The sequence below is a fragment of the Ranitomeya imitator genome, chromosome 1 (assembly GCF_032444005.1).
Source record: "Ranitomeya imitator isolate aRanImi1 chromosome 1, aRanImi1.pri, whole genome shotgun sequence".
Lineage (NCBI taxonomy): Eukaryota > Metazoa > Chordata > Amphibia > Anura > Dendrobatidae > Ranitomeya > Ranitomeya imitator.
The window spans coordinates 724,399,329-724,911,602 of record NC_091282.1 but is presented as its reverse complement, the minus strand read 5'-3'; the positions used below and the strand labels follow the sequence as shown (position 1 = coordinate 724,911,602).

General features: G+C 44.4%; 4 protein-coding genes across 4 annotated transcripts in view; 3 read left to right on the top strand and 1 right to left on the bottom strand.

Moving 5' to 3' along the window:
- The window catches only part of LOC138644220 (transmembrane protein 151B), a 114,141-nt gene extending 82,627 nt beyond the window's left edge, over positions 1-31,514 (top strand). The window contains exon 2 of the mRNA XM_069732536.1: positions 29,201-31,514. Coding sequence (XP_069588637.1) covers positions 29,201-30,634 — 1,434 coding nt within the window. The 3' untranslated portion in view covers positions 30,635-31,514. The remainder of the gene's footprint in view (positions 1-29,200) is intronic.
- A 75,600-nt stretch (positions 31,515-107,114) lies between these two features.
- On the top strand, positions 107,115-394,520 carry TYRO3 (TYRO3 protein tyrosine kinase). The gene is made up of 19 exons (XM_069732534.1): positions 107,115-107,738; positions 193,318-193,513; positions 199,293-199,393; positions 202,325-202,498; positions 233,762-233,848; positions 266,981-267,096; positions 275,752-275,929; positions 312,749-312,891; positions 317,018-317,162; positions 329,411-329,540; positions 331,170-331,270; positions 338,671-338,766; positions 338,928-339,008; positions 340,942-341,034; positions 356,258-356,379; positions 357,483-357,592; positions 380,078-380,237; positions 382,003-382,139; positions 390,110-394,520. Exons 1-19 carry the CDS (start codon positions 107,669-107,671, stop codon positions 390,516-390,518), a joined length of 2,649 nt encoding a protein of 882 aa, XP_069588635.1. The 5' UTR covers positions 107,115-107,668; the 3' UTR covers positions 390,519-394,520.
- Positions 290,115-292,246, top strand: LOC138657531 (uncharacterized). Its single transcript, XM_069745304.1, has 3 exons — positions 290,115-291,171; positions 291,303-292,001; positions 292,207-292,246. The coding sequence occupies exons 1-3, from the start codon at positions 290,825-290,827 to the stop codon at positions 292,244-292,246; spliced, it is 1,086 nt and encodes a 361-aa protein (XP_069601405.1). The 5' UTR covers positions 290,115-290,824.
- On the bottom strand, positions 376,158-378,475 carry LOC138644204 (uncharacterized). The gene is made up of 6 exons (XM_069732535.1): positions 378,388-378,475; positions 378,232-378,321; positions 377,953-378,036; positions 377,663-377,873; positions 377,426-377,582; positions 376,158-377,310 (listed from the first exon to the last, which is right to left on the bottom strand). The coding sequence occupies exons 1-6, from the start codon at positions 378,430-378,432 to the stop codon at positions 376,167-376,169; spliced, it is 1,731 nt and encodes a 576-aa protein (XP_069588636.1). The 5' UTR covers positions 378,433-378,475; the 3' UTR covers positions 376,158-376,166.
- Positions 394,521-512,274: the final 117,754 nt, after the last annotated feature.

The window sequence follows — 512,274 nt, the reverse complement described above, 5'->3', positions numbered from 1 at the left end:
AAGGGTCATATTCGCCCGTCGTCGTCGCCATTGGGAGCAGGGTTCCTTTTTGTGGCCAAGAAGGATGGTTCGCTGAGACCTTGTATTGATTACCGCCTTCTAAATAAAATCACGGTCAAATTTCAGTACCCCTTGCCGCTGCTGTCTGATTTGTTTGCTCGGATTAAGGGGCTAGTTGGTTCACCAAGATAGATCTTCGTGGTGCGTATAATCTTGTGCGTGTTAAACAGGGCGATGAATGGAAAACAGCATTTAATACGCCCGAGGGCCATTTTGAGTACCTGGTTATGCCATTCGGGCTTTCTAATGCTCCATCAGTGTTTTAGTCCTTTATGCATGACATCTTCCGAGAGTACCTGGATAAATTCCTGATTGTATACTTGGATGATATTTTGGTCTTCTTGGGAGTCTCACGTGAAGCAGGTCAGAATGGTGTTCCAGGTCCTGCGTGCAAATTCTTTGTTTGTGAAGGGGTCAAAGTGTCTCTTTGGTGTTCAGAAGGTTTCATTTTTGGGTTTCATTTTTTCCCCTTCTACTATCGAGATGGACCCTGTTAAAGTTCAGGCCATTTATGATTGGACTCAGCCGACATCTCTGAAGAGTCTGCAAAAGTTCCTGGGCTTTGCTAATTTTTATCGTCGCTTCATCAATAATTTTTCTAGTATTGCTAAACCGTTGACTGATTTAACCAAGAAGGGTGCTGTCGTTTTTCTTCTGCCCCTGTGTTGTGCCAACCAGATGTTTCGCTCCCGTTCCAGGTCGAGGTTGATGCTTCTGAGATTGGAGCAGGGGCTGTTTTGTCGCAAAGAAGTTCTGATGGCTCGGTGATGAAACCATGCGCCTTCTTTTCCAGGAAGTTTTCGCCTGCTGAGCGTAATTATGATGTTGGCAATCGAGAGTTGCTGGCCATGAAGTGGGCATTCGAGGAGTGGCGTCATTGGCTTGAGGGAGCTAAGCATCGCGTGGTGGTCTTGACTGATCACAAGAACTTGACTTATCTCGAGTCTGCCAAACTGTTGAATCCTAGACAGGCTCGTTGGTCGCTGTTTTTCTCCCGTTTTGACTTTGTGGTTTCGTACCTTCCGGGCTCTAAAAATGTGAAGGCGGATGCCCTGTCTAGGAGTTTTGTGCTCGACTCTCCGGGTTTGTCTGAGCCGGCGGGTATTCTCAAAGAGGGGGTAATTTTGTCTGCCATCTCCCCTGATTTGCGGCCAGATGCTGCAAAAATTTCAGGCTAATAGACCTGACCGTTGCCCAGCGGAGAAACTGTTTGTCCCTGATAAATGGACGAGTAGAGTTATCTCTGAGGTTCATTGTTCGGTGTTGGCTGGTCATCCTGGAATCTTTGGTACCAGAGATTTGGTGGCTAGATCCTTTTGGTGGCCGTCTCTGTCACGGGATGTGCGTTCGTTTGTGCAGTCCTGTGGGATTTGTGCTCGGGCTAAGCCCTGCTGTTCTCGTGCCAGTGGGTTGCTTTTGCCCTTGCCAGTCCCGAAGAGGCAGTGGACACATATCTCTATGGATTTTATTTCGGATCTCCCCGTCTCTCAAAAAATGTCGGTCATTTGGGTTGTTTGTGATCGCTTCTCTAAGATGGTCCATTTGGTACCCTTGTCTAAATTGCCTTCCTCCTCTGATTTGGTGCCATTGTTCTTCCAGCATGTGGTTCGTTTACATGGCATTCCGGAGAACATCGTTTCTGACAGAGGTTCCCAGTTTGTTTCGAGGTTTTGGCGAGCCTTTTGTGCTAGGATGGGCATTGATTTGTCTTTTTCCTCGGCTTTCCATCCTCAGACAAATGGCCAGACTGAACGAACCAATCAGACCTTGGAAACATATCTGAGATGTTTTGTTTCTGCCGATCAGGATGATTGGGTGTCCTTTTTGCCTTTGGCTGAGTTCGCCCTTAATAATCAGGCCAGCTTGGCTACTTTGGTTTCGCCGTTTTTCTGCAATTCTGGTTTCCATCCTCGTTTCTCTTCAGGGCAGGTTGAGTCTTCTGACTGTCCTGGTGTGGATACTGTGGTGGATAGGTTGCAGCAGATTTGGACTCATGTGGTGGACAATTTGACATTGTCTCAGGAGAAGGCTCAACGTTTCGCTAACCGCAGGCGTTGTGTGGGTCCCCGACTTCATGTTGGAGATTTGGTTTGGTTGTCATCTCGTTATATTCCTATGAAAGTTTCCTCTCCTAAGTTTAAGCCTCGTTTCATTGGTCCATATAGGATTTCTGAGGTTCTTAATCCTGTTTCTTTTCGTTTGACCCTTCCAGCTTCTTTTTCGATCCATTACGTATTCCATAGGTCATTGTTGCGGAGATACGTGGCACCTGTGGTTCCATCCGTTGATCCTACTGCCCCGGCTTTGGTTGAGGGGGAGTTGGAGTATATAGTGGAGAAGATTTTGGATTCTCGTATTTCGAGACGGAAACTCCAGTACCTGGTTAAGTGGAAGGGTTATGGTCAGGAAGATAATTCCTGGGTCTTTGCCTCTGATGTTCATGCTGCCGATCTGGTTCGTGCCTTTCATTTGGCTCATCCTGGTCGGCCTGGGGGCTCTGGTGAGGGTTCGGTGACCCCTCCTCAAGGGGGGGGTACTGTTGTGAATTCTGTGGTCAAGCTCCCTCCTGTGGTCATGAGTGGTACTTCGGCTGGTTCTGTCTATGAGCTTCCTCTGGTGGATGTGAGTGGGGCTGCGGCTTCTGAGTTTCCTTCCTCAGGTGACGAGGTTAAGTCGTTAGGTGCTGCTCTATTTAACTCCACCTAGTTCTTTGTTCCTGGCCTCCAGTCTATGTTCCAGTATTGGTCTTGCTCTCTCCTGGATCGTTCTTGTGGCCTGTCTGCCCTGCATAAGCTAAGTTTTGCTTGTGTTACTTTTGTTTGCTATATTTTCTGTCCAGCTTGCTATATTGGTTTTTCTTGCTTGCTGGAAGCTCTGAGACGCAGAGGGAGCACCTCCGTACCGTTAGTCGGTGCGGAGGGTCTTTTTGCCCCCTCTGCGTGGTTGTTTGTAGGTTTTTGTGCTGACCGCAAAGCTATCTTTCCTATCCTCGGTCTATTCAGTAAGTCGGGCCTCACTTTGCTAAAATCTATTTCATCTCTGTGTTTGTATTTTCATCTTAACTCACAGTCATTATATGTGGGGGGCTGCCTTTTCCTTTGGGAAATTTCTCTGAGGCAAGGTAGGCTTATTTTTCTATCTTCAGGCAGTTTCTCAGGCTGTGCCGAGTTGCATAGGAGCGTTAGGCGCAATCCACGGCTACCTCTAGTGTGGTATGATAGGATTAGGGATTGCGGTCAGCAGAGTTCCCACGTCTCAGAGCTCGTCCTATGTTAGTAACTATCAGGTCACTTTGTGTGCTCTTAACCACTAGGTCCATTGTGGTTCTGAATCACCTGTTCATAACAGGCGGCTTCATAAGAAGATGGGAGGCGCCGGACCCGGAGCTGTGACACTCATCAGACCGGATCGCCCCCGGGTGAGTATAATAAAACTTTGCCTTTAGCGGGGCATTCCCGGGGGCAGACAAGTCGCAGCTGCATTGGGCCCAGAAGTGGAGTGCGGCCACTGACACCAGCGAATATTTCAGCTCGATCTGCATCCTTGGACGCACATTCAGCTGAAATATATTGCAGTACCGGTGATCCGCCAGTTCCGCTGCAGTAAACGCCGCTGACCAATTTGTATCCAGCATCTGACCTTGGTGTGTCCATGACTGGGCAGTGGCAGTGACGACAAGTCAGCTGGCGGCTCTTGCGCCGGTTGCAGAAGAGGACGCCGTGTGGCATGGGAGCGGAGAAAGGTGAGTAGAATCAAGTTTTTTTTCCATGTGTTGCAGAAGAACAAGACAAATTCAGAAAGGGGCATGTAGCGCTATGCCTGAAATGGTCTCCCCTCCTCCCTCTATGCAGGGACACCAGCTTACTCACCGGCCCATGGCACTGTCTCCAGCATGCTCCTACCTTCTACCTCCACTATGCATGCTGCACTGTGTCCCAATGGCGTGCCTAGATTGCATCTGTGCGCACTCCCCTGTTCTAAAAGGGGCAGCACGTACACATGGTAAATGCTCAGCTGGGAGGCATTTAGTTAAATGTGTGTTCACTTGCAACGTGTCTCCCAGCCAAAAGCGTGGAGACATCTTGTATAAAAAGCACCCTCCTCAATAGGGAGGTGCCTGAGCAATCCCAGTATATATTACAGTATGTTAGATAGTTGGTGTGTATGCAACTGTATGTTGCCAGGTCCCCCATCCCTAGTCTGATATAGTATCCCATATCCCATACCCTGTGTACTGTTATTAGTGCTCGCTTCCTGTGACTGCTTCGGCGGTGACCGTATCCTGAAATCGCATCTGCGGTATCGGTACCCTCCCGTCCCTTATTACGTAACATCCTCTCTATTTATGTATGGTGCCGTCCTTTATTATATAGCGTCTAGTGATGAGCGAATATACTCGTTTCTCGAGATTTCTCGAGCATGCTCGGGGGTCCTCCGAGTATTTTTTAGTGCTCGGAGATTTAGTTTTCTTTGCCACAGCTGAATGTTTTACATCTGTTAGCCAGCATAAGTACATGTGGGGGTTGCCTGGTTGCTAGGGAATCCCCACATGTACTTATGCTGGCTAACAGATGTAAATCATTCAGCTGCGGCAAGAAAAAGTAAATCTCCGAGCACTAAAAAATACTCGGAGGTCACCCGAGCGTGCTTGAGAAATCTCGAGTAACGAGTATATTCGCTCATCACTAATAGCGTCCTGTTATGTGGAGCGCCGTCCATTATTACCCAGTATCATCTCTTGTCATCTACAGCACCGTCCCTTACATTGAGTATTCTCATTATTTTTGTTATTCACAGCGTCGTCTCTTTATTGCATGGTGTCCTCTCCTGTAAAATGTAAAATCACTGCTGAGAGAGCAGCTTCTGACCAGAAGACCAGTCCATCAGCTGCATCCTTCACAAAATAAGCTTTCCCATGCTCCATCAGCCATCATTTCAGTTTATATCTAACAGGAGTGGATGATATGATATGTAATAAAGAACAGGGAGGTATAAATAACAAAAATAATGAGAATCTGATATGTAAGGGACGGTGCTGTACATAACAAGAGGGAACTATATGATACGGGACGGTGTTATACATAAAGAGAGAGCACTGTGTAATAAGGGCGGCAATATATATGAGAGGAGACTGTAAAAAAAAATGTATATCTGTACCTTGGTCGCGATGAAAGGAGGGGGGCCCAGATACACTTCTTGCACAAGGGCCCTAAGCTGTCTGTGTCCGCCCCTGAACAACGCGGTCATATTCTGAGATTCCACTATTCACAATTAGAGTGCGCAACCGTAGTTGTAATCATAATCAGGGTTAGCTGGTTAGGGGCCCACTCAGTTGTTTCGCCCCCCCTAAGTTGAAACCTTAGCTACGCCTCTGGCTGCTGGTGACTGTACCCACGTTGGAATAAGGACCCTCCAGTTAGGACCGCCCTGGACTGATAAGTTACAAGAACATTCGTTAACCGTTTTGATTCCGCTTAACTGTTTACTGTTTGCTTTATCTTTATTAACCCCCTGTTTACTCCCTGCGAGGAGAATCTTACTCCTGTTAATAAATTCCCCTCAACAGTTGGTCTGTCTGTTCCGTGGTGACATACTCAACCCTGCACTCTTATTACACTTGGCGTAGTCAGCAGGATGTCACATGGTAGTGCGGAAAGGGCAGACCAATCAGTTGGGGGGAGGCCCCAGGTCTAGCATCTCCCTGGGAGCCATGTTAGTTAACAGCGGTAGGTAAGTATTTAGTGTTTTTTTTTTTTTACTTTTACGCTGGTAACCAGGGTAAACATCGGGTTACTAAGCGCGGCCCTGCGCTTAGTAACCCGATGTTTACCCTGGTTACCCGGGGACTTCGTGTGACAGCTCTCCAGCGACCAAACAGCGACGCTGCAGCAATCCGGATCGTTGTTGGTATCGCTGCAGCGTCGCTTAATGTGAAGGGGCCTTTAAACCGCGATCTTGCTTCAGTTCAATTTGTTCCTCTTGCTCCTTTAAAGTCATGTCCTTTCCAGCAACGGATAATGAGCTGTATGGGTCCCTAACCCCGGAGGTGTATCTAGGTTTTCTGGCACCCGGGGCAAGAATTCAGTTTGGCGCCCCCCCCACCCCCCACGTGATTTGTACACTTAGTCACGCGCCAATGAGCTGCTCTCCCTAATTCTCTGAATGTTCAGTGAAAATCTGTGAGAAGCAGGAAGAACACCTCATTGTCACATGACAGCAAATATGAAAATCACATATGAGTGAAGTGGCCATGTGATGGTTGCTGGAACCTGAGAGCAGAGCTTAATCCTGACAGTTAGGATATTACACGTTGTTTGGACTGGCTACAGGGCTTCATTTTATAATTAAACTAGATGGCAGCCCGATTCTAAAGAATCGGGAGTCTAGAATCCATATATACTTTATTTATTCAAATGTAAGAATAATACAATTAATAAATAATAGTAAGAAAGAACAAAAATAATAGGCAGTATATGGAGAAAACACCAAACAAAAGTTCAAAATTGGTGTGAAAATGTCACTGATCCACTTCACAACTAAATATATATAGTTTTGGTAAATGGTATTATCATTTTTTTGACGAAATTCGGCAGGAGCTTGAAGAGCAACGTCACTGGGCCCGCCTCCACGCAGTAGAAACTTGCTGTGAGGTAAAAATTCAAAAATCACACCAAAATGGCGGGCGGAGTGTGTCACAGTACGGCACGTTTCTGATTGGTCGCTCGCAGCAGGCGGCAACCAATCAGACACTGGACACTGTTGACGTCACTTATCTCCGGACATTAGCTCCGGACATTAGCTCCGGACATTAGCTCCGGACATTATCTCCGCACATTAGCTCTGGACATTAGCTCCGGACAAAGCCACGGAAGTTGGCACAAATTGCAGGAAGTAGTATTCTAGGCAATTAATCTCCGGACATTAGCTCCGGACATTAGCTCCGGACATTAGCTCCGGACAAAGCCACGGAAGTTGGCACAAATTGCAGGAAGTAGTATTCTAGGCAATTATATATTAGATGGTGCGTCCAGGTTTGAGATGAAAGTCTGCAGTCATTCTATGTGACTGCAGGCTTCTGAATTCTCACAGCGCAAGCACTGCACACTTTTAGGATTCTCCCTTGCCGGTGGCCAGAGTGGACGGTCATGACAGCACAAGTATGTGATTTGGATACTTCTGGCCACATTCTAACTAGACGTGTCCGGCCTCAGTCAATTCATTTTCATTGAATGAGGCCACACATGTCTAGTCAGCACGTGACCGCATGTATGTAAATCACCAACATCAGAGAATGATGATAGCAGTGTGCACTGTGAGAATTCATAAGTCTGCAGTCACATAGTATGACTGCAGACTCATCACAACCTTGGACATCCCCTTTAATGTTCCTAACATAAATAAAAATATGAGAATTAGTATCACAAAAAAAACACATTTACATCCAGGTACCTGATAGATGACGTTGTTTGTGGAGTCACCTCTTTCTTTTCATCTTCACCTTGTCCAGATGCCATGATGACTCTTCTCATCCACCAGCAGAGCTCGTTTCTGCAGACTTCCATCTTCTCCTGTCTTCTGCAGCACATCCCGACACAACACCCTTAAAGATAGCAGTGTTATTATAATGCTCCGGAATAAAAATATCTGCTCTAGGCTGAGCCCCTGAGTAAATAATTGCCCCTCACTTTATTCCCAGCACATAATATGACCCTCACTATCCCTCTTATGGGACATGCCATCCACACTGCCCTCTCTCTTTTCTATACTTCACACTGCCTTCTCATACTGTGTTCCTCATAGAGAGCCCAGTCTCTCTACTGTGCCCCTTCATTACACTCCTGTTTGGCATACTGTCTCCTCCTGGCTGTTACCCTCACACTACTCAGTATCTATTCTGTATCCACTCACACTTTCATCCCCCCATACTGTCTGCACACATTTCTAATAGCCTCCTCATGTACATCCCCCCCTGCTAACATACCCCTTTGCTCTCTCCATATTTCCTCCTCACACATTCCCCCCTCACACATTCCCCCTCACACATTCCCCCGACTCCCCATACTGTCCTCACACATCCCATCACCGTTGCTCCCAATACTGTGTCAGCACACATTTTTCCCCTCGCTACTGTGTCCACCCCCATCTCCCCACTCACCCCCACAGAATAAATCCATCCCCTTCCACACAGAATAAATGCACCCTGCCCCACACATGCTAAATAAATTCCAGCCCCCCCACGTACACACTGAATAAATCCCACACACTGAATAAATCCCCCCCAAACACACTGAATAAATCTCCCCCACACACACTGAATAAATCCCCCCCACACACACTGAATAAATCCCCCACACACACACTGAATAAACCCCCCCCACACACACTGAATAAACCCCCCACACACACACTGAATAAACCCCCCACACACACACTGAATAAACCCCCACACACACACTGAATAAATCTCTCCCACACACACTGAATAAATCTCTCCCACACACACTGAATAAATCCCCCCCCACACACTGAATAAATCCCCCCCACACACACTGAATAAATCCCCCCCACACACACTGAATAAATCCCCCCCACACACACTGAATAAATCCCTCCACACACACTGAATAAATCCCCCCACATACTGAATAAATCCCCTCACACACACTGAATAAATCCCCACACACACTGAATAAATCCCCCCACACACTTAATAAATCCCCCCACACACTTAATAAATCCCCCCACACTCTGAATAAATCCCCCCCACACACTTAATAAATCCCCCCACACTCTGAATAAATCCCCCCACACACTTAATAAATCCCCCCCACACTCTGAATAAATCCCCCCACACTTAATAAATCCCCCCCACACTTAATAAATCCCCCCACACACACTGAATAAATCCCCCCACACACTTAATAAATCCCCCCACACACTTAATAAATCCCCCCACACACTTAATAAATCCCCCCCACACTCTGAATAAATCCCCCTACACACTTAATAAATTACCCCCACACTTAATAAATCCCCCCACACTCAGTGAATAAATCCCCACACACACACTGAATCTCCACAACACACTTAATAAATCCCCCCACACACACTGAATCTCCCCAACACACACTGAATAAATCCCACACACATTTAATAAATACCCCCACACACACTGAATAAATCCCCCCCACTGAATAAATCCCCCCCCAGCGGTCAGAGCCTCATTTGTACTCGCAGCTGGTAGATGTCTGTGAGCCGGTGCGCTGCAGCTTCTCTGTGCCGGCTGTCAGCTTGACAGTCGGCACAGAGAACAGCTGACTCCCAGTGCGGGGGCGGCAGAATGCAGCCGCCGGGGGAGACACTTTGGACTGCCACATTAGGCGGCCCAACTGCGCCCCCCTGCCGGCTGCGCCCGGGGCACATGCCCCGGCTGCCCCCCCCTAGATACGCCACGAACGTTCCCCGCGGCACACCAGACCATGTGTCGCGGCACACTAGTGTGCCGCGGAACACTGGTTGAAAATCACTGAGTTAACCTGCCAAAATTCTCGGGGAGCAGTGTCAAGTTGTGGAGTTGGACGGAGCACATCCGAGGGATGATGCAGATGCATCCTATGACGCCGGCTCTGCGGAAATAGCTGTGATGGCCCTAGAGTGGGATGCACGGGACTCTGTTATGCTCAGACTCCCCAGGCGAGAGATACCCTGGACAAAGTATTACGTATGCTTGAGGAGACGCATGGGGACCCCACTGATGTAGGGGAGCTGCGCATGCGACATGCGACTGTTTCGCCAGGTACAAAGAGGGGGAGACCGTGACGCAATATATAAATGCCCTGCAGGAGTTTCATACTGCCATCATACGGAAGGACAGCGTAGGTGTGGGGGCAATTGACGTTGTGCTGTGAGACCAACTGGTGACAGGCTTGCAAGATGTGGTGATGAAACAGGCCCTGGGAGAGTACATGCGCGTAAAGCCAGATATGACTTTCTCTGAGGTCGGGAGTGAGGCACACACGTGCGAGCAACAGCAAGGGGTGGTAGTGCCAGTGGGGAAGGTATGGAGCGGGGAGGTAACAGCCCCTCAATGGGTAGAAGACTTAAAGGAGGTTAAGCGGGTCCGTGAGGAAGTGGCTGAATTTAAGAAGACCCCTGTTGCGGAGTACAGTCCTCCGGTGCGAGAGAGACCGCCTCCCAAAGTGAGACTAGTGCCGCTCGGCGAAGAAGACTGCCGACATGCTACAATTGCGGAGCACCGAGTCAGAATGAAGAGGAGATGACATGGACCCGGGATTCCCGGTTGAAGATAAGAAGAATCTGGGGAAAGCCCTGACTGCCATTTTTGGGACCAGCAGCATATCCCGAGGTAATGTGCGGAAGCAGCCAGAAAGAGATAGCGGAGAGGTGCGTAGCATGAAGAAGGCTTCAGTGGTGGCCCCAGAGTGTAACTCCATATCCTGGGGTGAAGAGCATCTGCAGATGAGAGATGTCTCCCGCCGAGGTCGACGATCCAGACTAAAGCTCCCTCCAGACAGACGCAGACGTGAGTGCTGGTCGTGCAGAAGGGTGGGACACATGTCCAGAAATTGCCCTACCCGAGGAGAGCGGTGGCAGAGATCCGCTCACCCCTCTGTGGGTCCTGCTAACTGGAGGGAACGTCGCCCCTAGAGAGAGTGGTATGACAGGAAAAGAGCCCCACCTAGAGCAAGACAGTACCACAATGTTGGTTGCCCAGGAGAAGGGGAAAAAGTGCCAAGTGTTCCTGCGACGCTCGTTTTCAAGGTCCTAGTCAATGAGAAGGAGGAAACACTGATGTCGCCCCCTGAGGTAAAGAGTGTGCTGGCTGTCAGCTCACAAGATCCTGATCGGACAGAGGAAATGGAACTGCTGTGTGAGACAGGGCGTGTGGCTGAGAGGCCCTGGGAAGTGATGCCTGCAGAGCCTGATGCAGATGACGAAGAGTCCGGCCTGCATGGTCTTAATCCATCTGATTCTAGTTTAGACAAGAATGCTCCTGTCAAAGAGAGGGGGAGCTATGGAGAAGAATTACTTGTACTATGCCCCCAGACTGAGGAGCCTGGGCAAGAAGTCCCTAAAGTTTCCGATAACGACAAGGAAAAGGACGAATCGTCTATGCAAACATCTGCTAGCTGCAAAGCCAAAAAGAAGAAGAAAAAGAAGAAGAGGACAGTGGATGCCGTTGGAAAATTTAATGTGACAACACAAAATTTGTCTGAGGAATTTTCTTCTATGGCTGCCAACAAGGTAGAGGAAGAATATCTCAACCTGACTGATGAACAACTCCTAGACCATTTAGTTTGGCAGTATGTGAAATAAGAAAGGCAGAAGGAGATGCGAGAATTGCAGGTATCTGACTCCCCTCAAAAGAACAAAGAGAAGTACGAAGAGTCCTCGCCCGTGGAATGGTGAGCTTCAAGAGGGGGAATGTAAGGAGGTTGCTTTCCCTGCTCCTTACCTGGAACCACTTAGTCAGACAGCTGGATTGTAGGGGAGAAGACTTTCTGCCCTGGACAGAAGGGACCATGTGACTGCTGGGGGCAGAGAGGAAGAGAGAGGAGTGTGGTCAAAAAAGAGCGGGAGAGCAGAGCGCGCGAGACAGAGGGGACAGGGTGCCAGAGGGAGAGCAGGCTGCAGCACCGTGCTCCCTGAAAGAGAGTGCTCCCGTGAGGGCACTGAGGCTGAGATACCAACCTTAGTGAAGAGACTCCCAGCAGAGTGGCTGTGTTACATCCTGCTTCCAGCTTCACTGGGAGAAAAGACTTCAAAGACTTAACCCCGGAGTCTCCAGTTCCCAGGAGACAGAGGAGAGACTTCAGGATCTTCAAGTGCTGCTGGTGACTGTACCCGCGTTGGAATAAGGACCCTTCAGTCAGGACCGCCCTGGACTGATAAGTTACAAGAACCGTTTCGATTCCGCTTAACTGTTTACTGTTTGCTTTATCTCTATTACTCCCGTTTACTCCCTGCGAGGAGAATCTTATTCCTGTTAATAAATTCCCCTCAACAGTTGGACTGTCTGTTCCGTGGTGACATACTCAACCCTGCACTTTATTACACCACCATGAAACAATCAGTGTCTCCTCACAAATAATTGCACAGAGAGAATTTTAAATTGCTAAATTCTGCACACCTACTGCTGACTGATGAAATGACTGATGAAAACATTGAGACAGATTACTGGGGCATTATACAAACAGAGCTTCAGTCACTCCTCCAAAGAAGTATAAACCTGTTTTTTTTGCAAAAATTTGGTTGAAATTACATAAGACAGATTTATCAGTCATATCAAGTACTATATTATTATGTGAAATTGTTTTCACCGAACAACCCATTTATCACCTTTACATTGGATAGGCTATAACTCATTGATTGGTGGTGGTCTCACTATTGGGAACCGCATTTATTGAAAGAACATTGCACTTTTAACCCCGTTCGACCACTACCACTTCTCTATTCTTGGGCTGACAATTACTGTGCTCAACTTTTTCTGGCAATCTGCCATGCGCCTGGGTTTGAACCCTTGAACCTGTGCTTTGTTGTTGGCTTCTCTGTCCTCCGCAGATACACCTTTTCTCTGGGTGTTTAGTTTCTGTTATCCTTGCTTTAGTGTTTTTATGGTAAGGGGTGTTTTAATTTACTCATTTATCTGCCCTATCGCCTTTTGGGTGTGGCTTTATATTCTTTCCCCCTGCTGGTATTTCCTGCTGGTAAAAGTCTCATTTGGATGTCCAGCCATACTATAGTTTAAGTCAATCAGTGAAAGACCATCTAGGGTTTATCCCTCTGCTGTTTATGTACTTTATCCTGCACCTATCTTCTCTTTCTTTTTAGGAAGTAGGCGGCATATTCTAGAACATGCTTAATCCTTTATTCCATATTTCAAGGTTTGTTTTACACACTCTATGATCTTTTTCTATTTCAACACATTTTCCTTTCCGTAGGCGATTGCACTCTTCTTTGCCCTCTAGTTCTTTAGGAGGAACATGAATCTCTCGACGGCCTTTCAAGTAGCATAGGTCCATGTTGTCATAATCTAGTGTTTGTTTAGGGCAATTTCAGCTCACGCAGGAACCACTAGGAACTGTGGGGTCAGGATTTCTAGCTTGTACAGGCACCGGCAGGATCAGTTGCAGTTTTTAGTCTGTTACCTATTTTCCCGCATGAGTTGCTACACTATCATAATACAGTCCCATAGAGGATGAATAGCATGACAATCTGGTATCCTACCTGCCACTCCATTTTCTAACAAGGGTTAAAGTTCCCAGTCTGGGATGAAAATTCTCTTATCTGCCGTTTACCATGGGTCCCAATGGTTGGACACCCACTTATCCGTAAGTCCTGGAGGTAATTGATAACCTGTCTTGCTCAGTTAAAATAAGTTAAGTAATTCCTAAGCGGCTGCAAAGACGTTGCTTCAAGGGCTGGGGCAAGATCAGACAACATTGATCTAGTGCTATCAACCTTTGTATCACCACTGAGACCAGTGATTGCCTGCAGAGGTTACATGTTGCCTCTGCAGTAGCAGTGGTGAGGCTCCACTGGAGTAACAAAGGCTTCAACAGATAAGTAATGTTTTTTTATCTTACATTATCAACTACCTAAGCCCAAATCTTGTTTAATGTCAAACAACCCCGTTAGTAACACAAACCCTTATCCACAGGTAACCCACTGATAATCTGACCAATGGAGGTCCCACTTCTGGAATTCCCAGTTGTCATCACAAGAGGAAGCATGCCAGTATGCAAGGGCAGGACCTAGTCCCTAATGATTTCCCATTTTGGCTCATAGAGGGCCTGACATGGAGCTTCCCAATTTATCATGTCTACATGAAGTTTTTATGACACATCCCTTTCACTTTAAATCATATGTCCATATAGGATATATTATTGCCTCTGCTATTTATAGAGATTTTTTTTTCCATCTGACAACATGGCTGCCCACGCTCTGATTTATAAATGCACTTATGAATTGAGTGCATCTGTTTAACTGTCTATTTAGGGAAATAAGAGGATCCTTAAATTAGCTTTCATTCTTCAATGTGTGTTATTTTGATGAAATGGAACATTATTCTTCAAGGTATTGCTTACTGCTAATTATATACTGTATGACATTAGAGCAGAATAAAATGGTGTAAAATGCTAGAAATTCTGCTCATAGCTGATGTGATTGCTGTAAGAATTACACGATATCGTACCGTTTAGTGCGCCGCTCACATGGTTTTTAGTGATGTTATAGATAAGTGAAGGGGAAAGGTCAGCGTGCAAATAATGGATTCCCCTGCTATTGTCAGCCACTAGTGATGAGCGAGTATACTCCTTACTCAAGATTTCCCGATCACGCTCGGGTGGTCTCCAAGTATTTTGATGTGCTCGGAGATTTAGTTTGTCGACACACCTGCATGATTTGTGGCTGCTAGACAACTTGAATACATGTGTGGATTGCCTAACAAACTTCCCTAAGGTTTAGATTGTCATCCTTGTTATTTGATAAATGTATTACAATCTTAAACAAATACAGAATTTTCTAAATTATAGTGCGAGCTTTATTTTTTGAACTGGGTCCTCTCTTCAGGGTGTTCTTAAAGGGAATCTAGTTGCAGGTTTTTACCATGTAATCTGAAAGCAGCTTGATGTAGAGGCAGAGACACTGATTCCAGTGATGTATCACCTAGTAGGCTGTGTTTCTGTCATGCTGCTGCAATGCAGGTAGTTGCAGGTTACACTAGATGGAAGTAGAGTGGAAGCAGGACTGCACCTTTACAGAGCTGTCCTGCAGTGTAGCAGTGAGGCTACCACAGGTGGCAGCAGAATAGTCAAAACAAGCCAGGTCAAATCCTAGACTGTAGCGCAGTACCAAAGGAATAAGCAAACTCACGGTCAGAGACAAGCCAAGGAGTCAGTAATGGTCAGGAGCAGATAAGACAAAAGACAGAAGCAGGTCAGGATACAAGCCAAGTCAAAACCAGGGAGTCAGCACACTATCGGGAAACACGGAGTCAAGACAGGAATAGGGGAAAACAGAGACACGGGTTCAGACCGCAATGCAGCAGGACAAATCAGACCAATCAGAGTCAGCTACAGCAGTACTAGGCAAAAACTATAACTGTCATCGCCTGCAGGAAGCAGCAGAGATAAAAAGCCAACCTGAACCCAGACAGAGGCTGAGAAAGGTTAATTTAACTGTTGACATGACCAGACCGGGAAAAAAGGACTCAAAACCCGGTCTGTATCATGACAGTTTCTGTTTCAATCAATTCCAGTGTTTTGGTTTTTTTTACTAGGAGTATTACAGGACTAGATGTCTTGTGCCTCCTAGTCCAACCATGCACCCACCACTGATCAGCAGCTTTCTGTCAATGTACAGTGTACACAGAAAGCTGCCAACCAGTGGTGTGGGCGGGGTTATACAAGGATCAGCATTTAGAGCTCTACTAAATCTGCAGCAGAGAAAACAGGGATTTTATCAAAATGGAAGCCCCATCACTTATCCCAGCACTTTGTTGGTACGACAGCAGCATGAATGATATTCAAGTATGTGCAGGGAGGAAGATAACAAGTCATCCCACTTCCTCTCCTCCCTGGACAAGCTGGTTTATCAATCACACTGACACTGCTCCTGGATTAGACTGGGTACAGGAGAACCAAAATTAAATATCGGTTTTGCGGTAACTACATAAATAATAATAATGTAGGATAACAACATGACTACAAATGTTATTAGGAGGCTGATACAGCACTCCTGACAATATGGGGGTAATTTATGCTGTTAAGTTCCCTTTAAAGCCTTTAGTTTGAACAGTACAATCTACAGGAACTCTGAAGTGGTGACTTAAACCATTACAGTTTTCAGGCGGTTACACCCCTAATCACCAGAGTTATAGTTAGGATTCATGCAGACGTCTCTTTGAGCAGAGGCCGCAATGTAGTCTGTCCGTTGATCTCCCAACCTGAAGTCGGCAGCCTCCTAGGTATATGCAAGAACGGCCTGCGCATTGCCGTCCGTGCTTGGCCCAAGTTTCACGGACATCTGCATGAGCCCTTATGTGTATCTCTCTCAGATCTCACTCTGCACGAGGCAGGTAGACCCCGAACCCATCTCACCAGCCTCATGATCACTGTGTAAGGACACCTACTCTCCACCTACCCAGGTGTCCCAGTGCAGGGAGTCTCTGCCACCACTGTGGTCAGGCTGATCGTGTTCCAATGGAAGCTTTTGTGATGTCTCTGCCTCACCTCACCAAGAGGGCGTGACATTACAATGTACATGCTCACACCCAACTCCATAAACATGCCAAAATACTCCCCCTTTATATAGATACAAAAATCATCCCCTGTGTTCTAACCGTAAGCTTTTGTATCATGGTATCATTTCACTCCATGTGTCCTACCAAAAAGAGGACCCATGACATGATCACCCATGGAAGAGCACCCTTGACCTCCAACATTACTTCATTGAGGCACCATGTCAGATTTACACAAATATATACGTTATATTGCATTATATGGGTGAGCAAGCTCTCGAAAGTTCAAATCAAATTGAAAGTTAAAATCACTTTAAAAAAAAAAGTATTTTTCAACCCTTTATACACTGCTCAAAAAAATAAAGTGAAGACTTAAAGAACAGAATATAACTCCAAGTAAATCAAACTTCTGTGAAATCAAACTGTCCACGTGGCGCCCTAGGGTCCTGGTCGTCACAGTAAGCATTGCTTTCCTCACGGGGAGAGTGATGTTACACTTGAAGGCAAGAAGGGATAACTGTAACCAGGTACCACAAACATTCAACACATTCACACTCCAGGCCACCAGGGGGAGCTTTTGATCCTATTTACTAGGTGACTCCCCATATAGTAACATAGTAAGGCCGAAAAAAGACATTTGTCCATCCAGTTCAGCCTATATTCCGTCATAATAATAATCCCCAGATCTACGTCCTTCTACAGAACCTAATAATTGTATGATACAATAATAGTAACATATATATATATATATATAATTGGTAGTCTGTAGGGAGAGTTAGTCAGTTTTCCAGAGGGTTCCTGCCAGGAAGCAGACAGGAGCCATCTGAAGGAGGCGAAGGTTTTACGGAGCTGTGTAACCCCAGTGCAGCAGTTCCTGGAAAGAGACATTCAGAAAGCCGAATTGATTGCAGAGAGCGTGCAGGAGAGCAAAGCACAGGAGCCGATATCAGAGGGAGACCAGCCCCGAGCAGGCTGCCTCCTTCTGAGGCACAGGACCGGTAGCCGGAACACTGAGGATCGTAAGGCACTCTATGACTTACATCAGAGACCGGAGGACAGCTCCAAGTTACCTGTCCGACCTAACACCCAGGAGGCACAGTGGCACCCCTTAGAGGCCGGGGCATGCTAGAGTCCCTATAAACAGCCTCAAGCCACCAGTCATACGGGTTATGTCCTATCCTACCTGGGGGACAGAGAGACAACATCTGTGAGGACCTTATGTGAGCTTTTAGCAGTAAGGGACTATGACACTACAGCGCTAAAGGAAGGCTTTTGATTTCCACCTGGGTAAGGGGACTCCTAACTTGCCTTCAAGCCGGCCAGACCCTGCCTGCCCTGTGATCTGGTGCTCTGGACTGTGGATGCTGAAGTCTTCAGTAAACCAAGGTAAAGAGACTGCCACCCTGTGTCCTCATTCTTTACTGCACTCCTCACCATCTTCCATCTACACACCGGGAACCCTGGGGATACACTTCATCTGTGGGAAGTCATAATAATAATAATAATAATCTTTATTTTTATATAGCGCTAACATATTCCGCAGCGCTTTACAGTTTGCACACATTATCATCACTGTCCCCAATTGGGCTCACAATCTAGAATTCCTATCAGTATGTCTTTGGAATGTGGGAGGAAACCGGAGTGCCCGGAGGAAACCCACGCAAACACGGAGAGAACATACAAAACTCTTTGCAGATGTTGTCCTGGGTGGGATTAGAACCCAGGACCCCAGCGCTGCAAGGCTGTAGTGCTAACCACTGCGCCACCGTGCTGCCCATCTAGTCATACCATCTAGCTGCCATAACATCACCCCAGAGGACCCTTTAAAGCGGCGTCGGTCCCCAGTGACTGAATACCACAGGTGGCATCACGAACACAAACTTTATTCCCTTAAAAGACCTTTCCCCTTTTACATGGACGCTCCAGAGGCACAAACCGGGTCGCCGCCGTGACATCCCAGTGTGAACTCAGGACCCGGTACCGAGTACCCCGAAGCCCTTTAGGGGCAATCCATCCACTTAGGAAGCAACACTGTTTGACAATCAATTTCACATGCTGTTGTGCAAATGGAATAGACAACAGATGGAAATTATTGGCAATTTTCAAGACACAAAGGAGTGGTTCTACAGGTGGGGACCACACACCACATCTCAGGATCAATGCTTTATGGCTGATGTTTTGGTTACTTTTGAATGTTGGTTGTGCTTTCACACTCGTGGTAGCAGGAGACGGACTCTACAACCTACACAAGTGGCTCAGGTAGTGCAGCTCATCCAGGATGGCACATCAATGTGAGCTGTGGCAAGGTTTGCTGTGTCTGTCAGCGTAGTGTTCAGAGGCTGGATGCGCTACCAGGAGACAGGCCAGTACACCAGGAGACGTGGAGGGGGCCAAAGGAGGGCAACAACCCAGCAGCAGGACCACTACATCAGCCTTTGTGCAAGAAGGAACAGGAGGAGCACCCTGCAAAATGACCTCCAGCAGGCCATAAATGTGCATGTGTCTGCACAAACGGTTAGAAACTGACTCCATGAGGATGGTCTGAGTGCCCGACGTCAACAGATGGGGGTTGTGCTCACAGCCCAACACCATGCAGGACGCTTGGCATTTGCCATAGAACACCAGGATGGGCAAATTCGCCACTGGTGCCCTGTGCTCTTCACAGATGAAAGCAGGTTCACACTGAGCATATGTGACAGATGTGACAGAGTCAGGAGACACCGTGGAGAGCAATCTGCTGCTTGCGACATCCTTCAGCATGACTGGTTTGGCAGTGGGTCAGTAATGGTGTGGGGTGGCATTTCTTTGGAGGGCCGCACAGCCCTCCATGTGCTCGCCAGAGGTAGCCTGACTGCCATTAGGTACCGAGATGAGATCCTCAGACTCCTTGTGAGACCATATGCTGGTGCAGTTCGCCCTGGGTTCCTCCTAATGCAGGACAATGCCAGACCTCATGTGGCTGGAGTATGTCAGCAGTTCCAGCAAGATGAAGGCATTGAAGCTATGGACTGGCCCGCCCATTCCCCAGACCTGAATCCGATTTAACACATCCGGGACATCATGTCTTGCACCATCCACCAACGTCACGTTGCACCACAGACTGTCCAGGAGTTGGCGAATGCTTTAGTCCAGGTCTGGGAGGAGATCCCTCAGGAGACCATCCGCCGCCTCATCAGTAGCATGTCCAGGCGTTGTAGGGAGGTCATACAGGCACGTGGAGGCCACACACAGTGCTGAGCATTATTTCCTTGTCTTGAGACATTTCCACTGAAGTTGGATCAGCCTGTAACTTAATTTTCCACTTTGATTTTGAGCATCATTCCAACTCCAGACCTCCGTGGGATATTAGTTGTGATTTACGTTGATAATTTTTAGGTTTTATTGTTCTCAACATATTCCACTATGTAATGAATAAAGATTTACATCTGGAATATATCATTCAGTGATATCTAGGATGTGGTATTTTAGTGTTCTCTTTATTTTTTTGAGCAGTGTATATACCCCAAAATGGTGCAATTAAAATCACAACTTGTCAAGCAGAAAACAAGTCTTCATATACCAACATCAACAGAAAAATAGAACATGGTAATAAAAAAAGCAAAATAAATCTGTGTCATCAAGATCCAAAATAGCTCCAGACTAAAAGGGTGATTGTAAAAAAATAAATAAAAATACATACTATATATATATATAGTATGTATATATATATATATATATATATATATATATATATATATATATACTCTTTAAACCCAGATTTCTGCAGATGAACCCTGCGTTGGGTGGAGAGGACCTTTATGATACTGTCTCATCTACGTAACATAGCGTACATCGAGATGCCAGGTATTATGTAAGTGGTATAGTGAATTCCGGATTTTTCCCAAGGAGATTGATAAGTCAGCAATAGCCAGTGTGCCAGCTGCTCAACACCTGCAAGCACTGTCCGCTGTGCGTGTTCTGTCAGCAATAGCTGCAGCCCTGTCAGCATTAGCTATGCCACTGTGACAAAATTAATGCTGTCCGCTAGCTGTTAGGCGTACACAGTGTCACTTTAGTTTATGAACAGATCTCATAAAATCATATTGTGGTGTCCAATATTTTCACATATAAAGCTTCTAAAAGGAATATCAATTCTTCTGCAACTCATGCATTACAGATAAAGAAGAAGTCTGGTGAATGCTCACCTGTATGGCCATGATTCTGATATATCAGAATTAGGCTGCTTTCCCAAGATGAGTTTTTGGTGAGGTTTTTATGCTGCATAAAATTTTTAAAATGCATGAAACCTATTTTACTTAAAAGTTGCAGAAATGGTGCAACATCAAAAACTCACCAAAAGCTAATCTTGGGAATGTTAGCCTTAGGATTTGACGTTACTAATAGGCTGGTCTGCTCCGAAACCCATCTGAAAGAGGATGAACATGTGCATTTCTATGTAAAAGCAACTCACTGTTTATATGTTCAGGGATTTACCGTATTTTTTGGACTATAAGATGCACTCTTTTTCCCAAAATTTTGGAGGAAAATGGGGGGGGGGGGTGTTTTATAGTCAGAATGTAGCGGCGGGTGGGGCAGCAGCAGTGGAGCGGGGTCACAGGAGGCAGGAGCAGAGTTGCCGTTGCAGGATGCCGCGGCGGAGGAGTGGGGCTATGCTGCAAGCCTTGGGCTGGAAGGAAGGGGTGTCCCGGTAATGTGAGGCCGGAGTGGAGTCCCCACTGTGCACATTGACCTCACGGTGGGCTTCTGGGAAATGGCGCCAGTGTTCGCGCACGACCAGATTTAGTTTTCGGCTCAATGACAAGCTGAAATCTCAGGGACAGGGAAGGAGCCTCTGGTCCTGGGACACCCGACAACAGAGGCGTGACATCCGGGCTGTAAACATATATCATGAATAATCTTAATGACTCATTATGAGTTTCCAATGCGGCCATAAAAAAGTTGTCTGTCACTGATTTTTTTTTTTTTTCTAGTTGTCCAGGAAAAAAAAAAAACTGGAAAAAAAATGTGGAGTTTTGTTGTTACCATTGACACGAGTCATCAGCCTCCGCTGTGCTAATTTCTGACCCTTGTATCTGTGACTCTTCTGCATTGTTCTCACTGTTTGGAATTATCTATAACGTTATAATTGGGTATCCAGCACTGACAGATACAAACAATCCTTTCTTTATCCCACAACATTAGGGGAAATCATAGGAACGCCAGAAGGCACCATAAAAAGTTAAAAACTGTAATATCTAGATACCACACTATTTTAAAAATTATTCTATGTTTTGTGTAACCCAACAAAGAAATATTTAATTAAGTATTTAAAAGGGGTTGACCATTTTTTCTTGCTTTCCTCAAAAACTGACAAACACTGTCTATGATGGTGGAGGAGCAGGTGACCAGATCTGTCCATCAACATCCTCCAATAGAAAAGCAGTTTTACAATTGGAGGAGGCTGATGGACAGGTCCGGTCTTTTGCTCCTCCCGTGGTCGTATATCTGCCATGAGGCAGCAATCTGCACTCCTTGCTGCAATACACAGTGACCAACTGCTCCAAACACACTTCAGTAACAGACTGACTCCCCAAAGCCCATCTGCCATGAGGTCAGGTGGACTTTAAAATAATCTCCACCTCCTCACACGCCTACTCCTTAGTACAGTTTTCCTGGCATCTTTCTCAGTGAGCTGTCCAAGCACTGTTAAAACCTTTTGCCAGATTATTGATAGGACTGTGCAGCAATACCTAGCTCATGGGATTATGCCTTCCTGACATTGATCTGTCTGATCAGTACAGGGCAGGAGAGAATGCACATTATTCAGCTTCTTCCTTACAAAAGTTTCTGTTCTACACCTGCTGAGGACACAGGGCTTCCCCTGCTCCAGTTCTATGCTCCTAAATACATAGGGTCCGGTTCATCATTGCATTTGCACCTGCCTTTCATTGGGTTTTTGGTGTTTGGAGCCTTTTTTGTTTGACCCAAATTCATCTTTCCGTTTGTGCCTTTTTTGAAGCCTATTAAGAAAAAGTATTTGTTTTTTTAGTTTGCCAAAGCGAGCGAGGTTCAGGATTTCCAGAGATTTTCGCCTGATTCATCATTTGTAAAATTTGTTACAAATATTCCTCAGCTTATTATTTAATGAAGCTGCTAAAACAGAGCACTTTCTGGCTTAGAGAAAATTCTCCTCCGAGCCTGGTTAGCATTAGAAATAGCTCAAAATAACAACAGTTCTCTAAGGGATTTACCGTATGGACACCTCTTTGAAATCCACACTCATATCCCAGCCATCACACCCCATCTTCTCTGCACTGATTTCCACATGGAAAAAACTATCGAAACCATGTAGGGGCTATAATAGATCCCACTTGCTGGGTAATTTTTCTTTATCTTTAATAGCATCTTACTACAAGTTTGCCATTCCAGGGAAATGGACCCATTCAGGTATTAGGAAAATTAGAGACATATGTATTTAGAGAGCTCAAGAACAAATTCAATTTGCTTTCTTCAGATTTCATGTTCTTTCTAATTCTAAAGGATCACTCCCAAAAATTCATTATTAATAACACATTTAAATCAGAAATATCTTACTTCTTAACAATGTGGATCATAAGACTCTTTGGAGTACGAAATACATCGATAGTCACTTTAGTAAGGACAACAACTTAAGGACTTTTGGTTATATGCCTAGATGGGAGTCAGATTTAGATGTTTCAAAAGATATGGAACAATGGGAAAGGGCGACTAAAAATTCATATAACTCACATTTCCATGAGTCTTCATGAATCCTATTATAAAATACTTGTTAGGTGGTACTATACCCCTTCAAGACTCTCACACTTCAACCATGGACTCTCACCGTTATGTTGGAGGGATTGCTGACTACCTGGGAACTTGCTACACATCTTCTGGAGCTGCCCAAAGATCAAACCTCTCTGGAGAAGGGTCTCACAGATCTTAAGTAAGCTCCTCAATAAAAACTGTGTGCTTACTCCACAAATTACACTACTTTCCATCGGATTGGAGGATATAGACCCATCTATGAGACATGTTTTTATACACACCTTATAGGTAGTTAAAAACTCTATAGCTTCTTTCTGGAAGAAACCAAATACTCTGAAACTCTCTGATGTGATGGGAAAACTCTATTTACATAATTCCTTAGATCTTGGGTTTGATGGCTTGTGACTATCCATCATCCTCTTGATTACATTCCAGAGGTTTTCAATGGGGTTCAGGTCTGGAGATGGGGCTGCCAATGACAGGGTTTTGATGTGGTGGTCTTTTAATTTTTGCCAGAGCTGTATGTACTGTATCATGACACAGCTGTTGGGTGACCTGGGACCGAGGGCTCCTTCCCTGTCCCTAACACTAGGGGGAACCCTATCTTGCTCTACTCCCCGGGATACTTCAGTTGGCGAAGATGGCGGGGCCTCCGCCCTTGCTTTATCTCCTAAGTTAGACCTTCGTCTGTTCTCTTCCCCCACCCAGGGAAGAGGCGGTGCTACCTGTGCACCGTATTATAACAACCCAGCAAACAAGGTAGCACAGACAAGGGTTAACAAAAATCCAGGCATACAAAATATTCATTCACATGTAACAGAGGAATGAACCAGGGTGTGAAGGTAGGGGAATAAACTAAAACAGAGAAAGATAGGGAATTACCACACATACAAACCAAACAACAGTCACTAATAACTCCTTCAACTCTCCTCATTACAATTCCTTTCCCTCCGTTAGCAATAAAGCAGCAATAAAGCTAGCTCTGACAAGGATGAGCAACAGAGCCCAGATTATAAAGGGGATGGGAGTAGCTAACCGAGCAGAGCTGTTAACAATGGGATTCCTAATATGGTCGATTAACCCCTGTTCTGCCAGAAGAAATAAACCCATTTAAAATTAAGGTGTGCTTCTTCTCAGCGTCGGAGTAAGCGCAATCAGGCTCTGCAGTCTTCTGGCTCCACACTGTCGTGGTAAAACCGTGACAATATGTGGTCCAGTATAATCACTGCTGATATACATTTGTGTGTGTGGTATAGTCACTTATGGTATATATTTGTGTGTATGGTATAGTCACTGCTTGTATATATTTATGTGTGCAGTACAGTCATTGCTGGTTTACATTTATGTGTGTAGTATAGTCATTACTGGTATACATTTACTGTATGTGTGCGGTATAGTCACTGATTATATATATATTTCTGTGTATGGTTTAGTCACTGCTTGTATATGTTTATGTGTGCAGTATAGTCACTGCTTGAATATATTTAGGTGTGCAGCATAGTAATTACTGGTGTACATTTATGTGTGCGGTATAGTCACTGCTAGTATACATATATGTGTGTGGTATAGTCACTGATGGTATATATTTGTGTGTACGGTACAGTCACTGCTTGAATATATTTATGTGTGCAGTATATTCACTTCTGGTATACATTTATTTGTGCAATATATTCACTGCAGTGCTCCCTGGCTTGTCATTGAGGGGAGTCTATAGCGCGGACCTTGCAGCTGCTATGGAGCTCCTGAGTGGAGGAGAACCTGGCTCCACCATCTGGATTTCAACAGTATGTGAGCAATCATGTGACCACCAATCAAATCCTAACATTAAACATCCAAAAAGGCGAAAAAGAAGCAGTGTGGCCATAAAATAATCAAATTTTATTATAACACAAATAAATACAGAATATTAAAGTTCATAAAAGGTGGTGCAGAAAAAATATGCAAAAGAAATTATAGTCACCATTAAGGTAAATAATGCTGTAAATGCCAATAATATGGTACAGAAAAGAGTAGGTTGAATAAATCTATTCAAGTATAGTAGTTTATGCGCAGTATAAGGCAAAAAGTATATTAAATAGAATCACAATTAAACTACTAAAATAGAATAGTATTGGATATGAGTGTGGCGTATACTGTGCATAAAAAGAGATGGCAAACAGGCATGCTAAATAGTTCTACCAAACATTGCCCTCATAAAACATATAGAGCGTAATAGAAAAATATAGAGATCCTCCAAAGTAGACCATAATTGGATAAATAAAGTGCTGCAAATAGAACCCTATATACTAGGAATATAATCCTTAGCAACGTGAAACCAGTCTCATTATGGATAATAGTATTCCGATGGTTTATTCTGCAGCAGCAGCCATACTCGCAAGAAAGTGCATGCAGTGCCAGATCCGTATTTATAGAGAGACCAGATAACAAAAAGGTGTGCACAGCTAGACGGAAACAATGGGGATCAGATAAGAGACAAAAAATCTATCTCAATAAAACTCATATATGTTGACACATCTACCCCCGGACGAAGCTATACGCGAAACGCGCGTCGGGTTGCTGTCTCCACCATTAGGTAACTCACTTGGCTGCTATCTTCTTATTTGCGATACCCTGCACTTTCAACATATATGAGTTTTATTGAGATAGATTTTTTGTTTCTCGTTATTAAGTGACCGTGACATAAGCTGTCATAGATCCCTTCTCTGTGTGATTCTGTGTTGAGGGTTGGCATCACAAGTTCTGGCTGTGCTGGTGATCAGGACACGTAACAGTTACACAAATATATTCACAGGTTTCAGCCACAAAGGGGAGAGTTTATATCAGCAGGTCTTACAGAACAATAAAGTGATGTTTATTAAGAATTAACTCCCTGCTTTATACTCTTATCAGTAGTGATGAGCGAACGTGCCTCTGTAATCCCTGCATGTGTTGCAGATATCTAACAGCCACGAGACATGCAGCCACGGGGACCAAAAAAACACATTATTCGAGCACGCCAAAGTCACTCTGCTAGCACCTAAGCATGCTCAGATAACACCTTATCCCAGCCCGTTCTCTCATCAATAGTTATCAGCTACTTGCTTCTTGCGAATAATATTTAATATTATTCACACAAAATATTTAGAGATGTCTGATGAAGGCTCCCCCCTTCTACATGACCACATAGTCCTAGAATGAAATGTCATAACATTATAGGATGGGTACACCCCAAAGACCACTTGGGAGCAAGTTTGTATTTTTTTTCTGAACAGAGAGATCTGAAAAATAGCTGCACTTTCCATTTTATCAGATACTGGTCTGGAGCATAGTATTTATTTGCAGACCAATCATGTAAAACATTCATTTTCACAAAAGGATATTTTACAAATCTTAGGGAACCATCCATAAATGACTTTTTATTGAAAAAAAAGATATAACATTACAATAATGAATGTAATAACGAAATACCATAAGTTTTATGCAGAGGAAAATAAATTAGCAGAATTTAATAGGTTATTCACAAAAAACCCAAAAAGATATTCTCTGTCCATTGCATTGGATCTGAGATCTGGGCTCTGGTAGTCCGATAATGGGGCTCTGCAGTAGTCCCATACAAAATGAATGGAGCAGAGGATGAACATGTGAAACTACACTCAATATGAGACTGGACTGCAGAGCACTGCTCTCAGGATCAGTATGTTATCAGAGACCATGGATAGGGAATAACTTGATTTTTTCAAAAATAACCCTTTAACCCCTGGACCAAAGTTGAGCCCATCCCAGATGCCGGCTTTGTTACACAGCCATATTCTGCCTGTGAACACAGTAAATACAGAAGGGTCTTGCTTTGCAGAATTTAAGCTGCAGAACAATATTGTATCATACAATTATTAGGTTCTGTAGAAGGACGTAGATCTGGGGATTTATTATGATGGAATATAGGCTGAACTGGATGGACAAATGTCTTTTTTCGGCCTTACTAACTATGTTACTATGTTACTATGTTACTATGTATTCACACTTACATTTTGACATTAAGTTTGTCTGTTTTCCTGAAGTAATGTAAAAAAACAAATCCATTGCACAACAGATGCAAATGAAAGCAGGAAGACCCCACTGATTAGGGTCAGCCTGGGTTCCATTATGTGTCAGAATTGAGAATTTAATCAATTGGGAGCACACTGCTTCCATTGGTATAACCTATGCAATAAATCTGTTTTTTTTTTTACATTAAATTAATTTGTGCCTAAAAATGGAGCAAGCAGAATGACAAAATGTATGTGTGAGCGTAGCTTTAATTGCAATTACTTAAATGGAATCTGTCAATAGGATCGATCCTCCTAAGCAGTCTATATGAGCATGTAATAATACCCAAAAAGATAATGGACACCAGAGCTATAAAAAGTAACAATTTTATTAAGAGACAAGTTTCTAAAATATTACACAAAAATGTTAAAAAAGTACAAAAAATGATGCAATGGAAAAGAGAGGGGTAAACCTAGTACCACGCACGGGTATGGTTAAAAATAATGGAGCAAATCAAAAGTGCTGAGTAAGCAAATTGTACATATGCATAAGAAAATCAACTCCCAGGCATGATAAATCTAGCTACGGATATCAAACACCAGATAGAAACTCAAAAAATATATATGGTGTAAATAATAACAAATAAGTAACTATGCCGGGGGGAAGAAAAAGGACTCCAAGCTAAGTAATATAGCAAGCGCGCCCCCCGAAGAAGCCACATTGCGAAACGCGCGTCGGGGCCTCTTGTCCACGCACGGCAGCAGCGGCAGCAGGTTGGTACATGGTCATCTAGTATACCGGTTACTTATGTTACCTATATCCCCTCCAGCCATTTGGCAGGTATAGGGCTTGGCACTGCTTCTATTTACTTCTCTATCATAGGGGATTCATTCTGACTAATTCCTCAGTGTATCTCTGTACCACCTTGCTGTCTGCTATATTACTTAGCTTGGAGTCCTTTTTCTTCCCCCCGACATAGTTACTTATTTGTTATTATTTACACCATATATATTTTTTGAGTTTCTATCTGGTGTTTGATATCCGTAGCTAGATTTATCATGCCTGGGAGTTGATTTTCTTATGCATATGTACAATTTGCTTACTCAGCACTTTTGATTTGCTCCATTATTTTTAACCATACCCGTGCGTGGTACTAGGTTTACCCCTCTCTTTTCCATTGCATCATTTTTTGTACTTTTTTATGTAATATTTTAGAAACTTGTCTCTTAATAAAATTGTTACTTTTATAGCTCTGGTGTCCATTATCTTTTTGGGTATTATTATATGTAATATGGCGGAGCATATACGCTATTTGCTCTCTGTATAGGTTTACTATATGAGCATGTAGTTCATAGAAAGCTGAATAAAATGATACCTTGATATCCGTTATCTGATGTTTTATTCCAAAGAAATCAAAGTTTTTCTTATATGTTAATGAGCTGTCGAACTATGGGCTGGGCATAGATCTCCCTGAGAATCTGCCTCCAGAGCTTATTTAACATGAAAGGGGCATCACCAGTGTGAGACATGTAATGACTGACAGTCTGCTCTCTTGATTACATATCTCACACATAATCATTTGATAAATTCTCTAGAGGCAGATTCACAGGGAGATCCATGTTCTGCCCGTAGATCTTAACAGCTCATTTACATATTAAGAAAAACATAAATTTCACTGGAATAAAACATCGGATCGCAGATATCAAGGTATCATTTTATTCAACTTTCAACATGTCTATACAGACAGCTTAGAATGGTTGATCCCACCGACACATTCCCTTTTAATTTACGCGCATAATGCCCTTTCTGCTAGAATGGCCTATTGATAGATATCGGAAGTCAACAAATAGTAACAGGTGGTAAGGAAAAGGAGTTGCAGCACTTCCATGTCAAGTCATGATTATCAGCAGGACTGGCACCCACATACAATGTAAAATTATAATACCTATTTTAAGTAATGGATGGTAGGAACCATTTCTCTAAGAACGTTTAGACTGTTTACGCTAATATATATATTTTTGTACCTGTATACTATTGTATTTATACTTCAATGATCTATTCTCATTTGTCCCTCTCCTCTCTTTTTTTGTTTCTTTTTACCACTTACAGCAACGTCCTGAGAAGCAGTCATTGAGCGCCTCCATGTGTCGGGACTCCCACTGGAAATGTCTCCTTCTGTCCATCCTTATGCTTGTTTGCCTTTGTGCTGTCACCTGGTGCCAGGTCACAAGTGTTACTAAACTCAGTTTCGACAGCTCACTAAAGGGAAGGTCCATGATCTACCATGGTAGTCCTTGCTCAGATGGATATGTTTATATTCCCTTGGCCTTCCTAGCAATGCTCTATGTGGTCTACCTGGTGGAATGTTGGCACTGTCACGCCAGAAGTGAACTTCAACATAAAGCTGATGTTAGTAGTGTGCATGATCAGATACAGCGTATGCGCCAAGCCACACCATGCATCTGGTGGAAAGCCATTAGCTACCACTTTGTTAGACGCACTAGACAAGTCACACGCTACCGCCATGGTGATGCCTATACAACTACTCAGGTCTACCACGAGCGGGTTAACACTCATGTGGCCGAAGCAGAGTTTGAATACACACACTGTGGGATAAAAGACATTTCCAAAGAGTTGTTAGATCTGGATCGCCATCCAGCCACCAAATTAAAGTTCACCAAGTGCTTCAGCTTTGCCAACCTGGAGTCAGAAAACTCATATCTCACGCAACGTGCCAGGTTCTTCACCGAGATTGAAGGCCTAGATGACTATATGGAAGCAAGGGAAGGAATGCAATTAAAAAATGTGGATTTTAAAGAGTTGGTCATTGCCTACGTCAACCTAGAACAACTACCATGGTACATCTCGCACTATGCTTTCTGGGCAGCTGCCTTGCTCATGTTATCATGGCCATTAAGGGTTTTTATTGAATATAGGACTGCTCATGTTCATTATCACATTGAGAAACTCTTAGGGATGGAGTACACACCACAAGCCGTGCCAGAGGAGCCTATATACAGATTCAGAATGCCACGGGTCAGTACCCTGGACAGTACAGAACTGGAATGGCACATTTGCACCAACCGTCAACTGATTCCAAGCTACTCCGAGGCGGTGCTGATGGACCTCACAGATGCGTCACTATGCAATGGCTTCTCTGCTTGCGGTTACAGTGGTGTTTTGCGTGGGTGTGAAGACTGCAATAGGGCATCCAGCAGTTCATCAATCTTCTCTCGCCATGCTATGCACAGTTGCAGTGGAGGCCGATCTCACCTATCTCTCAGCACCAGCCGCTTCTCTCTGTGCCAGCTACATGGATCTCACAGGACAGGACTTTGGAGGAGCCGTAGCAGTAGTTTAGCAGAGCGTGTTTGTCAAGATGATCGTTGCTACTCTTATTCTAGCCAACTGGCAGTTAACGAAAATCCACCCACTTACCACGATGCCCGGTTTTTCCCTGTGCTCATTGTACATCGTCAGGAAGGATGTAGAACCAGAAACCTCTGTATACATCGCTCTTCTTGCATGGAAACCTCCTTGTGAAAGTATCTGCAAGGGTTTTAGAGTAGTCATACACATTAGGCTGTCAAACCTAATGATGTTCTCTAAATAAGGGTCCCCAACCTGTTGCTCGGGAGCCAATGTGGCTCACAGCTATCTGCCAGCTTGGTACATTAGCACCAGGTCTAGCAAATAGCTATAAAGACATGGTCTCCAGATGGTGACATTTCTGAGTGGTCCTGCATTGAAGAGAAAATCTGGATGCACATAGCCTATTACTCCCATGCCATGTATAACATTTTAAGGTGTAGAAAGGATAATGCCAGTTAGAGAGTTGTTCAAAGCTAGATGTGACGGTATTCTTGCATCAAGCACTCCCTCCGCACTGAGCAGGGCAAGGTGGGAACCCCTAGATATGAGAATACTGCCTGTAAGGGAGGAGAGCATATTGTCTCTGAGTGATTTCTACTGGTAATCTGTAATTGTCATTATACTAGTAATGGCGGGCACTCGGTAACACTACTGTGGGTGAGGGGGACAGGATGTCACTGCTTAGAGGGCTCTAGATGTGGCTTGCAACCATCTCTCAGAGCTGAATGTGGCACTTAATGTTAGAAAGGTTTGGGACCACTGCCGTAGATCATCAGACGATTGAGCATTTCATGTTTGTTCAGACTATACAGGGAAAAAATGGATTGGGCATGTTGAAATTTAACATGCCCTATCCTTTTTTATGCCTGCATGGACAAATAAAGCATTAAGGTGTATGGCGAGGTCTGAAAGAATAGCTTGATCAGCTGACAGGTACTGAATGTGTTTGTGCACTTTTAAGGGTGCCCTAGACATGAGATTGTTGCCTATTTAATGGGTATGGGTGGTGGGGGGGAAGGAGTCCTGACCATGATAGGAGGTGTCTGACATCTTGATCGCTTGTTCAGCCGAAAGCTACGGTCACACACAATAGATGGCTACTAGATGGCTGTCAGCCGAATGATCGTTTGGCGGACCGCCATCTCAGCTGACTCCCCCAAACACATAAACGCTCGTTCAGCCGAGTGCTCCTGTGTTTCCTATGAGAAACACGCCAAATTACATCGACTGGTGGCTTATCTCATGGAGAACAATGCAATCGACAGTCCGAAATCGGACATGTCTGATCGATATCTCTCCCAACCATCAGTCGGCCGGAATCCCCATCTCAAATACATATTAGTCCATCGGCTGAACCAGTCGATATTAGCCCGTCAGGCAAACATAAGTCTAAAGTGTTTAACCAACTTAAGTGTATAGTGAGCATACTTTTTTTTTATTTTGTTTCATTAAATTCATGTCTTTGGGACCAAAATTAATTTGGGTAATTAATATCTTCATAAATTTTGCACCATTTGGCTTTTATAGGTGCTTTGTTGTCCCGCATATTCAAGTTCATGTAGTCTGTGGCTGTAAATCACCTGGGAGGAGCTCATAAAAGACAGATAAGGATGTTAGAAACTCTCCCATTGAATCCTTAGAAGGATCTCCACTGATGGATACTCTATTAACCCATTCTGCAGCCAGCAATACAGTGCAATACTGAGGCTATACAAGGCAAACAATGCAAAAATTAGTTTTAGATCCCCAAAGGTAGACATTAGCTTATCTGTAGATCCTTTTAAAGGTTTCCAGACATATTAGGCTAATGTTGGTTGAACCCGTTGATATCAACAAGTTTGGCGGACAGTCTAATGTGTATGGTGGCACCGGATGACTGATGGTCAGGAGATATGTTGATCACACATGTCCAGTTTTGGACTGCCGATTACATTGTTCTCCATGAGATAACCCGCCAGCTGATGTGCCAATCAGTGTCTTATCTGCAGGAGTACCAGCCAAACAAGCGCTTCTGTGTACGGGACAGTCAGCTTAGATCATTCAGCCGAAACATCATTCAGCCAACAGCCAAACAGCCATCACCAGTGTATGGCCGGCTTTAATGTGGTTAGATCATTTGATAATCTCATGTCCGTAGTAGCAGGCACAACAGCAGATGGTATGAAAATAAGCCATGTCTGCCGGTCGTCTGCACGTAAATATCTCATGTTTCTGGCCAACTTTACTGGTTAAATTCCATAAATGGACCTTTAAATATATGGTGAAAATATGTTCACAATTATTTGTAGAATGTGCAACATTATACAAAAAGTACACGGAAAGCATTAAGTAAAGGAGGGCCTAAACTAAGAAGGATATACACTTCACCAAAATTCTTGAACATGGGCAGATGATTGTCTTGGATGATTGTCATTATATATCTTTAGGAAGAACATATTACATTGTATCACATTATTTTCATACTTTTTTAGCCTCTAAAATACACAAAATGCAATAATTATGAGTTGATGTTAGAGAATTAGCAAACCGCAAATATTACCAAGGAATTTCTGAGAGGAAGAGCAATCTGGGATATAGTTTCATAATGTGTTTTGAAAGTTCCGAGAGAATCCAGATAGAAGAGCACAAGATGTGGCTTGATAAACATTTTGGCTACTAATTTTACTGGAATAGATTATTCAAAATTACGTATTGTATAAAATTGGATTTCCAAAATTTATGGCACACAACAAGACCTAAATACCTGAGTAGATAAGGAAACTTGTGTCCTTACTTGTAAAAAAATGAAAGATTTCTGAAGGATGTGAAAAATACACAGAAGAGAAGTGAATGTTGACTACTTGATCATTGGCTACTAATAGCTATAAAGTTGCTTGCCTTACAAAGTTTCAGAAAAAAATATACTTTGTATACAGTATAGATTTGGCCAGCTTTTCCCAGCACCACTCTAGGTAATTGATGGATCGTTCCCTATATATACACATGTAAAAGACCTGTCAATCCTCTAGAGTGGGGAGAAGCCCTGAGCTAGTCTCTTCTCTCCCGATCATCTCTGTTTGAATCTTTAAACTCTGAAATTCCGAAACATTTGAGAGAAAAACATACCTGGTTGCAATTGTGCTATCAGGCTCTAGTTTATGCTGCCCTTGGTATCATGAAATTACTTATTAGGTTCCTTGTTAGATTTTAAAATAAATATTGCCTTCTGATTGTATATTTACAAATTGTTGTATATTTACATTTGTTCCAAAACCATTGGCTTCCATTATGTATAGGATGAGAAAATATAACTATACTACTCTATACATATTGGCCCCAATTTATCAAGATTGACGTTTTGCATGCCCATCTTGTGGAAAGATGTGGTAGCGCACGATGTGCCAAATTTTTCATGTTGAACTGGACACAGGATGTAATAGTGGCTGCAGAGCGGACTTACATTTTTTTTCCTTTTTTACTGTTGCTTTTCTGTTGAGTTAACTTTTTTTTTTTTAAGTTCAAGCAGTTGTTATCAGACTGTTTTCACTTTTGTTATGTACTTCTTCTCCCTGTATGATGCTGATCTATCATGAGCAGACAGTGAGATCCAATGGAAAGAACATGCCCCCACTATAGCTTAGGGCAAGTTTCTCAATGTGTGAGATTTAAGGATACAGCTGTGACCTTTTTCATTACTCATTGCGAGGAGGGGGGAGTGGAAGTGCAGGTGAGTTTAGTTGTGTCACATTACAAACCTGTCTATCAACTCTCTTCCTCTCATAGCACGGTTGTCTTTGCTGTTCTGCGCCTCCTTCCATACAGCCTGCCTGCCTTTTCTCTGTTGTGCTTAATTTGTAATCAGTAGTGAGATGAGGGTGGTTATGACATCTCACACAGGAGCAATCCATAATAGGCAGGCTTCTCCTGTAATGACAGATCTGATCTCACTGCAGACCGATTACAAGTTGTTTGAGTACAGCAGACATAAGTGTAATGACTTACATACTCAGTGATCATGAGAACTGATAGAAGGTTTTGTAAAGTGACACAACTAAAATCAGCTGTGCTTCATTCTCCCCCCCCCCCCCCTCACTGACTCATGCAGCATGTTAGACCAGGAAATCATGGCTGTATCCTTACAACTCACACACTGAGAAATCTGCCCTAAGTTATGGTGGGGAGGGGTGTCCTTCTTTCCTTTGCATATTGCTGCCTACTAATGATTGGTGAGCATCATACAGGGAGAAGCACACCTCCCAGAGTAAATTATCTGATAATACCCATTTGAACTTAAAAAAAAATAACTTATTACGTGGCAATTACTTTGATTGCTAATATCTTTGCAAAAGTGAGGCAGCATTAAAATATATTATTCTGCTGTGCAGACAACATTACATTGGGTTTGTAGTTCAAAATAAAAAAAATTGACGAACGGCCCTTTTTAAAAGGCATCAGACTACTTGAAGCATCTTTCAGCTGCTCTGTACCACAAGAAATGTACTTTAGTCACACTTTGGAGTATCAGACTTTACGTCACTGTTAGAAGAGAAATAGGGGGGCAATACAAGTGCAATGGGGGCCTTATCCAATGAATAATAGGGTATAAGAATTAAGGAAACTGCTCAATTTGTGAGGTTGTGCAACCCGCAACAAAGAATAAGGGTTTAAAGATCAATAATTCCAGCTGCTGCAACACAAACAGGTTGGAGGCTCCAATGTGGTTATCAAGTGGTAGGACGAAGATTGTGATCTGCGCTGCTGGTGCTGTAATTCCAGAAAGACTGTGGAGGATGGTCAGTCTGGTTTTTAATCTCAATGCGTTTCGAAGTTAGCAAGCTTCTTTCCCAGTAGAACCACAGTCACAGAGGAAGACGTTTGCTATCTTCGAAATGCATTGAGATTAAAAATCACACTGACCATCCTCTTCACCAGTGTTCCCCAAGTCCGGTCCTCAAGAGCCACCAACAGGTCATGTTTTCAGGATTTCCTTAGTATTGCACAGGTGATGGAATTATTGCCTGTGCAGGTGATGCAATCATCACCTGTGCAATACTAAGGAAATACTGAAAACATGACCTGTTGGTGGCTCTTGAGGACCGGACTTGGGGAACACTGATCTACACCGTCTTCTAGATTTTTATTGAAATTACAGCACCAGCAACACAGATCAACAGCTTCCTTCTACCACTTTTGTGATTTAAGTTATGATGAATTAGTTAGACTGCGCCCATCCCGGCTAAGCTCCCACATCCCCAAAAATTGGTGGAGCTGGTGAAGACTAACATAAAAATGCAAAATGTTGCATGTCTTCTCAACTACAAATGGTGCAAGAAAAATGTAACATTTCAAACAGTTTTACTCTAGAATTCTGGTGACCAGAGATTTTAGGAGGGCTAGAGATGAATCATCTTGAAAACAGATATAGCAAACGTACATACAAGACCTCTCACATAATGCGTCTTAAAAGAAATTGCCTCAATGCAAGTTGTTTCCGGATTTGGTCAAAGCTTTGTAGGGACAGTATCATGCCTCTGTTATATGAGTAATCACCAATGCATATGAATAGGTGCTAAGTTAAAATATTAATTAGTTTATGCAAATTTTATGTGAACTCCATTTCACAACTATAATCACCTCATTTTCATATATAATTTGCCATATAATGTAGAAAAGGTGATGGTGCATCTTACTGTTCATTACAGACCTCAGAATTTGAAGCCAATACTCAATAAGACTCAATAAGAGAAGCAAATATATCAAAATATATATTCAAATCTCTCGTACGTGGCAACTCTCTGCACTTTTGTAAGTGGTTTGGTTATATTCTAGTTCTGTGGATCTTTTTTGATTAGAGGACGGCTATGACTGTATTGTCAGCTTTGCCTGTTTTTATATAATATAGTAAAAGATATAATAAAATAAAAAGTTATGAAAACAGCCGAACAAACACAGTCATTGTCCACAGAAGCGTTTTTCCCAAAGTTGGGACCTGCACCTATGCTATTAATGTCCAAGTTGAAAATAACACTTCACTCAACAGTCTCTAGGGTGGATTTTTCCCACTGATTTAGGGTATGTGCACACGCTGCGGAAAACGCAGTTTCCCATAAGTTTACAGTTCAATGTAAACCTATGGGAAACAAAAAACGCTGTGAACATGCTGCGGAAAAAAACGAGCGGAAACACAGCGGTTTACATTCCGCAGCATGTCACTTCTTTTTGCGGATTCCGCAGCGGTTTTACTGCTGCTCCAATAGAAAACCACAGTTGTAAAACCGCAGTGAAAACCGCAGAAAAACCGCGGTAAATCCGCAGCGGTTTTGCATTGCGGATTTATCAAATCCGCTGTGGAAAAATCCACAGTGGACCAGAATACATGTGCACATAGCCTTATAGTCCAATGCTTTAGGTTAAGTTCCCAAATTCAGTTTGACTCTGCGTTTTTTTTTACTGCACAAAACGCAGCGTCATACAGTTCCAATAAAATGTGTGGGATTTCTAGAAATAAACTGATCTGCGATGCAAGTTTCAAATCTGCAACATGTCATCCGAGTGCTGTCCAATGTTTTCCAGGCACTCACTGACTTGCTTGGCTGATCTAAATATCAGATCAAACTCAGACATGCAGTGACTTCTTCTTTGGACAGTCTCTGAAGAAATCAGACATGTGCACGGCCTCATAGAATAACATTGGTCTGGGTGTAATCTGATGTTTTTTTGGATCAAACTTGGACCAAAAATACCCTTCCCATGGTAACCAGGGCCTAATATCCTGAGATTTAGCACAGTAGTCTCCTGGAGAACAGGTGTGTAGAGTCAAAGCCCATTTTGGGCTGAAAGAGATGTAGACTTTTACTTACACCCGTAAATGCTGTTGGCAGCTCCTCTAGGGAGGTATGTAGATTTACAGATTGCTTTACATGCCCAATTCAGTGACGAATTATTGTGAGAATCTGCTGAGATTTGTTTTTATACAATATATGGTATTCCGAGTACTCAATAAATGCAGATCGGTTCATTTTGACACAGAGAAGTATGAAGGGCTGCAAGGAAGTAATCTATAGTATGATGGCGAAGACTTGTATATAACGTACACTATAGCTATGCAGAGGACGGTCACGGCATGGACTCGTATGTCGGAAATATTTTGTCATCTGGTCCAGTGGTAGCTTCTTGTTACTGTATCCAGATAGATTGTGAACAATCAGACTTTATTTTTCTATAGCAATGTTAGAGTATATGGTGCTGTTGTTATATGTTAGAATATACTGATATATTGCTACTTCTGGCAAGATAATGCCACACAATTGCATGCTGTCGCCTATGGCTTTCTAAATGCTCTCGTACAATTTTTGAGATTTCCAAACATGTACATGGGGGCTTCAAAGAAAGAAAGAGAAATCTGCTGAATGCCATAATGAATGATGATCTTGAGTAATAGAAGCATGGAATAATACGCTCAGCTGCACGGTCAAGAAAAATGGACTATAGCTGTATCCATCAATAAGGAAAGTATGACGGGCAAACAGAACTGGGTTTACTTACTGGTCAACGCCTATCGGTAAATCTGGTCCTGTGTCTATTCCATGTGGAGTTAGCATGTCTGTGATTGTATGTTATGTTGTATATTACAGAATAGTTTCTTATGGCTTTGACTGTTGCAACATAAAGTACATTTTTTAATTATTTGTCTTGTGAGTTTTGTTTTTTTGTTTTTATTAAAAATCATGTATACAAAGGTTTCAATCCTTAAAGCAATATCATGGTGGTTCCACTCAGTAACATGAGCTGGATGGTAAGAAAAACAGACTTATAAGTGGGGAAAAGGAGAACCTATACAGTTCAAAATTCATACAACCCATAGGAAAGGCTAGTCAAAGGAATTGTCAACTTTTGGGGACGCTTTTTTTTTTAATTGAATGCATGTACAGTGGGGCAAAAAAGTATTTAGTCAGTCAGCAATAGTGCAAGTTCCACCACTTAAAAAGATGAGAGGCGTCTGTAATTTACATCATAGGTAAATCTCAACTATGGGAGACAAACTGAGAAAAAAAATCCAGAAAATCACATTGTCTGTTTTTTTTATCATTTTTTTTTGCATATTATGGTGGAAAATAAGTATTTGGTCAGAAACAAACAATCAAGATTTCTGGCTCTCACAGACCTGTAACTTCTTCTTTAAGAGTCTCCTCTTTCCTCCACTCATTACCTGTAGTAATGGCACCTGTTTAAACTTGTTATCAGTATAAATGGACACCTGTGCACACCCTCAAACAGTCTGACTCCAAACTCCACTATGGTGAAGACCAAAGAGCTGTCAAAGGACACCAGAAACAAAATTGTAGCCCTGCACCAGGCTGGGAAGACTGAATCTGCAATAGCCAACAAGCTTGGAGTGAAGAAATCAACAGTGGGAGCAATAATTAGAAAATGGAAGACATACAAGACCACTGATAATCTCCCTCGATCTGGGGCTCCACGCAAAATCCCACCCCGTGGGGTCAGAATGATCACAAGAACGGTGAGCAAAAATCCCAGAACCACGCGGGGGGACCTAGTGAATGAACTGCAGAGAGCTGGGACCAATGTAACAAGGCCTACCATAAGTAACACACTACGCCAACATGGACTCAGATCCTGCAGTGCCAGACGTGTCCCACTGCTTAAGCCAGTACATGTCCGGGCCCGTCTGAAGTTTGCTAGAGAGCATTTGGATGATCCAGAGGAGTTTTGGGAGAATGTCCTATGGTCTGATGAAACCAAACTGGAACTGTTTGGTAGAAACACAACTTGTCGTGTTTGGAGGAAAAAGAATACTGAGTTGCATCCATCAAACACCATACCTACTGTAAAGCATGGTGGTGGAAACATCATGCTTTTGGGCTGTTTCTCTGCAAAGGGGCCAGGACGACTGATCCGGGTACATGAAAGAATGATTGGGGCCATGTATCGTGAGATTTTGAGTGCAAACCTCCTTCCATCAGCAAGGGCATTGAAGATGAAACGTGGCTGGGTCTTTCAACATGATAAAGATCCAAAGCACACCGCCAGGGCAACGAAGGAGTGGCATTGTAAGAAGCATTTCAAGGTCCTGGAGTGGCCTAGCCAGTCTCCAGATCTCAACCCTATAGAAAACATTTGGAGGGAGTTGAAAGTCCGTGTTGCCAAGCGAAAAGCCAAAAACATCACTGCTCTAGAGGAGATCTGCATGGAGGAATGGGCCAACATACCAACAACAGTGTGTGGCAACCTTGTGAAGACTTACAGAAAACGTTTGACCTCTGTCATTGCCAACAAAGGATATATTACAAAGTATTGAGATGAAATTTTGTTTCTGACCAAATACTTATTTTCCACCATAATATGCAAATAAAATGTTAAAAAAACAGACAATGTGATTTTCTGGATTTTTTTTTCTCAGTTTGTCTCCCATAGTTGAGGTCTACCTATGATGTAAATTACAGACGCCTCTCATCTTTTTAAGTAGTGGAACTTGCACTATTGCTGACTGACTAAATACTTTTTTGCCCCACTGTATTTGAGCTAAAATATTTTTTGAAGTTGGGTTTCCTTAAATGGTTTATCCAAGACTATTTTTTTTACTATGGGCTTAAAAACTGCTAACACAGGCAATTAATTGTCTGTTCTACCAGACTCCGGAACAGAGTTGTCACCGACCGACCACTCCTGCTGGCAGTTCAACTGCTTCACATCAACAGAGCAGCTATTCTTTTTCTGCTCTGCTCTTTTGACGGTACGTGACTGGCAACATCATTCTGATTGGCAGCTGGCTCCCCACAGTGAGGTAACGGGGGACCAGCTGTCAATCAGAATGATGTCGACCATCACGATCTGTTAGAGCAGAGCGGAAGAAAAGCCGCTGCTCTGCCTAAGTGATGTCACCTAAAGCCGCAGGAGCGATGTGTGACTGACCTGTGCCAGCAGAGATCAGATTAGCAACTATCTGCCTGTTAGTTTGTATGACCCTATTAAAAAAAGATCCTGGCTAACCCCTTTAAAAATGATGCACAATTAGCCTCCTATAGCCCCTAAGTTGTACTGTCTGTTGCTGGCTACACAGGCCCGGATTTAGGGGTGGGCCCAAGGGGCCCGGGCCCTAGGGCACCCACCAAGGAGGGGCCTCCCACCAATATAGGGATAAATATCTCAAAACATGTAAAATACACGTCTCTTTGCTGTGAACTGTTTCTAATGATAAAGAACATTTAACAAAAGAGAAACTATTGTAAGTGTAGGGACCTGGCTATGGTCCTACATCTCAGTGGCTGGTGCACAGCGGCAGAGTCATGGCACCTGACCTGCGTCAGCATCCACTGACCTGGCTAGCCTAGCCAGACTTCCTTAGTACCCTCCCTGTACCTAATGCTTAGCTTATGGCATATGGCAGCCTTCTCTGATCCCAACAGAAGCTTCTAGGCGCTACCTATTCTAGGCGCTATATGATCACTCCCTCGGGTTAGATCAGATGAGATGTTCAGCTACCTTCGAGGAAGGAGACGGAGCCACGATGTCGGCGTGAGAAGAGGTTTCTCCACCGCGGAGCGCGGCAGGACTTCACTCTGGATCTTCAGTCACTGTGGATCCAGAGGTGAAGTGGGTCCGTCTTCACAGTGTCGCGGTGGGTGAGTATGATCTCTGTCTGTGTGTGTGTGTCTGTCTGTCTGTGTATCTTTCTTGCAGCTCCTGTCCTACACAGTACCTTACTGTATATACAAGTCCACACTATATCCTGCATTACGGTGTGTCGAGTATACTGTATGTATATAATGTGGACCTGTTTACAGTATAGTGCTGTGTATACACTTTGTACAGCCCCTCAGCCTCTATTCTATATACAGCCAGCACAGCAACAGCCTCCGATATATACAGCTCAGTAGCAGCCCCTCATATATACGGCCCAACAGAAACCTCTCATACATATACAGCCCAGCAGAAGCCTCTCATACATATTCAGCCCAGCAGAAGCCTCTGACATATAGAGCCCAGCAGCAATCTTTGATATAGACAGCCCAAATTTCTACAATATACATACATACATATGTACATATTTAAACCTTTAACGCCCTTTCAGGACTTCAAGAGTTGACAAGGTCAGATATACTGCGTGAATTGGACTTTAGTGACATCATTAGTGATTTTGCAGAACACAAATCAAGGAAAGTGCCCGGATTGTAAAAAATGAATGATTTTACTTAAATGACTCTGCATAAATGATTTTTGTAAATAAACTTGCGTTCGTTTCATTTTGTGTTTTTGCATTACATATTGCAGCACCTTGAAAAATGGGCCTCCCTCCAAAATGGGCCCCGGGCCACCCACTTCTTAAATCCGGCCCTGTGGCTACAGGATGAGTTAACAGCGAATCCATCAGCGAGGTCATTCTGACAGTGTTAAGGGACAGTTTTATGGAACCTTTTATCTGATTTATGACCATACACCACATCAAAGTTGTATGTGCAGGGAAAAAAAGGAGTCATTAAGGGTAAAACGCTACAACAATTTTTATGAAACCTAATGGCAACAATTATTTCTAACCACAAATACATGTATTAAAGCAAAGAGAAATGTCCCCCAAAGTTAAACAACCCTATTACAGCATGACCCTCATATAATGGGCCCAAAAGCAACTGCATGTGCCACATTTATTATACACCATTGGATTTCAGCTTGTAAAATGAGCTCCCTGCTATGAGCTGCCAGGAACATCAAAGGTAAAGTATGTTCACAGATACAAAACAATCTTCCCACACTATGATCTGATGGATGGAAAATACTTACCGTAACTATTTATTGGGGGGAAAGTGAGTATTGAAGTTGAGCCCCATATACAGTGGGGAAAAAAGTATTTAGTCAGCCACCAATTGTGCAAGTTCTCCCACATAAAAAGATGAGAGAGGCCTGTAATTGACATCATAGGTAGACCACATCTATGTGAGTCAAAACGAGAAAACAAATCCAGAAAATCACCTTGTCTGATTTTGCAAGATTTATTTTGCAAATTATGGTGGAAAATAAGTATTCGGTCACCTAAAAACATGCAAGACTTCTGGCTCTCACAGACCTGTAACTTCTTCTTTAAGAGGCTCATCTGTCCTCCATTCATTACCTGTAGTAATGGCACCTGTTTGAACCTGTTATCAGTATAAAAGATACCTGTCCACAAACTCAAACAGTCACACTCCAAACTCCACTATGGTAAAGATCAAAGAGCTGTCGAAGGACGCAAGAAACAAAATTGTAGCCCTGCACCAGGATGGGAAGACTGAATCTGCAATAGGCAAGCAGCTTGGTGTGATGAAATCAACTTTGGGAGCAAAAGTAAAAAAATGGAACACATACAAGACCACTGATAATCTCCCTCGATCTGGGGCTCCACGCAAGATCTCACCCCATGGGGACAAAATGATCACAAGAACAGTGAGCAAAAATCCCAGAATCACATGGGGGGACCTAGTGAATGATCTGCATAGAGCTGGGACCACCGTAACAAAGGCTACCATCAGTAACACACTACGCCGCCAGAGACTCAGATCCTGCAGTGCTAAACGTGTCCCCCTGCTTAAATCAGTACATGTCCGGGCCCATCGGAAGTTTGGTAGAGAGCATTTGCATTATCCAGAAGAGTATTGGGAGAATGTCATATGGTCTAATGAAACCAAAGTAGAACTGGTAGAAACAAAACTTGTCATGTTTGGAGGAGACAGAATGCTGAGTTGAATCCAAAGAATACCATACCTACTGTGAAGCATGGGGGTGGCAACATCATGCTTTGGGGCTGTTTTTCTGCAAAGGGACCAGGGCGACTGATCCGTGTACATGAAAGAATGAATGGGGTCATGTATCGAGAGATTTTGAGTGCAAACCTCCTTCCATCAGCAAGGGCATTGAAGATGAAACATGGATGGGTCTTTCAGCATGATAATGATCTAAAGCACGCCGTCAGGGCAACGAAGGAGTGGCTTCGTAAGAAGCATATGAAGGTCCTGGAGAGGCCTAGCAAGTCTCCAGATCTCAACCCCATAGAAAACCTTTGAAGGGAGTTGAAAGTCCGTGTTGCCCAGCAACAGGCCCAAAACATCACTGCTCTAGAGGAGATCTGCATGGAGGAATGGGTCAACATACCACAACAGTGTGTGGCAACCTTGTGAAGACTTACAGAAAACGTTTGACCTCTGTCATTGCCAACAAAGGATATATAGCAAAATATTGAGATGAACTTTTGTTAATGACCAAATGCTTATTTTCCACCATAATTTGCAAAATAAATATTACCAAATCAGACAAGGTGATTTTCTGGATTTGTTTTCTCATTTTGACTCTCATAGTTGTGGTCTACCTATCATGTCAATTACAGACCTCTCTCATCTTTTTAAGTGGGAGAACTTGCACAACTGGTGGCTGACTAAATACTTTTTTCCCCACAGTACCAACTGATAACAATTCATCAACATTTTCATCAATGTTCTTAATTTAAAAGCCCATGTGATACTAATTTCAATCAATTGACTTTCTTTCTTACTATCACACAGTCCTGGAAGTCGAAATCAAGGTATTGCTTCCATAGGCATATTCTTATTTTGCAGTTAGTGGGAACGCCAGTGTGTTCATTGCAGCGATTTGCTATACACCAAGTGGTCTTATTCTTTATGACTGCTTTCAAAATAAACAAATATATGTGAATTATTTTTAAGTAATATGTAAAAGTGTATATATACAATGCTTTGCAAAAGTATTCGGCTCCCTGGAACTTTTCAACTTTTTCCCACATATCATGCTTCAAACATAAAGATACCAAAATGTAAATTTTTGGTGAAGAATCAACAACAAGTGGAACACAGTTGTGAAGTTGAACGAAATTTATTGGTTATTTTAAATTTTTGTAGAAATTCAAAAACTGAAAAGTGGGGCGTGCAATATTATTCGGCCCCGTTAACTTAACACTTTATTGCGGCACCTTTTGTTGCGATTACAGCTGCAAGTCTCCTGAGGTATGCCTCTATCAGTTTTGTACATCGAGAGACTGAAATTCTTGCCCATTCTTCCTTGGCAAACAGCTCGAGCTCAGTGAGGTTTGATGGAGATCGTTTGTGAACAGCAGTTTTCAGCTCTTTCCACAGATTCTCGATTGGATTGAGGTCTAGACTTTGACTTGGCCATTCTAACACCTGGATACGTTTATTTGTGAACCATTCCATTGTAGACTTTGCTTTATGATTGGAATCATTGTCTTGTTGGAAGACAAATCTCCATCCCAGTCTCAGGTCTTTTGCAGACTCAAACAGGTTTTCTTCAAGAATGGTCCTGTATTTGGCTCCATCCATCTTTCCATCAATTTTAACCATCTTCCCTGTCCCTGCTGAAGAAAAGCAGGCCCAAACCATGATGCTGCCACCACCATGTTTGACAGTGGGGATGGTGTGTTCAGGGTGATGATCTGTGTTGCCTTAACACCAAACATGGTTTGGCATTGTTGCCAAAAAGTTCGATTCTGGTTTCATCTGACCAGAGCACCTTCTTCCACATGTTTGGTGTGTCTCCCAGGTGGCTTGTTGCAAACTTTAAATTACACTTTTTATGGATATCTTTGAGAAATGGCTTTCTTCTTGCCACTCTTCCATAAAGGCCAGATTTGTGCAGTGTACGACTGATTATTGTCCCATGGACAGACTATCCCACCTCAGCTGTAAATCTCTGCAGTTCATCCAGAGTGATCATGGGCCTCTTGGCTGCATCTCTGATCAGTCTTCTTGTCTGAGATGAAAGGTTAGAATGACGGCCGGTTCTTGTTAGATTTGCAGTGGTATGATACTCCTTCCATTTCAATATGATGGCTTGCACAGTGCTCCTTGGGATGTTTAAAGTTTTGGAAATCATTTTGTATCCAAATCCGGCATTAAACTTCTCCACAACAGTATCACGGACCTGCCTGTTGTGTTCCTTGGTCTTCATGATGCTCTCTGTGCTTCAAACAGAACCCTGAGACTATCATAGAGCAGGTGCATTTATACGGAGAATTGATTACACACAGGTGAATTATATTTATCATCATTAGGAATTTAGGACAACATTGGATCATTCAGAGATCCACAATGAACTTCTGGAGTGAGTTTGCTGCACTGAAAGTAAAGGGGCCGAATAATATTGCATGCCCCACTTTTCAGTTTTTGAATTTCCACAAAAATTTTAAATAACCAATACATTTCATTCAACTTCAGAATTGTGTTCCACTTGTTGTTGATACTTCACCAAAAATTAACATTTGGTATCTTTAAGTTTGAAGCATGATATGTGGGAAAAGGTTGAAAAGTTCCAGGGGGCCGAATACTTTCGCAAGGCACTGTATATACATATACACATACACTGGGTGAAATAAGTATTGAACACATCACCAGTTTCCTAAGTAAATTTATTACTAAAGGTGCTATTGACATGAAGTTCTCACCAGATGTATGGAACAACCCATCCAATCCACACAAGCAAAGAAATCAAGTCATAGATGTCTATAAATTAAATTACGTGTAATAATGAGAAATTACACAGGAAGAAAGTATTGAACATATGAAGAAAGAGGAGTGCAAAAAGACATGAAAAGTAATGACACCAGCTGAAATCTATCAGTAATTAGCAATCCTGGTACTTAGTGACAAATAACATCAGCTTTTTCCAATGATGGCCTATAAAGAGTTGTCTCATTACTAAGGGGACACACAAGAAACATCTCATGATGGATAAAGCCAGTGAGCTGTCTCAAGACCTTTGCAACTTTATTGTTACAAAACATTCTGATGGCATTGATTACAGAAGAATTTCTAAACTACTGAAGCTTATTGTGAGCACTGTTGGGGCCATAATCTTGAAGTGGAAAAAACATAATTTCACCATAAACTGGCCATAACCAGGTGCTCCCTGCAAGATTTCAGACAGAGGAGTGAAAAAGTTATCAGAAGAGTTGTCAAAGAGCCAAGGAGCACCTCTGGAGAATTACAGAAAGATCTGGAATCAGCAGGTACAAATGTTTCAGAGAAAACTGTAATTATGCACTCAACCTCCATGGCCTGTATGCACGTTCACCACGCAAGACTCCATTGCTGATCTCAATGATGAGCCGAGATCTAAATCTGTGCATGTGCTGCCTCCGGCCGGTGGCCGTTTTCATGAAGACCACCACCAGGAAATCAATGTACAGAGCAGGGACACTGACACTGCCTCAACGACGACGTTTTGTTGAAGTCCAGGGACCACCGCCCCACACTGCCAGGATGACCCTTCCTCATAACTCAGGACCCACAGCATTGCCCCAGTCCTGCCACCGCCGGCTTCCTCCAGCAATGAGCCTGCCTCCTGTGACCCCGCTCAACCACTGCTGCCTTCGCTGATTAGCTACATTCGGACAATACGAAGCACCCCCATTTTCTTCCCAAATTTTTGGGGAAAAGTGCGTCTTATAGTCCAAAAAATACGATATTTAGATAATTGGTGAGGTGTTCAATACTGATTTCACCAGCTGTATGTGTACACTCCTCAACATTGAAATGGCTACACAAAGAAGGAAAAGTCATGTTGGAAATCACAGGATGGATATACTTGTTACTGATCTGCAAACAATGAAAAATGGAAAAAATTTCCAAACATCTTGATGAGCACCACTTTCAGAAATTCCAGCACTTATAGCCTGGGCTGCTATCACTGAGGTTATTAACCCCTTTCTGACATCTAACGTAATATTCCGTCCATGTGCCCTGGGCCTACTTGACATGGGTCAGATTATTACGTCATCGCGATCGCCTGCTCACACGGGTGGTGCATGAGCGATCACTGCCGGGTGTCAGCTGATTCTGACAGCTGGCACTCGGCACTAAGTGCCAGAAGTGGTAACACACCGCTCCCGCCACTTTAATCCCCTGAATGCTGTGATCGAACACGATCGCAGCATTGCGGGAGCCGGCAGAGGGCTGACAGCCCCTCTGCCTTTGGATCGGAGACCCCGTTGCGTGACGCGGGGTCCCGATCACTGCCATGGTGACCCGATATTGTCATGACAACATCCAGGTCACCAGAGCTAAGGAAAGTTGCTTGATCACGTGCAGTGCATGATGAACAAGTTTGTCAGTGCAGAGCTGACAGTTTGTACAGCATGGAGATGCTACAGCATCCCCATACTATACACCATGTTCCAAATTATTATGCAAATTATATTTTCCTCAGATTTTCCTAAATGGTCGGTGCAAATGACAGTCAGTCTAATAAAAGTCATCACCCGTTAGAGTATACATCGAATTTTATTGAAGAAACCTCCCAATGATAACAGTATAATCTCCAAAATGAATAAAAACTCAAAATGCACTGTTCCAAATAGGCACAGTAGAATTTCTGAGCATTTGATATGTTTTAAAGAACTGAAAATGCTCATTTGTGGAATTTGCAGCATTAGGAGATCACATTCACTGAACAAAAAAGCTATTTAGCTCCAAAACCTCCTAACAGGCCAAGTTACATGTTAACATAGGACCCCTTCTTTGATATCACCTTCACAATTCTTGCATCCATTGAAATTGTGAGTTTTTGGAGAGTTTCTGCTTGTATTTCTTTGCATGAAGTCAGAATAGCCTCCCAGAGCCGCTGTTTTGATGTGAACTGCCTCCCACCCTCATAGATCTTTTGATGATACTCCAAAGCAGGGCCGGACTGGGACTAAAATTCAGCCCTGGCATTTGAAGTTACACAGGCCCACTTGTCACATGGTGACTGTATAATATTTTTGTACACTTGTAGGGTACAAGAAGTGAGGGGAGTGTAACACGACTATATAACATACTAGATGGTGGCCCGATTCTAACGCATTGGGTATTGTAGAATATGCATGTCCACGTAATATATTGCCCAGCGACGTAGTATATTGCCCAGTCACGTAGTATATTGCCCAGTCACGTAGTATATTGCCCAGCGACGAAGTATATTGCCCAGCGATGTAGTATATTGCCCAGTCACGTAGTATATTGCCCAGCAACGTAGTATATTGGCCAGTCACGTAGTATATTGCCCAGTCACGTAGTATATTGCCCAGCGACGTAGTATATTGCCCAGCGATGTAGTATATTGCCCAGTCACGTAGTATATTGCCCAGCCACGTAGTATATTGGCCAGTTACGTAGTATATTGGCCAGTCACGTAGTATATTGCCCAGCGACGTAGTATATTGCCCAGCGATGTAGTATATTGCCCAGTCACGTAGTATATTGCCCAGCCACGTAGTATATTGGCCAGTCACGTAGTATATTGCCCAGCCACGTAGTATATTGCCCAGCCACGTAGTATATTGCCCAGCCACGTAGTATATTGCCCAGTCACGTAATATATTGCCCAGCCACGTAGTGTATTGCCCAGCAACGTAGTGTATTGCCCAGTCACGTAGTATATTGGCCAGCCACGTAGTATATTGCCCAGCCACGTAGTATATTGCCCAGTCACGTAGTATATTGCCTAGCCACGTAGTATATTGCCCAGCCACGTAGTATATTGCCCAGTCACGTAGTATATTGCCCAGCCACGTAGTATATTGCCCAGTCACGTAGTATATTGCCCAGCCACGTAGTATATTGCCCAGCCACGTAGTATATTGCCCAGCCACATAGTATATTACCCAGTCACGTAGTATATTGCACAGCCCACGTAGTATATTGCCCAGCGACGTAGTATATTGCCCAGTCACGTAGTATGTTGCACAGCCCACGTAGTATATTGCCCAGCGACGTAGTATATTGCCCAGGCACGTAGTATATTGCCCAGCCACGTAGTATATTGCCCAGCCACGTAGTATACTGCCCAGCCACGTAGTATATTGCCCAGTCACGTAGTATATTGCCCAGCCACGTAGTATATTGCCCAGTCACGTAGTATATTGCACAGCGATGGAGTATATTGCACAGCGACGGAGTATATTGTCCAGCCACATAGTATATTGCCCAGGCACGTAGTATATTGCCCAGCCACATAGTATATTGCACAGCGACGGAGTATACAGCACAGAGCCACATAGTATAGAGACTTAAAAAAAAATAAACATATACTCACCTTCCGAAGGCCAGTTGAAGTCCTGCTATACTCACCATCTGCCGCCTTTCCTGCTCCTCAGGACGCTCCCGGGATCGCTCCATTGAAAGCGTCAGCTTCCAGTCCCAGGTGTTATGACCTGGTGGTTAAGAGGCCACACTGATATGACCTGGTGGCTAAAACGCAACCTGGAGCGAGCTCTGAGAAGGTGGTATCTCTACTGACCGCAGTCCCTAATCCTAACAACAACACTAGAAATAGCCGTGGGATGTTCCTGACTCTCCCTGGACACCTCTTCACAGCCTAAGAAATAACTACCCCTAAAGAAGGAAATAGAAAGCTATCTTGCCTCAGAGAAATCCCCCAAAAGGAAAGATAGCCCCCCACAAATATTGACTGTGAATGGAGAGGGAAATTACGTACTCAGAAATGAAATCAGAATTCAGCAAAGGAGGCCAATACTAAACTAGATAGACAGAGAGAAAAGGATACTGTGCGGTCAGTATAAAAAACTACAAAATCCACGCAGAGTTTACAAAAATGAACTCCACACCGACTCACGGTGTGAAGGGGCAAATCTGCTTTCCCAGAGCTTCCAGCTAGCCTGAATAAGACATAGGGACAAGCTGGACAAAAAGAGACATATTTGCAAAGCAATAGAGTCCAAATAAATGGACAAACAAAAACTAGCAAAAACTTATCTTTTGCAGACAAGGACTGGCCATATGAAAATTCCAAGGAGAGAACCAAATCCAACCAAGAACATTGACAGCAGGCAAGGACTAAAGCCCAGAGCAGGTTTAAATAACAAACCCAGGCAAGGCGATTAGTGAAGGCAGCTGCTACAGCTACCTAAAGGAGCAGCAGTACCACTCGAAACCACCAGAGGGAGCCCAAGGGCAGAACTCACAAAAATACCATTAGCAACCACAGGAGGGAGTTCCAGAACGGAATTCACAACACCCAGGGCTGGTATGAGCAGTGCCTGTGATGACGTCACGGTCACATGACCGCAGCGGTAACGGAGTGCGTTACACCACGGTCCGTTACCGCTGCCATTAACCCTGTGTGAGCGGTGAGTGGAGGGGATTACGGAGCGGGTGCCAGGCAGTGACTGCAAGGGAGTAGGGGAGGGACTAATCGGACTGTGCCCGTCACTGATTGGTCGCGGCAGCCATGACAGGCAGCTGCCGAGACCAATCAGCGAATGAATAACCGTGACAGAAGGACAGACAGACAAACGGAAGTGACCCTTAGACAATTATATAGTAGATAATTACAGCTGTATCCAGCATTACAGCTCAGTCCTATTTATTGCTTTTAGTTGCAGTACCAAGAAAAGCTGCTACTTTACCTACATAGCAGGATCTCGTAGATAATGAAGGGATTGAGATGACCAAAGGCTATGGAACCTCATTCTGATGCTCCATAAACGTTGCCTACAGCCACTTTTGGTTCTGCTGCGCAGCACGAGACCCGGTGACTCTGAAAAGCGGTGACATCAGTAATGTCACCACTCTTCAGATATTCCGGGCCATGCGCTGAGCTCGGCGACTGTGAAGAGCGGTATTGTTACTACCGTCACCGCTCTTCAGAGTCGCTGGGTCTTGCCAGGTCTGGGCTAGTAGTGGGGGTGTCTGATAGAGACCTCTCCATTACTTACACCAGGGATTGATGGCAGCTGACATTATGCAGCTGACATCAACCCTAAAAATCATTACAAATACCAGAATTAAATGCTTTGGTGGCTGGGAAAAGCAGTAGAGTTAGCGCTATTCCCAGGCGGCGGGTGCTAACTACAACTGTCATCATCCTTGCCTGGTCTCCCTGTGAAGCATTTCTGCTATATTTACATGCGCTGATCTCAGGCCGCTAAACGAGTGTGATCGACAATACTGAAGTCGTTCGCTTGTTTCCCGGCCTCTTTACACCAACTAAGAATGAAGGGAACAGAACAATCACAATTGGATCAATCTGTCCCCATATAGTATCATGTTATCAGCAGAACATCTACAGTTTACACAGGCGATGTGCTGCTGAGAACAAGGATTTCTGTTCCCACATAAACAATCCAATCACTCGATGAATAGGCAGCATTTTGCTTGTTTAATATAATACACCCCATAGTCCTCCATATATTATAATGTGCCCCTCTGTCCTCCATATAGTTATAATACACTCCTCAGTCCTCCATATAGCATAATACATTCCCCATAGTCCTCCATATAGTATAATACTCTTCTCATAGTCCTCCATATATTAAAATACACTCCTCAGTCCTCTATATAGTATAATACACTCCTCAGTCCTCCATATAGTATAATACACTCCTCAGTCCTCCAAATAGTATAATAGATTCCTCATAGTGCTCCATGTAGTATAATGCATCGCCGTTGTCATCCATGTAGTACAATTCACTTCCCATAGTATAATGCACCCCATAGTTCTTCATATAGTATAATGTATTCCACATAGTCCTCAATACAGTATAATGCAGCCCACATATAGTATAATGATGCCACCCCAGAGTATAATGCAGCCACCCCACAGAATATATTGTAGCCCCCTGAGTATAATGTAACCCCCCAGAGAATATATTGCAGCACCCTCATATAGTATAATGCAGCCCCTGCATATATAATATATGGTAGCCCCCTCATAGAGCATAATGCAGCCCCCCATAAAATATAATGTAGCCCCTCCATAGAATGTAATACAGCCCCCATAGAATGTAATACAGCCCACATCCCCATAGAATATAATACAGCCCCCACAAAATATAATGTAGCCCCCATAGAATGTTATACAGCCCCCATAGAATGTAATACAGCCCTCCCCCATAGAGTGTAATGCAGCCAGCCCCCATAGAACGTAATACAGCCAGCCCCATAGAATGTAATCTAGCACATCCCCCACAGAATGTAATGCAGCACAGCCCCCATAGAATGTAATGCAGCACAGCCCCCATAGAATGTAATGCAGCCAGCCCCCATAGAATAGAATGTAATATATCCCCCCATAGAATGTAATGCAGCTCCCCAATAGCCCCACAATCCAGTTATCACTCATTGATATATTAAAAACAAAACAAAACACTCTCCTCACCTCTCCTCATGCCCGCACTGCTCCCGGCTCCGGTCTCAGCACCTGCAGTCTGCCCGGCCACACAGCAGGTGCGCGATGATATGACATCATCGTGCACCTGGATTGTCAGTGCGAGGCAGAGCGGGGAAAGATGGGAGAGGGAGCGACAGCAGACGCTCTCTCCTCCATCATTGCATTCAACTGTACCAGCGTCATAGACGCCGGTATAGTTGAATGCGGCGGCGCTGGCGGGGGGGAGAGTCAGGGGCAGGGGAGGAGTCGGCACTGGCGAGCGGCCCACGATGGCAAGTCCGGCCCTGCTCCAAAGGTTCTCTATAGGGTTGAAGTCAGGGGAAGATGGTGGCCACACCATGAGTTTATCTCCTTTTATGCCCATAGCAGCCAATGACACAGAGGTATTCTTTGCAGCATGAGATGGGGCATTGTCAGCATGAAGATGATTTTGCTCCTGAAGGCACGTTTCTGCTTTTTATACCATGGAAGAAAGTTGTCAGTCAGAAATTCTACATATATACTTTGCAGAGGTCATTTTCGCACCTTCAGGACCCTTAAAGGGCCCTACCAGCTGTTTCCCTATGATTATTATTATTATTATTTATTTATATAGCACCATTGATTCCATGGTGCTGTACATGAGAAGGGGTTACATACAAGTTACAAACATCACATACAGTAAACAAACTAACAATGACGGACTGATACAGAGGGGCGAGGACCCTGCCCTTGCGGGCTTACATTCTACAGGATTATGGGGAAGGAGACAGTAGGTTGAGGGTTGCAGGAGCTCCGGTGTTGGTGAGGCGGTAGCTCCGGTGTTGGTGAGGCCCAAAACATAACTCCTCCACCTCCTTGCTGACGTCGCAGCCTTGTTGTCTAATGTTTTCATCCCTTGACCAAGGCATTGCACTATTTGATGCTTTTAAGCAGCAGAGAGATCCTTTTTCTTTCCCATGTTACTTGAAAATGGTGGCCTGCCTAATAATGTGGAACATCTTTTTTAAGTAGTTTTCCTTTAATTAGAATCACCTGGAAAACAAATTATCACATGTGTTTAAGATTGGTTTCATTGTTCCATTGAGCCCGGAGACACAATACCATCCATGAGTTTATTTGAAAAACAAAACAATTAAATATATAATAATGATAAAAAGATATTGCATCTATAAATAAATATTTGTATGAAAAAAAATTAAAACATTAAAAATCCACATATTTGGTATCACTGCATCAATGACGACCCGACCTATAAAACTGCCCCACTAGTTAACCCCTTCAGTTAACACCATAAAAAATAAATAATAACAAGACAAAAACAATGCTTTATCATCATACCGCTGGCCAAAAAGTGGAATAAAACTTGATAAAAAAAGAGGAATATAAATAAACATGGTACCGCTGAAAACGTCATCTTGTCCCACAACAATCAAGCCACCATACAGCTCCATCAGCAGAAAAATAAAAAAGTTATAGCTCTCAGAATAAAGTGATGAAAAAATAATTACTTTTTCTGTTAAATAGTTTTTATTGTGTAAAGGCACCAAAACATAAAAAAATGAAGTACTGCTATATTCGTACTGTCCCGAAGAATAAAACTGCCTTATCAATTTTACCACACACGGAACAGCATAACCTTCCCCCCCACCCCCAAAAAAAAAAAATCATGAATTGCTGGTTTTTGTTCATTCTGCCTCCCAAAAATCATAATAGAAAGCGATAAAAAAATGTCATGTGCCGAATATTGCACCAATAATAACTTCAACTCATAGATTCCCTATAATGGGGCAGATGTAGGCACTGTGGATGCCATCTGACCTGGGATCCGGTGGTGTCCATCTTTTTAGGATTGTATAAAAGTGCCGTCGGCCACAGTTTTGTGCACTTCTGAAAAGAAGGACACCGCTGAACAGAGGCCAGACGGAGTCCCTAGTAACTCTGCTGCCTCATTATAGTGAATGGATCCCTCGGGATCTGTCAGGTCTCTTGCACCATCTTTAAACCTCTCCTAAACACCTGCACCCCCACATACAATGATGTCACGTTTTGTAAGGGATTAAAAATTATGCATCTATAAGGAACAGGTGAGTTCTGCTATTCTTTTTATTCTTGATTGCCATATGAACTGTTTCTAAGCATGGGCACCACTCTGAAGAGATCATTCAAGGAGTTACAAGAAAGGTGTTTTTCAAGTAGACACAATATTGCTTATTGCTACAATTGGTGCCTAAAAACTCTTTCCATATTGAGTATTTATACAAAGGTCAGCATTCAGACAACTGGTAGATCTGCAGCAGAGAAAACAGAGATCTTATCAAAAGCCCAGTAAGTGACACATCACTGGCATCAGGGTCTCTGCCCCTGCATCATGCTGCTCTCAGATGGGGGAGCAAAAACCTGGTGACAGATTCCCTTTGAACAAAATTATCACCTTATTTTACGTAGTGCTTCTTACGGCCGTTATTGGTTTGTGGAAACTTGCACCAAGCGACCACATGAAACAGAAGTATTTGCTTTTTTTTTGGCAATGCCACCGCCTTTATATCACAGAACTGCTGACCTGCAGTGCACTGCCACCTGCTGGAAGCAAGACAAACTACCAGAGGTGTCATGGGCAGAAAACGTGGAGTTTGTTTCTGTGGAAATTAAAAAGTTCATACACATGTGTGTGACAGTTGGCACTAAGAAAAATTAATGACATTTTATTGCTTTCATAGGCTGACACAGCAGAAGCCCCTATGTCAATTTTAATAATAAGGCAAATAACGCAGCTTCCCAGATGGATTGTGAATACAGCTATCAAATGCTAATAATGCAGAGAGCAGAACTCATCCTCAGATGCCATCCACCTTGGCACAGTCACCTAGATTACTCAATGGCAGCCATTCAGTGCCGTGTACAGTAATATCACACTGACAGGTTAGAATAGAAAAGATAAAATAAATGTCTACACTCAGTATAGGTAGATATACTGTATATATGTACGTATATATATATATATATATATATATATATATATAGTGAGTCAGTGAGACATATCTACTATATAATTGTCTAAGGGTCACTTCCGTCTTTTTTTCTTTCTGTCACGGATATTCATTGGTCGCGGCATCTGTCTGTCAAGGAAATCCAAGTCGCTGATTGGTCGCGGCAAAACAGCCACGACCAATCAGCGACCGACACAGTCCAGAAGAAAATAGCCGCTCCTTACTCCCCGCAGTCACTGCCCAGCGCCCGCATACTCCCCTCCCGGTCACCGCTAACACAGGGTTAATGCCGGCGGTAACGGACCGCGTTATGCCGCGGGTAACGCACTCCGTTACCACCGCTATTAACCCTGTGTGTCCCCAACTTTTTACTATTGATGCTGCCTATGCGGCATCAATAGTAAAAAATGTAATGTTAAAAATAATTAAAAAAAACAAACCTGCTATACTCACCCTCCGTTGTCTGCAGAGCCGTCCGCCATCTTCCTTTCCCGGCGATGCATTGCGAAATTACCCAGAAGACTTAGCGGCCTCGTGAGACCGCTAAATCTGGGTAATTTCGCAATGCATCCTGGGAACGGAAGATGGCGGCAGCCGCGCGCTACAAGTGGCCCTCGGATCCGAAGGTTAGTATGTTTATTTTTTATTTTTTAACCTGTGACATATGTGGCTAGGCAATATACTACGTGGCTCTGTGCTGTATACTACGTCGCTGTGCAATATATTACATGGCTGGGCAATATACTACGTCACTGGGCAATATACTACGTAGCTGGGCAATATACTACGTGACTGGGCAATATACTACGTCACTGGGCAATATACTACGTCGCTGGGCAATATACTATGTGGCTGGGCAATATACTACGTGGCTCTGTGCTGTATACTACGTCGCTGTGCAATATACTACGTAGCTGGGCAATATATTACATGGCTGGGCAATATACTACGTCACTGGGCAATATACTACGTAGCTGGGCAATATACTACGTGACTGGGCAATATACTACGTCACTGGGCAATATACTACGTAGCTGGGCAATATACTATGTGGCTGGGCAATATACTACGTGGCTCTGTGCTGTATACTACGTCGCTGTGCAATATACTACGTAGCTGGGCAATATACTACGTGACTGGGCAATATACTACGTCACTGGGCAATATACTACGTGGCTCTGTGCTGTATACTATGTCGCTGTGCAATATACTATGTAGCTGGGCAATATACTACGTGGCTGGGCAATATACTACGTCACTGGGCAATATACTACGTCACTGGGCAATATACTACATGGCTGGGCAATATACTACATCTCTGGGCAATATACTATGTGGTTGGGCAATATACTACGTGACTGGGCAATATGCTACGTGACTCTGTGCTGTATACTACGTCACTGGGCAATATACTACGTGACTGGGCAATATACTACGTCACTGGGCAATATACTACGTAGCTGGGCAATATACTACATGGCTGGGCAATATACTACATCACTGGGCAATATACTATGTGGCTGGGCAATATACTACGTGACTGGGCAATATACTACGTGGCTGGGCAATATGCTATGTGGCTCTGTGCTGTATACTACGTCACTGGGTAATATACTACGTGACGGGGCAATATACTACGTGGCTGGGCAATATACTATGTGGCTGTGCAATATACTACGTCACTGGGCAATATACTACGTGGCTGGGCAATATACTACATCACTGGGCAATATACTATGTGGCTGGACAATATACTACGTGGCTCTGTGCTGTATACTACGTCGCTGTGCAATATACTACGTCACTGGGCAATATACTACGTGGCTGGGCAATATATTACGTCACTGGACAATGTACTACGTGGCTGGGCAATATACTACGTAGCTGGGCAATATACTACGTGGCTCTGTGCTGTATACTATGTCGCTGTGCAATATACTACGTCACTGGACAATATACTATGTCACTGGGCAATATACTACGTGGCTGGGCAATATACTACGTGGACATGCATATTCTAGAATACCCGATGCGTTAGAATAGGGCCACCATCTAGTATATATATATTTATATTTAATACAGCGCTAGAAGGCAGAAAAGCCGGTAATTTAATTGCCGGCTTTTGCTATCTCCTTATCAAGCCTGACAGGACATGAGACGTGGTTTACATACAGTAAACCATTTCATATCCCTTCTTTTTTTTTACATATTCCTCATTACTACTGTAAGAAGTGTCTGTGTGTAAGTGTCTGTGTGTGGGCTCTAGGTATTAAAATAAAGGGTTAATTCAAGGAAAAAATTGGCGTGGGCTCCCGCTCAATTTTCTCTGCCAGAGTAGTAAAGCCAGTGACTGAGGGCAGATATCAATAGCCTAGAGAGAGACCATGGTTATAGGACCCCCCCACCCCCCGGCTAAAAACATCTGCCCCCAGCCACCCAAGAAAAGGCACATCTGTACGATGCGCCTATTCTGGCACTTGGCCACTCTCTTCCCACTCCCCTGTAGTGGTGGGATGTGGGGTAATAAAGGGTTAATGTCACCTTGCCATTGTAAGGTGACATTAACCCTGGTTAATAATGGAGAGGTGTCAATAAGACACCTATCCATTATTAGTCCTATGTTCATAAAGGGTTAATAATACACACACACACATTAGGTAAAATGTATTTTAATGAAATAAAGACACAGGGTGTTGTAATAGTTTATTATACGCTCAATCCAAATGATGACCCTTGTCACCTGAAAAAAAGTTAAAATAAAAAGAAACAATATCCCATACCTTTCCGATGCTCAGTCATGTCCGACGATGTAAATCCATCTGAAGGGGTTAAATAATTTTACAGCCAGAAGCTCTGCTAATGCAGCCGCCCCTGGCTGTAAAAACTGGGGAATGAATGGACTGCAGGGGAACGTAGCATCGTAGACTTGCGGTGCTGCGCCCCCTGCTGGCATAACCTCTTATGAACTGTAGCGTGAGAAAATATTCAGAAAAATTCCCACGCTCGAGTTCATATGAGGTTATGCCGGCAGGGGCGCAGCACCGCAAGTCTAGGTAGCTACGTTCCCCTGCAGTCCATTCATTCCCCAGTTTTTACAGGCTTGTAAAATTATTTAACCCCATCAGATGGATTTACATCGTGGTACTTGACTGTAACGCCAGAAAGGTATGGTATATTGTTGTTTTTTATTTTAACTTTGTTTCAGGTGACAAGGGTCTTGAATTGGATTGAGCGTATAATAAACTATTTGGCGATGTGCACACGTTGCAGATTAGGTTTAGGAATTTCTGGTGTGGATTCTACCTCTCCTTTAAATCAATTGCGGATCTGCAGCATTTCTGCACTGCAAAAAACGCTGCGGATCCGCAGAGAATCCACAACGTGTGCACATACCCTTTCAACACCATGTGTATTTATTTCATTAAAATACTTTTTTCCTAATGTGTGTGTTTCTTTTAACCCTTTATTAGTAGTGGATTAATAATGGATAGGTATCTTATTGACGCCTCTCCATTATTAACCTGGCTTAATGTCACCTTACAATAGCAAGGTGACATTAACCCTTTATTACCGCATATCCCACTGCTACACGGGTGTGGGAAGAGCGTGGCCCAGTGCCAGAATAGGCGCATCTTCCAGATGTGCCTTTTCTGGGGTGGCTGGGGCAGATGTTTTTAGCCAGGGGGGGCCAATAACCATGGACCCTCTCTAGGCTATTAATATCTGCCCTCAGTCACTGGCTTTCCCACTCTGGCGGAGAAAATTGCACGGGAGCCCACGCCAATTTTTTCCATGATTTAACCCTTTATTTTAACAGCTAGAGCCCCCAAATTTTACACACAGACACTTGTTACATTAGTAGTGAGGAATATGTAAAAAAATAAGGGATATGAAATGGTTTACTGTATGTAATCCATGTCTCGTATCCTGTCGGGTTTGATAAGGAGATAGCAAAAGCCGGCAATTGAATTACCGTCTTTTCTGCTATCTATCTCTGTATTAAATAAATAAATATATATATATGTATATATATATATATATATATATATATATATGTGTGTGTGTGTGTGTGTGTGTGTGTGTGTGTGTGTGTGTGTGTGTGTGTGTGTGTGTGTGTGTGTGTGTGTCTTACTGACATATATATATATAAATATATATGTGTGCTTTGAAGAATATTTCATTGTAAAACAATGTGTAAATGTCAGAGAATTGCTGTATGTAAAAGCTCATGTTAAAATCACATTGCACACGGATTGCATACGGATGTAATACGGATGTCATACGGATGGTGCGATAAAAAAAAATTGCATGACACTCGCATGATTTACCTCCGTTTCTTCGGTCTGTAAATCGGACTGTTTTTTTTCTCTCAAGTGGAAATGAGCCTTAGGATAGGTCATCAATGTCTGATTGGTTGGGGTCCGACACCCGGCTTCCCTGATGGTCAGCGGTCGTTGTGTGCAGCAAATACTTGCGGAGTTGGCCGTCTTCTGATAATGGCCACTGCAGGGTACTTGTTAGCCGGAGTATTACCACAGCAGCGCGTGTTACTTCATATAAGCAGCAGAATCCAACGTAAGGCAAACTGTGTTTAATATATGCAGCTTGAACTGGAACAAAATAAGAAAGCTTTGACAGTAACTACCGATATAATCTAGTCCATGTAACACATGTCTCTCTGTGAAGGAAACAGCAGCAGAATGATGCAATCAGTGAGAGTCCTCTGACCTTTTTGTACAAACTTTAACAATCACAGCATAGCTGACAAATGAACACTCATAGACATTCAATGCAGACTACAACAGGAATGGAGTTGTTGCATTTAAACTTATTCCAACACCCCCACTCAACAACTGCTTATCCTGTTAGTCCCATTGCAGTTCTGAATTCTTCAAACTTGGCTCTTGACAATGGCTTTGTCAAAACATCTGCTAACATCTTGTCAGATTCACAGTAAACAAACTTTAGAACTTCACGCTCTACTAAGTCACGCAAGTGATGATGTTTAACATCAATGTGCTTTGTTCTTGCACTTATCCTTTCACTGCTGGCGAGCTTGATACATCCTTGGTTGTCCTCATAGATAACAGTTGGTTCAGCTAGTGGTTTGCCGAATTCTTCCAAAAGTTGCTTCAACCAAATTAACTCTTGACTTGCATGAGCAGCTGATGTATATTCTGCTTCTGTAGAAGACAATGCAACTGACACTTGTTTTCTACTGGACCATGAGATTGAAGTGTGTCCTAACTTGAACAAGTAACCACTTGTTGATCTTCGATCACTTGAGTCTCCAGCCCAATCTGCATCTACATATCCTCTGAGAATTAGATCTCCTGATGCAGAAATCTTTAGACTTAACTCTTGGGTTGCCTTAAGATACTGAAGAAGTCTCTTAATTGCATTCCAATCTCTTTGGCGTGGCTTGCTTACACGTCGGCAGAGAATTCCCACTGTGGCTGAGATATCTGGACGGGTTGTGGTTGCTATGTATAGAAGTGCCCCCACTGCTTGTCTGTAACTGTCATTTGTGGGTAGCAGATCTTCTTCTCCTTCCAATTTTAGGTAAGATGGATCCATTGGAGTTGATATGCCTTTGGCTTCTGACATTCCAAACTGGTTTAGAACTGTGGAGATTTTAGAATTTTGATTAAGAAGAAAACTTCCATCTTCCTCTCTCTGGATTTGGATTCCCAAATAGTATGTCACATCTCCAAGGTCCTTGGTCTCGAAATGCTTGTTCAGAATTTGACCTAGTTTTGAAATTTCTCTCTCTTCTTGATGCGCTATTATTACATCATCCACATATAGAATAACATACATCCAATCTTGTGATACACCTTTTGTATACAAACATGGATCCGCTTGAGACCTTTTAAATCCTTCGTCGATTAACACTTTGTTCATCTTAGTGTTCCATGCTCTTGCTGATTGCTTAAGGCCGTAGAGAGATTTTTGCATTCTGCAAACAAGGTTCTCTTTACCCCTTTTAACATAGCCTTCTGGTTGAGTCATGTACAGCTCTTCTTCAATGTCTCCATGTAGAAAGGCTGTTTTGATGTCAAAATGTCTTACTTTCATCTGCTGAACAGCAGCTATGGATAATAAAGTTCTGAATGTAGTTTGCTTGGCAACTGGAGCAAAAGTAGCATCATAATCTTCACCATATTTTTGTGAATATCCTTTTGCGACCAATCTTGCTTTAAAACGGTGAACATTACCTTCGGAGTCATATTTGTTCTTAAAGACCCACTTACATCCAATTGCTTTCTTGCCTTGAGGTAGCTCTGTGAGCTCCCATGTTTTGAGCTTATGAAGGGATTCCATTTCTTCATCAGCAGCTTTTATCCATTTTTGCTTCTTATGAATAGGCAGTTTTTGCATTTCCTGCCATGACTGTGGCTCTTCTTCTGGAATTGATCTGACCATATAAGAAAGGCGTTTAGCTGGAATTCCTTTATTTGATCTTTCTGATCTTCTGATCTCCTGAGGTTGGCTTGGTTCTTCTGTTTCTTTTTCAGTACTTTCAGAGCATATCCAGACTTCAGTATTTTCTTTGAGATTCTCTTCAATGTCTGGAATCACTGACTGAAATTCTTGTTCCTTAGGTTGAATTATTTGCGTAACCTCATGAAATTTGAGCGATACTGAGTTTTCATCAATCACTACATCTCTGCTGATTGTTACTGTGTTGGTCTGTGGGTGCAGGATTCTGTATCCTTTCTGAGTTTCACTGTACCCCACAAGAACTCCTTCCTTTGCATGAGATTCCCACTTAGAACGTTTTTCTTTGGGAACATGCACAAAAGTTTTGCTTCCGAATATCCTGAGATGCTTCAGGTTGGGCTTCTCACAGTTCCATAGCTCATATGGAGTTTTACTTGTAGCTTTACTTGGCAGTCGATTTTGAAGATAGGTAGCAGTCATGATGGCTTCTCCCCAATATGTTGTAGGTAGGTTTCCATCAAATAGCATACTTCTTCCACTTTCACAAAGAGTTCGGTTCTTTCTCTCTGCTGTGCCATTCTGCTCTGGGTTGTATGGAACGGTTGTCTGGAACACGATTCCATTCTTTTTCAGGATGGTTTGCACTTTACCACTTGTATATTCAGTTCCATTATCTGCTCGCAGTACCTTTGGTATTCTTCCAAATTTGTTAAGAACTGCAGCAAGATATTCTTCAAGTTTCTGTGGAACTTCATCTTTACTTTGAAGTAGGTAAGTAACAGTATATCTGGAATAATCATCAATGAATGTGAGAAAATATCTCTTCTTGCTGGGAGTAAGAACACTCATTGGACCACACACATCTGTATGTATCAAATCCAGTATCTGTGCAGATTTAGTAGTGCTTACTTTAGGAAACGATTTTCTGGACATTTTCCCTTTTAGGCAACTTGTGCACTTCATTGTTTGATTACACTGGTTGATTGCAATACCATTTGCAAGTTGAGCTAGTTTCTTTACTGCTTCTGGATCTCTGTGGCCTAGGCGTCTGTGCCACACATGAATACAGTCCTTATGAAAATCTTGTCTAGCACTGTAAACAGTTTCATTGCATTTCAGCTGATAAAGTTCATCTTTAATTTTTCCTTCGGCAAGGGTATGACCCTTCTTTGAAATGATGCATCTGTCATCCTTAAATGTAACTATATTTCCCTGTTGTGCAAGCTTCTTTACAGATAAAAGGTTACTTTCAAGTTTGGGAACATACAGCACGTCTTTAACTGGGATTTTTCTGACTTGTGCTGAGGATTGAACTTGACAATGGAGATAACCATCTCCTATTCCTTCTGATGTCATATAGTGACCATTAGCTAAAATTACCTTTTCAGACTTGCTTTCATCTAGATTAATGAAGAAATCTTTATCACGTGTCATGTGAGCAGTCGCTCCAGAGTCAATACACCAAACATGGTTTGCATATGGGCTTGTGCTGACCCCAAATGCAGTCGCAATACATGCATCTTCCTTCTTTACAGCTGTTTTAACCTTTTGATGACTGTCCTGCTTTTTAAACTGATTCATTCTTGCTTTCCACACTCTGCAGTCTGCTTTAAGGTGACCAGGCTTTTTACAGACAAAACATTCACGAGTTTCCTTTAAATGACTCTGAGCTTTAGAAAAGTACTGTGTCTTTAATGCTGCTTCTGCTTTGCATATATTATTGCTAATAGTCTCTGACTTTCTCTTGTATTCATCTGCAAGTTTCCCTTTCACATATTCTAGTGTGAGTTCATCATCTGGTCTGGCATCTAATGCAGTCACAAGCGTGTCATAACTTTCTGGAAGACCACTTAATAGTAATGCAGCAACATGAAAATCTTTAATTTCTTCACCAATACCCCTTAGGCGCTCCACAATCTCTAGGGTGTTTCTGATATAGTCCTGCATATGCTGGCCATCACTTAATTTAGACTGATACAGCTTTCTCATAAGATATAGCTTATTGCTGAGATTTGACCTTTCATGCACTTTCTGTAATTCTTCCCACATTTTCTTTGCAGTATCACATTTGCATACATGTACAATCTGGTTATCATCTATGCTGAGGGAAATAGTGCTTTGTGCTTTCTGATCAGTCTCTAGCCAATCACCCGGTACTGGGTCAGGCACAGGCTGTTCAATACATTTCCATGTACCCTCTCTTATAAGTAACATCTTTACCTTGAATTTCCAGGAGCTGTAATTGTGATTTGTGAGACTTGGCACTGTGTACTTCACTGCATTCCTTTCTGTAGACATTCTTGTCTCTTGTACCTTTTTTTTTTTTTTGTTTGTTACTGGCCCTTTAAGCTGCGCTGTCCGGTGCTCTGTACACTGCGGTACCTTTGCGTTCCGGTGTCCTTGTATTCCGGGGGTTCCTCTGTGCTGTCTGCGCTTGGCTCGCTGCTTATTCCGGTGACTGGGCTTTTTACCATTTACTTTCCGGTGGCTGGGCCCATAACCTGTTAGCCGGAGTATTACCACAGCAGCGCGTGTTACTTCATATAAGCAGCAGAATCCAACGTAAGGCAAACTGTGTTTAATATATGCAGCTTGAACTGGAACAAAATAAGAAAGCTTTGACAGTAACTACCGATATAATCTAGTCCATGTAACACATGTCTCTCTGTGAAGGAAACAGCAGCAGAATGATGCAATCAGTGAGAGTCCTCTGACCTTTTTGTACAAACTTTAACAATCACAGCATAGCTGACAAATGAACACTCATAGACATTCAATGCAGACTACAACAGGAATGGAGTTGTTGCATTTAAACTTATTCCAACAGTACTGCACATCTGCCCCCTATTGATTTGAATAGGAGGCGGATGTGTAGTACCAAGCCACGACCACAATAAGGGTATGTGCAAGGATATGTGCACATGTTTCAAATTTTGCTGCGGATCTGCAGCAGTTTTCCATGAGTTTACAGTACCATGTAAACCTATGGAAAACAAAATCCGCAGTGCACATGGAAAAGTAGCATTGTTTATTCCGCAGCATGTCAATTCTTTGTGCGGATTCCTCAGCGGTTTACACCTGCTCCATAATAGGAATCCGTAGGTGTAAAACCGCAGGTGGAATCCGCACGAAAGCCAAAGGAAATCCGCAGTGTGGTTTACCTGACGATTTACCAAAATCAGTCCGGAAAAAAACACAGAGTAATCTGCAGCGTGTGCACATACCCTAAGTAGACGGGGCAACTCTGCTAGTAAGTACTTCTGTCTGGCGGCTGCCGCTGCCAACACTAACAACAGCTGATCGCCAGGGGTTGAGCCCCGTCGACCAGGAGTTATTGACCTATTCTAAGGCTAGGTCATTAATGCTAAAGTAGTGGACAACCCCTTTAAGGGTATAGTGTTTTATGTGAATTTTGGAGCAGATTCTGGTGTAAAATCCACATATAAACACTTGGAAGACACTGTAAACAATCTTGCTATGTAGGAAAACACACCTATAATGTACATGAAAAAAACATGCAACTTGTCAATTTTTCTGCTTTACAAATTGCCCCAGATTTGACCATGAAGGCCATGTTCACACAAAGAGTAAGGCTGCATGTTCATGATCAGGGTGGCCGGCGGTATCGTCGGAGCGGCTTTGCCGCTCTGTGGTAAGCCCCGCCCCCTTCTGGGACGCGATGATGCCGGATGTGTTCACAGCACACATCCGGCATCATCGCACCCATCGCATAGGGCCCTGTGCTATATCTTGTGGCGACGCAGCGTCGCCGCAAGATATACGGACATGCTGCGATCTGAAAAGACGCGCAGCATGTCCGGAGTCGCAGGGCCGCCGCGTGCGTGTTACCACGCATAGTGGAGACGGGATTTCATTAAATCCCCTCCACGATGCTGTAACATCTGGACGCTGCGTGTCTGACGCTGCGGCTCTATGCAGCGTCAGACACGCAGCGTTTCCTGCACGTGGAAACATACCCTAAATTCTGCCTTTTCTGCTGCTTTTATCTGAATATTTTCTGCAGGTGTCCATTAAAAATAATATTAATTGGATCTGATTATTGCTTTTTTTCCCCTTTATTCGGTCCAAATTTGAAGCAACATTTTTTAATAATTTTTTAGTACATAAAAGTTTGATTCCACACTTAAAAATACAACTGCATTTATTACATGCGTTTTTTCAGGCTTCTCATAGAAGTGTATAATGAGAAAATGCATGAAAAACGCACAGTTCATCAGCGTCTTTAAACACACAGGGGGCAAGAGTTTTCATGAAATCACATTTACTTCATGCGGACAGAAAATCGCAGCAGATTTTCTGCACACAAAAAAAAATGCAGCGGAAAAAATGCAATATTTACAGTATGTGGAAACATAGCCTAAGGGCATGTTCACACTGAGGTTGTTTGACACTTTTTTGCAACAATTTTTCCATTTTTTTTAGAAGCGTGCCTATAGTCCACAAGCTGCATTTCATCCCATGCTTTTTTACATGAGTAGAAAAGAGAAAATCAATATGTCAATTCTTTGATGTGTTTTCAGGGCACAAATTACAGCAAAAATAGCAATTTTTATCATTTTTATCACAGTTTTAAAAAAAAAATTTTTCTGGAAACACGACAAAAAACAAACCCCTTGGCTACATACTTTATTATAATTAAGAATGTAACAAAAAAAAACTGCATGAAAACAATGTGGAAAAATAAAACGTCTGTTCTTAAAGTATGTGCACATCACATCTGTTTCAGGGAGTTCCGCTCTATAACCTGCCTGAAAAAGGGCACTAGTTTTTAGTGGCACAGTGAGGTAAGGTGAAATATCAGTGCATGATACGGGAAGATGAGAATTGGGAGACAAAAAAACTGTTTATTGGATCCTGTTCTAGTAGTAGGAGGATGTGATGCCTTTTTTTTCCGACCATGATAGTGTACTATTTCTGTGTGCCTGCAAGAAGAGAAGATAATTGCTTTACTTCCATTACCTTCTGTAACTCATGGTACAATAATTGTTTCCAGTTCTTCCCTTTGACATCGATCCCTTCCTGGATCCTTGTATTTATACTTCATGTAACTGAATGTAGGGATTTATATCAACTCCATCTCTCTCTACAGCCGCTGCCCTTTTGCTGATAGTCGATGCGTTTGTACAAAGTATCACCCAACACTCACATAATGTTGCAGATTCAGTTAAAATATGTACAACAAAATACAGAAAATGTTTAAAGATAACCTGTAACGATGTACATGCATCCTATCCAAGGGCAGAAGGAGGTGACTGATAAATGAGAGCTGGAATCCAAATTATTCAACCACCATTGTAAACTATGTTTCTTAGCAAAATTTACAAACTTTCTTCTGTTTGCAATAAACCAATAAAAAAAGAACAAATTAGATAGCTCAACACAAAATGACACCTTTAATAACTTTTGCAGTCTCCAAATTATTCTGTACCCTGAATAGAATGTAATCAGGGCACACATTTGCAAGTCAGGTCTCAAAAATCAAGAACTTCATTAGTTTTGTCAGGTGGGCTAGAGAAGACACAAATCAAATACCTGGACTTGGTAGGGTTTTGTTGACTGTGGCATTTGACTGCATGTCAGAAATATGAATGAAGTCCCCCACCTTACACATTTAGTTTATGGAACATCAAAGCCATCGCATGTCCTTAATGTTTGATTAATCATGGCATCCTAGTTATCTAATCTTAGTTTTTGTCCATATAACACTGTAATGTGTTGATTTTGTTTTGTTTTTTTTAACAACATACTCTGTTTCCTTTTAGCTTCCTTGCCACTGGCCTATCATATGCGGCACTGCATTTAGAGTTTTTACTGGGCAAATCAACAATTTCTGGAATTATGCGGGATACATGCACGGAAATCTGTAGACGACTCCATCAAGAGGTGATGCCTGAGCCCAAAATGGCAGACTGGTTACGTATTGCACAAGGATTTCAGGACACCTGCCAGTTTCCGCACTGTATTGGGGCTCTGGACGGAAAGCACATCCGTGTGCGTAAGCCGCCGAGATCAGTGACCCAATTCTATAATTATAAACAGTTTTTCTCTGTAGTGCTGTTGGCCCTAGTTGACCGCAACTACAGGTTTATAATTGTAGATATTGGGGCCTATGGTAGAACTGGAGACTCTAGAGTCTTCAGTTCTTCCATTATGGGTCGGCGGCTGCGCAACAATGATTTGGATCTCCCACCCCCAAGTCACATACCAGGGGCTAATTTGGATGCGGTGCCTTACATGATGGTAGCAGATGAGGCGTTTCAATTATCAAGGAACGTCATGAGGCCCTATCCACGGAGAGGCCTGGACTACCGAATATTTAATTTGCGTCTTTCCCGTGCCTGCCGTCTGGTAGAGTGTTCATTCGGCATTCTCACTGCAAAATGGCGGGTACTTCAGTCCGCAATTCAACTAAGTGAAGGCAATGCCAATGGCGTCATCAAAGCATGTGTTGTTCTTCACAACTTTAAAAGATATCGTGATTGCCCATCATCTGCTGTTGATGAAGTTGATTATGCAAATACTGTCTTGTCAACTACACGTGTTCTTCCTTCACGTCGTCAGCCCTCAGGCCTAAAAGTTTGTGATGTGTTAACAAATTATTTTGTGTCACCAGACAAGACAATGCTGTTTTGCTTTAATCTTTTGTTATATTGTAACTTAATAAATAGCATAATGTTCCTGTTTGAATTGTGTAGTATGTTTGTCCTTAAAAAATACTTATTTGGTTAAGTTGTCACATCATGTATGTAGTCAGAACAATACATAACACTCATATTTGTTAAACCATTTTTACTGCTCAAAGCATATATCTAGTAGCCAAAAACATATTCACATCATATGTAATTGTAGGCATAATAACCTGAGCAAACAAGAAAGCATAACATGCCAAGGGCGCAAATAACTTAACACATAAAACAGCATAAATGACAGGCCAAAAACTGGTTTGGAGAAATTACAGGTTCTGGTAGGTTGGGGGTGGTGATGGTGATGGCGGGTGTCCAGCATGTGCGGAACTTGGCCTAGCTGGATGACCAACCAGACTGTCAACCTGTGGTATGCCAGATATATATGGAGGGTGTTGTTGCAAGGATCTATCCTGTGTCTGAGGTAAAACTTGATATTGAGGGTAGAAGTGCATCAAGTCCTGTGTACTGGATTGTCCCATTTGGTCATACCCCCCAATATGGCCATGTCGAGCAGACACATGTTGGGACCAGCCTCCAAACGTGTGCCTGTTCAAGTGGTCAGATTGGGCAGTTGCTGATAATCATAAAGTGGCCTAAGTTGTGGTTGTTGGTTGCTTTGGCCAGGCTGTTGTTGTGGAGCTATATGTGGCGGGGGTGGTGCTGCGTTTGTGTCTGTTCCGGTGGAAGGTCTTGCACCGCGAGAAGGTTTGTAGATGACATTTGCCACTGTTCGAGGTAGTTAAACACATGAGTCGGGTAGTTTGGGGGTGTTGCCGCATCTATAACAATTTGGATACAACCTCTGGTCCGCAACCTGAGCGAGCGCGGAATCGGACGTAAATAGCGGGCAAGACTGCGGAAGTACGCTTCCTCCCCATCGTCATGGGCAGCCCTGGCCAAATAGTTCAACACCCCTGTATCCACTTGCCTCCTGGTGGCAGTGGTAGAAGCCACCCTTCTGCGCCGACCACGGTTTGGTCTTGTATTAGGCTGTGGTGATGTATCCAGAGCCAAGGTTGGACTGCTGCTCTGGGCTCCTTCCTCCACCTCTGGATTGGCCTCCTGTGTGGCAGAAGACGCTGCTGCTGGTGGTGGTGGTGGTTAGTTACTGCTTGTTGGTTGGCCAGATGGTCCAGCCATTTCGGCACCTTCACCAACAGGGTCAATCACCAACTCAGATAAGTAAATAAGGCAGCACACTGCAGCGCTAGAACATACAAACTTGAAATACGAAATTTGAACTGCATTACTGCACTAGAAATATGAAAAATGAGAGCGTTTAGCGCATAAAAATGGCCAATTTTATGTGTACCTGGTAGCCCCTTTACGGCATCTCTCTTATACCAGGTCCTACGCTTGCCTTACATCGCTGAGAATAAACGTCTCCATCTGAATGGGTATATTTGAAACCTCTTCCTAGACTAGAATTCTCTCTCTCTGTGGAGGGGTATTGGACCTGCTGTAATTAAAACACCTGTAGGCTAGAAGGCGGAGTGCACGATCAAAAGGCTAGAGAATACATTTCAAAAACCTGTCCTGCACATCCAAACAGACTCAGTGTGAACAGGTGCTGAACCTAGAGTCGCCAACTCGTATATAGTTAAGTAAATAAGGCAGCACACTGCAGCGCTAGAACATACAAACTTGAAATACGAAATTTGAACTGCATTACTGCACTAGAAATATGAAAAATGAGAGCGTTTAGCGCATAAAAATGGCCAATTTTATGTGTACCTGGTAGCCCCTTTACGGCATCTCTCTTATACCAGGTCCTACGCTTGCCTTACCTCGCTGAGAATAAACGTCTCCATCTGAATGGGTATATGTGAGACCTCTTCCTAGACTAGAATTCTCTCTATCTGTGGAGGGGTATTGGACCTGCTGTAATTAAAACACCTGTAGGCTAGAAGGCGGAGTGCACGATCAGAAGGCTAGAGAATACATTTCAAAAACCTGACCTGCACATCCAAACAGACTCAGTGTGAACAGGTGCTGAACCTAGAGTCGCCAACTCGTATATAGTTAAGTAAATAAGGCAGCACACTGCAGCGCTAGAACATACAAACTTGAAATACGAAATTTGAACTGCATTACTGCACTAGAAATATGAAAAATGAGAGCGTTTAGCGCATAAAAATGGCCAATTTTATGTGTACCTGGTAGCCCCTTTACGGCATCTCTCTTATACCAGGTCCTACGCTTGCCTTACCTCGCTGAGAATAAACGTCTCCATCTGAATGGGTATATGTGAAACCTCTTCCTAGACTAGAATTCTCTCTCTCTGTGGAGGGGTATTGGACCTGCTGTAATTAAAACAATTAAATCTTGCACCGCCAGAAGGTTTGTAGATGACATTTGCCACTGTTCGAGGTAGTTAAACACATGAGTCGGGTTGTTTGGGGGTGTTGCCGCATCTATAACAATTTGGATACAACCTCTGGTCCGCAGCCTGAGCGAGCGCGGAATCGGACGTAAATAGCAGGCAAGACTGCGGAAGTACGCTTCCTCCCCATCGTCATGGGCAGCCCTGGCCAAATAGTTCAACACCCCTGTATCCACTTGCCTCCTGGTGGCAGTGGTAGAAGCCACCCTTCTGCGCCGACCACGGTTTGGTCTTGTATTAGGCTATGGTGATGTATCCAGAGCCAAGGTTGGACTGCTGCTCTGGGCTCCTTCCTCCACCTCTGGATTGGCCTCCTGTGTGGCAGAAGACGCTGCTGCTGGTGGTGGTGGTGGTTGGTTACTGCTTGTTGGTTGGCCAGATGGTCCAGCCATTTCGGCACCTTCACCAACGGGGTCAATCACCAACTCAGAGTCAGATGCAGTCTCCCTTTCTGTCAGATTTGACTCTGTTCTGGATTTCAAAAAAGAGTTTAAAAAAAAAAATTAAAAACATATTCACGTTATAAGATGTGTTAAAAATTTTGTGACATGTATGCACTTACGGTCTGAGCTCCATCACCGGTGCAAGAAAATTAAGCCGATTAAAATATATATATTTTCTTTTTTTGGGTGCTGCATCACCACTCCGCCCAGAAAGTTGACGTTCACGCCAGTATTGGTCCTGGCAACTCCGTATGGTATCTGTACAGCAAGATTTTCTCGCTGGCTTGCAAAATGGACATAGAATGGATCTATGGGCTGAAATACATACAGTACAGACCAAAAGTTTGGACACACCTCATTTAAAGATTTTTCTGTATTTTCATGACTATGAAAATTGTAAATTCACACTGAAGGCATCAAAACTATGAATTAACACGTGGAATTATATACTTAACAAAAAAGTGTGAGGCAACTGAAAATATGTCTTCTATTCTAGGTTCTTCAAAGTAGCCACCTTTTGCTTTGATGACTGCTTTGCACACTCTTGGCATTCTCTTGATGAGCTTCAAGAGGTAGTCACTAGGGTTGAGCGACTTTTACTTTTTTAGGGTCGAGTCGGGTTTCGCAAAACTCGACTATCTCAAAAGTCGAGTCGAGTGAAATCGGCCGATTATGGCGAGAAGTCGGGGATCGACCGAAACACGAAACCCAGTGCAAAGTCAATGGGAAATCAACCTCTTCCTCTTCCTCTCTCTCTCTCTCTCTCCCCTCCGTCCCTGAACAGAAAATCTGGTGTTACACATTGCAAATTGCTACAGTGCACAAGCGAGAAGATGGCGATAGGCGTCCACGCCCCTAAGACCTATGTCATCACTCTGCCCACGCTCCTTCATTGGCTGAAAAAATGGCACCAAACGCGTCATACGAAACGCGACTTTGGCGCGAAGATCGCCGACCGCATGGCCGATCCCACACTAGGATCAGGTCGGGTTTCATGAAACCCAACTTTGCCAAAAGTCGGCGACTTTTGAATTTGTCCGATCCGTTTTGCTCAAGCTAATAGTAGTCACCAGAAATGGTTTTCACTTCACAGGTGTGCCCTGTCAGGTTTAATAAGTGGGATTTCTTGCCTTATAAATGGGGTTGGGACCATCAGTTGTGTTGTGCAGAAGTTTGGTGGATACACAGCTGATAGTCCTACTGAATAGACTGTTAGAATTTGTATTATGGCATGAAAAAAGCAGCTAAGTAAAGAAAAAAGAATGGCCATCATTACTTTAAGAAATGAAGGTCAGTCAGTCTGAAAATTGGTTAAACTTTGAAAGTGTCCTCAAGTGCAGTTGCAAAAACCATCAAGCACTACAAAGAAACTGGCTCACATGAGGACCGCCCCAGGAAAGGAAGACCAAGAGTCACCCCTGCTTCTGAGGATAAGTTTATCCGAGTCACCAGCCTCAGAAATTGCAGGTTAACAGCAGCTCAGATTAGAGACCAGGTCAATGCCACACAGAGTTCTAGCAGCAGACACATCTCTACAACTGTTAAACTATGTGCACACGTAGAATGGTCCTCTGCGGATTTTTCCGCAGCGGATTTGATAAATCCGCAGGGCAAAAACACTGCGTTTTTCCTGCGGATTTATAGCGGATTTACTGCGGTTTTTGTGCGGATTCCACTGCGGTTTTACACCTGCAGTTTTCTATTCTGGAGCAGGTGTAAAACCGCTGCGGATTCTGCACAAAGAATTGACATGCTGCAGAATGTAAACCACTGCGTTTCCGCGCGTTTTTTTCCGCAGCATGGGCACAGCGTTTTCGGTTACCCATAGATTTACATTGTACTGTAAACTCATGGGAAACTGCTGCAGACCCACAGCTGCAGATTCGCTGCGGATCCGCAGCAAAATCCGCATCGTGGGCACATAGCCTTAAGAGGAGACTTTGTGCAGCAGGCCTTCATGATAAAATAGTTGCTAGGAAACCACTGCTAAGGACAGGCAACAAGCAGAAGAGACTTGTTTGGGCTAAAGAACACAAGGAATGGATATTAGACCAGCAGAAATCTGTGCTTTTTTCTGATGAGTCCAAATTTGAGATCTTTGGTTCCAACCACCGTGTCTTTGTGCGACGCAGAAAAAGGGAATGGATGGACTCTACATGCCTGGTTCCCACCATGAAGCATGGAAGAGGAGATCTGATGGTGTGGGGGTGCTTTGCTGGTGACACTGTTGGGGATTTATTCAAAATTGAAGGCATACTGAACCAGCATGGCTACCACAACATCTTGCAGCGGCATGCTATTCCATCCAGTTTGCGTATAGTTGGACCATCATTTATTTTTCAACAGGACAATGACCCCAAACACACCTCCAGGCTGTGTAAGGGCTATTTGACCAAGCAGGAGAGTGATGGGGTGCTAAGCCAGATGACCTGGCCTCCACAGTCACCAGACCTGAACCCAATATAGATGGTTTGGGTTGAGCTGGAACGCAGAGTGAAGGCAAAAGGGCCAACAAGTGCTAAGCATCTCTGGGAACTCCTTCAAGATTGTTGGAAGACCATTTCCGGTGACTACCTCTTGAAGCTCATCAAGAGAATGCCAAGAGTGTGCAAAGCACTCATCAAAGCAAAAGGTGGCTACTTTGAAGAACCTAGAATATAAGACATATTTTCAGTTGCTTCACACTTTTTGTTAAGTATATAATTCCACGGGCCTGACACTGGAAAAGGGGTTTTATAAAAAAAGAGGGAAAATCGAAATGTTCAATAAAATGTGGTCTCCGTGGATTGCTATGGGATAGGGGTATTATAGAGGGAGAGTTAATTAAGGTTACTAATTAATGGTAATGTTAAATGTGGCTTATATTATTGGCCGAGGGATTAGATAGTATATTGGTCTAATGATGGAAGTGCTAAGCAAGGTGAGCTGCTTTGTTGGGTGGAGTTGGGGGGTGGTGGGATTGAAGGGGAATGTTTGAAGGGGGGTAAAAAGCTTTGTATTGAAAATGAGAATGTAACATGTCATTTATCTTGTTATTCTTAATAAAAATTTATTTGAATCAAAAAAAGTATATAATTCCACATGTGTTAATTCATAGTTGTGATGCCTTCAGTGTGAATTTACAATTTCATAGTCCTGAAAATACAGAAAAATCTTTAAATCAGAAGGTGTGTCCAGACTTTTACAGTCTATATATATATATATATACACATACATGTTAGGAGTCGAGTCTCCACCGCTGCACAGTGGGAATCTCGAACCATGTCTGCTGCGGTCTCCCATACTGCATCGGCCGCAGTGGAGCTTGCTCAGCAGAGACGTCGGTCCCAGCGTCTCACTGAATCTGATACTGTGCAAAGGGTTACTGCTGCCTCTCCAGGCTCTACTATTGTACCCTGCACTGGTCTGCGGCGAGCAGGCTTTTCTGGGACTAAGCCCTGCTTTGCACACACTGAGCATGCCCAGGGTAAGATCTCTCAGTGGAGATCAAGGGTCACATGCTCAGGTACTGCAGCAACTTCCATTGGTCTTCCAGGAAGGTCCTGTACCTAATCAAGTTCTGTGGCAGCCTTCCATTGGTCCTTTTTGGAAGGTCCTGTAGGTGCTACAGCTATAAAAGGTTCTCATGACCGCATGGCCATGCGCTAGTATCAAATATGTATGAGCTCAGCGCCAGTGTGGTCAGGGACCCTGCTGAAATAAGCTCCTAGAATGCTGGCACCTCCGGCGAGGAGTTTTGTGTATGCAGTCAGGGACCTGGCTGAAATAAGCCATTAGAATTCCAGCTCCACCGGAGAGGAGCTGCGTGTTGGTTGGACTGCATGACCACTGTCAGCTCTACACAGTAGCTGTGTCCCCTGTGAGCTAAACAGGGCACAGCGTTCTCTGTGAAGTTAAAGAGTTCGTTTGTACTAATTTGCTTCGCCGCCTTGCTTAGCAGCAGGTTCTTTCCTGCACGGTGGATCCCGTGTTGCGAACACACCTATCTCAGCTAATAAATATATTCGGTGCGTTCCGCCAACCCTAACAATATATATATATATATGTGTATATATATATATGTATATATATATATATATATATATATACACATATATATATATATATATATATATATATATGTCAGTGATACACATATATCTATATATATTTATATTTAATACAGAGCTAGATAGCAGAAAAGCCGGAAATTCAATTGCCGGCTTTTGCTATCTCCTTATCAAACCCGACAGGATATGAGACATGGCTTACATACAGTAAACCATTTTATATCCCTTATATTTCTACATATTCCTCACTAATAATGTTAGAAGTGTCTGTGTGTAAAATTTGGAAGCTCAAGGTGTTAAAATAAAGGGTTAAATCACGGAAAAAACTGGCGTGGCCTCCCTCTCAATTTTCTCCGCCAGAGTGGGAAAGTCAGTGTTTATTTATTTCATTAAAATACTTTATTCATAACGTGTGTGTTTATTTAACCCTTTATTACTATTGGATTAATAATGGATAGGTGTCTTATTGACATCTCTCCATTATTAACCATGCTTAATGTCACCTTACAATAGCAAGGTGACATTAATCCCTTATTACCCCATATCCCACCACTACAGGGGAGTGGGAAGAGAGAGGCTAAGTGCCAGAATAGGTGCATCTTACAGATGTGCCTTTTAGGGCTTGTTTCCACTTGCGAGAAACACATCCGTGTCTCGCATGTGAAAACCAAGCTGTGGCGCAGGCACTCCAGAGCGGAGCGTGCGGCCGCATAGCAACACATGGAGCCGCACGCTCCACTCCCAAGTGCCGGCGCCAAAGCTTGGTTTTCACATGCGAGACACGGACGTGTTTCTCGCAAATGGAAAGGAGCCCTTATGGGGTGGCTGGGGGCAGATGTTTTTACCCGGGGGGGCCCAATAACCATGGTCCCTCTGTAGGCTATTAATATCTGCCCTCAGTCACTGGCTTTCCCACTCTGGTGGAGAAAGTTGCATGGGAACCCTATATGTGTGTGTCAATAACATCTATATACCTATTCTATGTGTAGACATTTATTTTAGCTATTCTATTCTAACCTGTCAGTGTGATTTTACTGTACACCGCACTGAATTACCGGCTTTTCTATGAAACACCGGTGCGTATTTCTTGCAAATCACATGCATGGTCCGTGTGTAATCCGTATTTTTCTCGCTCCCATAGCCTTTCATTGGCGTATTTCTGGAGGAGTACACTGACAATCGCAGCATGCTGCGATTTTCTCAGCCCGTAAAATATGGCCGAGAAATATACGGCTGATGGCAGTTGCCCCATAGAGAAACATTGGTCCGTGTGCAATGCGTTGTTTTTGCGCCTCTCCCTCGTCCGTATTCCTCTCTAGTGTGACGCCAGCCTAACTCTGGACTCCATCTGACCTCAGTTCAGTGTTCTCCTTCTTTTCAGAGGTGCACAAAACTCATTATAGGGAGTCTTCCACTGGAGGTTCTGTCTGAATCACGTATTTTAGAAATTTACACGGAAACCCTGGTGTAAACGCTCAGCGTAGAGTGCAGGATATATGTGAGCTGAGCTTTACTGCGATCTTTGATAGGCGGAATGAATACATTTACAGCAGGTAAAGAATTTGTTTTATTTATTTTTTATGCTGTTCCTCGTGTGGTATAAGTGGTTAGATGACGTTATTCTTCAACTAAAGATTTATAGTTTTTTTTGTTTGTCTGCTGTCACACACTGAGGGTATGTGCACACGTTCAGGATTTTTTGTGTTTTTTCAAGTTTTTTCGCTATAAAAACACGATAAAACACATTAAAAAACGCATACATATGCATCCTATCATTTAAAATACATTCTGCAATTTTTGTGCACATGATGCGCTTTTTTCCGCGTAAAAAATGCATCGCAGTAAAAAAAAAAAAAGCAGCATGTTCATTAATTTTGCGGACTTTTCGCGTTTTTCTTGCTATTTAATGCATTGGGAAAAACGCAAAAAAACACACGCAAAAAAGCTTAAAAAAACACATAAAAACGCGAAAAAAAACGCATGCGGATTTCTGGCAGAAACGTCTGGTTTTTGTCAGGAAATTTCTGAAAGAAATCCTGAACGTGTGCACATTGCCTAAAAGACGCTTTTTATTGCCAAAACAAGTCTTTCACATCTCCATATTTTGAGAACTATAATTCTTCCATATTTCTGCCAATAGAGTCATGCGATAACTTGTTTTTTTTTTGTGGGATGAATTGACGTTTTTATCGGTACCATTTTCAGGCACATGACAATGTTTGCTCACTTTCTATTTCGATTTTTGGGAGGCAGAATGAACAAAAACCAGCAATTTAGAACATTTTTTGGGAGGGTTATGCCATTCCGCGTGTGGTCAAATTGATAATGCAGCTTTATCAGAGGGCACAGAAGACTCCCTTCTAAATACTTCTAACGATATCGATTGCAGCATTTAGGGAGTTAAAGTGCTGAGTGGTGTGGGCATTGCTCCTAGCACTGAATTCCGGTTGTCAGCTGTCAGAATCAGCTGACACCATGCGGCGATCGGGAAAGCTCAGCCCTGTGTGCACAAAATCACCTGGACGTATCCATATGTCCAAGGTCAGTAAGCACCTACTGACCTGGACGTAAAGGGGTTAATGTCTGCTGAACCCACCAATGTCTACGGGTTTGGCCAACGGTCTAATGTGTATGGGGTTGCCAGCCAACTGATGGGAGAAATGTCGATTTTGGACTGCCAATAGCATTGCGCTCCTTTCTAATAAAGAACACAGAAGCGCTCAGCTATGTGAGCACTCCTGTGTATGGGAGAGTCAGCTGAGATGGCTGTTAGCCGCACAATCAGTCAAAGCAACTTTTGGCCGACAGCCATCTAAGTTGTATGGCCAGACTAAGGTTGCTTTCACACTGCATTTTGGCACCAAACAGCTGTTTCTTTTTTAATCCTTACTCTAATGCAATCTATAATATTGATGAAGGGCAGATGAGAGCAAAATGTTTTATATTTACTTTGGATTGCCTTCACACAAAAATATAAATTGCATAATTTGCTTGAGTGCTAATTTTTTGCATTGCATATTATGGAACAGAATCCTACTTGGTCACCTAATTAGAAGATATCAGGAGTTACGTGTTTGTTATTTTTGAAGCTTGCACAGTAATACGCATACTAAACACTGAAAGTATCCATGCCCAAACACCAAGATCTACGAATCCACTGACCCAAAAACCAAAAGAGAAGGTGGCTTCAATATACGTAATACCATATAAATAATTCACAGAATTTCTGGATTCTGTTCTGTGGAGAAATATGAAAAAAATATATATTTCAGATCTATAGATCAGAGGTATGTCTGGAGAAGGAAGAATGAAGCATACACTGAAAAGAAAACCCTGCTTATGGTGTAGTGTGACAGTGGCTCAGTGATGCCTGCAATCAAGTAAGGTACAAAAACCCACAGAGAGGTCAAAAATACTCTGTTGTAAAAAAAGTCACAGTAAATAAAGTGCTAGTCAAAAAATTAAAAAAATACAGGGTATTTAGTTAATACGTTTTTTTGCAAAAAAATGTATGTTAAGCTGCTCCACCAATCGCCAAGGTATACCCATAATAGAGCAGTCCTATCTAATGTATATAATCCCTATCTGATGTATTTAAAAACCCTGATCATCTGTATAGTACCTGTATAAGCAGGGTTCAGAGAGAAAAAATATACATGTGGACATGCAGGATGGAACAGCTACAATGCAAAAAAACGTATTAACTAAATACCCTGTATTTTTTTCATTTTTTGACTAGCACTTGCTTATTTACTGTGACTTTTTTACAACAGAGTATTTTTGACCTCTCTGTGCGTTTTTGTGTGTTCAAGTTCTTTGGTGGTGTGAACAGGTTTCTACAGACTTGTTCACTATGCAAGTAGCCCATGTGTTTTTGGTTCTATAATTGTTCTCTTGTTTCTACAAGACTGGGGAGTCCACCACTCCTCTGTGGGTCATTTGCATTGTAGCTGTTCCATCCTGCATGTCCACATGTATATTTTTTCTCTCTGAACCCTGCTTATACAGGTACTATACAGATGATCAGGTTTTTAAATACATAAGATAGGGATTATATACATTAGAGAGGACTGCTCTATTATGGGTATACCTTGGCGATTGGTGGAGCGGCTTAACATACATTTTTTTGCAAAAAAAACGTATTAACTAAATACCCTGTATTTTTTTCATTTTTTTACTATCACTTGCTTATTTACTGTGACTTTTTTTTACAACAGAGTATTTTTGACCTCTCTGTGCGTTTTTGTGGCTTCAAGTTCTTTGGTGGTGTGAACAGGTTTCTACAGACTTGTTCACTATGCAAGTAGCCCATGTGTTTTTGGTTCTAATCAAGCAAGGTAGTGGCTTGTTGATGCCTAAAGAGAAGCATGGTGGTGGCTTGGTGATGCCTACAGTGAAGCATGGTGGTGGCTTGTTGATGCCCACAGAGAAGCATTGTGGCTGCTTGGTGATGCCTAGAGGGAAGGATGGCGGGATCTTGGTAATGTCTACAGTCAAGTATAGTGGTGGCTTGGTGATACATACAATTAAGCATGGTGACAGCTCGTTGATGCCTGCAGAGAAGCATGGTGGTGGCTTGGTGCTGCCTACAGAGAAGCATGGCGGGGACTCGATGCCTACAGAGAAACATGGCGATGCTTAGAGTGAAGCATGGTAGTGGCTCAATTATGCTTACAACGAAGCATGGTGGTGGCTCAGTGATGTCTATAGTGAAGCATGGCAAGGGCTTAGTGATGCCTGCCATGAAGAATGGCGGTGGTTCAGTGATGCTTGTCTGCCGTGTTGACATCTCTTAGACAGCATTGCAGCCAATCACTGATCTCTGGTTATATATTGAGATACCCAACTCCCTAGAGAGTGAAATTCCATTAATCTGCCATCCAGTGTTCAAAATAATCTTATAACATGGCATTTTCCACTGAAAAAAACATGCAGATCAGAAAATACCTGGTTAATATTTGCTCTCTTTGTTTTCCTAGAGCTCAAACCCCAGATGTAAGTTGTGAAGACTTCTTATTGATTTTCCAGTGCTAGTAATATACACGGAGTATTTCTTTATTATATGTGATTACTTTGAATGAAATGAGACTGGTCTTCTGGGAGATTGGATCACTGAGACATCTGTGTGTGTAATCACTTAGCAAACCATAACAGCATTGCCTTAAGTGATGGAGTAACGAGGAATTTCTCTGGGATTGAACAGGCGACTTCAGCTGACCACAAAAAAACATTTCAGGACTATTAGTGAGACCTCTAAAATTGATGCAAAGCAGTTGGTTGCTTTTCCTTTGCATCGGTTTACATAAAGCACCTCTTTTGTGCCGGAGAACTTACCCACATATACATTTAGGGTATGTGCACACGATGCGGATTTTGCTGCAGATCCGCAGCAGTTTCCCATGAATTTACAGTACAATGTAAACCTATGGGAAACAAAAAACGTTGTGCCGGAAACGAAGCATTTTATTTTCCGCAGCATGTCAATTCTTTTTGCAAAATCCGCAGCGTTTTTACATCTGCTCCAATAGAAAACTACAGATGTAAATCCGCAGCGGAATCCGCAATAGAAAATGCGATAAATCCGCAGTAAAAACCGCAGCGGATTTTCAATGCGGATTTATCAAATCCTTTGCGGCAAAATCTGCAGTGGACCATTCTACGTGTGCACATACATTTATGTGCTGCAAACTACACATTTACAGATCATGCAGCAGACTCTGGGCCGAGGGGAAGTAATTTATCACAAGAGAAATTTTTTAAGTCACTTTTTGTTGTGGCTGTGTTGTCATTTGCGCCAAGTTTTTTATCCTAGTGATGTGCAATGTTTGTTAAATTTGGCACATATCCAGATGTAAGACTTCTTTCCAGAACTGATTTTCCTGTCCGACTGGAGTTATTTTGTGACTTTTTTAAATACCATATATACTTGAGTACAAGCGGACCCAAGTATAAGCTGAGGCATGTACTTTTTCCACGGAAAACTGGGTAAGCTTATTCACTCGAGTATAAGCCGGGTATGTATTGTCTCCTCATCCCTGTCCTGCTATGTGTGGCTCCCCCTATCCTGCTATGCGTGGCTCCCCTTTTCCTGTCCTGGTATGTTGGTATGTGGCTCCCCCATCCTGTCCTGGTATGTGGCTCCCCCATCCTGTCCTGGTATCTGGCTCCCCTTGTCCTGGTATGTGGCTCCCCCATCCTGTCCTGGTATGTGGCTCCCCCATCCTGTCCTGGTATGTGGCTGCCCCATCCTGTCCTGGTTTGTGGCTCCCCCGTCCTGTCCTTGTATGTGGCTCCCCCATCCTGTCCTGGTATGTGGCTCCCCGTCTTGTCCTGGTATGTGGCTTCCCCTGTTCTGGTATGTGGCTCCCCCTGTCCTGGTATGTGGCTGCCCCGTCCTGTCCTGGTATGTGTCTCCCCCATTCTGTCCTGGTATGTGGCTCCCCCGTCCTGTCCTGGTATTTGGGCTTCTCCGTCCTATCCTGGTATGTGGCTTCCCCTGTCCTTTCCTAGTATGTGGCTCCCCCATCCTGTCCTGGTATGTGGCTCCCCCTGTCCTGGTATGTGGCTCCCCCATCCTGTCCTAGTATGTGGCTCCCCCATCCTGTCCTGGAATGTGGCTCCCCCATCCTGTCATAGTATGTGGCTCCCCATCCTGTCCTGGTATGTGGCTCCCCCTGTCCAGTCCTGGTATGTGGCTCGTCCTGTCCTGGTATGTGGCTCACCCTGTCCTGGTATGTGGCTCCCCCATCCTATCCTGGTATGTGGCTCCCCCTGTTGTATGTGCATGGCTCCCCTGGGCCGCATTGCTCAACTCCCCCGGTCCGCATTGCTCAGCTCCCCCAGTCCACATTGTTCAGCTCCCCAGGTCCCACTTGCTCAGCTCCCCCCGTCCATATGGATCGGCTCTCCCGTCACCCATGGCTCAGCTCCTCCGTGCCATGGTTATATGCATGGCTCACATTGCCCCCCTCCCCTCATACTCACCCTCCTCGCACCTGCATCTCTGTTTTCCCAACGCCGGCGGCTCTCCACTCCTCTGTTCATGTGGTACCACTCATTAAGGTAATGAATATGCGCTCCATGCCTATGGGAGTGGAGACGCATCCATATTCATTACCTTAATGTGCGGTACCATGTGACCGCTCAGCACAGGAGAGGAGAGGCGCCGGGACAACAGAGATGCAGGGACGGAGATGCAGCGACGGAGGGTGAGTATGATCTCTTCTGTTAGCCGGTGGCCGCAGCTGCAGCTGTCACTGTGACACAGCCGCCGGCTCCTGTCACCCGCTACTCCGCCGGCTTTTTGGACCGTGACTCTTATATAAGCCGGTGGGGCGTTTTCAGCACAAAAAAAAATTGTGCTGAAAATCTCGGCTTATACACGAGTATATATGGTAAGTTGGCTAAAACTATGAACATGTCGGGCAACTTTGATGAACTCAAAATAAAAATGCTTTAAAAACTGCTACAACTTTTATAAATGTGTCTAACAACTAAAAATAACACAAAATATGCCTAAGATCTGCAAAAAAAGTGATAAATTCCCTCTTATAAGTTGGGTTTTCTGGCGTGGATCATTGACATCATCTCCCTAGAACTATTTAAAGGGAACCTGTCCCCCCAAAATCGCAGTTGAGCTAAGCCCACCAGCATCAGTGGCTTATCTACAGCATTCTGTAATGCTGTAGATAAGCCCCCGATGTATCCTGAAAGATGAGAAAAAGAGGTTAGATTATACTCACCCAGGGGCGGTCCTGCTGCGGTGGGCATCACGGTCCAGTCTGGGGCCTCCCATCTTCTTACGATGACGTCCTCTTCTTGTCTTTACACTGCAGCTCCGGCTCCGGCGTACTTTGTCTGCCCTGTTGGGGCCTCTCTGACCTTTTCCGGCGCCTCCCTACTGCAGTACTTTGCTCTGCCCTCAACAGGGCAAGTAGTGGCATATTGGGGGGGGGGGTTAGCCGGGGCATGTGCCCCGGGCGCAGCTGCCAGGATGGCGCCAGCGGGCCGCCTGATGCGGCGATCCAAGGAGGAGGCATTCTGCCGCCCCCACACAGATTCTCCTTTTTTCTGAGCCTTGTTATATTTCTAAGCCCTGACCACTGCCGGCACTTCCGCATCAGTGAAGCGCCAGCAGCGTGATCAGGTCACATGATCACGCTGCTGACGTCACTCGCCGGCTCTTCACAGACACACACACAGGGCTCAGGCAGCGTTGGTGGTAAGTGCTCCAGCTCCAAATGGCGGGGTAATGGAGCTGAAGACACCAAAGATTAAGGTTTGAAATTTAAGGGGGCTAGAAAGGGCTGGTTGGGGTCGGCTATATGGAGCCTACAGACACAGGGGCAGAAAACTGAGGCCATTATAGGGGTTTAGAAATCTGAGGACATTATTGGGGGCAGAAAACTGAGGCCATTATAGGGGGCAGAAATCTGAGGACATTATGGGGGCAGAAATCTGAGGACATTACGAGGGCAGAAATCGTATGTATGAGGAAACAGTACTGTGGAATGGGGGGCATGTATGAGGAAACAGTACAGAGGAATGGGGGGCATGTATGAGGAAACAGTACTGTGGAATGGGGGCATGTAGGAGGAAACAGTACTGGGGAATGGGGGCATGTAGGAGAAAACAGTACAGGGAAATGGGAGGCATGTATGAGGAAACAGTATGGGAGAATGGGGGGCATATCTGAGGAAACAGTATGGGGGAATGGGGGGCATATAGTATGAGGAGCGAATGGGGTTATGTATGCAGGCACAGTATGAGTAGCGATGTGAAAAATGTATGTAGACAGAGTACGGGGAGTGAGGGTGATGGGATGTGTGCAAACACAGTATGGGGAGTCAGGTGAGCAGACAGTATAAAAAGTGAGGGGGTAAATATATGAGAAAGTATGGTGAACAGGAGGGATGTGAGAGGAGACAGTGTGAGGAGGGAGGGGAATAGTGTGAGGAGACAGTATGGGGGGAGAAAAGTGAGTGGGCACAGAATAGAAACTGAGTAGTGGGGGCGTAGCATGGAGGGACAGTGTAAGGGCACAGCCAGGAGGGAACAGTATACCAAGGAGGGGGAGTGTGATGAGAGAGTACAGTATAAATACTGGGCCCTATAGGGGGGACACAGCGTGAGAGGATAGTGTGAACAGGGGGCCGGTATGGAAAGGAGAGGTCAGTGTAAAGAGCATGTAGACATAAGAGGAACAATGTGGGGTCATATTTTGTGCAGACAATATAGTGAGGGGCAATTTTTTATTCAGGAGCATTATAATGACACTTCTATCTTTAAGGGCATCGTGTGGAGATTTTCTGCAAAAGAGCAGAGAAGATGGAAGTCTGCAGAGACGGCTATGGATGAGAAGCTCATCATTGGGTCTGGACAAGATGAAGAAAAGAAGGCGAACGACTCCAGAGACGACGTCATCTATAAGGTACCTGGATGTAAATGTTATTTGTGATACTAACTAATTCTCATGTTTTCATTTATGTTAGGAGCATTAAAGGGGTTGTCCAGGTTTGTAATGAGTCTGCAGTCATTCTTTGTGACTGCAGACTTCTGAATTCTCACAGTGCGCACTGTCAGGATTCTCTTGTGCTCGCGAATTACATACATTCATGCGCTGACTAGACATGTGTGGCCTGAGTCAATGAAAATGAACTGAATGAGGCCAGGCACGTCTAGTCGGAATGTGGTCAGAAGTATACAAATCACATGCTTGTGCTGACATGACCGTCCACCGGCAAGGGAGAATCCTAAAAGTGTGCAGTGCATTAGTTGTGTGAATTCAGTAGCTGCGATGTCAGGATTCAGCTCTGCAGGTTCCAGTAGTCGTCACACGGACACTTCATTCATATGCGACTTTCATACTTGTGGTCCTGTGACAACGAGCTTCTCTTCTGCTTCTCTCAGTTTTTCACTGAATATTGAGAGCATTAGAGAGAGCGGCTCGTCGGTACATGACTAAAGGTACCTTCACACTCAGCGACGCTGCAGCGATACCGACAACGATGTCGATCGCTGCAGCGTCGCTGTTTGGTCGCTGGAGAGCTGTCACACAGACAGTTCTCCAGCGACCAACGATCCCGAAGTCCCCGGGTAACCAGGGTAAATATCGGGTTACTAAGCACTGCCCACAGTAGTATACAGCACTGCCCACAGTAGTATACAGCAGAGCCCACAGTAGTATACAGCCGAGCCCACAGTAGTATACAGCAGAGCCCAGTAGTATACAGCAGAGCCCACAGTAGTATATAGCACAGCCCACAGTAGTATATAGCACAGCCCACAGTAGTATACAGCACAGCTCACATCCCCCCTTCCCTCCCCGCCTCTCTCCTCCCGAGAAAGGCCGCACAGTCCAGTAAAAAAAACAAAAAAAACACAAGCTCCTTACCTCTCCCCGAGCCCGCGCTGCTCCCTGCTCCTGTGTTGGCAGCTGCCGCCGCACTGCCTGGGTCACAGTGAGTGCGTGCGCACCCGCTGTGTCAGAGGCAGAGCAGGGAATGATGGGAGAGGGAGCGTCAGGTGACGCTCTCTCCTCCATCATTGCTTTGAACTGTACCGGCAGACGCCGGTATAGTTCAATGCGACGGGGGAGTCGGCGCTGCCTCACAGGGGCCCCATAGCGGCTGCGTGACTTGCCGCTTGCTGGGGGCCCCTGGGGGAGTGGGGGCCCCTGGGGGAGTGGGGGCCCCAGGCAGCTGCCTGGTCTGCCTGCCCCTAAAGCCGGCCCTGCCCGCAAGCATCAAAAATGGGCAGCACGGTGGCTCAGTGGTTAGCATTGCAGCCTTGCAGCGCTGGGGTCCTGGGTTCTAATCCCACCTTGGACAACGTCTGCAAAGAGTTTGTATGTTCTCTCCGTGTTTGCGTGGGTTTCATCCGGGCACTCCGGTTTCCTCCCACATTCCAAAGACATACTGATAGGGAATTTAGATTGTGAGCCCCATCGGGGACAGTGATGATAATGTGTGCAAACTGTAAAGCGCTGCGCAGAGGCATAGCTAGAGCTTTTGCCGCCCGGGGCTGTTCCCGAGTTTGGCGCGAGTTTTGACTTAATACCACCACACCATGAAAAGACCACATAGTGACCGAATAATACTACACATAAGGGACAAATACCACCGCACCATTTCCAGACCACATATTACCACCACATAGTGACTGAATACTACAATACTGATCAGTAATAAAAAAACAAAACCCAATACTATCACCATAAGTGCCAGTATTCACAGGAGATCTGTACTTAGTATGCAGTGTCTGTGTAGAGGTAATACAGAGATCACTGGTGGTATTATACACAGGAACTCTGTATATAATGTATAGATAATACAGTGATCACTGGTGACATTGTACACAGGACCGCTGTATATAGTATACAGTGTATAGTGTCAGTGTATAGGTAACACTGACTCACCAGTGACGTCTCTAGGTGAAGTCCTTCATCTTTCATCCAGCACAGACCGCCATCATTCCTTCCAGCCAGGACTCGTTTCTGCAGGAAATAACACAGTTATCTCGAGCTCCGCTTGCAGAACACATTACTTAATTTTTCACAACTTCTACATTACACCACATGAAGAAAAAAAGGTGACATAGTGTCACTCTGCACAGTAACAGGACCGCCCCCTCATTTAAAACAGTATACTCAAAAAATAAAATAAATACATCACTGCAGTAATAATATCCCTTAATTACCCCCTATGGTAATAATATTCCCCACCCTGGCCCCGTTTATCTCATTCCTGGCTCCAGCCATATGTTCTCGCATCCTGCCCTCATGAGTATCCATTCTACCCCATATGATCTCCCCATCCTGCCCCACCAGCCTCCATCGTATCCGTCCTGCCCCATGATCCAATCCTGCCCCATGATCCAATCCTGCCCCGTGTCTCCAATCATGCCCCGTATCTACATTCTGCCCATGCCTCAAGTCCTGCCCCCAGTGTGTCCAGCATATTACCCCCATGTTGTCCAGCATTGCCCCAGTGTGTCCAGCATATTACCCCCAGTGTGTCCAGCAATCTGCCCCAGTGTCCAGCATTGCCCCAGTGTGTCCAGAAATCTGCCCCAGGGTCTCCAGCATTGCCCCAGTGTGCACAGCAATCTGCCCCAGTGTGCACAGCAATCTGCCCCAGTGTGCACAGCAATCTGCCACAGTGTGCACAGCAATCTGCCACAGTGTCCAGCATTGCCCCAGCGTGTCCAGCAATCTGCCCCAGTGTCCAGTATTGCCCCAGTGTCCAGAAATCTGCCCCAGGGTCTCCAGCATTACCCCAGTATATCCAGAAATCTGCCCCAGTGTGTCCAGAAATCTGCCCCAGGGTCTCCAGCATTGCCTCAATGTGTCCAGAAATCTGCCCCAGGGTCTCCAGTATTGCCCCAGTGTGTCCAGCATTGCCCCCAGTGTGTCCAGCAATCTGCCCCAGTGTCCAGCATTGCCCCAGTGTGTCCAGAAATCTGCCCCAGGGTCTCCAGCATTGCCCCCAGTGTGTCCAGCATTGCCCCCAGTGTGCACAGCAATCTGCCCCAGAGTGCACAGCAATCTGCCCCAGAGTGCACAGCAATCTGCCCCAGCGTGCACAGCAATCTGCCCCTGCGTGCACAGCAATCTGCCCCAGCGTGCACAGCATTGCCCCAGCGTGTCCAGCAATCTGCCCCAGTGTCCAGAAATCTGCCCCAGGGTCTCCAGCATTGCCCCAGTATGTCCAGAAATCTGCCCCAGTGTGTCCAGAAGTCTGCCCCAGGGTCTCCAGCATTGCCTCAATGTGTCCAGAAATCTGCCCCAGGGTCTCCAGTATTGCCCCAGTGTGTCCAGCAATCTGCCCCATGGTCTCCTGTATTGCCCCAGTGTGTCCAGCATTCTGCCCCATGGTCTCCTGTATTGCCCCAGTGTGTCCAGCATTCTGCCCCATGGTCTCCAGTATTGCCCCAGTGTGTCCAGCATTCTGCCCCATGGTCTTCAGTATTGCCCCAGTGTGTCCAGCATTCTGCCCCATGGTCTCCAGTATTGCCCCAGTGTGTCCAGCAATCTGCCCCATGGTCTCCAGTATTGCCCCGGTGTGTCCAGCAATCTGCCCCATGGTCTCCAGTATTGCCCCAGTGTCTCCAGCATTGCCCCCAGAGTCAGACATAGAGAAAAAAAAAATAAACCTCACCTCTCCCGTTCCTAGCGCAGGTCCGGTGCAGCCAGTCAGCGTCTCTCCGGCTCTGCAACGCTCAGGACAGAGAGGCTGAGCGGCGCGCACAGTGATGACGTCATCGCGCCCTCTGCCCTGAGACGTCGCAGAGTCAGAGGGCGCTGAAGACGCTGCAGCTGCCGCAGGAACCAGGAGAGGTGAGTATTAGAGCGGGGGCCGGGGGCCGGGGGGAGCCTGGTCTTGGCGGCAGACGGCGCCGCCCGAAGATTTAAAGTGCCCGCGTCTTTTTTTTTTTTTTTTTCCTTCCTCCTCCTGCAGCGCCCGCCCCCCCCCCCGCACCCCCCTTCCTACGCCACTGGCGCTGCGGAATATGTTAGCGCTATATAAAAATAAAGATTATTATTATTAAAACAGATAGGGTATGATTTGCTAAGCAAAATATGCCAGAACTTAGTCTTACTTTGAGGAAGAAAAAAAAAACCATCTTAAATGCCCTGTAACTCAGTTATGATGTGTTTTAGATCCAATTTTTCAACAAGGTTGCATGGCTTGCTGGAAAATAGGCATTACACACTTCCCAGGGATCCCAGGCTGTGCTTTCTTCACCTCGATCCGCTGCCCTCTGCTGTTCTGCACATTGGGGTTTGCAAGTTGCCCAGTACGGCTCAGTGCCGTCATCTCCCTAATCCTCTTTATGGTCCATTAGGTGACAAACCTGGTTTTAGGATTTTAGACTCTATTGCTCCATCTTTGGGTTGCTTCATTACCCGTACTTGCTGTGTTTTCAACTTGCATCTGTCCCTGCTGGGTTCCACTCCATCTGTCTGACTGCTCTTCAGATTCTAGATAGTCCAAGATCTAAATTCTATGTGTCCCATGGAAACCTGCACCAGCAGCGAAGTACGTGTGCTGTCCCCCGGACCAGAGACTTAGCTGATCCACCTCACCAGATGAGCCTTACAGAAGGCAAGAGAAAGGGACATGATCTAAATTGTGATCCTAAGCACCAAAATTATGCCAAGTAAGGCTACGTTCACATTAGCGTTGCGCACCGCTGCGTCGGCGACGCAACGCACGACGCACAAAAAAACGCGCGCAAACGCACGCAAAAACGCTGCGCTTTGCGACGCATGCGTCGTTTTTTGACGAAAATCGGACGCACGAAAAATGCACGCACGTGTCGGAAAACGCAACATAAAAAACGCACGCGTCCCCCATGTTAAACATAGGGGCGCGTCGCCGCTGCGTCGCCGACGCAACAGCGACGCACATTAGCGGAACGCTAATGTGAACGTAGCCTAACATAGTACCGTATACCAAAGTAAACCAACTACTTTTTAACCATAAATAACTTTTTAAAACTCTCCTGCGGTAGATATAGGAATTCTGCTGCAAAGTATGCAGATGGAAATCTTGCCTTGCGCAGGCGTGTACTACGGAGGACAGAGAATGAACTTCAATCCAATATTTCGGCCAGAATGCAGCCAGCGGGTAAGGAAAGGGTGAATCAAACACCCGAAAACTCCGCAAACCCTCGATCTAACTGCTATGTCCAGCTATCGCCCAATATCGCTGCTCCCATTCGCTTCCAAACTTCTGGAGCAGCACGTCCAGACTGAACTTTCCTCCCACCTCTCATCTAACTTGCACTTTGACAATCTACCATCTGGTTTCCACCCCATCACTCAACTGAGACAGCCCTGACCAAAATTACTAACGACCTACTTACAGCCAAAGCTAACGGACAATACTCTGTACTCCTCCTTCTAGACCTGTCCTCTCCTTTCGACACAGTTGACCACTGCCTCCTACTACAGATCCTCTCCTCCTTTTGGCATCAAAGCCCTATCCTGGATCTCATACTTTCCAACCGCACATTCAGCGTCTCCCACTCCCACACTACCTCCTCATCCCACCCGCTCTCTGTTGGAGTCCCCCAAGGCTCTGTTCTAGGACCCCTACTTTTCTCAATCTATATACTTGGCCTGGGACAACTCATTAAGTCGCATGGATTCCAGTAGCACCTTTATGCTGATGACACTCAGATCTACCTTTCTGGCCCAGACATCACCTCTCCGCTGTCCAGAATCCTGGAGTGTCTATAAGCCATATCCTCCTCCTTCTTCTCTCGCTTCCTCAAACTCAATGTGGACAAATCTGAACTCATCATCTTTCCTCCATCTCATAGATCTTCCATACCTGACCTATCTATCGCAATTAACGACATCACGCTTTCCCCCGTACCGGAAGTCCGCTGCCTCGGAGTAACCCTTTGTCACGGATCCCTTCTCCGTGGTGTCACATATTCATCACGTGCCTGCTCTCACACGTGACTTGGGGTTGTGCCTGCACGGGTTAATCTATCTCTCCTCTCTGTCCAGCATTCAACCTGTGTCCTATGCTGTAATTGGAGCATAAATCGCACACCGACCCAGGCCACACACCCGCTCATACACGCTGCCACCACTCATCGAATACACGGGCGATGAATCCCGGATCTAACAATACTAATAAAAATATGTCTATCACTCATAAGGCTCACATATCTTAGGCTATGGATTCTTTTAGAACATTCAAGGTTCAACTTGTTAAAGTTTTATACTTTAATAACAAAAGGGTCAATGCTTACAATAAGAAAAAGGTATTAAAATATGATAATAAAAAGACATACAACTTATGCAAAACAGTGTCAAAATAAAAAGGAGAAACTTACAGAAATTATCTAACTGGTAGTTGCTTTTTGCTCCCTGAGGGTAGGACGATGTAGATTGCATCACACCAGCTTCTCAGGCTGCCCCCATCATGTGAACACAATTCTCTGTCTGCAGCCTAAATTTATAACTTTAGTCTGAGGTCAGGTTTCTAGACCAGCCCCCAGGTTAATATCATAATTGTGGTCTGTTTTATTGGACACGGCCGCTCTACTAATGAATATATATTATTTTCCTCTGGAGACACTTGTGAGATGGTTCCCAGGAATAGCTAACCCTCAGGCCGCAATTAGCATCGCCCCTCCAAGCACTAGGGGGTGTCAAGTGTTCCTTTCTTCTTGGCCTTAGCTAGACCTCCTGGTGAGATATGGAGACAATTTCTACTGCAGCGCCCCAGAGTCCTGGTCATTGCAGTAATGTTGTTCTTCCACCAGAGGGAGTGATGTTACGTGTGAGGGCAATGAAGGAGATCTTCTGTCCAGGTATCACAACCACAATACACACTTCACACTCCAGGCCGCCAGGGGGAGCCATTCTTCTATCTATTAGGGCACTCCTCACAATTAGGTAAAACTGGTAGTCTGGGCAGAACGTTAGAAGGAGGAGAGGAGAGCAGACGGAAGGTCTGTGGCAGAACGAGGGTTCACGGAGCTGCGCCTGCCCCACCTGCGGCAGCATCCAAAGAAAGAGACATTGAAAGGAATTGTGTTGCAGTGAGTGAGAAATAAAGTCATAGCAAAAGGAGAGGAACATCAGGGGGAGACCAGCTAGAAGCAGGCTGCCTCCTTCTGAAGCGCAGTACCGGTAGCCAGAACTCTGAGGGAGTAAGGATCTTTATGCTTTACTTCAGAGACTGGCAGGACAGTTGATTCCACGTTGGCTGCCCGACCATATACCCAGGAGGCACGGTGGCAACTTGTGGGGGCCGGGGTGTCTCTAGGGTCCCTATAAAAAGCCTCAGGCCATCAGTCATACGGGTTTGTCCTATTCGTCAGGGGGACAGAGAGAAAGAGACTTAACACCTACGATAGTTGTGAGGACCTCCCCGATGAGCTCAGCAGCGAGGTACTACAATACTCAGGCGCTAGAGGAAGGCTACTGATTTCCACCTGGATAAGGGGACTCTGGATTTGCTGTGGTCCCTACCCTGGGCTGTGGATGCTGACACCAAGGTACGATGCATCTTCGACTATAATTCTCGTAGCCATGAGGTGTTTAAGATCCTACAAAGACATTGGTCGATTCTTGCACTTGATAGTACTCTCTCCCGATTTATTGGGGAGGGTCCTTTGGTAACCTATAGAAGAGCACGCAATCTTCGTGATCAGTTGGTACATAGTTACCATAGGGGAGACACACCCAAATTCATCTTTGGCTCAAAAGGCCCTACATGGGGCTGTCACCCTTGCAGTAAATGTGTTGCATGCAAAAATGTGGAGAAATCCAATGAATTTGTTAATTCAGATTCATCCAAGAAATATGTGATCACTCATAATATCAACTGCACCACCAAAGCCGTTGTATATCATGCCACCTGTTCATGCGGCCTGATTTACGTCGGAATGACGACACGGGAGCTCCGAAGGCGTGTCCGGGAGCATATCCGTGACATTGAAGGAGCTGCCAATGTGGAAGATACTCAGTTACTGAAATCTATCCCACGCCATTTCAAGACGGTACATAACTGCGATCCGACGGGATTGAAGTTCAAGGGCATTGACAGGGTTTTCATCGGTCCACGTGGGGGAAATTGGAAGCGCTTATTAGCGCAGAAAGAAACAAAATGGATTTTTAAACTTAATACCATTGGATTGAATGAATACAACAGTTTTCAGCCTTTTTTATAACCATTTACATCATATGTGCCACATTGGTGATTATATCTTCTCCCTCCTCTCCTCTCTCCCATAGTCTTGGTTGTTTTTATAGTTTTTAATCTTGTTTGTCTGAGCTGTTGTGTGTCGTTGGTTTTTAATATGTTATTTGTATTTTTCTGTATTCAGGCTGTGGATTATTCTATGTTATCTTACATGGCACTTCTTCACTTTATGGAGTCTTTGGACTACGGACTAAAGCATCTTCTCTCGGCACATTGTTCACTTTATGGAGTTTTTTATCACATGTTATTTATGGTCCTCGGTCTATGAGCCTATTCAACTTACCTTGAGGATTACCATGGTATTAAAGTGTTCTCCGTGTCTTTTAACGTTGTTTTATCATGTTGTATTTATTATTTATCATTATATTGATCACATATATTTTTTTATGGTGTTACACACCTTCTCACATATATATGTCGGCGTCTGTTTATTTGTCTTGCCATGCTGCTCTTACACCATACAGTGTGTTTACTTTTGTGCAATAATTATACAAACAATTTTCTCCACAGGTTCTTCTTTTTTACTTATCGTTTACTTTTCCGGTCATGCCTTCACTAACTTCACTGCTCACAGTCGGCGTCTGTTGCTTGGTTACCAATTGTCAACAGCGCGCACTCATCTTGCATTCCCGGCACTTCCGGTCATCGGCTTCGTCACTCCTACGTCACATCCGCGGCGTGTGTGCTGGATGTGTTCCCTGACAGGCACATCACGATACCGCGGACTTCGTCAACCGCGTTTTGCACCTACTTTGGCACTTTGTGCCGACGGGTCCACGTCTCCCCAAGCTTGTGTGTGGGGACTTTTTTTGTTTTATTTTTTAGTTTTGTCAACATCCATTTGGTTGTTTGCGCATTGCCATGGCAGCGGTCGCCGCTATATGTCGTCACTTCCGGTTCAGTGTCCGCGTCTTTTTCACAGCTGTCTGTTGTTATGTTCTTTATAAAAAGGTACCTCACCAGTGTTCCAACACCCCTGGACGAAGCAACTCCTTGCGAAACGCGCGTCGGGTGTGGTGGACGCTTGGCAATTGAGCCCACTGGGTAATTATGAGCTGATGCAATACTGTATGTGTTAGGCTGACATTGTATTTTGTGCCTTTACAATTGTGGCGTTTTTGCCCCTCTATGGAAATATATGTCGGAGATGTGTAACACCATACTATAGCCAATTTCTTATGCCATAGTCTCTAGGCTTATTCATTAAGTATTCACAGATGTACTCCAATATATTTCATCAGCCACGTTTTTAGGATTTTTTCCTTTAATATTATTGCCAGGTGTCCCCCATTTTTTGTTCTGTATGTGTTGTGTCTCACTTGCTGCCCAATGTGGGCTATTTCCAACTATGATTGGTTTTTAGGATATCTAATAAAGCATTTTTTCATATCATCTATGCGTGGTGCCTTCTTGTAGGTATATATGAATTATTTGTGGCTTGCCACTTTGGGTAACATTATTGGTGTTGGGAGTCTTCAGTAAAGGTAAAGAGACTGCAACCTTGTGTCCTCGTTATTCACTGTGCCTTACATCATCCACCATCTACACTCTGGGAAGCCCTGGGGACATACTTCACCTGTGGGAAGGTATACAATCTAGCTGCCATAACATCACCCCAGCGGACCCCTAAGCAGCATCGTTCACCCTGACCGAATACCACAGGTGGTGTCACGAACATTATCCCTTTAAAGACCTTTCCCCAATTTACAACGGACGTTCCCCTAGGGCCACGGACCGGGTAAGCCACCGTGACATCCCCACTGAGAACCGAAGGACCCGGTACCGAGTACCCCATAGCCCTACTGGGGGCGATCCACTTCTAGTCCCAAGGAAGTACCTATTAACACCTAGGTGCGACTTGCCTTCAGGACAGATGTTACATTATCACTAGTCACACATATAACCCTAGACATATGTCACTACACACATATAGATATATATATATACACATATTTCACCACACATTATCACTAGTCACACATATAACCCTAGACATATGTCACTCCACACATATAGATATATATACACATATTTCACCACACCCTTGACTCTGTCCTGTCCTTCAAACCGCACTTCAAAGCTCTTTCCACTTCCTGTCGCCTCCAGCTCAAAAATATCTCTAGAATCCATCCTTTCCACAACAGTCAATCTACTAAAATGCTTGTGCATGCCCTCATCATCTCCCGCCTTGACTACTGCAACATCCTTTTCTGTGGCCTCTCTACTAACACCCTTGCACCTCTCCAGTCCATCCTTAACTCTGCTGCCTAATTCATCTCTCTCCCCTCGCTACTCCTCTGCTTCCCCCCCTCTGCAAATCTCTTCACTGGCTCCCATTCCCTCAGCATATACAGTTCAAATTACTTATACTAGCCTACAAAACCATCCATAACCTGTCTCCTCATTCTTATCTGCTCCTCACCCAACCGCCTCCAAGACTTCTCCTGAATATCCCCCAACCTCTGGAATTCTCTGCCCAACACGTCCGACTATCAACCACATTCGGATCCTTCAGACGGAACCTGAAAACCCACCTCTTCAGGTAAGCCTACAGCCTGCACTGACCCCACTGCCTCCTCACCACTACCGAAGCTACCGCCTCACCAACACCGGAGCTCCTGCAACCCTCAATCTATTGTCTCCATCCCCACCATCATGTAGAATGTAAGCCAGCAAGGGCAGGGTCCTCGCCCCTCTGTATCAGTCTGTGATTGTTAGTTTGCTTACTGTAAGTCAGGGCTGTATATAGAGTTTCTGCTGCCCTAGGCACTTTTTGCGCTGCCCCCCCCTTTGGTGAGTATGACACTAACGGCAGTGACATTCGGCAAAAATTGCTGATGTGAAAATAGGCTTTTGCAGCAGATTCGGCAGTTTTTCCACATCTGCCGTGTAACGGATCACTTACAGCAACACTGTGTTTGGCCTCATTCATTCCCTATTGGATTTGCGGACATTTGTGGCACTTGCTGTGATCCGGCAAATGTGGTACCATACCTCCCAACTTTTGAAGGAGGTGAAAGAGGGTTAAAGTTTGCAGAGCGCTACGTGCACCGCGGCAAATTTTAGGCCACTCTTCTCACCACACCCATTTCAAAACTAGTCACACCCATATTCACGTCACAACCACACCCATTTAGCACTGCTGATCACACTGTTTCATAAACAATAATTATAAATAAATAAAAATATGGCCACACAGTGCTCCATACTGTATAATGGCCACACATGATTCTCCATACTTTATAATGGCCACACATGATGCCCCATACTGTATAATGGCCACACAGTGCTGTATACTGTATAATGGCCACACATGATGCTCAATACTGTACAATGGCCCCACATCGGTAGGGAGGTGACCCCGGACTTTAATTTAAAAAAAAAAAAAAAACAGAAAAAAAACTTGCTCACGTGCCCTCAAGTGCCTAGTGGCAAATACGGCCCTTACATTACAGTGTAAATGATATCTGTAATTTGTATGTAACCCCTTCTCATGTACAGCACCACGGAATCAATGGTGCTATATACAGTGGGGCAAAAAAGTATTTAGTCAGTCAGCAATAGTGCAAGTTCCACCACTTAAAAAGATGAGAGGCGTCTGTAATTTACATCATAGGTAGACCTCAACTATGGGAGACAAACTTAGAATTAAAAAATCCAGAAAATCACATTGTCTGTTTTTTTAACATTTTATTTGCATATTATGGTGGAAAATAAGTATTTGGTCAGAAACAAAATTTCATCTCAATACTTTGTAATATATCCTTTGTTGGCAATGACAGAGGTCAAATGTTTTCTGTAAGTCTTCACAAGGTTGCCACACACTGTTGTTGGTATGTTGGCCCATTCCTCCATGCAGATCTCCTCTAGAGCAGTGATGTTTTTGGCTTTTCGCTTGGCAACACGGACTTTCAACTCCCTCCAAAGGTTTTCTATAGGGTTGAGATCTGGAGACTGGCTAGGCCACTCCAGGACCTTGAAATGCTTCTTACGAAGCCACTCCTTCGTTGCCCTGGCGGTGTGCTTTGGATCATTGTCATGTTGAAAGACCCAGCCACGTTTCATCTTCAATGCCCTTGCTGATGGAAGGAGGTTTGCACTCAAAATCTCACGATACATGGCCCCATTCATTCTTTCATGTACCCGGACCAGTCGTCCTGGCCCCTTTGCAGAGAAACAGCCCCAAAGCATGATGTTTCCACCACCATGCATTACAGTAGGTATGGTGTTTGATGGATGCAACTCAGTATTCATTTTCCTCCAAACACAACAAGTTGTGTTTCTACCAAACAGTTCCAGTTTGGTTTCATCAGACCATAGGACATTCTCCCAAAACTCCTCTGGATCATCCAAATGCTCTCCAGCAAACTTCAGACGGGCCCGGACATGTACTGGCTTAAGCAGTGGGACACGTCTGGCACTGCAGGATCTGAGTCCATGGTGGCATAGTGTGTTACTTATGGTAGGCCTTGTTACATTGGTCCCAGCTCTCTGCAGTTCATTCACTAGGTCCCCCCGCGTGGTTCTGGGATTTTTGCTCACCGTTCTTGTGATCATTCTGACCCCACGGGGTGGGATTTTGCGTGGAGCCCCAGATCGAGGGAGATTATCAGTGGTCTTGTATGTCTTCCATTTTCTAATTATTGCTCCCACTGTTGATTTCTTCACTCCAAGCTGGTTGGCTATTGCAGATTCAGTCTTCCCAGCCTGGTGCAGGGCTACAATTTTGTTTCTGGTGTCCTTTGACAGCTCCTTGGTCTTCACCATAGTGGAGTTTGGAGTCAGACTGTTTGAGGGTGTGCACAGGTGTCTTTTTATACTGATAACAAGTTTAAACAGGTGCCATTACTACAGGTAATGAGTGGAGGAAAGAGGAGACTCTTAAAGAAGAAGTTACAGGTCTGTGAGAGCCAGAAATCTTGATTGTTTGTTTCTGACCAAATACTTATTTTCCACCATAATATGCAAATAAAATGTTAAAAAAAACAGACAATGTGATTTTCTGGATTTTTTTTTCTCAGTTTGTCTCCCATAGTTGAGGTCTACCTATGATGTAAATTACAGACGCCTTTCATCTTTTTAAGTTGTGGAACTTGCACTATTGCTGACTGACTAAATACTTTTTTGCCCCACTGGAAATAAATAATAATATAATACAGCAGTTTTATCAATATTATGATATCCTCAACATGAAAACAAGGCAGTGGAAGAATTTCCATCAACGCTTGAAATTGGCTACATCATCACTGGGCTGGAGTGTGTCATGTCATGTCACCTCTCTACTCCAGATAAGTAAAAAAAAAAAAACACACGCTTTTTGATGTGTCTAGTAGGGTTGAGCGACCTTTACTTTTATAGGATCGGGTCGGGTTTCACGAAACCCGACTTTTGAAAAAGTCGGGTCGAGTGAAATCGGGCGATCCTATAAAAAAGTCGGGGTCGGGGTCGGACGAAACCCGAAACCCAATGCAGTGCATTGGGTTTCCATGGTTCCCAGGGTCTGAAGGAGCGGAAACTCTCCTTCAGGCCCTGCGATCCATATTTTAGTGTAAAATAAAGAATTAAAATAAAAAATATCGCAATACTTACCCTCTGACGCGCCCTGGTACTAACCGGGAACCTTCCTTCCTTAGAATCAGCCTTCCAGGACCCTGCGGTGACGTTGCGGTGACGTCGCGGCTTGTGATTGGCCGCGCGGCCGCCCATGTGACCGCTCACGCGGCCAATCACAAGCCGCGACGTCACCCGCGACGTCACCGAAGGTCCTGGAAGGGCTGATTCTTAGGAAGGAAGGCTGCCGGAAAGAAGCAGGGCGCGTCCGAGGGTGAGTATATACTTAATAGGAATATACTCACCCTCGGACGCGCCCTGCTTCTTTCCGGCAGCCTTCCTTCCTAAGAATCAGCCCTTCCAGGACCTTCGGTGACGTCGTGGGTGACGTCGCGGCTTGTGATTGGCCGCGCGAGCGGTCACATGGGCGGCCGCGCGGCCAATCACAAGCCGCGACGTCACCGCAGGGTCCTGGAAGGCTGATTCTAAGGAAGGAAGGTTCCCGGTTAGTACCAGGGCGCGTCAGAGGGTAAGTATTGCGATATTTTTTATTTTAATTCATTATTTTACACTTAAATCTGAATTCCGATACCAATTCCCAATATCTTAAACATATCGGGAATCGGTATCGGAATTCCGATTCTAGATTCAAAAGATCGCCGACTTCATGGCCGACCCCACACTGGGGTCGGGTCGGGTTTCATGAAACCCGACCTTGCCAAAAGTCAGCGACTTTTGAAAAATTTCGACCCGTTTCGCTCAACCCTAGTGTCTAGAAATGCAATTTAAAACATTGTAAGTACCACTAGATGGCGCTGTGTCATCTATGAAAAAAAATGGGGCCACTGAAATGCATTTTGATGATTGCAGAGTATTTTTAGATCTCCTTCATTTGCAATTTACATTTTGTTGTATTTAAATGTGGAAATAATTTCATTTATTGTCTCTACTTGATTTTTTTTTGTAAACTTCTTTCTTAGTATAAGTCATTTTAATTGCTAAATCAGGAAGCTAATGTAGGAAATGTAATTTGCCAACATTATTGGATAAAAACTTTAGTGGAAGATTTTATTTTTTTGTTACAGCCACTAAATAATAAAAGACCAAAGTTAAAATTCATCTGCTTTATGCTTACTTCATTATGGCTTGTCATTCTTTAAGTCCTTCATGAAATGGCGATTTTTGCACGTTTTTTTTTTTACCTACTGTAGGAACCTTTTATTTTATTTTTTCATCAGCCCAGCCTTATGTGGGCTTCTTTTTATGCTAGGCATGTTATAGTTTCGGAGTCTGATCAGAGTGTGATCCGATTTTCTTGGCAAAAAAAAAAATGTCTCCATCTTCTACATTCTGTCACTTTGTGAAAATTGGACTGCACTCAGATGTCATCCGAGGACGGTCAAATGATTTCCATGGACTCATTGACTTGCCTGGCTGATTCGATTATCGGATGCAAATCATGCATGCTGTGATTCTTTCCTCTGACCGAGGAAAAAAATGGGACATGTACTCTGTGCCATAGAAAAACATTGGTATGACTGTGAGCCGATGTTTTGTCACATCGCACTAGGACAGAGCACATGGTCTCCTAAACATGATCACTTTCATTGAGACAGGTGAAATGATGTCAGATCGAGGTCCATGATCTCAAACCCGCACAGATCACTACTATGTCCTATTCTGCCAGCTGTGTAGCTATTAAACCTTCATAGGAGGAGATGCCAGATACTTTCTCACTGATGTCACCACTAACCTAATTCTTGGTTTTAAAGCTGCCATAAAATAACAGACCTTCCTCTAGATACTGGGGCACGGGCATCGTAAGTGCTGCCAACAATACAAATTAATGACGTGATTATTGCTGATTTGTGCTCCCAGAAGCCACACAAGACTCAAGTCCGTGACGTTCCTTGACTATGAAATTACATGGCAGCCTTCTGATCATCGGGACATTTTCTGCATTTGGAATAACAATCACTTGTGTTGCAAGACATACAACTAACGTGACACATAACTTTCTTGCAACATATAGGGGAGGGGGAAAAAAGAATTGACTTAGTGCATAATTATCTTTCCAAAGCCTTTGTAAATCTATCTTGAAAAGAATCTGTCAGTAGGATCAACCCTCATCAGCCGTCTATATGGGCATGCAGGTCATAGAAAGCTGAATAAAATGATATCTTGATATCCGCAATCCGACGTCTTATTCCAGAGAAATCCATATTTTTCGTAATATGTAAATGAGCTGTTAAGATCTATGGGCGGGACATATGGAGTGCCCGCCAGGACGGTGGGGTACTCGGGCCGGTTCCAGCGGTACTTAAAAGGGTGGTCACAGTGGCAGTGACCCAGCCCGTGGCCCTGGGCATCCAGTTAAAGAGGGTGAATGAAAGTGAAGAATAAAGTCTATAAAGGATAATTCGTGATGCCACCTGTGGTATTCGGCCAGGGGTGGCCGGCGCTGCTTAAAGGGGACCACTGGGGCTGATGGAGTTGCAGCAGAGTTGGTATAGCTCCCCACAGGTAGAGCTGAGTCCCCAGGGCTCCCGGTGTAGTTGGTAAGAGGGATGATTGATGGTGGGGTGCAGGACTAAGGGTGCAGGAATTAATTGCAGGACACAGAGATAGAAGTTTCCTTTACCTTTTACTGATGAAATGCAGGTACAGTCCAGGGTACAGGTAACAGGTGATGGTGGGGTCCGGGCAGCCTGGAAACAGCTTGGGATCCACTTATCCAGGTGGGTTCGGAAGCCTTCCCTCTGCGCTGTATATCTGACCCTTGCTGCCTGATGCTCTGTACAAGGTCTCTCAGTGTATGTATTCTCAACCTGTATGGCTGACAGCTTGAACCTTTCATGTGCACTGTCCTTTCTCCAGCAGCCCCAGGCTCCTCACTTGCTGTGGTACCTGCAGGTGTTGGATGTGACAGGAGACTTGCAATCTCCTGCCCTCCATGTTCAGTGTCTGGGTGTGCAATTCCCACACCACCACGGACCCCGGTGTCTGGTCTCTTGGTGCTTTCTTCTGGGGTGAGCCCATTCGCAGCTCCAGACCCCAGGCTCTCTCCTCGCATGCTTCCTTCCCCTTCAATGTCTCACACTAAACTCACTAACCCTGCCTCCAGCCAGAACTTATAGCGAAGCTACCCTGAAACGGGGCTTAGAGCTCCCCCTTCTGGTCTGGAGTTAGGAAGGTATTGTATGCTTGTGTTACCTGATTAGGGAATCCCTCCTTGCATCCAGACATGACATCACCCCCTTTCCCCCCCATGAGGAAGGCAATGCCATTGTGGCAACCGGACTCCTGTGGTGCCATACATAGATCTCCCTGAGAATCAACTTCCTCATTTTAAATAAAAGAAGGAGTTACCAGTGTGAGACATGTAAGTACTGACAGTCTGCTCTCCTGATATACATGTCTCACACTGGTAATGTCTCCTTTTCATTTATGTTAAGCTCTAGAGGCAGATTCTCAGGGAGATCTATGTCTGGCCCATAGATCTTAACAGCTCATTTACATAGTAAGAAAAATATGGATTTCTCTGGAAAAGGATATTGGTTGTAAGTTCTGCAGTAAATATTTTCCATGTGAATGTACATTTTTCTTTTTTTAAAATGCATGTATTTTAGGCTGAAAAGGGTTTATAGGGGTTAGCTAGCACCTTCCACATCAAAGGTGAGGGGTCTCAATGATGCAACTACTCGACACACCGGCAAAGGCAACATGTGCCATCAACAGGTATCATGGGTGCATCTCAGTGGGCGTGTGGGCTCGTAACATTATGGCAAGCATTCACTTCTAATGTCAAAGTTAGTGGTGACAGCCCCTTATAAAGGGTTTAACAGGTTTAAGAATGGTGGCCTATCCTTTTGAGAAGTCATCAATATCAGATCGATAGGGTCCAGCAACAATGAGTTGTTTTCAGTAGTAGCAGGCCACTGTATGTTCAGAGTGTACAGAATGGATGGACCCAGAATAACACAGCGCTGCATACTGTCTAGTGGCCATTCTTAGGTACTGCAGCTCACCTACTATTCATTTAAATGGGAGCTGAGCTGCTGAATTTGTGACTAGCCATTACAAAGTTTACTGAGCTGTGCTTTTCTATGTCGGTTCACTGTTAAGGACAGTTCCTCAATTTCTAAAGCCTTTTACAGCTTGTGTGTATCACGGTACATAGCCGCCTGCAGAACGCTATCCTCTGTGAAATCTGGAGGAGAGTTTATCTGATAGCTCAGATCTGTAACTTATATTTTTCTACTCTTGGAAAGATCTTAGCTGATTTGCGTATGACCAAATCAATGGTTTTTTTTTTTCATTTATTTGGTTAGAAATCAGCTTTGAAGATCATCCTGGAGAAGAAAGATAAGGGTTACAGACCCAAGGTGTTGGAGAAACTCCCTGACTGATTTTACTGTGAATAGCATTCTGCGTCTAAGTACTTGTGTCCACCCCTGACAAGAAAGAGTAGTAGACTACAGGTAGTACACCTAGAGAGCAGTAAATTAAAGGAATTTCGAGTAACAATTACCCATAGAATGACATTTATAAATCAAAATTATCATACCATGAAATCATTGCGACCATAACAAGCACATCAGTGCCTTAGAGAATGGCATTATCATTTGACAGCAGTCCGTCCTGTTATACTAATGTTTGCCAGCAGAGGGAGTATCAGGTAGCAATAGAAGCCAGCGTGGGAGCTGCACATACACTGGTAGCGCTGCGCTCAGCCTCCTCTGGTGATGGGCATAGCTGGTTACTAGTGGGGTAAAAGTCCTGCACCATCTACCCTCTAGGATACAGCTTGCCTAATCTATATCCTAGAGGTAAACGGACAATGATTTTATTTGGTTTAGCCTTCTTTGTAATTTTATGTTTCTAAACTGGGAACTTAAATATGCAAATATCCTCTTCAGAAAGGAAGAGACCATGAACTCTAGTGCCACCCATTGGAAGTAGTAATCCTAAAAGTAAAAATATTGACCCTTTAACGAGCCTTGCCACATGACAGTTTAAAAGCCAAACCAGAATCTCAATTTGCAGACACGTGTTTCGGGGTGTTGCCCCTCATCAGGGTGAATTGTGAGATCTGGTTTGGCTAGATGAGAAGCTTAAGGTTGGAGTAACGTTTCTCCTTGTGGACTGTAACAAGCCACGCCTGGCATGTTAGAGTGAGGAGACTAGTACACCTTGAATGCTCCTCGGGGAAATTAAACATGCAAACGCCGTGTCTCCACAAGGAGGAGCATTAACCATTAAAGGGAACCTGTCACCTGAATTTGGCGGGACTGGTTTTGGGTCATGTGGGCGGAGTTTTCAGGTGTTTGATTCACCCTTTCCTTACCCGCTGGCTGCATGCTGGCTGCAATATTGGATTGAAGTTCATTCTCTGTCCTCCATAGTACACGCCTGCGCAAGGCAAGATTGCCCGCAGCCAGCGGGTAAGGAAAGGGTGAATCAAACACCCGAAAACTCCGCCCATATGACCCAAAACCAGTCCCGCCAAATTCAGGTGACAGAGTCCCTTTAAGTCCTAGACAGAGAAGTAAAATGTATTTCTGTATAAGGCTACTTTCACACTAGCGTTTTCTGCAATCCGTCACAATGCGTCGTTTTGCAGAAAAAACGCATCCTGCAAAAGTGCTTGCAGGATGCGTTTTTTCCCCATAGACTTGTATTGACGACGCATTTGCGACGGATTGCCACACGTCGCATCCGTCGAGCGACGGATGCGTCGTGCTTTTGCGGACCGTCGGGAGCAAAAAACGCTACATGTAACGTTTTTTGCTCCTGACGGACCGCTTTTTCCGACCGCGCATGCGCGGCCGGAACTCCACCCCCACCTCCCCGCACCTTACAATGGGGCAGCGGATGCACCGGAGAAATGCATCCGCTGCCTCCATTGTGCAATGCGTTAAACGCTAGCGTCGGAATCTCTCCCCGACGCATTGCGACGGGGAGATTCCGACGCTAGTGTGAAAGTAGCCTTAGGACATTCAAACATGTTTCAACTCAAAAAGTGGGGCAGCACAGTGGCTCAGTGGTTAGCACTACAGCCTTGCAGCGCCGGGGTCCTGGGTTCTAATCCCACCTTGGACAACATCTGTAAGGAGTCTGTATGTTCTCCCCGTGTTTGCGTCAGTTTCCTCCGGGTTCTCCGGTTTCCTCCCACATTCCAAACACATACTGATAGGGAATGTAGATTGTGAACCCCATCGGGGACAGTGATGATAATGTGTGCAAACTGTAAAGCGCTGCGGAATATGTCAGCGCTATATAAAAATAAAGATTATTATAAAAAGTACCTAAAGTAAATATATGTTTCCTGCATTATTCTACTTGTTTCTAAAGAACAAACTATTTATATTACTGTGCCCTAGCTGCTGCAGTACATCATAACTAGGCAACTTATCTGCTGCAGATCATAATACACAACTCAGCTGCTGCTCAATAACATAATATACACCTCAGCTTCTGCAGAACATCTCAATGCAAACCTCAGCTACTGCAGAACATCATTATACACTCCTCAGCTACTACAGAACATCATAATACACACCTCAGCTGCTGCAGAACATCATAACACTTATCTCAGTTGCTCAATAATATAACACACACCTCAGCTGCTGCAGAACATCATAATACACACCTCAGCTACTGCAGAACATCATAATACACACTTCAGCTGCTGCAAAACATCATAATACTCAGCTGCTGCAAAACATCATAATACTCAGCTGCTGCAGAACATCTTAATACACACCTCATCTGCTGCAGAACATCATAATACACATCTCAGCTGCTGCAGATCATAATGCACCCCTCAGCTGCTGCAGGACCTCATAATACATACCTCCCCCGCTCCAAAACAGCATCATACACACCTCAGCTGCTGCAGAACCTCATAATACACACTTTCGCTGCTGCAGAACTCGTGGAGTAAAAAAAAAGGTGATTAATATTAACCCAAGCCTCCCTGGGCTCAGATGTGATAACCCTGTCAGTGCCAAAAGAACACCACTTGGCCATGTTGTGATTGTGAATTCACCTCTGCAGCCATGTGAGCGAAGACAGGGGCAATGATGGAGCGGCAGGGCTGGGAAGGCAGGGGTGTAATAGAGATGATTTTGTTATTTTTTTTAACAGAGCATGCTCATGGAGAACAAAGAAAAAAATGGGCAACCCATTTTAAACTGTGTGCTTTATTGAAGAACTGTTCTACTTTAAAAGTCTGGAATAATGTTTAACCCCATCTTCTCTCATAGTCTGTATTACCTGTATTTCTGGAAGCCATGAATAACATTAGCCCCCCCCCAGTGTGCACAGCAGAGAGAGCCCCTATTGTAATGGTAACCCTCTGAGCACCAATGCTTTATCACTGACCTGGTATAACTTGTCATGCACTGGCAGCTAAAGAGTTAGTCCTGGCATGCAGGATTGGGGGCTGACAATGCACCCTGAGCAGATACACCTGCAGGTAGTGGCCATGGTGGAAGCACAACCACAGCTGCTATACACTTGCACGAACCTGTATTTTCATTTAAGGTTATGTGCTCCCCGTGTTTGCGTGGGTTTCCTCCGGGCACTCCGGTTTCCTCCCACATTCCAAAGACATACTGATAGGGAGTTTAGATTGTGAGCCCCATCGGGGACAGCGATGATAATGTGTTCAAACTGTAAAGCGCTGCGGAATATGTTAGTGCTATATAAAAATAAAGATTATTATTATTACATTCACTTGTAGGTAATTTGTTGCACAATGTTTTATGACCGTCTGGTTCATCCGGAAGGTGATGTTAGAAATCCATGCATCTGCCACAGAAACAATATTATTCAGGTTCATAGAACGGATTTTCAGTCGAAGAAATTTCTGCGACAGATCTGCAGCTTGCGGCGGACGCAGAAATAAGGGCCGCTGTGCAAGAACAGTATATGGGTCCTTTGCAGTCCTGTGAGAGAAGCTGCTGCTTTGGAGGTGTCGGTGGGACCCCTAACTCTTGGACATCTGTGTGGCGGCACTGATAACGAGTAGCCCCAGAATCAGTTCACAACAAGTGAGGCTGGTGAATTCCAACAGCACGAATCAGACTTGTATGAAGTCCTCCCAGCTCTTACTCCTCCAGCACACTGGGGCTGACTACTCCTCCTGGTCACGTGGCTGCTCACATCACATCTCCATAGGTCCTTCAGCATCTACCTCGTACAGACAGCACTTTGTATTGCTCAGGAAAAGGAGGAGACATTGGAGTTCTCTGTGGCAGGAGCTGGTTGTGTGTCTCATGGGCGCCTGCTGGTGTGGATTATCTACATACAGAATAGACAGAGCAGGGGGATTCGTTTGCAGCCTGGACTGTAGAAGGATTGGAGATTATTGGATTAAGGTGTGGGATCCTAGATAGGAGGTGAATTATAGGGTCGATTCCCTTGCAGTAGATAAAACATGGGTGCCTGGTAGCTGGCGTGTACGGTTGCCATGCATATATTCCAAGCCTCATCATCTGTTGCTTTAGCGTAGATTCTAGATCCACAACCCATAGAGACCCATCCGTCAATGAGGTTGCACGACCACAGGTTGCCTTCATGACCACCCTCCATGGTCATTAGTAGGACTTATTGATCAGCCGGAGAAGTTCATGGCTAGGTGCTGACCTGGAGTTCAAGGGTTAGGAGAACCTTCCAGCACTTAGAGTAATTCTTATTAAATAGACTTTACCGGACACGGTGAAGCCCAAAAAGGAGGATGGATGGATGGTGAAGAAGCATGATCTACCCCGGCTCGGATAGCCTCATCAAGGGGCTCCTTCTGGCCACTGTGGCGCTAGGATTGGCAGGTAAGATGGGGATGAGGCTCAAATTCTGGGAGGAGAAGCGACGTTCTTACATTGATACTTTATGGCTTGCTAGAATATCACACAATTCTGGAAATACTTTAGGTCACAGCGTTGGCTTCTACCAAGTCGTTACATTTATGCGAGCGGCATCAATAAATAATAATTGATATTTAAATGCACCTTATTTTTTTACCTTTTAAGCCAGGTTTTACACATGTGGACGACTGCTTTAGAAACTCCGTCCCTGCTGTTTACTTACAGCGACTTACTGAGCAATAAAGATAATTCTGTGCGTTCGTCGGCCGTGCCATCAGTTATTGTTACAAAGAAAACTATTGCGACATTTCACGAGTTTGACCAAGTACAAGGTCCTCCTATGCTCCATTGGTACGGAGCTAGTTACTAGTAGTCGGTTAAAGATGGCCGGCGCTCACCTGCATGGTATGCGTTTTACACAGAGCACGTACCCATTATGGTCTAGGAGGCTGTTCACATGTCGCTTTTATTTATATATTGTGCATGGATCAAACTCTCCACTGCAAGTTTTCAAAGACTCACACTGCTCACTGACTGTATCCTTGTTGCGTCATTCTGTAGCCTGTAATTTGCCGACTGTTCGCTAGGTGAAGCATGAGAAACCTCCATCAGTCTTATTTTTTGGCTGATGGTAAAAACTGAGACACACTCTGATCAGGACATGGAAGGAAACCATCCTTTTTTTTTTTTCACATACAAAAAAAAAAATGGACAATTGAAACCTGTCGTACATAGTTATCAGCCCAAAGTGGGTGGCTCAAGGTTACTTTCTGTTGGTGAAAATTTGGTAACAAAGGCTTCCATATCCGGAGAAATAGTACAGTGATTGCTAAGAGAAATTTTGACTTATGGGCTAATGGCTAAACACAAAGCTCCGACTCGGATGGGTGAATTTGGAGACTGCAGGGTACAGACTGCGTTTGTGCCCAATTTCGAGCTCAATGGGCACAGTCAGAATGGATGCAGAGGCCTCTGTTCAACATAGGGGCCCATTTAAAAAAAAAAAAAAAAAAAAAAAGTTCCGCATGCTATTTTTTCCATTGCGATGTCTGTCTTTGTAGGGATGTGGCATGTATTGCGCTTTCCTATAGAGTAAAACGGTCGAAAGCCAAAAGAACACACTTTTGGCCTCCATGTGATGGATGGGGGCTATGGGAATGGTAAAGTACCGTATATATCAGAAAAAGCTCCCAGCAAAAACTGAAGGCTAAGTCACGGATCCAGTGACTATTTAGTCTTACGTCTCTTTCAGATATCTGTAATCATGGGTCAGATCTCAGACCACAATGCATGGACTGGCCACCCATCTCTTGACCCGAAGCGTCACTGTTTCATATATTTCTAAGAGGCTGTCATGCTCAGGTCAGGAGACGTGCAGGCAGTCCATGCTTATGATACGAGATCTTTCAGACGTCCGCGATCATGGGTCAGAACGCTTAGGGTATGTTTCCATGGGGTGTATTCCTTCAGTATTTGCTGCAGATTGGCCACTGCGTACATCCGCAGCGGCCAATCCGCAGCGGCCAATCCGCAGCATCCTGATGTTACAGTATAGTTGAGGGGATTTTATGCGTACAAAAGGGGACAGCGCTTTGGGCGGAGCGGGGTATCCACTGCATACAAAGCGCTGGGATTCCGGACCATGGACACATGCACTTACAGTGTATGTACAGTCTAGGATTTACCCCTAGATGGTAATAGGAGTGCTTTATCAGCCTCCTCATACCCCTTTAATGCTGTAAATGCTAAATGTAACGTAGTGTTTAAAAAATACCGGAAGTTTGTCTCTGTTCTGGACTAGTGCGGGATCGCTGTCAATCAAAGCCACTGCGCACTGGGAGCATGCCCACAGCCATGTCGCTGACATCCCGACATGTGCAAAGTGGGAAAGAAGAAGGATGGCTTCTGCTCCCTGCTGTCCCTGCACATGTCGGGATGTCAGTGACACTGCTGTGGGCATGCTCCCAGTGCGCAGTGGCTTTGATTGACAGCGATCCTGGACTAGTCCAGAACAGAGACAATTAAATTTAGTTTTTAAACACATACTTTGCATTTAGGGCTAATAGAGACATCGTGAAAATGGCATTAGGGGGCTAATAAAGCACTCCTAATACCTTCAAGGGGTAAGTCTTGATGCCAGGTCACCTTTGGGCACAGTCAGACGGCCGAGATTAGACCGCAGTGCTGGACTGGCCGGTGGCTCTCCCCACCCCAATGTGACAGCTTCATATATTTCTAGGCAGCCAGCTGTCACTCTCTGATCAGGTGAGCCGCCGGCCAGTCCGTGCATTGTGTTCCGATTTTATACGGTCGTCTGACTGCGCCCTTTTAAGGGAGTGTCATAACATTTCAGTAAACTACATAAGAACTTGGAAGTTGAGGATCCCTATCTTTGAGGTCGATTTTGATCTTTCTTGTCTATATATTTTCCCAGCTTTGTTAGCCAGGCTTTATCTTCTAGTGTTTGTTACTTCATTGGTTTCTGGTAATTTGGTCTATAAGGCCATCTACATAAGTAGGCTACTTCAGTATTTTTTAAGCCAAAAACTACATTCTGTCAACAGTAATATGGGTATGTTTTAGCATCTGTATTATTACCGCAAGTCCTGGCCTGATTGTGAGGCTACCAACCCAGATTGGCATTAATTATACCATTTATTATTAACCATTATTTATCCAATTATACTGATCATGGAGTTCAAAAGCCTGCGGTCGGGCCAGGAATTGTAGCCTTCATATGATTACTAAAATGTGCCAGCATTATGACCACCTGAATGAGGACAAAACAGATGAGGTGTAAATCTTCCATTACAGTTTTTCTATGTGTAGATTCCATTCTGGGATTTGACTTACAAATCTTGATGCAATATTCTGCCCACCATACTGAAATGTGAACATGGCTTAGGGTTAAGTGGCAGATTTTTGCACACATTATTCCATAACTGTAAATATACGGTTTGGAAAAATCCATTCACATGCTGCTGAAACTAAAGCCTTCTCAGGTATAGAACAGATTTTAATGGGGATGTCCAAAGTTGGGGATTTAGGTTAACAATCCCTCTTTGACTGCAGACTTGTGAATCCTCATATCATGCACACTGCACGTTCTTCCGGCCACATTCCAACTAGACTTTTGTCTGACCTCACTCAATACACTTGCATTGAGTGAGGCCAGCTTGTCTAGTTGGCATGTAACATAGTAACATAGTAACATAGTTAGTAAGGCCGAAAAAAGACATTTGTCCATCCAGTTCAGCCTATATTCCATCATAATAAATACCCAGATCTACGTCCTTCTACAGAACCTAATAATTGTATGATACAATATTGTTCTGCTCCAGGAAGACATCCAGGCCTCTCTTGAACCCCTCGACTGAGTTTGCCATCACCACCTCCTCAGGCAAGCAATTCCAGATTCTCACTGCCCTAACAGTAAAGAATCCTCTTCTATGTTGGTGGAAAAACCTTCTCTCCTCCAGACGCAAAGAATGCCCCCTTGTGCCCGTCACCTTCCTTGGTATAAACAGATCCTCAGCGAGATATTTGTATTGTCCCCTTATATACTTATACATGGTTATTAGATCGCCCCTCAGTCGTCTTTTTTCTAGACTAAATAATCCTAATTTCGCTAATCTATCTGGGTATTGTAGTTCTCCCATTCCCTTTATTAATTTTGTTGCCCTCCTTTGTACTCTCTCTAGTTCCATTATATCCTTCCTGAGCACCGGTGCCCAAAACTGGACACAGTACTCCATGTGCGGTCTAACTAGGGATTTGTACAGAGGCAGTATAATGCTCTCATCATGTGTATCCAGACCTCTTTTAATGCACCCCATGATCCTGTTTGCCTTGGCAGCTGCTGCCTGGCACTGGCTGCTCCAGGTAAGTTTATCATTAACTAGGATCCCCAAGTCCTTCTCCCTGTCAGATTTACCCAGTGGTTTCCCGTTCAGTGTGTAATGGTGATATTGATTCCCTCTTCCCATGTGTATAACCTGACATTTATCATTGTTAAACCTCATCTGCCACCTTTCAGCCCAAGTTTCCAACTTATCCAGATCCATCTGTAGCAGAATACTATCTTCTCTTGTATTAACTGCTTTACATAGTTTTGTATCATCTGCAAATATCGATATTTTACTGTGTAAACCTTCTACCAGATCATTAATGAATATGTTGAAGAGAACAGGTCCCAATACTGACCCCTGCGGTACCCCACTGGTCACAGCGACCCAGTTAGAGGCTATACCATTTATAACCACCCTCTGCTTTCTATCACTTAGCCAGTTACTAACCCATTTACACACATTTTCCCCCAGACCAAGCATTCTCATTTTGTGTACCAACCTCTTGTGCGGCACGGTATCAAACGCTTTGGAAAAATCGAGATATACCACGTCCAATGACTCACCGTGGTCCAGCCTATAGCTTACCTCTTCATAAAAACTGATTAGATTGGTTTGACAGGAGCGATTTCTCATAAACCCATGCTGATATGGAGTTAAACAGTTATTCTCATTGAGATAATCCAGAATAACATCCCTCAGAAACCCTTCAAATATTTTACCAACAATAGAGGTTAGACTTACTGGCCTATAATTTCCAGGTTCACTTTTAGAGCCCTTTTTGAATATTGGCACCACATTTGCTATGCGCCAGTCCTGCGGAACAGACCCTGTCGCTATAGAGTCACTAAAAATAAGAAATAATGGTTTATCTATTACATTACTTAGTTCTCTTAGTACTCGTGGGTGTATGCCATCCGGACCCGGAGATTTATCTATTTTAATCTTATTTAGCCGGTTTCGCACCTCTTCTTGGGTTAGATTGGTGACCCTTAATATAGGGTTTTCATTGTTTCTTGGGATTTCACCTAGCATTTCATTTTCCACCGTGAATACCGTGGAGAAGAAGGTGTTTAATATGTTAGCTTTTTCCTCGTCATCTACAACCATTCTTTCCTCACTGTTTTTTAAGGGGCCTACATTTTCAGTTTTTATTCTTTTACTATTGATATAGTTGAAGAACAGTTTGGGATTAGTTTTACTCTCCTTAGCAATGTGCTTCTCTGTTTCCTTTTTGGCAGCTTTAATTAGTTTTTTAGATAAAGTATTTTTCTCCCTATAGTTTTTTAGAGCTTCAATGGTGCCATCCTGCTTTAGTAGTGCAAATGCTTTCTTTTTACTGTTAATTGCCTGTCTTACTTCTTTGTTTAGCCACATTGGGTTTTTCCTATTTCTAGTCCTTTTATTCCCACAAGGTATAAACCGCTTACACTGCCTATTTAGGATGTTCTTAAACATTTTCCATTTATTATCTGTATTCTTATTTCTGAAGATATTGTCCCAGTCTACCAGATTAAGGGCATCTCTAAGCTGGTCAAACTTTGCCTTCCTAAAGTTCAGTGTTTTTGTGACTCCCTGACAAGTCCCCTTAGTGAAAGACAGGTGAAACTGCACAATATTGTGGTCGCTATTTCCTAAATGCCCAACCACCTGCAGATTTGTTATTCTGTCAGGTCTATTAGATAGTATTAGGTCTAAAAGTGCTGCTCCTCTGGTTGGATTCTGCACCAATTGTGAAAGATAATTTTTCTTGGTTATTAGCAGAAACCTGTTGCCTTTATGGGTTTCACAGGTTTCTGTTTCCCAGTTAATATCCGGGTAGTTAAAGTCCCCCATAACCAGGACCTCATTATGGGTTGCAGCTTCATCTATCTGCTTTAGAAGTAGACTTTCCATGCTTTCTGTTATATTTGGGGGTTTGTAACAGACCCCAATGAGAATTTTGTTACCATTTTTCCCTCCATGAATTTCAACCCATATGGACTCGACATCCTCATTCCCTTCGCTAATATCCTCCCTTAAAGTGGACTTTAGACAAGACTTTACATAGAGACAAACCCCTCCTCCTCTCCGATTTTTACGATCCTTTCTAAACAGACTGTAACCCTGTAAGTTAACTGCCCAGTCATAGCTTTCATCTAACCATGTCTCGGTTATTCCCACTATGTCAAAGTTACCTGTAGATATTTCTGCTTCTAGTTCTTCCATCTTGTTTGTCAGGCTTCTGGCGTTTGCGAGCATGCAGTTTAGAGGATTTTGTTTTGTTCCAATCTCCTCACTGTGGATTGTTTTAGAAATGTTCTTACCTCCTTTCTGAGTATGTTTTCCTGGGTCGTCTTTGTTCGAGTCTAATGTTTTTCTTCCCGTCCCCTCTTCTTCTAGTTTAACGCCCTCCTGATGAGTGTAGCGAGTCTTCTGGCGAATGTGTGTTTCCCAGGTTTGTTGAGGTGTACGCATGCATGCAAATCGCATACTTGAATCCACCAGCTCACAGCCTAGGAGAATCCTGCACACAGGATTCACAAGTGTGCACTCACATAGTGTGACTGCAGACTTGCAACCCAAGTCTGGACAGCCCGTTTAATTTTGAGAGATTTCTACAACATATCTGCTCTGTGTGAACAAACTCTAAAACAGCACAGCTTTTTTACATCCCTGTAATCATAAATGGGTACTCAGAAGTGTGGGAGTTGTTGCCTATCCATAGGATAGGTAATAACTTCCTGACAGCTGGGACCCCACTGGTCCTGCGAACTGGAGCTCTGAATCGTGGTCCATTCATTCTTAATGTGACCGCAGGAGATAGCTGAGTGCTGCAATCCCAGCCGTCAACACCCCATCAATCAGAAATGTATCCCTTACCCCATGCATAGGGGATAATTTCCAAACTTGAGAATACCCCTTTAAGGCTATCTTAGATCATCACACCCTGAGTTATGTGAAACATGTTTGCTAAAAATCTCATCAGAATAGCAGATGGGTCACTGACACACCGGTTATGACCTGGTTAGGAGTGTGCATACCCTGATGTAGGTCTATGTAGTATAGATATACAAGTAGAAGGAAAATCCTTTGGAGGAGGTTGAGTAATGGTGTTGTGAAATGCATCAATTTAGAAATGTCACATAGACACTTCTCTGCACGTGACATGGGGTGTGCCTGCAGGGGTTAACTTATCTCCTCTCATTCCATCTTGTACTCAACCTCTGTTACAAGCTGCAAAATGAGCATGAATTATACCCCGATACAGTCCACACACCCCGGATACACAAAAGGCTGCTACCATTCACCACACACGGGGTGATGAGCCCCCAAAATATACTCTACTGTCCAACCGTCAAAAGACCACACACTCTCCGAAAGGCTAAGGATTCTTTAGAGCACACAAGAACCAAACTTATTAAAGTTTTAATCTTTAATATAAAAGTGCTTACAAGAAAAAGTTTAAAAAGAGAAAAATAGTGACACAAATAAGCAAAACAAAAAAAAAAAAGTGAGAAACAACAGACAGAAATACCTAAACATTTCCATCTAACGTTATTCTTCTGTTCCCCTGGGGGAAGGAGAAATGAATTCTTTATCACATTCAGCTGAAGCTGACCCCACAAGTGAGCACCTTTCCATTGTCTCACCCTTCTTTTATATGCTCGATCCTGGGCTCAAGTTTCCAGGACGGTCTAGATTGTAATATTGAAATCGCTGCTCTGTAACTGGACCATGGGCTAATTAAGGGCGAGCACCGTATATATTAAATACCTTTTTTCTTCCAACTACCCCTTCTCTATGGTAAATAGAAAATGTCCAGTCTGGCCAAGCTTCTTCTCCCAGGCTGAGGTGTCAGGAATGACACCCTTTGTTGTCTCTGGGATACCCCTTGGTTCTGAGTCCTGTAATAAGAGTACGGTACTTAGAGGTTATGTCCTATATGTAGTGACAATCATATGAATGTCAGACTTAAACCAATGTTATTTGGCTGATGTTATCATTTCCCTTAAAACCTACTTTATGCCACATTTATTATTATAGTAGTAATATATTTATTTCTGCAATTGATATTGAAAAGTTGGTGCTACATGCCAGGCATGTCGGAGACCTTTTATCTCCTTAAAAAAAAAAAAACCTCATGGCTGGCATGTTTTTTTTTTTTTTTATCAATTATATATTATTTTTTGTGTATCTTTAATGCATTTTATGGCTCTTTTTAAGAAACTGAGAAGCATTAAAAAAAAGATATGCTCAATTATTATGCACATTTTGCAACAGTCTTGGCACCATTCCACCTAGTGTGTCCTAAATCGGCACAATACATAGCAGGCCCTTATTGCTATGCAACCAGACTAGAAATCTTACAAGTAGAAATGGCTGAATCAAAACACAGGATACTTAGAAATAAATTTGCTCCGACCACATGGGACTGTGTTTCAGGTATCATTGATACAAATGATGTACTAAAACAAACATTTGTTCGGAACCTCAAGAAAAGAGCAAACGTTTATTCTGATTTTGCTTTAATTGGTGACATAAATAAATACTTAGGGCATTTATAGGTGCATGGTCCTTTTTGGATGAGGTATTGGTGTGTTGGGCAGCAAGGTCTCGCTGTCGCATTGGTTACGTAGCTGCTGGCTAATGATAGCAATATGATAAAATATTAAATATCTCTCTCCTTGGTTAATGCTATGAGTCATCCTCATGCTGCGCCTCTGTTGTCAATACTGTATAAAAAAAAAATGCTCGGCTTCCTAGGTGAGTGATTTGGGCAGTCGAGAGAGGAATAAAACTACTTTCTGACCTTTCCGCCATGCGTCCGATACATCAAGTCAAGTGCTGCCCTTTCTGGAATAAGAAATCTTGAGGTCTGACAATGAAAATTCTTCATTTCCATGGCAATAGAATGTCAGCAATAGATCTGTGATTTAGATCCAAAGTATTGATTTGTGCTACATAGTTTAGGATAAGCTACGTGTGTTCAGAAATCTAAAGGCTAGCCCCTAGTCACGGGTGCGTCAATGGATCCAGCGCTGTCTACACATCAGATGATGGGCATGACGTTAGAAGCCCCCTTCCTTTTTGCTTCTTCTCATGTATGCCACAGTTAGTATTGATCACACCACACAGGGCGAAACAGCAGAGATCAGAAGTTTCTCTGATCTCTGCTGTCGGACTGGGAGTTCGGCAATGATTGGCAGCCGCATTCCCTCTATTACTCACATGGGCAATATCTGCCCACGCAACCTGAGTGATGTGCTAATACATTACCGGGCGCTAAGGTCCTCCCATTGGTCATGGAATATCAATCACAGCAATGTTCTTTTACGTTATACTATTCTTCTTTTGCAATGTTTGGAGCTTAGTGACAACCATCATTGGAATGTCCTTACGGAGTTGTCAGCCGGCTTCCTAAAGCGTAGAAATCTGCATTGTTATTGAGTCTCTCCCTCCTACTATCTGATATGGCATTTTTCAGTTGAACGGAATGACAGAACTAAATGTCCTATCCGAATATTTCATGTGAAATAGTGCAGTGTATAAGATGAGACATTGTAACAACGTACAAAATACATAAAAATACAAAATCATTATTAAACACTTAGAATACTGTGTACAGTTCTGGTCTCCGGTGTATAAGAAAGACATAACTGAACTGGAGCGGGTGCAGAGAAGAGCGACCAAGGTTATTAGAGGACTGGGGGGTCTGCAATACCAAGATAGGTGTCAAATTTAGGGTTACTCAGTTTGGTAAAAATCAAAGTCTGGAGCTATGTGCCCCGATCAGGAGATAACGTTTGATCTCTCTACCACATGATGTTGTAATGGCTGATTAACTACTAAAATTACCGTCTACCCCATTGGGATTTTGCCTTCCACTGGGTCAACATGTTAGGTTATATGTTGAAATCGATGGACTTAAGTCTACGTCAACCTTAAAATCTCTGAAACTCTTATATTATCTGATCTATATACATGTCATGAGCCATACAAGCAAAATAAAATTTGTACCTGTGCTTACACACAAAATTTGTGGAAAGGAATTATTTTGCTGCTCTATTTCGTGCACAACAAATTAAAACTTTTAAAGCACAAACCTGTCCAATATGTAGAAATTTTCCTGATTCTCATGCTCATTAATTTGCTAGCCACACTGTTTGTTTGAGCAGTTCTGCTCCATCAGCTTTCTGCCAGCACTACTGGTACCGGAAATTGCTTACCCTCACTTCCCAGCATGTAGTTCTCCAACCTTTGTCCAACTGTTTGCCTACACTAAACTGCAAATTGTCTCTTCAGAGAGGAAGAGGACTAGAACTCTAGTGCCACCTATTGGAAGTAGCAATCCTAACAGTCACTGTCGACTCTTTAGGCCTCTTTCACACTTCAGTCTTTTGGCGTCAGTCACTACCGACATAGTGACGGATTGACGGATCCGTCACAATTGTTGCGAAAACGGTTCTAACGGATCCGTTTTTTTGACGGATCAGTTACTTGGGGGTTGTCTGGGAGAAGTATCTACTTTTTGGAGCATGTGCAATTGAAAAAACGGATTGGGGCGACGGATCCGCCGAAAAAACGGTTGCGGCGGATCCGTCGCCCATAGGCGCCCATTCTATGGAATGGCGGACGCGACGGATCCGTCGCGATCCGCCATTTCGGCGTTGACAAAAAACGTTCCAATGTCCGTCTATTTTCAGAAAACGTCCGCCAAATGTCGACGGATCCGTCGCATGGCGGATGGAACGGACGACCATCCGTCACAATCCGTCACTAATGCAAGTCTATGGGAAAATAATGGATCCGTCAAAAAAAATGACGGATCCGTTATTTGAGGAAAATGGCGGTTTTAGACTGACGCCAAATAACTGAAGTGTGAAAGAGGCCTTAACGAGCCTTGTCACATGACTTAGGATAATAGCCAAACCAGAATCTCAATTTGCGGCTTTAAGTCTCCTCACCTCGACATGCTTATCATGTCACTCTTCGCAAGGAGAAACAATAATTCTTGGATCCCGGTCAGACGCCTCTCAATGAGCCAAAGCAGATCTCCACTTTGCACTGACGAGGGGCAGTACCCCGAAACACAGTGTCTGCAAATTGAGATTCTGGTTTGGCTATTATCCTAAGTCATGTGACAAGGCTCGTTAAAGAGTCGACATTGACTGTTAGGATTGCTACTTCCAATAGGTGGCACTAGAGTACTAGTCCTCTTCCTCTCTGAAGAGACAATTTGCATATTTCCCAGAGGAGCATTGTGGCTTTAAGTCTCCTCCCCTCGACATGCTTATCATGTCACTCTCCGCAAGGAGAAACGATACTTCTTGGATCCCTACACTAAACTGAAACCCCACATCTCTATTATGGTTGTATGCACTTTGATACAGAAGAGCAGGAGCAGAGACACATAGATCCAGGCCTGGACTGGTCAACAGGGGAATTCCGCGGTGGGCCCCTCTTGCAAGAACGGGCCACTTACCTCCTTATATGAGCACTACATGGCACAATATACTTAGAAGCACCATCTCATCGTTCATTTAACAAACTACTCAGTGTATTATATATTAGTGAGTGAGGGTAATGCTGGGGCGGACATATCAATGATGCAACCTGTGCGGCCTCACCGGGGCCCAAGAGACCACTGGGCCCATTTCCACCTCCAAAGGAAGTGGAGCTGTACTTTATGATGACCATTTGGGCTACAAAGGGTCCTTCCATTGTTCTTGCATAGGGGCCTCTACTCTGTGTCCACCAGTGGAGTAATGCAACATTTTCACGTAGGAGAACAGTAGACCCCCCAGAGTCATTGTTACTGGTGGACCCTTAGCACTCCAGTCTGACACTCCATAGACTGACCATTTCCTGTAATCTGTCTCTGCCTGTCTGCAGCTGGAAACAGATTACACTTCACAACAGGATGTAGAAAAAAAGTTAAGGCAGAAGGGAGGCGACAAATGGCCAGTGCAGGGATTTTGGCAGTAAGTAATTTAGTCATTTTATCAATAAGATAAAGTTGTCTGAAAGTGACCAATTAAATCAAATTAAAGTTGCTGACGAACTATTTACATCCATTACTAATCAGAAAGAAAAGCTTTATTGTGTAAAAATCAGTGATATTACTGTGTGCACAATTTTATTTGCCATCACTAGCCATGATGAAAGTGACCTTGCAATTGGCTAACAATCCTATTGTTCTTGGCCTGTGTGGTTTTCCATTTTCCCCTACTGTTATCCAAGAAGTATCGTTTCTCTTTGCGGAGATCGACATGCTAAGCAAGCCAAAATGAGGAGACTTAAAACCGCAATGCTCCTCTGGGTAATATGCTAATTATGCAAATTGTCTCTTCAGAGAGGAGGAGAGCTAGAACTCTAGTGCCACCTATTGGAAGTAGCAATCCTTCAAATCAATGTTGACCCTCTAACAAGCCTTGTCACATGACTTAGGATAATAGCCAAACAACATTGACTTGTAGGATTGCTACCTTCCAATAGGTGGCACTAGAGTTCTAGCTCTCTTCCTCTCTGAAGAGACAATTTGCATAATTAGCATCCTTACTGTTATGACATGCCTGGTGTCATGGATACAAAGTAGGAAGGGTCCATAATCACAGGGCTGGAGTTCATAGTGCACATACTAGTCTAATATGTCTAGGAATTGTCCTGGTTCTCATGCTCTCTAACTCGCCAGCCACAATCTATTAATGAGCATTTCTGCTTCATCAGCATTCTGCCAGTACTATTGGTACTGGAACTTCCTTTCCCTCACTTCCCAGCATGTATTTCTCCTACCTTTATCCAAAATGTTTCCATGCACTACAATTTCATAATAACTAAAATGCGTGAAACCTGCGGCACAAAATATTCCTTTGATCCAACTCTGACAGTAATTATATATAGTACTTTGTTTTTTTTCTTTCTGATTTAAAGGTGTTATCCGATCTAAACTTACAAGCCTGCAGTCACTGTGTGGTCTTCATATCACATGCACTGCATGCTTTGAAGATTTTCCAGTGCCGGCGTCAGGAGTGACGGTCAACTGAACACAAGTATGTGCTATGCATATTTGCGGCCACATTCCGACTAGACTGTTTCTGGCCTTGCTCAATATAGTTACATTGAACGAGGCCGCACACGTCTAGTCAGAATGTGGCCGCGAATATGCATAGCGCATACTTGTGTTCAGGTGACCGTCACTCCTGATACTGCCACTGGAGAATCTTGCAGTGCTTGTGATGTGAAGATCACATATATTGACTGCAGACTTGTAGCTTTAGATCAAACAACCCCTTTAAGCCCTTCAATACTGAATTAAAGGGAATGTGTCAGGACAATTATTTTTTTCTTACTATTGAAACCAGTGTTATGGCTGTATAGTTCCTGGCACAATAATAAAAATAACTATCATGTAGCAATCCAAATCAAGCTTTAAAGTCATATGCAAATTAACTAGGAAGTGCATAGGGGGCGTGTCAGTATGCCCCCAAGGTGCATCCAGACTAATTACCATGTGTGGCTTCAAAGCTCAGTTTCTTAGCATCAGCGCATCCGATTCCTACAAGGAAGGTATCATTTTTATTGTTGTATTAAATAACACTGGAATCAGTAGTAGAATGGTTCCCTTTTATATTACTACTAGATGGTGGACCGATTCTAACGTATCGGGTATTCTAGAGTACGGTATGTATGTATGTATGTATGTATGTACGTCACGCTTAGCACAGCCACGTAGTATATAGCACAGCCCATGTAACACAAACAGCCACGTAATATATAGCACAGCCACATAGTATATAGCACAGCCCACGTAACACAAACAGCCACGTAGTATATAGCACAGCCACGTAGTATATAGCACAGCCACGTAACACAGACAGCCACGTAGTATATAGCCCAGCCACGTAGTATATAGCACAGCCACATAGTATATAGCACAGCCCACGTAACACAGACAGCCACGTAGTATATAGCACAGCCACGTAGTATATAGCACAGTGCATCACTGGGAACGGAAGCTGGTGTTAAGGCTAGCGGAACGCACCGAGTAAATATAGATGTTTATTATTATTGATGTGTTCGCAGCCCGGGGTCCACCGTGCAGGAGAACCTGCTGCTAGTAGATGGTGGCACTATTTGGCGGTCTAGACTAGCTCTGTTACTTCACAGAGCAGCCGTGAAAGGAGAGCACTGCGCCCTGTTAGACTTCACAGGAGCACAGGCTAACTGTCCAACAGAGAGCAGTCAGTGGTCATGCACGCACACAATCTCCTCACCGGAGGTGCTGGTATTCTAGGGGCTTATTTCAGCCGGGTCCCTGAATACGATCTCACATGACCACACTGGCGCAAAGCACATAACTCAGAAAGATACTAGCGCATGGCCATGCGGACATGCGCACCTTATATAGCTGCAGCAACTACAGGACCTTCCAAAAAAGGACCAATGGGAAACTGCCACAGAACTTGAACAACTTCAGGACCTTCCTAGAGGACCAATGGGAATAGCTGCAGTACCTGAGCATGTGACCCTTGATCTCCAATGAGAGATCTTACCTTGGGCATGCTCAGAAGGGGAAAAGTAGGACTTGGTCCCAAAGATGTCTGCTCGCTGCTGCCCAGTACTGGCTACAATGGCAGAAGCTGGAAGGACAGCAGTAACCCTTCGCACAGTGTCAGACACAGTGTTCAGTGACACTGAAACGCTGGGACCGATTCCTCCGCTGAGCAGGCTTCACTGTGGCTGAAGAAGAATGGTAGACCGCAGTGGAGATGGCTCGAGATTCCCCCTGTGCAGAGGCAGGAATTCGACCCCTAACAGCTGGCGGCAGCATCGCGCGCATCGGGGGACATCAGAAGGTGAGCACAAATTTTTTAAATTATTTTTAATATTATATCTTTTTACTATTGATGCCGCATAGGCAGCATCAATAATAAGGGTATGTGTCCACGTTCAGGATTTGGTCAGGATTTTACGCAGGTAAAATCCTGACCAAATCTGCACCTGAGGTCACTGGCAGGTCACCTGCGTTGTTCTTGCATTGTTTCAGCATTGTAAGGACATGCTGCGTTCTGAAAAGACGCGCCGCATGTCCGTTTCCGTGGGTATGCACAGTGGAGACGGGATTTCATGAAATCCCCTCTACTATGCTGCAACATCTGGACGCTGCAGGTTTGACACTGCGGCTCAACGCAGCGTCAAACACGCAGAGGTTCCTGAACGTGGAAACATACCTTAAAAAGTTTGTCCGGGATTGGGCGACACACTGGCACTGACTGGAGGGGAGCAGGGAGGGGCCAATTCGCAGCCGGACTAAGCCTTTCGCTGATTGGTTGCGGCCGGCATGCCGAGACCAATCAGTGACGCGGGATTTCCGTGACAGACAGACAGATAGAAGTACCCCTTAGACGATTATATAGATAGATTTTATAATGGCTGTATTTTTTTATTTATGTTTTTGTTACCCTCAAGCCAATTAGCCTGTTGCTAGATTTTTATTTATTTATTTAATATATTTCTCTACTATTAATCATTACATACCGGTAGCCACGTTACCGACACATGTAGAAAGTGCTTATACCGCAGTGTTCGCAGGATTTTTTTTTTCTCCCAGGTATTTCATTTTTTTTTCAGGCTGCCAAACAGGAAATGAGATACAGATCCTCTCTCTTATATCTCCGGGGAAACATTGTAGCTTCTCGTGTTGCAAAACATCTCTGTACAGTGACATCACTAATGTGTTTTTCTCAGTTTCCTTTTTTTGTTTGTTTGCTTTTTTTTTTCTGAATTCATGAGTCAGACCAGCTCATAGATCCACTAAATCTGCAAGCGTCTGTATGCCACAAAGAAAAATCAAGGTCTGGCTGCAGTGATTTACTGAAAGGAAAAGCAAAGGAGGGAAATATAAAAAAAAAAAATCTCAGGAGAAGAAAATTCTCAATATGTAATTGGAAATTCGATCAGGGCAGTGTTTGTCTTCTAATTAAAGTTACACATAATAACATTTACCTTACGATTTTTTATAAAGTATTTAGAAAATGGTAATTCAAATTTAAGCCAGATTGGGGAGTAATTTCCAAAAAGTCAAATTTAAAGGGGTTGTCCGGTCAAATAAGAAAGCCTTGCTGTCACTCTGTGACTGAGACTATTGAAATGTGACCGCAATGTACGCTGTCACGATTCCTCTGTATTTTACATTCTGCTTATTCATTCGATCACATACCTACTAGACTCCCGTGCTTCACTTAATTTTCTTTTATTGAGAGCACCTGGGTGAGACTAGTCTGCATGTGACCACAAATTTCATACTTGCATACTTGTGATCGCACACCTTCAAGGGTGGACTTTAATTCTCACGATGGAAAACGCCTTTAGTCAGCGGCCTGGCATAACATTGATCGCACTCTCATTAGCATAATCCGACCGATTTTCTTGGAAGACTGAAAATATGGCGACTCAAGCCTATATAACATTCATCCACTCAAATGTTTCAAGTAGAAGCAGAAGAGGAGGGTAGGACACCACATTCCTGCAGGGTTTCAGGGTTAACCCATTAATATTTTTTTCTCCTTAGATTTTACTGATAGTCTTGTTCTGTCTTGTCTGGTAATGGGAGTTCTGTATGGACTCTGTTGGTGCTGCTAGGCTAGTAAGGCCTGATGTAAGGGAGTTATTCTACTGTATGAGTTGCCTGTTACACAATTTTGGAGACATGATTCACATTTTGTGCTATTTTCAAAAAGTAACTATTTCCGTGAAAGAATTGTGATTACTTTATAGCCCCCCCTCCCCCGAAGCTTAAGGGTGGTGTAGGTGTTCCAAGCCGCATCTTTTGTGTTTTTACATTCATTGCATCAGAAATAAAGCCCCCATACACCATAGATGTGCGGCAGCTGAACGATTTTTCGTGGACAACTCTCCCAAGTGATCCCGGTCCGTCTAGGCGGTATTTTTGAATCCTTATGGGACCGCTGCTCCCTGGAACGAGACCGCTACTGCCTGGCCACCCACAAACCAAACATTTAGGACATATCACATTCGCATGCTCCAAGTTCTTACTATCATTTCCACAAGCTTTGCGTAAATTAATAGTACAAAAAAGACAATTTCTAATATTTCTTATCTGCAAAATATGCTTCTTTCCACCCTTATGAGCCACCTTTTTTTTCCTCCTCCCTGCTGTCTGATCCCCTTAGTAAAACATATTAAATCCATCTAAAGGTACCTTCACACTAAACGATATCGCTAGCGATCCGTGACGTTGCAGCGTCCTGGCTAGCGATATCGTTCAGTTTGACACGCAGCAGCGATCAAAATCCTGCTGTGATGTCGTTGGTCGGGGCTAGAGGGCCAGAATTTTATTTGGTCGCTGGATCTCCCGCTGACATCGCTGAATCGGTGTGTGTGACGCCGATTCAGCGATGTCTTCGCTGGCAACCAGGGTAAACATCGGGTTACTAAGCGCAGGGCCGCGCTTAGTAACCCGATGTTTACCCTGGTTACCATCCTAAAAGTAAAAAAACCAAACACTTCATACTTACCTTCCGCTGTCTGTCCCCGGCGCTGTGCTTTCCTGCACTCACTGTGAGCACAGCGGCCGGAAAGCACAGCGGTGACGTCACCGCTCTGCTTTCCGGCCGCTGTGCTCACAGCCAGTACAGAGAAGCACAGCGCCGGGGACAGACAGCGGAAGGTAAGTATGAAGCGTTTGTTTTTTTTACTTTTAGGATGGTAACCAGGGTAAACATCGGGTTACTAAGCGCGGCCCTGCGCTTAGTAACCCGATGTTTACCCTGGTTACCGGCATCGTTGGTCGCTGGAGAGCGGTCTGTGTGACAGCTCTCCAGCGACCAAACAGCGACGCTGCAGCGATCCGGATCGTTGTCTGGATCGCTGCAGCGTCGTTTAGTGTGAAGGTATCCACAAATGGAGTCGGCATCCTCCAACCTAAAGGAGCTAACAGCAGTAAGTAAAGGCAAGATCACTGAGGGATCAAGTTACAAAGCCTATTAAACTCTATGAAGGAGTTTCCTCCTCCGTGCTAACTAATCGCATGATCCTCTTAGTAAAACATCTCAAATCCATCTCGGTAAAGGCAAGATCACTGAGTGATCAGGTTACATAGCTTATTAAACTCTGTGAAGGAATTTCCTAGTTCCTGCTGTACAATCGCATGATTCCCTTAGTACATCATCTCACATCCATCTAGGTAAAGGCAAGGTCACTGAGGGATCAGGTTACAGAGCCTATTAATCTCTGAAGAATTTAGGAGCATTCAGCACAGTGAAAGATCAAGCACATTATTCTGCTACCTCCAGCAAGATTTTTTTTTTACATCTGCGGTATTCAGTCACACCACTTACTGATGTTTCATGTCCTCCAGGCTGTTAAGTCTGCCTGTGTGCTACAGACAAAAAAGAGCAATAATTAGTGATGAGGGAGTATACTCCTTGCTCGGGTCTCCGAGTATTTGTTAGAGCTCAGAGATTTAGTTTTCCTTGCCTCAGCTGCATGATTTACAGCTGATAGACAACTTGAATACATGTGGTGATTCCCTAGCAACCAGGCAACCCCCACATGTGCTCAGGCTGGCTAGCAGCCGTAAATCATGCAGCTGCGTCAACAAAAACTAAATCTCTGAGCAGTCACAAATACTCAGAGATCACCCGAGCGTGCTCGAGAAAACCTGAGCTACAAGTATATTCACTCATCACTAGCAATAATCCATCTCTGCGTGCTGTGTATGGGAGACATCATAGCAGCTTGTCTCCACCTACCAGCTCAGGGACAACTGAAAATAAGGGAGAGCCTGCGGAAAGGAATAATGCAGGCTACAAAGCATGCAATTGCCATAAATAGTGCTATTTCACATGTACAAACACATTGCAGCTCATTCTGAAACGTCATCTGAATTTACAGATTTGCTTTATATGCTTGAGGTGCTCAGAGATGACCAGAAAAACATTTTGAGGCTGTCATTGTTGCCAAAGGTTGTATATAAAAAAATAAAGGGTGCCTTTTTAAACCTGTCCTTGTCATATACCAAGTTTCTTCTTATTTCTTTATTTTTCAAAGACTGCATGTATGGTGACAGGTCCACCTTTTTGTTGAAAATTTTTGCACATGCTATAGAAAATATTCTAATGATACAACGTTAGTCCATATCCACTTATGGCTGAAGATAGTGTTTTTTTTTTTTTTAATAAGTAGCCAATAATGTTGACCGCAACTTTACAAGCATTAGATAATTCTAACTTATGTAACACATTACCTATGACTACACGGTGGCACACCCAGGCAAACTGCAGAATCACAGCCTTATATAATTACTACTGTATGCATGCTCTTATTATTTCACATAGGGGTTTTATTAAGGCAGTGAGGGAGATGAGAAATCACAGGGTTCTCGTAAATGAGCTACTTGCCCTTATAAATTGCTACTGTATCATTAACCTTCGTGCTGTTTGCTCTCTTACATACTTGGCAGGATGAATTTTTTCTACCACTTACAGATTAAAGGGTGTTTGCCAGCCCAATCCAATAGTATAAACTGAGCCCACGGTCTTGTAGGGGTTATAGCCCCTAAAAAAAAAAAATCCCACCTTAAGTGATCGAATTGCTTCCTACAATCCGTAGAAATGGAAGTATGATCAAATATGCTAATTAGGGTGCTCGGTGCACTGTACCGCCCAATGGTTTACATGTACTGCATTCACTGGCTTGCCTGAGCCTTCTCTTCAGTGGTTACTCCAGGCAAGCCAGTGCTGTCAATCACCAGTTAGGGAGGCGTGGGCCTTCAGAACAGTGCTGCACAGAGGGTGCACCGAGCCTACTAATTAGCATATTTCATTAAACGGTAGTTTTTGCTGAACAGTCAATAATTAGAGCCTTACAGAAGTTGTCCACTACTAGTACACCTCCTTCTCCCGGGGACAGAGAGTGCCGACACCGCGGGAACAGCGCCAGCACGGGAGGGGAGTATAGGCTTTTTTTAGTTTATCGGGGCCAAACATTTAGATAAAAAAGGGGTTGTCTACGTAGTGGTTAAAGGGAACCTGTCACCCCCAAAATCGAAGGTGAAATAAGCCCAACAGCATCAGGAGCTTATCTACAGCATTCTGGAATGTTGTAGATAAGCCCCTGATGTATCCTGAAAGAGGAGAAAAAGGTTAGATTATACTCACCCAGGGGCGGTCCCGCTCCGGTCCGGCGCCTCCCATCTTCATCAGATGACGTCCTATTCTTGTCTTCCTGCCGCGGCGCAGGCGTACCTTATCTGTCCTGTTGAGGGCAGCGTAAAGTACTGCAGTGGGCCTCTTTGACCTTTCCCGGCTCCTGCGCACTGCAGTACTTTGCTCTGCCCTCAACAGGACAGATAAGGTACGCCTGTGCCGGAGCCGCGGCAGGAAGACAAGAAGAGGACGATGATGAAGATGGGAGGCCCCAGACCGCAACGCCCATCGGATTGGACCGCCCGCCCAGATGAGTATAATCTAACCTCTTTTTCTCATCTTTTACGTTACATCGGGGGCTTATCTACAGCATTCCAGAATGCTGTAGATAAGCCCCTGATGCCGGTGGGCTTAGCTCACCGTTGATTTTCGGGGTGACAGGTTCCCTTTAACCCCTTTAAGGTGGGATTTGGATTTTTATAAAGGCTTTTAAAAAAGATTAATTTTATTTACTTTTTTAAGAGAATGACCCGATATTGAGAATTCAAAAGTCTTCTCTTGTAACATTTGTTCCTCCTCATATTCTGTTTAGAGAATAATTACAAGAAATTTTGGCATAGAATACGATTTGCTTCTCGGCAATTAAAAGTTTTGTCAACTCCTGTTCAGTCTCATTAGTGGAAGTAGTGGCTGTAAACTATGCAGCGAACTTATGTAAGCCTCTGTTCACAATAGGCAGCATAACGTGATTGTGTCTCCGACAATGCGACCATATCACTCACCCCGTGCACTTTTTCATTGCCACAGGAGAAGGTCAGGGGAAAACCGCCTGGTTTTATTCACTTATGGAACCTAAACCATATTTTTTGTTAGCAGGTCACAGAAATACAAAATTGGGAGAGATTAAAAAAACAAACAAACAAAAACAAACGCAATTAAGGTTTTATTCAGACATCACTGATTTTTTTTTTTTTTTTTATGCTGATACAGACCTTTATTCACCAGTGTTTTGGATCTGATTTAATCTGTGTTTTGTCAGTTTTTACCATCAGGGATTCATCAGTGTTTTTTTTTTTTTTGTTTGTTTTTTTCCAATTTGGAAAAAATAATTTACTAAGCTTCTCTTATATATATCAATGTTATAAACTGACAGCACAGGGATTCTACACAAATGGTATTGTGCACGGTCAGTGATTTTCATGGACTCGGGTCTGTGCACACATTACTGTTTTGTCACATTTTTTTGTGCGCAGTTTTGTCACAAAACCTGAAGGGTTTCCTAATATCAGCAAAGTGAATGAGAATCCTGAAGTATGTTGCTTATTTTTTTCTTGCAGATTTATATCTGCAGCATGAACTTTCTACCAGTGTTTTTGCTGCAGATTTCACCCATACTAATGAATGGGGAAAAATCTGCACCAAAACCACAAGTAAAAAACGCATGGGTTTAACCCCTTAACCTGAAGCCTATTTTCACCTTAATGACCGGGCCAATTTTTGCAATTCTGACCACTGTCACTTTGAGGTTATAACTCTGAAACGCTTCAATGGATCCCACTGATTCTGAGAGTGTTTTCTTGTGACACATTGTACTTCATGTTAGTGTGCTTAGTAACCCGATGTTTACCCTGGTTACCCGGGAACTTCGGCATCGTTGGTCGCTGGAGAGCTGTCTGTGTGACCAAACAGCGACGCTGCAGCGATCGACATCGTTGACGGTATCGCTGCAGGGTCGCTTAGTGTGACAGTACCTTTAGATTTAGTCAGGCAATGGTAATCTCCTGCTGATAAAACACTGATTGTACAGCTTAATAAGTGACACATCCCTAGAATCAGGCTCTCTTGCTTTATATTATGCTGCTCGCAGATTAAATAGCAAAAAAAAAAACTGACAACAGATCCCTTTAAGAACCTGAATTGACAGCACGGACTTGTAACTTCACTATAGGAACACAAATGTGCCCAAATACGCTCATCTGAAATCTTCCAGTTGTAGCTGTAAGTGAAAAATGCTCCTGGTAATCTGTAATCAAAAATACATAATGTGTCACTGGGCTACAACATGGAGTACTTGCACAAAGAAAAGTGTTAAAAAAAACTTTTGACAATGATAAAAACATAATATATCTATATCTACACTGTTTGCATTGGAGACCAAGCATTCCTGAACCACTTTTATTTTTTTTGCTGTAGCAAAAAAACCCATGAAAATATGCAAATGAATGCCACTTCTTTCTCAGCCAGATTTCCCCCAAGACTGTTTCCTTCTTCATTCTTATATTTCGTGTTCCTTTAATTCCACTTTCATATGCAAAAGAAATAAATTTTGGTGATTTGCTAACTTTTGTCTCCTGCATTTAATTATCTTCTTAGAAATGTTTTTTTTCTGGAAGCTTCCTTTAAAATTGTGAATCGACAAAAAAGGAGAAATGATTAGAAGGAGACATAAAAGGGCTGCAGCAGAAAGGCAAACAATGAATGAGACCTATAAATCCTTCTTTGTAGGGTGGAGATAATCTGTTTATAGGACCAGTATCAGCGGACACGTCGAATGCAAATTCATAATTTACCACCAGATACATTTGCAGCTTTTGTTCTTTTCAGTTCGTACCAAAATCCATGTAAAATCCTTTCTAGGGGCTCAAAGCAGAACCCTGTAGGCTTCGCTCACATTACGGAAAAGTGAGACTTTCCATTGTCCATCCGCTCCACCCCACAGAAAAGAAAAGGAATATAGCACTAGCCTTATCATTTGTACTTTTTATGGATATTGGGCAAATAACCCTAATTTTTGCAAAAAAAAATACGTGAGACAGATCATATTTTAAGAGAACCATTATTGAGGAACATGAGCAGTGTCAGACTGAAGAACATTGGGCCCACCGGAGGATTTGATTCGGAGAGTCCACCTTTCTCCCCCAATAAAGAGCCCCATAGCAAGGTTTGCACTATGAACTCTCCTGAAGGAGAAGCCAGGGCCCACCGGAGGATTCTCCAGTTCTCTGGTTGGCCAGTCCAACCCTGACATGAGTAACATAACCATATATACAGTTTGGGGGATGGATCATGCTGACAGATTCCCTTTAAAGATCTTTCTCGTGTCCATCATACTTATTCTTATTTTATGTGATGACTCTTTACGTAGCTACAGATTTCATGCGAGTTCAACAAAATGACACAAATCTTAATTATAAGGGACGGGCCTCAGCTGGTGACTGTTACCATCATTTCAGTGGAGCGACATGAGTGCAATCATTTGGAAAGAGGTAGCCCCATTCTATATCAAAGCTCATTCACATGTCCGTTATTCACATTTTTTTTCATGACCGTCCCATGGGGCTGTTCACATGTCCAATTATTTTCCATGGACCAAACGGTTCATGCAAAATCGTGGAGACGCGTCCATTAGTGACCTTTGAAGTGACGGATCAAAATCGACAATGTAAGTCCATTGACCACACTGTCCATTTTTCATTGACTAACAAATAGGAAAAGACAGTGAAAGAAAAATTTAATTTCTGATGAAACTTGGGACGTTTTTCTCGTATCTCAAAAAACCTGATGGCTGAATAAGTCCTAAAGCTAGTAACACATGTCCTAGTTTCCAGAGATCTCTTCACCGGCCACAGGTTATCAGAACTGAACTCAATAGCTTCATAGAAATATATGAGGCTATTAAATTCAGGTCTGGATACCCGTGGCCAGCCTGGATATTTAGGTTCGTACATGGATGTGAAACCTGCCCAAGGGCTCATGATTGTATTTTCATTTTGAGTGCTATCTGTTGAAAAAAAAAAAAAACGGATTGCATTCAGACCAATCATATTCAATGAGGCAGAGCAGATGAACCATTTTTTTTTGACTGACCAAATCGGCATGTGGAAAAAAATTGCAGCATGCTAACATCGGATGAGATTCGCCCATTCAAGTCTATTGGGGAAGTGGGATCCAATTCATGGAGTGGGAAGGTGATAGTCTTATTTTACGCAATGGAGATATCATCATAACTTGCAGTTTGTAAAGTTGCGAAATTCCAAGCGATGCTTTTGACTATGATTTTATCAGCTATGACCGTCTTTTTTTTGTTTTTAGAACATATAAACAATAGGTGTTTAATGGGGTATTTTCGTGTTAAACATTTATGGCTTTTTGCCAGGGTAGGCCGTAACATTTAGATAGTCAGGGTGGGGTAATGTTCAAGAATAAAGGGACTCTTGTCCCTTTTGGCTTTTCTCCAGCAAATCTCCTGTTGACTCGTTGTCCAGAGATCTGCAACACAACTTCATTCTTCTGAACTCGCCAACCTCACATATGTGATTGAGGCTGTTGGGTTTGGGTCAGGAGACCCGCTGCCGGTCTGGACAGCATGGTCCGTACTTGGGTCATGAATGTCAGCAGATGCTAGATGGTAATGACCCCAACTTCTCTATGAAGTGCTTGCAGAAGCCTTTGTAGACTGAAAGATAAATATGTGCATGTTTTGTGTTTTTTTTTTTTTTAAGTTCATTTCAAGATTTTTTTTTTTCTTTTAATCCAGTGTTTTCCTTTGTAATCATAGCTCTGAAACTATTGCAGATGTTAGAGACAGTGAGTGAGTAATAAGCCTCCTGTTGTGTAAGTCAGGTTGCCATTCTTAACATATTCCCTGAGAAACGCATTAGGCATCAGTCATCATCTCCACTTGTCAATGCATGGCAAGAGGCTGAGGAGATACAGCCATGGTGCCCAGCTGTAAACTGTAGGTAGGTGCATTCTTCATTCAGTCCGCCCACAACATAAATGCATCGGTCTTCTGTCATGTAAATGGAGGTGGATGGGATCCCAGGCCTCTGTTTTTCGAATATTCTAACAAGCTACTTTTCAGTTTGAAGTGATGGCAGAAACCCAACAAAGTCAAACGGCAGCACTCAGCATGATGTTACACAATGTGCTCCTACATATAATCTGTACAAGAGAAAGTGTTCAGGGTATAATTACAAGAAGAATAACATGTAAAGAAATTCTCAACAATTATTTCTAGTCCGTTATGAATATTCTCACATCTGTTCTCAACCTTTTACTAGTGCAGAATGGAAGGTTTAGTGCTTGTGGAACCACAATTTTGAACTTTGTCGTTACTTACCAGTGCCAGGATATGCTTTCTCCTTCCCCCTACAGTCAGCACCCTCTGTGCTACTATGCATCGGATTTCTATCATGGCATCAGAGGTGCACTCTGAGTTATCACCCAAGTCCTTTTTAAAGGGAATCTGTCACCCCAAAATTGGCCTATAAGCTGCGGCCACCGCCATCACACTGTGTAGTATTTTGCTCTGCCCTCAACAGGGCAGGCAAAGTACGCCTGCGCAGGAGCTGCGGCAAGAAGACGTGATCGTATGAAGATGGGAGGCGCCGGACCCAGACCGCGACGCCCATTGGACCTGGATCATATCAGGGCCGCCCCTGGGTGAGTATAATATAACCTGTTTTTCTTATCTTTCAGCTGACATTGGGGGCTTATCTACAGCATTACAGAATGCTGTAGATAAGCCCCTGATGCCGGTGGCCTTAGCATATAGGCCAATTTTGGGGTGACAGATTCCCTTTAAGGTCTGCTCAGGTGACTTCATGCTGCCTTAGTATTCAGGTATTAGTGCACACTGCTACCAAGTGCTTTCCAGGAGTCTAGCCATACTCCCTACTTGAATCTGCTAGAGATGGGTGTCTCATCTACTCAGCTGTTCCTAAATTATATCTATTTCCTATTTCCAATTCTGCTCTGCTGTTCACATCTTCACCTCTGCTGAATCAAAGTACCTGCCAGTCTATTTGTTTCTGCTATTCCAATATACTGTTTGCACACTAAGTTCTGTGGAATCAAGGTACCTGTCTGCATACTCATCTCTACTATTCCAATTCACTGCCAGCCTACTTGACTTTGCTGTATCAAGACACCTGTCTGCACTCATCTGCTGATTCGAGGTGCTGTCCACATTCCCGACTCTGCTGCTTGAAAATACTTGCCTGTCTGCTCATCTAAACCAATCCTAGCTGTGTCTCCACACTGAAATCTGATTTATTATTATTTATTATTATAGCGCCATTTATTCCATGGCGCTTCACATGTGAGGAGGGGTATACATAAGAAAAACAGGTACAATAATCTTGAACAATACAAGTCACTCACAACTGGTACAGGAAGAGAGAGGACCCTGCCCGCGTATGCATCTTTGCTGATCCACAAGCTGTACCTAATATACAGCTCTACTGCTCCTTGCTGTCCCAGGTGCCATCTGGCTGATCCAGCTCCTCTGGTACATGCTGCTCACTCTGGCCTACGAATGCACTGCGTTAGGTGAGCCCATAGCCAATAACATTTGTATTTCCGATAAACACTCCAGAAAAGTGTCACTTCCTTTCCATCTCTTAACTAGTGCATGTGCAAAGTCCATTGTACTGTAACTAAGAACGTTCGGTCACTTACTGAGGTGAAAGAAAAATTATGTCCCAAAACCTGATTAAGCCAATTCCAATTATGCTGAACAATAAAACTGACAAAAACTGGAGTTTACAAAGATTGGCAATGTCCCTTCATCATATATCTTATTTCGGAGCCATCATTTTCAGATCTGTCTCTTTCCCTCTAAAAACCCTCTGTCAGTTGACTTGTGCTCTGTCCCTCCCTATCGGTAATTATTAGTCAAATGGAAAAAAGGGACCCGCAATATTCCTTTAAAGTGGATTGTCTGAGATTATAAAAATGTGTTGTTTCCTTTCCCACATTATTATTATTATTATTATTATTTATTTCTATAGCACCATTGACTCCATGGTGCTGTACATGAGAAGGGGTTACATACAAGTTACAGATATCATTTACAGTAAACAAACTAACAATGACGGACTGATACAGAGGGGTGAGGACCCTGCCCTTGCGGGCTTACATTCTACAGGATGGTGGGGAAGGAGACAGTAGGTTGGGGGTATGAGGATGACTCTTGTCCATGGACTGTGTGATGCAGATCAGCCCCGGTTTCCTTGCTAGGCAATATAGTTTCATAACACATTCAAGTCTACAGGATTTAGATTTTTGGGTTGGTGTGAATTCTCACTAGAGATTCTTAGCTGATGTATGGAGACTTACAGGCAATGCTCTATGGTCTAAATAATATGAAGATTGTCTCTCGTCCAGAAGGAGAAACTCTAGTAGCTGAACCAGACAGCCATATACAGACAACAATTTTCCTCATCTCTACAGAGCAGAATCGGGTTGGCTGGATGAGATGCCTTTGACAGAGCTGCAGGACGGTAGAGACTCAGCTGGTGTATGGAGACTTTCTTGCCTATAAGTCTCCATGCACAATCTTGGCCTCCATAAGGCCCTGTATCCAGATCTTCTTCAAACACATCTCATCCAGTCAAGCAGTACCCTGCTCTGTATGAAGGCAAAAACCCAGAAACCGATCTGTCTACAGATGGCTCCCCTGCTTTTAATCCTTCTAGAGGAGAACTATTGTTCACCACACCGTGGTGTTAACATGATGATGTGAACAGTTACCTGGAGTACTCCTGTGAACAGTAGCCCAGATGGATTAAAAATATCCCATCTGGTTAATACAGACGGATCAGAAAAAATTGTTCTACAGATGGGATTTTTATAAGGAAGCCCAGATTAAAAAAAAAAAAAAAAAAAAGGGAAATAAATGTCCATCCAAAATATTGAAAGCTGATTTTCAATGTACAAAAAAAGAACCAGATAGAAGAGTGCTTGAATATGGCAAAGATGAAAAGACAATTTTAGAATAAAAAGTTGTTGGATAAGAAAATTTTAAATATAGTTTCATAATTACCCTTGATACTACGACGGGCAGGGCTGTATTTGCCACTAGGCACTTGAGGACATGTGCCTAGGGTGGGGACAGGCGAGGGGGCGGCACCTCAGTAAGGTTTTTTCTTTTTTTTCCTTTTTTTTTTTTTAAATACTAGTCCTGTGCGTCCCTTCCTGAAGAGTAGACAGGGGGCGGCAGAGCGGCAGCCAGAACACATGCTGGTGCCAACTCTCCCTACTTCCCCTGCTGAGACAGTGACCCCCTGCTCACAGCCTCACTGGTGCCCGGCAGAATGTGACTGCAGAGGTGGAGCAGCGGCGCCCTGTGTCCTGACCCTGGGTCCTGTCCTGGACTCACATTGCTGGCCTGGAGAACTCGCAGTAGAGCAGTACTTATAGTGTACTGTCTCTGTAATGATCTCCCTCCTAGCTCCTGCCCGCACGCTGCCTGCTGCAATGCACGGCTCTGTCTGTGACTCACCTCACGGTCCTCCGACGGGATTGATTGAATCAGGGGAATTATCTAAGTATTAGACAATTCTGGTGAATGATCCTATCCTTTCAGGAAATATAATAATAAAAACACTAACTGTTTTTCGTAGAAATAGGAATCTTAAGAATCATGTTGCATCTAACAAATCAGAAGGACAATACACACACTTCCATCAGATCTTTCTTTGGTGAGGGGGGACAAAATGTTTCAGTTGTAATATGATTTTTTCGCTTTGTAAGACGCTCCGGATTATAAGACGCACCCCAAATTTTTAGGAGAAAAATAGGAAAAAAACTTTTTTTTAATAAATTGGTGGTGCTTCTTATAATCCATGCATCTTATTGCTTACCGGGGGTGGTGGCTGCGGTCCCAGGGTCGCTGCTGGAGGAGGCAGGAGTGGAGCATTGCTGCAGGTTGGGATGAGGGGGTGTGCAGGTGTCCTGTGTTGCAGGGGGGTGTCCGGTGCTGTGGGGGTCTCTGCCAACATCTTGTGAAGGTCAGAGCCCCCCGGCAGTTCGTCCATGCTTTCCTGTGCGGTGGACTTCGGGAAAATAGCCGCCGGGAGGCGGTGCATGCGCAGATGGAGATCTTGGGATCAAGATCTTGAGAGATGAGATCTCAGCACTGAAATCTCATCTCCTGAGATTCCGGTGGCCATTTTCCCGAAGTTCGTCACACAGGAAAGCATGGACAAACTGCCGGGGGCTCTGGCCTTTCACAAAATGTCAACAGCGCCCCCCGCAGCACCGGAGACTCCACTAAAACATTCTCAGACAATGCAAATTTCTCTATTGATCAAGTTTTTTAAACACCAATTGTGATTTATTGGTTGCAATGTGACTGCAATCTCCAGTATGTCGGTTATACGACATGAATAATAGATTATGCTGTGAGGCAGTGACCGGTGTCATATGTGAGGGTCGCTATGTGTCCACCCAGGATGCGCACGGAGGCGTATTGAGGCCATGGGAGTGCATTGCAGGCACAGGCATAGCTGTGATTGCAATACAAAATGAAAGTAAGTCTTGGTCTTGGGCGAGCTATTTGTAGAAGGCAGATTTAAGAAAATCTGCTCTGGGCTTTTATTTTTTAAACGTACCTCAGGATGGTAGTGGGGCGGTCCGTTTCCTTCCCAGCCAAGTTTTCCATGTGACCTGCGGCCACAGGTTCCTTGTAAAAACCCTGAAGCAGAGGGTTGGTTGGGTCAGTTTGGTCTTGCAAGCGAGCAGAGCAGAAGGCTCTGTAGAGCTCCACCTGGGTGAGGCAACACCGGCAAGCAGAGCCAAAAGGCCTGGCACACACAGCGTACACGGCGGTGCAGTTGCACATGGCAACCGGTCTCTAATGTGGATTGTTATGTTTCCCAGCTGCGATCAGGAGGATATCGTATGCTGTGTATTTCTGTGAGTTGGACAATAAAACACGTTTTGCTTTTAACTTTTCTGGGTCACTGTCTCATCACTGCACAGTGTGGATACGGATACTGTTGCTACAATACGGAATGGTATTATTACATATAGCTTGTCCAAGCATTTTCACCCGTTATTAACATTGTATTTACATTTTAAGGCTGAGGTCACACTATCAGTATGTGGTCAGTATTTTACATCAGTATTTGTAAGCCAAAACCAGGAGTGGAACAGAGGGGAAAGCTATAAAAGAAACACGTCACCAAGTCTGTGTTTTTTGACCCACTCCTGGTTTTGGCTAACAAATACTGATGTGAAATACTGACCAAATACTGATAGTGTGACGGCAGCCTTACACATATAAACTAATGTGATTGCAGGCTATCCAATCATTAAGGTTGTGATGTCACTATGGATGGTATAAAAGACAACATGTATTACACAGTTTGTATTGGCATGATGAAGCGCTGGACCGACTCCGTAACACATAGCTTATTAACAATTATTAAATAAGAAAAGTGCTCCCTGTATCTTTGGCGGCACTTTTTGGAAGCCTATTATTTAAATTAAGTTTTTATCCCGTATATAGTAAATGAATATTTCCATTATTAAAAGCGGTCACCTATCCAAAATATAGGTCAGAGTTTGAGGATAGGTTATGGGATCCCCACCACTCCCAGGAGCTGGGGCTTACAGTCGCCCCACCGAATGGAGTGGTGGCCGTGCACGCATCCAGATCCATTCATTATCTACAGATGCTCAATTCATTATCTATGGGACTTATAGAAAAAGCATAAACCTGTACTTGCTATTTTCTGATAGTTGCATAGAAAAGAGAGCAGTGCTCGCTTCCAACAGGGCACTTCCTAGTGATCGTTCTCAGGATTATTGGGGTCTCATGTTGGACCCCATCAATCATCAAATTATCACCTATACTTCGGATCACTGATGGCTTTTAATGATAGGACTAACCCTTTTAAAGGGGTTGTATGGCCTTGGAGTATAAATCTATAGACACTCTATGTGACTGCAGACTTATAAATCCTCACCGTACACGCCTTAGATCAGGGGTCCCCAACTCCAGTCCTCAAGGCCCACCAACATGTCATGTTTTCAGGATTTCCTTAGTCTTGCCCAGGTAATAATTGCATCACCTGTGCAATGCAAAGGAAATCCTGAAAACATGACCTGTTGGTGGGCCTTGAGGACTGGAGTTGGGGACCCCTGCCTTAGATGACGTAATCAAGTGGGCTTGTAAATGTAAGTGTGCACTATGCATACTTCCAGGCCACATTCCAACTAGTTGTGTCCGGCCTCTCTCGATTCACTTGTATAGAGCGAGGCTGTGCATGTCTAGTCAGCATGTTACTGTATATATGCAAATCGCATACTTGCGGTCACGCTACTGGCACTGGCAAATCCTGACAGTGCACACATTGCGCTCTGCGAGGATTCACAAGTCTGCAGTCACATAGGGTACAAGTCTGCAGTCCCTCTAAGGTCAGACAACCCCTTAAAGTGCAAAAGCTGAACAGATGTTTTACCTTGTGTCTAATGATTGCTTGGAGTATGTTTACTAATAATGCAGCTAATTGACTTTGTAGATGTGCCGATTCTTGATCTTTCTGATGCTGCATAACATCATTAGCCTTTGGAGATGTCCAGCTGTACATACAATACTCAGGAGTGGACATTATTTGCGAAGTCACCTTATTTTTCTATTGATACAATAAAATGGTCATTTTTGTTTATAGATATCATCCGTGACTCACCCGGACCTGCTGAGGCAGGGCTTACATTTGCATTCAGTGACTTGTCCTGAAATCACCCTTAGTGCACAGCCACTTCGTGCAGGCTCATTGTTGGAAAACCTGCAGCGGCAGAACTGCTGCTCGTGCTTACATTTGGGAAAAGGACTGGCATTGTGTAGAGACCTCAATTTATTTATTATGGTTTACTCATAGAGCGCTATCTTATTCCACATCACTTTACAGACATTATCATCACTGTCCCCGATGGGGCTCACAATCTAGATTCCCTATCAGTATGTCTTTGGAATGTGGGAGGAAACCAGAGAACCCAGAGGAAACCCATGCAAACACGGAGAGAACATACAAACTCTTTACAGATGTTGTCCCTGGTGGGATTTGAATCCAGGACCCCAGCGCCGCGGTGCTAACCACTGAGCCACCATACAGTACTAACCACTGAGCCACCATACAGTACCAACCACTGAGCCACCGTGCTGCCTTTCAATATGCTTAGTTATCCAGATTAGTTAGTAATAGTTTCTTGTGGTGATAGTTGGTATTTGTAAATCATTCCCATATAGCAATTTCAGATGCAAACTTTTAAGTCTCAGGAAAAAGTTATGTTGTCCGACTTTTCCATACTTCATTTTAGGCTGCATTCACACATCAGTTTATGTTTGTATGCCCATCCCATACACATACGGGCCATTTTTCACTCGTGTCCTTGGATTTGACTCTGTTTTGCACCTGTTTTTTTTTTTTTCACTGAAGCAGGTACTGTCTGAACTCGTATTTTTCCAGCGACTTAACAATGGATCAGTGAAAAATGGAAGAAAACTGAAGTAAAAAGCATGTCATATGTTTTTCATCAATTTTTAGAGGATGACCAAAGGCTTTAATAGCTGAGTCTGGTTGGCAACACGGGTGTCAATAGGACAGGCTCTGAGTCTCAAAGATTGAACACACTGATTCATTTTAAAACTGATGTGTATGGATCAAAGAAACTCTATGGGTCCATGTGCTGTCCGAGAAAAATTGGATATCGCATGGACATGTACAATTGCAGTGTGAATGTAGCCTTAAGAGCGGTGTTGTAATAGCAGGTCCAAGACAGACTCTCTTGAGGCCTAAGGCAGGAATTGCCAACTGCACCAATCCGTACCAGTCTCTTAAAGGCTACCTGTCAATAGATTCATTGCTGCCTAAACCATGGGCAGCATGAATCAATGCCTGGCTGCACAAAAGACTGAAAATCTGTGCCGGGGGGAATATAGGGAGAGGCCTAACTAGTCCGATGACCTACCCAACTGACTAAGCTCTAGTTGATTGACAGGTCTTTCCCTGTCAACTGGATGTCATTGGACTAGACAGGTCTCTCCACATAGTTCTTGAATGGCCTTTCAAACTGTTTTCTTTGAAATGTTGTGTTTGTCAATGATGGTGGCCATTCAAATTTGACACCTGTTGGCCAAAGACCTAAAGGATCTCAAGTCCCCCCCATATACTGGTATGGTGGGCTTTACAAAGGTGTATGTGTTTTCTATGCGTGGAGTAGAGTAAGCTGCTGTTGCACATCTCTGACAGTGGTCTATATCCAGGGAGAACAATATTATTGGACATTTAAATTCAACATGCCCCATTTTTCTTTTGCTGTTCACTATATGGACAAAAGAGTTGTTCCTCCTCCACCACACTACACCTACAGGAGGTTTTATGGCTTTCTACTTCCATGGACATTAATATGGAGTTTGTACCTTTGCAGTTATAACAGTTCACACTGAAGGATTTCTACAAGATTTAAAAATGTGGCTGCCCTTTTATCCTGAAGAGCATTTGTGAGGGCTGACACTGATGTTGAATGAGAAGTTCGGGCCCACAATCTCCATTCTAATTCAACCCAACAGTGTTGGCTAGAGTTGAGCTTCAGGCTCTGTGCAGCCGCTCATGTTCTGCCAAACCAAACTCCCATAGCCATTCCTTTATGTGACTTCATGAACTTTGCTCTATTGCATCCCCAAAATGTTCCCCCAATGCTGGAAGCTACAAATGTCGTCTTGTGTGCTGAAGCATTAAGATTTCCCTTCACTGGAACTAAGAGACCAGAAAATCAAACCCCATGGCATTATCCCTCCTCCACCATACTTTACGGCTAGCACAATGCAGTCAGGCTGCTAATGTTCTCCTGGCAGTCACCAAACCCAGACTTATCAGCCAGATGCCAGACACAGAAGTGTGATCCATCACTCCACAAAACACATTTCCACTGCTACAGTGTCCAGTAGCTTCTACTTTACACCGCTCCATCCGACCCTTTGTAATGTGCCTAGTGATGTAAGGCTGCACACAACTGCTTGGCCATGGAAACCAATGCCATGAAGCTCCTAGAGCAGTTTTAATGTAGATGTTCCTGCTAGAAGAAGTTTTGGCTCTGCAGTGATGGAGTTGGTTGACCATTGCTGACTTTAATACGTAGGGCATCTCCATACTCTGACCCTGCTCTATAGCTTTACATGGTATCCTGTTATTGGCTGAATTACTGTAGTTCCTAAATGTTTCCACTTTTCAGTAATATCACTCACAGGCGATGGTGGAATATTTAGAAGGGAAGAAATTTCATAAACTGACCTGTGGCTCCTATTAGAGTACTAGTACAAATTCAGTGGCCTTGGTCTTCTGACCCTTCTGAAATCGGCAAGTTTGGCAATCCATCTTATGTGGATCTCATCATACCTTACCAACTGTACATTTAGCGTTTCCTACTCCCACGCTACCTACTCATCTCTCCTCTCTCTGTTGGTGTTCCTCAAGACTCTGTCCTAGGACCCATTCTCTTCTCAATAGATACCCTTGGCCTGGGACGAGTCATAAAGTGATATGGCTTCCATTACTATCTAAATGCTGATGACACTCAGATCTACCTCTCAGGCCCAGATGTCACCTCTGCTGTCCAGAATCCCAGAGTGTCTATCAGCCATATCCTCCTTCTCCTCTCACTTCCTCAAGCTCAGTGTGGACAAATCTGAACTAATTACCTTTCCTTCCATCTCACTTATCTTCCCTTCCCACTATCTATCACAATAAATGAAATCACACTTTCCCTTGTCGCAGAAATCCTCTGCCTCGGAGTAACCCTCGACTTCGCCCTGTCGTTCAAACCGCACATCCAAGCTCTCACCACCTCCTGTCGCCTCCAGCTCAAAAATATTTCAAGGGTCCGTCCTTACTCAACCCTCACTTTACCAAAATGCTTGTGCATGCCCTAATCATCTCCTGCCTCGAATACTGCATTCCCTCACGTAATCTCCAGTCCTCCCAAGACCACCTTCTCTCCCCCACACTTATTCGCTCCTCACCTAATCGTCTCCAAGACTTCTCCTGAATATCCCCCATACACTGGAATTCTGTGCCCTAACACATCCAGTTATCCACCACATTTGGATCCTTCAGAGGGAACCTGAAAACCCATCTCTTCAAAAAAGCCTACAACCTGTAATGACCGCGTGGCCACCTCGACAGCATCGGAGCTACAGCAACCCCCAACCTATTGTCTCCTTCCCCACAATCCTGTAGAATGTAAGCCTGCAAGGGCAGGGTCCTCTCCCCTCTGTATCAGTCTGTCATTGTTTACTGTAAATGATATTTGTATTTTGATGTAACCCCTTCTCATGTACAGCACCATGGAATCAATGGTGCTATATAAATAAATAATAATAATAGTGTTATGCAGGGCTGCCACTAGAAATTTCGGGGCCCCATACTGGCAAAATTTTCGGGGCCCCCTTGAAACTCCGCCCAGGCTCCACCCCAGCCCCGCCTCCAGGCTCCACCCCACGAACTGTCCACAGTCCCACCACTCTCTCTTGGAAAATCTCCACTTCTCACCTATCGCACATTAACAGTTCCCATCACCAGATCACACATATAGCCGGCAGCTTTTGTTTTGGCCAAAAGATTTTTTAAGCCGCCACCACAACACAGTAGACACTTTTGGCCGGGCCCTACTCTACTGTAACCTACTAAATATTTGTTAAAATATGCAATACAATTTAGGTATATTTTTATTTATTTTTCAATTTTTAAAATGACCTATAATACTACATACAAGGAACAAATACCACAACACTATGACCAGATGACATATTACCACCACAGTGATCGAATAATATAAAATACAAGGAACAAATACCGCTACACCATGACCAGACCACATATTACCTCCACATCATGACCAGACCACATATTACCAACAATGACTGAATACTACAATACTGATCAGTAATACAAAAAAAACCCACAATACTATCACCATCAGTGCCATTATGCACAGGAGATCTGTAATTAGTAAGCAGTGTCTGTGTACAGGTAATACAGTGATCACTGGTGACATTACACACAGGAGCTCTGTATATAATGTATAGATAATACAGTGATCACTGGTAACATTGTACACAGGACCTCTGTATATAGTATACAGTGTATAGTGTAAGTGTATAGGTAACACTGACTCACCAGTGACGTCTCTAGGTGAAGTCCTTCATCTTTCATCCAGCACAGACCGCCATCACTTTATCCAGCCAGGACTCGTCTCTGCAGGAAATAAAACAGTTATCTCGAGTTCCGCTTGTAGAACACATTACTTAATTTTCCCAACTTCTACATTACACCACATGAAGAAGGCAACATAGTATCACTCTACACAGTAACAGGACCGCCCCCCCTTTTAAAACAGTATACTCAAAAAATAAAATAAATACATCGCTGCAATAATAATATCCCTTAATTAGCCCCTATGGTAATATTCGCCATCCTGGCCACCGTGTGTCTCATTTCAGGCTCCAGCCATATGTTCTCTCATCCTGCCCTCATGAGTATCCATTCTACCCCATATGATCTCCCCATCCTGCCCCATCTGTCTCCATCGTATCCATCCTGCCCCATCTGTTTCCAATCCTGCACCATCTCTGTCCAGCACTCTGCCCCATCTCTGTCCAGCACTCTGCCCCATCTCTGTCCAGCACTCTGCCCCATCTCTGTCCAGCACTCTGCCCCATCTCTGTCCAGCACTCTGCCCCATCTCTGTCCAGCACTCTGCCCCATCTCTGTCCAGCACTCTGCCCCATCTCTGTCCAGCACTCTGCCCAGCACTCTGCCCCATCTCTGTCCAGCACTCTGCCCCATCTCTGTCCAGCACTCTGCCCCATCTCTGTCCAGCACTCTGCCCAGCACTCTGCCCCATCTCTGTCCAGCACTCTGCCCCATCTCTGTCCAGCACTCTGCCCCATCTCTGTCCAGCACTCTGCCCCATCTCTGTCCAGCACTCTGCCCCGTGTCCAGCTTTCTGCCCCCCATGTGTCCAGCTTTCTGCCCCCCATGTGTCCAGCTTTCTGCCCCCCCTGTGTCCAGCTTTCTGCCCCGCCCCCCCCTGTCCAGCTTTCTGCCCCCCCTGTGTCCAGCTTTCTGCCCCCCCCCGTGTCCAGCTTTCTGCCCCCCCGTGTCCAGCTTTACTGCCCCCTCTGTGTCCAGCTTTACTGCCCCCTCTGTGTCCAGCTTTACTGCCCCCTCTGTGTCCAGCTTTACTGCCCCCTCTGTGTCCAGCTTTACTGCCCCCTCTGTGTCCAGATTTACTGCCCCCTCTGTGTCCAGATTTACTGCCCCCTCTGTGTCCAGATTTACTGCCCCCTCTGTGTCCAGATTTACTGCCCCCTCTGTGTCCAGCTTTACTGCCCCCTGTGTCCAGCTTAACTGCCCCCCCCTGTGTCCAGCCTTCTGCCCCCCCTGTGTCCAGCTTTACTGCCCCCCTGTGTCCAGCTTTCTGCCCCCCCGTGTCCAGCTTTACTGCCCTTCTGTGTCCAGCGGCCTTCTGCCCCCCCCCCCCCCCCGTGTCCAGCTTTACTGCCCCCCGGGGTCCAGCGGCCTTCTGCCCCTTCTGTGTCCAGCTGCCTTCTGCCCCCTCTGTGTCCAGCTGCCTTCTGCCCCCGTGTCCAGCTGCCTTCTGCCCCCGTGTCCAGCTGCCTTCTGCCCCCTCTGTGTCCAGCTGCCTTCTGCCCCCTCTGTGTCCAGCTGCCTTCTGCCCCCCTGTGTCCAGCGGCCTTCTGCCCCCGTGTCCAGCTGCCTTGTGCCCCCTCTGTGTCCAGCTGCCTTCTGCCCCCTCTGTGTCCAGCTTTACTGCCCCCCTGTGTCCAGCGGCCTTCTGCCCCCCTGTGTCCAGAGGCCTTCTGCCCCCGTGTCCAGAGGCCTTCTGCCCCCGTGTCCAGCGGCCTTCTGCCCCCGTGTCCAGCTGCCTTCTGCCCCCTCTGTGTCCAGCTGCCTTCTGCCCCCTCTGTGTCCAGCTGCCTTCTGCCCCCCTGTGTCCAGCTGCCTTCTGCCCCCCTGTGTCCAGCTGCCTTCTGCCCCCCTGTGTCCAGCTGCCTTCTGCCCCTCTGTGTCCAGCTGCCTTCTGCCCCCCTGTGTCCAGCTGCCTTCTGCCCCCTCTGTGTCCAGCTGCCTTCTGCCCCCCTGTGTCCAGCTGCCTTCTGCCCCCTGTGTCCAGCTGCCTTCTGCCCCCTCTGTGTCCAGCTGCCTTCTGCCCCCCTGTGTCCAGCTTTACTGCCCCCCTGTGTCCAGCTGCCTTCTGCCCCCTCTGTGTCCAGCTGCCTTCTGCCCCCCCTGTGTCCAGCTGCCTTCTGCCCCCCTGTGTCCAGCTGCCTTCTGCCCCCTCTGTGTCCAGCTGCCTTCTGCCCCATCTGTGTCCAGCTGCCTTCTGCCCCCCTGTGTCCAGCTGCCTTCTGCCCCCCTGTGTCCAGCTGCCTTCTGCCCCTCTGTGTCCAGCTGCCTTCTGCCCCCTCTGTGTCCAGCTGCCTTCTGCCCCCCTGTGTCCAGCTTTATTGCCCCCCTGTGTCCAGCTGCCTTCTGCCCCCTCTGTGTCCAGCTGCCTTCTGCCCCCCTGTGTCCAGCTGCCTTCTGCCCCCTCTGTGTCCAGCTTTACTGCCCCCCTGTGTCCAGCTGCCTTCTGCCCCCTCTGTGTCCAGCCTTCTGCCCAAACCCCCCCCCCCCCGATCTCCGCTCTCCGCTCTCCGCTCTTAATAGAAAAAAAAAAAGTTCTACTTACCTGCCGCGCTCCTGATCTCTCCACGCAGCTGCACTGTGCACTCGCCGGCGACTGACAATGACGTCAGACGCCAGCGACCTGCACGCTGCGGCTGGCGGCTGTTAACTATTGACGTGCGGGCGCGGGCCCGCATGTCAATAGCGTACAGCTGCAGCGCCGGCCGCCGCTAAGGGCCCGGTTCAGCCTGCGGCTGCCGGTAGGGGCCCAGTGAGCAGGTAAGAGGGGGCCCGATGCGGGCCCCCTCTGCTCACCGGGCCCCTTACGCCAGTCACGGCTGTAATGCCCTGATGGCGGCCCTGGTGTTATGTATTGTATGGTGGGCCTTAGGCAGCTTCCTATTCATGGCAAACTAAATGCTGCCCAAGAATCATTGATTTCATGGCCCAACCTGAAGCGCATTGATGCTTTCCATGATTAGATAGTACAAGTCTGGTTAATAAAAGTGTTTTTTGTGTCTTACAATGGGATTTGCAGAGCACAGACACAAGGCAGAAGCAGTCATACCCAGTTGACGTCAGTTACTCATAGCCCAAAGCCCCCATACACATTGGACAAATGTTGGCCAAACCCAAAGATAGCAGGTTCAGCTGACACACCAATGAGTATGGGGTCGCTTTCCATCTGATCGTCAGGGGCTATGTTTGATTTCAGACTGCCAATCGCTTTTTTTCTTCTGGAGATAAGCCACCAACAGAGATGTCTGTCGACAGATTTCTCATAGAGGATCCAGGAGCACTCCTGTGTATGGGAAAAACTGCTGACATGGCTGTTGGCCAATCGACCAAAGCATCCTTGAGCCAACTGCCATCTAATATTTTATGAGGACCTTAAGATTGTTCTACTCTTTATTGCCCAGTGCTTTGAGATGATAGTGTGTTATGAAGACCTCCATCAATACCGTACATTGGTGTGCATTAAGAGATTTTCCACTGTTAAGCCGTATTTTTCACCAATCAGTTTATTACCAAGATAAAGCATTTAGCAGATTTCTGGTCATTTGGATCTGTCTAGAACAAAACAAATAGAGGCAGTGAAATGATGACAGATTTTTCCTGTTCTCATAAAGGGCTATATACAGATGCTGGCTGTCAGTTTAGCGTTGACAGCGTGATGCTGAGCATGAATCTTTTGCATGCTAATCCACGCATTCTGCTCTCGATACTGATATAAATCCTGGAAATAAACCTATAACAGCAATGAACTAGGAAGAAACTGTTGTGTTTAAAGGGAACCTGTCACCCCGTTTTTTGAGATTGAGCTATAAATACTGTTAAATAGGGCCTGCGCTGTGTGTTCCTATAGTGTATGTAGTGTACCCCGATTCCCCATGTATGCTGAGAAATAACTTACCAAAGTCGCCGTTTTCGCCTGTCAATCAGGCTGGTCAGGTCGGGAGGGCGTGGTGACATCGGTGGTTCTTCCTCAGCTTTACGTTGGTGGCGTAGTGGCGTAGTGGTGAACAAGCAGCGCGCGATCTGCGCTGTAATCCCTTGCATCGGTGGGGGCGGCCATCTTCCTGGGGCCGCGCGTGCGCAGATCGAGTGCTCTGCTGCACGGGGCTTCAGGAAAATGGCCGCGGGATGCCGCGCGTGCGCATTAGAGATCGCGGCGGCCATTTTCCCAAAGCCGAGATGCAAACTCGGCTTTGGGAAAATGGCCGCCGCGATCTCTAATGCGCACGCGCGGCATCCCGCGGCCATTTTCCTGAAGCCCCGTGCAGCAGAGCACTCGATCTGCGCACGCGCGGCCCCAGGAAGATGGCCGCCCCCACCGATGCAAGGGATTACAGCGCAGATCGCGCGCTGCTTGTTCACCACTACGCCACTACGCCACCAACGTAAAGCTGAGGAAGAACCACCGATGTCACCACGCCCTCCCGACCTGACCAGCCTGATTGACAGGCGAAAACGGCGACTTTGGTAAGTTATTTCTCAGCATACATGGGGAATCGGGGTACACTACATACACTATAGGAACACACAGCGCAGGCCCTATTTAACAGTATTTATAGCTCAATCTCAAAAAACGGGGTGACAGGTTCCCTTTAAGTGGTAACAATGTAGCCAAAATATCTAGATGTTGTCCCTTTCGTATGTATGCCTCTGTAGGGCCCTGCTGGAAGGCAACATGGAAAGCAAAAAATCTCTTGCTTCGGATCTTTTATTTATAGAGAGCCAATTTATTCTGTTGTAAGGGAATAATCTCCATAAAACATGCAGAATCCATGGTGCAGGGGTAGTACGCACTGGTACAATAGGTCCTGTGGTTGGACACTTGGGATTGAAACACCCCGACTCCATTGTCCGGCATCATGTCCCCTGGTCCCATCCAACCATTAATAAAGTAGTGCTGAAAGATATGATTCTTATCATGGATCTGAGGATGGGCGCTGAAAATCGAATCAATATTTCAAGAATGGTGGCACTCCAAGGCTACATTAAGGACCATACACTCAAGGGAGTTAAATGTGCATTGCAAGTGCACAGATTCAGTAAAAATCAATGTACTGCACTGTATCGTTGTTAACTGCTTACCTGCCATGCCTTGTGCCGTCTGTGTTAAAAATTCTTGCTTCTGACAATCACGACCATTGTGGATTAAAGAGCCTTGGGTCCAACAGAGGAAATGATCTATACACCCCAGATAATGTATGTACAGAATATAGGATCAATCAGGTCTTAAAGGTCAATTTATTATTCAACCCAGAAGTAACAGGCTGAAAGTTAACCCATAATAGGATTGTGTTTTTGCTAGACCTTCAGGGTCAAATCCTGGATCCTCAGTTAGATGATTAGACAGTAGGGCCGCTCAGTTTTTAAAAGTATAGTTTATAGTGATGAGTGAATGTGTTTTTTGCTATAGGGACATGAGGTATGGAGGAGGGTCGTGTCCGATCCAAAACTAATACTTATTAGAAATTAGTTGTTGTTGTATGAAAATAATATGTATAGTTTTACCTGTCCCAGTGCAAACACTGATTTCCTTCTCCTATGACTGTCTTAATCTAATTCACGTTGGGTTTCTCAGGCAATCCGTCAAACTCCTTTGGCATCATTAGCCTAGACCTTTTAAAGATGGCTCTGGTAGCTGGTATGAAGTAGCATTGTTCATAGTTGCCTTACGGTACCTTCACACTCAGCGACGCTGCAGCGATACCGACAACGATGTCGATCGCTGCAGCGTCGCTGTTTGGTCGCTGGAGAGCTGTCAGACAGCTCTCCAGCGACCAACGATGCCGGTAACCAGGGTAAACATTGGGTTCCTAAGCGCAGGGCCGCGCTTAGTAACCCGATGTTTACCCTGGTTACCATCGTAAAAGTAAAAAAAACAAACACTACATACTTACCTTCCGCTGTCTGTCCCGGGCGCTGTGCTTTCCTGTACTGACTGTGAGCACAGCGGCCGGAAAGCAGAGCGGTGACGTCACCGCTGTGCTTTCCGGCTGGCCGGCGCTCACAGTCAGTGCAGGAAAGCAGAGCGCCGGGGACAGACAGCGGAAGGTAAGTATGTAGTGTTTGTTTTTTTTTTACTTTTACGATGGTAACCAGGGTAAACATCGGGTTACTAAGCGCGGCCCTGCGCTTAGTAACCTGATGTTTACCCTGGTTACCAGTGAAGACATCGCTGAATCGGCGTCACACACGCCGATTCAGCGATGTCTGCAGGGAGTCCAGCGATGAAATAAAGTTCTGGACTTTCTGCAGCGACCAACGACATCACAGCAGGATCCTGATCGCTGCTGTGTGTCAAACTGAACAATATCGCTAGCCAGGAGGCTGCAACGTCACGGATCGCTAGCGATATCGTTCAGTGTGACAGTACCTTTAAACTGGTTAAGGAGATTTTGGCTATTTCACTTGGCTGAGCTCCAGCCAGGTGTCTATTATTAGATATTCTACTTCTGACTTCCACCATGCTACAACCAGCATTATTTCCATACTCAGCCCAGCTTACTATGTATTGTCCACACAAGCCTTCAAAACTCAGTCCAACATACTAGATATAGTCCACACAAGCCTTCCATACTTGGCCGAACTTACTATGCGCTGTCCACACCAGCCTTCTTTACTCTGTCCAACTACTAAGTATTGTCTACAATACATTAACCTTATCTAAGCAGACAAGTTGCTAACTTTTCCAAATGTTCTCAGTACTGTTCATACCTTGCATCTGCAATCAAGGTAATGAATCTCTTCAAGCATGCCGTTTACTTTTCTGTTACATCGCTGCTATTAACCATTGTCCTGCTGGAAGATACCAGACTGTGTTTACTTGGCTGCTATTAACCACTGCAATGCTGGTAGATATTAAACTGCATTTATTTCTCGGTTACTCCTGTGTTTAACCACTGCTCTGTCTGAAAATACCAAATAAGCCCTGACCTGATCAAATTCACTCATCTCTAATTCTGCATACTGTGCTGTTCTGGTCCTTGCTGATCCTCATATCAGCCATCAAGACCTTCTCTGCTGTACCGCCACCTTTGGTCCATGCTGCTTACCCAGACCTATGGCTTAAAGAAGCTACCTAACCATGTGAGCCCCTAATTCAAAGCAGGACACAAAACAAATATTTTTTTCTGCTAGAATAACATCTTGATAAGGTGTAGTAGTATATAAAACCAATAAACATTGTTAGCCATTAAAAACAGTCTTTTTCGTGCATATTGCCCCAGAATTCTGGTACATTTAGTTTAATAAATCTCTATTTACACATAAAAATGTCCTCTGTAATTTTTTTAGTACATTTTGGGTACGTGAGTTGCCTGATTTAAGGCAATCCATTTTCTTAGATGGGTACCTTGACTATAACTTGACCACAGGTTGGGGAACCTGCCTTTGTCACCTTTTATTCATGTCACTGATGAATATTCTTGCAGTGCCATCACAGGGGAAATGAAGTATTACATGGTGCTTACTGAAATGGATGACAAACTTTTCTTGTAATGGCCTTCACTTTAGCTAACCGATAAGGGCCCCAAATGGGATTTCCCCCCCCCCCCCCCCCCACACACCACACCACACCACACCACACCATTAACTGAAAGATTCCCTAATAGGGTATTTTAAAACTTTTCTTTTAAATTCTGCAACCCATTTAATCTTGACTTTACTCCCACTTCCTACCACCCCCATAGATTTCTCTAATGCAAAGAAGTGTTTGGTCTTAGAAAAAAAATTTGACTTGGTGACCCTTTAAGATGACCCTTTAAGTAAGCCTATCACATTAATTCACATAATACAGGAAAATGAGTTGCATGTCTGATCTCTCTGGGTGTGATCAGATTTGTACAGTGTTTTCCTGCATGGGCAGAAACCACAATATGATTCATTGAATACTCAAATAAGACATAGTAATACGATTACTGCAGTTCTCGTTCTGAAGACAACACAAGTTTTTCTCCATGTATGCAGCCATCCACAGCTGCCACATAAATGGTCTCAGATAACATTGCCCAGAAATTACCAAGTAATTTTCTGTCATTTAGCTACAGAAGATGTTTGGAAACAATTAGTCAAGTTGTATCATTTCTTTTACTGGAAAGTATTTGGAAACCTCAAGACCTCTATTAAATATAAACATAAGGAAAAATAACATGTAATTGCATTTTTCGAGCCCCTGGAACAAACCTGTAACTCCATTTTCCCTTCCCCATGACAGCACTTATACAGAGAGATTGTCCCAGCCCACAGGAACAGGAAACCTGCAGTGGAGATAAAAGACGGGGGCGGCACCTCTCTCCTCAGTTTGGTTTCCTGTTCCTGTGGGGAGCCTGTGATGCCAGTCCAGAAGGATCTCTTTGGCCGCGCCGGTCTGGAGACCGAGGTCCACTGCGGGAGCAGCTGGCGGCGTGCGTGGCCGCACTACTTACGAACCCAGAGCTGTATCGGTGGCGTCCTTCCCGCTGTTGGCTCCCCGGCGTCCGCTCCTGGCCGGAGGCTGGGCCGGGGTAGGGGCGTGACCATCACTAAGTTGGCGCTGAGGTGAATGGGAGGACGTCGCACGCCGAGGGGAGCGGTGTGCTGACACTCCCGGGAGGGAGAAAGTCAGGGGCGCTCACACCACTCTCCTCCTTATACCATTTAAAGAGGCAGAGCGCAAAACAGCGGCAATAGCCTCTCTGACATGGCAGACCCGACTACAGAATCGCCGATTCTGGTGGACATCCCACAGACTCCCATGGTACTGAGGTTTCGGTGGCTTAGTGCCTTTGTAAGGCAAAAAACACAACAGTAACAGAGTTTTCTGTATCATATTATGCAGGGAAAGAAAGCTATGGCCAAACAGAAAAATAAAGTGTGTGCACTCTGTGATAAAGCTCTCCCTAAAACCTATGAGAAGTGGATTTGCCGGTCATGTATAGATAAAACCGTGGCCGAAGAGTCCTCATCATTGCTCCAAAATATAAAGGCTATCGTTAGGGATGAAGTCAAAATCACAGTAAAGGAGCAGATGAAACAGCATGGGTTACATAGCTATGAAAATCCACCTCCTAGACCTGCCCAAACCTCTGACTTGGAATCAGAAGGCGAGGGGGAATTGCCACGTGATGATGACTCAGACTTAGACTCTTCAGATGAAGAGTGTGGTTGGCCGTATGTACTATCTGAGGATGTGGGAAAACTGCTTAAGCTAGTCAGATCGACTTTAGGGGTCGAAACACCAAAAGAGCATAAATCAACCCAAGACTCTGTTTAGCAACCTAGAGGGGAAAAAATGGAGAGTTTTTCCTTTCCACGAGAATGTATTAAATTTAATTAAAAGAGAGTGGGAAAAAAACAAAAGTCAGTCCCTCAGGCCCTTAAGCGTAAATATCCGTTTGATGACAAAATCTGTAACAAATGGGTTAAAAGCACCAAAACTAGACTCCGCAATTGCGAGCACCTCCAGGGGCATAGCACTACCCTTCGAGGTCATGGGAGCTTTAAAAGATCCTCTTGACAAAAAGGCGGATGCCTTCTTAAAGTCGGCATGGGAAGCATCGACATGGGCATTTAAACGAGGGGTGGCCACCACTTGTACGGCTCGGGCCACGATAAAATGGTTAGAGGAACTGAGCGAGCAAATAAGAGACAAATGTCCAAGGGACAGACTCTTAGAAGTAATACCCTCACTACAAAATGCGGCAGGTTTCCTGGCGGATGCCGCCATTGGCTCAGTACGGTTTTCTGCCCGTGCATGTGCTCTCTCTAACTCTGGTAGAAGAGCATTGTGGTTGAAAAATTGGACTGCTGACTCAGTCAAAGGTCAAATTGTGTGCAGTCCCTTGTGAGGGGCAATATTTATTCGGGAAAGCGCTAGATGAAATTCTAGAAATAGCGGCAGATAAGAAAAAACACTTCCCGCCGCCCCCCTTCTCAAGACGCCGTTGGAATGATAACAGACATTCCTTTTGGGGTTCAGGAAAAGCAGGCCGGGGTCGGCCAGGGGATTAGTCCACACGAGGGAAGCCCTGGAATGAGAGAAGAGAAAGATGATATCTTTTTAATAAACCCCCTCAAAAACCAGACCCCAAACAACAATGACGCCGACATCCGGGTGGGGGGAAGGCTTCGGTTCTTTGTCCATCAGTGGGAAAAGTTACAAACCTCACAATGGGTAATCACCCTATTACCCGAAGGCCTACGGCTGAATTTCACCTCCCTCCCTCCTCATCGAGTAAAAATCACCCATGTGGCAAAAAGAAACCAGGTGACGTTAGAAAGGGAGGTTCATCTCCTCATGGAAAAACAAGTCCTTATAAAAGTACCTGCACAAGAGATAGAAAATACACATACCACTGATGCATATCAATGCAACCTATTCGTAGGGGTACACTCTATAATGGACATAAGGAATAACAGGGTAAAACTCCTATCTGAGATTGATCCTACAGAGAAACTATGGAGTATCAATAAACCCAAAAAGCGTAACAGGCTAAAAAAGCGTAACAGATTTTATTAGATATCATATAAAATAACAGACATGACATACAAGGGACACGTATAGTACATGTACGGCAGACAGCAACCACTGCAAATAGCACCTAGGGCATAGAGAGGACAATAGCAACAATGGCTTATGGGAGCATATCAATCCATCATAGATACATAAAGTGCATAGTGCTCTTGAGGAACATGCAAATCCCTAATACCACCATATATGTTAATACTACTCCAACCTGAGAATAGGTAATGGTGATAAAGCTTTGCCAATCTTACCCAACAAAATGTGATGGTGCCAGTGTGTGTCCGGCGGCCCCGACGCACGTTTCGCGTAAGCTTCCTCGGGGAAGAGATAGAGAAGGTGTTTTACAGTACCCTGTTTCTCACACCAAAGCCGGATGGTTCACTAAGAACTATCTTCAACTTAAAATCCCTGAATCAATATATCCGAGCAGAAAAATTCAAAATGGAAACTTTAAAAACTACAGTAAAACTGCTCTATCCAGGCTGTTACATGGCAGTAATAGACCTCACAGATGCCTACTATCATGTTCCCATTTGTGTAGAACATCAACAATTTTTAAGGTTGGTAGTAGAAATAAATGAAATTCCCACTCATCTACAGTACCAGTGTCTTCCTTTCGGAGTATCGGTAGCCCCCCGAATTTTTACAAAAATTATGAGATGGCATCGTTGGTAAGGAAGGAAAACCTCTTATTGGTACCCTATCTAGACGATTTTCTCCTTTATAGCAGACAGCCAGGAAGACTGCATAGAGGCAGTCACAAAAGTACGGAACCTACTGTCCAAACTAGGATGGTTAATAAATTTTAAAAAATAAAAAATGTTTCCAGTCCAGATACAGGAATTCCTGGGAATTCAGCTGGACTCAATCAAACATGTTTGTGTCCTTCCGAACAGGAAAATTGAAGCCATAAAACAATAAATAAAACAAACCCAATCGGCCCGGTCCATCTCGATAAGAGAAGCCATGTCCCTTCTAGGGATGTTGACAGCCACAATTCTGGAGGTTCAATGGGCTCAACTGCATTCAAGAGAGTTACAGTGGCAATCCCTACAATATAAATCGGATAATCGCCCTATGGCCACAAGTTCAGGACTCTTTAAATTGGTGGCTAAAATTAGAGAATTTAAAAAAGGGGGTGCCATGGTCGGTCCCCAATCCGGTGGTACTAACCACGGATGCGAGCCCTCTCGGCTGAGGGGTCCACTGAAAAGATCAGATTCTGCAAGGCAGATGGGATCCACAAATGGAGTCGGCATCCTCCAACCTAAGGGGACTAACAGCAGTAAGGCGAGCCGTTCTGCAAATAGAAGGGACTATCAAAGGAAAACACCTAGTGGTCTTATCCGACAACAGCACAGCAGTCTCTTACATAAATCGACAAGGGGGAACAAGGTTGAGGTCTCTGTTAGAAGAAGCCAAAATACTATTTTCTTGGGCAGAAAATCACCTCCTATCCTTGACAAGCACACACCTAAAAGGGTAAAAGGGACAGACAACCTTGTTGCAGACTTCTTAAGTAGGCACGTGTTACACCAGAACGAATGGTCCCTAAATCAGGAAATATTGGGGGAAATTTGCACTGGTTGGGGTATTCCACAGGTAGATCTCTTTGCCACAAAACAAAACCGGAAGGTAGAAAGATTCTATTCCCTGAACCCAGGAGAGAACCCAGAAGGAGTGGATGTGCTGTTGCACCAATGGAAGTTCCAACTTGCCTAAGCATTTCCCCCGATTCCGTTAATACCAACAGTGTTGAAAAAATTCAGAGAGGACAGGACACGAATACTGATCGCACCCTTCTGGCCGAAGAGGGCATGGTTCACCTGGCTCAGACGTATGTCCATATCGGACCCATGGATCCTTCCAGATGTTACAAATCTACTACACCAGGGTCCAGTATCCCATCCTCAAGTACACAGCCTACATCTCACCGCCTGGAACTTGAGAGGGGGCTTCTGCTAGCAATGGGAATTTCAGCTACGTTAATTGCTACTCTTCTATCCAGCAGGAAAAAAATTACATCCGATAAATATCAGAAAATCTGGGAAAAATTTCTAGAGTTTTTCAGGACGGCGCCTGGCAAGTACCACTCAGAAAGTCCCAATTAGTGAAGTCTTGGAGTTCCTCCAAAAAGGGTTGGAACGGAGGTGATCTATCAGCACCCTAAAGGTGCAAGTTTCAGCGCTTGGTGCCTTATTTGATCAAAAAGTGGCTGATCAGTTCATCCGAGTCTCCTTCACAGCCAGACCATTTAAACCTCGGCCAAAGGTAGCTCCCTGGGATCTAAATTTAGTGCTCCAGGCTTTAACTTCTCCTCCTTTTGAGCCTAACTCCATCTCAGAAAAAACTCTAACCTTAAAAACGGTTCTCCTGGTTGCCCTTAAGTCGGCTTGACACATTAGTGAAATTCAAGCTATCTCTATTGATCCTCCATACAGGGCCGCCATCAGGGCATGACAGCCGTGACTGGCTTATGGGGCCCGGTGAGCAGAGGGGGCCCACATCGGGCCCCGTCTCATCTGGTCACCGGGCCCCCCCTGTAGGCGCTGCGGCAGCGGCACACTATTGACGTGCGGGCCCGCACCCGCACGTCAATAGTTAACAGCCGCCAGCCAGTCTGAGGCTGGCAGCTGAATAGGGCCGCAGTGCGCACTCGCCGGCGTCTGACGTCATTGTCAGCCGCCGGGCCCGGCGAGTGCGTCTGTGTGGAGCCTGGGGGGATCTTCGCCCGGCGTAGGATCATGGCCAGGTAAGAAGTCGTGGTTTTTTTTTTCTTTGAGAGCTGCGATCCAGGGGGGCCCGGGGGGCAGGATGATGGACACACAGGGGCAGAAATGCTGGACACAGTGGGGCAGAAATGCTGGACACAGTGGGGCAGAAATGCTGGACACAGTGGGGCAGAAATGCTGGACACAGTGGGGCAGAAATGCTGGACACAGTGGGGCAGAAATGCTGGACACAGTGGGGCAGAAATGCTGGACACAGTGGGGCAGAAATGCTGGACACAGTGGGGCAGAAATGCTGGACACAGTGGGGCAGAAATGCTGGACACAGTGGGGCAGAAATGCTGGACACAGTGGGGCAGAAATGCTGGACACAGGGGGGCAGAAATGCTGGACACAGTGGGGCAGAAATGCTGGACACAGTGGGGCAGAAATGCTGGACACAGTGGGGCAGAAATGCTGGACACAGTGGGGCAGAAATGCTGGACACAGTGGGACAGAATGGTGGACACACAGGGGCAGAAATGCTGGACACAGTGGGACAGAATGCTGGACACAGTGGGGCAGAAATGCTGGACACAGTGGGGCAGAAATGCTGGACACAGTGGGACAGAATGGTGGACACAGTGGGGCAGAAATGCTGGACACAGTGGGGCAGAAATGCTGGACACGGTGGGGCAGAATGGTGGACACACAGGGGCAGAAATGCTGGACACAGTGGGGCAGAAATGCTGGACACACAGTGGGGCAGAAATGCTGGACACACAGTGGGGCAGAAATGCTGGACACACAGTGGGGCAGAATGCTGGACACACAGTGGGGCAGAATGCTGGACACACAGTGGGGCAGAATGCTGGACACACAGTGGGGCAGAATGCTGGACACACAGTGGGGCAGAATGCTGGACACACAGTGGGGCAGAATGCTGGACACACAGTGGGGCAGAATGCTGGACACACAGTGGGGCAGAATGCTGGACACACAGTGGGGCAGAATGCTGGACACACAGTGGGGCAGAATGCTGGACACACAGTGGGGCAGAATGCTGGACACACAGTGGGGCAGAATGCTGGACACACAGTGGGGCAGAATGCTGGACACACAGTGGGGCAGAAATGCTGGACACAGTGGGGCAGAAATGCTGGACACAGTGGGGCAGAAATGCTGGACACAGTGACAGGGGCAGAATGCTGGACACAGGGGCAGACTGTGAGACACAGGGGCAGAATGCTGGACACACAGTGGGGCAGAAATGCTGGACACACAGTGGGGCAGAATGCTGGACACACAGTGGGGCAGAATGCTGGACACACAGTGGGGCAGAATGCTGGACACACAGTGGGGCAGAATGCTGGACACACAGTGGGGCAGAATGCTGGACACACAGTGGGGCAGAATGCTGGACACACAGTGGGGCAGAATGCTGGACACACAGTGGGGCAGAATGCTGGACACACAGTGGGGCAGAATGCTGGACACACAGTGGGGCAGAATGCTGGACACACAGTGGGGCAGAATGCTGGACACACAGTGGGGCAGAATGCTGGACACACAGTGGGGCAGAATGCTGGACACACAGTGGGGCAGAATGCTGGACACACAGTGGGGCAGAAATGCTGGACACAGTGGGGCAGAAATGCTGGACACAGTGGGGCAGAAATGCTGGACACAGTGACAGGGGCAGAATGCTGGACACAGGGGCAGACTGTGAGACACAGGGGCAGAATGCTGGACATTGGGGCAGAATGCGAGACACGGGGCAGAATGGAGATACGGGGCATGATTGGAGACACGGGGCAGGATGAAAGACATGGGGGCATGACTGGAGACAGATGGGGCAGGATTGGAGACAGATGGGGCAGAATGGAGACACAGGGGGCATGATTGGAGACATAGGGGGCAGAATGGAGACATGGGGCATGATTGGAGACACTGGGGGCAGAATTGGAGACAGATCGTGCAGGATCATGGGGCAGGATGTATATGATGGAGACAGATGGGGCAGGATGGAGAGATCACATGGGGTGATCATATGGGGCAGGATGGGGAGATCATATGGGGCAGAATGGATACTCATGAGGGCAGGATGGGAGAACATCTGGCTGACGCCAGGAATGAGACACACGGGGCCAGGCTTGGGGATATTATTAATACCATAGGGGCTAATTTAGGGATATTTTTACTGCAGTGATGTATTTATTTTATTTTTTGAGTATACTGTTTTAAATGGGGGGCGGTCCTGTTACTGTATAGAGTGATACTATGTCGCCTTCTTCATGTGGTGTAATGTAGAAGTTGTGAAAAATTAAGTAATGTGTTCTGCAAGCGGAGCTCGAGATAACTGTGTTATTTCCTGCAGAGAGAAGTCCTGGCTGGATGAAATGATGGCGGTCTGTGCTGGATGAAAGATGAAGGACTTCACCTAGAGACGTCACTGGTGAGTCAGTGTGTTACCTATACACTGACACTATACACTGTATACAGAGCTCCTGTGTATAATTTCACTAGTGATCACTATATTATCTGTACACAGACACTGCATACTAAGTACAGATCTCCTGTGTATAATGGCACTTATGGTGATAGTATGGTGCTTTTTTTTAAATTACTGATCAGAATTGTAGTCACTATGTGGTGGTAATATGTGGTCTGGACATGGTGTTGTGGTATTTGTTCCTTGTATGTGATATTATTCGATCACTGTGGTGGTAATATGTCATCTGGTCATGGTGTTGTGGTATTTGTTCCTTCTATGTGATATTATTCGATCACTGTGGTGGTAATATGTCATCTGGTCATGGTGTTGTGGTATTTGTTCCTTCTATGTGATATTATTGGTCATTTTAAAAATTGAAAAATAAATAAAAATATACCTAAATTGTATTGCATAATTTAACAAATATTTAATAGGTTACAGTAGAGTAGGGCCTGGCCAAAAGTGTCTACCGTGTTATGGTGGCGGCTTAAAAAATCTTTTGGCCAAAACAAAAGCTGCCTGCTATGTATGTGATCTGGTGATGGGAACTGTTAATGTGTGATAGGTGAGAAGTGGAGTTTTTCCAAGAGAGAGCGGTGGGACTGTGGACAGTTCGAGGGGTGGAGCCTGGGGGCTGGGGTGGAGCCTGGGCGGAGTCTCAAGGGGGCCCCGAAAATTTTGCCAGTATGGGGCCCCGAAATTTCTAGTGGCAGCCCTGCCTCCATACACTACCTTTTTGGAGGACAGAGTAATAATCAAAACTGACCCGGCCTTCTTACCAAAGGTCAATTCTAAATTCCATAGGGACCAGGCGATAGTTTTACCCTCTTTTTGTGCCAACCCAAAATCCCAGGGAGAACAAACCTTTCATTGCCTTGATGTCAGACGATGCCTAATTTAATACCTAGAAGTGACAAAACTATGGCGACAGTCTTCGGCCCTTTTTGTCTCCTTTCAGGGAGCAAACAGAGAGAAAAAAGGCCACAAAATCTATTGCACCGTGGTTCTGCATGGCTATTGCACTCTCCTACTCCTCTTCAAGGCAATGCCCTCCACTAGGGGTAATGGCACACTCCACAAGAGCTATCGCCACATCTTGGGCGGAAAGGGCAAATGTGTCTATAGAGCAAATTTGTAATGCGGCAGTATGGTCTTCACCCTCTACCTTCTTTGGCCACTATAGATTGAACCTGGGGCTTTCAAGTCTTGCCTTTGGGAGGAAACTCTTATCGGCTATTGTCCCACACTAGGAGTTCTTTCTATTTCTTCCTCACATGTATCGGTGCTGTCATGGGGAAGGGAAAAAATGATAATTACTTACCGGTAATTTTATTTTCCAGATCCATGACAGCACCGCACTAATTCCTGCCCTATCTTGGTGATGGTTGTGTGTTGCACAAAAAAATGTGTGTGTATATTAGAATATATATATATAAAAAAAAAAAAAAAAACTGATGGGGATATGTAACTATATCAAGTGACAACCTATAGAAATAAATGTAATATACATAAAACCCGAACTAGCAAAGCGGTTACCTTGCATACTCTGTAAACAAACTGAGGAGAGAGGTGTCGCCCCCATCTTTTATCTCCGTTGCAGGTTTCCTGTTCCTGGGGGCTGGGACCATCTCTCTCTGCATAGATTCTGTCATGGATCTGGAAAATCAAATTACCGGTAAGTAATTATCATTTTTTCTGTTAATACTTGAAAATCATATTGGAAATTATAGCTGACATTGAGCCTAAAGGAGACCCAGTAACTGAATATTCCCAGATAAATCTGTTTTTAAATTAAATATTTTTTTTATACAGTAAATGAATGTTCCAATAATGGAGATTCGACAAACAAAAAAACTCTTCTGGTTATAATTACATGTAAAATGGAGTTGTATGGTATAATTTTTATAGTTTTGTTCCACTATTTTACAAAAATAGTGTCACAATCAGGGGCGGATTATCAGAGGGTCAATCTGGGCGGTAGCCCAGGGCCCAGTGGTGTGGGGGGGCCCTGGGCTTCCGCACAGATTGCCCGCCGGCCGCCGCCATCATCATATACTACACAGTGTGGTATACTGGAGTCTGGCACCCACCAGCCGCCTGCACCGGTCAGACTGGTGGTGCCGGCGCCGCGGCGTTATTATCTCCTGTCCTGATTTATGTGCGGCCGTGCCCCTGCCGTGCCATCACTGCCGTGCCGGGAGCCCCCCCCCCGGACCCGGTGGGCAGAGAGAGGGGGCCCGCATCGGGCCCCGTCTCATCTGCTCACCGAGCCCCTACCGGCGCTGCCTGCGGCGGTTTCCTATTGCCGTGCGGGCGCGCCCGCACGGCAATAGTTAACAGCCTCCAGCCAATTGGAGGCTGGCGGCCGAAGTCGGCCGCAGGCGCCGCGCAGCGCACACGTCGCCGGCGTCTGACGTCATCAGTCGCTGGCGAGTGCGCGCTGCTTGGAGAGAGCTCATCGCCTGGATCGCTGGTAAGGTGAGGAGAATTTTTTTTTTTTTTTTTATAACCTAACGGTACCGTGGAGATGGAGCGGAGGAGTCGGACACTGGGGCAGGCTGGGGGGCAGATTGCTGTACACACTGGGGGCAATGCTGGGCCTAGGAGCAGGACACAGTCTCTGGGGGCCTGGGCAGTCTGATTTCTGGACAGTGGACACACTGGGGCAGGGGCAATGATGCTGGAAGAGGACACAGTCTGGGGACTGGGGGGGACTGGGGCAAATGATTGCATTTGCTGGACACACTGGGGCAATGCAGGAGACACTGGGGGGGGGGGGGGGCAATGCTGGGGGACACAGTCTGTGTACACACTGGGGGCAATGCTGGGCCCGGGAGCAGGACACAGTCTCTGGGGCAGTCTGATTTCTGGACACACTGGGGCAATGATGCTGGAGGAGGACACAGTCTGGGGACTGTCTGGGGCAAATGATTGCATTTGCTGGACACACTGGGGAAATGCAGGAGACACTGGGGGGGGGCAATGCTGGAGGACACAGTCTGGGGACTGGGGCAGATGATTGCTGGACACACTGGGGCAATGCTGGAGGACACAGTCTGGGGACTGGGGCAGATGATTCCTGGACACACTGGGGCAATGCTGGAGGACACAGTCTGGGGCAGATGATTGCTGGACACACTGGGGCAGATTGCTGGACAAACTGTGGGCAATGCTGGACAATTGGACATACTGGGGCATATTGCTGGACAGGACACACTGGGGGCAATGCCTGGACATACTGGGGCAGATTGCTGGATACACTGTGTGGAGGCAATATGCTGGACACACTGGGGGTAATATGCTGGCCACACTGGGACAGATTGTTGAACACCCTGTCATGGGACAGGATGGAGACAGATGTGGCAGGATGGGGAAATCATATGGGGTAGAATGGATACTCATGAGGGCAGGATGCGAGAACATATTGCAGGAGCTAGGAATGAGATAAACGGGGGCCAGGATGGGGAATATTATTTCCGTAGGGGCTAATTAAGGGATATTATTACTGCAGTGATGTATTTATTTTATTTTTTGAGTATACTGTTTTAATTGGGGGGGTGGTCCTGTTACTGTGCAGAGTGACACTTTATCGTCTTTTTTTCTTCATGTGGTGTAATGTTGAAATTGGGAAAAATTAAGTAATGTGTTCTGCAAGCGGAGCTCGAGATAACTGTGTTATTTCCTGCAGAAACAACAAACAAGCCCTGGCTGGAATAAATGATGGCGGTCTGTGCTTCATGACAGATGAAGGACTTCACCTAGAGACGTCACTGGTGAGTCAGTGTTATCTATACTGACACTATACACTGTAAACCAGGGGTGTCAAACTGCATTCCTTGAGGGCCTCCGCTCAGACCATGAGTGTTTTCAAGATATCCTTTGTATTACACAAGGTGCTGGAATTATTCTGTGCAGGTGATTAAATTATCACCTGTGCAATACAAGGAAATCCTGAAAACATGACCTGTTTGCAGCCCTCGAGGAATGCAGTTTGACACCCCTGCTGTAAACCATATACAGCGGTCCTGTGTATAATGTCGCCAGTGATCGCTGTATTACCTCTACACAGACACTGCATACCAATTACATATCTCCTGTGAATACTGGCACTTATGGTGATTGTATTTTGTTGTTTTATTTTTTTATTACTGATCAGTATTGTGGTACTCAGTCACTATGTGGTGGTGGTAAAATGTGGTCTGGAAATGGTGTTGTGGTATTTGTCCCTTATATGTGCTATTTGGTCACCAAGTGGTTGTAATTTGTGGTCTGGTCATGGTGCGGTGTTCCTTGTATGTGATATTATTTGATCACTGTGGTTGTAATTTGTGGTCTGGTCATGGTGTGGTGGTATTTGTTCCTTGTATGTGATATTATTGGTCAAAATACACCTAAATTGTATTGCAGATTTTAACAAATATTTAATAGGTTACAGTAGAGTAGGGCCCGGCCATTTTTCTGGAGTAATCTGGTTCGGGTATATCATGACCCCCGTCACATGACCCCCGTCACATGACCCCCGTCACATGACCCCCGTCACATGACCCCCGTCACATGACCCCCGTCACATGACCCCCGTCACATGACCGGGGGGGCCCACAGTGTCTGAACAGCCCGGGGCCCTGGCTACCCTTAATCCACCCCTGGTCACAATTGCAGTTTTTATGTAACCACTGAATGTTTGCTGCAGTTTTTGCAAAGATCAGGGTGAAAAGGAAATAAAGCCAAAACGTGTGGCGTCATCCTTTCATCAGAGGTCCTCCAGATCTATGGATCTAAAGTTTAGTTCCTGCATAATGAAAGGTATGACATTCCCATATAACATTTTAAAGATCTCTTCGGTCATTGAATAGAAATGTTTTCTGTACATCCAGATGCTGGAAACTCCTACAGACTAGGATACTGGCAGCTTAGGCTACTTTCACACTAGCGTCGGAATCTCCCCGTCGCAATGCGTCGGGCAGAGATTCCGACTCTAGCGTTTAACGCACTGCACAACGGGTGCAGTGGATGCATTTCTCCGGCGCATCCGCTGCCCCATTGGGAGGTAGGGGAGGAGTTCCGGTCGGCATTGCGCAGTCGGAAAAAGTGGTCCGTCAGGAGCAAAAAACGTTACATGTAACGTTTTTTGCTCCCGGCGGTCCGCCACAACACGGCGCAACCGTCGCACGACGGTTGCGACGTGTGGCAAAGCGTCGCAATGCGCCGCTAATGTTAATCTATGGGGCAAAAACGCATCCTGCAAACAACTTTGCAGGATGCGCTTTTTTTGCCATAAACGACGCATTGCGACGTCTGGCAAAAACGCCAGTGTGAAAGTAGCCTTAATGTTTGCGGTCACTGTATCCAGTCTGGGCAATACTGTGTGAATGTAGCAGACACATTCTGCAACACTGACACTATGTGGATTGTAGAATATTCAGCAACAGCTTGGATACATTGAAGCATCCCTTCATGTATAAGAAGTATCATCTGGTAGCCATGGGCATGGCACTTTTAGGCTATGTTCACACATCGTGTTTTTGCTGCGTCTTTTTCCACTGGCAAAACCTGCTCTCTTGGTAGTAAAGAAGCTGCTTACAAAAAGCTGTTTTTGCTGCTGGGTTTTTGCTGCTGTTTTTTCTATGAAATCACATAGACTTACCTGGTACTGTAAAACGCAGCGTAAAATTATCATAAAAAAGCAGCAAGAAAACGCTGCAGAAACACAGCGTGTGAACATAGCCTTAGAGTCTGATGGGGTCCAGATCATAAACCGTCAACAGAAAAAATGACCTTTCAAAAATACTATTTCTTTATACCGTCTTCAGTATCACGATTATATGGCTCTTTACTGTTTCAAAACTACACAAATAGGAAGCATTAGTTCTCTTTATATAACTTCTTTCTTTTATTTGAAAAAATGGCACATCCATTTTCATAATTCAGAGATCAAACTTAAATGCAGGATAAAGGCCGCAATGAATAATTCCAAGCATAGCACATTATAGACAAGTGGACATTTCATTCCGAATTGATCCAGCGCCTGTCTTTCTCGATCGCTCACACCTGAGCTCAGCAGGTTAGCACTGTATGGTGGCTCAGTGGTTAGCACTGTTACTTTGTAGTACTGGGGTCCTGGGTTAAAATCCCACCAAGGACAACATCTACAAGGAGTTTGTATGTTCTCCCCGTGTTTGCGAGGGTTTACGCTGGGTTCTCCGGTTTCTCCCACACTCCTAAGACACAGTGGTAGGGAATCTGGATTGTGAGTCCAACATCACATTGATGTCTGTAAAGCGCTGCGGAATTAATGGTGCAATGTAAGTGGGTAAACTAAATAAATTAAATCAATCATGGTTTCCGCCCCAACTTTATGGCGCTGCAAACACTACTGATGGATTCTCTTTAAAGTTAAACTATCAGCAGATTTTTGCAAATCCACAACATGTTATAGGGGCAGAGAACCTGATTCCAGTAATGTCACTTACCGGGCTGCTTGCTGCAGTTTTTTTTAATAAAATTCTAGTTTTCTCTGCTGCAGATCTAGCAGTTCTCTAAATGCTGAGATGTGTATAGCCCCACCCACATCACTGATTGGCAGCCTCCTGTGAAGGTGGGGTTATACAGAGCTCATAAATATGGTGGACTATATGACAGCAGGTTTACTAGTCCTCAAGTGATAATCTCCTGCTGATAAAACAATGATGTTATCAAAACTACAGCAAGTAGTCATTAAAGGGAATCTGTCAAAGTTCTTGCTGTAGTTTTAATACAATCCATGCTTTATCAGCTGGAGATTGTCACTGCAGGACTAGGTCTCAGGTGCACAGCAGTCCAGCTAATCTGTGTAACTCCACAACTGATTGGTAGTTGCTGACAGTGTACACAGGAAGCTGCCAATCAGTGGTGTGGGCGGGGTTATGCACAGCTCAGCATGCAGAGCAATTTTTTAATTAAATGTCATTTACCATTTTCAACTTATGCAAAAACTTTGCCTATACACATCGTAAAAGTGCAAGTGACGTAAGTGACATGCTTCTGTAGTTTGTTCTGAACATGTTGCGACGCAAAGTGATGTATGCCATTTATAGTGAAGAAGGGAATTATAAAGGTAGATTTTCTGCTTGTCGCCCTGACACAGGTTACATTCCCCCTTGTATTAAGGATTTACATTGACTTTACATATTTGAAGCGTCTGACATGCGCCGCCAGTCCTCGGAGAATCTGTGACTAACTTTCCCACTTTATGTGCGGCCGACTTCCTGATGTGCCATGCTCCATGTACATAGTGATTTTTTTTTTTTTTTTTTTTAGTAAACTGAAGGGATTTTCTGGTCTAAAAAAAAAATAAAAATAATAATAATAATTTTCCAGTTAATGGTGTGCAGTCCCCATAAAAAAGCCAAAGAGGGTCCCTGTAAAGCGTGCCCCTTACTTTGGAGGAATCAGAAATGTTTAGACATTGATTATAAAGGGGTATTCCAGTAAGAATAAGCTATCATTTATTCACAGGATAGGTGATAACTTCTGGATTCCTGGGGGTCCGACTGAATGAGACTTCTGTATTATGAATAGGGTGGAGGTGAGCGTACCCTACAGGCACTCCATCAATACTCTATGGGACTGCTGGAGATGGCCAAGTACAGCTGTTTGTGGGGGTCTCAGTGATCGGACTCCCACTGATACAGACATTACCCTTTAATTTGAGAGAGAGTGACTCTATGGGGGTATTCTGCTTCCTTTAGCAGCCATCTAGCCTTTAATATGACCATTTTCGGCTATGTGCACACGTTCAGGAATGTCAGCCGAATTTTCCTGAACAAAACCGGACTTTTTCTGCAGGAAGTCCGCTCGCTTTTTTTTTGCACCTTTTTTTGCGGATTTTTTGCGTTTTTTTCCGGAGCTTCCCAATGTAATAATATAGCGGCAAAAAATGTGAAAAATCTGCAAAATTGCTGCATGCCGCAAAAAAAAAACGTAGCATGTGCACAAAAATTGCGGAATGCATTAAAATGATGGGATGCTTAATGTAAGCATTTTTTAGCGTTTTTTTTTTTCGTGGAAAACGGCTGGAAAAACGCGAAAAAAATACGAAAAATCCTGAACGTGTGCACATAGCATTACAGCGCCACAGTTCGGGTCCCTATTGACTTCTATAGGGTTCAGGTTCAAATTCGGGTACAGTTCTGGTATAAAAAGCGAACTTTGGGCTAAAGTTAGGTCGAACCTGACAAAGCTGACCATCGACTGGTCCATTCATTGCTAAAGAGGACCTGTCACCAGGTCAAAAGTCTCCCATTATTGCTCTTATTTGATCCTCACTGCTTCCCAGAATATTTTATTATTATTTTTTAAAGAGAATTTGTCATCAAGATTTTATGTGCATGTGGCTCTTTCAAAGAAGAGTCCAGCAATACCGTTCCATGGCCAGCCTGTTCGTCTGTTACCGAGAAATCAGAGTTTGATTTTCTATGCAAATGAGGCTGAAGTGCTATGGTAAATCTGAAGCCTCTGTCGCTCCAGGACCTTTTACTGCCGCCGGTTCACTGACTGCTCCTTTGCTGTTGGTCAATAGAATCAGTACCTTGCTACAGTCTATGGGAATGTTCACACGTCAATGTATTTTTGCCCCAAAACACGGAGACTTGTCCAAGTTTAATGCAAATCACTGATCAAACTTGCCAATGGGTCAATGAAAAAAATTGGGTAGCACTCATATGCCATTTGTGAGCTGTCCGTTTTTCACCCACTGTTTTAATCCCTTATCCCCCAGGCCATTTTCCGTTTTTGTATTTTTGCTTTTAGCTCCCCTTCTTCCCAGGACCATAACTTTATTTTTCCGTCAATATGGCCATGTGAGGGCTTGTTTTTTGCAAGACAAGTTGCACTTTTGAACGACACCATTGGTTTTTCCATGTCGTGTACTGGAAAATGGGAAAAAATTTCCAAGTGTGGTGAAATAGCAAAAAAGTGTAATTCCATAGTTGTTGTTTTTTATTTATTTTTTGGTTGTTTTTTTAACCATGTTCTCTAAATGCTAAAACTGACCTGCCGTTTATGATTCTCCAGGTCATCAGGAATTCATAGACAAAAAACATGTATAGGTTCTTTTTTTATTAAAGTGGTGAAAAAAACCCAAATTTTGTTAAAAAAAATAAAATAAAATAAAAAAAAAAGGTGCCATTTTCCGAGACCTGTAGCTTCTCCATTTTTTGTGATACAAAGTTTTGATCGCCTGTTATTGGATTGTATAGCGATGTCGCTGCGATGAAGAAACATAATTCTGTTTTTTTTCTTTATATATTGATTGGTCGATTTTGAGCGTGGCTGTACCAAATATGTGTGTATTTGGTTTTTTATTGTTTTATTTTGAATGGGGTAAAAGGGGGGTAATTTGAAATATATATTTGAAAAAAAAAAAAAAAAAAAAAAAAATATATATATATATATATATATATATATATATATATATATATATATATATATATATATATATATATATATATATATATATATATATATATATATATATATATATATATACACACAGTGGGGCAAAAAAGTATTTAGTCAGTCAGCAATAGTGCAAGTTCCACCACTTAAAAAGATGAGTGGCGTCTGTAATTTACATCATAGGTAGACCTCAACTATGGAAGACAAACTGAGAAAAAAAAATCCAGAAAATCACATTGTCTGTTTTTTTATAATTTTTTTTGCATTTTATGGTGGAAAATAAGTATTTGGTCAGAAACAAACAATCAAGATTTCTGGCTCTCACAGACCAGTAACTTCTTCTTTAAGAGTCTCCTCTTTCCTCCACTCATTACCTGTAGTAATGGCACCTGTTTAAACTTGTTATCAGTATAAAAAGACACCTGTGCACACCCTCAAACAGTCTGACTCCAAACTCCAGTATGGTGAAGACCAAAGAGCTGTCAAAGGACACCAGAAACAAAATTGTAGCCCTGCACCAGGCTGGGAAGACTGAATCTGCAATAGCCAACCAGCTTGGAGTGAAGAAATCAACAGTGGGAGCAATAATTAGAAAATGGAAGACATACAAGACCACTGATAATCTCCCTCAATCTGGGGCTCCACGCAAAATCCCACCCCGTGGGGTCAGAATGATCACAAGAACGGTGAGCAAAAATCCCAGAACCATGCGGGGGGACCTAGTGAATGAACTGCAGAGAGCTGGGACCAATGTAACAAGGCCTACCATAAGTAACACACTACGCCACCATGGACTCAGATCCTGCAGTGCCAGACGTGTCCCACTGCTTAAGCCAGTACATGTCCGGGCCCGTCTGAAGTTTGCTAGAGAGCATTTGGATGATCCAGAGGAGTTTTGGGAGAATGTCCTATGGTCTGATGAAACCAAACTGGAACTGTTTGGTAGAAACACAACTTGTCGTGTTTGGAGGAAAAAGAATACTGAGTTGCATCCATCAAACACCATACCTACTGTAAAGCATGGTGGTGGAAACATCATGCTTTGGGGCTGTTTCTCTGCAAAGGGGCCAGGACGACTGATCCGGGTACATGAAAGAATGAATGGGGCCATGTATCGTGAGATTTTGAGTGCAAACCTCCTTCCATCAGCAAGGGCATTGAAGATGAAACGTGGCTGGGTCTTTCAACTTGACAATGATCCAAAGCACACCGCCAGGGCAGCGAAGGAGTGGCTTCGTAAGAAGCATTTCAAGGTCCTGGAGTGGCCTAACCAGTCTCCAGATCTCAACCCTATAGAAAACCTTTGGAGGGAGTTGAAAGTCCGTGTTGCCAAGCGAAAAGCCAAAAACATCACTGCTCTAGAGGAGATCTGCATGGAGGAATGGGCCAACATACCAACAAGAGTGTGTGGCAATATTGTGAAGACTTACAGAAAACGTTTGACCTCTGTCATTGCCAACAAACGATATATTACAAAGTATTGAGATTAAATTTTGTTTCTGACCAAATACTTATTTTCCACCATAATATGCAAATAAAATGTTAAAAAAACAGACAATGTGATTTTCTGGATTTTTTTTTCTCAGTTTGTCTCCCATAGTTGAGGTCTACCTATGATGTAAATTACAGTCGCCTCTCATCTTTTTAAGTGGTGGAACTTGCACTATTGCTGACTGACTAAATACTTTTTTGCCCCACTGTATATATATATATAAATATATATATATATATATATATATATATATATATATATATATATATATATATATATATATATATATATATATATATGTGTGTGTGTGTGTTTCAAAACCTTTTTTTTTTTTTAAATTACTTTTTCCATGCTTCAATAGTCTCCATCAGATGCTAAATACTGATGAAAATCTGATCCAAAGCACTAATGAAACTTGGATAATTCCTCACATCTGAATGAGCCCTAAGAACTAAGCTTCCATTAGAGAAGTCTAGAAAGGCCGTACTGGGGGCCCACGGCACGTAAAGGGAGGCCGCCATGACGGGGTTACGTGGGACCTGGGGAGCTGGAGCAGTTAGAAGGGATACGGTGGTAAGGGGTTAACTGGGAACTTGAGGGGTGGCTTTAGGGGCATTTTTTGAAAATAAGGGGTGGAACTAGGGGACTGTGGGGAGGGGGCACATAAAAAGGGGCACGCTCCTCACGCAGGCATCCATTTTAGGTGCCTGCGTGACAAGTGAGGAATCTCTGTCACACTTACCAGAATGGACGTTGAAGCGATCCTCCAGCGTCTCCGGACGGCAGCCAGCTCCCAGGGGACAGATTGGCTGAATGCATCCGTTAACAGCCTTCTCCAGGGGACCACCATCGCAGGCACCGCAGGACGGGCGCCGGCCGCGGAGGACTAGGCCTCCGGCGCGCCTAAGCCCGGACATCATCCCCAGGGCCCGGCGCCGAAATAGGAGCCCCTCTGCGGACCCTCCGGTAAGCAGCGCTGTTCCCTCCACCTCACAGCGCGGCGCCGGGAGGAATCCTCCAGTGCGGCGGGGCCTACAACGGGGGGTGGATCCTTCCTCCCCTCCTTCAGTGTCCGGGCGACGTGGGGCGGCAGGAGCAGGAGCCGGTACGGCGGCCGCCAGCATGCCCGCTGGCGCCGCTCAGCGTGGGAGGCAGCGACAGCCGAGGAGACGGGGGTCAGGTGCGGTGGCCCCTCAGCGCCGAGGATTATGCGGGCGGCAGTCGGCTGGCCCTGGCATCAGCGTGCGGCCTTCTGCAGTGCACAGCTCTGGAGTCTTCAACGCAGCAGCGCCCTCTGCTGGTGGTGGCCTGGATATTGCAAGTTCTGCGCCCTCTGCTGGTGTTGGCCGGGATTTTCCTGCAGCTGCGCCCTCTGCTGGTGAAGGCCGGGATTTTCCTGGATCTGCGCCCTCTGCTGGTGATGGCCGGAACTTTCCTGGATCTGCGTCCTCTGCTGGTGGTGGCGGAAATTTTCCGGATTCCGGCAGGCGACATTCCGTCGCTTCGGTACGCAGTGCCGGGGACGTATCCGTGGCAAGGAGCCGCACATCTTCCATCGGGCGGCAGGATGCTGGCTCGGCCTTTTCCCTTTCCGCAGCACCAGGGCAGTCGACGGCATCACCGAGTCGCCAGGACACGGATACGGCCGCCAGGAGTTCGGCGGGCAACATCGCGGATCAAGCCGGTCGGGATGCAGGACACCTTCGGCTGGGAGCTGGATCTTCGGCTGCTGGGCTCACAGCACCCAGGCAGCTAGGTGAGAACATTTTCCCTATCTTTAATTTGCCAGGCATAGTTTCCCCTGAAGCTAGGAATAGTGACATTACTTCGGGAGTTGCTAGTGGGGGTATGGGTTTAATCCTTAGAGGTTTAGGGGAGCTAGCGGGCTTGTGGGGGTCCGGTCTTAGCAGGGGGTCTTTGCCGTCAGCTGCTTGGTTGGGAAATATGGGGTCGTTTGAGGGGTCTAGACAGTTGTCTGAAGTTACGGGTACATCCAGCAGTGCGAGTCCTGCGGCAGACACGGGGAGCTCATCAAGGGAGAAGGACGGAACAGCACCAGGGCCTGGGTCAGGAATTGATGCACCAGGTGAGGGAGCTTTGCAGGATAAGGAAAAGGAGGATGTACCGCAACTAGACGATGCGGCTAGGGGGGAGGTCTATGTCTGCTTCGAGGGCCCGTTAGGGGCACATTTAAAACAAGAGGTTAGGGAAAAAATCTGGAAAGGGGAGTACATAGAAATATTTTCTCTTTTACCCCTAGATAGATTTAATTTGGATAGACCTAGAAGGGAGGACTCTAAAAAAGAAGATGAGGAGAAACGGAGATATAGGCTGATTCCCAGATCATTTTCAAATTGGCTGCAAGCTTTCGCTATTATGGCTAGCGTAATCGGGGAGAAGGCCCCGGAAAATTGCTCGGCATTATTTTGTTACTTAGATGCCATAGGGGAGGCTTACAGGACCTATGGGGGACAGGGTTGGTTACGCTATGACGAACAGTTTCGTCAGCGTAAGGCTTTTAGGCCAAGTATCAGGTGGGATCACAAGGACATAGCGTTGTGGATGAGAGTTATGGTCCCGTCCCGTTTAGGTCAGACTAGCCAGCCTTTTCACGGGGGCGCCGGGAGTTCAGGGCAGTCAGGACACTCGGCGGCTTTGCAGAAGGGACTGTGTTTCGCCTTCAATGATGGCATATGCAGATTCGGGAGCAAGTGTAAATATAGGCACGAGTGTTCAACCTGCGGGGGGGTGCATAGCGCTTCAAAATGTTTCAGGGGTAACAGGCAAAAAGTTGGAGATTCAGCTGACAAAAGGGGTGACTCCGGTGCAGTGGGTCGTGATGGAGGCCTTTCTAAGTAGATACCCTGATAGGTCAGCTGCAGTTTTATTGCGCGACGGTTTTAAGGAGGGTTTCAAAATCCCTTATGTTGAGCAGGATGTTAGTTTAAAAAGAAAAAATTTGAAATCGGCGTTACAATTCCCGGAGGTCGTGTCGGAGAAGTTGAATAAGGAAGTTGCTCTGGGAAGAATGGCAGGCCCGTTTGTCGCCCCTCCGATTGCAAATCTGAGGGTGTCACCTCTTGGCGTGGTCCCTAAGAAAGAACCTAATAAATTTAGGTTAATCCATCACCTGTCATTTCCGAAGGGATCTTCGGTTAATGATGGTATTGATCCCGAGTTGAGTTCGGTGTCGTACTTATCATTCGATTCAGCGATGGAGTGGGTTAGAGCATGTGGAAAGGGGGCTAAGCTGGCTAAGACCGACATCGAAGCGGCCTTTCGTTTGTTGCCAGTTCATCCTGACAGTTTGCATTTATTGGGTTGTTTTTGGGATGGCGGCTTCTTTGTTGATCGTTGTCTTCCCATGGGTTGCTCGATTTCATGTGCTTACTTTGAGGCCTTCAGCACGTTCCTAGAATGGGTGGTGAAAGATGTGTCTGGGATACGCTCATGTTCGCACTATCTGGATGACTTTCTGTTTATAGGGCCAGCGGAATCAGCAGATTGTTCGATTTTGTTGCATACAATGGAGAGTGTGAAAAAAAACTTCGGGGTGCCTTTGGCGGAGGATAAAACAGTTGGTCCGGTGACAGTGTTGAGCTTCCTAGGCATTGAAATCGACACGGTAGCAATGGAATGTAGGCTACCTGCAGACAAGGTTACCGCGTTGCGCCAAGATGTGGTTAATACGATTGGTTTGAAGAAGATAAATTTGCGCAGTTTGCAATCGTTGTTAGGGAAACTGAACTTTGCATGTAGGATCATGCCGATGGGTCGAGCGTTCTGCCGCCGCCTATCCTTGGCAACAGTAGGGGTAAAGTCCCCTTTGCATTTCATCAGGATAAAGAAAGAGTTTCGGGACGATTTGAAGATGTGGGCGGATTTTCTGGACGAGTACAATGGCAGATCTCTGTGGATTCAGCCGGTGGCAGATGCTACCTCCTTGGGCATTTTGGTGCATGTCGTTGAAATGAGTGGCTTTGGTCTTTTCTTTCATGGTAGCTGGTCAGCAGCGGCTTGGCCGGAAGAATGGAAGGAGGAGGGGTTAACAAACAACCGGCTACTGTTGCATTTGTTCCCCAGGGTAGTTGCGTTGGCCCTGTGGGGTGACAAATTGAGGAATTTGAAGATTTCTTTTCATTGTGAGCATGTTGGAACGGTGACGGCGGTAAACTCGTTGTCAGCGGCTACGCCTGCAGTAGTGAAGGTCTTGCAGCACTTGGTTTTCCTGGGTCTTAAGTTTAACTTATGGATTGTATCTGAAGTTAGCTTGTCAGCGCCTGATCCAATAGTTGTTGCTCTTTCTCAATTTCAGTGGCAGCTTTTCCGGGATTTGGCACCACAGGCGGAGAGCGCGGGCCGGGATTGTCCAGTGGAGTTGTGGAACCTGCCGCGAGGGCCGTAACAGAGTTATTTACCAAATCGCTCGCGGATTCATCTTGGTCTCATTATAATCAGGCTTGGAGCTTGTGGGAATCCTGGATGTCAAGTATGGACCAGGATATGGAGGAGTATGGTTTGTTGTTGTTCTTAGGTCATCATTGGGAGGCAGGTTGGTCTGTGACACGTTTGAATAAGTTTCTGGCGGGGCTAGCCTTCAACCTTAAATGGAGGGGGGGTAAGGATATAACGAAATCCTTCTTGGTTCGGCAAGTTGTTCGGGGTTGGAAGAAAGGCTGGAAGGCTTCGGACGGTCGCCGACCCGTATCTTATGAGGTGCTCTCAGCCATTGAGCGGAAGTTGCAAGAGGTGTGTTTTTCCGAATGGGAAGTGGTTCTGTTCTGTGCAGCCTTTTCTTTGGCCTTCTTTGGGGCATTTCGGTTAGGTGAGTTGGTTAGCCCGTCCGTTAACAAAATACCTTTTTTACTAAGAGAAAACGTGGATGTCGAAGGGAATAAGGTGGTAGTGTTTATTAAGGCTTCCAAAACGGACGTGTATGGGAAAGGGTGCAAAGTGGTGTTGTTCAATGTTGAAGGATCCCCGGTGTGCCCGGAGGCATCCGTGAAGAAGTACATGGCAAAGGGCGGGGTGTTAGACGAGCCATTCTTGGTGCACGAAAATGGGTCTTTCTTGTCCCGTTTTCAGTTTATTTCTGTTTTTAGGAAATGTTTGGCAGCAGCGGGCTTACCTGCAACACAATATAGTGGTCACTCCTTCAGGATCGGGGCAGCGACTGAGGCCGCTAGGTGGGGCCTTGGTGAGGATGTGGTTCAGAGAATTGGGAGGTGGGAATCTTCAAGATTCCAGTCGTATGTTCGCCCAAACCTATTGTGAGTTAGAAGCTGTGTTAAGTTAATTGTTTGTTGCCTTTCTTTCTGTGTTGCAGGGCCTGATCCGATGCTCGTCTGGATCATGGGGCATTCGTATGTTGTATGGGCTGCGTTGCGTGCTGCGGTTCGTCCGGACGGTCGTCAGTTGGGTCTTTCTCGAGAGACAGTGACTTTACGATGGATCGGTAAAAGGGGGATGGTGTGGAAGGAATGGTTACCTGAATTTCATCGTTTTGTTAGACTGGATAGAGTGCCGGAGATCGTGGTGATACATTTAGGGGGGAATGATTTGGCTAAACGGTCTTGTAGGGAGCTGATTAAGGATATCAAATTCGATATCCTGAGGTTCTGGGTCATGTTTCCAAAAGTGTTGTTGGTGTGGTCCGACATCATTCCCCGTAAAAGATGGAGAGGTGCTAGATCACACGAGGGGGTGAACAGGGCCCGGATTAAAATAAACAGGGCCATATCTCGGTTTATGGTGAGGAATGGCGCGTTGGCCGTGAGACATGTGGACTTGGAATCGGGTCAAGGAGCTTACTGGAGAGCTGATGGCGTGCACCTGAACGCGGTGGGTAATGATATGTGGTGTTTGGCTATCCGTAGTGGCATTGAATTAAGCTTGAAGGTGTGGAGGGACATGAATGGCTAAGGTGTCAGGCCATTCGTGTTCGTGGCGGGGGTGGAGGTCCTCGAAGTCGGTGGAAATGGTAAATCGTGGTTCAATGGGGTGGGGATCTTGAGAGGTCCTGGACACCCCATGAGAGAATTTAACAAGGCGCGGTACGGTTATTCCGCGTGAGGTGGATTTATGGACCCCTGGCATGGGGGTGGGTTCGGTGGACCAGGATTGGTTGTTATCTATCCCTGAGCTGGTGCTTTACGGCTGGGGGTAAGACTCATCCTGGGCTGAACATTGTGGAGTTTTTGGGATACTGAGTTTTTTATAACTTTGGGGCTTCGAGGACCGCCCCTCCTATTCTGGGTTGTCATAAAAGTTCTGTTATCTTTTATTTAATAAAATGGCTGCTGTGGCCAATTAAATCCAACATATGTCTCCGTCTGCTGTTTTGAGTACGTTAGAAGTTTATTCTTTAGATTGTTAAGAGATCTGTTTTAGGGGGTTGGGGTAAATTTTTCCAGGTCACGGAACTCACGTATACCCTATGTCAAGAAAGGCCGTACTGGGGGCCCACGGCACGTAAAGGGAGGCCGCCATGACGGGGTTACGTGGGACCTGGGGAGCTGGAGCAGTTAGAAGGGATACGGTGGTAAGGGGTTAACTGGGAACTTGAGGGGTGGCTTTAGGGGCATTTTTTGAAAATAAGGGGTGGAACTAGGGGACTGTGGGGAGGGGGCACATAAAAAGGGGCACGCTCCTCACGCAGGCATCCATTTTAGGTGCCTGCGTGACAAGTGAGGAATCTCCCGCCCACCCTCCCTTTTTTGGTTAGGGTAATGGGGGGGGTGAAGTCGGCATATGTGGGCTTTTGGAGTATTGTTTTAAGAGGCGTCTAAATGTATTTATTTTGTTATGTGAATGCTGTCAGGGTATTGTCACGGCAGTTGGCGGGGGTGGAGGTCCTCGAAGTCGGTGGAAATGGTAAATCGTGGTTCAATGGGGTGGGGATCTTGAGAGGTCCTGGACACCCCATGAGAGAATTTAACAAGGTGCGGTACGGTTATTCCGCGTGAGGTGGATTTATGGACCCCTGGCATGGGGGTGGGTTCGGTGGACCAGGATTGGTTGTTATCTATCCCTGAGCTGGTGCTTTACGGCTGGGGGTAAGACTCATCCTGGGCTGAACATTGTGGAGTTTTTGGGATACTGAGTTTTTTATAACTTTGGGGCTTCGAGGACCGCCCCTCCTATTCTGGGTTGTCATAAAAGTTCTGTTATCTTTTATTTAATAAAATGGCTGCTGTGGCCAATTAAATCCAACATATGTCTCCGTCTGCTGTTTTGAGTACGTTAGAAGTTTATTCTTTAGATTGTTAAGAGATCTGTTTTAGGGGGTTGGGGTAAATTTTTCCAGGTCACGGAACTCACGTATACCCTATGTCATGCAGTGACTCTCTCAAAGAGCACACAGGAGCGTTCGACCGAGTGCGTGGAGGAGAGAGCTGCCAGCCAAACCATTGTGAGGCCAACAGCTAGCTAAAGTGTATTGGGAGGGTGAGAGAAGGGGTTTTAGGTTGTGTTCAGACAAGTGTTTTTTTTTTTTTTGTTTGTGTGCTTCTAAAACCTCCTAATAAAGGGAGCATTTCCTGAAACCCTTTCTAACTGAAAAACTTATTTATTTATTTTTTTCTGTGCAGTTTTAAGGAGTCTTTGAAGCGTTGTTTTTTTTTTTGTTTTGTTTTTTACAGCCTTTTGCCTTAAGGTGTGAAATTTGGATTGAATTTCATGAGGACGTGAACGTCTTCAGTCTTTTGAGCTTTTTTTCCTGCTCTTCAGGTTTTGAAAAATACTTGGTGGGAAAAAGAGACTATAAACAGTAAAGTGGACTAACAGCGCAACAAGTGGGAAGAGTCTTACAAGATTCTCTAAGGAATTTTTGGGAGCTGATCCTCCATTGCGTGATCTTAGCCCAACATAATGATATCTGTTCGCATCTTGTTGGGGAGGACACCACATTCATAAACTGGAGTTGTCTTCATCAGACATCCCTGAGATTTTAAAAACTTTCTCTCAGTCACAATTGTGCACCTCTTACATAGTAATTGCTGCCCAAAACGGTCATCATGTAATTTACAAGGTAATATGGCACTTTAGCACATTTTTCTTTAACATGTTCATTTACTAAACGTGTCAGAGAGAAACTGAGGAGAAATACCTCATTATTCAGATGAGCGTAACGAGCCGGTGAGATGCCGTGAATGTGCGTGATTACACTGAGAATACTAATACATTCATTAAATAGGAGATGCTGGAAGGGGCTGTGTACCGACTTGTCCTCATCACATGGGAGCATACAGATATCATAAATGTACTTTTGTGCTTGTTACGTAGTTATGAGACTGTGAAAGAGCATGTTGCCACCTATTCAGAAGTCTGTTTTGTTTTCTTTCTTTTTTTTTGGGAGGGGGGGGTTGCTTTACATTTGCGATAGATTGTTTGAGTTGGGACCTCCTGGGTCATCATGTCCAACCCCCTGCTCAATGCAGGATTCAATAAACCATCTCGGACAGCTGTCTGTCCAGCCTCTGTTTGAAGACTTCCATTGAAGGAGAACTCACCACCTCACATGGCAGCCTGTTCCACTCATTGATCACCCTAATTGTAAAAAAGTTTTTTCTAATATTTAATCTGTATCTTCTCCTTTTCGGTTTTGGTCCATTGCTTCTCATGTTTCCATGTGCAAATGAGAATAATGATGATCCTTCTACACTGTGACAGCCCTTCAGATATTTGTAGACAGCTATTAAGTCTCCCCTTAGCCTTCCTTTTTTGCAAGCTAAACATTCTCAGTTCCTTTAATCATTTCTCGTAGGACATACCGGTACTTTGCAGTCCACTACCCATCCTGGTAGCTGTTCTCTGAACTCGCCCCAGCTTTTCGATTCTTTTTTTTAAAAACGTGGTGCCTAGAACTGAACACAGTATTCCAGATGAGGCCTGATCAGTCTGTGATCTATTAGTATTCCCAGGTCTTTTTCACACGTGCTGTTGCTTAGTTCTTTTCCTCCTATTCAGTAGATATAATTTTAGTTTTTCATGCCCAGTTATAGAAACTTGCATTTCTCCCTGTTAAATACCATTCTGCTGCCCATTGTTCAAGCTTATCTATATCCTTCTGAATCCTTTCTCTGTTTTCTCTAGTGTTACATAGATCAAATTGCTTTTGTCAGTGTGTTGGATCCAAATTTGATCCGCTATTGAGCCGTGTGTACTTCTAACATCAGTATGGCACTCGTTTTTTTTTAAGACCTCATTCAGACGTCCGATTTTTGCGTACGAGTGCTATCTGTGGTCTAGTACCAATAGATCTGCAGAAAATCGGGGAGACGGAGGATAAAAATTGACACTGCAAGTCTATGGCTCTTTGAAAAACTTTGACTGTATGACATCCAAGCACGGTTCTATTTTTCAAGGACTGTCAGAATGGAGAAGGGGGAGGAATTTTTTTTTTTTTACGTTTCTTCACGTGCGAGAAAATCTGATGACTCTCAGACCACACTCTGAAAAGAATTATCTGTCCGTTTTTCTCATATGTTGAAAAATCAGATGTCTGAATGAGTGCTAATGTAAAGAAAAAAATTTCAAGGTTCTCCTATTTTTTTTTTTGTTTAAACAGTAAAGATTGATTACACTCAGATTACACACCGCATCCATGTGCTGTCTGTGTTTTATTTTTCACAAACTTACTGATTTTACTGGTAAGTTTGATCCGTGACTTAAACCAAAAAAATAGACATTTGGACACGGTATGGTTTCTTCCCTGAGAAACATGAATAGAATATATATGTGAAAAATGGACATCAGAATAGGTCATACCACATGAGTTATGTGCCCACACTAGCTGACTCCATACATCCATTCAGTTCTGTGATAACGTGATAACTCAATTTCGCTGTATATCCATAAATGGCTGGTTAGTCCATATAATTATTTTAATATTTTGGATTATTGGGCGTTTATTATATATTTACATGATTAGAAAATCCAGTAATTCGTCAGTAATTTGGCTCCTATAATGTATTCTCACCATGTGTTACTGCGGGATGTCTATAATGTATGGAAAATGCCATTAAACCTTGCCTTGGAGAAGTGTCCATAGATTGCTGCCAGACCTCACATTCACTATTCTTTAGCATTAGCGATTAGCATTAGATCAGTGTGTCCAGCCTTAATGACTTTGCTATTTTCCTGTAGCTACTTTGTTTCGTAGCCTCGTCACACTTAGATTTGGTACATTGTGCCAACAAACACGTCCGCACTTGCCAACTTGAGAAAACAATATCTCGGCTGCACAAGATTTCACTAAAAGCAACATTAGCAGCAGGGATTTTAGTATGAAGCTGTGGATCACATAGTGTAAGTGTTCATGAATGGACATGGACGTGATCATTATATAACACGCGACATTTTTGTTTTATATCCGCTAAAGCAGTTGCAGAATGTGCGGATCACAAATATCCTGTCTATTACTAGCTGTAGAATGAGTTAACAGAGAATCTGTCAGTGAGCTCATTTTTGACAATCCAGTGGGAGAGTTTCTCATTCTCACGTCGGTCTTTTTCTGAGCTCCTCCGCCTCTCAGCTGATTTATGACCACAGACCACATCAAAGTTGAATGAGCAGGGATATAAAGATTCTGGAAAAACCAACAGTGCATATTTTTTAATGAAACATTAAATTGAAGTAAAAAAAAATTTAAAAAATCACACTTTCTCTTTCAGGTAATATAATGTGGAACCGTGAGCTATCTGCACACTTATCACACACAGATCAGCGTAAACCAATACACTTAATCTAGTCTCCTCTACTTTACTGACGTTCCAGTGCTTAGTTGGATAGGCCAACTCCTGTATCTGTCTGCCATGTGCAGGCAAGGCTAGCCCAAAAAAGGCAAAACTAGTACAAGCGAAAATCTAGTAGGCATGAATTGCCTATTAATTGGTTTGCTGTATCATACTGCAGACCCCTCTACCAGAAGCAAATTTGGTGGTTACACTAGTAGTACCCTAAAGTCCAACCTTATTGGGAAACTCAAAATTGGTAGATTCATCAAAGTGTAATATTGGCGCTACAACTGCTACACCATCTGTCTGTCCAGGTATTGTATCTGGCATTGCAGTTCAAACCCAAAAGTAGCTCTCCAAACATCCCCAGCACTACTCCCTTACACTCAATTCCATGCAAACAGGCATACTCCTTGATATCGATGTTTCTCACAATTCAAAGTAGACAGATTCCAAGTATCACGTTCCAAAGAAAGAAGTGGCACTCACGAACATTTCTGTTCCTTATTGTCTAGATAACCGGCATACAAAGAAAAACATCAAAGGGACAGGAGGTGAAAAAATTGCGATCTTTTTGCACCTTCTGTTCTTCTGAATTTTATACGCTGAATGTTTAGAGAAGTCACTGAAACGTTGGTGAGTAGGGTTGAGCGAAACGGAACGGACAAATTCAAAAATCGCCGACTTTCGGCTACCCGATCCTAGTGTGGAGTCAGCCATGAGGTTGGCGATCAGCGTGCAAAAATCGAGTTTCGTATGACGTTTTTAGCGCCATTTTTCAGCCAATGAAGGAGGACGCAGAGTGTGGGCAGCGTGATGACATAGGTCTTGGTCCTCACCATCTTAGAGAAGGGCATGACAGTGATTGGCTTGCTTTCTGCGGCGTCACATGGGCTATAAAGGGGCGTTCCCGCCGACCGCCATCTTATTTCTGCCGATCGTAACATAGGGAGAGGTTGCTGCAGCTGCATCAGAAGAAGGGATATAGTTAGGGAGGGAAGATTAACCCCAAACTGCTTGTGCTGTAGCGATTTCCACTGTCCAACACCACCATTTGTTTGCAGGAACAGTGGAGGCTATATTTTTGTGCATCAGCTCTGCAGCTTATTAGGCTGCCTTATAAGGCTCCCTGATAGCTGCATTGCTGTGTGTACGCTGCTGTGCAAACCAACTGCTTTTTTAAAAGCAAAAATCCTGTTGCTCCTTTCTGCACAATTCTCTTGTTTATTTGTCCACACTTTTGTGTGCAGCAGTCCTTTTTACTGCTGCCATACTTGTCCTGAAATCATTGTAGGGAGATTGAAATTGTACTACAGTCCTTGTATTTTTTCATATATTCCAGCCACTTTCTGCCACTTACATTGTGTAGTGTTATACACTGGGCCTGAGTTTTGGTTCAGACTCCCCCAAAAAAAGGGAGTTTCAAATTCTCACAAAGTGGATATACTTCAGTCCTGTTAGTTTGTCGTATATCAGCCAGCCACTTTCTGCCACTTAGATTGCGTTGTTTTATGCACAGGGCCTGAGTTTTGGTTCAGTCTCCCCCCCCCCCCAAAAAAAAGGGAGATTTAAATTCTCAACAAGTTTATATACACCTTAAGCCTTGTTTTACAGTACCATATAACGGTTGTTATTTTGGTTAGATTTTCCAAAAAATGAGGAAGTCAGGTGGAAGAGCCCGTGGGCGGTGGTTGCCAGCTGGTACTGATGGTGGTGGTGCATCTGGTGGTAGTGGCAAAAGCACAAAGCTGGAGGTGTTGAGCCAGCGTTCGAGTGCCGTTTGCCTGGACAGGTGGGTGCTCCCACTCTTGGGCGACGGCACTGGCACAGGGTCCCTCATAGTACAATGAAGTGTCTCTGACGGTGGTGGTGCACAACCAACGTCGGACACACCGTCGTAATATGAGGGGCCCTGCGCCAGTACCGCCGCCCACGAGAGAGTGTTCCCCCCAGCTCGAACAGTGCTCTACCACTTGCAATACTTACCTCTCCCTGCTCCACCACTGTTTAGTCTGTGCTGTTAAATCCTTCAATGGCACTGCCAATACAAATTTTTTGAAATGATAGATGATAGTTAAAATATACAGGGGCCCTGGCCTCCATTTAGACCAGTTAATACTTTGCGCCTACTACCACTGTCTGCTACTCAGCAGAGGAGCCCACCCCTGTACCTAGCTATGCCACCTGTTTAGTCCTGTGACCAATTTTGAACTGCAGTTAGCCTACTTTTTTTTATTGTGGGCCTCTCATTACAGTTTTTTTTTTTTACTGTGTCAGCCTCTCATTACAGTTGTCCTCCACTGAACAAAGCTATGCCGCCTGTTTAGTCCTGTTACCAATTTTGAACTGCATTTAGCCTACTTTATTATTTGGGCCTACTAACTGTGTCTGCCACTCATTACAGTTGTCCTCCACTGAACAAAGCTATGCCGCCTGTTTAGTCCTGTTGCCAATTTTGAACTGCATTTAGCCCACTTTATTATTTGGGCCTATATCTGTGTTTCCTCCTCATCCTGCCCATTGCCCAGCCACTGCTAGATGAGTCTGCTGGTACATTGACCCAGACCACTACTTTCCACTTGCACTCTACACAGCCTGAATCTGACCCTAATGAAAGTCAGGTTCCCCTTCCCGCACATTATACCACCTTACACGGGGACAAAGAGGAAGGTGCAGATGAAAGTGCAGGTTCCTTCATCAGGTGGGGGGGGCATACTCGTTGGCGATGTCACTGGCACAGGGCCCCTCATAGTATGCAAAAGTGTCTCTGGCAGTGGGAGGCGCCTCCCGCCATCAAACACACCGCCGTACTATGAGGGGCCCTGTGCTAGTGCCAACGAGTGGGCCCCCCCCTGCTTGCTCAGGATCACAGCACTTGCAAAGTTGAAATACTTACCTCTCCCTGCTCCACCGCTGTGACGTATTCCGCGTTTCCTGGGCCCACGAAAATCTTGAGCCAGCCCTACCCCCCATAACTTTAGCCAAATGACCCCCAGTTTTCAATGCCCAACTATTATTATAAAGTAAATTAAGATTGACAAGCTTAAGAAATAAGAATTGATGTTTTTGGCATTAAAATGGGCACTGTAGGTGTTTTCCTGTCCTCCACTCACTGCCGACTTTGATTCCCCATTGACTTGCATTGGGTTGCGTGTTTCAGTCGGCCATCGACTTTTCGCAATAATCGGCCGATTTCACCCCACCCGACTTTTGACAAAGTCGGGTTTCGCGAAAAAAGTAAAAGTAATTTCTTTGAAATGAAATACTTGGAATCTGTCCACTTTAAGTGTGAAAAACACAGATATAAAAAAAAAAAAAGGTTCTCTCGCCAACATTTCAGTGCTTTACTCTCTAGATATTCAGTATACAAAGAAGAAGTTCAGTGGGACAGTAGGTGCAAAAAACGTGTATTTTCTGCAGCTCTTGTTCTGCTGAACTTTTTAATTGCATGCTGAAAGTTTAGAGAATAGAGCATAGAAAAGTTGGCGAGTGCCGCTTCTTTCTTTGGAATGTGATAGCAAAACCGTCTGTTTTTTTGTTTAGAGAATTAAGCAGTGAAACATTGGTGCATGCCACTACTTTCTTTGAAATGTGATATTTGGAATCTGTGTACATTGAAGTGTGAAAAACAACGATATCAAGAAGTGGCACTCACCAACGTTTTAGTGCTTTCATCTCAAGATATTCAATATGCGAAGAATAAAGTTCAGTGGGGCAGTAAGTGCAAAAAATTGCCATCTTTCAGGTTATCCTGTTCTGCTGAATCTTTTGAATGGATGTCGACTGTTTAGTGAATAAAGCACTGGTGAGTGCCGCTTCTTTCTTTGGAATGTGATATCAAAAGTGTTTCTGTAATAATAAGCAAACTCTTCTAATTTTGGTCAACCCCTTTAACTGTTGATGTGGTCTGTGACTGACGGCACTGGATCACATACATTGCAAAAGTGCCATTTTTCTTTATTTAGCGTGCCTTGATGTGCAGTTACGACCGAGGAAGGTTTAATTTATATCCAGATCTGTACAGAGAGACAACATACAATGGATGAAGAGGACATGACCAACAATATTTACAGTCCGCTTTTCCTCTTTTTTCCAATTGCTACGTGAGACTAACGCCCCATATTGAGTTAGCGGGGCTCATGTGTTTGTGGAAGAAGAGAATAATGTGACTCTGAGCAGAACCTGGAAATGTTTTTGAACATGAAGGCAGGTTGTTCAGCCCACAGACGGGATGCTGCTGTCATTGTGACTGCAGGCGGTGAATCTTCAAGTGCGCAGGAGTGGAATTTAGTATGAATGATCAACATGGAAGAGACTGCGGAGAACTTGGCAGATGGATCTGGAGGGCAATTGTGAAAAATGCAGTTTTATATTTTGCTTGTGCGTAGCTGGGAATGAGAACTGGTATGTTTTTTTTCTTATTCACTAAGTATATACTACAAGGTTCTGCGGGTTGGCTGCAAACATGACTATACAAGCATGTAGTATTAAAAGGGCACGCTCACAAGAATCGTTACGTAGCGCCTGGACTTTTTCCTCAAATTTGTGTAGTAAATCTGCATGTGGATTTTTCCAGTGAATTAACGTGGATTTCACTAATTTCTTTGCGAGGGGTGAAATGTGCTATAAAAATCTGAAAGAATTGACATACAATGGATTTAAAAAAATAAACGCGTAGTTGTAGTTTGTGTACTTATTTCTTCTGCAGCATGTGGATGAGTTTTCTAAAATCTATTCTTTGCTGCTAGTTAAAGAGTGGCCACTACTTTTTTTTTTTTTTTTATATTGATGGCCTATCCTTAAGATAAGCCACGAATATCTGATTGATGTGGGGACGACACTCGGCACCCAGTCGCCAAGCTGTACTGTAATGACTGGAAGTTCTCAAATGATGCCGAAATCCAGCAGCTCTGTGATTTATATGGTGGCTGGGTGCTGGCGATATACCGCCTACTTAAATTACTAGGGGTGGATCTGTAGTACACGGCCGCGACTACTATAGTTTTGACGGATTTACTGTGTGCCTCCAGCATCAAAGATCTGACCACCGCCACCTATAACAACTGATCGAAACGGGTGCTGCAAGGGGCCATCAATGAAAAAACTAGTGACTAACCTGGGACTTTTTCTATTAGCCCAACTACATAATATAGTCTTCCTCACTGGCAGACTTGGTGGCAGATTTAGTGCGGGTACTGCTAGTGGCAGACACACACAGAAGAGGCCCCTCTGCAAGAAATATATATGGGCCCTTTGCAGTTCACTTGCTTTGGCCTCCTAACTTTTTGGGCACCATTGCAACTACACAGGTTGCACCAATGGTATGTCCGTCCCCAGCTACTACACGGGAAATGTTTGGCCAAACTAATCTACAAGAGGACATTCAGGAGCCGAGACTTCAGGACGGCTGATTTTTTACAAGGATTGGCTGCCATTGTTGTTCCCATTAAACATTTTAGAAGGCTTTTAGTCTGATGTCTGGTCTAGAACTGACTACAATACCACTGCGTAACTAGACATATGTATTATATAGGTCTGGGGAAAATCAGATGAGAATTGGTTGCTAAAGGGGTTATCCGGCCATACTTTCCTGTCTGATTTGTCAATTTCACTCTTAGGCGTGTAGTTGCAGAACTATCTGAAGCCCAGAAAGTATTATGCAGGGGTACAGGTAATTGGAATAACACCCATGCATAATATTATCTGGGAATTGTATGTTTGCTAAGTTCAACAACTATTTTGCCAAGTTGGAGCTTTTTGTGCACAACCCCTTCAACCATATTTTCTGTGAATCGATAGGAATCATGGGACACGGCTGAATAAAATGTTTCCTCACTAGACACAAGAGAACATTCTGCGATAGATAGATAGATAGATAGATAGATAGATAGATAGATAGATAGATAGATAGATAGATAGATAGATTATACACTTACATACCGTGGGTGAAATAAGTATTGAATACATCACCGGCTTTCTAAGCAAATTTATTTCTAAAGGTGCTATTGACATGAAATTCTCACCAGATGTCAGTAACAAACGATCCGATCTACATGCGCAAATAAAACTAAACCTTAGATTTCCATAAATTAAGATGTGTAATAAAGAGAAGTAACTCAGGTAGAAAGTATTGAATACATGAAGAATGAGAGGTGCAAAAAGCCATAACACAAGCTGAAATCTATCAGAAATTAGAAAGCAATCCTGCAACATAGCGATAAATAATATCAGCTGGTTCAGTTGATGGCCTATGGAAAGGTGTCTCATTATCATGGTGCCACAAAAGAAACCTCTCATGATGGGTAAAATCAGTGAGCTGCCTCAAGACCTTTGCAACCTTATTGTTGCAAAACTTACTGATGGCATTGGTTACAGAAGAATTTCTAAACTACTGAAGCTTCCAGTAAGCTTGTTGGGGCCATAATCTGGAAGGGGAAGGAACATTATTTCACCATAAACCGTCCATGACCAGGTGCTCCCCACAAGATTTCAGACAGAGGAGTGAAAAGAATTATCAGAAGAGTTGTCTAATAGCCAAGTTCTTGGGTTGTTACCAATAACTGGTAAGAATGTCATGCCAATAGCCCCTTGAAAAAAATATATACTTAGAGAATTGGTGATGAATCGCCCCCACGTAAGGGCAATGGGGTACTCGGTACCGGGTCCTTCAGTTCCCTTAGCGAGGATGTCACGGTGGCCCGACCCGGACTGTGGCCCTATGAGGGGCGCCCAATAAAAGGCAAAGTTCGTAGATAACGGTAGTGTTCGTGACGCCACGTGTGGTATTCGGTCAGAGTGACCGACGCTGCTTAGGGGTCCGCTGGGGTGATGGAATGGCAGCTAGATGGTATACCTTCGCACAGGTGAAGTAGAACCCTAGGGCTTCCCAGGAGTGTAGATGATGATGGTGGATGGTGCAAGGCGCAGTGAATAGCGAGGAAACAATGGGTGCAGTCTCTTTACCTTTACTGAAGGCTTCAGCATCCACAGTCCAGGGTCCCGGATGACAGGGTAGGCAGAGTCCGGCCGGTCTGATGGCAATTCCAGAGTCCCCTTATCCAGGTGGAAATCAGTAGCCTTCCCCTTGCGCACAGTAACGTAGTAGGTCCCTACTTGCATTAGGTACCATAAGGTCCTCACTGTTGTTACTTCTCTCTCTCTGTCCCCCAGATGGATAGGACAAACCCGTATGACGGTGGTGGCCTGAGGCTATTTTATAGGGACCCTAGTGACGCCCCTCCTCCGCGATTGCCACCGTGTCTGCTTAGGTGTTTAGGTCGGACAGCCAACTTGGAATAGACTGCCCTGCCGGATTCTGAAGTAAAGCGTAGAGTCTATTACTCCCTCGGTGTTCCAGCCACCGGATCTGCGCTTCAGATGGAGGCAGCCTGCTTCTAGCTGGTCTCCCACTGATGTTTCACTCCTGTTGCTATGACTTCTGTGCTCACTCACTACAGCACAATTCCTTTCTTAGGATGCTGCCACGTGGGTTGCAGGCGCAGCTCCGTGTCCTTCTTTCTTACTGAGCCGCTGATGTTCTTCCTTTTTCCTCTGTCTGACTGACAGGAATTTCCTGGGCCAAGCCCAGTCTGCTTCTCTCCCTCTCCTTCCGACTCCTGACTCACTCTCCCTTCAACTGCCTGACTTCCTAACCAACCCACCAGTTTTACCCTATGTGAGTGGCCTAGTAGATAGAACCCTTAACTCCCCCTGGTGGACTGGAGTGTGAAGTGTGTGTGTGGCTGTGATACCTGGCAGGGTGAACTCCTTTGGTGCCATCAGACGTAACATCACTCTCCCTGGATGAAGAACGACATAACTGCAACGACCAGGACTCTGGGGCGCTGCAGTGACATGTTCAATACTTATATATAGAGATTTTAATGCTCAGAAGCAGCATCCATAAGTATCTCTTCCCTGCCTTAAGAATATTGTCAGATATCTTGAGCCTCATAATTGTTTTTTGCTTCTTATTTTTCTTTTTTCATTTATCCCAGTCTCTCCGGTTTGTCTTGGTGACGTCTTTTCTGGCTTTTGCTGTTAATTTGTATGAGTGACATCATTAAGAGCTGTGACAGAAATAATAATCCAAAAATATGCAATGACTAACGGAATCCTCTGTATCCCACCTCCTACTTCTCCCCCCAGTAATGACAGTGTTGTAGAGCACAGAGAGGGGAAGACTGTAATAAGCAGATCAACATGCAAATAATTACTGACTGAGCCTGGATTCTGCGTTCTCATTTACATGCAAAATTGCAAAGTACTATTTAAAATATGATTAAAAGTTCAGTATTTCAAACTGTTAATGGTTTTGTTTCTGAAGAGCTACAAGCAGATCTGTGCAATGTGCCGCCGTCATTAAACTGACACTACAGGGAATTTTATATGTTGACCTGCAAGGGGAATATTAGGTAACTGCATTCTTGGCAACTTTTGAAAAGTGGCATGCAGAATGCCATATTGAATTTTTTTTATGGCATCCGTCCCCCACCTAAGCCATTGGAATGGTACAAATGACCCCCTTCATAACGAAAAAGGAATAAAGACCACAACAAATTCCCTAAATCTACACAGTCACCAAAATTACATTCACATTCCCCTACCCAGGAGTGTAACGACAAAAGGTGCATGGGTTACAGTCGCACCCAGGCTCTGGAGACTAAAGGTACTGTCACACATAACGATATCGTTAACGATATCGTTGCTTTTTGTGACGTAGCAACGATATCGTTAAGGAAATCGTTATGTGTGACCCTGCTGGGAGATCGTTGGTCGCTGAGGAAAGTCCAGAACTTTATTTCGTCGCTGGACTTCCCGCTGACATCGCTGAATCGGCGTGTGTGACACCGATCCAGCGATGTCTTCACTGGTAACCAGGGTAAACATCGAGTTACTAAGCGCCGGGCCGCGCTTAGTAACCCGATGTTTACCCTGGTTACCAGCGTAAACGTTAAAAAAACAAACACTACATACTTACCTTCAGCTGTCTGTCCCCGGCGCTGTGCTTCTCTGCACTCCTCCTGCATCCTGTGTCAGTGCCGGCCAGCCAGAAAGCACAGCGGTGATGTCACCGCTCTGCTTTCCGGCTGACCGGCGCTGACAGTGCAGAGGAAAGCAGAGCGCCGGAGGACAGACAGCTGAAGGTAAGTATGTAGTGTTTGTTTTTTTAACGTTTATGCTGGTAACCAGGGTAAACATCGGGTTACTAAGCGCGGCCCTGCGCTTAGTAACCCAATGTTTACCCTGGTTACCGGGGACCTCGGGATCGTTGGTCGCTGGAGAGCTGTCTGTGTGACAGCTCTCCAGCGACCAAACAGCGACGCTGCAGCGATCGACATCGTTGTCGGTATCGCTGCAGCGTCGCTAAGTGTGACGGTACCTTAAGGGGCCCAAAAATGTCTCTTTGGCCTATATGAAAAGCACAATAGTATTAAAAACCTGCAATAATTGGGGCCCCATTGGCGCACTTGCATTGGGGCCCATGAGCTTCAAGTTACAACACTGCCCCTAACCTTTCCCAAATTAACACAGACAGAATGTATGCGTGATTGACTGCTCCACTCAACTGGTGGCGTATATTGGTATACCACTTTAAAGGGGTTGTCCAGCATTGCAGTCACCCAGCATGCATTGTGGCTGGTGCCAGGTGCAGTGACTACAATGTGAGATTTGCATACATGTGGTCACATGCTGACTAGACCTAGACTCAATACAAGTGAAGCGAGGTTAAACACATCTAGACGGATTGTGGACATAAATGTGCAAATCTCATATTTGTGGTCACATGACCGTTCGCTCCTGGCACCAGAGAATCCTCAAAACGTACAGAATGAGCGCTATGAGAAATCACAGGTCTGCAGTTGGAGTGCCCCCAGACGCAGGGCCGCGGGTTACTTGGTACCGGTCCTCTCTGTCTCAGTTCTGGGGTTGTCACGGTGGCTGGACCCGGTCCGTGACCCTGCTAAGGGGCGTCCAATGAAAGGTGATACGAGTCTGTCAAGGTTTTGTGAAGCCACCTGTGGTATTCGGTCAGGGTGACCGACGCTGCTTGGGGCCCACTGGGGTGAGGTGATGGCAACTAGATGGTATACCTTCCCACAGGTGAAGTATGTCCCCAGGGCTTCCCAGTAAGGTGGATAGTGATGGTGTGAGGTGCAGACAATAACGAGGACACAGAGTTGCCCCGTTGTGGCCAAAGAGGAGCTGGTAGAACCTGATACTGGATTTACAGGTGGATGGCCCGATCCAGTTTCCGATGGAAGAAGACCTTCTTTCACAAGGACCAATCCGTCTCCTAGATGCTCACAAATGGAATCTGGCGGCATGGCTACTGAGGCCAGGTGTTGAGAGCCAAAGGACTTGCAGAACCAGTGGTTTCCACACTTCAAAAATCCAGGAAACCAGTAACCAATGCTATATACAATAAAGCCTGGAAGAAATTCTCATCATTTTGTCTTCCCGAAATACCAGATCCCTTCAATCCGAATTTATCACAAATTATAGACTTTCTGCAAAGAGGCTTAGAAATAGGCCTCAGTCCTAGCACCCTAAAAGTCCAAGTTTCTGCCCTCAGTTCAATATTTGAATCATCGCTGGATTAAGAGGTTCTGGTGACTGGTGACTTCAGGATCCTCAATCCAGAGCACAGTTAACAGGGCTGTCTGAGACCGGCCGGTCCGAAGGCACATCCAGAGTTCCCTTTGCAGGTGGAAATCGTTGCCTACCACTAGCGCCTGTGTGTTGTAGTGCTTCCCTGCTGAGCATTCGGGATAGTCCTCACAACTTCTGTTCTGTTTCTTTCTCGTTCTTTCTATTCTCTGTCCCCCAGGTTTGTTATGGCTAGGACGCACCCTTTTGACGGGAAGGCTCGGAGCTCTTCCGGGACCCTAGAGATGCCCCTCTCCATGCATTGCCTATGTCTGCTTAGGTGATGTACGGTAGACAGCCAACCTATAATCAACTGTCCTGCGGTATTTGAAGTAAGGCATAAAGTCAGTTACTTCCTCGGTGTTCTGGGCACCGGCTACGCGCCTCAGTAGGATGTTGCCGTTCTCCGGGCACGACTCCTACTGGCTCTCCTTTGTGCTTGATCTCGTTTCTCACTGTCCACAATATCCTTCGCTTCGTGTCCTTTCTAAGGATACCGCCGCAAGGTAGTGCAGGTGCGGCTCCGTAACGTTCTATCCTTGTCGCTAGGTGTCTGCCAGGTTCCCACGCCTGACAGGGACTCCCCTGAATCTTCCCCCGCAACACCCCCTGCCACGGGATGTTGCCTGAACAAAACCCAGTCAGCTTCTAACTAACTTCCTATCCAACCCCTAGTTTTACCAGTGTGAGTAGTGGCCTAATAAATAAAACCCTTTGCTCCCCCTAGTGGCCGGAGTGTGAAGTGTAATGTGTGCTGGTGGTACCTGGTCAGGAGAATTCCTTTAGTGCCATCAGACGTACCATCACTCCCCTTAGTGGCAGAGCGATACTATTGCAACGACCAGGTCTCTGGGGCGCTGCACAGTCACTTAGTACTCAAAGGCAAAGCTACCCCTTTAAGGATCTATAGTGTAGAGCACACCTTGGAAATATGCATTTCAGGGATCACAGTAAATGAATTAATGACAATGGTTTGTTGACCCTTGTAACCAATTTTTTATGTAATAAATTGGACTTGTATTGATTTTTAATAAGCAAAGTTTAAAGGGATTGTCTTAAAGTAGTTTTTTGCTATCTAATCCTAGAGCAGCAAAATATAGAGCCTGATTCCAGTTATGCGTCACTGCTTGGTGTAGTTTTGATAGAATCTCTGTTTTCTTTGTTGCAGAGCTCAAATGCTGAGCTGTCTATAACTCCACCCACACCCCTGATTGGCAGCTTCCTGTGTACATAGTCCGCAAGCTGCCAATCAGTGGTGAGGGCTGGGTTACACAGATCATCCGGACTACCTGGCATGTGAGACCTAGTCAGGCAGTGATAATCTCTTGCTGATAAAACACTGATTGAATTAAAACTACAACACACAGCCAAATAAGTGATACATCACTGGAATCAGGCTCACTTGCTTTATATTGGATGAAATAGCAAAAATCTGCTGACAGATTCCCTTTTAGGAGACATTTGCCTATGTGGAGAGACACTAACAAGATCTAGATTTTCACTTAATTTTATTCCGCTTTGATCTCATCTATTCAGGAAACTCCTCTGGACTGCAGTTTATAGGTCGTGGGTACAACCTAACCGTTTCTCAAGGACATGAAGCCAAGCTGAACTGCAGTTTATTGGGCATGGAGCTGCCAGAGATCCAGTGGTTGAAGGATGGCGTTGCCGTGCAGAGTGCCGACCAAATGTACATCCCTGTGATTGAAGACCATTGGATCAGCTTCCTCAGGTGCAGTATCTGGCCCTGGCATCTGGAAATAATGGCCTGCTTATTATTACCAGACATAAGCAGATGATACAAATGTCTCCTTATTTAGGCAGTGGCGTACCCGCACCAGGATAAATATGCAGCTGCCCCACATGGCATGCACAGGGTATTCTTAGAATAGATGGAAATATTGCAGAGGTCGGTTATACTGTGGGCAGCCTTTGATCTCCACAGAAAGGTTTTTCTTGGGCCCATATACGGCCAATCTGTGTGATTTGTGTGCTAGCAGAGACCCCAGATCCTGTCCAACCCTGGTCACATACAGCTTTCTGTCTTGATGTCTATGTCTAATTTATTAATTCCCAGAATAATGAAAGCGATCGGGGATGATAGTGTATTCTAATTTATTTTTTTTAATGGGGAACATGTAGGCATGGGGCAATGGAATTTGTTAAATATCTGTAAAAGCAAAACACAGTTCTTCTCCAAGCGAGGATCAGCCAGCTCAGTGTTAACAAAGTCAACAGTTCAGGTCCTTTAACACAGGCACAAACACTTTTCTAGAGTGTTCCTCACCAGACACTGAACAACTACTGCCTCTGGAGCTCAGCTATTTATGCCCCAGACCACCCCCTGGGGTGGAGATAAGGTGGACATCCTCCCACCCACTCTATGGGAATCCATTAAAAACCAAGCCTTTTATTCAAATTGTCCACTACCTCCTTGCAACACTTAGTGTGCTGAAGGAAAAATGTATGTTTTTCTAGATCACTGAAGCCATGAACCTCAGTGAAACATATCTTCCCTCCAGCAACTTGCCACTGACTTTGTCACACCATCAACATGCTTCTTACACCTCTCAACTGGTATTTCGGAGTACTCTTCTTTTGCAAACTGATCCAGGTCTCTCCTATTCGAAGGTGCCTTCTCCCAGCAGCAATGTTAATATCTCTCCAGAGGTGTTCAATGGGATTTAGATCCAAACTCATTGTTGTCCACTTCAGAACTCTCCAGCGCTTTGTTTCCAACCATTTCTGGGTGCTTCTTGAAATATGTTTGGGGTCTGCTGGAAGGCCCATGACCTAGGATGCAAACCCAGCTTACTGACACTGGGCACAATATTGTGACCTAAAATCCTTTGATAATCTTCAGATTTCATGGTGTCTTGCACACAGTGAAGGCACTCAGTGCCAGAGGCTGCAAGACAACCACAAAATATGATAAGACTCTGTGTAGGAGGGAGGAGCTAGAGGCAGAGCTCCTCCCTCTTACTTTCCCCTCCCCTGTACATAGAATCTTATCAGTACCAACTGTCATCTCCTATCTCAGTAATGGGAAAGTCTGTCTTCACAGATTGTACCCCGTAATTGAGAATTTAAAAAATGTATGAACAGTTCTGGCAGAGAAAGATGCAGATATCTGATACAAAATGTTATAAAGTTTATTATTTTCACATATACTATTGATTTATAGAATAAAAATTAAAACGCTGGTTACGCTTTAAGGAGAACATAAATCCGGTTAAGGCAGACCCTCCAATGTCTTAATGGCGTCTTTTCTGTTTGGTGTAGATGCGGTGACTACCGGGTTTACTTGCATCCTTGTCCATTCAGAGATTTAGAATGAAAGATTAGAAGTTTTAGATTCTTTTCTAAAATTGAATTATTTTAAGATAAAAACTGCATTGGGAGAATGTCAATGGAACTGTAACTACATGCATGGTAACTGTCTATTAAAGGGTAGAAAACCTATTTCAACTACCCTATAATGGCATTCTGCATTAATCGAGGGGGGTCCTCATTCAGGACCTCCATTTACACACTGCGACAGAGTGGCTACAAAAGAGCATCTCTCATACTGGAGGACCTGCTCTACACACACACCGGATTGGTGCCATGTTTCATTTTACGTGTCATTGCACTGCAGGGGGATTAAAGAGATTGTCTGCAGTGGTAACGTCCCATCTACAGCAGCCAATCACTGGTCTTGTCGGTAATGCCAATTTTTGACGGTACAAGCCCTCTGAGACCAATCCTTGGCTGCAGAAGCCAAATATTGTAGACTGATATAACTGCTGCAAGCTTATCAACAAAGACCAGCAGGTAACGCTTGGTTTGTCATTTTACAGTATTACCCACCTGTGCCCCATAGAAACAAAATACAAAACAGTAAAATACTTGAGCCGAGTTCCCCCATGGATTATGACACACATGGTCACATGATTGGGGGTCATCGGTGCATCGGCATGACAACCAGAGGTCTCACTTGAGACCTCTATGGTTGTTGACCCTGGATTGCTATGAGCTCCACCCTGTGGTCAGCGCTCATAGCAATGCAGTAATTCTGCTACATAGGGGCTATCTGAGCATCGCCTCTATGTAGCAGAGCAAATCAAGTTGTGCCAGCTTCTAGTCTCCCATAGAGGCTATTGAAGCATGGCAAAGGTAAAAAAACAAAGTTTTTAAAAATATGAAAAAAAATCTATATATATAATTGCCTAAGGGTTTTTCCGTCTGTCTGTCTGTCTGTCTGTCTGTCCTGGAAATCCCGCGTCTCTGATTGGTCGAGGCCGCCAGGCCTCGACCAATCAGCAACGGGCACAGCGACGATGATGTCATAAAGGACATAGACATCTCACGTTTCTGATTCAGCGACGGGCACAGTATCGACGTAGATGTCATAATGGTTACCATGGCGACGATGATGTCATAAAGGTTGCCTCGACCAATCAGCGAAGGGCACAGTCTGCCGCGAATTCTGGAATCATCATTGTCCATATACTACGGGGACATGCATATTCTAGAATACCCGATGCGTTAGAATCGGGCCACAATCTAGTATACAGTGCCTACAAGTAGTATTCAACCCCTTGCAGATTTAGCAGGTTTACACATTTGGAATTAACTTGGCATTTTGACATTTGGACTGTAGATCAGCCTGGAAGTGTGAAATGCACTGCAGCAAAAAAGAATGTTATTTCTTTGTTTATTTTTTTTTTTAATTGTGAAAAGTCTTTTCAGAGGGTCATTTATTATTCAACCCCTCAACCCACCCGAATTCTGTTTGGTTCCCCTAAAGTATTAAGAAGTAGTTCAGGCACAAAGAACAATGAGCTTCACATGTTTGGATTAATTATCTCTTTTTCCAGCCTTTTCTGACTATTTAAGACCCTCCCCAAACTTGTGAACAGCACTCATACATGGTCAACATGGGAAAGACAAAGGAGCATTCCAAGGCCATCAGAGACAAGATCGTGGAGGGTCACAAGGCTGGCAAGGGGTACAAAACCCTTTCCAAGGAGTTGGGCCTACCTGTCTCCACTGTTGGGAGCATTATCCGGAAGTGGAAGGCTTATGGAACTACTGTTAGCCTTCCACGGCCTGGACAGCCTTTGAAAGTTTCCTCCCGTGCCGAGGCCAGGCTTGTCGGAAGAGTCAAGGCTAACCCAAGGACAACAAGGAAGGAGCTCCGGGAAGATCTCATGGCAGTGGGGACATTGGTTTCAGTCAATACCATAGGTAACGTACTCCACCGCAATGGTCTCCGTTCCAGACGAGCCCGTAAGGTACCTTTACTTTCAAAGCGTCATGTCAAGGCTCGTCTACAGTTTGCTCATGATCAGTTGGAGGACTCTGAGACTGACTGGTTCAAGGTTCTCTGGTCTGATGAGACCAAGATCAAGATCTTTGGTGCCAACCACACACGTGACGTTTGGAGACTGGATGGCACTGCATACGACCCCAAGAATACCATCCCTACAGTCAAGCATGGTTGTGGCAGCATCATGCTGTGGGGCTGTTTCTCAGCCAAGGGGCCTGGCCATCTGGTCCGCATCCATGGGAAGATGGATAGCACGGCCTACCTGGAGATTTTGGCCAAGAACCTCCGCTTCTCCATCAAGGATCTTAAGATGGGTCGTCATTTCATCTTCCAAAAAGACAACGACCCAAAGCACACAGCCAAGAAAACCAAGGCCTAGTTCAAGAGGCAAAAAATCAAGGTGTTGCAGTGGCCTAGTCAGTCTCCTGACCTTAACCCAATTGAAAACTTGTGGAAGGAGCTCAAGATTAAAGTCCACATGAGACACCCAAAGAACCTAAATAACTTGGAGAAGATCTGCATGGAGGAGTGGGCCAAGATGACTCCAGAGACCTGTGCCGGCCTGATCAGGTCTTATAAAAGACGATTATTAGCTGTAATTGCAAACAAATGTTATTCCACAAAATATTAAACCTAGGGGTTGAATAATAATTGACCCACGCTTTTATGTTTAAAATTTATAAAAATTTAACTGAGCAACAAAACTTTTTGGTTTGTAAGATTTATGCATCTGTTAATAAATCCTGCTCTTGTTTGAAGTTTGAAGGCTCTAACTTATTTGCATCTTATTAAACCTGCTAAATCTGCAGGGGGTTGAATACTACTTGTAGGCACTGTATATATAAAAGTTCAAATCACAATCCTTTTGCCCCATTCAAAATAAAAGATAAAAAAAATCAAACCTACACATATTTGGTATCGCAGTGTTCAGAATCACTTGATCAATAAAAAAAAAAAAGGATTAACCTGATCGCTAAAAGGCATAGCGATAAAAAAAAAAAAATCAGAATTCCGTTTTTTTGGATCACCGTGACATTACATTAAAATGCAATAACAGGCGATCAAAAGAACGTATCTGCACCAAAAAGGTATCAGTTAAAACATCAGCTCAGTACACAAAAAATAAGCCCTCACCCAACCCCAGATTATGAAAAATGGAGATGCTACGGGTATCGGAAAATTGTGCAATTTTTTTTTAGCATAGTTTGGAATTTTTTTTCACCTCTTACATAAAAAATAAACCTAGACATGTTTGGTGTCTATGAACTCGTAATGACCTGGAGAATCATAATGGCAGGTCAGTTTTATCATTTAGTGAACCTGACAAAAAAGCCAAAAAAAAAACCAAGTGTGGGATTGAGCTTTATTTGCAATGTCACCGCACTTAGAATTTTTTCCCCTTTTTCTAGTACACAACTCGTCCCGCAATAAAAGAAGCCCTCGCATGGCCATATTGACGGAATAATAAAAAAGTTATGGCTGTGGGAAGGAGGGGAGTGAAAAACAAAAACGAAAATACCCCGGGTCATGAAGGGGTTAATTTGGCTCACCATGGATGTGTCTGTGTACCTTCATATGAAAAGATAGTGATGCCCTCCTAAGTGTTTTTTAAGACATGCTTAAGTTGTACTAAATGCAAGCAGGGTCATGATGTAGAAGAAATCATAGATTGGATTCAGTGTTGTCAGCAGGTTTAGTAAGTGGCTTGCTTCTCTCAACCGATAATAGGTTGTAGCACTCTGAATTGTTGTATGATATTGATAATGATTTGTGGCTTAAGCATTTGAACAGATTTTCAATCTATCTATTGACCGGTCATCCAACACGCGGAGGCTGAATGTAGAACTGTCCATCCATAAGGCACAGAACCTCCACAGGTACATATTTCGTACAATAAAGCCCATTATAAAGGGATTGTTCATTGAGAGATACATTGAGCCTCCGCACAGGGTTGATACATTCTATCCTATTGAACGTCTTTCATTCATGTGCAGCTTCCGGCATCTCATATGAGCATTCTCATATGTCGTTTAGTTTAGAAAGAAACATTATCTTTGCACGCCAAGCCATGAAAATGGCAATGAAAACCCTGAGCGGCTGAATCCATTGCTGATATTTTATATAGTGAAATGCAGATCCTGATCTACGCTATTCTGTAAGTGGAGCACAATTAACACAGATATATTAATGCACTTTGCAGCTTAAAAAACGTTGAGCGTCCGGATGCTGGAAAGTACTGGTGCGAAGCTGAGAACAACGGACTGAAAGCCATGTCAGAGGCCATCTGGATCATGGTGGAAGGTACGCATTAAATGGTGACCAGCATTTTATCACATTTACCATAACGCTGCATTGTGATATAATTTCTGCTGTTTGTTTAGTGATCAATAGATCATGGAATGTCAGATACACATATATGTATATACAATATATATATATATATATATATATATATATATATATATTTTATAGAATATATATTATATATAGTTATATAGTAACATCCGGACCCTCTTCTGACGCATACAGTGACATCCAGCCCCTCTCTTTCAGCGTATACAGTACCATCCGGATTCTGTTCTCCACCATACACAGTAACATCCGGACCCTCTATTCCGGCGTATACGGTAACATCCAGCCCCTCTCCTCCGGCATATAAAGGGACATCCAAGCCCTCTACTCCGGCGTACACAGTGACATCCGGACCCTCTCCTCCGGCGTATACAGTGATATCCGGCCCCTCTCCTCCAGCACATACAGAAACATCCAGCCCCTCTCTTCTGGCGCCTACAGTACCATCCAGCCCCTCTCCTCCATCGTATACAGTAACAACTGGCTCCACTGGTGTATTTAAGTGGCCTTTATCCTCCATAAGTAAAACATCCGGCCTCTCTCCTCCGATGTATTTAATTGGCCTTTATCCTCCATGTGTATAACCTTTGGCCCCACAGCACCCGCCCCCGGCGTATAACATCCGGCTCCTGCCATGCTGTCTGGCTTTACAAACGTGTGATAAAACGGCCGGTGGTGCAGATCTCCTGATACCAGCGCAGTCCTCTAATAGGAGCCACCAGGATAACAAGTCCGATCATGGCATTTCTTTCCTCCTAAACATTCCCGCATTACCTGTGAGTGATATTATTGAGAAGTGGAAGAAACCCCAGGGGTCACCAAGTCCAAACCTCCTCTGGTAGCTTCATTACATGAGTGTCCATGCATTCAACCTTACATCACTAAGCACAATGCCAAGAATTGGATGCAGTGGTGTAAAGAAAATCAAATCACCAGCATAGACATTTTCTGTGCAGTAAATGATCACACTTCGCTATCTGGCGTATGATGAACGAGTCTTGGTTTGGTGAATGCCCAGAGAACTTAACCCGCCTGACTGCATTGTCCCAGCTGTAAAGTTTGGTGGACTAAGGATAATGCTATGGGCTCGTTCTTCAGGTTTGTCCTCGTCCCTTATTTCCAGTGAAAGGAAATCTTAATGCTTAAGCATACAAGAGATGTTGGACAATTATAGTTTCCAACTTTGTGGGAACAATTTGGGTAAAGCAGTTTTTTTGGTCTACATGACTGTGCCAAGTGCACAAGGTCCATACAGATACGGTTGTGGAAGCATTTAACTGGCTGCACAGACCCAGGACGTCAACCCCATCCAACTAAAGTTTACAAGCTTGTCCTCTCGTCCAACATCAGTGTCAGTCCTCATAAATGTCCTTCTGGATGAATGGGCAAAAATTCCCACAGATACATCCAAAATCTTGTCAAAAAACCTTCAGAAAAGTGAAGAATGGATTTTTGGATTTTATCTTGTAACACACATAGTGGCTCTTTCTGAATACTGCTGTTGGTGGGCATCATGGTAGATCATGCAACTTTAAACAGGATCCATCAGTGGCATAATCGATGGGAAAACCAAGTTATTAATTTTGGATTTGGGTAGATGATTCTTGTTGCCACCATTCCTTATTGCCCCCATTCCTCCATTGGCATCAATATTCAGCAAGTCTGAGAAGAACATGAAGATCACCGCAATGATGCCTGGATCCCCGTTATCAAGTCCACAATGAATTTTCTGAAACGTCTCTGAGCTGATGACAAGGATCTCACTTTTCAAGTATTGCACTTCCCAGAGCTTCAGTTAGAAACTATTCTGGAAATGGATTCCGTGTTCACCTTTGTGCCGTCGTTTCCTCGTTGGAGCAAGGGCATATGTGCAGACTTATTACCTATGAGTCAGACCTGCGTCCCGGGAATCCATTCAATTTTTGCGACCTTCCTATAGCTTTCCAAACAACTGCAACTCTCAAAAATGCATGCCGTCCCTAGAGCCCAGTCATATCAATCCGCTCAATCACGCACACTTTCAGCATGGTCCCTCACCATGTGTTATCATCATCTTCCTCCATTTATCTCACCTCTCTCCTGCTGACTCCATCCATCTTTTTTCCTCCCACACAACATACTGCTTTATATACCTTTCCTTTAACCCTATCATCCACTTTGCAGTCTTTACCTAGCGCTTCAGGGGCTGGTGTGTAAGGCTTTAGTGATGCCATATCCATCTCAAAGACGGATGATTTGGGGTTATTGCTGCTGGAAGCACTTTTTTTTTTTTTTTTTCATTGTGCAGGCACATAATGGATAATGAAGGCCTGGCCTACTTTTTTTCTTTTCATTAAATGTGATGTAAACCTTTTGTGTCCACAAGCTTGGATTCAACCATTGACTACATGTAGCTGAGCGGGTAGCATTGCGTGCGACAATATGGCCATCTGGGTAGTAATTTTTAATAACTATTTCCCATAATTATTTGAAAAGCTAAAAATATCAGTTTTGCATCAGTTTTAAAATTGAGTAAGCCTCAATTACATCTCCTAGTGTTGCCTTTCGGCTGGAGAGTTTATCAATGAATATGGAAAGAGCAGCAGCCTGGAAAGATGTATGACCTTTATCTGACTTCACTTTTAATGTTGGAAATAATCCTTTATCACTGACCTTAAAAATGGGGCTCTGAAATACTCTACCGGAATTTCATGGTGGCTACATATGCACACTATTAGCATTATGCGTGCCCACTGCACCATTCTTGCAGGGCATTTCAGAGCATGATTTTTTGGATCAAGGGGGGATCCGTAATAAATGGTTATTCCTTACATTAAAAATGATCACCGAACCTGCCAGATTGTGAACAACTGTGTCTGATCTTTATTTTTTTTTTCCTAGGTGTCCCATATTTCACTATGGAGCCAAAAGACATGGCGGTGCTAAGAAATGCCTCTTTTAACATTTCTTGTGCAGCAGTAGGACCACCAGAGCCTCTGACTATAATATGGTGGATGGGCGATTCCCCAGTTAAAAGAAAGCCCGAGGGCTCTCCATCTGTCCTATCAGTACCAGGTAGGTCCCTCAATTTGTGCCTTGGCTTGTGATTTTAAAGGAAGATTTTGTGATACATAGTATCCAGTTCTTTCTCCTTAACTTCCCAGAATTTGCCTCTTACTTAAGTAAGACTTATCTGACACCCCTTCCCCTCTCCCTGAATTCTGAACTTGTCATCCATCTGAAAAAAAAAACAGTTCACGTCCATCTGACTGCAGGCTTACTGCCCATTAGTCTATTTGGAGAGAAATGGAGGAATGAGGAGCATGGAGAGAAAACAAGCTGAGGAAGAAATAAAAAGATTGTGCTGAGCTTTCTAACAAGTCATTGACCTCACCCCAAAGCTAGTTCACATCCAGATAGCTCAGTTTTGTAGAATTTCCTTGATGCTGCTGCAGTTTTTCTCTATATGCAAACAATGATGAAGAGCAGGAATCCCTCTTTGTGTGGCGTACTGTGTATGGCAGACACATCATCTTGTTTCCTCCTGAAGCTCAGAGTGGATTGAAAACTAGAGCGTGCAGAGGGGGAAAACTGGTGAAAATGCAGGATATAAGTGATATAATGGCCAGAACTACTGTTATGCCACATGTGCACACACAGGGCAACATATTCTGAAAACTTACTTGAAATTATGGTTACTCTTTAACCCCTTCATGACCCAGCCTATTTTGACTTTAATGACCTGGCCATTTTTTGCGATTCTGACCAGTGTCTCTTTATAAGGTAATAACTCAGGAACGCTTAAACGGATCCTAGCGATTCTGAGATTGTTTTTTTGTGACATATTGGGCTTCATGTTAATGGTAAATTTAGGTCCATAATTTCTGCGTTTATTTGTGAAAAAAATGGAAATTTGGTGAAAATTTTGCAATTTTCACATTTTGAATTTTTATTCTGTTAAACCAGAAGGTTTTGTGACACAAAATAGTTAATAAATAAAATTTCCCACATGTCTACTTTACATCAGCACAATTTTGGAAACAAAAATTTTTTTTGCTAGGAAGTTATAAGGGTAAAAATTTGACCAGTGATTTCTTATTTTTACAACAAAATTTACAAAACCATTTTTTTTAGGCACCACCTCACATTTGAAGTCAGTTTGAGGGTTCTATATGGCTGAAAATACCCCAAAGTGACACCATTCTAAAAACTACACCCCTCAAGGTGCTCAAAAACACATTCAAGAAGTTTATTAACCCTTCAGGTGTTTCACAGCAGCAGAAGCAACATGGAAGGAAAAAATGAACATCTAACTTTTTAGTCACAAAAATGATCTTTTAGCAACAATTTTTTTATTTTTCCAAGGGTTAAAGGAGAAACTGGACCACGAAAGTTGTTGTCCAATTTGTCCTGAGTGCGCTGATACCTCATATGTGGGGGTAAATTACTGTTTGGGCGCACGGCAGGGCTTGGAAGGGAAGGAGCGCCATTTGACTTTTTTAATGAAAAATTGGCTCTAATCTTTAGCGGACACCATGCCGCGTTTGGAGAGCCCCCATGTGCCTAAACATTAGAGCTCCCCCACAAGTGACCCCATTTTGGAAACTAGACGCCCCAAGCAACTTATCTAGATGTATAGTGAGCGCTTTAAACCCCCAGGTGCTTCACAAATTGATCTGTAAAAATTAAAAAGTACTTTTTTTCACAAAAAAATGTCTTTTATCCACAATTTTTTCATTTTCACATGGGTAACAGGATAAAATGGATCCTCAAATTTATTGGGCAATTTCTCCTGAGTACGCCGATACCTCAAATGTGGGGGTAAACCACTGTTTGGGCGCACGGCAGGGATTGGAAGGGAAGGCATGCCATTTGGCTTTTTGAATGAAAAATTAGCTCCAATCATTAGCGGACACCATGTCATCTTTGGAGAGCCCCTGTGTGCCTAAACATTGGAGCTCCCCCACAAGTGACCCCTTTTTGAAAACTAGACCTCCCAAGGAACTAATCTAGATGTGTGGTGAGCACTTTAAACCCCCAAGTGCTTCACAGAAGTTTATAACGCATAGGCATGAAAATAAAAAAAATAATTTTTCTTTTCTCAAAAATGATTTTTTTAGCCCACAATTTTTTATTTTCCCAAGGGTAACAGGAGAAATTTGACCTAAAGAGTTGTTGTCCAGATTCTCCTGAGTACACTGATACCCCATATGTGGGGGTAAACCACTGTTTGGGCACACGTCGGGGCTCGGAAGGGAGAGAGCACCATTTGACTTTTTCAACGCAAGATTGGCTGGAATCAATGGTGGCGCCATGTCGCGTTTGGAGACCCCCTGATGTGCCTAAACAGTGGAAACCCCTCAATTCTAACTCCAACACTAACCCCAACACACCCCTAACCCTAATCCCAACCCTAACCGCAACCCTAGCCCCAACACACCCCTAACCCTAGTCTTAACCCTAATTCCAACCCTAACTCTAATTCCAGCCCTAACCCTAAGGCTATGTGCCCACGTTGCGGATTTTTGTGCGGATTTTTCTGCACCGTCTTTGAAAAATCTGCAGGTAAAACGCACTGCGCTTTACCTGCGGATTTCGAGTGTTTTTTGTGTGGATTTCACCTGCGGATTCCTATTATGGAGCAGGTGTAAAACGCTGCAGAATCCGCACAAAGAATTGACATGCTGTGGAAAATACAACGCAGCGTTTCCGCGCTGTATTTTCCGCACCATGGGCACAGCGGATTTGGTTTTCCATAGTTTTACGTGGTACTGTAAACATGATGGAAAACTGCTACGAATCCACAGCGACCAATCCGCTGCGGATCCACAGCCAAATCCGCACTGTGTGCACATAGCCTAATTCTAACCCTAATTCTAACCCTAGCCCTAATTCTAACCCTAACTGTTATGTTTGCTAATGACAGGTGTTATGAAGGCAATCCAGAAACACAGTGTGCTTAGCGATCAGAGCGCACACAGTGATCTGACAAATACCCAAAAATACAAGAACGAGCTCTGAGACGTGGAAACTCTGTAGACTGCACACCTGATCCTATCCTAAACACAACTAAAAGCGGCTGTGGATTGCGCCTAACAACTACCTAGGCAACTCGGCACAGCCTAAGAAACTAGCTAGCCTGAAGATAGAAAAATAGGCCTGACTTGCCCCAGAGAAATTCCCCAAAGGAAAAGGCAGCCCCCCACATATAATGACTGTGAGTAAGATGAAAAGACAAAACGTAGGGATGAAATAGATTCAGCAAAGTGGGGCCCGATATTCTAGGACAGAGCGAGGACAGTAAAGCGAACTTTGCAGTCTACAAAAAACCCTAAAGCAAAACCACGCAAAGGGGGCAAAAAAAACCCACCGTGCCGAACTAACGGCACGGCGGTACACCCTTTGCGTCTCAGAGCTTCCAGCAAAACAAAAGACAAGCTGGACAGAAAAAAAGCAACAAAAAAGCAAAAAGCACTTAGCTATACAGAGCAGCAGGTCACAGGAACAATCAGGAGAAGCTCAGATCCAACACTGAAACATTGACAAGGAGCAAGGATAGCAGCATCAGGCGGAGTTAAGTAATGAAGCAGTCAACGAGCCCACCAGAACACCTGAGGGAGGAAGCTCAGAAGCTGCAGTACCACTTGTGACCACAGGAGTGAATTCAGCCACAGAATTCACAATAGTACCCCCCCCTTGAGGAGGGGTCACCGAACCCTCACCAGAGCCCCCAGGCCGACCAGGATGAGCCGCATGAAAGGCACGAACAAGATCGGAAGCATGAACATCAGAGGCAAAAACCCAGGAATTATCTTCCTGAGCATAACCCTTCCATTTAACCAGATACTGGAGTTTCCGTCTAGAAACACGAGAATCCAAAATCTTCTCCACAATATACTCCAATTCCCCCTCCACCAAAACCGGGGCAGGAGGCTCAACAGATGGAACCATAGGTGCCACGTATCTCCGCAACAACGACCTATGGAATACATTATGTATGGAAAAGGAGTCTGGGAGGGTCAAACGAAAAGACACAGGATTGAGAACCTCAGAAATCCTATACGGACCAATAAAACGAGGTTTAAATTTAGGAGAGGAAACCTTCATAGGAATATGACGAGAAGATAACCAAACCAGATCCCCAACACGAAGTCGGGGACCCACACGGCGTCTGCGATTAGCGAAAAGTTGAGCTTTCTCCTGGGACAAGATTAAATTGTCCACTACCTGAGTCCAGATCTGCTGCAACCTATCCACCACAGAATCCACACCAGGACAGTCCGAAGACTCAACCTGTCCTGAAGAGAAACGAGGATGGAACCCAGAATTGCAAAAAAATGGAGAAACCAAGGTAGCCGAGCTGGCCCGATTATTAAGGGCGAACTCAGCCAACGGCAAAAAGGACACCCAATCATCCTGGTCTGCAGAAACAAAACATCTCAAATATGTTTCCAAGGTCTGATTGGTTCGTTCGGTCTGGCCATTAGTCTGAGGATGGAAAGCCGAGGAAAAGGATAGGTCAATGCCCATCCTACCACAAAAGGCTCGCCAAAACCTTGAAACAAACTGGGAACCTCTGTCAGAAACAATATTCTCAGGAATGCCATGCAACCGAACCACATGCTGAAAGAACAAAGGTACCAAATCAGAGGAGGAAGGCAATTTAGCCAAGGGCACCAGATGGACCATTTTAGAAAAGCAATCACAGACCACCCAAATGACTGACATCTTTTGAGAAACGGGAAGGTCAGAAATGAAATCCATCGAAATATGTGTCCAAGGCCTCTTTGGGAACGGCAAGGGCAAAAGCAACCCACTGGCACGAGAACAGCAGGGCTTAGCCCTAGCACAAATCCCACAGGACTGCACAAAAGTACGTACATCCCGTGACAGAGATGGCCACCAGAAGGATCTAGCCACTAACTCTCTGGTACCAAAGATTCCAGGATGACCAGCCAACACCGAACAATGAAGTTCAGAGATAAGTTTATTAGTCCACCTATCAGGGACGAACAGTTTCTCTGCTGGACAACGATCAGGTTTATTCGCCTGAAATTTTTGCAGCACCCGCCGCAAATCAGGGGAGATGGCAGACACAATGACTCCTTCCTTGAGGATACCCGCTGGCTCAGATAAACCCGGAGAATCGGGCACAAAACTCCTAGAGAGAGCATCCGCCTTCACATTTTTAGAGCCCGGAAGGTACGAAATCACAAAGTCGAAGCGGGCAAAAAATAACGACCAACGGGCCTGTCTAGGATTCAAGCGCTTGGCAGACTCGAGATAAGTCAAGTTCTTATGATCAGTCAATACCACCACGCGATGCTTAGCTCCTTCAAGCCAATGACGCCACTCCTCGAATGCCCACTTCATGGCCAGCAACTCTCGATTGCCCACATCATAATTACGCTCAGCAGGCGAAAACTTCCTGGAAAAGAAAGCACATGGTTTCATCACTGAGCAATCAGAACCTCTCTGTGACAAAACCGCCCCTGCTCCAATCTCAGAAGCATCAACCTCGACCTGGAACGGAAGAGAAACATCTGGCTGACACAACACAGGGGCAGAACAAAAACGACGCTTCAACTCCTGAAAAGCTTCCACAGCAGCAGAAGACCAATTAACCAAATCAGCACCCTTCTTGGTCAAATCGGTCAATGGTTTGGCAATGCTAGAAAAATTACAGATGAAGCGACGATAAAAATTAGCAAAGCCCAGGAACTTTTGCAGACTTTTCAGAGATGTCGGCTGAATCCAATCCTGGATGGCTTGGACCTTAACTGGATCCATCTCGATAGTAGAAGGGGTAAAGATGAACCCCAAAAATGAAACTTTCTGCACACCGAAGAGACACTTTGATCCCTTCACAAACAAAGAGTTAGCACGCAGGACCTGAAAAACCATTCTGACCTGCTTCACATGAGACTCCCAATCATCTGAGAAGATCAAAATGTCATCCAAGTAAACAATCAGGAATTTATCCAGATACTCACGGAAGATGTCATGCATAAAAGACTGAAACACAGATGGAGCATTGGCAAGTCCGAACGGCATCACTAGATACTCAAAATGACCCTCGGGCGTATTGAATGCAGTTTTCCATTCATCTCCTTGCCTGATTCTCACCAGATTATACGCACCACGAAGATCTATCTTAGTGAACCAACTAGCCCCCTTAATCCGAGCAAACAAGTCAGATAACAATGGCAAGGGATACTGAAATTTAACAGTGATCTTATTAAGAAGGCGGTAATCAATACACGGTCTCAGCGAACCATCCTTCTTGGCTACAAAGAAGAACCCTGCTCCCAGTGGTGATGACGATGGGCGAATATGTCCCTTCTCCAGGGATTCCTTCACATAACTGCGCATAGCGGCGTGTTCGGGCACGGATAAATTAAATAATCGACCTTTAGGGAATTTACTACCAGGAATCAAATTGATGGCACAATCACAATCCCTATGCGGAGGTAGAGCATCGGACTTGGGCTCTTCAAATACATCCTGATAATCAGACAAGAACTCTGGGACCTCAGAAGGGGTGGATGACGAAATCGACAAAAATGGAACATCACCATGTACCCCCTGACAACCCCAGCTGGATACCGACATAGAATTCCAATCCAATACTGGATTATGGGTTTGTAGCCATGGCAACCCCAACACGACCACATCATGCAGATTATGCAACACCAGAAAGCGAATAACTTCCTGATGTGCAGGAGCCATGCACATGGTCAGCTGGGCCCAGTATTGAGGTTTATTCTTGGCCAAAGGTGTAGCATCAATTACTGTTGTGAATTCTGTGGCTGAATTCACTCCTGTGGTCACAAGTGGTACTGCAGCTTCTGAGCTTCCTCCCTCAGGTGTTCTGGTGGGCTCCTTGTACTGTTATGTTTGCTAATGACAGGTGTTATGAAGGCAATCCAGAAACACAGTGTGCTTAGCGATCAGAGCGCACACAGTGATCTGACAAATACCCAAAAATACAAGAACGAGCTCTGAGACGTGGAAACTCTGTAGACTGCACACCTGATCCTATCCTAAACACAACTAAAAGCGGCTGTGGATTGCGCCTAACAACTACCTAGGCAACTCGGCACAGCCTAAGAAACTAGCTAGCCTGAAGATAGAAAAATAGGCCTGACTTGCCCCAGAGAAATTCCCCAAAGGAAAAGGCAGCCCCCCACATATAATGACTGTGAGTAAGATGAAAAGACAAAACGTAGGGATGAAATAGATTCAGCAAAGTGGGGCCCGATATTCTAGGACAGAGCGAGGACAGTAAAGCGAACTTTGCAGTCTACAAAAAACCCTAAAGCAAAACCACGCAAAGGGGGCAAAAAAAACCCACCGTGCCGAACTAACGGCACGGCGGTACACCCTTTGCGTCTCAGAGCTTCCAGCAAAACAAAAGACAAGCTGGACAGAAAAAAAGCAACAAAAAAGCAAAAAGCACTTAGCTATACAGAGCAGCAGGTCACAGGAACAATCAGGAGAAGCTCAGATCCAACACTGAAACATTGACAAGGAGCAAGGATAGCAGCATCAGGCGGAGTTAAGTAATGAAGCAGTCAACGAGCCCACCAGAACACCTGAGGGAGGAAGCTCAGAAGCTGCAGTACCACTTGTGACCACAGGAGTGAATTCAGCCACAGAATTCACAACACCTAACCCTAATTGCAACCCTAACCCTAATTCTAACCCTAAGTGCAACCCTGGCCCTAAGTGCAACCCTGGCCCTAAGTGCAACCCTGGCCCTAAGTGCAACCCTAACCCTACCGGAAAAACAAAAATAAATATATTTTCTGTATTTTATTATTTTCCCTACCTATGGGGGGGATAAAGGCAGGGGTTGTTTACTATTTTTTTTTATTTGGATCGCTGTGACACAGCGATCAAAATGTACAGGGAACGAATCTGCCGGCTGGCAGATTCGGCGAGCGCACTGCGCATGCGCCCGCCATTTTCCAAGATGGCGGCGCCCATGCGAGGAGACCGAGGACACCGGGAGGGACACCGGGACTAGGTAAGTATGGCGGGGTGCGATGGGACAGCGGGAGGGGAGGACAGGGGAGGGTCGGAGGAAAGAGGAAGGTGCTTAGGACAGGACGGAGGGGTACGGAACACTGACGGCGGCTGCAGATCGCTGCCGTCAGTCGGTGGGGGGGCCAGATCGGGGTCTCCAGCCATGGCCGATGCTATTGCAGCATCGGCCATGGCTGGATTGTAATATTTCACCAATTTTCATAGGTGAAATATTACAGATTGCCCTGATTGGCTGTTTCACTTTCAACAGCCAATCAGAGCGATCGTAGCCACGGGGGGGCGAAGCCACCGCCCTGGGCTGTAGTACCACTCCCCCTGTCCCTGCAGGTCGGGTGAAACTGGAGTTAACCCTTTCACCCGATCTGCAGGGACGCGATCCCTCCATGACGCCACATAGGCGTCACAGGTCGGATTGGCACCGACTTTCATGACGTCTACGTGGTGTCAAAGGTCGGGAAGGGGTTAAAGTCAATGTATAAAGGCTAAGCAACAAAACTCCAACCAGTGGCCCTCTTCTACTCCCAGGGTGTCCTACTGCAACAGCATGAGCTGTACAATTTTCCGATAGTGTGCTACAATGTATCAGTTTGGAGACCAAGCAGTTTAGCTCCCAGACTGGATACAATTGTATCCACTAGTCAGGTAAAATCAGGACTAGACCTATAGAGGTCTGCAGCATCTGAATGCAAAAAAAAAAAAAAATGTTTTCATTCACTGGCTGCAAACCTTTTAAAAATGGAGAGAAATCAAGTCACAAAGTATACAAGAAAATGTCATACCTTCTCATTTAACCAGTGATTTAAGGGGTTTGTCCTGGTTTGACACAATCACTCTGTGACTGCAGTCTTCTGAATTTAAATGCCGGACTCGCGGTCTCCATTGACGGCCATGACTTAGGCGCAGGAAAAATATGTTGCTCAATTCCTTGCACCCTAAAACGTAATTACACGACTACTTACTACTTGCACGTAGAAATAAAAATGTTTTTGCACTACTGAAATAAGAGTGTGACGTGAAATTCATATCTATGTCTTCTGAATCATGACAGTGTACAGTGCTCACACTGTCAGTATTGCCGGAAAGCGAGCCAGGGGTCATGTCACTGCACGTATGCAATTTGGATACCTGCGGTCTTGCACCGACTAGACTTATCCAGCTTCCCTCAATGTGTCGCATCGGCAATTTGGGGAATCATGCCCGTGTGCACATTGCATACGGTCATGATTCAAAAGTCTGCAGTCACATAGATTGACTGTACACTTTTGTGTAAAGTCTGGACAACAACCTTAAATCCCTCTTTTCCTTCTTGTTCCACTCTTTTCCTTCTTGTTCCCTTCTCTTTTCCTTCTTGTTCCCCCTTTCCCTTGCTCTTTCATCATGTTCTCTCCCCTCTTTCCTTCTATCCACCCTTATCTACCTTGATTCCGATTGACACTTTAATAAAATTGGTTCAAGATTTAGACCAATAGTACATGCAGATAGTTGACCCCTTAAAGGGTTTGTCCAGGCTTGGGGCTCAAGTCTGCAGTCACTCTGTGACTGCAGATATGTGAATCCTTACAGCGTGCACAATGCGTGCTGTCAGGATTCTTAGTAGGCGGGAGCAGGAGGTCATGTGACCGCAAGTAATCAATTTACATACTTCCAGCCACATTCCAACTAGACATGTGCACCTTCACTCAGTTGTATTCAGGGAGGCTGCTCACGTCTAGTCGGTACATGACAGTATGTATGAAAACCATGCAAACTGTTCCCCAGCACTAGATAATCCTGACTGCACACTGTGAGGGTTTACAAGTCTGCACTTACATAGTCACTGCAAACTTGAACCCCAAGCCTGGACAGCCCCTTATAAGCTGTATTTGTATAAAACCAGAGACCTTTAACCTTTGGATTGCTGTTATTATTGATCTTTATTCCAGCTAGAAATATGTACGGTATAGCTTTTTAGTTGTGCTGCATAGACTTCCTTCTCCATGGGATACGTCTTGAAGCCCTTCATCCACAGGAGATCAAGGCAGTTTATAATTATGGTCTTTGCGGCAATACCTTTGGGGAGAGCATTAAATAGGTAATTAAAAACACTAATTTCAAAATGCTAATTTCTATTTTAGAACTGCATCCATTAAGAACAGTATTACATTACTTCAATCAGGCATCAGTTTAGCCAGTTAGTTTTTAAGACTAATATCTTGTTGTTTATCATTATGAATTGTATTTTTGGTTTCAATTTTTTATTGCAATGAAATGCAAAGTGGTGCAAAATAAAAAGGTGATAAAAATATCTCTTCAAATGCATTTTATTAATCGTATTTACTTAATAAAGATGGTTTTAAAGGGGATGTTACTATAGTTAACCCCTTTATGACCGGAGGTATTTTTGTTTTTGCGTTTTCATTTTTTGCTCCCCTTCTTCTTCCCTTTTTTTTTTTTTTTTTTTGGTCAATATGGCCATGGGAGGACTTATTTTTGCGGGATGAGTTTTTTGTTTTTGAACACCATTGGTTTTAACATATTGTGTACTGGAAAACGGGGAAAAAAATCAAAGTGTGGTGAAATTGAAAAATAAGTGCAATTCCACAATTGTTTTTTGGTTTGCTTTTATTTACTAGGTTCACTAAATGCTAAAACTGCCATTGTGATTCTCCAGGTCATTATGAGTTCATAGACACCAAACATGTCTAGGTTCTTTTTTTATGTAAGTGGTGAAAAAAAAAATTACAAAGTTTGTTACCCGTAGCGTCTCCACTTTTCGTGATCTTGGGATGGGTGAAGGCTTATTTTTCACGTGGCGAGCTGACATTGTTAAATATACCATTTTGGTGTAGATACGTTCTTTTGATCGCCATTATTGCATCTTAATATCAATGTTGCGGCGACCAAAAAACCGTAATTCTGTCTTTTTGACTTTTTTTCTCTCGTTACACCGTTTAGTGATTGGGTTATTCTTTTTTTTATTGATAAATCGGCAATTCTGAATATGGTGATACCAAATATGTGTGTGTTTGATTTTTTTTTTATTATTCTTTTATTTTGAATGGGGCAAAAGGGGGGTGAATTGAACTTTTTATTTAAAATTTTTTTTATATATATATATATATATATATATATATATATATATATATATATATATATATATATATATATATATATATATATATATAATATAATATAATATTTATATTATTTTTTGGCATGCTTCAATAGTCTCATGGGAGACTAGAAGCTACCATAACCCGATCGTCTTTGCTACATACATGCGAAGATCAGATCACGTGTATGTAGCAGAATTGCTAACTTGAGATGAGTGCTCATAACAATCTGGCAGTAACAACCATAGAAGTCTGCTGGAGACCTCTGCTTGTCATGCCAACCCATCTGCGACCCGCTGTCATGTGACATGGGCGTCAATGGGCGGGTTTCCGGCACGCTTGCCGGAGGCGTGTGTTTAATGCTGCTGTCAGAGTTTGACAGCGGCATTTAACGAGTTAACAGCTGCGTGTGGATCGCGATTCCTACCGGGGCTGTTAGAGGCACCCATCAGCTGTTCAAAGCAGCTGATATGTGCTGGAAAAGTTGTGGGCTCACAGTCTGAGCCCACATCAAAAGGAGGGAGTCCGACATCGGTGTACTATTACGCCCAACGTCAGAAAGGGGTTAAAGAGGTAACTAAACTTTTAATTATGAATCAGCCTTTGTAAAGTTATACATTTTTGTGATATACTTCATTGCCTTATTTTACATCCTTCTGTTCCAAACACCAGGCTGTTTTTGCTATTTTAACTGCATGGCTCAAGAAAACCTATACCCTGTTTAATTCTGTTTACAATCAGAGTACAGGACTTTTCCTGTCTGAGCCTCTCTGCCCCCTTCTCCAACACTCATGGAGTAAAGTTTCAACACAAATTATATGCAAATAGAGGATTCTTGCTGAGCAGCAGTTGAAAGCAGACTAAAAAGGAGCCGAATCTAGTCTGTTATTAAACACCTGTAGTATAAGGCTATATTCACATGTCCAGTAATCATCAGAACGGATCATTTTTTTGCTTACTGAAGGTGGAAAAATAAATATTTAACATATTATACTACTGGACATGTGAACTCTGAAGTAATCATCTCTTTAATAATATAAAATAAATAATGCCACATAAATAGTGCCACATCTGTCAATAGGTTGCATCTGGTATTGCTTTTCAGTTGATTAAAGAAAATCTGTCAGCTGGTTTTTGCTATTAAATTTGAGAGCAGCATAATATAGGGAACCTGATTCCAGCGATGTATGACTTACTAGACTGTATGCTGTAGTTTCACCGCGATTGGTGTTTTATCAGCAGAAGATTAGCACTAGAGGACTAGGTCACATGTGCACAGCAGTCCAGCTAATCTTTGTAACCCCACCACTGATTGACAGTGTACACAAATAGCGGACAATCATGTAGGCTGGGTTATACAGATCTTAGCCTTCTGAGCACTGCTACATCTACAGCAGATAGAACAGGGATTCTATCTAAACTATACCAAGCAGCCCAGTAAGTGAACACATCACTGGAATTGGAATCTCTGCCCCACATCATGCTGCTCTCAGATTACATAGCAAAAATCTTGGACAGATTAAAGTTAAGTGACCTTTGCTACAATTCTAAACATGACCTGTGTACAGTTGTGGTGCTGATTTCTAAAGAAAATAGCTTTGTTTTTCTAATTAAGAACAAACCCTTTTTAACTATTCAGTAAAGTTTTTCTTAAAGCCTCCATACACATTAGACTAACGTCTGACGAATTCACTGATGTTGCAGGCTCGTCTAACGATTTAATGTGTATGGGAACCTCCTAACTCTTTCTCGACTTATGTTAGCAGTGGTGTAACTAGAGTCCAGTGGGCTCCAGTGCAAAATTTGGACCTGGACCCCCCCCCTGTATGTGGATCAGATGTTTAGGCCCTTGTAGTGTTCTAAATCCTATAACACAATATGTGTTCACCTGCCCCTTTTCATCATGTACTAATGTATCTCATCCTAGGCCCTTTCCGAGTATGTGTCTCAGTCCATCCTGGGCCCATTTCTGGTATGCATGTCCCTCTTTCCAGTGCATATGTCTCCCACCCTGGTATAAATGTCCCCCAACTTGGTATATATCCCCCCAACCTGGGTCCTTTCCTGGTATATATTTCCCACTTCTTGGTATATATGTCCCCCTTCCTGGGCCTGTTGATAGTATATATGTCCCCCTTCCTGGTATATATGTCCCCCAACTTGGTATATGTCCCCCAACCGGAGTCCGTTCCTGGTATATATTTCCCCCTTCTTGGTATATATGTCCCCCTTCCTGGGCCTCTTCATAGTATATATGGGCCCCTTCCTGGTATATATGTCCCCCAACTTGGTATATGTCTCCCAACCTGAATCCATTCCTGGTATATATTTCCCCCTTCTTGGTATATATGTCCCCCTTCCTGGGCCTCTTCATAGTATATATGTCCCTCCTTCCTGGTATATATGTCCTCCATTCTGAGTCCCTTCTTTTTATATATGTTCCCCATCCTGGATCGGTTCTTGGCAATTATGTTCTCCTTCCTGGCATATATGCCCCTCCTTCCTGTTATACATGTCCTCTATCCTGGGTCCCTACCTGGTATAGTTATCCCCTTTCCTGGTATATATGTGCCCCATCCTAGGCCACTTTCTGATACGTATGCCCTCCGTTCTGCCTCTGCATAAAAAAAAAAAAAAGCATTCTTCTCGCTTTCCTCTGACAATGTTCAGAGGCCGGCAGCAGCTTTGGCATGCCTGCTACGCCAATGCCTGCCATGCCAACGTTAGCTGCCGGGCCTTTGATAGGCTACAATACGTACTGCCAGCCTAGGGAGCCGGAGGGTTTCTATACGGCAATACACTCCAGCTGGATGTGCATTCTTGGACACACATCAATCTGAAATAGGTGCTGGCATTGGCGGTCCCCACTGCTGCAAAGGATTGGTCTTGATTGCACACTCTGCGACCGGCATCGTTATGCCTTTGGATGTCAGGAGGTTGAGAAAACAGCATGTCCGATTTCAAACTGATGATCCTTTTGTTCTCTGCAAGATAAACCGCTGTCAAAAGCACCTTGCCTTGGGACTCTGCAGAGAACACAGCAGTGTCCCTGTGTATGGAGGAGTCGAGAGGCATAGCTCCCAGACTGGGGATACCTTTCTCATGGAAGTAATCAAAAAGGTGTTCAAGGGAATCTGTCACCATATTTGACCATATCTAAACTATTAATATGGGCAAACAGGTTACAGGCTGCTGAATACAGTCCTCCCTTTGTGTCTCATCAGATGTGGTGTTGCTGAAAAAATTATCTTTTATCACTTTTTATAAATGACGTCTCCCAGGCTCTAGGGAGGATGGTGCCTGGAGATAACTCTGCCTCCGGAGATCATAACTCTCCCGTCATGTAAAACAAGCTATGGAGGCAGAGTTATCTCCAGACACCATCCTCCCTGGAGCTTGGAAGATGTAATTTATATAAAGTGATAAGAGGATTTATCAGCAACAACATATCTGATATGAGACACACAGGGTGGACGGTTTTCAGCATAACCTGTATGTGCATATTAATAGATTAGATAACTCAAATGTGGTGACAGATTCCCTTGAAAAAGACAAGGAAAAAAAAAGCCAGAGAACCTGTATGTCTCGCTGTACTAGCAAACAACATCTGCTAATTCAACTGTTTCTTCCACAAAGCAGCTAGAAAAACCTGAATATTTCCTTTTGTCCTTGTTTCGGTTTATTCTGCTCTATTTATTCCGACAATGGCATCCTTTTCTTCACTCCCTAAAGATACAACTGCTTCTTCATGTGCAGGAAAAAAAATCACATTGGTTAGACGTAATAAAAAGAGCATCTCCACCCAAAATAAAAATGTGGTTCTGTCTATTGTAGTTGTAGTAATAGTCTGATTCACTACCAAAGCTTTTTTACTTTTAATGACTTCAGGCCTGACTTCAGGCCTGTAAACAAACACCAAACTGCTTGAACATAGCCATTTGACGCTCATTAGGGGGCTTTCACATTGCCTTTAGGCACTCGTTCTGTGGCCCAGTTGGGGGCTTATGTCCGAAAATGGGATTCGGACGTATGCGCCGATGGGTCACTAGACTATAACGGTGTCAGCGGAGTAAAAGTGTGCTCTGATGTGCACCATTTTTGGGTGTCTACACCTGGAGGTGGACATCCAGGTGAAGTAGACTACGTCTGGGTGTCCGCCACCATTAGGCGTATATGCTCATTTTTCAGTAAGTTCGGACGTAAGGATCGACAGGGCCACTGAACAGGTGCCTAAACGTAATCTTTTCCACTACTGTGTTTTCTGCTACAGCCATGAAAGAGGGACCGTGTCGCGGGTACCTTTCTTGCGCTGGGTCCGGAACTGTTGAGTCTGTCTCCTCTGTTGTCTGGGGGAGAGCATAAAAGACTGGACTAATCATTGCAGGTGGAAGCAGGGTGCGTGGCTAAGGTTTTGGGGACGCAGCATGCGTGGAAACAGGGAGACTTGGCAAGAAGGGACAGCGCGCAGCAGGGGAATGCGAGTGCTCCGGCTCTCAAGCATAGGGATAACGCAGGCTCGCGCCCGAGCTTCCCCACCACCGCTGCTAGAGACTGTAAGAAGAGTCGTGCGGTGTTCTTTGTTGGTCACCACAAAGCTAGGTGCTGAACGTTCCGGGCTAGTAATTGCCGTGCGCGTGCTGCCAGAGCAAGACCGGGCACAGGACTGCGGTCTGCGCTCCGACACACCAGTGTAAATTCTCTGGACCACGATGGGATTGGACAGTGCAGTGGCTCCCACTCCTTCAGCCACGTCAGTATATGGACTAGGGGCACAGCAGACGGTACCGGAGACAAACCGCTGCCGCCAGAAGATGGATCATTGTTACCTACCGGATCGTATTGGACAAGCGCTGCGCCAGCCGTGGCTGGTGCCATCTCCTTCGCCGGGACAACTACGTTGTGATAAACATCTGACAGAATACGTTAACCCCCAAGAACTGTCGACACCTTTTTCCACTGTTCTTTAACCCCTGCACATTATCCTTATTTTTGAACTGTTTACCTATCATCTGTTAACATTTTACCTCCCTGTGTGGAGTACTACAGTGTTAATTAAAATTGTTAACCCTTGCTCTGTCTCCTGTCCGTCACTGCATCCCGCAACCTGCTGACAGCCATATGAACACCTCTGTTAGCAGACTGTGAATGATACAGCCCTCTCGCCTTTCCCACCACTTACTACATAATGTCCAGCCCCAGTCGGAAGTTGAATTATATCCAAATAATTGCCTTAATTTAGTCTTCTGTGTCAGTCTGGAGCATAAACCAAAAATGAATTTTGTGGGAACCCTTTTAAATGATGCTGGAGTAATTAATACATTAAACCAAGGATCTGATGAAAACTTCATAAGTTGCAAGTAGAGTTGAGCGACCTTGACCTTTTTAGAGTCGAGCCGGGTTTCGCGAAACCCGACTATCTCAAAAGTCGGGTCGAGTGAAATCGGCCGATTATGACGTAAAGTCGGGATCGACCGAAACACGAAACCCAATGCAAGTCAATGGGGCAGCATAGTCGGCAGTGAGTGGGGGCCAGGAAAACACCTAGAGTGCCCATTTTAATGTCAAAACCATCCATTCTTCTTAATGAAGCTTGTCAAGCGTAATTTACCTTATAATAATTGGAAGGCATTTGAAATTGGGGGTCATTTGGCAAAAGTTGTGGTGGGTAGGGCTGGTTCAAGTAATTAGTGGGCCCAGGAAATCTGGACCACGTCACGGCAGTGGAGCAGGGAGAGGTAAGTATTTCAACTTTGCAAGTGCTGTGAACCTGAGCAAGCAGGGGGGGCCCACTCGTTGGCATTGGCACTGGCACAGGGCCCCTCAAAGTACAGCGGTGTGTTTGCACGGCGGGGGCGCCTCCCACCGGCAGCAACACTTTTGCGTACTATGAGAGGCCCTGTGCCAGTGACGTCGCCAACTAGTATTCCTCCCCCCACCTGATGAAGGAACCTGCACTTTCATCTGCACCTTCCTCTTTGTCCCCGTGTAAGGTGGTATGGTATGCGGGAAGAGCAACCTGACTTTCAGCAGGGTCACAATGTTGTTGTGTAGCGTGCACGGGGAATGTTGCGTTATGGGTCAATGTACCAGCAGACTCATCTATCACTGGCTGGGCAATGGGCAGGATGAGGAGGAAACACAGAGCTTTAATGGGGATAAATGTAAGGTCATGCACTTGAGTAGAAGTAATAAGATGTATAATTATGTGCTTAATTCTAAAACTCTGGGCAAAACCGTCAATGAAAAAGACCTGGGTGTATGGGTGGATGACAAACTTAAATTCAGTGGCCAGTGTCAGGCAGCTGCTACAAAGGCAAATAAAATAATGGGATGCATTAAAAGAGGCATAGATGCTCATGAGGAGAATATAATTTTACCTCTATACAAGTCACTAGTTCGACCACACTTAGAATACTGTGCACAGTTCTGGTCTCCGGTGTATAAGAAAGACATAGCTGAACTGGAGCGGGTGCAGAGAAGAGCGACCAAGGTTATTAGAGGACTGGGGGGTCTGCAATACCAAGATAGGTTATTACACTTGGGGCTATTTAGTTTGGAAAAACGAAGACTAAGGGGTGATCTCATTTTAATGTATAAATATATGAGGGGACAGTACAAAGACCTTTCTGATGATCTTTTTAATCATAGACCTGAAACAGGGACAAGGGGGCATCCGCTGCGGTTGGAGGAAAAAAGGTTTAAGCATAATAACAGACACGGATTCTTTACTGTAAGAGCAGTGAGACTATGGAACTCTCTGCCATGTGATGTTGTAATGAGTGATTCATTACTTAAATTTAAGAGGGGACTGGATACCTTTCTGGAAAAGTATAATGTTACAGGGTATATACACTAGATTCCTTGATAGGGCGTTGATCCAGGGAACTAGTCTGATTGCCGTATGTGGAGTCGGGAAGGAATTTTTTTCCCCAATGTGGAGCTTACTCTTTGCACATGGGTTTTTTTTGCCTTCCTCTGGATCAACATGTTAGGGCATGTTAGGTTAGGCTATGGGTTGAACTAGATGGACATATAGTCTTCCTTCAACCTTAATAACTATGTAACTATGTAACTATGTAAGATATAGGCCCAAAGAATAAAGTTGGCTAAATGCAGTTCAAAATTGGTAACACAGGAATAACCAGGGGGCATTGCAGTGGAAGACAACTGGAATGAGAGGCTGACACAGAGAGTAGGCCCAAATCAGTAAGTAGTCGAAATGCAGTTCAAAATTGGCAACCGTAGTAAACAGGCGGCACAGCTGTGTTCAGTGGAGGAGAACAGCAAGGAGTGGCAGACACCGATAGTAGGCCCCAACCCAACTAGTAGGCCAAATGCAGTCTAACATTAACAACTACTTAACGAGCGCCTGAAAACGGAATTTCAGGACAGGAAACCAGGAGAACAGCAAGGAGCGGCAGACACTGTTAGTAGGCCCCAAACCAACTAGTACGCCAAATGCAGTTGTTCCATTTAACCACAATTTAACGAGAGCCTGAAGATAGAAGCTCAGGAAAGGCAACCTGGAGAACACCTTGGAGTGTAACACACCATCTCTCTCCACCCGATACCCATTTTGTAGGCCTAATGCAGTGTAGTTTTCTACAACTACTAAACGAGAGTCGGAAGACCGAAGCAATGGCAAGGAAACCTGGGGAACACCTTGGAGTGTAACACACCATCTCTCTCCACCCGATACCCATTTTGTAGGCCTAATGCAGTGTAGTTTTCTACAACTACTAAACGAGAGTCGGAAGACCGAAGCAATGGCAAGGAAACCTGGGGAACACCTTGGAGTGTAACACACCATCTCTCTCCACCCGATACCCATTTTGTAGGCCTAATGCAGTGTAGTTTTCTACAACTACTAAACGAGAGTCGGAAGACCGAAGCAATGGCAAGGAAACCTGGGGAACACCTTGGAGTGTAACACACCATCTCTCTCCACCCGATACCCATTTTGTAGGCCTAATGCAGTGTAGTTTTCTACAACTACTAAATGAGAGTCGGAAGACCGAAGCATTGGCAAGGAAACCTGGGGAACACCTTGGAGTGTAACACACCATCTCTCTCCACCCGATACCCATTTTGTAGGCCTAATGCAGTGTAGTTTTCTACAACTACTAAACGAGAGTCGGAAGACCGAAGCAATGGCAAGGAAACCTGGGGAACACCTTGGAGTGTAACACACCATCTCTCTCCACCCCATACCCAATTTGTAGGCCTAATGCAGCCTACTTTCCGACAATTACTAAACGAGAGCATGAAGATCGAAGCTCAGGAAAGGCAACCTGGGGAACACCTTGGAGTGTAACAAACCCTCTCTCTACACCACGGAAGGGCTGATTCTTAGGAAGGAAGGCTGTCGGAAAGAAGCAGGGCGCGTCCGAGGGTGATTATATTCTTATTAGGTATATACTCACCCTCGGACGCGCCCTGCTTCTTTATTTGTAATGAATGTTTATTTGCAATGTGGTTTTGACTTACTCTATTTTTTTGGTAAATAATGATTTTATTATTTTCATTGTTTTGCATCTTCTTGGCAATAATATAAAGAAGACGCGACAGGACAACACTCGGTGGATGCCATATCTGTGTTTTAAATTGAAAAAAACTTTCAGTTAACTACTTGCAGGAGAAAGTTATTGTAGCTGGTGGCCATTTTTAGTACTGTACCAGATTTTTGTTGTATGTGTTTGTTTTTAATGTTAAAATGTCTGCATTTGATATCTCTCCAGTATTTTCTTTTTTATAAGCAAAATACTTATTTTTATATTTTCTGATGTTGGTTCAAGGGGTACACGGGCAGCAGTAGACAGGTCAGTGGAGGCCTAGTGGAAGGAGGGACCGCAGACAGGCTTCGAAGCCCTAACATAATAAATTGGGCTGGCTGTAGGCAATTTAAAATTGGTTCCAGGGGAACACGGGCAGCAGTAGACAGGTCAGTGGAGGCCTAGTGGAAGGAGGGACCGCAGACAGGCTTCGAAGCCCTAACATAATAAATTGGGCTGGCTGTAGGCAATTTAAAATTGGTTCCAGGGGAACACGGGCAGCAGTAGACAGGTCAGTGGAGGCCTAGTGGAAGGAGGGACCGCAGACAGGCTTCGAAGCCCTAACATAATAAATTGGGCTGGCTGTAGGCAATTTAAAATTGGTTCCAGGGGAACACGGGTGGCAGTAGACAGGTCAGTGGAGGCCTAGTGGAAGGAGGGACCGCAGACAGGCTTCGAAGCCCTAACATAATAAATTGGGCTGGCTGTAGGGAATTTAAAATTGGTTCCAGGGGAACACGGGCGGCAGTAGCCAGGTCAGTGTAGTAGTAGTGGAAAGAACGGGCCGCAGACAGGCTTCGAAGGCCTAACATAACAAAAATTGGGCTGTAGGCAATTTAAAATTGGTTCCAGGGGAACACGGGCGGCAGTAGACAGGTCAGTGGAGGCCTAGTGGAAGGAGGGACCGCAGACAGGCTTCGAAGCCCTAACATAATAAATTGGGCTGGCTGTAGGCAATTTAAAATTGGTTCCAGGGGAACACGGGCGGCAGTAGACAGGTCAGTGGAGGCCTAGTGGAAGGAGGGACCGCAGACAGGCTTCGAAGCCCTAACATAATAAATTGGGCTGGCTGTAGGCAATTTAAAATTGGTTCCAGGGGAACACGGGCGGCAGTAGACAGGTCAGTGGAGGCCTAGTGGAAGGAGGGACCGCAGACAGGCTTCGAAGCCCTAACATAATAAATTGGGCTGGCTGTAGGCAATTTAAAATTGGTTCCAGGGGAACACGGGCGGCAGTAGACAGGTCAGTGGAGGCCTAGTGGAAGGAGGGACCGCAGACAGGCTTCGAAGCCCTAACATAATAAATTGGGCTGGCTGTAGGCAATTTAAAATTGGTTCCAGGGGAACACGGGCAGCAGTAGACAGGTCAGTGGAGGCCTAGTGGAAGGAGGGACCGCAGACAGGCTTCGAAGCCCTAACATAATAAATTGGACTGGCTGTAGGCAATTTAAAATTGGTTCCAGGGGAACACGGGCGGCAGTAGACAGGTCAGTGGAGGCCTAGTGGAAGGAGGGACCGCAGACAGGCTTCGAAGCCCTAACATAATAAATTGGGCTGGCTGTAGGCAATTTAAAATTGGTTCCAGGGGAACACGGGCAGCAGTAGACAGGTCAGTGGAGGCCTAGTGGAAGGAGGGACCGCAGACAGGCTTCGAAGCCCTAACATAATAAATTGGGCTGGCTGTAGGCAATTTAAAATTGGTTCCAGGGGAACACGGGCGGCAGTAGCCAGGTCAGTGTAGTAGTAGTGGAAAGAACAGGCCGCAGACAGGCTTCGAAGGCCTAACATAACAAAAATTGGGCTGTAGGCAATTTAAAATTGGTTCCAGGGGAACACGGGCGGCAGTAGACAGGTCAGTGGAGGCCTAGTGGAAGGAGGGACCGCAGACAGGCTTCGAAGCCCTAACATAATAAATTGGGCTGGCAGTAGGCAATTTAAAATTGGTTCCAGGGGAACACGGGCAGCAGTAGACAGGTCAGTGGAGGCCTAGTGGAAGGAGTGACCGCAGACAGGCTTCGAAGGCCTAACATAAGAAAAATGTCAATACAATGGTATTGACAGTGCCAGGCATTGAAGGATGTCAGCGCATAGACTAAACATTGGTGGAGCTGTGAGAGAAAATTTTGCAAGTCGTAGAGCACTGTTTGACCTGGGGGGGGGGACTGTCTTGTGGCCGGCGGTACAGGCCCAGGGCCCCTCATATTACAACGGTGTGTCTGACGTTGGGTGCGCACCACCACCGCCAGACACTTTATTGTACTATGAGGGACCTAGTGGCAGTGCCGTCGACCAAAAGCGGGCACACCCACCTCTTCAGACAAACAGTACTCTCACGGGTGCTGGCGCCAAGTGGCGATACCACGGCCCCGTGTGGGGACTTTGGCCATTTAGGGAGGTGTTAACATGTCGGATGCTGGACAATCAGGTGCTGCAAATTACGAGATTGGAAAAGTTGTTCAAAATAGTCCACAGGCAAGACCTTTACATAGGAAAGCTAGGTGTCAGCCGGGCAAGGTGGGGCAAAAGATTTCGAAATCCAGTTGTGGTTCATTTTAATGAAGGTTAGATCATCTATATTTTGGGTAGCCAGACAAGTCCTTTTTTCTGTTAGTATTGAACCTGCAGCACTGAATACTCTTTCTGATAGGACACTAGCTGCCGGGCAAGCAAGCTCCTGCAATGCATATTCTGCCAATTCTGGCCAGGTGTCTAATTTTGATGCCCAGTAATCAAATGGGAATGACGGTTGAGGGAGAACGTCGATAAGGGATGAAAAATAGTTAGTAACCATACTGGACAAATGTTGTCTCCTGTCACTTTGAATTGATGCTGCAGTACCTGTCCTGTCTGCGGTCATAGCAAAATCACTCCACAACCTGGTCAGAAAACCCCTCTGGCCAACGCCACTTCTGATTTCTGCCCCTCTAACACCTCTGGTCTGCTGGCCCCTGCAGCTCGTGTTAGAACGATCACGGGCGCTGTGTGCAGGGAATGCCAGAAGCAAACGGTCAATAAGAGTTGATTGTTTGGTTGCTAATATTAGTTCCAAGTTCTCATGTGGCATTATATTTTGCAATTTGCCTTTATAGCGAGGATCAAGGAGGCAGGCCAACCAGTAATCGTCATCGTTCATCATTTTTGTTATGCGTGTGTCCCTTTTGAGGATACGTAAGGCATAATCCGCCATGTGGCCCAAAGTTCCAGTTCTCAAATCTGTGGTTGTGCTTGGTTGAAGGGCAGTTTCAGGCAAATCCACGTCACTTGTGTCCCTCCAAAAACCAGAACCCGGCCTTGCCGCGCCAACAATTTCCACTTGCCCCGGAAAAGCTTCCTCATTAAAAATATAATCATCCCCATCATCCTCCTCGTCCTCCTCCTCCTGTTCGCCCGCTACCTCGTCCTGTACACTGCCCTGGCCAGACAATGGCTGACTGTCATCAAGGCTTTCCTCTTCCTCAGCTGCAGACGCCTGATCCTTTATGTGCGTCAAACTTTGCATCAGCAGATGCATTAGGGGGATGCTCATGCTTATTATGGTGTTGTCTGCACTAACCAGCCGTGTGCATTCCTCAAAACACTGAAGGACTTGACACATGTCTTGAATCTTCGACCACTGCACACCTGACAACTCCATGTCTGCCATCCTACTGCCTGCCCGTGTATGTGTATCCTCCCACAAAAACATAACAGCCCGCCTCTGTTCGCACAGTCTCTGAAGCATGTGCAGTGTTGAGTTCCACCTTGTTGCAACGTCTATGATTAGGCGATGCTGGGGAAGGTTCAAAGAACGCTGATAGGTCTGCATACGGCTGGAGTGTACGGGCGAACGGCGGATATGTGAGCAAAGTCCACGCACTTTGAGGAGCAGGTCGGATAACCCCGGATAACTTTTCAGGAAGCACTGCACCACCAGGTTTAAGGTGTGAGCCAGGCAAGGAATGTGTTTCAGTTGGGAAAGGGAGATGGCAGCCATGAAATTCCTTCCGTTATCACTCACTACCTTGCCTGCCTCAAGATCTACAGTGCCCAGCCACGACTGCGTTTCTTTCTGCAAGAACTCGGACAGAACTTCAGCGGTGTTTCTGTTGTCGCCCAAACACTTCATAGCCAATACAGCCTGCTGACGTTTGCCAGTAGCTGCCCCATAATGGGAGACCTGGTGTGCAACAGTGGCAGCTGCGGATGGAGTGGTTGTGCGACTGCGGTCTGTGGACGAGGTCTCGCTTCTGCAGGAGGACGAGGAGGAGGAGGAGGGGGTGCGAACGGCTACATCCAACTGTTTCCTAGACCGTGGGCTAGGCAGAACTGTCCCAAACTTGCTGTCCCCTGTGGACCCTGCATCCACCACATTTACCCAGTGTGCCGTGATGGACACGTAACGTCCCTGGCCATGCCTACTGGTCCATGCATCTGTTGTCAGGTGCACCTTTGTGCTCACAGATTGCCTGAGTGCATGGACGATGCGCTCTTTAACATGCTGGTGGAGGGCTGGGATGGCTTTTCTGGAAAAAAAGTGTCGACTGGGTAGCTCGTAGCGTGGTACAGCGTAGTCCATCAGGGCTTTGAAAGCTTCGCTTTCAACTAACCGGTAGGGCATCATCTCTAACGAGATTAGTCTAGCTATGTGGGCGTTCAAACCCTGTGTACGCGGATGCGAGGCTAAGTACTTCCTTTTTCTAACCATAGTCTCATGTAGGGTGAGCTGGACTGGAGAGCTGGAGATCGTGGAACTAGCGGGGGTGCCGGTGGACATGGCAGACTGAGAGACGGTGGGAGATGGTATTGTTGCCGCCGGTGCCCTAGATGCAGTGTTTCCTACTACGAAACTGGTGATTCCCTGACCCTGACTGCTTTGGCCTGGCAAAGAAACCTGCACAGATACTGCAGGTGGTGCAGAAAATGGTGGCCCTACACTGCTGGAAGGGATGTTGCGTTGCTGACTAGCTTCATTGGCCGAGGGTGCTACAACCTTAAGGGACGTTTGGTAGTTAGTCCAAGCTTGCAAATGCATGGTGGTTAAATGTCTATGCATGCAACTTGTATTGAGACTTTTCAGATTCTGCCCTCTGCTTAAGGTAGTTGAACATTTTTGACAGATGACTTTGCGCTGATCAATTGGATGTTGTTTAAAAAAATGCCAGACTGCACTCTTTCTAGCATCGGATACCTTTTCAGGCATTGCAGACTGAGCTTTAACCGGATGGCCACGCTGTCCTCCAACAGGTTTTGACTTTGCCACGCGTTTTGGGCAAGATACGGGCCCGGCAGATGGAACCTGTTGCGATGTTGATGCCTGCTGCGGCCCCTCCTCCTCCGCTTCAGAACTGCTGCCGCCTGCACCCTGTTCCCCCAATGGCTGCCAATCGGGGTCAAGAACTGGGTCATCTATTACCTCTTCTTGTAGCTCGTGTGCAACTTCGTCTGTGTCACCGTGTCGGTCGGTGGTATAGCGTTCGTGATGGGGCAACATAGTCTCATCAGGGTCTGATTCTTGATCAGCACCCTGCGAGGGCAATGTTGTGGTCTGAGTCAAAGGACCAGCATAGTAGTCTGGCTGTGGCTGTGCACTCCATGTCAGATTCAACTTGTAATGGGCATGGACTGTTAACTGCTTCACTTTCTAAGCCAGGGACGGTATGTGTAAAGAGCTCCATGGAGTAACCCGTTGTGTCGCCTGCTGCATTCTTCTCTGTTGTTGTTTTTGCTGAAGAGGACAAGGAAGCGACTTGTCCCTAACCGTGAACATCCACTAACGACGCGCTGCTTTTACTTTTACCAGTTTCACGAGAGGAGGCAAAAGAGCTAGAGGCTGAGTCAGCAAGATAAGCCAAAACTTGCTCTTGCTGCTCCGGCTTTAAAAGCGGTTTTCCTACTCCCAGAAAAGGGAGCGTTCGAGGCCTTGTGTAGCCAGACGACGAACCTGGCTCCACAGCTCCAGACTTAGGTGCAATATTTTTTTTCCCACGACCACCTGATGCTCCACCACTACCACTACCCTCATTACCAGCTGACAATGAACGCCCCCGGCCACGACCTCTTCCACCAGACTTCCTCATTGTTTTAAAAACGTTACCAAACTAACGGTATTTGTTGCTGTCACACAACTTACACGGTGAGCTATAACTTCAGTATGATTTAGCTACCCCTTTACAGGTGGGTGAGACCACAACGAAAATCAGGCACAATGTTACACACTCTGTTGTTGGTGGCAACAAATGAGAGAGATGCCACACACGCAGGACTGTCACTGAAGCGCAAATGTAAATATTAATCTCCCACTGATTTGTTTTTTTTTTTTTTTAAAAGGGGGACTTTAGAAAAAAAAAAAAAAAAAAAGATTTTTTAAGGAAAAATTTAGAAACAAAATAAAATAAAATGATTGTTTCAGGGAGAATTTAGAAAACAAATAAAAAAAAAATAGGCTTTGTAGGGCCCACTGAGTGAGAGAGGACGCACACAGGAGTCAGGAGTGGCACACAAGCCCAGAGGCCAATATTTATCTCCCACTGATTGATTTAGTGATTTTTTCAGGTAGATTTTGGAACCCAAATCAAGCAAAAAAATTAATAGGCTTTCTATGGCCCACAATTGGAGAGAGAGAGAGATGGCACACCCAGGAGTCAAGACTGGCACACCAGCAGAAAGGGCAATATTAATCTCCCACTGATTTGATTTTTTTTTTTTTCAGGGAGACTTTAGAAAAAAAAAATACAAAAAAATGAATTTTTCAGGAAGAATTTAGAAACAAAATAAAATAAAATGATTGTTTCAGGGAGAATTTAGAAAACAATTAAAAAAAAAAATAGGCTTTGTAGGGCCCACTGAGTGAGAGAGGATGCACACAGGAGTCAGGAGTGGCACACAAGCCCAGAGGCCAATATTTATCTCCCACTGATTGATTTATTGATTTTTTCAGGTAGAATTTAGAACCCAAATCAACCCAAAAAATAAATAGGCTTTCTATGGCCCACTATTTGTGAGAGAGATGGCACGCTCAGGACTGGCACACAAGCCCAGAGGCCAATATTAATCTCCCACTTTTTTTTTTTTTTTCCAGGGAAAATTTATAAACCTAATAAAAAAAATAATAGATAGGCTTTCTATGGCCCACTATCTGAGAGAGAGAGATGGCACGCTTAGGACTGGCACACAAGCCCAAAGGCCAATATTAATCTCCCACTGATTGATTTATTGATTTTTTCAGGTAGAATTTAGAACCCAAATCAACCAAAAAAATAAATAGGCTTTCTATGGCCCACTATTTGTGAGAGAGATGGCACGCTCAGGACTGGCACACAAGCCCAGAGGCCAATATTAATCTCCCACTTTTTTTTTTTTTCCAGGGAAAATTTATAAACCCAATAAAAAAAATAATAAATAGGCTTTCTATGGCCCACTATCTGAGAGAGAGAGATGGCACGCTTAGGACTGGCACACAAGCCCAAAGGCCAATATTTTTCTCCCACTGATTGATGTAGTGATTTTTTCAGGTAGATTTTAGAACCCAAATCAAGCAAAAAAATAAATAGGCTTTCTATGGCCCACTGAGTGAGAGATGACACAGACAGGGATGGCACTCTAGCAGAAATGCCAATCTTAATCTCCCACAAAAAAAAAAAAAAAAGAAAAGGAACTGTCCTTCAATTACTATCTCCCTGCAGTAATCTCAGCCAGGTATGGCAGGCAGCAATAAGGAGTGGACTGATGCACAAATTAAATAAAAAGTGTGTACAAACCAAAAAGATAGCTGTGCAGAAAGGAAGGAACAAGAGGATTTGTGCTTTGAAAAAAGCAGTTGGTTTGCACAGCGGCGTACACACAGCAATGCAGCTATCAGGGAGCCTTCTAGGGCAGCCCAATGAGCTACAGCGCTGAGGAAAAAAAAAAAAATGTAGCTTCCACTGTCCCTGCACACCGAAGGTGGTGTTGGGCTGTGGAAATCGCTACAGCACAAGTGGTTTGGTGGTTAATGGACCCTGCCTAACGCTATCCCTGCTTCTGACGAAGCGGCAGCAACCTCTCCCTAAGCTCAGATCAGCAGCAGTAACATGGCGGTCGGCGGGAACTCCCCTTTATAGCCCCTGTGACGCCGCAGACAGCAAGCCAATCACTGCAATGCCCTTCTCTAAGATGGTGGGGACCAGGACCTATGTCATCACGCTGCCCACACTCTGCGTTTACCTTCATTGGCTGAGAAATGGCGCTTTTCGCGTCATTGAAACGCGACTTTGGCGCGAAAGCCGCGTACCGCATGGCCGACCCCGCACAGGGGTCGGATCGGGTTTCATGAAACCCGACTTTGCCAAAAGTCGACGACTTTTGAAAATGAACGACCCGTTTCGCTCAACCCTAGTTGCAAGTCACTAAAGCCTACAAAATAGAAGAGGAGGCATGCTGCATTTCATTGCTTTTCGTCCCTCTGTGCTTTCAGCCGGTCTTATTACATTACACGTTAGTGGTTTTGGTTCGTTGATCCGCTCGCTTGTGACTTGATTGTATGTCATGTTCTACAAAATGTTTTGTACTTTTCCCAACAATCCAGCTAACACATGCTAAGCGTTAAATTGTAAATGTGCGGGTTGCCAAGTTCACAAAATCATACAATAGAAGAAATTGGATGTGGTCCATTGTTTTGCTCTGTTGAACAAACAGGACAATGGACATTAACTCAGTTGCTCTGAACCCTTTGTTCAGCATGTTTGTGTTCCGTGATTACGGCTGCTGAATAAATAATACTATTTATGAAAAATGCCATATTTTCTGCAGGCCGTTATAATTATTGTGCTGCTATTGACTGGTTATATATTACATATTGCAATAATTTAATGGGAATCTATCAGTAGGATCACACCTAAGCAGTCTATATGAGCATGTAGGTAAGCTGAAAAATTAATACCTTGATATCTGTGATCTGATGTCTTATGCCAGAGAAATCCATGTTGTTCTTAATATGTAAATGAGCTATTAAGATCTATGAGCCGGACATTGATCTCCCTGAGAATCTGCCTCCAGAATTTTTTTTATTTTTTTGTTAAAAGGGGGCATTACCAGCACGAGCCATGTAATGGCTGACAGTCTGTTCTCCTTATCTCACTGCAAAGCTGTGTATAATTATAACTGACACAGTACAGCATTAAACACATTTTCAGGTGTCCTCTCAATGCTTCAGCTGCCATCTCATAGGCAGTCAGTGTTGTAATACAGCAGACCTGTGAGAGCTGCTGCTGCAGACATGTTTGTAATGAGACGAAGTTCATTTCTACTCTGCTGTGTTAGTTACATGTCTCACACTGGTAATGCCTCCTTTCATTTATAATAATCTCTGGAGGCAGATTCTAAGGGAAATCTATGTCCGGCCCAGAAATCTTAACAGCTCATTTATATTTTAGAAAAATGTGATTCTCTCTGGAATAAGACATCAGATCCCAGATATCAAGGTATCACTTTATTCATCTCCCTATGACCTATATGCCCATATAGACGGCTCAGGAGGGTTGATCCCACTGATGGATTCCCTTTACAGGTGGAGGATTTTCAGTAGTGCCATCCACAAAGGGGTCATGTAAGTTGCTGTAAGTTTCCCTGTCATAACATTTACAGTCTCCCTACTCCTCAGGATCACAGGCAGACTCCTTTATGCCTTTCTTTATCAACCTCGAATATCCACCTCGAATATGTATTTTTGCAGGATAACGAAAATTTATGACATTAGTATTAGGTGTCATTCACACACACAGCAAAGGCTTGGGTGTTATAATATGGATCCATGCACTAATAGGGAATATAGGCCATGTGCATAAATTTGCTATTAGTTTTTAGTCAGATGTATGAGATCGGCGCGCAGTGCACCGCCTTGCCAACAACTCTCCAAGTCTGAGCAAGACAGCTACACAGAAATGCATGAAGCTGTCACGCTCGGGTCAGGAGAGTCACCAGCCAGTCTGTGGACTGCGTTCCGATCTCAGTCCATTTTAAACGTCCGTCTGACTGCGCCTTTAGTGAAAGCAATAAGAACAGCAATTGCCTGTAGCAACCAATATGTTTTATGCTCTTAGATTACAAAAAGGTTTGAAAGAAGAATCTGCATTGGATTTGTTTTATAACCAACTCCTTCCCCCATCAATTTATGGTATCCTCAGAAAATGACCTATTGTTTATATTGAGTTTCTTTGTTAAATGTATTTTTTAAGAGTTGTTTTTTTTCATATCACAATCTGTATAAAAAGACGACAACAGCTACTGGGGCTGTTTTAGACTCTTAATTTTTTGTTCTGTGCAGAAAACTTTTCAGGACTTTAATTATCATCACAGGCAGGGTTACAATAACAGGTAACCCCTCTATACACAGCTGATAATCCACCAATCACAATAGGCAATGTCACAGCTCCCCTGCTCCCCCTCCCTTCACAATGACTTTTGCACATACTCCTTAGATGCTTCAGTACAAAAGATAGGCGCAGTCAGTCTATTGCTGATAATGTTCATGTGCATTTCCTGCAGGAAGCATGAGTCTAGAATAACCCCAGCAGTCAGTGTGATAATTGCAAGATTTAAATCAAATGTAAATGCTAATATTCATGAGAATTATTTTAAAATCTTATCTCGTTGGTTCTATACTCTGACAGATTAAAGCAGATTTTTGAGGACGGATCGGACTTATGCTAGAGGAACTGTTCTCAAAAAGCTAACCTATTGCATATTTTCTGGTCACGTCCTAAAATAATCAACCTGTGGAAAGAAGTAGCTAATTTATTGAGCAATATTAACAACTCTGTAGTTGTATTGTCTCCTCAACTGGTTTTGTTCTCACTTGATTCAAATTGACTTCCCCCAAAATTAAATATCTCGCAATTCATCTATTTACTGTAACAAAAATACTTATAGCATCTAAGTGCAAATCAATGGATGTTCCCACCATTTCCGAAATAATGAATATAATGTCTACCCATAGTTCTTTTGAACATTCTTATGCTCTAAGAAACAATTCTTAAAAAAAAAAATACTATTCCACATGGTCATCTTGGAACCTATTTCTTTCCTTAAGTCCGAATGCCCCCTTTTAGGTTAAAAGCTTTATTATTTGCCAAGAAGTAAAAGTACAATTACATATTTAACAAAGCAAATTGAAAATTGTTTTATTATAAATATTGTTTCAATAAGGACGATCTTTTCCCCCATCCCTACTCTCCAGGTTTATCTGATCCAACCTTCTCCTATGCCCTTTTCTTTCCTTCCCCTTCCCCTCTTCCGTTCTTAACTTTTCCTTCCACATTCTTTTCCTCTTGCATTAACCTTTTCTTTTCTCTGTTGATTCTTCTTTGCATATATCTTCTTACTTGTTTAAAAGAACAAGTTTTACATCACTGTTATGTCTTATTACTCACCTTATTGTCTATAACTAAAATGACCTTCCCATAAATTGCTAAAAAAAATCCCCCCAATAAAAAGAATATTGTTGAAAATGGCAAGATTTCAAATTTTTATTTTAATCATACATTTTTATTAAATTAAAAAATGACACAAAAAAGATTTAAACCATAGTTCATTTTTTTTTTTATGACACATTTCCTTTTTATAGTAGTGGTATTTAATAGACTGAATAAGGGTCTGACCACTACTAATAATGCTCTATTCATTTATATACAGGAATCCATCAGACTACTGTGTTCTCATGTGAGGCTCACAACTCCAAGGGGGTCTCTTCGTCCAGAGCTGCAATTGTTCATGTTAAAGGTGAGATTGTTTTTATTGCAGTTCTGTAAAAAATAAAATAAAGTAAAAATTGGTACGTCAAAATAAATACAGGTATACATTGTACAGGTACTTGTTATGAGCAAATAATGTGATAAATTGTCTTGAGGTCCTGTCACACTGAACATGCCATCGTGGGACTGGTTCAGAGTTTGGCCATAATTTTTACCTGCTGCGTTCAAAGCTGCTCTGTCTATATAAATGTCTATTTGGATGACCCCTTAATGAGTGCCATTAAACTATACAAAACCAAGTCAGGAGGGACACGGACCACCATCTGACCACTTATTGTTTCAATATATTTTGGAAAGTGGCCACTTTTACATGTTGCCCTGTTTGCTTAAAGGGGTTTTCCTACAAAAAAGAAAATTCTCACCTCTCTACTAGATAAGAGTCTCATCACCCGAGATCCCTCTGATGGCTCCTTCCGACTAAGAAAGATAGCAAAGCTGAGTTGGGAATCTTTATCAGTCCATTAGATTTTGCATAAAGTGACACTGCACATTTGAAGACCCGAGACCAGGGGACTCCAACCTGTAGCTCGAGAGCCACATGTGGCTCGCGTGCCCATGATGCATGGTTCGCGGCTGTCTACCATCTTGGTGCCTTAGCTCCAGGTGTAGCAAACAGCTGTTAAGAGTAGATCTCTAGATGGTGACTTTTGCATGTAGCCCAGCACAGAAGAGCTGATCTGAATAGGGGTAAGATGGGAAACCCGGCAGCTCGGCATACTGCCATTGTGAGTTCAGTGGAAAAACTTTGTCTGTCATTATACCGGTAATGGGGGCTTTGTGTGTCATTACTGTGAGTAGGGCAGGAGCTGGATGTGCCTCCCGACCCGGTCCCAGAGCTGAAAATGGCTCTTAAGGTCAGAAAGGTTGGGGACCGCTGCCCTAGACTATAAAAGCCACATATATGATGGCCACCATTTCACTTCTATTGGTCTGGATAGAGTTATGGTGGACGCTTAAGAACTGTTGTCCCATTTGCCTTCCCTATAAATTGACAACAATGGAATCTGTGTCAAACTGTTAAGCACCCAAGTACAGTATATTTCTAAAATGTTTGTAAGTCGACTGATCAAGTCTGCTTTAGACTTGAATAAAAACTTTTTGATGAACATTTCCTTTAGGAGCTAGAGTCTTCGCACTTACTCCACTATCAGCCGTTTTGTTTCCAAAATCAAGTCCTTTATTGCAGGCGTCCAATGGGAAATATGTAGAGACATTTCATGGATCAGTGATTGTACTTGTTCTGTAATTTTTCCACAGTTTACCAAAGATTTATTACTGAACATTTCTAGAAAAGATGTAAGAAACTCCATATTCCACCCACATACTCAACACAAAGTGAAAACCCTGGTAATATTATTCTCGACTCACACATTTCTGCTAATTGAAACTTTTGAGCATGTTAAGCTTAGCAACCGAGACTGCAGATTTATAAATTGCCTCCAAATGTATCCATGCTTCACATAATCCCTTGTTGATTTTGTAAGTTTGCCAACTGACAGACATTATTATTATTCATTTTTATAGCGCCATTTATTCCATGGCGCTTTACATGCGAATGGGGCAAATATAGACAAGTGCAATAAACATGAGTAAAACAAGGCACACACAAGTACAGGAGGAGAGAGGACCCTGCCCGCGAGGGCTCAGAGTCTGCAGGGGATGGGTGAGGCTAGGAGGGTAGAGCTGGTCATGTGGTGGTTCAGTATACTGAGGATCACTGCAGCTTGTATGCTTGACGGAAGAGGTGGGTCTTCAGGTTCCTTTTGAAGGTTTCCGTGGTAGGTGAGAGCCTGATGTGTTGGGGTAGAGAGTTCCAGAGTATAGGGGAAGCACGGGAGAAGTCTTGGATGCGGTTGTGTGAGGAAGAGATGAGAGAGGAGTAGAGAAGGAGATCATGAGATGATCGAAGGTTGCGTGTAGGTAGGTACCGGGAGACCATGTCACAGATGTATGGAGGAGTCAGGTTGTGAATGGTTTTGTATGTCATTTTTAGTGTTTTGAACTGTAGCCTCTGGGCAATAGGAAGCCAGTGAAGGGCTTGGCAGAGAGGAGAGGCTGGGGAGTAACGGGGAGACAGGTGGATTAGTTGGGCAGCAGAGTTTAGGATGGATTGGAGTGGTGCCAGAGTGCTAGAGGGGAGTCCAGAGAGTAGGAGGTTGCAGTAGTCAAGGCGGGAGATAAGGGCATGTACTAGTGTTTTTGTGGTTTCATGGTCAAGGAATGCACAGATCCGGGAACATGAACAGTCTATAATTTTAAGGATAGTTTAATTTTAATATTGAGAGATAGAATATTAAAAATAAAATCCAGAAAATCACATTGTATAAATTATATATATTTATTTGCATTTTGCAGTGAGAAATAATTATTTGACCCCTACCAACCATTAAGGGTATGTTTCCACGGTCCATATTTGCTGCAGATTGGACGTTGCGTACAGCCGCAGCGTCCAATCCGCAGCAGGCAGATGATACAGCATAGTAGATGGGATTTTATGAAATGCCATCTCCACTATGATTTCAAAGACGCAGGTGGCAAACCTGCTTAAACGCACATGCGGCGCATCTTTATAGTCCGCAGCATGTCTATTTATCTTGCGGAGATGCTCAGGCTATGTGCACATGTTGCTGAATTGCCGCAGAAATTTCCACTACAATTCCACAACTCGCTGCCACAGGTAAAACGCATGCAGAATTGGCTTGTGTTTTCCCACTAAACACTAGCGTTTTACAAGCGTAATTAGCTTGCAGAATGCTAGCATTTTCCAAGCGATCTGTAGCATCGCTTGGAAAACTGATTGACGGGTTGGTCACACTTGTCAAACATAGTGTTTGACAAATGTGACCAACTTTTTACTATTGATGCTGCCTATGCAGCATCAATATTAAAAACATATAATGATAAAAATAATTTAAAAAAAAATTGTGATATTCTCACCTTCCGGCGGCCCCTGGGAGCATCGCGGGAAGCTCCTCGCGATGCTCCCAGCAGCTCCCGTTTCCAGTAATGCCTTGCGGCAATGACTCCAGATGACGTAACATCACGCGAGACCACTATGTCATCACAAGTCATTGTCGCAAAGCATCACTGGGAACGGGAGCTGCCGGGAGCATCGCTAAGGTTTGAGCTGGATCTGGGGGCCGCCAGAAGGTGAGTATATAACAATTTTTTATTTGAATTCTTTTTTAACAGGGATATGGTACCCAGGGCCTGGAGGAGAGTCTCCTTTCCTCCACACCCGGGTACCATCCGCACATGATCCGCTTACTTCCAGCATGGTGGGCATAGCCGCATGTTTAACCCCTTTACCCCCAAGGGTGGTTTGCACGTTAATGACCGGGCCAATTTTTACAATTCTGACCACTGTCCCTTTATGAGGTTATAACTCTGGAACGCTTCAATGGATTCCAGTGATTCTGACATTGTTTTCTCGTGACATATTGTACTTCATGACAATGGTAAAAATTCTTTGATAGTACTTGCGTTTATTTGTGAAAAAAAAAAATTTTCCAACTTTGAATTTTTATGCAATTAAATCACAGATATATGTCCCACAAAATACTTAATAAGTAACATTTCCCACATGTTTACTTTACATCAGCACAATTTTGGAACCAAAATTTTTTTGTTGTTAGGGAGTTATAAGGGTTAAAAGTTGACCAGCAATTTCTCATTTTTACAACACCATTTTTTTTTAGGGACCACATCTCATTTGAAGTCATTTTGAGGGGTCTATATGATAGAAAATACCCAAGTGTGACACCATTTTAAAAACTGCACCCCTCATGGTGCTCAAAACCATATTCAAGAAGTTTATTAACCCTTCTGGTGCTTCACAGGAATTTTTGGAATGTTTAAATAAAAATGAACATTTAACTTTTTTTCACAAAAAATTTAATTCAGCTCCTATTTGTTTTATTTTACCAAGGGTAACAGGAGAAAATGGACCACAAAAGTTGTTGTACAATTTGTCCTGAGTACACCGATACCCCATATGTGGGGGTAAACCACTGTTTGGGTGCATGACAGAGCTCGGAAGCGAAGGAGCGCCATTTGACTTTTCAATGCAAAATTGACTGGAATCGAGATGGGACACCATGTTGCGTTTGGAGAGCCCCTGATGTGCCTAAACATTGAAACCCCCCACAAGGGACAACATTTTGGAAAGTAGACCCCCTAAGGAACTTATCTAGAGGTGTGGTGAGCACTTTGACCCACCAAGTGCTTCACAGAACTTTATAATGCAGAACCGTAAAAATAAAAAATCATATTTTTTCACAAAAATTATCTTTTCGCCCCCAATTTTTTATTTTCCCAAGGGTAAGAGAAGAAATTGGACCCCAAAAGTTGTTGTACAATTTGTCCTGAGTACACTGATACCCCATATGTGGGGGTAAACCACTGTTTGGGCGCATGGGAGAGCTCGGAAGGGAAGGAGCGCCGTTTGACTTTTCAATGCAAAATTGACAGGAATTGAGATGGGACGCCATGTTGCGTTTGGAGAGCCACTGATGTGCCTAAACATTGAAACCCCCCACAAGTGACACCATTTTGGAAAGTAGACCCCCTAAGGAACTTATCTAGATGTGTGGTGAGCGCTTTGACCCACCAAGGGCTTCACAGAAGTTTATAATGCAGAGCCGTAAAAATAAAACAAAAATTTTTTCCCACAAAAATTATTTTTTAGCCCCCAGTTTTGTATTTTCCCGAGGGTAACAGGAGAAATTGGACCCCAAAATTTGTTGTCCAATTTGTCGTGAGTGCGCTGATACCCCATAAGTGGGGGGGAACCACTGTTTGGGCGCATGGGAGGGCTCGGAAGGGAAGGAGCTCCATTTGGAATGCAGACTTAGATGGAATGGTCTGCAGGTGTCACATTGCGTTTGCAAAGCCCCTAATGTACCTAAACAGTAGAAACCCCCCACAAGTGACACCATTTTGGAAAGTAGACCCCCTAAGGAACTTATCTAGATGTGTGGTGAGCGCTTTGACCCACCAAGGGCTTCACAGAAGTTTATAATGCAGAGCCGTAAAAATAAAACAAAAATTTTTTCCCACAAAAATTATTTTTTAGCCCCCAGTTTTGTATTTTCCCGAGGGTAAGAGGAGAAATTCGACCCCAAAAGTTGTTGTCCAATTTGTCCTGAGTACGCTGATACCCCATATGTGGAGGGAACCACCGTTTGGGTGCATGGGAGGGCTCGGAAGGGAAGGAGTGCCATTTGGAATGCAGACTTAGATGGAATAGTCTGCAGGCGTCACATTGCGTTTGCAGAGCCCCTAATGTACCTAAACAGTAGAAACCCCCCACAAGTGACCCCATATTGGAAACTAGACCCCCCAGGGAACTCATCTAGATGTGTTGGGAGAACTTTGAACCCCCAAGTGTTTCACTACAGTTTATAACGCAGAGCCGTGAAAATAAAAAATCTTTTTGTTTTCCCACAAAAATTATTTTTTAGCCCCTAGTTTGTTTTTTCCCAAGGGTAACAGGAGAAATTGGACCCCAAAAGTTGTTGTCCTATTTGTCCTGAGTACGCTGATACCCCATATGTTGGGGCAAACCCCTGTTTGGGCACACGGGAGAGCTCGGAAGGGAAGGAGCACTGTTTTACTTTTTCAACGCAGAATTGGCTGGAATTGAGATCGGACGCCATGTCGTGTTTGGAGAGCCCCTGATGTGCCTAAACAGTGGAAACCCTCCAATTATAACTGAAGCCCTAATCCAAACACACCCCTAACCCTAATTCCAACGGTAACCCTAACCACACCCCTAACCCTGACACACCCCTAATCCCAACCCTATTCCCAACTGTAAATGTAATCTAAACCCTAACCCTAACTTTAGCCCCAACCCTAACTGTAGCCCCAACCCTAACTGTAGCCCCAACCCTAACCCTAACCCTAACCCTAGCCCTAGCCCCAACCCTAACCCTAGCCCTAGCCCTAACCCTAGCCCTAACCCTAGCCCTAACCCTAGCCCTAACGGGAAAATGGATATAAATACATTTTTTTAATTTTTCCCTAACTAAGGGGGTGATGAAGGGGGGTTTGATTTACTTTTATAGCGGGTTTTTTAGCGGATTTTTATGATTGGCAGCCGTCACACACTGAAAGACGCTTTTTATTGCAAAAAATATTTTTTGCGTTACCACATTTTGAGAGCTATAATTTTTCCATATTTTGGTCCACAGAGTCATGTGAGGTCTTGTTTTTTGCGGGACGAGTTGACGATTTTATTGGTAACATTTTCAGGCACGTGACATTTTTTGATCGCTTTTTATTCCGATTTTTGTGAGGAAGAATGACCAAAAAACCGCTATTCATGAATTTCTTTTGGGGGAGGCGTTTATACCGTTCCGCATTTGGTAAAATTGATAAAGCAGTTTTATTCTTCGGGTCAGTACGATTACAGCGACACCTCATTTATATCATTTTTTTATGTTTTGGCGCTTTTATACGATAAAAACTATTTTACGGAAAAAATAATTATTTTTGCATCGCTTTATTCTCAGGACTATAACTTTTTTATGTTTTTGCTGATGATGCTGTATGGCGGCTCGTTTTTTGCGGGACAAGATGACGCTTTCAGTGGTACCATGGTTTTTTACATCCATCTTTTTGATCGCGTGTTATTCCACTTTTTGTTTGGCGGTATGATAATAAAGCGTTGTTTTTTGCCTCGTTTTTTTTTTTTTTTTCTTACGGTGTTTACTGAAGGGGTTAACCAGTGGGCCAGTTTTATAGGTCGGGCCGTTACGGACGCGGCGATACTAAATATGTGTACTTTTATTGTTTTGTTTTTTTTATTTAGATAAAGAAATGTATTTATGGGAATAATATTATTTTTTTTTTTTTCATTATTTTGGAATATTTTTCTTAATTTTTTTTTACACATTTGAAACATTTTTTTTTTACTTTTTTACTTTGTCCCAGGGGGGGACATCACAGATCGGTGATCTGACAGTTTGCACAGCACTCTGTCAGATCACCGATCTGATAGGAGTGCAGGCTGCTTCACAGTGCCTGCTCTGAGCAGGCTCTGTGAAGCCACCTCCCTCCCTGCAGGACCCGGATCCGCGGCCATCTTGGATCCGGGCCTGGAGCAGGGAGGGAGGGAGGTAAGACCCTCGCAGCAACGCGATCACATCGCGTTGCTGCGGGGGGCTCAGGGAAGCCCGCAGGGAGCCCCCTCCCTGCGCGGTGCTTCCCTGCACCGCCGGCACATCGCGATCATCTTTGATCGCGGTGTGCCGGGGGTTAATGTGCCGGGGGCGGTCTTTGACCGCTCCTGGCACATAGTGCCGGATGTCAGCTGCGATAGGCAGCTGACACCCGGCCGCGATCGGCGGCGCTCCCCCCGTGAGCGCTGCCGATCGCATATGACGTACTATTGCGTCCTTGGGAAGTAAAGCCCACCCCACATGGACGCAATAGTACGTCTAATGGCAGAAAGGGGTTAAAGTAAGCTGATCAATGCATTCCTATGTGTGCGGAATCGCCGCGATTCCGCACAAAGAATGAGCATGCTGTGTATTTTTTCGTGATGCAATTCCACAGGGGAAAAATACGCAGCATTAGCACAGCATTAAGGAATCCCATTGAATTCAATGGGCTGTGTTGTATATGCGTTTTCGCGGTAAAAAAAAGTGTCAAAAATGCATACAATCCGCAACGTGTGCACATAGCCTCAGTCTCCACAAGATAAATTACACAGTCTATGTATAAGATGCGGTGATTCTGAATGTGTTAAATGAATCACCGTGCATACCAAAGCCGGCAGCGCTTTGGACGGAGCTGCGTACAAAGTGCTGCCAAGGTGTATCGTGGAAACATACCATTAGAGTTCTGGCTCCTAATAAACTTGTTACCTGCATTAAGCACAGCTGTCTTACAGAGTCACCTTTATAAAAGACTCCTGTCCACTGACTCAATTAATTAGTCATACTCTAACCTCTACAACAGGGGTCCCCAACTCCAGTCCTCAAGGCCCACCAACAGGTCATGTTTTCAGGATTTCCTTTGCATTGCACAGGTGATGCAATTATTACCTGGGCAAGACTAACGAAATCCTGAAAACATGACATGTTGGTGGACCTTGAGGACTGGAGTTGGGGACCCCTGCTCTACAACATGGGCAAGACCAAAGAGCTTTATAAGGATGTCAGGGACAAGATCATAGACCTGCACAAGGCTGGAATGGGCTACAATACATTGACATAAGTAAGAAGCTGGGTGAGAAGGAGAACTGTTGGTGTAATAGTAAGAAAATGGAAGAAATACAAAATGAATGTCAATCAACATCGATTTGGGGCACCATGCAAAATCTCACCTTGTGGGGTATCCTTGATCATGAGGAAAGTGAGAGATCAGCCTAAAACCACACGGGGGGAACTTGGATATACGTGTATGTGACTGAGCACATGGGTTGATATACATGTATGTTAGTAGGTGCATGGGTTGATGATAATGTGTGCAAAACTGTAAAGCGCTGCGGAATATGTTAGTGCTATATAAAAATAAATATTTATTTTATTATGTACGTGTATGTGACTGAGCACTTGGCTGGATATACATGTACGTCAGTAGGCACATGGGTGTATGTGACTGAGCACATGGGTGGATATCAATGTATGTCAGTAGGTGCATGGGTGGATGTACGTGTATGTGACTGGTTACATGGGTGGATATCAATGTATGTCAGAAGGCGCATGGGTGGATGTACGTGTATGTGACTGAGCACATGGCTGGATATACATGTATGTCAGTAGGTGCATGGGTGGATGTACGTGTATGTGACTGGTTACATGGGTGGATATCAATGTATGTCAGAAGGCACATGGGTGGATGTACGTGTATGTGACTGAGCACATGGGTGGATATACATGTACGTCAATAGGCACATGGGTGGATGTACGTGTATGTGACTGAGCACATGGGTGGATATGCATGTATGTCAGTAGGCGCATGGGTGGATGTACGTGTATGTGACTGTGCACATGGGTGGATATGCATGTATGTCAGTAGGCGCATGGGTGGATGTACGTGTATGTGACTGAGCACATGGGTGGATATGCATGTATGTCAGTAGGCGCATGGGTGGATGTACGTGTATGTGACTGAGCACATGGGTGGATATGCATGTATGTCAGTAGGCGCATGGGTGGATGTACGTGTATGTGACTGTGCACATGGGTGGATATGCATGTATGTCAGTAGGCGCATGGGTGGATGTACGTGTATGTGACTGTGCACATGGGTGGATATGCATGTATGTCAGTAGGCACATGGGTGGATGTACGTGTATGTGACTGAGCACATGGGTGGATATGCATGTATGTCAGTAGGCGCATGGGTGGATGTACGTGTATGTGACTGTGCACATGGGTGGATATGCATGTATGTCAGTAGGCGCATGGGTGGATGTACGTGTATGTGACTGAGCACATGGGTGGATATACATGTACGTCAATAGGCACATGGGTGGATGTACGTGTATGTGACTGAGCACATGGGTGGATATGCATGTATGTCAGTAGGCGCATGGGTGGATGTACGTGTATGTGACTGTGCACATGGGTGGATATGCATGTATGTCAGTAGGCGCATGGGTGGATGTACGTGTATGTGACTGAGCACATGGCTGGATATGCATGTATGTCAGTAGGCGCATGGGTGGATGTATGTGACAGCACATGGGTGGATATACAGTAACATAGTAACATAGTAACATAGTTAGTAAGGCCGAAAAAAGACATTTGTCCATCCAGTTCAGCCTATATTCCATCATAATAAATACCCAGATCTACGTCCTTCTACAGAACCTAATAATTGTATGATACAATATTGTTCTGCTCCAGGAAGACATCCAGGCCTCTCTTGAACCCCTCGACTGAGTTCGCCATCACCACCTCCTCAGGCAAGCAATTCCAGATTCTCACTGCCCTAACAGTAAAGAATCCTCTTCTATGTTGGTGGAAAAACCTTCTCTCCTCCAGACGCAAAGAATGCCCCCTTGTGCCCGTCACCTTCCTTGGTATAAACAGATCCTCAGCGAGATATTTGTATTGTCCCCTTATATACTTATACATGGTTATTAGATCGCCCCTCAGTCGTCTTTTTTCTAGACTAAATAATCCTAATTTCGCTAATCTATCTGGGTATTGTAGTTCTCCCATCCCCTTTATTAATTTTGTTGCCCTCCTTTGTACTCTCTCTAGTTCCATTATATCCTTCCTGAGCACCGGTGCCCAAAACTGGACACAGTACTCCATGTGCGGTCTAACTAGGGATTTGTACAGAGGCAGTATAATGCTCTCATCATGTGTATCCAGACCTCTTTTAATGCACCCCATGATCCTGTTTGCCTTGGCAGCTGCTGCCTGGCACTGGCTGCTCCAGGTAAGTTTATCATTAACTAGGATCCCCAAGTCCTTCTCCCTGTCAGATTTACCCAGTGGTTTCCCGTTCAGTGTGTAATGGTGATATTGATTCCCTCTTCCCATGTGTATAACCTTACATTTATCATTGTTAAACCTCATCTGCCACCTTTCAGCCCAAGTTTCCAACTTATCCAGATCCATCTGTAGCAGAATACTATCTTCTCTTGTATTAACTGCTTTACATAGTTTTGTATCATCTGCAAATATCGATATTTTACTGTGTAAACCTTCTACCAGATCATTAATGAATATGTTGAAGAGAACAGGTCCCAATGCTGACCCCTGCGGTACCCCACTGGTCACAGCGACCCAGTTAGAGACTATACCATTTATAACCACCCTCTGCTTTCTATCACTAAGCCAGTTACTAACCCATTTACACACATTTTCCCCCAGACCAAGCATTCTCATTTTGTGTACCAACCTCTTGTGCGGCACGGTATCAAACGCTTTGGAAAAATCGAGATATACCACGTCCAATGACTCACCGTGGTCCAGTCTATAGCTTACCTCTTCATAAAAACTGATTAGATTGGTTTGACAGGAGCGATTTCTCATAAACCCATGCTGATATGGAGTTAAACAGTTATTCTCATTGAGATAATCCAGAATAACATCCCTCAGAAACCCTTCAAATATTTTACCAACAATAGAGGTTAGACTTACTGGCCTATAATTTCCAGGTTCACTTTTAGAGCCCTTTTTGAATATTGGCACCACATTTGCTATGCGCCAGTCCTGCGGAACAGACCCTGTCGCTATAGAGTCACTAAAAATAAGAAATAATGGTTTATCTATTACATTACTTAGTTCTCTTAGTACTCGTGGGTGTATGCCATCCGGACCCGGAGATTTATCTATTTTAATCTTATTTAGCCGGTTTCGCACCTCTTCTTGGGTTAGATTGGTGACCCTTAATATAGGGTTTTCATTGTTTCTTGGGATTTCACCTAGCATTTCATTTTCCACCTTGAATACCGTGGAGAAGAAGGTGTTTAATATGTTAGCTTTTTCCTCGTCATCTACAACCATTCTTTCCTCACTATTTTTTAAGGGGCCTACATTTTCAGTTTTTATTCTTTTACTATTGATATAGTTGAAGAACAGTTTGGGATTAGTTTTACTCTCCTTAGCAATGTGCTTCTCTGTTTCCTTTTTGGCAGCTTTAATTAGTTTTTTAGATAAAGTATTTTTCTCCCTATAGTTTTTTAGAGCTTCAATGGTGCCATCCTGCTTTAGTAGTGCAAATGCTTTCTTTTTACTCTTAATTGCCTGTCTTACTTCTTTGTTTAGCCACATTGGGTTTTTCCTATTTCTAGTCCTTTTATTCCCACAAGGTATAAACCGCTTACACTGCCTATTTAGGATGTTCTTAAACATTTCCCATTTATTATCTGTATTCTCATTTCTGAGGATATTGTCCCAGTCTACCAGATTAAGGGCATCTCTAAGCTGTTCAAACTTTGCCTTCCTAAAGTTCAATGTTTTTGTGACTCCCTGACAAGTCCCCCTAGTGAAAGACAGGTGAAACTGCACAATATTGTGGTCGCTATTTCCTAAATGCCCAACCACCTGCAGATTTGTTATTCTGTCAGGTCTATTAGATAGTATTAGGTCTAAAAGTGCTGCTCCTCTGGTTGGATTCTGCACCAATTGTGAAAGATAATTTTTCTTGGTTATTAGCAGAAACCTGTTGCCTTTATGGGTTTCACAGGTTTCTGTTTCCCAGTTAATATCCGGGTAGTTAAAGTCCCCCATAACCAGGACCTCATTATGGGTTGCAGCTTCATCTATCTGCTTTAGAAGTAGACTTTCCATGCTTTCTGTTATATTTGGGGGTTTGTAACAGACCCCAATGAGAATTTTGTTACCATTTTTCCCTCCATGAATTTCAACCCATATGGACTCGACATCCTCATTCCCTTCGCTAATATCCTCCCTTAAAGTGGACTTTAGACAAGACTTTACATAGAGACAAACCCCTCCTCCTCTCCGATTTTTACGATCCTTTCTAAACAGACTGTAACCCTGTAAGTTAACTGCCCAGTCATAGCTTTCATCTAACCATGTCTCGGTTATTCCCACTATGTCAAAGTTACCTGTAGATATTTCTGCTTCTAGTTCTTCCATCTTGTTTGTCAGGCTTCTGGCGTTTGCGAGCATGCAGTTTAGAGGATTTTGTTTTGTTCCAATCTCCTCACTGTGGATTGTTTTAGAAATGTTCTTACCTCCCTTCTGAGTATGTTTTCCTGGGTCGTCTTTGTTCGAGTCTAATGTTTTTCTTCCCGTCCCCTCTTCTTCTAGTTTAACGCCCTCCTGATGAGTGTAGCGAGTCTTCTGGCGAATGTGTGTTTCCCAGGTTTGTTGAGGTGTAGTCCGTCTCTGGCGAGGAGTCCATCATACCAGTAATTCACACCGTGGTCCAGGAATCCAAATCCTTGTTGTCTGCACCATCGTCTTAGCCAGTTGTTTGCATCAAGGATCCTGTTCCATCTCCTGGTGCCATGCCCGTCTACTGGAAGGATAGAAGAAAAAACTACCTGTGCATCCAGTTCCTTTACTTTCTTCCCCAACTCTTCAAAGTCCTTGCAGATTGTCGGTAGGTCCTTCCTTGCCGTGTCATTGGTGCCAACATGTATCAGAAGAAATGGGTGGACGTCCTTGGAGCTGAAGAGCTTTGGTATCCTATCGGTCACATCCTTGATCATCGCACCTGGAAGGCAGCATACTTCTCTTGCAGTTATGTCCGGTCTGCAGATGGCTGCTTCGGTGCCTCTCAGTAGTGAGTCTCCCACCACCACCACTCTTCGTTGCTTCTTGGCTGTACTTTTTGCTGTCACTTGTTGCTGTGTGCCCTTTTCTTTTTTGCTTGCTGGTCTTGCTTCATTCTTAGGTGTGCCATCTTCATCCTCTACAAAGATTTGATATCGGTTCTTCAGTTGTGTGGTTGGTGATTTCTCCATGGTCTTCTTGCTTCTTTTGGTCACATGCTTCCACTCATCTGCTTTTGGAGGTTCTCTGACACTTTTTGCACCTTCTGTGACCAGTAGAGATGCTTCTGTTCTGTCTAGAAAGTCTTCATTCTCTTTGATGAGTTTCAAAGTTGCTATTCTTTCTTCCAGACCCCGCACCTTTTCTTCTAAAAGGGCCACTAGTCTACACTTCTGACAGGTGAAATTGGATTCTTCTTCTGGTCGATCTGTGAACATGTAGCACATGCTGCAGCTCACCATGTAGGTTGTCACATCTGCCATGTTGCTCCTAGATCCTGCTGACTTGCTGTGTGTTTTCCTTCTTGTGTAATCTACTCAGCCAAGCTCTCTTGCAATAATGTCCTACAGGCAAAAATTTGCGCGCCGAAGCAGCTGGTCCCGGCTGTACCCAACGATCTTCTAGCTTAGGGAGACTTCGCTTCTCCCAGAAGGCACCTGGAATATGCAAATTAGCCTCCTGAAGCTTGAATCCCTGGTTTGGTGATGCTTTCGAAGCAGCTGGTCCCGGCTGTACCCAACGATCTTCTAGCTTAGGGAGACTTCGCTTCTCCCAGAAGGCACCTGGAATATGCAAATTAGCCTCCTGAAGCTTGAATCCCTGGTTTGGTGATGCTTTCGAAGCAGCTGGTCCCGGCTGTACCCAACGATCTTCTAGCTTAGGGAGACTTCGCTTCTCCCAGAAGGCACCTGGAATATGCAAATTAGCCTCCTGAAGCTTGAATCCCTGGTTTGGTGATGCTTTCGAAGCAGCTGGTCCCGGCTGTACCCAACGATCTTCTAGCTTAGGGAGACTTCGCTTCTCCCAGAAGGCACCTGGAATATGCAAATTAGCCTCCTGAAGCTTGAATCCCTGGTTTGGTGATGCTTTCGAAGCAGCTGGTCCCGGCTTTACCCAACGATCTTCTAGCTTAGGGAGACTTCGCTTCTCCCAGAAGGCACCTGGAATATGCAAATTAGCCTCCTGAAGCTTGAATCCCTGGTTTTGACCAGTAGAGACCAAAATTATGGACACACCTTCTCATTTAAAGATTTTTCTGTATTTTCATGACTATGAAAATTGTAAATTCACACTGAAGGCATCAAAACTATGAATTAACACATGTGGAATTATAAACTTAACAAAAAAGTGTGAAACAACTGAAATTATGTCTTATATTCTAATTTCTTCAAAGTAGCCACCTTTTGCTTTGATGACTGCTTTGCACATTCTTGGCATTCTCTTGATGAACTTCAAGAGGTAGTCACCGGGAATGGTTTTCACTTCACAGGTGTGCCCTGCCAGGTTTAATAAGTGGGATTTCTTGCCTTATAAATGGTGTAGGGACCATCAGTTGTGTTGTGCAGAAGTCTGGTGGATACACAGCTGATAGTCCTACTGAATAGACTGTTAGAATTTGTATTCTGGCAAGAAAAAAGCAGCTAAGTAAAGAAAAACGAGTGGCCATCATTACTTTAAGAAATGAAGGTCAGTCAGTCTGAAAAATTGGGAAAACTTTGAAAGTGTCCCCAAGTGCAGTGGCAAAAAACTATCAAGCGCTACAAAGAAACTGGCTCACATGAGGACAGCCCCAGGAAAGGAAGACCAAGAGTCACCTCTGCTTCTGAGGATAAGTTTATCCGAGTCACCAGCCTCAGAAATCGCAGGTTAACAGCAGCTCAGATTAGAGACCAGGTCAATGCCACACAGAGTTCTAGCAGCAGACACATCTCTACAACAACTGTTAGGCTATGTGCACACGTAGAATGGTCCTCTGCGGATTTTTCCGCAACGGATTTGATAAATCCGCAGGGCAAAAACACTGCGTTTTTCCTGCGGATTTATAGCTGATTTACGGCGGTTTTGTGCGAATTCCATTGCGGTTTTACACCTGCAGTTTTCTATTATGGAGCAGGTGTAAAACCGCTGCGGATTCCGCACAAAGAATTGACATGCTGCAGAATGTAAACTGCTGCGTTTCCATGCATTTTTTTCCGCAGCATGGGTACAGCGTTTTCGGTTACCCATAGGTTTACATTGTACTGTAAACTCATGGGAAACTGCTGCGGACCCGCAGCTGTAGATCTGATGTGGATCCGCAGCAGAATCTGCATCGTGTGCACATAGCCTTAAGATGAGACTTTCTGCAGCAGGCCTTCATGGTAAAATAGCTGCTAGGAAACCACTGCTAAGGACAGGCAACAAGCAGAAGAGACTTGTTTGGGCTAAAGAACACAAGGAATGGACATTAGACCAGTGGAAATCTGTGCTTGGGTCTGATGAGTCCAAATTTGAGATCTTTGGTTCCAACCACCTTGTCTTTGTGCGACGCAGAAAAGGTGAACGGATGGACTCTGCATGCCTGGTTCCCACCGTGAAGCATGGAGGAGGAGGTGTGATGGTGTGGGGGTGCTTTGCTGGTGACACTGTTGGGGATTTATTCAAAATTGGAGGCATACTGAACCAGCATGGCTACCACAGCATCTTGCAGCGGCATGCTATTCCATCCGGTTTGCGTTTAGTTGGACCATCATTTATTTTTCAACAGGACAATGACCCCAAACACACCTCCAGGCTGTGTAAGGGCTATTTGACCAAGAAGGAGAGTGATGGGGTACTACGCCAGATGACCTGGCCTCCACAATCACCAGACCTGAACCCAATCGAAATGGTCTGGGGTGAGCTGGACCACAGAGTGAAGGCAAAAGGGCCAACAAGTGCTAAGCATCTCTGGGAACTCCTTCAAGATTGTTGGAAGACCATTCCCGGTGACTACCTCTTGAAGCTCATCAAGAGAATGCCAAGAGTGTGCAAAGCAGCCATCAAAGCAAAAGGTGGCTACTTTGAAGAACCTAGAATATAAGACATATTTTCAGTTGTTTCACACTTTTTTGTTAAGTATATAATTCCACATGTGTTAATTCATAGTTTTGATGCCTTCAGTGTGAATTTGCAATTTTCATAGTCATGAAAATACAGAAAATTTTTTAAATGAGGTGTGTCCAGACTTTTGGTCTGTACTGTACATGTATGTCAGTAGGCACATTGGGTGTATGTACGCGCATGTGACTGAGCACATGGGTGGATATACATGCATGAATGTCAGTAGGTGCATGGGTGCATGTGCAGTGAGCAGAGAAGGATATAGCTGGGGGTGAATGAGTCTCTCGGCTAATGAATTTACACAATCACATGATCCTTATATCTGTGTCAACGTCTTACCAATAAATACACCCAATAGTGTTTTATCATTATTAGTTTCTCTATCCCATTGTGCACATTTAAGACTAATGAATCTGTGTCAGGGACCCCTCATTATGGTGCTAGGATTTACACCTTGTCATTTTCTTTTTGTGACTTTTTCCACATGTCTTTCCTCAGTGGTCCATCGTTGTAATGAGTCCAGACGTTGATATATTTTGGAACCGTCTACACACAATATTTTACTTGTTTCCAAATGAGTTTCGTCTTTATCTCTTTCTGAAAGGACGGTGCTAGATTAGGACAGGCTCATTCTCCAGGGCGCTTGGGAGATTTATAAGACTCATCTGCTCTTGTATTGTGAAGGGCGAAACATCTCGAAGCATTACAGGGCACTTAGACATTTACCTCCGATCTCATCTGTCACTGTATCACGTGCTGAACAATTAGCAAATATGCAGAAAGGATCTGTCTTGAGGGATTTGAGAACATTGTGTGCTGACAATAGCAAATCATGAAGGCTGGGAATAGGAGATCTGTGCTGGGGAATAAAACTTCTGCTTTCTGTCTCTGGTTGATGGCGTGTCCTTGTGTAGGATGCCTAATGTAGACGGTCATGAGTTTTGAGGAGATCATCAGTAAATTTGGGGGGATTCTTTTGGAATACAGATTATTGATTGGAAGAAATTTAACTATGTCCTTCAGATGTAGCCGCGGCACGACAGCCCTTCAGGGATGTATCTATTATTCATGCAGCCCTAATACTTTGATTTGACAGCGGCTTCGTGATTTTGCAATAATCGTAAAACTGACAGGAGGCAAAGAGTTCAGACAAATAAGTGGTAGCAGTTTGGAAACCAACTTTAGTGTCTTACAACCCATATTGGTAGTAGAACAATCTCAAGTCTTCTGTTGCTTCTTCTACGACCTGTGCAGGGAGGGCAGAAGGTAAGCTGTGACCTATAGTGAATGGTGGATTCCGTGGTATCTATATACAGGGTTTAGTTGTCCCTTTTATTCCTGCTTGTGATGATAATAAGATGGCTATTGATACTTTCTGTTTTGGAAAAATCACCATATATATATTGGTTAAAGTTGGCCAATCCGGTGGGGTCGGCCGACAATCTGATGTGTGTGGGGGCTTCCTAACCGTCCAGATGATGCCGGGGTGGACATAAGGATGGGGCAGTAGTAATTCAATCACTTGATCCTTTTATTCAGTGGAGAGGTAGTCCAGTGATTCTGGCAGCTCCTCTCCAATAAAGCACACAAATGTCCAGATTGTTGGCCAACAGCTTTCTAATGTGTACGGCCACTTTAAAGGGCATTTCAGAGCCTCCTTCTCATTCTGGATAATGAGGGTCCCAGCCATTTGACCCCCAGCAATCATTAAGTCACCAGTTATGCTGTGGTCTAGTGATAACTTTCTAAGTTGGCAAAACGTCTGTTTAAGAAGTCAGTTTAGCAAAATTGAAAACAACGTCAAAATGTCAGTGTACACTTATGTTTGTTTGGTTGTTCAGGCTTTAGGTACAAGTCTTCAAGTGACTGCAGACTTGTGAATTCAAAGAGCACGTTGCGCGCTGTCGGGAGTCATTACTAGCCCTAATTAAATTTTTACTTTTCTATATGATTCATTGGAATCTTCCATGAATGGGCACAGGTTAGAGATGCTTAATGCTATAGAAGTAAAATGCCATTTATGGCAGCAGATATAAAGAAAGCTCCAAAGAGATATTTAACTGAAGACATATAATACTGGAAGAGATGTGTAAACCCAATTAGAGCTTTTTTCAAATTTTTTTCCTGTAGTGTTATGACCCAAGGATAGCGCGCTCAGCAACTAATGGCCGGGAAAGAGTTTCCGAGATGGAATTTAAGTCTGAGAATTAAAAAAAAAAAAAAGTTAAAAATTCAAGCGTTGCCCGAGCTGCTGATTGTTATGCGTGTCCATGCTTCCTCTGTGTGGTTATGGATGAAGACAAAGAGAATCTAGGTCAGCGCTGAAGAAAGTGGGTGAGCCACTGATCTGTGTAACCGGCAATACGTGTAGACATCCATCCCCTAGGCATAAAGCTAACAATGCTAAAAGTTTCTGATGTCCCTGCTGTCTGGTTACACACTGTGTGATACGTACATGCTCACGATTACAGGATTTTTGGGAATTGCGCAAAGAACGCCTCTATAATGGGAACTGCATATGATATAAATCTCGGCTCTCACATATGAATGACGTGTAAATCTGTTCATCCTGATCTACCTGGTTATGAATCTAATGGAAGAATTTGACAGTTGTCAAAACTACTGTGACACAGAACAATTCAACATGAAAGCGCCAGGGAGTACAGAAACTTTACATTAAAAATGCAGATCTGGATTCAGGGCCTGTGAAAATCTAAATGAATGGTGATGATGGTCCTCGGGGACTCCATTTTTTTGACCCTGATGAAGGACTTTCTAGTGGGTGGCATCACTACAAGTCTTTAAAAAATAACTGAACTTTTATATATTTATTTTAAACCATGAAAAGTTATCACTTTATTAGGGGATTTATCTTCATTCCTGTGGAAAAAAAATGCATGCAAGTTGTTTCCAAGCCCTTGCTTTTCCCCAATCTATTTACCCTCCTTCAGCTGCACTGATATCAGAAGACACTCATTTGGACTGGGAAAAGCAGCAGGTTGGAAGCCACTTGCATGTAATTTTTTTTTCTTTTTACAGGAATGAAAACCATTTCCTTATTAAAGCGAAAAGTTTTAGGCTATGTGCACACGATGCGGATTTGCTGTGGATCCGCAGCGGATTTTTACGCACAGTATATCTCTCTCTCTCTCTCTCTCTATGTGTGTGTGTATATATATATATATATATATATATATATATATATATACACACAGTATATACTGTATCTCTATCTATCTACCTCAGTCCATCTTGCCACAACACACTGCACAAAAAAACTTCTTACAATTAAAAAACTTCTTGCTTTTTATCTTCCTACTCCTACTGAAATCAGGAGACATCTCCCTCAACCCTGGTCCACCATCCCACAACCTCAACTGCTACCCTACCTCACATCAAAACCATTCTAACCTTATTAATATTACTTGCACTCCCTCATATCCTTCTTTTAATTGTGCCCTTTGGAATCCACAGTCTGTATGTAACAAGCTTCCTTTCCTGCACAAATACTTAATGAAAAACTCTCTAAATCTATTGGCCCTCACTGAAACCTGGATCCAGGATTCTGACACGGTCTCCCCTGCTGCCATTTCCCATGGTGGCCTTCAATTCATTCCCCGAGACCCACAAACAGATCTGGTGGTGGAGTTGGCATACTCCTCTCCCCACAATGCACCTTCCAGGTCATCCCACCAACTCCATCACTCTCATTCCCTTCTTTTGAGGTCCACACCATCAGGCTCTTCCGTCCCCTCTCCCTCAGAATAGCGCTCATATACCGGCCCCAGGCTCACTCACCCACTTCCTGGACCATTTCTCTGCCTAGCTGCCGCACTTCATTTCCTCAGAACTCTCAACCCTTATCCTGGGAGACTTCAACATCCCCATAAACAACCCCACTTCTACATCTGCATCCCAGCTTCTATCACTAATCTCTCACAGCTCTCAACCTCTGAGACACACAAGGACGGTAACATCCTTGACCTGGTCTTTGTCTGGCTGTGTTCAATCTCCTACCTAAATAACTCCTCTTCCCCTCTCTGACCACAACATTCTCTCCTTCATGCTCACAAATCCTCGCTCACCCCAGCACCCTCCTACCTACCATTCAGTCAGAAATCTACAAGCCATTAACCCTCATACACTTTCAGACTCCTTACACTCATCACTGTCCCCAATCTCCTCTTTTTCCTGTCCTGATCTGGCTGTACATCACTACAATGACACTCTTAGAAGCACCCTAGACCAAGTAGCTCCCCTCACCCTCAGAACCTCCAAACACAGAGTAAAACAGCCCTGGCTCACATCACAAACCCGATTTCTCCAGCGATGCTCTAGGAGTGCTGAATGATTATGGAGGAAAACTCGCACACCAGAAGACTTCATACACTTCAAATTTATGTTAAAAACCTAGAACTCTGCCCTTCACCTTGCCAAACAGACCTACTTCACCACTCTAATCTCCTCACTATCCAACAACCCCAAGAAACTTTTTGACACCTTTCACTCCCACCTCAGGCCAAAAGCTCAAGCCCCTATCACAGACATTTGTGCTGATGACCTGGCATCCCACTTTATAGAGAAAATAGACAATATCTGTCAGGAAATCCGCTCCCAGACACCAAGTTCAGTGACTCCCATCCCTCCCCGCATCTCCCCTGGCTCACTCTCCGCATTTGATCACATCACAGAAGAAGTCTCCAGTCTCCTCTCTTCTTCTCGTCCGACTACATGCTCTACCGACCCCATTCCCTCTCATCTCCTCCAGTCTCTCTCTCCAGTCGTCACTACTCACCAAACTACAATCTTTAATCTCTCACTCTCCTCAGGCATTTTCCAGTCCTCCTCCAAACACTCTATCATTACTCCGTTACTAAAGAAACCCACCCTCGACCCATCCTGCACAAACAACTACAGACCGGTCTCCAATCTCCCCTTCATCTCTAAACTATTGGAGCACCTAGTCTACTTTCGCCTTACCCGTTACCTCTCCATTCACTCCGTCCTAGACTCTTCACAGTCCGGCTTCCGCCCCCTACACTCGACAGAAACTGCACTCATCAAAGTGACCAATGACCTTCTGACAGCAAAACATAACGGTGACCACTCTCATTCTTCTCGATCTTTCTGCAGCTTTCGACACTGTTGACCACACTCTCTTACTCTCTAGGCTCCAGTCACTTGGCATTAAGGACAATGCTCTCTCCTGGTTCTCCTCCTATCTTTCTGACCGCTCCTTCAGTGTTCTGTTCTCTGGCTCCACCTCATCTCCTCTTCCTCTCACTGTCGGGGTACCCCGGGGCTCAGTCCTTGGCTCCCTTCTCTTCTCCCTCTACATGGCCCCAATTGGACAGACCATCAGCAGATTTGGCTTTCAGTACCATCTTTATGCCAATGACACAACTATATACGTCATCCCCTGGCCTTACTCCTGCTGTACTACAGAACACTACTGACTGTCTGTCCGCAGTCTCTGACATCATGTCCGCTCTCTATCTGAAACTCAACCTCTCCAAAACTGAACTTCTTCTGCTCCCACCATCTACTAACCTTCCTAAACCTGATGTTTCCCTCTCCGTGGGTGGCACCATAATAACACCCCGGCAGCAGGCGCGCTGTCTGGTTGTTATGTTTGACTCCGATCTCTCCTTCACATCCCATATACAATCTCTTGCCCGCTCATGCCACTTATACCTAAAGAACATCTCTAGAATCCGCCCTTTTACTCGGACTCCCATGACAGCACGACGAGAGAGGGGATCCGCCCATTAGGAACAGGAAACCTACAGATACAAAAGGGCGGTACCTCTCCCTTGCCTCAGTTGGTTTCCTGTTCCTGAGGGGACGGGTGCCTACAGACAGAAGCCCAGGCCGGCCGGCCGATTACGGTAGCGGGGGGGTCTCCTACCTCGGCCGGTGCGGAGATCCCTGGAGACGCCACGGTGGTCCTTGCTGGATTGCACGTCTGTGGCGTTCGCAGCAGGGAGCGGAGTCCGGAGGATTTCCTGCATCCAACAGCGTCGGCGCAGGTAAGTATTCCCATTGGTGGCGCAGCGGTGCGGCATGGCTGCGGGTGCCGGGCTCAGGTGCGTGGAGTGAGCTCCGGAGCGCTGCCGATCCGTCCCCGGCGTCCTGCACAGCTCTCAGCTGGAGCGTTTCCGGGTGCGGTGACGTGGGGGGGCGGAGTTTGGTAGCCGCTTCCGGGTCGCCGGACGTCTGCGCATGCGCGGACGATCCAAGATGGCGGCGCCCATCGCATCTGGACGCCGGTTCTCCCGACAGCCCTCCTGCCCTCCTGCGGTGTCCGGAACCAATAGGGATAGCGCCGGCCCATCTGCTGACCGGATCCAAGGGGGATATAAGCAGGTTACAATGTCAGAACCCTGCTTTTGGTCGCAATTCGTCATGGAGAGTGGTGGTGAGCAGCAGCAGCAGCAGCAGCTGTCAGACGAGATGCGTCAGAAGCCCAAAAAGGATAGAGGCGACCAGACCAGTCGAAAAAGCTCATCCGAGCAGGGATCTAGAGCTTCGACTAGGAAAGAACCCCCTCGGATTCCGGTACTTGACTTGGGCGCACGGGTAAGTGATCTACGTGGAAGTTCACTCTGTGACGCAGGCCCCTTATACTTTATCTTTCCAGGGGAAGAAGAGTACGGACAAATCTAAACATAAGGAATGTGCCCTCTGTGGAGTCCCCTTGCCCGACTCTTGTACTAAAAAGTTATGTGCCCCCTGTATACAACAGACGGTGAGGTCTACAGGAGTGGTTGGGGGGTAGTGACCTTAGGTCAGATAGTGGTTATCACCTATATTGTCCTCCCCCAGGTAGCGGAAGAGTCCGTGAGTACGGCAAACATAAAAGAGATGATCCGGCTGGAAGTAAGGGAGTCATTACGATCCCTATCCCAAGCGGAAGGCTCGAAACATAGAGAAGATGGAGAAGAAAATGCCTATCTCTCTAGTCCTTTCTCCTCTTCATCAGACGAGGAGTCTGGACGATTTTGTCTACCCTTGGATAAGATTGACAGGGTGGTCAAATTAGTTAGAGGCACGATGGGTATAGAGGAACCCAAATCACAGCCCTCAAAACAGGAGTTAATGTTTAGTGGTTTAGATCGTAAAAAACACAGATCTTTTCCGGTAAATGAGAAGATCCAAGAATTGATCCTCCGAGAATGGAAGAAACCAGAAAAAAAGGGGGCCTTACCGCCAGCCTTAAAACGCAGGTATCCCTTTGATGATCCGGTGGTGGATACATGGGATAAAGCTCCTAAGTTAGACGCGGCAGTAGCAAAGGCGTCAAAGAAAGCCTCATTACCCTTTGAGGATATGGGGTCCCTCAAAGATCCCTTAGACAGGAAGGCGGATATCTTTCTAAAAGGTACCTGGGAGATGGCAGCAGGATCCCTCAGACCAGCGGTTGCCGCAACATGCACAGCCAGGTCTTTAATGGTCTGGCTAGATCAATTAGAGTCTCAGCTGAAGGATGGAGCATCCAGAGATTCTATTCTGAAAGCGCTACCAACAATTCAGAATGCTGCAGCCTTCCTGTCGGATGCTTCTGTGGACTCCGTCAGAATGGCAGCTAGAGCGGCAGGACTATCTAACGCGGCTCGCAGGGCCCTATGGTTAAAGTGCTGGTCAGGGGACATTCAATCCAGAACTAAGCTCTGCACCATTCCATGCGAGGGACAGTATCTCTTTGGCCCAACACTGGATGAGTTGCTGGAAAAGGCAGGCGATGACAAAAAGAAGTTTCCAAGCCTGTACTCAGCATCCTACCGCCGACCCTTCAATCGAAGAAGATTTGGTCGCGGAAAGAAACGCGGATCCTCTCCCACTAGAGAAAGTTTTAGATGGGAAGACAGACGCGGTAGAGGTACGGGATATATGTTTCGCCGTTCCTCAAAGGATCAGAAAAAACCAGACCAATGACTAGCAATCCCTGTGGGGGGTAGACTGTCAGCCTTCTCCTCAGCGTGGCTTGACATAACGAACAGTAGATGGGTCAGAGGCATTGTTACTAAAGGTCTAAGGCTGGACTTCAATCATTGGCCTCGAGATAAATTCAAATTAATCCCTTTTCGTTCCTCCCCCCTGGAGCAAGCTGCTCTAGAGGCTGAAGTCATGAACTTATGCGCCAAGAAAGTATTGGTGGAAATTCCAGATTCAGAAAGAGGAAGGGGATTTTATTCTCCTCTTTTTCTGATCAAAAAGCCAGATGGATCTTTTAGAACGATCATTAATCTAAAATGTCTTAATGAGTTCCTGGTTAATGAATCCTTCAAAATGGAAACTATTAATTCAGCAATAAAGATGTTGTTTAATCACTGTTTCATGGTAGTTGTAGATCTTAAAGACGCATACTATCATGTTCCAATACATGAAGATTTCCAGAGGTTCCTGAGGGTAGCTGTGTCAATAGGGGGTAACATTCGCCATTTCCAGTTCAGAGCGCTCCCCTTTGGATTATCAGCGGCTCCTAGGGTGTTCACTAAACTAGTAGCCGAGGTCATGGCATACTTGCGAGAGTCCGACATCCTGATCATTCCCTACCTGGATGACTTTCTTATAGTAGGGAACTCAGCAGACCATTGCCTGTCCCAGCTAGAAACAGCCACATCCAGACTGGAGTGTCTAGGGTGGATCATTAACTATGAGAAATCTCGTTTACAGCCTCAAAAAATACAAAGATTCTTAGGACTGTCATTAAACTCAGAATCCCAACAGTGTTGTCTTCCACCCGACAAATCCTTACATATCCAGCATCAGGTGTCTAAGGCAATTGTCAAACCTTCCATGACCCTTAGACAGGCTATGTCACTATTGGGTTCCTTAACCTCTTGCATTCCCGCCGTCCGTTGGGCCCAATTCCACACCAGACCATTACAATCTGAGGTGCTGGTTAATGACAAAATCTTACAGGGGTCCCTGCAGAGTCAGATTACCTTAGGTCCAAAAGCACTCACATCTCTTAAGTGGTGGCTACTTAGTGAGAACTTATCGGCGGGAGTTCCCTGGGTATCACAGGTAACACGGGTGGTAACAACAGATGCTAGCCCTTCGGGTTGGGGAGCACACATGGATGACATGATGGTTCAGGGTCTATGGCCCCCTTCCCTAACATCAGCCTCCTCCAACCAGAAAGAGTTAATGGCAGTAGAGCTTTCAGTGAAAAAATTCCTCTCATATCTGCAGGGTCATCATGTCAAGATCCTATCAGACAACCAGGTGGCGGTCGCATACATAAATCATCAGGGTGGAACTCATTCCGAGTCACTGATGAGGGTGGCGGATCGTCTGTTCCAGACAGCAGAGAATCACTTCTTATCCCTAACCGCTCTACACATAAGAGGAAAGGAAAACGTCAAAGCAGACTTTCTAAGCCGCAACACCTTGAGGCAAGGGGAGTGGTCCCTAAACAATCGCGTGTTCGATCAGATCGTCCACAAATGGGGACATCCAGAAATAGATTTCTTTGCTACCAGAGACAACCGGAAGACAACAAAATTCTGTTCCCTAAATCCCAGGGAGAATCCTCTGGCAGTAGACGCCCTTCTGATCAATTGGGATTTTCAGCTGGCGTATGCATTTCCTCCACTAGGTCTGTTACCCCTAGTAGTCAGAAAAATAAGAGAAGATCAAGCCAGAATTATACTGATTGCCCCATTCTGGCCCAGAAGAGCCTGGTTCACTTGGCTCAGGATCATGTCAGTGGAGGATCCCTGGGTGCTTCCGGAGATTCCGGATTTGCTCTACCAGGGCCCAGTCAGTCATCCGCAAATAAAGAAGCTTCATTTAACGGCATGGATTTTGAAAGGGCGTTACTGAAAAACAAAGGGTTCTCCCCGAGTTTAATTGAAACCCTTATGAAAAGTAGGAAGCAAAAAACCACAACAATCTATGCTAGGACCTGGCGAAAGTTTCTAGCCTCTTCTGATTTCGATTTAGAAGAGGGAATACCTGTAAAACAAATTATAGAATTCTTGCAAAAAGGCTTAGAGTTAGGTCTATCCACTAGTACTCTAAGGGTACAGGTCTCGGCCCTAGGGGCTCTATTCTCCTGTAACATCGCCAATAATTACTGGATCTCAAGGTTCATTAAGGCATCTAGTAGGTCTAGACCCATTCATAAAGATAGATCTATGCCTTGGGATCTCAACTTAGTCCTATCAGCATTGACTAAAGAGCCGTTTGAACCTCTGCAATCAGCTTCAATTAAAGCCTTATCCCTTAAGACAGCATTTTGGTAGCAATTACATCTGCCCGTAGAGTAGGAGACATACAAGCTCTCTCCAGGGTTTCCCCTTATACAGAGTTTCTACCAGACAGAGTAATCCTCAGACCGGACCCAGCCTATTTACCAAAAGTATCATCACGGTTTCACAGGTCACAAGAGATAATTTTACCATCCTTCCTCCCTAATCCTGCTAACCCTAAGGAAGAGCTACTCCATACTTTAGACGTTAGGAGATGCCTGCTAGAATACATCTCAGTTACTGACACTTGGAAGAAAGATGATGCATTATTTTTATCTTTCCAAAATCCTAGAAAGGGTCTCAGGGTATCCAAGTACACACTAGCAAAGTGGATTAGGGAGGCGATCTCTCTGGCTTATACTGCAGGTGGGGGTCCGGCTCCGCAGAATCTGAGGGCGCATTCCACCAGGGCCATGGCTACATCCTGGGCGGAAAAGTCTGGAGTATCAATCGACCAGATATGTAAGGCGGCCACATGGTCATCCCCGTCCACCTTCTTTAACCCCTTCACCCCCGGAGCTTTTTCCGCTTTTTCATTTTCGTTTTTTGCTCCCCTCCTTCCCAGAGCCATAACTTTTTTATTTTTCCGTGAATATGGCCATGTGAGGGCTTATTTTTTGCGGGACGAGATGTACTTTTGAAAGATACCATTGATTTTACCATGCCATGTAACAGAAAACGGGAAAAAAATTCCAAGTGTGATGAAATTGCAAAAAAAGTGCAATCTCACACTTGTTTTTTGTTTGGCTTTTTTGCTAGGTTCACTAAATGCTAAAACTAACCTGCCATTATGATTCTCCAGGTCATTACGAGTTCATAGACACCAAACATGTCTAGGTTATTTTTTATCTAAGTGGTGAAAAAAATTTCCAAATTTTGCTAAAAAAAAAAAAAAATTGCGCGATTTTCCGATACCCGTAGCGTCTCCAATTTTCGTGATCTGGGGTCAGGTGAGGGCTTATTTTTTGCGTGCCGAGCTGGCGTTTTTAATGATACCATTTTGGTGTAGATACGTTCTTTTGATCGCCTGTTATTGCATTTTAATGCAATGTCGCGGCGACCAAAATAACGCAATTTTGGCGTTTTGATTTTTTTTCTCGCTACGTCATTTAGCGGTCAGGTTAATCCTTTGTTTTCATTGATAGATCGGGCGATTCCGAACGCGGCGATACCTAATATGTGTATGTTTGATTTTTTTTTTAATTGTTTTATTTTGATTGGGGCGAAAGGGGGGTGATTTGAACTTTTATATATTTTTTATTTTTTTTATATTTTTAATCACTTTTTTTTTTTAATTTTAGCATGCTTCAATAGCCTCCATGGGAGGCTAGAAGCATGCATAACTCGATCGGCTCTGCTACATAGAGGTGAAGCACAGATCACCTCTATGTAGCAGAAATGCAGGGTTGCTTTGAACGCCGACCACAGGGTGGCGCTCAAAGCAATTGGCCATCAACAACCATAGAGGTCTCAAAGAGACCTCTGGTTGTTATGGCGATGCACTGCTGACCCCCGATCATGTGACGGGGGTCAGCAGTGCGAGCACCTCCGGCCGCGCGGCCGGGAGCGCTAGTTAAATGCCGCTGTCAGCGCTTGACGGCGGCATTTAACTAGTTAATGAGCGCGGGCGGATCGCGATTCCGCTCGCGCTCATTGCGCGCACATGTCAGCTGTACAAAACAGCTGACATGTCGCGGCTTTGAGGTGGGCTTACCGCCGGAGCCCACCTCAAAGCAGGGGATCTGCCAGCTGACGTACTATTCCGTCAGCTGGCAGAAAGGGGTTAAGCACTATAGGTTGGATTTGGGGGCTTCCTCTGATCTCACATTCGGGTTAAGGGTGCTACAGGCCATAGTCCCTCCCTAAGGAAGCTTACATCTCTGTAATTCTCTCGTCGTGCTGTCATGGGAGTCCGAGTAAAGCATTAAGCTACTTACTGGTAGCGGCATTTCTCGGAGGCCCATGACAGCACCCTTAGTTCCCTCCCTATTCACGTGGGGGTTGCACTCCATATAAATGTATATATTTCACAATATGATACCAGTCCCAATAGATATCTGCTATTTTTGTATATAATCTGTATATAGTGTATATTTTTGTGTACCACTAACCGCGGTAGTCCTCTCAAGACTCTGAAATACCACTGAGGCAAGGGAGAGGTACCGCCCTTTTGTATCTGTAGGTTTCCTGTTCCTAATGGGCGGATCCCCTCTCTCGTCGTGCTGTCATGGGCCTCCGAGAAATGCCGCTACCTGTAAGTAGCTTAATGCTTTCTCACCATAGAAACAAAAAAAAAAACTCACTGTCGCCCTGATCCACTCCCGCCTGGACTACTGCAACGCTCTATTAATTGGCCTCCCCCTCACTCGACTTTCCCCTCTCCAGTCTATCCTTAATGCAGCAGCCAGGGTCGTCTATTTAGCTAATCATTACTCACCCACAAAGCTCTTCACAGTGCAGTGAATCTCCTCCCTCATTTCTTACTATCGGCCTAACCGACCTCTGCGCTCTGCAAATGACTTTCGACTAACCTCTGCACTAATCCGTACCTCCCACTCCTGACTACAAGACTTCTCCCATGCTGCGCCAATCCTCTGGAATGCTCTACCCCAAGAAATTAGGACCATCCACAATTTGCATAGTTTTAGGCGCTCCCTCAAAACACATTTGTTCAGAGCGGCCTATCATGTTCCCTAATCAGTTATTTTGTTTGTATCCCCCACCCCCTGAAGATGGCTGGACCATCATTGTAAATACATCATTGTAAATACACACCTGTACTTTGTATCTCCCCCACCTCATTGTAGATTGTAAGCTCTCACGAGCAGGGTCGTCTTGTGTTGCTTTAATTATTATATTGTTAACATTGTTATTTATGACTGTTGTGTTTTAAGCTGTTAAACTGTAAAGCGCTGCGGAATATGTTGGCGCTATAGAATTAAAGACTATTATTATTTAGTATTATTATCTATCTGTATATCTACTATATAATTGTCTAAGGGTCACTTCCGTCTTTCTGTCTGTCCTTCTGTCTTTCTGTCACGGATATTCATTGGTCGCGGCCTCTGTCTCATGGAATTCAAGTCGCTGATTGGTCATGGCAAAACGCCCACGACCATTGCCACGACCAATCAGCGACGGGCGCAGTCCAGCGGCAACATGGCTGCTCCTTCCCCTCCAGTCAGCCCTCACACAGGGTTAATGCCAGCGTTACCGGAGCACGGTGTTACGCAGCTATTAACCCTGTGTGACCAACTTTTTACTATTGATGATGCGTATGCAGCATCAATAGTAAAAAGATCTACTGTTCCAAATAATACTAATAAAAAAAAGTTATTCTCACCCTTCGACGTGTCGTCCTGTCCTCGGCAGTGCAAGCGACAGATTCCATTGCTAAGGATGCTATGCGAGAAGGACCTGCCATGACGTCACAGTCATGTGACCGCGACGTCATCACAGGTCCTGCGCTCATACCAAACCTGGGACCAGAAGCCGCCGCATGCACCGCACACAGGTGACAGGACTACAAGGGGCCCTTCAGAAGGTGAGTATGTTTATTTTTTATTTTTTAACCTGTTACATACGTGGCTGGGCAATATACAGTACTACGTGGCTGGGCAATATACTACGTGGCTCTGTGTTGTGTACTACGTAGCTGGGCAATATACTACGTGACTGGGCAATGTACTACGTGACTGGGCAATATACTACGTGACTGGGCAATGTACTACGTGACTGGGCAATGTACTACGTGACTGGGCAATGTACTACGTGACTGGGCAATGTACTACGTGACTGGGCAATATACTACGTGACTGGGCAATATGCTACGTGACTGGGCAATATGCTACGTGACTGGGCAATATACTACGTGACTGGGCAATGTACTACGTGACTGGGCAATGTACTACGTGGCTGGGCAATGTACTACGTGACTGGGCAATGTACTACGTGACTGGGCAATGTACTACGTGACTGGGCAATGTACTACGTGACTGGGCAATGTACTACGTGACTGGGCAATGTACTACGTGACTGGGCAATGTACTACGTGACTGGGCAATATACTACGTGACTGGGCAATATACTACGTGACTGGGCAATATACTACGTGACTGGGCAATATACTACGTGACTGGGCAATATACTACGTGACTGGGCAATATACTACGTGACTGGGCAATATACTACGTGACTGGGCAATATACTACGTGACTGGGCAATATACTATGTGACTGGGCAATATACTACGTAGCTGGGCAATATACTACGTGGCTCTGTGCTGTGTACTACGTAGCTGGTCAATATAATACGTGACTGGGCAATATACTACGTGACTGGGCAATATACTACGTGGACATGCATATTCTAGAATACCCGATGCATTAGAATCGGGCCACCATCTAGTGTGTGTGTGTGTATACATATGTATATATATATATATATATATATATATATATATATTTATTTATACTAGATAGTGGCCCGATTCTAACACATCGAGTATTCTAAAATATGTATGTATATAGCAGCCACATAGTATATAGCAGAGGCCGCGTAGTATATAGCAAATACTATGTGGCTGCTATATATATATATACATACATACATATTGTAGAATACCCGATGCGTTAATACAGGCCACGCATTATATAACAGTGGCCACGCAGTATATAGCACAGCCCAAACAGTATATAACACAGCCCACATGCAATATAACACAACCTACGCAGTATATAGCAGCCACGCAGTATATAACACAGGGCACGTAGTATATAGCACAGCCGACGGAGTATATAACACAGCCCATGGAGTATATAACACAGCCCATGTACTATATAATACAGCCCACGTACTATATATATCTGGTAGACTGGGACAATATCCTCAGAAATAAGAATACAGATAATAAATGGAAAATGTTTAAGAACATCCTAAATAGGCACTGTAAGCGGTTTATACCTTGTGGGAATAAAAGGACTAGAAATAGGAAAAACCCAATGTGGCTAAACAAAGAAGTAAGACAGGCAATTAACAGTAAAAAGAAAGCATTTGCACTACTAAAGCAGGATGGCACCATTGAAGCTCTAAAAAACTATAGGGAGAAAAATACTTTATCTAAAAAACTAATTAAAGCTGCCAAACTGTTCTTCAACTATATCAATAGTAAAAGAATAAAAACTAAAAATGTAGGCCCCTTAAAAAATATTGAGGAAAGAATGGTTGTAGATGACGAGGAAAAAGCTAACATATTAAACACCTTCTTCTCCACGGTATTCACGGTGGAAAATGAAATGCTAGGTGAAATCCCAAGAAACAATGAAAACCCTATATTGAGGGTCACCAATCTAACCCAAGAAGAGGTGTGAAACCGGCTAAATAAGATTAAAATAGATAAATCTCCGGGTGCGGATGGCATACACCCACGAGTACTAAGAGAACTAAGTAATGTAATAGATAAACCATTATTTCTTATTTTTAGGGACTCTATAGCGACGGGGTCTGTTCCGCAGGACTGGCGCATAGCAAATGTGGTGCCAATATTCAAAAAGGGCTCTAAAAGTGAACCTGGAAATTATAGGCCAGTAAGTCTAACCTATATTGTTGGTAAAATATTTGAAGGGTTTCTGAGGGATGTTATTCTGGATTATCTCAATGAGAATAACTGTTTAACTCCATATCAGCATGGGTTTATGAGAAATCGCTCCTGTCAAACTAATCTAATCAGTTTTTATGAAGAGGTAAGCTATAGGCTGGACCACGGTGAGTCATTGGACGTGGTATATCTCGATTTTTCCAAAGCGTTTGATACCGTGCCGCACAAGAGGTTGGTACACAAAATGAGAATGCTTGGTCTGGGGGAAAATGTGTGTAAATGGGTTAGTAACTGGCTTAGTGATAGAAAGCAGAGGGTGGTTATAAATGGTATAGTCTCTAACTGGGTCGCTGTGACCAGTGGGGTACCGCAGGGGTCGGTATTGGGACCTGTTCTCTTCAACCTATTCATTAATGATCTGGTAGAAGGTTTACACAGTAAAATATCGATATTTGCAGATGATACAAAACTATGTATTCTAGCCAGACTCAAACAAATGTGTCCTGCTTTCCAGAGGCACACGAATTCTGAGAACAGGTTACACAATGTGTGATGAGAGCGGTAGCGAGCTTGTGTGACCCTCACTGCTGTCGACAGTGAACGGAGCAGTGGTCACTCATGCTCGCTACCGCTCCATTCTCTGTGGACTTTAGGACACCCTTCTTAACATTCTCAAGGAACTCAAAATCCTTTTATTGGCAAGTTAAAATCTGTAGTTCTGTTTAATCTTACACATTTAAGAAACCGATAATCAGAGACCATGTAGACCTGCTCATACATACCCAGACCATAAACCCCCATTTGGAGGGAGCACCAAGGCTTTATTACTTTCTGCTATATGTCTACTGTCAAATGTGTTAGTTGATATCCAAAACAATGTTATTCATGTTGTGAAATATAATAACATATCACATGATCTGGTTTTCAATATCCATTTTTCTCTTCTACAGGACTGCCACATCCACCATACAAATTGAGAGTAGATGAGGTGAAGAGCAGCATGGCAGCAGTGACCTGGAGTCCAGGGTTTGACAACTATTCTCCGCTCCTTGCTTGCACAATGCAGGTAAATTGCAGCTTTCTGAAGCTCTGCTATTAAGGTTGCACTATTTTAGGATGCAACTTTCACAACTATGAAAGGTTATTCTGAGTAAAGGCAACAAGAACTACAAGAGTTCCACAGTGCAACTAAGCTCCACGATGCGACTAGGCTCCACGATACCACTAGGCCCCACAATGCTCTTGAAGTGTGCTCAATCACAGAATTCTTAATCTTTCAAGTCTAAACTATCTTAATATATAGTTACCTTGTAATGTCTTCACATCCTGTTCCGTTCAGATGTGTTCTGATTCCAGAATTCCAAGCAGCGGAAGTTCACTGACTACCATATTGGGACACCCAAGTGATGGGTGTCTCAATATGGAAACTGCTGGTGGTACCAGCCTCTTGCGCGGTACCACCAACGGAACACCGTCGCACCATACACACACACACACACAAACACACACACAGTATACGCCATACGCAGCCCCTTGCAGGGTACCACCAGCGAACACCATTGCAAACACGCCGCCGGGATCAGCCGAATGATTTACTGACCGCCGCCATCTTTGTACAGGAGAAGAACATAGCACATGGGGTAGACAGGTCAAAGAAGAGAACACGGATGGGAGAAGTCAGCACATAGGGAAAGAGAGTGGATAGGTGTGTGAGCACATGGGGGGAGAGATTCTCAACGCTGCAAAGCCTGCCCCCATCGTGACATTACCGCCCTCCCGATGCGAGAGCATTGGGCCTTCTTCTAATTAATATATAAACATGTATTTAATCTTTTCAAAACGAGAGGGCCTTGTGCTATACATTTGCGTTAGGTGGTCTATACTGGGGCGTAGCTATGGCTCAGTACGGAGGGTAAAACACATCTGATGAGCCCCGAACTTAGACATCCATGCTGGCAATTATGAAGACGCACTATAATTATAATGGTTATTAGTGGGCACTAGTAATGACAGAACGTGCTGGGATAAAAATTTTATGCGAGCATGCTCGGGTGCTAACCGAGAGTCTTCGGCATGCTCGAATAATAAATTTGAGTCTCTGCGGCTGCATGTCTCGTGACTGTTCGACAGAAATAACACAAATTACTTAACAAACAGGCAACCCATACATGTGTTGTGGCTGTCGAACACCTGTGAGACATGCAGCCACTGGGACTCAAACTTATTATTCGAGCACGCCAAAGACACTTGGTTATCACCCAAGCATGCTCAGATAACACCTTATCCCAGCACGTTCGCTCCTCACTGTTGGGCACCTCATTGGATGACAATGCTGTTGCTGAAAATAAAAATCACAATACCAAAACCAATATTACCGCCAGACAGTGACTAGATAGTGGTGGATACCATTTCAGAAAGCCAAATAAGTGACTACAGCACAGTTATAGAAGGTGACGCACAGCGGACAACTTCTTCCAGCCGCAGTTCATCTTTAGATTTTATAATACAGACACATTTGACTTCTCACATTGCCAGCAATGTTCCCAACCTACAGAAACTTCCCAGACTGATGATACCCCAATTTTGATCCTATTTCTGCCATATTTGTTCCTATTACTACACCTGCTCAGTGGCACAGTGACAGTACTCCACTTGCCCTACATAGTAATAATGCCCTCTAGACAGTAAAATTACCCCCCCCCCCAGACACTATAAATGCAGTTTGTGATCTCCCAAAAAAACAAAAGCAAGAGAAACCCACTTTCATCTAATTCCATATTTTCACAAGTACACAAGAAGAACCAGTGTCCTGGGGCAGGCGGAATGGCGTGGTAACATCATCATGCCACCTGTGCTGGGACGCTGATGCCCTTTGTGTGCCCCTTCCATACTGATACATAAAGTGATATGCAGACTACTGAATGGAGAGTAGTAGAGCAAGGAGACCGCAGACTTGTAAATCCTCACCAGATCGTGAAACGCTGGACACTTGACTGCAAGTATTTGATTTGCACACATGCGGTCATGTGCCGACTAGACGTTCGGGGGTTTCGCTCAAGTGCAAGTGTATTAAATTAGAAAAGACACGTCTAGTTGGAATGAGGCTTGAAGAATGCAAATTGCGTGTGGTCACATGACTGCCCACTCCTCAGTAGGCAACAGAGAATCCTGACAGCGAGCAGTGCGCGCGATGTGAGGATTCACAAGTGTGCAGTCACATAGGCTACAAGTCTGCAGACACTCTAAGGCCGGACAACCACTTTTACTGTATTGATTATCCATACAGCGGCGATTGCCCAGAGATCCGGATGGGTCCCACTCTGAGAATGGGCCAAGGGCAATCACACTCTTTGCAGAGCCCATAGTGACCCGGCCAGTCTGCAGAGCGGTAACGTCACAGGGAAGTGCGGCGCTGGACACCTGTGTAAAAGTAATGATTTCCCAGGAGATTAAATTAAATGCATCTCCGGAGTCCCAAGAAAACGGAGTTACCTGCAGGGTGCCTGAATTGGGAAGATAAAACCGTTTGTGACATAAAAGCCCGATTGATTTCTCTGCGTCACAGTTATGTATCACATAATACAGAAGTAATTACCGTATTTCTAGATTCAGACAAAAAGCAGGTAATGTGTTCTTGTTCCTCCAAACTAGCTGTGGTTCAGTGGATGTGCTGACTCAGAGTTTTATGTTTCTGACTCATGCAGCCATCTTGAGGATAAAAATACTTTTAGATTTCACATTGCAACAACCGAAACATCAGCTCCTGAATGTTTTATCTTTTTTTCTGATTACAAATTCTTCTAACAATACAATAACATAAAACTAAGGGGGTTGTTTAGCCAAACAAAAAGTTTTCGTGATTTTTTTTTTTTGTATTGCATATTGATAAAACATAATAATAATTTTTATTACTATAAAGAAAAGAGAAGTTTTAAAAGGATTTCATGGCGTTGTAGGAAGTGGACACATCTAATCTTCTTGGACTAATATTTCAGGCTGTGTGGATTAAGGTAGTAAATGGGACTTGGCCGCAGACCTGACTTTGCTGTAGTTTCTCTGATTCGGCAGCCTTACAGGTCACATATCATAAATAAAGGTTCATCATGCCGTCCTGTTCACGTCTTTCAGTAAACTACCTGTAGGAAATGTGCCATCAGAAAATGGACTACTTCTTCACATTTTTTTTCCACTTTTTTAAACTGAAACCTCTTTACTATTGATTTTTGAGCTGCAATACCAGGCATAACCCACAGACAAGAGTGGCGCTATTACCTGAAAAGAAATCATACTTCTATGTCTTTTTTTTGTTTGCTTGTTTTTTGTTAATAAAAGATCCGGATAAACCATCCCTCCCTCCAAAAAAAAAGTGAATTGAGTGTGTAAATTTCAGCCGTTCTCTAGATATATGGTACATGTGGACCTGGTTTATTTTGAATTGCTCCCTCAGGCCTTAAAACTTTTTTTACAGTGACCTGACAACTTCGCATTCTACATTTTCCAAAGGTTCACTACATTCCTGAAATGCCCTGGTGTCCGAAAGCGGATTAGCACTTTTACCCTTATTATCATGGCTCGCTATTTACTTCCTGCAGTCTTATAATAGGTTTTTCTGCTGAAGCCATGGAGTACAGAATTTAGGCCAAGCAGGAGTGATTTTCATATCTGTAGCTCTTGATCATTTTTAGTATGTTCTGTCAACAGTGACTATTTCATATCTTGGTCATTGATTTAATTCCGACTGAGAAAAATATTTGATTAAAAAGCCTTAAATTGCACTTTAATTAATTGACCGCATGTGGTTTGGTACTGAAATAAAGTAATTTTATGACTTGTACCAATTAATTCCCAATTTTACGATGCAGCAACTGTACACTTTATTTTAAGCCAACAGTTTGCGCGTGGCCCTTTAGCTCAATGACAACTTTCATATGCATTGTGTAAAGCCTACAGACACCTGCGACATTGAAAACATTATTTTATATATTAATGCTTACATTTAGTTACCGGTAGTTGCATTAAGTTTCTGCAATCATCAGTCCTTCATTCATTTTCAGACCCACTAATAGTTTGCAAACTGACAGGGCCGGCTCCAGGTTTTTGAGGGCCCCGGGCAAAAGAGTCTCAGTGCCCCCCCCCCCCCTTTCCTTTAACACATACCACGATTCATGATGCACAGATACAGCAGAGAACTATAGGTATAGCACAATGCAAGATTTCATTTCTTACATGAGTGATAGCTATTGTAAATTCTACAATACCACACAGCAGAGGGGTTTTATATAAGTCAACCCTCAATATGCCAATTTTTGTCACTTACGCCCTCTTCCTCAGTTACCGGTAGACTTTTTATTGTTAGCTGAACTTGCTGCAAATAAAAAACTGCATACATTGAATGACGATTTTTTAATGGAAAACTTTTTAGGTAAACATTAGAAAGTATTAACGTGGAACATTTATAAAAGTGCAAAATGGGTAGCATATAGCACAGCCACGTAGTATATAGCACAGCCACGTAGTATATACAGTTGTGGCCAAAAGTATTGACACCCCTGCAATTCTGTCAGATAATACTCAGTTTCTTCCTGAAAAGGATTGCAAACACAAATTCTTTGTTATTATTATCTTCATTTAATTACCGTAGTCTTAAATGAAAAAAACACAAAAAGAATTGTCCTAAAGCCAAATTGGATATATTTCCACACCAAACATAAAAAAGGGGGTGGACAAAAGTATTGGCACCGTTAGAAAAATCATGTGATGCTTCCCTAATTTGTGTAATTAACAGCACCTGTAACTTACCTGTGGCACCTAACAGGTGTTGGCAATAACTAAATCACACTTGCAGCCAGTTGACATGGATTAAAGTTGACTCAACCTCTGTCCTGTGTCCTTGTGTGTACCACATTGAGCATGGAGAAAAGAAAGAAGACCAAAGAACTGTCTGAGGACTTGAGAAACCAAATTGTAAGGAAGCATGAGCAATCTCAAGGCTACAAGTCCATCTCCAAAGACCCGAATGTTCCTGTGTCTACCGTGCGCAGTGTCATCAAGAAGTTTAAAGCCCATGGCACTGTGGCTAACCTCCCTAGATGTGGATGGAAAAGAAAAATTGACAAGAGATTTCAACGCAAGATTGTGCGGATGTTGGATAAAGAACTTCGACTAACATTCAAACAAGTTCAGGCTGCCCTGCAGTCTGAGGGTACAACAGTGTCAACCCGTACTATCCATCGGCGTCTGAATGAAAAGGGACTGTATGGTAGGAGACCCAGGAAAACCCCACTTCTTACCCCGAGACATAAAAAAGCCAGGCTGGAGTTTGCCAAAACTTACCTGAAAAAGCCTAAAACGTTTTGGAAGAATGTTCTCTGGTCAGATGAGACAAAAGTACAGCTTTTTGGGCAAAGGCATCAACATAGACTTTACAGGAGAAAAAAAGAGGCATTCAAAGAAAAGAACACGGTCCCTACAGTCAAACATGGCGGAGGTTCCCTGATGTTTTGGGGTTGCTTTGCTGCCTCTGGCACTGGACTGCTTGACCGTGTGCATGGCATTATGAAGTCTGAAGACTACCAACAAATTTTGCAGCATAATGTAGGGCCCAGTTTGAGAAAGCTGGGTCTCCCTCAGAGGTCATGGGTCTTCCAGCAGGACAATGACCCAAAACACACTTTAAAAAGCACTAGAAAATGGTTTCAGAGAAAGCACTGGAGACTTCTAAGGTGGCCAGCAATGAGTCCAGACCTGAATCCCATAAAACACCTGTGGAGAGATCTAAAAATGTCAGTTTGGAGAAGGCACCCTTCAAATATCGGGGACCTGGAGCAGTTTGCCAAAGAAGAATGGTCTAAAATTCCAGCAGAGCATTGTAAGAAACTCATTGATGGTTACCGGAAGCGGTTGGTCGCAGTTATTTTGGCTAAAGGTTGTGCAACCAAGTATTAGGCTGAGGGTGCCAATACTTTTGTCTGGCCCATTTTTGGAGTTTTGTGTGAAATGATCAATGTTTTGCTTCATTCTCTTTTGTGTTTTTCCATTTTAGACAAATTAAATGAAGATAATAATACCAAAGAATTTGTGATTGCAATCATTTTCAGGAATAAACTGAGTATTCTCTGACAGAATTGCAGGGGTGTCAATACTTTTGGCCACAACTGTAACACATCCCATGTAGCATATAACACAGCCCACGTAGCATATAGCACAGGCACGTAGTATATAGCAGTGTGAGCACCATATCCCTGTTAAAAAAAAAAAATAGTTATATACTCACCTTCTGGCGGCCACCAAATCCAGCCCAGGCCTTAGCGACGCTCCCGCCAGATCCCGTTTCCAGTGATGCTTTGCGACAATGACCTGTAATGATGTAGCGGTCTCACGTGATCCTACATCATCTGGGGTCATTTCGCAAGGCATTACTGGGAACAGAGCTGCCGGGAGCATCGCGAGGATCGGGAAGGCTGCGGGGGCCGCCAGAAGGTGAGAATAGCACAATTTTTTATTTTTTTTTATTATTTTTAACATTATTTCTTTTTACTATTGATGCTGCATAGTTGGTCACACTTGTCAAAATGCCCCCCCCCCCGTCTTACTAGGGCCCCGGCACTTGCCCGGGTGCGTCGGGTGCTTGCGCTGGCCCTGCAACCTGATGCAAGTTTCTGATTTTCTCCTTGTAGGATTGTCCCTCCCAGTAATATAGGCTGGATATGAGGTCTTTGTGTTTCCTGCTGTCTTAATTAGTTCCAGTACCAGCACAACTAAGGGTATGTGCACACGCTGCGGATCCGCAGCAGTTTCCCATGCGTTTACAGTATAATGTAAACTTATGGGAAACTAAATCCGCAGTGCACATGCGGAAAAAAACGCGCGGAAACACAGCGGTTTACATTCCGTAGCATGAAAATTCTTTGTGCGGATTCCGCTGCGGGTTTACACCTGCTCCAATAGAAAACTGCAGGTGTAAACCCGCAGCGGAATCTGCAATAGAAACTGCAATAAATCCGCAGGAAAAACCGCAGCGGTTTTGCACTGCGGATTTATCAATTCCGCTGCGGAAAAATCCGCAGCACTCACAGATACGTGTGCACATACCCTAATATCCTTCTTGTGCATTTCTCTTTATCCATAGCCTGTGTTTTTTTTTTCTGCTCTCCCTGAGACTGTGGATGCTTTCCTCTCTCTCTGTTCTTGGTATCTGTGTACAACCCTCTCACCTTCCCTAACACTGATAGAAGACGACAAGGGAGCAGGAACTCTGACAGATTTGTATCAGTTTTGCCAAAGCATTCAGATTCTTTGCAGCAGCAAAATAGTAGTAAATTTTTAATCAAGACTATTTAGAAACGTACGTAACTTTGCAATCAGGAAGCAAATGAACAATTAAAAATAAATCTGTACATATCCCTTAAGATTCACTTAGGCACTTGGCACTTGTTATGGGCAGAAATCTAACAGTTTGCATTTTGTCATCAGGACATCCAGGTATTAAAAGATGTGCTGCTGACAAAAATTTTTTGCTGAAGAATAAGCGTTCTCTTATGAATGATCATTAAGCAAAATCTCTGCCCATCTTAAAAGGCTTTTAGGATAAGCCATCAATATATGATCGTAAGAGGTTGTCCAAGATTCCTGCCTATTGGGACTGAGAAGGGGCCGCAGCACATAAAGCCCCCCACACAAGCTTGCTGCCCCTTCACTATGATGATGGGCTTGTTGGTTAAGTTCATGCCCTACCAATTAGACATTGATGATCTGTTCTGGGTAAAGGTTAAAGCTCCAGAGAACTACTTCTGATATTGATGACTAATCCTAAGGGCAGGTGCAGATGACCATAGATTATGTCGTCCAAGATAATTGGGCCAATTATGCTGATCGCTATTTGATCAGAGTCAGACCGCACTCAGATGCCATCCAAGTGCAGTCCGGTGATTTCCATGCCACGGACTTATTCACTTGCATGGCCAAGTGTGGTGCGATTTCATTTTTTATTTTTTTATTTTTTTTACTCAATATTCGGACATTTGCACAGCCACATAGAATAATTAGCCCGAATGAGATCCGTTGTTTGTCAAGGTCAGACTGAAAATACCCTCGTCGGCATCATTGACAATCGCGGGGCTCCTATAACCAGCAACCACCAATCAGCTGATAGTAGCTCGCGCCTGTTGTGTTTTAGCTTCTCAGTTTCTTTACATTCAGATGGTGGGGCTTACAGCTGAACATTGGGGGTAATGGGATTCAGACCCCCATTGATCTGATATTCATAACAATAAGCCATCCATCGTTATCAAAGTCCTGGATAATCCCTTTAAGGCACAGTTTTTTGGAAAATAAAATGTTGTTATATATATATATTACTGATCTCATACCAACGCTGCCTCTTTCCTGTGCCAAGCACTTAGAGCAATGTGATGCATTGGCATCCTGTCCTGGATAAATAACCATAAAAGCCAATCAATGGCCAGAAGAGTAATTTCCTATCCGTACTCAGAATGGTTTCCAGCTTACTGCAGGTTCGCTCTGCCATCAAGAAAGAAATGCCAAAATCTAGAAAACATTCATGCACCAAGACACTAGGAACCATACAACTCCAAACAATAGTGTAATGGGTAGCTCGAAAAGACCATTTTATCGCTCCGTTCTCAATTCTGTCCCCTTACCGCCGTCTGTCATCTGTTTTTCTGATGTCTCTTCTGACAAGCGCTTCCTTATATTTTTATAGGTTCAGCTACAACAGGATCAACGAGAAATGTATTCGCAGAATATTATCGTTCCCCCTTACAGCGTTGTATTAGATGAACTTAAGCCGCTGAGCAATTACAGTGTCCGTCTGCAGTGCGCCAATGAAGTGGGAAGATCGGATTTCACCGACTGGCTCTCTTTCCAGACACTAGAGTCCGGTAAGGGGTGGGGAGTCCACTATAAAGAACGCTAGCAAAGGTTTTAGGGTACATGGCGTAGACTGGCAGCACTGTCTGGCCTGGAGAGAGCAATGACGGCAGAGAAAACTCAGGCAAGCCATTGCCGTCAATCACCAGTGAGGCAAGCGGTACAATGAGCCTCTTGGCCACGCCCAGGATGTGCTGAACACCCTAATTAGCATATTTGATTTCTGCAGAATGGATGCAGCGATCAGACCACTATATGTGAGATTTTTTTAGGGGCTATATGATTATTTTATCATGTCAGTTTGGGCTGAGAGAGTCCTTTTAATATCTAGTGCTTTCCTAGAAGATCATTGGGGGTCCAAAGTCTTGAGACCCCCCACAGATCACCCCCAAAATATACTATACAACACATAGATGCTGAACTGAGTGCGGACAGATTACTATATAGGCACAGTACAATATCTATGACACCCTTCCTTCAGGCTCATAGACTTTATACATAAAGTTTCACACGCGTGCTGATGCAGAAGCTCGGCCATTCTGCTTTCTGAGCAATTGGTGGGGTCTCAAGACCCAGACCCCTGAATGATCTGCTGCACATGTTTGTTGTGAATTCTGTGGCAGAGCTCCCTCCTGTGGTCACAAGTGGTTCTTCGGCTGATTCTCTCTGTGAGCTTCCGTTGGTGGAGGAGAGTGGTACTGCGGCTTCTGAGTTTCCTTCCTCAGGTGATATGGTGAAGTCGTTAGGTGCTGCTCTATTTAACTCCACCTAGTGCTTTGATCCTGGCCTCCAGTCAATGTTCTAGTATTGGACCTGTTTCCTCCTGGATCGTTCCTGTGGCCTGCTTCTCTGCATAGCTAAGTTCCGCTTTTGCTTTTTGTTTTCTGTTTTTTTCTGTCCAGCTTGCTTATTAGTTTTTTCGTGCTTGCTGGAAGCTCTGGGATGCAGAAGGTGTACCTCCGTGCCGTTAGTTCGGTACGGAGGGTCTTTTTGCCCCCTTTGCGTGCTGGTTTGTAGGGTTTTGTGTTGACCGCAAAGTTACCGTTGCTATCCTCGCTCTGTTCAGAAAGTCGGGCCTCACTTTGCTAAATCTATTTCATCTCTACGTTTCTCTTTTCATCTTAACTCACAGTCATTATATGTGGGGGCTGCCTTTTCCTTTGGGGTATTTCTCTGAGGCAAGGTAGGCTTATTTTCTATCTTCAGGCTAGCTAGTTTCTCAGGCTGTGCCGAGTTGCATAGGGAGCGTTAGGCGCAATCCACGGCTGCCTCTAGTGTGGTTGGTGAGGATTAGGGATTGCGGTCAGCAGAGTTCCCACGTCTCAGAGCTCGTTCTATGTTTTTGGGTTATTGTCATGTCACTGTATGTGCTCTGACTTCTATTTCCATTGTGGTACTGAATTACCAGACCATAACAGTACTGGAGGCCCAAAGTACTAATGATTCCCAATAGAGGGAAAAGAGAAGTTCTGAGACCATTTTTTTTTCTTTGCACTGTGTTTTGCCTTTTTTTTCCCCTAGACATTTGGGTGGTTCAGGACACAGGTGTGGACATGGACATTCAGGGTCTGTGCTCTTCAATGGATAATCTCGTTATAAATGTATAAAAGATTCAAGATTTGGTGGTTCAGAAGCCTATGTTAGAACCAAGAATTCCTATTCCTGATTTGTTTTATGGTGATAAAGCCAAGTTTGTGAATTTCAAAAATAATTGCAAACTGTTTCTGGCCTTGAAACCTCGCTCCTCTGGTGACCCAGTTCAACAAGTGAGAATTATTATTTCTTTTTTGCGTGGCGACCCTCAAGATTGGGCATTTTCCCTTGCGCCAGGCATTAAGTAATATTGATGCGTTTTTCCTGGCGCTCGGATTGCTGTACGATGAGCCTAATTCAGTGGATCAGGCAGAGAAAAATTTGCTGGCTCTGTGTCAGGGTCAGGATGAGATAGAGGTATATTGTCAGAAATTTAGAAAGTGGTCCGTACTCACTCAATGGAATGAAGGTGCGCTCGCAGCTATTTTCAGAAAGGGTCTCTCTGAAGCCCTTAAAGATGTCATGGTGGGATTTCCTATGCCGGCTGGTCTGAATGAGTCTATGTCTTTGGCCATTCAGATCGGTCGACGCTTGCGTGAGCGTAAATCTGTGCACCATTTGGCGGTATTATCTGAGCCTAAACCTGAGCCTATGCAGTGCGATAGGACTTTGACCAGAGTTGAACGGCAGGAACACAGACGTCTGAATGGGCTGTGTTTCTACTGTGGTGATTCCACTCATGCTATCTCTGATTGTCCTAAGCGCACTAAGCGGTTCGCTAGGTCTGCCACCATTGGTACGGTACAGTCAAAATTTCTTTTGTCCGTTACCTTGATCTGCTCTTTGTCATCTTATTCTGTCATGGCATTTGTGGATTCAGGCGCTGCCCTGAATTTGATGGACTTGGAGTATGCTAGGCGTTGTGGGTTTTTCTTGGAGCTCTTGCAGTGTCCTATTCCATTGAGAGGAATTGATGCTACGCCTTTGGTCAAGAATAAGCCTCAGTACTGGACCCAGCTGACCATGTGCATGGCTCCTGCACATCAGGAGGTTATTCGCTTTCTGGTGTTGCATAATTTGCATGATGTGGTTGTGTTGGGGTTGCCATGGCTACAAGTCCATAATCCAGTATTAGATTGGAAATCCATGTCGGTGTCCAGCTGGGGTTGTCAGGGGGTACATGGTGATGTCCCATTTCTGTCTATTTCGTCATCCACCCCTTCTGAGGTTCCAGAGTTCTTGTCTGATTACCGGGATGTATTTGATGAGCCTAAGTCCGATGCCCTACCTCCGCATAGGGATTGTGATTGTGCTATCGATTTGATTCCTGGTAGTAAATTCCCAAAGGGTCGACTGTTTAATTTATCTGTGCCTGAGCACGCCGCTATGCGGAGTTACGTGAAGGAGTCCTTGGAGAAGGGGCATATTCGCCCGTCATCGTCGCCATTAGGAGCAGGGTTCTTTTTTGTGGCCAAGAAGGATGGTTCGCTGAGACCTTGTATAGATTACCGCCTTCTAAATAAGATCACGGTTAAATTTCAGTACCCCTTGCCGTTGTTATCTGATTTGTTTGCTCGAATTAAGGGGGCTAGTTGGTTCACCAAGATAGATCTTCGTGGTGCGTATAATCTTGTGCGTATTAAGCGAGGCGATGAATGGAAAACTGCATTTAATACGCCCGAGGGCCATTTTGAGTATCTAGTAATGCCATTCGGACTTGCCAATGCTCCATCAGTGTTTCAGTCCTTTATGCATGACATCTTCCGAGAGTACCTGGATAAATTCCTGATTGTGTACTTGGATGACATTTTGATCTTCTCGGATGATTGGGAGTCTCATGTGAAGCAGGTCAGAACGGTGTTTCTGGTCCTGCGTGCTAATTCTTTGTTTGTGAAGGGATCAAAGTGTCTCTTTGGTGTTCAGAAGGTTTCATTTTTGGGGTTCATCTTTTCCCCTTCTACTGTCGAGATGGATCCTGTTAAGGTCCAAGCCATCCATGATTGGACTCAGCCGACATCTCTGAAAAGTCTGCAAAAGTTCCTGGGCTTTGCTAATTTTTATCGTCGCTTCATCTGCAATTTTTCTAGTATTGCTAAACCATTGACCGATTTGACCAAGAAGGGTGCTGATGTGGTCAATTGGTCTTCTGCTGCTGTGGAAGCTTTTCAAGAGTTGAAGCGTCGTTTTTCTTCTGCCCCTGTGTTGTGTCAACCAGATGTTTCGCTTCCATTCCAGGTCGAGGTTGATGCTTCTGAGATTGGAGCAGGGGCTGTTTTGTCGCAGAGAAGTTCTGATTGCTCGGTGATGAAACCATGCGCCTTCTTTTCCAGGAAGTTTTCGCCTGCTGAGCGAAATTATGATGTTGGCAATCGAGAGTTGCTGGACATGAAGTGGGCATTCGAGGAGTGGCGTCATTGGCTTGAAGGAGCTAAGCATCGTGTGGTGGTCTTGACTGATCATAAGAACTTGACTTATCTCGAGTCTGCCAAGCGGTTGAATCCTAGACAGGCTCGTTGGTCGCTGTTTTTTGCCCGTTTTGACTTTGTGATTTCGTACCTTCCGGGCTCTAAAAATGTGAAGGCGGATGCTCTGTCTAGGAGTTTTGTGCCCGACTCTCCGGGTTTATCTGATCCGGCGGGTATTCTCAAAGAGGGAGTAATTGTCTGCCATCTCCCCTGATTTGCGGCGGGTGCTGCAAAAATTTCAGGCTAATAAACCTGATCGTTGCCCAGCGGAGAAACTGTTTGTCCCTGATAGGTGGACGAATAAAGTTATCTCTGAGGTTCATTGTTCGGTGTTGGCTGGTCATCCTGGAATCTTTGGTACCAGAGAGTTAGTGGCTAGATCCTTTTGGTGGCCATCTCTGTCGCGGGATGTGCGTTCTTTTGTGCAGTCCTGTGGGATTTGTGCTCGGGCTAAGCCTTGCTGTTCTCGTGCCAGTGGGTTGCTTTTGCCCTTGCCGGTCCCGAAGAGGCCTTGGACACATCTCTATGGATTTTATTTCAGATCTTCCCGTCTCTCAAAAAAATGTCAGTCATTTGGGTGGTTTGTGATCGCTTCTCTAAGATGGTCCATTTGGTACCCTTGTCTAAATTACCTTCCTCCTCTGATTTGGTGCCATTGTTCTTCCAGCATGTGGTTCGTTTACATGGCATTCCAGAGAATATCGTTTCTGACAGAGGTTCCCAGTTTGTTTCGAGGTTTTGGCGAGCCTTCTGTGCTAGGATGGGCATTGACTTGTCTTTTTCCTCGGCTTTCCATCCTCAGACTAATGGCCAGACCGAACGAACCAATCAGACCTTGGAAACATATCTGAGATGCTTTGTTTCTGCTGATCAGGATGACTGGGTGTCCTTTTTGCCTTTGGCTGAGTTCACCCTTAATAATCGGGCCAGCTCGGCTACCTTGGTTTCGCCGTTTTTCTGCAACTCTGGGTTCCATCCTCGTTTCTCTTCAGGGCAGGTTGAGTCTTCAGACTGTCCTGGTGTGGATACTGTGGTGGACAGGTTGCAGCAGATTTGGACTCATGTAGTGGACAATTTGACCTTGTCCCAGGAGAAGGCTCAACGTTTCGCTAATCGCAGACGCTGTGTGGGTCCCCGACTTCGTGTTGGGGATTTGGTTTGGTTATCTTCTCGTCATATTCCTATGAAGGTTTCCTCTCCTAAGTTTAAACCTCGTTTCATTGGTCCGTATAGGATTTCTGAGGTTCTTAATCCTGTGTCTTTTCGTCTGACCCTTCCAGATTCTTTTTCCATTCATAACGTATTCCATAGGTCATTGTTGCGGAGATACGTGGCACCTATGGTTCCATCTGTTGATCCTCCTGCCCCGGTTTTGGTGGAGGGGGAGTTGGAGTATATTGTGGAGAAGATTTTGGATTCTCGTGTTTCAAGACGGAAACTCCAGTATCTGGTTAAGTGGAAGGGTTATGCTCAGGAAGATAATTCCTGGGTCTTTGCCTCTGATGTCCATGCTCCCGATCTTGTTCGTGCCTTTCATATGACTCATCCTGGTCGTCCTGGGGGCTTTGGTGAGGGTTCGGTGACCCCTCCTCAAGGGGGGGGGGTACTGTTGTGAATTCTGTGGCAGAGCTCCCTCCTGTGGTCACAAGTGGTACTTCGGCTGATTCTCTCTGTGAGCTTCCGTTGGTGGAGGAGAGTGGTACTGCGGCTTCTGAGTTTCCTTCCTCAGGTGATGTGGTGAAGTCGTTAGGTGCTGCTCTATTTAACTCCACCTAGTGCTTTGATCCTGGCCTCCAGTCAATGTTCTAGTTTTGGACCTGTTTCCTCCTGGATCGTTCCTGTGGCCTGCTTCTCTGCATAGCTAAGTTCCGCTTTTGCTTTTTGTTTTTTCTGTCCAGCTTGCTTATTCGTTTTTTCGTGCTTGCTGGAAGCTCTGGGACGCAGAGGGTGTACCTCCGTGCCGTTAGTTCGGTACGGAGGGTCTTTTTGCCCCCTTTGCGTGGTGGTTTGTAGGGTTTTGTGTTGACCGCAAAGTTACCTTTCCTATCCTCGCTCTGTTCAGAAAGTCGGGCCTAAGTCCTGTTAAAGTCCTGGACAACCTCTTTAAAATCCCTAAGAGAAGGTATTTAAAAATGTATTTTCTAAACCAGACAAAACCTTTTTAAAAGGAACCTGTCACCTGGTTTATGCTACGTTTTTTGAGGGCAACACAAAGTAGAGGCAGAAGCCCTGATCCCTGATTTTTTTTTTTTCTTTACTTGCTGGCATTTCATACAGTAGTTTCCATCCAATCACTTATCATTACTTTTATGCCGCTTTCACATCGGACAGCATATTCCTGCTGACACATGCCCTTTTAAAGTTAGTTTTCAAAAACTAATGAAAATCCTCAAGGCTATGTTCACAGGTTGAATTTTTGCTGTGTTTTTTTTTTTCTGCAAGCAAAACCTTCTCTCCTGGTCGTAAAGAAGCTGCTTACAAAAAGCAGGTTTTGCTGCGTTTTTTTACTGCGCACTTGCTGCTTTTTTATTGTCTCTTGTGCATGATGATTAAAGTTTATTCCACCCAATAAAAATGATGCTATAGACCTGATACCTGCTTTTTTTGCACCTATTGCTTTCAATGGGTGACAAAGCGCTTCAAAAAAGCTGACAAAACGCTGACATGCTGCAGTTTGCAAAAACGCAGCAGTTTTCCAATTCAGTTAGGAAAATAAACACAGTGTGCATGAGATTTCTGTAATCTCATAGCTTTCGCTGGTGCTGGTGTAAAATGCAGCTTAACATTTGCGTAAAAAGGGCAGCAAAAAGCCAATGTGTGAACATAGCCTAATAGCATGTTTCTATATCTACAGTATGCATCATATATGAGAATTGTTCTTTAAAAAGCTGGTAAAGATAAATCCATATTTTTCTTATGACCTGATACACTGTTGCGGTTGGAATGAATGTGAATATTTCTGCAATTCTATGGAATCGGCACTTCCGTGTCCTACAAACTGAGCCGACATAACTCCGGTTTACTGAAAGCAGAATTATTGAGATTTCCTCTGCGCACATGCAGGAAATCGGTCATGTTTCCCCGGGGTCTTTGTAGTTTCTGTCTTACTGCACAGTCGTTTTGTTAATATCTTATATGATGACGTAAACACTTTCTCTGGATTTTATTAGAGTGCCACATTTAATAATATTCACATCCATGATGCAAGGTATTTTATTATTTTTTGGCTGAATTAGATTTATTTACATTACCGTTGTTACCCATCTATTTACTTGACCGCCCAACAATTTATAACCTCGGTCTTGTCCTCATTTGACTCTGCAAGAGACATCTTAGAAGTTATTCGCAGAGGCAGCAGCTGCCTAGAGATCGTGCGTCTGAAGGAGCAGGGAGCCGGCATTCAGGGATGGCTGGATAACCCATAGAGAAGGCAGAGATGGTTTATTACTAACTCTGCCTTCCTGATCGCTGTGTACACAGAACCAAACAAACCTGGTGCATTCAGTTTAGGAAACGGTAACATTTCTTCCTCCTCCTGTCCTGGAGATCATATGATTTTCAGGTAACTGGTGGATGCAGAAAAAGCTCTACAGTGGAGGCATGAGTCTAAGTATAGCTTGTTGAATCAAAGCAAGAAAAAATAAATGACATAAAAAAATAAATAAACCACATAAAAAAATAAATAAACCACCCATCCAAACTGCTGTTTCAAACTTCAATCCTGTTTAAAAAAAAAAAAAAATCCCATATAAACAAAAATATTTGCAAAAGTAAGGAAACACAAGTTAAAACAAATTTTAGTGAAACTTTGTCCTTTAATGGAAAAATAGAAAAAAAAATGAAAGACAGACAAGTGTTACTTTTTTCACTTAATATCCTTTACAATGTTATTGAAAAAAACTTATGTATCCAAGTATAAAACAGACAATGAAAAATGCTAAAATGATTTCCATAACAACAAGAAGAAAAAAAAGTGAAACTCTTAAAGGGAACCTGTCACCCCCAAAATGGAAGTTGAGCTAAGCCCACCGGCATCAGGGGCTTAGCTACAGCATTTTGTAATGCTGTAGATAAGCCCCCTACGTATCCTAAAAGATGAGAAAAACAGGTTAAATTATATTCACCCAGGGTCCGGTCCGGTTCTGGTCCGATGGGTGTCGCGGTCCGGTCCGGGGCCTCCTATCTTCATCAGATTACGTCCTATTCTTGTCTTCACGCTGTGGCTCCGGCGCAGGCGCATTTTGTCTGCCCTGTTGAGGGCAGAGCAAAGTACTGCAGTGCGCAGGTGTCGGGAAACGTCAGAAAGGCCCGGCGCCTGCGCACTGCAGTACTGTGATGTACATTTGTATTTAGCTCACTGTAGTCTGATGCCCCTAGATAAAATCCCGCGTGACCAATGGCCTCCAGAAATCACGTAATTAGTAAATTAAGACCACCTATGTGAAATTAATTCTCGGTATAACTATAGCTGTTCTGTGAAGGCCTCAGAGGTTTGTTTTAGATCACTAAGGAACAAAACGTGTCATGAAAACCAAAGAACACACCAGACAGGTCAGGGATAAAGTTGTGGAGAAGAGTAAAGCAGGTTTAGGTTATGAAAAAAAAAATAGCCCACACTTTGAACATCTAATGGCGCACTATTCAATCCATTATCCAAAAATGGAAGGCGTATGGGACAACTACAAAGATTCAATACATGGCCGTCCACCTAAACTGACATTGTAAGCAAGGAGAACACAAATTATAGAAGCAGCCAAGAGGCCCATAGTCACTCTGGAGGAGCTACAGAGATCTATCGCTCAGGTGGTATTACCTGCCCACAGGACAACTGTTAGTCTTATACTCCACAAATCTGGAATTTATGAAAGAGTGGCAAGAAGAAAGCAAGCCATAAAAAGTCCCATTTGCAGTTTTACAAAAAGCAATGTAGGGGACACAGCTAGCATGTGGAAGAATGTGTTCTGGTCAAATGAGACCAAAGTAAAACTTTTTGGGCTAAATGCAAATTGCTATGTGTCAGAAAACTACATCTACATCACTCTGAAAACCCCATCCCCATCGTCAAACATGGTGGTGGCAGCAGCATGCTGCGGGGAGGCTTTCTTCAGGAGGCACAGGGAAGATGGTCAGTTGATGGGAAGATAGAAGGAGCTAAATACAGGGCAATTCTGGAGGAAAACCTGTTAGTGGCTGCGAAAGACTTGAGACTTGGGCACAGGTTCACCTTTTAGCAGGACAACGACCCTAAACAAACTGCCAGAGCTACAATGGATGGTTTAGATCAAAGCATATTCATGTGTGTGAAAGGCCCAGTCACAGTCCACACCTAAATCCCATTGAGAATCTGTGACCAGAAGTGAAAGTTGCTGTTCAGGCGCCTCCATCCAATCTCACTGAGCAAGAGCAAGTGTGCAGAGAAGAATGGGCAAAAATGTCAGCCTCTAGAATAGATGTGTGAAGCTGGTAGAGAAAGACCACAAAAGACTTGCAGCAGTAATTGCAAGGAAAGGTGGTCCTAGAAAGTATTGACCCAGGGGGGGCTGAATACAAATGCACATCACAATTTCCAGATTTACATAATTAAAATATTTAGAAAATCAAAATGATCTCAACGGCTGTGATTCTCAGGTGGTCCTTGGGTAGGGGGGGGACGGGTATCCCTGTGCCCTTTCTCACCGGAAACATGTTATCTTTTATCAAAAGCAGAGGTAAGCACCTCCAGATCACAACATTCCCGGGCCCGCTGATCACAATATATGACAATCCTGCCTTTCCTGCGGGACTAGACAGAGAGAGCTACATAAACAAGAGGAGAGACACAAAACCAATTATTCATGACTACCTCAAACAAACAGGGATAAAATCTCTTCAAGAAATATTCCAAGATGAGGTACCACCCCCAGGCGCGTGGTTCTTTTACGAACAATTGAAGAGCTTTGTCCATACATTGGCTAAACAAATCAATATTAGTAGACCACTAACTCCTTTTGAAACGCTTTGCATATCAACGAACCCTACTACTTTCTCATTGTTATATAAAATCTTCCAGGAAGGAAGGACCGCACTACAGGGTTATCCAACATTCTTCTCAAAATGGGAAATCGACCTGGGGAGACCTCTGTCACCCGAGGATAGAGCAAAAATCCTCCTATTTACGTTTAGGTCGTCGTTATGTACGGTGTTGCAGGAGAGGAGGTATAAGATTCTGACAAGGTGGTACAGGTGACCCTCCATGGTTCATGCTGCATTCCCTACGACCCCTGATACATGTTGGAGGTGCTTAAAAGAGGTAGGCTCCTACATACACATTTGGTGGGACTGTCCCCCCGTTAATGATTTGTGGCTAGCTGTTTTTGAACTACATAATAAGCTGTCAATCTCTCAGATCCATCCGTCAGCAAGTCTAGCTTTATTGTCCCTATGTGACTTATCGATATCTAGCTTCAAGAGGGGCCTACTCAGACACTTCCTTACTGCTGTTAGGAACTTGATCCCTCGCTTTTGGAAACATGAGAAATTTCCCTCACGTTCTGAGTTTGTGGCAGAACTCAATGATATTTACAGAATGGAACAAATGATTAGCCAGATCTCAGGAAACACCGATAAAACATACAATACATGGGCCCCCCGGATCGTATTTAGGGAGACACCTGAATTAGATCTTTGGCTTCTAAGAACCTGATGATTCATGTAGTCGCACATTTCTGGACCGCTTTGCCAACATATCTCCTAGACGTTGGGGAGGTTGTTGTGAATTCTGTTGTCAAGCTCCCTCCTGTGGTCATGAATGGTACTTCGGCTGGTTCTGTCCATGGGCTTCCTCTGGTGGTTGTGAGTGGGGCTGCGGCTTCTGAGTTTCCTTCCACAGGTGACGAGGTTAATTCGTTAGCTGGCTGCTCTATTTACTCCACTTAGATCATTGCTCCATGCCACCTGTCAATGTTCCAGTATTGGTCTAGTTCGCTCCTGGATCATTCTTGTGACCTGTCTTCCCAGCAGAAGCTAAGTTCCTGCTTGTTTTTCTCTGTTTGCTAATTTTCTGTCCAGCTTGCTATTTTGATTTTTGTCTTGCTTGCTGGAAGCTCTGGGACGCAGAGGGAGCGCCTCCGCACCGTGAGTCAGTGCGGAGGGTCTTTTTGCGCCCTCTGCGTGGTCTTTTTGTAGTTTTTGTGCTGACCGCAAAGTTACCTTTCCTATCCTCTGTCTGTTCAGTAAGTCGGGCCTCTCTTTGCTAAATCTATCTCATCTCTGAGTTTGTAATTTTCATCTTAACTCACAGTCATTATATGTGGGGGGCTGCGTTTTCCTTTGGGGAATTTCTCTGAGGCAAGGTAGGGTTTATTTTTCTATCTTTAGGGCTAGCTAGTTTCTTAGGCTCTGACGAGTTGCCTAGGGAGCGTTAGGAGCAATCCACGGCTATTTCTAGTGTATGTGATAGGATTAGGGATTGCGGTCAGCAGAGTTCCCACGTCCCAGAGCTCATCCTGTATTATTAGTAACTATCAGGTCATTTCGTGTGCTCTTAACCACCAGGTCCATTATTGTCCTAACCATCAGGTCATAACAGGAGGTATGACAGCTATATTCCCTCCCACGCATATCCCATCCTTCCTTCCAATCCTCTTTCCCCCTTTCTTCCCTTTTCTTCCTTTTTTCTCCCCTACTCTCTCTACCTGTCCTCTTTCTTATCTAGATTCACTGGCATTGATTTGTCCTATGTCCTAACAACGCATAAATCTTTTATTTGCTGAGTCCTGCCATTATTTATATAGGTAATGCTCTGGTTTACTGCTTCAGGTTTACTAAGCATTTTCTCGGAAGGAGGTTTCCTAGAAATTCCATAAGAAACTTCTGTATTTTAATTAACTCTGTAATATTGGACTGGTAATAAATCTTTGGATGGTCTTTTGGTAGAATGTGAAATGTTCTGGCCACTCAGTGATTTGTCTCTAATAGCGGTAAGGCTCATAGATTCCATAAATCACCTACCAATTGCATGTCAGCCAATGAGGATAGGAAGAAAAAAGATGCTCCAAAGTGCGGCTTCACTGTACATTTAATCTAACGTTTCAGGTAGTTCAGAAATGAACGCTAAAACATCTTAACCAATGTGCCAGATAGTGTGGAGCTTCATTAGAGAGCCCTGTATTGTCTGTGAGTTTAGAGTAAAAATAGGAAGAGCTTGACCCATTTTAGTGCCTTTGCATAAAAAAAAAATTGACTGGTAAAGTTGTCTTCGAGTTAGGAACATCCTCCATCATAGATGTTTTCTACTGCCGCCCAACATTGTGGAGAAGGGTGCAATCACTTAAGGGGGTTGTCCATAACTTATTGGAAAAAAAGACACTTATTGACCAAAGGGGTTGCCGCAGCCTTGTGAATCCTCACCGCGCGCAGTGTGCACGTTGTCAGGATTCTCCAGTGGCAGAAGCGTGACAGCAAATCAAGTGCTAGTCACAGGTCGACTAGATGTGCTCGGCTTCGCTAAATATAAGCCGGACACGTCTAATCGGAATCTTGCTGGAAGTATGCAAATCACATACTTGCTGTCACATGACCACCGTCTCCCACTGGAAGCAAATCTTGATTGTGGCCTATTAAAAGGAGATTTCCAGTTTACAAAACCCACCAGTAGGACAAAGAGGCGCATCCCTCCCATAGACTGTCTATGGGAAGCCTGTTTCTTCACATGTAAGATTTCATCTTTCCTATGGTGTGGCTTCAGGAAAATAGGACACCACCTGCCAGGTTTCCCTCTAGAATTAGGTAAATCATTGGGATTCAATTAATTTATTTTTGGAATACCCTTTGAACAGAGTCTGTCTAATTTATCCCATTTAAAGGGAACCTGTCACCCCAAAAATTGTATATGAGCTAAGCCCACTGGCATCAGTGGCTTATCTACAGCATTCTGTAATGCATTCTGTAATGCTGTAGATAAGCCCCCGATGTAACCTGAAAAGTAAGGAAAACAGGTCATATTATACTCACCCAGGGGCGGTCCCACTGCGGTCCGGGTCCGATGGGTGTCATGGTTCGTGTCCGGCGCCTCCTAGCTTCATACGATGACGTCCTCTTTTTGTCTTCCTGCCGCGGCTCCGGCGCAGGCGAACTTTGACTGTCTGTTGAGGGCAGAGAAAAGTACTGCAGTGCGCAGGCGCCGAGCCTCTCTGACCTGGCAGGAGCCACGGCAGGAAGAAAAGGGGACGTCATGGTCTGAAGATGGAGGCGCTGGACCCGGACCGCAACGCACATCGGACCCAGACCGTCCCTGGGTGAGTATAATATTACCTGTTTTTCTTTCCTTTCAGGTTACATAGGGGGCTTATCCATAGAATGTAATTCCGCAAGGACAGGGTCCTCTCCCCTCTATACCAGTCTGTCACTGTAAATTTGTTTACTGTAAATGATATCTATACCCCTATGTAACCCCTTTCTCATGTACAGCACCATGGAATTAATGGTGCTATATAAATAAATAATAATAATCTACAGCATTACAGAATGCTGTAGATAAGCCCCTGATGCCGGTGGCCGCAGCTCATATAAGATTTTTGGGGTGACAGATTCCCTTTAAATTAGCCAGCAGTACAGTAGTTTTTTCTGCACGGTCTTACAGCCATGACTAACTGTGGGTTATCTACTGTTATAGGGAAGGTATCAATATATTTTTAAATAAATAATTAAAACCAGATACTCATGCATACAAATCGTAGATCTTTTTTTATTATTATTTTTTTTTTTTTTGTATAAAAGTATTGGGATGTAAATTTTGTCTGACCTTTTCTTAACAATACTTAGAGAGCTATGATTTACATCAGCTACATGGTCCAAAGCCAGGAATAGTCTGGAAGTATTCAGACATCTTTACTCAGTGATCTGTGTAGAGGGCATTTTACAGAAATGCGAGGAAGTAGATGAACCTGTTATATCTGTAGTGTGTGTGTGAATGTGTGTATATACACATATGTATTAATTTGTGTGCTTGTATATATGTATATACACATACACTACATATATAACACAAGTTCATCCCATCCACAGTATGGTCACATCTCACTTCCTCTCCTCTCTGTGCAATGACCTCTGCACAGATCTGAGTGCAGGAGTGTGTTTTTGTGTGTGTGTGTGTGTATATATATATATATATATATATATATATATATTAATTTAAAATCGGAAGAAAAAAAGGCACATTCAACATAAAGGCTTAATTCAACAATAGTTTCCTGATGACACATACTCTTAGGACTTTGTCTATTTTATCTTCGAAATAATGCAACCCTGCACAATCTTCCTTAAAGATCTATTTTACACCTGATGAAGGTCCTACTTCAGGACAAAAAGTGTGTTTTAATGATTGGATAAATTAAACAGTTTCTTTTCATCCCTCATCTCTTTTGTGGTGAAGCTTTTGTGATATGAAGATTCTCCTTTACATGATTTTGAAATCAGACACAGTTACCGGCAGAGGATGGAGCAGTAGTCCCCACGTCGTGTAAGCATAAGGTGTCATGCTCAAAACCATGAGTTTTGTGGTTCTCATGATGAAGTCACTAAGTCTAAGTTCACATTTGCGTTGTGCGCCGCAGCGTCGTCGCCGCAACGCACAACGCAAACAAAAACGCATCAAAACGCATGTACAACGCAGCGTTTTGCGCCGCATGCGTTCAACGCATGCGTCGCAAAACGCTGCGGGTTTTTGAAACGCAGTTGCGTTTTTACCAAAAAACGCAGCGTTTTTAGACGCATGCGTTTTTAGTGCAGTGAGTCATTCATCATCCCCCACCCACAATAAAAAGTGTCTACACAATCGATAAAGAACCACCAATGGCTAGAAGAGGGTTGGTGTTAACAAATGTGTATATACCCTGGCAGAGATGAATTCCTCCCATTTTGCTGGTATTCATGATGGAGCGAACCATGAACAGTATCTACATGGATATGGAGATGGAATTTGCCTTGGCTCATGCCTATGCTGTTGCCTGTTTTAATGAAAGGGAAAGGGAAAAACGGAGATGGAGTCGTCGCCGCTTTTGGATCCACCCTATAGTTGAAGTCCGGGAGAGTCGTGGAGCATACCATTGCTTGTTTGGCGAACTGAATGACAACCGGGAAAAATATTTAGAATATACCAGGATGTCACAGGACAGCTTCCGCTATCTTCTGCGTCGGGTGGAAGGATCCATTAGCAGGCAGGATACGCAGCTCCGGAGAGCTATTTCCGCAGAGGAACGGCTGCTGGTGACTCTACGGTACGTTGCTGTTTGAATGACTGTGATATGTATTTACTTTTTATTTTATTAATTTTTTTAAATTGTAATGGTCAATGTACTTTTATAAATTATAATGTGCTTTATTCTAAATTTCTTTATCTTCTTTGCAGTTTCCTGGCTACCGGAGAAACGTTGAGGTCACTTCATTTTCAATTCCGGATTGGAGTCTCCACACTTTCAGGAATTATTGCAGAGACATGCCGCGCTTTGTGGGATAATCTCCGGGAGGAATATTTACCTGTCCCTACTAGCGAAATCTGGGAGGCCAACGCACAGAAATTCAACCAAGTGTGTAATTTTCCAAACTGTATTGGCGCAGTCGATGGAAAGCACATTCGGATTACCAAGCCTGCGAAAAGTGGATCTCTTTTCTACAATTATAAAAAATACTTTTCAACTGTTCTCATGGCAATTGCCGGTGCGGACTGCCGTTTTCTCGCAGTGGACATTGGTGCATTTGGGCGTGCAAATGACTCGCGCACATTTAAAGAGTCGGATATGGGCCAAAAATTATATGGAAACAATTTTAATTTCCCACAGCCACGACCTCTTCCCTACACCGAAGGCCCTGCGATGCCATTTGTTGTGGTAGGGGATGAGGCATTCCAAATGTCTGCCAACCTATTGAAACCCTACTCCAGTCGGGGCTTGGACCATACAAAAAGGGTTTTCAATTACAGACTGTCCAGGGCCAGAAGGACTGTGGAGTGTGCCTTTGGCATCCTTGTTTCCAAATGGCGGATATTGGGATCGGCCATTAAAGGGAACCTGTCACCTGAATTTGGCGGGACTGGTTTTGGGTCATATGGGCGGAGTTTTCAGGTGTTTGATTCACCCTTTCCTTACCCGCTGGCTGCATGCTGGCTGCAATATTGGATTGAAGTTCATTCTCTGTCCTCCATCGTACATGCCTGCACAAGGCAAGATTGCTTTGCGCAGGCGTGTACTATGGAGGACAGAGAATGAACTTCAATCCAATATTGCAGCCAGCATGCAGCCAGCGGGTAAGGAAAGGGTGAATCAAACACCTGAAAACTCCGCCCATATGACCTAAAACCAGTCCCGCCAAATTCAGGTGACAGCGTCCCTTTAATCTTAAAATTGAAACAGTGGATGAGGTGGTGAAGGCTTGTGTGGTTCTCCACAATTTCATTATGGCCAAAGAGAGAATCAATGTTGAACTGGATGAACCCATAGCCAACCCCTTGCCCGATTACCATGATCATCCTCTGAGGACAAGTGTGGAAATTGCGCAGATGCGTGATCGTTTTGCGGCCTATTTTGTGTCCGATGTTGGCCGTGTGTCATGGCAAGATCAAATGGTGTAGCTGTCTTCTGATTGTAACTACACCAATAATACCTCTACTGTGACAGTTAAAAATATATAAAAAAAAAGTAATTTTCTGTTAAATGTGCAATAAAAGTTCCGTTTAGGTTGGTTTTGTATATTTCAAATTTTGCATCTAAGTATAGTTCACAAATTTAATATTCCTATAAAAAACTTGAACCTGTTGTTTTTAAAATATTAAATAAAAAAGTTTTTAAATTCTATACCGATTCAAATAGCATTTTTATACCATAACATTACATATACTTGTTTGTCTGATCGACCTGTATCTTTGTGTTTTACCTGATAAGCAACGATAACAGCGATGTTTTCCAATTGAAACCAGGGTAAATATCTGAAGCGTGGCCCTGCGCTTATCAACATGATGTTTACCCTGGTTACACGTGGGCCTCTGCATCGTTGTTCGCTGGAGAGATGTCTGTGACAGCTCTCCAGGGACCAATCAGCGGACGCTGCAGTGATCTGCATCATTGTCTGTTTCGCTGCTGCATTAAGTGTGAACACCTCATACACTTTAGTGTTTGTGAACACCTCATACAGCAATGAGAGACACCCAAAAAAAGGCAAACTAAAAATTGTAAAAATAGTGTCTGACATTGCATATATGAGGTGTTTGAAGCACAAAATATGTGTAGACAGCACATGGCGTGATTTGCCGAGATAAATTCTGGAAAATAATAGCAAAAATAATAACAAATAGTGTTTTTTAAAACAAAAATTTTTTATTGGGGGGAAAACAGAAAAAAAAATGGGTTATTAAACTTAGGGGGTTTCCACCTGTGCCACCAGTGGGGAATGGTAGGTGTCTTCTTTGGAATGGGGAGAGGAAGGGGAGGATGATGGTGAAGATGACGATGATGGCGAAGAGGAGGATACATAGTCAAGTAGACTGGATGGTAGATACAAACCCTCCCCAGGGTATACTGGGGAGGAAACCGCCACCTCTGTAGGGGAGGGAGGAGGCAACACAAGCCTTGTTTGGCCCTGGCTGCTCCTACTGCGACTCGAGCCCCTACGGACAGATGGTGTCTGCACTGGAACAGCAGCCAGAGCCTCTGTGTGGGCCCGTCTGTGTTTCCTCTTTTTTTTTTTTTGGGTCCTGTTGCAGCTCCCCCAGCATGATGACGCCTACGGGAGGATGAAGGCATGGCAGGAGCAGGAGTCGGCGGCACTATGTTATGGTGCCTGTGGTGGCGTCGCTCGGCACGTGGACCACGGTGGGGTGGCTGGAGTGGCTCTCCAGCAGGAGTGGGAGTCATGCTTGCCAGCGACGGCACTACTGCCATTGTCGCTGACTGCATGACCCCAGCCTGCTGGAGAGCCCTCACGTAGGTAGTGTTGCAGGCCTGCATCACTGAAATCTGTAGTTCCGGCGTAAGGTGTTCCACCATGCCCTTAGCAATGGTACTAAAAAAATGTTTTGCCGGATTTGAGAGCTCGGTTTCAATTGTTTCAAGGCGCCGGTCGATATTGGACAGACGAGTGTCCATGTTATCGCTCAACGCCTTGAAACAGTTCTGGAAAACCGTGCTCAAATGCAAAAATTCGGGCATGGTTGGCCTGTCCGAGGCCCGCTGGCGCTGTCGGGAATACTCAAACGAAGGTGCGCCAGAGGCCTCGGCCAGGGGAACACCTGATGTACCGGCTGCCGGTTCTCCAGATGGCGGTGCAAGCCTGCTGTCGCTGTGGGAGGGCTGTGATGGATCAGATGGCGATTCATGAAGGACCGCTTCTGCAGGGCGAGCTCTCTCGAGGGTGCTGGTGTGTGTCCTGTGAAAAGATAATGGAAAAATTAGTCTTCACTGAGTAACCTCTCCCATACGCCAACTCCTGGAATAAAAATAGCATTACATTACACAATAATACAAATCCTCGGTCTCACAGTCTGTGTGGCCAATAATTAATTTCTGATTGTTATCGCCAGCTGACCATTAGGGCCGACGATAACAATCATGAACATTCACGCTGCCAAAGCCTTGTGACCGCATACCACTGTGGGTACAAAAATTTTGTAATCGAAAACTCTTTCTGGAAGCTGCCTATATGCCGCAAAAATAGTTGAAAATTTAATGTCAAGATAAAAAATAACAAAAAAAAAAACAACAGTGATTTCACTGATCTGATTGCAGGAACGACCATGATGTTAGGATCATGTGATCGAGACTTCATCATTATTCCTGCAATCAGAACTACCCTGACTCAGAACTTAACCTGTCATGAACTACAAGGACTCACGCTTAACCCAAAAAATTAACTAATGGCCTATATAGCATTTTAATAGGGATACATTTACATGGATGGCCAATATGTTACGCTGACTACATGGATGGGCAATACAGTATGTGCCTGGGAAATATACTATGTGGATACGTGGCTAGAACGTGTGCTATGTGGCTGCGATATTGTTACCTGCCAATATACTATGTGGATGCACAATGTACGTGGCTGGGCAATGTACTATGTGTTTGTGCAGTAGGCTATGTGGCTGGGCACTGTAATGGGGCTGTGCAATATGTTTTGTGGACAAAATACTTACTGACGGCGGCCAAGGACTGGTCTTAAGAACTGTAAACATTTGGAATATTTATAGGGCACAGACTTGGCCGCAGCAGCACCACTCTTCGAGCGCTCCTCCTCTGCCCGTATCCCCTTATTGAAACGGTCCTTGATGGATCGCCATCTGATCCTCAACCTTTTAACTGTGAATGCAAAAGAAAAAAAAAGGTTACATATGTAGCATTTGAAATGGATAAAACAACCGTGTGCGATGCAAACCTTTGGGCGTTTATTGCATCACACACTGTTGTGTTCATCCTGGAAAGATGGTGGGTCATAGCAACGTATTTGCACGGCGTATCAGCAATACTCACCAAAGTTGGCTTTGTCCTTGGCAGGAGCTATGTCAAAGCCCTCCCACAGCGACTATGCCACCTCTACCCACAAACGCCTCAACACCACCTGGTCCATGTGCCGGGAGTCACGGCTGTCCCACAACGGGCCACGCTCCTGGATGCTTGATATGAGGAGCTCCACATCAATGACTCCATGGTCCCGTTGTGAAACCTAGAAAAATTACAAACAGAAAAGGTTACAAATATGCAAATATTAACAACCACCAGCACCTGTCATGATATGTACCTTGGCCCTATCCTTTGTCATTTGATATATGTATATTGATGGTTTCTACACCTGTATTTTTGAATGTTTTGGTTCTGTAAGTTTCACCTTTGTTACCTTCCCCCAATACTTGCTACCCTGAAAAGTTTGAATGTAAGCTTACTAAACATCCCTAGTGAAAGCAGGATGCTAATCAAAAAAAAAAAAAAAATTGTTTACAAAAAAATACTCATTCGCCGTCCTGACGCCACACCTTGGCCCTGACCTCTCTGCTCACGCTGACTTCCTTCACCCTCACTTGAAGAAGCCTGTAAAAATTGTATAAAGAAATTATTTTAAAAACTACAAATGACAGCGAATAGTAAGGAAATTGACATAATTACTCACCACACTCCCCTGCGCCGATTGGCTCGATTCAGACACAGTGGCCATTCTAGCACGTTTGTTCTGGCATGAAAAAATGAAAAAAAAAAAAAATCAAAACTAAACCTAAATATGGCACATACAATAAAATAGGCCCAAAAATTTTTACAACAACCACAATTGACTTTTGACTGATCGGACAATGCAAAAATAAGAAAGCGACACCACAACGCCATACATTGCAAGAGAAGACAATCAATAGAAGAAACTATACAAGAATAGACCCAAACCAAAAAGCAAAAATAGACACCTATGTCCCAAATTGTACATATCAAAACTTTCGGAAAAAACATTACAGGCACAAAAAGTACAATGAAAGAGCAAAATAATGAACGCCATACTTTACAATTGCAACAAGACATGATCCTAAAAAACAACATCTTGTGACATCTAACCACAGAAAGACAAAAGGCAATAAAAACCATTCTAGATAACAAGCAATAAACATTACGGGACAACCGCTGTAAAAATATACAGCAATCCAAAGATAAACCATAGCCAAATAGAAAAGAAAACACATGGAATTTTTAAAAAAGGCCACCACCAAAAATAATATAAACAAATAAAAATTATACTACACACTTCGCAATGCAATCAGTCAATGAAGGAAGATATATGCCATACGGAAAACGACGTAAAAACATCAGCGATATTTTTTAAAATAAAGGGAAAGTACAATTGAAACTATAATGGCATAGCAGCACGGAACTATACAATACAAAGACATCATAAATGTTGCCCCCCCACCAGCAAGAAAATACACTCAAGGAAAGAAAAAATAAAGCCAACAGCAGAATCCAAAACACAGCAAGACATGAGCCAAGAAAATGCCACACAGTTACTACCAACAATAGAAACTAGAAAAACATGCACCAGAAATTTTACAAGACAAAATGAGCAAAAATCAATACATTGAACAACCACATGACACAAGAACAAAACACATAACCAAACCCAAACTAACGTAAAAAAAAAAAAAAAAAAAATTCAAAAGACAATAAATGCAATCATATTAACCCAGAAAAACATCAGAACCAGAAAAACAATTTTTCTATAACAACCCATAACCGTAATGGCACAGACCAAACATTGCAAAAATATAGACAAATCAAGAAATAAAACACAGAATACAAAATGTGCAAAGAGAAATATATACTTACAAGTTTGGAAAGCAGATTCTCCTCTCAGTCTTGTCTTGTGTGATGACTTGTGAAAGACAATGGCAAACCCCTCGTTTCTTTATATATATAGGTTGTTTTTTTTGTGTCTAGACAAAGTCTAGACAATGTTTTGCATTTTTTATTGGAAAACGCATGCGTCGTACAACACACCACGACGCAAGTACTTGCGTCGTCTGCGTTGTCAATACAAGTCAATGGGAAAAAAGGCGCATCGACGACGCAAACACGACGCATGCGTTTTTTAAATGGTCGGCGCCGCCAGAAAAATGCAACATGTTGCGTTTGCCGCGCCCAGACAGGTGCGCCCTAACGCCGCATGCGGCGTTAAACGCAACACAACGCATGCACATGCGGCCCCATGCGGCGCCAATGTTAAAGATAGGCCCGCACGACGCATGCGTTTTGTTGCGGCGGCGACGCTGCGGCGCAAACCGCAAATGTGAACGTACCCTAAAATACGATACCGGTTCTACAATTTTTAATTCATTCTGGACATCTTTATTCATTGGGACACCAGCAGCAATTTATTAGGTTACCAAACATAACTACTAAACTTTCCATATGAGTGGTGTAGAGCAATGGTTCTGTTACACACCTGTCCCAGGTCTGGGCTTTGATCCTTACACCCCAATCCGCTAAACTTTCTAGTCCTCTATGTTGGGCTTTGCAAGTAGCCCGGTGTGCTCCCATGTGTTGAACTTCCTTTTATTTCTCTACGTTGCCACATTGTTCCTGTAAGCTCCAGACAATTTTGTCTTTCGCAGGCCAGTCAAGCATATGAACACTGCATATGAAAATTCACCTATTTCACTGCTTATAATCCCACCCACTCCTCTGTACTGGCATCACTGATTGCCAGACTGCCGTATGCCCAAGGATCGCTTCGCAATCCTCGTACTTAGCCGTCTGCTTTCCAAACCAGAGAGTGACTGCTACATAGAAATACATGCTGTCATGCTCATGTCAGGAGAGCAGACGGCCAGTCCAAGGATTGTCATGTGCTTCTTGGGCGTGCAACAAAGCAGTCTGACTGCATCCAGTTAGTGATGCTAGCCGGAAGGGATGGGTGGGATTATGAGTGGGGGAAGGAGTAAATATTCATTTACAATTTACATATGTTTGACTTGCCAGCGTGAAACTTTGTCTGGGGGTTTCAGAAACAATGGGGTTGCGTAGTGATTTCAGGATACTATTCGGAAACTACACAAAAATAACATGAGTGATTCCCTTTAAGACTTTCTAGCAGTGCTGTGGTGTCGGAGTCGTGGAGTCGGAGCCCTTTTGGGTGGAGTCTGAGTCGGTGTGATGGAAATTGAGGAGTCGGAGGTTTGGTTTACCAACTCCTCAGCCCTACTTTCTAGTAGACTTTTTTAGTTTGTCGGTGACCGTTCCTGTTCAGTCTCTAGAATATTCCCTGGCTGTTTGTGTTTTCCAATGCCTGAGTTACCTGTCTGCTGCTTTCAGTACCACTGTTAACTGTCTGCAGTAACCAGTACACTTGTGGTTTCCAGTCCCTGATAGCAGTACCACTGATATATCTGCAGTCTTCTGGGCATCTCCTGTCTGCCTGCGGCCTCCATGGTATTTAGACTTTCTTGTTACTCTGAATTTCTGTCTGCTACCTGTTCTTAGTCTTTTAGGAACTGTTCTACATTTTTGCCTATGGCTTTCAGGACAGCTTCTGTTTGCATGCAGCCTCCGAAACCTCTGCTGCCTGTCTCTAACCTCCAGGATGTCTCCAGTCTGCCTGTAGCTTCCAATAAAAGTCTGCAACCTGTCTGCAGTCTTAAGTCTTGGCTGCCTTTGACTATCAGTTCCCCAGGTAACTGTCTGTGTCCTGCATGCCTTGCCCAACTGGTGCACCGATGCCCGTGTGCCCACACGAACCTTAGGCTTAGAGAATCCACATTATCTAGTGAGCTCTTTTTTTGTACAGGTTCTCAGTGCCAGTGATCAAATCGATCTAAAAGATCAAGATTTAATGAAAACCTAAAGAAAGAACACATACGCCAAGACCTGATGCTATGACCTGTAAATACAATACAAACTACCGGTATATCCAGATTGCATGATCTGTTGCTGGGAGTACCTAAATATCAATGTAGAACCACTTGTATACTCTTTTCATTGAATTGTAGCATAAATTGAATGGACAAATGACTTTTAATTTGACATTCATAGTTCCTCCGTCCATCCAAAATCCTAACAAGTATGTGCTGCTTAACAAAGAACATCCTAGTGTCAGGATCTCATGGTTCAATTACTCAATTCATGCTAATATTTCCCCTTGTGCCCATCACAATTCTCCACTGTCACAGCTTGAGTTATGTCACAAACAGTTGATTGTTTGGAGCTTCTGCAAGGCGTCTTCTCGTTAGTTTGGATTTTTACCCTATTCTTTTTTTTTTTTATTAGAATTTGGCAGAGCGTAGCGCATGAAATCTAGTTTACTTGGTGTTTCAAGTAGTTTAAAATTTCCAGTTATACAGTTTACACTGAATTAAGGGTTGTTAAGTGGTCAATAGTAGGTTCTGTTTACTACACTCATAATATTTAGGACTTCTGTAACATAACCAGTACTTATGAGACTGCAGCTGTCTCTCTATTCTGCTGCGGCCATTAAGAAGAGAAACCACGGCGCAGAGAGGTGTGCGTGCATGTGCCAGGTTCCAAGACCTCAGATAGTGAGTGCAGCACCAGCTTCCTCCTGATACATTGTTTGCAAGCATGCACTGTCAATCACAGTGGGAGGCAGAGGTGTTCAAATTCAAGGAGTTGAATGGTACGCTGCAGCTGCTTTGCCATGCCAATGATTCACGGAGTACATTAGTTGTATCATGTGACTAAAGCGCATTTTTGAACAACAGAGAGAAATATTTATATAGTGAAGGTATGATTTTTTTTTCATAGGGGAATAAGTCCCATATATGATTGTGCTTAACTTCAAGTGTAACTGTTGTTTCAGGAGAACTTGCTGCAGAGTATGTGTCTGACTCTAGCTCCTCCCTCCTACTCTCTCATTCCCTCTCCATAGATTTTCATGAGCAGCAACTGTCATCTCCTATATTAGTTATGGGAACATCTGTACTCATTGAAGACAGATTTTTGCCTTTGAATTGAGAATGAATGATCAGCTTAAGATTAGAAAGAATCCGATTTCTCATTTATAAGATAAATTACAAAGTTTCATATTTTCATGTCTCCTATTGATTTATGAAAAACAAAATTAAAATGACAGGTATAATTTAATGTATGTTTTGTGGATGACAGACCACCAACAAACCATTCTGCATTCTTAATATATAGAAATTTGTAGAGCTTAACATACTTATTACTAATATTATGTTCTATTTGGAACTTGCTTACAGATGCTTTCACCGGTGTAATTTACAAGCAATTTTTAAACCATTTTTAAAATAAAAACTAGGCTGTGGAATTTAAAAAAAAAAAGTGAAGATGAATATATTTTCTTTATTTATTTTATTTATTAATTTATTCATTTTAAAAGGCATAAAACCCACTTGTGACTGCATCCTTAGGGAGGTGTTTTAGATTACTGAGATAGTATTGTACAATGACAACATAACGGCCCCATAGATATTAGATTGTAGTAAACCTGTCGGCTGTAGTGGGATCTGTTCTATAAATGGACCTCCTGACTCTCCCTCATCAGATGATATTGGGGAGATAAGGATTGACGAGTATAAATTCAAATTTCTGACTTTTTTTTGTTCTCCTAAATAAATGATGTGCCTTCTGTGTAGTAGATGTGATTTTACGGATTTTTCCAAAACTATGATACTGATGACCTATCTTTAGGAGTGGTCTGACACCCAGCATCCCCACCAATCAGCTGTTTCCATGTCTGGATATAAATGGTAGCAAACACCTCAGTCATACTGATCAGCGGCTGCTCCTGGGTATTGAACTTCAGTTCCTATTCAAGTTGCCAGAGCTGGAGGCAGTTGATTGGTGAGGATGATGGGTGTTTGTCCCTCCCTAAGGATAGAGTTCATAAATATCATAGTATTAGGAAAACCTTTTAAAGGGGTTGTCCACCCTTGGGAACATTTTTTTTCTTACTTAAAAGCATTTAATTTGGTCTAAAAATCATTTTAGCAATTGGGGTTCATTACAAATTTTGCTCTGTTTGCCTCCTATAGTTTCTGTATTACACTGTCTATTGCTGAATGTAGAATGAGGCAGTGGGGTCAGCTACATAATGCAGCTCTGCCCCCTGAGGATCTCCAAATAATGCAGCGCTGCCCCCTGAGGCTCTCCAAATAATGCAGCGCTGCCCCCTGAGGCTCTCCACAGGGGTGTATCTAGGGCAGCTAGCCGGGCATTTGCCCCGAGCACAGTCGGGCAGCCTGATGTGGAGGTCCGACGTGCCTCCCCAGTGGCTGCATTTTGCCGCCCCCGGAGTGGGAGTCAGCCACTTTTGGGTAGCTGACAACCAACTCAGGGAAGTAATCAATTGTACTCGCGTCTATCAGATTTAAGCCCTGAACACTGTCCCTTCCGGGTTAGGACGATGTTAGCGGGTCACCTGATCATGCTGCTGACGTCCCTCTACAACGGCATAGAGGTGCGGTGAATGTCAGTCTGGTAATGGGTAATTCCCATGCAGCTGAAGAGGCCGAAGATATATTGTAAATGTGGAGAGGGATTTAGCCCCTTAATGACCGCCAATACGTCCTGACTGAGGTATAAGAGACTAGCATCCCCATACAGGTGACAATCCAGCAGCTGTCATATGTATACCGTAGTTAACAACTTGCTGCATCAGCCACGATCAGTGTTGGCACCATCCAAATCTGTTTAACCCCTTAGATGCTGCTGTCAAGTGACTAAATCATATAAATGGTTAACAGTGGGGGGGGCTTCCTATTTAACCCCATCGGCACCCAGAGATCTTGATTGTGTGGTCCTGATGTTTGCCATGGCAATTCACGACCAAATAGCGGCCTTAGAGTCTGCCGGCTGTTGTAACCTGTTCAGAAGTTACTCACATTTAGATAGTAAAAATACACTCTTTCATTTCTGCCATGCCATTTTGCATTAATTCCTGAATATCACTTGAAGGATTGATAAACTACCTGACAGCAGTTTTCAAAATGTTGAGGAATGCAGTTTTTAAACTGTTGTTTTCCAATATATAGGACCCTCAAAGTCCCTTCAAACCTGGATAAGTCACTAAAAAAATAAATGAAAACGAAAAATTACTGCTACATTTTTAAACCTCCTAAAATGCACATTTTTTAAAAATGTTTTAGATATTTTTCATAAATAAACAGAAAACATATCGACCTAAATTTTCCATGATCATAAATTATAATGTTCTAATGTGCCACGAAAAAACAATCTCAAAATCACTGGGATATGTTTAAGCATTCCAGAGTTATTACCACATAGTGACAGTGGTCAGATTTAAAAAGGAGACATTTTAAGGAGACATTAAGTGTAAGATCACACAGGGCGTTTTTGCTGCTTTTTTTTCTGCACCAAAACCTGATCTTCTTGGCAGGAAAGAAGCTGTGTCAAAAACGCAGGTTTAGGTGCATTTTTTTGCTGCGGATTTGGTTTTTTGGGGCTTTTTTTTTTTTTCTCTTTGTCCATGCTAATGTCCTTGACTTTTCAGCAGCAAATGATACCTGCGTTTTTGCAGCGTTTTTGCAGCGTTTTGTTCAACACCCATTCAAGTCAATGGGTGACAAACACTGAAAAAATGCTGAAAGAAGTGATATAAGCTCTGTCCAAAAAACGGAGCAAAGCACAAAATACTGATCAAACAAAAAAACAATGTGTGTGCATAAGAGTTCTGAAATCTCAGACTTTACTGGTACTGGAAAAAGCAGCTTAAAATTAGCATTAAAAATCAGCAAAAACCACAGCAAAAACGCCCTGTGTGAACTTACCCTAAGATGAGCACAGTATTAGCAGTGGGCATCAAAGCTATGAATTAACACATGTGGAATTATATACTTAACAAAAAAGTGTGAAACAACTGAAAATATGTCTTATATTCTAGGTTCTTCAAAGTAGCCACCTTTTGCTTTGATGACTGCTTTGCACACTCTTAGCATTTTCTTCATGAGCTTCAAGAGGTAGTCACCGGGAATGGTTTTCACTTCACAGGTGTGCCCTGTCAGGTTTAATAAGTGGGATTTCTTGCATTATAATTGGGGTTGGGACCATCAGTTATGTTGTGCAGAAGTCTGGTGGATCCACAGCTGATAGTCCTACTGAATAGACTGTTAGAATTTGTATTATGGCAAGAAAAAAGCAGCTAAGTAAAGAAAAATGAGTGGCCATCATTACTTTCAGAAAAGAAGGTCAGTCAGTACGAAAAATTGGGCAAACTTTGAAAGTGTCCCCAAGTGCAGTGGCAAAATCCATCAAGCGCTACAAAGAAACTGGCTCACGTGAGGACCGCCCCAGGAAAGGAAGACCAAGAGTCACCTCTGCTTCTGAGGATAAGTTTATCCGAGTCACCAGCCTCAGATATCGCAGGTTAGCAGCAACTCAAATTAGAGACCAGGTTAATGCTACACAGAGTTCTAGCAGCAGACACATCTCTACAACAACTGTTAAGAGGAGACTTTGTGCAGCAGGCCTTCATGGTAAAATAGCTGCTAGGAAACCACTGCTAGGGACTGGCAACAAGCAGAAGAGACTTGTTTAGGCTAAAGAACACAAGGAATGGACATTAGACCAGTGGAAATCTGTGCTTTGGTCTGATGAGTCCAAATTTGAGATCTTTGGTTCCAATCACCGTGTCTTTGTGCGATGCAGAAAAGGTGAACGGATGGACTCTACATGCCTGGTTCCCACCGTGAAGCATGGAGGAGGAGGTGTGATGGTGTGGGGGTGCTTTGCTGGTGACACTCTTGGGGATTTATTCAAAATTGAAGGCATACACATACCACAGCAACTTGCAGCGGCATGCTATTCCATTCGGATTGCGTTCAGTTGGACCATGATTTATTTTTCAACAGGACAATGACCCCAAACACACCTCCAGGCTGTGTAAGGGCTATTTGACCAAGAAGGAGAGTGATGGGGTGCTACGCCAGATGACCTGGCCTCCACAGTCACCAGACCTGAACCCAATCGAGATGGTTTGGGGTGAGCTGGACCGCAGAGTGAAGGCAAAAGTGCCAACAAGTGCTAAACCTCTCTGGGAACTCCCTCAAGATTGTTGGAAGACCATTTTCGGTGACTACCTCTTGAAGCTCATCAAGAGAATGCCAAGATTGTGCAAAGCAGTCATCAAATCAAAAGGTGGCTACTTTGAAGAACCTAGAATATAAGACATATTTTCAGTTGTTTCACACTTTTTCTTTCAATATATAATTCCACATGTGTTAATTCTTAGTTTTGATGCCTTCAGTGTGAATTTACAATTTTTATATAAAGGCACAGATGATTGGCCTCGGGGAGACCAAAACATCCAACACTGCGGAGACACCATCACGTGTTTCTCAACGCAGTGATTCCAGAACACTGCCCCCATCCCTTATGGGAAATATGCAGATGCATGTAAAGAAGCTGCGGAGACACCATCACGTGTTTCTCGACGCAAGCAGTGAATAGCCAGGCCTTTCCCCGGGAAGGAACAACCACGGGAAGGGCAATTTTTATAGTCATGAAAATACAGAAAAATCTTTAAATGAGATGGTGTGTCCAAACTTTTGGTCTGTACTATGTGTATATATATATATATATATATATATATATATATATATATATATACTGTTAATTTACAATGGTAATAAAGTGTAGTGCCGGAGTCAGTCACTAGATGGAGTACATGGCACCAGAGTGTTATAGACAGTATAGCTTGTAGCAATAGCACTGTACATAGTTAAGGCCCCTTCACATTAAGCGACGCTGCAGCGATACCGACAACGATCCGGATCGCTGCAGCGTCGCTGTTTGGTCGCTGGAGAGCTGTCACACAGACCGCTCTCCAGCGACCAACGATGCCGGTAACCAGGGTAAACATCGGGTAACTAAGCGCAGGGCCGCACTTAGTAACCCGATGTTTACCCTGGATACCATGCTAAAAGTAAAAAAAAACAAACACTAGATACTTACCTACCGCTGTCTGTCCTCCAGCGCTGCGCTCTGCTTCTCTGCTCTCCTCCTGTACTGTCTGGGAGCCGGAAAGCAGAGCGGTGACGTCACCGCTCTGCTTTCCGGCTCACAGCCAGTACAGGAGGAGTGCAGAGCGCAGCGCTGGAGGACAGACAGCGGTAGGTAAGTATCTAGTGTTTGTTTTTTTTACTTTTAGCATGGTAACCAGGGTAAACATCGGGTTACTAAGCGCGGCCCTGCGCTTAGTTACCCGATGTTTACCCTGGTTACCAGTGAAGACATCGCTGGATCGGTGTCACACACGCCGATCCAGCGATGTCTCCAGGGAGTCCAGCGACCAAATAAAGTTCTGGACTTTATTCAGCGACCAACGATCTCCCAGCAGGGGCCTGATCGTTGGTCGCTGTCACACATAACGATTTCATTAACGATATCGTTGCTACGTCACAAATAGCAACGATATCGTTAACAATATCGTTATGTGTGAAGGTACCTTTAGTATAGAAGGGACCACTGTGAGATAAGATAGGGAGCATTTCCTGTTTTCGGCCAGAAAGAGCCTGGGAGCTGAACAGCTCAGGAGAGCCTGAGTGTCCAGACAGTCCTGATGGGGTTAATACCCATGACCGCACAGTGACCACGAAACGTTTCAAGGAAAGAACCCAGCCATCCAGGTTCAGCAGGCCAGATCAGCAGCAGAGCAGCAGCAGAGAAAGAATTATTAAGAATTGGAGCTGCAGGAGAAGGCACAGCAGTAACAAAGGGCAGGTTGCTCACCATGTGGCAGATCATCGCATGGGCTGATGCCCTTTGATCTGGTGCGAAACAGCTGAGGAAATCCCCGTATGCAGCGTCTGAACAGGAAGGACGCTGAGGAACCGTATGATACGGTCTGTCCCGGGCACGTGCTGTGTGATAAGGAAGAGCGTACAGGGGAAGAAATGTGTAATGTGAAATCTGTTCTTGATACAGTTATGAAAATGGATGTGCTGCGAGAACATGAAAGTAAAGTTTTACCTTTGAGTTTAAAATGGATTCTGTATCTTTAAATGGAACAACAGCAGCAGTGGAACTTTAGCCAGCCTGAGCGAACCCCGATGGTACAGAAGGTGACGTGCAAGGTATGCTGCAGTGGGGACACTATATTCTTGTGAAGGGAGGCCAGGGCACGCTAATGAAAATGCTCTCGGCCATGACTAAGCCCTGTCTCTGCCTCTCACAACAGTATAAGTAGTGAGGTGGGGCAATTGGTGGAGATACAGTATGAGGAGTGGAGGGGATTGTGCAAACACAGTATGAGGAGGGGGGATTGCTGTGGACACAGAATGAGTAGTTGGAGGGTGATTGGTGTGGACACAGTATGAGGAGCGGGAGGGAAGGAAGAGGCGTGTACATAGTATGAAGTTTGAGGGGGGATTTAGGGTTCTGCAGCCACATGACTCTCCACATAATGCAGCACTGCCATCTGAAACTCTCCAAATAAAGCAACGCTGCCACCTGAAGTTCTCTAAACAGTGCAATAGAGGCATGAGAAGTTCAGGACAGTAGGAGACTTACATCAGACGGTCTGGAGACTGTAGAATAGTGACACAGGATGTTTCTTGCCTGTGCTTTTGCTTGGGAGCAACAAAAAAATGGAGAACGACAGTGGACACGGCACAGGCATTTTTGGAGACACCCCATTATTGATCTCCGGGAGAGCCGTGGAACCTATCACACACTACATGTCGAGCTTAATGCCAACCCGGACAAATTCCCGGAATATACCTGGATGTCTCAAGACTCTTTCCGGGAATTGCTTGGTCGTGTCCAAGGAGCCATCCGGAGACAGGACACCCAGCTCCGTAGAGCGATTCCAGCAGAGGAATGTCTCCTGGTTACATTAAGGTACGTAATAATTCTAAACAAATGCCAGTCATAATTATTGTTGGTCTGCGATGTATTATTTGTATTTTCCTTTGTCTTTAGCTAAACACCACCATAAATGGAATTGATTGTAATTTTATTCTTTTATTTTATTTCAGATTTCTGGCAACCAGAGAAAGCTTATCATCCTTCCACTTTCAGTACCGGCTTGGAATTTCCACCCTGTCTGGAATAGTTGTGGACACCTGCCGGGCTTTGTGGAATGTTCTCTGGGATGAGTTTATACCCTACCCACCGAGGACACGTGGATGGGAATTGCAGAGAAATTCATACGCATTATCAAACCCACCAAAACTGGAGTACTAGGAGTACTTCAACTACAAAAAATATTTTTCTGTTGTGCTCATGGCAATAGCAGATGCGGACTGTCGCTTCATCACTGTGGACATTGGAGCTTTGGCAATGACTCACAGACTTTCAGGAACTCGGATATGGACCGACGTGTGTCTGGCAAAAATTTTAATTTTCCACTGCCACGACCTCTCCCCAACACTCAAGGCCTGCCAATGCCATTTGTTATAGTTGGGGATGAGGCCTTTCAGATGTGTGAAAACCTACTGAAGCCATATTCCAGTCGGGACTTGAGCCACACTAAAAGGATCTTTAACTACCGACTGACCAGGGCCCGAAGAACAGTGGAGTGTACCTTTGGGATTCTAGTCTCAAAATAGCGCATTCTTGCGACAACCATTAATCTAAAAATGGAGGCAGTCAATGAGGTGGTCAAAGCCTTTGTGGTTCTCCACAATTACGTAATGGCTAAGGAGCGACCCAACATTGAACTGGATGAACCAGTTGCAAACCTAGATTACCAGCATCACCCGCTGCGGTCAACTGTTGAAGTTGGCCACATGCGGAACCAATTTGCTGCCTATTTTGATTCTGATATTGGACGTGTGGAATGGCAAGACAATATTGTGTAAATTGTCCTGTTGGGTTTGTAACAGTTATGTTTTAAATGTTAATATTTTTTGTTAATAAAATTCATGTTTTGATATCTTGACCAAGTCTCCTATGTATTTCCTCTAAAAACCACTTATGTTGTTAGTTGAAAGGTAGTTGACGTCATTACATCCTGATTCTGTTGTACAGTATCTATTGGATGCAGACTGAAGAGACGATGGAGGTATAATACAAAGGAGATCTACACTCAAGTCAGGTGTCATAAATAATGAATTCATGATGCATAAATAACAGCTTCATGAATTCACTATTTCTGACACCTGTCCAGGTGTGTATAGATATGCCTTGTATGACCTCCATCGTCTCTTCGGTTAGTGTGAAATAAATTACGTACACTGAAGAAAAAAATGGAGGTTATACAAGGCAGTTCTCTACTCACCAAGTCAGGTGTCATAAATAATGAGTTCAAGACGCAGAGTTTTGTGCATCATGAACTCACTATTTTGGACACATGACCTGTTGAGTATAATTCTGCTTTGTATTACTGCCATTTTCTCTTCAGTCTGCGACACAGATTAATCAGACTGAAGAGATTATGGAGAAAATACAAGTTGTATTTATTTTTTGCCACCTCATGGCTCTAAACCAAACACACAAAGCTGCAGTCTTGTACTTAATAACTACTGGAGCTATGAGTTGGCAAAAAAATAGTGTGCGGCGCAGTGTTTTATTAGGCGCATCGCGTGTGTTGCCGGCGGCGAAATACACAAATAACTAAACATTAATGGGGGCAAAAAACAATATTATTTATTTTTTAACCAAAAATTTTTTTTACTGCGCCTGCTTGGGGTAGAGTGACGGAACTGGGGGGTGTGTAGCTGTGAGGCCTGGCTAAGTGTGGACGACGCAGGGGTGGCAGGAGAAGGGGCAATCAAAGTAGTGGGATCTAGGAGTTCGGGGATGGGGCTTGACGCATGAGAGGGCTGAGACACACTGGAAGGGTGAGACAAACCTGACATTACAGACACATTGGGAGGTGAGGGGTGGAGGAATACTGATAGTCCGCTGCTTTTTATTTTTTTTTCCCTTTTTGGGATGTACGTGCAAGTTTGGGGAGCCTCGGTGGGCTCATTTGTTGCAGCCTGGTCGAGGGGGGCGACCTGTCAGGGTACGGCTGCTGCATTTTGCTCGTAGAGTGGACAGCCATGCCAGAGTCCTGCTCCTGCATGGTGGTGGGGAAGGCCATGCCTGGGTCCTGCTGCATCGTGGTGGTGGTGGAGGGGAAGGCCATGCCAGGGTCCTGCTGCTGCATGGTGGTGCGGAATGCCATGCCTGGATTCTACTGCATCGCGGTGGTGGTGGAGGGGAAGGCCATGCTAGGGTCCTGGTGCTGCATGGTGGTGGGGAAGGCCATGCCTGGGTCCTGCTGCTTCGTGGTGGTGGTGGAGCGGAAGGCCATGCCAGGGTCCTGCTGTATCGTGGTGATGGTGGAGTGGAAAGCCATGCCAGGGTCCTGCTGCATCGTGGTGGTGGTGGAGCGGAAGGCCATGCCTGGGTCCTGCTGCTGCATGGTGGAAGCAGTGCAGGAGGCCCAAGCAGGAGCAGCAGTTGTCGTGGTGGCGATGGGCTGTCCTACAGCACTCGGCATGGTGGTGGTGTAGTGGTGTCCGGCAGTGCTTGGAATGGAGGTGGCCGAGCAGTAGTATGCAGCAGAGCTCGGCATTGAGGTCAAGAGTGACAGTGTTGGGGCAGGTGGATATGCCACCACTGTCTGCTGAAAATACCGACTCTGCTGCATAGCCTGTTGCAGGCCTACATGACCCTAAGCTGGAGATCAGGAATAAGGTGTTCTGACATGCCCTGTTCAATTTGATTCAAAAAAATAATGTGCTGGCCTCTGGAGGTCAGCTTTCACTTGGTCAAGGCTTTTGGTGACCTCCTGGATACGTGTATTCATATGGTTTATGGCACTATCCAGTTGGTCACGCATCGCCTTGAGTTCATCATGAAAGACCGAGCTCAAGTGCAAAAACTTGGGCATGAGTGACCTGTCCGAGGCCCTCTGCCGCTACTGGGAAGAGCCCCCCCAAAAAAGAGGCAGAGGACTGGGACAGGGGAACACCTGATGGACCAGCATCCTGGTGTCCAGTCTGTGTGGCAGGCCCACTTGCTGCAGCGCTGCTGGAAGGCTGGGACGGGTCCGTGGCTGTTTGATAAAGGACCGCTCCAGAACCAGGGTCAAGAGTGCTGCTCCATGTGCTGTGAAAAAAGAGGAAAAAAACACATTACTACCAAACATTTACAATGGTAAAGCGCCAACTCCTGTGGAATAGAAAAATACAGATTAGGCAATCCAACACAACACATTACACCACAAAAAATACTTACGTTCTCTGGGCAAGGACTGGTCTCAAAAATGCAAGGATGCGGTGATACTTGTATTTGCGGATTCTTGCTCCAGAACCACTAGGAACCCGGCTCTCTTGATGAAGGTCCTTGTTGAAGCGATCCTTCATTGAACGCCAGCGTGTTTTGACTTTGAGCACTGTTGAAAAATATAAATAATGGTTATACAATGCATTTTTGACCGTGATCACACAAGTGTGTGTGATGAGAGAAACTCTCAGGAGTTTCTCTCATCACGTGTGATCCTAGCCAAGGTCACTGCTGCAGCACACCGCTTTTCAATACTTACAAAATGCATTTTGGACCCAAGTTGGGGCGTTGTCCCAGCCATCCCACATCGCTTTGGCCACCTTATTCCATATCATTCCGGATCGTCATGTCTGAGTGCTGCGGAACCCGGGTGTCCCACAACGGAACTCGCTCATGGACAAGGGAGATGAGGAGGTCATTTTCAATGAGGTCCTCATCCCATTCTGAATCCTAAAAAATAAATAAAGACATTAATGTTGGAGAGATTAACATAAGGAAAAGAAAGAAGACAGAGACAGAAAACTGGCATAAATATTGAAAGTCAAGGAAAAAAAAGGAGGCAAGAAGAAAAAGGTAAAGAAAGAGGAAAGTAAAGAAATGAACATTCAAGAATAGTAAAGTCAGGATACAATAGTCAGCCAGGTATACATACACGCTCCACCCGACCATGTCCCCGCTGCTCTTGTTCAGCCTCTGCCACGGTGGAAGTGGGCACATGTGTAGATGTGACAGTGAATACTTACCAATCTGAGGAGTTGAGTACTCACTTCACTGACATTTTCCCCTTGTGCAGGCCCAGGCCGTTGCTCCTCCTCAGAAAAAGATGACATTCTGATGCATGCAGAAAGAAAAAAATGACAGAAATTAGGACATATAGAGACAGAAAATAGAAAATAAAGGCATTGGCTTTGATATACTCACATTGTTGAGGGTCTTGATTCCTCCAAGGTGCTTTCCTCTGTCTGGTCTGCTTCTCAGTCTGCTGTGTAGTGACCTGCCAATGCCCACTCCCTCCTTTTATCACCTTGTATGTGGGGGGTGGCTAATTGGTGTCTAGACATGTTTTCCTGTGGTGCAACGCATGCATTCACAAACGCAAGCAAACGCATGTGCTTGCGAACGCATGCGTTCACATAGACCGTAATGCGTTTTTTTGCTGCATTCCTTCCGCTAACAACCACATACGTTTCTAGGCGGCAAATTGACGCCTCTAAAATTACTACATGTAGCGTTTACCGCGCCAAACTGCAGACGACGAATCAACGCATGCCTCGTCAAACGCGGCAAAATGCAACCAATCGCATACATCTGCGTCCCTAATGTTAAAGCTAGGAATACACGACACATGTGGAAAATTGCTGCGCAAGCGCTGCGGACACAACCGCAAATGTGAAACCAGCCTTAGACGAGAGAATCGTATCACAGTAAAATGAAACGCTGGTCAAAGTTTGAGCCAAGTGTCATTACCATTATCGATCCGATTCTCTTGGAAGAGAGTATCATCGCTCGTGTGAACAAGTCCTTATAGTAAGAATTCCAGGATCTCTGTGAAATATGTTCTTATAGGTTTTACTCAATATTTCAATTATGCAGTCTTGTCATAAAAGCGGATTCAGGCATAACACATTTTTATTTCTTTATTTTGTACGCTCTGTCATTTCTTATGTCTGACTGAACATTTTCAGAGCTGTATTCTGCGCTGTGTGAGGTTTACATATACAGTATGTGTCTGTGAACCCTGTAATGATGAGGCTTGTTACGGCAGAGCGGGAGCAGCTTGGGGTAGGAAGAGTTTTTATCTTGCGGGAACTTGTCTCTTCAGGACTGCCACAATTATCTCCTTCATATGTTTTTTTTAGCACAAGGTATATGCACACATCATTATTCCAGCCAGGCTGAAGACCCCCTCAAGCCTTCAGTGATGTTCATTCTTTAGTAGTTAGCAGTTATTAGAAACTATTGTCCGAGGAAGCTGTCTTGTGTGCAGCCATTGATCCATTTACAAATTCTACAATGGCACTTACCTATGGGGCTCCCAGAGTTTATTCATATATGTATATCTTCTAATTTGTGGTTACATTAGTAAAAATAAAATTGAATAAAATGTATTATTTCCCTACAGTTCCCCTGCTTGCTCCACAGAACATTCATCTGACCAGAACGGACTCGGGCTTAATGTTAGAATGGGAAGATGTTCCACCAGATCTGCAAAATTATAGTCTGCAGGGATACAGAGTGCAGTGGGAGCAAGACAATAAAACACAGGTCAGAAATAAATCTGTATTCTTAGATTGTATATATTCAATGAAAAAAATACCAAGAAGGCTAAAATCTTCAAAATATACATAGCTAATGGCATTTGCTTACTTCTGAAGATGCAAAAGGTGTCTAGTCTATACTGAATGATTCTCACCACAAAAATCTACATGGCTGTCTTCGCAGGTCCAAGATTTGGTATGGAGGCTGTTCAGTATGGATCCTATTATTCTCCAGGTGGTCTGTACATTTGCTTGTTAGTAGTCTCACTTGTTAATAAGGAGATCAGGTGAATTTCATTATAAGACCCCCAATCCTGAAAGTAAAGGCTCTCTACACATTAGGTGGAAGTCAGCTGAACCTTCCCAGATTTGATGGGACCGGCCAACCAACTGATGTGTTTGGTGACCTTCTAACTCTCCTGTAGGGGTAATTCAAGGTTGGATTGTTGGAAATCTTTGGCCGCAACTTTCTCCACTCTGACTATTGACCACATATAAGCATTTGGGTAAGTGGTTCAGCCGGCAATGATCTCTGCAGAGTCTCCCATACAGAGGAACTCTTGCTCTGCCAAGTGCTCATGTGCTCTCTACGAGAGAGCTGCAGCGCCCGCCAGGGGTACTTGGGCTGGGTCCGACAGTTCTTAAAGGGGTGGTCACGGCAGCAGTGACCCGGTCCGTGGCTCTGGGCATCCAATAAAAGGCAATATTAAAGGGGAATAAAGTTTATAGGGGATTAGTTTGTGACGCCACCCGTGGTGTTCGGCAATAAGGAAAATAGCCAACGCTGTGGTTCAGGTCCACTGGGGCGGTTGGTGACGCAGCTGAGATGTTACAGCTCTCCATGGGTAGAGCTAGGCTCCAGGGCAGTTAAGGTATTAATGTCAATGATGGTGAATGTTGTAGTGCAGGAAGGTGACATAGCAATAATTCAGAGGACACAGCAGGGTGCAGTTTGCACACTTTACTCACAGTTCTTACATGCAATCCCCAGCCGGGTGCTGTGTCCTCCGGGTCTGTGGTCCAGTCAGCTCTCAGGTAATCTGGGGGTACACTTCACCAGAACCCCCTTCTTATGTTCATTCTCTGGCCATCTCACTGCGCTGGCTCCCGCCTCTCCTGCTCTGCGCCATCACACACAGTGTCCCAAGCCAGCAGCCTCGGGTTCTGTCAGGCGACTCTCTCTCTTGGTCCCCTTGATCCTATACGGCTGCCTTTTCAGCGAATGTGTGTGGATGTGGCTGTGACACTTACAGATATCACAGCCTCCTGTTTGCTTGCTGAGTCCTCAGTTTCTCTACTAGTCTAGGGCAGGTCCCCTACTGCGATCTGGTCCCTCCACCCAACTACAGTTGACGTGGATTCGGGCCCCAATAGTGGATTTCTCACTACCCGTGCCCTTTGGACCCCTTCTTCCTCTCTCACTCTCTGGAACTTCTCTCTATCTTCCTTGATCTCTCTCTCTCTCTCTGTCCTCTGGTGCTGGGATGAGCTTCTCACTGCTCAAGTCCCCAGCTCCAACTAATTAACTCCCTAACCAACTCCTCCCTCTTTTTTCATGACAAATCTTCACAATTGACACTCTCTCCACCCACACTTTCTACCTAGTCCCTCCCTGGCCTGGAGAGGTCTAGTGTTGGGTGCTAGTGAGAGCAGGGTACCACACCTCTGGCTGAGGTGCAGTACCTCTGTGGTGACTGGACCCTCAGGGGCGCCACAGAATCACTGCCAGATTCCTCTTGAAGCGCCCCCCAGACGCAGGGCCACGGGTTACTCGGTACCGGTCCTCTCCTGGCTCAGTTCTGGGGATGTCACGGTGGCGGGACCCGGTCCGTGACCCTGCTAAGGGGCGTCCAATAAAAGGGTGATACAAGTCTGTCAAGGTTTTGTGACGCCACCTGTGGTATTCGGTCAGGGTGACCAACGCTGCTTGGGGTCCACTGGGGTGATGTGATGGCAGCTAGATGGTTTACCTTCTCACAGGTGAAGTGAGTCCCCAGGGCTTCCCAATAGTGTAGGTGGTGATGGTGTAAGGTGCAGACAATAATGAGGACACAGGGTTGCAGTCTCTTTACCTCTTTACTGGTGACTTCAGGATCCTCAATCCAGAGCACAGTTAACAGGGCTGTCTGAGACCGGCCGGTCCGAAGGCACATCCAGAGTTCCCTTTGCAGGTGGAAATCGTTGCCTACCACTAGCGTCTGTGTGTTGTAGTCCTTCCCTGCTGAGCATTCGGGATAGTCCTCACAACTTCTATTCTCGTTCTTTCTATTCTCCATCCCCCAGGTTTGTTATGGCTAGGACGCACCCGTTTGACGGGTAGGCTCGGAGCTCTTCCGGGACCCTAGAGACGCCCCTCTCCACGGTTACCCCCTATGTCTGCTTAGGTGATGTAAGGTAGACAGCCAACCTATAATTAACTGTCCTGCAGTATTTGAAGTAAGGCATAAAGTCAGTTACTTCCTCGGTGTTCCGGGCACCGGCTATGTGCCTCAGTAGGATGTTGCCGTTCTCTGGGCACGACTCCTACTGGCTCTCCTTTGTGCTTGGTCTTGTTTCTCACTGTCCACAATACCCTTCGCAGTGTGTCCTTTCTTTAGATGCTGCCGCGGCTCCGTAACGTTCTGCCTTGTCGCTAGGTACCTGCCAGGTTCCCACGCCTGACAGGGACCCCCCTGAATCTTCCCTGCAACACCCCCTGCCACGGGATGTTGCCTGGACAAAACCCAGTCAGCTTCTGACTAACTTCCTATCCAACCCCTAGTTTTACCAGTGTGAGGAGTGGCCTAATAAATAAAACCTTTTGCTCCCCCTAGTGGCCGGAGTGTGAAGTGTAATGTGTGCTGGTGATACCTGGTCAGATGAACTCCTTTAGTGCCATCAGACGTACCATCACTCCCCTTAGTGGCAGAGCGACACTACTGCTACGACCAGGTCTCTGGGGCGCTGCACTCTTACAGCAGCTCTGCTCACCATGAACAAAAGGATCAACAGTCGAAAATTGGACATGTTGGATCCTTATCTCCCCCGAAAATCATCTTTCTATGGTCCCCATAGACATTAGAAAGCTGCCTAATCCCGCCGATATCAGGGGATTCGGCCAATGCTAGTTCAACGTGTATGAAGGACTAAAACCGGACACTTAATTTCATGGACATTCATATGGCGGACTGCTATCTCTCCCAACATCTATCTCATGTGTATGGCAATCTTAAAGGGAATCTGTCACCATGTTTTTGCTGCCCCAACTGAGAGCAGCATGATGTAGAGGCAACAACTCTGATTCCAGTGATGTCACTTACTGGTCTGTTGGCTGCAGTTGTGATAAAATCCCTGTTTTATCTGCTGCAGATCTAGCAGTTCTCTGAATGCTGAGCTCTGTATTACCCTGCCCACACCACTGATTGGTAGCTTTCTGTGTGCATAGACAGAAATATGCCAATCTATTTAGATAGAAACTCTCTTGGTAACCAATTTACAATCTGATTAGCTCAGATTTTTCCAATATGCATATTTCTAAATTAGCCAACTTTTTTTGAGAAGCAAGCAAGTGCCATTATAGTGCTTAATTAAATAAATAAACATGTTGGTAAATGTGGTTTCTTTTTATTAAAAGAAGAATGTACACTGTGATCGACTTCAAAAATAGAAGCTTTAGTCCAATTCCACATACTTGGTAGTGAATTCCCAAGACTTTTGATGATGAATATTCGCCAGCACACAATTTGATCCTTTGTGTTATGTACGGCAGTACTATTTTTTTTTTTTTTTTACAAGGTTTGGTTTGGATTTTTATCCAACTTACTTGACCTAATTGGACTAATATTCACATGCAGCAAATTTTGATACAAAAATTTCTGCAACTCTGCCATTCACATAAATGAGGCTTACAGCAATCCATGTACATGATGCAGGAACACTCATTTACTTACATTTATGAAAACAATTATCTTTATATTTCCTACAACAAGACTGCCATGTGTGAATATACTCAAACTAATTTGACTTTCTATGTTATAATTTTTTTTTATTTGGATGCGATTTCCTTATTAGCTGGATCATATGTCTGTCGTTTAATGGTTCAATGGGTTCCTTTTTCTCAGAAGTTGATTGTTTGTTTCTTTTTCCATTTACAGGGAGAGATGGCCGTTCAGGGAAATCAAGTCAACTTGACTTTTTGGGATCCTCACAAAGACCTAACTGTGAGGGTCTGTATGGCAAATTCTGCTGGGTGTGGACCTTGGAGTGACTTTGTTCTTGTGGCCTCCATAGAAGAAGCTGGTAAATAATCTCAAGTCTAAGTTTGGGTTCTCCATCTTGGTCCTCAAGGTCTCTCCAAAAAGTCTTGTTTTTAGGCTCTTTAATATAGGGGACATAGCTACATATTCCTTCCAGTCTAATATTCTATTCCGCAGTGAAGTGGGGCAGAGTAAGGATGAAGTATGAAAACCACTGATCGTTGGAGGTGCCAGGTTGTCAAACCTCCACTGGTCTGATAGAGCTGATCTATCCAAAGGTGCAATATCGAATCCCTAGTAAACCCCCCAACTAGAAAATCTTAACACTTACTCATTCATAATAACCGAGCCCAAGCACCGCAAGATATTATACATCATTAATTACAATGGTACGTGCTCATAATCTGGCAAAAAAACTATATTTTATATATGAGCCAAAACAGTTTGCATCGGTTTCCTTGTTTTTTTTTAAATAATTTAAAAAAATAAAATAAATTAAAGAAAAAGAAAAGCTATTTTTTAGTTTAGTTTAAACTGTTCCATTTTGCAGTAATCCATCTGCAAGAGCAATGGGTAACCCCGTTATTTTCCGTAATCGCCCTCACAATTTGCATTAGTGCGACTTGGCTCAGTCAGCTGCTAATGGTTTCATTATTTTTAATCTTATGACAAATGAGTTGCGATTTGTCCGTTTTTTTTCCCTTTTAAGTCCATTCTGAACAGCTAGAACTCATTTAATTTGGACGACTGTATAAACTGAATTTTCCAAAAATAACTAGTTGGCAGGCTGCTGGGCTTTTTTTTTTTTTTTTACTTCCTTTGTGCCCATTTTAGCTGCCATTTGTTATCTGCATTTGCTCACTACGCTAAACTCCTATAGGCACCTGCAGCTTCTATTTGTGGAATGTTCACAGTGATTATGTAAAATTTTGAGTGGGCAACTTATTCCTGTGCCACATTCATCTCTGTGCAGCCTTCTAAGACGTCTTCAAACGCTTTTGTGCAAATATTCACTTTTCCCAAATTCTTTTGCATTTTTCCCCCGCAATACATCATCTTGTCTCTTGCTCATACTCTTCGGATTACTTCAGAAGGTAAAATGCCTACAGCCTCTGATGTCGGCAGTACAAATGCACAAAAGACTAATGTGTATACAGTATATGTCAACTCATTTAGTATCCGTAATATATCGCTGGCCTAAGATTCATCCATTCATCCTGATTATAGATCACTTAATTTCAGTAGCTAGAGAGAGAACTAGAAAATAGCTCTTTGTAATATATCATTGTCTAGAGCTGGCCATACAAAGCCAGTAATTGTCAGACTAACGCTCGCTCGTTCAGCAGTCAGCTATCGGTTTTGAATCCTATACACAGTGACGGAATACCAATTAGGCAAAGTAGGCTCCGGCCTATGGGCTTCCCATATTTTGGGAGCCACGCCAATGGATGAAAAATATTGATTTGATATGGAAAGAAATTTACAATTGGCGTTCAGTCCCAGATGGATGACTTTGGAGGCCAGCTACATTCACCCCCTACATCCGATCACTGGCTCGCTCTTCTTACCTGCATCTCAAAAACATTTCTAGAATTCGCCCTTTTCTTAATTTCGACTCTGCAAAAACTCTTACTGTTTCACTTATTCATTCTCGTCTGGACTATTGTAACTCTCTACTAATCGGTCTCCCTCTTGCAAAACTCTCCCCGCTCCAATCTGTCCTGAATGCTGCAGCCAGGATCATATTCCTCACCAACCGTTACACCGATGCCTCTACCCTGTGCCAGTCATTACACTGGCTACCCATCCACTCCAGAATCCAGTACAAAACTACTACCCTCATCCACAAAGCACTCCATGGCTCAGCACCACCCTACATCTCCTCCCTGGTATCAGTCTACCACCCTACCCGTGCCCTCCGCTAATGACCTCAGGTTAGCATCCTCAATAATCAGAACCTCCCACTCCCGTCTCCAAGACTTTACACGTGCTGCGCCGATTATTTGGAATGCACTACCTAGGTTAATACGATTAATCCCCAATCCCCACAGTTTTAAGCGTGCCCTAAAAACTCATTTGTTCAGACTGGCCTACCGCCTCAATGCATTAACCTAACAATCCCTGTGTGGCCTATTTATAATAAAAAAAAAAAAAAAGGTTCCTCGCATCATGTTCTCATACACTTTATGCAGTATTAGCCCTCTGTGTCTGTACTGCTACATACTTAGGCAGGTAACTGGTTCATGCAGCTTTACATGAACACCTGAGCCTTACACTATAGCTGGTCCGAATAACTAAAGCAATTGTTACCATCCACCTCTCGTGTCTCCCCTTTTCCTCATAGTTTGTAAGCTTGCGAGCAGGGCCCTCACTCCTCCTGGTATCTGTTTTGAACTGTATTTCTGTTATGCTGTAATGTCTATTGTCTGTACAAGTCCCCTCTATAATTTGTAAAGCGCTGCGGAATATGTTGGCGCTATATAAATAAAATTATTATTATTATTATTATTATTATTATTATTAAGGGAGCTCCGATGTGAGCATTAAAACAGGAGGCAATTAAATGAGGTTTTGGGTATATTGGAGAATTCTCAAGTAGTAGAGGATGGGCATCTATTTGATTGGGAAAGGCAACTGTGTGATTAGCCAAAGTGGGAGTGGGGATGGAGGGGAGGTAAGTGGCCTACATCATGATAGAACATTTATGAGTAGAAGCTTCAGGAACCCAGATGAATATATATAGGCTACATCCCAAGTCAACGAGGTCAACCATCCACTGGGTTTGATCCAGCACTGCACATACATGAATGGGCACTCATCTGTTTTAAATAGGGAGATTGAATTTTACTGCCCAACCACTTGTCTATCTTTCTCCAAACTGCCTGACCTTTGTCTCCGAGCAGGGGAAGACACATACAGAAGAGGCCCCTGTGCAAGACCATGTGGGCCCTTTGCAGTCCAATAGCTCATCATAGTGCACAATTCCACCTGCTTCGGAGGTGGTAGTGGCCCTCTTACCTCTTGGGCCCCTGTGCCGGTGCACAATGATATGTTCTCTCCTGTCTCCGAGTCATGAAGACCACTATGCACATTAGATTGTTGTCCAACTTTTGTATGGGTTTAGCTACCTGTCTCTCTTGCAATCCAAATTTACAAGGGCTCTGCGCTGCCTAAGTACACTTGTGCCTTAGGAATAATCCATCTAGCAGATTTCAAATGTTGACCTTCGTTTTAGGCTCTGTTCCCATGTGCAGTAGTTACTTCCATTTTTGGATTAATTTTGGATCATAAATGCAGAAATAGTTTTCTGCCCAATGACGACAAAAGTATTCTGGGAGTGATACCTTTATTGGCTAAGCAGAAAATAATATGTTTACAAGCTTTCATAGCACTGTGGCTAATTATGTAATTTGTAATTTGGCCTGAAGAAGGAGCCACTGTGCTCTGAAAGCTTGCAAACATATTATTTTCTGCTTAGCCAATAAAGGTATCACTCCCAGAATACTTTTGTCGTCATTGGGCAGAAAAGTATTCACATCGATTTTTCTGGCTAACACTTTGCCACAATATGATTTGTTATTGTATATATGCAGAAATAAAATGTTTTAGTACGTGACCCATTCATTTTAAGTGTCATACGATGTTTTCTTCCTTTCCATCTGTCCCTTTTTATCTGGATTAAAAAAAAACCTCTTTTTGTTCACCAGAGAAAAAAAAAGGATAGCAACTGGATCTTTTTTTTCTTTTGCACAGTGAAGTCCATGGGAAAAGGGACACAACAGATAATCATCTGCTAAGTGATGTTTTTTTGTACTGCACATGCCCAGAAAACTGTGTTCAGAGACACCTTTAGTAAAAATGGATAAGTTGAAAACAGAACAAAAACTGGATGCAAACGATAAACCAAAGTTTCCATTTTAAACAGATCCAATTTTTTTCTAAAGTGGGACCCAATAAGACATTAACTTTGATTTACATTTTCTATCTGTTTCTGCTCCACTTTTAACAGATCAATTTTTTTTAATAATATTGTATCGGTTTTAAATGGATGACAACTGGATATGTGAACAGAGCCTAAGATATAAACATCCTTCTCAACGGACATGATATATGTAGCAGGACAAGGTAGGGGATGACTATATGCAAAAGAGACCAACACATTTTTAATGACATTTGTGAAACCGCTTTTAGAAACGAAGGTGTGTCATGTTAGACTAGTGTACAAATAATCATTAAATGAGAAAATAAATGTGTTACATTTGACAAGGGAAGATATATATCTTGGTACCGTGTTAGCCAGTTGATACAAAAATATTTAGAATTGAGAGTCCTCAATGGTTGATACCTTTTAATGGCTAACTGAAAAGATGGTAACAAATTGCAAGCTTTCAAAACTACTCTGTGCTGTGTTGTGCATAAATATGTGATTCTTCAGAATTTGTGTTAGTCCAGGCCTGATGAAGGGACCTGAGTAGTCTCGAAAGCTTGCAATTTGTTACCATCTTTTCAGTTAGCCATTAAAAGGTATCCACTAGAGTTGAGCGACTTTCTTTTTTAGGATCGAGTCGGGTTTCGCGAAACCCAACTTTGTCAAAAGTGGGGTCGGGTGAAATCGGCCGATTATTTCGAAAAGTCGGTGGCCGACTGAAACATGAAACCCAATGCAAGTCAATGGGGAATCAAAGTCGGTAGTGAGTGGAGGACAGGAAAACACCTACAGTGCCCATTTTAATACCAAAAACATCAATTATTATTTCTTAAGCTTGTCAATCTTAATTTACTTTATAATAATAGTTAGGCATTGAAAACAGGGGGTCATTTGGCTAAAGTTGTGGGGGGGGGGTAGGGCTGGCTCAAGATTTTCGTGGGCCCAGGAAATGCGGAATACATCACGGCGGTGGAGCAGGGAGAGGTAAGTATTTCAACTTTGCAGGTGCTGTGATCCTGAGAAAGCAGGGGGGGCCCACTCGTTGGCACTGGCACAGGGCCCCTCATAGTACAGCGGTGTGTTTGATGGCGGGTGGCGCCTCCCACGGCCAAAGACACTTTTGCTTACTATGAGGGGCCCTGTGCCAGTGCCAACGAGTATGCCCCCCCACCTGTTGAAGGAACCTGCACTTTCATCTGCGCCTTCCTCTTTGTCCCCGTGTAAGGTGGTATAGTATGCGGGAAGGGGAACCTGACTTTCAGCAGGGTGAGATTCTGGCTGTGTAGAGTGCAAGGGGAATGTAGTGGTCTGGGTCAATGTACCAGCAGACTCATCCAGCAGTGGCTGGGCAATGGGCAGGATGAGGAGGAAACACAGATATAGGCCCAAAATAAAAAAGTAGGCTAAATTCAGTTCAAAATTGGTAACCGGACTAAACAGGCGGCATAGCTTTGTTCTGTGGAGGACAATTGTAATGAGTGTCGCAGACACAGTTAGTAGGCCCAAAATACAAAAGTAGGCTAAATGCAGTTCAAAATTGGTAACCGGACTAAACAGGCGGCATAGCTTTGTTCTGTGGAGGACAATTGTAATGAGTGTCGCAGACACAGTTAGTAGGCCCAAAATAAAAAAGTAGGCTAAATTCAGTTCAAAATTGGTAACAGGACTAAACAGGCGGCATAGCTTTGTTCTGTGGAGGACAATTGTAATGAGTGGCGCAGACACAGGTAGTCGGCCCAAAATACAAAAGTAGGCTAAAAGCAGTTCAAAATTGGTAACAAGAATAAACAAGTGGCATAGCTAGGTACTGGGGTGGGCTCCTCTGCTGAGTAGCAGACAGTGGTAGTAGGCGCAAAGTATTAACTGGTCTAAATGGAGGCCAGGGCCCCCGTATATTTTAACTATCATCTATCATTTCAACAAATTTGTATTGGCAGTGCCATTGAAGGATTTAACAGCACAGACTACACAGTGGTGGAGCAGGGAGAGGTAAGTATTGCAAGTGGTAGAGCACTGTTCGAGCAGGGGGGGATCACTCTCTCGTGGGCGGCGGTACTGGCACAGGGCCCCTCATATTACGACGGTGTGTCTGACGTTGGTTGTGCACCACCACCGTCAGAGACACTTCATTGTACTATGAGGGACCCTGTGCTAGTGCCGTCGCCCAAGAGTGGGGGCACCCACCTGTCCAGGTAAACGGCACTCGCACGGGTGCTTGCACCAGGTGGTGACCACGGCCCTGTGGGGGGAGTCAGCCCATTTAGGGAAGTATAAAAATGGCCTATGGTGGACATTCAGCAGCTGGAGGAATTGGAGAAGTCAGTAAGAGGATGCCAAAAGCAAGACATTTTTCATGCAAGCTACGTGTCAGCAGGAGAAGGTGGGGCAAAATAATTTGAAATCCATGATTGGTTCATTTTAATGAAGGTTAGATCATCAACATTCTGGGTAGCCAGACGTGTCCTTTTTTTCAGTCAGTATTGAACCAGCAGCACTGAAGACTCTTTCTGATAGCACACTAGAAGCAGGGCAAGCGAGTTCCTGTAATGCATATTCTGCCAATTCAGGCCAGGTGTCTATTTTAGATGCCCAGTAATCAAAGGGGAAAGACCTGTGAGGGAGAACATCGATAAGGGAGGAAAAGTAGTTCGTAACCATACTGGACAAATGCTGTCTCCGGTCACTTTGAATCGATGCAGCAGTACCTGTCGTGTCAGCGGTCATTGCGAAATCACTCCACAACCTGGTCATAAAACTCCTCTGTCCAATGCCACTTCGGATTTGTGCACCTCTAACACCTATGCCATGTTGCCCCCTACGGCTCGTGTGAGAACCATCACCGCCGCTGTGTGCTGGGAATGCCTGAACCAAACGGTCTACAAGAGTTGCTTGTTTGGTAGCCAATATTTGCTCAAGGTTCTCATGTGGCATGATATTTTGTAATTTTCCTTTATATCATGGATCCAGGAGGCAGGCCAACAAGTAATCGTCATCGGTCATCATTTTGATAATGCGGGGGTCCCTTTTTAGGATACGCAAGGCATACTCAGCCATGTGGGCCAATGTTCCAGGTGTCAGTTCACTGCTTGTGCTGGGTTGAGGAGCACTTTCTTGCAAATCAACATCACTTGTGTCCCGCAAAAACTCTGTACCTGACCTTGCAACGCCACCAGTTTCTATTGCCCCCTGTGAAGCATCCTCCTCCCATAAATATTCATCCCAATCATCCTCCTACTCCTCTTCATCCGCCACCTCGTCCAGGAGATTTCCCTGAGCAGACAATGGCTGACTGTCATCAAGGCTTCCCTCCTCCTCGGCTGCAGACGCCAGCTCCTTAATGTGCGTCAAACTTTGCATCAGCAGACGCATTAGTGGGATGCTCATGCTTATGATGGCGTTGTCTGCACTTACCAGCCGTGTGCATTCCTCAAAACACTGAAGGACTTGACAGAGATCTTGGAGCTTCGACCACTGCACACCAGACAACTCCATGTCTGCCATCCAACTGCCTGCCCGTGTATGTGTATCCTCCCAGAAATTAATCACAGCACGCCTCTGTTTGCACAGCCTCTGAACCATGTGCAGTGTGGAGTTCCACCTTGTTGCAACATCGATTATTAGGTGGTGCTGGGGAAGATTCAGCGATCGCTGATGGTTCAGCATACGGCTGGAGTGTACGGGCGACCGGCGGATGTGCGAGCAAAGTCTTCGCACCTTCAGGAGCAGGGCTGGTAACTCCGGATAATTTTTGAGGAAGCACTGCACCACCAGGTTCAAGGTGTGAGCCAGGCAAGGTATGTGTTTAAGTTCTGAAAGGGCTATGGCAGCCATAAAATTCCTTCCGTTATCACTTACTACCTTGCCTGCCTCAAGATGTACACTGCCCAGCCATGACTGAGTTTGTTGCTGCAAGTACTCGGCCAGTACTTCCGCGGTGTGTCTGTTGTCACCCAAACACTTCATTTCTAACACAGCTTGCTCATGCTTACCACTAGCTGTTCGATAATGGGACACCTCATGTGCAACACTGGCAGCTGCGGATGGAGTGGTCGTGCGACTGCGCTCTATGGACGAGCTTTCGCTTAAGGAGGAGGGGTGGCGAACGCCTACAGCCAACTGTTTCCTAGACCGTGGGCTAGGCAGAACTGTCCCAATATGGCTGTCCCCTGTGGACCCTGCATCCACCACATTAACCCAGTGTGCTGTGATGGACAAGTAACGTCCCTGGCCATGCCTACTGGTCCATGCATCTGTTGTGAGGTGCACCTTTCTACTGACTGATTGCCTCAGTGCATGTACAATGCGGTCTTTGACATGCTGGTGGAGGGCTGGGATGGCTTTTCTCGCAAAGAAGTGTCGACTGGATAGCTCATAGCGTGGTACTGCGTAGGCCATCAGGGCTTTGAAAGCTTCGCTTTCAACCAACCGGTAGGGCATCATCTCTAACGAGATTAGTCTAGCAATGTGGGCGTTCAAACCCTGTGTAGGCGGAAGAGAGGATGAGTACTTTTTTTTTTCCTAACGAGAGTCTCTTGTAGGGTGAGCTGGACTGGAGAGGTGCATATGGTGGAACTAGCGGTGGTGGTGGACATGGCGGATTGAGAGAGGGTTGGTGATGATACAGTGTTTCCTACCAATAACCTTGTGATTCCCTGACTGCTTTGGCCTTGTGACGATACCTCCACATTTGCTGCTGGTGGTGTCCTAACCGGTGGGCTTACAGTGAGGGAAGCAATGTAGCGTTGCTGACTACCTTCATTCTGAGCAGGTGCACCAACGGTACGGGACGTTTGGTAGTTAGTCCAGGCTTGTAAGTGCATGCTGGTTAAATGTCTAAGCATGCACGTTTTATTTAAATTTTGAAGATTCTTCCCTCTGCTAAAGGTCTTTGAGCATTTTTTACAGATAACTTTTGACTGATCATTCGGATCTTGGTTAAAAAATTGCCACACTGCACTCTTCCTACTATGGAATACCTTTTCAGGCATTGCACACTGTGCTACTTTCACGCCATGCTGTCCTAAAACTGTTTTTGTTTTTGACAAACGTTTTTGGCCTGATACGGGCCTGCCAGATGACAGCTGTTGCGATGTAGATGGCTGCTGCGGATCATCCTCCTCTGCTTCTGAGCTACTGGCAGCGGCACCCTCTTTCCCCAATGGCTGCCAATCTGGGTCAACAACTGGGTCATCTATCACCTCCTCTTCAACGTCATGTGCACCTTCCTCTGTGTCACCGTGAAAGGTGCTATAGCGTTCGGGACGGGGCACCATAGTCTCATCAGGGTCAGATTCTGGCTCAGTACACTGCGAGGGCAATGTAGTGATCTGAGTCAATGGAACAGCATTATAATCTAGCTGTGGCTGTGCATCAGTGCACTCCATGTCAGATTCATCTTGTAATGGGCAGTTAACAATTTCCCGTTCTAACCCAGGCACGGTATGTGTAGAGAGCTCCATGGAGTAACCTGTAGTGTCGCCTGACGCATCCTTCACTTTTGGTTTGGGTGAAGGACACAAGGAAACGACTTGTTCGTGACCGCGATCATCCACTGATGACTCGCTGCTTTTATATTTGGAACTTTCTGAAGAGGAGGCGAAAGAGCTAGAGGCTGAGTCAGCAAGGAAAGCCAAAACTTTTTGCTGCTGCTCCGGCTTTAAAAGCTGTTTTCCTACTCCCAGATAAGGGAGCCTTCGAGGCCTTGTGTGGCCAGACGATGACGCTGGCTCAACACCTCCAGCCTTAGGTGCTATTGTGCTTTTGCCACTACCACCAGATGCACCACCACCACCATCAGTACCAGCTGGCAACCACCGCCCACGGCCTCTTCCACGAGACTTCCTCATGTTTTTGGAAAATCTAACCAAAATAACAACTGTTATATGGTACTGTAAAACAAGGTAGAAGGTGTATATAAACATGTTGAGAATTTGAAACTCCCTTTTTTGGGGGGAGACTGACCCAAAACTCAGGCCCAGTGTATAAAACAATGCAATGTAAGTGGCAGAAAGTGGCTGGCTGACATACACCAAACTAACAGGACTGCAGTAGATCCACTTTGTGAGAATTTGAAACTCCCTTTTTTTGGGGAGACTGACCCAAAACTCAGGCCCAGTGTATAAAACAACGCAATGTAAGTGGCAGAAAGTGGCTGGCTGACATACATCAAACTAACAGGACTGCAGTAGATCCACTTTGTGAGAATTTTAATCTCCTCTTTTTTGGGGGGAGACTGACCCAAAACTCAGGCCCAGTGTATAAAACAACGCAATCTAAGTGGCAGAAAGTGGCTGGAAGATATATGAAAAAATACAAGTACTGTAGTACAATTTCAATCTCCCTACAATGATCTCAGGAAAAGTATGGCAGCAAGAAAAAGGACTGCTGCACACAAAAGTGTGGACAAATAAACAAGATAACTGTGCAGAAAGGAGCAACAGGATTTTTGCTTTTAGAAAAGCAGTTGGTTTGCACAGCGGTGTGCAAACAGCAATGCAGCTATCAGGGAGCCTTATAGGGCAGCCCAATAAGCTACAGAGCTGATGCACAAAAATATAGCCTCCACTGTCCCTGCAAACAAATGGTGGTGTTGGACAGTGGAAATCGCTACAGCACAAGCAGTTTCCGGGTTAATCGTCCCTCCCTAACTATATCCCTTCTTCTGATGCAGCTGCGGCAACCTCTCCCTATGTTACGATCGGCAGAAGTAAGATGGCAGTCGGTGTGCACGCCCCTTTATAGCCCCTGTCACGCCGCAGAAAGCAAGACAATCACTGTCATGCCCTTCTCTAAGATGGTGGGGACCGAGACCTATGTCATCACGCTGCCCACACTCTGCGTCCTCCTTCATTGGCTGAAAAATAGCGCTGAAAGCGTCATACGAAACGCGACTTTGGCGTGAAGATCGCCGACCTCATGGCCAATCCCACACTAGGATCGGGTCGGGTTTCATGAAACTCGACTTTGCAGAAAGTCGGCGATTTTTGGATTTGTCCGATCCGTTTCGCTCAACCCTAGTATCAACCACTGAGGACTCTCAATTCTAAATATTTTTCTATCTACTGGCTAACACGGTACCAAGATACATATCTTTCCTGTATCAAAATGGAGGGTACCAGAATGTACCGCATCTTTATGGAACTTAAGCCACTTCTGAAGAAACATGGACAGTGACGTTTCTTTCTTATCTACATGCAAAAAGGAGAATCTAATTCCCAAAGGACTCTGGATTACAAACCCAATTCTTCATACCTACAATACACATTATGCACAAAACCTTTGTGACACGTCTTCCGAGAGACTAAGGAACCGCCTTCTGCATGTCTGCTACAGCATAAAGAGTAAAGTCCAAAGGCAATTTGAAACTCTGAGGAAAACACTTACAGATAACACAGAGCAAAATTTACTACAATACTACAACAAACTACGGACCTTTCTGATTCATAACAAGGAAAAGAAACTACACAGATTGCGCCTCAATTCAGGACTCTATACAAACGCCTCAGAAAGACCTTTATGAATCAGGGCTACCATCCAAGAACAATTCAAAATCAAATTTCAAGACCAACTAGAATATCAAGGAATTATCTCCTACATTACAAAGCTAAAGAAGAAAATAACCGGGTTCCTCTAGTAGTCACCTACAATCCAAATCTGGAGGTGCTTAGGGCAACTGAACGGAAACTCCAACCTTTACTACAAAAAGATTCCCACTTACAATCCATTTTTCCAGACCCCCACTACTATGTTTTAGGCAGCTCCCAAAATTTAAGAAGCATCATTGTCAGAAGCTCCCTGTCCTCTCCAACAGCTGCAGGTACCTTTCCTTGCAACCAGAAAAAATTTAAAACCTGTCTATTTAAAGGGTAATTTCAAATTTCAGAGCGTCAGAAGAGTCTGGGAGTATAAGCTGATGATGACCTTTGACACTCTCAGTGCAGGAATGAAGGTGTTTACATGGATTTATGTCTTTCTACATCAATTAAGGAATTTGCTCCTCAGACTTTGTGGGGGCATCACAACACAGAACCAGACCCCAATCGGGGGACAATAAAACATTCACACTCCTTATCTATGAACTGTTCCAATATTTATGGACACAACTGTTTATCACTCTCCCATAATGATAGCTCTGCTTCACTTCACTTGTCTTATCCATTGCATTGTCTTTCTGCTGTGTTGTGTATAAATATGTGATTCTTCAGAATTTGAATTAGTTTATGCCTGATGAAGAGACCGGAGTAGTCTTGAAAACTTGCAATTTACCATCTTTTCAGTTAGCTGTGAGGAATCTCAATTCTAAATATTTTTAAATTTGACAAGTCGTCATGATATGTAAAATTTTTCTATTCTATACCACTTAGGTCGGCAGAGACGTCCACATGCCAGAATGTCCTGGGTCCCCCTGGTTTTGGGTATCCTTACTGCCTTGGTGACAGTTGTGGCTATGACCTTAATATTTTTGCGAAAAAGAAGAAAAGAAACAAGATTCGGGTGAGAAAACGCTCAATTATGTTAAAACTAAGCATTAGATTATGTAGCATAACTGATTTTTAAGAAGGAGAGCCGGTTAGTGAGTTTGTGTATTCTAATAAATATCTATCTCTCTATCTATCTATCTATCTATCTATCTATCTATCTATCTATCTATCTATCTATCTATCTATCTATCTATCTATATACATACACACACACCCCTTATCTTCTATATATATATAATTGTCTAAGGGTTTTTCCGTCTGTCTGTCTGTCTGTCCTGGAAATCCCGCGTCTCTGATTGGTCGAGGCCGCCAGTCCTCGACCAATCAGCGACGGGCACAGCGACGATGATGTCATAAAGGACGTAGACATCTCACGTTTCTGATTCAGCGACGGGCACAGTATCGACGTAGATGTCATAATGGTTGCCATGGCGACGATGATGTCATAAAGGTTGCCTCGACCAATCAGCGACGGGCACAGTCTGCCGCGAATTCTGGAATCATCATTGTCCATATACTACGGGGACATGCATATTCTAGAATACACGATGCGTTAGAATCGGGCCACAATCTAGTATGTATATAAATGCATATATTAAAAAAATCAGCAGTGGCATATATATGCAGGATAACCAGTAATTAAACAGGTGTGTCTCCTGCATTTCCACCAGTATTCACCTTTGCAGGCCCTATCTCTTAATTTACAATTGAGGCTGAGCTGGAGGATGAGAACGTTGAGCTGGAGGGTGGAGACTAGATTCTACAATCTTTCCCATATACAGAAGAATTCCTACACTTCTTTCCTTAGTTATCATGCAGCGAAAAATAGCAGTATCAGCATGGAGGATATTAGGGCTCATACTCACATGCGAGAAACTCGGATGAGTCTCGCACGTCAATACCTGGCACGGCTGCCGGCACTCAGGAGCGGAGCGTTCAGCGCATATATTGCTATGTGGCCACACGCTCCACCCCTGAGTCTCGGCTGCAGTGTCTAGTATTGACATGCGAGACTCCTCAGAGTTTCTCGCATGCGAGTATGAGCCCTTATACAGCAGTCCTGAACTGTGTAGATGTGAATCCAGATCTAGGGTGTTGTAAAAGAATTGTTACAAAGCTCAGCGCAATCTTTCTGTGTCTTCCTCAGCTTGATTTCTTACAAAGCTTTCCACTCCTCCTCTCCATAGAGAACTTGACACCTCACAGAGCTTGCAATGTGTCTTGAACAAGACTAGGTAGAGCTGTTTTTTTTTCACAGTGGATGATAAATTTGGTATCTAGAGGGGAGGGGAAGGAGTGGCTCATAAGTGGAGAAAGAAGCAGAACTCTCTGATAAGATCTGTTACTAGTTTTTTCTATTTGCCTGTAGTTTTGGTTTGTGAAAAATTTGTTAAAAGAACAGTTTCCATTTAAATGAAAAGGGAGTAACAACATGACACCATGTATAAGGCACAGCTAGTATTAAAAAAGAAGACATATGATATATGTTTTATGTCTGTCTTTATTCTCAGTTTTTTTAACTTTTTTTTTGCTGACTAGTCTTTATTACTTGCCTAAAAAATGTCTGGTTTTGCCATTAATTATCGTTTTTCTAAGCAATATTGGAAATTCAACTTTCTGTTTTATTAACATTTTTTTATAGACACCTATTTGGTTCTATGCTTGGTCGGGGTGGTCCAGTCATACAGTTTACTGCAGCCAGATCTTTCAACAGGAGAGGAACAGAGGTTTTGGAGGCTACATGTAAGTCAAAATACATGTTTCGGTGGTCCGCATATCATCTCTACATCTACGCTATTATTTACATGTAGCCCAAAATGCTTGCAATGAAAATACAGGTCTTCACCACAATGTTAATGGTCAGATAATTTTTCATAACCTGCATTCCAACTAATTAGGCTACTTTCACACTAGCGTCGTGTGACGGCCGTTGCAATGCGTCGTTTTGGAGAAAAAATGCAATCTGCAAAGTTGCCCGCAGGATGCGTTTTTTCTCCATAGACTTGCATTAGCGACGTATGGTCACACGTTGCATCCGTCTTGCGATGGATGCGTCGTGTTTTGGCGGACCGTCGGCACAAAAAAAGTTCCATGTAACGTTTTTTTATGCGACGTGTCCGCCATTTCCGACCACGCATGCGCGGCCAGAACTCCGCCGCCTCCTCCCCGGACATTACAATGGGGCAGCGGATGCGTTGAAAAACTGCATCCGCTGCCCCCGTTGTTCATTTATTTCACAACGTGCGTCGTTACGTCGGACCGAAGCATGGCGACGGCCCCGTACCGACGCTAGTGTGAAAGTAGCTGTACATAGCTGTTTTCAGCACTGAATGCAGCGTAGCTTCCAATAACTTCAATTGGAGCTGAGCTGCAGTACCCAAGGATGGCCACTACAAGGATTGAGCCGTGCTGCTTCGTGTATGTACACAGTTTACAGTGGATGAGTTAACGTGCTAGGTTTCAGACTCCCACCAATGGGTGTAACGATTGCAGTCGCAGAGGTTGTGATCCTACCTAGGCCCATGCAAGAGAGGGGCAGCCGAAGAAAGCGCCTCCTTCAGCATAGAGACTCTTCAGCTCCATGTACTGCAGTACATGCCACCGGCTAATCAGAGGCCAGCACCTGACGTCAGCATGCCAGGCATTGGCGTCTCATGACAGTGCCACCATACATCGCCAAAGCAAGCAGACCGAAGTCATCTGCCACCCTTTGCATCTGCTACAGAAGAGGACGCTGCACATCGAGGGACTGCAGGAAGGTGAGTAGCATGAGTAGAATTTTTTTCTACACAGAGGCAGAACGGGAACCTATATATACCAACAAAGGGACCAAGGATGGAGGACATACATATCAGGAAGGGGCCCTGGATTGAGTGGGGAAAAAAGTATTTAGTCAGCCACCAATTATGCAAGTTCTCCCACTCAAAAACATGAGACAGGCCTGTAATTGACATCATAGGTAGACCACAACTATGAGTGCCAGAATGAGAAAACAAATCCAGAAAATCACCCTGTCTGATTTTGCAAGATTTATTTAGCAAATTATGGTAAAAAAATAAGTACTGTACCGTATTTGTTCAATAGCAAAAGTTCATCTCAATATTTTGTTATATATCCTTTGTTGCCAATGACAGAGGTCAAACGTTTTCTGTAAGTCTTCACAAGGTTGGCACACACTGTTGTGGTATGTTGGCCCATTCCTCCATGCAGATCTCCTCTAGAACAGTGATGTTTTGGGCCTGTCGCTGGGCAACACAGACTTTCAACTCCCTCCAAAGGTTTTCTATGGGGTTGAGATCTGGAGACTGGCTAGGCCACTCCAGGATCCTCATATGTTTCTTATGAAGCCACTCCTTTGTTGCCCTGGCAGTGTGCTTGGGATCATTATCAAGCTGAAAGATCCATCCACGTTTTATCTTCAATGCACTTGCTGATGGAAGGAGGTTTGCACTCAAAATCTCACTATACATGGCCCCATTCATTCTTTCATGTACACGGATCAGTCGTCCTGGTCCCTTTTGCAGAGAAACAGCCCCAAAGCATGATGTTGTCACTCCCATGCTTCACAGTAGGTATGGTGTTCTTTGGATGCAACTCAGCATTCTGTCTCTTCCAAATACGACGAGTTTTGTTTCTACCAAACAGTTCTACTTTTGTTTCATTAGACCATATGACGTTCTCCCAATACTCTTCTGGATAATCCAAACGCTCTCTAGCAAACTTCAGACATGGCCGGACATGTACTGGCTTAAGCAGAAGGACACGTCTGGCACTGCAGGATCTGCGTCCCTGGCGGCGTAGTGTTACTAATGGTAGCCTTTGTTATGGTGGTCCCAACTCTATGCAGGTCATTCACTAGGTCCTTCTGTGTGGTTCTGGGATTTTTGCTCACTGTTCTTATCATTTTGACCCCACGGGGTGAGATTTTGCATGGTGCCCCAGATTGAGGGAGATTATCAGTGGTCTTGTATGTCTTCCATTTTCTTATTATTGCTCCCAGAGATGATTTCATCAGACCAAGCTGCTTGCCTATTGCAGACTCCGTCTTCCCATGGGCAGCATTGCAGCCTTGCAGCGCTGGGGTCCTGGGTTCAAATCCCGCCAAGGACAACATCTGCAAGGAGTTTGTATGTTCTCCCCGTGTTTGCGTGCATTTCTTCCAGGTACTCCGGTTTCGTCCCACATTCCAAAAACATACTAAAAGGGAATTTAGATTGTGAGCCCCATCGGGGACAGCGATGATAATGTGAGCAAACTGTAAAGCGCTGCGAAATATGTTAGCGCTATATAAAAATACAGATTATTATTAAGATTATTATTCCCAGCTTGCTGCAGGGCTGCAATTTTGTTTCTGGTGTCCTTCGACAGCTCTTTGATCTTCACCACAGTGGAGTTTGGAGTGTGACTGTTTGAGGTTGTGGACAGGTGTCTTTTATAGGCTAGGTTCACATTGCATTAACAGCAGCCCGTTCAACACATAATAATATAATAATAATAATAATTTTTATTTATATAGCGCCAACATATTCCGCAGCGCTTTACAAATTATAGAGGGGACTTGTACAGACAATAGACATTACAGCATAACAGAAATACAGTTCAAAACAGATACCAGGAGGAATGAGGGCCCTGCTCGCAAGCTTACAAACTATGGGGAAAAGGGGAGACACGAGAGGTGGGCTGCTGTTAACGCAAGTGCCGACATGACATCGCGCTAGCGCAGATAGAGCTAGCAGATGCTCTATCTGTGCTAGCTGTGACGGACCCGGAAATGCTGCAGCCCGCGTCCCAGGGTCCGTCGCTCAATTACGGCACATCGCTAGCGCACGCCCATTGTGTGCGTGCGCCAGCGATGCGTCCGACATAGGAAGTAATGGCGCCGTTAACGGACTGCGTTACACTGCGTTATGCCGCAGTGTAACGTAGTCTGTCTAACGGACGACCAAAACGTAATGTGAACCTGGCCATACTGATAAATTCAAACAGGTGACATTACTACAGGTAATGAATGGAGGACAGAGGAGCCTCTTAAAGAAGAAGTTACAGGTCTGTGAGAGCCAGAAATCTTGCCTGTTTTTAGGTGACCAAATACTTATTTTCCCCCATAATTTGCAAAATAAATCTTGCAAAATCAGACAAGGTGATTTTCTGGATTTGTTTTCTCATTTTGACTCGCATAGTTGTGGTCTACCTATGTTGTCAATTACAGGCTTTTCTCATCTTTTTAAATGGGAGAACTTGCACAATTGGTAGCTGACTAAATAATTTTTTCCCCACTGTATATGCCAGGATGGGGAACTTGTATACCAGGAAGAGGCCCAGGATTGGGGACAAGTATACCAGGGTTGGGGACATATATTTCAGTGAGAGGCACAGGATTGGGGACATACAGTTAGGGCCAGAAATATTTGGACAGTGACACAATTTTCGCGAGTTGGGCTCTGCATGCCACCACATTGGATTTGAAATGAAACCTCTACAACAGAATTCAAGTGCAGATTGTAACGTTTAATTTGAAGGGTTGAACAAAAATATCTGATAGAAAATGTAGGAATTGCACACATTTCTTTACAAACACTCCACATTTTAGGAGGTCAAAAGAAATTGGACAAATAAACATAACCCAAACAAAATATTTTTATTTTCAATATTTTGTTGCAAATCCTTTGGAGGCAATCACTGCCTTAAGTCTGGAACCCATGGACATCACCAAACGCTGGGTTTCCTCCTTCTTAATGCTTTGCCAGGCCTTCACAGCCGCAGCCTTCAGGTCTTGCTTGTTTGTGGGTCTTTCCGTCTTCAGTCTGGATTTGAGCAAGTGAAATGCATGCTCAATTGGGTTTAGATCTGGAGATTGACTTGGCCATTGCAGAATGTTCCACTTTTTGGCACTCATGAACTCCTGGGTAGCTTTGGCTGTATGCTTGGGGTCATTGTCCATCTGTACTATGAAGCGCCGTCCAATCAACTTTGCAGCATTTGGCAGAATCTGGGCTGAAAGTATATCCCGGTACACTTCAGAATTCATCCGGCTACTCTTGTCTGCTCTTATGTCATCAATAAACACAAGTGACCCAGTGCCATTGAAAGCCATGCATGCCCATGCCATCACGTTGCCTCCACCATGTTTTACAGAGGATGTGGTGTGCCTTGGATCATGTGCCGTTCCCTTTCTTCTCCAAACTTTTTTCTTCCCATCATTCTGGTACAGGTTGATCTTTGTCTCATCTGTCCATAGAATACTTTTCCAGAACTCAGCTGGCTTCTTGAGGTGTTTTTCTGCAAATTTAACTCTGGCCTGTCTATTTTTGGTATTGATGAATGGTTTGCATCTAGATGTGAACCCTTTGTATTTACTGTCATGGAGTCTTCTCTTTACTGTTGACTTAGAGACAGATACACCTACTTCACTGAGAGTGTTCTGGACTTCAGTTGATGTTGTGAACGGGTTCTTCTTCACCAAATTAAGTATGCGGCGATCATCCACCACTGTTGTCATCCGTGGACGCCCAGGCCTTTTTGAGTTCCCAAGCTCACCAGTCAATTCCTTTTTTCTCAGAATGTATCCAACTGTTGATTTTGCTACTCCAAGCATGTCTGCTATCTCTCTGATGGATTTTTTCTTTTTTTTTCAGCCTCAGGATGTTCTGCTTCACCTCAATTGAGAGTTCCTTTGACCGCATGTTGTCTGCTCACAGCAACAGCTTCCAAATGCAAAACCACACACCTGGAATCCACCCCTGACCTTTTAACTACTTCATTGATTACAGGTTAACGAGGGAGACGCCTTCAGAGTTAATTGCAGCCCTTAGAGTCCATTGTCCAATTACTTTTGGTTCCTTGAAAAAGAGGACGCTATGCATTACAGAGCTATGATTCCTAAACCCTGTCTCTGATTTGGATGTGGAAACTATCATATTGCAGCTGGGAGTGTGCACTTTCAGCCCATATTATATATATAATTGTATTTCTGAACATGTTTTTGTAAACAGCTAAAATAACAAAACTTGTGTCAGTGTCCAAATATTTCTGGCCCTAACTGTATATATCAGAATGAGGGACATGTATATCAGCTTGGACTGACATACACTGCTCAAAAAAATAAAGGGAACACTAAAATCCCACATCCTAGATATCACTGAATGAAATATTCCAGTTGTAAATCTTTATTCATTACATAGTGGAATGTGTTTGGAACAATAAAACCTAAAAATTATCAACATAAATCACAACTAATATCCCACGGAGGTCTGGAGTTGGAATGATGCTCAAAATCAAAGTGGAAAATAAAGTTACAGGCTGATTCAACTTCAGTGGAAATGCCTCAAGACAAGGAAATGATACTCAGTAGTGTGTGTGGCCTCCACGTGCCTGTATGACCTCCCTACAACGCCGGGGCATGCTCCTGATGAGGTGGCGGATGGTCTCCTGAGGCATCTCCTCCCAGTCTTGGACTAAAGCATCTGCCAAATCCTGGATAGTCTGTGGTGCAACATGATGTTGGTGGATGGTACAAGACATGATGTCCCAGATGTGTTCAATTGGATTCAGGTCCGGGGAATGGGCGGGACAGTCCATAGCTTCAATGCCTTCATCTTCCAGGAACTGCTGACACACTCCAGCCACATGAGGTCTGGCATTGTCCTGCATTAGGAGGAATTCAGGGCCAACCGCACCAGCATATGGTCTCACAAGGGGTCTGAGGATCTCATCTCGGTATCTAAGGGCAGTCAGGCTACCTTTGGCGAGCACATGTAGGGCTGTGCGGCCCTCCAAAGAAAGGCCACCCCACACTATTACTGACCCACTGTCAAACCATTCATGCTGAAAGATGTTGCAGGCAGCAGATCGCTCTCCACAGCATCTCCAGACTCTGTCTCGTCTGTCTCATGTGCTCAGTGTGAACCTGCTTTCATCTGTAAAGAGCACAGGGCGCCAGTGGCGAATTTGCCAATCCTGGTGTTCTGTGGCAAATGCCAAGCGTCCCGCATGGTGTTGGGCTGTGAGCACAACCCCTATCTGTGGACATCGGGCACTCAGACTATCCTCATGGAGTCGGTTTCTAACCGTTTGTGCAGACACATGCACATTTGTGGCCTGCTGGAGGTCATTTTGCAAGGCTCTGGCAGTGCTCCTCCTGTTCCTCCTTGCACAAATGCTGTGGTAGCGGTCTTGCTGCTGGGTTGTTGCCCTCCTATGACCCCCTCCACGTCTCCTGGTGTACTAGCCTGTCTCCTGGTAGTACTTCCAGCCTCTGGACACAATGCTGACAGACACAGCAAACCTTCTTACCATAGCTCGCATTGATGTGCCATCCTGGATGAGCTGCACTACCTGAGCCACTTGTGTGGGTTGTAGAGTCCGTCCCATGCTACCACGAGTGTGGAAGCACAAACAACATTCAAAAGTGACCAAAATATCAGCCAGAAAGCATTGGTACTGAGATGTGGTCTGTGGTCCCTACCTGCAGAACCACTCCTTTATTGAATATGTCTTGATAATTGCCAAGAATTTCCATCTGTTGTCTATTCCATTTGCACAACAGCATGTGAAATTGATTGTCAAACAGTGTTGCTTCCTAAGTGGACAGTTTCATTTTGCAGAAGTTTGATTTTACTTGGAGTTATATTCTGTTGTTTAAGTGTTCCCTTTATTTTTTTGAGCAGTGTATATACAAAGAATGGGGATATATATACCAGGATGTGGGAACATACTGTATATACCAGGATGGGGTACTTATATACTGTGATGGGGGGGCATATATACCGGGATGGGGCATATATTTACCTGGAAGGATCTCAGGATGGGGGCATTAGTACAGGATTGTTGATATTACTACATAATGAAGGAGGCGCAAAGACGTGTGTCTTTATAGGATTTAGAACGGTACAGACGCCCATACATGTGACCAACATGCGGAGGCCCAAATTTCACATCGGGGTCCATCGGACTCTAGCTACGCCACTAATCCCACCGACTTCATATTGATTACCTGTCTTAGAGATAAGTTATAAATAATTAAGCCAGGGACAACTCCTTTAAGCTATCATATTGTGATTAACAACTAACTTAAATCTTTGAAGAAACGATACTGTGTTTCGTAAATGAGTCAATAAACTATTTTTTTTTTCTTCTGTCTATAGTGGATAGTATCGGCATTAGTGATGAGCTGAAGTCCAAGCTTACAGATGTCCTCATTCAGCAGCAGCAGTTTACTTTAGGACGTACACTTGGAAAAGGTAAGGAGGGAAATTTGCTGTAATGCAATAGGACATTATTACTGATGGGGTGCAAAACTGTCTCAATCAGGAACCAGTCTTGTTCATAAACTTATGTAGATTTTTCAGTGCTTACCCCATTTTTAATAGTTTTTTCTGCTTGAAAACTTGTAACCCATTAGGAGAATTTGGTTCTGTCCGGGAAGCTCAGTTGAAGACAGAAGATGGCTCGTTGCAGAAGGTTGCCGTGAAGATGCTTAAAAGTGAGTATAATGACATTCTCATTTATTTTCTGTTAACATACACATAATGATGACCTAACCTTATGATAGGTCATCCATATCAGATCGGTGGGTCTCCGATGCCTTGCCCTCCACCACTCAGCTGTGCAGCAATGAATGGAGGACTGCTGTTCGGCCCCATTCACTGCTTACAACTGGCCACAATGGATCGGATAACAGTTGATCAATGGAGGTGCCATATGTCGGACCCTCAACAATCTGATATTGATGAACTACCCTAAGGATAAGCCCAGAAAACCCTTTTAATGATAGATGAGTAATGCTTGTTTTTCTTTATATTTTCTGCTTAACATCTTAAATGCTATTGCAATTAGGAAGGTTTGTACTTCATTAAATTATGGGGACTTTAGGCCACAGAGTCTTTTTGTTTAGTGTGTGGAGCAGAAACTGAGCAGAAACTCAAAAGTTGTTGAGGATTTGAAGAGTTTCCACTAAGTTTCTGCTCCAAAAACTCATCTAAAAACTCTATGTGCACATGGGCATATAAGGCAATGATTAGATCAAGAATCTGTTTTGTAAAGGGAGAAATTTAGCAGTTTTCCTAGAAAGAGAAGACATCTACTGCACCACCTAGTGGCCCCATACGTGATAGGGAAAAGTGGGCTGAAAAGCGGCGCTCCCTGCTATCCTCTGTGCGGGAGCAGCAAAGCCTCATTAACTTCTCAAGAGTGTGTGGTTGAGAGAAGAGCCGTGCAGGAAAAGGCCAAATAGACCTCGATCTCTTCATTCTCCAGGGAATTTTAGAGGTTGGACTATCCTTTCCTGTTGATGTGCTAGGACATTATTAGATGGCAATACCCATTATGTGGATTAAGATGACCATGAAAAGAATAAAAGTCATGCATGGGTTTCAAAGCAGATACAGCTACTTGAGTTGATTTTAAAGCGGTTGACTTTAATATCCTTACGATAGGTCATCAATGTCTGGTCGGTGGCAGTGCGACACCTGGCACACCCACCGATTAGCTGTTCCCCATGGTGGTGGTGATCGGAACTGCTCAGTTAGCTGCACAACACATCTCTGTCTGCAGAATAGTGCCCGTGACCGGGTACCGCACATCTGTCCCCTGATTCAAATTAATAGGGGATGCATGTGCAGTACCCAGTCGCGGCCACTATTCCGTCTTTGGAACTATGGTGTGCAGCTCCACAACTGAGCAGTTCTAGCCACCGTCAACAGCTGATCTGTGGGGGTGCCGGGTGTTGCACCCCCTCCGATCAGACATTTATGAGCTAAGCATAGGCCATTAATGTTAAAGTCCTGGACAACCCTTTTAAGTCAAACTAATATTAAATATATCATCCAAACAGTAAAAATGAGGCAAATGCAGGATAATGTGCCTTGTTGACTTTCCTATTGCTGAAGTATTTTCCCTGTATAAGGCAATCGGGGGTAAAATACAGCTCTCAATTGGGGCACGTCATCCTCCAATGTCTTGTATGTGGGTAATAAAGCAAAACAATTGCAAATTTGCCTGTCTCCAAAGCAACTTTCCCCAGATTTGTTCCCATCTACACACCAGCAATACAGAATTTATGACAAGATTGGCTATTTATACCGCCATAATGAATGTGTTGGCATATTTACATTACATGGCCTTGCGGTTTGGCGGAAACCTATAATATTTGCTTAATAGGGAAATAATATATTGTCTATACTGCTGCAGACATAGAACTGAGCAGCAGAAGAGGGAAGGTCATTATGTACTGGACTTTAAGTGAGGTCTGTAAAGAATTTCTGGCTTCTACATCACAAGAACCTTGTTAGAAGTGATTCCAATAGACAAGCACAGATTCAGTTCCAGCGCAGTTATAATGAGCCTTCTGGATGCTAATTTCAGAGACTGTTCCTCCGCAATTTGCCTCTTATAACATTCTCCCTTTTTCCTGCCAGCGGAAATTTTCTGCTCCAGTGATATTGAAGAATTCTTGAGAGAAGCTGCTTTTATGAAGGAATTTGACCATCCAAACGTTTGCAAATTAATAGGTAAAAAAATTATTTGACATTACCCACAGTATATCCTGTCAGTGAGGCATTGTTACTGGTTGCATAAATTTAAGGCGGAATATTTTTAGAAATGTATAATATTGGAAAATTTAGTTTATTGTTATTTTTTTGTTTTGATCTACAATAGAAATATAATTACGGATAAAAAAAAAAAACAACAACTTCAGAACATTGAAGGTACCGTATATCCCCAACCCTTAAACTAAACCCCTGTCATAATGCTACCCTTGCTTTTTACCCAAAGCAAATCTAATGTGGGTAAAGGTGACCATATATCTTAGATTCCTGTCTACCAACAGCTTTTTCTCCTGACCCATCCATACTCTCGTTTTAGCCAAATGTGCTTCTTCTCCTAGTTGGTAAAGGAGAATAAGCCTCTGCCACGCACTCCTGACGGTGACTTTACTCCAAGGCAATAAAAGATTTGGGAATTGAAAGTCAACATACCTGATTGTTCTTTCCCCTATTAGAAAAGGGAGGTCCCCCCACCTCCATGCATAGTAAGTGCCCATGCCACCAAACATTCTGGTTAAGCCTGTATAACAGGAATTTGCTCCAAGAGGTTGGCCACAACTTTATTATTGATAGCCTATCTTTAGGATATCCATCAATATCTGATCGGTGTGGAGACGACAATCGCCACCTCCGCCAATCAGCTGTTAATGGCGGCAGTTGGATATTTCAGATGCTGCTGGAGCACAGCAGCTCCATAATTTCTATAGTGGTTGCGGCCAGGTACTGTAAATCCAGGGGTGGATTTGATTTTCTCGGCTGCGGCCAATATGATTCTGATGTATTCCGGCAGCATCTTTTGCCTGCCGTGGTTAACAGCTGATCATTCGATAAAATTAAGCCGAATCCCTCCGATTCAAGTGGGATGGGTTTACCATCTAATGTGTTGGGGGCCTCCCAACAAATTATGTTAGGGGACACAAGGAAATGGAGATTTAATATTTAATTGTCTGATACTTTCGTTTCACGGGGAGATAAGCCGCTACCAGATAATTTTGGCAGCAGTTATTTTATAGATAGTTTATCCAACAGCTAATGTCTATAGCAGTGTTCCTCAACACAAGTCCTCAAGAGCCACCAACAGATTATGGTTACCGGATTTCCTTAGTATGGGACAGGTGATGGAATTGTAATTTGTGCAATACTAAGGAAATCCTGAAAACATGATCTGTTGGTGGCTTTTAAGCACTGGAGTTAGGGAACACTGGTCCATGGCCAGCTTTACTCTTTGAAACCACTCTGGAGGTGGAAAAGTTCACGACTATGAATCAAGAGTTCTATGTTATCTACACTGAGTAAGAACGTAATTCAATACTATATTTGCCAACATTTGGAATGCCGATTTTGAGACACTTAAGCCTCACACACTCCATACACCCACTTTGATAAACCCTGCCCCTCTATGGTCTGGTTCTTGGGACCAGCCCTGTTCATTCAGGATGATTGCCAATCATGGCACTGATTGCAATGAAAGTTAAATTTTTTTTGAAGTGAGTTTGTTTGTGTTTTAGTGGAGTTTTCCTTTAATAAATTAATGGACTTCTTAGTAAACAAACTTTCATTTTTTCTAAACCTTCTCTAGAAATTATAATATTTAGGCTCCATTTAGACCCTTGTCTTCAGTCATTCTTGTAATTTTACAATGGATACTTGTCAATCCTGAGTGAATCCAATTCTTTTTAAAGGGTCAGTCTAAGTTCTGGTATTTTGGAACATCAAGAATAGTTTAGTCTTCAGCATTCTAATTACCGTAAATAAATAAAAAAGAAATTTGAATAACTTCATAAAACATCATAACTTCATAAGTCAATGGGCTCTGACAAGCATACTCTTAAAAATGTGCGTCCAACAAAGTTCTCATGTCTCCTTATAAAAAAAAATCTGTAATATTGGCATGAAGAGTCATAATCGGATTAGTTACTGTGGTCCAACGTAAATCTTTGCTAAACCTGTATTTTTTTCATTTAAATTATCTTCTAATATCTTATGTCACAATAGTAAAGTCTGGGATCTCCAACCACTAAGAGTTTCCTAAATGAAATAGTTGTATAAAGTAATGCTGGAAATCTGACAACTCAGTCATTGACTGAATGGATTTTTTACTGGATTTTCTCGTTTAAAGGGGCAGTATACAGACACGCCTTGCATACCTTTTTAATTAGAAGTCCTGCCCTATAAACAAAACAGAAAAATGCTAAAGTGTGTGTCAGTTGTGTACTTTTGCAGAGATGATGTGCTGGCTAGCCTGAGGGAGATTCCTCAGCTGTGAGAACCTAGATGGGCAAGAATTTGCAACTTATTGGCTTTGTAAATGTTGAACAATGCAGAAATTACGCCCTGTTATAAGCTGTTTTAAAAGCTAGCCGAACTCCCTTATTCTGTATGACCCAGATCTCATATAATCAGCTTTTTATGTTGAATGAATTTTTTTTTTTCTGTGTGTGTGTGTGTGTACACACACACACACCTCACAAAATTAGAATATCAATAAGCTTATTCCAATTGTTCAATACAAAACATGAAACTCATGTATTAGATAGTCAATACAAATAGCAAACAGAGTGATCTATTTCAAGTGTTTATTTCTGTTAATGTTGATTATTATGGCTTACAGCCAATGAAAATTCAAAAGCCATTATCTCAGTAAATTAGAATAAATTAGAATACTTTATAACACCAGCCCGAAAAAATGATTTTAACATCCAAAATGTTGGCCTTTTGAAATGTATGTTCAGCAAATGTACTTAATATTTGGTCGGGGCTCCTTTTGCATCAATTACTGCATCAATGTGGCATGGCATGGAGGTGATCAGTCTGTGGCACTGCTGAGCTGTTATGGAAACCCAGGTTGCTTTGATAGCAGCCTTCAGCTTGTCTGCATTGTGGGGTCTGGTGTCTCTCATCTTCCTCTTGACAATAACTCAGATTCTCTATGGGGTTAAGGTCAGACGAGTTTGCTGGCCAATCAAGCACAGTGATACTGTTGTTTTTAAACCTGGTATTGGTATTTTTGGCAGTGTGGACAGGTTCCAAGTCCTGCTGGAGAATGAAATTTCCATCTCCAAAAAGCTTGTCACCAGAGGGAAGCATGAAGTGCTCTAAAATTCCCTGGTAGTCGTGTGTGAAGTATCCACAATCAATGATGGTTTGGGGGCCATGTCATCTGCTGCTGTAGGTCCACTGTGTTTTATCAAGACCAAAGTCAGCGCAGCCGTCTACCAGGACATTTTAGAACACTTCATGCTTCCCTCCGCCGACAAGCTTTTTGGAGATGGAAATATCATTCTCCAGCAGGAGATGGCACCTGTCCAAACTGCCAAAAGCACCAATACCTGATTTAAAAACAACAGTATCACTGTGCTTGATTGGCCAGCAAACTTGCCTGACCTTAACCCTTATCTGACATATGACGTACTATCTCGTCGAGGTGGGGTGGGCCCGTATAACCACCGATGGGATAGTATGTCATATGCGATCGGCCGCGCTCACGAGGGGAACGCAGCCGGGTGTCAGCTGACTATCGCAGCTGACATCCGGCACTATGCTCCTGGCACATGACCCCCGAAACACAGCGATCAAACATGATCGCAGTGTTCCTGCGGTATAGGAAAGCATTGCGCAGGGAGGGGGCTCCCCTGAGACCCTCGGAGCAACGCGGTGTGGTCGCATTGCTCCGATGGTCTCCTACCTCCTTCTCCCTGCAGGCCCCGGATCCAAAATGGCCACGGGGCTGCTACGGGGTCCTGCAGGGAGGTGGCTTACCAGCGCCTGCTCAGAGCAGGTGCTGGTAAGCCTGCAGCCCTGCCTGTCAGATCGCTGATCAGACACAGTGCTTTGCAAAGTGTCAGATCAGCGATCCGTCACTATATAGTGATGTCCATCCCCTTGGGCAATGTTATAGTGTAAAAATAAAAAAAATTCCTAAATAAAGAAAAAAACAATATTGTTCCCATAAATACATTTCTTTATCTAAATAAAAAAAAAAAAAACAATAAAAGTACACATATTTAGTATCGCCGCATCCGTAACAACCCGACCTATAAAACTGTCTCACTAGTTAACCCCTTCAATGAACACCGTAAAAAAAAAATTAGACTAAGAATAAAGCGATGCAAAAATAATAATTTTTTATATAAAATAGTTTTTATCGTATAAAAGCGCCAAAACATAAAAAAATATATATAAATGAGAGATCGCTGTAATCATACTGACCCTAAAAATAAAACTGCTTTATCAATTTTATGATATGCAGAATGGTATAAATGCCCTTTCCCCCCCCCCCCAAAAAAAAAAAAAGAAATTCTTGAACAGCTAGTTTTTGGTCATTCTGCCTCACAAAAATCGGAATAAAAAGCGATCAAAAAATGTCACATGCCCAAAAATGGTACCAATAAAAACGTCAACTCGTCCCACAAAAAAACAAGACATCACATTACTCTGTGGACCAAAGTATGGAAAAATTATAGCTCTCAAAATGTGGAGACGCAAAGCCTATTTTTTTGCAATAAATAGCATCTTTTACTGTAACAAACCTGCTATAAAAATAAATCAAACCCCCTTCATCACCCCCTTAGTTAGGGAAAAATAATAAAATTAAAAAAAATGTATACATTTCCATTTTCCCATTAGGGTTAGGGCTATTGCTAGGGTTAGGGCTGGGGTTGGGGTTAGGCTTGGGGCTAGGGTTGGGGCTAGAGTTGGAGTTAGGGCTAGGGTTAGGGTTGGGGCTAGGGTTAGGACTAGGGTTAGGGCTAGGGTTGGGGCTAGGGTTAGGGCCAGGGTTAGGACTAGGGTTAGGGCTAGGGTTAGGGTTGGGGCTAGGGTTAGGGTTGGGGCTAGGGTTGGGGCTAGGGTTGGGGCAAGGGTTGGAGCTAGGGTTGGAGCTAGGGTTGGGGCTAGGGTTAGGACTAGGGTTAGAACTAGGGCTAGGGTTGGGGCTAGGGTTAGGGTTGGGGCCAGGGATAGGACTAGGGTTGGGGCTAGGGTTAGGGTTGGGGCTAGGGTTGGGGCTAAACTTAGGGTTAGGGTTGGGGCTAAAGTTAGGGTTTAGATTACATTACGGTTAGGATTAGGGTTAAGGGTGTGTCAGGATTAGGGGTGTGGTTAGGGTTATGGTGGGGATTAGAGTTAGGGGTGTGTTGGATTTAGGGGTGTGGTTAGGGTTGGGATTAGAGTTAGGGGTGTGGTTGGGGTTAGGGGTGTGGTTGGGATTAGGGTTAGGGGCATGTTTGGGTTAGGGGTGTGGTTATGGTTATGGTTAGAGTTGGGATTAGGGTTAGGGGTGTGTTTGGGTTAGAGTTTCAGTTAGAATTGGGGGTTTCCACTGTTTAGGCACATCAAGGGCTTTCCAAACGCGACATGGCGTCCTGTTATGATCTGGTGGCCTGGGAGCAGCATGAGACGAACTCTGGAGAAGGTGGTCCCTGTACTGACCGCAGACCCTGAACCTAGCAGCGCAACTAGAAGTAGCCGTGGGGGGTACCTAACACTCCCTAGACCCCTCGGCACAGCCTAAGATCTAACTACCCCTAAAGACAGAAACAGGAAACCTATCTTGCCTCAGAGAAAATCCCCAAAGGATAGATAGCCCCCCACAAATATTGACTGTGAGAGGAGAGGGAAATAACATACGCAGATATGAAATCAGATTTTAGCATAGGAGGCCATACTAGCTAAAAAGAAAGAACAGAACAGAGCACTATGCGGTCAGTATAAAGACACTAGAAAATATCCACCACAGAAGATACGAATCACCACATCTGACTAAAGACATGGGGGGTATATCTGCATCTCCAGAGAAATAGCTAGGCTGCAAAAATCCTTCACAGACAAAACTGGACAAGACAAAAACATGAATATGCACAGAACTATAAGGTCCACAGCAGGTGGACAGCAAAAACAAAGCCAGGACTTATCTTTGTAGAAAAGCACAGCAAACTGGAGAGACCAGCAGGGTAGTGAATCCTGCAAAAACAATGACAACTGGCACTGACTAAAGAGTCCTGCAAAGCTATATATCCCAGTCAGTTTTGCAATTAGTAGATACACATGTCCACTCCTGCAGTCCAGGCACAACTGCATTACCATCTACAACCACCGGAGGGAGCCCAAAAGCTGAATTCACAACAGCATCCGATCTCAACTCCAGCCAATTCTGTGTTGAAAAAGTAAAACAGTGCTCCTTCCCTTCCGAGCTCTCCCGTGCACCTAAACAGGAGTTTACCCCAACATATGGGGTATCAGCGTACTTGGGACAAATTGGACAACATCTTTTGGGGTCCAATTTCTCGTTACCCTTGGGAAAATAAAAATTTGGGGGGCTAAAAAACCCTTTTTGTGGGAAAAAATTATTTTTTATTTTCACGTCTCTGCGTTATAAACTGTAGTGAAACACTTGGGGATTCAAAGCTCTCACTAAACATGTAGATAAGTTATTTGGGGGTCTAGTTTCCAATATAGGGTCACTTGTGGGGAGTTTCTACTCTTTAGGTACATTAGGGGCTCTGCAAATGCAATGTGACGCCTGCAGACCATTCCATCTAAGTCTGCATTCCAAACAGCGCTCCTTCCCTTCCAAGCTCTGCCATGCACCCAAACGGTGGTTTCCCCCCCACATATGGGGTATCGGCGTACTCCAGACAAATTGGACACCAACTTTTGGGGTCCAATTTCTCCTGTTACCCTTGGGAAAAAAACAAAACTGGGGGCTAAAAAAATTTTGTGAAAAAAAAAAAAGTTTTATTTTCACAGCTCTGCGTTATGAACTGTAGTGAAACACTTCGGGGTTCAAAGCTCTCACAACACATCTAGATAAGTTCCAAAGGGGGACTACTTTCCAAAATGGTGTCACTTGTCGGGGGTTTTAATGTTTAGTCAAATCAGGGGCTCTCCAAACTCAACATGGCGTCCCATCTCAATTCCAGTCAATTTTGCATTGAAAAGTCAAACGGCGCTCCTTCCCTTCCGAGCTCTGCCATGCGCCCAAACAGTGGTTTACCCCATATATCGGGTATCGGCGTACTCAGGACAAATTGCACAACAACTTTTGGGGTTCAATTTCTTCTGTTACCCTTGAGAAAATAAAAAATTGTGGGCGAAAAGATCATTTTTGTGAAAAAATATGATTTTTTATTTTCATGGCTCTGCATTATAAACTTCTGTGAAGCACTTGGTGGGTCAAAGTGCTCACCACACATCTAGATAAGTTCCTTAGGGGGTCTACTTTCCAAAATGGTGTCACATGTGGGGGGTTTCAATGTTTAGGCACATCAGGGGCTCTCCAAATGCAACATGGCTTCCCATCTCAATTCCAGTCAATTTTGCATTGAAAAGTCAAACGACGCTCCTTCCCTCCCGAGCTCTGCCATGCGCCCAAACAGTGGTTTACCCCCACATATGGGGTATTGTCGTACTCAGGACAAATTGTACAACAACTTTTGGGGTCCATTTTCTCCTATTACCCTTGGTAGAAAAAAACAATTTGGAGCTGAAGTACGGTAAATTTTTTTGTGAAAAAAAGTTAAATGTTCATTTTTTTTTAAACATTCCAAAAATTCCTGTGAAACACCTGAAGGGTTAATAAACTTCTTGAATGTGGTTTTTAGCACCTTGAGGGGTGCAGTTTTTAGAATGGTGTCACACTTGGGTATTTTCTATCATATAGACCCCTCAAAATGACTTCAAATGAGATGTGGTCCCTAAAAAAAAAAAAAAAATGGTGTTGTAAAATTGAGAAATTGCTGGTCAACAAAAAAAAAATTTTGGTTCCAAAATTGTGCTGATGTAAAGTAGACATAAGGGAAATGTTACTTATTAAGTATTTTCTGTGACATATCTCTGTGATTTTAAGGGCATAAAAATTCAAAGTTGGAAAACTGCAAAATTTTCAAAATGTTCGCCAAATTTCCATTTTTTTCACAAATAAATGCAGGTAATATCAAAGAAATTTTACCACTATCATGAAGTACAATATGTCACAAGAAAACAATGTCATAATCATGTGCATCCGTTGAAGCGTTCCAGAGTTATAACCTCATAAAGGGACAGTGGTCAGAATTGTAAAAATTGGCCCGGTCATTAACGTGCAAACCACCCTTGGGGGTAAAGGGGTTAACCCCGTGGGAATCTATGGGGTATTGTTAAGAGGAAGATGAGAGACATCAGACCCAACAATGCAGATGAGTTGAAGGCTGCTCTCAAAGCAACTTGGGCTTCCATAACACCTCAGCAGTGCCACAGACTGATCACCTCCATGCCACGCAGCATTGATGCAGTAATTGATGTAAAAGTAGCCCCGACCAAGTATTGAGTGCATTTACTGAACATACATTTTAGTAGGCCAACATTTTGGATGTTAGTCATTTTTTCAAGCTGGTGTTAATTTACTGAGATAACTGCTTTTATGTCTTCATTGGCTGTAAGCCATAATCATCAACATTAACAGAAATAAACACGTGAAATAGATTATAATGTACAGTATATGTGTGTCTTGGACTGACCACTAGGTCTACTATTCAACAACTCAACCTAAACTATGAAGACACAAAAGAGAATAGTAAAACCAAAAACACTCAGTTTGAAAAAATGTTGCAGTAATCCGCAAGTGCTAGTAAAAGATGTAAAATACAGGGTATTTGGTTGATACGTTTTTTGCAAAAAATGTATACTAAGCTGCTCTACCAATCTTCACGGTATACCCTTATCAGAGCAGTCCTAACTAATGTATGCAATCCCTATCTGATGTATTTAAAAACCTGATCATCTGTATATAACCTGTGTGAACAGGGCTCAGAGAGGAAAGATCCATGTGTGCATACAGGGTAGAACAGCTTTTGTGCAGATAGCCCAAGAGGAGTGGTGGAACTCCCCAGTCTTGTAGACACAAGAGAACAATTATGGAAACAGGAACACATGGGCTACTTGCACAGTGAACAAGTCTGTATGATCATGTTCACACACCACCAAGAAACCTGAAGACACAAAAGAGAATAGTAAAACCAAAAACACTCAGTTTGAAAAAATGTTGCAGTAATCCGCAAGTGCTAGTAAAAGATGTAAAATACAGGGTATTTGGTTGATACGTTTTTTGCAAAAAATGTATACTAAGCTGCTCTACCAATCTTCACGGTATACCCTTATCAGAGCAGTCCTAACTAATGTATGCAATCCCTATCTGATGTATTTAAAAACCTGATCATCTGTATATAACCTGTGTGAACAGGGTTCAGAGAGGAAAGATCCATGTGTGCATACAGGGTAGAACAGCTTTTGTGCAGATAGCCCAAGAGGAGTGGTGGAACTCCCCAGTCTTGTAGACACAAGAGAACAATTATGGAAACAGGAACACATGGGCTACTTGCACAGTGAACAAGTCTGTATGATCATGTTCACACACCACCAAGAAACCTGAAGACACAAAAGAGAATAGTAAAACCAAAAACACTCAGTTTGAAAAAATGTTGCAGTAATCCGCAAGTGCTAGTAAAAGATGTAAAATACAGGGTATTTGGTTGATACGTTTTTTGCAAAAAATGTATACTAAGCTGCTCTACCAATCTTCACGGTATACCCTTATCAGAGCAGTCCTAACTAATGTATGCAATCCCTATCTGATGTATTTAAAAACCTGATCATCTGTATATAACCTGTGTGAACAGGGTTCAGAGAGGAAAAATCCATGTGTGCATACAGGGTAGAACAGCTTTTGTGCAGATAGCCCAAGAGGAGTGGTGGAACTCCCCAGTCTTGTAGACACAAGAGAACAATTATGGAAACAGGAACACATGGGCTACTTGCACAGTGAACAAGTCTGTATGATCATGTTCACACACCACCAAGAAACCTGAAGACACAAAAGAGAATAGTAAAACCTCTGCTCTGATAAGGGTATACCGTGAAGATTGGTAGAGCAGCTTAGTATACATTTTTTGCAAAAAACGTATCAACCAAATACCCTGTATTTTACATCTTTTACTAGCACTTGCGGATTACTGCAACATTTTTTCAAACTGAGTGTTTTTGGTTTTACTATTCTCTTTTGTGTCTTCAGGTTTCTTGGTGGTGTGTGAACATGATCATACAGACTTGTTCACTGTGCAAGTAGCCCATGTGTTCCTGTTTCCATAATTGTTCTCTTGTGTCTACAAGACTGGGGAGTTCCACCACTCCTCTTGGGCTATCTGCACAAAAGCTGTTCTACCCTGTATGCACACATGGATCTTTCCTCTCTGAACCCTGTTCACACAGGTTATATACAGATGATCAGGTTTTTAAATACATCAGATAGGGATTGCATACATTAGTTAGGACTGCTCTGATAAGGGTATACCGTGAAGATTGGTAGAGCAGCTTAGTATACATTTTTTGCAAAAAACGTATCAACCAAATACCCTGTTATTTACATCTTTTACTAGCACTTGCGGATTACTGCAACATTTTTTCAAACTGAGTGTTTTTTGGTTTTACTATTCTCTTTTGTGTCTTCAGGTTTCTTGGTGGTGTGTGAACATGATCATACAGACTTGTTCACTGTGCAAGTAGCCCATGTGTTCCTGTCAACCTAAACTATGTCTGTATGATAAGTCCCAAGACACATCAATTTATGCACAACAAGAACTAGATAGATGCAGGACACATAAATGCACTAATAATAAAAAAAGCTTTATTGAATCAATAGAAAGATTTATCACATGTATACTATGATTAAAAACTCTACACATAATTGAAAAAAAATAATTTCCTCAAAGAAATAAAACTACCTAATTAGTGATGAGCGAACGTGCTCAGATTAGGTGTTATCTGAGCATGCTTGTGTGCCAAGAGTATCTTCGCCATGCTTGAATACTATGTTCAATTCCCCGCGGCGGCATGTCTCGCAGCTAGTCGACAGGCACAACACATGCAGGGATAGCTTAACAAACAGGCAATCCCTGCATGTGTTGCAGAAAAAAGCCATGAGACATGCAGCCACGGGGACTCAAACATAGTATTCGAGCACGGCGAAGGTACTCTATTGGCACACAAGCATGGTCGGAAAACAACTAATCTGAGCATGCTAAGTCATCACTCTACCTAATAGAAAACCAACTGCAGAATTCCATTAACACAATAGGATTAAGCAATCACCATATAAGAAAACATAAACCCAATATATATTGTCTTATATTGTGACTTCTTGGATCAATATTTTCTTACATGGTGGCTATTTGATCTTACTGTGTTCTGGAACTCTGCAGTTGGTTTTCCATTTGCTTCTGATCCCCTGAATACCCTGATCAGGTAGCCTGTGCTCCCTCTTTTTCTTTCTTGGACAGTCTTTTTACTCTGTGTAGAGTTTTTAATCATCTGACCTAATATTTGACAAAAGTCTTTTAATTGATTAAAGTTTATTTTTAATATTGTTGTTAGTGTATTTCTGTAGTCCTATATATGTAGTTGATATCATGTGTTTCTGTTCTCCTGGACTGGCCCACAGGAGAACAGGTAAATCCATCGGTGGGCCTCCCTATATGAACAGTGCTGGGCACAGTACATTTAATGAAACATATGCAGCAGAGGCAGCAGGCAGTATCATATTTATTTAACAAAGTCTACGTTATTTTGTGGAGGTGTGGGCTGAAATTACAATGTGGTTTGCTACTGCTCTTTTATGCATCTTCCATCTCTGGCCAATAATATTTTCATATTAATGAAGACTGGGTCCCCAGAATCAATGTTACTAGTGGGCCCTTGGAACCGCAGTCCAACTCTGGCCACATGGATTTAGGACTAACAGATGGACTCATGCCCTGTTTGTTTCTATTAAATCAATGTTTGAGCATGCTGAAATCTGAACATTAAAGGAAATCCAAGAATGTAGTGCTTCCTCCAAAAAGGTGATATTAATGAACAGGAGTGGCACACCGATTTTACTCCAAACAATGGTATTATAATAAAACAATAATGGCAATACAATTTATTAAAACACAACGGATTTGGAGTGCAATCTTTAAGATGAATATTATCCTTCGTATCTTACACTGTATGTCATTCAGGCGTTCCCGATCGGCATTCCTTCATCCTTCTTTAGGAGTCTTGCTGCAGTCCAAACTAATTGATATAGTCAGGTAATTCTCCACATATCATTAATGTCACATAGTATCGATCAAAATCATCAGGGGGTATAGCACTACGTAATTTCAGATCATTTTACATGATTTACACCTTTTTAGAGTTCTGAATTGGTGTAGGTGGGTTTGGATTTGAACAAAGTTTTACAAACATCCCTCTAACAACTGGCTAGATGTATCTACAGAGTCTACACTCAAAACTCATCCTTTGCTTGGGGCCACCCTCATTTGCTGCAATAATCCGGCTGCTTGTTCATCAATTCAGCCACTATAATCCGCTATGAACCCTATCTTGGGTAATCCACTTTTCCCCTCTGGAATAGTTGAAGGCCTTTTTCGCTCCTGGTTTAAAAATGGCTATTTTAAAGTGACACATTTTGGAAAAGGACACTTGTGGACTTCAAAGGAACACCTTCAGGACCTTGTGACGCCTTCGCCCTTATGATACTGGAGAATTGGTCAACTTTCTCCATTCTCTCTCATCTAGAGCCTTCTATAAAAATGATAAAACAATTTTTGAGGTGGAATTTTCCAACACTGGGCCCCTTAAAGGGAATCTGTCACCCCTTTTTTTTCGATTTTAAATAAAAATATGGTTCAATTGTGCATGAGCTCTGCATTACAGCTGTGCCTTTCATATCCCCCGATTCCCCACCTTTGCTGAGAAAATACCTTTGTAAACTCTCCGTTTTCCTATGTAAATTACTGGTCCGATGGGCAAGGCTTATTCGCTGTTTCTCCCCACCTCCTGCCTTGCTCTACGCATTAATTTTTCTTCCCTGCGTTAGTGTTGTTTTCTTGCGCATTGAAGTGGCCTCTCGTGCATGCGCAGTATGTTTTGCCCAACAGTGGGCAAAGCATAAAAATCATTATTGCGAGTGCGCCATTTTACATTACGTTCTGTGCCCCGGAAGTCTTGCCATGCAAGGGGGCATAGAATGTAAAGAAAAATGCGAACGCATGCGCAATAGTGATTTTATGTTTTGACCACAATTGGGCAAAGCATACTGCGCAGGAGCTGTGGCCAATTCAATGCGCACGCCCCGAAACTGTACGGGATCTGTGCTATTCACAGATCTCATTACGTCGAGAATGCCGAGGAGCGGGGGGGGGGGGGAGAAACAGCGAATAAGCCCCGCCCATCGGACCGGACCAGTGTAATTTACATAGGAAAACGGAGAGATTACAAAGGTATATTCTCAGCAAAGGTGGGGAATCGGGGGGTATGAAAGGTACTGCTGTAATGCAGAGCCCATGCACAATTGAACCATATTTTTATCTCAAATCGAAAAAAGGGGTGACAGACTCCCTTTAAGACATAATTTGTCATTCCCATATTCCCTTCTGATTGAACGCCTGGACCAGTCTAAAGCACAATTCCAGACCCAATGGGAGAGAGATCTGGGTTGTACCTTGACAAGGGATCAGTGGTGGCGTATCTTCACACTGACACATAAATCATCCATCAGCTCTCGATTTCAGGAGGCTGGCTATAAACTACTATCTCAATGGTATCTGGTCCCAACTTACCTACACTCTGTTTCCAGATGCTAGTCCCATGTGATGGAGATGTGGAGAGGAAGAGGGTGACCTATCACATATTTCCTGGACCGGCAAACTCCTTTCTCCTTACTGGAGAAAAGTACCACCAGTGATTCATAAATGCACTGATCTTATTTCAGACCTTGACCTGGCTCTCATCCTTCTTCATCACGGTGATATCCCTTTGAAAACTTATTAAAACTCGATAATGAGACATTTGATTACGTCTGCTAAAGCTTGCGTTCCTTTGATATGGAAAAGTGATACCACCCCGACAATCTGGTTTTCCAAAATAAAAAAGATCGTGTTAATGGAGGAGCTCACCTCCACCAACAATAATTCCCATGATAAATTTTACAGAACATGGTTCTATTGGCTGGAGTTTAGATCTTCCTCTTATTACCTTGACCTCATAGGGGAAAACGAAGCCCTCTCTTTGACGTTCCCCTCTCCCTTCTTGTGTGTATTTTTGGTTTTGGTCCATCTTCTTATCTTGCATTTTTTTTCTTATCCCCCTCGCTCATCTACATTAATATGTAATGTAAGTTTGAGATGCCTACGCTCATAATCACATGTTGAACCAATGGACAACCAGTGACTCTACCTTGGATTGTGTTGACCTTTCTTTATCTTGTTTTAAATGGTGTGAAAATATTGTTTATTTTCACGTGGCCTTGTTTGTCTCACTATTTAGGCCTCTGTTTGAATTTGTATTCACTTTTGCATAACTCAATAAAGATACAATTTATTTAAAAAAAAAAAACACAAAGCGTTTTGGTTATGAACAGCCTTCATTAGGTGTAAGGTGAAATCTGGGCATTAGAAAAGAAGGGAGAGTAGGTGAGCTTTGATATCACCTATTGTGAATGGTGGATCCTGTGTTATCTACTGTATATAGAGGTGTTATCAGTCATTGTACAGGAGGAGGAGGTGAGCTGTGACATCACCTATTGTGAATAGTGGATCCTATGTTATCTACTATATATAGAGGTGTTATCCTCCATTATAATCCTGTCTGTGATGATGGTGAAACTCCTGAAAAATGTGTAGACTTATTATCTCTTGGCCATTTAAAAAAAAAAAATACATTTAAGGGTATGCACTCATGATGTCTTTTTCAAGCAGGTACAATATGAAACCTAGCCAGAATGAAGCAGTAAAATGATTGAACATATGCACTGCAATGTCAAAACGACTTTCTGTCCATATATATTTAGTCTTTTCATGCCTCTTTTAACCACTTCAGGCTTCAAAAGACCTGCCTTGGAAGCCACTCACTATATTATACATACAAGTTAAAAAAATAAATTAAAAAAGCCACAAAGAATTACATGAAGGATAGTGAAAAAGTTGTATCAAGGAAAAACACAGCTGGTGTTTCCTCAAGCGTCTCCGCAGCATCTTCTGATGATACTTTCTGCCCTGTAGTCCTCTATGGCGTCCACTTGGTCGAGAAACAGTGATTTGCTTTGTTGATTGTGCTTTGTCTCAAAAGACTTGTGTTCTCCAATTTTCCTTTTAAATCTATTTTTTCACCTTAGGTGTGAGTTTAAGAAGTCGTACCAAGGGAAGACTTCCAGTTCCAATGGTGATCTTGCCATTTATGAAGCATGGTGATCTGCACACCTTCCTACTGATGTCCCGCATTGGGGAAGAACCTATTGTAAGTCTTTGAAGAGTCTTCATATTTATGGTCCAGTTTGTTCTTGGTTATACATTGTGGATTTATTGTGATAGTGAATCTCAAGATATTGGTGACTTGGATACTCCATGTCTACCACCTAGAATTTTACTTCGGGAACGAACACCACCTGCATTATTTGCATCTACAATGAACATGATATAACATCTGAGCACATTCAGGACATCAACATTTTTGTATCCCATCAAGTATCTGTCTGCAATTTCTAGTAGTGGCACAGAAAAAAAACAATTGTGTGTATCATGCCTTATCCAATACGGATGTTTATGGGATAAGGCGCCATCCACACAATTCCTCAGTTTCTCCGGAGTGACTGGCGGCTCACCACCATTCATCTATTCACATACACTTTTGGATCTTATCCTCCCAGGATAACTCCATCATACATTGGTGGACACAGTAAAAAAAATAAAAGGGCCCTGTGCAAGAACAAGAATATTTTCCAAGTACTGTCCCATGTTTTCCACAGACCCACAGACTTGCATTGCTGATTGTGATCCAGCATTAGGATCAAAATCAGACACGTCACCAATTTTTTTTGGAACATGTGTACTCGAGCACTCGTCTGATATAATCAATCATGTGTACAACTTTTATAAAAGTTATTGTTCACTTGTTTTTCTACTGCAAACACAGAAACATTTGAATAGATGCTCACAAAAAGCTGGGCAATTTGTTAACTTTCTAGGGAAATTAGACATGCTTAGAAATGTTAATATAAATATATTTTATTTTCTATCACATAACATAGCCTTGACACTGTGATGTTACCGTTTTAAGTAAATCTTCTTTTACTAATTATTGACCATTTATGAAGAGTGTGGAAAAATCTTGGCTTGCCGACTGCACAGAACTGCAAAAAAATATATTATTATTTTAGTAAATGGGTATTTTTTTAGAGCAATATCCAGTCCATGTACTAAACGGATGCAGGTCTGCAATACTAAAAGTGTAAGTGGGTGGGTAGATCATGTAAATGGAGAAGAGGTGAGGGCGTTGGGAGAATTGGCAATGAAAATAAATATATATATATATATTAGTCTGAGGTGTATATTTCTTCACAGACTCTTCCAATCCAAACCTTAGTCCGTTTCATGATTGACATCTGTAGTGGGATGGAATATCTGAGTTCCAAAAGTTTTATACACCGGGATCTTGCCACCCGCAACTGCATGTGAGTATCCACGTTCAAGGTGATCGGGATGGTAGAAGCTGGAAACTACAGGTTTAGTTTGCATGTTGAAACATCGATTAACTTTTATTTGGGGAATGAATGCACTGTGAATGAATTGAATTTTTATTACATGATAATCTGTGTTCTAAAATAGCAGATGTAGAACAGAAATGGGGTTAGCAGATAAAGATAGAAATACCGGTAGATCAGGAAAACCAGATGTTTGCACTTTCAAACCTGTAGATGTGATTTTTAAATTCAGGTTAATTGGTCATGATAAGTCTCATCCCATTCCGCAAATCTCAGTTCGAGGAAAAATTATGTATTTTTTTCTCTATGCCAATATTATAAAATAATAGATTTACCAATCACTTCTCGTTATTAAAATTAGTGCAAATTGCTTGTAATTCTGCAAAATAAAATAACTGCTAGTGGTGCATTCAGAACTAATGTACTAATTTATTCCCCTGCAGGGCTGATAGCATATGGGGTTTGGCAGTAACACCATTTGCCACAGGATAAAAATATTTTTTTTTGCCTGAAGCAGAGTAGTTGTAAGGACCATATTTCCTGAAATGCGGAGTGCCATAAGGCACCATATGGCAGCTGATCTGTACACGTTTAGATTGATGTTGTTCGATGCATATGTGTGAGGCTGTGCTGCTTTATTGAATAAGTCAGTTTCTAATACAGAAGCAATTTAGGAGCCTTGTGACCATAAATCCTTATTCTGTTACATAGAGGTAAGATTACTTTTGTCCAATTTCCATGGTGTCGAGATATGTGCATATGAAAGATATAACGTGGATGGGATATGAAGCACAAATGTCATTTTATAAGACACCAATCTCTTGTCTGAGACAAGTTGGCAGAGGGATACATGCCATGCTGATCACTAGAACAGCAAGTGTTCGATGAAGAGCAAGAGAGAGAGAGGAAATTAGCTGCTTCTAAATCATTAACCCTCATTTGTGACTGCCCAAAGCCGTGCTGTGCAGAGAGCCCCAGCATAAACCGTGCACCTGAACCCACAGCCGTGTCCAGACCAGACTAGTCAATTATCCTGGGCTATTGTCCAGTCCTGAGCCATCCTCTGTCTTACTAGAACAAGGGAAGAGTCATAAAGCGGCTGTTAGGTTCACTATGTGAAATGCGTTGGTACAGAAGGTAGGTGAATGACATGGGAAATGGGTAGTAGAGGTACTGGAAGCTGCAGGCAGACAGCAGAGGTACTGCAGGCAGACAGAGGAGGTACTCGAAGCTGCAGACAGCAGAGGTACTGGAAGCTGCAAGTAGACAGCAGAGGTACTGGAAGCTGCAGGCAGAGAGCAAAGGTACTGGAAGCTGCAGGCAGACAGCAGAGGTACTGGAAGTAGCAGGCAGACAGCAGAGGTACTGGAAGCTGCAGGCAGAGAGCAGAGGTACTGCAGGCAGACAGCGGAGGTACTCGAAGCAGCAGACAGCAGAGGTACTGGAAGCTGCAGGTAGACAGCAGAGGCACTGGAAGCTGCAGGCAGAGAGCAGAGGTACTGGAAGCTGCAGGCAGACAGCAGAGGTACTGGAAGTAGCAGGCAGACAGCAGAGGTACTGGAAGCTGCAGGCAGAGAGCAGAGGTACTGGAAGCTGCAGGCAGACAGAGGTACTGGAAGCTGCAGGCAGACAACAGAGGTACTGGAAGTCGCAGGCAGACACAAAACGTCCTGGAAGACTGTAAACGGAACTATGCACAGACAAACTAAAAGTTTAGAGCAAGACACATTTGCAGGTGTGTGTCTGGGTGAGTCTTATATAGGCCCAGACAGATGATAACATGGGATCACACCAGGCCATCTGCAAAGCCTGACTTGGGGCACAACAGAGTTTAGCTGACCTGGATGAGGAAAGCAAAGCACGGATCTGGGACAGGTGAGTAACAACGGCACTGAGTAAATCTATGTGATGAACAAATTCCTTCCCGCAACTGATAAATTAATTCACTATTTCATTAGGTAAATGGTACACTCTATTAGGCTTTAACAGCATTTTGGATTATTACTAGCAATCGGTGAAAAGATCCATGATTCCCAGAGGCTGAATGAATATGTTATAACGTTACAAAACCGTGGAGGAACTTTAAGGCTGTGTGCACACGTTGCGGTTTTTTCACGTTTTTTCCCGATAAAAATGCTATAAAACCGCAAAAAAAACGCATACAATAAGCATCCCATCATTTAGAATGAATTCCGCATGTTTTGTGCACATGATGCATTTCTTTTCCGCGAAAAAAACGCATCGCGGCAAAAAACGCAGCATGTTCATTAATTTTCTGTTTTTTTTGCGGATTTCCCACTCCAAAATGCATTGGGAAGTGTCCGGAAAAAACCGCGTCAAAACCGCTGCAAAAACGCGGCAAAAGCGCATGCGGTTTTCTTGCGGATTTCTTGCAGAAAATGTCCGGAATTCTCAGGAATTTTCTGTGAGAAATCCTGAACGTGTGCACATAGCCTAAAGGTTATGTTCCTCCAGTGCAAAATCTCAGCGAGCCCTCATCTATCACAGATCTTTAATAAAGACCAACACTAAATTACCTTGTGGGCCCCCTTCAGTCTACAGGGCGCTGGTGTAACTTGAACCCCTTACACCCCTGGTAAACAACATAAGTAAGAATACATTTTAAAAAGGAGTCTCTAAATATTGTACTCCTTTACTTAATAACTACATATTCTGCAGTGTTGTTTGCAGCCAATGATGACTCAAAATCTAATTTCCCATTGGAGTTTACAGACTAATTTTTCCATCTTTTATATGCACACACAGATGGGTCAGTTTTTTTTGAAAACCAAATTACCAATCCGATTGCGTTCAGAATTTGGCTTTCAAAGAAAACAGACAGATACACAGCGAGAGCACACACATCCAATGCCGGTGTTACTAGAGGACCCTTCTGGGCAATTCATGCAGGTTTATTTTTATGTATTGTTAAACTAAGATCTGTTCAGATCAGGTGTAACTGCTTTGTGCAGACAGCTAGGATTTCATAAGGAGAATATAGACTTATCGTACGTCCTAGCCATGCACCGATTACTATTTTGAGATCTCTGGAATGGACCGAACACCTCCCAGGGTCTCGATCCGTTCTAGCATCTCAGGGTGGGGAGTTACGTAGAATGGCTAGTAGGAACCAGGTAGCAAAGCCGTGTTTGGTCTCAACCTCATCCCTTTCTGTTATAAACAGGAACCATGATGTAGTACCAGATCTGACACATGACCAATGACACTCATTGGCCCTCATCAACTTATAATAGGGTTCTGATTCAGTTATGGTGTCTGTCATTTCAAGCGTTATTTTTCCACTGCAAAAACTTGCTATCGTATTTCAGCACAGATTCCATTTTGCACATATTTTGTCTTCTTGTGCTTTCCTCCTTGTCTATAACCTCTCAGTCGCAGATCTGTGTATAAACCCCTTTTCTGCATCTCTGCTACTGACTCAAAGGCCTCATTCATATGTGCAATTTTTGCGTACGAGTACTATCCGTGGTTGTGATTGTGGGGGCATTTAATGGCAGCTTACAATCCTCCTGAAAAACGTGTACCTGTAACAGGACACCTGGCTCAGCAAGTGGTCCAGCCACGCTAGCTAGTATCCAAACACCAACATGACGGCAGTTTCCATTCCAACTGCTAGATCTTCCTGAGTCTGGTTATTTTTTAAAGTCTCTGATGATAACCTCAAACAGGCCATTTGCAGCACCTGCCATGCCTGCTTCAGTAGGGGTAGCAAAACTACCAGCCTGACCACTGCCAGCATGATCAGGCATATGGCAGCAAAGGACCTGACTTTGTGGGCCAAACCCCAGGCTCCAGGAACACTGTCTGCTGGTGACACCACTGCTTCTGCCACTGTTTTGCGTCCAAGCCAATTACCAGTCCATGGTGCATGTGAAGATGCCTCGTGCCCTGCACCTGTTGTTGCCCACAGTCAACTAGCACCATCATCAAGCCCGTCCATATCCTTGTCCCAGTGCAGCCTTCAGTTGTCTATACCCCAGTCATTGGAACACAAGCGGAAATATGAAGCCAATGCCCCACAGACTACAGTACTAAATTCTCACATTTCTCATCTACTTGCGCTCAAAATGTTGCCTTTTAGGCTCATTGAGACGGAAGCTTTCCACAACCTTATGGCGGCGGCTGTCCCAAGGTACTCTGTTCCCAGTCGCCACTCTTTCTCCTGGTGTGCCGTACCGGCATTACACCTGCACGTGTCCCACAACATTACCCGTGCCCTCAACAATGCTGTTACTAGGAAAGTCCACCTAACCACGGACACGTGGACAAGTGCTTGTGAGCCAGGACGGTACATCTCACTGACGGCACACTGGGTTAACATAGTGGAAGCTGGCACCCAGTGAGACCTTGGGATGGAACACATCCTCCTGACGCCGAGGATTGCAGGCCCTACGTCAATCAGGGTTGTCCCCACAGTCTACGGCTCCTGCACCTCCTCTACCTCCTCCTCTTCAGCCTCCATCTCTGAAATGAGCGCATCAGTAAGAAGCTGGAAGCACTGCAGCACTGCCTCAGCCAAGTGGCCACAGGCTGTGCTGAAGCTAATCTGCTTAGGTGATAAACCGCACAATGCTGAAGAGTTGTAGACAGCTCTGAAAGAGCAGTCAGATTTTTGGCTGACACCACTGAAACTACAGCCAGGCATGGTCGTGTCTGACAATGGCCTTCCTGGTGGCGGCTCTGAGGCAAGGTGAGCTCACACACGTACCTTGTATGGGCCATGTGCTTAACCTCGTCATTCAATGTTTTCCCAAAAGCTACCCAGGGCTGCCGGATCTGCTAGTGAAAGTATGCCGCCTGTCTGCCCATTTTAGAAATTCAGCTACAGCTTCAGCTGCCCTTGCTGTGCTTCAGCAGCGTTTGCAGCTTCCGGCTCACAGACTGGTGTGTGATGTCCCCACGCCCTGGAACTCTACACTGCATATGTTGGACTGGATTTGTGAGCAGAAGAGGGCAGTTGTTGACTACCAGCATCAACAAGGCCGTCGTTATTCAGTTCAGACTCCACACATAAGACCTACCTCAGGAGTGGACATGGATGTCAGACATGTGTACCATCCTCCACAGCTTTGAGGACGGCATCAAGATGGTGAGCAACGATGACGCCATAATTAGCATCACCAACCCGCTTCTCTGCATTCTGAAAACCTCTCTACTCACAATGAAAGAGGATGCATTGCAGGCGGAGCACAAGGACATGGAGCAAAAAACCATACAGGGTGATTACACTCAGCCCAGCCTCATGTCGTCCCAACGTGGATTGGTAGCCAATGAGGAAGAGGAGGAGGAAGAACAGGAGCTACTTTCATGCGCTATAGATGGTACTTCAAGCACAACTGTCATACCGTCTGTTCAGCGTGGATGGCCTGAGGACAGTGGGGGGGGGGACAGCATGGTCAGTCATCCTGTTGGTGAGGACACAGAAGTCTTGCCTGTTAGCAGTCTGGCACGCATGGCTGACTTTTTGTTGCTCTGCGTTTCCCATGACCTTCGCATTATTAGCATTTTCAGTGACACTCATTACTGGTTGGTGACACTTCTAGACCCACCCTACAAGGAGAACTTTCAATCTCTTCTTCCAGAGGCAGACAGGTGTACTAAAATGTTGCAGTACCGGAGGGCCTTTGTGGTTGAATCATTTAAAAAATTCCCATCTAACAACTTTGACAGCAGACGACGGAGTTTGTTGTACAACCAAGGAGTACAGGCGAGAGAGACAGAAGTACAATCCAGCACAGGCAGGGAAACAATGGCAAAGTTCTGGGACATTTTTCTTAGACCCTCCTATTGCGCCGGCACAGAGGCAAGGGGTTCTGTCACAAGAAGTGCAATGTTTGGGAAGATGCTGGGGGAGTATCTTGCTGATCATACAAACGTCCTCCGTGATTCCTCTGTGCCTTTTAATTATTGGGTATCCAAGCTGGAAACGTGGCATGAACTGGCTCTCTACACCTTGGAGGTCCTGGCCTGCCCAGCTGCTAGCGTTCTGTTAGAGCGGGGTTTTAGTGTCACTTGCGGAATTATAACTGATAAGCGCATCCTCCTGTCAACTGAAAATGCTGACTCTTATAAAAATGAACAAGGGCTGGATTGGGCAAGACTTCTGTACACCACCAAATGAAAACAGCGAAACATAACCTCAAATACATTGTCTTTTTGGGGAGGTGTATTCTCATGCACCTCTTCACAATCACACATGGGTATACGCTTCTTGATTTTGTCTATTTGGTGTTATCCTCCTCCTTATTCTCATCCTCATCATCCACAACCACTAGAACACCAGGGTGAACGTATGCCGTGATGCAAAAGTCACTTTATTTTTTGGCAAGGGTGTTCATGATGCCCGTAAATAATTATAGGAAAAAAAAAAGTTTGTTAGCCCATACACAAGTATACGTGAAGCGCTCCTTTAAATTGGAAATAGAGACATATGAGGACATCCTCCATGTCTCTTCAGGCACCACCACTAGAACTAGGGTGAAGGGATTCCGTGATACAACAATCACTACATTTTTGGGCAATGGTGTTATGATGCCAGTAAATACTTAACAAAAATAAAAAGTTTGTACCCCCCAGGGGGAAATCTTTGTCAGCCCATACACTTAGTGTTCGGGCATTCAAAATGTAGGAGACCCGCTCCTTTAAAATGGGAACAGTCACTCTATTTTTTGGCAAGGGTGTTTATGATGCGCGTAAATAATAATAATTAAAAAAAAGTACACCCCCAGGGTGAAATGTTTGTTAGCCCATACACTTAGTGTATGGGCATTCCAAGTATAGGTGAAGCGCTCCTTTTTAATGTGACAATTTTTTTATGAGACCCTCCTCCACGGGGATTGTGGTGTATGCAAATTACGGCCAGGACTTGCATTCACTAATAATGTGAACTTTAGTTTCATGTGGCCATTCAGTACGTGGTTTCAAAGGGTTATTGGGGTGCATGTAACATTGGTGCGAGGCAGGCCTTGCATTCAATGCATAAGCAAACAGTATGGGACCCACACTCTCTAATGGGAACAACTTTGTCATGAGACCGTAAAGTACATCTGCTGAAAGGCTTATTGGGGGTGTATGTAACTTTGGGACAGGACAGGCTTTGCATTCAGTGCATAAGCAAACAGTATGGGAGACACACTTTCCTCTAATGGGAACAATTTTGTCATGAGGCGGTAAAGTATGTCTGCTGAAAGGGTTATTGAGGTGCATGTAACTTTGGGGCAGGGCAGGCCTTGCATTCAATGCAACATTTTTTTCAGGAAGCCCTCCTGTACGTCTAGAGAAAGGGGTATTGGAGTGCATCATAATTTTTGGCAGCACAACCAATCACTGCATAGGCAATAACAGTATAGGAGACCCACTGTTTAATGGCCCTTTAAGAGCATTAATGCCGTCTTATGCCCCCTCCTCCTCCCCCCCCCCCTAAAAATAGGCTTTGTGACGTTGAGCCCCTCCTTCATGAGTGAAATAAGATGTCTCCTTGTGTCACACATCACATGGCCAGCTATGGTTGTTACATGTTACAATGACATTACCCAGTGAATGCATTTGTATTGGTTGAAAGCAATGATAAAGTTAAAAAACACATCAAAAACGCTGCGTGTGAACATAGCCCAAGTGGTGGGGGAACATTTTTGGTTGGGGTTAGTTATTTTGCTTTATATAATTCATTACCCTGGAAAAGATATTTCTTAACATATTTCCCTGCAAAATCCATTTTCGTTTTGCTTTTGTATGTTTTTTTGGTGCGCCTGTAAAAATGGCGTGAAAGTCTGACAACATTGTTTACAGCTGTGACTTAGGAGTCAGAAATGCTTCCAGGCGCGATCGCCATGGTGTTCCCGTGTCATTTGAGCAGTGTTTCCATTATTTTCAGGCTTTTTAGACCATAAAAGGACCCTCGGGCGGGATCGCGATAAAAATGCTCGGGTTTCCCATAGACTTGCATTGGGCTCGGTGCTTGGATCAAGTACCCAAGTATTCCAATTTGCTCGACCCGAGCATTTTAGTGCTCGCTCATCACTAATTATGACCCATCTTAAAATTTGGAGTTCTTAACTGCTAAGATGCAAGAGGAGAGGGTTTAGATCCAGCCCTGGGGGCAGGGGAGGAGTGATCCCAGGGGGTTAAATGCTTGTGAAAAGCATGGCCTATTGATTGTTTACCGGGGAGGTCACAACAACATATTGTTTAGGGAGAAGTCAGAGAAAAGAGGGGACCACCAGCCTCCGATGTGGCAGCCCCTGCTTCATAAGCCAGACATTTCATCTGACTGGTAACTGACTCTTATCGTCTGCATATTTTCTACTACCACTATTTGTATTTGCATATATGGCCATTGTAAATGTATAACCATTGTGCATATAGTGTTTTGTCTAGTGTGCCCTTAAGGCGCTTAAATATATAGTTTAACCTTGGGTTGCTCTTTTATCTCAATCCATAAATCCAAATGTCCGTGTTTTCGGCTGAATTTTCCATGATATCGGGGTTGGTTTCTGTCCCGTTATAATCCTGTTAATGGATCGGGCTTATATTTAACGAGGAACTGGTGACAGTCCTACTGAGCCGACCAGGCACTATTTCACTGGTGCTAGGGAAAGGGGCCTCTCAGCCTTTCAGGGTTATGAGCGAGTGTGGTTAAACGTCAGTGACTGCATGGGCCACATCCTCTCCCCATGCCTCCCTTGGCCCGTGTGGACGGGGGTATCTGTGTAAAACTGTACCAAGCTGACCTTGCATGTCCTTATGGGGTGCAAAACATCATGTTGGTGCAAGTGCGAAGACCATACCGCGCGATCCCTCCAATGTAATCGTGACATCAGGCGCTGTGGCAAGGTGCGGGTTTTGTCACATGTGGTGGCAGCGTTGGGATTCTGCGTGATCTCTCTGGTGCCATCCTTCACAGTGGTTTTTTACAGATGGCACTCGTACCGGTTATAATTTATGGGGCCATTCATATATCGGATTTTCTGCACAGTGAACTGTCCTTGAAACATTGCAGAGATGTGTCCAATTTTGATCTGAAGGTCGGCAATGCAAGTCTATTGGTCTGTGGAAAAGTGTGATATGATTTTCATGAACTGTCAGAAAGGAGAAGGTGCAGAAACTTTTTTTTCCTCTCCACATATGAGAAAAACTGATAATACTTGGACCAAACTCTGATTAAAAACTGATCCAAAAAATCATCTGTCTTTTTTCTCATACTTTGAAAAATCGCACGTCTGAAATTGACCTAATGCTGGATTACATGTGTCGACTGTGGCCATTAAATAAAAGCTAATCGAGTCATTTAATGGAGAAGGACATCAAGGTCGGAAGAATAGAAAGAACAAGGCGAAGAGGAAGACCAGCTACCCGATGGCTTGATACTATCAAGATAATTGCAGAGAAGACCCTAGTGGACCTATCTAGGCTTCCACAAGGTATATCTTCCTACAGATCATTCATCCATCAAGTAAGGATGTTGCTATGGAGGCTGGAGAACTTTGTAATGAATAATTACAATGGCAAATGTTACTGTTTCAATAGAAAATGGCTAATAAAAGTGACAATTATTGGGCCAGGCTGCTTGACGTAAGCACTGAGCAACTGGAATAATAGTTTGATTTTCCTAGAATTAAGTGATGAGCAAGGAGGAAAAACTCAGTACCGGCTGTCATATCGTAATATGCATGGCCAGCATTTCTAATGACTCCTCTCCAAGTGTGAATTTGTTCATTTAGTTGTCTTACTGCCGAGCGTCCTAGAATCTGGGACACTTTTACAATATTGTAAAATGATGTGCCATGCTATGAGAAAACAATAGGATTTACATAATAAACCAACACAAATGCACCCGGCCACCAGGCTGAGAAAGCAGAATTTCTCTACCTAATTACATTGTGGATTCTGGCTAGTAAATGACTGAGGTCAATACGACAGATGAGATACATATACATACATAGATTATATATATATATATATATATATATATATATATATATATATATATATATATATAATGTTTGTGTGTGTATATGTATACATATACCGTAAATAAAATCTATCCTTCCACGTTAAAACCAGCATTAACCCCTCTCCTCGCCAAACTCTGGATGTATCACCTGCGGACGTAATCAGGTCGGTAAATATTTCCATAGTGGACAATGCAGAGACTTATATACTCCGGAGGTTGCTGAATGATTTCTAGCGCTGCACGGTATATTTGTGAGAATGGATAGAGAGCTATTTACGTTTTGCTTGAATTATTCATAGTTTCCTTATTAGCACATTCAATTTTTTTTTTTATGTTTAGTTTCAAAATTCAGTACTGTGCTTAGTGTACGGCCATATTCTGTGCCGCCCTTAGTGTGCGGCCACATTCAGTGCTGCGTTTAGTGTACGGCCACATTCAGTGCTGCGTTTAGTGTACGGCCACATTCAGTGCTGCGCTTAGTGTACGACCACATTCAGTGCTGCGTTTAGTGTACGGCCACATTCAGTGCTGCGTTTAGTATACGGCCACATTCAGTGCTGCGCTTAGTGTACGGCCACATTCAGTGCTGCGTTTAGTATACGGCCACATTCAGTGCTGCGTTTAGTGTACGGCCACATTCAGTGCTGCGCTTAGTGTACGGCCACATTCAGTGCTGCGTTTAGTGTACGGCCACATTCAGTGCTGCGTTTAGTGTACGGCCACATTCAGTGCTGCGTTTAGTGTACGGCCACATTCAGTGCTGCGCTTAGTGTACGACCACATTCAGTGCTGCGCTTAGTGTACGGCCACATTCAGTGCTGCGTTTAGTGTACGGCCACATTCAGTGCTGCGTTTAGTGTACGGCCACATTCAGTGCTGCGCTTAGTGTACGACCACATTCAGTGCTGCGCTTAGTGTACGGCCACATTCAGTGCTGCGTTTAGTGTACGGCCACATTCAGTGCTGTGTTTAGTATACGGCCACATTCAGTGTTGCGTTTAGTGTACGACCACATTCAGTTCTGCGCTTAGTATACAGCCACATTCAGTGTTGCGTTTAGTGTACGGCCACATTCAGTGCTGCGCTTAGTGTACGACCACATTCAGTGCTGCGCTTAGTGTACGGCCACATTCAGTGCTGCGTTTAGTGTACGGCCACATTCAGTGCTGCGTTTAGTGTACGGCCACATTCAGTGCTGCGTTTAGTATACGGCCACATTCAGTGTTGCGTTTAGTGTACGACCACATTCAGTTCTGCGCTTAGTATACAGCCACATTCAGTGTTGCGTTTAGTATACGGCCACATTCAGTGCTGCGTTTAGTGTACGGCCACAGTCAGTGCTGCGTTTAGTGTACGGCCACATTCAGTGCTGTGTTTAGTGTACGGCCACATTCAGTGCTGCGTTTAGTGTACGGCCACATTCAGTGCTGCGTTTAGTGTACGGCCACATTCAGTGCTGCGCTTGGTGTACGGCCACATTCAGTGCTGCGCTTAGTGTACGGCCACATTCAGTGCTGCGTTTCGTGTACGGCCACATTCAGTGCTGCGTTTAGTGTACGGCCACATTCAGTGCTGCGTTTAGTGTACGGCCACATTCAGTGCTGCGCTTAGTGTACGGCCACATTCAGTGCTGCGTTTAGTGTACGGCCACATTCAGTGCTGCGCTTAGTGTACGGCCACATTGAGTGCTGCGTTTAGTGTACGGCCACATTCAGTGCTGCGTTTAGTGTACGGCCACATTCAGTGCTGCGCTTAGTGTACGGCCACATTCAGTGCTGCGTTTAGTGTACGGCCACATTCAGTGCTGCGCTTAGTGTACGGCCACATTCAGTGCTGCGCTTAGTGTACGGCCACATTCAGTGCTGCGTTTAGTGTACGGCCACATTGAGTGCTGCGTTTAGTGTACGGCCACATTCAGTGCTGCGTTTAGTGTACGGCCACATTCAGTGCTGCGTTTAGTGTACGGCCACATTCAGTGCTGCGTTTAGTGTACGGCCACATTCAGTGCTGCGTTTAGTGTACGGCCACATTCAGTGCTGCGTTTAGTGTACGGCCACATTCAGTGCTGCGTTTAGTGTACGGCCACATTCAGTGCTGCGCTTAGTGTACGGCCACATTCAGTGCTGCGTTTAGTGTACGGCCACATTCAGTGCTGCGTTTAGTGTACGGCCACATTCAGTGCTGCGTTTAGTGTACGGCCACATTCAGTGCTGCGTTTAGTGTACGGCCACATTCAGTGCTGCGCTTAGTGTACGGCCACATTCAGTGCTGCGCTTAGTGTACGGCCACATTCAGTGCTGCGCTTAGTGTACGGCCACATTGAGTGCTGCGTTTAGTGTACGGCCACATTCAGTGCTGCGTTTAGTGTACGGCCACATTCAGTGCTGCATTTAGTGTACGGCCACATTCAGTGCTGCATTTAGTGTACGGCCAAATTCAGTGCTGCGTTTAGTGTACAGTCAGAGAAGTGGGTAGCGTACAATTTTCCTACAGCAGTGCATTTGTAGGAAATCTGCTTCTGAATTAAATATGCAGCTGTCATAAAATTTAATTGATCCTTGGCATATTTAATGCTAAAAGTCTAAACGGACTATATTATTAGCTGTAGTTGTAATATAACAAGTTTCTGAGAGAGGAAAGGAGGACAGCTGGTGCAGCCGGAACATTTGTAATACTTGGCCTCTCCCTAGGAGTGGATTAATATGATTACATTGGTATAATAACTTACCTGGATGAATGGTTCTGTGCAGTGGCTCACATAGTGTGATCGTTTGTCCACCATTATTAAGTGACCACATATTTCTACACTGTGCCCACAAAGAGCCAAATCTTACCCAAATGGTGAAATACTAATGCCAATCCATGCCGGTGTACCATTACTGCCCTCCTGTACAGACCCAGTGCCCACAATGACTTTCAGTTCATCTAGAATCCAATAAATCACTCCAATTGCCAGGGAGTCGGTCGCCTTTCTTACCTTAATGGGAAGTGGTTTTTGCTAAAAGGAAGATGTGATGTGCCTCATTTATGGAAGGCCAGGTAACAGTTGAAAGCTGATTGATTGCTGATTTATCATTTTAATTCCAGAACCACAAACTTTACTTACTGTGAATGATGGCATTTAGAAAACGACCATGGGTATGAATGTATTATTGCTGCGGGTCTGATCATTGGAACCCCCCTGATCACGAAAATCTAAAAGTCCTTTGTGTGAATAGAGTAGTAGTGAGCATGTGCAAGCACTGGAGCGGTGGCCACACATGCTCCCTGATGCTCCATTCACACAGGTGAAATGAGCCTTCCATCCTTGAAATTGGTGGGGGTTTTAGTAGTTGGACCCTCAGTGACCATACAATTATCATCTGGATAGGTTATAAATGTTGCTTATTATACTAATGAAGTGGCCAGGGCCTTTTCAGTAAATTGGAGGCTTTCAGAGAGTTGTCTTATAGAGACCCATAAGAAAACAGTGTGTTGTAAAGAGTATGTTTGGGGTGCTGGGTGTCTGACCCCCCACTAATCTGATATTGATCATCTGTTTTAAGAATAAGTCACCGATACATAACTTTCTGGACAATCGTTTAAAGTTATACATTCTCCCTAAAGTGGCGACTGCAGGAGAAATGTGGCATTACATGGCAGGCATTCAAATACCAGGGGTCCGATGTGAGACCACCTTAATAAAGCATTTAGTGGGTGCAGATTTACAGTCGCTCCTCTGATTTTAACTAATGGTGCAGTTTTCTTCATCTTTTGGTGGTTAGAAGATGCTAGGAGTTGAAGTTATGCTACAGCTGGAGACATATGGGTTTGAAATCGCTATTTTGGAACATATTTACATAGATGAATGGGTTGTCCGGGATTGGTGTACAAGTCTGCAGTTAATCTAAGTGATCGCAGACTTGTGAGTCCTCATAGTGCACAGAACACATTGTGGGTATTGTCTGGGGCCAGGAGCGGGTGGTCGTTTGATTGCAAGTATGCGATTTGCATACATCCGGCCAAATTCCAACTAGACTTGTATTGAGTGAGCCTATGCACGTCTAGTTGGCACGTGACAGCATGTATGCAAATTGCATACTTGCGGTCGTGCACCAGAAAGTCCTGACTACGCATAAACTACACTTTTCCTTCAATCTAGATGTACAGGATTCCTCCTTGTCGTGGTTACTGACCTGGATGATCATCAGAAAGCTCTCTGTATTGCCAATTCATATACACCTTTCAGCCGTAGCATTAAAACCACTGACTGATTTGGTGGATAACATTGATTTTCTGGTGTCATTGACGGGCAGGGATATAGTCATGCCATGATAGGTCAGGTTTTAATGTTATGGCTGATCAGTTTATTTGTACGTTGTAATCAGATCATTTTTAAGCTCTTTTTTCTAAACCAAATAAGCCCAAGTTTAATGACCTTTCTTGGCACAGCCGACCTCTGCTTCCCTTTTTTTACAATGGTTTCCTCTCTCCTCAAGTTCAGCTATGGCCTTCTTATAAACCAGTGCTCAAAACCGCTTTAAAAAAATATAAAAAAATGATCATATCCTTAAAGGGGTGATCCAGGACTTTATTAGTTATCCGCACAGAAAAAAAATTAACAGGCAGGTAGTTGCTAACTACCTGCCTGTTCTGCCCAGCACAGATCTCTGGCGGCACAGATCGGCCACCCTATGCTGGCAATTTTGAGGCTCCTGCTGACATCATGTCGAATGAGCAGCGGCTTCTCTTCTCTTAGCTCTGTTGATGGAGCGTGACTGCCGATGTCATACTCATTGACAGCCGGCTCCCTGCAGCATAACTGCGGGGAGCCGGCTGTCAGCGTAACAGTGGCAGCCACACCTGTCAACAAACCGGAAGAAGATCTGCTCTGCTGACGTGGAGCAGCAGGATTACCGGCAGGAGCGGTCAGTGAATGCTCTAACCCGACTCCAACTAGAACAGACCGGTTGTTGATAACTAGTCTGTTATTTTTTTCCTATGAGCCAAAAAGCTAATTTAGTCCTGGACAACCCCTCTAACCATAGACATTTTTATTATAAGATGAAGATTTGTTTGTCTTCCAAAATATTGCAAACTGCCGACATGTTCAGGCGATGCTGATCATATACATCTTCTATAGATTCTGCTTATCGTTACGACACGCAAATTTACTGCGCTCTTACTAGTCGGGACCGTGTTCATCTGTTCGCTCAGGCTATTTATACCCTGTTGTCTGGAAACATCTATTTTTCCATGCTAAATTGCAGCTGTGCCATAAAAAGATTTCTATTTTTTATTTCCTTTTGCTAGTTTTTAATATACTTTTACACTAGTTATTATACGGTTACTTGGCAACCAGCAATCTCGGTGTCTGTGGAAGAAAAGAAAGACATTATGTCCTCTTAAGTAAAAATGGCTCCTGGGAATGGCAGGAAGGTGGATCCTCGGTTGTAGAAAAGTTCTCTGGAGTTTTAGTTTTGGGCTTTTCTTTGTAGCTCCAGTTTCTCAATGTACTGTATTTGCACACAGGGTGTGATTTTCCCCAGCACTCCAAATCCTTAGTAGGTTGCAGACTTTAAGCCATAACTACAGTACAGTTTCAATTGCTCCTTGTCTGCGAAAATTGGAAATTCCTTCTGGAGACTGTGAAGTCTCCCTCCTTCTAATATTTTTCTTTTGAAGTGATGCTCTCTTAAAGGCAATCGATCAGCAGATTTTTGCTATGTAATCTGAGAGCAGAAAGTAGAGGCTGAGACCCTGATTCCAGTGATGTGTCACTTACTAGGCTGTGTGTTGCTGCTTCAATAAAATCAGGAAAGAAATATATGTTTGTACTGTGTTAGCCAGTAAATTATTTATATATTATATATAATATTTTTTTTTATCATTATAACATATAAATATATATATGTGTGTGTATGTATGTGTGTGTGTGTGTGTATATATATATATATATATATTGTGTACATATATATACTGTATGTATATATGTATGTATATATATATATATATATATATATATATATATATATATATATATATATGTTTTTATTTCAGAAAAATATGTATCAATAAAAAAAACACAGCTTTTAGGCTATGTGCACACGTTCAGGATTTTTTGCGTTTTTTTTCGGCCCTTTTTTTTGCCGGAAAAACGCTTAAAAAATGCATACATAAGCATACCATCATTTTTAATGCATTCTGCAATTTTTGTGCACATGATGCGTTTTTTTTCTGCGAAAAATACGCATCGCAGTAATAAACGCGGCATGTTCATTAATTTTGCGGATTTTTCAAGTTTTTCCCGCTATTTAATGCATTGGGAAGCTCCGGAAAAAAACGCACAAAAAACGCATCCAAAACTAGCAAAAAACGTGAAAAAAAACGCATGCGGATTTCCTGCAGAAAAAGTCTGGTTTTGTTCAGGAAAATTCTGCAGAAAATTCGGACATGAGCATAGTCCAGTGAACTGATAGTAAGAATATAGTTAATTTACTTACCGAAAACATTTGTTAACCATAATAATTTTTTTAAAATGCTGTAAAGAAAGAGATGTTCTCGTTCGGAAGATAGCAGTAACTGACTGCGGTGGGTAGTAGGCTCGAATGGAGTTCAAAGGTGCATGTATTAGGCTGCTTTCACACATCAGGTTTTTTGCCGGATGCCGGATGTGGCGTCGCGCCGCATCACCGGATCCGTTTTTTTTTAAAGAAACCGGATGCAACCGGACGAGCCGGATCCGTTTTTTTAGCCGGATCCGTTGTCCGAATCCGGCAAAAAACCTGATCCGGCTCGTCCGGTCGCATCCGTTTCGTCCGTTTTTCTTTCCGTTTTTTTACGGATCCGGCTTTAAAAAACGCCCCCTGAAAGGCTAAGGTGATTGGCCGGCTGAAAACTATATATACAGTGTTCTTAACATCTGTGACGGGTTGGAGAGGAGCAAGCTACAGAGCAAGATGGAGGGCATTATTGCAAAGATTCTGCAGAACAACGTGGATTTCATCACAGAGGAGAATCGATTAAAAGCTATTGTGATTGAGAAAGAGGAAGAGAGACAGCGTGTCATGCGTCTGCGACGACGCCGTTTGTGGATCCACCCCATCACGGCACAGAGAATGACCCGGGGAGTCTTTTCAACGTTGTATATGGAGCTTCGAGGTGACCCTGAAAAGTTTTTCAGCTATGTTCGGATGAAAGCGGAGAACTTTGATATATTGGTGGAGCGGGTTGAACATCTGATAAGAAGGAGTGATACCTATTGCCGATTCTCCATTACCCCGGCTGAGCGTCTGATGGTCACTCTTCGGTAAGCATTCTTTTTGCATCAACTTTTGTTGTGGACTCTTTATTTGATATTTTGAATTTGTAGTAATTTCTTCCTTCCTTTTCTTCACAGATTCCTAGCAACCGGTGAATCCCTGTCTTCCCTACATTTTCAATTCAGACTGGGCATTTCCACAATATCAGGAATAGTGAGGCACACTTGCCGTGCACTGTGGGACTGTCTGCATGAAGAATACATTCCACATCCCACAATGCAGACATGGTTGGAAGTAGCTGACAGATTCCTGGAAGTGTGCCAGTTTCCAAATTGCTTGGGTGCGGTGGACGGGAAACACATCCGTATTGTGAAACCGGCTGGTTCTGGATCTCAGTATTTCAACTACAAGAAGTACTTTTCCATCGTGCTGATGGCCATCGCCGATGCGGATTACAAATTTGTAGCGGTGGACATTGGGGCGTATGGTCGTTCTAATGATTCGCAAGTTTTCAAACTGTCTTCTATGGGGCGGCATTTATATGGAAAAACCTTTCAATTTCCCCCCCCCAAGACCACTGCCTCAAACTTCCGATCCACCAATGCCATTTGTATGTGTTGGGGATGAAGCTTTTCAGCTTTCAGAGCATCTTTTGAAACCCTACTCCAGCCGTGGTTTAACCAATACCAAAAAAATTTTCAACTACAGACTCACACGTGCAAGGAGAATGGTGGAGTGTGCGTTTGGGATCCTAACCGCCAAATGGAGAGTTCTCTTGACATCCATAAACTTAAACACAAACACTGTGGATGAGGTGGTGAAAGCGTGTGTTGTCCTCCACAATTATGTTATATCCAAGGAACAGCTTTCCATTGAGGACCATTCTGCCGAAACCACCTTGATGGATTACAGCATCCATACATACAGAAGTTCTGCCACAGTGTCCAGAATACGGGATCACTTTGCAGAATATTTTATTTCACCCCAAGGAAGAATATACTGGCAGGATGATATAGTTTAAACACTTTGTGTATACCTAGTAATAACTTTAAACTTTACCCATGTTGCGTACCTGTTGTTTTTACCTTACCCATGTTGTATACCAGTTTGGTTTTTACCCTCATGTTGCGTACCTGTTTGGGTTTACCTTTTAACCATGTTGGGTACCTGTTTGAGTTTATTTTTAAATCAAGATGTGCATACCCAAAGTTCTACTGTTACCAATAAACCTTTTTTTTACAAAAGTGTTATTTGTTCCTAATGAATAAATACAAGAGATTTTTCAACCAAAAACTTTTATTAACAATGTAACACCCAAAAAAATGGGGTACTAAATGTTTTCATACGTCGGGGTGGAGATACTATCGGAGGCACTGTCTGATAGGGACACTTCGACAGTGGGAGTGTGGAGAGAGGAATGTGATGGTGGTGGAGAATGTTCACCGGTTAGGGGTGAAGGAGTGGAGAAAGCTATTGAGCGGGTGGACAAGAAAGTGGGATTGGGGTTAGAAATTTGGTAGGGTGGAGGGGTGTACGAAATGTTTTGGGAGGACTGGGTGGCAGAATGAGTGATGTGTGTAGAAGATGTTTGGGAAGAGGGTGATACAGTCTGTTGGAAGTGGGCAGGGAGAGGAGGTGAGGATGAAGTAGATGGGAAGTTGTATGGGTCTGGATCATCATATGGGTGTGAAGTGGCACGGGAGGGATGCTGATAGTGTGGATGGTGGGAAGGGGCACGGGGCTGGTGGTGTGGCTGTTGGGACGGGGCACGATGTGGATGATGGCGAGTTGGGCGTGATGGGGCAATGTCTGTTTGGCGATACGGGTCAGGAGGATGGTACTGGCTGTAGTGGTGGACAGTGGAGGAAGGGGGGCAAGTTGGAGGATGGTTGGAAGAACTATCTGCTCTAGAGGCAATTAGCGCTAGAGTAGACTGGCAGGATTCCATTACTTGCATCTGCTGAGAAGTAGATAGCGTCTCCATTTGCTCAAGCACCGACTGAAAAAAAGTGTTGTTCGGGGACTGTTTTGCCTCTGAACGCATCGTTACCAGAAGTGTATGCATCTCGAGCATACTTTTATTTATGAAATTGAATCCTGCAGCCATTTGCTCGGACAAAACTTTCAGACAGTTCTGGAACGATGCGTTCAGGTGCAAGAACTCGGGAGCATAACTATGTATCTGACCCCTCTGGCGAAACCGCCCCGATGCTACAGGTGTACTAGAGGTGGCTGCAGCAGAAGGGTGGGGTACAGGAAACGCTATGTTCTCACCAGCAGCTACATGCAATGGAACCGGCCAGGATGCTCCAGTGCTCGTGGATGGGAAAGGGGGATCGGTAGAGTGGGAAGGTGCAGAGTGGGAAGGTGCAGAGGGTTCCTCACTGTCAAAGTGTCCCTCGGTGGCGGCCTCTTGAGGGATCGCCCCAGAAGTGTTCAATTGTGCTGCAGGCTCCAGAGTGCTCCCAACGGTACTGTGGAAAAAGAGAGAAACAAACAATTAATATACTGTCATTGCATGGCCCTGGCTGAAAGAGCAAAAGAGGTTAGACATGTAAAACATTAGTGTATGTGGTGGGTAATATTTACCTTCGGGTGACCATCGTTGACCTGAGGAACGACAGGGCCCTTGCGTATTTGTACGTGCTCCTGCGTCCTCCAGATCCACTCCGGGCCTGCATCTCTTTATTGAACTCCTTCTTAAAGCGATCCCTGATCGACCGCCACCTTTTCACAATCCGCTCACCTGTTATAATAGGAGAAAGACAACTTGGTTAGAAACAGCATTTTAGAATGCATCACCAAAACTGAACTGAGGATACTTACGTTCTTGAATCTGGGCCTGAACATCTAGGTCCTCCCACCTCGGAATCAGTTCACAGCAGATTTGCTCCCAGAGTCGACGGGTCACTGAGAGATCAGCATGGCGGCGGTCACCCATATTCCACAACGGCTCCCTGTCTCTGACAAGATCGATGAGGAGGTCAATATCAAGGCCGACCTCCTCACCGTCCGAATCTGGAGCACGCTGTGAAACCTGTTTGAAAAGGGGGAAAAAATTAACACCAAATTTGAAACATTGCTAACCTGCACCCAAAAAATAACAAAAAACCTACATGACGACGGCCGCCACGTGAATGTCGCCGACGACCCCGGGAGCCACTGGAAGGACCTATTGCTTGGGCACCAGATTCAGAACTCTAGAATACAAAAATAAAAAATTATGGGGTTGTTGGTAGCCATTCTATGTGTTGTGTGCCATGTGATATATATGTTTTGTATGTGTTGTGTGTGGTTTGAAAGTATCAGTTTCTATGTATTTTGTTGTAAGCATCTAGTGTTATGTTTTGTGTGTAGTGTAGGGTGTGTTTCCGCAATACATCACAGATACATACCAATTGTGAGCCCTCTCCGTGGGTTTCTCCACCCCTTCCCTCATCTTCGGGGACCACCTCTTCTCCGGGGGACTCAGCCTCATCAGCTTCCTACGATGAAACATAAAAGAATAGATGATACACACACACACACACACACCTTTGGTTCATACTAACCTCTGTGCGTGGACGGCGAGGAGGAGGAGGCCTCCCCGGAGACATGGCTCTCAGCTCTGTGGAAGTCTCTCGGCTCTCGGCTCTGTGGCAGGCTCTCGGCTCCCGGCTCTGTGGCAGGCTCCCGGCTCTGTGGCAGGCTCTCGGCTCTGTGGCAGGCTCTCAGCTCTGTGGCAGGCTCTCGGCTCCCGGCTCTGTGGCAGGCTCTCAGCTCTGTGGCAGGCTCTCGGCTCCCGGCTCTGTGGCAGGCTCTCAGCTCCCGGCTCTGTGGCAGGCTCTCGGCTCCCGGCTCTGTGGCAGGCTCTCAGCTCTGTGGAAGGCTCCCGGCTCTGTGGCAGGCTCTCAGCTCTGTGGCAGGCTCTCGGCTCCCGGCTCTGTGGCAGGCTCTCAGCTCTGTGGAATCGGCTCCCGGCTCTGTGGAAGGCTCCCGGCTCTGTGGCAGGCTCTCAGCTCTGTGGCAGGCTCTCAGCTCCCGGCTCTGTGGCAGGCTCTCAGCTCTGTGGCAGGCTCTCGGCTCTGTGGCAGGCTCTCGGCTCCCGGCTCTGTGGCAGGCTCTCAGCTCTGTGGCAGGCTCTCAGCTCTGTGGCAGGCTCTCGGCTCCCGGCTCTGTGGCAGGCTCTCAGCTCTGTGGAATCGGCTCCCGGCTCTGTGGAAGGCTCCCGGCTCTGTGGCAGGCTCTCAGCTCTGTGGCAGGCTCTCGGCTCCCGGCTCTGTGGCAGGCTCTCAGCTCTGTGGAATCGGCTCCCGGCTCTGTGGAAGGCTCCCGGCTCTGTGGCAGGCTCTCGGCTCTGTGGCAGGCTCTCGGCTCTGTGGCAGGCTCTCAGCTCTGTGGCAGGCTCTCAGCTCTGTGGCAGGCTCTCAGCTCTGTGGCAGGCTCTCTGGCTCCTTCCGTCTTGGCAGGGTGTTGGCTCTTCTGCTTTTGGGCTGGAAATGGCTGAAGGCCTCATGGCCCTGCTTTATATATAGTCCAGGGGGCTGATCAAAGTTTTTTGAGCATGCTCAGTGTAAAAAGCTGGATACGGCCGCCGGATCCGATTTTTTCCGGATCCGGCGCTTTCCGGCATCCATAGACATGCATTGTTGTAAAAAGCCGGAAAGACCGGATCCGGCCTTTCCGGCTTTTTCGCCGGAGACAAAAAACGTTACAGTACACGTTTTTTCCAGACGCCGGAATCGACTTGACGCCGGATCCGGCATCAAACCGGAAGGAACGCTGGGCTATCAGGCGCCATCCGGCACCAATAATATTCAATGGGGGAAATGCCGGATCCGTCTTCTCCAGTTTTCTATTCCGTTTTTTGTCGGAAGAGCCGGAATTCGCCTGAAACAAAAAACCTGATGTGTGAAAGCAGCCTTATTGTTGAGGACTGTGTCTTTGTCGTGGACATGTCCAAATTCCGTCTTCAAGGCTTCAGGCTGAAGCCCCTGATGAAGTTTTTGAATGTGAAACCTGATCTGATCCTAACCTTGGGGGACTTATGAGCAGGTTGGCTGCAGGCAATGAGCGCAATCTCGGGTACTGATATGGAAGTTATTACAAAAAGCATTCCCATTTTCAGCCACACTTATATATTCATTGTTTAGAATTAATTTTATGTTACTCAGTTGCCGCACTTCTGGCTGGAGGGAACTATATAGTCCTCATTCTTCCACATCTGGACCTCGAGCTGATTTTTGGTATTCCTTATTTTAGGTTAAACGAGGACATGACTGTGTGTGTTGCAGACTTTGGTCTCTCCAAGAAGATCTACAGCGGCGACTATTACCGTCAGGGATGTGCATCCAAGCTTCCTGTAAAATGGCTGGCGTTGGAAAGTCTGGCAGACAATGTCTATACCGCATACAGTGACGTGGTAGGTGCTTTGTCTCGGAAATGTTGTACAATTACAATGTTCATGCCAAAAACTGTATTTTTGAAGATAGAAATAACATTATTACTATGCTTCGTTATGTACCGTGTGTAAATGTTCTTATTTCATGTTTTTGCACTAGTATTGTCACTATATAACACCACAAAAGGGAATATGTCAGCAGGTTTTGCTATGTAATCTGAGAGCAGCTGAATGTAGGGTCAGAGAACCTGATTCCAGCAATGTGTCACTTACTGGGCTGTGTGCTGTAGTTTCAATATAGTTTTTTACCAGCAGGATATTATGACTAGAGGACTAGGTGTCACATGCCAAGCAGTCCAGGTAATCTGTGTAACTCTGCCCCCACCACTGATTGGAAGTTTGCTGATGATGTACAGAGGAAGTGACCAATCAGTGGGGTGGGCGGGGTTATACACAGCTCAGCATTTTATGAACGCTTTACCAAGCAGGCCAGCAGGTAGCACATCACTGGAATCGGGTATCTCAGAATGTCTGCAGAGACTTGTCAGATCTCACTCCTGCAACTGTCTGCTGCATCAAAATTTGAAAGAAATTTTAATCATGGATTGTATTGTCCACTTATTAAAAAAAAAATTACATTGCATATGCGCTCCATAGGAAATGATAGCATTAAAAAAACATGTCTGCCCTCCCCCCCTCCCCACAACCAATGCCAGATCTATACACGGTGTGACTGACATGCAATACCAGAGACAGCCCATGGACATGACATTGCTATTGGTCGATCCCTCGAAGGGATGACACCCCCATTTTTATACCTAACCTTTGTTATTTCGTCACCAAACCCTCCACCAAATAACGACAGACTCTGATCTTGGATTATAATTGGCCACAGTGGCCTTTATTATAAACATACAACAAGAATAAATAACGTAGGGGAGGAGTCCTTGAAGCTCCAAACTGGTGGTCAACCATAACAGGGAGTGGACAGAAACATACCATATATTTACTCCCAGCCGTAACCACCCAGGCTCGGAAGCACCAAACTACCCCGAAGGGTTAACCATGTCCACTTTTAACCTGGGGATCCGGCCCACCGTTGCCAAGATCCCCCCCGGAACCACCAGACCCGAAAACCAAGTTTACACCCACTGAAGGATCCGTACCCCGACGGATCCCCCAGGCCAATTTATCACCAACTCCAAGGACCCCTCCCACCGCCTCGAGCCACCATGACCCAAAACAATTACCCGAAAATGCAACAATACAAAAAACACGACAAAACAGGGCGGGCGGGCGGGATCTTCTTGATGCTCCAGAGCGGGAACTGGTAAGCCCCACCCCACCCATACCTTATAAACCCCTGCCTCATACATAACACCCCCCTCCCCTAATTAACCCCTTCCCCTCCTATCTCTCCCTCCCAAACCCCTGTCATGACGGCCTGCACGTACGCCGTCTGCGGGGGGGTGGGACGGCTCGCTCCGGCCTGCTCTGGTGTGGCGACGTTTTTGGAGATTGTGATTTCTTTTGTCAATTTGTAAAAAATTCTATTTCTCCATGTATTAGTTTGATGTAAACCAAAATGGCTACCAATACAAGAGGAAAAAGGGTTATTGCCCAGCTTTTCGGAGCTTCATTTGCAATGTTGTCTTTTTTTTATCAAGGAAAGCTGTATGACCACGCGCCCTGGATCTACAATGGCGGAAGGAAAATGCTTTTTGTAGTTTGTGTACCCGAATGATAAGGACGCTTGTAACCGTTTCCTATGCTAATTCTTTTCTAGTGGGCATTTGGTGTCTCCCTTTGGGAGATAGTCACACTGGGACAAACCCCTTACGCCGGCATTGAGAATTCTGAAATCTACAGCTACCTCCTTGCTGGAAATAGATTGAAGCAGCCGCCGGACTGTCTGGATGAGCTGTAAGTAATGTACCCACCTGTGCCTCTTCCTGCGGACGTTACGGCTAGGACAAGCTGTGCAAGCATCATTTTTTATTTTTAGTGAGATGTAGCTGAAAGATCTAAAGACGAGATGATCAGAAATGAGGCGTAATGAGAGCATCTGCTGTGCATTCAGACCGGCTTCTGCTCCTCATTAAAAAAATAAAGTAAATGTATTTACAATGTGCCAGAGAACGGAGATTGCAGGAACTTATTGCCTGTAGTCTTCTCTGGATGCCACCTAGAAGACCAGTGCCCAGGGTTACCATGTAACAGGTGCTTGGGGTTATAGTAAAATGGTTATTTCACTAGTAATCCTCATCTCTGGTATTGTGTGTGTATAGACTTACTTAAAGGGGTTGTCCAGGACCTTATAATGGATGGCCTTTCCTTAAAATAGGTAATCAATGTCTGATCGGTGGGTGTGCGACACCCGGCACCCCCAACGATCAAGCATGGTGTTGGTGGCTGCCAGAGCTGCTCGGTGACAGATGGTGGCCGCGGCCGGGTACTGCACATCCGCCCCCTAATCAAATCAATAGGGAGTGGATGTGCAGTACTCGGCCGCGGCCACTATTCATTCAACAGAACTGTATAGTTCTGGCCACCACGGATACCAGGAACAGCTGATCGGTGGGGGTGCCAGATGTCGCACCCCCACCAATCAGGCATTTATGACCTAATTTAAGGAAAGGTCATCAATACGGATGTCCAGGACAACCCCTTTAAATAGGACCTGTCACTTTCCATAAATGTCTCATTTTTTTGCCAGGGGTAAAAGCCGCTGTTTACTTGAGTCTGGTATTGTTTTCCGTGAGCTCATACATACTTAAAGGGGTTGCCAGGGACTTTATCACTGAAGGCTTTTTTTAGGATAGGTCATCAATGTCTAATCCGTGGGGGGTGCGAGATCAGGCACCCCCACCGATCAGCTGTTTCCAGTGTTAGTCACGGTCAGAACTGCTCGTTTCCGGAGCTGCACGACACCGTTCTGTTGACTGTATAGTGACCACGGCCAGGTAACCAAACCTATAGGGGGCAGATGCGCAGTACCCGGCCGCCACCACAATTCCATCAATGGAGCTGTGCAGGTCCACAACTAAACAGTTCTGGACAACACCGAGACAGGGAACAGCGGATCGGCAGAGGTGGCGGGAGCAGCACCCCACCAATCAGACTTAGATGACCAATCCTAGGGTAAGGCCATCAATGTTAAAGTCCTGGACAACCTCTTTAAAGTCACTTTTCTGGTGTGTTTTTTCGTTTATTACAAAGCCGGCTGTATGACACTTGCAAATATTCTAACTATTTTTGCAGTACCCCTGCCTTATATTCTCTTCCCAGCTTGTTTTTTTTTCTTGCTTATTGCATGAAATATAGTTTGAGAACTCTTAGCATTAAAAGAACAGATTATTTCTGGTGATATAATTTTCCCCAAATGATGCAAAAAAAAAAACTATTAAAAATTACATCATCAGCATGCACAAAATCATATTGAAACATCGCCCACATCTCAATAGGAGTCAGAAGTGTTAATAGTAATAATGGCTTTTTAAAGAACATTTTTAATCCCATGCAGGCCTGACATTGCAAGGTGGGTGGAAATCTATTATGCGTGAGACATAGAAAGCTACACCGTTAAAGACGCACACTACTCTCCCAAGACAAACTGCTAACCAATAAATTAACTTATTCACTAATTGCCAGAAGTTCTTTATGGCCACGTTTGTGTCACCGTTAGTAGTAAACTTAGAAGCAATTGGAACTTTCAAGACTTGGTCAGTTGTATTGCAATTTTTCATGTTTGTTCACTTTCAACTTGTGAAAAGGATTTAAAAAACGGAACAGAAATTAATAATGTTATATATGTATCTATAATGTGTGTGCTACATGGTGTGTGTGTGTGTGTGTATGTGTATGTATATATATATATATATATATATATATATATATATATATATATATATATATATATACATATATACATATACTAGATGGTGGCCCGCATCGGGTATTCTAGAATATGCATGTCCACGTAGTATATTGCACAGCCCACGTAGTATATTGCACAGCCAAGATAGTATATTGCCCAGCCACGTAGTATATTGCCCAGCGACGTAGTATACTGCACAGCCCACGTAGTATATTGCCCAGTGACGTAGTATATTGCCCAGTGACGTAGTATATTGCCCAGTGACGTAGTATAGTGCCCAGTGACGTAGTATATTGCCCAGTGATGTAGTATATTGCCCAGCCACATAGTATATTGCCCAGCCACGTAGTATATTGCCCAGTCACATAGTTAATTGCCCAGTCACGTAGTATATTTCCCAGCCACGTAGTATATTTCTCAGCCACGTAGTATATTGCCCAGCCACGTAGTATATTGCCCAGCCACGTAGTATATTGCCCAGCCACGTAGTATATTGCCCAGCCACGTAGTATATTGCCTAACCACGTAGTATATTGCCCAGCCACGTAGTATATTGCCCAGCCACGTAGTATATTGCCCAGCCACGTAGTATATTGCCCAGCCACGTAGTATATTGCCAAGTCACGTAGTATATTGCCAAGTCACGTAGTATATTGCCCAGTCACGTAGTATATTGCCCAGTCACGTAGTATATTGGCCAGTCACGTAGTATATTGCCCAGACACGTAGTATATTGCCCAGTCACGTAGTATATTACCCAGCTACGTAGTATATTGCCCAGCTACGTAGTATATTGCCCAGTCACGTAGTATATTGCCCAGTCACGTAGTATATTGGCCAGTCACGTAGTATATTGCCCAGACACGTAGTATATTGCCCAGTCACGTAGTATATTACCCAGCTACGTAGTATATTGCCCAGCCACGTAGTATATTGCCCAGCCATGTAGTATATTGCCCAGCCATGTAGTATATTGCCCAGCCACGTAGTATATTGCCAAGTCACGTAGTATATTGCCCAGTCACGTAGTATATTGCCCAGTCACGTAGTATATTGCCCAGTCACGTAGTATATTGCCCAGTCACGTAGTATATTGGCCAGTCACGTAGTATATTGCCCAGACACGTAGTATATTGCCCAGTCACGTAGTATATTACCCAGCTACGTAGTATATTGCCCAGCTACGTAGTATATTGCCCAGCCACGTATGTCACAGGTTAAAAATAATAAACATATACTCACCTTCCGAGGGAGCCCTTGTAGTCATGTCGCCTGTGTGCGGTGTACTCGGCAGCTTCCGGTCCCAGGGTTGGTAGCGCAGGACCCATGATGATGTCGCGGTCACATGACCGTGACCTTATGGCAGGTCCTTGTCGGATACCATCCTTGCCACCGGAACCTGCCGCTTGCATTGAGCTGTTACCGGAGCGTCGCGAGGAGCGGGAGAAGCAGCGGAAGGTGAGTATATAATGATTTTTTTTTATTTTTTTCATTATTTTTAACATTAGATCTTTTTACTATTAACACTGCATAGACAGCATCAATAGTAAAAACTTGGTCACACAGGGTTAATAGCGGCGGTAACAGAGTGAGTTACCCGCAGCATAACGCGGTCTGTTACTGCTGGCATTAACCCTGTTTGAGCGGTGACTGCAGGGAGTATGGTGCGGGCGTCGGGCACTTTCTGCAGGGGAGTAGGGAGGGACTAATCGGACTGTGGCTGTCGCTGATTGGTCGCGGCAGCCATGACAGGCAGCTGGCGAGACCAATCAGCGACTTGGATTCCATGACAGACAGAGGCCGCGACCAATGAATATCCGTGACAGAAAGAATAGACAGAAGGACAGATAGAATCATGGAAGTGACCCTTAGACAATTATTTATATACTAGATGGTGGCCCGATTCTAACGCATCGGGTATTCTAGAATATGTATGTATATAGCAGCCACATAGTATATAGCACAGGCCACGTAGTATATAGGAGCCATTTAGTATATAGCATACAAATAGTACGTGGCCTGTGCTATATAGTATGTGGCTGCTATATAGATGCATACATATTGTAGAATACCCGATGCATTGTATATAATGCAGCCCACGCAGTATCTAACACAGGCCACGTAGTATACAGTAGCCATGTAGTATATAACACTGCCCACGTAGTATATAGCAGCCATGTAGTATATAGTACTGCCCACGTAGTATATAGCAGCCATGTAGTATATAGTACTGCCCACGTAGTATATAGCAGCCATGTAGTATATAGTACTGTCCACGCAGTATATAGCAGCCATGTAGTATATAGTACTGCCCACGTAGTATATAGCAGCCATGTAGTATACATTACTGTCCACGTAGTATATATCAGCCATGTAGTATATAGTACTGTCCACGTATTGTATAGCAGCCATGTAGTATATAGTACTGTCCACTTAGTATATAGCAGCCATGTAGTATATAGTACTGCCCACGTAGTATATAGCAGCCATGTAGTATATAGTACTACCCTCGTAGTATATAGCAGCCATGTAGTATATAGTACTGCCCACGTAGTATATAGCAGCCATGTAGTATACATTACTGTCCACGTAGTATATATCAGCCATGTAGTATATAGTACTGTCCACGTATTGTATAGCAGCCATGTAGTATATAGTACTGTCCACTTAGTATATAGCAGCCATGTAGTATATAGTACTGCCCACGTAGTATATAGCAGCCATGTAGTATATAGTACTACCCTCGTAGTATATAGCAGCCATGTAGTATATAGTACTGCCCACGTAGTATATAGCAGCCATGTAGTATATAGTACTGCCCACGTAGTATATAGCAGCCATGTAGTATATAGTACTGCCCACGTAGTATATAGCAGCCATGTAGTATATAGTACTGCCCACGTAGTATATAGCAGCCATGTAGCCCACGCAGTATTTAGCAGTGTGGGCACATATCCCTGTTTAAAAAAAAAAAAAGAATTAAAATAAAAAATAGTTATATACTCACCACCTGGGATCCAACGGCGCTGTGGCGATGGGCGCGCGGCTGCCGCCATCTTCCGTTCCCAGGATGCATTGCGAAATTACCCAGAAGACTTGGCGGTCTCGGGAGACCGCTAAGTCTTCTGGGTAATTTTGAAATGCATCACTGGGAACGGAAGATGGTGGCAGGCGCGAGCGGCTCGGTGGACTACGGAGGGTGAGAATAGCAGGTTTTTTGTTTTTTTATTATTTTTAACATAACATTTTTTGGGACACACAGGGTTAATAGCGGCAGTAACGGAGTGCGTTACCCACGGCATAACGTGGTCCGTTACCGCCGGCATTAACCCTGTGTGAGCGGTGACCGGAGGGGAGTATGCGGGCGCCGGGCACTGACTTCGGGGAGTAATGAGCGGCCATTTTCTTCCGGACTGTGCCCGTCGCTGATTGGTCGTGGCTGTTCTGCCGCGACCAATCGGCGACTTGGATTCCATGACAGACAGAGGCCGCGACCAATGAATATCCGTGACAGACAGACAGAAAGACGGAAGTGACCCTTAGACAATTATATAGTAGACTAGATTGTGGCCCGATTCTAACGCATCGGGTATTCTAGAATATGCATGTCCCCGTAGTATATGGACAATGATGATTCCAGAATTCGCGGCAGACTGTGCCCGTCGCTGATTGGTCGAGGCAACCTTTATGACATCATCATCGCCATGGCAACCATTATGACATCTACGTCGATACTGTGCCCGTCGCTGATTGGTTGAGGCGAATTCGCGGCAGACTGTGCCCGTCGCTGATTGGTCGAGGCAATCTTTATGACATCATCGTCGCCATGGCAACCATTATGACATCTACGTCGATACTGTGCCCGTCGCTGAATCAGAAACGTGGGACTTCTACGTCCTTTATGACATCATCATCGCTGTGCCCATTGCTGATTGGTCGAGGCCTGGCGGCCTCAACCAATCAGAGACGCGGGATTTCCAGGACAGACAGACAGACACCACAGACAGACAGACCAATCAGTGACGGGCACACCGACGATGATGTCATAAAGGACGTAGACATCCCGCATCTCTGATTGGTTGAGGCCACCAGGCCTTTTTTTTATTTTATTTTGCTTTATTTTAAATGTATTCCTATTTTGGCTTTAAAATTTGCATCAAAAGGCAAAGTTTGTGCTTCACATGAAGAATCAAATGTGATAGCTGGTTTTCTAGTGGCACCCAGTGGTTGCCAGAATATACAGCAGGTGCATTGTAATTTTCTTTATTGGCTCATTCTTCCTTCACTCTTTGCAGCTTTGATATATTTATGATTTTTAATCCAAAAGGAGGATTTGAGTAAAGGTTGATTTTTTTTTTTTTTTTTTTTTTTTTACCCAATTCTTCAGGTTTTTTTTTCCGTATGCTTTTTTTGTTTGCTTTTTTTCTTTAAAATAACAGACACCCATATGCAAGTCAAACAGGACCCATTATAATCAATAAGATCCGTATAGAGTCTTTTGTGTCCATCTTCAAGGGAATGTCAGTAGGATTTCACTCCCAAACTAATTATATGTGTATGAAGCTCTTTCAAAGATAAGTTCAGTAATACCTTTCCGTGGCCAGTCTGTTCCTCTGTTACTGATGTTACTGAATTTATATGCAAATGAGGCTGAAGAGCTATGGTAGGTCTTAAGCACCTGTCGCTTCAGCTCTATTCCCTGCCCAGCACCGCCTACTCCTGCTTGACCGATGACTCCTTAGTCTTAAAGCACTACTCCATCATTTTATTTTTTTATTTCAAAGCTGGAGTGGTGCAGCAAATCTAAGTCCCCCCTGACCCTAGTATGATACTCACCAGCGCCGCTCCGATCACTCGTCACCATCTTGTGACCCCAACTTCTGACTGACCGGACGTCAGAGGTAATGATCACAAGCTTTGTGTAAGTCTATGAGAGCCTAGATCATTTTGGGACCTAGCGGCAGAGCCGGTTTTAGACAAAGTGAGGCCCTGGGCAAAAGTTTATTAAAGTGGGGCCCCAAATGCTCACATATTGCACAATCACACAGAAACATTTCGGTTGTATTTAAATGTGCTGAGATCAGGCTGTTAAATGAGCGTGATCAACAATATTGAAGTCGTTCAATGCTTGTTTCCCATAAACAATCCAATCACTCAATGAATAGGCAGTTTTTCCTAGTTTAGTATAATGCACCCCATAGTCCTCTACATAGTATAATGCACCCTATAGTCCTCCACATAGTATAATACACTCCCTATAGTCCTCCATATTGTATAATACACTTTCCATAGTCCTCCATATAGTATAATGCACTCCCCACAGTCCTTCATATAGTATAATACGCTCCTCATAGCCATCCAAATAGTGTAACACGCCGGCCCTGCCTGCTGGATTGCCTCAGTGTTTGCTAGGTGATCCAGCAGGTCACAAACTGCAGAAGACAACCAGAGTGGGTGTTAGGACAGAAGATGGCGGCCGGTAAGGATAATTCTAAGGGCAGGGAACCACTCCGATGCTGCAATAAAAAAACAACAACACTGTAGTGGTGCTTTGAGAAACACTTCATAGAGCCTCAGTCAAGCAGGAGAAGACGGCGGCGTCTGGTCAGGGAATAGAGCAGGAGTGACAGAGCTTCAGATCTACCATGGCTTTTTAGCTTTATTTGCATATCAATTCAAATGCTGATTTGTCATTATCGGAGGAGTGGACTGGCCATGTGAAGGTATTTCTGGACTTGTCTTTGAAAGAGCTACATGGGCATATAAATAGTTTGGGTGGTGACAGATTTGAGTTAAGACTATTCAGTTTTTTGCAGGAACATAAAACCCGAACTCTAAATACAAGTGTGAGCCCCTCTTTAGTGAACTGTTAAACTGGTCATATCAATGTTAATAGTTATCTGCAGGGAAATTATACTGTGATCCCCAAGGCAGACTGCAGCCAGTACAAATATTGCGATTATTTATTCTCCTATCTCTGTACTCTGTAACAGATAGAAATATTTGTGTTTTGCAGTTATGAAATGATGTGCCAGTGCTGGATCACTGAGCCTAAACGGAGACCCTGCTTTTCAGACTTGAGAAGACGGCTGGAAGCCATTTGGGGACGTCTATCCGTGCTATCAGGAAGTCGAGATCCACTGTACGTGAACCTCGGGGAGACTTGTGGAGCTTCGGCTGCAGACTCCATTTTGCACTCTGCTTTTGACAATGATGACCAATGCTGTGTGGACACTTCTCAAACACGTGGCGCAGCAGCAGTCAGTAGCAACTATCGCTATATTGTGAACCCTGGGTGCCTTAGAGAAGCAGATGAGTGGCCTCCTAATGTACAGACCGCAGAAGCTAGAGGACTCCTGCATGCAGATGAGGATGATGACGAAGAAGAAGAAATTCCGGATGCTCGTGTTGTTATTAATCTCTAGTACAAACCTTCTGATTGGAAGGTGCCCATAGACGTTAAATGAGTTAGATTTGGCACGATCAGGTAACCCTCTTTATTGCTATGGCACCTATGAGACACTAGCTGGAAAAACGAATATTGTGGACAGGGGGATAGCGGTCAGCAGAGCTCTTTCTGATGTTGCTTACCTATCCCATAGGATGTATTAATTCCTAGTAGACTTGCTGCAGAATTTTTGGATTTTTTTTTCTGCAATGAATTGGCCGGGTGGGAATAGGATGTAACAATGCTGTCTGGCTCTGCTCTTTCCTTACTCACATGGAAAAACATCACGCATGCTCAGGTGATCATAGCACGCAAGTCCAGCCTCCTCCTGACATGTATGAGTACATTAAAACGAGGCTCCGGCCAGGTTGTGATAAAAAATTTTTTATAGCACCAAGACTTCAGAAGCACTCGTAAAGCCATTTAATACATTTATGAGCCTCAAACAAAAGCAAGAACCAGGTGGTGATTATATTGGTTACTTTTTATTTCTAGTCCTATGAATGAACTGAGTAAGTTTAAAGAACTTGTCCAGGCTTGGGATCCAAGTCTGCAGTCACTCTATCTGTGTGCACTATCAGGATTCTCTGGTGTTGGCATCGGCTGCTTGAGTGCAAGTATGTGATTTGCATACATGCGGTCACAGGCCAACTAGACGTGTGTGACCTCGCTCGATACAAAAGAATTGGGCGAGGCCAGATACGTCTAGTTGGAATGTGGCCGGAAGTATACAAACAGCATACTTGCAGCCACCTAAACGCTTGCTTTCGGCACCGGAGAATCCTAACAGTGAGTGTGTCACAGACTTTTATCCCAAACCTGGACAACCACTTTAATGATGAAAAAATACCCTCTTAAGTTGTCACTCAAACCAAATTGGGCGCTTTTACTAATCCTTTCTAATTTTTGTGCAGTGATAGATTCGAAAAATTAAAATGTGACAAATTTATCACGGTGGTTAATGCTGGATGATAAATTTGGCTCATCTGTAGTACTCATTCAGACATCAGTGATTTTTGTGTTACACGATAAAAAAAAGTCTGATTTTAATCAGTGATATTTTTTTTTTACCTGATTTTCGTCAGTGTTTCAGTTTTTATAGTAAACTGTTTCAAAATGCTGATGTCTGAATGGGGCCGTAGACATTTTTGTCTATTGGACTCATTTGCCCCAATATCTTGGCACATGGGTCACATTTTAAGCCACAATTTTTCCACTAAATTTTACTTTTTTCCATTCTCAGCCTATACGCCAATTTTGGGGCACAAATTGCACAAGAATTCTGGTGGCTTTAGCAAATTCTCTCCCACTGTATAACAAAACTAAGGTGGCTGCAAAATCTGTGATTTTTCCGGTACATGTTCACTTTGAAGACTAGCGGTTTGGCCCTTGCGTAGAGGAGATCCAGGGACCACTTTAGATGTATATATTTTTTTACATGACTTGCGCTCATAGCTAGCAGACTCCTATCTTTACCAGGCGAAATGGTATCGCAACCATAGCACACGATCAACTCGTCGGCGAGACTTTCTATATCCATGTGAGCCCTGAATCAACTACTCAATGCAATATATTGGAGAAAGCTCTGTTTTCTAGTCGGTGCACAAACACTTTAACTTGGACTACAAGGAACAGATAAAGAGAGAGAACAATGACGTCTATACTGATGTTTTCAGCTGAAAAATGTTGGCTTCCTCAAAATAGAAGTCTGTCACTCTAGAACAAACTGGGATTTGCACGTTTCATATTTGGTTCATATAATGTATTTGTTGTTTGTTTTCTTTCCTTTTTTTTTAGCTAAGCGATCAACTGCTGTACTATTATGCTTCCAGAACCAAAATAATATTTTTCTAGAATGTCTGACTTTGAATTTTTTTTTTACATCACCTCAGCTCGAAAAAAAAAAAACCTGATTGAAATTACAAGAATATCTTTTTTTTTTTTTAAGAAAAAAATGATGATTAAAATTCCCCCCTCCCCATTATAATTACAGATTAGTCCCCCTCTTTGACTTAAATAGGAGCCTTTTACTAAACTATATTGTTTGGATATTATACCTGTCATCCAGCTGAAAATGACTATTGACTGGCAGTGAGCCTATCAGGAATGCTGGGTGTGTTCTCACAATGCTCCTCCCTAAAGTCCTTTTTAGGTGGATGCCCAGCCCAATATACAACCAATCAAACTGGTTCTGAGATCTACAAAATGTGCCTACTAGTCCCATTTCTCTTTAAAAATCCCTATGGTTCCTATGCCTTTAATATGGCAAAAACACTTTCAGTTCATTATTTATGTAGTTGAAATTTAAAAAGTAAATTTTTATTTCAGAAATGGATAGATGAAAATAAGCATTTTTGTAACATGATCAGGTAGAAGGCAGGAAGACCTCCATCAACCACAATGTAAAGGGCTATAAAAACAATATGTATTATCTATTAAAATATGAAAAAGGAAAACAGTAAAAACACACTTTGCCAAAGCGTTTCGAGTACTAAGGTTCTTAATCACATACTATGTTTTAGAGACTTGGCGCTCAAAAAGCGTAGGCCTAGTGTGTTCATTTTCCCTTTGTGATATTTTAATAGATACTATTATATAATGTTTTTAGAATTCTTTCTATTAGGGTTGCTGAAAGTCTTCCTTCCTTCTGCCTGATCATTTTCATCCGGGAGCCAGACTGTGGCACCGCACCTTTATTAGATTGAAGGATACCTGGACAGAATGAGCTGATATGATATATTTTCTTGTTTTTGTAACATAGCTGATCAGAGAAATGTGCTTTGTTCACCTCCAGGATTGATCTTTCAGTCTCAATTCATGGGTAAAAGCTGCAAAATCTGATTTTCCCAGAATAGTGAGATAGGAGATGGCATTTGGTGCATTAAAATTCAATGGAGGAAAGAGCTAGAGGCCGACACAGACACTAAAGGCAAGTTCACCAGAATTTTATAAACGCCAACTGTCATTTATTGCATTAATAGGAAAATCCGTGTTCACTGAAGTCAGATTTTTCACCCATAAATTAAGACTTTTGAGAGATCAGTCTGGGAAGAGAAGAAGCAGATTTCTCTGGTCAGACATATTCCAACATTTCTTATTTTAACATGTACTATTGATTTATGAGAAGGAATTAAAAGGACAGTTACTCTTTAAAGTCATACATATGCTTTTTTTTTACCCATTGGAAATGCTGCTGTTCTGAATCCAGCATGGTTTTTCTTTCTATGGCCTCCTCTTCCCTTTTATGTAAATTTAGTATTTTTACCAAGTGGGCATGGAACTTAATCTTCTCTCTGGGAGTCCTCATAAGGATCAGCCCAGTTGGCAGAAAAGACTAGATTTCTATGTAAGGAAGAGGGGCGCCATATCTCCAGAATGGAAAGGCGCAGGGGCAAAAGAACAACACCGCCGGATTCAGGAGAACAGCGGCATTTACTCCAGGTAATGAAAAATACATATTTATGGAAAGTGACGGGTCCTCTTTAGAAATGTAAAGGGAAGTAAAAACAGCTGTTTTTTTTTAATTTTCTCATTTTAAGAAAATTGCAGCTAAGTGACACTATTCTTCAAGAAGTTTACCATGCAGAAGAAAAGATTGAAAGATTGTTGTGCACAGGAAAGACTAACTACTAACACACAAGTGTCATTGCCTCTTCTTTATAGAAGTCGTACTGAAATATGGACCGAATTTTGGATGATTTTTTTCTTTTTTGCAGGGGGGCAATTTATAACTTTCATAAATATCATCCGTTTATGAGAGAGATTGTGTGTATAAGCTAATGTTTCGTATTCTAATACACTTTTCAGCTTGCATGAGTTTGGTATTTATATTACAGAGCAATAAACTGGGAGATCTTATTAGAAGGTTAATCAACACCAAACATCTTAGTCAGGTTCTTTATGGGTTAAATCTGCCTGTTTAATTGTAAATAATTATGTCTTGAATTAAGAAATAAAAGCAGAAATACGTTTTATGTAACACTCACTGAAACAAGAGTTGCTTGCTAGCCTTCCAGTATGTACAGTACACAGTGGTCCTCATACACGGTAGCAGACAGTAATGATGATGACGGTTTGGGTCTTCCGGCTTCTCACTGGTAGGTTCGTTATTTCTATGAACATATCTCCTTATTTTGTTTTCTTCTTCTTTTTTATGTTTCGCTACTTAGAATATAATTTGAAGCATTTGCACTAAAAAGGGTCATCAAAAGAAGATGTTGTATTTTTTTCCCAAGATCTTTACTGCCGATTATTGAATTCTTAATGTATCTTATTAATTCATAACCAAACTGTTGTATAGCCAGGGAAAGAAATTAAAGGGAATCTGTCAGCAGGATTTTTCTATGTGATCTGAGAGCAACATCATGTAGGGCAAAAGACTCTGATTCCAGCAATGTGTCACTTACTGGGCTGCGTTTTGCTCATTCAAAAAAATCTGTGTTTTATCAACAGGAGATTATCACTACAGGACTAAGTGTCTGGTGCCTCATTGTCTAACCAGGACCCCACCACTGATTAGCAGCTTTCTGCCACTATACAGTGTACACAGAAAGCTGGCTATCGCTTATGTGAGTGGGGTTATACACAGCTCAGCATCCAGAGCTCTGCAAGATTTGCAGCAAGTAGCCCAGTAAGTAACACATCACTGGACTCGGGGTCTCTGCCCCTACATTACGTTGCTCTCAGATGAGGTAGCAAAAACCTGGTGACAAGCTACGTTCACACATTGCATTTTTTTTTAGCGGCTTTATGCGTTTTTTTTTTTTGCAAATTTTCAGCAAAGTCTATGATTTCAGAAATCTCATGCACACAGCTTGTTTTTTTTGTCCTCCATATTTTGTGCCATACCTTGGTTTTTGCAAAATGCAGCATGTTACTACCCTCAGCGTTTTTTCAACATTTTTGCAGTGTTTTTTCACCCATAAAAAGCAATGGGTAAGTGTAAAAATGTAGCAAAAAAATGCAGGTATCAGGTTTTTCTGCCTTTTTAGTGAAAAAAGCAGGTACAATGGTAGATGAAAAGCCATTTATTTTTGTGATTTTACCCAAATTTAAACCATAATGTCTTGATGTTCATGGCAGTGGAGAATGGTAGTTTAGGCTTAGTACGATTTGTATAGTTTAATTAAAGTGGTGATGTGTAAAAAAAAAAATGTTTCTGTCATGATCCGTTCCAGGGTTTATTAGTGTCTGTCCTTTATGGACGAATCATGTCAAGGATTAACTTTGCTCTGCCTCATTCTGGGTTCAGGTTTGCTATTTAGCTCCCATGAATCTTGCTGGCAGTGTCAGCTATAGTTCTGCCTTTGGCGTGTTAACCTGACCCTGCTGGTAGCTCTTGATTTGCCCTGCTGTGAACCCTGACTTGTCCTGTGTCTGTTTACTCCCTCTGTCTGCCCTTTTCCCAGTATTTCTCTGTCTGTTTGTCTGCTTGATTCTCCGGTTCTGATCTCCTGGCTTGGTTATTCACTTCGTTACTGTTTGTCCCTATTGTACCATATATTGCCCGTTCTGGTTTACTGATCTCTGGCTACGTCCTGACTATCCGTCTGTCTAATCCTATTATACTGTCGTGCTATCTCGTGCTTTTGACTCGGCTTGTCTGACCACTCTCTCGCCACTTGGTGGCGTCTGTTCTGCTGTCCTGTGTGTGCAGTCTCACTTTCCTCTCAAGTTCCCCCTGGTGGAGGTTGCGCTGTACTGCACTGCAGCAGCATGACAGTTACATTGGCCAACCAAGGTGTAAAATTGAACAACTGTGGCCAACCAAAGTGTGAACGTTAACAGTGTTCTACAAACTCAATTCTCGGTCAATGTCTTAGTTAAACTATGCCGACTAATTCACCACCTGCCACTGTTGCATTTTTCAAAAATGGTTTGCTTCTGTGGTGGAGGATGAATGTTGGGATCCACGGGTAGAATGGATCAATGACCGCCTCCTTTAATGCAAATATGTATGTTTCACTCTGAAGTGTTGCAGCTTTAAAGTAGGGCCTGGGAACAAGGTGACCTGGACGACAAGTAGCAGAGGTACAGTATATACTCGAGTATAAGCCAACCTGAGTATAAGCCGAGACCCCTAATTTTGCCACAAAAAACTGGGAAAACTTATTGACTCGAATATAAGCCTAGGGTGGGAAATGCAGCAGCTACTGGTAAATTTCAAAACTAAAAATAGATACCAATAAATGTAAAATTAATTGAGACATCAGTAGGCTAAATGTTTTTTAATATCCATATTAAATCAGGAGCCCCATATAATGCTCCAAACAGTTCATGATGGGCCCCATAAGATGCTCCATACAAAATACGCCCCATATAATACTCCATAAAGTTCATGATGGGCCCCATAAGATGCTCCATACCAAAAATATGCCCCATAAAATGCTGCACAAAGGTTAATAATGGCCCCATAAGATGAATAAAATATGCCTCATATAATTCTGCATAAAAGGTTATTGATGGCCCCATAGAATAATATGCCTCATATAATGCTTCATAAAGGTTGATGGCCCCAAAAGATGCTCCATAGAATTTATTTAATCATATGAACATATATTTTAACATCATATAAGAATGAATAACAAACAATAAACAGTGATTGAAAGGGGACAAAGGAACAGAAATCAGAGTCAAAATGATGTAAAATATTTTGACCAAGAGATCTAGATGTAATTTGATTGTTTGGTCATCAAGATTTAGTCCTTTAGCGTTACCCAGGGTGCACCACGTGGAGGCGGACTAACGTTGCACCCAGCTCCATAGAATAATATGCCCCATATGCTGCTCCATAAAGGCTGATGGCCCCATAAGATGCTCCATAGAATAATATGCCCCATATAATGCTGCTGCTGCTGCGATGAAAAATGACATACCTCTCGTTGCTGGGAGCCAGGTGCCGGTGTCCTGAGCAGGCGGTGGACACCGACACACACTATGGGGGCCAAGTGCTGGTGTCGCTGCTGGCTCAGGCCCCCGGCATTTGCGATATTCACCTGTCCCCGTTCCACCGCCGCCGTGTCTTCCAGGTCTCTGCAGTGACTGTTCAGGCAGAGGGCGCGCACTAACCACGTCATCGCACCCTTTGACCTGAAAGTCACAGACAGAGAACGCGAAAGGCACAGTCCGGCAGTGGAACGGTGACAGGTGAATATCGCATGGCTCACACTCCCCCATCATACTCACCCCCTCTTGGCGTGGTCTCTGCAAGTCCCTGCATCTCTGATGGTCTTTTCCGGTGCCGGCAGCTTATTCCAGTGTTCAGCGGTCACGTGGTACCGCTCATTAAAGTAATGAATATGCACTCCACGCCTATGGGAGTGGAGGCGTGTCCATATTAATTACTTTAATAAGCGGTACCATGTGACCGCTGAACACAGGAAAATCTGCAGGCGCCGGAGACCATCTCAGAGCAGGGAAGTGCAGAGACACATCACGTGGGGGTATGATGTGACAGCTGCCGACTCCTACTGCTCCCCCTCTCCCCGCCGACCCCCTGGGACAATGACTCGAGTATAAACCGAGAGGGGCACCTTCAGCCTAAAAAACTGGGCTGAAAATCTCGGCTTATACTCGAGTATATACGGTATGTCTCCACTGGCTTCCTCTTTCTCAGCTAGATTGACAGTTCTCTCACTATACACTCAAACAATCTAGAGACATGAATTAACCTATAGATTCCTTTTAAAGAGACACTGTTAATCTATGTTATACACATTAAGAGCATTGCGCTAATGGACCTGGTATAGAGATTTAATACATAGTTTTAATGAAGAAATCTGTAACCTGATTTTTATAAAATATAAATAACTCTGCTATGGCCCCTCTGTTATGTATCTTGTCCCTTATTTAACTTTTGCACAGGCACCGTCCTATGCCAAAATCTGGAGCTTTAAGAAAGGTCATTTCAACAAATTAAGGGAAGAGCTTAATCATACAGACTGGGCCAATGTCATGGTAACACAGAATGTAAATGGAGCATTTTTAAGGATATACTACTAGAATCCTGCAGAAAACATATCTTCTGGTAATAAAATGTCAAGGAATAAAAAGAAACCATTATGGATTAATAAGACAGTACAAAGTTTAACCCCTTTCTGCCATCGGACGGTATAGTACATCCAATAGCAGAACCTCCGCTTTAATGCGGGCTTCAGCGGTGAGCCCGCATCAAAGCCGGGACATGTCCATTGTTTTGAACAGCTGACATGTACCCGCAATAGACGCGGGCGGATCGCTGACAGCGGCATTTAACATGCGCTTCTGGACATCCAGCTGGAAATGCGTGCACCGTTGACCCCCCGTCTCCTGGAGACCTCTATGGTTGTTGATGTCAGATTGCTGTGAGCGCCACCCTGTGGTTGGTGCTTATACCAATGCAGTAATTTTGCTACATAGAGGCGATCTGAACGCTATTGAAGCATGGCAAAAGTTTAAAAAAAAAAAAAAAAGTTTTCAAAAATATAGAAAAAATATAAAAGTTCAAATCGCCCCTTTTTCACCCCATTCAAAATAAAACAATTAAAAAAATCATACCTACACATATTTAGAATCGCCCGATCTATCAATAAAAAAAATAATTAACCTGATCGCTAAACGACGTAGAGAGAAAAATATTAAAAATGCCAGAATTACGTTTGTTTGGTGGCCGCGACATTGCATTAAGATGCAACAATGGGCGATCAAAAGAACGTATCTGCACCAAAATGGTATAATATTAAGCCCTCACCCAACCAATATCACAAAAAATGGAGACACTACGGGTCTCGGAAAATTGCACAATATATTTATTTTTTTTTAGCAAAGTTTGGAATTTTTTTTTACCACTTAGATAAAAAATAACCTAGACATGTTTGGTGTCTATGAACTCGTAATGACCTACAGAACCATAAAGTTTTAGCATTTAGTGAATCAAGTAAAAAAAAGCCAAACAAAAACAAGTGTGGGACTGCACTTTTTTTGCAATTTCACTGCTCTTGAAATTTTTTCCCCATTTTCTAGTACAAGACATGGTAAAACCAATGGTGTCTATCAAAATTACAACTCGCCCGCAAAAAATAAGCCCTCCCATGGCCATATTGACGGAAAAATAAAAAAGTTATGGCTCTGGGAAGGAGGGGAGCGAAAAACGTTGAGGAGTTAATAAGACAAAAGGTCATGCAAAATCGTGAAAGCTGAGAATACTGAAATAGCAAAATAAGAAATGTAAAAAAGAAATCAAGCTGGCAAAGTTATCTACAGAGAAACAAATCACCAATGACATTGAAATAAGTCCCCAACATTTTTTATAAATACATCAATGCCAAAAAGAAAAAAACAGATGGTATCGGCCCCTTAAAAGATGACCATAACAAGATTATCACAGTGGATAAAGAAAAGACTGAGATATTAAACAGGCACTTTACATCTGCGTTCACCAATTAATTAACTGTCTGTTACAGGGATCATTCAACAAGGCAAAAAATCAAAATTCGCAGCCTGATATAACTAGTTTAACACAAAAAGAAGAACATCTACGTCTGAGCAATTTAAACATCTAGAAATCCCCTGCCCAAGATGGCATTCATTCACAGATACTGAGGGAATTGAGCTCAATAATTGACAGACCACTGTATCTCATTCTTAGACTCTTTTGTAATGTGTGGTGCCAGAGGATTGGAGGATGGTTCATGTGGTACCAATATTTAAGAAAAGTAAGAGGTGGATCCAGACAACAATCCTCAGGTAAGTGCAGCACCCCAGGTGACCGGTTGCTGCAGTGATGTTGCTTTCCTTTCTGGGAGGGTATTGGGTAATATGCTCAGAGGCAATGAAGTTCTCTTCACCGGGTAAGGGTATTTTTCCACGTTCAGGAAACGCTGCGTTTTTGATGCTGCGTTGAGCCGCAGCGTCAAAAACGCAGCGTCCAGATGTTACAGCATAGTGGAGGGGATTTCATGAAATCCCGTCTCCACTATGCATTAAAAGACGCATGCGGCAGACCCGCAAAAACGCACATGTGGCGCGTCTTTTAAGAACGCAGCATGTCCTTACATTGCAGAAACAACGCTAAGACAGCGCAGGTGACCTGCCCGTGACCTCAGGTGCAGATTTGGTCAGGATTTTACCTGCATAAAATCCTGACCAAATCCTGGTGCAATCCTGAACGTGTACACATACCTTTAGGCACTCACACACAACATATTCCAATTCCAGGCAGGAGGGGGAGGTCAGGACCCGGATTCAGGGGAGCTTCCCTAAGCTACAGTACAGACCAAAAGTTTGGACACACCTTCTCGTTTAAAGATTTTTCTGTATTTTCATGACTATTAAATTTGTACATTCACACTGAAGGCATCAAAACTATTAATTAACACATGTGCAATTATATACTTAACAAAAAAGTGTGAAACAACTGAAAGCATGTCTTATATTCTAGGTTCTTTAAAGTAGCCACTTTTTGCTTTGATGACTGCTTTGCACACTCTTGGCATTCTCTTGATGAGCTTCAAGAAGTAGTCACCGGGAATGGTCTTCCAACAATCTTGAAGGAGTTCCCAGAGATGCTCAGCATTTGTTGGCCCTTTTGCCTTCACTCTGCGGTCCAGCTCACCACAAACCATCTCGATTGGGTTCAGGTCTGGTGACTGTGGAGGCCAGGTCATCTGGCGTAGCACCCCATCACTCTCCTTCCTTCTTGGTCAAATAGCCCTTACACAGCCTGGAGGTGTGTTTGGGGTCATTGTCCTGTTGAAAAATAAATCATGGTCCAACTAAACACAAACCGGATGGAATAGCATGCCGCTGCAAGATGCTGTGGTAGCCATGCTGGTTCAGTATGCCTTCAATTTTGAATAAATCCCCAACAGTGTCACCAGTAAAGCACCCTCACACCATCACACCACCTCTTCCATGCTTCACGGTGGGAACCAGGCATGTAGAGTCCATCCATTCACCTTTTCTGCATCGCACAAAGTCACGGTGGTTGGAACCAAAGATCTCAAATTTGGACTCATCAGAACAAAGCACAGATTTTCACTGGTCTAATGTCCATTACTTGTGTTATTTAGCCCAAACAAGTCTCTTCTGCTTGTTGCCTGTCCTTAGCAGTGGTTTCCTAGCAGCTATTTTACCATGAAGGCCTGCTGCACAGTCTCCTCTTAACAGTTGTTGTAAAGATGTGTCTGCTGCTAGAACTTTGTGTGGCATTGACCTGGTCTGTAATCTGAGCTGCTGTTAACCTGCGATTTCTGAGGCTGGTGACTCAGATAAACTTATCCTCAGAAGCAGAGGTGACTCTTGGTTTTCCTTTCCTGGGGCAGTCCTCATGTGAGCCCAGTAGCGTAGCTACCGAGGGGGCAGAGGGTGCGGGCGCCCCGGGCCCGGTGTTCTGGGGGGGCCTGTTGTGAATTCCGCTCTTGGGCTCCCTCCGGTGGTTGTAAGTAGCATTTTTGTGAGTTCTGCTCTTGGGCTCCCTCCTGTGGTTTTGAGTGGTATGGCTGCTCCTTGGATTTAGCTTCAGCAGCTATTTTCACTGATCGTCTTTCTGGCTCGGCTATATTAGTCTGGCCTTATCCCTCATTCAATGCCAGTTGTCACTTGTTCCTGCCTGGAGTCATTGCTCTTAGGATTTTCCTGACACTCTGACCAGTTCAGCTAAAGCTAAGTCCTTGCTTGTCCTTTTGCAGTTCACTTGTTGTGGACTTTGTTGTTCAGCACTTTCTATGTTTTGTTCTTTTGTCCAGCTTATCAGTATGGATCTATTCAGCTAGGCTGGAAGCTCTGGGCAGCAGAGTTTGCCCTCCACACCTTTAGTCAGGTGTGGAGATTTTTGCATTCCTCTGCGGTGGTCTTTTTCTAGTTTTTATTACTGACCGCACAGCATTCTGTCCTGTACTATTTCTATCTAGCTAGAAGTGGCCTCCTGTGCTTAATCTTGTTTCATACTACGTATGTCATTTCCTTCTCCTCTCACAGTCATTACTTGTGGGGGGCTAATCTATGCTTTGGGGATTTTCTCTGAGGCAAGATAGTTTTCCTGCTTCTATCTTTAGGGGTAGTTAGCTCTTAGGCTGTGACGAGATGCCTAGGCAGAGTTAGGAGCATTCCACGGCTACTTCTAGTGTTGTGTCGAGCTTAGGGACTGCGGTCAGTATAGTTACCACCTGCTCAGAGCTAGTCGCATGTCGCTCCTTAATCACCAGACCATAACAGTACAACTGGCCAAAAATGAGCTGAATGCATCTCAAAAGAAGGAAAAGAAAAAGACTTCTGAGCCATTTTTTTTTTTCTTTAGTTTGTTTTGTCTTTTTCCTTCCTCTTATCTCTGGATGATTCAGGATTTGGATGCAGGCATGGATGTTCAGGGGTTGTTTTCTCGTGTGGATCAGCTTGCTGCAAGAGTACAGAGTATTCAAGATTATGTTGTTCAGACTCCGGCCTTAGAGCCTAGATTTCCTACTCCGGATTTGTTTTACGGGGATAGATCTAAGTTTTTGAACTTTAAAAATAACTGCAAATTGTTTTTTGCTCTGAAACCCCATTCCTCTGGTGACCCCATTCAGCAAGTAAAGATAGTTATTTCTCTGCTGCGTGGCGATCCTCAGGACTGGGCATTCTCTCTTGAGTCAGGGGATCCGGCATTGCTCAATATAGATGCATTCTTTCAATCGCTCGGATTATTGTATGACGAACCTAACTCTGTAGAGCATGCTGAGAAAACACTATTGGCCCTGTGTCAGGGTCAGGAAGCGGCAGAATTATACTGCCGGAAATTTAGAAAATGGTCTGTGCTCACTAAATGGAATGAAGAGGCTCTGGCTGCTATTTTCAGAAAAGGTCTTTCTGAAGCCCTTAAAGATGTTATGGTGGGTTTTCCCACGCCTGTTGGTTTGAGCGAATCTATGTCTCTGGCCATTCAGATTGATCGGCGCCTGCGCGAACGCAAAGTGGTGCACCATATGGCAGTGTCCTCTGAGCAGAGTCCTGAGGCCATGCAATGTGATAGGATTTTGACTAGAGCAGAACAGAGGGGATACAGACGTCAGAATGGGCTGTGTTTTTACTGTGGTGATTCTGCTCATGCTATTTCTGATTGCCCTAAGCGTATTAAGAGGGTCGCTAGATCTGTTACCATTAGTACTGTGCAGCCTAAGTTTCTCCTGTCTGTGACCCTGATTTGCTCATTGTCATCTTTTTCTGTCATGGCATTTGTGGATTCGGGCGCTGCTCTGAACCTAATGGACTTAGAATTCGCTAGGCGCTGTGGTTTTTCTTTGCAGCCTTTGCAGAGTCCCATACCCTTGAAGGGTATTGATGCTACACCATTGGCCAAGAATAAGCCTCAGTATTGGACTCAGCTGACTATGTGCATAGCTCCTGCACATCAGGAAGATTGCCGTTTTCTGGTGTTGCATAATTTACATGATGTTGTTGTACTGGGTTTTCCATGGTTACAAATACACAATCCAGTGCTGGATTGGAAATCAATGTCTGTGACTAGTTGGGGTTGTCAAGGGGTACATAGTGGCGTTCCTTTAATGTCAATTTCCTCTTCCCCCTCTTCTGATGTTCCTGAATTTTTGTCAGATTTCCAGGATGTATTCGATGAGCCCAAGTCCAGTTCCCTTCATCCACATAGGGACTGTGATTGTGCTATTGATTTGATTCCTGGCTGTAAGTTCCCTAAGGGCCGACTTTTCAATCTGTCTGTGCCAGAGCATGCCGCCATGCGGAGATATGTTAAGGAGACTTTAGAGAAGGGGCATATTCGTCCGTCTTCGTCATCATTGGGAGCGGGATTCTTTTTTGTTGCCAAGAAGGATGGCTCCTTAAGACCCTGTATTGATTATCGCCTTCTTAATAAGATCACGGTCAAATTCCAATACCCTTTACCTTTGCTCTCTGATTTGTTTACTAGGATTAAAGGGGGCTAGTTGGTTTACCAAGATTGACCTTCGAGGGGCATATAATCTTGTTCGTATTAAACAGGGTGACGAATGGAAAACTGCATTTAATACGCCCGAAGGCCATTTTGAATACCTGGTGATGCCTTTCGGGCTTTCTAATGCTCCTTCTGTATTTCAGTCCTTTATGCATGATATTTTCCGCAATTATCTTGACAAATTCTTGATTGTGTATTTGGATGATATTTTGATTTTTTCCAATGATTGGGAGTCTCATGTGAAGCAGGTCAGGATGGTGTTCCAGATCCTTCGTGATAATGCTCTATTTGTGAAGGGGTCTAAGTGCCTATTTGGAGTTCAGAAGGTCTTTTTTTTGGGGGTTTATTTTTTCCCCTTCGTCTATAGAAATGGATCCTGTTAAGGTCCAAGCCATTCATGACTGGATTCAACCCACATCTGTGAAGACCCTTCAGAAATTTTTGGGCTTTGCTAATTTTTATCGCCGTTTCATTGCCAACTTCTCTAGTGTGGTTAAACCCCTGACCGATTTGACGAAGAAAGGCGCTGATGTGACTAATTGGTCCTCTGAGGCTGTTGAGGCCTTTCAGGAGCTTAAAGGGAAGGTGCCATCAAAAAAAAAATTATTTCAGAAATTGTAAAAATGTAAAGAATTAATGATTACATTTTCTTAAAAAAATATTATCATTTGTTTATAATTTAGTAAAATATGAAAAATAATTTGAAAAGTTTTGGAATTTCCACTTTTCAACACTAGAGGGAGCAGCTGCTGAAATTTCAGAAAAACCTAGTGTACAAATAGCTCACATTACAGCACTGCAGTAAATATGGGCGGAGTCTGCTGACATGTGTGATGTCTCCTCCCCTTCTGGGTGTTTGCTAAGGGATTAGAGAGGATGAGATTCAGGAACCCAGTGAGCAGCCATTTTGTTGGTGACTGCAGAGTATGGCTGCCGTCACACTATCAGTATTTGGTCAGTATTTTACCTCAGTATTTGTAAGACAAAACCAGGAGTGGAACAATTAGAGGAAAAGTATAATAGAAACATATGCACCACTTCTGCATTTATCACCACTCCTGGTTTTGGCTTACAAATACTGAGGTAAAATACTGACCAAATACTGAGCGTGGACGGCAGCCTTAGGCTACTTTCACACTAGCGTTTTTGGCTGTACGTTGCAATACGTCATTCAGGAGAAAAAACGCATCCTGCAAAGTTGTCTGCAGGATGCGTTTTTTCCCCATAGACTAACATTACCGACGTATTGCGACGTATTGCCACACGTCACAACTGTCGTGCGACGGTTGCGTCATGTTTTGGTGGACCGCCGCCACAAAAAAAGTTACATGTAACGTTTGTGCGTCGAGTCCACCATTTTCGACCGCACATGCACGGCCGAAACTCCGCCCCCTCATGCCCATACCTTACAATGGGGCAGCGGAAGCGTCGTAAGACTGCTTCTGCTGCCCACATCGGACATTTCTTTCACAGCATGCGTCGGTATGACGCACTGCGAAAGGCCCGTACCGACGCTTGTGTGAAAGCAGCCTTATACTGACAAGTAGACTGTCACCGAGGATGGCAGGCAGCATGGATTCTGGGAGATATGTGGTGGAGGGAGCAGGGTGACAGCAGCACAGAGTATTTCAGGAGAGCAGTGTGCTGGTCTATGGGGGCCCCCTGTTCGGTGTGCGGAGCAGCCAGGGATTGTACATAGAGCGCTGTCTTTTATACACATGGATGGACCATCTGCTTGTTTGCTCCACAGAAATCCAGGAAACATTTCTGCGGATTGATGGCCTGGTCTGATCCAGACTTTGCATGCAGACCCCATTCCCCTCCTCAGATCCTGTCTTCTCCATCCTGTCCTGGCGATGTGTGAAAGCGAGGTGACAGGCGCAGTCCGGGGTGACGCTGGGGGGAAATGTAGCCATATAGTAACAATAAAAATGAGACGCTTCTCTTCAGCTGCCTCACCAGCCCTGACTGCACCTAACTGGAGGTCATGCTGCCCCCTCTATTACCCCAGACCCGCGTGCAGGTGCTCAGCCAGAACCACCATAGAATGGGTCCGCTTTCTGAAGATAATACTGCCATAGTGTTCTCACATAATACCGCCATATAGATCACACACAATACTATCAAATAGATCACACAATACTGTCATACAGTTCTCACATAATACCACCATATAGATCACACATAATACCGCCAGTGTTCTCACATACCGCCATATAGATAACACATAATACTGCCATAGTGTTCTCACATAATACCGCCATATAGATCACACATAATACCGCCAGTGTTCTCACATACCACCATATAGATCACACATAATACTGCCATAGTGTTCTCACATAATACCGCCATATAGATCACACATAATACCACCAGTGTTCTCACATACCACCATATAGATCACACATAATACTGCCAGTGTTCTCACATACCACCATATAGATCGCACATAATACTGCCATAGTGTTCTCACATAATACCGCCATATAGATCACACATAATGCTGCCAGTGTTCTCACATAATACCACCATATAGATCACACACAATTCCACCATATAATTCTCACAATACTGATCAAGCATAATACCACCATACAGATCACATAATACCGTCATATAGATCTCACATAATGCCATAATACAGCATGACGCTCGCAGCTCCTGTTACCGCACGCATTGAGTTGTGTGTGCAATGGGGAAAGATATGCAGGGGGGAGAGGAGTGCATAGAAGTGGATTAGATACACGGTTCACCAGACAGTATCACACAGGAGAGGATTAGATACACGGCTCAGCAGTCAGTATTTCACAGGATTAGGCTATGTGCACACGTCAGGATTTTTTCCTGACATAATCCTGAGAATTCTGCCAGAAATCCGCGTGCTTTTTTTGCGCGGATTTCTCGCGGAATTTGCGCGTTTTTTGCGTGGATTTTTTGCGGATTTTTTGCTTTTTTTTTTATTTTCCGGAATGTCCTTTTTGATAGGAAATCCGCAAAAAATCCGCAAAAAGATAGAGCATGTCCGGATTTTTTGCGGTATGCGTTTTTTTTTGCGGAAAAAAACGCTAACATCTGCACAAAAAATGCGGAATGCATTCTAAATGATAGGATGCATAATGTTAGCGTTTTTTTACCGGATTTATAGCGTTTTTATGGCGAAATTCCGCAAAAAAAAAAAGCTAAAAATCCAGACGTGTGCACATAGCCTTAGATACACAGGTCAGCACAGGATAGGATTAGATACACGGTTCACCAGACAGTATCACACAGGAGGATTAGATACACAGGTCAGCACAGGATAGCATTAGATACACGGCTCAGTAGAAAGTATTACACAGGAGAGGATTAGATACACGGCTCAGCAGACAGTATCACACAGGATAGGATTAGATACACGGCTCAGCAGACAGTATCACACAGGAGAGGATTAGATACACGGCTCAGCAGACAGTATTACACAGGAGAGGATTAGATACACGGCTCAGCAGACAGTATCACACAGGATAGGATTAGATACACGGCTCAGCAGACAGTATCACACAGGAGAGGATTAGATACACGGCTCAGCAGACAGTATCACACAGGATAGGATTAGATACACGGCTCAGCAGTCAGTATTCCACAGGAGGATTAGATACACGGCTCAGCAGACAGTATCACACAGGAGATGATTAGATACACGGCTCAGCAGACAGTATTCCACAGGAGGATTAGATACACTGCTCAGCAGACAGTATCACACAGGAGGATTAGATACATGGCTCAGCAGACAGTATCACACAGGAGAGGATTAGATACACGGCTCAGCAGACAGTATCACACAGGATAGGATTAGATACACGGCTCAGCAGACAGTATCACACAGGATAGGAGTAGATACGCAGCTCAGCAGACAGTATCACACAGGATAGGATTAGATACACGGCTCAGCAGACAGTATCACACAGGATAGGAGTAGATACGCAGCTCAGCAGACAGTATCACACAGGAGAGGATTAGATACACGGCTCAGCAGACAGTATCACACAGGATAGGATTAGATACACGGCTCAGCAGACAGTATCACACAGGAGATGATTAGATACACGGCTCAGCAGACAGTATTCCACAGGAGGATTAGATACACTGCTCAGCAGACAGTATCACACAGGAGGATTAGATACGCAGCTCAGCAGACAGTATCACACAGGAGAGGATTAGATACACGGCTCAGCAGACAGTATCACACAGGATAGGATTAGATACACGGCTCAGCAGACAGTATCACACAGGAGAGGATTAGATACACGGCTCAGCAGACAGTATCACACAGGATAGGATTAGATACACGGCTCAGCAGACAGTATCACACAGGAGAGGATTAGATACACGGCTCAGCAGACAGTATCACACAGGATAGGATTAGATACACGGCTCAGCAGACAGTATTCCACAGGAGGATTAGATACACTGCTCAGCAGACAGTATCACACAGGAGGATTAGATACGCAGCTCAGCAGACAGTATCACACAGGAGAGGATTAGATACACGGCTCAGCAGACAGTATCACACAGGATAGGATTAGATACACGGCTCAGCAGACAGTATCACACAGGAGAGGATTAGATACACGGCTCAGCAGACAGTATCACACAGGATAGGATTAGATACACGGCTCAGCAGACAGTATCACACAGGAGAGGATTAGATACACGGCTCAGCAGACAGTATCACACAGGATAGGATTAGATACACGGCTCAGCAGACACTATCACACAGGAGAGGATTAGATACACGGCTCAGCAGACAGTATCACACAGGAGAGGATTAGATACACGGCTCAGCAGACAGTATCACACAGGATAGGATTAGATACACGGCTCAGCAGACAGTATCACACAGGAGAGGATTAGATACACGGCTCAGCAGACAGTATCACACAGGATAGGATTAGATACACGGCTCAGCAGACAGTATCACACAGGAGAGGATTAGATACACGGCTCAGCAGACAGTATCACACAGGATAGGATTAGATACACGGCTCAGCAGACACTATCACACAGGAGAGGATTAGATACACGGCTCAGCAGACAGTATCACACAGGAGAGGATTAGATACACGGCTCAGCAGACAGTATCACACAGGATAGGATTAGATACACAGCTCAGCAGACACTATCACACAGGAGAGGATTAGATACACGGCTCAGCAGTCAGTATCACACAGGAGAGGATTAGATACATGGCTCAGCACAGTATAGTGATAGATGCAGGGTCTGATGTCCTGTGAGGAGCTGCAGTGAGGTCGGAGCAGCACAGAGATTCTCCCCCATCCCCCTCTGTTACCTCTCTGCAGCTCCTGATAAGAGGACATCAGACCACAGCACTTCACCCTCTCTAGCGATTCTAGAGATTACAGGCAGCAGAGGACAGGGAACGGCCGCTGAGTGTGAGGGGAGACAGATGTAGCTGCCCCTCCAACAGCACAGCTCTCAGTCACAGTGGAGCTCACAGGTACACTCCACTGTAGGCTGAAGCAAGATGGCGCCGACCTCCTGCCTCTGCTGTGATTTGGAGACCGCCCAGGGGGCGTGGCCACATCAGAGCAGAGAGCAGACAATGCTAGCTATGGGGTCGCCTTCCGACTACAGATGTCTATGTCCAGGGCAGCCGTATGTGAAGACTGTAAGTGTTGTGCAGCTACACTTACAGTCCTGCAAATGAAAATGGCGGCGCCCAGTGGCAGAAAAAAAAATGAATAAAAAAAAAACAATAAATACTATGCACTTGAAAATAACTTATAAAAATAAGGAATTAAAGAGGTTTTTTTTTTTTTTTTTACAATATTAAAACGCGGCATTTTCCCTTTAAACGCCGATTTACTTCTGCCCCTGTCTTGCGTCAGCCGGATGTTTCTCTTCCCTTTCAGGTTGAGGTTGACGCTTCTGAGATTGGGGCAGGGGCCTTTTGTCACAGAGGAATTCTGATGGTTCCTTGATGAAACCGTGTGCCTTCTTTTCCCGAAAGTTTTCGCCTGCGGAACGCAATTATGATGTTGGCAATCGGGAGTTGTTGGCTATGAAGTGGGCATTTGAGGAGTGGCGACATTGGCTTGAGGGAGCCAAGCATCGCCTTGTGGTCTTGACCGATCATAAGAATCTGATTTACCTTGAGTCGGCCAAGCGGCTGAACCCTAGACAGGCTCAATGGTCCCTGTTTTTCTCCCGTTTTGATTTTGTGGTCTCGTATCTTCCAGGATATAAGAATGTTAAGGCTGATGCCCTCTCTAGGAGTTTTTTGCCGGATTCTCCTGGAGTCCTTGAGCCGGTTGGTATTCTTAGGGAAGGGGTGATTCTGTCTGCCATCTCCCCTGATTTGCGGCGGGCGCTTTGGGAGTTTCAGGCTGATAAACCTGACCGCTGTCCTGTGGGGAAGCTGTTTGTTCCTGATAGATGGACAAGTAAGGTAATTTCTGAGGTCCATTGTTCTGTGTTGGCCGGTCATCCTGGGATTTTTGGTACCAGAGATTTGGTTGCTAGGTCCTTTTGGTGGCCTTCCTTGTCGCGGGATGTGCGTTCTTTTGTGCAGTCCTGTGGGACTTGTGCCCGGGCGAAGCCTTGCTGTTCCCGCGCTAGTGGGTTGCTTTTGCCTTTGCCCGTCCCGGAGAGGCCTTGGACGCATATTTCCATGGATTTTATTTTGAATGTTCCTGTGTCCCAGAGGATGTCTGTTATCTGGGTGATTTGTGACCAGTTCTCTAAAATGGTCCATTTGGTACCTTTGCCTAAATTGCCTTCCTCCTCTGATTTGGTTCCATTGTTTTTTCAACATGTGGTTCGTTTGCATGGCATTCCGGAGAATATTGTGTCTGACAGAGGTTCCCAGTTTGTTTCTAGGTTTTGGCGGGCCTTTTGTGCTAGGATGGGTATTGATTTGTCTTTTTCTTCGGCGTTCCATCCTCAGACAAATGGTCAAACTGAGCGAACTAATCAAACCTTGGAGACCTATTTGAGATGCTTTGTGTCTGCTGATCAGGATGATTGGGTGACTTTCTTGCCGTTGGCCGAGTTTGCCCTTAATAATCGGGCCAGTTCGGCTACTTTGGTTTCGCCTTTCTTTTGTAATTTTGGTTTCCATCCTCGTTTTTCTTCAGGGCAGGTTGAGGCTTCTGATTGTCCTGGTGTAGATTCTGTGATGGACAGGTTGCAGCAGATTTGGACTCATGTGGTAGACAATTTGACGTTGTCCCAGGAAAAGGCTCAGCGTTTTGCTAACCGCCGTCGGTGTGTTGGTCCTCGGCTTCGTGTGGGGGATTTCGTCTGGTTGTCCTCTCGTCATGTTCCTATGAAGGTTTCTTCCCCTAAGTTCAAGCCTCGGTTTATTGGTCCTTATAAGATTTCTGAGATTATCAATCCTGTGTCTTTTCGTTTGGCCCCTCCAGCCTCTTTTGCCATCCACAATGTTTTTCATAGATCTTTGTTGCGGAGATATGTGGTGCCCGTTGTTCCATCTGTTGATCCTCCTGCCCCGGTGTTGGTTGAGGGGGAGTTGGAATATGTGGTTGAGAAAATTTTGGATTCTCGTTTTTCGAGGCAGAAGCTTCAGTATCTTGTCAAGTGGAAGGGTTATGGCCAGGAGGATAATTCTTGGGTTGTTGATGTTCATGCCGCCGATTTGGTTCGTGCTTTTCATTTGGCTTGTCCTGATCGGCCTGGGGGCTCTGGTGAGGGTTCGGTGACCCCTCCTCAAGGGGGGGTACTGTTGTGAATTCCGCTCTTGGGCTCCCTCTGGTGGTTGTAAGTAGCATTTTTGTGAGTTCTGCTCTTGGGCTCCCTCCTGTGGTTTTGAGTGGTATGGCTGCTTCTTGGATTTAGCTTCAGCAGCTGTTTTCACTGATCGTCTTTCTGGCTCGGCTATATTCGTCTGGCCTTATCCCTCATTCAATGCCAGTTGTGAATTGTTCCTGCCTGGAGTCATTGCTCTGCGGTGGACTTTTTCTAGTTTTTATTACTGACCGCACAGCGTTCTGTCCTGTACTATTTCTATCTAGCTAGAAGTGGCCTCCTGTGCTTAATCTTGTTTCATACTACGTATGTCATTTCCTTCTCCTCTCACAGTCATTACTTGTGGGGGACTAATCTATCCTTTGGGGATTTTCTCTGAGGCAAGATAGTTTTCCTGCTTCTATCTTTAGGGGTAGTTAGCTCTTAGGCTGTGACGAGATGCCTAGGCAGAGATAGGAGCATTCCACGGCTACTTCTAGTGTTGTGTCGAGCTTAGGGACTGCGGTCAGTATAGTTACCACCTGCTCAGAGCTAGTCGCATGTCGCTCCTTAATCACCAGACCATAACAGGGGCCCACCCGGAGCTACGCTACTGTAACTGTATCGGCATGCGCAGCACGCCGATACAGTTACTTTCTGTGGCAGAGCAGGGAGAATCGAGTTCCCTGCTCTGCCGCCCAGCCGCTATGGGGCCCCTGAGCAGGCAGGGGGGCCCGGTGCCAGCAGTGGGCCCCCTGCCGTCATTGGAAGATCAGCTATACCAGCATTTAGCTGATACAGCTGATCGCATTGATGGGAGAAGGAGCGCTACGCTCCTCCCATCATCCCCCTGTCAGTGTCAGCGTCTGACGTCACCGACACGGACAGCGAGCGTGATGATGTCACTGGCCGGTGCCCGCTGTCAGGAGATCAGCGGGAGCAGCGCAGGAACCAGGAAGAAGTGAGGTGAGTACTTATTTTTTATGGGTGCCGCTGCCTTATTACAGGGTCTGCCGCCTTATTGCAGGGTCTGCCTATGGGGATCTGCCGCCTTATTACAAGGTCTGACTATGGGGGCTGCCTTATTACAGGGTCTGACTATGGGGATCTGCCGCCTTATTACAGGGTCTGACTATGGGGATCTGCCGCCTTATTACAGGGTCTGACTATGGGGGCTGCCTTATTACAAGATCTGACTATGGGGGCTGACTTATTACAGGGTCTGCCTATAGGGGTGCTGCCTTATTACAGGGTCTGACTATGGGGGTGCTGCCTTATTACAGGGTCTGACTATGGGGGCTACCTTATTACAGGGTCTGACTATGGGGGTGCTGCCTTATTACAAGGTCTGCCTATAGGGGTGCTGCCTTATAAACAGGGTCTGCTATGGGGGCTGGCTTATTACAGGGTCTGCGTATAGGGGTGCTGCCTTATTACAAGGTCTGCCTATAGGGGTGCTGCCTTATAAACAGGGTATATTATATTGTGGACTATTTGGTGCATTATGCTACTGTATATGGAGGCTAACTAGGGGGCCATCATATGGAGATCGTATGGAGATTACAGTGTGGGGGTCATTATACATTGTTGGAGCCATCAAACAGTTTGGGGGCTACTAAGGGGTCAGTATACTGTGTGGGTGGTACTATACAGTGAGGGGGCATTATACTGTGTATAAGAGAGCATCATACTGTGTATAGAGGAGCAGTACAGGGAGGAGACTCAGGACATTATTAAATGTAAAGTGGGCACTTATTGCTATAGGGGAACTCAGGTTACTGTGACTATCAAAGGGGCACACAGGGCAATATTACTTTCTAGGGGGCAAAATATGGGCACCCGGCAATACTATATTATAGAGGGGTGCTTTAGAATTTAGAAGACACAGAGAACCACACAGCAGGTGCAGTAATAGGGACACATACGGCAGCAGCGCCTCAGCATTGGGGTATCAGGTGGAGTAATAGGGTCACATACGGCAGCAGCAGCTCAGTATTAGGGTATCAGAGGCAGTAATATGGACACATACGGCCGCAGAGGCTCAGTATTGGGGTATCAGGTGTAGTAACAGGGTCACATACGGCAGTAGTGGCTCAGTATTGGGGTATCAAGGGCAGTAATAGGTACACATACGGCAGCAGCGGCTCAGTATTGGGGTATCAGGTGCAGTAATAGGGACACATACGGCAGCAGCGGCTCAGTATTGGGGTATCAGGTGCAGTAATAGGGACACATACGGCAGCAGCGGCTCAGTATTGGGGTATCAGGTGCAGTAATTGGGACACATACGGCAGCAGCGGCTCAGTATTGGGGTATCAGGTGGAGTAATAGGGACACACACGGCAACAGCGGCTCAGTATTGGGGTATCAGGTGGAGTAATAGGGTCACATACGGCAACAGCGGCTCAGTATTGGGGTATCAGGTGCAGTAATACGGACACATACGGCAGCAGCGGCTCAGTATTGGGGTATCAGGTGCAGTAGTAGGGACACATACGGCAGCAGTAGCTCAGTATTGGGGCATCAGGTGCAGTAATAGGGTCACATACGGCAACAGCGGCTCAGTATTGGGGTATCAGGTGCAGTAATAGGGACACATACGGCAACAGCGGCTCAGTATTGGGGTATCAGGTGCAGTAATAGGGACACATACGGCAGCAGCGGCTCAGTATTGAGTATCAGGTGCAGTAATAGGGACACATACGGCAGCAGCGGCTCAGTATTGAGTATCAGGTGCAGTAATAGGGACACATACGGCAGCAGTGGCTCAGTATTGTGGTATCAGGTGCAGTAATAGGGACACATACGGCAGCAGCGGCTCAGTATTGAGTATCAGGTGCAGTAATAGGGACACATACGGCAGCAGCGGCTCAGTATTGGGGTATCAGGTGCAGTAATAGGGACACATACGGCAGCAGCGGCTCAGTATTGTGGTATCAGGTGCAGTAATAGGGACACATACGGCAGCAGCGGCTCAGTATTAGGGTATCGGGGGCAGTAATAGGGACACATACGGTAGCAGCGGCTCAGTATTGGGGTATCAGGTGTAGTAATAGGGTCACATACGGCAGCAGTGGCTCAGTATTGGGGTATCAGCAGGATGAGGAGTTTGTGCAGGTTGGGAATAGATGATTGGGCTGGAATATGAGAAGTGAAATGTGTCTTTGTTGTATTCGCTGCAGACAAGTCCTGGCTGGAAGAAGTTGTCATGTCGGTCTGGGTCAGATGGAAAAGATGGGAAAAGTGAACGATTCCATCAGAAAGGACGTCAGCGGTAAGTCATTATCTGTAACTGTGCTGTGATCTCTTATATGTTCTGTAGGGCTGGTATCTACCACTGACCATATCGCAGTAATATCCATATTGGTCTTTATATAGAGATTATCTTCAGTAACAGTGCTGTCATCTGCTGAGGTTCTCCTCCACTATTAGGGTGGGTCACAGAGTTGTAATCAAGGTTACCTGGTTAGAGGCCCACTCAGAAGCTTCGCCCCCCCTGAACCAGAACCCTAGCTACGCTGTGTGAGCCAGTTTCTTTGTAGCGCTTGATGGTTTTTGCCACTGCACTTGGGGACACTTTCAAAGATTTCCCAATTTTTCGGACTGACTGACCTTCATTTCTTAAAGTAATGATGGCCACTCATTTTTCTTTACTTAGCTGCTTTTTTCTTGCCATAATACAAATTCTAACAGTCTATTCAGTAGGACTATCAGCTGTGTAGCCACCAGACTTCAGACTTCTGCACAACACAACTGATGGTCCCAACCCCATTTATAAGGCAAGAAATCCCACTTATTAAACCTGACAGGGCATACCTGTTAAGTGAAAACCATTTCCGGTGACTACCTCTTGAAGCTCATCAAGAGAATGCCAAGAGTGTGCAAAGCAGTCATCAAAGCAAAAGGTGGCTACTTTGAAGAACCTAGAATATAAGACATAATTTCAGTTGTTTCACACTTTTTTGTTAAGTATAGAATTCCATATGTGTTAATTTATAGTTTTGATGCCTTCAGTGTGAATGTACAATTTTCATAGTCATATATACAGTATGTGCATATATATGTGACAGCAATATCAGAAAGAAGGAATATGAGAAGCTGGAGAAATATCAGGGCCTCAAAGGAAAACTGGAGATTATGTGGAAGGTGAAGGCAACCGTGATTCTAGTGGTGATAGGAGCACTTGGAGTGGTGACCCCTAAGTTGGAAGAATGGCCACAACAGATCCCAGAAGCAACATCTGAGCTCCCTGTCCAGAAAAGCGCAATGCTGGGAAAACTAAGATCCTGTAAGAACCCTCAAACTCCCAGGCCTCTGGTAGAGGACCCAAGAATGAGAAAGGACAACAAAGACCTTGGAGGGTGAGAAGGAAGATTATATACGGTGGGGCAAAAAAGTATTTAGTCAGTCAGCAATAGTGCAAGTTCCACCACTTAAAAAGATGAGAGGCGTCTGTAATTTACATCATAGGTAGACCTCAACTATGGGAGACAAACTGAGAAAAAAAAATCCAGAAAATCACATTGTCTGTTTTTTTAACATTTTATTTGCATATTATGGTGGAAAATAAGTATTTGGTCAGAAACAAAATTTCATCTCAATACTTTGTAATATATCCTTTGTTGGCAATGACAGAGGTCAAATGTTTTCTGTAAGTCTTCACAAGGTTGCCACACACTGTTGTTGGTATGTTGGCCCATTCCTCCATGCAGATCTCCTCTAGAGCAGTGATGTTTTTGGCTTTTCGCTTTATCAACACGGACTTTCAACTCCCTCCAAAGGTTTTCTATAGGGTTGAGATCTGGAGACTGGCTAGGCCACTCCAGGACCTTGAAATGCTTCTTACGAAGCCACTCCTTCGTTGCCCAGGCGGTGTGCTTTGGATCATTGTCATGTTGAAAGACCCATCCACGTTTCATTTTCAATGCCCTTGCTGATGGAAGGAGGTTTGCACTCAAAATCTCACGATACATGGCCCCATTCATTCTTTCATGTACCCGGATCAGTCGTCCTGGCCCCTTTGCAGAGAAACAGCCCCAAAGCATGATGTTTCCACCACCATGCTTTACAGTAGGTATGGTGTTTGATGGATGCAACTCAGTATTCTTTTTCCTCCAAACATGACAAGTTGTGTTTCTACCAAACAGTTCCAGTTTGGTTTCATCAGACCATAGGACGTTCTCCCAAAACTCCTCTGGATCATCCAAATGCTCTCTAGCAAACTTCAGACGGGCCCGGACATGTACTGGCTTAAGCAGTGGGACACGTCTGGCACTGCAGGATCTGAGTCCATGGTGGCGTAGTGTGTTACTTATGGTAGGCCTTGTTACATTGGTCCCAGCTCTCTGCAGTTCATTCACTAGGTCCCCCCGCGTGGTTCTGGGATTTTTGCTCACCGTTCTTGTGATCATTCTGACCCCACGGGGTGGGATTTTGCGTGGAGCCCCAGATCGAGGGAGATTATCAGTGGTCATGTATGTCTTCCATTTTCTAATTATTGCTCCCACTGTTGATTTCTTCACTCCAAGCTGGTTGGCTATTGCAGATTCAGTCTTCCCAGCCTGGTGCAGGGCTAGAATTTTGTTTCTGGTGTCCTTTGACAGCTCTTTGGTCTTCACCATAGTGGAGTTTGGAGTCAGACTGTTTGAGGGTGTGCACAGGTGTCTTTTTATACTGATAACAAGTTTAAATAAGTGCCATTACTACAGGTAATGAGTGGAGGAAAGAGGAGACTCTTAAAGAAGAAGTTACAGGTCTGTGAGAGCCAGAAATCTTGATTGTTTGTTTCTGACCAAATACTTATTTTCCACCATAATATGCAAAAAAAATGATAAAAAAACAGACAATGTGATTTTCTGGATTTTTTTTTCTCTGTTTGTCTCCCATAGTTGAGGTCAACCTATGATGTAAATTACAGACGCCTCTCATCTTTTTAAGTGGTGGAACTTGCACTATTGCTGACTGACTAAATACTTTTTTGCCCCACTGTATATTCTGAACAGTTGTGTATTTTGCTATAATAGCATCTTATTCCATCTCGTTTACCCTCCTGTTTTGGTCATTCAGAGTTTCATCAGGGAATTCCTTCAATCAGGACAAGAAAAGACGACCATAAGCCGTACTACAATGAGGATAACAGCTCATAGGCCCAGGCAATATGCCACCACATGGCCCCCTACATAAAATATGACCCCCCACACAGCCCCACCGTATACAGTATGAGTCCCCACAGCTCCAATATACAGTATGAGCTCCCACACAGCTACATAGATATGGTAGGAGCCCCCACATAACCCCTATGTACAATATGAACTCCGATATAGCCTCCTATATACAGTATGACCCCAAGCTTGGCTCCCTAGCTACAGCAAGAGCCCTGAGCCTGCACATAGCTCCCTATATAAAGTATTAGCCTGCACGTAGCTGCCTATATACAGCATGAGCCCGCACATAGCCTCCTATATACAGTATGAGTCCACCCCCCCCTATATCCAGTATGAACTCTTACATAGCCCCCAACACACAGTATGAGCCCCACATAGCTGCACAGATATGGTATGAGCCCCCACATAGAACACTAGGTACAGTATGAGCCCCCATATAGCCTCCTATATACAGTATGAGCCTGCACATTGCTCCCTGTATAAAGAATTAGCCCGCACATAGCCCCCATTATATAGCATGAACCCGCACATAGCCTCCTATATACAGTATGAGTCAACACACAACCGCCTATATACAGTATGAATCCTCACATAGCACCCAATATACAGTATCAGCCCCACATAGTTACCTAGATACAGTATGAGCCCCCACATAGCCCCCTAGCTACAGTATGAGCCTTCATATAGCCTCCTATATACAGTATGCACCTGCACATAGCTCCCTTAATAAAATATTAGCCCGCACATAGCTGCCTATATACAGTATGAGCCTGCACATAGCCTTCTATATACAGTATGAGCCCTCATATAGCTGCCTAGATACAGTATTATACCTCACATAGCCTCCTATATACAGTATGCGACTCCATATAGCCTCCTATATACAGAATGAGCCCGCACATAGCTCTCTATACAGAATGAGGCCGCATATGGCTCCCTAGATGCAGTATGGGCCCGCATATAGCCTCATATATACAGTACAAGCTCAAAAATGGCTACCGATATACAGTATGAGCCCTCACATAGTTCCCTATATACAGTATGATCCCACATATAGCTCCCTATATACAGTATGATCCCCTATAGATCATCCTATATACAGTATGAGCTCGCACATAGGTCCCTATATACAGTATGAGCCCCCATAGATCATCCTATATACAATATGAGATCCCATAGATCATCCTATATACAGTATGAGCTCGCACATAGGTCCCTATATACGATAAGATTTCACACATAGGTCCCTATATACAGTATGAGCCGCAATATAGACTTTTATATAGCACTAGCTGAAGAGCCCGGCGTTGCATAGGAAATATCTGTGATTAGTTATAGCACCTCACTTCTCTTATTTTCCAATCACGCCTCTCATTTTCCCCCTCACATCTCTCATTTTCTCCCTTACACCTCTCATTTCCCCCCTCACTCCTCTTATTTTCCCCCTCACTCCTCTCATTCCCCCCTAACACTTGTCATTTTGACCTCACATCTGTCATTTTCCGATCACTCCACTATTTTCCCTCACTCCTCTCATTTTGCACTCACACCTTTTCATTTTCACCTCACACCCCTCATTTTCACCTCACACCTCTCATTTTCCCCTCAGTATATACATGTTTGTCATCTCCCTTATATATAGTATACACCTGTATGTCATCTCCTGTATATAGTATATACCTGTATGTCATCTCTTCTGTATATAGTATATACCTGTATGTCATCTCCTGTATATAGTATATACCTGTATGTCATCTCCCCTGTATATAGTATATACATGTATGTCATCTCCCCTGTAAATAGTATATACCTGCTGTATGTCATCTCCTCCTGTATATTGTATATACCTATGTGTCATCTTCTCCTGTATATAGTATATACCTGTATGTCATCTCTTCTGTATATAGTACATACCTGTATGTCATCTCCTCCTATATATAGTATATACCTGTATGTCATCTCCTGTATATAGTATATATCTGTATGTCATCTCCCCTGTATATAGTATATACCTGCTGTATGTCATCTCCTTCTCTATATACCTATGTCATCTCCTCTTTTATATAGTATATACCTGTATGTCATCTCCTCCTGTATATAGTATATATGTGTGTCATCTCCTCCTGTATATAGTATATACCTGTATGTCATCTCCTCCTATATATAGTATATACCTGTGTGTCATCTGCTTCTGTATATAGTATATACCTGTCTTCTCCTCCTGTATATTTATATACGTGTCATCTCCCCTGTATATATTATATATCTGTGTGTCATCTCCTCCTGTATATAGTATATACCTGTATGTCATCTCCTATATATAGTATATACCTGTGTGTTATCTCCTCCTGTATATAGTATATACCTGTATGTCATCTCTTCCTATGTATAGTATATACCTGTATGTCATCTCCTCCTGTCCAGTTTTGTGTGGTGCGTTTTGAGTATGTGCAAGTTTTGTGTGAGGCAACTTTTACATGTGTTGCAACTTTTGTGCATGTGGCAATTTTTCCACGTGTGCAAGTTTTGCGTGTGGCGAGTTTTCCATGAGGCGAGTTTTGCACGTGTGGCTAGTTTTGCGTGAGCCTAGTTTTGCATGTGGCGAATTTTGCGTTTCGACTTTTATGTGGCGAGGTTGGTGTATGTGTGGTGAAATGTGTGCTGAGGGTGGTATATGTGTTCAAGCACGTGGTAGTGTGTGGCGCATTTTGTGTGTGTGTTCATATCCCCGTGTGTGGTGAGTATCCCATGTCGGGGCCCCACCTTAGCAACTGTACATTATATACTCTTTGGTGCCATCGCTCTTATTCTTTAAGTCCCCCTTGTTCACATCTGGCAGCTGTCAATTTACCTCCAACACTTTTCCTTTCACTTTTTCCCCATTATGTAGATAGGGGCAAAATTGTTTGCTGAATTGGAAAGTGCGGGGTTAAAATTTCGCCTCACAACATAGCCTATGACGCTCTCGGGGTCCAGACGTGTGACTGTGTAAAATTTTGTGGCTGTAGCTGCGACGGTGCAGATGCCAATCCCGGACATACATACATACACACACACACACATTCAGCTTCATATATTAGACTAGATGGTGGCCCGATTCTAACGCATCAGGTATTCTAGAATATGCATGTCCACGTAGTATGTTGCACAACCCACGTAGTATATTGCCCAGCCACGTAGTATATTGCCCAGCCCATGTAGTATATTGCCCAGCTCACGTAGTATACTGCCCAGCCACGTAGTATATTGCCCAGTCACGTAGTATATTGCCCAGCCACGTAGTATATTGCCCAGCCACGTAGTATATTGCCCAGCCACGTAGTATATTGCCCAGCTCACGTAGTATATTGCCCAGCCACGTAGTATATTGCCCAGCTCACGTAGTATATTGCCCAGCCACGTAGTATATTTCCCAGCTATGTAGTATATTGCCCAGTGACGTAGTATATTGCCCAGGGACGTAGTATATTGCCCAGCCATGTAATTAGACACAACCACAGACGCACCAACCTCAATTAATTAATAATCAACAATATAAAAATAATATGTGCCAAGTGCCAGTGATTTAGTGCTTCTGTGGAGAAAAGTTGTGGAAGAACCACTATATACGAGAAAGAACGAACACAGCCAATATATAGACGTACCCGGAGGAAGTGACCAAGACAAGGATAGATATAAAGAATGCCTTTATTATATCTGATTGGCAAGTAAAATAATATAACAATTTGTGCGCATAACAGGACAAAAAAATATTTACATCAATAATTAAAATCTAATAAAAGAAGATGGTAGAGGCTGACCCAATTGTATACATATATTATAAATCCAAGGTAGTGCAGCCCTAAGAGAGATGATAAAAAAAATACAGAACTAGGCAATATATCATCCAGATGGTAAATTGTGCAAATAGCAATATATAAGGTGCGGGATATCAAGTTTTAAAGGCCACTACTATATATCAACCTACATGGATAGTGGTGTACCTCACAATATGCCTCACAATATGCCTCAAAATATATAGTTTGGGTAGTGTATGAAGTCAAGAAAAAAGGGGGATAAAGTGCAAGATAAAAATTAATGCCAGTATGTGTATATATATATATATATATATATATATATATATATATATATATATATATATATATATATATATATATATATATATATATATATGGACCCCCTGACGAAGGACTAAGATCCGAAACGTGCGTCGGGGTGCGCTATTACGGGACCTGGCTGACCCTCATATTAAGGTATAGTGTGTATACATCCCCAGTTGTTTTACTCCGTGCACTTATATCTGGTTGATATATTGCCTAGTTCTGTATTTTTTTATCATCTCTCTTAGGCCTCTTTCACACTTCAGTCTTTTGGCGTCAGTCACTACCGACATAGTGACGGATTGACGGATCCGTCACAATTGTTGCGAAAACGGTTCTAACGGATCCGTTTTTTTGACGGATCAGTTACTTGGGGGTTGTCTGGGAGAAGTATCTACTTTTTGGAGCATGCGCAATTGAAAAAACGGATTGGGGCGACGGATCCGCCGAAAAAACAGTTGCGGCGGATCCGTCGCCCATAGGCGCCCATTCTATGGAATGGCGGACGCGACGGATCCGTCGCGATCCGCCATTTCGGCGTTGACAAAAAACGTTACAATGTCCGTCTATTTTCAGAAAACGTCCGCCAAATTTCGACGGATCCGTCGCATGGCGGATGGAACGGACGACCATCCGTCACAATCCGTCGCTAATGCAAGTCTATGGGAAAATAACGGATCCGTCAAAAAAAAATGACGGATCCGTTATTTGAGGAAAATGGCGGTTTTAGACTGACGCCAAATAACTGAAGTGTGAAAGAGGCCTTAGGGCTGCACTACCTTGGATTTATAATATATGTATACAATTGGGTCAGCCTCTACCATCTTCTTTTATTAGATTTTAATTATTGATGTAAATATTTTTTTGTCCTGTTATGCGCACAAATTGTTATATTATTTTACTTGCCAATCAGATATAATAAAGGCATTCTTTATATCTATCCTTGTCTTGGTCACTTCCTCCGGGTACGTCTATATATTGGCTGTGTTCGTTCTTGCCCAGCCATGTAGTATATTGCCCAGTGACGTAGTATATTGCCCAGTCACGTAGTATATTGCCCAGTCACGTAGTATATTGCCCAGTCACGTAGTATACAGCATAGAGCCACGTAGTATATTGCCCAGTGACGTAGTATATTGGCCAGTCACGTAGTATATTGCCCAGCCACGTAGTATATTGCCCAGCCACGTAGTATATTGCCCAGCCACGTAGTATATTGCCCAGACACGTAGTATATTGGCCAGTCACGTAGTATATTGGCCAGTCACGTAGTATATTGCCCAGTCACGTAGTATATTGCCCAGTCACGTAGTATATTGCCCAGTCACGTAGTATATTGCCCAGTCACGTAGTATATTGCCCAGTCACGTAGTATATTGCCCAGCCACGTAGTATATTGGCCAGCCACGTAGTATATTGGCCAGCCACGTAGTATATTGGCCAGACACCTAGTATATTGGCCAGTCACGTAGTATATTGCCCAGTCAAGTAGTATATTGCCCAGTCACGTAGTATATTGCCCAGTCACGTAGTATATTGCCCAGTCACGTAGTATATTGCCCAGCCACGTAGTATATTGGCCAGTCACGTAGTATATTGCCCAGCTACGTAGTATATTGCCCAGCCACGTATGTCACAGGTTAAAAAATAAAAAATAAACATATACTCACCTACCGAGGGCCCCTTGTAGTTCGGTCACATGACCGTGACGTCATGGCAGGTCCTTCTCCCATACTATCCTTGGCACCGGAACCTGCTGCTTGCATGGAGCGGTCACCGGATCGTCGCGAAGGGTGAGTATATAATGATTTTTTTATTTTTTTAATCATTTTTAACATTAGATGTTTTTACTATTGACGCTGCATAGGCAGCATCAATAGTAAAAACTTGGTCACACAAGGTTAATAGCAGCGGTAACGGAGTGAGGCATTAACCCTATGTGTAACCGCTGGCATTAACCCTGTGTGAGCGGTGACTGCGGGGCTTATGGAGCGGGCGCCGGGCGCTGACTGCAGGGGAGGGACTAATCGGATTGGTCACAGTAGCCATGACAGGCAGCTGGTGAGACCAATCAGCGACTTGGATTCCATGACAGACAGAGGCCGCTACCAATGAATATCCGTGACAGACAGAAAGACAGACAAACAGAAGGACAGAAAGACGGAATAGACCCATAGACAATTATATAGTAGAAGCAGGGCCGTATTTGCCACTAGGCACGCGAGGGCACGTGCCTAGGGCGGCGACATTGCGGGGGGCGGCACCTGAGCAAGGTGTGTTTTTTTTGTTTTTTTTTATAAGTCGCGGCCCGGGTCAAAAACGCGACCATCAGCCATGCATAGGGAGGGGGGGGAATTATGAGTGCCATCAGCCAGGCATAGGGAGGGAGGGGGGGGGAATTATGAGCGCCATCAGCCATGCATAGGGAGGGGGGGGATTATGAGCGCCATCAGCCATGCATAGGGGGGGGGGAAAATTATGAACGCCATCAGCCATGCATAGGGAGGGGGGGGGGGGAATTGTGAGCCATCGGCCATGCATACAGGTGGGGGGGGAATTATGAGCCATCAGCCATGCATAGGGAGGGGGGGGGGGAATTATGAGCCATCAGCCATGTATACAGGGGGGAGGGGGGAATTATGAGCCATCAGCCATGCATACAGGGGGGGAATTATGACCCATCAGCCATGCATACAGGGGGGGGGAATTATGAGCCATGCATACAGGAGGAGGGGGGGGGATATGAGCCATGACCATTATACAGTATGGAGCATCATGTGCGGTCATTATACAGTATTGAGCATCATGTGGGGCAATTATAAAGTATGGAGCATCATGTGCGGTCATTATACAGTATTGAGTATCATGTGTGGCCATTATACAGTATGGAGCATCATGTGTGACCATTATACAGTATGGAGCATCATGTGGGACCATTATACAGTATGGAGCATCATGTGTGGCCATTATACAGTATTGAGCATCATGTGGGGCCATTATAAAGTGTGGAGCATCATGTATGGCCATTATACAGTATTGAGTATCATGTGTGGTCATTATACAGTATGGAGCATCATGTGTGACCATTATACAGTATGGAGCATCATGTAGGGCCATTATACAGTATGTGGAGCACTGCGTAGCTATTATACAGTATGGAGCACTGCGTGGCCATATTTTTTTGGTTTTAATTATTGTATATGAAACAGTGTGATCAGCAGTGCTGAATGGGTGTGGTTGGGACTTGGATATGGGTGTGATTAGTTGTGAAATGGGTGTGGTCAGAGGCGTGGCCCAAAATTTTCCGCGGCGCACTATGTGCGCCGCAACCTTTACACCTTTTTCCCTTCTTCAAAAATTGGGAGGTATGGTACCACATTTCCCAGATCACAGCAAGTACCGCAAATCCCATAGGGAATGAGCTGCGCTGCTATTCTGTATGGTCGGCAGCGTTGCTTCAGGAAAGCTCCCTTCCGGGTTATGTGCTCCATACAAAACATTATAATGTGGGCAATCTGTCCATTAGCCCAGATTGCCCTAATTATAATCCGCCTATGAATGCAGCACAGGCGTAAATAAAGGTGGTGGTATTTGTTCATATACTAAAAAACTGATGAAAGGTTCCCTTTAGAAAAGGTTACAAAAGATGGAGTAAAAAAACACAAACACAGGCAAAAGCTAAAATAAAAGGACTAAAATACGAATAAGGAAAAACCCAATAAATATATAATGGTCTGGTAACTTGATAAAAAAACAAACAAAAAAGTAGACCTAAAAAATAGCTTTAATTTGTACCTTTAAGAAAAAAAAGCTCTATTTAATAAAAGCAGGAATCTTGATGAGTGGATCAGACATTGGTTCCCATTCACCAGGTTAAGAAAATATTTATGAAAATAGTCAAAGGGAACAGAAATTGGCACCCTAGGGGATACGTTGTGGCGCCCCCGCTCACTGTAGGCTCACCCTGTCTGACCCTCAAAGGAAATCCCTCATCAAGCCGTCACCAACACCCATAAAGTGTTTAAGTTAGGTTCAATTTTTGTAAAGCACTTAACTGTAAATGTATTATATACATACCTCCCAACTTTCGAGGAAGGGAAAGAGGGACGAAGTCAGCGGCGCGCATAGCGCGCTGCGGAAAATTTTAGGCCATACCTCTGACCACACCCATTTAGCACTTCTGATCACAATGTTTCGTAAACAATAATTATAAACAAAAAAATATGGCCACACACGATGCTCCATACTGTACAATGGCCCCACATGACGCTCCATACTGTACAATGGCCACACACGACGCTCCATAGTGTACAATGGCCACACACGACGCTCCATACTGTACAATGGCCACACACGACGCTCCATAGTGTACAATGGCCACACACGACGCTCCATAGTGTACAATGGCCACACACGACGCTCCATAGTGTACAATGGCCACACACGACGCTCCATAGTGTACAATGGCCACACACGACGCTCCATAGTGTACAATGGCCGCACACGATGCTCCATACTGTACAATGGCCACACACGACGCTCCATAGTGTACAATGGCCACACACGACGCTCCAGAGTGTACAATGGCCATTGGCCACATTATGCTCCATACTGTATAACGGCCCCACATGATGCTGCGTACAGCATACTTGCCCCACGTGATGGTCCATACAGTATTATGGCGCCACATTATACTTTGTACAGTATGATGGCCCCACACGATGCTGGGTATATAATAATGGCCACACATAATGCTGGGTACAGTATACTGGCCACACATGGTTACCCCACCCCCATCATTGCCTTCTCCATCACTACACACAGACACCTTTCACCGCGCTCCCTCACAGCAGCTGGCAGCTTCCACACCCACGGCACTGAATGGTGTCATCCAGCTGCGCCACTGACTGCTCACGTAGCTGCAGCTGTGATATGCCACTGATAAAGACCTCCGTGTCTCCTGTGCCAGTCCGTGTCAGAGCGAGGAGCAATATCTGCTCCGATCTGACACAGCCAGCGTCCGCTCCGTACACATGCGACTCCGCTCCATACACCTCGTACACACACGACTCCGCTCCATACACCTTGCACATGTGGCTCCGCTCCGTACACACACGGCTCCGCTCCGTACACCTCATACATACGGCTCCTCCCCATACACCTTGTACACACAGAGCTCCGCTCCATACACCTTATACACACACGGCTCCGCTCCGTACGCCTCATACACACGGCTCCTCTCCGTACATCTCGTACACACATGGCTCCGCTCAATACACCTTGCACATGCGGCTCTGCTCCGTACACCTCGTACACACATGACTGCGCTCCATTCACCTTGCACATGCGGCTCCGCTCCATACACCTCGTACACACACGGATCCACTCCGTACACCTCATACACACATAGTTCCGCTCCATCCACATTGCACACGCTGCTCCGCTCAGTATACCTTGCACACACATGGCTCCACTCTGTACACCTCATACACATACGGCTCCTCTCCATACATCTCGTACACATACGGCACCACTCCGTACACCTCGTACACATGCGGCTCTGCTCCGTACACCTCGTACACACACGACTCCATTCCATACACCTTGCATATGCGGCTCCGCTCTGTACACCTCATACACACACGGCTCCACTCCGTACACCTCGCACACACACGGCTCCACTCCGTACACCTCGCACACACACGGCTCCACTCCGTACACCTCGCACACACACGGCTCCACTCCGTACACCTCGCACACACACGGCTCCACTCCGTACACCTCATACACACACGGCTCCACTCCGTACACCTCATACACACACGGCTCCACTCCGTACACCTCGCACACACACGGCTCCACTCCGTACACCTCGCACACACACTGCTCCACTCCGTACACCTCGCACACACACGGCTCCACTCCGTACACCTCGCACACACACTGCTCCACTCCGTACACCTCGCACACACACTGCTCCACTCCGTACACCTCGCACACACACGGCTCCACTCCGTACACCTCGCACACACACTGCTCCACTGCGTACACCTCGCACACACACTGCTCCACTCCGCACACCTCGCACACACACGGCTCCACTCCGTACACCTTGTACACTCGGCTCCACTGCGTACACATTGCACACACACGGTTCAGCTCCATACACCTTATACACACACGGCTCCGCTCCATACACATTGCACACGCTGCTCCACTCCGTATACCTTGTACACACATGGCTCTGCTCCGCACACCTCGTACACACGCTGCTCCACTCCGTACACCTCGTACACACGGCTCCGTACACGTCTTACACACACGACTCTGCTCCATACACCTTTCACACGCTGCTCCAATCCATACACCTTGTACACACACGGCTCTGCTACATTACAGTGTCAGACTGTCACAGGGGCTTTGGTTTAGCCCTTTTTAATGGGGGGGGGGGGGAAATAGCAGCCACAATAGCGTTGTGTTGTCACCCTCTCCCAGGGTCATCGATCTCACTCACACTGATCTGCAGATAACACAGCAGTGGGCACTGAGCAGGGAGGCAAACAGAGGGAGGCTGTGAGTGTGTCCGTCCCTCCCTGCTCAGCCCCACTCATTCCAAGCACGATTACACTAGCCAGGCATTATAATTAGCAGCTCCAGTCCACTCACACTGCTCTGCTGCTTACATTGCCGCCGGCACCCAGGCTGTGTTCGGCTGTTACCTCAAACTAGAAGTGTCCCCTCTCTCTCCCTCTCTGAACAGTGACGCTGGGAGACTCAGGAAGGAACATGGGGAAGGGGCGTGGCCTAACAAAAGGGGATGTGAGGGAGTTCTCCTGCTGTCTCCCGGGATGAGAGCGTCCTGCGCTGGACAGCGGGGCAAAGAGTCAAATCCGGGAAAGTCCCGCACAATGAGGGACGGTTGGGAGGTATGTATATAGGTGTGTGCTGTTCCATGTATATTCCTCAGTTTCCATGTATGTTTTTATATTTTACTCTGCTGCCACCCAATGGCCTTTTTCCGTATGGCAGCTTGTTATTCATTTATTTCTTGTGGGCATGTCTTACTTCCGGTTCAGGAGTCAAATCTTCTCTTCCTCTGGCAGCCATTTCCAGTTTACTTTCTGTTGTGAGAGGACACTTGAACCGGCTTAGGAAGGCATCAGTCTTTCGACCTCTCTCTTCCTGCTCTTTGTTGCTCACACTTGCAGACATACTTGGTGCTATATCATACTGTACCCTGTCTACACCTGCATTTCTGGAGAAAGTACTGTATTACCAGTTATACGCTGTATGTCCAGATCTACAAAATAAACAAGTCTGGATTACACAATCACTGGTGTGCATCATCTCTCCGGACGCTGAGCAGCATTGGTCCTGTCTGCCTCACGTGGAGGAAAATACATAGTAACATAGTAACATACATAGTAACATAGTTAGTAAGGCTGAAAAAAGACAATTGTCCATCCAGTTCAGCCTATATTCCATCATAATAAATCCCCAGATCTACGTCCTTCTACAGAACCTAATAATTGTATGATACAATATTGTTCTGCTCCAGGAAGACATCCAGGCCTCTCTTGAACCCCTCGACTGAGTTCGCCATCACCACCTCCTCAGGCAAGCAATTCCAGATTCTCACTGCCCTAACAGTAAAGAATCCTCTTCTATGTTGGTGGAAAAACCTTCTCTCCTCCAGACGCAAAGAATGCCCCCTTGTGCCCGTCACCTTCCTTGGTATAAACAGATCCTCAGCGAGATATTTGTATTGTCCCCTTATATACTTATACATGGTTATTAGATCGCCCCTCAGTCGTCTTTTTTCTAGACTAAATAATCCTAATTTCGCTAATCTATCTGGGTATTGTAGTTCTCCCATCCCCTTTATTAATTTTGTTGCCCTCCTTTGTACTCTCTCTAGTTCCATTATATCCTTCCTGAGCACCGGTGCCCAAAACTGGACACAGTACTCCATGTGCGGTCTAACTAGGGATTTGTACAGAGGCAGTATAATGCTCTCATCATGTGTATCCAGACCTCTTTTAATGCACCCCATGATCCTGTTTGCCTTGGCAGCTGCTGCCTGGCACTGGCTGCTCCAGGTAAGTTTATCATTAACTAGGATCCCCAAGTCCTTCTCCCTGTCAGATTTACCCAGTGGTTTCCCATTCAGTGTGTAATGGCGATATTGATTCCTTCTTCCCATGTGTATAACCTTACATTTATCATTGTTAAACCTCATCTGCCACCTTTCCGCCCAAGTTTCCAACTTATCCAGATCCATCTGTAGCAGAATACTATCTTCTCTTGTATTAACTGCTTTACATAGTTTTGTATCATCTGCAAATATCGATATTTTACTGTGTAAACCTTCTACCAGATCATTAATGAATATGTTGAGGAGAACAGGTCCCAATACTGACCGCTGCGGTACCCCACTGGTCACAGCGACCCAGTTAGAGACTATACCATTTATAACCACCCTCTGCTTTCTATCACTAAGCCAGTTACTAACCCATTTACACACATTTTCGCCCAGACCAAGCATTCTCATTTTGTGTACCAACCTCTTGTGCGGCACGGTATCAAACGCTTTGGAAAAATCGAGATATACCACGTCCAATGACTCACCGTGGTCCAGCCTATAGCTTACCTCTTCATAAAAACTGATTAGATTGGTTTGACAGGAGCGATTTCTCATAAACCCATGCTGATATCGAGTTAAACAGTTATTCTCATTGAGATAATCCAGAATAACATCCCTCAGAAACCCTTCAAATATTTTACCAACAATAGAGGTTAGACTTACTGGCCTATAATTTCCAGGTTCACTTTTAGAGCCCTTTTTGAATATTGGCACCACATTTGCTATGCGCCAGTCCTGCGGAACAGACCCCGTCGCTATAGAGTCCCTAAAAATAAGAAATAATGGTTTATCTATTACATTACTTAGTTCTCTTAGTACTCGTGGGTGTATGCCATCCGGACCCGGAGATTTATCTATTTTGATCTTATTTAGCCGGTTTCGCACCTCTTCTTGGGTTAGATTGGTGACCCTTAATATAGGGTTTTCATTATTTATTGGGATTTCACGTAGCATTTCATTTTCCACCGTGAATACCGTGGAGAAGAAGGTGTTTAATATGTTAGCTTTTTCCTCGTCATCTACAACCATTCTTTCCTCACTATTTTTTAAGGGGCCTACATTTTCAGTTTTTATTCTTTTACTATTGATATAGTTGAAGAACAGTTTGGAATTAGTTTTACTCTCCTTAGCAATGTGCTTCTCTGTTTCCTTTTTGGCAGCTTTAATTAGTTTTTTAGATAAAGTATTTTTCTCCCTATAGTTTTTTAGAGCTTTAATGGTGCCATCCTGCTTTAGTAGTGCAAATGCTTTCTTTTTACTGTTAATTGCCTGTCTTACTTCTTTGTTTAGCCACATTGGGTTTTTCCTATTTCTAGTCCTTTTATTCCCACAAGGTATAAACCGCTTACACTGCCTATTTAGGATGTTCTTAAACATTTTCCATTTATTATCTGTATTCTTATTTCTGAGGATATTGTCCCAGTCTACCAGATTAAGGGCACCAGGTCAAACTTAGCCTTCCTAAAGTTCAGTGTTTTTGTGACTCCCTGACAAGTCCCCCTAGTGAAAGACAGGTGAAACTGCACAATATTGTGGTCGCTATTTCCTAGATGCCCAACCACCTGCAGATTTGTTATTCTGTCAGGTCTATTAGATAGTATTAGGTCTAAAAGTGCTGCTCCTCTGGTTGGATTCTGCACCAATTGTGAAAGATAATTTTTCTTGGTTATTAGCAGAAACCTGTTGCCTTTATGGGTTTCACAGGTTTCTGTTTCCCAGTTAATATCCGGGTAGTTAAAGTCCCCCATAACCAGGACCTCATTATGGGTTGCAGCTTCATCTATCTGCTTTAGAAGTAGACTTTCCATGATTTCTGTTATATTTGGGGGTTTGTAACAGACCCCAATGAGAATTTTGTTACCATTTTTCCCTCCATGAATTTCGACCCATATGGACTCGACATCCTCATTTCCTTCGCTAATATCCTCCCTTAAAGTGGACTTTAGACAAGACTTTACATAGAGACAAACCCCTCCTCCTCTCCGATTTTTACGATCCTTTCTAAACAGACTGTAACCCTGTAAGTTAACTGCCCAGTCATAGCTTTCATCTAACCATGTCTCGGTTATTCCCACTATGTCAAAGTTACCTGTAGATATTTCTGCTTCTAGTTCTTCCATCTTGTTTGTCAGGCTTCTGGCGTTTGCGAGCATGCAGTTTAGAGAATTTTGTTTTGTTCCAATCTCCTTGCTGTGGATTTTTTTAGAAATGTTTTTACCTCCCTTCTGAGTATGTTTTCCTGGGTCTTCTTTGGTCTAGTCTAATGTTTTTCTTCCCGTCCCCTCTTCTTCTAGTTTAACGCCCTCCTGATGAGTGTAGCGAGTCTTCTGGCGAATGTGTGTTTCCCAGGTTTGTTGAGGTGTAGTCCGTCTCTGGCGAGGAGTCCATCGTACCAGTAATTCACACCGTGGTCCAGGAATCCGAATCCTTGTTGTCTATACGGAAGGTACGTTTCTCTCTCACAACGCTTATGAATCAACTACACCTCCATTCGCCTCATGTGGGGACAGAACAAGGTGACCAGTTTATAAATAACAAAAATTGCAGTATGCTCACTATTTCAGAGTAGTAAGTAGCAGGTGTCTGTGTTATAATATTGTTGATATTTTTTAAATACTTTCAATTTTAACACATACAACAGCACCCTTAGAGTGTGTTTCCATGTGGCGTATTTGCTGCGGATTGGACTCTGTGTACAGCCGCAGCGTCCAATCGCAGCGTCCAGATGTTACAGCATAGGAAAATGGCCGCGGGATGCCACGCGTGCGCAGATGGAGATCGCGGCGGCCATTTTCCTGCAGCTGAGATGCGAACTCGGCTTCAGGAAAATGGCCGTCGAGATCGCCATCTGCGCACACACGGCATCCCGCGGCCATTTTCCTGAAGCCCCGAGAAGCCGAGAAGAACCATCTGCGCACGCGCGGCCTCACAAAGATGGCCGCGCCCACCGATAAACGGCTGAATAGCGCAGATCGCGCTATTTTCCTTGAAGCTGCGCAGTGGATTCGCCACTTGGACATGCGCACACCACTACGCCACCAACGGAGATCTGGGGGAGAAACAGCGCTGTCACCACGCCCATATGACCTGACCAGCGTGAGTGACAGCCCAAAACGGCGACTTTACGAAGGTATTTCGGCAGCATAGGTGGGGAATAAAGGCTCCAAAATACACTAATGTAAAGCCCAGCTCTGCCCCTATTTAACGCTATTTTTAGCTCTTCTTGCTGGTATTTACATGGGTTAATTTCAGGCTGTTAAATGAGCGTGATCAAGGATATTGAAGTGATTCTGGAGTGCCCCCAGACACAGGGTCACGAGTTCTCGGTACCGAGCCTCTCTGGTTCGGTTCTGAGGCTGTCACGGTTGCTAGACCCGGTCCGCGACCCTGCTAAGGGGCGTCCAATAAAGGTGATGCAGTCTGTCAGGGGTTCGTGACGCCACCTGTGGTGTTCGGTCAGGGTGACCGACGCTGCTGTGGGGTCCGCTGGGGTGATGGAATGGCAGCTGGATGGTATACTTTCCCACAGGTGAAGTATGTCCCCAGGGCTTCCCAGTAAGGTGGATGGTAATGGTGTAGGGTGCAGTCAATAACGAGGACACAGGGTTGCAGTCTCTTTACCTCTTTACTGAAGACTTCAGGATCCTCAATCCAGAGCACGCTTAACAGGGCTATCTGAGACCGGGCGGTCTGATGGGCACATCCAGAGTTTCCTTCACAGATGGAAATCGTTGCCTACCACTAGCGCCTGTGTGTTGTATTCCTACCCTGCTGAGCATTCGGAATAGTCCTCACAACTGCTGTTCTCGTTCGTTTGTTCTCTACAGCTCTCTCTTTGGTTCCAGATGTTTCTAGTTCAACGTCCCCGAGGTATGTTATGGCTAGGACGCACCCGTATGACGGGAAGGCCTGGAGGTCTTCCAGGACCCTAGAGACGCCCCTCTCCTACTGTTGCCCCCTATGTCTTCGTAGGTGTAGTAAGGTAGACAGCCAACCTATGATTAACTGTCCTGCGGAGTTCGAAGTAAGGCCTAGAGTCAGTTACTCCCGCGGTGTTCCGGCCACCGGCTACGCGCCTCAATAGGATGTTGCCTCGGTCTCACGGCACGACTCCTACTGGTACTCCTTTGTGCTTGATCTCGTTTACACTGTTCCACAATATCCTTCCCTTCATGTCTCTCTCTTGGATACCGCCGCGGGGTGTGCAGGTGCGGTTCTGCTCTGTTACGTTCTGCTCTGTTCGCTAGGCACCTGCCAGGTTCCCACGCCTGACGGGGCCCCCTTGTGTTTTCTCCCTGCAACACCCCCTACCACGGGATGTTGCCTGAATCCAACCCAGTCAGCTTCTGACTAACTTCCTCCCCAACCCCTAGTTTTACCAGTGTGAGGAGTGGCCCAATAAATAAAGCCTTTTTCTCCCCCTAGTGGCCGGAGTGTGAAGTGTAATGTGTTCTGGTGATACCTGGTCAGGAGAACTGCTTTAGTGCCATCAGACGTACCATCACTCCCCTTAGTGGCAGAGCGTCATACTGCAACGACCAGGTCTCTGGGGCGCTGCAATTCCATGATTGTTTCCCGGCCTGTGACAGGCACAGAACAATCACTAGTAGATAAATCTCTCCACATACAGTATCATGTTATCAGCACCATATCTGCAGTTTTCACCGGGCGAGGTGCTGCCGAGAACAATGATTTCTGTTCTTTCATACACAATCCAATCAGTCGAAGAATAGGCAGCATTTTGCTCATTTAGTATAATGCACCCCATAGTCCTCCACATAGTATAATGCACACCCCATAGTCCTCCACATAGTATAATGCATCCCATAGTCCAGGGCCGGCTCCAGGTTTTTGAGGGCCCCAGGCGAACGAGTCTCAGTGGGCCCCCCCCCCTTTAAGGCCGGCGTCACACACAGCGTAAAACAATACGGTCCGTATATTACGGCCGTAATACGCTGAAAAGTCCCGAAAAAAGTGGTCCGTAGCTCCTCCGTAGGCAGGGTGTGTCAGCGTTTTTTGCGCATGGCATCCTCCGTATGTAATCCGTATGGCATCCGTACTGCGTGGTTTTCTCGCAGGCTAGCAAAACCAACATACCGCTATAGAAGTGATCCATGTGTCCCAAAAAGAAAAGAAAATATATATATACTGTCTATATATATATATATATATATATATATATATATATATATATATATATATATATATATATATATATATATATATATATGTGTCAGTAGACACATATATTAGAGAGAAAAGCCGGTAATTCAGTGCGGTGTACAGTAAAATCACACTGACAGCTTACAGTAGAATAGGTAGAATAAATGTGTACACATAGAATAGGTATATATATATCTATATGTCAGTGAGACACATATATGTATATATATTAATATTTATTCCAGCGCTAGACAGCTTGAAAGCCGGTAATTCAATTACCGGCTTTTTCCTTCTCCTTCCTAAAACCCGACATGATTTGAGACATGGTTTACATACAGTAAACCATGTCTTCTCTCCATTTTTTTTGCAGATTCCACACTACTAATGTCAGTAGTGTGTATCTGCAAAATTTGGCCGTTCTAGCTCTTAAAATAAAGGGTTAAATGGCGGAAAAAATTGGCGTGGGCTCCCGCGCAATTTTCTCCGCCAGAGTAGTAAAGCCAGTGACTGAGGGCAGATATTAATAGCCTGGAGAGGGTCCACGGTTATTGGCCCCCCCCTGGCTAAAAATATCTGCCCCCAGCCACCCCAGAAAAGGCGCATCTGGAAGATGCGCCTATTCTGGCACTTGGCCACTCTCTTCCCATTCCCGTGTAGCGGTGGGATATGGGGTAATGAAGGGTTAATGCCACCTTGCTATTGTAAGGTGACATTAAGCCTAATTAATAATGGAGAGGCGTCAATTATGACACCTATCCATTATTAATCCAATACTAGTAAAGGGTTAAATAAAACACAAACACATTTTTTAAAATTATTTTAATGAAATAAAAACAATGGTTGTTGCAGTATTTTATTCAACGCCCAATCCAGTTACTGAAGACCCTCGTTCTGTGAGTAAAAAAACATAATAAACCAACAATATACTTACCCTCCGCAGATCTGTAACGTCCAACGATGTAAATCCTTCTGAAGGGGTTAAAACATTTTGCAGCAAGGAGCTGTGCTAATGCACGCTGCTCCTCGCTGCAAAACCCCAGGGAATGAGGCTAAAAATAGATCAATGATCTATATTTAGCTTCATTTGCGGTGAGGCGCCCTCTGCTGGCTGTTCATAGATCGTGGGAAATTACCTAGAAAGCTCCCTGGCTCCCTGGCTTTCTAGGTAATTTCCCACGATCTATGAACAGCCAGCAGAGGGCGCCTCACCGCAAATGAAGCTAAATATAGATCATTGATCTATTTTTAGCCTCATTCCCTGGGGTTTTGCAGCGAGGAGCAGCGTGCATTAGCACAGCTCCTTGCTGCAAAATGTTTTAACCCCTTCAGAAGGATTTACATCGTTGGACGTTACAGATCTGCGGAGGGTAAGTATATTGTTGGTTTATTATGTTTTTTTACTCACAGAACGAGGGTCTTCAGTAACTGGATTGGGCGTTGAATAAAATACTGCAACAACCATTGTTTTTATTTCATTAAAATAATTTTAAAAAATGTGTTTGTGTTTTATTTAACCCTTTACTAGTATTGGATTAATAATGGATAGGTGTCATAATTGACGCCTCTCCATTATTAATTAGGCTTAATGTCACCTTACAATAGCAAGGTGGCATTAACCCTTCATTACCCCATATCCCACCGCTACACGGGAATGGGAAGAGAGTGGCCAAGTGCCAGAATAGGCGCATCTTCCAGATGCGCCTTTTCTGGGGTGGCTGGGGGCAGATATTTTTAGCCGGGGGGGGCCAATAACCGTGGACCCTCTCCAGGCTATTAATATCTGCCCTCAGTCACTGGCTTTACTACTCTGGCGGAGAAAATTGCGCGGGAGCCCACGCCAATTTTTTCCGCCATTTAACCCTTTATTTTAAGAGCTAGAACGGCCAAATTTTGCAGATACACACTACTGACATTAGTAGTGTGGAATCTGCAAAAAAAATGGAGAGAAGACATGGTTTACTGTATGTAAACCATGTCTCAAATCATGTCGGGTTTTAGGAAGGAGAAGGAAAAAGCCGGTAATTGAATTACCGGCTTTCAAGCTGTCTAGCGCTGGAATAAATATTAATATATATACATATATGTGTCTAATGACATATATATATATATATACCTATTCTATGTGTACACATTTATTCTACCTATTCTACTGTAAGCTGTCAGTGTGATTTTACTGTACACCGCACTGAATTACCGGCTTTTCTCTCTAACAGCGCTGCGTATTTCTCGCAAGTCACACTGCTTGTCCGTGTGTAATCCGTATTTTTCACGCTTCCATAGACTTTCATTGGCGTATTTCTTGCGCAGTACGGTGACAAACGCAGCATGCTGCGATTTTGTACGGCCGTAGAAAGCCGTATAATACTGATCAGTAAAATACGGCAAATAGGAGCAGGGGCATAGAGAATAATTGTGCCGTATTTTTTGCGAGTTTTACGGACGTAGATTCTGCGCTCTTACGTCCGTAAAACTCGCATGTGTGACGGCGGCCTAACACATACCCGAGTCACTCACTCACTGCTTCGCCGGCCCATCCGTCGCCCTCGTTGTGGACACAGGAGAGGGTGCACCTCACTGCAGCTGCTGCTTGTCTACTGCTGGACCGGTCCTCATGTCCTGGGTGGTGGACGACGTATAACACACAGCCCACACAGTATATAACACACAGCCCACGCAGTATATAACGCACAGCCCACGATGCAGTATATAACGCACAGCCCACGATGCAGTATATAACGCACAGCTCACGATGCAGTATATAACGCACAGCCCACGCAGTATATAATGCACAGCCCACGGTGCAGTATATAACGCACAGCCCACGCAGTATATAACGCACAGCCCACGATGCAGTATATAACGCACAGCCCACGATGCAGTATATAACGCACAGCCCACGCAGTATATAACGCACAGCCCACGTAGTATATAACGCACAGCCCACGCAGTATATAACGCACAGCCCACGCAGTATATAACGCACAGCCCACGATGCAGTATATAACGCACAGCTCACGATGCAGTATATAACGCACAGCTCACGCAGTATATAACGCACAGCCCACGCAGTATATAACGCACAGCCCACGCAGTATATAACGCACAGCCCACGCAGTATATAACGCACAGCCCACGATGCAGTATATAACGCACAGCTCACGATGCAGTATATAACGCACAGCTCACGCAGTATATAACGCACAGCCCACGCAGTATATAACGCACAGCCCACGATGCAGTATATAACGCACAGCCCACGCAGTATATAACGCACAGCCCACGCAGTATATAACGCACAGCCCACACAGTATATAAAGCACAGTCCACGCAGTATATAACGCACAGCCAACGCAGTATATAACGCACAGCCCACATAGTATATAACGCACAGCCCACGCAGTATATAAAGCACAGCCCACGCAGTATATAACGCACAGCCCACGCAGTATATAACGCACAGCCCACGCAGTATATAACGCACAGCCCACGCAGTATATAACGCACAGCCCACGCAGTATATAACGCACAGCCCATGCAGTATATAACGCACAGCCCACGCAGTATATAACGCACAGCCCACGCAGTATATAACGCACAGCTCACGATGCAGTATATAACGCACAGCCCACGCAGTATATAACGCACAGCCCACGTAGTATATAATGCACAGCCCACGCAGTATATAACGCACAGCCCATGCAGTATATAACGCACAGCTCACGATGCAGTATATAACGCACAGCCCACGCAGTATATAACGCACAGCCCACGTAGTATATAATGCACAGCCCACGCAGTATATAACGCACAGCCCACGCAGTATGTAACGCACAGCCCATGCAGTATATAACGCACAGCTCACGATGCAGTATATAATGCACAGCCCACGCAGTATATAACGCACAGCCCACGCAGTATATAACGCACAGCCCACGCAGTATATAACGCACAGCTCACGCAGTATATAACGCACAGCCCACGCAGTATACAGCACAGCGCAAGTAGTAATATCACAGCCCCATGACGTAGTATATAAGGCAACACCTAAAATGGGTGAAACTGGCTGTCTGAGATGAGATTGTGAAAGTAAAAGGGTCAGTGAGACACGCAGCAGACCCTGGCTCAGCAGCAGGCTGCATCCCATGTTCCCCCTCCCCCACAAAGTGCAGACGAGTCACTGACTCACTCACTGCTTCGCCGGCCCGTCCATCGCCCTCGTTGTGGACACAGCAGGAGAGGGTGCACCGTCCTCACTGCAGCACAGCTGCTGCTCGTCTTCTCCTGCTTGGTGCTGCCGCTGCTGGACCTGTCCTCATGTCCTGGACCTGGATGGTGGACGCTGGACGACGAGGGGCTCTCTCTGTATTCTTGCTCTTAGAATGAAGAGCCGACCGGAAGTAACAGGAGAGATGACCCAGCGTCGCCCGGAAGTATATTGTGTATCCATGGTGAGGGCCGGCGGAGGTGAGTATTGCTGCTATTGCAGCTGCGCAGCGCCAAGCGCCAGCGAAACGGCACAGACAGAGCTCTGTGCCCCCTGCAGCCGAGGCGCCGCCGGGGGGGTGAGGGTGATGTCCGATTTAATATGAGTCACTCACTGAAGACAGTCACACACAACACACAGCAGGGATGTAGTGAGTCACGTGTGCTACCATAAATGGGCCCCCCGTCTCGCCAGGGCCCCGGCACTTGCCCGGGTGCACCGGGTGCTGACGCCGGCCCTGTCATAGTCCTCCATATAGTATAATGCAATAGTCCTCCATATTGTACACATAGTATAATGCACACCCCATAGTCCTTGATAGAGTATTATGCAGCCCCAAAATAGTATAATGCAGCCCCATTATGGTATAATGCAGCCCCCATAGTCCTCCAGTATTAAGGCCAACATGTACTCACTGATTTAAAAAAAAAAAAAATACAATACTCTCCTTTCCTTGTTCCTTGCTGCTTCGGTCTTGCAGCGCATCTGCACCACAGCTCCACCACCCGGGACAGCGTGGTGAGATGAAGTGACTTCATTGCGCCTGCTGGCTGAGATGTCAGATGGGGACTGATGAGAGAGGAAGCGTCACCTCCATCATTGTTTTCAACTGCATCTAGGATGCTTTCATTATCCATGTTTAGTGAGAAATGTCGTGTTTATAGTATGGTAAAACATTTGGTACTAGGAGAGCCTTTGGCATATTTTATCAGGTGATGTATTTGTCCGATGTTGATTGACGTCTGAAGAGTTGGCCACTCCGTCAGAGGGATACTATATCGGACAAATAGAACTTGGTAGGGCTTGTGTAATACTTGGTTATGCATGCAATTGTTTCTAAATAACATATAAGTTGGGGAAGACTTCAGCTAAGACAGAAGCCCTGTTAACCTGTGGACTAAAAAGGGGACACCCGTGACGCCACAGTGTGGATCCCAGGAATTTCTCTGTCTTCGCTGTTTTGCCTCTCACAGCTGATGTTAATGGACAGATGATGTGCTACTCCTGGTGAAGTTTTTCCTGTGTAGTGTGCAATGTAAGTACTTTACCCCTGTGATTTATATTATGCAAAAGTGTATGCAATATCACACTATTTCCTATTTTCTGTAATCATTTAATTGTAATCCAAAGACATACTGATAGGGAATTTAGATTGTGAGGCCCATCGGGGACAGTGATGATAATGTGTGCAAAAATGTAAAGCACTGCGGAATATGTTAGCGCTATATAAAAAAAAAATAAAGAATCGCCTTCTTTAAAGCCGTATCCGACCCCTTTGAATACTTGGCAAAACACATTCCCAATGTGCCGTCAGGTGTGGGGTGCATCACACTCACTTGTAGGCCGCTGGCCTCCGCTATCTCCAAGCCTCCATGTTCAGGAGCTGCCGCACATAACTCAGGGGACACCCTGTTCATTTAACAAACAGAAGTTTACTGGACAGTTCAAGTTCATCAGATTGTAACATGCAGTTCTGGGCACAACACTTCTTATTTCTTGTTTCATTAATACAGTACATTTTCAGCATCACTGTGTTCCCCCTGGACTATCCCTATGTCTACTGGCTCAGTCAGCCCGAGGGATTTCCTGTCAAGTCCCACAGTATCCGGTACCTTCCCTTCAAGCAGTTCCGCTTCCATCATCCCTTGTGCATTGCCAGCACTATACTAACAATACTTATATTATACCTTATTCTGTCACATCCTACATTACCATACACTATGTATGTTACACATTCAATACTTATCACACTCTATACATTACACAGGAGCATTCTATATTTTACATAACAATATTACATAACACAATATCCGTAAAACATGCATGGCATTTTACACATTACGCGATTGATGTCTTCAAAGGCAGGAACGTGACAATACAGTCCACACCCTTACAGTGACATGAAAAATATTGTACTTCCATTTCAATGTAAGACCTTCTGGCATGGAGACGCTCAGTGTGCCTACGAAGCAGTTTTGTCACCTTGCCTTGATACATACCTCTTTGGTAGTTAGGATGTACACAGTCAAAGATTGCCCTTCCACAACTGTCAGCTACTTGTTGATAACTCTATATACTCACTCCATGTCTGCTCTCCATCATATAACCAGCTTCAATTACCTGTTCACAGCAGGAGGTGCAAGCAGAGCTACAAGGCCCCTCGCCTTTGATCTGAATAATACTCAATTTATGATATAAAGTAATGTAAATGAAAAACTTTAATTTAAAAATACCTGTATTACTTATCTTACTGATCCCCAATCCAGGGCTTTATTAACAATTCTACCAGTCATGTAAGAAATAACCAAAAGAAACGACTTCACACTGGGCCAATAAAATTAAGCATAAACTTTATTAGAAACAATAAAACATATATTAAAAGGTAGGTATATTACCAGAAGCACAGGTAAACACGGTGGGTGACCCAGGAAGCATTTCATTGTGAAACGCGCGTCGGGTGTGGTGGGTCCCCAGGAGTACTCCATTGGTAATTATACGTTTATTCACTTTGGTATACACTTGTATTATTATTATATGTATTGAATTATATTATTGGTGTTTGTTTGTACATGGTCACACAGTACTATTGTGTGTAGAGTGACTTTAGCACATTATCTATTTATGTATGTACACATTGTTTATTTAGGGTTACTTCCTGGGTCACCCATCATGTTTACCTGTGCTTGTGATAATATACCTACCTTTTAATATATGTTTTTATTGTTTCTAATAAAGTTTATGGTTAATTTTATTGGCCCAGTGTGAAGTCGTTTCTTTTGGTTATTTATTAATTTATACTTCATGGCCTGACTTGGTGCATACATTTAGGTGTTTCAGTCATGTAAGAAGACAAGTTTGTTGCCAGATGCATTGGATAGCACTGCAGCCTTGCAGCGCTGGGGTCCTGGGTTCAAATCCCACCTTGGACAACATCTGCAAGGAGTTTGTATGTTATCCCCGTGTTTGCGTGGGTTTCCTCCGGGTACTCCGGTTTCCTCCCACATTCCAAAGACATACTGATAGGGAATTTAGATTGTGAGCCCCATCATCAGGGACAGTGATGATAATGTGTGCAAACTGTAAAGCGCTGCAGAATGTTAATGCTATATAAAAATAAAGATTATTATTATAAGATTATTAGATGCATCCTTAATTGCAGTGTGTCCTTCATTGATTTGAAATGGCTGTTCTCTGCATAGCCAGTTGGCCAGGAGCACGAACAGTCATAGCAATGGTGCAACCGAAGCGGTCAGGGTGTCAGCGTCAGCCTCCAAACCAGCAAACCGCTTCTGTCATAGACACATTATTGGACTGCAAAAGGCCCAGCCATATACTGTTCTTGCACAATGGCCCTCTTATGTCTGTGTCCACTACTGCCCCTGTGCAGGTGAAAACTAAGAAGGTGATATCTTCAGTGCTGGTGGGTAGAAATTGCCACACAAAACTGTGGATGTATGGTGCGAGAATGGCATGGGTAACATAGTAACATAGTTAGTAAGGCCGAAAAAAGACATTTGTCCATCCAGTTCAGCCTATATTCCATCATAATAAATCCCCAGATCTACGTCCTTCTACAAAACCTAATTGTATGATACAATATTGTTCTGCTCCAGGAAGACATCCAGGCCTCTCTTGAACCCCTCGACTGAGTTCGCCATCACCACCTCCTCAGGCAAGCAATTCCAGATTCTCACTGCCCTAACAGTAAAGAATCCTCTTCTATGTTGGTGGAAAAACCTTCTCTCCTCCAGACGCAAAGAATGCCCCCTTGTGCCCGTCACCTTCCTTGGTATAAACAGATCCTCAGCGAGATATTTGTATTGTCCCCTTATATACTTATACATGGTTATTAGATCGCCCCTCAGTCGTCTTTTTTCTAGACTAAATAATCCTAATTTCGCTAATCTATCTGGGTATTGTAGTTCTCCCATCCCCTTTATTAATTTTGTTGCCCTCCTTTGTACTCTCTCTAGTTCCATTATATCCTTCCTGAGCACCGGTGCCCAAAACTGGACACAGTACTCCATGTGCGGTCTAACTAGGGATTTGTACAGAGGCAGTATAATGCTCTCATCATGTGTATCCAGACCTCTTTTAATGCACCCCATGATCCTGTTTGCCTTGGCAGCTGCTGCCTGGCACTGGCTGCTCCAGGTAAGTTTATCATTAACTAGGATCCCCAAGTCCTTCTCCCTGTCAGATTTACCCAGTGGTTTCCCATTCAGTGTGTAATGGCGATATTGATTCCTTCTTCCCATGTGTATAACCTTACATTTATCATTGTTAAACCTCATCTGCCACCTTTCAGCCCAAGTTATTCAGTCGCCATGACCGCACAACGAGAGAGGGGATCCGCCCTTCACGGACAGGAAACCTCAGACATAAAAAGGGCGGCACCTCACTCCCCCGCCAGTTGGTTTCCTGTCCCTGACAGTGGAACCTCTTCAGACAGGCCCCGAGAAGAGGGTCGAAGAAAGAATTTATCCCACGCCTGACAGACCGATGCAGGTAGCGGGGTCCCCCTACCTCGGCCTGGTCAGGTAGATGGAAGCACCACACGGCAGGGGTACTGTTGGTGTAGGTGTCGGCAGGAGGAAGCGGCCCGAGGCATTAAGGGCCTTGCTTCTACGACAGCTGCTTTTTACCTGGGGGTCTCCAGGGTGCCGCTTCTGCTGGGGCCTCCGGGGTCGGTCCGCCGCTTGCGCCGGGGTCTGCGGTGGCTAGGGAGAGCTGCCGTCCTTGTCCGGCGCGTCCGCTCTCAGCGCCGCAGCGGCGTCCGGAAGAGGCGTGTCCGGATGACGTCGCGAGCGGCGCGGGGCGATGACGCGGCCGCGCATGCGCGGTAGCGACTTCTTCTGGCTAATGGCGGCGCCCGGCGTCTGGGGAGGGATTTTCTGGCCACGAGGGGTCCAGCGCTTTAAGCGGACGCCTAGTGGTCACGACCCTACCAGTGCAGTACCGGTCGTCGGCAAGTGATTTCCCTGCTGGCCCCCATCCGGGGGTGGTACCCAGGGGGAGGAATTTAAACGGCGTACTGAAGCCGCAGCTTGTTCCTGTCCACCATTTCCAATATGGAGTCTCTGGAAGGAACACCGCAGCTGGGCGGTGAGCAGCAGCAGCAACCTGAACAGCCTTTGAGCAGCTCCCAGCGGCGTTCTAGTGGCAGTAGTCGCGCTGGTAGAGCTAAAGAGGCTCAGAAATCAACTAAGTCCTCAGGCCGTAAGAGATCTCCGGCTAAGAAGGACCCCCCGATCACGGTACCTTTCGCTGCAGGGATGGGTAAGTGAGCTTCGTGAAAGTACGTTTCTGATAGCTGTCCCTCCTTGTATTCCCTCTCTCCTTATTAGGGGAGGAAATCTGTGTCCAAATCCAAACATAGGGAGTGTGCCATCTGTACGGAGCCACTTCCAGATGGACATGAAAAGAAATTGTGTAGCATCTGCATTCAACGGTTAATTGAGGACGAGGCCCCTGACCTTACGTCTACTCTTAGGGATCTGGTTAGACAGGAGGTCAGAGATTCCATGAGGTCTCAGAAGTCAGTTTCAAAAAAGAGGAAGGAGGTATTATCCCCAGCCTCAGATGTGGATTCAGACACGGGTGGTGTAAGCTCGGATTCTCATCCGTCATCATCATCAGAGGACATGGAATCTAGTCGAGCCTGTCTATCACTTGATAGGATTAACCGCTTAGTCAAAGCTGTCAACAACACCATGGGCATTGAGGAGACCCAGGCGTAATGTTCCATTCAGGACATAATGTTTAAAGGCATAGATCGCAAATCCAAAAGAGTATTTCCGGTAGTTGATAAAGTTAAATCACTGATTACGAGAGAATGGAAGAAACCCGAAAGGAAGGGGTCACTCCCACCAGCATTCAAAAGAAGATATCCCTTTGAGGAAGAGGCTTCTTCCTCCTGGGACAAGGTCCCGAAACTGGATGCGGCGGTGGCCAAAGCTTGTAAAAAAAGTCTCTCCCATTTGAGGATCTGGGAAACCTAAAGGACCCGCTTGATAGGAAAGCTGAGGTATTCCTTAAAGGAGCTTGGGAAACATCAGCAGGTTCCCTGAGACCGGCGATTGCGGCCACCTGCACTGCCCGGTCGTTGATGGTATGGTTGGGTAATCTAGAAGACCAGCTCAAGGATAAGGTTCCTAGGTGCGAGATCCTATCATCTATGTCTATGATTCAGGATGCAGCAGTCTTCCTTTCGGATGCGTCAGCCGATTCCGTTAGGCTAGCTGCAAGGTCATCAGCACTGTCTAATGCGGCCCGTAGAGCTCTTTGGATAAAATGCTGGCCAGGAGACTTACAGGCCAGATCGAAACTATGTGGCATCCCCTGTGAGGGGGTTCATTTGTTTGGCCCAGTCCTGGATGAGCTTCTAGAAAAAGCAGGTGACAATAAAAAGCGATTCCCTCTTCTAACAAGACCCTTCTATAGACGAGACTACAACAGAGGAGGGCTGTATCGCCGAAGATCAGACAGAGATTCAAATAGAGATTCGACCAGATATAACTCTTATAGAAGAAGAGGTAGAGGTTATATGTTTAACTCCTCTAGAGACTCTAAAAAGCCTCAATGACTGGCGGACCAGGTGGGCGGTAGGCTGTTGGCCTTCTACCCAGCCTGGTTGAAAATCACCAATAGTCCATGGATACTCAGTATCATTAAAGAGGTGTTAAAGTTCCAATTCCACCATACCCCCCAGGACAAATTTAAATTAACCCCTATCCGTTCTTCTCCCGCAGAACAATTGGCGTTGGAGTCAGAAGTTCGAGATCTCCAAAAAAAGGGGGTTCTCGTTAAAGTACCTACGAAGGAACAAGGTACGGGGTTTTACTCCCCTTTATTCCTGATAAAGAAGCCAGATGGATCATATCGTACCATCATCAATCTAAAGGGCCTGAATGTATTCCTGCTGGTCCCATCCTTTAAAATGGAATCTGTGAAGTCGGCAATAAAGCTTCTTTTTCACAATTGCTTCATGGTTGTCTTAGATCTGAAAGACGCCTATTACCATGTCCCGATACATGCAACTCATCAGCGCTTTCTCAGGGTGGCGGTTTCTCTTGCCGGCACAGTAGAGCACTTTCAATATCGGGCACTCCCCTTTGGTGTTGCAGTCGCACCTCGGGTTTTCACTAAGATTATGGTAGAGGTTATGGCACACCTTCATGAGCAAAACATACTAATAATTCCCTACCTGGATGATTTATTGATTGTTGGGCGTTCAGAGTCACACTGTAAAGAGCAGTTGGAGAAAGTGATAGCAGCATTACACAACTTAGGATGGATTATCAATCTCAAAAAGTCGTGTCTTCAGCCCTCAACGTCACAGCAGTTTTTGGGTCTTACGGTGGATTCGGGTCAGCAGGAATGTCGCCTGCCAGACTCAAAAGTCGATTCTATTCGTCGGCTGGCCTCCAGAGCAATTAATAATCCCGTAGTCTCCTTAAGAAATGCTATGTCACTCTTAGGTTCACTTACTTCTTGTTTTCCGGCGGTGATGTGGGCACAGTTTCACTCCAGGTCTCTGCAATGGGATGTTCTGCATAATTTTCGGCGGCTGGGCGCTAACCTTGATAAAAAATTTTCCCTATCTGTAGAGGCCACGGGTTCCCTAAGTTGGTGGACGCACATCCCTAATCTTCGTAGAGGTGTACCTTGGACAAATCATATAACACGAGTGATAACAACTGATGCTAGCCCCACGGGTTGGGGGGCACACTGGGAAGACAATTACATTCAGGGTCTGTGGTCCCAATCTGAGCGAGACACGTCCTCCAATCTGAAGGAATTGATGGCGGTAGAACACGCCTTAGATAGGTTCCTTGTACCTCTGCAGGGTAGACATGTTAGACTACTCTCTGACAACCAGGTGACCGTTGCTTATGTGAACCACCAAGGAGGTACACGGTCTAGGTCATTAATGAACGTTACAAATCATATTTTTCAGATGGCCGAAAATCACCTGCTCTCCCTTACGGCCCTTCATATAAAGGGAAATCTAAATACCATGGCCGATTACTTAAGCCGCAACGAGCTCAAACAAGGGGACTGGTCTCTAAAACCGGCTGTCTTCAATCAGATCGTACGGTTGTGGGGATGTCCAGAGATAGATCTGTTTGCCAGTCGAGGAAACAAGAAACTCCATCAATTCTGTTCCCTAGACCCAAGGGACAACCCGTACGCAGTCGACGCTCTTCTGATCCCCTGGAATTTCAGTCTCGCCTACGCTTTCCCTCCTCTGAATCTCATTCCTATAGTTCTGAGGAAAATTCGGGAAGATGGAGCCCGAGTGATTTTAATAGCCCCGTTCTGGCCCAGAAGGTCATGGTTCCCATGGTTGAGAAGCATGTCCATTTCCCAGCCATGGATCCTCCCAGAAATACCGGACCTCCTTTCCCAGGGTCCAGTCTTGCATCCACGAGTAACCAACTTGCACCTGACAGCGTGGAACTTGAGAGGTCACTTCTGAAAGGAAAAGGATTCTCCCAAAATCTTGTAAATACTCTACTTAAAAGTAGGACAGCCTCCACGACTAGCATTTATGTTAGGGTATGGAGGAAGTTCCTATCAAGTTCAGGCGCACAAATCAATCAAAAACCTGATATTGCTCAAATCCTAGAATTTTTACAGAAGGGCCTAGAGTTAGGCTTAGCCACCAGCACCCTTAGAGTTCAGGTTTCAGCTCTATGGGCACTATATAATTCCAACATAGCCAGTAATCACTGGATAACAAGGTTTTTCAAAGCGGTCACCAGATCCAGGCCTGTTGTTAAACAAAAGATAGTGCCATGGGATCTAAATCTTGTGCTCTCGGCTCTAACACAAGCTCCGTTCGAGCCTATTGACTCTGTTCCAATCAAGATCCTGTCGGTCAAAACAACCCTCTTAGTTGCCCTTACATCGGCAAGAAGGGTTAGTGATCTTCAGGCATTATCCAGGCAACGTCCATATATGCAATTTTTGGAAGATAGAGTGGTGATGAGGCCTGACCCTCTTTATCTTCCAAAGGTTGCCTCAAAATTTCATAGATCCCAGGAGGTGATCCTACCTTCATTTTGTCCTAATCCCTCTAACAATAAGGAGCAGAGATTTCATTGTTTGGACGTACGTAGGTGCCTTCTCAAATACATTTCGGTAACAGACACCTGGAAAAAAGACCACGCTTTATTTTTATCCTACCAGGGGGTTAGGAAGGGACTTAGAGTATCAAAAAATACCCTAGCCAGATGGATTAGGGAGGCGATATCTCTTGCTTATACCGCAGGTGGCGTGGAAATTCCAGAAGGTATAAAGGCACACTCCACTCGTGCGGTAGCCACATCCTGGGCTGAGAGAGCAGAAGTATCGATTGAGGACATCTGTAAGGCGGCCACATGGTCTTCTCCATCCACCTTTCTTAGACACTATAGATTAGATCTAGGTGGCTCCTCCGACCTCACGTTTGGGAGAAGGGTGCTGGAAGCTATTATCCCTCCCTAGTCACTTTTTCACTTCTCTGAAAGTCTCTCGTTGTGCTGTCATGGCGACTGAATAAATACGTACGCTACTCACCTGGTAGCAGTGTTTTTTCAGGAGCCATGACAGCACCCTTATATTCCCTACCCTCTTTGTTTATGGGTTCAACACTTCCTTTAGAAAAATTCCTAAGTTTATTCACTGGGTGAATTGTACCATATATTAATATTGTTTATGTGCTACTAACCTAGAAGGTCCTTTCATACTCTGTAAACCAACTGGCGGGGGAGTGAGGTGCCGCCCTTTTTATGTCTGAGGTTTCCTGTCCCTGAAGGGCGGATCCCCTCTCTCGTTGTGCTGTCATGGCTCCTGAAAAAACACTGCTACCAGGTGAGTAGCGTACGTATTTTCCAACTTATCCAGATCCATCTGTAGCAGAATACTATCTTCTCTTGTATTAACTGCTTTACATAGTTTTGTATCATCTGCAAATATCGATATTTTACTGTGTAAACCTTCTACCAGATCATTAATGAATATGTTGAAGAGAACAGGTCCCAATACCGACCCCTGCGGTACCCCACTGGTCACAGCGACCCAGTTAGAGACTATACCATTTATAACCACCCTCTGCTTTCTATCACTAAGCCAGTTACTAACCCATTTACACACATTTTCCCCCAGACCAAGCATTCTCATTTTGTGTACCAACCTCTTGTGCGGCACGGTATCAAACGCTTTGGAAAAATCGAGATATACCACGTCCAATGACTCACCGTGGTCCAGCCTATAGCTTACCTCTTCATAAAAACTGATTAGATTGGTTTGACAGGAGCGATTTCTCATAAACCCATGCTGATATGGAGTTAAACAGTTATTCTCATTGAGATAATCCAGAATAACATCCCTCAGAAACCCTTCAAATATTTTACCAACAATAGAGGTTAGACTTACTGGCCTATAATTTCCAGGTTCACTTTTGGAGCCCTTTTTGAATATTGGCACCACATTTGCTATGCGCCAATCCTGCGGAACAGACCCTGTCGCTATAGAGTCCCTAAAAATAAGAAATAATGGTTTATCTATTACATTACTTAGTTCTCTTAGTACTCGTGGGTGTATGCCATCCGGACCCGGAGATTTATCTATTTTACATAGTAACATAGTTAGTAAGGCCGAAAAAAGACATTTGTCCATCCAGTTCAGCCTATATTCCATCATAATAAATCCCCAGATCTACGTCCTTCTACAGAACCTAATAATTGTATGATACAATATTGTTCTGCTCCAGGAAGACATCCAGGCCTCTCTTGAACCCCTCGACTGAGTTCGCCATCACCACCTCCTCAGGCAAGCAATTCCAGATTCTCACTGCCCTAACAGTAAAGAATCCTCTTCTATGTTGGTGGAAAAACCTTCTCTCCTCCAGACGCAAAGAATGCCCCCTTGTGCCCGTCACCTTCCTTGGTATAAACAGATCCTCAGCGAGATATTTGTATTGTCCCCTTATATACTTATACATGGTTATTAGATCGCCCCTCAGTCGTCTTTTTTCTAGACTAAATAATCCTAATTTCGCTAATCTATCTGGGTATTGTAGTTCTCCCATCCCCTTTATTAATTTTGTTGCCCTCCTTTGTACTCTCTCTAGTTCCATTATATCCTTCATGAGCACCGGTGCCCAAAACTGGACACAGTACTCCATGTGCGGTCTAACTAGGGATTTGTACAGAGGCAGTATAATGCTCTCATCATGTGTATCCAGACCTCTTTTAATGCACCCCATGATCCTGTTTGCCTTGGCAGCTGCTGCCTGGCACTGGCTGCTCCAGGTAAGTTTATCATTAACTAGGATCCCCAAGTCCTTCTCCCTGTCAGATTTACCCAGTGGTTTCCCATTCAGTGTGTAATGGTGACATTGATTCCTTCTTCCCATGTGTATAACCTTACATTTATCATTGTTAAACCTCATCTGCCACCTTTCAGCCCAAGTTTCCAACTTATCCAGATCCATCTGTAGCAGAATACTATCTTCTCTTGTATTAACTGCTTTACATAGTTTTGTATCATCTGCAAATATCGATATTTTACTGTGTAAACCTTCTACCAGATCATTAATGAATGATCTGGTAGATTTTAATCTTATTTAGCCGGTTTCGCACCTCTTCTTGGGTTAGATTGGTGACCCTTAATATAGGGTTTTCATTGTTTCTTGGGATTTCACCTAGCATTTCATTTTCCACCGTGAATACCGTGGAGAAGAAGGTGTTTAATATGTTAGCTTTTTCCTCGTCATCTACAACCATTCTTTCCTCACTATTTTTTAAGGGGCCTACATTTTCAGTTTTTATTCTTTTACTATTGATATAGTTGAAGAACAGTTTGGGATTAGTTTTACTCTCCTTAGCAATGTGCTTCTCTGTTTCCTTTTTGGCAGCTTTAATCAGTTTTTTAGATAAAGTATTTTTCTCCCTATAGTTTTTTAGAGCTTCAATGGTGCCATCCTGCTTTAGTAGTGCAAATGCTTTCTTTTTACTGTTAATTGCCTGTCTTACTTCTTTGTTTAGCCACATTGGGTTTTTCCTATTTCTAGTCCTTTTATTCCCACAAGGTATAAACCGCTTACACTGCCTATTTAGGATGTTCTTAAACATTTCCCATTTATTATCTGTATTCTTATTTCTGAGGATATTGTCCCAGTCTACCAGATTAAGGGCATCTCTAAGCTGGTCAAACTTTGCCTTCCTAAAGTTCAGTGTTTTTGTGACTCCCTGACAAGTCCCCCTAGTGAAAGACAGGTGAAACTGTACAATATTGTGGTCGCTATTTCCTAGATGCCCGACCACCTGCAGATTTGTTATTCTGTCAGGTCTATTAGATAGTATTAGGTCTAAAAGTGCTGCTCCTCTGGTTGGATTCTGCACCAATTGTGAAAGATATTTTTTCTTGGTTATTAGCAGAAACCTGTTGCCTTTATGGGTTTCACAGGTTTCTGTTTCCCAGTTAATATCCGGGTAGTTAAAGTCCCCCATAACCAGGACCTCATTATGGGTTGCAGCTTCATCTATCTGCTTTAGAAGTAGACTTTCCATGGTTTCTGTTATATTTGGGGGTTTGTAACAGACCCCAATGAGAATTTTGTTACCATTTTTCCCTCCATGAATTTCGACCCATATGGACTCGACATCCTCATTTCCTTCGCTAATATCCTCCCTTAAAGTGGACTTTAGACAAGACTTTACATAGAGACAAACCCCTCCTCCTCTCCGATTTTTACGATCCTTTCTAAACAGACTGTAACCCTGTAAGTTAACTGCCCAGTCATAGCTTTCATCTAACCATGTCTCGGTTATTCCCACTATGTCAAAGTTACCTGTAGATATTTCTGCTTCTAGTTCTTCCATCTTGTTTGTCAGGCTTCTGGCGTTTGCGAGCATGCAGTTTAGAGGATTTTGTTTTGTTCCAATCTCCTCGCTATGGATTGTTTTAGAAATGTTCTTACCTCCCTTCTGAGTATGTTTTCCTGGATCTTCTTTGTTCAAGTCTAATGTTTTTCTTCCCGTCCCCTCTTCTTCTAGTTTAACGCCCTCCTGATGAGTGTAGCGAGTCTTCTGGCGAATGTGTGTTTCCCAGGTTTGTTGAGGTGTAGTCCGTCTCTGGCGAGGAGTCCATCGTACAAGTAATTCACACCGTGGTCCAGGAATCCGAATCCTTGTTGTCTGCACCATCGTCTTAGCCAGTTGTTTGCATCAAGGATCCTGTTCCATCTCCTGGTGCCATGCCCGTCTACTGGAAGGATAGAAGAAAAAACTACCTGTGCATCCAGTTCCTTTACTTTCTTCCCCAACTCTTCAAAGTCTTTGCAGATTGTCGGTAGGTCCTTCCTTGCCGTGTCATTGGTGCCAACATGTATCAGAAGAAATGGGTGGACGTCCTTGGAGTTGAAGAGCTTTGGTATCCTATCGGTCACATCCTTGATCATCGCACCTGGAAGGCAGCATACTTCTCTTGCAGTTATGTCCGGTCTGCAGATGGCTGCTTCTGTGCCTCTCAGTAGTGAGTCTCCCACCACCACCACTCTTCGTTGCTTCTTGGCTGTACTTTTTGCTGTCACTTGTTGCTGTGTGCCCTTTTCTTTTTTGCTTGCTGGTATTGCTTCATCCTTAGGTGTGCCATCTTCATCCTCTACAAAGATTTGATATCGGTTCTTCAGTTGTGTGGTTGGTGATTTCTCCATGGTCTTCTTGCTTCTTTTGGTCACATGGGTGTAGGAGCTGAACTTAGTAGCCTCATTTGTCTGGATTGGAGCGATGTCAGATTGGGGCCATTATTCAGCGTTCACAGGCTGCCTTTGCAATCCATTAACAACCAGCATGAAGTGGTCAAAAAGTGTTGGAGTCGTCTGGCAGAAGAAGGCTTAACAAAGGTCCCCAGGTCTGTCATGTACATGAGCCTCTTAGCAGCCTACCGTGCAGTTTGGGGGTGATCTAGTCATTAAAGCATTTTACTATAATATGTAAAGGGACCCTGTCAGCTGTCCTGGTCCTAATAAACTTTTAACATTTCTCTATTGCACCCCATTTCAATAGTCTAACAAGCCCATTTTTTTACACCTCTGTGATCCTTCAATAACTGCAATATCGTGTTTTAATTACCACTCGGTATATGCAAATCTGTGAGGGACGTGTCCAGGAGGAATTGTTAACAATACTTAAATTTAATAAATATAATTTTCATGTTGAGGAGTGTAACAGCAAGATGGAAAAGTCATGGAATTATGGAAATCACAGAACGGACAGACATGTTACTGATCTGCAAATTATGAAAAAATTAAAACCAAATGTTAAAAATCTCTCACTTTATTTAGTATGGAGTATGAGCACATGTGCAGAAATCCCCACACTTGCAGCCTCGGCTACTATCAATGAGGTTGTAAATGGTCATCTGATGATTGTTCTGTGTTGTGAATTCTGTTGTTAAGCTCCCTCCTGTGGTCATGAATGGTACATCGGCTGGTTCTGTCCATGGGCTTCCTCTGGTGGTTGTGAGTGGGGCTGTGGCTTCTGAGGTTCCTTCCACAGGTGACGAGGTTAATTCGTTAGCTGGCTGCTCTATTTAACTCCACCTAGATCATTGCTCCATGCCACCTGTCAATGTTCCAGTATTGGTCTAGTTCGCTCCTGGATCGTTCTTGTGACCTGTCTTCCCAGCAGAAGCTAAGTTCCTGCTTGTTTTTCTCTGTTTGCTATTTTTTCTGTCCAGCTTGCTATTTTGATTTTTGTCTTGCTTGCTGGAAGCTCTGGGACGCAGAGGGAGCGGCTCCGCACCGTGAGTCGGTGCGGAGGGTCTTTTTGCGCCCTCTGCGTGGTCTTTTTGTGGTTTTTTGTGCTGACCGCAAAGTTACCTTTCCTATCCTCTGTCTGTTCAGTAAGTCGGGCCTCACTTTGCTAAATCTATTTCATCTCTGTGTTTATAATTTTCATCTTAACTCACAGTCATTATATGTGGGGGGCTGCCTGTTCCTTTGGGGAATTTCTCTGAGGCAAGGTAGGCTTTATTTTTCTATCTTTAGGGCTAGCTAGTTCCTTAGGCTGTGACGAGTTGCATAGGGGGCGTTAGGAGCAATCCACGGCTATTTCTAGTGTGTGTGATAGGATTAGGAATTGCGGTCAGCAGAGTTCCCACGTCTCAGAGCTTGTCCTGTATTATTAGTAACTATCAGGTCATTCCGTGTGCTCTTAACCAGGGCCGGCTCCAGGTTTTCGAGGGCCCCGGGCGAAAGAGTCTCAGTGGGCCCCCCCTTTAACACATACCCCGATTTATGATGCACAGATACGGCAGAGAAATGTATAGTACAATGCCAGATTTCACTTCTTACATGAGTGACAGCTATTGTAGATTCTGCAGTGTATATATACAGGAAGAAAGGTGTTGTGCAGTGTATATATACAGGAGAGGTGCTTTTCTGTTTTGAGTTTTTCTATGAAACAAAGACTTTTCTACATAAACAACATTGTTTGGTTTTGCGGCCCTAGCAGATCTGTGCTACAAAGTAACAGGCGGCTCGGGCATTAATGAGGGACCTGATGCTGAATCCTTTCCACAAACCCTAATGACCCAATTAGTGCCCCGTCATTAGAAGCTCATTAAACGCCTCCCTGTCCCGAGCAGTCATGTACAGTATGGGGGGATCCTGCAGCCCACCCCCTGACTGCTCCATACCATACACTGCCCTCTGTCGCACTCACTATTATCCTGTGCATTTCTCCTTCATCGTTACCCCATGTTACACTTGTCACCCCCCACTACAGAGTAGCAGGGCAGCGAATGTCACCCCCTCCCGGACCCTAATGGCAGCAGGAAATGTCTGCTCCTCTATTGGGTTGGAACCTGATTTAATCAAGGAATAATGTGGATTTGTTGCCGGTGGCTGCAGGGGAAGGGTTAAGTGATGCCATGTCCTTGGTGGAAGCAGTGGCAGCTGCTGGGACCTGGACAGAGACAACCAATGTTGCTGTGCCTGCACAGTGTGATGTGGAGGAGAGAAGCTGAGACTCCGGAGCAGAAATCACCTACATGCCAGCACTGGGCAGAGTCCCTCCAGTCACCAGCCTGGGGCCACGGGGCCCCAATGTACAGCCCACAGCTCAGTTTTATCCATGGCAGCAGCTCCCCTTCCTCCTGGCATCTGGTTAACCCCATTTATGCGGGTCGGATTGTTATCTTTAAGGTTCAGCAATAACCTTCATACAGATGGGAAGGGGTTAAGCTTCTTCCTACCCCACTGGTGCAGGTTTGGTGCAGCATACATGTATTCTGGGTGAGCTGGGCGGCTACAGGCTGCACCCCACCAGCTGCTCCTCCAGACATCACCCACATTTTTAGGCAGCGGAGACAGAGAGCAGCAGACTGAGCCATAACTGCAACCACTGCTGGATACCATAACACTCACTCAGGCACTAGTAGGACGGAGCTCCGGAATCTGATAAACTTCAGCACTGTCTGCAGCCACCCAGGGGGGAGAGCAGAGAATGTGCTCTCTCCGCCCACAATGTCACACTGGCTGCCTTCTGTTAACCCCTATGTGTGCCTGCCTGGCTGCACTGACTGAGCGAGAAGATCCTTGTGTCAGAGCTGGCACATAGGGGTTAAGAGAACGCAGCCAGGTGACTTTGTGGGGGGAGAGAGCATGTTATCTCCTGCTCTGCTCTCCCAGCTGTATCTATGACAGCATGAGTGGGCCCCCCCCTCTCCCCAGGGCCCCGGCATTTGCCCGCTGTGCCGGGTGCTGACGCCGGCCCTGCTCTTAACCACCAGGTCCATTATTGTCCTCACCACCAGGTCATAGCAGTTCTGCCACGCTGAATGCACTTGGGAAAATAATGAAGATCTGCTGCTGGCAGCTCCCTTTGCAATTGCTGACCACTGACATCTCAGATGTGATTGATGGGAGATAGAATTATGCAACTGTACAAATTACTTAATGACTGAAAGCGCTTTTTATGAGCGTTTTTCCAACTATTGAAGTAGTTGTCCAGTTAAAACAATGTTAAGATGTAAAGATGTAATAATCTAAAGATGTCATATTTACAATTTTGTAAAACATTTCACTATTAATGTTGATGGCTGCTTTCATAGCTTCTTAAAAAAAAAAACCCTCACCGGGTTCCTCAGTTAACTGTTTTTCTGTGGTTGTGGTCTCTCATTGTTATGACCTGTAGGGTACATGTGTACAACATGTTCCAAATTATTATGCAAATTACATTTTCCTAAATGGTCGGTGCAAATGACAGTCAGTCTAATAAAAGTCATCACCCGTTAGAGTATACATCGAATTTTATTGAAGAAACCTCCCAATCATAACAGTATAATCTCCAAAATGAATAAAAACTCAAAATGCACTGTTCCAAAATATTAGGCACAGTAGAATTTCTAAACATTTGATATGTTTTAAAGAACTGAAAATGCTCATTTGTGGAATTTGCAGCATTAGGTCAAATTAACTTAACAAAAAAGCTATTTAACCCCAAAACCTCCTAACAGGCCAAGTTACATGTTAACATAGGACCCCTTCTTTGATATCACCTTCACAATTCTTGCATCCATTGAACTTGGAGTTTTTGAAGAGTTTCTGCTTGTATTTATTTGCATGAAGTCAGAATAGCCTCCCAGAGCTGCTGTTTTGATGTGAACTGCCTCCCCCCCTCATAGATCTTTTGCTTGATGATACTCCAAAGGTTCTCTATAGGGTTGAGGTCAGGTGAAGATGGTGGCCACACCATGAGTTTATCTCCTTTTATTCCCATAGCAGCCAATGACTCAGAGGTATTCTTTGTAGCATGAGATGGTGCATTGTCATGCATGAAGATGATTTTGCTCCTGAAGGCACGTTTCTGCTTTTTATACCATGGAAGAAAGTTGTGAGTCAGAAACTCTATATACTTTGCAGACGTCATTTTCACACCTTCAGGAACCTTAAAGGGCCCTACCAGCTGTTTCCCCATGATTCTGGCCCAAAACATGACTCCTCCACCTCCTTGCTGACGTCGCAGCCTTGTTGGAACATGGTGGCCATCCACCAACCATCCACTACTCCATCCATCTGGACCATCCAGGGTTGCTTGATACTCATCAGTAAACAAGACTGTTTGAAAATTAGTCTTCATGTATGTCTGGGCCCACTGCAACCGTTTCTGATTGTGAAAACTGTTTAGGGGTGGCCGAATAGTAGATTTATGAACCAAAGCAAGCCTTTGAAGGATCCTACACCTTGAGGTTCGAGGGACTCCAGAGGCACCAGCAGCTTCAAATATCTGTTTGCTGGTTTGTAATGGCTTTTTAGCAACTGCTCTCTTGGGCTGCCGTCACACTAGCAGTATTTGGTCAGTATTTTACATCAGTATTTGTAAGCCAAAACCAGGAGTGGAACAATTAGAGGAAAAGTATAATAGAAACATGTGCACAACTTCTGCATTTATCACCCACTCCTGGTTTTGGCTAACAAATACTGATGTAAAATACTGACCAATTACTGCTAGTGTGACGGCAGCCTTAATCCGATGAACTTGCCTGGCAGAAACCTTCCTCATTATGCCTTTATCAGCACAAACACGTCTGTGCTCAGATTCAGCCACAAATCTCTTAACAGTACGATGATCACGTTTAAGTTTTCGGGAAATGTCTAATGTTTTCATCCCTTGACCAAGGCATTGCACTATTTGATGCTTTTCGGCAGCAGAGAGATCCTTTTTCTTCCCCATGTTACTTAAAAACTGTGGCCAGCTTAATAATGCGGAACATCATTTTTAAGTAGTTTTCCTTTAATTAGAATCACCTGGAAAACGAATTATTACATGTGTTTAAGATTGATTTCAGTGATCCATTGAGCCCTGAGACACAATACCATCCATGAGTTTATTCGAAAAACAAAACAATTAAATCTTTGACACTTAAATTCAATTTGCATAATAATTTGGAACATGGTGTAGTTGGCCTCACACACTGTGAAAAGTTATGCGATCACATTGCTTTTGCTGAGCATATTGCGCTGGTTGCATCCAGGGCCGCCATCAGGGCATGACAGCCGTGACTGGCGTATGGGGCCCGGTGAGCAGAGGGGGCCCGCATTGGGCCCCGTCTCATCTGCTCACCGGGCCCCCCCTGCAGGCGCTGCGGGCGGCACACTATTGACGTGCGGGCCCGCGCCCGCACGTCAATAGTTAACAGCCGCCAGCCAGTCTGAGGCTGGCAGCTGAATAGGGCCCCGGCCGCAGTGCGCACTCGCCGGCGTAGCCGGCGTCTGACGTCATTGTCAGCCGCCGGGCCGGCGAGTGCGTCTGTGTGGAGCCTGGGGGGATCTTCGCCCGGCGCTGGAGCATGGCCAGGTAAGAAGTCGTGTTTTTTTTTTCTGAGAGCGGCATCCAGGGGGGCCCGGGGGGCAGAAATGCTGGACACACAGGGGCAGAAATGCTGGACACAGTGGGGCAGAAATGCCGGACACAGTGGGGCAGAAATGCCGGACACAGTGGGGCAGAAATGCCGGACACAGTGGGGCAGAAATGCCGGACACAGTGGGGCAGAAATGCCGGACACAGTGGGGCAGAAATGCCGGACACAGTGGGGCAGAAATGCCGGACACAGTGGGGCAGAAATGCCGGACACAGTGGGGCAGAAATGCCGGACACAGTGGGGCAGAAATGCCGGACACAGTGGGGCAGAAATGCCGGACACAGTGGGGCAGAAATGCCGGACACAGTGGGGCAGAAATGCCGGACACAGTGGGGCAGAAATGCCGGACACAGTGGGGCAGAAATGCCGGACACAGTGGGGCAGAAATGCCGGACACAGTGGGGCAGAAATGCCGGACACAGTGGGGCAGAAATGCTGGACACAGTGGGGCAGAATGCTGGACACTGGGGCAGAAATGCTGGACACACAGTGGGGCAGAAATGCTGGACACAGTGGGGCAGAAATGCTGGACACAGTGGGGCAGAAATGCTGGACACAGTGGGGCAGAAATGCTGGACACAGTGGGGCAGAAATGCTGGACACACAGGGGCAGAATGTTGGACACGCAGTGGGGCAGGAATGCTGGACACGCAGTGGGGCAGGAATGCTGGACACGCAGTGGGGCAGGAATGCTGGACACGCAGTGGGGCAGGAATGCTGGACACGCAGTGGGGTAGAATGCTGGACACGCAGTGGGGCAGAATGCTGGAGACAGTGACAGGGGCAGAATGCTGGAGACAGTGACAGGGGCAAAATGCTGGAGACAGTGGGGCAGAATGCTGGAGACAGTGACAGGGGCAAAATGCTGGAGACAGTGACAGGGGCAAAATGCTGGAGACAGTGACAGGGGCAGAAATGCTGGACACAGTGACAGGGGCAGAATGCTGGACACAGTGACAGGGGCAGAATGCTGGACACAGGGGCAGACTGTGAGACCCAGGGGCAGAATGCTGGACATTGGGGCAGAATGCGAGACACGGGGCAGAATGGAGATACGGGGCATGATTGGAGACACGGGGCAGGATGAAAGACATGGGGGCATGACTGGAGACAGATGGGGCAGGATTGGAGACAGATGGGGCAGAATGGAGACACAGGGGGCATGATTGGAGACAAGTGTCAGGATTGCAGACATGGGGGCATGGTTGGAGACATAGGGGGCAGAATGGAGACATGGGGCATGATTGGAGACAGAGCGTGCAGGATCATGGGGCAGGATGGATATGATGGAGACAGATGGGACCGGATGGAGAGATCACATGGGGCGATCATATGGGGCAGGATGGGGAGATCATATGGGGCAGAATGGATACTCATGAGGGCAGGATGGGAGAAAATCTGGCTGACGCCAGGAATGAGACACACAGGGCCAGGATGGGGGATATTATTAATACCATAGGGGCTAATTTAGGGATATTATTACTGCAGTGATGTATTTATTTTATTTTTTTAGTATACTGTTTTAAATGGGGGGCGGTCCTGTTACTGTATAGAGTGATACTATGTCGCCTTCTTCATGTGGTGTAATGTAGAAGTTGTGAAAAATTAAGTAATGTGTTCTGCAAGCGGAGCTCGAGATAACTGTGTTATTTCCTGCAGAGAGAAGTCCTGGCTGGATGAAATGATGGCAGTCTGTGCTGGATGAAAGATGAAGGACTTCACCTAGAGACGTCACTGGTGAGTCAGTGTGTTACCTATACACTGACACTATACACTGTATACTGTATACAGAGCTCCTGTGTATAATTTCACTAGTGATCACTATATTATCTGTACACAGACACTGCTTACTAATTACAGATCTCCTGTGTATAATGGCACTTATGGTGATAGTATGGTGCTTTTTTTTAAATTACTGATCAGAATTGTAGTATTCAGTCACTATGTGGTGGTAATATGTGGTCTGGACATGGTGTTGTGGTATTTGTTCCTTGTATGTGATATTATTCGACCCTGTGGTGGTAATATGTGGTCTGGTCATGGTGTTGTGGTATTTGTTCCTTTTATGTGATATTATTCGATCACTGTGGTGGTAATATGTCATCTGGTCATGGTGTTGTGGTATTTGTTCCTTCCTTCCTTTTAAAAATTGAAAAATAAATAAAAATATACCTAAATTGTATTGCATATTTTAACAAATATTTAATAGGTTACAGCAGAGTAGGGCCCGGCCAAAAGTGTCTACCTTGTTATGGTGGCGGCTTAAAAAATATTTTGGCCAAAACAAAAGCTGCCGGCTATATGTGTGATCTGGTGATGGGAACTGTCAATGTGTGATAGGTGAGAAGTGGAGTTTTTCCAAGAGAGAGCGGTGGGACTGTGGACAGTTCGAGGGGTGGAGCCTGGAGGCGGGGCTGGGGTGGAGCCTGGAGGCGGGGCTGGGGTGGAGCCTGGGCGGAGTCTCAAGGGGGCCCCGAAAATTTTGCCAGTATGGGGCCCCGAAATTTCTAGTGGCAGCCTTGGTTGCATCTACACCAATCAGGGAGTGGAACGTCCCATATACGCCAACAGACCGTGCTTAAGAACAGGGAACGGTGTTCAGTTTGCAAAAAGAGAGCACCTCACATGCGCCATGATGAACCAGCACAATGCAGGGCATGAAATTCAGACTAATATAATATAATAATATAATATATAAAAAAAATATATACAGGTATATACAGCAAGTGCTGTATGGGGAGGTATATTCCCCTACAACCTATTTGATCGGCATATACCATCAAATTCTATTTGGGGCGAGTTGGAAAAACATTGGGTAACTAGAAAGCCCCTATAAGGCAGCTGTTAGAGAGGCTGGCACATCCAAAATTCCTGACTTCAGATAATAAGATGCAGGCATTTTTTTAGCAAGTTTTTTTATTGCTAAAAAGTGTGTCTTATAGTCCCAGAAATATGACAAATATACTTTTAGAACTATAAGACGCACTTTTTAGCAAGAAAAAAATCTTGCTAAAAGTGCCTGAATCTTAAAGTATATTTATCTTATACAGTAGATACAGTGGTGAAGCAGGGACCTGTATGAGTGTACCAGACACAATGATGTACAGTAAATATATTGTACCTCTTGTCCTGACCAGCACAACATGAGAATGAAAATATTACAATATGTATATATTTTTTATTTGGGCAGTGCATATAGCAAGGGGTGTAGGGGCACCGTACTGGGAATGGGTGTTAAATATGCTTATTTCGTATATTTAATTAGGACTCCTTACCAGATGTCTCATACAAAATGTAGTGGTTTATTGGAGTGTCCACCATAAAAACATCATTGCAGCAAAACATAAAATAGGTGAAATAGTTACAAAGAGGTTGTCCATTTGTTCCCCATCTTTCCTGAGATTCTGAATGGTAAATGGCGCCTGTCTCTGTCACAGAGTAGAAGTCATTATTGTTAACTCACATACCAACTGTTCATTCTGTCTGTGTGAAGTCTGTAGAGAGTGAAGGAGAAGGCAGGAGGAGGTCCCAGGTGACAGTCCCCCACCTCCTAAGAGTTGTGATTATATATGTCCTATAGAGCACGTGTTCTCTCTATATGGTGTTAACTTTTACTCTGAGCTAAATATATAGAAATAGCTAATGCAATGTCAGCAAAAGGCCATGTGCTCAGTACAGAATTGAAAATAAGAATAAGTCAAGAATCAATAATAATTAATATTTAACAATGGGGCACTTAGAGGGCATCGTATGTGTTTTTAGAGGGACATTGTAGGAATATCATAGTGGGTGTCTAGGTGGTACTGTAGGGGGGGGGGGGGCATGAGACTGTGTGAATGGGACATCATCCTGTGCGGAAACAAGGAAAGGGGTATCATTATAAGTGGGAACACAAGCAGGCTGTACAATTGGCGCTATTTCTTTGTGAGCGCACAAACAGAATAGGGCAAGGTCATGCTTATGACATAGATTACAAAAATTGCCACAATACTTGATCCTCTTTCCTATCTTTCAAAGTAGGGAAGTATGTACACCATTTGTAAAATTCTGATGAAAACTTGGTCCTGTACAAATATATAATTTGTCTAAATAAAAAATAAATAATTAAAATGCAATGATATTGCCAAAACCATGTGGACTGCTTATTTCAGGAATATGACGTTACTGCTGTTTTGTGCTTTCAGATGCATGTTCTGTCTTCTGAATTTTTTCTACCAGCTTTCGTTATAAACCATCACACTGCTATGTGCACATCTACCATGTACCTTGCTCGTCAGGGAAGGCTTCAGAAATATAGTGTAACACCATAGGGTAATGTTTAAAACATTTCGTATCTTGCGTCGTTCGTGCTGTATGCCACCTGACGCCATTACATGATGTTGCTGGAAATCACTGTGGTAACAAGTCCAATTAATGCTGCTCAGCTTACTCACAGCTTCAGGCTGATCCATTCTCTATTATAGGAAATATATTTTATTTGTTACAGTTGAAAATGCTTTTAGAATTACTATTTAATATCAATTTCAAACTATTTATTTTCATATTAACAGAATTTGTATAATTACTTCTAGATGAATTAATGGGATATTATTTGGTGCTAAGTAACAGGGTGGAGGCTAAAGCTGCCTATTGTTCATGAAGCCAATTCTTTTACATCAGTGGCACAATAACTGAGCAAAAAAATATATATAGCCCTCCGTGCAAACAGTTACAGCACTAAAGGACTGAGGATTACCATGACTTACATTATACGTGTCTAGTAAACAGAAAGGGGGCACCACAGAAATACAGGGATCTAACCTGGTCTATACTATGAACAACAGTACAAAGAAGAACAACAAGGAACAGACCATAAAGAGGGGATAACCTGAGGCATGGATCAAATATAAAAATACAATTTTTATTTATATAACACAGAAGAACACAGAAAACCACGCGGAGCACAAATTAAAAACATTAAAATTGGTCACACATGTGACCTACATGCAATACTAAATGGCCCATAATAAAGCCAACCCCCTGTAGCAACTTCCCAGTAACGGAGTAATGAAATGTCCTTGTAGATACAAGGTGTGATGTCTACGTGAACAGCACTCTAGGCTCTAAAAGAGAGCGAGATAGAAACTGACTGGGAAAGACTTAAGGTACCGTTACACTAAACGACTTACCAACGATCACGACCAGCGATACAACCTGGCCGTGATCGTTGGTAAGTCGTTGTGTGGTCGCTGGGGAGCTGTCACACAGACAGCTCTCTCCAGCGACCAACGATCAGGGGAACAACTTAGGCATCGTTGAAACTGTCTTCAACGATGTCGAAGTCCCCGGGTAACCAGGGTAAGCATCGGGTTACTAAGTGCAGGGCAGTCAGCTTCCCGCACTGACTGTGTCAGCGCCAGCCGTAAAGCAGAGCACAGAGGTGACGTCACCGCTGTGCTCTGCTTTACGGCCGGCGCTGACAGTCAGTGCAGGGAAGCTGATGGCGGGGGATTTGACAGACATCGGAATGTGAGTATGTACTGTTTTTTTTTTTTACTTTTACAATGGTAACCAGGGTAAATATCGGGTTACTAAGCACGGCCCTGCGCTTAGTAACCCGATATTTACCCTGGTTACAAGTGAACACATCGCTGGATCGGCGTCACACACGCCGATCCAGCGATGACAGCGGGTGATCAGCAACCAAAAAAAGGTCCTGATCATTCCCCAGCGACCAGCGATCTCCCAGCAGGGGCCTGATCGTTGGTCGCTGTCACACATAACGAGATCATTAGCGGGATCGTTGCTACGTCACAAAAAGCGTGACGTTGCAACGATATCGTTAACGAAATCGTTATGTGTGAAGGTACCTTTATAGCGACTAAATATATAAACACATAAATAACAGACTCGGCGACATGCTGTATAGACATCAAATTGCTCACATAGACCATGCCCAGGTAGGGCAGTATATAAAGTGCAATAGTATGTAATGAATTGGAAGTATAAGCATAAACATAAACTTGGCACCTATTTAACCCCCAAAAATATATATAATAAATAAACAGGTGGAGATAGAAAAACATATGATATACCAACCAAGTAGCTATATTCAGTCCCCTCTCAAATAATCATTTAGAGGGGTATAGATCCCAATATACCAAAACACCAAGCCTTCCCATGCTAGGGAGCATACAGTGAGTTACCACAGCCAGTAAGCCCAAATAGACATTTCCCAGTCACTATTAGGCAAACCCAAACGCTGCTGTGAACCTGTAAGCAGCACTGGGGAGTAAAGACAGGAGGTGCGAAGACCCGACGCGTATCGCCACAGACAGTGGCTTCGTCAGGGGTATCTCCTGTTGGCGTCCTGTGTCCTTATATATCAAATAATCACAAGTCAAACAGATGCAGCTGTGCTGCTTAGCAGGGAAAGCGTGGACTCCATCAACACGGGAGTTCCAAAAGTGGCGTCCAGTGAGTACCGATGGCGCACGTGCATGTGGAAGCTCCACCTATTGCGCGTCATCGCGCCCCAGACAGGGTTGCCATGGGCACTATTGGAGCGGCGTCCAAACATGCACTGGGTTGGTGCACAGCGCTGCTAGAATAGAACGCGCCTCATAAGGCACGCCCCCACTCCTCCTGACTTAGAGGCGGCCCTTGGAGAAATGAAGAAAAGCTGGCCATATTGATGGACCATCTGCCGATGGTCTAGGGTCTCATAGTGTCAACCGAGCCAAACAACCTCAAAGGTGGAAAGCATTACAAAAATGGATTTCTTAAGATAAGGTTGTGGATCTATTAGGGCATCACTCTAAGGCTGCCGTCACACTATCAGTATTTGGTCAGTATTTTACATCAGTATTTGTAAGCCAAAACCAGAAGTGGAACAATTAGAGGAAAAGTATAATAGAAACATATGCACCACTTCTGAATTTATCACCCACTCCTGGTTTTGGCTTCCAAACACTGATGTAAAATACTGACCAAATACTGCTAGTGTGACGGCAGCCTAAGTATTAAAGCACAAATAAATAACACTTACTGACTCAAATTTCCCTATGAGACCCAGGAGAGGCCGCAGTCATTAGATCACCCCTACTCTGGAACCCTCTACCACAACACATCAGACTCTCGCCTACCATCGAAACCTTCAAAAAGAACCTGAAGACCCACCTCTTCAGACAATCCTACAACCTGCAGCTACCACCGATCGACCAAACCGCTGCATGACCATCTCTACCCTCACCTACTGTATTCTCACCCATCCCTTGTAGATTGTGAGCCCTCGCGGGCAGGGTCCTCATTCCTCCTGTACCAGTTATGACTTGTATTGTTTAAGATTATTGTACTTGTTTTCATTATGTATACCCCTCCTCACATGTAAAGCGCCATGGAATAAATGGCGCTATAACAATAAATAATAATAATAATAATAATTAGATATCACCGCAGGGGAAGCGGACATAGATATATACACCCTATAAGGCAATAGAAGGTCAGCTTGTTGACTCCTAGAGATAGAGCCCAATTACTGAGCTATGCACTGTCAAACTATGTGCCTGTGATGTCACGCAAAACCACCCAGCCATGAACAGATGGATAGGGATAAAGTGTTATATATAACTTAGGATAATGCTGCAAACTTCTAAACCACGGTTGCTCATAGTCTTATAACATTTAATAAGTACCGAACGTTTTAGATAAACACCATAAATACGCCTAAAAGCCCTCTTGGGCCCAGAAGTAGCTTAAAGTGAAGCTGCAAACTTATGAATAAATCCATTGTTGCTCAGAGTATTATGGCACTTAATGAGTACCAAACATTTAGATGAATGCCAAAGATAGCCCTATTGGACCCAGGAAGAACCACAACCCTGTTTACAATCTAGAAAGGAGCATATAAGGGTCTTATTTACTCAATAAAGAACCAGCTTGAAGAGTCATAAATGTAGAGCTAAATACATAAGCCAATAGTCGATACGCTGTGTCCCTAAGATGTAGACCTAACCCTTCAGCCACAAATAGGGCAATATGGAGAAGATATTACAAGTAAGTTTATTGGAAACAGGCTGTAATCCTATTTATACATACAACTTGTCGCTCTAAAGGTACCGTCACATTAAGCGACGCTGCAGCGATATAGACAACGATGCCGATCGCTGCAGCGTCGCTGTTTAGGTTGCTAGGAGACGTCAAACACCGGCAACACAGAACGATGCAGGAGCGATCCAGTGACGTACTTATCGTTCTCGCTGGTTGTTCGTTCCATGAAGAAACATTGCTGGCATCGTTGCTTTTGCTGTCAAACATGACGAATTACACCGACCTGACGATCAAATAAAGTTCCAGACTTTCAGCATTGACCAGCGATGTCACAGCAGGATCCAGATCGCTGCTGCGTGTCAAACACAACGAGATCGCTATCCAGGACGCTGCAACATCACGGATCGTTGCCGTTCTCGTTGTAAAGTTGCTCAGTGTGAAGGTACCTTAAGTGTTTCAGCCATTGAGAAGGCCAAGATGACTTCAGTAGCCCTTTATAGCCCAGGAAAACCTAGACTCCATTGGGTTTTCAAAAAGGAATATACATAGACGAATTCGCTCTATATTAAGGTAGATGAAATAACCTGTTGCACATAGTTATAGGGTCAAGCAATTTGAGATGGAAACCCACTATAAGATCACAGAACCATATGAAACAAAAAAAATATATATATATCATTATCAAACTTTGGCCAACAACACCGGGCCACCTATGTGAATAGGGTATAACCAGGGAAAAGAGCCTGATTATGAATTATCACATAAACATGTTCAGATTGTACCCCCATTAGGAATGGACATAGGGACCCAAAGCTTTTAGGGCAAAGGAGTCCAAAACATATTGTATTGTGCTGTTCACATAGACATCAAATGTAGATGACCCATAGAATATTTGAGAAAACTGCGTAGAGTAACACAGTGCTGTTCACGTAGAGATCAAATATATCGCAAATAACCAAAAATTATTAAGCGAGCGAACCAGTCCAGCACTGAATTGTGATATTCAAATAAAGTCCATATATGCAAAGGGAAACCCTAAGAGAGGAGAACACAAACTGTTTATCAAACAGCAGATATATAATAAGACTTCAAGATTGTTTATAAAACCCTGTGAACAAAAGATCACAGTACATAATTCGCAATGCAGAGGAACGAAGATTTGGGGCCTGGAGTCGGTTCAATCAGATATCAGAGGTGGAGATATCACTTTGGAACTTCTCAGACGTGAATCCAAATGGATTTTCAATTAGAATTGTCAAGCTCCACTTGGTCTTAATGAAGATCTTTTGTTCACAGGGTTTTATAAACAATCTTGAAGTCTTATTATTTATCTGCTGTTTGATAAACAGTTTGTGTTCTCCTCTCTTAGGGTACCATCATACAGTGGCATTTTGATCGCTACGATGGCACGATCCGTGACTCTCCAGCATCGTAACAATATCGCTCCAGCGTCGTAGACTGCGGTCACACTTTGCAATGTACGACGCTGGAGCGATAATTTCATGACGTATGTGCGATGTAGAAGCCGTTGGTTACTATGCGCACATCGTATACAATATCGTGCACACCTTTGTTACACCATGCGATCATGCCGCCACAGCGGGACACTAGACGACAAAAGAAAGTTTCAAACTACTGCTACGACGTACGATTCTCAGCAGGGTCCCTGATCGCAGGAGCGTGTCAGACACTGCGAGATCGTAACTATATCGCTGGAACGTCACGAATCGTGCCGTCGTAGCGATCAAAATGCCACTGTGTGACGGTACCCTTAGGGTTTCCCTTTGCATATATGGACTTTATTTGAATATCACAATTCACTGCTGGACTGGTTCGCTCGCTTAATAATTTTTGGTTATTTGCAATATATTTGATCTCTACGTGAACAGCACTATGTGTTACTCTACGCAGTTTTCTCAAATATTCTATGGGTCATCTACATTTGATGTCTATGTGAACAGCACAATACAATATGTTTTGGGCTCCTTTGCCCTAAAAGCTTTGGGTCCCTATGTCCATTCCTAGTGGGGGTACAATCTGAACATGTTTATGTGATAATTCATAATCAGGCTCTTTTCCCTGGTTATACCCTATTCACATAGGTGGCCCGGTGTTGTTGGCCAAAGTTTGATAATCATCAATATATATAATTGTCTAAGGGTTTTTCCGTCTGTCTGTCTTTCTGTCTGTCTGTCTGTCTGTCCTGGAAATCCCGCCTCTCTGAATGGTCGAGGCCTCCAGGCCTCGACCAATCAGCAACGGGCACAGCGACGATGATGTCATAATGGTTGCCATGGCGACGATTATGTCATAAAGGTTGCCTCGACCAATCAGCGATGGGCACAGTCTGCCGCGAATTCTGGAATCATCATTGTCCATATACTACGGGGACATGCATATTCTAGAATACCCGATGCGTTAGAATCGGGCCACAATCTAGTATATATATATATATATATATATATATATATATATATATATATATATATATATATGTATATATATATTTTTTTTTTTGTTTGTTTGTTTCATATGGTTCTGTGATCTTATACTGGGCTTCCATCTCAAATTGCTTGACCCTATAACTATGTGCAAACAGGTTATTTCATCTACCTTAATATAGAGCGAATTCGTCTATGTATATTCCTTTTTGAAAACCCAATGGGGTCTAGTTTTTCCTGGGCTCTAAAGGGCTATTGAAGTCATCTTATGACATCGATCTAAATGGTTTGCCTTCTCAATGGCTGAAACACTTAGAGTGACAAGTTGTATGTATAAATAGGATTACAACCTGTTTCCAATAAACTTACTTGTAATATCTTCTCCATATTGCCCTATTTGTGGCTGAAGGGTTAGGTCTACATCTTAGGGACACAGCGTATCGACTATTGGCTTATGTATTTAGCTCTACATTTATGAATCTTCAAGCTGGTTCTTTATTGAGTAAATAAGACCCTTATATGCTCCTTTCTAGATTGTAAACAGGGTTGTGGTTCTTCCTGGGTCCAATAGGGCTATCTTTGGCATTCATCTAAATGTTTGGTACTCATTAAGTGCCATATTACTCTGAGCAACAATGGATTTATTCATAAGTTTGCAGCTTCACTTTAAGCTACTTCTGGGCCCAAGAGGGCTTTTAGGCGTATTTCTGGTGTTTATCTAAAACGTTTGGTACTTTTTAAATGCTATAAGACTATGAGCAACAGTGGTTTAGAAGTTTGCAGCATTATTCTAAGTTATATATAATACTTTATCCGTATCCATCTGTTCATGGCTGGGTGGTTTTGCGTGCATAGCTCAGTAATTGGGCTCTATCTCTATGAGTCAACAAGCTGACCTTCTATTGCATTATAGGGTGTATATATCTATGTCCGCTTCCCCTGCCGTGATATATAATGTCTGCGGCCTCTCCTGGGTCTCATAGGAAAATTTGAGTCAGCAAGTGTTATTTATTTGTGCTTTAACCCCTTCATGACCCAGCCTATTTTGACCTTAAAGACCTTGCCGTTTTTTTGCAATTCTGACCAGTGTCCCTTTATGAGGTAATAACTCAGGAACGCTTCAATGGATCCTAGCGGTTCTGAGATTGTTTTTTCGTGACATATTGGGCTTCGTGTTAGTGGTAAATTTAGGTCAATAAATTCTGTGTTTATTTGTGATAAAAACGGAAATTTGGCGAAAATTTTTAAAAATTTCGCAATTTTCACATTTTGAATTTTTATTCTGTTAAACCAGAGCGTTTTGTGACACAAAATAGTTAATAAATAACATTTCCCACATGTATACTTTACATCAGCACAATTTTGGAAACAAAATTTTTTTTTGCTAGGAAGTTATAAGGGTTAAAATTTGACCAGTGATTTCTCATTTTTACAACGAAATTTACAAAACCATTTTTTTGAGGGACCACCTCACATTTGAAGTCAGTTTGAGGGGTCTATATGGCTGAAAATACCCAAAAGTGACACCATTCTAAAAACTGCACCCCTTAAGGTGCACAAAACCACATTCAATAAGTTTATTAACCCTTCAGGTGCTTCACAGCAGCAGAAGCAACATGGAAGGAAAAAATGAACATTTAACTTTTTAGTCACAAAAATGATCTTTCAGCAACAATTTTTTTATTTTCCCAATGGTAAAAGGAGAAACTGAACCACGAAAGTTGTCCAATTTGTCCTGAGTACGCTGATACCTCATATGTGGGGGTAAACCACTGTTTGGGCGCACGGCAGGGCTTGGAAGGGAAGGAGCGCCATTTGACTTTTTGAATGAAAAATTGGCTGCACTCTTTAGCGGACACCATGTCACGTTTGGAGAGACCCTGTGTGCCTAAACATTGGAGCTCCCCCACAAGTGACCCCATTTTGGAAACTAGACGCCCCAAGGAACTTATCTAGATGCATAGTGAGCCCTTTAAACCCCGAGGTGCTTCACAAATTGATCCGTAAAAATGAAAAAGTACTTTTTTTTTCACAAAAAAAATATTTTAGCCTCAATTTTTTCATTTTCACATGGACAACAGGATAAAATGGATCCTAAAATTTGTTGGGCAATTTCTCCTGAGTACACCGATACCTCACATGTGGGGGTAAACCACTGTTTGGGTACATGGTAAGGCTCGGAAGGGAAGGAGCGCCATTTGACTTTTTGAATGAAAAATTATCTCCATCGTTAGCGGACACCATGTCGCGTTTGGAGAGACCCTGTGTGCCTAAACATTGGAGCTCCCCCACAAATGACCCCATTTTGGAAACTGGACCCCCCAAGGAACTTATCTAGATGCCTAGTGAGCCCTTTAAACCCCCAGGTGCTTCACAAATTGATCCGTAAAAATGAAAAAGTACTTTTTTTTTTCACAAAAAATTTCTTTTTGCCTCAATTTTTTCATTTTCACATGGGCAATAGGATAAAATGGATCCTAAAATTTGTTGAGCAATTTCTCCCGAGTACGCCGATACCTCATATGTGGGGGTAAACCACTGTTTGGGCACACGGCAGGGCTCGGAAGGGAAGGCGCGCCTTTTGACTTTTTGAATGGAAAATTAGCTCCAATTGTTAGCGGACATCATGTCGCGTTTGGAGAGCCCCTGTGTGCCTAAACATTGGAGCTCGCCCACAAGTGACCCCATTTTGGAAACTAGACCCCCCAAGGAACTTATCTAGATGCATACTGAGCACGTTAAACCCCCAGGTGCTTCACAGAAGTTTATAATACAGAGCCATGAAAATCAAAAATAATTTTTCTTTTCTCAAAAATGATTTTTTAGCCTGGAATTTCCTATTTTGCCAATGGTAGTAGGAGAAATTGGACCAAAAATGTTGTTGTCCAGTTTGTCCTGAGTACGCTGATACCCCATATGTGGGGGTAAACCACTGTTTGGGCGCACGGCAGGGCTCAGAAGGGAAGGCATGCCATTTGGCTTTTTAAATGGAAAATTAGCTCCAATCATTAGCGGACACCATGTCGCGTTTGGAGAGCCCCTGTGTGCATAAACATTGGAGATCCCCCACAAATGACCCCATTTTGGAAACTAGACCCCCAAAGGAACTAATCTAGATGTGTGGTGAGCACTTTGAACCCTCAAGTGCTTCACAGAAGTTTATAACGCAGAGCCATGAAAAAAAAAAAAAAATTCTTTTCTCAAAAATGATTTTTGAGCCCGCAATTTTTTATTTTCCCAAGGGTAACAGGACAAATTTGACCCCAAAAGTTGTTGTCCAGTTTCTCCTGAGTACGCTGATACCCCATGTGTGGGGGTAAACCACTGTTTGGGCACACGTCGGGGCTCAGAAGGGAAGTAGTGACTTTTGAAATGCAGACTTTGATGGAATGGTCTGCGGGCGTCACGTTGTGTTTGCAGAGCCCCTAGTGTGCCTAAACAGTAGAAACACCCCACAAGTGACCCCATTTTGGAAACTAGACCCCCAAAGGAACTTATCTAGATATGTGGTGAGCACTTTCAACCCCCAAGTGCTTTACAGAAGTTTATAACGCAGAGCCGTGAAAATAATAAATACGTTTTCTTTCCTCAAAAATAATTTTTTAGCCCAGAATTTTTTATTTTCCCAAGGGCTACAGGAGAAATTGGACCCCAAAAGTTGTTGTCCAGTTTCTTCTGAGTACGCTGATACCCCATGTGTGGGGGTAAACCACTGTTTGGGCACACGTCCGGGGCTCAGAGAGGAAGTAGTGACTTTTGAAATGCAGACTTTGATGGAATGGTCTGCGGACGTCTTGTTGCGTTTGCAGAGCCCCTGGTGTGCCTAAACAGTAGAAAGCCCCCACAAGTGACCCCATTTTGGAAACTAGACCCCCCAAGGAACTTATCTAGATATGTGGTGAGCACTTTGAACCCCCAAGTGCTTCACAGACGTTTACAATGCAAAGCCGTGAAAATAAAAAATCATTTTTCTTTCCTCAAAAATGATGTTTTAGCAAGCAATTTTTTATTTTCTCAAGGGTAACAGGAGAAATTGGACCCCAATAATTGTTGCGCAGTTTGTCCTGAGTATGCTGGTACCCCATATGTGGGGGTAAACCACTGTTTGGGCGCACGTCGGGGCTCGGAAGTGAGGGAGCACCATTTGACCTTTTGAATACAAGATTGGCTGGAATCAATGGTGGCGCCATGTTGCGTTTGGAGACCCCCTGATGTGCCTAAACAGTGGAAACCCCTCAATTCTAACTCCAACACACCCCTAACCCTTATCCCAACTGTAGCCGTAACCCTAATCACAACCCTAACCCCAACACACCCCTAACCACAACCCTAACCCCAACACACCCCTAACCCTAACCACAACCCTAATTCCAACCCTAACCCTAAGGCTATGTGCCAACGTTGCGGATTCGTATGAGATTTTTCAGCACCATTTTTGAAAAATCCGCGGGTAAAAGGCACTGCGTTTTACCTGCGGATTTTCCGCGGATTTCCAGTGTTTTTTGTGCGGATTTCACCTGCGGATTCCTATTGAGGAACAGGTAACGCTGCGGAATCCGCACAAAGAATTGACATGCTGCAGAAAATACAACGCAGCGTTTCCGTGCGGTATTTTCCGCACCATGGGCACAGCGGATTTGGTTTCCATATGTTTACATGGTACTGTAAACCTGATGGAACACTGCTGCGGATCCGCAGCCAAATCCGCACCGTGTGCACATAGCCTAATTCTAAAGGTATGTGCACACGCTGCGGAAAACGCTGCGGATCCGCAGCAGTTTCCCATGAGTTTACAGTTCAATGTAAACCTATGGGAAACAAAAATCGCTGTACACATGCTGCAGAAAAACTGCACGGAAACGCAGCGGTTTACATTCCGCAGCATGTCACTTCTTTCTGCGGATTCCGCAGCGGTTTTACAACTGCTCCAATAGAAAATCGCAGTTGTAAAACCGCAGTGAAATGCGCAGAAAAACCGCGGTAAATCTGCGATAAATCCACAGCAGTTTAGCACTGCGGATTTATCAAATCCTCTGCGGAAAAATCCGCAGAGGACCAGAATACGTGTGCACATTCCTAACCCTACCCCTACCCCTAACCCTAACCCTACCCCTAACCCTACCCCTAACCCTAACCCTACCCCTAACCCTACCCCTAACCCTACCCCTAACCCTAGTTCTTACCCCAATATTAGTGGAACAAAAAAAAAAAAATCTTTATTTTTTTTTATTGTCCCTACCTATAGGGGTGACAAAGGGGGGGGGGGTCATTTACTATTTTTTTTATTTTGATAGGTTATATCTCAGTGATCAAAACTCACTTTGGCAGATTCGGCGGGCGCACTGCACATGCGCCCGCCATTTTGGAAGATGGCGGCGCCCAGCAAAGAAGACGGACGGACCCCGGGAGGCTAGGTAAGTATAAGGGGGGGAGATCAGGGCACGGGGGGGGGCGTCGGAGCACGGGGGGGGGGTGGATCGGAACACGGGGGGGTGGATTGGAGCACGGGGGGGTGGATCGGAACACGGGGTGGGGGATTGGAGCACGGGGTGGGGGATCGCTGTGCGGGGGGGTGGATCGGAGCACGGGGGGGGATCGCTGTGCGGGGGGGTTTGATTGGAGCACGGGGGGTGTGATTGCAGCACGGGGGGAGCGGACAGGAGGACGGGGGAGCGGAGCACAGGACGGAGGGGAGCGGACCACAGATCGGGGGGCGATCGGTGGGGTGGGGTGGGGGCACATAAGTGTTTCCAGCCATGGCCGATGATATTGCAGCATCGGCCATGGCTGGATTGTAATATTTCACCAGTTTTTTAGGTGAAATATTACAAATCGCTCTGATTGGCAGTTTCACTTTCAACAGCCAATCAGAGCGATCGTAGCCACGGGGGGGTGAAGCCACCCCACCTGGGCTAAACTACCACTCCCCCTGTCCCTGCAGGCCGGGTGAAATGGGAGTTAACCCTTTCACCCGATCTGCAGGGACGCGATCTTTCTGTGACACAGCATATGCGTCACAGGTCGGATTGGCACCGACTTTCATGACGCATACGCTGTGTCACAGGTCGGGAAGGGGTTAATACTTAGAGTGATGCCCTAATAGATCCACAACCTTATCTTAAGAAATCCGTTTGTGTTATGCTTTCCACCTTTGAGGTTGTTTGGCTCAGTTGACACTATGAGACCCTAGACCATCGGCAGATGGTCCATCAATATGGCCAGCTTTACTTCTTTTCTCCAAGGGCCGCCTCTAAGTCAGGAGGAGTGGGGGCGTGCCTTATGAGACGCGTTCTATTCTAGCAGCACTGTGCACCGACTCAGTGCATGTTTGGACGCCGCTCCAATAGTGCCCATAGCAACCCTGTCTGGGGCGCGATGACGCGCAATAGGTGGAGCTTCCACATGCGCGTGCGCCATCGGTACTCACTGGACGCCACTTTTGGACCTCCCGTGTTGATGGAGTCCACGCTTTCCCTGTTAAGCAGCACAGCTGCATCTGTTTGACTTGTGATTATTTGATATATAAGGACACAGGACGCCAACAGGAGATACTCTATTCTTCCAACAGGTACAGTGGGGCAAAAAAGTATTTAGTCAGTCAGCAATAGTGCAAGTTCCACCACTTAAAAAGATGAGAGGCGTCTGTAATTTACATCATAGGTAGACCTCAACTATGGGAGACAAACTGAGAAAAAAAAATCCAGAAAATCACATTGTCTGTTTTTTTTATCATTTTATTTGCATATTATGGTGGAAAATAAGTATTTGGTCAGAAACAAAATTTCATCTCAATACTTTGTAATATATCCTTTGTTGGCAATGACAGAGGTCAAACGTTTTCTGTAAGTCTTCACAAGGTTGCCACACACTGTTGTTGGTATGTTGGCCCATTCCTCCATGCAGATCTCCTCTAGAGCAGTGATGTTTTTGGCTTTTCGCTTGGCAACACGGACTTTCAACTCCCTCCAAAGGTTTTCTATAGGGTTGAGATCTGGAGACTGGCTAGGCCACTCCAGGACGTTGAAATGCTTCTTACGAAGCCACTCCTTCGTTGCCCTGGCGGTGTGCTTTGGATCATTGTCATGTTGAAAGACCCAGCCACGTTTCATCTTCAATGCCCTTGCTGATGGAAGGAGGTTTGCACTCAAAATCTCACGATACATGGCCCCATTCATTATTTCATGTACCCGGATCAGTCGTCCTGGCCCCTTTGCAGAGAAACAGCCCCAAAGCATGATGTTTCCACCACCATGCTTTACAGTAGGTATGGTGTTTGATGGATGCAACTCAGTATTCTTTTTCCTCCAAATACGACAAGTTGTGTTTCTACCAAACAATTCCAGTTTGGTTTCATCAGACCATAGGATATTCTCCCAAAACTCCTCTGGATCATCCAAATGCTCTCTAGCAAACTTCAGACGGGCCCGGACATGTACTGGCTTAAGCAGTGGGACACGTCTGGCACTGCAGGATCTGAGTCCATGGTGGCGTAGTGTGTTACTTATGGTAGGCCTTGTTACATTGGTCCCAGCTCTCTGCAGTTCATTCACTAGGTCCCCCCGCGTGGTTCTGGGATTTTTGTTCACCGTTCTTGTGATCATTCTGACCCCACGGGGTGGGATTTTGCGTGGAGCCCCAGATCGAGGGAGATTATCAGTGGTCTTGTATGTCTTCCATTTTCTAATTATTGCTCCCACTGTTGATTTCTTCACTCCAAGCTGGTTGGCTATTGCAGATTCAGTCTTCCCAGCCTGGTGCAGGGCTACAATTTTGTTTCTGGTGTCCTTTGACAGCTCTTTGGTCTTCACCATAGTGGAGTTTGGAGTCAGACTGTTTGAGGGTGTGCACAGGTGTCTTTTTATACTGATAACAAGTTTAAACAGGTGCCATTATTACAGGTAATGAGTGGAGGAAAGAGGGGACTCTTAAAGAAGAAGTTACAGGTCTGTGAGAGCCAGAAATCTTGATTGTTTGTTTCTGACCAAATACTTATTTTCCACCATAATATGCAAAAAAAATGATAAAAAAACAGACAATGTGATTTTCTGGATTTTTTTTTCTCAGTTTGTCTCCCATAGTTGAGGTCTACCTATGATGTAAATTACAGACGCCTCTCATCTTTTTAAGTGGTGGAACTTGCACTATTGCTGACTGACTAAATACTTTTTTGCCCCACTGTATGTTCATCCACCCAGCTCTGCTGCTGTCTGTCTATGAAGTGCACATAGTATATCACCCAGCTTTGCACACAGACTTCCCTCTGCTCCTAGCTTTCACATGGTATGCCTTTCAGCTAACCCCAGCTTACCCTGTGATATTTATGACCTTGTTTACTCAGGCTTGATTGTATGCATTTGGTCCACTCTTAATTCTCTGACCAAGATGAGCAGAGACCACTCCTTTCTGCTTCACACCTGAACGCACTTAGTTATCCATATACAGGTCCTTCTCAAAAAATTAGCATATAGTGTTAAATTTCATTATTTACCATAATGTAATGATTACAATTAAACTTTCATATATTATAGATTCATTATCCACCAACTGAAATTTGTCAGGTCTTTTATTGTTTTAATACTGATGATTTTGGCATACAACTCCTGATAACCCAAAAAACCTGTCTCAATAAATTAGCATATTTCACCCATCCAATCAAATAAAAGTGTTTTTTAATAACAAACAAAAAACCATCAAATAATAATGTTCAGTTATGCACTCAATACTTGGTCGGGAATCCTTTGGCAGAAATGACTGCTTCAATGCGGCGTGGCATGGAGGCAATCAGCCTGTGACACTGCTGAGATGTTATGGAGGCCCAGGATGCTTCAATAGCGGCCTTAAGCTCATCCAGAGTGTTGGGTCTTGCGTCTCTCAACTTTCTCTTCACAATATCCCACAGATTCTCTATGGGGTTCAGGTCAGGAGAGTTGGCAGGCCAATTGAGCACAGTAATACCATGGTCAGTAAACCATTTACCAGTGGTTTTGGCACTGTGAGCAGGTGCCAGGTCGTGCTGAAAAATGAAATCTTCATCTCCATAAAGCATTTCAGCCGATGGAAGCATGAAGTGCTCCAAAATCTCCTGATAGCTAGCTGCATTGACCCTGCCCTTGATGAAACACAGTGGACCAACACCAGCAGCTGACATGGCACCCCACACCATCACTGACTGTGGGTACTTGACACTGGACTTCAGGCATTTTGGCATTTCCTTCTCCCCAGTCTTCCTCCAGACTCTGGCACCTTGATTTCCGAATGACATGCAAAATTTGCTTTCATCAGAAAAAAGTACTTGGGACCACTTAGCAACAGTCCAGTGCTGCTTCTCTGTAGCCCAGGTCAGGCGCCTCTGCCGCTGTTTATGGTTCAAAAGTGGCTTTACCTGGGGAATGAGGCACCTGTAGCCCATTTCCTGCACACGCCTGTGCACGGTGGCTCTGGATGTTTCCACACCAGACTCAGTCCACTGCTTCCTCAGGTTCCCCAAGGTCTGGAATCGGTCCTTCTCCACAATCTTCCTCAGGGTCCGGTCTCCTCTTCTCGTTGTACAGCGTTTTCTGCCACATTGTTTCCTTCCAACAGACTTACCATTGAGGTGCCTTGATACAGCACTCTGGGAACAGCCTATTTGTTGAGAAATTTCTTTCTGGGTCTTACCCTCTTGCTTGAGGGTGTCAATGATGGCCTTCTTGACATCTGTCAGGTCGCTAGTCTTACCCATGATGGGGGTTTTGAGTAATGAACCAGGCAGGGAGTTTATAAAAGCCTCAGGTATCTTTTGCATGTGTTTAGAGTTAATTAGTTGATTCAGAAGATTAGGGTAATAGGTCGTTTAGAGAACCTTTTCTTGATATGCTAATTTATTGAGACAGGTTTTTTGGGTTATCAGGAGTTGTATGCCAAAATCATCAGTATTAAAACAATAAAAGACCTGACAAATTTCAGTTGGTGGATAATGAATCTATAATATATGAAAGTTTAATTGTAATCATTACATTATGGTAAGTAATGAAATTTAACACTATATGCTAATTTTTTGAGAAGGACCTGTATTGCACAGCTCAAGTCTGCAGTGACTTTAGTCTGCAGTGTGATTCCTAGAAGTGTGTCCTAAAAGTGTGAATTACAGTAGAATTAAAACCTGAATTGAACCTGAAGGGAACTGGACATAGTCACTGTAAACAATGTTTCTGTTTGTTTTCACTTTCACCCCTATAATCCTTCACTTTCTGCTACCTCCCCCAATCCCCACAGCAAGTAAGGAACTGTTCATCTCCTCTTCATTCCTCCCCATCCATCTCACCTCCTCCTCAGAACTGTTCCTTGACATACAATCCTCTGTCTCCAAACACAGACAGCCTCCTCATGCCCTCTCCTGCTCCCACCTGCTAACACTTTCTCTGCTCCTTCTCACTGCTGGTGATATCTCTCCAAATCCTGGTCCTCCTCACCATATTCCCACAGTCAGTGCTACCTCCCATCCAAACTTCCGTAACCTCTCTAACCTTATACCCATTTGCCCAGCCCCCGCTTTCCCAGTCCCACTAACAGGAGCTCTGTGGAACGCTCGCTCTGTCTGCAACAAGCTTTCCTACATCCATGATCTTTTTGTTACTACCAAACTTTCCTTCATCGCCATCACCGAAACCTGGCTCACCCCTTCTGACACAGTCTCCCCGGCTGCACTCTCTTATGGTGGCTTCCACCTTTCTCACACACCCTGCACCAGCAGCAAGCATGGCGGAGGAGTTGGTTTTCTCCTGTCAGATAACTGCTCCTTCACCCCAATCCCACTGCCATCCTCTGTTACCCTCCCTTCCTTTGAGGTGCACTCAGTGCGCATCTACTCTCCCTCCAACTTCCAACTGGCTGTCATTTACCGCCCCCAGGGCCAGCCACCACCTTCTTTGACCACTTCACCACCTGGCTACTTCATTTCCTTTCTGCGGACATACCCACTATCATCATGGGCGACTTCAACATCCCCATTGACACTTCCCTCTCAGCTGCCACTAAACTTCTATCTCTCACTTCCTCCTTCGGCCTCACTCAATGGTCTTCTGCATCCACTCACAAAGATGGTCACACACTGGACCTCATCTTCACCCGCCTCTGCTCCCTATCTAACCTCTCTAACTCACCTCTTCCACTCTCTGACCACAACCTTCTCATCTCTCTCCACTCCATGTCTACAATCCCCACCCCACAAACTTTCACACCCTCACAGAAATCTTAAACATCTTGACTTACATTCACTCTCTGAATCCCTCCTCCCTCTCACAGACATAAGTTCCATACACAATGCGGATGACGCTGCCGCTCTATATAACACCACAATAGCTGTAGCTTTGGAATCTGCTGCCCCACTTACACATACCAAAGCTCGCAAAATCAACAGACAGCCCTGGCACACCAGCCTGACCAAAGAATTAAGGCGAGCTTCCAGGGCTGCTGAGCGCAGATGGAAAAGATCCCACTCCAACGAGCACTTCATCGCATTCAAACAGTCCCTCACTACTTTCATGACCACACTCGCCACAGCTAAACAAACCTACTTCTCATCTCTCATCTCCCTAAACAGTTATTCAACACCTTCAATTCTCTCCTCCGTCCCCAGCACCTCCTCCCTCCCCACTTATCTCCGCTGAAGACTTTGCCTCATTTTTCAAGCAGAAGATTGATAGCATCAGAGAGAGTTTGGTCAACAACCCCTAGAGCCCTTCCTGCCGACTTCCCAGCCCTACACCTCCAAAACCAACTTCTCCACCATTACAGAAGATCAACTCTCCACTCTACTCTCAAGATCGCATCTCATCACCTGTGCACTTGACCCGCTCCCATCCCACCTCATCTCAAACCTCACCACAGTCTTCATCCCAACCCTAACTCATCTCTTCAACCTATCACTAACAACTGGTGTTTTCCCCTCAAACTTTAAACATGCCTCCATCACACCTATCCTCAAAAAGCCCTCTCTTGACCCATTCTCTGTATCTAGCTATCACCCTATATCACTTCTCCCTTATGCCTCCAAACTACTGGAAAAACACGTTTATCTTGAACTGTCCTCCCATCTCTCTTCTTGCTCCCTCTTTGACCACTTACAATCTGGCTTCCGGTCACACCATTCCACTGAAACTGCCCTAACTAAGGTCACCAATGACCTCTTAACCACCAAGAGCAAGCGACACTACTGTGTCCTCCTCCTCCTCGACCTGTCTGCTGCCTTTGACACAGTGGGCCATTCCCTATTATTACAGACTCTCTCATCCCTTGGCATCACAGACTTGGCACTATCCTGGATCTCATCATACCTTACAGACCGGACATTCCCCTATCTGTCAGAGTCCCACAAGGTTCAGTCCTTGGGCCCCTGCTCTTCTCCATTTACACCTTTGGCCTGGGACAGCTCATAGAATCTCATGGCTTTCAGTATCACCTCTATGCTGATGACACACAGATTATTATTATTATTATTTATTGTTATAGCGCCATTTATTCCATGGCGCTTTACATTTGAGGAGGGGTATACATAATAAAAACAAGTACAATAATCTTAAACAATACAAGTCATAACTGGTACAGGAGTGAGGACCCTGCCCGCGAAGGCTCACAATCTACAAGGGATAGGTGAGAATACAGTAGGTGAGGATAGACCTGGTCATGCAGTGGTTTGGTCACAGATCTACATCTCTGGACCAGATTCACCTCCCTACTAACCAGAATCCCTCAATGTCTGTCCACTATTTCATCTTTCTTCTCCGCTAGATTTCTCAAACTCAACATGGACAAAACAGAATTCATCATCTTTCCCCCATCTCACGCGACCCCCCCAACGAACCTATCCATTACAGTAAATGGCTGCCCACTCTCCCCAGTCCCACAAGCTCGCTGCCTCGGGGTAATCCTTGATGCTGATCTCTCCTTCAAACCACATATCCAAGCCCTTTCCACTTCCTGCCGACTTCAACTCAAAAATATTTCACGAATCCATTAATTCCTCAACCAAGAATCTGCAAAAACCCTAGTCCATGCCCTTATCATCTCTCACCTTGACTACTGCAACCTCCTGCTGTGGCCTCCCCTCTAACACTCTCGCACCCCTCCAATCTATTCTAAACTCTGCTGCCTGACTAATCCACCTGTCCCCCCGCTATTCCCCGGCCTCTCCCCTCTGTCAATCCCTTCACTGGCTCCCCACTGCCCAGAGACTCCAGTACAAAACCCTAACCATGACGTACAAAGCCATCCACAACCTGTCTCTTCCATACATCTGTGACCTCGTCTCACGGTACTTACCTATACGCAACCTCCGATCCTCACAAGATCTCCTTCTCTACTCCCCTCTTATCTTCCCTTCCCACAATCGTATACAAGATTTCTCTCGCGTATCACCCCTACTCTGGAACCCTCTACCACAACACATCAGACTCTCGCCTACCATCAAAACCTTCAAAAAGAACCTGAAGACCCACCTCTTCCGACAAGCCTACAACCTGCAGTAACCATCGATCGACCAAACCACTGCATGACCAGCTCTATCCTCTGAAAAAGCTGTGACCACCAATCAATAATATAGTACAAAAAGCAGGGTGTGATTCTAGATTAAAAATTAACTTTTAATAAACTTATTAAAAATGGTAGACCCAAAGTAATCAAATACACATAAAGGACTCACAGTACATCACATTTCAAGAGAAGAAATGCCAATATCATAAATAAATCGAACTGCTTCAGACCTCAACATCCCGAGATCCCCATGAATCAATCTATCATGAAAACATAAAGGTCTGATATCAGCTGGCAGTGCGGAAAAATATCAAATTTCACATCACCGGTCATTTAGCAAATCAGACCACACATGCTCACTATATATGCATCTATTGTTAGACGGAAAGCAATGACCGCTTGAAATGGTGTGCGAAAGAAAGTGAACAGTTTCACTCTATTGTTACATTTAACAAAATAATGACCGTTTTTGACTGGTGCAAAGACTGGGGAGATGGCACATCCTTATCCATACAAATACCCCATCATAGAATATCACCCGTTTTTATATATAGTAACCCCCAATGCATAGTATCGAAAAGGTATACTTCCCAAGTACTGTACTGTGAGTCCTTTATGTGTATTTGATTACTTTGGGTCTACCATTTTTAATAAGTTTATTAAAAGTTAATTTTTAATCTAGATCACACCCAGCTCTATCCTCACCTACTGTATTCTCACCCATCCCTTGTAGATTGTGAGCCCTCGCGGGCAGGCTCTTCACTCCTCCTGTACCAGTTATGACTTGTATTGTTTAAGATTATTGTACTTGTTTTTATTATGTATACCCCTCCTCACATGTAAAGCGCCATGGAATAAATGGCGCTATAACAATAAATAATAATAATAATACCCCAAACGAAGCCACTGTCTGTGGCGATACGTGTCGGGTCTGCACACCTCCTGTCTTTACTCTCCAGTGCTCCCTACAGGTTCACAGCAGCGTTTGGGTTTGCCTAATAGCGACTGGGAAATGTCTATTTGGGCTTACTGGTTATGGTAACTCACTGTATGCTCCCTAGCATGGGAAGGCTTGGTGTTTTGGTATATTGGGATCTATACCCCTCTAAATGATTATTTGAGAGGGGGCTGTATATAGCTACTTGGTTGGTATATCATATGTTTTTCTATCTCCACCTGTTTATTTATTATATATATTTTTGGGGGTTAAATAGGTGCCAAGTTTATGTTTATGCTTATACTTCCAATTCATTACATACTATTGCACTTTATATACTGCCCTACCTGGGCATGGTCTATGTGAGCAATTTGATGTCTATACAGCATGTCGCCGAGTCTGTTATTTATGTGTTTATATATTTAGTCGCTATAAAGGTACCTTCACACATAACGATTTCGTTAACGATATCGTTGCAACGTCACGCTTTTTGTGACGTAGCAACGATCCCGCTAATGATCTCGTTATGTGTGACAGCGACCAACGATCAGGCCCCTGCTGGGAGATCGCTGGTCGCTGGGGAATGATCAGGACCTTTTTTTGGTTGCTGATCACCCGCTGTCATCGCTGGATCGGCGTGTGTGACGCCGATCCAGCGATGTGTTCACTTGTAACCAGGGTAAATATCGGGTTACTAAGCGCAGGGCCGCGCTTAGTAACCCGATATTTACCCTGGTTACCATTGTAAAAGTAAAAAAAAAAAAAACAGTACATACTCACATTCCGATGTCTGTCAAATCCCCCGCCGTCAGCTTCCCTGCACTGACTGTCAGCGCCGGCCGTAAAGCAGAGCACAGCGGTGACGTCACCGCTGTGCTCTGCTTTACGGCTGGCGCTGACACAGTCAGTGCGGGAAGCTGACTGCCCTGCACTTAGTAACCCGATGCTTACCCTGGTTACCCGGGGACTTCGACATCGTTGAAGACAGTTTCAACGATGCCTAAGTTGTTCCCCTGATCGTTGGTCGCTGGAGAGAGCTGTCTGTGTGACAGCTCCCCAGCGACCACACAACGACTTACCAACGATCACGGCCAGGTTGTATCGCTGGTCGTGATCGTTGGTAAGTCGTTTAGTGTAACGGTACCTTAGGTCTTTCCCAGTCAGTTTCTATCTCGCTCTCTTTTAGAGCCTAGAGTGCTGTTCACGTAGACATCACACCTTGTATCTACAAGGAAATTTCATTACTCCGTTACTGGGAAGTTGCTACTGGAGGTTGGCTTTATTATGGGCCATTTGGTATTGAATGTAGGTCACATGTGTGACCAATTTTAATGTTTTTAATTTGTGCTCCGTGTGGTTTTCTGTGTTCTTCTGTGTTATATAAATAAAATTTGTATTTTTATATTTGATCCATGCCTCAGGTGATCCCCTCTTTATGGTCTATTCCTTGTTGTTCTACTTACATTATAAGTGTGACGCTAGTCACTACTGATGGACAAGCCACGAGGCTGGGTAGTCAAGAGGTCCGAGATCAAAAGCCAGGAGGGTACGTCATAGATATAGTGGTGAGACAAAGGCATAGTCAGGTAACAGTACGAGGTCAATATTCCAAGAAGGTAGCAGATCACGACAAAAGGGCTAGGGATGGTCAAGGTAAATCCAAGGTCCTTCCAGCAAGACAATGACCCTAAGCACACAGCTAAAATAACAAAGGAGTGGCTTCAGAACAATTCTGTGACCATTCTTGACTGGCCCAGCCAGAGCCCTGACATAAACCCAATTGAGCATCTCTGGAGAGACCTGAAAATGGTTGTTCACTAACTTTCACCATCCAACCTGATGAAACTAGAGAGGATCTGCAAGGAAGAATGGCAGAGGATCCCCAAATCCAGGTGTGAAGAACTTGTTGCATCATTCCCAAGAAGACTCATTGCTGTGCTAGCTCAAAAGGGTGCTTCCACTGAATACTGAGCAAAGGGTCTGAAGACTTATGCCCATGTGATATTTCAGTTTTTCTTTTTTAATAAATTTGAAAAAATTACTACACTTGTTTTTTCAGTCAATATGGGGTGCAGAGTGTACATTAATGAGAAAAAAAGTGAACTTTTTTGAATTTACTAAATGGCTGCAATCAAACAAAGAGTGAAAAATTTAAAGGGGTATGAATACTTTCCATACCCACTGTACCAGTAAGGTCACTGTACTGGTGTCATAGTCTATGTTTCAACACCTAGCCTCAAATAAACTGGGAAAGAGGGAAGATTTAATTAAAGCTAAGCTGTATCCTATCCCTTTCCCAGTTTATTTGACAGGTTGACACATGGAGAAGTAAATTATAAGATGTAGGGTCCTTCGATGAGGCCACTTTGTTGGGATTAGATGGCTTATATGCTTTTGATAAGAAATGTTAACTTACCACCTTACGTTTTTACATGTATAGCAATAGAAGAGTTCAAGTAATCATTAACCGCAATGTGCTGGTACAGGGATAATATACACAGTAATGTCACAATATGGGGATAATAAACACTGTGATGTCACAATACAGAGATAATAAACACTGATGTCTCAGTACAGTGATAATAAACACGGATTTCACAATAAAGAGATAAGTAATACACACAGCACTGTCAGTACAGGGATAATAAACACTAACATCACAATATGGGGATAATAAACACTGATGTCACAGTTAAGGCATAATAAACACTGTGATGTCACAGTAAAAGCATCACAAACACTGTGATGTCATAGTACAGAGATAATTAATACACACAGCAATGTCAGTACATGGATAATGCACACAGTGATGTCAAACTACAGCCAGGGATAATAAACACTGTGATATCACAGTACAGTGATAATAGACACAGTGATGTCACAGTTCAGAGATAATAAACACAGTGATGTCATAGTACAGGTATAATAAACACCGTCATGTCAATACAGGGATAATACATAGTGATGTCACAGTACAAAGGTAATACAGTGATGTCAGTGATAGGACAATGTCAATAGGAGAGGAAGTCACAGTAAAGAGATAATAAACACTGTGATGTCACAGTACAGGGATAATAAACACTGATGTCACAGTACAGAGGCAATAAACACTGTCATGTTGCAGGGAATAATAAACAGTGATGTCACAGTACAGGGATAATAAACACTGATGTCACAGTAAGGGCATAGTAAACACTGTTATGTCACACTATATGGATAATACACAAATATGTCACTGTACAAAGATAAATGGTGATATCTGTTAACAGATGTAATAGATGCAGTGAATCAATGGTAATGACTTTTGTGAAACAATAGCACAAGAATAATAGTTAAAGTGCAGGGATAATGAACATTAAATTGTCATGATATGAAAATAAATACTGCAAATTCATAGAAAGGTGTTAATGTACACTGAGATGTCACAGTATGGAGATAAGGGCATATAAATCAGCCTGAGATCGGAATGCAGTGCACGGACTGGCCGGCCACTCTCTCAACCTGAGAGTGACTGATGCATAGAAATACATGAAGCTGTCATGCTCGAGTTGGGAGAGTCTCAGGCCAGTCCGTGCACTGCCTTGCGATCTCGGTCCGATTTATAAAATCGTCTGACTGCACCCTAATAGCGGTAATAGCGTGTGATGTCATTGCTAAAGGGTTTGGTTCGCGATATCAAGTTATCACCCACCCTTACTGATTCCTGGGGATCCAGCTGTTGGGACCTACACCGATCCTCAGAATGGGGCTCTACAGAGCCTCATCTGAACTATAATACTACCCGAGATAGCCAAGGTAGGTGATAACTTTATTTCTTGGTACTAACCTACAAATGGCTAATGATTACAGTGATGTCACAGCCAAAGCCCTAAAAACTTTTGCAGCCCTGACTGCAGCAGAGAGTGGCAGAGAATAAGCAGGCACTCTTTATTTTGCAGGGACTTTACACTCCTGCTCTTGATTGTCGCCTTCACCATCACAAAAGACTTACCGTATATGGCACAAGTCAAAATTACTGGAAAAAAAGGCCATAAGTCATACCACCCAATGACAAAACTCAAGTCATGCACAATGGTGACCACCTATTTAAGGTTTGTGCTTTTTTCTCCATGAGAAAGGAAGCAAGACAAAGAAACTACTGACGTCTAGTTGTGACGTTCTAGTGCCAAAATTTAAACTAGGCCCCTTAGTGGTGATTTAGGCAATGTTCACATCACATTTATTTAGTGTGTATTCTTGTATAGGCCGCAACGTATAAGCTAGACATGTACTGTACATAGGGTGACATTAGCACAGCTTGAAGTATGTGGACATCATTGCAAAATTTCCATCAGGGGCCCCCAAATAATGGGACATAATGGCATGAGTCTTCGGATATGTGTCAATGAGACCCATGGCACTCACTATAGTTACGCCCCTACTGGCTGGCATACATTAGTTTACCGTAAAAAATAAAATAACATAGTAGTAGTAGTAGATACTTTTCCATACAACTTTAGCCAATAAAAAAGTTGTAGGACCAGATGGAAAGAATCACTATAAAGTAAAGATATGTGTGCTATTTACCTCCACCACTCCATTCAGCCATTTGGCTGGCTTCAGCGGAAAGTTTATTGAATTTACAGGACTAGTGATGAGCGAATATACTCGTTACTCGAGATTTCCCGAGCACGCTCGGGTGACCTCCGAGTATTTTTCAGTGCTCGGAGATTTAGGTTTCAGCGCCGCAGCTGAATGATTTAAAGCTATTAGCCAGCATAAGTACATGTGGGGGTTGCCTGGTTGCTAGGGAATCCCCACATGTACTTATGCTTGCTAACAGATGTAAATCATCCAGCTGCGGCGAAAAAAACTAAATCTCCGAACACTAAAAAATACTTGGAGGACACCCGAGCATGCTCCGGAAATCTCGAGTAACGAGTATATTCGCTCATCACTAGACAGGACGTTATCACTTCTGGTCATAGCGGAAGCCACCAAAGCTGTGAGGCTCAGAGGGGTAAATAACAGTTTTATCTTTATTTCACAAAGATTACATCCCGTTAACAAAACATTATACTCGGCTTCATCCACAGATATAGATGCATCAGACACAGAAAAAAACAGATCCCCCCACGAGCGGAGCACAGCCATTTAGGGGTAGACCACCCAGACAGAGATGGCAAATTTCTAGAGGACGATATGGGAAAAGAGATGGTTACTGAAATGGGGACATGACAACGGGAACATTCACCTCAAACTCCTTTGGTATACCTTTGTCTCCCTAATCCTCTTTTTTTAGAACAGAATGAGAGGACAGGCTACTATTTCGGAACAAAGCTCAATTAGATAAAGGACAAATCATAAATCTGTCTTCGCACCCCATCTCCAGGGATGAGTGTAATGTTTTGCTAAAGGGTCTAAATTTTGCGCTCACAAATCATTTCACCTGCTTTGAATGGGTCAAGGACCTGAACCTGCTTTGTAGTAAACCGAAATAGAGGAAGTTTTTCATTCATAACGATCGTGAAGAATGTTATTGAAAAGGTTTTCAGGAGGAGGAGATAGAAATGTATCGGGCTTTGCTGGGCCTATTGAAGGAAAATGATAATGGACATGAGAGGGGTTTGGGTACCTTCACAGAGCTCAAAAATAAAAGTGTGAAGATGTCACCACAGGAGGATACAACGAGTATAGACATTTTTCTACGTTTAGTGGAGAGGGATCTACGTAAAACACCGGCTTTTGATAAAAATATGACAAACAATCTCACGAAGAATGAGACACTGGCCCTTGAAGGAATAAGAAAAAATGAACAATTAGTAATCAAATCATCAGATAAAGGGGTCAATCTGGTTGTTATGAATTATTCTGAGTACTGTGAGATGTGTAACGTTATCCTTCGCGATAAGGATACCTACTGAATTCTCATCCATCCCTTGTAGATTGTGAGCCCTGGCGGGCAGGGTCCTCTCTCCTCCTGTTCCAGTTCTGACTTGTATTGTTCAAGATTATTGTACCTGTTTTTATTATGTATACCCCTCCTCACATGTAAAGCGCCATGGAATAAATGGCGCTATAATAATAAATAATCTACTATATAATTGTCTAAGGGTCACTTCCGTCTGTCCTTTCTGTCACGGATATTCATTGGTCGCGGCCTCTGTCTGTCATGGAAATCCAAGTCACTGATTGGTTGTGGGTTTTTTGGCCCGACCAATCAGAAAATGGCTGCTCCTTACTCCCCGCAGTCAGTGCCCGGCGGAAGAAAATGGCTGCTCCTTACTCCCCGCAGTCAGTGCCCGGCGCCCGCATACTCCCCTTCAGTCAGCGCTCACACAGGGTTAATGCCGTCGGCAACGGACCGCGTTATGCCGCGGGTAAAGCACTCCGTAACCGCTGCTATTAACCCTGTGTGTCCCCAACTTTTTACTATTGATGCTGCCTATGCGGCATCAATAGTAAAAAAAGTAATGTTCAAAATAATTAAAAAAAACAAAAAACCTGCTATACTCACCCTCTGTAGTCTGCCGAGCCGCTTGCGCTGGCCGCTATCTTCCGTTCCCGGCGATGCATTGTGAAATTACCCAGAAGACTTAGAGGTCTCGCGAGACCGCTAAGTCATCTGGGTAATTTCGCAAAGCATCCTGGGAACGGAAGATGGCGGCAGCCGCCCGCGTATCGCCTGAGCTTCGGTGGATCCTAGGGGGTGAGTATATAACTATTTTTTATTTTAATTATTTTTTTAACAGGGATATGGTGCCCACACTGCTGTATACTATGTGGGCTGTGTTAGATACCGCGTGGCTGCTATATACTACAGTCACGGCCAAAAGTATTGACACCCCTGCAATTCTGTCAGATAATACTCAAAACATTGATCATTTCACACAAAACTCCAAAAATGGGCCAGTCAAAAGTATTGGCACCCTCAGCCTAATACTTGGTTGCACAACCTTTAGCCAAAATAACTGCGACCAACCACTTCCAGTAACCATCAATGAGTTTCTTACAATGCTCTTCTGGAATTTTAGACCATTCTTCTTTGGCAAACTGCTCCAGGTCCCTGATATTTGAAGGGTGCCTTCTCCAAACTGCCATTTTTAGATCTCTCCACAGGTGTTCTATGGGATTCAGGTCTGGACTCATTGCTGGTCACCTTAGAAGTCTCCAGTGCTTTCTCTCAAACCATTTTCTAGTGCTTTTTGAAGTGTGTTTTGGGTCATTGTCCTGCTGGAAGACCCATGACCTCTTAGGGAGAACCAGCTTTCTCACACTGGGCCCTACATTATGCTGCAAAATTTGTTGGTAGTCTTCAGACTTCATAATGCCATGCACATAGTCAAGCAGTCCAGTGCCAGAGGCAGCAAAGCAACCCCCAAACATAAGGGAACCTCCACCATGTTTGACTGTAGGGACCGTGTTCTTTTCTTTTTTCTCCTGTAAACTCTATGTTGGTGCCTTTGCCCAAAAAGCTCTACTTTTGTCTCATCTGACCAGAGAACATTCTTCCAAAACGTTTTAGGCTTTTTCAGGTAAGTTTTGGCAAACTGCAGCCTGGCTTTTTTATGTCTCGGGGTAAGAAGTGGGGTCTTCCTGGGTCAGACGCCAACGGATAGTACGGGTTGACACTGTTGTACCCTCGGACTGCAGGGCAGCTTGATCTTGTTTGGATGTTAGTCGAGGTTCTTTATCCAACATCCACACAATGTTGCATTGAAATCTCTTGTCAATTTTTCTTTTCTGTCCACATCTAGGGAGGTTAGCCACAGTGCCATGGGCTTTAAACTTCTTGATGACACTGCGCACGGTAGACACAGGAACATTCAGGTCTTTGGAGATGGACTTGTAGCCTTGAGATTGCTTATGCTTCCTTACAATTTGGTTTCTCAAGTCCTCAGACAGTTCTTTGGTCTTCTTTCTTTTCTCCATGCTCAATGTGGTACACACAAGGACACAGGACAGAGGTTGAGTCAACTTTAATCCATGTCAACTGGCTGCAAGTGTGATTTAGTTATTGCCAACACCTGTTAGGTGCCACAGGTAAGTTACAGGTGCTGTTAATTACACAAATTAGAGAAGCATCACATAATTTTTTGAAAGGTGCCAATACTTTTGTCCACCCCCTTTTTTATGTTTGGTGTGGAATTATATCCAATTTGGCTTTAGGACAATTCTTTTTGTGTTTTTTTCATTTAAGACAAATTAAATGAAGATAGTAATACCAAAGAATTTGTGTTTGCAATCATTTTCAGGAAGAAAATGAGTATTATCTGACAGAATTGCAGGGGTGTCAATACTTTTGGCCATGACTGTACTGCGTGGGCTGTGCTATAAATTACGTGGCCACTGTTATATACTGCGTGGGCAGTGTTATATACTACGTGGCTGCTATATATATTGCATGGGCTGTGCTATATATTACGTGGCCAGTGTTATATACTGCATGGCCTGTGTTATATACTGCGTGGCTGCTATATACTGCGTGGTCTGTGTTATATAGTACGTGGCTATGTTATATACTGCGTGGCCACTGTTATATATTGCGTGGCCTGTATTAACACATCGGGTATTCTACAATATGTATGTATATAGCAGCCACATAGTATATAGCACAGGCCACGTAGTATTTGTCTGCTATATACTACATGGCTCCTATATACTACGTGGCCTGTGCTATATACTATGTGGCTGCTATATACATACATAAATACATATTCTAGAATACCCGATGCGTTAGAATCGGGCCACCATCTAGTAATGATAATATAAGGTGTTGAAATCAGATCCCATGACCTCATACAAGAAAATATAAAAACAAACACTAGATGGGGCACTTGACAGTGGCTTTATCTCCAGGAATGAGCATAGTTTCCTTATACCGACATTTTACACACTGCCTAAGGTCCTGGAGTCGACTCGTTAACCAAAAATTGTGGTATCTATCTTGATAGAATCTTCCGCCTTTTTGTTATATCCCTGCCTTCCTACATTAGGGATACCCCTGACCTGCTACAAAAACTTGAGGGACTCCATGTGTATAAACATACCTTGTTAGCATCAATAGACGTAGAGGCATTATATAGCAATATCCCGCATGAATATGGTATCCAAGGAGTCCATCACTTTCTTAAGCAGAGGTCCATAGCCTGTATTGGACATAATGATTTCGTCATGACTATCCATAGGTTCACAATCTACCACAATGTTTTCACGTTTAACGGTAAGTACTTCCACCAGATCAGGGAAGCCCAATCATTTGTAAATCTGTTCCTCGGCTGGTGGGAGGAAATAGTGTTTTTTGGGGAAGATCTGGAAGTGGTGACATCAATATGTGGTGATATGTTATAGATTCATAGACGACATATTTGTCGTCTGGACAGGAACAGGTGATCAGTTCAATGAATTTGTCATGGAGCTAAATATCAATGATATTGGCTTGAGATTCACATCAGAATTTCATAACAGTGAATTTTTATTGTAATTAGAAAAGAACCAGATGGCACCTTAGCTACAAGCATTTACCGTTAACCCACAAGCACCAACAGTCTCTTGAATTGGAGTGTTATGATTTGGTAATTCAGTACCACAATGGACATAGAAGTCAGAGCACATACAGTGACCTGACAAAAACCCAAAAACAAAGAACGAGCTCTGAGACGTGGGAACTCTGCTGACCGCAATCCCTAATCCTCTCCAACCACACTAGAGGCAGCCGTGGATTGCGCCTAACGCTCCCTATGCAACTCGGCACAGCCTGAGAAACTAGCTAGCCTGAAGATAGAAAATAAGCCTACCTTGCCTCAGAGAAATACCCCAAAGGAAAAGGCAGCCCCCCACATATAATGACTGTGAGTTAAGATGAAAAGCCAAACGTAGAGATGAAATAGATTTAGCAAAGTGAGGCCCGACTTTCTGAACAGAGCGAGGATAGGAAAGGTAACTTTGCGGTCAACACAAAACCCTACAACAACCACGCAAAGGGGGCAAAAAGACCCTCCGTACCGACTAACGGCACGGAGGTACACCCTCTGCGTCCCAGAGCTTCCAGCAAGCAAGAAAAACAAATAAACAAGCTGGACAGAAAAAACAGCGAACAAAAATAACACAAGAGCAACTTAGCTATGCAGAGCAGCAGGCCACAGGAACGATCCAGGAGGAAGCAAGTTCAATACTAGAACATTGACCGGAGGCCAGGATAAAAGCACCAGGTGGAGTCAAATAGAGCAGCACCTAACGACTTCACCACATCACCTGAGGAAGGAAACTCAGAAGCCGCAGTACCACTTTCCTCCACCAACGGAAGCTCATAGAGAGAATCAGCCGAAGTACCACTTGTGACCACAGGAGGGAGCTCTGCCACAGAATTCACAACATTGGAGTAGTCACCACCTAGCATTCTTAAGATTAAGGAGGAACTGCTCTCACAAAAAACATTCCTGGGTCAGGCAGCAGATATGTATAATAGATTTAGAGAAAAGGACTACCCTGGACACATCCTAGATGCGGCTTACAATTGTGCCGAGAAGGAGGATAGGGAGTCCCTGTTACAAATACGGAGGAAGGAAGAAAATGATATGACCATTTTCTTAAAGGGCCACTGTCACCCCCCTCCAGCCGTTATAAGCTATTCAGCTGATCGTGCCTCCTAGCAATTGCCGGGAAAGAACCAACCTTGCAAAATTCCTGCACGATCAGCTGAATAAACAGACACTGTAAGGCGGGGGACCTGGGTGACAGGCTGACACACGCAGTGCGCATGCCCAGGAATCCTAGCCCCGCACTGTGCATAATGCATAACACTGCGGGGCTGGGATTCCCAAGGTGGGTGGCCTGTCATGATCCCAATGGCAGGGGATCACTAAAGGACAAGCACAGATACAAACAAGCTCTAGGGCGATGGAACCTGAGCTGACCGCGACCCTGAACCTAACACACAAATAAAAGTAGCCGGGGAACGTGCCTACGATGATCCTAGACGTCTCGCTCCAGCCGAAGATCTAACTTCCCCTATTAGAAGAAACACAGACCTCTCTTGCCTCCAGAGAAATACCCCACAGAAATAGCAGCCCCCCACATATAATGACGGTGAAATGAGAGGAAAGCACATACGCAGTATGAAAACAGTTTCAGCAAAATGAGGCCCGCTAAAGCTAGATAGCAGAGGATACAAAAGTGAACTGCGCGGTCAGCGAAAAACCCTTCAAAAAACCATCCTGAAATTACTTGAACTCATGTGCCAACTCATGGTACATGAGGAGCAATTTCAGCCCACTAGAGCAACCAGCAGCAAAGAATCACATATCTGCAGGCTGGACTAAAAACCAAATAAAGCAAAACACCAAAACAGGAAAATCCAAACTTAGCTTGACCAGAAGGTTCTAGGAGCAGGGAGCAGAGGTAACAAGACACACTGGATACATTGATAACCGGCGAGGAAATGCCAGCAAAGCCAGGTTAAATAAGAAACTCCCATATCCTGATGGAACAGGTGGAACCCAGAGACCCAGGAAAGACAAGTCACCCAGTACCATCAGTAACCACCAGAGGGAGCCCAAAAACAGAACTCACAACAGTACCCCCCCCTTGAGGAGGGGTCACCGAACCCTCACGAGAACCACCAGGGCGACCAGGATGAGCCCTATGAAAAGCGCGAACCAAATCATCAGCATGAACATCCGAGGCAACCACCCAAGAATTACCCTCCTGACCATAACCCTTCCACTTGACCAAATACTGGAGTTTCCGTTTGGAAACACGAGAATCCAAGATCTTCTCCACAACATACTCCAATTCTCCCTCCACCAGCACTGGAGCAGGAGGCTCAAGCGAAGGAACAACAGGTACCTCATACTTCCGCAACAACGACCGATGGAACACATTATGAATAGCAAACGATGCCGGGAGATCCAAACGAAACGACACAGGGTTAAGAATTTCCAAGATCCTATAGGGACCGATGAACCGAGGCTTGAACTTAGGAGAAGAGACCTTCATAGGAACAAAACGAGAAGACAACCACACCAAGTCCCCAACAAGAAGTCGAGGACCCACGCGGCGATGGCGATTAGCAAACTGCTGAGCCTTCTCCTGGGACAACTTCAAATTGTCCACCACATGACTCCAAATCCGATGCAACCTATCCACCACCATGTCCACTCCAGGACAATCAGAAGGTTCCACCTGACCAGAGGAAAAACGAGGATGAAACCCCGAATTACAAAAGAAAGGAGAAACCAAGGTAGCAGAACTAGCCCGATTATTAAGGGCAAACTCGGCCAGCGGCAAAAAGGTAACCCAGTCATCCTGATCAGCAGAAACAAAACACCTTAAATAAGTTTCCAAGGTCTGATTAGTTCGTTCAGTCTGGCCATTCGTCTGAGGATGGAATGCAGACGAAAAGGACAAATCAATGCCCATCTTAGCACAGAACGTCCGCCAAAATCTAGACACAAACTGGGATCCCCTGTCAGAAACGATGTTCTCAGGAATCCCATGCAAACGGACCACATTCTGAAAAAACAGAGGGACCAACTCAGAGGAGGAAGGTAACTTAGGCAAGGGTACCAGATGAACCATTTTAGAAAAGCGATCACACACAACCCAGATGACGGACATTTTTTGAGAGACAGGGAGATCCGAAATAAAGTCCATGGAAATGTGCGTCCAAGGCCTCTTCGGGATAGGCAAAGGTGACAACAATCCACTGGCCCGAGAACAGCAAGGCTTAGCCCGAGCACAAACCTCACAAGACTGCACAAAAGAACGCACATCCCTCGACAAGGAAGGCCACCAAAAAGACCTGGCCACCAAGTCTCTAGTACCAAATATTCCAGGATGACCTGCCAACGCAGAAGAATGGACCTCGGAGATGACTCTACTGGTCCAATTATCCGGAACAAACAGTCTCTCAGGCGGACAACGATCAGGTTTACCCGCCTGAAACTCCTGCAAAGCACGTCGCAAGTCTGGGGAGACAGCAGACAAAATCACCCCATCCCTAAGGATACCAGAGGGCTCAGAATTTCCAAGGGAGTCAGGCACAAAACTCCTAGAAAGAGCATCCGCCTTTACATTCTTTGAACCTGGCAGGTATGAAACCACAAAATTGAAACGAGAGAAAAACAGTGACCAACGAGCCTGTCTAGGATTCAGACGCCTGGCAGACTCAAGGTAAATCAAATTTTTGTGATCAGTCAAGACCACCACACGATGTCTAGCACCCTCTAGCCAATGACGCCACTCCTCAAATGCCCACTTCATGGCCAAAAGTTCCCGATTACCAACATCATAATTCCGCTCAGCCGGCGAAAACTTTCTAGAAAAAAACGCGCATGGCTTCATCACTGAGCCATCGGAGCTTCTCTGTGACAAAACCGCCCCCGCTCCAATCTCGGAAGCATCAACCTCAACCTGAAAAGGGAGCGAAACATCTGGCTGACGCAACACAGGAGCAGAAGAAAACCGGCGCTTAAGTTCCTGAAAGGCCTCCACAGCCGCAGGAGACCAATTAGCAACATCAGCACCCTTCTTAGTCAAATCCGTCAAAGGCTTAACAACACTAGAAAAATTAGTTATAAAACGACGATAGAAATTAGCAAAGCCCAAGAACTTCTGTAGACTCTTAAGAGATGTAGGCTGCGTCCAGTCACAAATAGCCTGAACCTTGACGGGATCCATCTCAATAGTAGAAGGGGAAAAAATATACCCCAAGAAAGAAATCTTCTGGACTCCAAAGAGACACTTTGAGCCTTTTACAAACAAGGAATTGGCCCGCAGGACCTGAAACACCTTCCTGACCTGCTGAACATGAGACTCCCAGTCATCAGAAAAAAACAAAATATCATCCAAATACACAATCATAAATTTATCCAGATATTCACGGAAAATATCGTGCATAAAGGACTGGAAGACTGAAGGAGCATTAGAAAGTCCAAAAGGCATTACCAAATACTCAAAATGGCCCTCAGGCGTATTAAATGCGGTTTTCCACTCATCACCTTGCTTTATTCGTATAAGATTATACGCACCCCGAAGATCAATCTTAGTGAACCATTTAGCCCCCTTAATGCGAGCAAACAAATCAGTCAACAATGGCAAAGGATACTGATATTTTACGGTAATCTTATTCAAAAGACGATAATCTATACAAGGCCTCAAGGAACCATCTTTCTTGGCCACGAAAAAAAAACCTGCTCCCAAAGGGGACAAAGATGGACGGATATGTCCCTTTTCCAAGGACTCCTTAACATAATCCCGCATAGCAGTATGCTCTGGCACTGACAGATTGAACAAACGACCTTTAGGAAATTTACTGCCTGGAATTAAATTTATAGCACAATCGCAATCCCTGTGAGGAGGAAGCGAACTGAGCTTAGGCTCCTCAAAAACATCCCGATAGTCAGACAAAAACACAGGAATCTCAGAAGGAGTAGATGAAGCGATAGAAATCGGAGGTGCATCATCATGAACCCCCTGACAACCCCAGCTTAACACAGACATTGATTTCCAGTCAAGGACTGGATTATGAGTTTGTAACCATGGCAGACCAAGCACTAGGACATCATGCAAATTATACAGTACCAGGAAGCGAATCACCTCCTGATGAACAGGAGTCATACGCATGGTCACTTGTGTCCAGTACTGAGGTTTATTCATAGCCAAAGGTGTAGAGTCAATTCCCTTCATAGGAATAGGGACTTCCAGAGGCTCCAGACTAAACCCACAGCGATTGGCAAATGACCAATCCATAAGACTCAGGGCAGCGCCTGAATCCACATAGGCATCGACGGAAATGGATGATAATGAACAGATCAGAGTCACCGACAGAATGAACTTAGACTGTAAAGTACTAATGGCAACAGACTTATCAACCTTTTTTGTGCGTTTAGAGCATGCTGATATAACATGAGCTGAATCACCACAATAAAAGCACAACCTTTTTTTCCGCCTATAATTTTGCCGTTCACTTCTGGACTGAATTCTATCACATTGCATTATCTCAGGTGACGGTTCAGACGACACCGCCAAATGATGCACAGGTTTGCGCTCCCGTAAACGCCGATCAATCTGAATAGCCATAGTCATAGACTCATTCAGACCAGTAGGCGCAGGGAACCCCACCATAACATCTTTAATGGCCTCAGAAAGGCCATCTCTGAACTTTGCAGCCAGGGCGCACTCATTCCACTGAGTAAGCACCGACCACTTCCGAAATTTTTGACAATAAATTTCTGCTTCATCTTGCCCCTGAGAGAGGGCCAACAAAGCTTTTTCAGCCTGAATCTCTTGGTTAGGTTCCTCATAGAGCAAACCCAATGCCAGAAAAAACGCATCCGCATTAAGCAACGCAGGGTCCCCTGGTGCCAATGCAAATGCCCAATCCTGAGGGTCACCCCGCAGGAAAGATATAATAATCTTGACTTGCTGAGCAGGGTCTCCAGAGGAGCGAGATTTCAAAGAAAGAAACAACTTGCAATTGTTCCTAAAATTCAGAAAACGAGATCTATCTCCAGAAAAAAACTCTGGGACAGGAATTCTAGGTTCAGACATAGGAGCATGTACAACAAAATCCTGTATATTTTGAACCTTAGCGGCAAGATTATTCAGGCTGGAAGCCAAACTCTGGACGTCCATGATAAACAGCTGGGATCAGAGCCATTCAAAGATTAAGAGGAGGAGGAAGTAGCCAGGCTGCAATAAGGCTAGGCAGCAAACTCTGAGGGAAAGAGAAAAAAAAAAAAAAAACTTCCTCAAACTACTTATCCTCCTACTTCAGCCAATACAATTAACACTTTGTGGGCCGGTTATACTGTCATGATCCCAATGGCAGGGGATCACTAAAGGACAAGCACAGATACAAACAAGCTCTAGGGCGATGGAACCTGAGCTGACCGCGACCCTGAACCTAACACACAAATAAAAGTAGCCGGGGAACGTGCCTACGATGATCCTAGACGTCTCGCTCCAGCCGAAGATCTAACTTCCCCTATTAGAAGAAACACAGACCTCTCTTGCCTCCAGAGAAATACCCCACAGAAATAGCAGCCCCCCACATATAATGACGGTGAAATGAGAGGAAAGCACATACGCAGTATGAAAACAGTTTCAGCAAAATGAGGCCCGCTAAAGCTAGATAGCAGAGGATACAAAAGTGAACTGCGCGGTCAGCGAAAAACCCTTCAAAAAACCATCCTGAAATTACTTGAACTCATGTGCCAACTCATGGTACATGAGGAGCAATTTCAGCCCACTAGAGCAACCAGCAGCAAAGAATCACATATCTGCAGGCTGGACTAAAAACCAAATAAAGCAAAACACCAAAACAGGAAAATCCAAACTTAGCTTGACCAGAAGGTTCTAGGAGCAGGGAGCAGAGGTAACAAGACACACTGGATACATTGATAACCGGCGAGGAAATGCCAGCAAAGCCAGGTTAAATAAGAAACTCCCATATCCTGATGGAACAGGTGGAACCCAGAGACCCAGGAAAGACAAGTCACCCAGTACCATCAGTAACCACCAGAGGGAGCCCAAAAACAGAACTCACAACAGTGGCCGCACAGCCCGCACAGGCGCAGTCTGCAAGCCTGGCTGGGACGTGAGACAGCCAGAGCTTACTGCGCTTGTACAACACAGTAGTAGACAGCGCAGGCGCCGGTTTTGAAGCGAAAACAGCGCGGAGGGGGCTTCGCCGAAAGCCCCTGAAGATTTGAGTGACGGCAGAGTAGCGGTTCATGCTGGGGAGTGAGGACCCGCCTCCATGGACAAAGAGGTATTTTGGATAAGTTTCAAAACCCTTTATTTTTGGAATACATGAACCAAAAACTAAAAGAGCCACCTTGTTAGAATGCAGCATTACTGCTGCACAAGGTGGCTCTTTAAGGGTACCGTCACACTAAGCGACGCTGCAGCGATACCGACAACGATGTCGATTGCTGCAGCGTCACTGTTTGGTCGCTGGAGAGCTGTCACACAGACAGCTCTCCAGCGACCAACGATCCAGAGGTCCCCGGTAACCAGGGTAAACATCGGGTTACTAAGCGCAGGGCCGCGCTTAGTAACCCGATGTTTACCCTGGTTACCAGCGTAAACGTTAAAAAAGCAAACACTTACCTTCAGTTGTCTGTCTTCCAGCGCTCTGCTTTCCTCTGCACTGTCAGCGCCGGTCAGCCGGAAAGCAGAGCGGTGACGTCACCGCTGTGCTTTCCGGCTGGCCGGCGCTGACACAGGATGCAGGAGGAGTGCAGAGAAGCACAGCGCCGGGGACAGACAGCTGAAGGTAAGTATGTAGTGTTTGTTTTTTTAACGTTTACGCTGGTAACCAGAGTAAACATCGGATTACTAAGCGCGGCCCTGCGCTTAGTAACCCGATGTTTACCCTGGTTACCGGGGACCTCGGGATCGTTGGTCGCTGGAGAGCTGTCTGTGGGACAGCTCTCCAGCGACCAAACAGCGACGCTGCGGCGATCGACATCGTTGTCGGTATCGCTGCAGCGTCGCTTAGTGTGACGGTATCTTTAGTTTATAACGGCTGGAGGGGGTGACAGTGGCCCTTTAAGAATGGATCCAGATCTTAGAGAGATTGTGGGGGAATATCCAATTATCACCTTTAGAAAAGGACAATCTCTAAAAGACATGCTGGTACATAGTCACTAAAAGCCCTAGGTGAAGGCAGGTGGCTTGATAGGAAACCATATGGTTTTTTTAAGTGTGGGGACTGCAATTTCTGTAAAAGGATGAAACCTAACAAGCCATTCAAGAGCTCCTCAACAGGGAAGTCTTTCTATCAGAGGGCCTTCTCTAATTGCAAGACTTCAGGGGTTGTCTTCATGGCTACATGTCCATGTCTAAAGGTACCGTCACACTTAGCGACGCTGCAGCGATACCGACAACGATCCGGATCGCTGCAGCGTCGCTGTTTGGTCGCTGGAGAGCTGTCACACAGACAGCTCTCCAGCGACCAACGATGCCGGTAACCAGGGTAAACATCGGGTAACTAAGCGCAGGGCCGCGCTTAGTAACCCAATGTTTACCCTGGTTACCAGCGTAAAAGTAAAAAAAAAACAAACACTACATACTTACCTACAGCTGTCTGTCCTCCAGCGCTGTGCTCTGCACTCCTCCTGCTCTGGCTGTGAGCACAGCGGCCGGAAAGCAGAGCGGTGACGTCACCGCTCTGCTTTCCGGACCGCTCTGCTTTCCGGCTGACCGACGCTCACAGCCAGTACAGGAGGAGTGCAGAGCACAGCGCCGGGGGACAGACAGTGGTAGGTAAGTATGTAGTGTTTGTTTTTTTTTACTTTTAGGATGGTAACCAGGGTAAACATCGGGTTACTAAGCGCGGCCCTGCGCTTAGTTACCCGATGTTTACCCTGGTTACCAGTGAAGACATCGCTGAATCGGTGTCACACACGCCGATTCAGCGATGTCTGCGGGGAGTCCAGCGACGAAATAAAGTTCTGGACTTTCTTCCCCGACCAGCGACAACACAGCAGGGGCCTGATCGCTGCTGCCTGTCACACTGGACGATATCGCTAGCAAGGACGCTGCAACGTCACGGATCGCTAGCGATATCGTCTAGTGTGACGGTACCTAAAGAGACTACATAGATAAAACAAAAAGGGAATTTTGGAGAAGCGTGAGCGAACATCTGGGTGATATTAGGAATGACAGGGACCCCCCCTAGCAAGACATATGAGAATATTCCATCAGGGGGAAGTGGAGAGTATCAGATTTACAATCACTGAGGCGGTAAAATCCAGCCCCAGAGGAGGTGATCATGACAAAGCCATTCTAAAGAGAGAATGTGAATGGGACTAGATTCCCTTAACCCCTCTGTGACCTTAGACGTACTATCCCGTCGAGGTGCCCTGGGCTTATCTGACCCTGGACGGGATAGTACGTCATAGCCGATCGGCCGCGCTCACGGGGGGAGCGCGGCCGATCGCGGCCGGGTGTCAGCTGCTTATCGCAGCTGACATCCGGCACTATGTGCCAGGAGCGGTCACGGACCGCCCCCGGCACATTAACCCCTGGCACACCGCGATCAAAGATGATCGCGATGTGCCGGCGGTGCAGAGAAGCACCGCGCAGGGAGGGGGCTCCCTGCGGGCTTCCCTGAGACCCCCGGAGCAACGCGATGTGATCGCGTTGCTCCAGGGGTCTCACCTCCCTCCCTGCTCCCTCCAGCCCCGGATCCAAGATGGCCGCGGATCCGGGTCCTGCAGGAAGGGAGGTGGCTTCACAGAGCCTGCTCAGAGCAGGCACTGTGAAGGCTGCAGCGCTGCATGTCAGATCAGTGATCTGACAGAGTGCTGTGCAAACTGTCAGATCACTGATCTGTGATGTCCCCCCCTGGGACAAAGTAAAAAAAAATTTTTCCAAATGTGTAAAAAAAATAAAAAAAAAATATTCCAAAATAATGAAAAAAAAAAAAAATATTATTCCCATAAATACATTTCTTCATCTAAATAAAAAAAAAACCCGATAAAAGTACACATATTTAGTATCGCCACGTCCGTAACGACCCGACCTATAAAACTGTCCCACTAGTTAACCCCTTCAGTAAACACCGTAAGAAAAAAAAAAAAAAAACGAGGCAAAAAAACGCTTTATTATCATACCGCCGAACAAAAAGTGGAATAACACGCGATCAAAAGGACAGATATAAATAACCATGGTACCGCTGAAAGCGTCATATTGTCCCGCAAAAAACGAGCCGCCATACAGCATCATCAGAAAAAAAATAAAAAAGTTATAGTCCTGAGAATAAAGCGATGCAAAACTAATTATTTTTTCTGTAAAATAGTTTTTATCGTATAAAAGCGCCAAACCATAAAAAAAATGATATAAATGAGGTGTCGCTGTAATCGTACTGACCCGAAGAATAAAACTGCTTTATCAATTTTACCAAACGCGGAACGGTATAAACGCCTCCCCCAATAGAAATTCATGAATAGCTGGTTTTTGGTCATTCTTCCTCACAAAAATCGGAATAAAAAGCGATCAAAAAATGTCACGTGCCCGAAAATGTTTTCAATAAAAACGTCAACTCGTCCCGCAAAAAACAAGACCTCACATGACTCTGTGGACCAAAATATGGAAAAATTATAGCTCTCAAAATGTGGTATTGCAAAAAATATTTTTTGCAATAAAAAGGGTCTTTCAGTGTGTGACGGCTGCCAATCATAAAAATCCGCTAAAAAACTCGCTATAAAAGTAAATCAAACCCCCCTTCATCACCCCCTTAGTTAGGGAAAAATAAAAAAAATGTATTTATTTCCATTTTCCCATTAGGGCTAGGGTTAGGGCTAGGGTTAGGGCTAGGGTTAGGGCTAGGGTTAGGGTTAGGGCTAGGGTTAGGGCTAGGGTTAGGGCTAGGGTTAGGGCTAGGGTTAGGGTTAGGGCTAGGGCTAGGGTTAGGGCTAGGGCTAGGGTTAGGGCTAGGGTTAGGGTTAGGGCTAGGGTTAGGGTTGGGGCTACAGTTAGGGTTGGGGCTAAAGTTAGGGTTAGGGTTTAGATTACATTTACAGTTGGGAATAGGGTTGGGATTAGGGTTAGGGGTGTGTCAGGGATAGAGGTGTGGTTAGGGTTACCGTTGGAATTAGGGTTAGGGGTGTGTTTAGATTAGGGTTTCAGTTATAATTGGGGGGTTTCCACTGTTTCGGCACATCAGGGGCTCTCCAAACACGACATGGCGTCCGATCTCAATTCCAGCCAATTCTGCGTTGAAAAAGTAAAACAGTGCTCCTTCCCTTCCGAGCTCTCCTGTGTGCCCAAACAGGGGTTTACCCTCATATATGGGGTATCAGCGTACTCAGGACAAATTGGACAACAACTTTTGTGGACCAATTTCTCCTGTTACCCTTGGGAAAATACAAAACTGGGGGCTAAAAAATAATTTTTGTGGGAAAACAAAAAGATTTTTTATTTTCACGGCTCTGCGTTATAAACTGTAGTGAAACACTTGGGGGTTCAAAGTTCTCACAACACATCTAGATTAGTTCCCAGGGGGGTCTACTTTCCAATATGGGGTCACTTGTGGGGGGTTTCTACTGTTTAGGTACATTAGGGGCTCTGCAAACGCAATGTGACGCCTGCAGACCAATCCATCTAAGTCTGCATTCCAAATGATGCTCCTTCCCTTCCGAGCCCTCCCATGCGCCCAAACGGTGGTTCCCCCCCACATATCGGGTATCAGCATACTCAGGACAAATTGGACAACAACATTTAGGGTCCAATTTCTCCTGCTAACCTTGGAAAAATACAAAACTGGGGGCTAAAATATAATTTTTGTGGGAAAAAAATTTTGTTTTATTTTTATGGCTCTGCATTATAAACTTCTGTGAAGCCCTTGGTGGGTCAAAGTGCTCACCACACATCCAGATAAGTTCCTTAGGGGGTCTACTTTCCAAAATGGTGTCACTTGTGGGGGGTTTCAATGTTTAGGCACATCAGTGGCTCTCCAAACGCAACATGGCGTCCCATCTCAATTCCTGTAAATTTTGCATTGAAAAGTCAAACGGCGCTCCTTCCCTTCCGAGCTCTCCCATGCGCCCAAACAGTGGTTTACTGGAAAAAAACACCAGGACTAGGCGTGGGCATAGGAGACGTAGACCTAACCACTCGGATCACCAGGAACAGGGGATACAGACCTCCATATCACAACAAACGGATGAAACAACGCAAGTGATCCCGTCATCAACCAACAGTGATGGTGAGTCTGATGTTCGGGTTAAACATGATTCATTGCAGATTGTCAACTTGTCTCAACACCAACTAACACCTATTGAAACTGCAGTATTAAGCAGGGGTCTGACTTTCTCACCAGCACAACGGGCTGATAATTTCACTTTGATCAAGGATCTTTTTTTATTCTGTAGGAAAATCGTCCTCCAGGTTTTGCACATACAACCACAGGCGATTTCCTCTCTTGATCAGACTGAACATGGAGTTTTTCAAGATCTGATGGAGCTCCTACAAGAGGGTGAATCTAACACAGGTAGGCGTAATTTTCCTCACAAGAACAAATCCACTGTGTGTCCACCCCTGTCCACTATACCAGCTGTCAAAATCTTCTTCGAGATGGTCAAACAGGATATTGAAGCACTCCCCCCTAGGATAGGCCTCATGCCTAATTTGACTACTCAGGAACGACGGACTGTCACCACATCTGCTCCCGGGAGCTGCGCTGTCATAAACACTTACGTTTCTTCAGGCTTTTTGCCTGTATCCATTCAGCTGTTTTGACCTTCCATTGGCACATGTGCAGTGTGTTATTCAGGACACTTTCATTTTCCCTTCTTCCTGGTGAGTCACTTCCGGTTTTCCGGCCCCCATGCTCTGCCAGCCACACACCAGACCTGACCACACAATTGATTATAAGGTATTTAAGCGCTATTGGGGGTATTTGCACTACTTCCCCTGACGAAGCTGTCCTAGAACAGCGACACACGCGTTAAAAAATTTTAGATGTTTTTAATTATGTTCCCAATAAAGCTTATATTATTTTTATCATAACTTTGGTGGTGTGCAGATATTTTGATGGCTCTTGTTTCTTGTGCTTTTGTTACAGTGGTTTACTGCCACATATGGGGTATCAGCGTACTCAGGACAAATTGGACAACAACTTTTGGGGTCCATTTTCTCCTGTTACCCTTGGTAAAATAAAACAAATTGGAGCTGAAGTAAATTTTTTGTGTAAAAAAGTTAAATGTTCATTTTTATTTAAACATTCCAAAAATTCCTATTAAACACCTGAAGGGTTAATAAACTTCTTGAATGTGGTTTTGAGCACCTTGAGGGGTGCAGTTTTTAGAATGGTGTCACACTTGGGCATTTTCTATCATATAGACCCCTCAAAATGACTTCAAATGAGACGTGGTCCCTAAAAAAAAATGGTGTTGTAAAAATGAGAAATTGCTGGTCAACTTTTAACCCTTATAACTCCCTAACAAAAAAAAAATTGGTTCCAAAATTATGCTGATGTAAAGGAGACATGTGGGAAATGTTACTTATTAAGTATTTTGTGTGACATATCTCTGTGATTTAATTGCATAAAAATTCAAAGTTTGAAAATTGCGAAATTTTCAAAATTTTCGCCAAATTTCCGTTTTTTTCACAAATAAACGCAGGTACTATCAAAGAAATTTTACCACTATCATGAAGTACAATATGTCACGAGAAAACAATGTCAGAATCACCAGGATCCGTTGAAGCGTTTCGGAGTTATAACCTCATAAAGGGACAGTGGTCAGAATTGTAAAAATTGGCCTGGTCATTGACGTGCAAACCACCCTTGGGGGTAAAGGGGTTAAACCTAACGGGATAAATTAACAAATTTTGTTTGCCTGCTTTGTGTAATCTTACCTGAATTTTTGGACCTTGGTATATAGATCACGGAACTAGTGGTGTGTCATTTTCCTCTTTAAAAATTAGGGGCACACAGATTGGTGTGAACAATTGTGTTATTTGAACCCTCCTTTACAGCCTATACATTGGGATCCACCTTCTTTATGTGACTTGCTTTGTATGACATACAGTGGGTACGGAAAGTATTCAGACCACTTAAAATTTTTGACTCTTTGTTTCATTGCAGCCATTTGGTAAGTTCAAAAAAGTTCTTTTTTTTTCTCATTAATGAACACTCTTGACTGAAAAAAATAAGAAATGTAGTAATTTTTGCAATTTTATTTTTAAAAGACAAATATCACATTGTCATAAGTTTTCAGAACCTTTCTGAGTGTCATGAATCACAGGGGGGATATTTTTATCATCCCCACCGCTAACACCAATATGTCATGAACCGGGGTTGTTTGCTGCCTCTGGTTCTTTTCTGAAGGGGATTTATTTATATCCCACTTCCCAGATCCGGATTGGAACTTGCAGCTCTCTGGCACCCCCCTTACCCTAAGGTCAGACAGGGTACTGCACCTAGAATTAGTCACCTGAAAGGCTGCCTTACTATGTATTGGCTAATGGGCACAGTGCAGCAAGGTCGATATAACAACTCCCACTCAGGCGGGAACAATAATTATCAACGCCATCTGTCGCTAACAGTTTTCCCAATGGCTCAAGACACTTACGCTGCCACCAGCTCCTATTCCTGACTTAATAATGGGTCAGGAGCCAACCCAAATAGTAGCGTAATTCACTTCAGAGGATGTGACAGCACGTTATAGAGCAAGGAGAAACCAAGCTAGTAATTTTATATATTTTACTCCAAAAGGTAGGCAGCATTTACGAAATTAAAGTAAAGCATAAGATATTATAAAAGGAGACAAGTATCGTATATACAAACGATTACAAAAATAAAGGGGATTAAAGTTGAAAATAGACTTACAGTTCTTTCATATCATTTCATAGCAGACCATGCAGTGCGGGGGAGGGGCGATACATCAGGATGCATTACAGAGCGTCTCTCAGCTAGCTTCCTGGGCAAAGGCTAGTGAAAAATGAAGTCTCACTATCTTATACCTGTGCCCTAAACCAAGGCACTCCCCCTGTGCTGACCTCATTCGGAGGCTGAATACTCCCCTTTTTCAAAGTTATGAAAAGCCATCTCTAACCATATCTCAGCGTATGAAGCTTGTAGAAGACAAAGTTTAATTTAAGTATAAACATGAAGTGGGCATGAGCCTCGGTTAAGCAGTAATCCATTTCTCTGTTTCTGATAGGCACTGCGCTTAGAAAAAGGCACGGGTGTGTAGCCCTACTGTTGCACATCCCAAATATATAACTTTCATATATCTGACACGACCGGAGGTAGAATTATTCATCATGAATAATTATCACACAACTCAGAAGACGCATGGCTGCAAACAAAAGCATTCCTGAGGGAGGGGGAAAGCCCACAGCATGTGTCTGAGAAGCATGTCACTTACTCATGCAGAAAACCAATCAAGACTCAAACAATGGATATGAATACGGAACAATTGATATATATAAATAAATCCTAGACAGAATGTATGAAAAATGCCTTTATTTAATGATATTGGCAAACTGTATACTACAGAAAAGACATGTGCACGTCTGAACAAATACTCCAATTAAAAAATATATATATATATATATACAGTTAGGTCCATATATATTTGGACAGAGACAACATTTTTCTAATTTTGGTTATAGACATTACCACAATGAAGTTTAAACAAAACAACTCAGATGCAGCTGAAGTTCAGACTTTCAGCTTTCATTTGAGGGTATCCACATTAAAATTGGATGAAGGGTTTAGGAGTTTCAGCTCCTTAACATGTGCCACCCTGTTTTTAAAAGGACCAAAAGTAATTGGACAATTGACTCCAATGCTATTTCATGGACAGGTGTGGGCAATCCCTTCGTTATGTCATTCTCAATTAAGCAGATAAAAGGCCTGGAGTTGATTTGAGGTGTGGTGCTTGCATTTGGAAGGTTTTGCTGTGAAGTGAACATGCGGTCAAAGGAACTCTCTATGCGGGTAGAAACAAGCCATCCCTAAGCTGAGAAAACAGAAAAAACCCATCCAAGAAATTGGTATAATATTAGGAGTGGCAAAATCTACAGTTTGGTACATCCTGAGAAAGAAAGAAAGCACTGGTGAACTCATCAATGCAAAAAGACCTGGGCGCCCACAGAAGACAACAGTGGTGGATGATCGCAGAATAATCTCCATGTTTAAGAGAAACCCCTTCACAACAGCCAACCAAGTGAACAACACTCTCCAGGAGGTAGGCGTTTCAATATCCAAATCTACCATAAAGAGAAGACTGAATGAAAGTAAATACAGAAGGTTCACTGCACGGTGCAAGCCACTCATAAGCATCAAGAATAAAAAGGCTAGACTGGACTTTGATAAAAAACATCTAAAAAAGCCAGCACAGTTCTGGAAGAACATTCTTTGGACAGATGAAACAAAGCTCAACCTCTACCAGAATGATGGAAAGAGAAAAGTATGGCGAAGGCGTGGTACAGCTCATGATCCAAAGCATACCACATCATCTGTAAAACACGGCGGAGGCAGTGTGATGGCTTGGGCATGCATGGCTGCTAGTGGCACTGGGTCACTAGTGTTTATTGATGATGTGACACAGGACAGAAGCAGCCGAATGAATTCTGAGGTATTCAGAGCCATACTGAGTGCTCAGATCCAGCCAAATGCAGCAAAACTGATTGTCCATCTGTAGTATGAAACGACGACCAATGAGCCAAAACAAAAAGCCAAAGCAACCCAGGAGTTTATTAAAGCAAAGAAGTGGAATATTATTGAATGGCCAAGTCAGTCACCTGATCTCAACCCAATTGAGCATGCATTTCACTTGTTAAAGACTAAACTTCAGACAGAAAGGCCCACAAACAAACAGCAACTGAAAACCACCACAGTGAAGGCCTGGCAGAGCATCAAAAAGGAGGAAACACAGCGTCTGGTGATGTCCATGAGTTCAAGACTTCAGGCAGTCATTGCCAAAAAAGGGTTTTCAACCAAGTACTAAAAATTAACATTTTATTTAAAATTATTGAATCTGTCCAATTACTTTTGGTCTATTTAAAAACAGGGTGGTACATGTTAAAGAGCTGAAATTCCTAAACCCTTCATCCAATTTTAATGTGGATGCCCTCAAATGAAAGCTGAAAGTCTGAACTTCAACTGCATCTGATTTGTTTTGTTTAAAATTCATTGTGGCAATGTCTATAACCAAAATTAGAAAAATGTTGTCTCTGTCCAAAAATATATGGACCTAACTGTATATACATATATATATATATATATATATATACTAGATGGTGGCCCGATTCTAACGCATCGGGTATTCTAGAATATGCATGTCCACATAGTATATTGCACAGCCCACGCAGTATATTGCCCAACCACGTAGTATATTGCCCAGCCACGTAGTATATTGCCCAGCCACGTAGTATATTGCCCCACCACATAGTATATTGCCCAGCCATGTAGTATATTGTCAAGTCACATAGTATATTGCCCAGCCACATAGTATATTGCCCAGCCATGTAGTATATTGCCCAGCCACGTAGTATATTGCCCAGCTACGTAGTATATGGCCCAGCTACGTAGTATAGAGCACAGAGCCACGTAGTATACAGCACAGACACGTAGTATATTGCCCAGCCACGTAGTATATTGCCCAGTCATGTAGTATATTGCCCAGCCACATAGTATATTGCCCAGCCACGTAGTATATTGGCCAGCCACATAGTATATTGGCCAGCCACGTAGTATATTGCGCAGCCACGTAATATATTTCCCAGCCACGTAGTATATTGCCCAGTCACGTAGTATATTGCCCAGTCACGAAGTATATTGCCCAGCCACATAGTATATTGCCCAGTCACGAAGTATATTGCCCAGCCACATAGTATATTGCCCAGTCACGTAGTATATTGCCCGGTCACGTAGTATATTGCCCAGCCACGTAGTATATTGCACAGTCATGTAGTATATTGCCCAGCCACGTAGTATATTGCCCAGTCACGTAGTATATTGCCCAGCCACGTAGTATATTGCCCAGCCATGTAATATATTTCCCAGCCACGTAGTATATTGCCCAGTCACGTAGTATATTGCCCAGTCACGAAGTATATTGCCCAGCCACGTAGTATATTGCCCAACCACATAGTATATTGCCCAGCCATGTAGTATATTGTCCAGTCACATAGTATATTGCCCAGCCACATAGTATATTGCCCAGCCATGTAGTAT

Excerpts from the sequence above, each read along its gene's own strand:
- TYRO3 (XM_069732534.1), top strand. The coding sequence starts at position 107,669 with ATGATCTACCCCGGCTCGGATAGCCTCATCAAGGGGCTCCTTCTGGCC. Across the intron at positions 317,163-329,410 it reads GGCCTCCATAGAAGAAGCTG|GTCGGCAGAGACGTCCACAT; the intron begins GTAAATAATCTC and ends TATACCACTTAG. Across the intron at positions 380,238-382,002 it reads ATACCGCATACAGTGACGTG|TGGGCATTTGGTGTCTCCCT; the intron begins GTAGGTGCTTTG and ends ATTCTTTTCTAG.
- LOC138657531 (XM_069745304.1), top strand. The coding sequence starts at position 290,825 with ATGATGGAGCGAACCATGAACAGTATCTACATGGATATGGAGATGGAA. Across the intron at positions 291,172-291,302 it reads CGGCTGCTGGTGACTCTACG|TTTCCTGGCTACCGGAGAAA; the intron begins GTACGTTGCTGT and ends TCTTCTTTGCAG. Across the intron at positions 292,002-292,206 it reads ACTGGTTTTGGGTCATATGG|GGTGAATCAAACACCTGAAA; the intron begins GCGGAGTTTTCA and ends GGGTAAGGAAAG.
- LOC138644204 (XM_069732535.1), bottom strand. The coding sequence starts at position 378,432 with ATGTCTCCGGGGAGGCCTCCTCCTCCTCGCCGTCCACGCACAGAG. Across the intron at positions 378,322-378,387 it reads CTCGCCGTCCACGCACAGAG|GAAGCTGATGAGGCTGAGTC; the intron begins GTTAGTATGAAC and ends GTTTCATCGTAG. Across the intron at positions 377,583-377,662 it reads TCAGGCCCAGATTCAAGAAC|GTGAGCGGATTGTGAAAAGG; the intron begins GTAAGTATCCTC and ends CTATTATAACAG.